Source organism: Gopherus flavomarginatus, chromosome 17 (assembly GCF_025201925.1).
Source record: "Gopherus flavomarginatus isolate rGopFla2 chromosome 17, rGopFla2.mat.asm, whole genome shotgun sequence".
In the NCBI taxonomy this organism is placed as follows: Eukaryota; Metazoa; Chordata; order Testudines; family Testudinidae; genus Gopherus; species Gopherus flavomarginatus.
In genome coordinates this window covers 13681196-14170171 of record NC_066633.1, presented here as the reverse complement: position 1 = coordinate 14170171, position 488976 = coordinate 13681196, and the positions used below count along the sequence as shown (strand labels likewise).

At 44.8% G+C, this 488976-nt stretch overlaps 7 protein-coding genes and 1 long non-coding RNA gene across 24 annotated transcripts; 7 read left to right on the top strand and 1 right to left on the bottom strand.

The window, feature by feature from the left end:
* The first annotated feature begins 110045 nt into the window (after positions 1-110045).
* COL27A1 (collagen type XXVII alpha 1 chain) lies at positions 110046-335781 on the top strand. Of its 4 annotated transcripts, none has more exons than XM_050926917.1 (61): positions 110046-110580; positions 124685-124755; positions 131863-133298; positions 147534-147587; positions 160189-160242; positions 166518-166571; positions 168621-168674; positions 177160-177204; positions 178066-178119; positions 181330-181374; positions 184346-184399; positions 185629-185673; positions 206018-206071; positions 211934-211978; positions 219791-219844; positions 220287-220331; positions 228022-228075; positions 229918-229971; positions 230124-230177; positions 232185-232238; positions 232546-232599; positions 234471-234515; positions 236412-236465; positions 238016-238060; positions 248459-248512; positions 251608-251661; positions 252398-252451; positions 255767-255820; positions 267224-267277; positions 269744-269788; positions 269973-270017; positions 270247-270300; positions 271710-271763; positions 275131-275184; positions 277829-277882; positions 279271-279324; positions 283192-283299; positions 301113-301166; positions 301272-301379; positions 304947-305000; positions 305332-305385; positions 312639-312695; positions 312883-312936; positions 314558-314611; positions 317299-317352; positions 318913-318966; positions 319046-319153; positions 319591-319698; positions 320842-320949; positions 323985-324038; positions 324782-324844; positions 325829-325882; positions 326978-327013; positions 327471-327488; positions 327923-327958; positions 328321-328347; positions 328621-328686; positions 329688-329856; positions 330069-330178; positions 333280-333498; positions 334210-335781. In XM_050926917.1, exons 1-61 carry the CDS (start codon positions 110522-110524, stop codon positions 334354-334356), a joined length of 5241 nt encoding a protein of 1746 aa, XP_050782874.1. In that variant the 5' UTR covers positions 110046-110521; the 3' UTR covers positions 334357-335781. The 4 variants fall into 4 exon arrangements, with proteins under 4 accessions (XP_050782874.1, XP_050782873.1, XP_050782876.1 ...); XM_050926916.1 differs by having other exon boundaries at positions 329685-329856; XM_050926919.1 differs by lacking the exon at positions 328321-328347 and having other exon boundaries at positions 329685-329856.
* A 4287-nt stretch (positions 335782-340068) lies between these two features.
* On the top strand, positions 340069-346845 carry LOC127036209 (alpha-1-acid glycoprotein 1-like). Its single transcript, XM_050926946.1, has 6 exons — positions 340069-340182; positions 342277-342419; positions 343573-343646; positions 344443-344544; positions 345361-345461; positions 346771-346845. The coding sequence occupies exons 1-6, from the start codon at positions 340069-340071 to the stop codon at positions 346843-346845; spliced, it is 609 nt and encodes a 202-aa protein (XP_050782903.1).
* A 1575-nt stretch (positions 346846-348420) lies between these two features.
* LOC127036212 (uncharacterized) lies at positions 348421-353869 on the top strand. Of its 2 annotated transcripts, none has more exons than XR_007770044.1 (3): positions 348421-348605; positions 348787-350882; positions 351335-353869. It is a non-coding gene; the product is annotated as an uncharacterized LOC127036212 (long non-coding RNA). The 2 variants fall into 2 exon arrangements; XR_007770043.1 differs by having other exon boundaries at positions 348787-350894.
* A 3460-nt stretch (positions 353870-357329) lies between these two features.
* LOC127036210 (alpha-1-acid glycoprotein 1-like) lies at positions 357330-367920 on the top strand. Its single transcript, XM_050926948.1, has 6 exons — positions 357330-357443; positions 358578-358720; positions 360160-360233; positions 360908-361021; positions 364464-364567; positions 367849-367920. The coding sequence occupies exons 1-6, from the start codon at positions 357330-357332 to the stop codon at positions 367918-367920; spliced, it is 621 nt and encodes a 206-aa protein (XP_050782905.1).
* Positions 367921-369856: 1936 nt separating this feature from the next.
* Positions 369857-404754, bottom strand: SLC25A25 (solute carrier family 25 member 25). Of its 7 annotated transcripts, none has more exons than XM_050926921.1 (11): positions 404347-404754; positions 378355-378481; positions 378162-378249; positions 377385-377420; positions 376892-377003; positions 375485-375643; positions 374512-374664; positions 373940-374047; positions 373464-373631; positions 372863-373013; positions 369857-372379 (listed from the first exon to the last, which is right to left on the bottom strand). In XM_050926921.1, exons 1-11 carry the CDS (start codon positions 404614-404616, stop codon positions 372195-372197), a joined length of 1557 nt encoding a protein of 518 aa, XP_050782878.1. In that variant the 5' UTR covers positions 404617-404754; the 3' UTR covers positions 369857-372194. The 7 variants fall into 7 exon arrangements, with proteins under 7 accessions (XP_050782878.1, XP_050782882.1, XP_050782884.1 ...); XM_050926925.1 differs by lacking the exon at positions 404347-404754 and adding an exon at positions 389536-390620; XM_050926927.1 differs by lacking the exon at positions 404347-404754 and adding an exon at positions 386881-387008.
* Positions 404755-405619: 865 nt separating this feature from the next.
* Positions 405620-411098, top strand: NAIF1 (nuclear apoptosis inducing factor 1). Of its 2 annotated transcripts, XR_007770042.1 has the most exons (3): positions 405707-406296; positions 408666-409375; positions 410412-411098. XR_007770042.1 is itself a non-coding variant. In XM_050926945.1 (2 exons), the coding sequence occupies exons 1-2, from the start codon at positions 405792-405794 to the stop codon at positions 409136-409138; spliced, it is 978 nt and encodes a 325-aa protein (XP_050782902.1). In that variant the 5' UTR covers positions 405620-405791; the 3' UTR covers positions 409139-411098. The 2 variants fall into 2 exon arrangements, 1 of the variants encoding a protein (XP_050782902.1); XM_050926945.1 differs by having other exon boundaries at positions 405620-406296; positions 408666-411098.
* A 7839-nt stretch (positions 411099-418937) lies between these two features.
* EEIG1 (estrogen-induced osteoclastogenesis regulator 1) lies at positions 418938-463279 on the top strand. 2 transcript variants are annotated; one of them, XM_050926933.1, is made up of 12 exons: positions 418938-419093; positions 420023-420705; positions 444892-445012; positions 445374-445403; positions 450507-450623; positions 451188-451234; positions 453450-453604; positions 455097-455201; positions 455525-455714; positions 455917-456038; positions 457298-457367; positions 458287-463279. In XM_050926933.1, the coding sequence occupies exons 2-12, from the start codon at positions 420560-420562 to the stop codon at positions 458330-458332; spliced, it is 1149 nt and encodes a 382-aa protein (XP_050782890.1). In that variant the 5' UTR covers positions 418938-419093; positions 420023-420559; the 3' UTR covers positions 458333-463279. The 2 variants fall into 2 exon arrangements, with proteins under 2 accessions (XP_050782890.1, XP_050782889.1); XM_050926932.1 differs by having other exon boundaries at positions 419956-420705.
* Positions 463280-477402: 14123 nt separating this feature from the next.
* Positions 477403-483781, top strand: DPM2 (dolichyl-phosphate mannosyltransferase subunit 2, regulatory). 5 transcript variants are annotated; one of them, XM_050926949.1, is made up of 5 exons: positions 477406-477466; positions 479581-479712; positions 480624-480713; positions 482134-482236; positions 482495-483781. In XM_050926949.1, exons 1-5 carry the CDS (start codon positions 477464-477466, stop codon positions 482551-482553), a joined length of 387 nt encoding a protein of 128 aa, XP_050782906.1. In that variant the 5' UTR covers positions 477406-477463; the 3' UTR covers positions 482554-483781. The 5 variants fall into 5 exon arrangements, with proteins under 5 accessions (XP_050782909.1, XP_050782906.1, XP_050782910.1 ...); XM_050926951.1 differs by lacking the exon at positions 477406-477466 and adding an exon at positions 478145-478518 and having other exon boundaries at positions 479581-479710; XM_050926952.1 differs by lacking the exon at positions 479581-479712 and having other exon boundaries at positions 477403-477466.
* Positions 483782-488976: the final 5195 nt, after the last annotated feature.

Below are 488976 nucleotides of genomic sequence, written 5' to 3'. Positions count from 1 at the left end.
CCAGGGCTAGAAGCAATGCAGATGTTTGCAATGTGTTTACTAGGTATTGTTTATAAGCACTAATAATTCAGGCTGCATTCAAAAAAGAAATGTGCAGTGCTGGAAAATGCATCCTTGTCAGCCTTTCCTATTGATGATCCTGTCAGTCCTGTGTCCTCATGATTATTTACACAGCACCAAGGTGCACTAGGCACTTTACAAATAAGTAAGGAGACAACAACATCCCCACCCTGAGGATCTTAAAGAGACAACAGATAGAAAAGAGAGACTGGAAAACTGGATGTGAAAAAAATGACAGGGTGAGTAGGGATGTTAGACATATATGCTGTGGCTCCACATTTGGTTGTCTCTGCTTTCTTTCTAGCAGGAAAGCATTGTAAGGGATGCAGGGCAAGCAGTGACACAGCAGCCTCTCATCCGTCTGGATTTGAACCCTCCTAATGTGCCATAGGGATGTTAGGCATATATCCTATGGTTTCACATTTTGTGGGATTAATAGGAAGCCTGGACAAAATGAGTTTTGAGTAAGGATTTGAGGGCCTGATCCAAAGCCCACTGAAGTCAATAACACTCCTGGTATTGACTCCAACGGGGTTTGGATCAGGCAATGAAAGAGGAGAGGAGTGGATGGGGAGATTGGGAGGGAGTTACAGGCATACAGGACTGCATGGAAGAAAGTGCAGAGACTAGGGCAAGAGGAGGAAATGAAGGTGGCTGTTAGCTATGTATCCCCATCAAAAACAACTACCAATCTGAAAGGAAATGTGTATTGTGCTGTTAGTTTTATTGAAGGCAGCAGATTTCGACAGGTGCCTCGGCAGCATTAGACATTCCTTCCCCTCCCTTACTCAGACCAAAGCCTAGATAATAACTCCCTTTCTAACTCAACACTTGTCTACACAAGGAGGAAATTGACTGGCAAAGCTATTTCAGAATCTCATCATCATCATCATCAAAGCAAATCCCAAAGGGACGGAGCCTCCCTGCAGATCAAGTACCATATGGATTGATCTCTAGGTATTATGTAATAGCTATTCTGGAATATCTCTCTGTGTGGACACTCACAAAGCAGAGTAATTATTCCAGAATAAAATCACTTTTATTCTGGAACAGAGTGTCTACATGGGAGATATTCCAGAATAACTAAATGATATCAGACTAGCGATTCCAGAATAGTTATTCCAGAATGCTTATGCTGGCCAATTGCCTCCAGGTAAACAAGCTGGTCTTCACTGCAAGTTTTGGCATGTTCCCACAGAACGTTTGGAATCTATTAAATCAGCACTTTCCGATGGAAAACCATTCCATTGGAAAAATTTCTATCAGCTCTAGCTCTAACCCATTCCCAAACCCCAAACCACCCAAGCCCACCTCTCACACTTCGGTGACAAGTACACAAGTTCATTTTGACACCCAACAAAATACATGATGCAAAAACATTTTTTTTAAATCAATGTTAATTGCAAAGCAAGAAAAATGAATCCTCTCTGCAGAGTCAGTTTTCAAAGCACCAAGCAGCATTTTGCAGCACAACTCTCATTCAGTCTGTGAGTATTAAGCAGTGTTTGACATTACAGCGCCCTCTTCGGTAGGCAGATCCCAGAAAGGACTGTAACACAGACATCTACCAATGTGACTACAGAGCAAGGCTCACAGCCAGTCTTGTGAATGTAGGTGTCAGTGTGTGGTTCTGCTCCTTATAAAGCACACTCCACAAACACACATTCATTTAAAGCACTTCAAAATCATCCTCTGGAGAAAGTTACCATACAAATGCAAAGCATTATTGTTACCTCCCTTCCATGTTTTATCAGTACAGTCAGCCTCTCCTACTGCATGAATATGAAGAGCAACATTCTGGCAGCTGCTGCTCTTGTAATGATCCCTTCCTCCTTAATTGGAAAGACTGTACCTGTGGGAGTAACCAGAGTTCAGAAATCACTCCCTGGCCACGAGATGCCCTCGATTGTTACCTTGAGAACTCTAGTCTCTGTGTTAACAGTCTCTGAGTTTAAAAGGAAATTAAGTTGTTCAGGCCCCACTTTTTGATGAATATCGTTAACAATAATAATTTTTAAAATATACTGTAATTTACAAAAGATTTTTTTGTTCAAATGTAGATGTTCCCCTGCAGCATTTGCAACCCAATCATCATAGCTTTCTGCTAGTGCATATGAATCAGAATGGGAAACTAACTAGGGGTCCATCTGAAACATAAGCAAAAGGCTTGACCCTGTTTTTGCTCTTGGAGATTAATGAAATGCAAAAAGTAAACAGCATTAGTGTTGAAATGTTTTAACGATCTGAGGTAGTGCTAGTAACATATTATAAAAAAAGACAGACAGATATGTTTTTAACTTGCCATTGGTGTCCCTTAAATAAAATACACCTCCAGCCTGATATAATGTGGTGGTGGGGAGCCAAAAATCCCTAATGCATTATAGGTGAAACATCGTTATATTGGGGTAGCAGTGGCAGGGCTGTAGCAGTGATTTAAAGAGCCCAGGGCTCCAGCCGTGGGGAACCTCAGTCCCTTTAAATTGCTGGCGGAGCCCCACTGCTGCAGCCCCGGAGTAGCAGCGGCAGGGCTCCAGCGGTGATTGAAAGGGCCCAGGGCTCCCCGCAGCAGCCAGAGCCCCGGACCTTTTAAATCACCGCCGAAGCCCTGCTGCTACCGTGCCATATGCTAACCTGTGTTATATCGGGTCGTGTTATAGCGGGGTAGAGGTGTACTTTCTATAGCAGTGATACTCAGACTGAGGCTCGCAAGCGGCTCTTTGCTGCACATGATATTAAAACACGGAGTGATTTAATTATTATTAACCAACCAGGATGCTTTTACTATGTTATTAACTGATTGTAGTTGGTAAAATAATAATGCTTGGTCAGTCATTTCGCTGTGAGTATGTCTATCTATATATTAGATATTTTCCTGTCATACTGTTTAAATATGAATATATAGCACTACAATAAATGAAACAATGAACTCACAGTACTGTGGCTCTTTTAAGTAATGTTGGTTGCTAATTTGGCTCCTGAAGCCCTGAGGAGTTCACTCTATTCTATAGGTTCATTCTGAAACTACATCCCTTATCTCAGCTAAGGCCCTACCTATGCTTGAAAAAAGTGGAATCCAGTGAACTACAATTCCAGCTCAGAAGGTTTCATGGTACTCTCAGGGCTTGTCTACATTAGGGTTGCCAACCTGGTAATATTTAAAAAACGGAACCTCCCCTGCCCCACCTCTTCCCCTGAGCCTCCACCCCTGCCCTGCCTCTTCTCCTGAGGCCCTCACTCCTATCCACTCCTCTTCTGCCCTCCCCCCATCACTCACTGGTTTTTCCCACCCCATCTCCCCACCCAGGTCAAGAGGGACTTGCCTGTGGAGCCAAGGTGGGGAGCTGCAGTCACCCAATGAAGGTAGGCAGTGGCCCCAGCTGAGTAGGGGCTGGATAACCCAGTGCCTCCCCACCTCCACCACCTGCAGTAACTGGACTTTGGGTGTCCAGTCAGTAGATCTGACTGGACACTGTCAGGTTCCCTTTTCTACCAGAAAGTCCAGTTGAAAACCGGGCACCTAGCTCCCCTAGTCTGCCCTATAGTTTCAGCGATCATGTAGCTAAACACCAGTGTAAACTGCTAGTGTCTACACTGCAACAGGGTCACAAATATTTGCACCAGTGCAGTCTAGCGGGTTTGAAATGAGGGCAACAAGTCTCATGATTACAAGTCACTTTTTACATTAGTGGAGCATATCTACACTAGGAGTTTACACTAGTGGCGCTATGTCGGTGTGGCTACATTGAAAAACCCCAAGGTAAACAAGCCCTTAGTCTAATGCAAAGGATTCCCTCCTGTTGCAAACTACCAAGGAGGAAAACTGTACACAAAATGTATCCCTCTGAGTTTCACTAAGGCCTGATCTCGCAGACATTTCTGTTTCTCATTTGAGTTTACTCACATGGATGCTCAGAGGAGCAGAGTTACTCGTGTCTAAGTGTTTGTAGGATCAGGCTTACAGAAGCAGAGACCATGCAGCACACCTCTGGTAACGCTGCAGGGAGCTGAGCTGAGACTTTGTGCTCCAATATGTTCATTCTCCTTTAGTGATCACCATACCCCTTACCCTAGACACACAGGGAATACCATGCAGCGTATTTCTTGCAGAAATGAAACAATTACTCCAGAACAGCAGTGATGTTGCTTTACAAATCACTTGACTCACCGCTTCCCTCATCATAGGAACCATGAAAAATCTTGCCTCACCATAAAGCAGCCACTAATTTAGATGTTTTTCTGTCAGATCACTGCAAAGCCTTGAGATAAATGGAGTTGTGCACAACCTGTGCCCTGTGTTCTGGGGATCACCATGGAGGTAGCTGCGGAAGGAATTTCCCTTTTCTGTGACTGCAGAGATGCTTGGCAGCATCAGATCTGCAGTAGCCTGCATGGCCTTGCCACTCCCTATTTGCCATTTGCAAAATAAACTTAGTTAATTAGCAAAAGCCCAACATCTTTTTTGCACCTAGTCAGACAGCAGCACAAGTGCTGCAGCTGGCCAGCTAGCCAGACCTAAATATAGAGACCAAAGCAGCAGTCAGCTACTCTCAGAATGGGAATATAAACAAAACCAGGAGGAAGACCAGGGAGAGCGGCAAGCCCCTTGTAATTTACAAATAAACACAATTATCAGTTTGCTGTCCAGCAAGATTGTCCCAGGAGCACTTTTTCTGCAGCCTCTGCTGCTGGAGTTGGAGGGGATGGCTTAGTGGTCCCTGTTACCATGTGCAGTTGTTTTCACTAGTGCAAATTCATCTTTTCGAGGTTTAAGAATTGAACGCTATGCAGTTTGTTTTGAGAGAAATGGATGAAATCTTCGCTACTAAGTGTCCATATTAATTAAAAGATCTCTTGACCCTTTCCACAAGAGTAGCATTTCTCCTTCTTTGCTGACTTTGCACCTGGAACTGCTCTCTAACAAAGAGGTAGATGCATTCCAGTCATATTATATGCTCTGCATGTAGGCTCTGATCCTGCAAATTCTTAATCAGGTGCTTAACTTTACGCATGTTAAATTTATACATGTGTCAAGTTAAGCACATGCATACAAGCTTGCAGGATCAGGGCCATAGTTTGTAAACTACTTTTGGAATAAAAGAGCTATTATAAATATAAAATACTTTCATAAAGTGCCTCCTAAATATGTTTGTCACAGCTCTCTACTGGACAGGATCAGAACTGGTTAACTGTGGGTCATAGACCCTATACTCCTAACTAGAGCTGAACAGAAATTCCAGTTTCTGACCTGCAGGAAATATTGACAATTTGAAATCTGTTTTTGTTCTGAATAGAAATTAAAAGCCAAACTTTTGAAATTTCCCGCAAAAGGAAAACTCTGAAAATGTCTGATTTGCAACTATTAAAAGGTTTTCTTTTGATAAGGTTGAATTGCTAGGTTTCAATAATGCCAAAACAAGTATAATATTACATAATATAAATGTAAAGTAAAACCAATAGGAAGAGAAACAATAAAGCCAAAACTAAACATTTTTACCTTATCAAAATAAAACGTTTCAGCATTAACAAAACAAAACAGGAACCATTCATGTAAACTTTTTCCTGCCTTAACTTTGATTGAAACTGACACATTCCTGCAAAACAGATTTCAGTTAAACGGCACTTTCCATCAACTGTTCCATCGACAATTTTCTAGCCAGCTGTCCTGCTAACAGAGATGCTTTTTAGCTGAGCTAGTCTTACTGTCCCCATGGAGTTCAGTATGGCTGTGATGAACAGCATAGTATTCCTTGGTGACCTTGCCTTTGCTATAATATTATTTTCCACGCTTTCCTGCTCTCCTGGTTTACCATCTTTCTGTGGCTTCCTTTCTGTAATGGGTAACATTGGAGGCACCTGAGCTGCTGGTTGTGGTGGAGGGTGGAGCCGTACAGGCCCCTGGGGAACAAGATTGTGCAGCGTTGGGTAGCAGCTCTGTTCCTGGGGTTCCCAGGGGTGCCCTGTTTCCCCAGGTGTGATGAGGACTCTGGCTTCAAATCCTGCATGCTGCCGTGACCACAGTGAATCGCTGCCCTGTGCCGTGTTTCTGAGAAGTCGGATGTAAATGATGTGCCAGTCACACCCACATATCCCTTATGAGGAGTGGGGACACTGCAGCAGGAGCACAATGTCCTTCTGAGTTGGTGTATTCCAAGCAGGGGTGAAAGTAAGCCAGTATGGGCCGGTATGGCGTACCGGTAAAAAGTGGCTGTCGGTACCGGCCTGTGCTCAGCTGACGTTAAAGCCCTGCAGTGGCAAAAACCCTGTTGTTGCCCCTTTTGCCCTCCTCCCGACCCCACTGGGCAGCTGACGGGGGGGTGACGGGGAGTGAGGGGGGCAAAGCAGCAGCTGCCCCAGGGCCGCGATTTAAAAAGGCCCAGGCTCCGGTCGCCACTACTGCAGCAGCAGCCAGTGCCCCGGGCCCTTTAAATTGCCACTGGAACCCCGAGCGGCGCATGCCAGGCAGTGTGGATAGGCTGACTGAGGGACACTGACCCTGCCCCTTCCACCTGAGGCCTGGCCCCCATACCAGTAAGTGTGGAATGTTACTTTCACCCCTGAGTCCAAGCTTGATGAAGAGGACAGCCCTGACCTCTCTGATTCCTCACTTGTACCCAGTGTCCTGGCCAGTCAGCTGGACTTTTTTAGCTAGCACTAAGGGGAAACAGGGAGTTGAGATCGAGATCTATTTCCTCGATTTGCTGTGCTTTGTCCTCTTGACTGCCCTTGGTTTGAGGGATACCTTATTCAATCGCAGGAAACATGAAGCTGTCCGGGGACTGTTCAGGGCATATAGACTCCTCCATGGCTCACATCTGCCTAAGTAACACTTGCCCGCCTTTCCATGGTTTCTCTCCACTCTTTGGCTTTCTTCTTCTTAGCTTCCATGGTGCTGCCCAACTTCGGCTCTTTGAACCCCCGTGGGTGCCGGGATGGTCATAAAAGGTCACAACTCTTTGAACTCCTGAGACAAAAACGGGCCAGGGTTGTTGTTTTTTTGCAAGAGACACATTTGGCTCCTGATAAACAAGGGGACTGGCTGAAGGAAAGAGACGGGGAGGCTTTCTTGAGACACAACTTTAATATCAGTACTGGGGGTAGCTGTTCTTTTTCCCCAGTGATGTGGGGGGCACAGCGACTCTCTGTGAAGAAGACTATGCAGGGCTGGCTCCTCAAGGTAGAAGCATGTGTAGGTGCTGTTGTGTTTTTTTACTGCTTATGCCCTTATGTTGGGGCAGAACCACGTTGTCATTTTGCAGGCTCTTGCCCACGCTCTGCTTGGCTGTGACTCTAACAGTGTTATTGTCCTGAGGGGGACTTCTGCTGTGCCATTAATGATGTTTTAGACAGGAAGTAGGAGGAGCTATGCCCTCCCGCAACCAGGGAGCTGCATTGTCTCTGGCAGACCTTTGGGTTAGTGGATGTCTGGAGTGCTCTCACCCTCTGTTAGGCAGCAATCCTAGTTAAGGCCACCCCTACCCACATCTCAGGGGCAAGACTGGATTGTTTTTATCCTGTGAAATCGAGCATGTGTATGTTTGTTCGGTTCTCCATGACTCTCTATTACTCTTCTAGCCATCGCTATGTTTCTTTCAGTGTGTCCTTCCCTGTGCTTCCCACTGGCACTTTAATGCCAAATTGTTGCAAGACCTGAATTTCACCCAGGCGTTTGCTGCGCCCTGGGAGCATTGGCAGCAGCAAATGCCAAAGTACAAGTCCCTAAGATGGTGGTGGGATGTTAGGATGGTCCAGATCCAACTCTTCTGTGAACAGTACACCCAGGCCACTACACGGTCCTTGCATCAGGCTATGGGTGACACATCTTGGACCTTCAGAGCAGCCCTTATTTCTATAACTTCAACCACTATCCCTCGTTAAATGGTATAGCCCAGGAAGTATCACTGCAAATTTAGGGGGAGATTCTGAAAGGCAGTAAGGGGAGTAAGAAACATTTCTACGGCACAGGACAACCTGCAGCATTATTCCACCCTCTCTGGTCTCCCTGGTGCCTCCTGGTGGATACATTTGACTTTGGGTGACTGCGTTCCACTGGAGCAGTGGTTCTCAACCCTCAGGCCGCTTGTGGCCCAATCAGCACACAGCTGCAGCCCATGTGACAGCCTCCAGGCCATATGGGTAGTATATGCATGGCGTGGATGTGGCCCACATAACACATAGAGAGCTGCATATGCGGCCCACAGTGGTAAATAGGTTGAGAACCACTGCCCTGGAGGATGCAGTACAAGCTTTTTGTCCCTCGGTACTCTGGTAAGTCTTGCACAGCATTGTAGTGACCAATCACTTTGTGAACCGCAACCCCCCTGAGGTGTCTGCGCAGTGCCCCTTTTCTACGGCTTCAGATGTGGTGTTTCATTTTTAACTCCATTGCCTGTTTGATTCCTGTCTTTGGTTTCTTTTGCAGTGGCCTTTCAACATGTTGGAACTGATTTTCTCCAGGCTCCTGTTTATTCTAATAGAAGATACAGCAACTGCACAAGGCCTGTCTTTTGTCAGGCCAAACTGACCACTTTGAAACCTCACAAGGACAGTGGAAGGGACAGAGGGGTTTGATGTGCTGGCACTATTCCGGGCGTTGATCACAACCTAGCTGCAGATTGACTATGTCTTTCATAAGTGATTTGTAATCTGCAAACCTGGTGTTAATAATGTCCTTCGTGAACTTGACGATGGGGATGTCTTAGTGATCCAGGTGTAATGTTTGCACAGGATGGGCTTATCTTTATTTATTCCTTACTGCGGGTATATTGTAATGGATAACAGGTAATATTTATACAATGCTTTTTTATATGATGAATAAAAGTATTTTACATAACATCTCTCTCACACACAAAAGCACACACAGATTCCCCCTCTCTCACACAGAGTCTCTCTTTTTTACACATAGATTCTCCTTTTGTCACACACACTCGCTTGCACACTCAGACATTTCTCTCTAAATAACACAGCCAGAGGCAAGCACCCAGATTTTCTCTCTCTAATTGTTCTTGGCTCCAGGACAGAACTGAGCAGCCCCGCTAACCTCATTTTGTTCCTTTCTATCTCCCAAACTGACAGAGAACCATCAGCTTCTAGAATTCTGGCTGTATTTCTTAAAGGGCCATCACACCAGCAAGGCTTCCTTCTGCTGTGTTACCCCTTTTATATCCAATTTGTACCTGTCATAAACAGATAGCTAAGGGTTAATGTCTCTTTCACCTGAAGCACCTGACCAGAGGACCAATCAGGAAACCGGATTTTTTCAACTTTGGGTGGAGGGAAGTGTGTGTCTGAGTCTTTAGTCAGTCTTCCTGCTTTCTCTGAGCTTTGGAGAAGTAGTTTCTACTTTCTAGTCTTCTGTTTCTAAGTGTAAGGACAAAGAGATCAGATAGTAAGTTCTATGGTTTCTTTTCTTTGGTATTTGCATGAATATAAGTGCTGGAGTGCTTTGATTTGTATTCTTTTTGAATAAGGCTGTTTATTCAATATTCTTTTAAGCAATCGACCCTGTATTGTATCATCTTAATACAGAGAGACCATTTGTACTTATTTTTCTTTCTTTTTATATAAAGCTTTCTTTTAAGACCTGTTGGAGTTTTTCTTTACTTCAGGAAAATTGAGTCTGTACTCACCAGGGAATTGGTGGGAGGAAGAAATCAGGGGAGATCTGTGTGTTGGATTGCTAGCCTGATTTTGCATTCCCTCTGGGGGAATAGGAAAGTACTTTTGTTTCCAGGACTGGGAACAGAGAGGGGGGAAGGGAAAAAGGATTATTTCCCTTTGTTGTGAGACTCAAGGGATTTGGGTCTTGGGGTCCCCAGGGAAGGTTTTTCAGGGGGACCAGAGTGCCCCAAAACACTCTAATTTTTTGGGTGGTGGCAGCAAGTACCAGGTCCAAGCTGGTAACTAAGCTTGGAGGTTTTCATGCTAACCCCCATATTTTGGACGCTAAGGTCCAAATCTGGGACTAAGGTTATGATAGTACCTATGATTGAAGGGGCACAAAAAGTGTCAGTTTAAAGAAACTGTGCTGTACCCTCTTAGAGTTGGAGCAGGATCCCCTAAAATATCACTTCAAAACTCACTGGGGAAAGGCCTCCCTTATTACACATACCAAGAAGAAACAAAACAGCAAAGCCTCCTGGTTATTTGAAACAAAAACATGGAGGCAAGCTCCTTGAACTGAAATCTATGGGATACTGGAGATCACAGAACTCCCTGAAGCATCACTTTCCCACCAAATCCCTTCCAAATGTATCAATGTAGTTTTTGTAATTGGCCTTTTCCAGGCATTTTTATTGTAATGGATCTCACAGAGAGAATAAGAAACCTATTACCACTGTCCTAAGAGCAGCTACAAGAACTCCCCTTTAGCTCACATAGAAGATGTCTGTAGTTCTTGAACCAAAAGCAGCAGGGTTCTAATCCCAGTTCCCACTCTGGGTGTGAGAGAGAGGGAGGTTAATTGTGCTGTTTGCACCCCACTACTTTGTTACACTATCTGATGTGAAATAATTGCTAAATCAGAGCTAGAAGGAGATTTGCAGATCCAGAGGCAGATGCAGAACACCCAGAAGTTCAGATCAGGATTTTGGTTCAACCCATCATAAAGATACAGCACTATCTGCAAAATTTGGATCCCCTTTCAGGTTCAAATTTCTAACACCCCTAAATGTTGGTGTTATGGCTTGAGCCTATCTCAAGGGATCCATCCTGCTTCCAAGGAAGTCAACAGTAAAACTCCCATTTGTTAGCAATGTCCCATCCCAACTCAGTGTCAGATAGCTACATGCTATGATCCCGTTTCTGCCATCTCTCTCCTTGCTCCTGTTCATTGCTTTGATGCTCCACCTAATATGTACATTAATATTTTCTTCTTTATTTTTTTGCACTTGTGCAAATTGCATATTATCTGATTAGTCCAGGTGGAAGATGGAGAAAATAGGGTTTCTAATCAGGAAAGGAGATTATTTTCTCTAAATACAGCTTCTCTTAGCATTCCTCCAACATGGCAATGGAAGAGATTTTGTGAAGAACTAAAAGTGATTGGGATTTTGTGAAGAACTAATGTAAGTGGTTGGGTTGTTTCTGAACAGGAGTAACGATGGGTATTTGCAGCCCAGAATTGTTTTATGTGAAGACTTTATATTGCATCTAAAATTAAACGATCTTTACAAGCAGAAAAAATACAGACGTGCTGGTATACTCTAGCTAACCAGAGGAATATTTCAGGTGGTATCAGGATCTGCAGCTAGGAGATATTGGAAGAACGTAAGCAAGTGTATGTTAAGATCAAATATTGAAAAAAAGGGTTATTGGCAGAGCTATTAAACTATGGAATAGCCTTTCCAGTGGTGGGAGCCACAATGTTTGGGACATTTAAAACTAGCCTGGATAAAGCAGTGGAGAATATACTGTAGAGCAGGCCCAATCATGCAGTGACTGGGGAGTGATGGTGGAAGTGGGGATAGATTCAATTGAGATTTTCAACATTTAGCTGCTATGGTTCTGTGTAGAGATAGGCCAAGGTGAAAACTACTAGCTCCTGATCCAGATTTGGCTCAGGCTGGTTCGAAGCCAAATAACAAATAGGATTTGGGTTTAGACTCAGTGGTATCAACATTGTGTGAGTTGTTCCAATACCATTTCAGTCTCCAAACGTTGCTTTTCTTGAGAGAGTTTGGTTGCATCTAAACTGGAATCAGAAAATAGCCCCGATGGAAGTCCAAAACACACAGGCCCTGAAATTCACAGGGGTGCAGCTTTGTGATTCTGGCCCATATCCAGGGCCAGCTCCAGGCACCAGCGAAGGAAGCAGGTGGCTGGGGCGGCCAATACAAAGGGATGGCACTCCGTCCAGTATTGGGGCAGGATGTCCAGGTCTTTGGTGGCAGCTCAAGCACTCCACTTTAGTCTTCAGTGGCGGCAGGTCCTACATTCCATCTCTTCCTCTTCAGCTGTAGCTCAATCAGGTTTTTTTTTTCCCTTCGCCGCTTTGGGCGGCAAAAAAACTGGAGCCGTCCCTGCCCATATCTAACATTTATGTGCACGTTGGGGCTGTTTCAGCTCTTCCAAAGGGTCCTTTAGTTGGTGATCTGGTGTAGCCTGATGACATGTTGTTATTTTTGCGGCTGTGTCAGTTGCGTTGGACTGAGTTTCAGCCCTGCATGTAACCGCCAGGGGATCACCATGTGTTGTTTTGTTCTAGAACTAAATGGTAGCTCTGGTGATCTATTGGTCTTCAGTTGTCAGAAGCAAAGGAAACAGGCACTCAGATGAATTTAAACAGCTTGAAAGCAGGAAGTGTTCTCAGCTGAGTAGAGTGGGAACAGGGCCAAGAGAGTGACAGTGAGAGGTAGTGTGGAAGGGGATTGAGTCCTTTGTTCAGTCCAGGACAAAGGACCTGGTGAGAACTGAGAGCAGGGAGTTAAAGCCCTGCAAAGAAAAATTTTAACTCTCCCCAGCATTCTGCGGCTCAGCTGGCTTTAACTTTGTCTACACATAGAATTTGCCCTGGTTTAACTAAACTGGTTTTTAAACTGGTGCCCGGACCAAAAGCTAGGAGGCTTGAGCTGGAGCCCGTGATCATGTGCCTAACCCAACGATCCTTACTCATGGACACAGTCCCTGTGAAGACTTAATACCAGCTCTGGGATGTCCAGAGGTAGCTTAACTGGAGCAGTGCTGTCAAGATCTTTTGTCCCAGCACAGAGTAATCAGCAGGAGAGTCTAATAAGCATCAGGCTCCATTAACTTCCCTACAGTCTCCACCCCTGGCCTGCCCCTCCCCAGCATTCTGGTCCCCAGGCTAACTCTCTAGGATGGAATCATAGGTGGATGAACCCCCCACTTCTATGCATCCAGGGGCAGATCTATATGCAGCCCATGCGCTCTGCACTCAGATCTATGCAGCACAATCTGGCCCCTGGTTCAGAGGCTCATGCATGAAATTCTGCTGTCACGTAGAGGGGTTCAGTGCCTGTTGCAGGATGTGCAGGATTGGAACTTAGTGCACTCTCCTCATTCCTGTCTCCTCTTGCAGGTCATGTTCTGATCCAGTTGCTGCTCAGACTCCCTCCCATTTCCCCTCCTCATTGGTCTGATCTTTCTTCCTTTGACATTTATTTTTCTGATCTTTTGCTTTGTATCTCTTTTTGCTCTCTCTTGTTTTCCCCCCTCTTCTCTCCCCCTCTCTTAACCCCTTCATCTTTCCCTTCCAGAAGCCTTCATGCTGCTCAAGGGGAACCCTCACTATCCTTAGCCCCAGAAGAAGTCCCCACTGCCCTTGCCGTGCCCACTCTCAATAGGCATGACAGGGTTATAAGGCCATAAAACAGGCTAACGTGCAATGCACCTGAGTGGTTAGTGAGGAAGTCATACAGTTCAAAGAAAGAGCTAAATAGGCTTCATTAGGAGCCTCCTTGTTATTTACATGTTCAGTCAGAGCTGAAATCACTTGAGATGGGGCAGTGTTTCTGCCCAGCCTGCAAAGAGCTGAAAATTACTAAGGCTGTGTCTATACTACACAGCTTTTAGTGACATGCCTGTGTCGCTATAGCTGTGCCGCTAAAAGTCGCACAGCGTAGCTGCTGTTTGTCAGCTTTCCTGCCAACAAAGCACTGTTCACATTGTTGCTTGTCACCAGCAAAACTTTTGTCTTCCGGGGTGTTAACACCTCTGAAAGACAGAAGTTTTGTCATTCAATTGCCAGGTTAGACATACCCAAGAGACTGATGTGCAGAGGTCACAGCAGAGAGGCAGGTGGCAGCAGAAGGTGACTGACAGTTGGATGGTAAATGAGTGGTTGGTGAGGCGGGGAGCAGAATGAGCAGCTGGTGAGGCAGTGAGGAACCATGGCTGGCGAGATGACCGGCAGAAAAGAACCATGGCTGGCAGGGTAGTTAGTAGGCGAAGCGAGCGGCCACAGGACGGCTGGTGGAGAGGCACAGGGAGCGGCCAGCAGGGTGGGTGGCAGAGAGGGGCGGCAATCGGCCAGCAAGATGGCTGGCAGATGGGGGCGGTGAGTGAGTGCCCAAGCAGCGGAGTGAATGAGGTGCCTCCTTGCCCCACCCAGGGTGGGAGGTGAACTCTGCAGATGCACTTCAGAACTCTGGGGCTGCACTGACCAAGGACAGCAACTGTGAGTGGGGTGCAGAGAAGGGACAAGCCTGTTAAGTCCAGCAACCTAAAAGTCCATTTAAGAACCTGAGGGGAAAAAGAACCTGCCCAACTTATTTTGGGTGGGCCTTTTGCTCGTGGTTTATATTTATGAACCTTGTTTGTGGTGTTTTCCCAAATCAATGCTGAGTTACAGCCCTCTTTTTATTAAAAGTTTCTTTTCTACACTCAGACTCTGTGCTTGCGAGAGGGGAAGTATTGCCTCTCAGAGGCACCCAGGGCTGGTGTGTAATTTTCCCAGGTTACTGGTTGAGGGCTTGTATCGATGGAAAGCAGGCCCTAGATACGAACTGAACCCTGGTTGCTGCTGGCTCCATCTGGGAGAAAGGTTACACATGCATGGACCAGCTCCGCATGCAACCCCTGCAACTTTCCCCTCTCTGGATATAACTCCACACTCCCCAGCTGGTGGAGGTGAAGAGACACAGAGTTTTGTGCCTTTGTGACCAGGGGCCCTTGGCTCCAGATTTGCTGAAATTGGTCATGCTTTGTGTGAGTAAAGATTTGCAGGATCAGGCCTTACAGTTTGGGTCGCACTAATTTTATCCTTTTCTACTAGGTCCTTACAGTGCGCTCGTCACTGTGCACCAATGGTTTTTTCTTTGGATGCAGACAATGTTGGGATAGAGCCTGGAAAAAGGGAGACACTAAGGGACTCAGCAGAGGACAGAAAGGGAAAAACAACAATAAAAAAAAAACTAGGGAAAAAGAAAGCAACAAAAACTGAAAAGGGCCAAGCTAGATTAGAAGTACTTTGGGGCAGGGACTTTCTTTTTGTTCTGCTTTTGTACAGCACCTAGCACAGCGGGGTCCGGGAGCACAGCTATGGCTCATACGTGATACAATAACGCAAATAATGAACAGCAAAAATAAATACACAATACAAAAAAAATAAATAACAGAATCAATCAGACCTGAGATAGCTCAGTTCATATTCCTACCAAGAAGTACGTGGACCACTCACATAAATGTTGGGCTACCCCAGACTGGTGTTTGGCAGTTCACTAGACCACTGGGTTGACTTTAGCTGAGTTACACTCAGTTGCATCAAACTGGTGTAACAACGTAGGGAATCAGGCCCCTGCCCTTTATCTTGGAGCTGATGTTCCCATCCCTGCAAGCAGTCTGGCCCTTCTTACACGCTGCTGTTACGGGACAAGGAGAAGAGAATGAGCTCTTTGTCCCTGAGGAGACGAGCAGGTCATTCCTCTGCGACAAACTGTTTCCAGGCACACCCCTTATCTGTTAGAAAACAAACAGCTGCGCTCCCCAGAACAGACTCAAGGGTCTGTTGAGTCTCTGTCTCCCGCAGAGAAGTTTTTCAGGTAGACAAATAGCAGGACATTGTGCAAGGAGACAATTATCTGAGATTACAGTGTTTGGCCACTGAATGTCAGTGTTGCACCATAAAAATTCACATAGGCTGGGTAGCATCAGGGTCTTAGCAGTCACCCCGGACTGAGGGGGCCAGGCTGTGTCTTGTGCAGAGGCTATATATACTAAGAAGAGTTTGAGAACTCTGTGCCTAAGGGAGTTGGGGGTTGGAGTGATGGGAAAGCAGGGCATTCAGCGTGGGGCACTGCCGCTGGCACACAAACCCGTTCCTATTCAGCCAATTGTTCGGTGGGAAGCAGTTATAAAAGGGTTGTTGTCATTATTATGATTTAGTGCATTGCCACTGCACAGCTGGGGAAAGAAAGTGAAGCACAGAGGTTGACTGCCAGAAGGATTCTCCCCCTTGTACATAGCATGGAGGTCACTGTCTCTGTAGTGCTTGGGAGATCATGAGGAACGGAGACCTGATGCCCTGCCAGTCCACGCACTGCAGTCCCAAGAGACCAAGTTCAGCCAGAGAGTGCACGTCCCGAGGACTGCGTGGCACATGGTTGCCAGGTAGGGTTGCGAATTTTGGTTGGATGGTTTCATCACACGACATAACCTTTAATTAAAGACTAACCTTTAATCCATGGAGATTCCATGACAATCCTGGAGGGCTGACAAACCTATTGCCAGGGGCTGCTTCTTTCTAGAGCAACAGTGCCTGGCAATGCATTCATGGATGCACCCAGCACATGGGAGCCTGCCTTGGTCAGCAGGATTCTTGGAGCAAAGGACAGATTGCCCTGCATTCTTGTTCCCCCTCACACTGCCGGTCAGGGCAGTATTAGGCCTAAGTGAGTATCCAAGACCATAGTGAGTATCAGTGACAGAACCAAGCATCTCCTAGAACTCATCCTGGCTCCACTCCTTTGCTTATGGAACTGGGGGAGTTGTCAACAGCTAGGATCGAACTTTGGGCTTTTTAAAGAACGAACCTCTGCTACTGCCTGAACTGACAGCCTGTTTCTGCAAGCCAAGGCTGTAGCAGGCTCATCAACCTCCGTATGTGGTCCAGCCACCACTAGAGGGGGACAGAGTATGATATATTCATCGAGATAGAAGATATGGGCCAAACATACTAATATAAATAACACAGTCACTGTCCAGCATTAAACAGTTTTAAACAAGGTTTGGGGTTTGGTATACAGAGAGCTCACCCTGCTTAATACCATGGCAAACACACAGTTAAATATCTTTTTAACCTTTTATTAAAGATACACAAAAGCAGGAAAACCAGTTAAAGCATTTGAAATGTAAAGTATTCCATAAGGCTTTCACTTTCACAACAACATCCCTTGTTCTCTTTCCTTTAGCTGGAGAGAGTTTTTAGAAGAAAAATCCCCCTTGTTTGATGGAATTTTAGATGGTATCAAAGATAACAACTGTCCTTTCTGAAGAACAGAGAATTCAGTTGAGATGGAGCCATTATTGCTGTTGATGTTACAGTCCAATCCTGTTTCCGAAAAAGACAAAACAAGACAAACACAAAGGGGGAAAGGAAAGAATAGAAAATATACAAAATACAGCTTCTGTCTCTGGTGTGGACTTTCATTTGCAACCTCACAGCGGGGGGGTGGGGGGACACAAGCCCGCCACATGATCTTGTCAGCCACTTTGAGACATGGCAAACTTGTACCAGCATTGGGCTGGTTCAGGCATTGCTTGTAGCAGCCTCTTTCTCGTCAGTCTCACAGCAATGTTGCAAAATATGGAGTGTTCACCAGCTGAGCCAGACTCATGTTAGACAGAAGGAAAAAGGGGAGAGAAATAGGAAAGAAGAAGAAGTAGGGGAGGAAAAGGACTCGTGGCCTGGGGGAAGGGGAAGCTCGGTGGTGCAGAAAAGCCAGTCTCACATCTGAGGCGGTGTTGGGATTTAGCCAGAACTGATAGAGGTGGTGATGTCATCTGGCTCCCTCTCTCTGGCCCAGTCAGGGCAGAACATCTTTCAAGAGTGGGATGATGAAGGCCTGGGGTCCCAGGAGACAGTGGGAGTGGCAGCCATGATGTGAAACTCACTCCAGTGGCCAAGTTTTCTCCCCAGACTCTTTCTTGAAGCACCCCAAAAGGGAATGATGGGTGGAATAGCCCATCTCCTCATTATCGTGTCCACCAGTTAGAGCTCATTTCCAACATACCAGTTTAGGTCCATTGATTTTTGGTATCATATTGTTCTTATTTACCAGGCATGATTTTAACATAGCCCTTGAGTTTTATCAGTAGGACTTTCTGTTTGGATGAATTCAGTCTTTTTTGCCTGAATATTTGTCTTTTTAGGTTACTGTGACGTCTTATGAACTTCCACTCGCTCTTTACACTTGAGCTCACACGGTAAATGTGTAGGCCCGATTATTACAACAAGCATCACACGAAGTGGGCGTGGGTTTTACTTAGGGTTGCCAACAGTCACTTATTACAAGGGACGTCCCTTATTTTTTCATCTCTGCACTACAAGGTCGGGAGTTGCTGAGTGCTGCTTTTTGCAAGAAATACCCCTGGCAAATGTAGGTGAGTACTACTTATTATTGTTATTAGTATTAATAATAATGGTAAAATAATGATAATAATATTGAGAGGATGGTTGGGGCAAAGGTGCTAAGAAAACAGTCCCTTATTTTTGGAGTACAATGTTGGCAACCCAAGACTTACACTCATATCACTCCTCTCTATGAAAACATTACAATAATATATAGGCAAGTTTTACATTCTGGGTTGCCATGTGGTTTTAAGGCTGGAATATTCAAAAGAGCTCAGCGCTGGCCTATTTCTGCTCCCATAAAAGTAAACGGTGAGTGCTTTTGAAAATCCCACCTTAGGTTGGCATTCATTCTAATTTCTCCTGTCGGGCAAGCCTGGGATTGGGTGTTTGTGTTTTCTTCCCAGCACTTCAGTAGCATCTTCTCTTGTATCCACCACTTTCAATCAAATAAATAAATTGCAAATAAAGAAAAGAGCAAAAGACCCTGTGAAAAAGCATGAGAAGTGAATCACCATGAGAATTCCATGAGCTTTCACAGCGACTACTGCAAACCCAGCATTATGCCTAAGTGTGCAGGTTGGCAGTAAGGGTCAAACAGTACCTGGCTCATGAAAAGAGAAAATAGTCAGCTGGGGACACATTCAGACATGCCAAACCTGTGAAACAAATGCAGAAATTGGGCTTGTTTTTGGTTTAATTGGCTCGTGAGTTGCTTGTTGGCTAGTTTTTGACTTGTAGTTTGGTTGGCTTGTAGCTTGTTGCTTCTTTTTGTTTTTTTTTTATTGGCTCCCAACAAGCCGGGGCAAGGCAGGAAGAGAGTCGGGGTGCACAGTGGGCCCACCACAGTCCCAGACTGCATGAGGATCTAGTCACAGAGAGCGTTTGGGTTCTTAGGGATTGGCTTGTTTTGGCCTTGTTTTGAAATGGGATTCACTTGATTTTTGACTTATTGTAAAAGTCGGGGGGCTTATTTACCGCGTGAAAGTTGGCAACTGAGAACACATTTTGCATTGGCTCAGTGGAACAGTCTGGTGAGAATGAAGGTACCGCAGGCAGGGATACTCACTACATAGCGGAAATTCTGTTCTTCTTTATTGAACAAAGTTCCTATTGACTTCACTGGGAGTTCGGATAAATCAAAGGCTGCAATTTTGCTCCTTGTGGCTGCATTCAACGATATGAATAACCAAATGGAGGATTGTCACAGGGTAGCTGGTCACTGAACTGAAGGAGGTGCAGTGCCCCTCTGCCTGAGTAGGTGCTGCCATTTGGGCCAATTAGGGGGGCAGGGGGTTAGAAAGGCCAGAGAGAGACCAGGTGAGAGAGAACTGTCCGAGAGAGGGCTCAAAAGCTGCAGGAAACAGGACTGCAAAAGTACCCTGGGAGGAAGGCAGTGAGAGCCTAAAATGTAAAGTGAGCTGAGGAACTGTGTGGTTTGTTTGTTTAGGTTTGGACAAGGAACCTGCCTAAAGAAGACTGTGGGTGTGGCAGTGTGTTTTGAGGACCTGGGGAGAAGCCCTGTTGTGGTACAAGGATTTGTCTAGGTGTTTCCCTAGGACCTGACCCAACAGCATTTCCACTTATTTCAATGGGCTCAAGATCAGGCCCTTAAAATGAGGAAGAAGGATATAAGAGACTGGGGTTCTAGACTCACTTTGTGACTGTGGGCAAGCTACTTCACTTCCCTCTGCCTCCATTTCCTCATCTGTAAATAGAAAAAGTACTTCCCTGCCTCCCAAGGCTGTTGATATTAATGTGTCAGCCAGTGTAAATCTGAGATACTTTCATGGAAAGCACTCTAGAAATCCTCAGAACTCCCAACACTATCCATCTGAATTAGCCACCTCTCCCCTTCTAATGGTAACATTTTACACTTACATACCAGCTGTTACCTAGAGGATCCCAAGCGCTGTACAAAGCTCATACGTGCCAGAAATCTAGCTTTGCTGACTAACCAGCCCCCTCATGTGTAGTGGATGGCTGGAGCTGGGCAGATTTCTCTGATGGGAAACGCCAGTTTCAGTATGCCTGAGGGAAGTGTTAATGGAATTTTACTCTTAAATCAGCTGAAGTGGACAGGCAGTTGTTGCAGTGGAATGGGGAGTGCTAGCAAAAAAGCCTTGGGAGGTTTTACATGCAAGCTTAGTGCTGAGGCCAAGCTGCTAATCTGAGAGCCTCGGAGAGTGACATCTGGGGTGTCTATACTGCAGCTGGTAGCGTGCTTCCCTGTGCAGGTAGACGGACACACACTAGCTCTGCTTGAGTTAGAACCCTACAAATAACAGGGTGGCCATGGGCAGCAGCTTGGGCTAGTCTGACAGGTATGGACCAGGGGTTCAGGCATCACTGTACTTGGGCAGCGAGCTGAAGCTATCACTCAGCTTGCCATGGCCACACTGCTGTTTTTACCATGGTAACTTGAGCAGAGCTAGCACATGGCTGTCTCTCTCGCTGGGAAATGCCCTCCCAGCTGCAGTGTAGACATACCCCCATGTTTATCCATAGAGAAAGCAAAGCAGCAGTTCAAACTTCCCCCAAACTGCCTTGCCAATGCATCTCGGCTCCCGGAGGGGCTGTTCTCCTCCAGCCTAGCAAGTCATCACTGAACTTATTTCCATCAAATGACAACTTCCACTCATACTGACCTGAACTGGATTCAGAAGGGCCGCCTAAAGGATAGATGCCCTTGATCCCATTATCAAGCCCCTAAGCCATCCAGACCGGACTCCAATATCATTAGCAATCATAAGCCTGTCCTTAAAATAAATAAATAAATAAATGTACTGGTGCACTATCAGCAAAAAAACCTCTTGTTCCTTTCCAGGAAGATTACAGGCCAAATCCTGGCTTCTGTCAGGTTTAAACCCAAAGGAGAGTACAGTAATTCAATCAGAACTGTGAAGGCAGCAGTAATTTGTGTCCCTCTTCTGGTCAACCCAAGAAATTCCACATTCACCCCCAACAGAGACACCCACGCTGATCAGTCATGCCTCTGAAGTGAGTAATCTGTGTGAGAGAGCGGGGTGTGGAGGGGCCACGTGCAGATCAAGGGGAGAGAGAGGTTCAAACATACAGATTGTTCTGTTGCAACATCCCTCTGCTGTTAAGTGCACTGAGAGCCCTTCCAGCCCGTGGCCCTGTGATCCTAGGAATTTATCATCCCTTTATCTTGCAAAAGCAGCACAAGTGTTTTCCAGGCAATGTCTAAAATGTCATAGAACCTATGGGCCTGATTCTCTGTTGTCCTGCACCTTGTGCATTAGTAGCACAAAAAATGATAGCACCCAGAGGCCTGAACTAAGGTCCCATTGTGCTGGGGAAAATTGCATCAGCCCACACAGTGAGTGCATGATGAGGAGTAAATGCTATCAAAGCATCTCACGGCCATTTTGCCCTGGTTAAGTCACTACAAGCCACATGTGCCAAATCCTGAAGTCCTCACTCTGTCCAGACTCCCACTGGACTCAGCAGGAGTTTGGATTGAAAATTCTTCAGGGATTGGTCTTGTGTCATGGAATGCAGCTCGAATGCCATACATGGGTGAGCAGACAGCCCTCATGCTCCTTTAAGCCCAGAGACGACCTTGGGACAATCACAGGGAAGTGGTAGGAAGTGGCCCAGGGCAGGCTGCCTTCAGCACCCCAGCTGTCAGAGCACTGGTAGCCCACAAAAGGCCCTAAGTTGGAGCCCAGTAGAGTGGGAGGGCCCTGGCTCCCCTACCAACAACCACTCCTCAGACACACGTTACTGGCCTAAGCTGTAACCATTAGGTGAGGCTCTCCTACCAACAAACCCAGAGTGAAGGCTGTCATACGCACCAGGAGAGAAGAAGGGAGGTCTGAGTGGATCTGTGGTGAGAGAGGACCTCGGAGCTGCAAACCCCGAGGACAAGGTTTGGGTTGGATGGATTTTGTGTTGTTTCTTAAATGACTACATTCAAACCCCCGAAAGGGGGTAGGTTTTGTTCCAGTACAACTTGCAAAGCAGGCTGCTCAAATGACCACACAGCAGGTGTTGCAGGGAATCAGTGGCAATGTATAGTATGTAGTCAGGATCCTCACAGCAAATACATGGACAGACGTAAGTGCTGTGACTGTGGTTGTGTCTACGTTGAACAGCTCTGAAACCCCGTGATGGGGGAGCAGGGCTGGCTTTATCACCCACGGGGCCTGACTGGAATATTCAGTGGTGGTCTGGGGCTTCGGCAGTGGGGGATCCGCTCCAGGTCTTCCGTGGCACCGAAGGACCCACCACCGCTGAAATGTGCTGAAGACCCCTGAAGTGGACACCCCCACTGCTGAAATGCCACCGAAGACCCTCGGAGCAGAACCCCCGCCGCTAAAATGCCACTGAAGACCCCCGGAGCAGACCTCCCTGCCACTGAAATGCCACCAAAGACCCCCTGAGCAGATCCTGCTGCCACTGAAATGCCGCCAAAGACCCCTGGAGCGGACCTCCCCGCCACCGAAATGCCACCAAAGACCCCCTGAGCAGATCCCACCACCACCGAAATGCCGCCAAAGACACCTGGAGCAGGGCCCCCTCAGGTGTGTCATAACATTTCTTCCCAGATCTGGACCTTAGTGTCCAAAATATGGCTGTTAGCATGAAAACCTCCAAGCTTAGTTACCAGCTTGGACCTGGTAATTGCTGCCATCAGCCAGGAATTATACAGTGCCTAGCTCACTGTGGTCTCCCAAAAACCTTCCCTGGGGGACCCCAAGACTCAGATTCCTTGAGTCTCACAACAAAGCGGAATAAACCATTTCCCTTCCCCCTCCTCCCCTCCAGGTGTTCCCTCCCTGGGATCCTGGAGAGATATACAGAAGCAAGCTCCGCAAATCTAAACAAAGGGATTCCACCCTCCCTGCTTCAAGTCCTTGAAACACAAGCACCGAGAGATCTAACCTCTCTCCCCCCTCACCCAGAGGGTATGCAAGTCAGGCTTAGTAAATCTAACACAAAGAGAGTTTCCCCCTGACTTCTTCCTCCCACCAATCCCCTGGTGAGCTACAGACTCAATTCCCTGGAGTCCCCACTAAAGAAAAACTCCAACAGGTCTTAAAAAGAAAGCTTTATATAAAAAAAGAAAGAAAAAAGACATTAAAAATAGTCTCTGTCTTAAGGTGACAATATACAGGGTCAATTGCTTAAAAGAAAAAAATGAATAAACAGCCTTATTCAAAAAGAATACAATTTAAAACATTCCAGCAACTACGCACATGTAAATACAAAAGAAAACAATATAAACCTATTGTCCTACTATCCTTGTACTTACAACTTGGAAACAGAAGATTAGAAAGCCAGGAGATAGAAAGATCACTCTCAGAGCCGAGAGGGCACAGACCCAAGACAAAGAACACAGAACTCACACCCAAAACTTCCCTCCACCCAGATTTGAAAAAGTCTTGTTTCCTGATTGGTCCTCTGGTCAGGTGTTTCAGGTTACTGTAGTTACCCCTTTACAGGTAAAAGAACATTAACCCTTAGCTGTCTGTTTATGACAGTGTGGGCGCGGAGCCCTCCAGCATGGGGCCCGATTCCGGGGAATCGGTGGAATCAGCCTAAAGCCGGCACTGTGGGGGAGGGTCTCACAGCCCAGGCTCCAGCGTGAGCCTGAACATCTAAACTTTTATTTTATAGCACTGTGAGCCCAAGTCAGCGGACTCAGACTCTGAGACTCAGTAATGTGGATTTTTTATTGCAGTGTAGACATACCCTTAGAGGACAATGTGGACTCAGCTTTCTAATCAGCTACTCAGATCCTATGTGTAAATAACAGCCAGTTTCATTGTTTCATTGCCTGCTGGTAGAGTTTTCTTCACTTTGGTTTTCCTTAATCTTTTCATGCCACCTTAGGAAAATGAAGCACAGAGATTCTGCGGGCAGTAATCCAGAAATCAGTAATATGGAGTGGTTTTATATTGCTCCAAATCCAGACACAAGGAGATGAGTTAAGGGGAGAGGGTTTGTTTTCACCCTGAACATTCTTAAAATGTCTTTAACATGTTTTTTAGCGTGAGCAGATAAGGAATATTGAAAATCCCAGAATGGATCCCACCCACGATCCACCCAGTCCAGCATCCTGTCTCTGACACTGGCAGTGTGGAAGTGTCTACTACTGCAGGTGCTCCCTCTTGTAGATGGGCATGGCCTTTTCTCCTTTGGCACCCCTTGCTGACAGCCTCTTCCTGCAGTGGTCTGCATCTTCCTGTGACTCACCCTCTCCCACTGTCCAGGTCACTTTTAGTCCTACTCCTTCCAGGGTAAATCCAGTCCAACACACCAATATCTGGCAGCAACACACCGGAGCTTCAGCCCAACTTTGGGCTTCGTGGAACCTTCCAGCCCTTGGCTTAAGGTCTTCATGACACTGCCTTTTGTGGGCCTGTTGGGAACCCAAGCCAGTACTATACTCTGGGTTCCAGCCCAAGGACCCTGAATGAAGCCGCTGTGCCTTTCTCATGGTCTATCCTCCGGCTGACTCTTCTGCAGATCTCGAAAAAGGGGAATCAAACTAGTTATGGGGAACAAATGGGGAAAAAATGGTCCAACATCAGGCCTACCTGCTCCAACAAGACTGACATTTTGGAATCTCTAGTTAGGTTCTGACTGGGGCATCTTTCAAGGCAATCTCTGGTTTGGCTCTGTCCCTGGCTGGACCTTCTTTTACAGGGCTAGCTTGAGAAATCCACTACCTCTCCCAGTCAACCACTACAGAGATGGACTTTTCCTCTTTTAAATTCTTCCTCTGGGCTTGACACCTCCCACCAGTGTAATGGGATGGGTCTGATGATCCCAGAGGCTCTCATTAACCTCATCAATGTGACGCCTATCCACCCCACCACAGCTGCTATCAGCTTCTTCAAAGAAAAGTGCAAGAAACCCTCATGGATAACGATAGAATCATGTGTCCACAGGGGAAGTTTCTTCTAAACTCCCGTCAGTTGTTGGTTGGCTTACACCTTGAAGCACAGGCAAACCAGTCTGGGTGTAACATAGAGTCCCTAGCATCTTTGCCCATGTTTAGGACAAACTCACTCAACCTGAGAGTGTGAAATGTTTGCATGTTTCTTTTCACTTCATGGACAATTTCAGCCCTTCAGCTGCCGTGTAGGCTCAACTCCCACTGATTTCATATGCCCAGTCAGACCTATGAGCATTCATGCTAATGAAAAATCAATTGCACAAACTTTCGTGGACAGCAAACACAGGAGAGACACATGAAAATGGCCAAAGTGAATTTATTTTAAACGCCAATGAATATTTGTGGTATTTGTTTGGGGGTGTGGAAAGGTACTTTTTGCATTATTCACTCATTTTTGCATATATTCTATTATTAGAACTTTACATTGTTTTATGCTCAGATCCAGTGAAATTAACACTTGTGCCGAGGAGCAGCACAAGATTTATGAACCATTCCAATTTTTAGGTTTACGTGGAACTTCCAATGGCCTTCAGCATAGGGGTGTATTTCACTCAGCTCATTAGGGATGTCTTGATGTGGAGATGACTCTCCATTTTTATCACTGGAAGGCAGGACCAGTGATTAGGGCACTAGACTAGGACTCATGAAATCTAGATTAGATTCCTGGCTCTGCCACAGATTTCTTAGGTGACCTCTGGAAGTCACTTAATCTACCATGTGCTTTGGTTTCCCATCTGTAACATGGGAATAATGTTTCCCTACCTCACTGGGCTGTGGTGAAGATAAAATCCATTAATGATTATGAAGTGCTCAGACACTATGGTGAGGAAGGCCATGTAAGTATCAAGAGAGACAGAATTAGCCTCATTTTCCTATTGAAATGCTTGTAAAGGCAGCTAATATGAAGATAGGCATCAAAGCATTGTAAGATCTTTGCTGAATGGATCTTGCAGATAGTAAAACAAGCTACATAGAAAACATTAAGGTATTGGAGACTAACATTTTGCAACACCATTATTATTTTCGCTACACACCCCCAAGTGTCCATATAGGGCAAGTAAATAAAACTGTGGAAACATAAGACTCAGCTTGAGAACTGATGTATCAAACTAATTTTAGTGAGGTCCAAACATCCTTGGAATATATACAGACATATTTTGCTTTAAAACTAGAATACTGTCAGCTTCACAGGATGGTTCATATGCTTCCATTCAACATCTTCCTAATATCCTTCTCTATTCACTCTGAAGTCTTCAGTAGCACACATTGGTTGGAAGCAATGGATGTTGTTCCATGAGAGATGGGATAACATACAGTGATTTGTTGCCTCTACACTCTACTGTTATTGGAGATTAGTATGGCACCCATTTTTTGCTACTGGTGGTGAAAACCAAACATAACACAGGACCTTGTCTACCTGAGTCCTCCTGCCACCCATACAGCTATATCCAGTACAAAAATAACATCCCCTAGTTCTGCTAATGGTGCATTAGCGACTAGGTGTGAGTGTATAATTCATTATGACTAATGTTTTTTAATCAAGCAAAATTGAGATGGTAGGGATGCCAACCATCCCATAGGAAAAGATCGGAGGTAGCACTTCCTCTGATGCTATGCCCTAGCTGTGGCTTTCTCTCCTCCTTTACACAGTGTAATACTCCTGTAGGAACACAGGACTTCATGGCTGTCGATCATATCACGCAGCATAGATGCACACGCTTCACTGCCTACAGCAGGAGCAGAATGCAAGAATCTGTTTCAAAAACAGCTACCACTTGAGCTAAAGGAAAGTTCCCATCTGCATCATAGCATGACCTCTATAAAAGACCCTGCAGGCCTCCTGCCACAGTAGCACACAGCCTCGAACAAGGTGGATCCCAATTGCACAGACAACTGCCTGATCCTGTGCTGGGTTTAAATAGAAGCTGTGGACCAATCAGGGCTTCCACATTCTGCCAATTAGCTCCCAGAACTGGGGGAAGGGGAGCCTCTGTCTGAGTTCAGCTCCCATTCTGACAACAGTTAGTAGGGCCTTAGGTGGCGGGTTGGAACCTGCTAGCTCCTAGGGACCAGGCTGGTGGCCCATGCTCCCTGACAGTTGGCTTGCATCGCAAGAAGAAGGGGATTTACCAGTTTTCTAGAAAGAAGTTCTCTCATTAGAAAAGTTTCCGCTGACCACAAGAATGGATAGAATTAGTTGGAGTAACATTGCCTGGTCTTAACATTGGAATTCCTAATGGGATCAGATCCATAGTCCCAGTGCACTGTCTCTGACAGGGGCTAGTACCAGCTGCTTTGGAGGAAGGTGCAACAAACTCTGTGGTGGGCAATTATGGGATAACCGCCTGTGATGGGTTGGACCCTTTGGGAAACCACCTGATGCACTGAGATACCACTGAGTCTACCTGTTCTGCAAGCCTGGGTACCCTTTAACCTGTCTTGCTGAGCCAGGCTCTTAAAACTTCCTCTAACACACACACAGGCAGGGCCACACCTAGCTGCAGATTAGCTCTAGGAAGACTCAGTTTAAGGGATTTGCTCCAGCACTCAGATGTCCACCTCCCTTGGAGGGCAGACCCAAAGATATATTATGAAATTCTCCTCCTCCCTCAATGTGGAGAGAGGTGTGCACACTTCTTAGCCCCCCAGTTAGAAATTACAGAAACTGAGTTTAATAATTAAACAAATGTTATTAACTAGAAAAGGCAGATTTTAAGTGGTAAAAGGGGTAACAAACAGAGCAAAGCAGATTCCTGAGCAAATGAAATCAAACAAGCTGGTTTCACTAAGAAATTGGTTATCAATCGTATTTCTCAACCTAGATATTGTTGCAGGCAGTTTGCAAAGTTTCATTGGCTCTGAGTCCCTATTATATTCCTTTTCAGACTGGACCCATCTCAGTCTGGACTCCCCACTTGCCTTCCCTTTTGCAGTCTTTCTTCTTGGGCCAACAGGACCTGGGGAGGAGGAGTCCTGTTTGCCTTCCTCCCTACTCTTAAATGGGATTTACATAAGGTGGGAATCCCTTGTTCCCCAAACTTGACCCCCCCATTCCCCTTCTCTTCCAGTGGAAAGTTACAAGAAGTCCCGGGTAATGTTTTAGTATCAGTTGACAAGACCCCCTGACACTGTAGTATCACAGTGTCTATGAGTCAATGGCAATATGGAGCGTCCACAGGAAGGCCAAGCTTTTCACAGTCCATTGTCCTTGCTGATTGGCCTTTCTGCCCTGTCTAGCTTTTCCACTGTTGTACCTGAAGTGTTATCAGTGGGCGTCATCCAAAGTAGCATAGCTGAAATACAGATACATAGTCAATATTCCTAACTTCAGATACAGAAATGACACAGGCATACACATTGGATAATTGCATTCAGTACATCATAACCTTTCCAATGATATCTCACGTGAGCCATCTTGCATAAAGTATATCTCAGTTATGTCATATTCATATCATAAGCATATTTTCATAAAGAATATGGAACGACACATCACACTGCCCACAGAGATTTTTTTTCTTAACCCCCATAGTTAGAGGTTGGCTCACGCCCTGATGCATTCATTTTTGTTGTTTAGCTTTTTAAAAAGATACATCTGTCTTTATAATTGTATTAATATTGTAGGAGGAAAATCTGCTTCTTAAAACAGAGTCTGTGAGTCAGCAGCACCAGTATCAAATATCAACTAATGGGACGGTGGCCAGGGCGCTGGAAAGGCAAATGGAGGATGAAGGAAATGGTTGCACAAAAGGAAATGCTCTCTTAGCTTCTCTTAAGGTTATTAGCTCTGCTTAAAGGCTAATGGCCCCTTTGAAACTGTACAACACATCAGCTTGCCGCCCAGTTCATTACCTAACCACATCACACAATAGAGCGCACTGTTACTGAAGCTTTCATTACAGATGTCTTCAATCACACCCACTTGTTAAAGCAAAGCCAAACTAATGACCTACGCTGCATTCTTTTTGTAATCTCTTCTGAAACTGGTCAGCTTTACGATCCTATTTCCCATTCTCTGGAAATAGATCCGGAGTGATATGACAGCAGTTTGTATGGACACACTTCCATAAGATCTCTTCCAGTTGCAGTGAGGGAGAAAAAAATTACTTGTGCTCTCCTGAGTCCCTGAAAACTAAATTAAGCCTTTAGGCTGAGCTCCCAGTGGGTATGGAATTTAGCTGCACCACATCGGGACCAGCACCAGGAAGGAATTGCACAGACTTGGGCAGGAAACAGGTTTTCCATTTAGTGGAAAATTCCACGACTTTGAAATTTTTTCCCATCATTGAACCGCAAATTTCAACATTTCTTGCTGAACGAAATTCTGAATGCAATCTCCTTTTGGGTTGATAGAAACATTTGTTCTGATGAAAATCAAAACTTTTTGCTCCAGTTTGAACATACGTTTAAAAAGTAAACATGTTTATAATATATAATAAAAGAAATTTCTCAATGAAAAGTCATTTTGAAACAAAATCGCAACATTCTGTTAAAAAGTCGATACTTTTGTGGTTTTTATTTTTTTTTCCAAAATGCAAATCCATTCAAATTGACCCCACTTCGGCTAAACATTTCACTTTCAGTTAATTGGCTTTTACCAATGGAAAAATATAATGACAGAAAATTCCTAAGCAGCTTTAAAACCACTCTTTGGAGAGGTATTAATCACTCCTTGGGTCAGGAGGGAACTTCTTCAGCGAAGCCCGAGGACCAGCCAGCCCAGCCTCCAGGCAGATGAATGAGCTCAGTTGGCTTACTGTAGGACGGTCTGGTTAGCCGAGTTAGCTGAAGGTAGCCAGCAGGCCTGCTTTCAAGCTCAGCAGCAGCAGCAGGTTGCTGGCTGCTCCGTGCTGATGCCCATGGCTACAATTAATCCTGTGTCTGCCTTTTCCCAGTCTTGCTGCAGCCTCATTTCTGTCCTGCTCCAGCCCTGCTTCCCTGCTTGCTTCTGACTCTTGATTTGACTCCTGACTCTGGCTGTGACCCTCAGTTTGACTCAAGTTCTGACCTCTACCTTGACTCCTGGATCCTGACTCTGGCTCTTACCTTTGACTCCAGTTCCTAGTGACTGGCTCTTGTTCCTACCACTAGGCATGACTGCCCATGTCCCAATCATCACACTTTGGGCTCCAGCCTTGCAATAACAGTGACAGAAGCTGCTATTTACAACCCTTCTTTTGGGGGATGTACCATACTCCCCATCATGTGTCCAGCCAGCACTGGGGACTTTGTGCACAGGTGAGGGGCCACAGTCAGGGTCCCGCTGGCTCTGCACCCACTTGTGGGAAGGAAACTATCAGGCAGGCAGCCCCTGACACTCATTGAGAGCCGTGATCCAGACAAGTCCTAGGCAGCTGAACAGAGAATAGGGCCTTACTCCATTATGCGGCTGCACAGACCTGCTCGCAATCAAGACCTCTTGTTTTTGTAGCCTTAATGCAAATGCTGTTTTTGAAATGTCCTGAAAAACTTTTTCTTAAGGAGCCCGTCCCTTTCATATACAGAACCAGACAAGTAGCATTCCCAGATGGTACTCGAGTACTCTCAAGTATCATCTCTCTATTAGTCATCTTCTCCTTCTCCTTCTCCCTTGCCCCACACATCTGGGCCTGCAAATTCCCTCAATCAGCTGAGCTGTAAAACTGCTACCTTCTCCTCCTCCAAATGCCTCCTTAAGACCCACTTCTATGATGACTGTCAATGGCTCTGTTGTGCAATAATCTGGGGTAGCTCACAATTTTTATTGATCATAAAAAACACCTCCACATGATTTGAAATCAAGTCATGCACACCACTAACCCATATAACCTAAATAACCATGTGATCTTATTGCTATTATCCTAGATCCATAGGTGCTGACTCCATGGGTGCTCCGGCGCTGGAGCACCCTGGGGGAAAATTAGTGGGTGCTCTGCATCCCCGGGCAGCCAAGCTCCCGGCCCCGCTCCACCTCCACCTTCTCCTCGCGCGCTGCGTCCCCACTTCTCCCTCCCAGTGCTTCCCGCTGCCAAACAGCTGTAGCAAGTGCTGAGAGGGAGAGAGGAGGAGCGGGAATGTGGCGTGCTGAGGGGAGGAGGCAGAGAAGGGGCGGGGATTTGGGGAAGGATTCGAATAGGGGCAGGGAGGGGGCAGAGTTGGGGCAGGGACTTTGGGGAAGGGGATGGAATGCTGGTGGGAGGGGGCAGGGTGGGGCTGGAGTTGGGGCAGGGCCGGGGCAGAGGGGGGTCAAGCATTGACTGGTGCCAGAAGAAGTTGGCACCCATGCCTTGATCTCCCTCACCAACCCCATGTCTCTCCTACTTTTCGTAATGCTCAGAGGTTGCACCTTGTTTTGGGTTAAGCTCTTTGGGATAAGGGCTCTGTTCTCCTGTGAGTTTTCAACAGCTATCAGAATAGGACCATGATCCTAACTGGGGTTTTTGGGTGCTACCAGTGTACATGGTAATAATAATATAGAAGACTCCGATCCTGCATCGAGCTGCAAAATGACAGATTCTTGTACTCATGCAAAGCCCATTGAAGCCAACTGGAGTCCATCCACATGCTGCTCATTGCAGGATCGGATTTGTTTATAGAGTGCTCATTACCACAGTATCTGAGCATCTACCTTCATTACAGTGCAAGGTTGATTGTTAGCAGTGGACTCCCAGCTACAGAGCCTATTTCTTTCTTCGGTCCCAGACAGCTGTTTACATTTTTGTCCATGTGAATAATCTTAGCTATGAAGGCTCTGTTTTTCCCCATTAGATAACATTAATTACTAGAGTGAGCCAAGCTGTTGAAAAAAAAAAATCTTGGTGATGCTGCCGGCCTTGTAAATATCTTAAAGCACCATCTGTATCTCCTCTCGAGCTTTGAGAAGAGACAAGAGAGGAACGGTAGCATGTATTTATTTAGGAAACAGAGTGGCAATGTTTCTGCTTCCAGCTTAGCCAAACACTAGAGCCAAGAAGGTAGGTCTAGCTGTCCTCCAACTCCTCCTCAGCCTTGTTGGAGATTGTAGTGACTTGTCCATTAATTGTGATCTGTGTGTGAGTTCCCCTGTTGCATGTGTGTGTGACTGATGCTAGCAAGCAGTCATGAGGGTTGATCTGGATTCTTCACTCAATATAGCTCACATAAATGCCCCCAAGCTTTCACCTCCTTCTCCTGTCTTTTCCCTGAGGCTATGCCTACACTGCAAAAAACAAAAACAAAAAAAACCCAACAACAGCAACAACCAGCACAGCAGCAAGTCTCAGAGCCCAGGTCTACAGACAGACTCAGACCTGCTAAATAGCAATGCAGACATTCCTGCTCTGGTTGGTGCTTATGCTCCGAGACCCATGTGCCTCACGGGGTTTCAGAGCCTATGCAGGAATGTCTACACTGTCATTTTTAGTGCTGTAGTGCAAACCCCACAAGCCTGTCTGTGACTCACTGCCATGGGTGGATGTACGGTAAGTTCCCTCTACTGTTCACAAGTACGTAATGCATTTACTGTCCATCTCTTGTTGCTCTCCTGGGGCTAGAGGCTGTGCTGGGAGTCTACTCTCCTCTGCAGGGATTTTCAGACCAGTCATTGACTGATCTGAAACATCATGAAGCTGTATTAAGAGACAGTGTGGTCTAGTGGGTAGGTTACTAACCTGGGAGTCAGAAAATCTAGGTTCTATTTCTGACTCTGCTCTGTGACCTCAGCACTAGCCTGGGAGTCAGAAAAGCTAGGTTTCATTTCTGACTCTGCCACTGATCTGCTCTGAGACCTCAGCACTCCATCTCCAAGTGCCTTGGGGTATGTCTACACTGCAATGCAAACCTAGGGTTAGTAGGACATGAGTTAGCAGGCCCTGAGTTTTTTACCTAAGGCTTGAGCCTCCACACTCATTTGCAACCCCAAGTTGGGACTTTTTGTAAGCTGGGGCTCCAGTGTTTACGCTGCATTATGTGGGCCTGAGTCCAGCCATCCACATCACAGACTTCCTAGTGCCTTCTCAAAATGTGACCACTCTAGCCCTTTGTTCCTGGTACAGTGTGGGAAAAATTGACTGTTCCCCAAATGTGACTGTCTAAAGCAGTGGTTTTTCAACCTGTGATCTGTGGACTATGTCTAAGATTTCCAAAGGGGTCTGCACCTCCATTTGAAATCTTTTAGGGGTCTGCAAATGAAGAAAAAGTTGAAAACCACTAGTCTAAAGGACAAAGAAAGTCAGCTCATGGGATTGTGGGATGCTTTTGGCAGACTCCTTGAACACGAGTCCAGTGGGGCTGTATCTACACTTCAGGCAATAGGGCTAGAACCTTGGGCCCCAGCTTGACTCAGGCTCGGACCCGCCACGCCCTTGGGTTCCTGGGTCTGAGCCCTGGTTTAGCATGATTTCTGTGTAGAGGGAAAGGGGGTTAGGCTTGAGCCTGATTTCAACCCCAGCCTTACATTGCAGCGTACACATACCCTCTGGTGTCTGTCTTTTCTGTGTAGATTGTCTTCAAAGCAGGAATGGTTTGTACAAGTGCCTAGGCCATATGGGGCAGCACAATGGGGTCCTGATCTCAGTTAGGGCTTCCAGGCATTACTCTGATATACATGATGATGATGATGATGATAGTAATATATGCAGAGTGTTTGACCTAGCACAGCCTCAGTCAAAAGCTTGCCTTACCCCATCCTTAATCTTTATCCTGGTAAAGTCATTGGTGTATCTGGCGAGGCTGCCCATATAACTGCAGTGAGATTTTATGATGTGGACACTATGGTAGGAATGAGACTGAGGCCACCAAGACCTTTCACCTAGGCCACCAAACAGTCATCAGATGGGAACAGAGTGTGATCTCAAAGGAAAGATGGTCCCGTGGTTAGGATACTAACCTGGCATTTGAGAGACTGGGGTTTGGTTCCCTGCTCTGCCACAGACTTCCTGTGTGACACTGGCCAAGTTAATTTGTCTGATGGGCAGTAATGGTGTCCCTGGCCTCTGTTTGCCAGAAGCTGGGAATGGGTGACAGGGGATGGATCATTTGATGATTACCTGTTCTTTCATTCCCTTTGAAGCATCTGGCATTGGCCACTGTCAGAAGACAGGATACCGGGCTAGATGAACCTTTGGTCTGACCCAGTGTGGCTGTTATTACATTCTGATCCTCAAAGATATTTAGGTCCCTAACTCCCCATGAAAACAATGGGCACTAGATACCTTTGAGAATCTGGCCCTTAGCCTGTATCTCAGTTCCCCCTCAGTAATGGGGAGAATAGCACTGCTCTACCTCATGGGTGTGTTGTGGGGATAGTAAGTTAATAACTGCGAGATGTTCAGATGCACCAAGAGTGGTTGCCATGTAAGTACGTAAGATAGAAATCTGGTGAAAGCATTGTGAGGTAGCCACAATGGTTGGGAAAACACCACTTTACATCTGGAAACAAATACTTATTATGCATATTAAGAATGGACTGAAATCCATTTAAGATGTGGCAATGAAACTTATGGTTTGTTATTTATTACTGCTATTAATCTGCTTCTTAACGATTCATCCACTTCAATTCACCTCTGGGCAGTCATTTCAGCCTGTCTCTTTGATTTTAAGCAGGGCTTCATATTCAGGCCTCTGTCTCCGCACTTTCTTTTGGACAGCAGCCAGCTCAGCTTCCAGTTGGATGATGCTGACCTGCAACTCATCCAAGATCACAGCTATATTTAAACTTGGTCTCCTGTAAATTACCTTTCCGAGCAGTTACCAGTTCACAAATGTAGATAAAGTACAGCATGGAAACAACACTGATTGGAGGGGACTGAATCTCAGTCATAAATCTTTTACACTTTTCTGTTCTCTTTTGCGCAGACTATGCTTTCTGAAGCCTTAACCTGCCAGGTGCTGAGTGTTATGAGAGATGTGTCCGTATATATGGAGACAGCTAATAGAGCACCAGCCACTGGCATATAAGAAAATGTAATATTGTTTATACTCAGAAAAGTTGTCATGCACTGCAAATGGTTTCCATTCTGCAGCTCGTAACGTGCGGCTTCCAATCACCCACTCACGGGTGCTGGAACAATTTTTATAGTGGGGATGCTGAAAGTCATATAACCAAACTGTAAATTCTATATATGATGGAAACCACTTTAAGCCAGGGGGTACGACAGCAAACCCAGCACCCCTAGTTCCAGCACCTATGCACCCACTGACCTCAATAGGAAATGAGGGGACCCAGAACTTTATAGGATGCACTCAGTTAGCCTCTGACTCAGCTGAAAAATATCTCATCAAAATGTGTCTTCTCCAAGAAGCTGAAATGCACGTGATTTAATGCTGCAGGGGTTCAATCCAATGCCCATCAGAATCCATGGGAGCCTTTTTATCAACTGCAGTGGGCATTGGAGGAGGTCCCACATCCTGATGCCATGAAAAATAGTTCCAAAAAAGAGTACAAGAGAAAAATAATAGGGGTAGCAGCATAAACGTTTACAGTATATTTGTTGTGTTTTACTTTTTCCAAGCCTTGACTTTTCCTTTTTAAAGTAGCCTAGACTCTTTAGACTCCTTCTCCCTCTTCCTGCTCTCCCTCAGCTCTGAGATGCCATGGTGACAGATGTCTTAGAAATATGGACCGGATCCTCACGTGTTGCAAATTGGCTTCAGTAGCACCCTGAACCTATAACAGTTTGTGCCCCAAGAGCCGCTTTCCATTTACATTCGATTTGAAGTGTTCTTGGTGTAGTTTTTCCACTACACAGCAGGCTGAAAGTGGTTGGGCCTTTGAACTACTGCTGAAATGACAGCTTAGCATTTTCTGGAGCGAGATGAATTAATAATAATATTTAACTCTTATGTCTCTGTTTTCATCTGTAGATGTTAAAGAATTTTACTAAGGAGCTGAGTATCATTGTTCCCATTTTACAGATGGGGAAACTGAGGCACAGATACGGGAATCTGAGGTCAACCAGCAGGTCAGCAGCAGAGCTGGGAACAGAACACGTCTCCTGGTCCAGTGTCCTCTCCACAGGGCCACACTGCCTCCAAATATGGAAAGCATTTACTTTTTCCTCCTTCATTCCCTTCTTCTCTTCCCATCCCATCAGCCACCACTTTTTACTCTCCTCCCCACACTGCTCATCTTGTCTTTGTCTCTCACCCCATACCCTCATTCAGTTTTTCTTCCCACTTATTTAACATAACAAAGGCCAGAGGGATTTGTGCGTGTGTGTTTTAGCAATGAGTCCCCTACTGTGCACCTTAAATTGTAATAGAAGATATGGCTTCTAAATAAAATCCTAGCTGTGCGGACGGTGAAGACAGGGACTCAGCAACCACTGTCGGAATACAGCTGTAAATGGACAGAGATCAGGTTGGAAGGAGGCAACGAGCAGAGAGCAACAGGGATTGGCATCGGCTCCAGTCACGGTCACACTGGAAATAAATGACCTAGAGGGAGGAATGTGTAATGGGGTGTGAAATTTTGCAGATGGCACAAAACTGAGCTGCATACACTAAGTGAACTGAACAGAGCCATGAAATTAATTCAGCCTGTTTCATTGGGCCAAACCAGAGACCTCCGGAGTCTTCCAAGTGTCGCTCCCAACCCCCGTATGCAGAAAGGGCACATTCCGCAAACGCTAGAGCTCCCAAGAAACATTTTTGAAAAGAAATCTGTGCAAATTCCTCTCTGCTCTCCTGCTCTCCCTCCGTGCACGGAGCTCCCATTGTTATCACATCTGTCTCAGTGGGAGTTCCAAGCATGGAGGCAGAGTGGAATATAGCAGTATCCAAACACTCTGTGGGATCTGGGAGGGGAATATTACTCTAAGGAGTTGTATCTTGGTGTGAATGCACAGTAGTAAACCAGGGCCCCGGTATGCAGACTGCATCAGCGAGGTGTCTGAAGTAACAGCGGTAGAATTTGTACAGGAAGGTTGTTATTCCCCCCTCTGGCAATCAATGGTGCTTTGGTCTTGACCTCACACTGAGTCTGTACATGGCTGCTGCACTCTTTCTGTAGTTCCCCAGCATAAGTTAAGGATTGTCTGTGTGCATGCAGTGTAGTTATGTGTGTACAAAGGATAAAGAGATTTCTGATGAGGCAAATACCGGGCCTTGTTTTACTACCTCTTTCCTACCATTTTAGTCCATGTTTTCCCATTAGTTTGAACAGTAGTGTTATTGGTTCAAATCCCAAGGGCCTTATTCTGGCGGTGAGATTTACTGTAGTATATAAGAATTGGGCACAGGTATCCACATGGAAAAATCTGAGCCTCCCAGCCCCCTTCATCTCTCCCTACTCCTTGCCCACACAACACGCCAGAAGGGATTGATTCCCTGAAGGGTTGGGAGGGAGCAAGACAATGCATGTAGCATACCCATCTCACTGGCCAATCCTGTCCCTGCACCCAGATCCCTGAACCTGCTGAGGAATCTCCAAAGATCCAGGGTGAGAGATGATGGCGCAGCAAAGACAACTGAGCCCCCATTCTGTGTTGAAAGGGGCTAGTATCCAGAGGTAGAGGAACCTTCCCATGGACAGTGTTTGATGGACTGGACAGTTGGTCCCTGATGCTTAGAATCTTTCTGTATCATATTCCCAATCTAAAAAGAATAATAATTATCTGTATTACAGCAGCACTTAGGGGCCTGAGTTGTGATTGGTGTCCTATTGCAGTGGATCTCAACCAGAGGCCAGAGACCCTTGTGGGGCTGCAAGCAGGTTTATGGGAGTCTCCCAAGCAGGGCCAGTGTTAGACTTGCTGGGGCCCAGGGTAGAAAGCTGAAGTCCCACCTCATGGTGCCTGGGGCCCTGGGCCCTGCCACCTGGGACTGAAGCTGAAGCCTGAGCAACTTAGCTTCCTGGGGACCCCTGTGGCATGGGGCCCCAGGCAATTGCACTGCTTGCTACCCCCTCATGCCAGTCCTGGCTTTTATATGCAGAAAACTAGTTGTTGTGGCACAGGTGGGCCATGGAGTTTTTATAGCATGTTGGGTGGGGGACAGGGGGCTCAGAAAGAAAAAGGTTGAGAATCCCTGTCCTATTGCATAAGGGACTGTCCATACAATAGTAAGAGCCAGCCCCTACCCCAACGGGCTTTCAGTCTAAAGAGACAAGACGTACAGAGGATGGGAGGGAAAACAGAGAAAGGAAGTGATTTACCGAAGTCAGTGGCAGTGGGATTCGATCCCAGGTCTCCTATGAGCCCCAGGCCAACAAGTGCCTCAGCCACTAGGCCACACTGCCTCAATAATTCTAATAATCAAAGACATTTAATAGAAGTGAATTCTTAGGTTTGGTCTGCTGGCCTAGCTATGTTGGTTAGGGGTGTGACCAACACAGCTCTTCCAGCAAAAGCCAGTGGAAGATGCAGTAATCATACTGGCGTATAGGCTACGTCTACCCTGAGAGTGGGTTGCGCTGTGGCTAGCAGCTGCTGATATAGCTATGAAGACAAACTCTTAAGTGTAAACAAGGCCTCGGTTAGAAGAATCAAATGTATTGAGGGGCAGAGACACTTGAGGAGCAAGAGCTGCAAAGGGGGAGAATGGACAGGTGGCGTTTAGAGCCTAAATTAACAACCCTGTGAACAAGCAGTTAAGGTTACCCCAAGCAATGTCTCCTCAGCAATCAGCCTGAACACTACGAAGTACAAGGGCAAGAGACGAGAGGGATGGGAAGGAGGGGGACAAAAAGCAAGCAGGAAAGAAAAGTTATTTTTTAGTAATACTGTTTCTTAATTACACCCTAGCATGCGGTGTGGCAGAGGCAGCAGATGGATAGCAGCAGCCTGTTTTGATGTTTGTAATTCAGAAAGGACACACAGCAAGCTCGGCAAACAAACAGAAGGAGAAAATAGGGGGTAGGGGTGGAAATCATAGCGGTGATTGCATTAATTCCATGTCAAGGGAGCTGCAGTTCAAGTGCTTGGGACTTTTTAAAGCTGGAACGGTTCGAAGTTTATATCATTTTTGAGCTTTTCACAGTCTGAGGGTGCATATTTGTCATGGCCTAAAACTCTGCTGTTGTTGCTTTTTAATGGCTACCACAAGAAATTAAGACTGTATCCTGACCTCTGTCAGTGCGTGGAGATGCCATTGAAATCCATGGGGAATGCTGAATAAATAAACATAGCAAACAAACGTAGCAATCTATTTCAGTAACCAATTCACTGCATTGAATATGAGTTCATGTATTTTTCAGCTGAGGGCAGAGAGGAGGCTCAACGGGTGTGTTCCTAACAGCATCAGCATCATATCTAGCTCTTATTTTTCATCGGTGGATCTCAATGTACTTTACAAAGGAAGTCTGTCATGGGGTGTATATGACCCATGCTGACCCAGTACCCAATGGGTTAACTCACACACTGCTGACTGGCAGTGCCTGTGTTAACCTTTTGGTTAACATATACCCCTTGACGAGGTCACTGTCATTATTCTCATTATACAGATGGTGAAACCAAGGCACAGAGAGGATGTGACTTTCTCAGGGTCACCCAGCAGGCCAGTGGTGGAGCTGGGAAAAGAACCCAGGGCCTCTGAATCCAGAGGTGAGAGTAAGCTGGTCCGGTCTGGTATGGCGTACTGGTAGGAAAGTGGCCGCTGGTACACAGCCGACCATACCATCAGCGCCACTGATGGGGCCAAAAGTGGCAGCTGCTCTGGGGCCTGGTAGCAGCGGCGGTGGCAGGGAGCCCCAGGGCTCCAGCAATGATTTAAATCACCATTGGAGCTCCTGATGGTGCAGGCCAGGCAGTGCTGAAGGACTAGCTGGGGGAGTCTGGCCCCAGCCCTGCCCCTTCCACCTGAGGCCCCACCGCTTCCGCTCAAGGCCCTGCCCTTACCAGGGGCCCAGAGCTGCCCCCCACCTTGCCCAGGACCCCAGCCGACCTGTGTACCAGTAAGTCCTTTAATTTACTTTCATCCCTGTTTGAATTCCTATCCACAATACCACAGTGGGTAATTGCCTCACCACATACAACGTAAGGATGGACATGAGTGGTGATGCTCAGCTCCAGCTCTGAGTTTTCCCAAGGTTTGGAACAGTTTGGAGCCAGGGTTCCTATTTGAGCCCATCTCTGAGGCAAAGCGTATATATGAACAGAACTTGAAAGTTCTGAGTAATTTTCCTTTGGGTCTGCTCTAAATTCCTAACACACCTAGACTCACTCAGCTGTGAGGAGAAATATCTGGGGATAAGAATCTAACTAATGCAGTCATTGGTCACATTCCAAAATAAACAGGAGTTACAGTAACCCTCGTGGAAAAACAAAACAGCCTATTGTTTGGCACAATGTGTTGAGTTGTGCTTCTCTTGTGCCAACAGCATTCCCTCAGCTTGATGTACAGGACACCCAACGCTGGAGGAGGGATGAGCTCAGCAGACAGAAGAGAAGGGGAAGGATGTAGATAAGGCATTGCTGCAGAATCTTGGGTCTCCACTGTGTCTGACTTCAGAAAGAATGCCCACCTTGGAAGGGTTCTTTAATGGTACATCCTGGTTCTTCTGAAAAATAAAGGTGATGATGAGAAGCGACATAGTGACTCAATGGAAGCTGTTTCCTTGATCTCCGAGTGGATTGGAGACAGGGATTACCTGCAAACTCCTGAGAGTCGGCTCCAGCGAGAGATCCATCTTAGAGATTCATAAACGTTACAGTCAGAAGGGACTATTAGATCATCTAATCTGACCTCATGCATAACACAGGCCAAAGAACCTCACCCAGTAATTCCCGCCTCCAGCCCATGACTTCTGTTTGAGCTGGAGCATATCTTTCAGAAAGATAACAAGTCTTGGCTTAAAGACTGCAAATGATGGAGAATGCACGTACTCAGAAGACCCAAGGGATCCGGAGAGTTGAAATCGACTGCCCTAAGGTGCTGATTAAAAATTTATCCAGTCCGGATGGTGGACACTGGCTGTTTGCCACCTGCATCATTTACTGAAAGGCAGGAGTTTGGTTGTGATGTATTCAGGGGGAAAGACCTGTCAAAAGATGTCAGCACAGCTTCTTACCAGTCTGTCACTTTCCACCAAGAGCCTCTGACCATCTTGTTAGACTAGGAAACTAAATCTACTGGGGTCCAAAGAGGCTAAATGTGTGCATAAAAATTAAAGCAAGGGAAGAAATCTGAATACGTCTTCTATGCAATCTGCTGTCTCTCAATGTCCCACATCTCCTCTCCCCAGTGGTGCAAGCAGAATTCATTTCTTACTGGCACACTACACCAATTAAAGGAGGAGAAGAAGGTGGGACCACCGTACCGACCCCCGCCCTGTCCTCTGCTGGGGCTGCTGTACAGACCCCGGACAAGAGACGCAGGCATGCAGCTGCATGGAAGGGCTAGGGTGGTACAGCTGCGCTGGAGGAACTACCAGCATGGGGCTGCCTGGCGCCCCCAAATTCTGCACCTCCTGTGTCTTTCCGGTACACTGTACTGGCTATAAATAGCTTACTGGTGTGGTGTACCATACCGTACCATACCTCCCTACTTGCACCACTGCTTCTCCCTTCTCTGTGATGTAGGAGGGGCGTTAGGGAAGAATAGCAGCTCTCTCCACTCCAACATCAATATTTGCAAATCAATATTTTCTGGTGATGTTTACAAAAAATACTGCAGTCCATGTATTGTGCATTGGGAAACTTACCCTTCATCTGCCTCAGTCAGGCACCTCTTGTAGACATGACCTCAGACTGCTGTGTCTCTTTGGCCACGTCCAGACTAGGAATTAAAATCGATTTTAGATACGCAACTTCAGCTACGAGAATAACGTAGCTGAAGTCGAATTTCTAAAATCGAGGTACTCACCAGTCTGGACGGCGCGGCATCGATGTCCGCGGCTCTCCGCGTCGATTCCGGAACTCCGTTCGGATTGATGGAGTTCCGGAATCGATGTAAGCGCGCTCGGGGATCGATACACCGCGTCCAGACTAGACGCGATATATCGATCCCCGAGCAATCGATTTTAACCCGTCGATGCCGCGGGTTAGTCTGGACGAGGGCTTTGATTTTAAGCGGGGCTTCATACTTGGGCCTCTCTTCCTGTGTTCTCATTGGATATCAGCCAGTTCAGCCTCCAGCTGGATGCTGCTGCTCTGTAGCCTGTCCCAGCGATTACCTTTCAAGCCAGTCACCTGGTTAGAAACATTGATGACAAAAAATCATACTGGCTAGTAATTCAGTTTTGATTCTATGCCCTAGGTTCTGTGCTGCATGCTCCAGAGACACAGCCCAGGAGCTGAAGCCTTGGTGGGTGAAGGGGGATGGTGGGAAGAGGAAAAGTGCCTTTAAACCGCCACCTGCACACTTCCCTTTCCTTCTGGCTGCTGAATGGAGTTTGTCTGCTCCTCCTGGCTATTCAGGAGGTACAGGAAGGTAGCAGCAGATGGAGTAGGACGGGGCTAGGCACTCCATGGATGAACCCGACTGTCCTGTTCAGCAGAAGCAATGAAGTACCACAAGCCCCACCAATAAATAGGGTGAAATTCCTACAAGTCATACACATGGATTCACATGCATAAAAAGGCAGGTGGTTATTCCTTCTTGAGAAGGCTGGCTACTTTGCTTTCAGCCACAGGGACTGCAGAAATATGAAACCTTCCTCAACTCTGTAAATATACATATTCTGCAAGCCAACAGCATATGCTTAATGACTCCTGGGCCCTTGGCTCCAAAACAACAGGCATCTAACTCCCTGATGGGCTAATGGAGTGATAATACCTGGTGCTTCATGCTTCTATTTGGCTATAACAACACTGAGTGTACGTGTCATGGTGGGTTATTATAGGTTGCTTCCTACCATCCAGAAAAGCACAAACGAGTTTTTAATAACCATGAATGGTCAGGACTTCATCTGAAAAAATGGTCGGGATAGATTGTCTCACTTGCACTGGTTTACAACACTGCCATAACTCCACGGACTTCAGCAGAGTCACTCTTGGTTTACACCAGTGTAAGTGAAATTCCGGCTGTCTCCAGCAACTCAGGGCTTTCTAGCACCACACTGGGGACTTTGGCTCAGTACAGATGTAGAGGGAAGAATGTCACCTACTGAGACACCCACACGGTGTCTATTGACTCCAACTGCCTGGTGCGTATTGTGATCCACCTTGCCAATAAAGCTTTGTTGATTTAAAAAGAAAGGAAAAGAAAAATGCGGATGTGGGGGCAATGAAGCATGCCTAACAGCAATAACATTCCATACAGGAATTGGTGCCTCCAGTTCTGTAACTGTTGTAAAGTTTATTATCATTTTCTACTTGTGAGTGTTTCTGACGTTATCACAGTGGAAATATGGATACGTTTTAACCCCTGGGGAAGAGTCATGACCAGTTTATTTTTCCAATAGCTCTCTCATGGTGCACTCTCTTCTGACAAAGTACCGGTAATTGCTTTTTCTGAGGGGCACGGTGTTCAGCAGTGAAGAGGCACTGTCACTTGTATGGAAGATGCCATACTCACTGCTGGAGAGCACAGCCAGAGACAGAGAAGTCTGTTCCCCGCCCCGCAAGAAAATGAGTTTTTAAGGCTAATCCTTTAATAGTTTGTGAAAGGCAGGTTTGTCTGATGGCTAGAGTGGGGGATGGGGACGCAGGGCTTATGAGGGCCTGTCACTGACTTTGCTACTGACTTGATCTGTATCCATGGGAAAGTCGCTTACCCTTTTTGAGCCTCAATTTACCAATCTGTAAAATAAATAAATAAAACAAAAGGTATGCCAGTGTGAAATACTGGCTGGTGGGGGGTGGGGAGGTGTTTTTGTATCACTGCCCTCTACTGGATGGGATCAGAACTGTCCACATGTATAGGCCCTCTGCAAACAGCCTAAGGGAGAGTCCCCTGTAGATTTGGCTTTTGGAGCCAAAGTACCCAAATTCAATCACTGCTGTCACAGCAGAGAGACAACTGTGAAGCCCTAGGTGACTACAGATTTATTGAAGTACTTATATTAGCGCCTTCTGGGGACTGTAAGGTTTAGTTCTTTAATGCTTATAAAATGGTCTGGAAGGGAAGCATCATGAAAGTGCAAATCATTGTTAATTACCTATAAATTATTGTTAGACCACTCACAGAACATAGCCTGAGCCTAGAAAACTCTGATGCTTTAGCTGCGTTTAATATGTGTACAATATGTGCTGCAAGGAATCAGAATGCCCGAGGCACTTGCAGTTCATGTAACAGGAAACACCTGAGAGAAAAAAGGAGCTGAGAGAATGGGCAAAACTGTGAACAGGTGGTGTCTGTGATCAATGGAATGACAAGGTGACCTTTTAGGAGGCACGCACTGAGAGACCAAAGCAAGCAAGGACAGGATCAAAGCCACCACAGCCTGCATCAAAGGAAACCTGCCGGTGAGAATTAAATTTGTCCAGAAGAGGCTGGGAAAAAGATGGGGGAAACAAATCAGGGAACATGGTGGGAATTAAAGAGCGCAGGCCTGCTAGCAACAACATGGATGGGGGCAGTAGCTTTGCTACCCAATCGCTCAACGGGAATAAGCAAAGCTATGGGTGTGGGGTGCAATGATTAGAGGTAAATTACCACAGCTGTGTTGAAAGAGAGGCAGGTCTAGCTCCTATGCCTGATAATCAAGAATAACATTATATTTAAATCCCTCCGCCCCAAGGGCTAGGTGAAAGAAGGAAAAACACAGTGTGTGCTGCTCCAAAGCTGGGTTTGCTAGGTTAGCTGTAAAATTCCTGAGCTCTTTGGAGGAGGTGGGTTATTGTTCCACTTCTCTTCAGGTTGTATGTGAAAGTGTAATACTAACTTATGTCAAATAATGGAGTAGAAATGGTCTGGAATAGTGACCCCCCGCACGCGCGCACACACACACACACACACACACACACACCCCGTGACTCCTGAGGGAAATGTTGTTGGGATTATGCTGCCTTAGTGTTCTAGTGTTTCTGTTGTGGAAATAAGAGTCTGAATGGTGGCTCTCATCCCCTGTGACACTGGTGTTGCATGTTCCAAGTTTCTTGGGGATGTGGGTCCACCTTGTAAAATGCAATATAAGTTGGCAGAATTTGTAGCCTGGGCTCTAAAGAGACCTACCTAAGGATTGGAGAGATGGGGTGGCAGTATTTGGTAGCAGAAAAGCAGGTAGCATTCCTCCTGTAGGTTGGAGGGTAAGTAGGGTGACCATATTTCTCAAAAGGGAAAATGGGACACCAGCTGGGGCTAGCCGGAAGTCCCCCTGCATAGGCTAGCATTGGCTGCTGGCTTGAACCTCCCTCTCCCCCACAATGCAGGGCTGGCCCAAGCTGATTGCCCTTCCCCGCCAGCCCACATGGGGTCAGCCAGCATTGCTCACCCCCTGGCTGGCATGGGGCTGGCTTGAGCTACTTGCCTGTGCTCCTCAATCCACACTGCTGACTCCCATCCCAAGCCCAAGCTGCTCACCCCAAATGCCGATTCAGGGCTGTCTTGAGTTGCCCACCCACTTGGGGTTGGCCTATGCTGCTTACTCCCCCAGGCTCACTTGGAGTCAGCCTGTGCCACTCACCCCCTCAACTTGTGCTGCTGATCCCTCCCCCCAGACCCACTTGGGGCCAACCTGCACTGCTGAAATCTCCCCCCAGCTTGCTGTCCAGCCCTGTTACCATCTGGGTGATCCTGGCTTAGAGCCTGCTACTGAAGATAAGCTCCTTGCCATCCTGTCTACACTCAAAATCCAAGGTGGATGAAGGTAGTCTAAATTTAAAGTGCAATAGCTGTTCCTGATTAATTCCACATGTGGTTATTTTTATTCTGGAATAAGTGTGTCCAAACATGGTGTTAAACAGCAACATTCCGTGTGCAGATAAACCTTAGTGTTAAGTAGCTATGGCCCTTAACTCTCCGAGGACTTGGATTGGGCTGGTTCACAGTCATTCAGTGTACTGGCTCCTCTCTCACAAGGCTCTCTTGTTCTCCAGCATTTCAGCTTTTTTAATGAAAGTCTTCAGTTAGTATGGGAAGAGGGAAAACGCTACACTCGGTTTATGGTGTTGTCAATGCAAAGATGTCTGTGCAGGAGAACCTGCAGCAATAAATGAGAAGGATAAACTGCCTCGCGCATACAAGTGAGGTGTTTACTCACACCCAGCAATGGTGACTTTAAATGTCAACACTGTTAACTATGTCACTCCTCAAGTAAGAAAGAAAAGGAACAATCATTGTCATCTGGGATAGTTACTGCCACTCCCCTTCTTCCTCATTTATCAAGGAAGAGCCACAGCCAAGGAGCCCAGCAGAGCCCATGGGCATAGCCAAGCCCCGCCAAGGGGAACTTTGAGAGCACTATCAGACTGTGAACATCTGCATGACCTATGGTGAGCAGTATCTGATTTTGGTGACTCATGTGGACAAAGCATGAAAGAGTACTATTAAGTCCTCCCCCAGTTCAGCTGCTGACCTGTCTTGATACCGCACATACAACAGGTATGATCTTACAGAGGCATCACTAGCAGAGTCTTTTTTTAATAGTAACTTCCATTACAACACCTTGCTACAGTATGTTACATGCATCACTCAAGTAATGGGATCACCTAGCCCCTGTGATACAAAGCAGCCAGCACCGGGTATTTTAATAACACTTGGGGAAGGGAAAGCACCTTTATTAATAAAGAAGAATCCCACCTATCTGAACCACACATTAGCTAATCTTCTTTTTTTAATGAGCTGCCATGGTTCTCCCTTGACCATCTCAACTTGTCTGGCATTGTCCAGTCGCACATCTCAGTCACACATCTGTTGTAAAACTATTTATTTCAAGCATGTTTTCACCGCCTTGCACAGTAGATGGTAGCAGAGTATTCTTATTTTCTGTATGTCTGAAGTTTTAAAATGTTTTCCCCCTCACTTCACACCCTAAATGGCAGCAGATTGCTGTAGCATTACCAGCTTTTCTTCATACGTTGAGTTCTGATTATGTCCAACTTATGGCTAGACTTTTTTTTTTTTCCTCAGAAGTACTGAGCTCTCGCAAATTCTAGTGAAATCAATGGGAGCTCCAGGTTTCTCAGCATCTTTGCTGTTCTGTTGAAATTCCAGTCCTAAAAGTGATCTTTATGGACTTTTGTTTTAAGGCTAGAAGAGATAACCAGATCGTCTAGTCTGAGCTCCAGGTAACACAGGCCAGAGAATTCTTGATTAACTAAAATATACCTTCCAGACAGGAATCAGTCTTGAATGGAATACTCCAGAGATTATTCCAGTGATCATCCTCATTAATTTTTTTAATGGCTTATTTCTAACTTTGAATTTGTTTGGCTTTACCTTCCAGACTATGGTTCTCATGCCTTTCTTTGCTAGATCAAAGACCCCTTTAGAGCCTGGTATCCTAAAGAATGATCTTTTAGAGAAGATCTTGGAGAAATGCATGGAAACCTGTATATTATAAATAACTTCCAGGAGACTTCTGGTCCAACTTTTCAATTGAAACTGGATTTTTTTTTCAAAAAGATCTGCACAAGATCTATTTTGGGGATGTTTTATGGCCTGTTTTATACAGGTGTTCAGACTAGATGATCACAATGATCACTTCTGATCTTGCAATCTATAAAAATAGGGAAAGAATGGGCTAAAGAATATTTAGATAAGCTAGGTATATTTTTAAATAGGGAAAGAAAAGATTGGACAAACACCTGTCAGGGATGGTCTAGATCAGTGGCTCTCAACCTTTCCAGACTACTGTATCCTTTTCAGGAGTCTGGTTTGTCTTGCGTACCTCCAAATTTTACCTCACTTAAAAACTACTTGCTTACAAAATCAGACATAAAAATACAAAAGTCTCACAGCCACACTATTACTGAAAAATTGCTTATTATCTCATTTTTACCATATAATTATAAAATAAATCAATTGGAATATAAATATTGTACTTACCTTTCGGTGTATGGTGTATATAGAAAAACATAAACAAGTCCTTGTTATGAAATTTTAGTTTGTACTGACTTAGCTAGTGCTTTTTGTATAGCCTGTTGTAAAACTGGGTAAATATCTATATAAGTTGATGTAACCCCTGGGGTATGCATACCCTAGGTTGAGAACCACTGGTCTGGATTTACTTGGTCCTGCCTCAGCGCAGAGGGCTGGACTTGATGACTTCTCAAGGTCCCTTCCAGCCCTGCATTTCTACGATTCTATAGTGGTGGAATGTATGCAGAGGGCTGGAGTACAAGGATTAAATGTGGGATTCACAACGCAGCTCCATGATGATAGCGTAAGATTCCTGTGCATCTTGCTCTCCTAGGCTGGCAAACTTCTGGAGTGGTGGTTTTCAACCTTTTGTCACTTGCAGATCCTCTTAAAATGTCGAATGGAAATATGGATCCCTTTGGAAATCTTAGACATTGTCTGCAGACCCCAGGTTGAAAACCACTGTTTTAGGAAGAATGTAAAAAGAGCCATACATGCAAGTAAAAGGTCAAGTCACTACAAAGAGAATAGATGAGGTACTGGAAAAAGAAATAAGAGAAGGGAGGAAAGTAAGGATGAAGACTCAGGCCTTGTCTACACTAAAGGGAAAAGTCGATCTAAGCTACGCAATTTGAGATGCGTGAATAGCATAACTTAAATCGATGTAGCTTAGATCTATTTACCGCAGGGTCCACACTATGCTGGCTGTAGTGTAGCTTGACTAAGTGTGGAAGGTTTGAGTTAGGAGAAGGATACTGCTTCTTGGAGACTCAAACCTAAAGCTTATATTAAAAAAAAAAAAAGTGGTGTGTGTTTGGTTTTTTTGTTTTTTATCCAAACTGAAAACATTCACAGAAAATTATGGTTCAATTTTCCATTCTTGATAACCTGAAAAATGTTACTGCTTTTATTTTTAGTTCTATTCTGGGTTACAAATTCTCAGTTTTTGAAAACTGCTTTTTATTTTAATCAAAAGCTTAACTGAAATCCTGTTGGGATTGTTTTGGTTTTTTTTGAATGAAAACCATTTCAGAGGGAATTAATAAATATCTTACCTTCTAAGGGATATTTTGAAAAATATTTTTTTCAACCAGCTTTACTCAAAATGCTGCAGAATGTATAATGCATCGAGAATGAGAGATGGTTCACAAGGGGGCAGTGTGAGGCAGTGATACTAACTTTGTGCATGCATCAGCTGATAGTAGGAGTGTTGGAGAAGGATGATGTATGGAAATCATGTGCAGAATTCCCTTTGACTAGTATGGCTCATCAGGGTAAGGTGTGGTGGTGTTGTGTGAATCAGATGTGCTGTGGGGAGATGTTTTGTGAATGTCTGTCACAGTTGCATATTGTGGCAGTGCTAAGTGTATGTGGTTTTGTCAACAGAAATTGCTTGCTGACACTCAACAAACTTATATCAGATGTTGCGGTATTGTCTTCAGAGAGAGGACAACAGAGCATCATAAATCTGGACTATTAATGGCAGATCTACATTGTATGCCATACAACCAGCAAAATGATTGCTATTATTTGCTGTGACAGATACTAAACAAAGGAAGAGAAATCAAAGACATCAGACTCATTCCCCTCAAAAAGTTACTTATGGACATGATCATATCTCAGAGAGCAATATAAACAGCACCTGCCTCACAGCAGATGCAACTATTGCTATGAAATTGATCCATTCTGCAAGCATGTCCTTTGTGGTGTTCCTCTAAGAATAGTGACCCCCCCCCCCCCACACACACACACACACCTCCGAGCAGCACCACTAATGGCCACATCCTTATGTTCGGAGAGGGAAGTTAACACACTTAATGCCTTGGCCTGCTCAGAGTCCCCCTTGCTTCATTCATGCTCTTAATGTGGCTTCTGGGATAGGAGAGATGTCTCCTTTGGCCATGTCCATCAGGAAATGCAGATTTGTCAAAACTGAAATGTTCTAAAAGTGTCGCTTTTGATTAAATTCTGATGGACACCTGTCTGGCTTCCTGCCAGCTCACCCACCTAGTTCCTAACAGACTACCCTGGAGCCAGAGATCCCAAGGCTTTCAGGGTCCCCAAATCCATGGCAGCCTGGCAAGTTGCTGGGGGGGTGAGGGTAGGGGTGTGTGTGCTTCCAGAGACCTAGCTCCCTGCATGCTGTGCTGCCAGGGCTTTGCTCAAACTGAGATTCTTGGAAATATTTTCGAATTCTTATCCTATGGGGAAACTTTGAAATTTCAATTTTTGTGCTTTTTAGGAATTAAATTATTTTTTAAATGTTGGGATTTTTTTCTATGGAAACAAGAATTCCAGTTTCCAGCCAGCTTTAATCGTGGAACAGCTGTTATATTCCTAAATGGCCATGCAATCCCATTATGGTCTCACAGTAATGAGACCATAGTTAAGGTTGCATCAGAATTCTGTTTTCCAGGGTCTGGACTTTAGCCTCTCACTCTTTTTCCTTAACCCTTTTTTTTGTAAACATGTCACGGGGAATTTGAACTAAAGTTCAGCCACGAATGTATGTGTTGAATGAATGATCTCTGGTGTTGGTTTTTCTTAGAAAAATGAAGAAAATCAAGAAGCCTTTGTTCCCAGGGGCGCCATTTCAGATTTGGAGGGGGCAACTTTATCCATGATTCCAGGGGCTGCTTATGCAACTGAAAACTCTAGTTGTTTTACAGACAATAACTTAGAAATTAGCTGACTTATATATAAAATCTCTAATACTCAGCTCTAATACCAACATTTTCTGGCATCCTGTATCATGTCACTTAAGGGACACTGGTTAGGCTTAAAATTTGAAAGCATATTCTTACTTTTGAATACAGCAATTGAAACAATTGTAGAAAAATCTAGATTCCGTTCTATCATTTAGGCTACTTACTTTTTGCAGTTCACCAAGCTTGGAATGGACCATTTGACTTTTTAAAACATCCTACTAGAGCAAGGTCCCATGAGTTTATACTGCACCCGCCTGGGGCTCTAAGGGTGTTACCATACTACAAATAATAGACTAGATACTGACTTACTCTTCGAAGTCACTTTCACAGTATTGCCAAGCCCAAATGTTCAAAAATCATGAGATTGGCTTAAAAATCATGATTATGTAAAAAGTAATAGATTTGGTTTTTATTTGCCTTCTGCTTTTTGAGCCTTTAGGGTGCACTGGAGTCACATTTTCAAGCTTTCTCCACAGCCACAAGGGCTAGAAACTTCCTTTTTCTTTAAGAATGAAGGTTGAAATCATCATATATCCACTTGACTCCAGGAGCTGGGGCTTTAAGGAAAACAATAAATATCATCAAAAAGAACAAGGAGTACTTGTGGCACCTTAGAGGCTAAGAAGTTTATTTGAGCATAAGCTTTCTTGGGCTAAAACCCACTCCATCGGATGCATGCAGTGGAAAATACAGTAGGAAAATATATACACACACAGAGAACATGAAAAAATGGGTGTTACCATACCAATTATAAGGAGACTAATCAATTAAGGTGGGCTATTATCAGCAGGAGGGGAAAAAAACTTTTGTAGGGATAATCAGAATGGCCCATTTCCAACAGTTGACAAGAAGGTATGAGTAACAGTAGGGGGAAAGTTAGCATGGGGAAATAGTTTTTACTTTGTGTAATGACCCATCCACTCCCAGTCTTTATTCAAGCCTAACTTAATGGTGTCCAGTTTGCAAATTAATTCCAATTCCGCAGTTTCTCATTGGAGTCTGGTTTTGAAGGTTTTTTTGGTTGGAATTGCGACTTTTAGGTCTGTAATTGAGTGACCGGGGAGGTTGAAGTGTTCTCTGACTGGTTTTTGAATGTTATAATTCTTGACATCTGATTTGTGTCCATTTATTCTTTTGCGTAGAGACTGTCTGGTTTGGCCAATGTACATAGCAGAGAGGCATTGCTGGCACATGATGGCATATATCACATCGGCAGATATGCAGGTGAACGAGCCTCTAATGGTGTGGCCAGAGCCGGCTCCAGGCACCAGCTCTCCAAGCAGGTGCTTGGGGCGGCTATCTGCAAGGGGCGGAAGTCCGTGTGTTTTTGCCTCCAAGCAGCACACCGAATTGCCGCCATGGACAGCGGAGGCAGTCCGTGTGCCATTAGGGCGGCATGTGCATTTCTGCGGCGGCAGCAATGCGGCGGCAGCTTCTATGTTCAGCTGTCCGCGACAGCGTAGCTTCTGTCTTCCGGCTGAAGACAGAAGCTGCCGCCGAATTGCTGCTGCCACGAAAATGTGCATGCCATCCTAACGGCACACGGACTGCCCTCGTTGTCCATGGTGGCAATTCGGCGTGCTGCTTGGGGCAGCAAAAACAGTAGAGCCGGCCCTGGGTGTGGCTATTGTGATTAGGTCCTATGATGGTGTCCCTTGAATAGATATGTGGACAGAGTTGGCAATAGGCTTTGTTGGGAGGATAAGTTCCTGGGTTGGTGTTTTTTGTTGTGTGGTTGCTGGTGAGTATTTGTTTCAGGTTGGGGGTCTGTCTGTAAGTGAGGACTGGCCTGTCTCCCAGGATCTGTGAGAGTGGGGGATGGTCCATCAGGATAGGTTGTAGATCCTTTGTGATGCGCTGGCGAGGTTTTAGTTGGGGGCTGAAGGTGATGCAGTTACTTTCTTTGTTGGGCCTGTCCTGGAGCAGGTGACTTCTGGATAGTCTTCTGGCTCTGTCAATCTGTTTCTTCACTTCAGCAGGTGGGTATGGTAGTTTTAAGAATGCTTCATAGAGATCTTGCAGGTGTTCATCTCTGTCTGAGGGATTAAAGCAAATACGGTTGTATCTTAGAGCTCTGCTGTAGACAATGCATCGTGTGGTGTAGTCTGGAGGAAAGCTGGAGGCATGTAGGTAAGTATAGCAGCCAGTAGGTTTCCGGGATAGAGTGGTGTTTATGTGACCATTGCTTATTAGCACTGTAGTGTCCAGGAAGTGGATCTCTTGTGTGGACTGGTCCGGGCTGAGGCTGATGGTGGGATGGAAATTGTTGAAATCATGGTGGAATTCCTCAAGGGCTTCTTTTCCTTGGGTCCAGATGATGAAATAAATATAATGAGATTTATGACAAAATCATGAGAGTTGGTAACACTGCTTTCACTTCTGTTTAAAGACTAGTTACTTTCCAGAAAGCTCTGAAGGCTCCCATTCCCAGCTTCTGGCAAACCAATGATAGGGACATGATAATACAATATCATGAATAATACAAATCATGACAATAATTATTGACTTTATGGACTCTATGGATGTAATTTCTGTCCTTTGTTCTGGAATTGGCCTGAATATAACTGAAACACTAAGAAGCTGAGGCATAATAAACTCATCTGATACTCATACAACACTTTCTTGTTCCTTGCTTTTCTCAAACTCCAGACACAAAATGACAAAACAAAATGGTTTTCAGTTAAAATATAAAATTGAACAGCAGCCATTGCTTTACAGCCCAGCATGGGGTAGAACCTGCCACTCCTTGGGGGGTTAAGTGATCTCCTCTCATCTGACTCTCTCTCTCTGTCCTCATCCTTCCTGACCTCTGTGCTGCTTTTCATGCTTTCAACTATAACATTCCTCCCAATTGCCTCGGACCATTTGCTGGAGTCTCAGGGAAATGGATGGGCCTCCTTGGTTTTGCTCCCATCTAGCAAAGTCCTTTTCTTGCAGCGTGCAGCAGAGAGAGAGGCTGGTTCAGTGGATAGGGAGCTAGCACTCTGGAACTTGGGTTCTACTCCTCTCCCACCCCTCAGGGACTTACTGTCTTGCCTCAGGCCAGCGCCTTAGGGACAGAGTTTCAAAGGCTTTTAGGCACCCAAAGATGCAGCTAGGCATCTAGTGGCGTTTACAAAGAACCTAATCTTCTAGGTGCTTTTGAAAATCCCACTAGGTGTCTAAATACCTTTTGAAAATTTGGTCTTTAGTCTGTACGTGCCTCAGTGCCCCATCGATACAATGGGGATAACAGCCCTGCTCTACCTCACCGAGGGGCTATGAGGAGAAACGTTAAATATTGTGAGGTGCTCAAATACTATGGTGATGGGGGTCATATAAGTAACACAGGTAGAGTGGGAACTCCTCTATAACACTGGTATCTCTTCAACTGGTTTTGACCCTTTTTTTTTTTCCACCTACACACCCGTCACATCTTCCCTCTTTACTGAATGTAACCTTGAATCAGAGGGCTTGGCTGTATTTCTTCAGAGTGCCCTGTGGTTCTGTCTTCACTTCCAGATTCTTAATTTAATTACCAGCCCTTTCTTATCTTAATCACCCCGCCTCCATTTGTAAACCAAATACTGACTCCCTGCCCAGGGGCACAGGCTGAGATCGGCACCTCTCCTCTGATGAACTTGCTTTCCACACCCAGGCTGCACAGCCCTTAAGAGCTCTGCCTGTGGCTGGGACATGCACTGTGAGCAGAGCTCCTGAACAGAAACTGCCCCCCAAAATGGTGCCCCTGTTTGTTCTCCCCAACACAGTGCACCCTTGCTGCCCCCAAGCTGTAAAATTATGACCACAGAGATCATTAGCCACTCAGCCTTCCCTGCCTCCCTCCAGTTCATTTGCATAGCTAGGGGGAGTCACTATGGCCCTGGTTGTCATGGCAACAGCTGCCTTTGGTAACTGGTTACCTCAGGCTACCATAACCTGTTACCAAGGAGGAAGGAAAAGTACATTGGCTTTGTGTGAGTGCGTCTCCTTTGAGTTTGTGCTGTGGTAAGTTGCACTGCTTCCTCTTCAGAGGGTAATTGTTGGTTACCTTGCTGAAATGACATGAAAATAAGGTAGGTAGGCAGAGGAGCTGAATGTTGTTTTATTTATTGCTTCTCCTCAATTGGGTGGGCTACAGCTTTCCGGTTTTACACTTTTTTTGAAAGCAGGAAACTATAGATATATATGGGTCCCTACTCCATTTTTTATGCAATTAAAAAAACTCATTTAAAAGTTGTAGTAAAACTGAAGTTGCATGAAAAAGTTGGTTTTAATAGGCTTTCATTTCATTACTGCTGTAGGTCACTGTGGCTCTGAGGGCACTGAAATATCACACAAAGATAACAATGGCAGTAAAATGTACACTGAAGACGACAAATGTGTAAGTGCTTTACTATTTAAATAGCAGTGAAAATATTTTCTTTTGATTTAACAAATGTAGGAAATTCACAACAAAACTTCATTTAACGTTCGGTAACTGCTCTCATCAATAAACTAAAACCACAAAAAATTTGCAAATACAAAATTCAGGATTTAAAGGTTTCAAAGTCAAGCACTCTCAAGTTAGGCCCCATTCTGCACATGCATTATGATAGCGCCTTTAATTACATGCAGAAGTGACCACCCGTGAAAAGTCTGGTGCAAGCCACTTGCCCAGTATCACATCACAACTTGGTGACAGAGGCTGAGGGCCGCCGGCAGGATCGTAAGGTAAGAAAAGGATGGAATGGATTTTATGTTGATTTTTGTGACTATACGTATTGATGACTTCTTTCTGTGAATATCACTGCAATTTATTGCCGGTCACTTTGAAACTTACTTCCTCACTAGGGAAACCAAAAAGTCATTGAATCTAGCTACAAAATTGCTGAGTTGGCAACACTGGCCAAGGCAGGATGTTGAGCAAGACACACCACTGGCTGCTCTGGTATGGCAATTTTGAGCCAGTTTCTGGTAGTTGGGCCAAAAATACTGGTGGTAATTCTTCTTCTGGTTTCAGCTGGAAGCAGGTAGTGCATGGAGTTTAAAAGAGGACAGATAAAGGGTGAGAGAGGATGGTTTAAACATTTTTAACCTCCAAAGAAAGTTTGGGATGAACTTCAAGCAAAAGGTTGGGTTGGTTATTTTAGCTGATCCAGTTCTCTCAATCAGTGCTAAAGACTGCAGTAAAGAAGAGACGTGCTGAAGCACAGGAATCATTGTCTAGTGGTTAAAGCATGAGGCTAGAAATTGGAGATTCTGGATTTTAATCCCACCTCCTAGCTGTTCTACCAACTTGCTGTGTTATCTTTGTCTCTCTGTGCTCCCATCTGTAAAATGGGGATGATGATACTTAATCTGATGGGTGGTGCAATGAGGATTAATTTGTTAAAGATTATAAAGAACTTTTGAGATCCCTATAGAAATGCCTTGTGGTGTTCAAGAGAAGGGATGAATGAATCCTTATGGCAGAAGGTTTGCTTTTAAAATTAACCCCAAAAAAAAGCCTTGGAAAGAAGCCAACATTTCCAAACTTGTATATTTAATATTAAACACTTAAATCTGTGTTTACTTCAGCATCTAAATATGTGTCCTTGTCCCCAGAGGTACCGAGCAACTTCAGGAGACTTAGTCAGAGGCACCTATATTCATATTTAGGTTTGAAAATGTTGGGCAAATTTCTTGAATTCTAATTTCTATTCTCAGAACAGTAAAGTAATGTAGATCTCTGTCCAGTAGAGGGAGTCTCTTACACGTTCCATCTACTACTAGTTCTGCCCTGGACACAGATGCTTGATGTATTTGTAAATCTTATTTTTACATTTAAAAAATGTATCAGGAGGGATTCTTTGTAAATTTTAAAAAAAGTGGGATTTATTGGTGTCTGACTATTGTTATGAAATAGATAGACTTGCTGCCAACCCGCTGAGTGAGGGGAAACATGAAACATCTGCTTGGGTCCATAACTTTTCCCCAGGTGAATCTTATGAAAGAACTTCTCAGTCTATCAAAGAAAACCAAAAAAAAGTGTTAGGAGTAGAAGCTTGGCCAAAGAATGGGTTCCCAGCTAAGAAGTTGGAGGGGAACAGAAAAGCCTAAGTGGAGGGTTTGTTTGTGTGTGTGTTGTTTGTTTGTTTTTAAAAACTACAGGCCAGGTTTGTATTTCATTAGTAGTGAAAGATTTATTCACCAGCCGTTGTAACCCTTCTACAGAGAAGTAAGAGAGAGGGTGCACATCACAAGTGCGTTCAAACACGCACATGTAGGATACAACTTCACGGTACTGTCTAACATCTGGGATTAAGTTACAGCTGATGGATCAACTTTGACTATAATTCACAGCATAGAGTTTCACCAATAGCAGCAGCATCAATCAATACCCCAGCCTGTACTTCACCCCCTTCCTAAGCATGCTCATTGTCTGTGGAATTCAGTATTAGGTGAAATCATGTGCAGACTATGATGAGTCCCTATGAAGAGGATGGGGATTCTTCTCCTCACCCCTGCCCAAGTCTTTGCCCATTTTCTTACAAAGCCATTCAGTCAATCAGGGCAGGTCACACTACAGCTTAAGTCGATAAAATTTATGTATGAAAAAGCACTCCCACATTCCCATGAGCGATGCAAGTGTCACACCAGCGCTGTGTTGGTGGGAGGCTCTCTCCTGCTGACATAGCTTCTGCTTCTTGCTGAGATGGAATAATTATGCCAGTGGGAGAGCACTCTCCCGTCAGTATAGTGCATCTTCACCAGATGCACTACAGTGGAGCAGCTGTGCCGATGTAGCGCTGTAGTGTAGACTTGCCCTCAGTTTTGCCTCCTGTGCTCTCACATGGATGTCGAGAGGGGCTGCTGCTTCTGAGTAGCATTAAGCTCCTCCCCCAGTGGCCAAACATCTTCTGATACCAGTGAACTGCTAGCCTTCATTTCAGGGCTTTCATGTAGAGGGACTTGACTGAGCCTTTGGTGATAACTGACCTTGGCTGCAGTTGCTTCGGACTATGGTGCCTTTTCCTTGACAGACTGGCACCTGATCTTGGTGTAATATGGTGACTTTTCACTGTAGTCTTCCTTTTCTCATTTAAAGTAGGACAAGATTTTCTAGCATCAGGACTTGGTGATGGTTGCTAAGAAATGTCTTTCTTCTCTGAGGCCAGGATTTGCTTTTGCATCATCTCCTCCTTTCTCAAATGTAAGGTTCGGAGGTACTATTTCTCCTTTATCAAAGGGATGAGCAACACAAGCATGTATCTATCTCATCAGTGATTTCAAGGTTGTTCTTTTGTAGGTTCAGTCAGAGGTATAGGATACAGATAGTTTATCAATGCTTAAGCTCTTGAGTAGTGAGTCTGCTAACCCTTACTAAGGTCTCTGAAATACTAAACCCTTAAAAATGATATTTTGCTACATACACACTGGTGAGGGTGTTATCAGAATTTCAAGCCAGCTAGCTCACGTTTGCAGTCTCTGTCTATGTATATATTGCTCAAGTCTTCTACCATCTATTGCCAATGCAGTTCTGGCATCTCTAAAGTGAGGAGGAGGCTCTTCTCTCTAGGTTTCTGCAAGCTACAGAATGGAAATCACTGGATCTCCTCTTCTGATTGTGTTGTCAGGTCAAGACACCAGACCTGCTGTTTGTTGATAATGTTCTTAGCACTTTGTTAAGCTTAAATGTCCCAAGGTGAATGCTTTTCATGCTCTGCATCCTGTGACCTATGGGTAATTACCTCCCATGTTTTATTTATTTATAATTAACAGGAGTGGCTAATGGAGTTTTGCAAGGGAGTTCTCCAGGTGAAGGAGTGATTACGTGACCCTTGGGATAAACTTGTTGTTTGTAGTGTGTGTTTGTGGTGTGCTTGCTACTTAATTGAAATATACCATGCGGTCTGTTTGTTTGGGTACATGTCACCACAGGACAGGATGCAGAAATAAAGTTTCTTGACACCTTAAATGACTGCTTCCGGGAGCACCTAGTCCTGGAACCCACAAAAGGAGAGGCACGATTCTTGATTTAGTCCTAAGTGGAGCACAGGATCTGGTCCAAGAGGTGAATATAGTGGGACCGCTTCATAATAGTGACCATAATATAATTAAATTTAACATCCCTGTGGTGGAGAAAATACCACAGTATCCCAACATTGTAATGTTTAATTTCAGAAAGGGAGACTACACAAAAATGAGGAAGTTAGTTAAACAGAAATTAAAGGGTACAGTGCCAAAAGTGAAATCCCTGCAAGTGCATGGAAACTTTTTAACGATACCATAATATAGGCTCAACTTAAATGTATACCCCAAATTAAAAAACAAAGTAAGAAAACCAAAGAAGTGCCACCGTGGCTAAACAACAAAGTAAAAGAAGCAGTGAGAGACAAAAAGGCATCCTTTAAAAAGTGGAAGTTAAATCCTAGTGAGGAAAATCAAAAGGAGCATAAACTCTGGCAAAAGAAGTGTAAAAATATAAGTAGGAAGGCTGAAAGAGAATTCAAAGAACATCAAGCCAAAGACTCAAAAAGTAATAGTAAAAAATTTAAGTACACAGGAAGCCTGATAAACAACCAGTGGGGCCACTGGACGATCGAAATGCTAAAGGAGCACTCAAGGACAATAAGGCCATTGTAGAGAAACTAAATGAATTCTTTGCATTGGTCTTCACGGCTGAGGATGTGAGGGAGATTCCCAAACTTGAGCCAGTCTATTTAGGTGACAAATCTGAGCAACTGTACCAGATTGGGGTGTCATTAGAGGAGGTTTTGGAACAAATCAACAAATTAAATAGTAATAAGTCACCAGGACCAGATGGTATTCACCCAAGAGTTCTGAGGTGAAATTGCAGAACTTGTAACTGTAGTCTGTAACCTGTAGTCTGTAACCTATCATTTAAATCTGCTTCTGTACCAAATGACTGGAGGATAACTAATGTTGACACCCACTCTTAAAAAGGGCTCCAGAGGTGATCCTGGTAATTACAGGCCAGTAAGCCTGACTTCAGTACCAGGCAAACTAGTTGAAACTATAGTAAAGCACAAAATTGTCAGACACATAGATGAACATAATTTGTTGGGAAGAGACGACATGGTTTTTGTAAAGAGAAATCATGTCTCACCAATCTACTAGAATTCTTTGAGGGGGTCAACAAGCATGTGGACAAGGGGGAATCCAGTAAATATAGTGTACTCAGATTTTCAGAAAGCCTTTGACAGAGTCCCTCACCAAAGCAAAGTAAGTCATCATGGTATAAGAGGGAAGGTCCTCCCATGAATTGGTACCTGGGTAAAAGATAGGAAACAAAGGGTAGGAATAAATGGTCAGTTTTCAGAACGGAGAGAGGTAAATAGTGGACCCCAGGGGTCTGTACTGGGATTAGTCCTATTCAACAGATTCATAAATGATCTGGAAAAAGGAGTAAACAGTGAGGTGGCAAAATTTGCAGATGATCCAAAACTACTCAAGATAGTTAATTCCCATGCAATCTGGGCAGAGCTACAAAAGGATCTCACAAAACTAAGTGACTGGGCAACAAAATGGCAGATGCAAAGCAATGCACATTGGAAAACATAATCCCAATTGATACATATAAAATAGAGGTGGGCAAACTTTTTGGCCTGAGGGTCACATCAGGGTTCTGAAACATTATGGAGGGCAGAGTAGGGAAGGCTGTGCCTCCCCAGATAGCCTGGTCCCCACCCCCTATCTGCCCCCTCCCACTTCTCGCTGCCGTCTGCCCCCCCCCATCCAACTCCCCCTGCTCCTTGTCTCCTGACCACCCCCTCCCAAGACAATATTGGTCAGCATGATGGACAATGGTATCAATCCAGCAGCAGCCTAATTGTTGTCAAATTTTCTGTAGCAATCATGGCAAATGAGAGTTTTAACGTAGCCCTGTGATGGTGGTGCTCCTGGATGTAGCATCTGAAATATGTGACGGTAAATGGAAAAGCAACAGAAAATGTGGGGGAGCATTCGGTGCTCCGATTAGTTGAGACCAGAGCCTATTTACAGTAGAGATATTGTGTATGAAAAAGACAAATGTGTGTAGTTATGCTCCCTAGATTAAAATTCCATGGGCTATCAATGCACATGCATCAGTGCCAAAGGAAACTACTGACTAGGGTCAGGATGAATTTTATATGAATAAAGCCATATTCTGGAGACTATTGATCAGATACATCTAATTGATTACTCATTGATTTAGCCAACATTTTTGAATGGTGGTACCTGGGATTTAAATGCTGGAGAAAATCCAAGGAATCCTGAATATGGACAGACCAGCCCAAGACTTGCAAGAGTAACTAATGATTTTTTGGTTCCCTCACTTGCACCCTCCAAAGACCTGAATTTCCAAAAGTACTAGCATCAAAAAATCAGACCCTTTTAATGTGTCTCAAAATGAGGAGACAGGCTCTAAAGTCTGAGGCAACCAAAATCACTACACCTTTGAAAATCTTGGCCTAGGTTCTTTTAAAATAATCCCAACAAACACTCTCTAGAATTTCTGCAGTCTACTTTCAATGCTAACTTAAATACATTTAAAATTTCATCTTTGTCTAGTCTATATATACTAGACATTACCAGCTCCATTTGGTTGGACTTTCTGTTTGCAAATAGAATAATTCTGTGACCTAATTTCCTAAGGAGGCCTGTTCTTTATTAACTATTATGTAAATTCTACCACTGGACTTTTGAATTGCTGCTATTTTTAAAGATCCAAATCTGCAGGGTGATCGATCATTTTGCAGACATGTTAAAGTCAGAGTCATGCGTTTAAAATTAAATAACAAAACTTCACATGAACAATTTATGATGCAATGCTAACTTGTCAGTTAGAAGCACAATTCATCACGCTGCCTACAAGTGGCAAATGCAAGCAGTTTGGACAGTTTATCCATAGTTCCATGAACATCAGCAAACTTTGTTGGCAACCTCTTTGTAGGCAGCACATAATAGAGACTTTCACTTATACATATGAAATGCAACAAAAACATACAGCCCTAGCCAGGAGTATCAATTTAGTTTCCACAAGTTGAGTTTGAGGTTTTTGAAGGTTAAGGACATTATTTGAGGTTTTTTCCCCTCCTTGTCTGTTTTTTCTTCCACCCTCCAACTCCCATAAGTAAGATGGGGAAATGTTGTCTTTTTGAACCAATGATCTGTTCAAGAATTGTGCCAAAAGTAGGAAAACAATGGTGACCGTACTCAATTCAATAGCCTCAAACATGCAGTGCTAGGAGGGTGATAAGTCTCAGTGTTTGCCTGCAACATCCCACATTGCTAGCAGAGGCGAAGAGTTAAAAATGTTGTGCTTATTCAGTGAAGTGTAGGTGGCTTGTTACTTGTTGGATATAACAGAGGTGGTAGGGAATTACTGGGTAGAGAAGATCTAGAGTATGGGCTGAGCAGTCCTAAGGGAGGAACCCTAGGAGCAGCCAAATCTGCCAAGAAGGCTTGAGCTGAACTTTATTATCTTGCTGTTGATATTTTTTTGTTATTAAAGCCAAACTTCATGAAGGTGGAGGGAGTAGGGGGGTAGGGGACCAGATGTCCCGATTTTATAGGGACAGTCCTGATTTTTTGGGTCTTTTTTTTTTTATATAGGGTCCTATTCACCCCCCTCCTCCCAATTTTTCACATTTGCTGTCTGGTCGCCCTATAGAGGGGAGACTTTGGGTTCTACACAAGCGTGTGGGACTGAGAGTCTAGTTCAGGTTGGAAAAGGTATCTCCTCACGTGGAAGGAGGCTACTGTCATAGACAGATAAGTAAGAGTTAATAGAACAGAAGTACTTCATATCTCTTTTGCTTGTAAAGGGTTAACAAGATCAGTGAGCCTGGCAATCATCTGACCAGAGGACCAATCAGGGGACAAGATACTTTCAAATCTTGAGGGAGGGAAGTTTTTGTGTGTGCTGTTAGTTTTTGGTGGTTGTTCTCTCTGGGTTCTGAGTGACTAGACGTGCAACCAGGTTTCTCTCCAATCTCCCTGATACAGTCTCTTATATGTCCAGAATAGTAAGTACCAGGTAGATAAGGCGAGTTAGGCTTATGTTTGTTTTCTTTATTTGCAAATGTGTATTTGGCTGGAAGGAGTTCAAATTTATATTTTGCTGAAAGGATTTTAATTTGTACTTGTATACTTAGGCTGGGAGGGTATTCCCAGTGTCTATAGCTGAAAGATCCTGTAACATATTCCATATTAAATTTACAAATAATCTTTACTGTTTTTTTTCTTTCTTTAATTAAAAGCTTTTCTTGTTTAAGAACCTGATTGTTGTTTTATTCTGGTGAGACCCCAGGGGACTGGGTCTGGATCCACCACGGAATTGGTGGGGAGAAAGGAGGGAAGAGGGAAAGAGAGGTTAATTTTCTCTCTGTGTCAGGATTACTTTCTCTCTCAGGGAGAGTCTGGGAGGGGGAACGAGAAGGAGGGGGGAAGGTGAATTTTCCTCTCTGTTTTAAGATTCAAGGAGTTTGAATCACAGTGATCTTCCAGGGTAACCCAGGGAGGGGAAGCCTGGGAGAGGCAACGGTGAGGGAAAGGGTTTACTTTCCTTGTGTTAAGATCCAGAGGGACTGGGTCTTGGGGGTCCCCGGGCAAGGTTTTGGGGGGACCAGAGTGTACCAGGCACTGGAATTCCTGGTTGGTGGCAGCGCTACAAGTACTAAGCTGATAATTGAGCTTAGAGGAATTCATGCTGGTACCCCATCTTTTGGACGCTAAGGTTCAGAGTGGGGAATTATACCATGACAGCTATATTTGAAGGACAATGGAGAAACTTATGCTACAGAGTATTGTTGAATTTGTGCACTAGCTTCTACAAATGTTGGCTAGAAAATAAAGTATAATCAGCAGATATTGAGGGAATTTAACTGAAAGATCAGCCCAATCAATGTCCTAATATGTCCATTGTGGCATGTCTCCACAGTGTCTGCCTCCAACACTACAGGCTTCCCTGTTGATATTTTCATTGGCTCACTCACAGCATAATGGCATACTTTGTGCTCTAACCCTGTTGGTATTTGGGGATCCTAGTGCAGAGGATAGTTGTAACTTGCAATGTCATCTCCTGCAGTGGCGGATTTAGAGTTAGTGGGGCCCCGTGCGCAGCTTCATTTTTGCATCGCCCCCCTCCCCTCCGGGGACCCAGCCAGGAAAAAGAGAATTCTTTTATGTCCCTGCCCCGCTGCCGTTTTTCATTCTGTTTTTCTTCATCCTCCTCCTATATTATAAGTAATGTGAAAGTAAATGAAAATAAAGTGAGATACCTTGATTGGGGATTGCAGGGACATGCCGGCCGCTTCTGAGAGTGAAGCGATGCAGAGGGGGTGAGGCAGAGCGGGCAGGGAGCTGTCTTAGCTCTGCTGCTGGCACATCTCTCTGCGTTCCTTGGGAGGAGGGCAGCAGCGGGTCTCTGTGCTCTGCCTGGGGTGAGGGCAGAACGTGGAGTCACCTTCCCCTCCCCACCCTCCTCCATGGGCGTGCAGAGGTGTGCCAGCAGCCAGCTGCTTCCGGGAGCAGCGTAGGGCCACAGCACACAGGCAGCCTGCCTGAGCCCTGCTGCGCCGCCAGCCGGGACTCAGGGGCAGGTTGTCAGATATTTGTCCTGCATTTTGGGGCCTCCTCTGTCATTGGGGGGCCCCATGCTACCGCAGGGTTTGTTTCATGGTAAATCTGCTCCTGGTCTCCTGCAGGAATGACTGCAGTTTGCAGGAGGAGTGTGGATAGAACATATGGTCTGTTCCAGCTCCTCTCACTGGACCACTGACCACACCCCTTTTCCTACTGAGTTCAGGGGCAGGGATCATATTCTTCTGATCAGAAGTAGACCGATTCAAGCCACTTGGCATCTTTCTTTCAGCTAAGAGGCTTCCATAGTGCTTTCCATAGCAAGTTGTTACTTCCATTTTAACCCCTCTGTGGCATGGGGACTTGTAGCCTCGAGTATCCCAGAAATACAAATATACAAAATAATACAGAAATACAAAATAATTGTAAACAGTCCAGAACAGATTAATTCTTGTTCTCAGCATTTGCCCTGGATAAGTTGTTTTGATTTCAAATGTGCTGAAGAACTACATTGTAAAGATATAGTAAGCTGCACCTGTAACCTATACAGTCCATGCACCCGAATGTTCACTTAAGTTGCAATTTCCATTCCTATCACTGAAACTTGCATAACAAAAAGAGAATAACTGTTTGAGGGGATATTAGGAGAATTCTAAATTCTACATTCTATTTCACAGGCTTTGATTTTTCAGTCATGTGAAAAGATAGTTGGTCAGGGAACAGACGGACAAATGTGTTCCAGATCCGTTTCCAGACTGTGTTCTTACACCAGTGTTTGTAATAACTGTTAGTACTGTGTTAAGGGAGAATACATGAGAAACACTTTTCCCCTTGCTTGGCATATAATAAAAAAAAGTTACCATGGTCTCGCTCTCATTATGTCTGACCATGACATATGAACATCTGATGGATAATTAAGGGTAAAATTAGATGGCTGCTTTTCTCTGATCATTTTTCTTCCCATTACTGGAAAGAGCCATCCACTCCAAGAGCAGTCAATTAATGTAATTTCTTTTATTGGTTGTCTTGGAGCGGTAATGACTGTAGAAAAATATTCCAGAGCCGTGTGTACTTAGACAAGCCAAACAACTGGTCCCATTAAAATATTAGGTTGCTTCAAACCTAGAGATGGCCCCGTAACAAAATCCCTGATTCCAGCTTCGGGAAAGTTTAGATGATGAGCTAAACTTAGCAGTTTAGACTTGTCCCTGCTCAAATCTGATAAAGTCAAAATCCCATGCGTCGTAGGTATCTTTCATTCTGAACTAGGGAAGATGACAATAATGGTTTCCAGCAAAGCTCAATAGCAACAATAGTGTGTGTGTGTGTGTGTATATATATATATACTCTGATTTTTATTAAACTCTTCTATACAGGTAGGGGCACACTTGGAAAATTGTTTGTTTGCTGGCTATCCAACGTTTATCTGGACTGGGGTGTCATTTCAGAAAAATTCTAGTAGTGGGAGAGGAGTGATGTTCTATATGCTGACAACTTCGCATGTGATTATATGATATCCTGCAAAGTCAGAATGTGGGGCGGGAAGTGGAGTATATAGACCTATGCCTTGCCCTATAGCAAATGATGCCCCAATCTCCATGATACCATGCCATTAGTTGGGCTGTGATGTATGAAGGATTTGCCATACAGCTAAGCCTCCCTCTCTGGGTCATTCTTGCATTGGTAGGTAATTTACTGTCCCATCAAAACTTCAGTGTTTGTTAATGTAATTGTCCATTATTTTCTTGGGGACCTCAGCAGACAGTGTGGTACAAAAAGAATATTTGAGCCGATGGAGCTGCTTTTCAGTTCTGACAGCAAGAAGCAATCCTCCCCTACTTAAAAGAAGAAATCAAATTATAATCTACCAATGTGTTTAGTCTACTGGGAATGTCCCTGTATGAAGACAAATTGAAGTCTTGCCACTGTCAGGATACAACGTCAAAGACTTACGGTAGTGAGGAAAATATCTTCTTCATACAGGAGGAGGAGGAGGTGTTATTAACTTAAATGTTTGTGTAACAGCATATAATTGCATCGTTCATTACAGAAATAATGATACAGGGCCTTCAATTGCAAGATGTATAAAGAAGGGACTGTATCCTGCACTAAGCTTCTGACAGTGTTGCCAGCTCTCACCATTTTAGAGCAAGTCTTGTGATAGTTGATGGGGGGTTTTTTCTTTAAGTCCCAGCTCCCTGGAGTCATGTGAATAGGTGAGAATTTCAGGATTTTTTTTAAAAATTCATGAGCCTATTTGGATGTGTGTAGAAGCTTCAAAAGGTGAAACTGAAAAGTTCATACCCCAGAAATAAAATTGAAGAGAACAGTAGTTTTAAAAAGAATAAATTGTATCTCATGATTTTGGGGGCAGAGCAGACTCGTGTTTTGTTTTTTTTTTTAAAGTGTAGGATTGGCATTACTGTTACCCTATGGGAAGCCTCCTAGATTTCAGTGGGACTTGGCATGGAGTTCATTGCAGGATTGGGGCCTAAGTTGGATAAAGATAGAACATTTATTACAATGGGTGGAGGAAGGGGGTTAAAGAAGGATGAAGATTTAAATGAAGATAAAATTACATAGTTGCATGTAACTGGATGTACTGTCCCTTTCAGAGCTCGGGGTTGTAAGAGTAATTGTAGGAGGGAGATGAGGTTCTGAAGGGGCTGAGAGAGGCAAAAGGAAAAGGCTATGGGAGCTGTAGCAGAGGAACTGCTTTTGTTTTGATGATTTGCTGCTGATGTGCTGAAGTTTTATGTTGAAGAATACAACTGGACCCTGAAAGAGAAATGGGTATGGTAGTGAGTCCAACCTGAACAAGGGGAAATGAAGGCAGTGGTTAGCCCCATAGGGTAAGTGGTGTTGCTACAATGCCGCTAGATAAAATGTACTCACTGCACTGCTGGCCTCACGTTTGAGTGTGTACACTGAAGCAGGCTGCAACAGGATTACACTGAAATTGTGGTGGACCATCATGATGTACATAGTACATCCCCTAGCACTGGAAGTGTGTTCTGGCCAGTATGTCTGATCCATTAAGCAGTAGACAGGTGGTAAGCATCTGAAACTAATATCAGCACAATTTCCCTTCAGAACACAATAATAAAATAGCACCCTGGGTGTATGAAAGGGCTGCCATCCAGCCAAACACAGCATGTGCACTCTGTTCCTTATTATAGTAACATACAATGCACACACATTAATGCTGAGATCCAAAAATCTCAAAGCATTTGGTAAAGGTTAAGCAAGCCTCTCAAAACCTGTGTGGTGTGTCTGTTTTAAAGACCTGGGTGACCTAGGTGAAGGTTGAAATTTACTTTTAAATATGACTGAAATATTTGAACCTTAGGTGGCGTTCCAGACAGACGCCAGCCATGTGGCAATACAAATGCTTACTCTCCCTTCTGAATTCGGTATCTCTGAAAACTCCAGAGGGACTAAAGACATAGCCAAGAGATGCTCTTGGCTGTTTTAAGCCTAGTTATCTACTTGGTTATTATACTTAGGTTTTCTCCCACACGAACTAATCCCCGTCACCTCATAATTTCGAAGCACTTTTTCACCATGAAATTTTCTCAGAAGTGAGGGAGTTTGCGCCAGAAGCTTAGACTTCTTGTTGGTCCTGGGTGGTGTCCAGAAAACCTCCATAAGGTGCTGTACTGTGTGCCGGCCAGTTGACAGAAAACCTTCTTTCAGAACCACTCCCTTTTTACAGGGATAGTTTATTTGGTGATTTCCATAAAGCTGCCCATAAAAAGTAATTATATTGGACGTCCAGAATTATATGGCTTTTAATTATTTGTTTTATTATGTGATAATGAATGTTTATTGGAGGGTAGTTCTGTGTGGTTTTAAAAAATAATCCTAAAAATGTTGTTTTCATTTTCTGAAAGTTCTCCCCAGTCTTTGTATAACTTGACTCGATAGGGAACTGTCAAATGTGTTGCAGAGATTGACTTGGATTTGGTCAGCTCTGACCCCTTCTGTGGGAAGATTGATGGAGCAGGAAAGGAGAATGTGCTGATTTTTGTAGGTTGGGAGGATACACTTTGCCTTTCACTTATCAAGGTTCTGAGTGAGCTTGACTTGCTACCTGTGATAAGGTACCATGCTCTTCTGTGGCTGTTTAAAGCCAGTGGAGAAATGCCGAATCCTTTATTAAGGCATGTTATCTTCTCCTTCGAGGAATACAAGGTGTCAGCTGCACTGAAGCAAGTGGCAACCACACCTTATTCAAAACTGCCTCTCTGGATGTTTACAGCTTCTTCAGATGCTGTCCTTTCTTGAACCTACCTTTTTATTTTGAGGGGGTGGGAGATTGAGAGGGGTTGGAACAATTCCAAGCTACACATGAGTTCCACAGTTTTTCTTGATCCATTTCAGCCTGGTTTCTGACCTAGAAACTGTTTTGGTACCAGTGGCTGATCTAGCAATGGATGAGGGAGAACATGTCATAATATTGGATGGGATTTTCAAAAGCCTTTGGAATGGGCCTAACTACTCCATGGAAGTTCAGGGGAGGTTTTGCCCCTGGCTTCACTGAGAGTAGAGTTAGGCCAACTTGGGGTGATCCTGAAAATTCCACCCATACTGTCTATTTACTACAATTAGCCATGAAGTATAGTGACTCGCTTGTGGGACCTACCTGGGTGGATGGAATGGCCCCTTAGTAGATAGACTCCTTCCTCTCTTGTAGGAACTGCAGCCTAGTTCTGGGAAGCTACTCATTTTCTTTCTCTCCCCCCCCCCCCCCCCCGTTGGTCCTGCAGGGCTCAGTCCCTTCTCCTGTGTATGGGAAGATGCTCGGGAGATGAAGTGTCACCAATATGCTGATAACAGTCATGTCTTCATCTCCTTTTTGTCTGTCTGGTCCAGATACTGCAGTATCCTACTGCCTGACCGGGCAGTGTGTGACCAAGTGTAACTCTCCTCTGTCAACAAGCATCACTTCTCTCTCATTCGGAGAAAGTGCTTGGGTGAAAGAGGGTGTCTGCATCATCTATTATGGGAGTCAGCAAACCTTTTGCTAAAATGTTTTGGAGCCTTAGGTGTCCATTCCTGCTTCTGGATTTTCAGGCATAAGAAGTCACACTCAGTTACCTTTATGATCTATGGCTAACTAGGCTGCTGCAAAACCTTTCTGTCATGGGCGTCACAAGGATAATCTATGTTTTTGTCTCCAGACTATACTACTGTTACATACTGCGCTTATAGCTGTCATTGAAGAATATTGGAAGCTCCAGCTAATGTAGGATGAAGTTGTCTTCCTGATTAAGTAGGCTGAGTCAGATATGCACAAGTAGGTACACTAGCCTCTTGAGTGCAATGCAAAGTGGTAGTGGTGATCTTTAAAGCCTTGAAGGAGCTCAGACTCAGGTATCTGATGCTCCCAGCCCAGTATCCCATTGCAGATGGTAAGATCAGATGGATGGTTTTTCTTAGTTCCTGGAGCTGAACTCTTCAGAACCAGCCATAAAAGTTGTCTTGATTCTGAAGCTTGTTCCCTTTGGCTGCTAGCCAGAATCTCCCTTCTTTGTTTAAAATTATTATTATTTCTGGCAGAGAGATAACCTTGTAACTGCTGATGCACACCCAATGTTAACCTCAGCCTCACTTTCTCCTCTAACTAGGCTGTTTCTAGGGTTTCCATTTAAGGCTCTTACCCCATTTCCTTTTCTATACTGGTTGGCGCGAACTGGACTCACCTGCCAGCATGTCTCAACAATAATTGCTCTGTCTTAGTGCAGTGATTTAGCACCTGAGCCTAGTGTGATTCAGCAGAAGAGCCCTGGTTTTCTAAACAAGGTCTTAGATTCTGCTACCCCATCACCTGCCTTCAATCCATAGCAGAGTGTTCTTTGGGGAAGGGCCAAGTATTGTCCTTGGTCCATGGAAGAATTCCAATGGGTGCCAGTTGAACTTGTGAGCTTGGATCAGGGGGAGTCTGACTTTCATCCACTTCAGCAAACTTGAAAGCAGAGGCAGTGCTGATGCTCAGCAATACAGCCCACTTGGGCTTGTTTCAAGCCCAATTTCCTTGTTCAAAACAATTCTCTCTGTTCTCTTTGGAGAGAGTGAAAACTTCCTGGAGGCTTCACTTCCGCCATGTACATGATATGCACAGAGCACAGCCACTGGCAGATCTGCATTGACACAACATGACTTGGGTTTCCAGATAAGGAGTGAAAGGGCCATCGGAGACACGGTTCTTTCGAGAGAGGACTTTTATTGGCACAGACAGATGATGATTTTCCTCTCCCCCTTTCCTCTGCACAAATCTTCTTTTCTTGCCTAGTTCAAAGAGCTGCCTGTGCTGTGGGAATTGCCTACTAGCAGGCGTGTGCTTGGTGATATTTTGAGCAGAGGCGTGAGGACTGGGTGGGGTGGTGGCAAGAAGCTCGCTGTTTGCCTGCTAGATGTGTCAGGCTGGTGTAACTTTTTGCGAAGAACTCTGCCACGTTACACAGCAGCTTTGTGGACGGGCTTAAATAAATGAGTGACTTATCCCACTGCCAAGCAGCATCAGTGGGAGGTCAGTATTTGATATTTCCACACCCAAAAAAACAGCTCCAAGCTAGATTTACAGCACAAAATACCTATTCAGGCCTCTCCAGCCCTCTGTTTTCATTGACTTCCATCCTCTGCTTGTATATACAGAACCCCTTCCTTGCTGAAAGAAAACAGTATTGCTGATAAGGACAGCCTTATCTCACCAGTCAGTGCACCACAGCTAGGGTTTTGTGTACCGGTCTGATCCCTGTCACAATGTTAACAAACATCTAATATGGGAGCTTTATTTCCACAGTAAAGACGGCCCTGAGGGTGCTATGTGAAATGCGTTCTACTTTTCATTTATACTTCCCTCAGCAGTTTCTTCCTTCTTTAAAGAAGTTCTTAAGATTCAGCCTTCTATTTATCCTGTTAACTACTTTTTAAACAAAGATCCTTGGCTATGCTGTATATAGATATTTACATTTTCAATATTCTCTTCTGAGATAAATTACTAGCCTTTGCCACTTCCAAAGGATTATCTAGCACTGCATTTCTGTCTATATAATCACAGTGGGATGCCCTTAAAAACTAAATATGTACCTCCTCCCAGCAGCAATAATTAAATTTACTGTGGTGTTCCCATTCCAGGTGTAGGGACCATGGCAAATACCACAGTCAAGGTAAATACTGTGTTGATGTAAATATTGGGATTTTTAATGGTGCTGCTTGTGTGGCATGTGTAAAGGTTAAGGGGCAAAAAGTATATGAGGTCCCTACCTCAAAGGGTCTTGGGGGCTAACTCAGAATAATATGCATAGCACTGCCTGAGGTGCTCAGCAACTTGCAGGATTAGGCCCTAACATACAAAGGCTTTGTGAAAGAGGCAGGTCTTACAGAGAGAACTGCCAGAATGTTTCTGTCCTTCGTACTTCTAGAGTGCCTTCCATGCTAGAAACCATCAGAGCATTTTATAGACACTAATGAACGAAGCTTCAACAGATCTGTGAGATAGTGGAATCAAGGTGCAGAAGTTAAAGGAACTGCCAGGCCATGCGGCAAGTTAGTGTTAGCACTGAGATTAGTACTCTGGAGATCTTAGTTTCCAGCATGGCATCGAATCACTAGTCCATTTTGTCTCCCTAGTCAAAATCTGATGCAGCTTCTATTTTATTTTGATTTTTAACACAGAGACATATTTTTAAAAACAAACCCACCTGTCACAGGCTCTAGCCAACCTTCATAGGTAATTAATACTAAAGTTGGTTGGAAAATGGGTTTCCTCCACAGCATTTCAATTTTGGGGGTGAAAATTTGAAAACTGAAAAATGTGGCTGAAAAAAAATTGATTCAGAAATGGCACAGTACTGCCTTATGTTACCATTTTTCCACATAGACTACATCTCTCATAAGACACCATGATCTCTCCATTGGGCAAGAGGCAGTGCATCATGGAAAATCATGGGAGATGTAATCTGTGCAGGAAGCCTAGCCTACAGAGGAAAAAAGGCATATAAGGCAGTTGAACTACAACTCCCATGAGGCACTGTGACAGCATAGCCAAAAAAAAATTTTAAAAAATTGTTTGGATTTCTTTGGTGTGTGTTTTAGGAAAAATCAGAATTTTCCATGGAAAGCAAACACTTGTCTAAACAAGTGTTTAATGGTTAACCCAATTTTCCTTCAAAACAGTTTAGAGAGAGAATTTTCGAGAGCCCTAGTTAAAATTACAATGCAGTCCACATCTTTTAAAATGTGCCTATCTTTGCTTCTGCAGAACTCAAATCCCCTGCAAATAAAGAGAGAGGCCTCCACCTACCCTAGACCATTGCCCAAATCACTGGACTTTGCAATACGCCATAAAGATCAACAAATTTGGGCTATACCAGACCAAGGGCTATTTTAAACACACTCAGACATCAGCTAGTGCTCCCAGTAAACAGAAATCAGGAATATTGCATTGCTTCACTAAACTCCCTCATTAACACTGATGCAGACCAATAAAAGCCAAGTAACATAGGTATAATATGTTTTGTTCATAGGTATGTGTTTCATATTGGGGAGAAAATGCAACCTCTGGGCCCAGTGTGCAAACTGAAGCCATAAAGTGATGTCCAGGTCACACAACTGGATACGCAAATTGTTCCTTGCTAATATGCACAGTCCATTTTCCCTGATCAACGGTGGATGTAAGTGTCCAAATGCCTTACTTGGATTTCCTGTTTTAATGATTGTATAGGGCCCTGTAATGTACATAAGCGTGTGAATAATTTTAAACACCTGAGCCGTCTCTTGACTTCAATGGGATTACTCCAAGTAATGGCACTTGCAGTCTGTAGATCTCAAACGCTTTACAAAGAGGGTTAAGTATCTTTGTTCCCACTTTGCAGATGTGGAAACAAAGGGATGGAGAGCCCAGCCTCTAAAGGAGAACTGGGACATAAGGCAACCAAACTACAATTCCCAAAAGTTGCAATGACTTGCCTGAAGTTAAACACCAATGGCTTTGGTAAATCACAGAGCTGAGAGTAGAACTTAGGTCTCTTTATCAGTCTGTCGTACACATTATATCCTGCTGTCCATATTTATTGCCAATGCTACTCAAACTTTGATAGTGTCTTTTGAAGGCTGCTAACTCGACTTTTCTACAAACTAAAGTAGTATATATACCCTTCCAATTTACAATTCTGCTTGTAGCTCTGCATAGAAAGCCAGATCCAACTTCCAATCAAGTCAATGGAAAAGCTCCCAGTGCCTTAAATTGAAGTTGGATCTGGCCCATAGGCCCTTATTCACCAAGGTATTTAAGCACATTTCTAACTGGACTTCAATGGAATTATCCATGTGCTACAAGTCAGGTACATGCTTATGTACCTTGCTGATTGGGAGATATATTTAGAAAGCAACACACATTTTTAGTGCTTTGTGAGCAGCTATCTTAATATTTCTGACCTTTATTCTTGGGAACAGCATTGACTCCCACTTCTACACTTTAATGCATTAGGTATAATGACTCTTTAATATAATATAATTGCAAGTGGACTGAAACCTTTAAGTGGCCAAGGGCCAGAATACAGAACTCTCTAGATCTGATATTTTCAGCTTTATATTTTGCCTCTCTTGCTTCTGCTATTTTTTTCATCTCCAATGAATAGAAGGCTTCATCTTTGTAAACGACATCAGGACAACACACACATGAATTGACTCCACCACAAGCTCCTCAGTAACACTCTCACTGTTTGGGGGAAGTAAATATGTGAATTTCAAAAGGTTGTTCTGTTTGGAGAATCTGTTTGGACTTGAACAGGAAGTGGGGAGCAGGCATATAGGTAGAAATATTAATGAAGTTTTTTATAAAGGCTTCATTCAAGGCTTTCAAAGAAAATATAACTCTTATGGGACCCACAGTTTATCTGCCAAGTCCAAGAATCTGGCTGGAATTTTAAAAAAATATTTAAAGGTCTGCACAAGAAGTGAAGATTAAATGGCAGACCTACCTCACAAAGTCACACATGAAATGTAAAGAGATTGCCGCTATCAGAAGAGAGCAAAGTCTGCAGAATAAGGCTTGGGGTGTTGAAGTCCATGTGTATTGGGGTGTACTGCTGTGATTAAATTATAGGTCCTTCATGTTGTCTTACATTAGAAAGAGAGAGAGAGTGTGTGTGTGTGTGTGTGTGTGTGTGTGTGTGTGTGTGAGCTAGTGTGGATTACACTAAATGGATTACATACCCTTCCAAGTGGCAGGCCTATATAAGAGGATAAGAACCTAGTACTACATTGCTAATGGAGTTACTCCTTTAGCTCAAGTGGTAAAGGCTCATGGTTTTGATGACCGAAGGATGAAATTGTTGCATTCACGCAGTGCTTGTTGCTTAAAAGAAGTGAAAAGTGAAGTGTTGTTAGGAACAAGGTTAAATAGAGGTCCTAGAGCTGCCAGTTGTAGGACCCAAGACAAAAGTTTTATCAAGTGAACTGGACAGAATATTGGAGAATACACTGAAAGAACAGATATGTGCTGGTAGAGTGACCTAATAGGGAAGGCCATCAATCTCTAATGGGTCTGTTCCATTTCTAACTTAATTGATTTCCCAAATAATTACTTTGACTCAGCAATGTCTAGGCCAGTTGTTTAGTGAAATGGTTTCCTTCAGATCAGAATGGAATGGTCATCTCTGCTCCTTGAATTAAGGTTAGATGATGCTTTAACACAGGGGTCAGCAGCCTTTCAGAAGGGGTGTGCTGAGTCTTCATTTATTCACTCTAATTTAAGGTTTTGCATGCCAGTAATACATTTAAACATTTTAGAAGGTCTCTTTTTATGTCTATAATATATAACTCAACTATTGTTGTATGTAAAGTAAATAAGGTTTTTAAAATGTTTAAGAAGCTTCATTTAAAATTAAATTAAAATGCAGAGCCTCCCAGACCGGTGGTCAGGACCTGGGCAGGTTGAGTGCCACTGAAAATCAGCTTGTGTGCCGCAGGTGGCCTACCCCTGCTTTAACCTCTCACCCTGAGGAGGTGTGTAACTGGGTTGCCCAGGAGGAGCCTGCATAAGGAACTGACTCAGAGGTTAAATTATTTCCATTATCCCATGCTTTTGGGGATGGTAATCTGTTACTGGCCCTTTCCTTATATGTGCTTTGCCTTTTGCCTCTGTAGGCCATGCTATCTGGACCATATCACTAATGCCAGTGGAAATTGTACACTACTAAGCAGAAGAGAGTAGTTATGGATTGTGATTTAGGGGAAAAACTTCCTACAACTGGACTCCGCTATAAGATTCTTGACCATGGAATTCATGGTCCTTTCCTCTAATGTGCCTTAACCAACATCCTGTAGGGAAGGAAAAAACAAAATCTCAATTATAAAACACTCAAACTTTTTCTTTGCTACCTTTCCTGAAGCATCCATTCGTGGCCTCTGATATGCTTGCACATTTTTTTACTTGTACCCTACAAATTAGCTCTGCCAGAACTATTAATATTACTGATCATTTCCCAGAGTGCACTGCCTGAAAATACACACGGTAGCTTTCTTTTCTCTCCCTTACTAGAGCAAGGCTGAGTGTTGCACTGTGCATGGCTTCAGACCTCACAGCCTGGTTACCAAGGTTGCCAGCATAAAAACTTGACTCTTTTTCTTCCAGACATCTCTTCCTCCCCACAACCTGGCATACCAGTGACTTTCAAAGTACTCTTTTTAGAAGCTCTTTCCTTAATGCATGGGTGGCAGTGTGTTTACTCTCTATTTTGGGGCAACGTTGTTTGCTTTCTGTCCAAGTCTTCTAAGGTGTGCCATATACTAATGTGAATGTGATGGGTACCCTTTATAGGTGCATGTACAGGAAAAATAATCTTAAATTATTTCTACTGCAGTAGCGCCTGGAGGCCACAGTCTGGATCATGGCCCCGTCATGTGAAGTGTTGTGTAGAAAAAAATGGTCCCTGCCCAAAAGAGCTTACAAGAGACTGCAAATGGATACAGCAACACAGGAGGCGAACATAAGTAACAATGAGATGATTACAATTCATGTAAATATTTTCACCTCCACTTTAGAGTTGAGTAACTGAGGTGTAGAGAGATTAACTGACTTGCCCAAGGATTCTCAGAGAATCTGTTGCTGAGACCCAGATCTTAAACCCAAATCTCCTGGATCCTAGTCCAAAATAATGACCACAAGATCATTGTTCCTTTGTCTAAAACCCTAATAACAAAACGTAAGTATGTGATTAACTCCACAATGAGCCTGTTCACATGCTTAAATGTTTTGCAAGACTGTGGCCTAAGTAACATACATGTGAAAAATTTCAGGATGAAATCCTGAACCTACTGAAGTAAACTGATTTCAGTGGGGGCAGAATTTCCTCCCATGCCTTCTTTTTAAGACAAGCAACAGAATATTAGAGAAAAAACAAACACTATATAGGTCTTTTTTTCCTGTTTAGAGCAATGAACAGATGCGTTTTTGTAAATCAAAGGGAAGCGAGACATTTTATGCAGTAAGCTTTAAAAATCTTGCTTTGTCCTGTGAACACATCTGCTATGATATTTGCATAGAATTTTTTTAGACAGGCAGAGAATGTTGTTTCTACAGTTCTTAATCCAACATGTTGTTTTTTTAATTAATTCATGAGCTTCTTTGGTGCACTGTTCTACTCTAAGAAAAAAAATAACACCACGCACACTAATCTTTTACCTTTTGCTTTTTTTTCTTCTTCATATGAGGTCATGAAATAATCTTTCTAGACATGGACAGTAATTGATCAGACCTGGCAGAAATTTGAAATAAGTTCATATTCACTTTTATATTCATACTTTTTTTTAAATACCAAAAGGGAACATTGCATCATCTAATCTGACTTCTGTATTACATAAAAAGAAAGTACTTAGATTATAAGCTCTTTGGGACAGGGCCCATGTTTTTGTTTTGTACAGCATCTATCACAATTGGGTCCAAGTCCATGACTGAGGAACCTAAGACACTAGTGCAATACAAATAATAAATTAACAGTATTGGGGTTCTAGCTAGTTACCATGTAATACTGCAGGCTACCAACAGATGGTGACTCATTTTGGTGAAGGTTGGACTCTAGAATAAAAAGCAAAAGTGGGACAGGAAGTTGTTGCTGGCAGCCGACATAGCTATTTCCTGACTTTGTCAAATGTGCAACAGTAAAGCCGATTTGGGAACATACTTCTCTATCTAGTCAGACCTTATTAATTTAGACTGCTAGGGTATGAAGCAAGGATCTGGGTCAGGTGTGTACATGAGTGGTGCTGGCAATAGCTGGAAATAAGACCTGCCTCCAAGATGTGGCACGGTTGTGTGATTGTACTGAAATTTCACTCTTGGAAAAAGACACTCAGGGACTGCTCTCCTGTTTTTTCTCTCCTTAGGTCGTGAGTTCCTTAGAGTAAGGACTGCTTTCCTTGAGTGTTTGCCAAGCATAGAGTGGGTGCAGCTACAAATAAAATAAGGAAAACATGCAAATGGTCTCTCTGGCTTTGTCTTGACTGCTCAAAAAGGTATGCATTCACCATGGGATAACAAACGTTAACTAGCCTGCTGGAAATCCCTAGTAGAGTCAAAGAGCTGTAGCTTTTACTGCTCAATAAAGCAAGCAGGCTCAACCACGGGTGGAGACATATTGCTGACTTTACATAGCTACCTCATAGTAAAAACTACAGTGCCTTTCTCCACTAAGATTTGACAGTGAGATAACTATGTTGTGTTTAGTTACTCTGCAATTTAAAAACCCCCCCCTTGCGTGCGCACACCTTTTTTTGCAGTGAAGACGTAGTCTATGAGCAGAACGATATCTATCTATCTTGGGTCAAAGAGGCAGACCAGCTTTGCTGTTACTGTGGGACTGATTCTGATCTCACTTACCCTACTGTAACTCCATAGACTTTGCTGGAGTTATTCCTGATTAATACCACTGTAAATGAGTTCACAAGTAGGCTCCTTATCTGTAAACTTAATGTATGGTGACAGCTTAGATAAATAACAGCTTAGGAGTGGGTCCTATGAACTCTGTGTAGCCCCACTGTGTTCTGTCACACAGGTCATGTTCTTTTCTCATGATATCTCTGACCTATGTGTTCTAACCCATTTTCTCAGGATGTGGGTGTGTGCTACGGCAGTTATTAGAATACAATGGCTTTGCTGGCTTAGCGCGCTCAATCTCACCTTCTTCTGCCACCACAAATTCTTGCTACTAGCGGAGCACGGCTAGCTGCTCCTTTACTTCTGTTACATATAGTGAAATCCTGGCTCCACTGAAGTCAATGACAAAACTCCCATTGACTCCAGCTGGGCAAGATTTCTCTATTTCCGGTGCTGAAGGATACAAGTTCCATTCCCATCGCCCATTCCTTAATGTTAATGACTGCATCACCTCTGATCTATCAGTGGGTACACAGATATAATAGTGATGAGTTTGGTATAAATAACTACTAAAGTGATAGGAATGTCAGGCATGCTCAAACAACTTATAAGTCCTAAAACTGATAGAACTTCTTTTTGCTGTATCTCTTCTTATGAACATTAGGGTTATGGTTAGCATTGATTCCATTAGGTTTTGTGGATACAAATCATTTTAGTGACAATTGTGTATAGAACTACCTTGAGTCATAGCCTAGCCCAACTTAACAAGGGATGTTTTGAGTCATAATCCTCTCCGGCCATGGCTTTATCTTCACTAGATCTCTGTTCCTCAGCTTGGTGAAAGACCAAAATATCGCTTTGTGCAGAATTTTAAAATGAAGGGCAGGGGGAGAGGGAGAGATTCCCTCAGCGCTTGGGCTTCAGATATACCAAGAGGATTCCCAAGAAACACAGGCTAGAAATAGATAATAAAATCAGTAAGGCGGCTGTGTTCCAGATTAAGCCATAAAGAGAGACGTCAAGAGTTATTCAGGGTATCTTATTTTGTAGACTAAGGAAATCCGTATGAAAATGGCCTTTCTGTCTAAATGTTGGTATTTTGTGTGTGTGACTCCAGTTGCTGAAACACCCAAGACAGGGTGCATATTTTGGCCCATTGGATAAACAGAGCCTAACATGAGTAGCAACATCTGATTCCCTCCCTTGCTATATAAACTAATGGTAATTCATCCAGTTTTCAATAGAAAGGCCACCAAGCTGGCTGAAATATATTTGGGGGTAGTTTTGTGGAATAAAAAGGTCAACTCAGAACAGCAAAGCAATGACCAGATGCCAACACTTTGTGGTGGGCATAGAGACTGGTAACTTGTCTTGTAAGCGGTCAGATTGCCCGGCAGAAAGGAAAGGTGCTTGAAACTGTTGATGATTTGGCAAAAGAGAACTTTGGCCTATTGTGGTAGTGCAATGTTTTCTTATCTGTTCTATTAAAAGTTTCCATAGGTTGTTTGTTTTTTTAAAATACCCTAATTTATAAGTTAGATAAATAGCACAGAAGCTGTTTGGACAGGAAAGTGTCATTTAAAAAGTAAGCTAGCAAAAATGATGGCTCTTAGCCAAATTAATAACATAATGTGACTAAAAAAGTCTCTCCTCATATAATGCTTGCAGTGCTATCAAAATAACAAATAGCAGCAGTGACTCATTCTATGGAGTCCATTAGTGTCTATGCAGAGTATATTATGCACTCTGTATCCTGCTGCCTTACTTCTTAGCTAGGATGAATCAGACAGTATTGTCTGTGACTTCAGGGGAGTTCTCGTTTATGGGCTTTAATTCTATGCTGTGGAAAGACATATGGACACTTTAAGATGTATAGTGGAATTCAGGGGCTCCGGAGCACTACTAGAGAGAGCATTTCCGTTCTTCCCCTGTAAAACTGATCATGACTGTGACAGCTTTCAGAAACAATCTGAAGGTGCTCATTTATTATAACAGGAACATCTCTGGTTCCAGCTTTTTTTGTTGTTTGAGCAACATCCAGAGACTTTTATAGACGGAAGAGGTAGTTGCATCAAAGAGTATATGACAGGCATACAGATGAGTTCAAGCTGCTAAATTCAAATCCAGACACACATTTACACCAAGCTTTGAGGGTGTTTTGGATTCCTGGTTGCAGTTCTGTAGACAGCAGTGAGTACATGTGAGCTGGGATTTGGACTGAATATGAATTTTATGTTTAAAAACTAGAGACTAACCCCAAATCTTTCCTGACAGCTCCATTTGTTTTCCTACATTTCTATTTATCTAAATTCATTTTGAAAGCAGGAAATACGAGATTAAAAACCAAGCAAACCTTATTGCTAAAGGAAATGGGGTGGGGGAACACCCAAATCTCTAGGTATTTGTCCAGCCTCCTGAAGAGTAAACAACTGCAAGAATGTGGAAACTTTGTTTTCTGGAGTAATTGTTCAAAGCTGGGGGTTTACAGCTTGCTGAGAATTATTTGATAGAAAATTTAAATCTCCCTAACTCTGCCATCTCATGTTTCCCCTTGCCCTTTCTCTATCCCAACTCCTTCCTTCCTTTCAGAGTATTATTGACACCCACAAAGGTCTCAGATGTGACCACTGGGGTAGAGTTAGAACCTGACTTGACACCCTTCAATGGATGCCTTATGTGGGACCTGATCCAAAACACATTGAAGTATATAGGATTCTTTCCATTAACCTCAACGGGTTTGGGATCAGATCCTATGTTTGCACGCTATTTTGAAGCTTAATTCACTTTGTAAGTAAATGCAGCTTTACCTAATTAATTGAGGTGGTATGTGCTCAGGAAGGACTTTGTAGAGTAGGACTGATTCATAAGCACTGAAGCAGTGATACTTACTGTCAGTCCTACTTAATTGAGGACTCAACAAGTGCACTTTCTAAGTGAAGTAAATATGGCTAAGGTTGGAACAGTGGGCTGCAGTGTTCCCCATGTAGTATCTAAAAGGTGTGATTAATTTCCCTCTAGAAATACAAAATATACCTATTATCCACATTCTGGTAATTATAACCAAAGAAGAATGTACTTAGCTTGGTTTGCTTTGGGAAATCTGCTTTTGTACCTCTTCTTTGCTTTTAAGTCCAGAAGGGACAATTGCAATTATCTACTCTGACCTCTTGCATAGTACAGGCTGTAGAATTTTATCCAGTGATTACTTTCCTCGGCTGGGTTAGACGTAGGAAATGTATTCAATACAATATTCTGTGTTTAAATGTGTCCATTATAACTAAAGAGCACTGTATTTCCGTGAACATGTACTTGTGGGAATATCATCTGAAAGCTTAATCATTGCTCTAGGGCCAGTTGGAGTCTTCACATCCAAACATCCGCACATTTTTGGAGTGCTGGGAAGTGAATTGTTATCCAGATCTGAATTTCACAACTGGCCTGTGTAAACAGAGATCCAATTACTAGCACAAGCAAACAGGAAGATATAATCTTGGTATAGGAAGTGTCCTATGGGCCAGATTTTCAAAGGTTTTTAGGTGCCTAAAGCTACAGATGGACACCTAGTGGGATTTTCAAAATTTTGGCACCTAAATCCCATTGATTTCAATGGGAGCTGGGTATCTAACCTGCTTAGGCACATTTGAAAATCCCACTAGACATTTATCTGCATCTTTAGGTGCCTAAATACCTTTGAAAATCTGGCCTGATGCCTCTGAGCATGCCCAGTGTGAACTAGACATTTCCAGAAGCTGGAACAGGCTGTACCTGAGCTGGGTTCTTGTGCAGACAAAGGTAGGATGGAGAGAAATCACAGTACTTACCTCCTTAGTTCTTTACTAAATGTTGCCTCTACCATGAGCTAAACAAAATGCACAGAGCCCTGTTCTCCCACAGTGTGACCAGAGTAGAGGAACCACCCACATTCTGTTGCAAGAAAACAGGGTCACTGCATTCAAATTGAAAAGGCATGCATGTGTTTGAAGCCTGTTTCTAGTGAAATTATACTTGTAATATAGCAAAGCTCCCACTGATTTCAATGGCTAAGAGTCAGGCCCCTACAGACTTTTTTGTAATGACCAATCAATTCCCACTGCTCAGAATCCTTTTTAACTGGTCCTCTGAGACTATTTTTGTGCTCTACTAATTTAATGCACTAATTTGGCACATAAAAGGTGGAGCCCGTGATATCCTGTTCCTGAGGAAGGAACATCGGGGAACACTGCAACCCACTGTTCCAACCTTAGCCATATTTACTTCACTTAGAAAGTGCACTTGTTGAGTCCTCAATTAATTAGGTAAAGCTGCATCTACTGAAAACAGATGAAAGAGCTACTGTGTGGGAGGAGGAAGAAAAAACCTAAAGGATGACAGGGGAAAGATAATGAGTGCTGAAAAACAAATGGTGGTAACGAAGCCAGAGAGTGATCACAGGTATGGATCTGTTTAAAGCTTAAATTGTAGATGCTGTTTTTTAAATTGGCTGTAAGTGAAGCTGCCACTGCTGTTCTGTAGGCTATTTGGTGTGATTTTTTTTTTCAGGGGTTGGGGGGGGGTGCTTTAAAACAGATCATGGAAAATATCTATATGTTAATCTTCAGACTTATTCCAATAGTGCTTAAGGACCAACCATGAGTAGGTCCCCATTGTGTTAGGTGCTGTACAATCACAGATAACCATCCCTGCCCTGAGGAGTTTTCTATCTAACTAGCCAAGAGAGGTACAGGTTGCGGGAATGGTAGAACATACAGGCAGAGCTAGGTGATTGCAGCAAATGACATAGTAGTTCTGTGGATTATTTTTTGTGTGTGGCTTTAGTTAGGAGGGAATAAGCTAACTAGAAACTGAAGGGATAGAGGACCTGGAATGGGCAGGGGTAGGTGTGGAGTGAAGCCAAGGTGAAGAGACTGTGGGGTAGGAAAGGAGAAGGTTGGATCAATCAGCACAGGGCAGAGAAAGTCCCCTCAAAACTGTAGAAAGTTCTCTGAATGTCCAGAGGTCCCTGCTTTGGCAGCTTCTGCAGCTGCTCCTACCAGCTGGAATCTCTGACTGGTTCCTCTCTACAGTTTTTCCCCAAGGCTGCACAGGATAGGCCCATTCAAAATCCTGCTCCTCATCTTCATTATTTCTCCATATTTTGGGGTAGTTAGACAAAACCGTGATCTGTATATCATGTCTAATGCCCTACATTTATTCTTGGACAAACAAAAGTCATGGATCCAAACATCACCTTGGGGTTTTATTTTGAGGTCTTTTTGGGGGGGCGGGGAGGATGGTTTCAAAATCTGGATGTGGATCAAAATTTAGTAACACTGGTCTGTTTCTGAAAGGAAGTCATCAGTCCTTTTGGTTTGCAAGAGATTTTGAAAAGCCCCCCGCCCCCACTTCATTTTACCACTTTTCTGTTTTTCTTCAGATCCAAAATCTCAAAGCGAAAAAGTCAAAATCCAGGTTCTAAGACAGAACAGTCAAGTTTCACTTGGTAACAATGCAAAAATATACACACACTATTGCTAACCCCACGTTTAAAAAAAAAAAACCCAAATCATGAGATTTAAAAAAAAAAGAAAGAAAAATGACACATTTTGGGTTAATTTTATTTGCATTCTGGTTTCCAGATCTTTGAGTACGTGTTGTCAAGCTCTTCTCCACACCTGTGAGAGAGAGAGAGAGAGAGAGAGACTTTTTTTTTTTTTTTGCTTTTTAAATGTAATCACCTGATTCCAGGAGCAGTGGCTTTAAGAAATATCAAATATCATGAGAGCTGTGCTAAAATGATGATAGTTAGCAACACCAACTGCATCTCCAAAATGAGAGGTTGACTGAAACCTTAGCCCAGGTCTGCTGGAAAGATTTTGTGAACCTTGGCAAAGTTTTGGCATTGACAAGCAAAGTGGCTGCAGGGTTTATTACAAAAGTTTATCGTTGTTCTAAACAAGACTACTCAATCAAAAACCCATTTGGTGCATGGTTGTATTAAAGTAAAAAGGCTCCTTGTTGACTAAGCCATACTTCATCACTGTAGATAGATAAATAGACTTTCAACTGTCTGGGGCTTTTTAAACTCTTCTCTTCTGGAATGTAAATGCAAGAATCTTTCAAATGCTTCTGATGAAAGTTTATATTCAGCTGATGACTACATACCCATTTCCAGGGAATCGTAATAACAAAACAAGCCATTCTGTTCAGAGGCTGAAAGAGCCCTTCTTTGACAGTTCTGCCAGCCAGTGCAATTTTCAGACTTTTTCCATGCAGGAATACAAATTTAGTTTCATGAAAGATAAAGACCTTTCTTCCCCTCCTCCCCGCCAATGGAACAGAATGAGTTGTGTTTTTTATTTTCAAAGCTGTGGAATATTCCTAACAAATACATTTGTTTAATGACACAGGCTTAAGTACTAGCAATTTTTGGAATCTGACTTTTTGCTTAACGCTAACCTGGCTTGCACTCCACTGCACAGTAGTCAGACTCTCTGTAACTGGAGCCTCTGGACTGAGGAGAAGTTTGATGATTATGTCAGCAAGTGGATTACTCTGAAAACAGAAAAATACAAAACACTTGGCAGTGGAGGTGCCTGGGTTTGTATCAGTTAACAGATTATCATAAATGCTATCTTTTCAAAGAGGCTTTCTGATCCCAAGGGTAAGAGAGGCTAGATCCTTGCCGGCCGCTGCTGCCCTTTCATTTTATCTCTTGGCTTCACAAATGTTAAAACAAAATATAAACATTCAGATCTGAGGAAGCTGCTGCCTCTGTCCACTTACACTTTCATTCCAGCTGCATTAACTCTTCTTTGTGCTCTTATTCCTGCTTACCGTCTGGTACTTCAGCCTCTAAATGCATTGCTTAATTTTATTAATTGACTCATTTGCATAATGTTTCTCAAATGAGCAATTTAACTTTATACTAAAAACAAATTGCATTCAACTCTAAAATAACTTGGGAAGATTTGCATGACAGATACAACTTCTGAACGACCTTTTCAAAGCCATTTCAGGGATTTAGATCCAAATTTTCCATTAATTTTAATGACTAAAGGAAGATGTGGGTCTAAATTCCCTATACTGTTTTGAAACCCTCAACCAGTGAGTATGAACAGTCTGGCCCTTCTTCTCACACCACTGGTGCTCTCTTGATACCAGTGCTGTTGCCCCTTTCCCAAGCAGTTGCAGCTGTCAGAGCCTGGAAAGCCAGTTTCCCAGTATAGAAGAAACCAGTGATACAGAATCTGAGTATATTCTAAGTATGTAAATCAAGCAAGTTACAAACACCCCTGCCCTAGAACAGAGATGCAGGGTCATCCCTTCTTTAAGGCATCTCAGCACATCACCAAGGCTTAATTCCCAGAATCAAAGCCATATGACTTATGTAACCAGTTAACGCCAAGTATTTTAAATCTTGAGCATGGAATTCTGATGATGACTCGTTCACAATTGATTCATGAAGTCAAAAGACTTGTTTGAATCATCAAAGAGAAGAAAAAATCACCATCTACAGGCAAACTTTCTGAGAGCAGAAAAAGATTGAATTTGTTAGGAAACTATTTTCTATGCATTATTTGCTCAGCTCTGGTCTATTTATAGATGGGTCAAGGAGGTGATCTTAAAGTCAAGTTTAGGTTTAGGTAAGATACTAGTTCAAGTCTGAATTGGAGCCTGGTTTGGGTGTAAAATGCATGGACTAAAATATCACAAAGGTTATTTTGTTTAGGTTTTCTTTACCACCCCACCCCCAAAAAAGCTGAGCTCTCACGAGAGTCAACAAAAGCTAGAAAATTAGTCCCATTCAAGAGGTGCATCTGACCTAGAATCAAAGCAAGAATGGGTTGCTTTAGATACAAAATTTGAATCTGAATACCCTTTCTCCTCCATCTCCCATGAAATTCAAAGGTGTCCAGATCAAAGATTCTGAGATTGGCCCCTTTCTATACAAATATCATCAGATGCTCAACTAGCCCCAAGCTAAAGCCTGTCAAGTGGTGAAAGACAAAATATATGTTTTAGTGGTGCCAAAAGAGACCTTGAATGTCTGTATGTTGTGAAAAAGATGAGCATTCTGCATGATTTTTGCACAGTCCCATAGAAACTAACAATGGATATGGCTCATTTTAATCCTGACATGCAGCATAAATCATATATAAAAGCGGCATGCTTTACATACATAACTCTCCATCCTAAAAGAATTGATATGGGAAAAATGAAGTGATATAAGAAGAAAGGGGTGTGTGTCAAGATTTAGAAGAAAATGTACCATAAGGGGTCAATCAATGTGCTTTTGCCCCAGACTGAGAATTGACAGCTTTAGCTGGCCATCTGCCTTATAGGAATAAGAGTTTGTTTCTAGGAATATAGGAGCTGCGTTTCTTCTAGCAGATGTAATTGTCTCTGGGAAGATTAATTAAAGGAGGATCAACTAACTACTTAATAATCATGGGAACTGTGGTGGATTCCCAACAGTGTGTGTTGCTTTCTTGACCAAAATTAATGAAATGTGTGCGCTATGGAGAAATGGCATAGTGAAACCCTAGGAACTGACAAATTCCAGGATGCAAAATCTTACGTGGGGGGCGGGCGACTGCTGCAGTATTCATTTAGCTCTCCACTAGTAGCAGGGCAGAAAAAGGCCCATTCTTTGCAGTCCCATGTGACATGAGCAAACAGTCCAGCATTTATTGGAATTGCAAGTTGTGCTTTAAAGGCCACTGCCCCAGGGCCGGTGCAAGGATATTTTGCACCCTATGTGAATCTTCCACCTTGCGCCCCCGCTTTTTCTCTTCCCTCCCCCCAGAGCATTGATTATAAACTTAAAAAAATGAATACTGCATAATGTGGCATTGTTCGTTAGAATTAATACACGTTCGGCTTGAAAATGTATTAATTTTAATTAGTCTACATATTTAATTAAAATAAATGGCCTTGGGTCTCCTGCACCTAGGGTAACCAGACGTCCCGATAAAATCAGGACTGTCCCGATCGATGTTTGGTCAGGATGCAATTTGTCCTGACTTCTTGCACGCCTGTTGTTTTTGTTTTGTTCCACCGGCGGGATTCTGCTTTCCCCCCCCCCCCTCTGCTGGTGGGACTCTGTGACTCCGTTTTTCTTTCCTTTCCCCTCCTCTCTCTCTGCTGGCGGGACTCCGGGACGCCGCACTTTTTCTACTGTGCTGATGGGACTCCACTTTTTTTTTTTTTTTTTTTTTTGCTCCGCCAGCGGGACTCCCCCACCCCCTCCACCCACACCATGTGTCCCGATATTTTCTTCATCCCATCTGGTCACCCTACCTGCACCTGGCTAGAGTTCCTCCTGCTCCACCCCCCCCAATGGATCTGGAAAGGGCTGTTTTGGGGATCAAAGCTGGGAGTCAGGATCTGGCTTCTATTCTCCACCCTGGCACCAACTCACTGGATGACTTCAGGCAAGTCACTTCCCCATTCTGGGCTTCAGCTCCCCCTAGCACTAAGGTGTGAAGTGGTTCCTTGCTCCTGGGTTGGAAAGTGCAATACAGGCGGGAGTGGGTGTCTGAAGGCCTGTCTTCCCCACAGCTGTGAGGCGAGGACAGAGTTCCAGCCTCCGTTGTGACCATCCTGGTTGCTTTACTCTGCCCCACACTAATCGCTGCTGAAGCCCCCTGCTCAACGAGCTCTGGCTAAATGTGTCATTCTGGGCCTGATTTTCCCCCTATGTCTGTGGAAACTCCAGGGTTCTCAGTACTTCTGAAACTCAGGGCCCATTCATTTCATCTAAATTAATACAACAGAACCCAGCCATCCTAGCTCTCTGATCTAACCACTGGACTGTGCTGCGCTGCCTCTCATTAAATTGAATGGGATGGTATCTGTTGCATAAGTTGGGCAGGATGTTTCCAATTCTATTGTGCATCTAGCATGCCTCTCTATGTGCACTTGCACGAACAGCTTTAAAAACACCACACACACACAATCAATGGCATTGACAAACCATGTCATCATCACTAATAACTCTTCCCCACCTCAGAAAAAGAAGAGAGTCCTCTTCACTTCATTAGTCCCTGCAGGAAAAGTCTGAGTAAACAGATAGGCTTTGCACCATGTCCTGCAGGTCATTGAGCATAGAGCACCAGAACAAGGGTGAGAGAAGCAAGTCCCAGAATGAAGGGCCCTCTGCTGAGAAGGCTTTCCTCCCATATATACAAATATAGGGAATGTGCTCATGCACTTCTGGTAATTTGTAACCATCAAGCAAAGTGAATTGATAAGTAAATGAATCTGGAGAAACTATGACGTTGGAAAGAACTCCTGTCCTGTGATCCAGTTGTTATAACAGGAATTTGTTTGCTATTAGATGAAATAATTTATTGAGATTTCGGCAACTTTTCAGTGGCACTTTGTTTTCGTACTGTATTACTAGCCTATGATTATTCCAGACTGGTACCTAGAAAGTCCAGTGAAAGCAGCACCAGACATTCTTGGTAGCTTCTAAGGACAGGCCAGGAGGCATTTAGATTCATTCTGAGCAACCCAAGAGAGTTTTTGTTACTGGGATGGGAGAGGAGGGAAAGAGTATAATGGGCATAAAGTATGGATAAGCTCCTTCTCAAAAAATCTGTTTGTAGTTAAGATGTCTTCAGAAAAATTATGCGGGGAAACCCAAGTAATAATGGGAGGTCCATGTCCCACCTGCATCTTCTGGGCCACTGTAGCTCATCATGGTCTCTTCACTTCCTTGCTACTCATCTTAACTTTAATTCAGTGGTGGTTGGATGAACATGAAAGGCATGTCCTGAGCTAAACCAATCAGTGACAAGCCAGAGAGACTGCTGTATCTAAGTTTAGTGAGGAAACATCTGGATTCTGTCAGACTACAGTGCAAAATCTGAAAGAAATGTAGATCCTCCAGTATTCAAAGGCAAAACAACTGGATCTAAGTACCGTTACACATCAGAATTTTAGATCTTGTTGGATCCCATAGATGCTTAATTCAGAACATTCCAGGATTGTGCCAGAATTACACAGAATGCAGTGTTAGCTTTTTACCTTCATGCTCTGCTTGATAAGTGGTATGAACCGGCACAGCACATGAGGAATACTAGTTACAGTATGTGAAGTTCTGTGGTAACACCATTGGTTAACATAGAGGCACAGTATGTGGAGAGCTGTTTCGTGAAAGTATCTTTCATTTCAGAGTTCATGTGGTATAGTGGTTAGAACCAAAGGCAGGAAGCCAGAGGACAATTGGGGTTCTTCTAATCCAGCCCGAGTCACTTACACAAAACACTTGTCCTCCTTGTGCCACCTAAGTCAACCCAGAGGCTGCTGCATCTGGATTTTTCTTACAGGAGGAGGGGAAAAAGTGTTGATCCTGAGAGCTGTCAGTTGAGATGCTAGTCTCTTTAACTTGTCATTTCTTCTGGCTCTGGAAAATTACAGGAACAGATGAGGTCTCCATGTGTTACTTAGATGGCAGGCTATGAGATAACAGTATAAAGAATCATCATGGAACTGTTACTCTTCACATGTGGAAAAACTTCATTTCCATTTTGGGAAAGGAAGGATATAAGATAATTGACAAATCCTCCAGCTATGCCAAAGCTTTCTGGGTGTTTCCCAACAAATGGAAATAGAATTATGGACAGTAACAGCAAAAGATAGGGAAAGCACCAGTCTATAGAATGGATAAAAATAAGTGTGTGTATCTGCAAATATATAATATGGAACTTAGGAACTCTGTCTGAAGTGACTTGCTATGCAAGGGGCCTAGCCCAAGATTTTCAAACAGTGGTTTGGGGTGCCTCCATTTTTCAGATGTCCAACTTGAGATACTTTTAAAGGGACTTTGTTTTCAGAAGGCCAGGTGCTCAGCACTTCCTAAAAATTAGGCCCTTTTACAGTGTTTCAAGAGGGGCACCCAAACATGGAAGAACCCAAAATCATAGTTGCTTTTGAAACATCTTGATTCAAAGGTGCAATTTCCATCTATGTTTAGGAACTGAACTAGAAGCCTCTTGTTTCCATTATTTTGACAGACTAATGTTGTTTTAAAGACACCTTTATAGATGAGCTCTCAAGGTTCCACCAAGCCCTTTGTCAGAATGTGGGATTGTATCCAAGTCTAATGGCATGATTTAAAATGGCAGGTTTGCATCTTTCTCCATTCCAGGCTGCTCTTTCACCATCGTGCAAAGTGACATTTTGGGCATGAAATTCCACTCTTTTTTTCTTTCTCAGTTTCACAGGTGCTGTAAAAGTGTTGTTGTATGGCATAAATCACACTCTCTTCTCTTGGTTTATCTAAAACAGTCGACTGGTCTTGCCTCCAGCTTAAATAAAAGTACAGCAGAAAATCTCACACTTGGAATGAGACTGTGAAACACTAACCCATGGTTTTGAGCTGAGCTATGGTTTGAATGTTCCTTAGATTCTCTAACCTGATTCCTTCCATGCCACTATGTTTGTGTATGCACTCCCCCCCCCACCCACCGAGTCTCATATCTGCTTAGCATGAAGGAGATGAGGGAGAAGGGACCTCCAAAATCAGAATATTTGAAATCTGCCCCATCTTCAGTATGCAATGGCCCTTCTTCTGAATAATCTCACTTACACTGTTTGCTCAGTGCGGCTCAAATTTGAAAATGAGTTTGTAAAACTGTCCCTTCTCATTACTACAGCTGAGCAGGTGGGTTTTATACTGGTAAATTTGTCTACACTGCAACAGTTGTGATCATTGATCATCAAGCCAGTGTCCAGAACATCTCCCATTTCCTTCTTGTGTGTGTTGTGGGACAAATGAACATCACCCAGCCCACTGTATTCCCATAAACCAGTGATCATTGGGCCAATAACTTAATTAATATCTAAAAGCGGCAAAGAGTTCTGTGGCACCTTATAGATTAACAAACGTATTGGAGCATGAGCTTTCGTGGGTGAATACCCACTTTGTCGGATGCATGTAGTGTGGGGGAGCCTTTTTTTTTTATTCCCCCACTACATGCATCCGACAAAGTGGGTATTCACCCATGAAAGCTCATGCTCCAATACGTTTGTTAATCTATAAGGTGCCCCAGAACTCTTTCCCACTTTTACAGATCCAGACTAACACAGCTACCACTCTGTTAATTAATATGGGCTCTTCTTTCCCCCTGTGATGGGCCAATAACTCTGAGAGGATTTTGTTGAACTAGGTAAACACCAGCACTGTTAACCTTCTCACCTGGGATGTGTAGGTTAAACACATACTGTCATATTGTAGGCTCACTCCTTCTGTGATGGCCAGTAAGAAGTAAGCCAATAACCATTTTGAAGCCTTCCAAGTTACACCTCACTCTGGGTTCCCAGTGCATCGCCTTCTCTCTTTTAGATTGCGAGCTCTTCATGGCAGGGACTGTCTTTGTTTTGCACTTTGTAGAGGGCTAAGTGGTCAGCTGCAGGGGAGGAACTGTGGGCCAGGCTGGGAGTAATGGGAAGTTATTACCCTAAAATACTAAGAATTGAGCTGAAACATAAAGAAGGTTCCACAGAAACATAAAGCAGGATTTTAATTTCGTACCCAAGTTGTCCACAAATATATATACTGCATGTACACACAGGATTCTACAGTAATCACCCTTAGCATTTAAGCTGCTGTGTGTTAGACTACCGACATTGCAAGCCTCAAGCATTCAAAAATGTGAATCAGCAGGAAGAACAAAAGGCATGTGGGTTTTAACAGCAGAGAAAGTCACCATTTTAATAACCAAGGTGCGTGTTCTCAGTTTTGACTTCTATCTTGGAAGCAACATCCGGTGATTAATCTATTCCTCACTTTGTTCTTTTTGTGACCAGGGAATTTGTCTGTGGAGCACTTTATTTCCTGCTTTTGGAGAGGTTAAGCAAGGCTAATTATTCTGTAGCAAGCAAACTAGAAGTATCCTGAATTCCTATAGTGGGGAGATGGAATAGATAACAAATTAGATGCAAATATTTGTTGCCTAAAAGGCTACATGCCAATACTGTAGCCTGTTTTTAAAACAATTCATCTGAGTAAAAGCTTTGTGTATGATCTTCTGTCAGTCAGGATCTGCAGATCTGCTTTGTTTAGCTAGACAAAGCATTGGAGAGGCAGGACCTGATTTTTTTTTCTCTTCACCAGTTAAAATCAGGAATAGCTCCAGGACGGAGTTACAGGGGGGTAAACTTGGTGTAAGTGAGATGAGAAACAGAGCAGTATGGGCTGCTCTTTCCAATAACCAGCCCATTAAGGTTTAGCTTGTGTTCTGTTTTACTTTGCCATTCCACGGCTAGGGATATTTCGTCGCATTTCCTCGGCCCCTGCTGTTCATAAGAGCACAGAATAGTGAGCCTCTGCTTATAAATGCTGCATCGCAGTCACAGATCCACATCTGTTTAAGCATTCCACCCCCGGCTCACGTTGCACTGGTCGTATCATGGTGGAGGACGTTTGTCTGCTGACTTCCTTGGAGCTTTTACTGCTGCTGGCTTCTGGGCATGTCTCACGTGGTGGTTTTTGATGGACTATCTGTAAAGCAAATGGAGTATCAGCTAGGATGTGCCTTGGACACTGGGTCTTGTTTTTAAGAGATGTTTCCTGGGTATACCTGTCATGAAGTTCAGTGTGAAAAGAGTTAATTCACTCTGCTGTATTTTGTCTTTACAAAAGCCTTTGGTCCATCCGGTGTATCAGCTGGGGAATAGCTCACACCAAAGCATGTCCCATGAACAATACAGGTAATGATTTCAAAAACTACTGCCACTGGAAAGAGACCCAAGATGTTCACCTACTGAGATCACTCCATTAAACTGGATGAACCCTCAGTGAGGAATAACTGCTGCATTGTAAAGACAACATCCAGCACAGGATCCACTGATGGCACGCAAAATAAGGGAAATACTTTCATTCAATTGAAAATGAAAGCGTGGGGACTTTAATCGTGCAATATCTGCTCCTGACTCTGTATCTTATATCAGAATATCTTTAGGGGCAAAGATTATCTGAATCAGGTCTATTATAATTAATCTCATAATCCCTCCACATGCACCCCTTCTGGGAATGATTAAGTATCAATACAGGCTATTGGTTACAGTAGGAAACAGGAAGTCAGGACTCCTGGGTCCTATTCCCAGATCTGTCGCTGACTTGCTGAGTGACTTTAGATTAACTTAAAGCCACATTCTGACACGTATGCACCTTACTCTGTGAGCAGACCCATTGGAATCTGTGGGATTACTTGAGAAGCAATACACTACATGAGTAAATTGGGCAGAATCCAGCCTTTAATCTCTGTACCTTAGCTTCTTTATCTGTAAGAGGTACAATACCCACCTGAAAAGGGTGTTAGAACATAAGAATGGCCGTATTTGGTCACACCAAAGGTCCATCTAGCCCACTGAATTTTTCTCTCTTGGTAGTCCATCGATCCGATGATGACAAATCTATGCAGATCATCTGTTGTTGGTCTCATGGTGTGCCCTCTGATGACTGTACAAGCCAATTCTAGAGGTGCACATTTTGCTGCAGATGGTGCATGGGAAGTTCACGGTCAGTGGATTGTGCGCTGCTTATGTTCTGTGACATCGTTTGCGTGCCTCCTATAGATGCCGGCAGCGGTCTTCCTCAAAGGCGATGCAGGTATTTCTAACTGTTGCATGCCACTGTGTTCTGTCGCTGGCGGGGTCCTCAAGGTCCCTAGGTTTGGTACTGCAGATTGGCTTTGATGGTGTCCTTGTAATGTTTCCGTGGACGACCTATATGCCGAATGCCCTGGGACAGCTCACCATACAGAAGCTGGCGGAGGATTCTGTTGGCATTCATGCGGCTGACATGACCAGTCCAACATAGCTGTGACTTCATGATCATCATTTCAATGCTTGTCATCTGGGCTATCTTGAGGACCTCGAGATTGGGCACTTTGTCTTGCCAGCGGATCTTCATGATGTTGCAGAGGCAGCGCATGTGGAATGCTTCAAGCTGCTTGATGTGACACCTATATAGTGTCCATGTTTCGCACCTGTACAAAAGAGATGAGAACAACAGCTCTGTACACAAGCAGTTTTGTTGACATCTGGATGTTGTGGTGGTTTAAAACTTTGACACGCAGACAGCCAAGTGCCTGGCGTGCTTTGGATATTTGTGCACTGATTTCATTATCCAGTGATCCATCACTGGATATGACACTACCCAGGTATTTAAAGTTCTCCCCTACTTTAAGATGAATGCCGTCAATGGAGATACTTGGAAAGACAGAAGTTCATGATCAACCTGCACCTGGATCAAATGCTTCTGTCCCGAGGCTGATAGTTAGTCCGAAGAGTTGCGAGGCCTCAGCAAACTTGTTGACAATGTGCTGAAGATCATTTTCAGTGTGAGCCATGAGGCACAGCTGTTGGCAAAGAGTGCCTCAAGAAGGAGTTTCTGCACTGTCTTAGTCTTTGCATTCAGGCGACGGAGGTCAAAAAGTGAACCATCGTGCTGGTATTTCAAGTATATACCTCGGTCCAGATCTTTCATTGCATGGTTAAGGACGCATGCAAAGAACAGGTTAAATAGGACAGGAGCGAGAACACATCCTTGTTTCACGCCATTGATGATGTTGAAGGGGGCTGATGTGGCTCCATCAGACAATACTTCGCCTGTCATGCTGTCATGAAAAAGGCATATAATCTGGATAAATTTTCTTGGGCAGCCAAGTCGTGTTAGAATGGTCCAAAGGGCTTCCCTGTTGATGGTATCAAATGCCTTTGTCAGATCTATGAAGACAGCATACAGGTGCATGTTTTGTTCAATGCACTTCTCTTGTATTTGTCTGACAGCAAACACCATGTCGACTGTGCTCCAGCCAGGTCAGAAACCACATTGACTTTCAGGTAGATTTGCCTCAGAAATACTGGCTATTAGGCGGTTCAAGATGATGCAGGTGATGATCTTCTCACCAACGGAGAGGAGGGATATGCCTCTATAGTTTCCACATTCTGCTTTGCTGCCTTTGTTCTTGAAAAGAGAGACAATAGTAACGTCGCGGAGGTTCTGTGGTATGTTTTCATCCTCCCAGATGCTGATGATCACGCTGTGGAACGCTGCTAATGCTGCTGGACCTGCTGCTTTGTATATCTCTTCTGGTATCCCATCTTTTCCAGGAGCTTTTCCTGAACTCATCTGGCTAACAGCTTTCTTAATCTCATCTATAGTGGGCGGAAAGTCAAGATCTGTCAGAGCAGGTTGTTGTGAAATTTCATTGAGGACGTTATTCATGGTTGATGGTCTATTGAGAAGGTTGCTAAAGTGTTCTCGCCATCTTTCGTTGATGCCTTCTTTATCTTTAATCAGCGTTGTGTTGTCTGATGAGAGCAATGGGGTGGTCCTTGGTTTAGAAGGTCCATAGACAGTCTTAATAGCACTAAAGAACATCTTTGAGTTGTGAGTCTCAGCATAGTGCTCAATTTCTTTGGCTTTGCTCTCCCACCAGTTGTCTTGTATCTGACAGAGGTCTTTCTGTGTTTTGCTCTGAAGGTACTTGAAACGGTCCCGTTTAGAGACCGAGGAGGGGTCATTCTGCCATTCAATAAAGGCTTTTCTCTACTTCCAGTGCTAAGCATATTTCTTCTTGGTTCTCATCAAACCAATCCTGATGTGTTCTTTTCTTTGGTCCAAGAGATGTTATTGCTGTGTCAGTCACTATCTGCTTGAACTGGTCCCACTTTTCGGTTACAGTACCGATCAATTGTCCGTGAGATGTCAGTTTGTCATCAAGACTCCTCTGGAAATTGTTGAAACACTGAGCATCCTTCAGTTTGGCTATGTTGAAAGCAGGTTGCTTAGGGCGTTTGTGCTGAGAGGGAGCGATGTGAAATTGAAGAGACATCTTGACTAATCTGTGATCTGTCCAGCCCTCTGCGCCTCGCATTACTCTGGTGATCATTACGTCTCGGATGTCTTGCTTTCTGACAACGGCATAATCTATCAGATGCCACTGTTTGGACCTAGGGTGTATCCACGTTGTTTTGTATTTGTCCGCTTGTTGGAACAGAGTGTTGGTAATGGTCAGGTCATTTTCAGAACAAAGGCTCAAAAGGAGTAGTCCATTGCTGTTCATTTTGCCTACACCATGTTGCCCGGTTACTCCTTTCCAGTTCTCGCTGTCAGCTCCGACTCGGGCATTGAAATCTCCAAGTAGGAGTAGTTTGTCTGTTACAGGTGTGGCCTTGATCAAGATCTTCATAGTATTGTTCCTTTGAATTGTCAGAGCATGTTAGAGTGGGTGCATATGCACTGATGACGGTGGCATGACGTTTGGCATTTAGTGGGAAGCGTAGTTGCAGCAATCTTTCATTGATACCCACTGGAAGGTCTGGGAGTTGATGCATTAATGAGGTTTTTATTGCCAGAACAACTCCATGTATTCTGTTCTCTGTCTCAGTCTTACCCTTCCAGAAGAAGGTGTAACCACTTCCTGGTTCGCTCAGGGAACCTTCCCCAGGCAATCTTGTTTCACTTAATGCCGCTATATCGATGTTGTAGCAGGCTAGTTCTCGAGCAATAAGAGCTGTCCTCTCAGGTCTTGCAACAGCTTCTCAATCCATGAGGATACAAACATTCCATACACCAATGATAAGTTTCCTCAAATTTTTCTTTTGGTTTCGGCCACAGGTTGGGTTAAACTGCCAGCCGCGGCTTGCTGGCCAGTTGTTGTAGGGCAGGCAATTTTTAGGCCACCTTTTCTAGGGTGAGCAGTGCTGTCCTGAAGAGGGCTGCTCAGACACCTAGGATGCTGCCGGGCAACTCTGCTGCCCCAGGTACGGAGCTGGATGACCACCTATCCACAGACCACCTGCGTGCAGGATTGGGACTACAGCTCCCAGTGGTAATCTCCACCTGTCGCTTTGCCCCTCCCCCATCGCCGCAGGACTTGGGTGATATGATGATGATGTTTGATAATTTGCACAGGACCTGTGCATGAAAGCTTTTTAAGTGGTAGAGCTGTTGCACGGGAGCAATCCCACTCTCTCGACCTTAGAAACCAGACACCAATGGTACGAAAAATCGTCATGACTGGTAACTTCTTTGGTTGCAGTGGATGGCCTTGATGTCTTTTGTGCCTCGTCAAGCCCTTCGCTGTCCACAAAGCGTTGCAGAACCGCCTTCTTGGCTGTTGGATCTTAGTGATCTCTTTCACTCTGTCCACCGGAGCTGACGTTGCATGCAGGGTAGGCATATCTCTAATTCACTGAGGGTTTGAGTCCCATCAGTTACACTCACCTGGTTTAGCCGGCCTGTCGAAGCCGTTGCCCGGGGTGTGGCCACTGCGCATGCTGCAGCTACTTAGAGCCACAAGTGAGAGCTGAGTGACAGGTGGGGACCAAAGTGGACGGACCACCCCCGAAGGGGTACGACAAGTCCCCCCATCAGAAGTACTACCCCTCCCTAGGCACCCCATACACCCCAGTTAATTACACAGTGAAGAAAGTGACTCTTTTCTCCATACAAATCATTGTAGCCAGCAGTCCTGGGGGTAGGTGCTTGGAAGGGGTAACTGTGCACAAACTCACCTTGTAAAAAGAAGATTTAAACTAGTTCTGTAAAGAGAGCCCCTCTCCCCAGCTTTGTCTCCCTTATGCAGTGTGATCTGTGCCTTCCTGCTCTGGTGCTTTTAATAAGCAACTCCCAGTTGTGGGTGTTTGATGTCAGTTTGCTACCTTTACTTTGCGCAGTTATTTCTGGCGAAGGGAAGATTAATCCTTCAGTGGGTGTTTAGTGTGTTAATAACTATGATTGAGTTTTTGTGGTTCCCTTTCAAACTCTGGAATCTATAATTTTCAGTAGGCTGTCATCCCAGTATTCCTAGAGGGAGAGGGTGATCTTTGGTGGTTTGCAGAAAAAATAAAAATAAAATAATAAAAATAAAATCAAAGCCATCGGTGCCACTTACAAATATTTTAATTCAATGTTTTCCTTTTTTTAAGCTTGCATATCTTGCTCTTTTACCAACTAACTTGGGAGGGGGAGTCCTGTACAGAAACTTGCTTGTGTCCCTTGGTTTTTCCTGACCTTCCATTATTAAACAAGTTAGGGTAAAGGGAAAAACAGCACAGACAAGCTGTTTATTATTTTCTTCACAAGCTGTCTCAATGACACTGAACCTGGGACAGGCATTTTTTTGTTGTTTTTTGCCTCCCATCATTTGAAATGCAAACTCTTGGAAACTTACATAATGGAATGGGTGTTTAAAGGGAAGAAATGTGGGCTGAGGGACTGGGAAGCAGGATTCCTGGTTTCTTTTCCCTGCTCTGCCACTCATTTGCTGCATGACTTTGGACAAGTCATTTATGGTCTGATTTTTAGAGTCATGTGGACCACGCACAGTTCCTGTTGACCTCCTTTGGATCTACGAGTGCACAATGCCTTTGAAAATCAGGCCATTTAAACTTCTTGCATTTTCAGTACATCCATCTGTTAAACAGGGGAACATAACTTACCTGACTCTCTCAGGTGTTAAATTTGAGATTGCATTCATAATTGTAAAATACTTTGAGATCCTATGAGGAAAGGTGCATTAGAAATACCTGCAAAGTGTTGTTTGTAATAACAATCTATTTATTATGTGATTGGTGGTGACTGGCGACTTGTTGCCACGAAAGGAGGGAGTAGTCGGAGGGTGATCTGGGAACCACTTTCCCCCACATTATTAGTTAGCTCCTTGACACAGTCTGACCATGGGGTACACTGTGGATAATATTGCGGCGAGAGCAGTGTGTCCCCTCCTCTGCCTTACTGCACAGGACAGGTACACTGGTACGAATATTAAGAAAATATTAAGGTTAATGCAAGGTCTTGGATATGGAAAGTGTTAAGTATTATCACTCATTTATTCATTCAAGTTAGTTAATGCAAGACTTTTACAAAGAATGCAGAGCTGAGCTACACACTAATTTAAAAAATGCAGTTGAAATAGTTCAAAGAAGGATAACTATAGTGATGCAATGAGAAGAGACTAGTGGAACTATTCCTTTCATCTTAAAAAAACAAAAACAAAACACCACCACCACCTGAAGGAGTTAACATAACAGATCCCTATAAGTAACTCCAGTGAAACAATATAAGAGAAAAAAATTAACTATTTAGGCTGAATATAACATGGGAGCTGAAGCTGACAAAGGATAAACTTAGCTCAGAGACAATGAAAATCTTGAGGATGATGAAGTCAGTTTGCCAGTGGAAAAGTTTGAGAGATGATCTCAGAGTTAAATCAGTTTGGCTGTTTTGTTTTCAGAGTAGCGGAAGAACATTTGGTATCACTGTCTTTCTGGTTATTTTGGGGTACAAATCTCAAGCCTCATCCACAATATATTTAAATCAATTACAAGACTCCCATTGACGCCAATGGGCATTGGAAGAACAGTGGTGGAGAAAATAAAAGCTGTTGATTTGGTCCCTATAATTGCCACCCTGTAATGTATTAAAAATGTCTAAGGGCCAAATTCTGAACCCAGTTATACCAGTGTAAATCTGAAGCAAACTCCGCTGAAGGTAATTTCATGTACACCCCTGTAACTGTGGGTGGAGTTGGGACCCAAGTACTTACTCTTCATATGGAGTATTGGATTTTTTTTTCATCCTATTATGAAACTGTGCACGGGAACGTCTGCTCACAAGTAACAAGACGTGTGAGGACGCTTCCCCAGTGGGGATGGGATCATTTTAAAGCTCGACTTAACAAATAACAGGAAAACAAATACATTCAGTTTCCTACATTTTATTTTTGTAATGTGAGCTGAAGTGGCCCTGCTGTACAAGGACTTACCCTCCTTTTAAAAAAAAATGAAGACATTATGGAACAATCACTCTTTGATATTTACAAATATTCAAAACTAGGCACCTATCTGAAAATGCTGGGCTGAAATTTCTGCCAGTGTAAATGGGTGAAACTCTCGAAATGGGTAGAGTTATGTCAATTTATACCAAGGTGGAGGTGGAGCCTCTAAACCCCCATGACTTACGTTAACAAACAATATCAACTAAACCCAGCAGCTCGTTCAGCAGCCCCTTTCCAACAGCCACCAGTAAAACACCCACTGCCCCCTTCTGGTTCAAGACTGTAGCTATCTTGGAGAAAGGGGATTGAAAGTCCCTTTTAGAAGGGATTTAAGACAAGAGTAATAGTGACACTATTATCTAAGGTTAAACATTGAGATACTTTTGAAAGAAAATTCATAAATAAAAGAATGGCTTCTCTTTCCATGCTTAATCAAATTGGAGAGCTCCTAATCATGACACCAGACATCAGATTACTCCAGTTGGCTACCACATTTGACTTTTCAGTGTTAGCTACTTCCAAGCATTAGCGAGTTGCATGGGATTTGGCTGAGCTAAACTACCTCTATGGACATAGGAGACAGGATCAGAGAAGCTAATGCTATGATTAGTTGCTTAAATTAGAGGGTTTATGATTCATACAGAACAGACGTGCCCTGGAGACTAGATATGGGGAAATAAAGACCTACAAAGCAATTTGTCATAAGCAAGTAAAAAGGAAATCCCTTACTGAAAGATCTTCTCTTTAATGCAACTGCCTGCTAGGAGAAGTTGCATTTTGCCGTGGGTGTATACTGGTTTAAAAAAAAAAAGTTTTCAATTCAGAGCCTGATCCAAAGCCCATTTAAGTTAATGGTAGACTTTCCATGAGACTGGTCGGCTTTGGATTAGATATCTACATGGGGAGAGCAACAGCAACACTGATAAATTGGTTTAGACTACTGCTAGAATGCGAGCCACTTCTAATTCCCAAGTGTTCTGTCCAAATCTGAGAGGGGCCGAGTACACCTTGAGCTTTTAGTGGGAGTGGAGGGTATTCAGCACCTTACATGACTGGGTCTTTCTAAATAAATACAGTAAAAGGTCATTCACTGGACAATGTTCAGTGAACTTTTGTTCACTCTTGGAATCTCCTGCTGTGTGGTCACTGCCTGACGAATAGCATGCTATCCAATTATGTTTAAATTAAATTTAAAAAAAAATCTTCCATAACATCAGTTTCAATCACTTCATTTTATTTCACTCTCCTCTGGGGAAGAAGGGATTCAGTTCACTGTTGGGTATATAAATATTGACTTGATTTTTTGGAATTGGAGGGAGAGAGACACAACCAGGTCTCTCATTAGTCCTAATCCACACATCAGCAAATGTTCACCTTCTGCAATGGACCCAGTTTGTAGACCTTTACAAAATACTATTGCCATTGTGGAGGGATGGAGAGAGAGTGAGTGAGAGAATAGAAGTGAAGTTTGCTTGCTTCAAGAGAGAAGACCTATTAGTCATAATGTAGATGTATCAATTCCCATACAACATAGTGGGCCTTTCAGCACAGAATCCCAATAAGCCATAATATACACCTCTACCGCGATATAACGCTATCCTCGGGAGTCAAAAATTTTTACCACGTTATAGGTGACACCGTGTTATATTGAACTTGCTATGATCCACCGGAGTGCACAGCCCCGCCCCCCTGGAGCACTGCGTTTCCACATTATATCCAAATTCGTTATATCGGGTCACGTTATATCGAGGTAGATGTGTACCATATTAATGTAAAGTGCCATACCAAAAAATTTAATAATAACCCTCAAATTCAACCATATGCATATGTAACTGGCTACCGTATTCCAGGAAATATGGTTGAATTTGAGGATTAATATTAATTTTTTTGGCATAGCAGATATATAGCCAGATATAACTGAAAGATTCCTAATGAATCCATATGAAGTTGGGACTTGCTGGGAAATAAAGTCACACTTCTTCCTCTAAATGGGGTGTAGGATTTAGGATCTATTAGCAACTGCATAGGAAAATAAGACTCCTATAGTGCTCTTTATTTGTAGAACACCAAGATCTTAACACACAGGAGGGTTGCTATCGTTATCCCCATTTCATAGATGGGGAAATTGAGCCACAAAGGGGTGCTATAACTTGCCCAAGGTAATATCGTAGGTCAGTGCCAGAGCTAAGATCTCCTGGCACGAGGGGTAATGTCCTAGCCATTGGACCACACTACTTCAAGACTGAGAAACCCTGTAGTTTGTCTGATGACACAACTGTTTAGAAGCCAGTTTGATACCTAACTATTGACTGATATCTAATAACCATATCACTTTCTTTGAGTTGCATCAGGATCAGTAAAACACTTTGAGCAATCTGCTGTAAATATTCTTACATACAATTACTCAAGGAAACAATGCCATATCAGCAAATTTTAGTTTAGATTAAGTTAAGAAATTGCCTTTTATGACTTCTTTAGGATCATAATGCTACTCTCGCAGGCAACATGAATCAAATTGCAACAGTTTCACTGTTAATACTTTAGGGCTTAGCTGAGTGAGAGCCTCAGATAAGAGTGTGTGTTTGTGCATGCACGCGCATGTGCAAAAAGAAAATTCTACTCCTCGTCTCTGTTTAAGATTTGTTGTTTTGTTACCACACCAAATATCATGTGGATCCTATCAGGTGCTCAGCTCTTCTCCGTCGGCTCTTAGCCTTGCTTCATTTCTTCTCAGGCACATTTTTTTACCTTAATTCCTTCTTAACTCTGGTCTGCTGTGTCATCTCAAAAATCATGGAACAACCTCCATTTTTACTCTTGTTATTGTCTTCTTGAAATTCAGACATGTATACCTTTTGATGCTTTTGAGCAGTTCAGTAAGGCTCCAATCAACCCATTGAAGGTGGCGGGAGTCCTTCCATTGACTTCAGTGGACATTAGATCAGGCCATAGACTCTCACTATGACCAAGATTTTGCACTGATCTCTGTGCTGGTGCAACCCCATTGACTCCATTGCATGTGCACTAGTTGGCTGGCAGTGAGCATAATTACCTAGTTCTCGGACTTTGCAGCCTGATTCTTCAGAGAGAATCTTGCAGTTTCCAATTCCAGTATCTTTGAAAGGACATAGCTAGGTTGGTCTCAACACCATACTGTTTTACAGCTAGAGTGATGTTCACTCTTTTGGCCAACATGCCAGGGACTGAACTAGGGATCTCCAGAACTAAAAGCATGAGCTGCTAGAGCTTGAACTAAAGCTCTCTAGTTTGTGCTGTAACAATTCTTATCCTCTGTGGATCAGGAACAAAGGGGCACCTGTAGCACACACTCACCAATGGCTTAAACTAGCAGCAAACTGTCTTCATAATCTTCAGATTTCGTTTTGATTAGATGGTAAATTCTTCAAGGCAGGGACTCTCGCGTATTGTGTGATTGTACAGTACCGAGCACAATGGGTCTCAACCTGATTATGGCATTTAGGCACTAACTCAGTATAAATGTTTAATAACCATTATTATTATTGTCGTACACTTAAAACAAAAAACCGTCATACAACAAAATGTAAGATGATCAAAACTTAAATTACAGAATAGAGCACAGGGCTAATGTTAATAAAGACAAAGCTAGCAACTACTATGTCATAGCTACTGAGTAAGTTTTTGTTCTTCCATTTCTGCTGTAGTATTCCAAAGAGGGGGTTCACAAATTCACTAATTTTTGCGTTGCTTTTGTAAAACAAAACAGACAATGCTGCAAACAGGGAGACAATACATATAATTATATTGTGCTTTAATGTGATTATGAGGATTTACATCTTATCCCTCTTCTACAGTGGTGCTTTTAAAGCATTCAGCACATAATACAGTAGGAAGTGTAACGCCACTAGTCTCCCTTTACAGTACAGAAACATATTTTGATCAGTAAGCCTGGGCTGATATTGTCTTTTCCAAAGAAAAGATCCAAGTAACTTTGAAGATCTCCAAAGGTGAGGTTGCTCTTGGGGCAGTACTGCTAGGGGGAGAACAGATGCTTGTTTTTTGTAGCAAAAGAGCATTTTACTTGAACAATAAAATTGGGACAGTGCTTAGTTATGTCTCCACCAACGCAGAGTGTCATGAACAAACTCCAGTCATTTGACATACAGTCAAATGTCCCTGCTGGTATTTGCTCATATATTAGTGCATTGATCAAGCACAACTGCAGGACTAGGGAAGAAGAATTATTGCTTTTCATGAGCAGCAGTGTGGCATATTAAAGTTTATTTTATTAAGAGAGGGGAAAGTTGGCAGTGGCAATCTTCTGTTCATTTCTAGAAGTTATGCAGGATCATCGTAGTCTGCCAACTGCCAAAGAAGGGCAGGAAAGCCTAATGTAACATCATATTTGGAGGACGTTGCTGCTAACAGTGGCGCTCCCCAGTATTTCCCAATAGTGTAAGCCATTGGAAGAAGCCCAAGACCCATCTTAGAAACAGATATCCAACCAAATGAGTCTAACGGAAAGGAATACTGCTGCAAGCAGACATTGTGTCTGTGAGGTGAACCCCTGAATAAAGACACTTAAGAACATCTAGGAACTGAGATGTCTAGGGCCTGCCTACATGACACATCTAAGTGTACTAGTGTGCTGTGGTCTGCCATGGTTTGGGATGTCTGTCTAATAATGCGTTTCTTGTTTGTAGTACGGGTGGGACAACACATGTTACAGCCAGCTCATGACCCATGAAATTGCAATTCATCGCTTTTGCATAACAATCGAAGAATACAATAGAGGCCTGAGCAGCCACCTGCACTCCCATAGAAAAGGTAGGCTTGAATTTGCTTCACTGCACTATGATTTATTTCATTCCATGGACAAGGCCTAGGTTAATAACTAACCATTATTCCAGCCTCCTGTCATGTTGTCCAGCCCAATGTGATGGGGTAACAGGAATGCATACACAGTCCATCCTTGCCAGGCATGGCATCTCAGCAGCAGTGGTCAAAGAACAATGGCTTTTATTGTTCCAGCAAAGAATTTAAAACATTTCACATCAAATGGCTGCATGAGTTCAAACATGTCACCACTAGTCTGCTGTATTGCCAAGCAAACCGGAGGGCACAAAATGGGGTGGAATTTATAAAGATGGCCGCTGAAGAAGAAAAAACCCCACCAGACAGTAGCTGTGATCCATACATGGCTTCCTAGCTTACTGTGCAGCTCCTGTACCATAAAGCTTGTTGCTGATGAACTATTAATGAGAGATATACTAGTAGCACATAACAGTTCCTTGAATCACTAGAGGAGCCCAACAGTGATGCTTGGCATATAAATGTTTCAAAAATACAACAGAAGAAATGTTTTGTTCTTAATTCTTCAGCGAATACAAGTCCCTGAATAATATGATGTCATGACTGAAATTGGAAAAGAAGGAAGGAAGGTGCTAAAATGTGACATCAGAACCCAAATTCTGCCGTCACTCAAACCTTGATCCTGTAATGAGCTGAGCCCAGGTAGAGCCCGCAGTAACTTCAGCAGTGCTCTGCACATGTGCAGGGGTCTGCTCATGCATGGCTCATTGCAGGGTACTGGGCATGATGGATAAATTGGGGAAGGATTTGGTTAACCTCCATGGTGGTAGCTTTTTATGATGTAGACCAGAATAATTTCAATGTCATATAAGCCACCAAACAACTTAAAGTCAATAGAGAAACAAATTTAGATGTCTACCAACCTGGGCTGGATATGAATCATCAACCAAGAGGAGGTGAAAGGCTCTGTATTTCAGCTCACCTTCTTTTGTGGTCTGATACATGCCACAGGCCTTTCCTGCGCTTCAGATTTCAGGCTGCCTATGCCCTTTGCCTGGTCTTGTTGGAACTTTAAATCTGAATAAGGCACTTAGATAAATTAGATCTAAACATATCTGTGAATTTTGGGGTCAGTAAAAGTGATTCAAGATGCCTTTCAGAACTTGTACTAAGATGACTGGCTCAGGTAAAAATGTACTGTGATTCAATGAGAATGTTAGGATCAAGCCAAACTGGAGGAGGGCAAGTCCAGGTTAGCTTCTGGAATTCAACTTTTGCTTCAAGTCAGATACTGTCAGTTGTACAGCACAGCTGTAATGCACATTTTCCTGTCACTCCTGGGCTTTTTCTCACTTGGTCTACATGAAAAGCAAGGCTGTGAAACGATTTTAATAAAAGTCTTGATACTTAAGCAGATTCCAAGTTATGGATCCAAAGGACAGATAGGTTCTGATTCTCCTGGAAGCCAATTAAATATGGACAAATATTTTAAATACTATATGTATTCAACTAGTAATGATTACATACTGTTTTTTTTGTAAGGCACATTTTCTGCAAGGTTAAAATCTCTTGTATTAAAAAATCCTTATGGATAAGTCCTTAGATTATTTAAATAGATTTTTAAAAAAGATAAAAATCCAATGCACTTTTCTTTATTTTGGTGTGTGTATGTGTGGTGGTGGTGATTTCTTCATTTCTCAGTTTGGCTAAGTAATGAACCTAGAATGGTAAACTTCAGTTTTGTTTTTGTTGAGTTTCAATTTCTCATGCAATGCCACTATGCTGATGGATCTGAAATAGCAATACCTGCATTATTTTAACTTTTTTGTAATGACTTCTATTGAAATTTGGTTTAAAAAAAAATCTGAAGTTATTTCTATTCGTACTATTTTGCAGCTTCTGCCTTTATGAAGAAAGTCTAAATTCTGAATCTCTGTTTCGTTGTCAGTAGGTATTGCTGACATGGTACTGGGGCTTATTTTATCTAAGCTAATCTACCTCTCTACTTTTAAGATGACAATACTGTGATTGCATCCATGTCCACATCCTACAAATGCTTATCTATGTGCTTAGCTTGCTTTTATGTGACTATTCATGTGATTAAGAGAAGCATGTGAGGAAGCATTTGCAAGATTGTGTCCCAAGTCTATTTCATTATAGGTCCTAGAGAAACTGCTGTGTCTCCAAAGAACTGGGAACTGCTGTGTTGTTAATGTGCCAGTGAGATCTATGCATAAGTTTCTACCTCCACCTTTCTTTAACCTTTGCTCTGTTGTTTTTCTTTGCTATATTATAGCACTGTACTGAAAAGCATCACCATTGCTCTTCACGCTGATGGATTTTTGGGGAAGGAAAGTTTGGTAAAGTTAATGTTGGCTGGTCTTGCAGGGGATGTGCAGTTATAGGGGCAGAAAGAAGAAAAGTGTGTGTTGCATTTTAAGACTGACCAAATATATCATTTTCCCTTAGTGATTAAGGTCCAATCCTGCAAGCTGATCTTCAGTTAGACCCTTGCTCCCATGACTTCAGTGGGTTGCTGCATGAGCTTTGGGGCTTTCTGGGAAAAGCAGATTGCAAAGGGTCAGGTCCTGAATTGCTCATGTGGTATCAATTACCTAGATATGTGTGTACACATTTAGAAGTCTGTACATTGCTCTTACTCATATGCCTTTCATATACTCTCCTCTGCCTTCTGTGTGAGAGAACAATGAAATGTGAGATAATCTGAATCTGTCACTGAAATAACTGAATATAATGAGCTTGTTTCCACTTTTGGTTGCTTCGAGCCTTCTCTTAAAACAAACAAAGAAATTAAATGCAAACACTTCAGAGCAAAGTTATGGATGAGACTTTACACCCCATAGAAGTGAGGTGATACAAAGCCATAGTTCCTAGAAGCAACTGTAACTCAGCCAGATTGCATACATATATTACAGAAGAAAAGTGCTCAGCATATACAATAATAGAACATATATTTTATGTACAAAGGGGGCTGAGTTATGGTGGAAACCATAATTTTGGACCAGATTTTGAGATCTTTATTCAAACAAGACTCCCATTGCTCAAGAAAGGTTCACAGAACTTGGTCCTTTGAATTTTCTGACTTATATGCATATATATTATTGTTTATGGCTTTGCATCCAAGTACTTAAGGTGGTTTAATGTCAATCTCACTTGCAGCCAGATTTTCAAGAGCGGCCTCTAATGTGTGTGCCTTGAGTTTGGGTGCCCATCCCAACTTGACTTGTCTTGGGTGTGACCTTCAGAGGAATTGAGCATCCACAGCTGCCACTGACTTCCATTGCTGTTTGGGATGCTCTTATAAATCAGGCTCAGGTCTCACACTGGAAACCCAAAACCATTTAATATCTGATCTGGTGAGGTGCAGACTGCCCTTGACTCCCATTCAGTGAAGAGCATGTCGCAGGACCTGGCTCTTGCATTGTAAACCTTGTGGTGCAGGGGGTCATGTCATCCTGTCAGCCTTTGATAATAAATAGGTGTTTTATTTTTAGTATTATTTTGTGTCCAGTTCTCTCTAGCTTCCTGCTGCATGCCCTTTATCCTTCCCTTCCCAGTCCTCCTCTGTCTCTCTCCCCTCGGTGTGAGTATCCCCCTAACCCCTTTCCCTTTTGGGATGTCACTGTGTCCCTGAGTGATACTCTGTGTCCAGCCTTCCTCAGTAGGTTCCTTTGTATGTTTCAGTGCAGTGTGGACCCTGCCCCCTGGAGGCTGGATCCTGGCTCATTAGCTGAATGTTTGCTGAAATCGGACACCTGGTGCACTTGAGCCAAGGCAGAGTCCCTGGCTGCAGCTATTTAAGAAGGACAAGGGCAGTCTTTTATAATTTCCACTTCTCTTCACATCAGAAGGCTTCTAAACTCTATGTCCCTTCAAGGCCAGCGCCTGCTCCTAAACCATCCTCCTCGCTGACCCACAGCAGCATTCATGAGCCACCAACAGAGAAGCAGCTCTGGGAAAATCTGTCTGCAACAATCCTGGGACAGGATTATCTGTTGAATTTAGGGGAACAGAAACTTGCCAGGAAGGTTTTGACCTGTCAGGGCCAATCACCCAAGGAGGCGCTCGGTGCTGTCTGGCCCTCAGCTCAGGAGTCATGGTGTGATTTAAAAAAAAAAATTCTGATTCTGATTTTTTTCTTTAAGTTGCTGGAACAAATGAATACAAATGAATTTAGGGGCTGGAAGGAGAGATTGCACAGCCTCTTACCTTACCACAAAGTAAGTGTCAAAGACAGAAAAGCAACGGGTGGAGGGGGTGGGGAGGGAGACAATTTGAAGAGGGGAGTGGATCAGGGAAAGGAACAATAATCCAATGAGCTGGTAAACTGAGGCTTAGGGAATCCAAGCAGAAAACAGCTTCTTAAAGTGTCTGACTCTGACACATTGTAGTTTTAACTAGTAAGGGATCTAATTTCTATGCAAACCACCTGTGTTGCAGTGAATCTAACAGCCAATCTCCCACTCCCATCCTTCCACCCTTCCCACTCAAGTGATTTTTTTGCCTGCCCTGTTGAACTGACTGGGGTTGTTGGGATTTTTTTTTTCTGTTACACATGTTTGACAAAATGCATGTCTGGAACACTAACCTAGGTCTATACATGGGAATTTGGGAGAGTGATTCATACTTCGCTAGCAGTAATTGGAAGGTTGATCTCTTACAGCTGGAGAAGGTAGTGCCTTTGAGATCACTCAGTTGTCTGCTTTATATGCACAGAATCACTTCAAGTTTCTTTTCTTTTCTAATTATACAAAGCTTTGGAATGATGACTTGTGACTCTCTAATTTCTAAAGAGATCCTAGGTAAGAATGACATCAATTCCTACGCTCTGTATTTTGTGCTTTAGTATGGGTAAAAAAGGGTGTGTGAGATAGTGTGGAGAGGCAAAAGCTCCTTGCATTCCAATCACCTGTTATATCAGCTTGCCTGTTCAAAAAGCAGAAAACACAGAAAGAGAAGAGGGGATAGTGGTCCCTTTCTTGCTTAGGGCCCTCAGTCATCTGCACAATCTAAACTGCCTCTTCAAAGCACCCAGCAAAAGAAAAATCTTTAAAGTACCTTTGACTTTGCCATCAGATGGTGAGAACAGTTGAGGCAACTTGTGGGTCAGTCCTGCCAGAGGTTTTCTTTTCAGGTTTTCCATTCCTGCTGAAAGATGAAGTGATGGGTTTGAATGTAAACTTTGTTAATTTCCCTCTGCAGGCCAGCGAGGGGTTTAAATGGAGTTTCTTTATTTATTTTCTCCTGGGATAGGCTGGTGGGGTCGGTTGATTTGTCTTGAGCTCTTCTGGCTGATATATATATATATATATATATGTGTGTGTATGTATTTTAAGTGCTTCACTTCAGTGTTACAGAGGAGGGCAGCAGAGAGAGGCAGCAGAAACATCCTTAAATAATTTTCATTTCTCAAAATCTGCCTTTTTCCCTCCTTTCTCTAAGTCCAGAGAAGAGTTCGTGGGGGCTGGGAAGCACATCTGCATTGCAAATAAAAATAATTATGATAACCACCACGCAAACAAACAAGTTACAGCTCCGAGAAAAAAAAACACTTCCAACCCAGGACTTTGGAAATAAGAGATCATAGAAGTTACATTAATAGTGAGGAGGAGGAGGAAAAAAAAAAGGCAAGAAATACGGCGACCATGGGCCACATTCTTTTCCTAGCTTGTACTTTGTTCCTCTCTCTCCTTTTTCCCAAGGTAACTGCAGTCTGCCGAGAGGGAGTTAAATGGGATTAAAAGCTCTGTGTAAGCAAAAGGACCCAGAAGAGAAGGAGGGAAGGAGTTGGCCGTGCGGGCCAGGGGGTGTCTTTGGCACAGCTGAGCCCCTTAGAGAGACAGAGAGCTGAGCTCCTGGGAAGGATGCACCCACAAACCAACCTTTTCCCCTTTTTCTGATGGATCGCTGCAAAACTTGCCCGAAAGAAACAATGCACTAAACGTGATGGAGCCGGAATCAGAGCCGGTCTCCAGACTCAGAGCAACAGCAGCAGCAGCCAGGGGGTGAGTAAAAACTCCTAACTCTCCCTGAGATGGGGGACGGACAACTTGGGGAGGGGGGCCCTCATATAATGGGGGGCCTGGGGGAGCGAGCCGAGAAAGAGAGGGACGTTTGCACGGTAAAGAGCAGCGCTCGGCTCGCGGGTGGCTTGGGATGGGGTGGGGGAGACATTCCTGCTCTGGCCAGGGGACGATGTGAAAACTGCCAGGCTGTAGAGGAGAAGGGGCTGGGAGAGCGGAGGCCACGCTACCACAGAGGGGAGGAAAGCGGCCAGGAGGGACCGGAGCTGGGGAGCAAAGGACGAGAATGAGGGGTGGCTTCCTCAGACCCTGTTCTTTTCATGGGGGGGGGGGGGTAGGTAGGGGAAGGGAGGGAGCCCCCGTCTTGGAAACGTGTGTGGGGGGGGAGAATGTATCCGCGACAAATGCAGAAATGTATTAATCCCTGCCCCCTCCTCCCCCCGCAGACACTAGTGGGAACAGCTTTCAGCCCTTGCTGGGAACGAGAGCCTCTGTCCCTTCCCCCATTTAAGTGTGCAGAGCCTTATACCCAGGGCTTCCTCTCTCTTCTCTGACTCCCCCTCCCCCCAAAAAACCTCACTAAGGGGCTGCAGAAAATGGATCAGAGCTTCGCTTAGAAACGTTGTGTGTGGCGGGGAGGGGGGGGGGTTACTTTCCCGCCGAGGTTCAGTAACAAACCCCCTGTGTCTCCTTTCTACACCTTCTGGCCCAGCGAAGGGTTAAGCCGAGGCTTGCGCGCTGTCGGATGTGATGATGATTTACAGATACTCCCTTGAAGTGCTGGGGTTCTTTTCCCCTGGCAGTTTGGAAGCCTTGTGTGCATCTCCTTGTGTTTCCAGCCAGACTTATATGGGGTGTCTGAGATGGGAGAGGGGGCTGGGGAGGCATTTTTGCACCCCCACTCCCCCTTGGTGCCATGCCCAGCTCGCTTGGCTACATGCAGCTTGCAACTTGGATGTGACTTCTAAAGAGTGGGCTGCCTCCTTGTAGGCTGTGTGTGTGTAACTGTGTGGAGAGATGGGTGCTTCCTCCACAGGGAAGACTGGGGCTAACTCTCCCTTGTGTGATGATATACACAAAGACTGAATTGGACTGTTCCCTTTTTGCCCAGGCTTTTCAGTCTTCCTCCCAGTCACACCTTGTGAATGCTAGGTGTACTCTTTAGAGAAACACCTGCCTGGGTCTAACAGCCTGTGGATGGGAGAGTCTGACTCTGATCCATCTGTCAAAGGTGGAAACACAGGAGGGGAGAGAGGGGCAGGGAAGACTGACTGAAGGCACTAAAGCAAAGGGAGAAGGCTCAGAGATATATGAGAGGTTTGGCGGGGTATGGTCACCTTACTGAGCACCAGCTTTTAGGCATGACAGGTTAGCACACCATTACTGTACCTGTCATGAGGAGAGACAGGCTTCAAATCCCAAGGAGCATGCAAATCCGGCTGAGGAAGCAGTTAGTGCAGCAAGAAGCTGCAACTAAGGGAGGAGAGTACAGCATGGTAGCTTGCTGAATATACTTCTTACACTAGTTCTTCAGATGTCTGATTCTCCCAGAATAATGGTTTCCTTTAGTTAAATACCTTGCAAGGGTGTTGCTGATAAGCATGTTGCTCATTCTTTCTCTCTTTAGCAGAGGTTGCTTGCCACCCTTCATGTTATCCCCTGACCTTTTTGTTTTGTTCTGTTTATGTTGATATTTGCTCCCAGAAGGCTGTGACTGTAAAATATGCCATTTCAGCAGCTGGATGTACGTCTTAAGGCCTCTAGTCTTAGTAAGCATCCCATTCCTCTTGAGCGTGCCTATTTCCACACCAGGGCAGGACATTTTGCATTCAATAGTTGCTCATCCCCGAAATGGTTTAGTGCAGGGCTTCTCAAACAGTGGTACCTGAATCTTGGGCAGTATGTGAGTTTGATGTTCCCTCCATCCACTTCACAACAATTTTTTTTAAAGAAGACGGTACATGAGCCATTGGTCTAGTGCATTCACCCAGCAATGCTGCTTATAATGGAACCATTTTGGCGCATTCACACATGGTGTGATTGTATCAGTGCATTGTCATACTCCTGATGCACCTATCCCAGTGTGGCCACAACCATTGCTGGCAGCAGGGGGTGATTTCCAAAGGTGAAGCATACAACGCAGGATGGATTTAGACTGGATTGACTGAGCCAGCAGTTACTGCCTGTGGTAGGGTGAAATAAGTGTTGAACGCACTGAGAGAGCTAACAGCCTCATCCCAGCCTATACAACCATGTGGACATAAGGAAATTTGAGAACTTAGTGACCTCTCATCAGTGATTTATTGCGGTGTCTTTTCAATGTATGCAGGCCCTTGCAGGCTGGAGAGCAGGTTTCTGCACTCTGCTGCTGATTGATTGAATACATCAGGGCGACAGAAACTTCATGGTCTTCTTCAGCCACAGCTACATGTGTTTGCTTGGATCCATGCTGCACAGGTGCCAGCTAATGACAATGTAGGAGGTAGCCTAACGTTTCTGGAGGCCTCTTCAGTGTGCCTGTTCTGTATCCCAGCACTTCTGCATTGGCATCCTAGAAACATGCTTCGTTGTACATGTTCACATACTTTGGCCCTTCATGTGCCTACCTACCTCAAGACTGATGCACAGCATTCATCTGCAATGCTGGCTACCAACAAGGCAGACTGTAATGCTTTTTTTTTTTTTTTTAAGGAAAGCTAGAAAGATCATTTTGGGTGCCAGTTTGTCTGTAACAGGAAATTACTACCCCCTTCACTCTCTGTAGGCAATTCCATGATAGATCATGGCACCACAGGACAAACCAAACAACACGGAGACGACCAGCTGACCCTGTGTTGTACATATGCACTGGACAGTTGGGGACAATCAGGAAAGCATAAGATCTAGCTCTGTAGATTCTTATACCATACCAAGTAGTGTGGTATCCTGGGGGTAGGAAACATTGCCTAATGGATAGGGTACAGGACTAGGGTTACAAAGATCTGGGTTCAGTTTCCAGCTCTGCCAATCATTTGCTGTCACCTTGGGCAAATCCCTTAATCTACCCTCTGCCTTCGTTCCCTACATGTAAAAAGTGGTTGGAAGGGAGGCTTCCCTACCTCCTACTGAGGTTATCCATAATGGTTGAGAGGTGCTCAAACACTATGATGACAAGGGCTGTAGAAATGCAGTATCTAAAGGGAGATTCCCTGTCCAAAGGCAAAAAAAGACACTGTACACCCTTGCCCCCCAACAGGCTAAATGTATTGGGGTCACAAAAAGAAATGACAGACTTTTATTTAGATGACAATGAAAACAAATGGGAATTCTGTGAGCCTTTGCCAAACCCCATTCACAAAATCAAAGACTGCAAAGAGGCTTGTAGGAAGAACAAAATAGATGTTTGGTGACAGAACATGCTTAGCACTTTTTTTTTTAAAGGGCTCCAATTGCATAACTGAGAACACAAGAGCAATGAGCTTATTGAGTGTTGTCACTGCACACAAAAGCAAGGTCAACAACCAGGCAGATAATGATACTGATCAAAGAGGAGCCCAAGGGTAAAATGCTGTTGCTGGTCCTCTAAACAGCATTTGAGTCATAACAAACTAATGTCTTGTCCTCAATTTAGTGAGTGGGGAGCCAGATCTTCAGCAAAAGGAACTCAAAGGAAGAGAACTAGATTAAATATTAATGAATTAAGTATACTGACGTGTTTGTCTAACCTGTTCTTAAAAAGCAGCAATGGCAGGGATTCCTCAACCTCCCTAGGTAACCTGTTCCAGTGTTTCACTATCCTTAAATTAGAAAGTTTTCCCTGATATTTTACCAAAATCTCCATTGCTTCAATCTTAGCTGATTACTTCTTGACCTGCCCTCAGCGGACATGAAGAACAATTGATCACCACCCTCTTTATAACAGCCTTTTACATATTTGAAAACTCTTACGTCTCCCTCTTAATCTTTTCTGCACTGTACAGACCCAGTTATTTCAACCTTTCTTTATACATCACGTATCAGAGGGGTAGCCATGTTAGTCTGGATCTGTAAAAGCAGCAAAGAATCCTGTGGCACCTTATAGACTAACAGATGTTTTGGAGCATGAGCTTTCGTGGGTGAATACCCACTTCTTCAGATGCATGTGGTGGAAATATCTAGGGGCAGGTATATATATGCTAGCAAGCAAGCTAGAGATAACGAGGTCAGTTCAATCAGGGAGGATGAGGCCCTGTTCTAGTAGCTGAGGTGTGAAAACCAAGAGAGGAGAAACTGGTTCTGTAGTTGGCAAGCCATTCACAGTCTTTTGTTCAATCCTGAGCTGATGGTGTCAAATTTGCAGATGAACTGAAGCTCAGCAGTTTCTCTTTGAAGTCTGGTCCTGAAGTTTTTTTGCTGCAGGATGGCCACCTTAAGGTCTGCTATAGTGTGGCCAGGGAGGTTTAAGTGTTCTCCTGCAGGTTTTTGTATATTGCCATTCCTAATGTCTGATTTGTGTCCATTTATCCTTTTCCGTAGAGACTGTCCAGTTTGGCCGATGTACATAGCAGAGGGGCATTGCTGGCATATGATGGCGTATATTACATTGGTGGATGTGCAGGTTAATGAACCAGTGATGGTGTGGCTGATCTGGTTAGGTCCTGTGATGGTGTCGCTGGTGTAGATATGTGGGCAGAGTTGGCATCGAGTTTGTTGCATGGATTGGTTCCTGAGCTAGAGTTATTATGGAAAGAAGGAAACAGATCAACAGAGCCAGACGTGTACCCAGAAGCCTCCTACTGCAAGACAAACCCAAGAAAGAAACCAACAGGACTCCACTGGCCATCACATACAGCCCCCAGCTAAAACCCCTCCAACGCATCATCAAGGATCTACAACCCATCCTGGACAATGATCCCACACTTTCACAGGCCTTGGGTGGCAGGCCAGTCCTTGCCCACAGACAACCTGCCAACTTGAAACATATTCTCACCAGTAACTGCACACCGCACCATAATAACTCTAGCTCAGGAACCAATCCATGCAACAAACCTTGATGCCAACTCTGCCCACATATCTACACCAGCGACACCATCACAGGACCTAACCAGATCAGCCACACCATCACTGGTTCATTCACCTGCACATCCACCAATGTAATACACGCCATCATATGCCAGCAATGCCCCTCTGCTATGTACATCGGCCAAACTGGACAGTCTCTACGGAAAAGGATAAATGGACACAAATCAGACATTAGGAATGGCAATATACAAAAACCTGTAGGAGAGCACTTCAACCTCCCTGGCCACACTATAGCAGACCTTAAGGTGGCCATCCTGCAGCAAAAAAACTTCAGGACCAGACTTCAAAGAGAAACTGCTGAGCTTCAGTTCATCTGCAAATTTGACACCATCAGCTCAGGATTGAACAAAGACTGTGAATGGCTTGCCAACTACAGAACCAGTTTCTCCTCTCTTGGATTTCACTCCTCAGCTACTAGAACAGGGCCTCATCCTCCCTGATTGAACTGACTTCGTTATCTCTAGCTTGCTTGCTAGCATATATATACCTGCCCCTGGATACTTCCACCACATGCATCTGAAGAAGTGGGTATTCACCCACGAAAGCTCATGCTCCAAAACATCTGTTAGTCTATAAGGTGCCACAGGATTCTTCGCTGTTTATACATTATGTTTTCTAAACGTTTTATCATTTTTGTTGCTCTCTACTGGACTCTCCAATTTGTCCACATCTTTCTTAAAGTGTGGTGCCCAAAACCAGATGCAGTGCTCCAGCAGAGGCCTCACCAATGTCAAGCAGAGTGGAACAATTACCTCTTTCAGGTTACAAACAACACTCTTGTTCATACACACCAGAATGACATTTGTCTTTTTCTCAATAGCATCTTCAGTTCATGATCCACTATAACCCACAGATCTGTTTTTGAAGTACTATTCTCTAGCCAGTTATTTCCCATTTTGTATTTTGCATTTCAGTTTTTCCTTAAGCGTAGTACTTTGCACTTGTCTTTAATTTAATTTAATTTTATTGCGTTCAGACCAATTCTCTAATGGTCAAGGTCATTGGGAATTCTAATCCAGTTCTCCAAAGTGCTTGCAAGCCCACCAGCTTGGTGTCTTCTGCACATTTTATAAGATTACTCTCTCCACCATCATCCACAGGTTAACCTTTAGGCCTGCTTCACAGAAAGAATTGAATTGTATCTATATCTGCCCTACTTCCTGCTTCAAAATACATTGTAGCCGCAAAAAGAGACAATCCCCCTAACTCAGCAGGTCCAGATAACTTGCATCCAAGAGTTTTAAAAGAGTTGGCTGAAGAACTCGCTGTACCATTAATGTTGGTTTTTAGTAATGAGACACGGGGAATTCCAGAGGACTGAAAGAGAACTGAATATTGTGCCAGTTTTTTTAAAAAGTGTAAGTGGGATGACAGGGGTAATTACAGCCTGTCAGCCTGACATTGATGCTGTGCAGGATAATGGAGTGGCTGATAAGGGGATTGATTGATAAAAAATTTAAAAAGGGCAGTGTAATTAATGCAAATCAACATGGAAATAGATCTTGTCAAACTAATTTGATACTTTTAATGAGATTAAAAGTTTGATAAAAGTAATAGTGCTGACATAATGTATTTAGACTTCTGTAAGGTGGTTGACTTGGTACTGCATGACACTTTGATTAAAAAAATGAGAATTGTGTGTGCCATTTTAATCCATTTGATGTAAAATTAACAACTGACTAACCGATGTCTCCAAATGTAATTGGGGAATCGCTATCAAGTGGGTGTGTTTCCAGTGAGGTCACATTGGACCTACACTATGTAAGATTCTTATCAATGACCTGCAAGAAAACATGAAATCGTCATCTGATAGAACTTGCAGATGACACAAAAATTGGAGAAGTAAAAAATGAAGAGGCCAGGGTGCTTATTCAGAACAATCTGGATCACTTGGTAAATGAGATGCGGACAAATCATATGTGGTTTTAATACAGCTAAATGTAAATGTATGCATCCAGGAACAAAGAACAGCGGCCATACTTACAGCATGGAGGACTCTATCCTGGGAAGCAGTGACTGTGAAAAAGATTTGGGGGCTATGGTGGATAATCAGCTGAATGTGAGCTTCCAGTCTGACGCTGTGGCCAAAAGAGCTAATGTGAAGCTGGGATGCATAAACAGGGGAATCTCACGTAGGAGTAGAGAGGTTATTTTATATCCATATTTGGCACTGGGGCGACTGCTGCTGGAATTCTGTGTCTAGTTCTGGTGCCCACAATTCAAGAAACATGTTGAAAAACTGGAACGAATTCAGAGAAGAGTCTCACGAATGATTGAAGGATTAGAAAATGTGCCTTATAGTGAGAGACTCACAGAGCTTAATGTATTTAGCTTAACAAGGAGAAGGTGAACGGGTGACTCAATTACAGTCTATAAGTACCTATAATTGACATGGGGAACAAAATGTTTAATAATAGGATCTTCAGTATAGCAGTGAAAGGTATAGCATGAGCCGATGGCTGGAAGCTGAAGCTAGACAAATTCAGACTGAAAATAAGGTGTACATTTTTGACCAAGAGGGTTATTAACAATTAGAGCAATTTACCAAGGGTTGTGGTGGATTCTCCCTCACTGGCAATACATAACTCAAGATTGGATGTTTTTCTAAAACTGGCTCGCAACCTTTCCAGATTACTGTACCTGTTTCAGGAGACCGATTTGTCTTACATACCCCCAAGTTTCACCTCACTTAAAAACTACTTGCTTACAAAATCAGACCTAAAAGTGTCACAGCATGCTAATACTGAAAAATTGCTTATTTTCTCATTTTCAGGGCTGCCCAGAGGATTCAGGGGGCCTGGGGCAGGGCTGGGTCTTCGGTGGCGGTCCTTCTCGGAGGGAAGAACCCGCTGCAGAAGAATAAAGCAGTGGCAGTGGAGCAGCCTAAGTGCTGCTGATTTGCAGCTTTTTGGTTTTTTGTTTTTTTCCCCCGCCGCTTGCGGCGCTTGTACTCACTGGGCAGCGCATGCTGCCAAAACCCAGAGTGGCTCACGGGGCCCCTGTGGGGCCCAGGGCCTGAGGCACATTGCCCCATTTGCCCCCCCTCCCCGGGCATCCTGGCTCATTTTTACCATATAATTATAAAATAAATAAATTGTAATATAAATATTGTACTTACATTACAATGCATAGTATATAGAGCAGTATAAACAAGTCATTATCTGTACAAAAGTTTAGTTTGTAATATCTTCGCTAGTGCTTTTTATGTAGCCTATTGTAAAACTAGGCAAATATCTAGATCAGTTAATATACCCGCGGAAGATCTCTGAGTACGCCTGGTTGATGTTCTCAATGGTCCCTTTCAGGTCTTGGAATCTATGAACTGCTGTTTACTGAAGAAAATCAACTGTTTATTCCACTTTGATTCATAGAATGCATCCATGGCTCAAAACTCAGAGAAGCAGGTGTTTGTCCTATTTTTAAGGATGTGCAAATCCCAGCTACTTGTCAGGAAGGATGGCTCAGTGGTTTAAAGTATTAGATTTGAAATATAGTATATTAGAAAAAGTGATGCAAATCCCATCAGAGTCAACTTAGTTCTTCAGCTTTAGTCTTTTGGATATGACCTCAGAAAATTAGGTTCTGTGTGTGCTCTACATGTAGAGCCCTGCTAATCTGCGGATATCGTGAATTGGATGTGGATACTAATTTTGTATCCACACAGGACTTCTGTATCCACACATGGACACTAGAGATCCTATACTGTAAGAAAGGGGGAGTCTTGGTTGAAATTTCCTCTCCGTTGTCTGTCTACTATGTATCTGCCACTTTCCACCCCAGTGAAAGTTACTGTGTAAGTGTAAGGTATTTAAATTGGGCTTTAAATTAGAGTTGTCTAAAGAACCCATGCCATACCGTCTTTCTGCATGGCTTATGCTAGGCTTTTATGAAAGCAAAGCATCTTTGTAATGCTACGTGCTACTGTATTGCTGTTGCCAGTGTCAGAGGTCCCACCCCATGTGAATGACTCTACTCTTTCATCCTGCTCTGTTGAGTCACTCTGGTGTTGCCAGGAGCCACCTCCTCAAAGAAGCAGCAGTTTTTTGGTCCATGGTAGTCAGACAGATGTTTCCAAAGCTGTGTGTGAGTGCTCCATCGACACAGTGCTAATTGCATTTTCATCCTGAATTAAGATTAGAATTGGCCGAAGTTGAGAGAGAGAGACCCTGGGAAACTTGATGACAATGGTGTGTGTGTGTGTGTGTGTGTGTGTGTGTGTGTGTGTGTATGTACACATTCTAAATTGTCACACTCCCGACACCCAATCATGGGAAAACAATGTCTCATAATCATCCCCCAGGATGAAGTTGAGTCTGGCTATATTTCAACCTCACACTATTCTTACCCAGAAATGTTGTAAAGACAGTGTTCCAAACCATTTAGCTTGGTATTCCCTGCAAAGTGCTGCCAAAATTCACGTACATCTTAGCTGATGTCTTAGGGCATGTGTTTTTTTCCCTTTCTTTCAGGCTACACTTGCAATGAGTTTTCAGTTCTCATCTTAAAATCTGGTGCGATAAGTACTTAGCATTCCAGAAGTGCACATTCTTATCTGTTCTTTGCTTAAAAGCTACTAAGGGCTGTTACTAGAGACAGCTTTCCTTTTTCACTCACTTGCAGCTGAGTGACTGCTTCTAGGTCAACTCCCCGGTTTCCAGTCTTTTGAAGTTATCGTGAAAACAATCTGGGCACAAAATCTGCCTACTGCCTCTTATGATGACAGTTGTTGATGACTGGGATCAAAAATTGATGTTATTTGACTCCCCTCTCAGAAAAGTTACTTGCCTTGGGCAAGTGGAATTTTGCTATAGCACCTGGATGCTCTGATTGGCATTGTGTAAATAAATAAGAGGTCAGTGCTGCAGGACAGGATTCTGTCAAAGAACAATGTGAGGCGTCATTCATAAAGCAACATATGTATCCCTTAGGATCCCAAGAAGGGAACACAGTTTCTTTCTGATAGATGTATGATAAAGGTGAGGAGAGGCTTTTGATTTGTCAAGGACCAGAGTTCGATATTCTAGGCGTTATTGCATTACTCGCACCTCTAGACATTGAACTATTGCTTCAGTTGTGGATGATGAAATCTGACCAGGCAGCTGGAGCTTGGGTCTGAGTAGGTAAGTATTAGCAGCAACAGTGTTGAGATAGCACCTTTGAACCCCAGGTGTGGATGAGGGCCCTGCTGTTCTAGGTGCTGTACAGACACGAAATAAAAAGACTGTCACTGAGTATAGTGGGGAAACTGATTTTTGTTCACATTTTGTATTTTGTTTCGTGGGCCAGTTTAAAGTCTGTACTCGTAGGCTGAGATTTTTCAGTTTCTATTGGGAACTGAGTATCCAAATGGGTTAGGTGTCTCTGAAAATCTCAGCCGTGGTGCTGTGTTTAGGATTTAGGGTCTTGGGCAGGATCTGTATGTGTTCACCTCTCAGAAACACTGTCAGACCTCATAGCAGGAAACATTCATTAGTCTTTTTGAAGAGCAGTTCTCAGCAGCCAGATTCCATTTTTGTCCTTAGTGCAGAGGAAGGCACTCCTGAGTGATTAGTCCAAGATAAGATGATTCTTTTTAGCAGTGGCTTTGTCATCACTGAATCAGTGCATTGCTATATGTTGCAAAATATAGTGAATGCACGGTAAGAAGTGATAGCCATCAAACATTCTCAGGATGTTTTTATTTTTGCCCTTGAGGTAAGTGCATTGTACATGACACACGTGGGTATTATCAGCAGGGGAGATTCTATACAGACCACAGAGAGAGAGGACTGATGACTCTCTTGGCCCTAGGGGCCCATCAACTTGTTGCTTTCAGAAGTTTGATCTTTAAACTTCACTAGAAGTTGCCTGACTGTGAAGGCTGAAGTCTGTGGGTTTGCTCCTACAGTCCATTCTGCAAATCAGTAGCTCCACTGAATTCATTGGGGCTAGCACTGAATGGAAGTCACCCCATGGAGAGACTGGAAGGGCACCTTCTTGGTCTTGAACGCAGGGCTTTTGTGGTGGATAGGTCTTATGGTGGGTTTCACCTGGAGTCTCTGAGGGTTTGCAGGAACTAATTGAGCTTGCTGGAGATATTTGTTCTTGCTGTGATGCATGCATATACACACCCATAGAGGGGTACTATTATGGGTGACTCTGAAAATCACTAATGATGGAATGGAGCAGAGATAAAGGAATAGATAGATCTGCAAGCTCTATATAAGGAGAAAACTCTCCCTTGCTTACTGCTACTCAAATCGCTTATGCAACCCTGTCACTGTATAGAGTTGTAACGGAAAAAGAGCTCACGTTATAAAAAACCTGCAATAATTAACAGCCCCATCAGACACAGGTCTGCCATTTGGAAGCAGCATTCACTTTTTCCATTAAGCTGGTATATTTTGCCAAAGTGTTTTTCTTCAGTGTTCTGGCACTTGTCCTCATTCCAATCTTGTACTGCATTGGCTGTCTGAGGAGAGCAGCAGTGTGTCCAGTGCCAGCTGGAGCCTGTGCTGTGAATCCATCTCTTTTACTGCCCAGTCAGTGTCTGTGCAACAGAATCGTGTGCTAGATTTTCGCCTTGCTTGTTCCCCTTGCTTGTTGGTCAACAGGAAATCTAGAAGCAAATTATGGGGATTTTCCTGTCCTCACTGCCTTCTTTATTAAAAATAATGGGCTTTAACTTGGTACATTTTGGGGGGTGACTCAACTGATGACAGATTCATAGGGTTGTTTGGTACTATAAAAACATCCATGCTGTGTATAGACACAGAGGCCTTTCTCACTAGGAAAAAGGTGCTCTTCATTCATGTGAACTAGCACATGGAATCAAAGAAAAGGTAAAATATGAGTGAAGACCAAGGCATTTTGCAGTCTTAACGCTACTTAGCAGGTTGTAGTAAACCCTGGGTGCTCTCTAACTCAACCTGCTAGTGTGTGAAAGCTACAAACTGCCTTGTTTTCACTAGGATTTTACCTCATTTTAATTACCACAAGTTAGCGAATGCAAGTTAAGAACAATGTGCTTTTTTTTCCTATTGAGGAAACACCCCTCACCCCCGACTAAGGCCCTTTTTAAAGCTCTGCTATTGCATGTAGCAATAGCTGTGAATTTGCAGCCCATGCTCAACACAAAAGAACTAAGCCGCATCCGAGTTCTAATAGACGGTTGTTTTTGTCTGTTTGTTGGGTCACAGAAATGAGAGTCGGGGGTCCGAGCTGAGTTCTGGTCTTTTTACATCACGCCTGTGGCATAAAGGGACCAGGAAGCAGCCAGGAATTCCACTGGGGCAGGGAGGGTTCCCTCGGTCGTATGTGGCCAGTGTAATGGTGCAGCAAGAAGGGTGGCTGGGATGCATTATTTAGCTGTTCTGAGTTGTTGGGTGGTGCCTGGGGACCTTTATGATGTGGGAATAAGTTAGAGCAGCCCTGGGGTCCCTCCTACACCTGAGAGGTGAAGTCTGGAATCAGGAGCAAGGAGACTGCAAAATAACAATTTAGTCCATCAGATTAATTTCCCTGATGGTGTGGGATTGTTCCAGTGCTTTTTTTAGTCAGGTTTTAAAACCTAATAAGCAGTGGGGTTCATGCATGGATTTCTCTACTTTAAGTTAATAGGCCAGATCCGCGGCTGGTTTAAATTTGTATAACTTCACTGAAGTCAATGGAGCTGCAGTGTTCTACAACAGCTGGTGGAAAGACCCAACCTAATAAAATACCTCTACAAAGCTTTTTGTGTGCAAGAGCTGAAACCAGAACGTCTGGGAAACACTACACTAAAATACTGAAATAAATATGCAATTTTATTTTCATTCACCAGTTATGAATAGGTCTATTTCATGTCTTTATCCCACTCCCACCCTGGATATAATGTTGGTCTGACTGAAATGAAGTAGTACTAGCAACTTATGAATGATCCATGTTTTTTCTTTCTCTGGTGGAGGATTTTATATAGTTTACATTTTTGTCTCTTTCTCCAGCTGCCTAATGGCCTTGATACTTCAATCTAGCTATTAAATCTCCTCTAGAAGATGAGAGAATTTAATCTCATAACTTTCCACAGATAGTTCTGAGTGAATTTAACCAAGGAGTATCTTATGCTTTTGCATTATTTTGATACAGATCAAACAATTTGTGGGCTGAGGAGTGGTTTCTGCTACCTTTCTGGTATAGCTTCCCTCTCTGCTAGTGCTTTCACTGGTACCAAATGCAGCTTCACAGGTGTGAAACACAACCTTCCAGAAGAGTGCCTCACGTAACTTGGAATGCTGCTACTCCTATTGGCATTTTCTTAACATCTACCACTGGCAAGCAGGATTTCTCTACACATTGAACTAATAAGAAATGAATTAATGGTAGTGCTCTAACTGTGCTGGGTACCAAAGGGTTAACAAACTATCCCTTCTCTTTGTATCCTTTCTTTAGAAGAAAATAAATTAAACAACATAGGGCTTGTCACAAAATTTGTTCTAGATGAATGTGAGAGCAGCAGGATTCAAACTTTGTTTACTCAGATGCAAAGGGAACTTAATGACACTTACTGTATATCCTCTCATCCCCTTATACATACACTTTGGTCAAGTCCATCTTTCTCCTTATTTTGAATTGCTTCTGTGTCACTGTGCATTCTGGCATTCTACACTGGACAGTGCTGCAGTGAACACACAGCTTTGGCCTTTCTGTAGGCCTGATGATCTGACACCCTTGACATCCCTGCATATAGCTCTGGTCCCGATTCAAGCCCTGATCCAAAGCCTGTTGCAGTCAATGGACAATTTCCCATGGACTTCAGTGGGCTTTTGATTGGGCCCTCAAGTAGGATTCTGGTTATGAAGTCCCAATAAGAAGCAAGCAGTCAGTTCTGTGCTGTGAGGGTCTAATCCTCCAGCTATTGTTGTTAATGACAACACCCCCCATTGACGTCAATAAATGCATGGCTGAGCCCTTGTTCACTATGAAGCTTATTTTTTTGGCCTTTAACAGCCATATTTAAGTAATGTTTTATATTATAAATATTTTTAAATTGTAACAAAAACCTGATTTTTTTCCCTTCTCTGATTTTTAGGGGATCACTCTTTCTCTGGACTGTTTTATATTTTACCTGTTTCCTTGGATTCGCACAGGGGAGTTCTGAAGGTAAATTACACTTGTGTGTTTGTTTTTTTTGCCTGACAAAGAAAAATGTATAAGCAAATTTTAGCCAAGGGGCTTGGCTTCAATTTAAATAACTTTATCTAATCAAGAGCCTAATGCACAGACTTAATGTACTAACTTCTGCTGTTTTGCTGCTGATAGTTCAAGTGTTGACCTGAGTAGACTATCCAGACTTGGAGACCAGCAGTTAGGGTCAGACTTTTAAAGGTATCGGGGTGCCTAAAGATGTAGATGGACTCCTCATGGGATTTTCAGATCTATCTACATATCTTCATCTTTTGGCACCTAAATTCCTTTAAAAAATCTGTCTCTTAAAGCCTTTTATCTAGTGAGGTTGGTCACTAATGAGTTAAGCATCCCTGGGAGGCTGATAAATATTATAATTAGGGCCCTACCATATTCACAGTTCATTTTGGTCAATTTCACGGTCATAGGATTTTTAAAAATTATAAATGTCATGATTTCAGCTATTTTAATCTGAAATTTCACGGTGTTATAATTGTAGGGGTCCTGATCCAAAAAGGAGTTGTGTGGGGGTCACAAGATTATTGCAGGGGCATTGCGATACTGCTACCGTTACTTATGTGCTGCACTGCTGCTGGTGGCAGCGCTGCCTTCAAAGCTGGGCAGCTGGAGAGCAGCAGCTGCTGACCAGGAGCACAGCTCTGAAGGCAGCCAGCACCAGCACAGAAAGAAGGATGGCATGGTCTGGTATTGCCACCCTTCCTTCTGTGCTGCTGCTCACAGATCTGGGCCCTTAGTCAGCAGCTGCCACTCTCTGGCTGCCCAGCTTTGAAGGCAACAGCGCAGAAGTAAGGGTGGCATGGCATAGTATTGCCATCCTTACTTCTGTGCTGCTGGTGAGGCGAGGGGTGCTGCTTTCACAGCTGGTCACCCAGCCAATAGACGCTGCTCTCCGACCTCCCAGCTCTGAAGGCAGTGCAGAAGTAAGGGTGACAATACCATGATCCCTCTAAAATAATGTTGCAACCCCCCGTAACTCTCTTTTGGGTTAGGACCCCCAATTTGAGAAATGCTGGTCTCTCCTGTAAAATGTGAATAGTAAAGGTTAAAACATACAAAAGACCAGATTGCACGCTGTGATGCATTCTTCATGGCCTTGAGTTTGGTAAATCCCCATTTTACAGAAGCAGAATCTGAGGCACAAAGAGGATGTAGTCTGTTTCAAAAAAAGCTATGAAACCACCTGCTGCCAAGGTATGGGAAAACATATGCTGCTGTTTTCCTTGAGTTACATCACTTGGCACAATGCAATGCTGCTGATACAATGTAACTCGAATGTTATCCAGAGCGATGATAGGAGAATCCTAGTACATCCAGGCATGATCTCTCCCTATCCAAGTTGCATGCCAAATGTACCCTAATCTCGCACAGTATGAGTCAGCTCGTGCCAAGTAAGGTAGCGTCATGTGGCTTTCATCTACTCATTCATGCTGAGTTATGCCCCCTTCTGTCTCCCACTGTTCTAGCCAATTTCTCTTCCCTCATAGCTGCACTTGCTCTTCACCTGGGAAAACAGGCAGCTTCCTTCAAGGTGGTATTGTCCTTCAGTGAGCCAGTATGGGGCATGAGAACGTGCTATATACTGTGCTTTTCCTACCTCCTGTGCAAGCCAGTGTGGGGACGCAATTGGCCCAGCTACCCTTAATGTGGGTTTCTTGTGCTTTCCACCCACCAAAAGCCCAGTGATAAGATATTGGACCAGATTCCTCCCCGGTGACTTTAATAGCTTTCAACTAGAGATAAGGCAAGTTAGACGCAGATACATGTGCCCAGTATAAAAATGCCCAACTATCTATTCCCCAGTCATTGTCCCCTAAACCATAATGCAATCTAATTTCTGTTGATCTTTTCACACTCCCGCTACTCCTGCCTCTTGTACAGACAAAATTTCTTTGGGGGTGATGGGGAGGGAGAATCAAATGGCTTATGACCTGATCGTCTCCCACTGATTTTAATAGGAGCTTGCTCATTTGATTTCAATGGGAGCTGGATCATATCCTTAGAGAAACGTTCACATTTCACAAGCTAAATTTTCACACTTGCTATTCTTGAGAGATTTCTAAGTTTCTTTACCACTTTTCTAAAGAGTAAGATTCCTTTATGATAACTAGTGACGTGCATGGGGATCCAGGAAGTTCCCCGGCTGATGATGATAAAAAGAATTCTTTCTCTCCACGGCTGGATGGTGGAAACTGAGCATCTGTTTGTCAGAGAGCCATCTCCTCTGTCTTAAAATAGCAACACCTCCTCCACATGAGTTACTCAGGGTGCAGGCTGGAAATGAACAACTTCCTATATAATCAGCAGGCAATAATAAGTGGACTAGCAGGCTCCAGGCCTCTTAGGCTCCAAAACATGAAAGAAAAATAGAAAGTTGGTTGAAACTCAGCTGAAACACAGCCCACGGAGCAGTCCCTGCCACCAGCAATTTTGAAAGATGTAATATTTTCCAAATTCTACTTTCCTGCAAAGGAAGTGAACATCTGGTTGAATCACTTAGTCAAGCAGTTTTCAGAGCAAGTTTTATGTTAACATAAAAGAGGGCTAACAAATACTGTGTTTGAGCTATTTTTTTATTTTATTTTTTAAATAGACTTGTAATGCTCCATTTTTTGGAGTTATGTTTGTTGCTCTTTTTACTCCCAGGATAATTATGGGATGTTTAAATGTTTTTTGGCTGTTGCCATCCATATAAAACAAATTTTCATTGTGTGTACACGCAGACAAAAAGCCTTACATTTTATTATATGGTGCAATGAAAGCCCTGCCTCTGATGGAATGAATTACCTTCCCTAAAACGCTATGTTTTTGGAAGAGAAAAGGATGATTTCCTTACAAGTAAAAGGATAGCTCTTTCCTTTAAAATGTTTGATGTGGGCATCCAAATAAATTTCAGGCAAATGGTGCAAGCGAACATGAGAAGTTTGAGTCTGTATTATCCAAAGCTGGTGCTAGCCCACTGGGGACCATAAGCAGAAATATTGTTGCCCTCCCCTCCTCAATACTAAAATGGGCAAGTTCATATAATAAAAAGTGAATAGGGGCTCCCTGGAGCTGGTTAGTCTGCTTATGCCTAGCGCTGGTTTATCACTCAAGAATGTAAGGTTGGGATAATCTAACTCTGGTTCCCTGCAAGTGAGCAGAGGGAGTTTTACCATTGACTCGAATAGAAGTGGAGTTAGGTTGATGCTGTATGGTTTTGAAACTGTAGAACTAAAAGGGGAAGGGGAGAACTGCATACATTGGAAACGCAGCATCCATACAAATACTACAAATTTAAAAGCTAATGGTCCAGGTCCTCATCTGGTGTAATCTGTGTCCTTCCATTGATGTCAGTGGATCTGCACCGATTGAGCACTAGCTGAGGTTCCAGGCCAATAGCTTTGAAATTTTGACTTCATTCAACCAATTTTTTGATGAAGGTTCTAGATCTAAGCCAGCAGAAACTAGTAAACTAAGAATTATTCCTCTCTGACTTTCTGGTTTTGTGGTGGTGAGAGGGAAATAAGCTAGACATTTCAGCCTTTGGCGAGCACCTCCTTCAAGGAATCCCTTCTGCATACAGCTTTCCATATTGGAGAGAAATTTGCCCTCAACCCCAAAATACTGCTACTTGGGTACCACAATTAGGCCATGTCTACACTAGAGACCTTACCGTGGCACAGCTGTACGAATGCAGCTGCATTGCTGTAAGTCTCTCGGATAGCCACTCTGTGCCGATGGGAGAGGAGAGCTCTCCCATTGACATAATTAAACCACCCCCAATAAGCGGCGGTAGCTATGTTGGCAGGAGAATATCTCCCACCAACATAGCACTGTCCACACTGGTGTTTCTGTCACTGTAACTTATGTCACTCAAGGGGGTGTGTTTTTCACATCCCTGAATAACTTAAGTTATACCAACAAAAGTGCTAGTGTAGATATAGCCTTAGTTACATGGGGGTAAGAAACAGAAAGCTTTAATCCATCCATTTTTAAAAAACATGTCTTGATGGTAGTTCTAGGAGGTGAAAGTTGACGGGAAAAGGTAAGGCTTCAATAAATTCATAGCAGTTTAAAGATGCCAAAAGTGGCACTTGTTCGCCTTTAGCTGTACACTAGTTGACGACATCCCTTCATGGATCTCATCTGGGGACATGCCCACCAGTTCAGTGGAATCAGTGTGGGATGTAGTAGCTGAGGTGGGCTGAGCATACAGGTGTGCTGGGCTCGGTGGCTGAGCACAGAGCTGGAGAATCCACACATCCCCTGCATAAGCTCTGCTGTAATCAGGCTTCATACGGACATTGGGCTTTTGGCCCAATCATATATTTTTTTCAACACAATTTGATACGGTAGCTAATGAGACAGTTGGATTTGTATTTCAAACAGCAGCATCCTCCAAACAGGGGAAACATAGTTATGTCTTCGCAGAGCAGCTCCCTAGAGTACAAAATATTTCTGCCTTGTCACTACAATACATCTCTTGAAGAGAACCTAAAAATACATCTAGCAATTGGAAGCCAGCATTCAGCTCCTAGATTTAAGCAGCAAATTTATTTCCTTAGGGCCAGATCCTGGTCCCTTTGAATTCCATGGCAAGGCTCCCACTTGACTTCACTAGAGCCAGGATTTGGCCCTTAGCATTGGAAAGGAGTTGGGAAATGATCCAGAAGACAGAAGTGAATTTGACGATAGCTCTGTACCTCCCCCATTCAGCAGCGGGTGGGGGGATTCTATCCATGCTGTGAGGACGGAAATCTCTATTGGGTAATATGGGAGGGGAATGCCTGGGAACCAGGGGCTCATTTAGCCACAGATAAACACTGATATTAATAAATCCATACGTGCTCATACAATAAAATAATCCCCTCAGCATAGAGGTAATTGAGAGAGAATTTCCATCCCCTTCACAGTTGATCCCTAAACTTCTCTGTGGCTCTGTCTGCTATAAAGGGAATTTAAATGCCTTAAAAATAAAAAGCGGGGTGGGAAATAAAGCAAGTCCTAGACTAACTAAATATTGATTTACTTGTTCTAATGTACAAAAATGGTTGTGGTTTGCCAAAGTCTAAGAACAGAACTGTTCTCTTTCTAGTGTTCTCTTTTCCTGGCTAGAGCCCATGCTAGGTCTCAGACGGGCTTCAGTTTGCAGCCTTTCTAACGAACACTCACAAACTTTCTGTTCCAGCTCCACAAATACTGAGAACTGCTTTGAATATGTCGCAGTTAAGGATGAAGGAGGCCAAATTATGAGGGCCATTTTGAGGGAGTGTTTTTTTTTTTCTTGGATTATTTTTCTTCTCATTTTTTCATCTGTGAGGCCTGTGATGTTAATTGAAGTGCAGCTGTGGCTGGCACGGTTATGCTCCTGATTGTTTAAACTCTTCCCTTTTGGATGTAGGCGTTCAGAGTGGGTAAATCGGGTGTGCAGCCCTCTCTAGACTAGATTCTACCATTGATAATTCTCATAGGAAGATTAGGTGGCAATCTAGGAATAGGGATTGCAATTTATCAGTTGTGTTTATGCCAGGAAAAATATAACCCTCTTTATCTCCTTTCTGAATAGCTACTTTTCCCAGCGAGCTAATGGAACAAAGATAGCAACCCTGTGTGTGGAATGAAGAGTAGAATATGGATAAAGGTCTGATCCAACTCTAATCCCTTAAGGAAAAGTCCTATAACATTTAATAGGGAGGAAGCAATAGGGTCCTCTATAGACATTAGACCCTATCAAATTTAATAGAGAACTCTGTCCTTGCTATGGTAATCTATAGGTTGGCTTAAACATTCTGTGAAAAGATTTATTATGTTCTATAGGCCTTCCTTCTATTAGGAGCTGAAGTCAATGGAATCTTTGCTGTTGATTCAAATGGGAACCGAACTGGATTCTAAATACCCCATTTCTTAATTAATTCTAAATACCCCCTCCCCGAGTTTTGCCATATCCCTACCCAACCCCAGAAAATACTTGCCTTAACAGCTCCTTCTGCCTCACCCCCATGGACCTTTGTCTTCCTCGTTCTCTTGAGCTTTCAGCATTCTCCCAAGTCAAGCATTGTGGCCCAGCTGGCAGCCAATTGGACATAATTTGTGCTGATGTTGCCTGCTAATCAGTTTTAGACTCTCTGCTCTTTATAAGCAGCCCCTCTGACCATGGGGCCAGGAGCCAAAGGATTCTGCGTCAATCTGCCCATTGCATGCCTCTCACCCAGGCTAGTGGACATCAGCCTATTCAGCTACCATCCAGGTTAATGTTCATAACACTTCATATATGTGTATGGTCCCTCCAACTTTTGTACAAAATTTAAAGCTGTGTGATCATCCATTTTAACTAATGCTACAAGGTGATACCTTCACTGGCTCGGTTAAGCCTAGATGCAGCCTTCTTATGCCTGGGGTCACTTTCTCTTTTAAAAAAAACAAAAACAAAACTATTAACAACATGTAGTATCATCAAAGGCCATGGGTCTGTCATAAATGATAGCGCTGGTGTGTTTGGAAAGATGGAGATATGGGTCTCCACTCCATAAAATTCTGCTCCCTACCCTCTGTGAGGAAAAAAGTTTAGTCTCAAATCAATTTTTTTATTACATGTCTGACTACATCAAGTCATAACTCAACTTCTGACAAATGGTCATATCCAACATTAAATCCCAAATGTGTGATATTGGGGCTTAGGAGTAAACATTCTATGGGGGTAGGTTATCTCCCAAACTGTCTACTGTGACTGCATTTTCTTCCACCTTCCTTCAAAACATCTGTCACTGAACCACTGTTGGAGATGGGTACTGGGCTAGATGGACCATGATTTTGGTTCATTATGGCAATTCCTGTGAGATACTGAACTGACACTGTATGGGCTCCTAGCTTGGAAATCACGACAAAACAGATGCATCCATGACCTGACTGACTGTCTTAAACCAGTCTGAGCAGAACAGAAGGTAGGCACAATCTACAATCCACCACATTTGGCGTCCAATCAGCTGCCCATGGTGCCCTTGGAAAGATTCCTATTGACTCAGATGGTGTTGGATCAGGCCCTGGTTTGCCTGGGTGCTCATGCTCTTTGCCTCTCTCTTTCAGATGTGGACATTCTTCAAAGATTGGGCCTGGCAGGGAAGAAGCCATTGAGTGCGTGGTCTTCATCACGCTCGGTTCCTCAGGGGGTTATCCCTTTCAAATCGGGGGTCATCTTCACTCAGCGAGCACGCATCGAGGCGCCCACTAGTACCATCATCCCCGCTGCCTTCGGCACAGACTTGGCCCTAGTGCTGAGCTTGTGCTCCCACCGCATCAACAATGCTTTTCTATTCTCTGTCAAGAGCAAGAAGAAAAAACTGCAGCTGGGGGTCCAATTCATCCCCGGGAAGGTCATCGTGTATGTAGGCCACAAGCGCTCTGTATATTTTGATTACAATGTTCACGATGGCCACTGGCATAACATGGCCATTGACATCCGAGGCCAGATGGTAACTTTATTTACTTCTTGTGGGAAGCAAAGACTACATGCAGATTTGCATTTTAAAAAAGATGAGGCATTGGATCCACAAGGGTCTTTTCTCTTAGGGAAAATGAACCAGCACTCGATACAGTTTGAAGGCGCCATTTGCCAGTTCGATATTTATCCTTCCGCCAAGGCAGCTCATAATTACTGTAAATACCTGAAAAAACATTGCAGGCAAGCGGACACCTTCCGGCCGAATCTGCCCCCACTTGTCCCACTCTTGCCTAGGGATCCCAGTGCCTCCCCAATGGCCCCTCTGCAGCCTAAGTTCTTGCTACAGGGTTTGAAGAACCTGACCACTGTGATCCCAGCATTAGAGCTCATCAAGATCACAACACCCCTCAAGACTCCAGTTACAGGGTCCACCACCTTGGTCCCATATAAGCTGCGTTCTCCAGGGTCAACAACCAAAGTAGCCAAGGTTACAATCATGCAGTCTACCATTCCATTGAGTACTGATATGCAGCTGCCGGTCCGTTCGTACCCTCAGAATACTACAGCAGCCCTCAGAATATCCCAAACCTCTTCCAATGCAAGTCCACAGAAACACTCCTTTCCCACAGTCAGAAACATCCTGCCTGCTGGCCAAAACTCCACTGCCATCAGCAGGAAAGAGTTGGAGCAAGAGACCAAAAAGATGATCAACCAAAAAACATCCACCAAGCCCTCTGAAACCCCCAGCACTGTAAAGCCAATGAGGAAGAAGATTGAAAACACATCTAAAGACGTCCACCCCATGACCATGAAACAAAACCCAGAGAACCTGACCAGTGGACCCATTTCAAAAATGCTATTGCCGCTACCAACCAGGAAATCCGTTCCTAGCATAGTTCCTCTACTGTACACCAAATCAACCCCTGGATCTGTCCATCGTACCTCCAGAACCAGTGTGCAAGCCTTCAACCTCACAACCCTTGCTGCTGTTGATGGATTTCAGGTCTTTGACCCCGTTGGACCCACCCTATTTCCATTTTTACTGGGACTTCCTGGACCTAAAGGAAACCAAGGTCCCCCGGTAAGTTTAAGTTTTTAAATATATTCATGGTATGGTCCACTGAATAGGACTCCCAGACCAAGGGTCATATCTGCTATCCACTTGCTAGACCTGCCTTGGGCAAGTCACTTCACCTCTCTGGTCTTCCATTTCTGCACTTTATAAAAAGGGTTTAATGTTTACCTAGCTCTGTAAAGTACTATGAGGTCTACGTAAATCCTAAATATTGTTGTTAAACTAGAGAGATGCCTGAGCTACCAGGTTCGTAGCTGAACTTCTCCAGACTGGTTTGGACTGATCTCTGCTCTAAACAGGGTTGATGTGAAGTGAACAGCAGAAGTTGATAAGGGTGTCAGTCTTGACTTAGAATCTCCAGTGTGTTTCCTTTGTGCCACTCTACAGAAATACATTTTCAAGATCTTCTGTTCTGGGCTTCACCAATGCATTGTGCATCCCTTTCAGTGTATGACAATTTAAGAAGTCTATTTGTAATATTACAAAACCAGCCAGTTAAAGTGTGGGGTGCAATATATTTCAAGTGTAGTTTAAAAATACTCTTTGGTTTGAATATCACAAAAAGTGGCCCAAAATAACTACCGGTAGTCCTTTTTTGAAAATCTTGGCCATTGTATACACAATGCATATTTTCGAACAAGGGACCGGTAGGACAAATGGAATAATGGAGAAAGCACTTTAGGGAAAATCAAAATTTTTATGGGGTAACTTTTGCAGAATTCAATTTTTAAAATAATTTTGATGGATAATATTGATGTTTGTGTTAAGCATTTTTCTATTTTTACCTATTTAAGTTTTCAGTTGTGGGAAATTTGTGGTCAAGTCTGACGATAATCATTTAATGACAGTAGATGTTGAGATTCAGAAAGTTAAAGCTTTTTAAGCATTAAAACACAAATTGTCAATATCATATGTCAAAATATATAAAGTAAATATCCTTAAATCAAACTCTAATAAGGTCTCAAGCAGCTTTTTTCTTTCTTTGCCTATGTGTACATTTCGATCTTTGTCAATGGAAATATTTTTTGCCTGTGTGTGTATACAGTGAAATTGACATTTACTGACAAAAATCTAATCCTTCCAAGCCTACTTATAAATGTAATAACTGCATTCACACACAATCGCCATTCTTAAAAGAATATATATGTAGGCCATGAAAAAATATACATAGTTTTTGTAATGGCGAAAGCAGTTAGGCCACTTTAAGGACTATCTGCTAACTCTTTGGATTTTTTTTTAAAAATACAAGAATGCAAACAAAATCTTTCAACTGATTAGCATCTGAGAAAATCTTTATATTTAATCCTCAGACTTTTGTTATATTGCAAGTGTGTGTGTGTGGGGGGGTGTTTTGTATATATCCATATAAAGTAAGATGCTCCAAGAGAGATTCCTTGATTGCCAAGTTCCAGCCCAGAGCTAATTTTTACAGCTGACTTCTTAAAATACTGAAAGAAGGGTTTACAATGGAAAAATGGAGACAAACTTTAAGGGACACCATTAGCAATACTTCTGCCTGCAAATGTACTGCCTATTGTTACAAGTAACACCTCCAATAACAATGGCTCTGATCCTGCAAACACCACATTCTTAACTTTAAGGTTTGGAGCCAATCTCAAGTTACAATTTCAGATTTGAATCTAAGGTGTTGATTGTTACCTGATATTTTGGATGTGGCATCACAGACAGATCTCAGTTTGTTCCAATGTTCCTTTGTGTGACTAAGATCTCAAGGTTGCTACTTCATCACGGTTGTATGCTGCCAGGAAATTGTAGACTCCTTTTTTATTTTTATATATATAATATGAAATAACACACACCCTCCAATTGTTGACGGCGAGTCAGGAAGTCTCCACAATTTCACTGTGTACACAAAACTGTCTCCTACAATTTGTTTTTTCTCCGTGAGTGAAGAGCCTATGTGTTTGTGGAGATTTCCCCTTAAGCTTATTAGTTTTTCAGTAGCAGGAATCCAATCAATGATTGTGCACTCCTTCTCCAAAAATATGATGTACCTGTAACGGATGGATCTATAGCTGGTCGCTCAGGGCTCCAGTGAACTCTTGGCCTCCCCTCTCCAACCCCTTGCTCCAAAAATAGTCTGCGGGTGAACATACTAGTCTTGTTCTTCCTACTCTCCCCTCCTACCCCACCCAACATGAAGAGCTTGTTGTTCAAGTAGAGTGGAAAATCCCACTCAGCCTGTGAATCACAGCAAACAGACTGATGCAGGCCACGGAGGGCTTAGGCAATTGACGGCAGAAGTTTCCATCTGCTCAGAGAACAGTTAGGGTCCTGGATCTGGGGAAAGGACAACAACTAAGCCGCTGCCTGGCTTCATCCTCTTTGACTTCTGGAAACAAAGCGAGCGCATTGAGAGGGAAAGGTTATAGCTGCAGTGGAGCTGGCTGCTGTGTACTGTTTGATATTGTCTGTGACTCATTTGAGGATCTCTGTGTGACACTTTGTTGAAAGCTTCACCCCGATATTGGGCCGGGGGAAGAAAGCACTGAATCAAGATGACATGTTGAGAAATTCATTTAGCATTTATGTAGCCAGGCAAGCGCATTTCAGAATATGAGTGCTGATAAATGCTTCACGGTTGAGTAATTACTCTGGCACCATCTCCATGTTATTGGGCAGACATTTTTGATGAGGTCAGACTCTCAACACAGTACTTCCTGGTCTGGTATGTGATAGCTCAGCCAGTCAATCTTGCCTTGATTAAGCAGATTACAGGCTGAGAACCAGCAATCGCTGTGCACTGCATCTGGCACAAGGGTGGAAGGAAGGAGAGGGTGTTAACTAGTGCAATTGTTATCTGATAGAAGGTTCCTTTGTTACAACTATTGGGGATGTTCTCCCCTTCTCTAAGGGAAGCCCCTGGGAAGCTGCTCTGAAAACAGTCCATTGCCAATCTCTAGGGTGGGATTTGTGGGCAGGCATGGAAGAGTCATGGTGTACAGACCTCAAGAGATGAGAAACGGGGCTGATACTGGTCCACTCCTGAAAAGGGAGCCCCTGCATGCTGCTCAGCCACCATTGTATAAGCTCGCTTAAGAGCTGTGCGGGCATAGGCTCCCTCCCCTGCACGTACAAGCTCCCCCTCCAAGCCACGGAGGATGAGTTAATGTTTCAGAGAGCCACACTGACTCCCATGCAAACTTCTGCTGGAAACTTACTATGTTGGAAGGGAGCATGCTGACTACAGCAGCTCCCCCCCGGGTCTGGCTCCGTTCCAGAAGACTGATAGTTCCCAGCTGCCCACCTCCTGCTTTAAAACCTAGAAACTATAATGATGTGGTGCTCCCAAGGGTGGTCTGTTGCTGAAAAGGGGTGAGGATGCTGTATTGTCTCTACTCTCTTCTTTCATGAGTACAGGGCCCTTAGTGCCCTCTCTCTAGCTCTTCTGTTGCTAGGCCAGGGGAATAGCTATTTCATTCTGCTTTGGTACCATTTTACACCCATTTTATCTAGGTGTAAAGGATGACACAAATGCAGAGCAGTGGTGAATCAGGCCCTGCAGTCTTTGCATATAGCACAAAATAATATCAACATAATCCTAGATTTACATAGGTCCTCTCCTCCCAATTGGCCCCAAAGCTATTTACAAACTTAACTGCTATATACAAAGTGTGTGCTGAAAAGATCCCTTTGCTAATCAATAAGCTTCAGGGGTAGAGCTGTTTAGCAGACCACAGCAGGGCTAATGCAACAGGTTATGAAGACACATCCCATATACAATTAGAACTGCAGCATTAACGCCTTAGGAATTTAGGGTAACGACTGTTTTTTACACAATGGAATTTGGCCAGAACACCAAGATTAACAGGCTTGTTTTGTTTTTCAAAAGTGCCATGGGATCATTAATGACCACAAAGAGACAGAATTTGTGTCTTAAATGTTTTCTGGGCAGGAAAAAAAGGAGCACAAAGGCTCCCAAACACCATGCTGTGTCACTAGCTGAATAATGACGCAGGCCTGGTCTACGCTACGCATTTAAACTGATTTTAGCAGCGTTAAACCGATTTAACACTGCACCCGTCCACACAACGAGGCCCTTTATATCGATATAAAGGACTCTTTAATCTGGTTTCTGTACTCCTCCCCGACGAGAGGAGTAGTGCTGAAATCGATATTACCATATCAGATTAGGGTTAGTGTGGCCGCAAATCGACGGTATTGGCTTCTGGGCGATATCCCACAGTGCACCATTGTGACCGCTCTGGACAGCAATCTGAACTCGGAGGCACTGGCCAGGTAGACAGGAAAAGCCCCGCGAACTTTTGAATTTCATTTCCTGTTTGCCCAGCGTGGAGCTCTGATCAGCACGGGTGGCGATGCAGTCCCAAATCCAAAAAGAGCTCCAGCATGGGCCGTACGGGAGATACTGGATCTGATCGCTGTATGGGGAGGCAAATCTGTTCTATCAGAGCTCTGTTCCAGAAGACGAAATGCCAACGCATTTGAAAAAAATCTCCAGGCTATAATAAGAGTCCACAGCACAGTGCTGTGTGACAAGCGTAACGGAAAGCCAAAGAATCAAATGGACGCTCAGGGAGGGAGGGAGGGGGTACTGAGGACTCCAGCTATCCCACAGTCCCCAGCAGTCTCCGAAAAGTATTTGCATTCTTGGCTGAGCTCCCAGTGCTGTAGGGTCAATCACATTGTCCAGGGTGGTTCAGGGTATAGCTCATTAATTTACCCTCCTCCCCTCCCATGAAAGAAAAGGGAAAAAAATCATTTCTTGACTTTTTTCAATGTCACCCTATGTCTACTGCATGCTGCTGGCAGACGCGATGCTGCAGCAATGAACAGCAGTATCCTCTCCCCTCCCCTCCCTGGTGGCAGACGGTACAATATGACTGCTATCCGTTGTCATCATCAGCCCGTGAGTGCTCCTGGCTGGCCTCAGGTGAGGTCGGCTGGGGACACCTGGGTAAAAATAGGAATGACTCCCGGTCATTCCTAGTAGATGGTACAGAACGGCTGGTAACCGTCTACATCATAGCAATGGGGGGCTGAGCTCCATCAGCCCCCTCCCTTTCATGTGTAAAGAAAAGATTCTGTACTGCCTGGACTATCATAACAGCGGGATGCTGGGCTCCTCTCCCTCGCATCGTTTACTGTCCTGCCTGGACTATCATAGCAGCTGGAGGCTGCCTCCCCCTCATTTTATCTCACTAACAAGTCAGTCTTTCTTATTCCTGCGTTCTTTATTACTTAATAACACAAATGAGGGGACACTGAAAAGGTAGCCCAGGAGGGTTGGAGGAGGAGGGAAGCAACGGGTGGGTTGTTGCAGGGGCACCCCCTAGAATGGTATGTAGCTCATAATTTCTGCGGGATCTGACATGGAGCGGCTGTGCTCTCTGGTTCTCTGGTACACTGGTTCTCTAGTGCACTTGCACCATATTCTAGGCAGGACTGACTCTATTTTTAGATACCATAAAGGAGGGATTGACTCGGGGAGTCATTCCCATTTTTGTCTTTGCGCCCCCGGCCGACCTCAGCCAGGGGCACCCATGACAGCAGCAGATGGTACAGAACGACTGATAACCGTCGTCTCATTGCCAATTTACAATGGCATGGCAGACGGTACAGAACAACTGATAACCGTCTCTGCTGTCTTGCAAAGGCAAATGAATGCTGCTGTGTAGCGCTGCAGTACCGCATCTGTTAGCAACATCCAGTAGACATACGGTGACAGTAAAAAAAAAAAAAAAAAAAAAAAAGCTGAATGGGCTCCGTGGTTGCTGTGCTATGGTGTCTGCCAGGGCAATCCAGGGAAAAAGGGCGCGAAATGATTGTTTGCCATTGCTTTCACGGAGGAAGGAATGAGTGATGACATTTACCTGGAATCATCCGCGACGCTGTTTTTGCACCATCATGCATTGGGTTCTCAACCCAGAATTCCAATGGGCAGAGGAGACTGCAGGAACTATGGGATAGCTACCCACAGTGCAATGCTCCAGAAATCAACGCTAGCCTCGGACCATGGATGCACACCACCGAATTAATGTGCTTAGTGTGGCCGCGTGCACTTGACTTTATACAATCTGTTTTACAAAACCAGTTTATGTAAAATCGGAATAATCCCGTAGTGTAGACATATCCTTAGTGGTTGGTAATCTTTCCTCTGACTCATCAACAGTACTTCCCACAGCACTTATAAAGTCCAATGCTGACCCAGGCTGACTTTGTTTGGCTTTCAAGAATTGATGAGAGTGCAGCCCGTGGCTACAGGTGATGTGCAAAACCACAAAAGAAAATGACATTCTGTTAGTACATCAGGTCTTTGAGGCGGGCTCAGTGTGTATAAATTGAGTTCTGCTGCTGATTACTTGCTGGGCTTTTGTATATAAAATGCATGGCAAGATACAAGGGGGCCTTTCCCCCTATGCAATAAAGCAGGAATTCCATAGGTTCTTGCAAGCCTCAAGAGCAAAGCCTAAAAGACCTAAATGGTGTCCTGAATTTATATGCATCATTGGGGATTTTAATACTTTACTCATGCTGAAATGTATGGTGGAGCTGCCTGTGACTGTTTAAAGCCACTAAGAGGATGTGGTGCCACTGAATAACACTAGTGGTACAATTGAAGTGTGTTTAACAATCAAGTCTAAAACTTTACAGGGGGGAGGGGCAGGGGGAGAGAGAGGAGGAGCTGGGGTGTTTTCACTGAGTTTTAAAATGTCCTCATCAGAAAAATCCCAACATAAGAGTGCACAGTCATTGCTTGCAAGATACTGTTGTAAAGATATCATACATTGCTTGCTTTTCACCAGGGTTTGCTCTGTGTTTTTGCACCCCGAGCTCATCAGTCTGGCAACCTTCTGCGGCATTTCTATGGGAGGTCTGCCGGTCCTGCGCCTTCGGCATACCCGCCGCCGAATTTCTGCCGAAACCGCGGTGACTGGTGGACTTCCCACAGAAATGCCACTGAAGGTAGCTTGACCGTTGCCCTCACAACGACCGGCATTCTCCTCCCCCCCACCCCCCAGCTTGCTGCCCCAGGAATGTGCTTGCTGTGCTGGTGCCTGGAGCCGCCCCTGTTTTTCACCAGTTTGGTGAATCTTGGATGTAAAGTAAACTTGGTTCTGAAGCCTTTTGCTTTTGCTGAGACTTTCTCAAGCAGCTCAGGGATCCTTGAGCTTCCTCAACAGGATGGTGGGGAAATGGAAGGTTCTTTCTGGGACTCCTCCATGAGCTCTTTGAAGTTACTGGGAGTCTTTCCATTAACTTCAGTAGGCTTTGGGTCAGGCCCTTAATACCAAGAATAGGGACTGTGATGAAATTCATCCTTGTGCAGAGGGCAAGCGCAAATTCTCTGCTACCACTGAAGTCCCACTTAAGCTTTGCTTTTTGAGGGCTTAAATGGGATATAAGTGATGCATAGACTTAGTGCAGGCCCCCTGCACAGACATGAATTTTATCCTCTGTGCACACCAGAAAAAATATCAGGCATATTTATGGTGTAAAAATGTGGTCTCCTTTGCAGCCTGGGTGTCAGAGATGTGGGCCCAAACAGCAATTTTATGGGGTTACTGAATGCTACCAGAAAGGCTCAGAGTTTTCTCCACTCTGCCTCCACCGGGACTTCAGCGTCTTTCAGGGGTGATCCCTCTGGCAACTTTCTTGTCTGCCATTCATGAGAGAATACACAGGACTAGGCTTGGCAGGATCCCATTGAAATCCAGAAACAATGGCAAGAGACAGATTATTTCTTTCACCCTTAACTGATGATGGAGAAGCTTCCAAAGGTGGAGAATGAGACTTATAGAAAGGGTAGGTTTTATTTTGCATTATAGACTGCTATTCCCCTCAGGTGTTGTCATTTCCGTGATGGTTGGGCTACAGATAGAGGGGTTGAATCTGTTACAGCCTTGGCTAACATAGCTGCATTTTTTTAGCTCAAGCAGTAGAGGCTCATGGTTATAGATTTGATCTCTTTTGCCGCTCACCAACCCAAAGGTATGATGTTATGCTAGCAGTCAATATTGTTGCGAAATCAAATATGTTTCTGAATCTGTGTGATGAGTCCAGTTTTCTGCAATTACCATCTTCGGAATATCTCTGACCTTACTCCTTTTTGTTGCAAAATCTTGCCAATTGAATCAGAAAAAAAAATATCTTGGTAATATGGATAATCCTCAAAATCAATAGAATATTTAGATGTCTTTTTCCATTCTGACTTGTGACATAGATGGATACCCATGTTGACAACCTATGATATATTTAGAACATGCAATATGTTTCAATGCCCTTAATTTATGAGTCATGTACAGAAAAGCCACATATCCAGTATAATACACAGAATAAAGACTAAGATGGTTTTAGAATCATTCACACAATTTGTCCCAAAATCATTATGAATTTAACCAGAAATGCACCCAAAGGGAATCTGGTTGCAGAGCACTAACCGAGTATGAAGCAACAGCCCTGCTTGCTTAAAATGAAGTTGGTGCCAAAGAACAAGTTAAAAGAGCAATTGGGATCAAAGTGCTGGAAAGGCAGTAATGGTAAATATATAAGGAGTAGAAAGGGACAATGATAGAACAGTTCTTCACAGTCCTTCAGCATCCTGCCACGGTCACAAGCATGTAATAAGCAGGTTTGGAAAATGCTCCTCCCAACTGCTTCAGGTAGCAAAATTGGACTGGAAGTCTCTCAAGAAGAGGCTCTTCTCTGAAAGGTTTCTATGAGCGCCTTGCTTCAATCATCTGTATTCTCTGTGTTGCAGTAGTGCCTGGGAGTCCCAGTCATGGATGCTATGCAAACACAGAATGAATATCTATTTTCAAGATATAAATGTATTACTAGAACATTTTTGTAGGTGGAATTTTTGGGCTTTTACTCCCTAACCTAGTTGAAACCAGGAGGTGCCAAACTGGATAGGAGGGAGAGTTAACCAAACTTTTTCAAACCTTCAAAATTGTTTTAGGCTAAGATTCAAGTGAGTTCTAGTATACCTAGTTTGTCTATCCCTACATGAAAAATGCCTAGCAGGGGGAGATATTCTTCTAGATGCTGAAGATGGATCTTTTGGACAAACAAATATATAAACTTCCACCTTTTCCATCCTCTTGTATGATGGGTCATTAGTTCCAATGTTGCCCCTTCGCCCATTCCAGCCACTTCATAGTTAGTACTCTCTAGTGATAAAGACTACTTTATTGAGTTTGCATCAGCACCACTGTAATTCAGAGCAGCATGTGCTTGAAAGAGGCTTCAAATACATGAAAATTTGTGATGGAAAAGAGGAAAAAGACAAAACACAGACTTACTGTCTGAAAGGGTAAAGCCACTCCTCAGAAAGCAGGATCGATATAATGGGTGGGAAAGCTTTGAAATGTATATATTTATAGTTCATATTAAGGTAGTTTCTATTGCTTCTCTGAGAAACTGAGGAGAAGAGCAGTATTGTTAAATTACATTTTCTCTTCCTTTTCATCCCCAAAGTCCCTGTAGGGCTGTACAAACTGTACAGAGACAATTTTGCTCCCCATTGAGATGCAGCTGCCTCTCGGGGAGACTGTAGCACTCCAGCAACACTGTACAGTAGGTTAGGACAGGAAGTGAAGAAGAATACTATCTCCAGTTGCAAGAGCTGAAGAGATCTAGGGAGATAGAATACAGCCTTTGTTGACAGAGTTTCACCAGGACACCGATGCCTATAGATCAGGGGTAGCCAACCTGAGCCTGACAGAGAGCCAGAATTTACCAATGTCCATTGCCAAAGAGTCACAGTAACACATCAGAAGCTCCCCACCACTCCTGACGCCTCCCACCCACCAGCAGCCCTGCCAATCAGCACCTCCCTGCCCTTCCCCATACCTCCTGATCAGCTGTTTTGTGGTGTGCAGGAGGCTCGGGAAGGGGAAGGAGCGAGGGCACAGCAGGCTCAGGGGAGGGGGTGGGAAGGGGTGGAGCGGGGGGCAGGGCCTGTGGTAGAGCCAGGGGTTGAACAGTGAGCACTTCTCTCCCCCCTGCACATTGGAAAGTTGGCACCTGTAGCTCCATCCAGCCTTGTAGTCAATGCCAATACTAGGAACCGCATAGTAACTTCTGAAGAGCTGCATGTGGCTCCAGAGCCACAGGTTGGCCATCCCTGCTCTAGATCTATGGACACATGATGACCCTAAAAGGTCAGGCTTATATATAGATCTCATTCGAATGGCAGCCCCTGCCACGGCACAGCACCCTCAACCCGTATCACCATGCTGAGAAATTGGTTCAGTAGTGATTCAGAGGGAAGGGAGCCAGCCCCTGAATCCCCAATCCCAATTCCTGCAGCAGTTAGATATTCTTTGAAGGCTTCCCATCCCAGGATGAGCTCAGCCTTGCTCAGCTATGAGATCTGAAGGGCTCCTAGAAGATGGTTGTATGAATGCAGACAAAAGAGGCAGAGTGTGAGTGGGGAGTAATGAGATAGGAGAGACAGATGGACAAGTCAGCTGGGAAAAGTAGCAGGATGAAATGTTGAGGTTTCTGATGTACTCAAGGTCTGGGTATCTGCAACTTAAATCAACCTGGTCAAATTCTCTGCAACTTGAAATTCAGGAGGCTAGAAATAAAACTCTCTTCTCAATCCTGGAATCTCAATTTTGCTCCCGAATGTTTCCCCGAAGCAGCACAGAATACATCCTACAATCACCTGGTGAAAACAGCCGTCATTCATGCTATTGTAGGAAATTATGAGAAGGGTTAAATTTTCTTGAGGCAACCTTCAGTTGTTTCTCAAAACTATCTAGGCTTATTAGGTGAGCTCAGCTGCCTGGCAGGAGAAGAGAGCATCTGCTTCTGATGCCTCTCCTTGATCTATTTTTTTGGGGCGTGGTGGTAGTAGGGATTTGAGTTCTCTACCATCAGTTTTCAGAAGGAGGAGGCAAAAAGCCAATGGCCCAGGAATCAAAAATTCTAGGAACCCTTATTCGCTAAGGCAGACTGTCAGCGTTTCAGTCCCACAATGTTGACATGGAATGAGAGGGATGAGGCAGAGCACTGCTACCTCCATCTGATGAACCGAGAGAAAGGGAAACTTTCTGCTTTTTGAAACCTCTTCCAATATTCAAGATGGACTTGTCTCAGAGATGGCATGATGATTACCATGGAGGGATCTAGCCAGCCCTGCAGGAATAACTTAACCCTACCAGTTTAGGGGTGAGAACAGGTATCCTGCTAGCAACAGTAAATGAAACCCAGCATAGTTTCTGCAGAGTGAATGATGTTGTTCTTAGGCTGCTGCTTACTGACTGCTGTAATATTCTCCATATGCCATCCCCTTATACTGTAAGTGGGACTGTGACCTGCTTTGGATAACAGTGCAACCATCCAGCCTGGTTTTTATGTTCCTCTGTTTATGGATGTGGCTCTGTCTTAGTCTATGCTCTTTCTTTACTTTGGCTTAGTTTGTGCATTACCTTCCCCAGTTAAGTGATCAAAGGCAGGTTTCCTCCAGCATTCATGTGTTCAATGTCACCTACTCCAAGATCCTTAGGGATTCAAAGTGGATTGTATAGAAATAGATAGCTACTGGTATAACTTGGAACAGAGGGGACATGGATCAGTGGAATGATGGGACCTACCTGTTAGGTGGAGGAGGGAAAGAAATAACACAAGGGCCCGTATCCTCTGTAGTATATTGGTCCTAAATTATGCAGTAGAGATCCCAGAATATAGAGCACTGTTTACCCTACTCTGACCACCATTCCCTGACACTGAAATTAGTACAGTATCTTGTGGGTTTTTTATGTTCAGTTTATTTTAAATTCCCCCCAGATTTTGGAGAGGGCTTTTGGTGCCAAAGACTGTCTGGGGGAGATGGTTTTGGTTTTTGGTACTCAGGGTGCAGTTAGAATTTTTGGAGAAGGGCTGCATCTCCTTCCTCCCTCTTTTTGGGCAGAGGTGGAGATGAACGTTAAATGATGGGAGGGGTGTTTGAATTCTTTGTTTCAAACTGGATGTTGCTACGGAGATTGGTGGGATAAGGGGACATGATCTCTTCCCCCCCCCCCCACCATGTGCCGCTATTATTCCAAGCAACAGTGGATGAGATGTTTCTGCTGAAATGATCAGGAATGGATACTGACATTTTAAATTGTCAACATTATACTTCAGGGTAGACATTCTGAGCTGGATGGGAGCAGTTCACAGAAATAATAGTTTCTGGCTATCTGCAGACTCAGATATCACTGTGTCAATTATATTTCATTCATCTTTTGATAATTATCTTCCCAGCTACAAGGGTTGGGGAATTTTTTAACAAAAGCTTGGATTCCGGAGCAGTTATTCAGCAGACTCATTCAAACAAAAAATCTACAATTATGTGTTTGTGCAGCTGCATAATCGCATTTTATGTGGTGTTCGGAGTTAACACAATGGCAGGTTAAACTGATGCATGTGTATAGCTTAACATAAGGACCAGTTGTATCAGTGGGGGCTGCTTATATAAGGAACACCAATACTGTATTAGCAAGTGATGATGAGCATCTCTCAGATCAAATAATCATCCGATAATTCAGACCAGGAATTGGGCTGGAAATCTCAAGAACAGGGGAGTAGCAAGCAATTGACATTTGAGGGTGTACTAGAACTTCCACTGTGATGAGTCATTATCTCTATCAAGCTGTAGGATTTTACACCTTTAGACTATGCATTCTTTTGATACCTTCATCGCTGCCTAGTTCCACCTGAGCCAGCCACTCTGTAGAAAAAGAGATGCTAATGCATTCAGTGCCAGTTCAAATTAGTAGCCTGGAGAGACTGGGGAGAGGAAGGGGATTACCTATACATATTTTAACCTCTGCAAATTTTTGCATTTGTTTGGACCAAGGTTCAGTTTTATCCTTATTTCTTCTGAACTAATTCACTCACCACTTACCTACTGTATGTGAGGATTGGTAATATTCACCAGGGTTCTTTTGGGGAGAGACTTTGTTGGCATGCATGCAGGCTTTCACTGTTTGAAACCATAGCCTAGGATGGAATTTGGAGTAGGAGTCTCCAAGGATTTTCTGGTGCATTTGAATTTATATTCCTGAGATCTGTGTTAGGGATCTTGAACATTTAACTCTTCCTTTGGTGCCGCATTCTGCACAGACTGAGTCACCTGTGTTGTTTCACAAGTGGCAGAGTCAGTTTTGTGATGTTCTTAACTTGTGGGAACAGAGCACCACATTAGTCTGCAAAACGATTGTCTGGGGAAGGAAGGATGTAGGGAGCAGGAACCGAATGGAGTACAGCGTGCACCTGCTCAGCAGCAGATCTGATCACTTCCCACTCGTAGTTCTCTTTGGATTCCAGAGCAGTTGGAAAGTTCAGGCAGGGTTCCAAAGATTCTTTAGCCTTCTGCTCTTTCTCCCCTTTCCCCCTGCCCCCCAAGAAACAAACCCCATCATTCGTAACAAGCTACTTTAATATAAATCCCCAGTGAGACACTTTAGATAACAATTATTAATGTCAGTGCTGTAAAGAGGGTTGCAAGAGTGATTAGAAGTTGCAGTTCTCTCTGGAAATTTTGATTCTCCAGTCCATTGAGAATAAATTTAAAGAAGAATTTTACAAGTTTACTTCAGCATCTTAAATCTCATTATGTTCCCCTAAACTGTTACAGACCAGCATGCAGCAGGGAGCCTATAACTCTGTTCTGTTGTCACCCAGCATCCAAGAATCCCCACTGCTTTGACATGACTAAACATACCTCTTTGATATTGCAATACCATGTCCAGGAACTTCCACCATTGACACCAATTTTATTACTTTTGCCATATAATATAATATCTAGAAGAGTACAGAGCTGTGGTGTGATTCTCTCTTTAATATCACAGTTCCTCTAAGAACCTATACTACAGAGATGACTGTTTCCTTAGCTTTTGTATAATATAACACACAACGTGCCTGCTTCTTTCAACATTGAGATGCAATTTGTTACCTCTGTTACAGTGCAGAATCCAGGAAACTGAAACACAGCTGTGATTAGAGAAATAAAGACTACAACAGCAAGATGAAAATGCTTCGTCTCTGTTCTATTGAAATACATAGTTCTGTGACTGGTGTGCATAGTTTTTATTCCTTTACAACAATACCATAAATTGCATGAAAGCTCTGGGCTTTGTGCCATAACTGGTCTTTCTTCCTCACTCCTGCTCCAAACAGTTAGATTCTGGCTCTTCCAGAACTGTTGTCATGAGCACGGTCTTCTGTGTAACTGTAAATAATATTTCTTTACCTCTTTTCTAGGGCCCCCCAGGTCTACCAGGCTTACCAGGCCCACCTGGCAAGAGAGGCCCACGGGTAAGTGGTTTTTGTGTCTACCCCTGCACCTTATTGCTGGCATTTTGTCTTTCTGTGCTGCTATTCTCCATGCCAACGCATGGTTCTACCATAGTGATTGAGCTAGTGATCACTTTGAGCACAGCTGTTGAGGTCTGGCAAAGTTTAGAGCAAAGATTGGCTTCCCTCCTTTCCCCCTCCCCTATCCAAGATTTTCAGCAGGCCAAACTTCTCCTGCCATGGTCTGGGGAAGGAGCAGCCTGACCTGAGGTTTGGCATAGGCTATCGGTGGGACTGTTGCTCTCTGTCCTTATCTTCCCACGTTCTCTTTAGTGTCCAACCTTTTATTGTTACAAAACACACACAGACATTTGATTTGACCATGCTTCTTCTCTGGCCTTTATCTATCAGGTCTCCAGACCTACTTCCTCTCACCTCTGAATTTTTCCCTTGGACACAATGCTATCTGAATGGCTCCTATACTAACATTCATTTTAATTGATTTCCACTCAGCTTAGCTGTGGCGGACTCAGAGAAAGGACCTCTCTGACCTGCTTCTTGTCTGTTTCAGAATCTAGGACAAAATCTCTAACCTAGTCTTCTGTGTATTTTCCCTTCTACCTCATATCTGCTAAATTCAAATACAAACATGACTAAGAGTCACAAGAGCCATCCTGGGGAAATGCCTCATCCCCTGAAACATCTGGGTTTTCTGAGTCCTGTAGTCAACTAAGTTACACAAAACTTTTAGCATTAACTCAGCTGCAGCAGCAGCTATTGCAGTACGGAGCAATTATATACCTGTGTTTTTAACAATAGGCGGCAATTCTTGTGGTAACACAGTCTTGTCCCAAAGCACAGATCTGAGTGTGGATCCTGAACTCACATTCTTGCATGCTGAGTTGGGGGGATTGGGGCCCTTGGCCTCTAGGGTGGGAGCAGGAGGACGGATCATTTCATATCATGATCAAGTCACCTCTTTCAGTTGACCCTTGAGCTGCCAGAGTTCCCACTGGTGCCAGAAGGAACTTTAGCTGAAAAGATCGGTCAGCACCCATGAGGCCTTTGAAAGATGGCTTTGAGGGCAGAAAACAGGGGAGTGCCAGAGGGCGCTTGTGTTGCTGTCCAGTGAGATTCATGGTAAATAGGTGTGGTTAAGTGTACCCCATTTCTGTACTAGTAAACGGGAATGGCCTGTTGTTTTCCCCCAAAGAAGCTGAGTGCCCACAGCTCCCCCTGAACCACTTCTCCTCTGTGGCACAAATAGCGTTAAACACATATGCTTGGAGCCCCAGGGCCCGAGTAGTTTGTTAGCTAGTTATGGGCACAGGTAGTGCCTTATGAGCATGTGAATGTCATTCAGTGATTCATACAACAAGTAGTAGTATTCTGTGCTGGTACGTGCGAAGACATGCAGTTCAGAGGAAGGCAGCATATCTAGTGCTTAGAGCAGACTCCTGCATTCTAACTGGGATTCTGCCACTGACTCATATGATCTAAGGGAAGTCATTTAACCGCATTGGTAACAGAGGAGTCACACAGGGATGTAATTCTGTGTTTGCTTAACTAACAGGAGGGGTGAGGATTAGCTAACTAACGTTTGCTCTTCCACTGCAAATTTTTCATTCCAGGAGCTCTTACACACTTCTGTAATGGGCCCTGATTCTCATTTCCACTCATTTACTCTGTCAGTGTAAAGAGACTTTAAAGTGTAATTTATGCTCACTTTAAGGCCCCCTTATGCAGCCAGGATGATATAAAATGACCTTAGTATAAAGGAGAATCAGGCCTGATATTTTCAATACAGGTTATTTACTTACCTCACTGTTTGCACTTTTGCAGCATGGGTACTGAGAGATCTAAGTATTTAGCTATTGTTTTATACTGTTGTCTTCACGGTCCTGGGTAATGTTTTGCTGATGATTTGTGCAGAGACCTGTGCGGTGCAACCCATGTCATATGCAGGCATAGCTACTATTTTTTTTCCTCTGGCAAACAGAGTGACCCAGCTCCATATTTTACATAATCCTTTATTGACAAACACTTTAGCACAGACCAGGCTTAAATACCAACACGGGGTTCTCTTAGAAGTCTGCAGTTGCTGGAAAATTATCAGTTAAGGCTGAAAGTCTCTGCTCTCCCTGGCTCATAATCCTTACCGCAGATCTCCAGCTGAGCTTAGTGAGCACAATGGGATGTCTACGCTTGGAGCTGGGAGTGATTTCCAGCTCAAGGAGATATAATCGTGCTAGCTCTCGTGGAGCTAACGTAATAAAAACAGAACACAGCTGCAGGGGCATGAGCGGCAGGGGAGGCTACCCACTTGGGTGGCTAACCCCTCCCACCGCTCACACTGGCCATGGCCTGCATTCTATTTTTAGCGCGCTAGCTTGATGAGAGCTAGTGAAAGTAAGTTTCCTGGAGCTGGGAATCACAATCCCCTCTTGGACTGTAGACGTTCCCTTATGGTATGTAAGCTTAACCCAGGGTCTGGAGACCTCAGCTTTCCTGTGCGCACATATCCAAATTCCCCCAGCTTAACAAAACTGAGCTTTGACATTTCAGGAGCAGTAAAGGGGGAAAATCGTGTTTCAGTGTCCTCCCATCCATTGCCCAGGCTGCTTCAGCAGGGAAGGCCCTGACAGTCACATGGAACTTCTCGAGTTAAATCCCAGCCAGGGGGTTCTCATCAACTCCTCAGGATGGAAATCTCAGCTGGGAAGTAATCCAGTGCAGCTGAGCCTAGTTTAGCTCAGCTCTTTGGAAACCGAGCCGAATTCAGGGGAGAGAAAGGGGTTGCTGTATGAATACCTGGCCTGGGAGCGCTAGAGACAGAACTGCCCTGCGCGTATTGTTGTTTTGTCTTCATTAATGGTTCTGGGATTTAAGAATATGCACTAGAGGAAGGAAATGTGGCCAGACAGTAGGATGGGCTTAGGAGGGTTCTTGTTTTTGTTTGCAAAAGAGCCCTGAAAAAATAAACAATCAACCCCAGAGAGATTTTTTTTCTTCCCTTTTTGCTTAACCTGGACCTCCTGTGAAATTCCTCTGCAGCTGCACAGACCTTGTCCCTGCTGCAACAACACTCATACTGGCTCAGCCCACTGGTCCATCAAGTGAGGTATCCTGCCTCTAGCAGAGAGGCTAGCCCCTGACATTTCAGGGGAAGGAAGAACAATGCATGTAACTAGCTTTGCAATGCTGTACGTTTTGAGAGCAGAAAGGATTTCGTCTTCTCCTCTGCAGTTTATGGCCTGATGAGGCATGGTGCTCTCATCTTAGCTTGGATAACTTCTGTGTTGTTAATGCTTATACAATTAGCCACCTCCTCAGAAACCTGCCACAGCCTTTGACTCTGACCATTTGCAGCAGTGATTTCCACAGGGTGACGATGTCCTATTGATACAGCACAGTATTTCCACTTCTTTATATAAGTCTGTGGGCTGACCCCCATGTTCTCTGATTATTGGACAGTGTAAAAATAACTCTGAGTGGCTTTCTCTTTTCTAGGTTTGGTGGCCCACTGTTGGTTTGTGAAGAGCTAGCTGGTCACACGATGCTGGCTCCTTATTTCCAGTGCTCCTGAGCAAAACAAGCTGTAACAGTCGAAGCATAGTATTGCCAGTGTATAACTGTATCCACACTGGGGCTCTTGCCAGCATAGCTGTCGGTCTCAAACTGCACCCCGACCAATGTAGCTATGCCAGTGAAAGTTTGTAGGGTAGACCTGGACACTGACTGAATTGTGATAGACATAGCTGTAGTTTGTGCTGGCACTACATACAGGGTTTTGTGCTGGTATTTCAGTTAGGGGCATGCGGGTTTTTTTAATTTATTATTTTTTTATTGAAATACTTATATTGGTACAATCCCTAGCCTGGATGCAGTTATGTTGGTATAAGGATACCTTATATAGGAATAGCTGTACCAGCATAAAGCACCTTTGTACTGACATAACTGCATTCATGCTAGGGAAGTTCTGCCACTTTAACTATGCTGCTATAAAATGGTACCACATTTGTGTGCAGACAGCTCAGTTGCACTGAAGAATGTGCATGGCTTAGTGAGGTCTGCAGGCAGTTAAAAGGTGCTATAAACCACAGCAGTAATGCTTATGTGGAAGTTTCCGAATCTTAACTAAACCTTACAGCCACACTCTGGAGTAGCACAGGAAGCCTGCACATGTGGAAAACAATGGGAAGTTTGCTATTGGATTCACTTCCCAGGAAGCAGAAACAGACTTAGGGTAAAATTTTCAGAAGTGCTTAAGTGACTTAGGAGCTTAAATCCCATTGAAAGTCAATTTTGCCATTTTACCGGTGGGCAAACTTATTTGCCCCGGGTCTCATAGCCAGCCAGTGGTAGAGCTGGGAATAGGACCCAAAGGTCTTTAATGCCAACTCTCTGCACTAATTTTAAGCACTCAATAGATAGGAGAAATTCCATTGTGCAAGGAGGTAAAATGTTGCTATTGCACTCACTGATTCTTACCTCCATCATGCCATGAGCCTCAGAGCTGTGGAAGATTCCAAGCTCCTGCTATAGCATTTCCTTGCTATGTTTTGTCTTTGATTGCAAAAAAAAAAAAAAAAATCCTCTTCTTTTTCAAAAAACGGGGGCTTTTTTCCCAAGATGATAAAATTTCAGTCTGCTGTAAAGATTCTTCCAAGCTCCTCATTCCACTAGGAAGGTTTTCCAGCTTCTAAGTAGAAGTGTTTAAAGAAACAGTTTGTTTGGCTTCATTTCAAATATTTAGCTCGTTTTTCAGCAAGCCAAAGGTCAGAATGGAATCTGGAGGTCAGGAGCAGAAAAGCTGCTTTACATTGTGAAGCCCCCAAGTCTAATGAGTTTTCAATGAGTAGCCATCCCTTTTGGATGAAGCTCCTTAGCATTTTGCATGAGTTTTTTAATGTGTGTGTGTGGGGGAGGGGAATTGCACACAGTTAAACTTTTGTTAATTTGTGCAGACTGTGAGCCAAGACAAATAACAATTTCTGTGAGAGGGTTCCTATCTCTGCTCATGTAGGAGAGATGACCTGGCTGGCACTGTGGAGTTCACAAGCAGATGGCTTTCACATGAGTGGCATTCCATCCAGATTACAAGCCCAGCCACTTTTGGGAAGCCCCCTACTCCACCCCACCCCATTTTCAGAACACATTGAGGGATTGTGTTCAATGCCTGGTTTCCATGCTGCTAAGCCTTTGGTGACTGCTGATGATTAAACCAGTGTCCCATGATAAAACTTTCCATGGAATTTCTGGTGCCGAGGCTGGAAGACTTCAGATGTAAGTCGACTTGTTGCTGGGTTTTATTGTTTAAGCAGTGCCGAGAGTGAGCCAAGAGTGTGTGTGAGAATAATATGGGGCTGGTAGAATTTCAGCTCCTAACTTGATGGACTCAGTGTTGTCCCATCCAATGCAAAGAAAAGAGAGAAGTGAGACGATGATGATGATTACATATAGTCATAATACTTATATACCGACCCTTTTAGTTGAAGGGAAAAAAAGTAGAGTTTAATCTAGAAGAGCATGAATAGAGGGTAGCAGCTAGCTCCAGCACTGCTCATCTATGGAAAGGTGGCTACATCTGGGAGATACTGATTAGGGTTGATGGTCCAGAAGGGGAGGGTAATGAAAGCTGAATTAGGCTGAGTAAGACAGGAGTAGTTAGCTGAAAGGCAGATTGGACTGACATTGTCTTTGTGCGGTGCCTGTTGGTACAGGAATGGATGTCTCTGAGACTTGGTTTGATGAGAAGAAGCTGCCTTTCAATAAGTCATATAACAGGCGGTTAACTGGGATGGGAGCATCAAATGTTGCTGCTGTAGTTGCTTAGTGCCAATAGTCTGATGTGGTCCTTTTCCTGAGGAACTGTCCTAAATATGCCTTTGGTGAAGTTCCTTCTGTGCATGGTGAGTTCAGATGGGAGTAGTTAAAACTGGCTAAGGGTCGGTGAGGATGAGATTGTGCAACTGAGAAGGGGCTTTGATTTGCTTTGGCATTTTATAAATTCTTTGTGCCTTCAGTGTGAGAAAAAGGGACAAGACTGAGAGCACTATAGACTGGGGAGGCTGCTGGTTTTCCTATGATCCATTATTATTTATTTGTATCATGGTCGCACCTAGGAACCCCTGTCATAGACCAGCACCCCACCGTGCTATGTGCTGTGCAAATACAGAACAAAAGGACAGCCCTTGCTCTGAAGAGATTGCAACCTAAGTATCTGTGTTCCTGAGTTCTGGTTGAGGGACAAGTTTTAGGGGTTAAAGGGTACTTCATTCCCCATATCCATTTAATCATAGGACACTTTGTTGAAATTGTCTATAAGCATGTGGCTTGTGGTGGTGAAGAGATGGGCACCTGCACAGCAAAGACTCGACTGAGACGAGCAGATTGCATAGGCAGCCCCACAGCTATTAGATGGCAATGACTTGTTCATTACTAGCCTTACGTTCACCTCCATGACCTAAAGGTGAAAGATGTCTTTGTTTATTACCAAACACCCTGTAAATTGGAATGTTTGGTAGGCAGGAGTTGTTTATACTTGGGCTGGCTGATTCTACAGCGTTGGAGTTTCACCACCTTTTGTGATCACTTATTATAGCTGAAAGAGAAGCGTTGTGAGCTGAATTGTAGCTGTTGGGATCAGTGTAAATGAAGGGGTAGTTGCATCTGCCATTGGCTACAGGAGATAATAGAATGGCTCCATGAACATCTGAGACACGCAATATTCTATTTAGGATTGATTGGGTTGCAGAGAGGTTGTTAGCGCCATTAGTGGTTTGACTGGGGTACATGTCACTGGGACATGCTTTGCATAAGGGCACTTGTTTCTGAGATGGATGAATTGAAATTGGGCGTGGTGGTTTCTTTTTTCATTTTTGCTGCATGCTGGAGTGGGTTGTTTGTTAAATTGAGTTGCCTATGGGCAGATTTGATGAAAGGCGAGAGGTGGTTGATGGTGAGACAGTATGAAAGAGGAGTGAGAAGTTGCCTGTGGGATTGGAGAGGGACGATAAGCTAGGTGAGGAATAAATGTACCCGGGGGCTGGCAGAACACAGACACCATATACATATAGCATCTTCGCACTGATCTGGGCATATGTATGTGGGCTTGGAGGATGGAATTTAAAGTCCCACCAATTACTTCCATTGCCATTATAGACTGGTGCGTAGCTTAAATCTTAGGGCCTGCCTGTTCAGATGTTCACTGCTCAAAGTTCCTCGGGCAGATGCTGTCCTGTACGTTCTGTTACTCTGCCCAAGGATAGCTGTACCACCCTGAATCTTCCTCCTCTGCCAAGAATGTGGGTGTAAACGTAGATTAAAGGGCTAGCCATGTTGGAACATATCAAAATCAGTTATTTTTTACCATTTTAGGACTATTGCCAGGCTACGCCCTTGTCTCTCCATACCTGAGCTAGACATTTTTAAATGGGACTTTCATAACCTTTGGGCTTGATCACTGCCATGCCCTGGTTACTGGGTTGGACTTCCCACTACACCAGCAGCACATTGCCTTCCACTTAGTCAGACTGGGATGCTTTGGAGATTTCGAGTGAGATGGATATCTCCTGTTTTGATCTTGCTAACCCCATGTTCTATTCATCTCCCTATGTCTCTGATCCTGCTCCCACTGAAACTAAAAGCTAAAACTCTTATTGAATTCAATAGTATAGGTACAACCCCTTAAACTAGGGATCTGGGTGTTTATCTTATTGCATAGCTTATCCCTGGGTGTTGGGAATTTTGATCTTGCAGGCCTTTGCTTGGACTGAAGACTGGTCCCCTTTTCAGGCTGGCTTTTGGTTAATGTTTCCTACAGTTGTGCTGGAAAAGTCGTCCTGTGAACTGTGTTAGGTACATTATTTGTTAGCCATGAGTTTCTGATTGGAAGTTTAGCCATAGATAGGGCTATAGATTTGATATAGCATTTTTAAATAAAAAATCTCAGAGCAGTCATGATGAATTCCATAAAAGTCACGGATTTAGTGACTGCTCCATGATTTTTGTTAAAAAAATGCCCTGAAAGATATGGGGGCACTGACCATCTGTAGCAGCACCTTCCACCCTGGCATCACACCTCTAATCTTGGTCTTAGTGGGGAGGGGAGCTGGGCCCAGATTAGGCTGACCAGATATCCCTATTTTATAGGAACAGTCCCGATTTTTGGGTCTTTTTCTTATATAGGCTTCTGTTACCCCTCACCTGCTTCCTGATTTTTCACCCTTACTGTCTTGTCACCCTAGCCCAGACCCATGAGACAGCAACCGCTGCTTCCAGGTGAGTCTCAGACACCAAAAAAGTCACAGACGAGTAGGAAAATCATGCTATCTGTAACTCTTTTCCCACCGTGACAAACCCGCCGCTGTAGCTATAGATTCTGCATTTCCAGTTTGAAGCTGTGTCAGTGTCAATCAGCATTGGCTGGTCCCAGCTGGAGGTTGTGCTGCTGCCTATAGCTTTCTTGTTGAGAATTCTGTCTTGTATTATGATGGACAACAAGTTGCATGAATATGCCCCAAAAGGAGACCAAGCTGTAAAATGGGATTTGAGCTGGGATATTTGACTCTGAACTTGCGTAACAGCTGAACTACCCTCGCTTTATAAATCTGGCTTGGTGCTTTAGAGCTTGCTCTGGACTGCTTGCATTAACTGCTGATGTCTGAGACATTTTAGGATCTTGATTTTATAGAGATGTTGCTGCTCTAAGCTTTGTCATTAAAACTAATCCCTCTATAATTAGGACAATTTTTTCTTTGCAGTTATGTGGCTCTAAATATTTCCTTGATCCCAAAGACCCGAGGGAAATGCTTTAATCAGAGACAGCAAGGAAAAATGGTCCAATGATTACGGCACTAGCAGGGGACTTGAGAAAAAATGTGTTCAATCCCTGCTCTGCCAGACTTCTCATTCTGTGAAACATGATGATGTACATAAGCACACCCATACTGGGTCAGACCAATGGTCCATCTAGCCCAGTATCCTGTCTTCCATCAGTTCCCCCTGCCAGATGCTTCAGAGGAAACTAACAGAACAGGGCAGTTATTAAGTGATCCATCCTCTGTCATCCAGTCCCAGCTTCTGGCTGTCAGAGGCTTAGGGACACCCAGAGCATGAGGTTGCAACCCTGACCATCTTAGCTAATAGCCATTAATGGCCCTATCCTCCATGAACTTATCTAATTTTTTTTTGAACTCAGTTATACTTTTGGCTTTCATAACATCCCCTAGTAATGAGTTCTGCAGATTGACTGTGCATTATGTGAAGAAGTACTTCCTTATGCTTGTTTTAAACCTGCTGCCTAATAATTTCATCAGATGACCTCTAGTTCTGGTGTTATATGAAGAGGTAACTAACACTTCTCTATGAACTCTCTCCACACCATTCATGATTTTACAGATTTCTGTCATATCCCCCCTTAGTTGTCTCTTTTTCCAAGCTGAACAGTTCCAGTCTTTTTAATCTTTCTCCATATGGAAACTGTTCCATACCCCTGAGCAACAAAAATGCTTTTCTCTGTACCTTTTCTAATTCTAATATAGCTTTTTTGAGATGGGAGGCCAGAACTGCATGCGGTATTCCAGGAGCCAGCATACCATGGATTTATATAGCAGCATTATGATATTTTATGTCTTACTATCTAACCCTGTCTTAATGGTTCTTAACGTTCTGTTAACTTTTTTAACTGCCGCAGCATATTGAGGGGATGTTTTCATAGAACTATCCACAGTGACTCCAAGATCTCTGCCTTGAGAGGTACAGCTAGTTTAAACCCCATCAGTTTTATGTATAGTTGGGATTATGTTTTTCAATGTGCATTACTTTGCATTTATCACCATTGAATTTCACCTGCCATTTTGTTGCCCAGTCACCCAGTTTTGTGAGATCTCTTGGCAGTCTCCTTCGTACTTAACTATCTTGAGTCATTTTGTATCATCTGCAAACTTTGCCACCTCACTGTTTACCCCTTTTTCCAGATCATTTATGAAATTATTGATCAGCGCTGGTCCCAGTACAGATCCTTTGGGGACCCTGCTTCTTACCTCTCTCCATTCTGAAAACTGACCATTTATTCCTATCCATTGTTTCCTGTCTTTTAACCAGTTACTGATCCATGAGGGGACCTTCCCCTTTATCCCATCACTCCTCACTTTGCTGAAGAGCCTTTGGTGAGGGACCTTGTCAAAGACTTGCTGAAAGTCCAAGTATACTATATCCACTGGATTACTCCTTTCCAAGTCTTCGTTGACCCCCTCAAAAAGTTCTAATAGATTGGTGAGGCATGACTTCCCTTTACAAAAACTGTTTTGACTCTTCCCCCAACAAATCTGTTGGCTCAACAAATGCTCATGCTACAAGATGTAATTAAAAAAAACCACTATTTTTATTACACTAAATAAACATTAAGACTGTGTCTTTCAAAGGGCGATTAAAGGCACTGAATTCCTTTGTTAGTTGGACACTAATTCCATTTGTCTCCTTTGGAAATCACAGCCTGGGAGATTTGGACCCAAACATGCAGAAGTGATGACAGCAAATATTACAGTCTCTCTCGGAGCTGAGAAAGCAGCCAAATAACTCTCTCTTTATCCACCAATCTATGCTCCTCCTTGTAAATCAAGAGTAAATGAAACTACTCCTACTGGTGGCATAAAGGTTGTGCATGTTGGCAGAATATGAATCTTCAGAATTAACTTCTCAAATTCCTACACCTCCCAGGAACGTGTTCTGGGATTTAGCAGCATTATTACCTCTGCCTGAAAAGTTAGCAGATTTCATCTGCTTTGTACAAAGCGTGGGATAATTTATTCTTAGCTTCTTATTCCAGATAGTGCCTTAAATAGTCTTTGGAAAACATGTTGAGTTCTTTTAATAAATGATTTAAAAGGAGATATTGCTGTATATCATCTATTGTAGGTATTTTGCAGTGCCAATTGCTCTTAGTATCTAGGCAGAGAAAATTGCTGTAGTTTTTGAGTGAGGGACACAGACTATGTTTTTAATCATTTATGTATCTATTTTTGAAACGAAAGAATCATTAAAATGCCACTGGGGAAAACTGAAGCTCATTTTAAACAAGGACTTTACTATATACCAATCATAGTATGGATTTGCATTCCAGTCTCATCAGAGCCTCTAAAAAGGCAAAATTTCAAGCACTTTCCAGGGGACATGCCCTGAAGGTTAAACATGTAGTTAAACTGTTAAAATTTCATCTTAGCAAGTACCTCGGTTTCCCCTTATTTCAGCTCTCAGAAATGTGCTGCTGCTTATTCTAAAATGCCAGGTAAATCACTCTAAATGTATATAGTCTTCTTGCTACCCCAAATCTCTGCTCCTTCTGGGGCTTTTGCTACTATTTTGATTCCTGATGAGGATGCAGCTATGCCCACAAAGCACACTTTATACTGTTGTAGTAAAGCCACCTCCCATGAATGAAACAAGCTAATCTGGTAAAAGCACAGCTTTGCTGGAACAGCTGTGTCTATGCTAGGGACTTCTGCCAGCACAGCTTTGTTGGTCAGAATCACACCCCTGACTGACATGGATTATGTCTCTATTACAGACATCTGCCAGCATAGCTAAGTTTTATGCATTATGCACCCTGGTACCGTATTGAGGCTAAGCACAAAGCCTCTAAGGCTGCCAGGAGTTTAAAGGTCCTACTGTCTGCTAGCATAACTATGCTGAATAGTGTCCCTAGGGAAGAAGTCAGGTCACATAGGAAATATGGTTGCAGAGAAGCTCTTAGACTTGAGGCCTGGTGTTAACTGAAGTCAGTGGAGCTGTTTGGAAGCCCAGCACACCTGAGAGAGATCGCCACTTTACTGCCATTGCTAATGCAGTTGCAAGTGGTTAGTGGGTTGCTCTCTAAAGTGGCTGCTGACATATCTGCACTCTGGTGGGAGATTCCTGCAGTTGTGCATTGATGAGAAGGTTGGTTTTTAAACCATCTCGCATCTCCTGTGTCTCTGCATTGCAAACTGCTCATGTTCTCAGTCTGGTTACAGTAGTATTTGCTATACAAGAACAATCTGCTAACACAGAATCAACCCTGTCCAGCCACAGTGCTGTAATCTCCTTGTTATTGCTGGCTAATTAAGAGGGCCACCTGATTAGTGTTCTGCTTAAGCCACTTCCCTCCTGGAAGGAGCAAACTGCAGCTATAAGGACGAGTGACTGAAATGCTCACACCAGCTCTGTCCCTCCTGCTGCCAGGAATGACTTTTCTGTTAATTACAGATGTTTTAGGGATGGTGGCCTGGTCTACACTTAAAAGTATAGTTATGTTGGTTAGGAGTGTGCCAAACTCTGACCAACATTTCTTGCTGGCAAAAGCCCCCATGTAGATGTAGTGTTATTGCGCCCCCGAAAGGTCCTTTTTTCAATGTAGCTTATTTTGTTTGGGGACCTGGATAACCTCTAGGAGGGTTTGCAGGTACAGCAAAACCTTTCTAGTATAAAGTAGGCCAGGGTCATTCCTGGGGATTGGACTGAGCCTGGATCTGAGCTTCCTCAAAGTTCAGGGGTACTTGGAGCTGGGGTTTTGGCTCCATCCATACTGAATAACATTGATTTGTATAGATTTATTATGCCTCTCTGTTTTGTTTTGTTTTAGGGTCCTCCTGGTCCCCATGGAAACCCTGGACGTCCGGGTCTACCTGGCCCTAAAGTAAGTATTTGCCAGTGTGAGAAGCTTTTGCCTTCTAGCTCCAGAGGAGACCCCAGTAAGGAGAGAGAGCATATAAGGCTACTCAACCCGCCTAGGGGAATAATTGTAAGGGCTCTTTCACCACCTCCCATACACACCACAGTGCAAGGTCCTTTCCCTACATCCGGTGAAATGCCCTGCAGCATTGCAAGGCATGCTCTCCCCACCCTCAAAATTCACATGAAGCTCCCAACAGCACCACACATTTCTTCACCCTTCTCAAGATCAGACTTCCATCCTGTAAGGACCCCACTGTTGCTCAGCTTCTTTGGGCTTCTCCTCTGGACTCTTCAGTGCTCTTAGTCAGCTGTGTGACTCTGCAACCCCAGTCCAGACCCCCAGACAGCAGAATTGGCGAAGTCTTTGTCTGTCTGCTCCCTCCCCTGAAATCCCTTCCATCTCTCCTCTTCCCCTCCAAAATTCCACCCAGACTCTTCTTCCTTTGCCTGATGCCCCCTTTAATACCATGCAAAGATCCACTTCAGAGTCCTGGCCAAGATTCTGGAACAGCCAACAAAGAGGTTGTCCCCAGAGAATCCATCCCAGGTTTGACCCTGAGCACAATACATGCTAGGACAGAACTTGGGGGGGGGGGGGTGAGTCACTATCCTGTCAATGACTGTGCAGTTACATCCCAGACAGGTGAAAGTGTCAAATCTTAGTGCTTTGATTAAAGGAGGTCCTAGTAACCTGGCCCCTAAAGTCCCACAGTACATCACCTCTTCTGTGTATTTCAAGTTTCCCTAGTTGCTTCCTTTTGGAAGTCCTGTGCCTCCCTCCCCACCCCAGCTTCGCCAAATTCTTTGCTCCTTCCTCTACTGATTGCCCCCAAAAGCCTTTTACTTCTGCTCTTCTCCTTTTTCTTTCCCTGCCTCCCATACAAAAGTTCCACTGCTGACACTGCAGTTCAGTAATACCCCAAATGCTGTACAGTCAGAGGTGCTGTCAAAGAGTTGGCCAGTCAGAAGCAAGGCCTCGTCTGGCTGGCTAGAATACATTGTTAAAGATGCAGATGAAAAGAACAGGGACTAATTCCAGTGTGGTTGGCCAACATTCCCTCTTTCAGAAACTTCCATTCTGATATCCCGCTTGATCCATTATATAAATATGTTCTCTAGAAAATGTACAGGTCCTAAATTTGGATTGTATTTGAGGCCTGACCTAATCAGAACTAGCTTTAGAGTTACTGTTGGCCCAAGTGAGACCAGAGGTTAGTGTCCTATATAGGACTGGAGAAAGGAATGCAGGAGGAAGGAATCAGTGAAAATCTCTTCAAGTGCTAACAAAATGAAAATGTTTAGGATTTCACATCAAATTGAAGAGAAGATGCAAATAAGAGTAGATTCTTTTCATTAGCACATCAGTAGGAAGAGATGTTACAATTGCTATTGATGTTCTGGGGGAAAGAGTCTAGCAACCTGGCATTTCTGCCTCTGCATAATTAAAAAGCAGGCACCAGAGATGTGCTGGTGCACAGCAGCTGTTTTGTATTTAAAAGTGTAGTTATATGATCTGAAAAGTGAGGTTATAAAATGTGTACATCTTGGTGTTCTGTATTTATTCCCTTGCCTTGTACATAGCAAAAAATCATCACTGGGTACTAACAATTCTATAGTTGCAGCTTTCTTCTCTCCAGCTGTCTTGACCCTGCCATGTGATTTTATATATATATATATTTTTCTTCTCTTTCCCATACACCATTCTGAAGAGGTGGACTTGAGGCATTAAATGTTTGATGGGAAGACAAATGGACCAAGGCAGATCATAGATGCAGTCTAGTTACAGTGCTTTTCCCTACCAAGGTGCAGTCCAGTTATACAGAATAGTGGCACACAGTTGACAACTTGGAGAAAACAGTGCTCCTCCCTTCCCCACCCAACCCATAAGAAAAACTCCTCATCGCCAAGGCAAACTACACTTCACAGTATGCTTTGATGATCAGCACATCTTGGGGTTTATTGGGTGACTGTGTGGAAGCAGTCCTGGAACCGAGCCCCACGTGCACTGAGAACACTCTATATTCAGCTCTGTCAAATTCAAATCTTTGGACCTGATAGCTGAAGAGTCCCTTGATGAGTTCTCTTGATCACCATTCTCTTATAGCTGAAGAGTCGCAACTGCCCTCCTTGCTTGTAGGTGCACTAGGAAAGAGGTGGTTTCAAAGGAAGCCAGGACCCAAACTGTAGTTCAAAATTAACATCATGAATTGCATCCAGAAGTAAGTTGGGAGTCCAATACTGTCTATGCAGCAGGGGTGATAAGTGTTTCATGTGTATGACTCTGGTAGGTACATGGGCCTCCAGCTAGTGCAGAATGTAGAGTTTCTGAGCAGCTTAGTTAATCATATCTGTCTAACTTCTTGTCAGTGGCTCGAAAAGGTCCCAGTAAAGGAAAAGAGAGGGCCTCTAGGCTGATAACAGTCAGCTGTGGTAGGTGGTTCATCATGATGGTTTCCAAGGCAGAGGGAGAGCTCAGTGTCCGTTAGAAATGTGAAAACCATAGCTAAGTCTTGGGCTGAGAATGAATCTAGATCTGGCCAGAGAATCAGCTGAGCAGTGACATAGTTATGCTGGAACTGAGGGTGCTGCTGCTTCCCCTGGCTTGAAGTGGTTTCCATCATATAAAGGGTTTACAGTTTGGTTCATGGCTTTCAGCACCCCCACTGTACAAATTGTTCCTGCACCCCTGAGCAGTGACCTTTGCAAGTTTTTGCAAAATGCTGTGCTGACAGGGTAGCTCTCTCTCTTCAGGTGCCACCTCTTGGCAGGCGTGTACGGAGTGCTGTGGTTTTCTCTTTCCTTCCTGCCTCACTTCATTTAGCTGGTATTTAAAGCCCAACTTCTCAGATTCGGGAAGAAGGAGAGCAGAATAGACTTGCACCCATCTCTCACTTTCGTAATGGATCCAAGTTGCATTAATCTTGACAGGTGGGCTTCCACATCTGGGACCTGACACTTTATCTAGAGGTGCTGAGTGTCTACAGCTACAACTGAACTTAGTGGGCACTGCAGGTGCTCAGTATTTCTGAAAATCCATCCCCTGACAGGCAGGCTAAGTAGTGCTGGCCTCAGTTTTTCCTGTTGAGGCACTCGGGCAGCTAGCAGAGGTCTTCCCTAGATAGCACTTTATAATAATAATAGCTTGGAAAAAACAAGCAATCCAACAATGGAGACCAAACTTTCCCAGGCAGATACAGCTTGGAAAATATGACTAGAACAAATCAATGTCACTGAGGAGGAGAACCAGGAGCATACTTGTTATCAGCTGAATTAACAGGGCACTGATAAGGCCAGGCGGTCAATTGCACATTAGGGATTTCATGATCAATTTTAGTTGACCAAGACGTGGGTGTGTCTGTGTGTTTATACCATAGTATAAAATCACTTGTAAGTTTATACTGCATTTTAGAGCTGTCTTGTTACATTGTCAAACAAGTGAATTTTTTTTAAATGTACCCCATGTTAAGAATTCCACCTTGTTCCTGTCATTATGGTGAATCTTAGTAGGCATATGTACTTAAAAAGTTCTTTTAAATAGTACCATATATATTTTTGAGCCAAATTCCCTGCTGTTGTAAATGGACACAGGTTCACTGGAGTTCACCCATTTGTACACCCAGAGAATTTAAACTGTCATTTTTTTCTCAAATATCTGTAATACTATAACTGTTTAAATGAACCTCTTGCCACTTTGCATTTCTTTTGTTGTCTTTGGCAACAGCGGGTGACTTCATGTCTACTTAGTGAAGATGATGATAATCTCTCAATTTTACATGGAATTCTGTTGTACTAAAGACCATACTTGTTGACTTGCTAATGACTTGATGTAGATCTGCTGATGTCCTAACAGCAATCGGTGTTGGGGGAAGGGTTTCTCCATCAGCCAAAGCATGTTTTGTAAAGCTGTGTAAAAGCTGTTGGTGGAATGGGGATTCTCTTTCTCATCTGGAGGCCTTTTGGGCTGAAATGTTAGTGGCTCTTCTGAATAAATCTTCCATTCTATAATGATACAGAGCGGATAAATTTCCTTTGGGAGCGTGGTTTGGCTCTAGAAATATTGATGTTTAAAACACTGTAGTTGTCTGTTTTCTGGGCTGGAGAATTTTAATTTCACAGCTCCTGATTTTTTACAGATTGGGAAAAACCTTTTTTCACATTAAAAGGGAAAACAATATTGGCCTGTTAGTTAGAGCAGGGAACTGACCATCAGGACTCCTGGGTTCTATTCCTGGCTCTACCACTGTCTTGCAGTATGATTTTGGGGTAAGTCAAGCTCTCTGTGGCTCAGTTTACCCACTTATATAATGGATCCAATAGTGCTGACATCACAAGCGTAGTGTGAGGCAGTGTCTTGGTACAGTGCTTTGAGATCCTCCAGTGAAAAGTGCTGTAGAACTTCAATTATTACTGCAGACCCTCACTAGAAAGCATGTCTGTATAGTGGGATTTCACTTACAGCGCAGGACTGCGCATAGATCCTGAATTTAATTAATTACATTAGGATCCATGGTAATGTGGTCCCCACATTAACGCGGGACCGCACATGGATCCAAAACCCTCCGTTCAAGCAGGGGTCTGGTGTACTTAGTTTACACTACTCTAAGTGATCAAGCTAAGTAGATGTGACTGGGAAGGGAACATAAAGTACAGACATCTGCCTGCAGGAAAAAATGCTGCTTTTGCAGAATAAACATTGCTCCACAGTCCATGAGAACACTTACAGCGACCGTATTAATCTGCTCCCAACAATAGCAGGTCCCATAAGTAGCTTGGAGGTCTGCAAAGGAGGATGTCACAGAAGGGAACTGCAGGGATGATAACAGCTGCATGCAAAGTGAGATTATCTGCATGACTTAATTTACTGTTTGGCAAACCCAGAAGTCTTCATTCAGAATTTGTACGGATACATCTGCATCAAATCAGCAGTGCTCTTTTCAGTCTACATCCAAGAAATCTCTCTGACCAAACCTGTCAGCTTGTGGGGGACAGAGGGAAAGGGAGATTTACGCTGTGTGGAAGTTTGGAAGTAAGTGTCAACATAAGCACGTCACAGTGAGACTGGAGGAATAGCTGCTCATCTAGCTATCACCGGACCGTTATGCTGTTAATGAGAGACACTGGTTAAAAATACTTCTTTGCAACTTTCATGGAAGGACCCCAAAGCGCTTGACAAACATTAATTGACCTTCACAACTGTCCCGTGCAAGTAGGTAACTGTTGCCCATTTTACAGATGTTCATACAGAGGTGGTGACTGACCTAAGATCACAAAAGGGAAGAAACTATAGAGGCATAGCATTGAGACTTCTGAGTGTTAGGTACCAGATTGTAGTAGAGATGCTAGACAGATCTAAGGTTCTGCATGTGCTGAAGTCTACCTGTGACATGCCAAAAGAATCTAGTATGTTCCAGCCTTCTGCCCTCACATGCTCCCAACTAATTCTCTGTCCCCCATTTGGCCAGGCTCCACCTGCTAAGAATTTGGGCTGGGTTTTCCAAAAGAACCTATTGGAATTAAGTGTCCAAATCCTTCTGAAATTCTAGCTGGGACCTGGGCACCCAACTCGCTTTGGCTCCTCTGAAAAGCCCGATCCTAAATCCTGATTTCTCTGCAGAAGAAAGAAACCTGCACTTGAGTCTCATCTGTAAGAAGGGAAAATTAAGAAATACCACCACTTAAGATACGATGTGCCTCTTTCATCTGCCAGCTTAGAAACCCTACTACTGCTCTTGAGTCTTGCCTCTGCTAGCTCCTAATTAATATACTTTTCCCTCTGGTTTCATCTGTCCCCTACAGTTAAATCTGGAAACAGCACCTGCAGTAAGTTGCTGACCCATACTACTTAGCAGTAGCAATGGGCTTGGAGTGTTGTTTTGTGATGGTAATTTATAGGAGAAAGCTGGGGGTGGGGAGAGTGGGAAATCACAGCTATGCAGTAAATATGAGAAGTCTTGGCATTGCTTTCTTCCATATATTTCTCTAGTTATTTTAATGCAACCAAAAATAGTTAAAAACCTTTAGTGCTATAGCAGCAATGAACAATTTAAAAAACCAACCCTAGCCCATGCCCCAGTAAAGTGGAACCAGATAAGAAAACTTTCACAGATGTGGGAGGAGGAGATGAGAGGAGGCACAATAAAATAGTTTTAGAATTCAAAGGCTCCGTTCAAACAAGGCCTAATGTATAAAATTTGGGTTCTCTTCAAATATTGTCATGAGTTTAATTCTTTGTTTCAGGGCCAAAAAGGTGATCCTGGGCTCTCACCTGGAAAAGCTCATAATGGAGAGAAGGTAAGCATCATTTTTATTATTTATTAGACAGAGATTGGGGCCTTGTTGTTCGGATGACTGTCTATATACCTAGCAAGAGAGAGTCCCTGTTCCAAAGAGTTTACAATCTAAGCAGAAAAAGCCTCAGAGGTTCTCACTTTACAGATGGATGGGACTAAAGAATGAAGAGATTGTGTCTGCACTTCAGCTGGAGGTGTGATTGCACTTGCGTTGGCATACCCATATTAGCTTTAATCTGGCTACCATGGCTAAAAATAGTAGGGAAGACACCGCTGTGCTGGTTTCAGCACAGGCTGTGTAAGTGTCCCTGGAACTCTGGGTGTGTATCCATATTCCCAGCCCATGCTGGGGTCTGTGAATTGCTCAAGATCACAGAGGGATTCTGCAGCAGAGCTGGGAACTCATCTTGGATCTTTTGATCCAGTAGCTTAATTGCAAGACTCATCTAGCTGTCTGGGGTGAGGGGGAGAGATTTATCTTGATCATCATACTCAAAGTAGGTTGCATATACGCTGACCCTGGTGTGTGAGAATGGATTTCCCCACCCCCAATGAAGTCTAATCAAATCAGTGCAAACCGTGCAAGACCAAAATGTACAGTCTTATTTTGGGATTTAGCCTTTGTTAAGGATCAAGGGAGTCTACTGCTAGACCTTTTCAATAACTTAAGATCTGAGTTTTGCTGTTTTGTTTGTCTGATAATAGGAGTTCACATAAATGTTGAAATTAACAGAGGAACAATCAGAGTTCGCTAATGTGTGTATTGATTTTGTTCTTTTATTAGTGCCAGCACACTTCCTCCTTCATAACTCATGTCCAATACAAATAAACTCCCCACACACACACACACACACATTATGAGACTTTTCCTATTCATATACAGTTAATGGAAAGCATCGGCCATGAAGGGATTATTAATCTGAAGCCAGGTGCCTTTGGGCCATAAATTAAGACACCCAAAACCGGTAAAGATGATGACGTTAGACAACACTGAAATTATTCTTTCAACTCACCAGCATGAGGTGCCCTTGACATTTTTTGAGCTGCTTCAGAATGGGTAGGACATGGAAAGCATCTGCCAGGAAGACGTGTAACAGTTTTCTCACAAAATATGGCTAGTGTAAGCATGAGTAAGGCCCAGAGTACACTTAGCCCATGTTAACAAGGCTTTGTTCCTGATAGTATTTATAGAAATTCAGAGCTTTCAGCAAGAGTTTGGAGTAATGCCTAATTCTTCAGCTATTTACGCCAAACTCATGTTAAATAAAGACTGAAATAATCAGTCACAGTCGATGCTGAAGTCCTAAGAGTTCGTTGAGTCTAGTCAGAGAAAGCCAAACTGTACTGTAAGTAAGGAACCGGATGTGGTATGTAAATAACTTGCGCCAAAGGGTCCATTCTTAAGATGTTTCTAATACACCAGTCAGGGTTGAATTCAGTCCTTTCCCAGGAGCACAGGCAACGAGCAAATCTCTCCTTCTAAGCAGCCAGGAAAAGATCATTCAACACTGTGTATACAAGGAAAATAATTTTATTCTCAGAGCTATCTGAGACTGAGCTGGAGCAATGGGCTGAGCCACTTCAGTAGTGGTAGGGTAGTTCGTGAACCTGGCTTCTGGATTTGACAAATGAAAGCAGCCGATGCCTGTTGTTCATGTTACATTTAAAAGACCGGATTCTGCTGTTTAAAATCCTGCCAAAATGCAATTGCAGTGTGCAGCTGAAGGAGATAATTGAAAAGAGGTCTCACATTCTGTTGGTGAAAAACTGGAGTCCCTACAGTAGCTGCAGCTAATTCACCAGTTTACTGTTTACATGAGCCAATTAATAGAGTGTGTGAATTTACAATTATCTTTTAATGACACTTTTCTTTCTTCTAGAAATTCTTTTTTAGTGGATTTCTGAGGAATTAAGAGTACGAGTCACAGATACCAGCAATTCAGTCCCCATATCGTGGAATCACTTCTATGACAAATAATTTCAGTAAGACCATACAGCAAGTGGGAATAAAAGCAGCTGAAAACTAATGAGCCATGCTTGTGTTTTGCAGGGAGACATGGGTTTACCTGGTTTGAGTGGGCTTCCTGGACCATCTGGTCGGAAGGTAAGCACACTTTCATTTCCAGTGAATGAAATCAATATTGTCAATAAATAACCATAAGTACCCTTCTCAAGCATCTTTCATTCTAAAATTTGAGTGCTTTCAGATATTTTAATAAAGCCTCAACACTCAATGTGGGGGAAGCAAGTTGTTGTTCGTGTTTTACAAATGGGTTAATTGAGGTACTGAGATTTAAGTGACACCAGCAAGATCGTGTCAGAAGCAGAGACTAGAACGTTGGCGTTCTGACCCCATTCTGCTTTTCTAGGCCCAGGGCCAGACTGCCTTTTTACCTCTGTCTCGGTGTATTGACAAGGAAGAGCGGCCAGGCTTAGATCAGGTTTAGCGAACACATGCTAGCCAAGTCATTCTAAACTTGGTCTGTCTTAGGTCATTATACAGGTCCCAACACTACAGAATCTGAGCACCTCACAAATGTTAATGTATTTATCCTCCCAGCATGCTGTGAGGCAGGGCAGTGCTATTATCTGCATTGGGAAACCGAGGTACAGAAAGGGTAAGTGGCTCACCCCAAGTCACACCAGAAGTCTGTTTCAGAGCAGGGAACTGAACCTGGGTCTCCCAAGACTAGCACCCTACCCATAGGAACATGCTTCCTCTAAATGCATCCCTTTCCCTAGGGTATATGCAGGCTACTATCTTTATTTCAGTTAAAACTAGTAATATTCTAGAATGGACAGGAGCTAAATTGAGGTACCTGTTTAGATATGGCTTAGCTAGCGCATGTTATTTGAGCCAGACTAAAGCTTGACCACATTTTCTGGTCAAGACCAACCTGTACACATTTCCAGGAGGAGGAGTTTTTTACCCTGTATTTTGAATAGGCTTGAAATTAACATGGATCTGCTTTGTTTGTTTCCATATTTGTGCCATCAGCAGCACAAATGTCACCAGGAATGTGCATGGGTCTGAGAATGCCATCAAGTGTTGGAGTGTGAGATTCCTCACTGCCATGTCCCACCATTGGTGTTTACTTCCCCACATTAGTGCCCCAACCCCATGCTAGGACCATTAATTGGGTCCATGCTTCTAGTGGTGGCAAATTCCACCGCTTTGCTTGAGTGTGTGTGGAAGCTTCTCTCCTTCCCCGCCCCCAACACAATTCTGTTTTTTGTTTTATCCTACTGCAAAGAAGCATCAATCTAGTATGGTGAGTGGGAAGACTGAAACAAATAGCTTTCAGGAAGCATGAATGAGACCTCTCCCAGCCTGGAGATGCTTAAGAACTACCTCCCAACATGGGACTCCTGATTCCTTCTTCCTTACTATTTAATACACTAGTGACTTTGGTGAAAGTTTCAAAGTAGTAGGAATTTCACCTCCAGGTTGCTGATATGGAGCAACCTCTGCTGATAGTGTCTGGAAGCTGTTCAGTGACTTATGTGAAAAGGGTCTCAGGGTCTTCATAGCCATTCCCAGTTGGCAAATATTGACATTGCAAAACTAACCATCCTGATTGCCACTCTTTTGATCATCTCAGCAGAGAGGTCAAGATGTGAATGGGTCATTGAGAATGAACTGCTCCTCTAAGCAATTCCCTGGCCCTATTTCCCGCATGGGCATGGGCATGCACATGCACACAAACACACACCCCTACTTCAATATAGGGGCTCTGGCCATTGGAGTAGTGTGAGGTGAAATGTTTTGATTGAAACTTTTTTCTGCAAAAATTGCAAATTCAGCAACATAGAAATATTTAGCAAAGTAGTGTTAATTTCACCTAGTTGTTTGTTGGGCAGGAGGATGGGGGAAGGTGTTTTTTGTTGTTGTTGTTTTTTAATTAAAAAAATGGAAAGGTTTCCATTTTAACTCTTTTAAATGAAACATTTTGATGTCAAATGACTTTTCATTTCTAAATTTCCTTTAACTTTTTCAGTCTAAACAAATGCTTGACATTGAAATAAAACATTTTGTTCAACGCAAAATTCATTTCTATGGAGGTTTTTTGGGGCTTTTTGGTTCACCAGCAATTTAAAAAAAATAGAGTCAATTTTTTTTTTTGCCCTGCTCTAATTTGGAGAGCGTCCGCTATGGCTGCCCACCTGGTCTGTGGCTGAAGGGGTTCTGACTCCAGGACTGTCACTTAGTCCCCTTTCATCCGCACCAGATTCACAGAGCTGTGCTTATTTATCCCATCCCTAAATACAGGGGAAAGTAGGAGAGGGAATAGAAGTAGAAATCGCCAGCAGGGGGCAGTGGTGCTTTCCACCTGAGTTATTGAGTAGAGCCAAGCAGTGGGCCGACCTGGGCTTCGCTAACCCCCACACTCTGTTTTCACAAACTAGTTCTAATGAACTGGGTGCAAAGAACACAGTTTTCTTAGCATAGCAGCTCATAAAACAAAGCCTCGCCGCTTTGATCAGCAAAATGCAATGTCAGGACAGAATGGGCTTATGGTGGAAAGAATGGAGCAGGAATAGGAGACTAAACAAATAGACCCAAAGCCAATGCACAGGCCCCACACCTGACTTTGGAAAACCTGAAGCACGTTCAGGGTTTGTTGTAGAGGGAGCTGTGGGGGAGTGTTTCTCCTTCTTCAAGGACACGAGTAAGTTGGATTGTGAGATTTTCCTTCAGTGCAGCAAAAAAGAGGAACTAGCTTGGCACATGCTTTGGTGCTGCCTGGATTTTATTAGCCTTCTAAATTAAGAAAACTTTTAAAAGCTGTTGGAGAAATATTTGGAAAAACAATTTATAATCTGTATTCCTTGCTGGCATCTCCCCAGTGAAAATACCATGGTGTTTGGCTGCAGGCAGGCAGCTCATTTAGCCTACAAGAAAATGGCAAAGTCTTGAAAATTGGCATAAGCAAGCGCAAAAAGGTACTGTTCTTCCATGGGACAAGTGAGAAAAGAACATCATGCAGGGGGTTTGGATGGAACCCCATCCATATCTGTCTGCAAACTCTCTGTGTAAGAACTTCCAAAGAGACAGAAGTTTCCCTCATGGGTTTCTCTCTTCCACAAACATTTTTCCTTCTGAAAGAAGCAGTTGGCTCTGCACTCTTTGAGATGGAGCCGCTACCAAAGGCCTGTAGTTCCGTATGGCATGGTTTGTGCCATAAGCAAACATGTACCATGTAAACTACGTTTGGATACTCTGGTCTCTGAGTGCCCACAAATATTTTTTGCCTTTGCCCAGCTACAGGGTATGTGAAACAGCTGTTCAAACAAGGGATACCAAAAACATTGTGGTGTGGTCTGAGAGAGAGACGTTGCTCATCCACTTCACATGGAGTGAATTTTGCTTTTGCTGAACAGCAATTTTAGAGAATGGTGGCAGGACCTGAGGCACCAGAAGGGAAGTGCATTAAAGAAAACTAATAGCTCATAAATGTCTCTTGGCGTTTGGCTGTCGGATGCAGAATATGACCATCTTGCAAATTGATTCTGCTGAAGTACTGTGCAACATGTCCTGAGACAGAATGTTGCTGAGGACAGAACAGCTGCTACTGTAGCTGAATGTAAGGCTGTGCATGATTGGGAGGTATCGAAAGAATGATTGACTCACCCAAGGACCTGCAGTGAATATGAGGCAGAGCTGGGAAATTAGGGGGGAGGGATAGCTCAGTGGTTTGAGCATTGGCCTGCTAAACCCAGGGTTGTGAGTTCAATCTTGAGGGGGCCACTTAGGGATCTAGGGCAAAAATCTGTCTGGGGATTGGTCTTGCTTTGAGCCGGGGGTTGGACTAGATGACCTCCTGAGGTGTCTTCCAACTCTGAAATTCTATGATTCTATGAACCCAGTTGTCATGGGTTGCCAGTGCAGGGTTCCAGCATCAAGACTATCTTTCCAAACAGGCTGCATTCAGTGGCCTCTTCCAGCCCAGCCACAGCCCAAGGCCTGCTTGTTGAAGCCTGTCCACTTCCCACAGAAATGCCAACTGTCATCGTAGCTATGATAGTGTGGATTATAAACATTGTCACAGCTGAGCAAATCATTCAGTGAAGTGTAATTTCCCCTTGTAGTGACAGCCCCTTGTGTTTAATCACCCTGTAATCATCAGGAAGTGTATGGATAGGAGAGCAAATGTAATTGTTTTCATACGCTCTTCTCTGTTATTTCAGTGCTATTTAAAGAGTATTGCAGCAGGTAAACACTTTCACATACCAGCTAGCCTTCGAATGCATGAGCTTTTTCAGTCCTAGCTAGGATTAACCTCAGACAGTGCTAAGCACAGGTTAATGTGAAGAAACACATTTTAACCACCCCCCGTTAGCCATAAATGGTGAAGAGTATATTTAATAGGATGCAACAATAATTTACGGTCTGTATAGTTAACTTGAGAGCTATTCATTTGGCTTTATATATAAAAACATTGTGATGCATGGTGCAGGCTTTAGCTCAAGGCTTGTTATTTATAGTCTCCAGAGCTTCCTCTATTCTTGCTGTAATTGTGGCTGGTAGGAAATCTTATGAAGGAATCAAATTCCTGAATTTTCCAAATTTGCCTTATCTAAAAGAAGCTTTCGTACCTGATATTATTTTGAGGGGAAGAGGAGGAGCTAAAATGTTCCTTATTTTTCTAATGTAATCTCTATGGGGGAATTCTTGGAAATAGATCTTGCAAGGATCTTTATGAATGTAGCTCAAAAGATCGGTGACTTTTTGAGGGTATCTTTCTGTCTGGGGGGATCTCTCCTCATAGCATGAACAATGCTCTTTGATTTTTCTGACCGTAGTGATGGGCTCTGATTTGCATTGGGAATGCACAAGTCACTAACTCTGCTATGCCTGCGTAGATTCTGATTCTAAATTCTAAATCAGGTCCTTGATGTGATCTTTAGGTGGGAGACCATTTCCTCCTTTGGGATGGAGTTTGTTTGCCTTAGGCATAGATTTATTTTGAAAGGGACGTCTCCTTCGTTTAGCACCAATTTTATCGCTGTTTATTATCTGTAGAGCACCATAGCTGGGCTTGGCAACACATGAGATATAAATAATGAGGCAGTCCCACCCCTGCATAAGGTGACAGTCTAAATGAGACAGAAAAAGGGAAACACTTTTGTATTGCCATGGAGTGATTTGCTATCTCGGACAGATGGACTTCCAAGTCCTAGTTCAGCTACTTGCGTCCCAGAGTTTTGTCCATCATGAAACTTTTAAAACAGGAGCAAGGGCCTGCACTCAGATTTGTTTGAACATCAGGAACCCGGAAACTTTAAATCTTGACCTTTTCAGCTATGTCTTCTTACAGAGCCTATCCTATAAAGAGGACTGAAAAGGGGCCCTTTTATTTCTCTGGGATAGGAAAGAGGAGACAGCCTCCTAGTACAATTTTTGGCTAGCTGTTCAACTCTCAGAAGTGGTTCCAGGCTGATGGCAAGTTGAAAGCATGTTTTGGTACCCAACCTGGGATTCCATGACACTAACTTCAGGGTATCTATATGAAGATGCTGGGCAAGGAGGTTGTTATACAAGACTTAAACAGCCAGCTCCTTTCATTTGCCACTTATGGCACTGCCTTGCTCTTACCTGAGGATGAAGTTACTCATTCACTTTAAGGTGTGATGTCCCCATTCATGCCAGCCCTGTCAGGAGAAGTGGCTGGAGCAGCTGATTATGTATAGAAGCAAAGACATTACATTTTGATGTGGGGCTGCCTGGAGCCCTCTGGAATCAGTTTCGGCTCCTGCTGTTTTTTCTGACACAGCTAGTCACAGGGACAGAGCACTGGTTCCTGCCGAGTGCCCTATGAAAAGTGACTGATGTCAGATGTGAGCCCAGGAATCAACCACAGACCCTTTGTGCCTGACTGAGGTGAAAATCCCACATCCTCCAGGTCCTCATGGAGCAGGAAATAAAGATGGAGGCCAGAGTCAAAAGAGTGGAATAGCCTGGTGTGCTCAGTGGAAACCAATAAGCCCTAGAATCTTTTCATCATATTTGTCTGATCAGTAACGCCCCCCCCCCCCACCTCTCATCTTGCCAAAACTCTGGTATGGGCATATGACCTGGGACAAAGATCTAAAACTAGCACAGGTTATTAATGCTACCGTATGGGAAAGAGACCATCGCTCATCACGGATAGCTTTGCGAACTGCAATCCCGTGTCTAACCTCCAGTTCCCAAATCAAGAAGCTACCAAAACAAATATCTCAAATTTACCGCTGATACCTTTGACCCCTCTGGGTTGAGTTTTAGGGCATGATACAGAGACAGCTGGGTTAACTTCTCCCCAGGCTTGGCAAGTGCCATCCCTCGGGCATGAGACTCTTCCTGCTTGTTTAGTCCTTGAGCTCTTGGTGAGTTGAGGTTACCATTTGCAGTGTTGGCTTTTGTTATCTAGACTCCTCTTCACTAGGAAATGAATGGAAACAATGTCAGGTTGCCAACAGCCTTTGGAATGCTACAACTTTTGGTCAGTACCTGCTTGGAGATCCACAAGTGAAAAGCACTTTATCCCATTACCTGAGCCATCAGGCCTCTTTGTAACTCTCGATAATATGATCCTGATCCAAAGCCCACTGAAGTCAGTAGAAAGACTCCCATTGTCTTGATTAGACATTGGATCAGGCCCAGACCCTATGTTATCTAATTATAGAAGATTCAGCTGAGGCTTACTCCATCCCAGCCATCTGAGCTTTCAAGTGAAGTCCCAGTGTGTGACTTTCAGTGGCAAGAGAGACAGACATGAAACACAGGATCAAGCATGAGACATTGAGTCACGAGAGAGCAAGTGTTTCTTGAAGCCCAAATCTCTGAAATAATGAGTGAAGAGGAACATTCAGGAGAATGGGAAGTAGCCATGGAGCTTTGTGAGGGCTGCGTTCCATTGCCAGGGAGGAGTTAGGCTGCAGGTCCTAGAAGATCACATGGGAAAAATAAAAAGACAGTTGAGCAGAATCAAAGTCCAGTCACTTGTCTGGTGAGTGAATTGAAGGACTGAGCATTTAGTCGAAAAGGGTACCATTGTGGCTCCCAGAGAGGGAAAAATAGATCGCCTGACATGTTTGACTATACTACAGTGACATCTTTGGATCTCCAGTCCACGACTGGGTGTAAAGTTATAGATCAGGAAATAATTAAGTTATAGCTCAGCCTGAAGGTATTTTGTTATTCCTATTTTTTTATTTAAATGTTGATACCCCCCACAAGCTTGTTTTAAGTTACATTTTTCTATTTTTTGTGTCCTCCGTAATAGCCCAATTATCATGTTAGGTCCTAACTAAATGTAATTTTCTGATCTGCTTTGCCTCTACTTTATGGAGACTAGTTTGTTTTAAATAGCTATAGTAACATCATAAAGGCAGGCAAAGAGTATAAAATCCAAGTGTGTTACTTGATATACAAAGGGAGATGTAAGTAAATCTGGAGAATGTAAACTGCACCTTAAAATGAAGGGTCTGTTTGTTGGCAGTGAAAAACATAAACTCTTTTATCCTCTAATAAAAAGATGTATCATGTAATCTGACCAGCTGATTACCGGAATACAGTGTCCACTTCTGGTGTCCACACTTCAAAAAGAGGCTGAAAAATTGGAATGAGCTCAAACAAGAGCTACAAGAATAATCTGAGGTCTGGAAAACCTGCCTTGCAATGTGAGATTTAAGAAACTCCTGTGTAGCTTATCAAAGAAGTGTGAGATGACTTGATCATCTTTAAGTACCTACAGGGGAGAAGATGCCTGATAACAGCGGGTTCTTTAATCTAGCAGACAGAGGCATAACAGGATTGAAAAACTGAAAGTTGACACTAGATATATTTGAATTGGAAATTAGGCAAAATAAATAGATGAGGGTAGTTGACCATTGGAACAACTTACCAAAGAATGTGATGGATTCTCCATCTCTTGGATATCTTTCGGAAAGATACCTGTGATAACTGAACCCTATGTTACTGGACTTGATTCAGGAATTGCTGGGTGAAACTCTGTGGCCAGTGTTGTGCAGGAGGCTAGACTAGATGACCTGAATGGTCTCTTCTGCTTTAAAATCTGTGGATGTAATCCTGGCTGTATTGAAGTCTGTTGCAAAATTCCCATTGATTTCAATACAGTCAAGATTTTATCCCATGAATCTGATTTAATAGGAAATGGCGGAGGTCATTGCAGGACATAGAGAATGTGACTAGTCAGGTAGATCATTTTGTAGATGTTTTTCCAGTTCCATTCCAAGATTGAGCCCTTCCTAATGGATAATGTTCAGGTGAAAACAAAGCAGCTTCATCTGCGATCCTGAAAATCCAGCTGCGAGTGGTGGTTATTTGCATTGCAGAAGCATCTAGAGGCCCCAACCCCGAACAAAGGTCCACTGTCTTAGGCGCTGTACACACACATAGTAGTTTACAGCCCTAAAGAACGTAGTCTAAATACACAAAAGGTGGGAGGTGAAAAGTTAACATGAATCATAAAACATATTCTAGATTTGGAGAAAACTTCTCTTTAGAGCTTTCTTCTCAGCTGGGATGAGAAATTCAAACAAAGGTTCTGATTATTTTGTTCTGTTACTCTCATATTTTTAAACAGGGATACAAAGGCTACCCGGGACCACCAGGTCATCCTGGAGACCAGGTGAGTGCCCTTTCCAGGTTCCAGGATTGAAACTACAAAGAGTGAGGATTTAATCTCTCATCTGCTAATACCCTGAAATCAGGCTGAGTCATTTACCAAGCTGTTCAGTGCAATCAAAGTGCTTTTTCAGAGCCATCCTGATACAGAGATGATTTATGCAGCTAACTCCTGTGCTAATCGGGAGTTATGCGCATACATTAACCAAACATCAGTGGGGGTAGGGGAAGAGGAATGATTTAGTTAAGCTTCTAATTTATTTGCAACCTTTATTGCCCAAACTTGTGCAAGTTTATGCAATGGAAATAGGGGCAGATTTATACTCATTCTTTTTTCTTTACATTAAGTTTTCAGCTGGAGTTTACTAACTAACTGCATCATACTGAGTACTTGACTGTAATTCACCTTCCACCCCCATTTTTTATTTGGTGAAGTCTGATGTTTGCAGTAAAATAGCAATGAATAGCAAGGCCTGTTAGAGATGATGTTAAAGGATATTATACATGAATCCATTCAGTTTCAAAGAAGTTTGGCAGAGCTTTCCCTCTAGTAAAACAGTTCCATATGCCAGAGATATGGATGCAGCCTTACACCTTCTCTTAGCCTCCTTGTTCCAAACTATATGCAGGTTTCTGTGGAGGGGTGGGAAGTCAGCAATGCTTGCTTTATGCCTAGATCCTGTTGAGTTGGCCTCTGTAGCTTTTTCTTCTTCTTTAATTTATTCCTCTGCCTTTTTTAATCTAATGTTTCTTTCTCTTTATTAATCTGAAACAAGTTCATTCGCAACCCCCACCCTCAAGGCGAAGCAGCTAAAATCTAATAGGCTGCAGCACTAACCTCACCTTTGTGTGCTTTTCTTTTAAGGGTGAACGCGGACCAGACGGGAGCCCAGGTGCCAAAGGTTATCCTGGCAGGCAGGTGCAGTAAATCTTACCGTGCTGTGCACAGAGTAGGGATTTGGGTATGCAGGTAGATATAAGCATACCCCACTAAATACAGTGCTCACACCTTGGAATATATTGGTTTATTTTTGTTTGTTTTTCCCCCTTAGAATAAATAATATGGTCCTTTCTGATTTGTTAGTGAACATTCAGGTTCTTAGAAATTGTTCTGTTCCTTGTGATCATTGTCTTTTAAAAACAAAAGCACACTCATTTGACAAATTGATGTGATCCCTGCAGAATCTGTTCTATATAGGTTCACTTGCTCCTTATAGACCTTATCTCTGAAACTATGCTCACTGTGGCCCAGGTTGTTCTCTGCGGCTCCCTAAGTGTGCCAGTGGGGAGACAGCAAGGAGCCACCATGCCCCTTCCTTCTGCCCCTGCACACGAGCCAGGTGCAATGGCAGGTGCAGGAACAAGTCTTCTCTGTGGTCCCTAGAGTGGAAGACATCTCCCTGCCCACTTTGCAATGCCTTTCACCCCAGGAATGGCCCAGGCGGGAGGAGGCTTTCACCCCTTAATTCAAAGGGAAGGAGTGCGGCATCTTTAACGATATTCATCTTTCCAAATGTCAGTCGGGCACTGGAGTTACACAGGCGTTAGAAAAATGAACAAAGAATCTGGCTAGCTAAACATCCCTTCCCTCAGTTGCTCAACTTTCACTCTCTTAGCTCATGGGATGCCGTTATTTAATCCAGTCTCCAGTCATCACAGTGTCTTCTGTGGTGGGCAGGATCTGAACTTGCAAGAAAAATCTGACCATGTTTTTTCAGACCTACCTTATTAATCATAAAGAGATGAGAAGGGGGCATATGCCCAGTATCCTACCTACCTGCTCTTTACAGAACACTTTTAATACCTAATATCACATAGGAGAAAAACTTAAGACAGAAGTGTAATGAGAATAGAAGTTCGTGATTAAAGCCAGCAGCAAACTCTACCTCTGAAGCTTTGTCTGCTCAGCCTTTTCCTAGAGGGACTATGGAAATAGGGTAAATCTGCTTTTGAAGATCCCTTGAGGAAGTGACTACTCACTAGTCCCTCATATTCTACTGTACAGCACTAGAGGACAATGGTTAGCTATAGGAAACTCACCCATGCTACCTGATCCACAGCCCTCCACCTCCAGCATATTTACAGCCTGCCAAAGCAGAACCGCTATATAATCGCTAAACACAGTGAGTGCAGCTGGATAGAGTTTTCTAGCAACGTGTTCCCTGCAATTTCTGGTGAAAAACAAGTTCCCGCCATTAAGCTGTGATCACCAATGTCACCAATCATTTAAAAACTGTAAGATGGCATCCAGGACACACGTCTTACCCGTTCTTAAAATAGGAAATCTGCTCTTTGTGTCATCAAGATCCCTCTCTACAGCATGTGAAATCTGAGAGTTGAGGCAGTTATATGTCCCCTGCAGAACCTACTGACTCTCTTCCAAAGATTCCTAGTAGCTGGCTTTATCCAAGCCCTAGTAAATCTTCCAGCTCCCCTACAGACATGCTCACTGGACATTGTATCGTAGAGAGTGGCAGTGGATGTGAACAATGGAGGAAAATTCTTCCAGTCTCTCCTACATCTTATATCTAAATGCATCTAATGGAGATCTCCATTTACCTAGCCTAAGAAAAATTCCATAGAGAGAGACACTGTGAACCTGTTTGGCTTATCCTAGCAGTTCCTTTACAGGCATGAACACTACAGAGACTTGTACACCAAAATATCATGTGAGAGCATCTGTTCATCAGTCCAACCAACATCATAACCATTTGAGTTATGGTGAACTGTCAAGATTAAGGGATGCTGTTTAATGGGTTCACAGGGTCTTACTCCCAATCAGATATGCTGGATAAAGTATTTGTCCCCAGGTGCATAGAAAACAAAAGTACTTTTAAAATGCAGTTATAGTCAAGAAAGTGGCTTTGAAAAATGGCACCTTCTTATTCAAGGGATCTGAATCTTGTGTGTTTTCAGTCAGTTCTTCCTGCTGACTAAAATTTTACTATTTTACTTCTGTCAGCTGTGCTGGTTCTGCAGCGCTATGGGAGAGGGAGCTTGGCTCTATTTTGCTTCGCACATCATAGGCAGAATTGCTAACTATGTTCCGATGGCAGAAATCTACTGGTGACAATGTGTGAGCCAGAAAGAGCACAGCTTGACTTTCAGATCCCAGGTTGAATATGCAGAGCTGCTAATTGAAGAAGGAAAAAAACCTATCCTTGTTACTGGTAAACTAGATAAATTTGTTCTGGAAGCTGGTGAAAGGCAATAAACATGGAAGCTCATTATGCAATTTTTATAGGGCCTCTTTTCAGAGTAGAGCCCTGCTTAAGGGAAGAGCAATGGGTACAAAAATACAATGAGATATATTTTGAATTCTTTCCCAGCTTCCAGTGCTCTGGATAGAACCTGCCCAGTGTAACTAATTTTACAGATGTCATAAGGCTGATCCTCCTTCACTTAAAGCCCAATGGGAATTTTAGTAGTGACTTCAAAAGGAGCTTGAATGGGCCCCTCGTCATTGCTAGAAAAGTGGGTGAAGTGATTACAAGTCTTTCCACTATTGAAGGTAAAGAGGGTCATTCATGACTTGGAGTTCAAAAATTTAAAATACTTTTTTAACCATATACTGCAACTGTGGGCCTGATCCATAGGCTGCTGAAGTCAATGGGAGTCTTTCCATTGTTTTCAATGGGTTTTGGATCGGGCCCCATCTAGATTCCCCTCCCAGGAATTAAAGTGTTTTTGACATTGCAATTAGCGGCCGCCTTGTCTGTATGATTCATTGATGGCACACTCAATCCCACCTTTTGATGAGTGCCACTGTCTACATGGTGTCGCTTTACATTGCAACTTGCATTTGATTGCAATTTACTTGCATCCAACTGTGTTAACCTCTCCAGTCTTATGACCAGAAATCTCTATTCTAGTTCCAGTGTTCTGGGTCTTGGAGAGTGAGCTCCTGTGTTTTATAAGACTCCCGTTTTGCAGAGTCATCAATTCACAACAATTAGGGATTTCTTCCTCCTCTCCCCCCCACCTCCCATTCTCCCATATTGATACCCCTTGGGATAGTTGTGAAATCATCTGAACCATCCTGGGATAGTGCTGTAAATATGGCACTGCTCATTAGGATTTATATTAAAGCCTCTCCACATTTGTCTTTGTTTTTTCTTTTGTGTTTCAGGGTTTACCAGGACCAATAGGTGAAGCTGGTCCAAAAGGCAGTCGGGTAAGTGAGCCATTTTTTACTTTGTCTTTCTCTTTCCTCCCTCCCCCATTCCATCCCCAAGTATCTGTCTTTCCTTGTGATCAACTTTCCAACCCTAATATAAGTGTCTTATTTTTATTACATAGAGCTCATTAATTAATTGATGCATCATTAAATCCCCAATTGGTTTAAAATGGTACCAAAGCCAATGGAGCAACTGTGCTGCAAAGTTAACTCTTTCAAAGCCCAAAGAATTGGAGAGGAAATAAAGAAATCCAAATCCCAAAGGATTGGTTTCCCTACAACTTTGGTCTCAGTGAGATCTCTCTAGCTTCATCAAACACAGTGGTTCAGCCACTCCAAATACTTTGAAGAGGGGTTTTTCCAGACATAGGCTGGTCCTGAGTTTTATAAGCAGAGACATTTGGAATTGATTTTACATCTTTGTGCATAACAACAAGCCAACATCTTGAAGCCATATGCAAATGAGAACGTTAATATCCCTGCATCGGTTTGCTCGTCAGCTGGAGCTCTGTGGATTCCCACTGACTGTTGAGGGATGAGTTAAGAATTAAAACTGCATTTAATCACCTTCTGCTCTTCACCTACAATTAGAAATCCATAGTGATCCTCTGAGCCAATAAAAATGCTCCTCTCCTGACCATGTGATCCTTTCTCCATGAACAGTAAATGCTACCAGCTGTCTTCCATCACTCAAAACATTGCAAGCAATAAACAAAAGCTGACTCCATAGCTAACTTTATTGGTAGAAGGAAGAGGAAGGATCAGCTGCTTAATGTACTACTTTAGACACAGATCTGTGATAGCACAGCTTACTTATCTCTATTTCTGATGAACCCATTTCACTAGAGTAACCAGGATTTTTTGCTAGAGAATTGTGTGACTTATGCGACAGTAGGAATTCAGCATTCATACAGGTATTTACAGTCTTCAATCCAGGATAAAGACCCTTGAAAATTATTCATTTGCTACCCCTAAATGTCTAGAATTGAGATTTTGAAAGCCACTTAGGAGAACTGGACCTCTAATTTCCATTACAGTTAATGGGAACTTAGTCTTGATATTTCTTAGCCCAGATAGCGACTGTTTTATGGCTGAAAGAGCCTGAACTGTTCACCACTTCAGGCCCTCCTTCCCCCACTGCTTTTTCATGGGAAATGTGAGGAGATGCGAAGGTGGCTGCTTTGTGACTCGGGATGAGAGGACAAACAGTGAGTTGGATGGCTGGGCTCTGTCTGTGTGGTTGTATCATCTCACAGCGAGTACTGACTAACTGAAATACTGAAGTGGTGTGGGATAGTGGCCTGATGGGCTCCCCAGGAGTCTCAGAGGCTTATGGATATGGGCCAGTGGGGAGAATTGGGGAGTGGGAAGGAGGAGGGATGGGAGAAGTTCAGTGTCAGTGTTTGAATTTTGTTCTATGGCGATACAAGTTTTAGGAAATCATTGTGGTGGCTACCTGCTAAAATTCACTTCTGCTTGATGCTATGCAGTTGACAGAGTCCTGTGCAAAAGAGCAGTGCACAAGGTAATGTTTTGTTTTAATCACTGCGTGCAGTGAATTAAGCACAAGTCTCTAGGTACTGCAAGTGAAAGAACATGCAGCATTTATGCAGTGGCTTTTGCCCAGGCAAGGAGCCCAGAGCACAAAAGAAATATTGCAGAACTGAATATCTGACTATCACTGCTGAGCTGAGAGGGAGCAGCCTTTACAGTACACTGGGTTTTAATGAGGAAGAGGAGACTCTTCTGATCAAAGTTAGATAGCGGAGGAAATGTAGGCATGTAGAAGGCCAAGCCATTGTGCATTAGCTATTAGGAAGCTTAATGCACACACAGATCAGCATGCAAGGCCTGTGCAATTTCAGAGTGGGACCGTGGTGCTTGAGGGGAGGGCAAGGAGTCTGCTGAAAGGCTCATGGATGTATTTGGCATGGTGGGCCTGGTATTTGTAAGTGGTCTGGCTAGAATCTGCACCACAAGGTGCCCTATGAAGAGTGAGAGACAGGATCCAGTAGGAAGAGGAGGGAGCAGATGTTGATAAATCAAAGAGGGTTCAGAGAAGAGCCATGGGAATGATTAAAGGATTAGAAAACTTGCCTTACAGTGATAGATGCAAGGAGCTCAATCTGTTTACCTTAACAAGGAGAAGATTAAGGGTTGACTTAATTACAGTCTATAAAGCACCTACATTGAAGACAAACATTTAATAATGGGCTCTACAATCTAGCCGAGAAAGGTATAACACAATCTCATGGCTGGAAGTGGAAGCTAGACAAATTCAGACAGGAAAGAAGGTGTAAATTTGAGATCATGAGAGTAATTAACCATTGGAACAATTTACCAAGGATTGCGGTGGAGTCTCCATCACTGACAATTTTTAAATCAAGATTGGATGTTTCCAAAAGATCTGCTGTAGGCATGATTTAGGGGCAGTTCTGTGGCCTGTGTTATACAGGTGGTCAGACTAGATGATCACAATGGGCTTCTGATCTTGGAACCTATGAAGGGAAGGATGAGCTTCAGGGACTCTGCGGGGAGAGGAGGAAAGAAGGACCAGGTATGAGGCTGACAGGAGGAGAAACAGAATGAGAAACCTTCAGGGGGACCAGGCCCTCCCATAGAGATCTCTGTTTGGCATAGCATACAAATGACCATGGTTGTAACTCTTGCTAACCTGAAACCCAGCTCCATTTCTCTCAGGTACAATCAGAGCCCAGCCCAGGTAAGGGTCCATCCAGCCGGCTTCTTCCTGCACGGAGTCCTCATGATCCCTGGTGTGAGGGTATGTGCCCTTGGACTACATCGTGGAAGCCAGCACCATGCAGTCCATGGGCATATACACTTGCCTCAAGGTTTATTTCATCACGGCTGCCATAGACCAACGCTGGAAGACGTTCTTCTGTTCAGGCAGGATGGAATAACTGCTGAAGGGAAATGTATTTGACTTCTTGTTTCTTCTTTCTCTTAGGGGTATATTGGTCTCCCAGGATTATTTGGGCTGCCAGGGCCTGATGGAGAACGAGTGAGTATTTTGTGAGGAAAACCCTGGCTTTCAGTCTCTAGAATATCCATCACCCAATTTCTTTGATACCTATTGCAACCTCTTCTGGACATGACTGTGTTGTCGACTCCCTCACTTTGTGTGCTCTTAAAAGAACAGGCAAGAATGCCTAATACTGAGACAGAGAGAAGGTTATCCTCTTCAACATGCTCTTTTCCTTGTGTGGGAGATGGACCTTTGTGCAGTACGTTAATGAGCAGCTCAGGAAACTGGGTTCCAGAAAGGTGACCCATTGCTGTTCATAAAGTAGAGGGGCGTTTTCAAGTGGATTATATTTTCCATGGTTGACATGATTTATTTTTTTCTTTTGGTCCATCTCAATGGAAGAAAAGCAAATGCTTAAGCAAAAAATCCTTCCTTCATCCTGGGACAAATGTTTTTTTCCAAATGAACTAGTGGATTTTGAGTGCCAAACTGGAAACACCTTCAAGGAGCCCGAATCTCAAATAGCAGCTGCTTGTCCCTTTTTGCAGATGGGCAAGCTAAAGTTGAGGCATCCAGTGTGACTGGTCACTTTGGAAAATACTTGTTCCCTCACCCCGTCTTTTCCCTTACAGCTTCCATACTTTCCAAACCGTTGATTGTGATCTGAAAGTTTGACTAAGGACCTTCCTTTCCTCTCTTCTCTTCTAACCTTTTAAAACAGTGCCCTTTCACCTTCTTGCTTATCCACACAGTAAAGGGCCCACTCTTCCCCCCCCCCCATCCAAACCAGATCTCCTAAGGATGAAAGTTGATCTTATTTTCACTCCACCTGGTTGGCAGATACAGACTTCAGAAACAAGAGAAGCCCTTGAGCGTGTGTATGCTTGCATGGGAGGGACTCTAATGCTCCTGAGTGGCTGATTTAATGCTCATAGAACTAAATAAGAAACATAAACAGATGCTCTCTAGTGAGTGTCTTGGCTGAAGCCTTCATTTGATTCCAGGCCAGTAGCTTAATTACTGCTAAGCACAGCCTTAGTCTGCTGCCCCTGGGTGTTGGACCGTGCTTGTCTCTGCACTACGGGGAGGTTATAGTGAATGGGTTAAGGTTAATTCTCTTCCCACTCTCCCTTGCTTTCACAGCTGACTGCAAATAGCCAACATCTTGATTTCTCTACAATGCCACAGTTATTAGCCTGTTTGCTTTTTGTTTGTTTGTTTTCCCATTCAGACCTATTTTTTTTTTTTTGTGTTTTTCCTTACAGGGTATCCCTGGAGTTCCTGGCAAGAGGGGCAAGATGGGTAGGCCGGTAAAGTTTTTCCTCGTCTATTATGCAGACTTAGTTGAATGAAACTGGAAACATAATACTTCCTGCTGCCTGGTTCTTTTCTGTAACTTCTGGTGGGAGCTAAATCGGGAGATCAAAGCTCTCCTGATACCTTTCCAGCTCTCTTGCTTGTACCCCCCTGTTCAGGCAATGCCATATACACAAGTGCATTTTGTATAGCAACAAACTGTGTCCATGAAACTCTTTATGGAGTTAATCAGCGCTATTGTTTTATTGTTATGAAGGTATAATAGCTGTGGGTGTAGGGAAAGTTTGAGATCTAGATGAGAGAGAGAAGAAATATTTTCAGGAGAGTAGATGAAGCCTAGAGTTGCAAGAAGGGTGCTCCAGGTGGCAGGCACGGCCTGGGACAAGGCTCTTGCACTACCACTGGCCAAATTGTGTAGCAGGGACAGTGGAGAAGAGCGCAAGATGAACGGGGAAAGCAGAGATGGGAGGAAAGGTAAGACTCATGGGACTGTATCCTGAAATGAATGTGGAGCCAGATGAAGTTGTTTGAATGCACAGGGACTGGGTGAGTTGGTGTAATGACTCTTCCTCGTATGTGAGAGAGAGCCGGCAGCTGCGTTCTGCTCAGTCTGGAGAGCTGACGCTCGGGGAGTTCCATTAGCCCATTTGCTCCTGCTTACTTTTGGCTGTGATCTGTCGTGCATCCCTTTGTAGTGGACACGTTCCCACTTTCCCATATCTGCCCTCCAGCACCGTTATGCCATCACTTGGCTTATTCCCTTTTCTGCTCTCTCCTCTGCTTATATTTGCCTGGCCAGGTCTGTTACGCTGTTGGCAGATGTACACGTGGTGTCATTCTAGCCCTCTGACAGACAATCCATGAGCAGTCTTGGTCTTACATTCTTGTATTCAGTGCCTTGTGTTTCACCTAGTGTACGTTTCTGCTCTGTGCCCCTGTCACAGTCAGGCTGTCATGCTTCCTTGTAAATTGTCCCTTTACCCACATGCAGAAAAATCCACTGTTTTCCCTCCTTCGTCCTTGCATGCAAACATGTGCTTTCTAGGAGTCCCACGCCTACCACTTGCTGCTGTTCTCACAATAAAAGCTATGCAAACATCCTGACAGTTCTCATTCATCCCTGTTGACTATTCATCTCTTGGAGGGAGCAAGGGGTAGAAAAAAATTGCCAAATTTTCCTATAGTTTCGTAGAACCTTAGTTACATCAAAAACCACTATGATGAATAACTGCAAAGAATCAGTTGAAACTCTGACTCACTGACCAGAATAAAATAAACAAGGCAACTGTTGTTAGGTACAGGGATCTGGTCAGGGTTTCTGGGCTCTGATGTGTTTCCACATACAGTGTGCTGTACGCTGAACACATTCCAGCTGTTTGGGGTTGTGGGTTTTTTCTTTTTTTGTTTGGTGATCTTCCACACGGAAGTCTTTGCCTAGTGGTCACTGTTACAAACACAATGTTCCCTTGAGGGGAGTGGGACTCTCTCTCACAAATGCATATGCACTTAAGCTGTGATTTTCAAAGGCCATAGGGGAGTTAGGTACTGAAGCCCCACTGAGCTGCGTACCCAATTCTTAAACTCCTGGTGAAACCTCCAGCCCCATTCCCATGATGGGATATCGGGGATTTATCAGAAGTCTTGAACATTCTGTTCTGTTTCAGTTCTAATGCTGCACCCTTTGCTGCAAGATCCCCAGGCCCAGATTCTCAAAAGCAATTAGGCCCCTGACTCCCATTGAAATCAGTGGGAGTTAGGTGCTTAAATTCATTGATTTCAATGGGAGTTAGGCACCTAAATAACCTCTCAGGCTCTGAGCCTGAGTACTTTCCAGGCTTGCATTAAGGGTCGATAATGATTATCTACTTCGTAGCATTGTGAGACCCAAAGAGGTTAAATGACTTGCCCAAGGTTACAGACAAATTGCTGGTAGAGCTGAGAATAGAACTCAGCCTATCTGACTGCCGCTCCAGTGCCTTATCTACTAGGCCATGCTGCCCTTCAGCATATCTGCACTGTCAGTGGGCCCACTTCAATTTTGTCCATTGCTTCCCTGGTCTGGTAGGTTCTCTGTAGCTTTGCTTGTACTGCTGTCTGTCTGTTTGGGTTGCTTGTCATTGCAGTACTGGACCTCTATAGATTAAGTGCTGGAAGTTTTGTATGTTACACTGTGAGCCTCCCAGGGTGATGTAAGTGTGTAAAGATTAAAATAGACAAACTGGACATGAGTCAGGTTTTGAAACCATTCCAGGGGATTTGAGCTGCGCGAGGCTTTAAGGAACACAGTGAATCTGTCCTGAAAACAGCCATTCAGCTGACTCTTCCTCCTCTTACTGCACTCCTCCTACCGTGCAACAGAAACACACTAGATGAGTGTACTTATAAAGTGTGTGGGCAGCAAGGAGTTCCCTAGCACAGGAGAGGAGGTCTGGGGCATTGTGCGAGGAGCGTTACTATTAAAATACCATGTACTAGGAAGACTGGAATAACATAACTCTGTGATGTCTCGAGGACGGCTGCCTTTTGCAGGGGCAGGCTGGAGCCTGGGAACCCAAGTGGCTGTTGTTAAACCTTCATCCTTGCCAATGCACTGACTAAGAGTGAGGGGGTTTTATGGTGCTCATATGGGCAGCTGGCCAAGAGGTGCTGGCAAGAGAGAGAAGGGGGTGAAATTGTAACTTTATTGGCCCGAGGGTAGAATATACACAGTTCCAGATGCACAAAGGAAGTGGGGGCAGAGTAAGAGCTAAAAGGCTTTGGCTTTATCTTTGTATGAGTGAGGGGCAAGCTGGCCAGAATTTATCTTCACAAGGAAGATGTCATTGGTCAGGGTGGAGCAGGCTGCCTGTGTAATATCTTTGCATAGAGGAGTTTATGGCTCTCCACCTTTCCCAGGGAGCTGGTAGGAATCTCTCACTGTGTGGGATAGAGATGTCTCATCTTTGGAAGGAAGTTTTGTGGGCTTTCAAGGACAGTGAGAACAGTCTGAGGTTCTCTGATACCAAGAAAACAAAAGAAACACATGAGGCTCCACCTTCTATCAGGGAGATGTAGCGGCTTATGAGAGAGTTGGCTTTTAGATTACTGTGTAGTAATCAGAATGATTGTGACATGTGGAACTGTAGGAGTTCACTAAATATATCTCTAAACCCATGCATGGCAGAGAACACTGAATTGCAGATCAAGCCCATTTAAGGGTACCAGTTTTTTATGGGTTTGGTATGATTTAGATCAGGACAATTTTAAATAATTGTAGCCTTGGTTCATATGGCATCGATGTCACTTGATGTTTGAAATTTTGCTGTTTAAATGCACGTGGCATTTGAAGTAAAAAAATCACTTCAGGTGCAATTCCCAACTCAAAACTCTGCAATAATTTACCCAATTCACGATCTTTAACTACTATTAAGAACGCCTTCCTGAGTTACTCATCGCATCTCTCACAATGTTTGGCACTGATTTGTGGCATTCATGTTCCTGTAGTGGGCTTGGACATGGGTGTCCTTTATAAGCAAACAGTTTACATGAATGTGAGCTTTGCTTAACTGTGTACGTTCAGGTAGTCCAGTCCAGTAGGAGATAAGGAAACTAGCAACCTTGAGATGGAAAAGACCTGTTGCCTCCTTCTGTCTACCTTATTCCCTAGCTGTATTGTGGCTGCATATTTCCTTTCAGCATATCTAGTGGCCTGTTGGTTACAAGGTGTCTATCTCAAATGATGGAGCCTTCATCACCTCTCTTGAGGGACCATCCCACAGTCTAACAGGATCTTGGATTCTGCAGGGGCTGGTGTTTCACTCATGAAGGGCACAAGCTGGATTTTTTTAAACTTATTTATTTATTTTATTTTGACACAGATAGCAGAGGACAGGAAACAAATCCCCATGAAGGGATGGGTTAAACAAGTGTGCAAGTGAGTGTTATGGGAGATATTTTTCTACTGACATCTCCGTTCCAAAAGGTTCCAAGTTCAGTTCAGAGAATTGCTGAACAGTTAATAGATTTGTCTGTAGTTTATTTTGATGTAGCCAAACGTTTGAGATGCTCTCTCACTCTGAGACCCTGTTGCAGTTGCTGTTCCTTGTTAGCATGACAGATGTGCTAGGTGCTGTACAAATGTAATGAAAGAACAATCCTTGCTCCAAGGAGCTCACGTATGAAAAGACCCAATCAGTGGATGAGATAAATTATTGTGATTGGGAGGCCAAGGTAAGAGTAAAGTGAGAACATTATCAGTATGGTAAACAGAGGTCTCAGCTCCCCATCTGCCTACCCATGCTCATCTGGTAATGTTTTGTAGAAGCTTTCCCCATCCCTTTTATTTTCTTTGCTCTTCTGTAGCTTGTGTGTTTGGCAAGCGATAAGCAGCTGTGTTCTGCCAGCTGTTAACAGATTGCATGTTGGGAGAGTACTTGTAATCCAACGTGCCAGCTAACCTTCGAAGAGGGAGGCTTATCAACAGTACAGGCCCATCATCCCACTTACAAAACCTTTGGCAAGTTCCAGCGTGATGGCCGAAGTGCTGCTCCCAGTGGGTAATTTGACAGGTGGCTTGGATTATACATGTAAAGAAAAAGGAATCAAGTCAAATCTTCACGGTCTGTTAGAATGGTGCCACGTACCCTAAGGATGAGCATTGGTGGGAGCCTGTCAGCACAAGCTATGGGGAAACAGCACAGTCCAGTGGCTGGGATACTGGACTGGCAGTCAGGAGATGTGGGTTTTAATCCATTCTCTGACGTGTGGTGTGACCTTGGGGAAAGTCACTTTCCCCCTGTGTGGCTGAGTTTCCCTGTGTGTGAAATGGGGATAATAAGATCTCCTTTCCTTTGTAAAGTGCTTTAAGATCAATGCGTGGAAAATGCTACATAGGTGCAAAGTATTGCTATATTAAGATACAGTGCATATATACAAGCTGCCAGTTCTCCGGCAATCCCACGGAAGTGGCCTCAGGGTGCAACATTGTGGCAAGCTGCAGAATCCGGCATCCGTTTTGCATGAGCTGGCCGCAGTTTAGGCCTGCCTGCTGGCCAACTCTCTGCTTGTAACATGATGGTTTTCTTCTTGCCAGGGTGTTTTTCATGTCTGTTGTGTTTATAATTCAGTACAAAGAAAGTTCATATTTTAATTGTCTGCAGTAAGCGTCATGGCACAGTGGATTTTTTTTTCTCCCCACCCCTTAGGTCAGGTGGAAGCAATGCATCAACCATGGGCCCAAGCATTCACCACTCCCTGCTGACCACCTAATAACCAGTGCCATCTGCCTCCCTTCCTAAATGGAAAGATGGTGCTGTGTTTGACACACCAGATAATGAGAAGCAGGACATCTCAGGCTCTTTTTTGTTAGGAAGGGTTAGTTTTACAGCACAAGATGGAGGAAAGTTGGCAAGTCTGAGTACTGATTGGTGAACATACTTGGACACAGTCATGCCAAGTTACACAGTCTCTCCTGTTGCCCATACAAACAGTGGTGGGACACTTCTCACCGTGTGTCTGGAAGGGCAGGGAATGACTATGAAAATAAATATAATTCATCCCAGTGAAGACTAGGACCTGAACCAACCTCTCTTCCCTACTTGGGTCCATACTCATCTGCAGCCAGGTCCAAACACCACGGCTCTTTCCTGTCTTCAGAATGAGATCCATGCAAGCCCTAACTTTGGGAAGGTTTGGATCTAGACTCGGTAGCTCAGGCCATCTGTGTTTTAGCAGCCTAATAAATCGTGAGGCCATGAAAGGCCTGACACTGCACCGGGAGACTCCTTTCAGTGGAGCTCCATTTGGATGCAGGGAGTCTGCCCACGTGGAACTTCTTGCAGGATCCTAAGAACCTGCTGCTGCCCACATTGAAATGAATGGGATTTTTGCTATTGACCTTACTGGCATCGGTATCCGGCCCAAAGCACTCACATAGAAAGTGCGGGAACATAATGGTTTCCACTGACCAACAAGGGTTTCAGCCCATGTATCTGTTCCATTATCCCATCGCTGCAATCTAGTTAGCAACAGAGATCCAGGGAGGGAGCGGGGAGAAAAGACATCTTTAAAAAAAAAAAACAAAAAAAACCCAGACTCGACTCAAAAAATATTTGTTAAAAAATAATAAAGAAATGTTTTAAATACTTACGGGCTTAAGCTGTGCAGATTTCCAGCTGGCTGTAGAGTGTTTTATTATGTTGATCCAGCAGCTATTGCTTTCAAAATAAAAAGTGAGGGAAATGGAAACGTACTTTTTTTAAGAAATGCAAAAGCAGTTTGAGATCCCAAATGACAGAATAAGGTATATTCTAAACCCCCGAATCTTTGCTCATCAGCTCCTCCTCCCCCATTCAGCTGCCAAGCCTCAACGCTGGGACAAGGTATTCACCCTAAAGAGTTGCTTAAATAGCTCAACCTTTGAACCACCATTTTTAGCCTCAGCCCATAATCTAGGAAGTCATTTAAGCACAGTCTGTCGTCCTCAGTCTTGGATCCTTTGTCGCAGACAGCGACCAGCTGAAGTCAATGAGACTCTGCACAGAGTGAGGGTCAGTGGTCTGGTGTACAGTTAAAACTTAGTTGATCTAGATGTATGACTTAGGCCGTGAAAAATTTCATGCTATGTGTGATGTAGTTAGATCGACCGACCCCGCTCTGCAGACGCAGCTAGGTCAATGGACGAGTTCTTTCATTGACTTAGCTACCACCTGTCGACGAGGAAGATTTATTGCAGCCACAGGAAAAAAAACTTCCATTGCTGTAGCAAGTGTCTACACTGCAGTAGGGTAGCTGCAACTGTGCTTCTGTAGCCCTTGTAGTGTAGACCTACGCTATGCCTACTGGTAATTTTGCAGGATCGCAGCTATGGTTTGTCCAAATAATGTGCGTAGTGGGAGGGGGAAAAGTGTTCTACAACTGACCCTAAACATGTGTGTCTTCACCTACTGAGAGCTCATCTACACTAGCCCTTTTTGGAGAAGTCTTGTATCATTCCAGCGGTACTAGCAGTGATGGTAACTGTAGTGTAGACCGGCCGTTGGTGTCCATCAGCAATTTTAACACCATGACATCTAGACTTCTTCTGAGCAGTGGTAAAATCAGTGGTGTCCTGTACTACTCTTAACCTGGGTGCATTCAAGATCCAACGTCATGGCTCCACCCTGTCTTCAGAATGGGCCAAGCTAAAACTGCCCAATCTGTGCAAGCCCAGACTTTGGGAAGGTTTGGATCTAGTCTCTGCAACTCAAACTGTCTCTGCTTTAAGCAGCCTAATAAATAGCAGTGTCACTAAGAGCCTGATGCTGCAAGGCCTTTGGCTTTGGCAGACCCCCTGCTGTCTTCAGTGGGGCTCCTTTTGGGTGATGGGGGGTCTGCCCATGTGGAACTTCTCACAGGATTGGGGCTAGCTGCCATTGGTCCAATGCTGGAAGGCTTCCCCAAGAGGCTTAGTATGTAGACAGTTCCAGAAACGTATTTGCTAGGACACAGTTTCTAACCCCTATGTAATGTGTTTGATGCCAGTGGAAAGTTATGCTGCAGCCTAGCTTGGCCTCCTTTTTGTGCTTTAGCTGCCTCTGTGGTTTAAACAAGATTCCTTGCTCTACTTCAATGAGACCTAGAGCAGAGCATTTTTCTGACCGGGATGACAGAGTCTCAGATCTGAGCCCCTGGTCCTACTAGCAAGCTATGAAGGATGACATGATTTTCAAATATTTTGTTTTGAATAAGTGTGATACAGTACCTAACACAGTGGGGCACCAGTCCCTCACCCTGGGTCTCCCAAGCCCAGCAGAGTCAGGCTGCTTCAGGAACTGGATACAGTAGGAGGCTCCCAGGGAACACAAAGGGGTTTCAGGAATTGGTGCTCATGATTTGTGCTGCTGGTCTTTCAGGAGCTGTCGTTGTCTGTTGGAGATGTAAACTCTTTAATGTCATTTTGCTTGTTGGCCAAATAAGTCTCTCTTTTAAAAGTAATTTCTTCTGTTACTGGTGGTAGCGCTTTAGATAGTTCAGACTGGACATATTTCAAAAACTGAATTTACTTTTCACTGCTTCTCTGGTTACTTTACTTTCTGCTTCTGCCTCAATTTGGACAGTAAAATTGGGCTGTTAATTGCCACTTTCCTCTGAAACACTGGCATCAGCCTGGAGTGACACACTGGTCTCTTTCTAGTTAGTTTCACTTTCCAGTTTTAAAGATAATGTGTTTGGCTTTCCCATTTCCATCTAGCTAGGTACTTACATGGCTTCTATCACTCTGATATCTGATGCCTCATAAGCATTTATTATGTATTCCCTGAACACCCCTGTGTGGGAGGAAAGAATTATTATGCCTATAATCTCTTTTAATTCATGGGGAACTGAGGCACTAAGAGATTAAGTGATTTACCCAAGGTCATCTGGGGAGTTCCTGGTAGAACTGGGAACTCTGAACCCGGATCTCTTGGGTACCAGTCTGGTGCCTTCCTTCCTGCAGGTAAATGTTTACTCATTGATCAAACAAAAACCTGAACTGATTTAAATTTATTTTTTTTTAAAAAAAGTGAAAACATTCTTGCAAATTTACAAGGTTTTTTCAAAAATGTAAAATTTGGGTCTACGTTACTCGACAATGTTCCTTAAGGAGAAAACGGCATAATTTGGGTACCTTGGTTAGTAACTGATTAGGATGCTTGGAAGAGAAGTTGCAGAGGAATATAAGGTAATTAATGTCTCTTTGTAGTGCCCATCATCCTAGGGTTTAAGCTATCGATTAGGGAACCAACAAAATGAAAAAAGTTCTATGCAGCAAAGCGTGGATCAGAAGGAGTGAAGAATCAGAGGCTGGAACTGCAAAGAAGCCCAAGTGAACGTCAATGGGATTTCAGTCCTCCAGTCTAGGGGCTTGATCAAAACCCTATTTAAGTCGATGTGAATCTTCCAATGGCTCCCATGTGTCTCAGAGGTGGGGGTCTGTCTAGGTACGTAAGAGGATGATGTGAATTCTTTGTGAGAGAGAGCATGAAACATGGAAGAGTAAGGTTATGTGTCCATCTCGCAATGGCCATCTCTGAGGAACAAAGGGGCAGAATTGTAGCAGTACTGCCTGTCAGTTCTAGGGGTCCAGAAAGGAGATAATGGTTTGGGTGAGAGTAAGTTGCTATGGTTCTAGATCTGAAAGGAGTACAGGTGAAGGCTCTTGTCCTTCCTGAAGAGACAAAATCATGGATGAACGTAGCTGGGAAGCCAGGAGACTGTACAGTGTTAAGGGTCCATGTGAGGTGATTTCTCTTAGCTCTTATGCCTCTAAAAACTGCAGCTGGACATACCCGACTGCCCCATGCTCACCTGTCTGTTCTGTTCACAAAGGATGTTGTCAGAGACCAACACTGCCAGCATAATTTCCATTTGTTTATTTTATTATCCCACTTTTTCTATGCACGCCTTCCCCTTCTTTTTGTTTAAAATGTTTGACTTACAAACTCCATCCTTCAGGGAGACTTGCTGGGCAACGGATCACCTGGCTGAAGCCAAGTGGCAAACGTAGCTTTTTGCAGACAAGGCTGGAGGGCTGGGTTCTTTGGGCAGCTTTACCTTCAGCCAACAGGAAAATAAAATCCTATTTTTGGAGAAGGATTCTATCGGCCTGAAGACCTGCCAGGATTCTTTGAAGCAACAGCTGCCAGATTACCTCCCTTACTCCAGCAGAGAAGGAGTTTTAAACAAAATCAGATGTGTTCTCTCTCTCTCTGAAAAAGTCTAAGGGAAGTGTAAGATTCAAAGCATCTTACCATTCTCCTCTATTCCTTGAGGATCATTGATCTCAGTGATGAGACTGAGTGCTCTGTTTTTCTTTCTGCCTGTCTGTCTTCCTAGAGCCCCTCTGATAACCATAGCAAGAAGGCCTGGTTGCTCCGTGTGTCTCTTTAAGCAGTGAAAGGAGAGCACCTGGTCTTGAGCACCATTTTAACAGGCACCGTGAGATAAACAGGGAAAGGGGAAAATAGTGTTTGTGTCCATCCGTCTGTCTGACCCTGACCATCCCCACCAGAACTCTCATTAAGCCTGGCACATGAGGCTATGCCTCTTGCAGAGAGGAAGGCTGATCTGATCCAGTGGTTATCCTAGGATATTGAAGAGCTGGGCTCCATTCTCAGTGGTGCCACAGCCTTCCTGGGTGGCCTGGTGCAAATCATTTACCCTCTTGGTGGCTCAGTTACTTCTCTGCAAAATGAAGAGAATAGCAAGGCTCTGCCTCACCAGGGTGTTATGTGAGCTGCTCACATATGAGCACCATGTAATGGGGGCCATATACGTTCTGAAGATGTCTAGATAGATAGCGACCATTTCCTTAGGGCAATACCCTCTCCTGCTTGTATACGCTGGTTTTAACCACCACTTCAGCATGCTTCTTTCAGGGAGTTTCTTTCTGACCATGTGAAATCCATTCAGCTTTTTTTAATATTTCCCAGTGCTAACTAGAGCCAAAAGTTTGGTCATACCTGATTTCAGCAGTCCATAGAGGATCCCCATTGGCTCTTCTCCAGCAAAACTTGTTACTTCAAATGTTTTCCTCTCAGCTCTGTTGCCTTTGTTGCCTCCACCCAGCTCCCCACTTTGGATCCTATAGCTGGCAGGATGAATATCTCTATATATTTTTCAGTGTGGTTTTTCTCTGTTCAATCCCAGTACTTGAGCATACTTTCCACAGGCTATGCTGCTCAGGAAGCAGACTTCAGCCTGCTTGCAACATGCTCACAATCCTAAATGGTAGGATTTTCATCAACAAAAGTTATACATTTCTTTACTATTCTGGGGGCGGGGAGGAGGATTTTAATTATATTAGACTGGTTAGTCCTTTTCACAAATCTCTTGTCATTGACCGCACCCTGTATTTGCTTAGCACCAAGGCTATGAAAGATGTGCTTTCTGCCTCTCCCACGTCTCTAATGTGGTACAGGAACTCCTCACTTAAAGTCATCCCAGTTAACGTTGTTTTGATGTTAAGTTGCTGATCAATTAGGGAACATGCCTGTTTAAGGTTGTGAAATGCTCCCTTCTGACGTCGTTTGGCAGTCACCTGTTTTGTCCGCTGCTTGCAGGAAGAGCAGCCCATCGCAGATAGCTGGTGGGTCGTTGGAACCAGAGTGGACCAGCAGCCCCCCATCAGCTCCCCCTATCAGCTCCCCACTCCCCTAAATTCCCTGTGCAGCAGCTGTCATTCCCCCCACTGCCATGTGTTGCTCCTGCCCTCTGCCTTGGAGCTGCTCCCAGAGACTCCTGCTTGCTGTACAGGGGGAGGGGGGAAAAAGAGGGCTAATGTCAGGGTGTCTCCCCCTCCCCCCTGCTCCTGCACCCCGCTTACCTCGTGTTCCATAGAGCAGAGGGGACACAGTACGGAGGGAGGGAGCTTCTAGGGAGTAGCTAGCGTCCCGGGTCTCAGCAAGCTGATTTAATTAACAAGGCAGTGTACTTAAGCCTGGGGTCAGCTACTTAAAGGGGAAATGCGCATTTTTTCTCTCACAGAGTGTGTGTCTCTGTCTGCCCTCCCTCCTTTCCTGCTGCCTTGTAGAGTGTTGTGAGAGTTAACCTTTGAGGGTCTCAGTCAATTGCTAGTTCATTTAGCAGTAAGGCATTCCCTGGGAAATATCCCACCTTCTGACTCCTCCACCTCAACCAAGCTTCACAATCATCATCACTGTGTACCTGTATTAAATTGTTTGTTTAAAACTTATACTCTGTGTGTGTGTGTGTGTGTGTGTGTGTGTGTGTGTGTTCATAATATATTAGTCTTTTGTCTGGTGAAAAAATTTTCCCTGGAACCTAACCCCCTCATTTACATTAATTCTTATGGGGAAATTGGATTCGCTTAACATGGTTTCTCTTAATGTCGCATTTTTCAGGAACATAACTACAACATTAAGTGAGGAGTTCCTGTATATCATACTAGTAGAATAGAGCAGAAGCGAGTCAATGCAGTACTCCTTGAGGACACTAGAGGGAGTTAGTAGGAAGAATCTGGGAAAGAACAAGAAGCAGATAAAGTAACACAATCTTCCTCTAATCCCACTGGCTGCTTGCTTGCAGCATTCTGGCCAATTTTTGGCATTACCAATGTTGTGGAACGTGACTGCCTTGCAAGATCAAACAAGAGGCAATTGGCTGTGCAGGTGGGGAGGGCCAAGCTGGGAAATAGCCTTAGATGTATGCAGGAGCTAATGCACTTCCCTGAGTTAAAAAGCAGAGTACTACAGTAATCCACAACAGGGGTCAAAAGCAGTGCTGCTCACCTCCTTAAAAAATACTGCAGTATTTGGTAAGTGTCTGAAACACTGTGGCATTACTATTGAAAGCTTCCATACATTGGACTGTTGCTGTGAGAATACTGTAGAACAGGGTTCTCCAAACTTTTTCATGTGTGGATCATACCTTTGTAGAAAGATGGGCCTTTGGGCCATCTCCCCTACCTTTCATGCTTGCATGCCATCCCTACATCTGTTGCATGTATGGAAAATTAGTACCTGTGACACTATGCTTGAGTTCCTTCTGAGGCTGGGTTGCCCCGTTCCCCCAAGGTTCATTTTACATGTTTAGGTCCAAAGACATGCATCTGGGAACCACATGCTGCCATTAACACCTGGGATCTGGGAGGGCTTAGGCCTATTGTTCTCAACCAGGGGTACTTGTACCCTTGGAGTACGCAGAGGTCTTCCGGGGGTACATCAACTCATCTAGATATTCATCTAATTTTACACCAGGCTACAGAAAAAGCATTAGCGAAGTCAGTACAAACTAAACTTTCCTACAGATAATGACTTGTTTATACTGCTCTATATACTATACGCTGACATGTAAGTACAATATTTATTTCCAATTGATTTATAATTATATGGTAAAAATGAGAAAGTCAGCAATTTTTCAGTAATAGTGTGGCTGTGACACGTTTTTGTATTTTTATGTCTGATTTTGTAAGCAAGTAGCTCTTACATGAGGTGAAACCTGGGGTACGCAAGACAAATTGGACTCCTGCAAGGGAGTAGTCTGGAAAGGTTGAGAGCCATTGGCCTAGGCTGCATAATTTAGGCAAAGGGGAGAAGACCAGGCCAAGATAGTGAGTGTTGTCTTGAACTTAGCTATTCTAGCTGTTAATATTGACAACTGTGTTTTGAGTTTTGTTTCTTAGTTTATTGGCATTTTGGCCCTATTTTCCCCCAGGCTGGGGAAAGGCAGAATAACAAAGGGGCTTTAATCTTTACCTAACTCTCTGGAGCACCAGTGTGATACTTACTACCCAACACACCAGTTCTGTGTGTTTACTGTACCTGGTCCACATCACCACAGTATCTGAGCACCTCACACTTTTTAATGCATTGATCCTCACAGCAAGGGAGGGTTGTCCTGTTATCCCATTGTACAGATGGAGTACTGAGGCCCAAAGAGACTAAGTGCTTGTCAAAGTTGCACTGCTATAAATTAAGGTGTGAATTAAAATCATTATAATTATATAGGTGTAACTCTCCATATGGACACTCTCTTGTGCCTTTTTCTGGTTTATTTTATGTTGTTCTGGAAGGGGCATAAACTGACCCCCCCAAAAAAGCCACTCTTATTCCAGAATAAGATTGTCCACAAAATACTCAGACCACTACAGCTGTATATATCAAATCAGTTTAATGATACCGGTATAATTGTTGTTGTTTTCCTGTGTAGACAAGCCTTTAGTGGGTTGCCCAAGGTCACATGGGATGTCTGCGGTTGAGCAAGGACTTGAACCTAGAGTTGTTCAAGTCCCAGACGAGCATCCTAACCATTGAACCATCCTTCCTCTCGTTGCCCAGGGGTCACTTTGAGAACTACGGCTGTAGTGCTTTTCTCTGAGGGCATGTCTACATTGCATCTGGGAGTGTGATTGCAGCACATGCAGATCAAAGAGACCTCGAGTAACTGTAGTGGCGAAGCCGTGGAGTAGCATGGGCTAGCCCTGCCCGTGCAAGATCCTGGGTATGGGCTTGAGCAGCTGACGCCAATGCCCGTGGCTTCACTACTATTGTTACTCAGGCTATCTCTGATCTAGCTAGGTCAGCGCTAACCTGGGTACATCTACACATGCTGCAATCACACCTCCCGGTTGCAGTGTAGACATACCATCAGAAGTCAGAGTGCTGTTACTAGAGTGTGGAGAGTTATCACTATGGAATATGCAGCAGTGTAGCTACAGTTTCATTTCTAGGAGCATTCATATTATCCTTCACTAGTTGTAAAATTGTAAACAAAAGAATATTCCAAGGCAATATTGTTTTTTTTGATCAAGAAACGAGTTTTCCCTGTTTTAGCCGTATTGGTTCAGCATGTAGCAGTTTTGGCTTTTCCTGTTTTTTGCTTTTTTAAAGCTTGCCCTTTATTTATTTGTTGTGTCTGCAGACATCAGAAAGCTGCTTCCAGCCAGCATTCACCACAGCTTCTTGGCCAGGCCTGTGTGCGGGCTTAGGGGAGACAGTGCCCAGTTGGAAAGGCGCACAACTTTTCCTTTTACAATGATTCCCGTAAAATCTGAAACCTGACCCCAACCAAGAGAGGGCTCAGTTTTCACACACTCACTAGCATGTACTGAATGCTGCAGATGATTGATACAGCAGAGGGGGAAATCCTGGCTCCACTGAAGTCAATGGTAAAACTCCCATTGACTTAATTGGGGCCAGAATTTGACCCTAGGTGTTTAAGGTTATTCGCAATCCCGTTAGCTAACTGCACCGATCTCTAGTGCAAACCCTTGGAAGATAAGTGACTCTCTGGTGATGTCTTATTTTCAGGCTTCTCTGCATTTTTTGCTATTGGTGTGCTACTAGCCGAGTCTCACTCGTGTCAGTTTCACTGTTGGAGTTTCCAAATGGCATGCTGCTATTGGCCATCATATTTTGTTTCCTTCGGATTCAGCTTTCCAAAGAAGCCTCTGTCCATAGCATTCAATGGAGCTGGTCGGGTGCAGCTGTGCCGAGTGCCAGCAATTAAACTACCAAAAATCTTCGGGGCCAGAGAGAGCGTGTGTGAGACAGAAAGCAAGACACTGCTTGGAAAGGACTGCTATGCCCTCACGTTCTGGCTCCCAAGGATCTTACCAAAGCCCATTTTTTATTCTCGTAGTGTCTGCCAGTCTCGTGTCAGATAAAATGAGCTGAACCAGCATTCTGAGCCTGACTTTCACTTTCTTCAAAGCTCTTCCCATCCCCAATCTGTTTCTCTCTGAGACAAGCCAGCAGTGGAATGTGTACACAAAGAGGTTCCTCTTTGCTGAACTGGAGGGAATCTCTCTCTTTCTCTCTCCCTCTCCAGCCCCATGCTGTCATCTAGCAGCCCACAGAACACAATAGTATTGCCCACTGCATAACAGACTCCCAATCGGGTTTCATCTGTTGGAGCCAGATAGGCGGATTAAGGGAGCTGTATAGTGACTTATTCTTTGAAAGCCTCCTCACAGTGTGTGTTTCTGTCTAGGTTCTCCATACTGGCGTCCATTACCATAGTATCTGTGCATGCAGCAGGGGACTGTTGTTTTAAATAACTTGATCCTTTCTGCTTTAGCCCTAGATGTAATCACAAAATCAAGGGGCCAGATGCTCCATTAGGCTCTCGCCTGAGAGGCTAAGAGTCTCACTGTGGAGAACTCCCTTAGCAGAGGGGATCTCTCTGTTGGCTTAAAGCTGGTGGACCTGGCTCCTGCACCAGATGCCTCTGTCCTGCCCCATTCCCCTCATTGCAAAAGATGTACTAGAGAAGGGAAGGAGTGGGGCAGGTAAGAGGCATGGCAGAACTCCAAAGTATTAGTCCTCCAATTGTCTTAAGGTCACTGAGGAGTCTTACACCATTGGTGTAATTTAGAGCAGCCCATTGGCTACTCTAACTTGATCCAGCACAGAATCAAGCGAAAAATCATCTTAACACAACTTCTTTCTCCTTGAAGACATGTGTGCTAGACGTAGTGGCTACTGCATACCCCTATACTTGAGCCCTCGTTGGCAGAGTGAGGCAGACCAAGAAAGGAGAAGAAAAATTAGATCTTATTGCTCTGATGATGGACTTTGGCTCTTCTATTGTGAAACTGATCTTATACCAAAAGCATTTGGTGTTTATGCAAGTAGAGAGTCCATCTGGCCCATTCTCACCTCTCCTGTGCATAGGTCTGCTTTGTGCTTAAAATTTAAGTCAACATAGCTACAGCACTTACAGGTGTGAAAAATCCAGAGCGCTGTGTGCCGTAGCTTTGCTGACCTAACCCCCTGTGTATATGCAGCTAGGTTGATGGAAGAATTCTTTCCAGCTACCATCACTCAAATAGGAGGTGTTCCTACAGGGACAGGAAAACCCCTTCTGTCACAGTAAGCTACTTCTACACTATGGGGTAGTGTAGTGTATATTCCCCATCACATAGACATAGTCTGTGCTGTGTGACACACACAACTCTGTGCAGCTCATTGGTTTATAACTCCAGTGTAACTTAGAGCCATTTACTGCTCTTGCTGAAGGAAGGGTTGTGAATAAATTCTAGCCTCTGAGGGAAAGATGTAGTCGCATCAGTTTAGTTCAGTTCAACGAATGCAGTGATTCTCAGACAGTGCCTTGCAAGCCACAAGTGGCTCTCTAATGTGTCTCCTGTGGCTCTTTGCAGCTCCTGATATTAAAACACTATGTGATTTTAATTATTGACCAGTCTAAGTTATTAACCAATCTGGATGCTTTTACTGTGTTGTTAACCAATTAAGTTATCAGCTTGTACTAAGCTATTAACTTATTTGCTGTGAGAATTATATAATATAAACTAAATCTTTCCCATCATTCTGTTTAAATATGAATAATACTGTAGTAAATGAAACTGAATTCACACTGCTTTGCTTCCACTGAGGTCTGAGTATCATTGAGTTAGGTATTTGCAGAATGGGCTGTGGTGGCCAAAGATTTTAATGCTGCCTTAAGAAGGCAAAAGCAAGTAATACTGAAAATATTATTGTGTAAACTGATGGGGGGCGGTCTTCACTATGAAAGTTCGGTTCATCTCGGTCCCTGCATTTCAGAAAGAACCAGGCAGGGAAGAGGCTGACAGACTGGCAGCTGACTGGAGTTGGGGTGTACCGTGGATGGGGACAGGAGGAATTCTGTGCATGGAGAGATTTAAAAGTTTGGAAAAGAGAGGCAACCGTTAGTAGGCACTGGACCAGGATTCGGAAGGGCTGGGTTCAATTCCTGGCTCTGCCACAGACTGTGTGACCACGGGCAAGTTACTTATCCCTCTGTGCCTGAACTCCCCATCTGTAAAATTAAGCCAATAATCCTTTCTTTCTCTTAGCCTTTATGTTGTCCATTTAGATTATAAATTATTTGGGATGTGGGGCCCTGATCTCATTCAGGCCTTTAGGCACCATGGTAATACAAATAATAAAAAAAATATTGGTAAAGAGAGCCAAGTGAGAGCTCCAAGTTACCCTCGCCACGTGACAAGAATGAGGAAGAGCTCAGTGAATCTTAAAAGACAAATGTAAAAAACAATCAAAAACAAGTCCGTTTTTCTTTTAGGTATCTGTAACTAACCTTTGGAACTCACTGCCTCATGTTATTCCCGTAGAAGCAATTTATTTAGTTAGATTCATAGCCAAGATTTGTCCTTTTGATGTGGATACAGATGACACGTGTATCCATGCTAGATAGGCTATGAATGATAAGATCCATCATTCTTCAAGCTTCCGAGCAAAATCTGGGGTGAGGAAGAAATTTCCCTTCTGTAGGATAGTGTTGCAATAGATTCATTAAGGATAGGCTTGTGACTTCCTCAGGAACGTATGATATTGGAGACAGGATGCTGGGGATGTCACATCTCTCTCCATAAGATATTTCCTACTAAAGGAACATGAGAGTTGCTGTACTCTTAAATACAATGTTTGAACCCCCAGGATACAGCAATTCTGATTTTTCCTCTAGCAGGCAGAATTACCCCATTGAAATGAATGTACCATATTGGCCTTTAAAGAAACTACAGGAAAAAGAATTTCAGGTCTGATCCTGTAGGAGCTGATCTCCTCAGCTGCCATTAAGGTTAGTGAGAGTCAAGGGCCCTCAGCATCTGACAGGATCAAACCCTAAGTAAATTATCTTCCATGCAATTTCTTACCTTAAAGAAAAGGAATTCAGCGAGTGAAATACAAAGGCCTATGCACCACTCAAATCTTCAAAATAGGCCACAAGTGTTTAGGCTTTGTGCTTATGCTCTGCTCAGGGGTGAACAACGCCCTGAAAGCTGAGTCATGAATGGGAGACGCACCTTTATTTTCCACTCTGGCTATTGTTCCTCTCCCACCACCTCTCTTCAGTGTCTGGCCTAGGGAGAGAAGGGCCAGGTTCCTTCTCCTCTGCATTATTGCCACTGAGTTACAGTAGGCGAGATTTGCACGGCTCCAGATTTGATCACTGAATCTAAGTGATCGCTGTGCACACTGAGCTTCCTGGGCTAGACCTGCAGAGAAGCTCAGTTGCCATCTCAAACATGACAGGGACTAAGTTCTAAGTAGTTCAAGCCAAGGAGGGTCAGTCAAGCTCCAGTTGGCACTGTCAAAACCTGTCACTTTCTTTTCCTGCGGTCAAACATTACTCAAGGTGCAGAATTCTTTCTTGCCTTCTGTAAATACCAATGAAAATTCTTTCCAGACTGACCCTTTCCACTGAAAGCCACGCTGATTGGTATAAGGCAGGGAGCCCCTACATCGGCCCTAAAGGGAAGCTGCTTTTGGGTCTCTCAGCTGATCCAAAGAGCTTGTAGAAGCAATGATCAGAAAAATCCAAATCCCACTGTATTTTAAAGGAAAACCACCCCTGTCTTGGGGGCATAAAATTGAACTTTTTCTGCTCTGTCCAGCCTTCTGAAAGCTCAAGCCTTTCTGGCCGTGCTATATGTAGTCAGTATGGCTAGGGGGAAGTGTCTTTGATCAAACTTTGTATTCCCTGAGCTACCAACTGGCCGGTGGGCGAGCTCTCAGGGTACATCTACGCTACAGCTGAGAGCACGCTTCCCAGCGCAGACAGACAGACACCAGCTAGCTCTGACTGAGCAAGCAGCATAGCTGCTCGAGCTAAACATAGCATTGTAGTGGGGGTAGCATGAGCGGCAGCTTGGGGAAACTGCCAAAATACACACCCAGAGGGTCTGGGTGAGTGTGTCCTCATGTAGCTTACGAAGCTGGCACTTGTGCTACCTCGTCATGGTTAGAGCACCAGCTGGAAGAGAGGTAGCCTGTCTACCCACGCGGGGAAGCGTGCTCCCAGCTGCAGTGTGAACGTTCCCTCAGTATCACGGGCAGCATCAGATCCCCCCAGCTTCTGTTTGTTACCCTCATTATCACTTCACATCTACATGGAATTATGGGATCTTCAGGGTGTTTCTTCTTTGACATACGCAGCCCACTTTGCAGAGCTCTAGAAATGTTAATGTGACTGGCAGCTTCTGGCTTTCTGGTTTAATGCCCTCTTTTTCCTCTCTCTGCCTATATTCCAGTAAAGACTTCAGCTATAAGCAGCAAAGGTTCCCTGTTTAGATTGCTGTGACTTAATTTTAAAACAGAATGAAAGCTGGCATTTGGTGCCTGACTCTGACTTTCTGTAGCACTGCTGTTGCTTCTCCACAAGCTGTCAGCAACCTATACAAGAGGCAAAAGTGTTGATTTCCCCCCACACATATATATCTTCTGTCCTCACTGGAGCCTCCAATGCCTTCTCTAAGCTGTCATTTTTGTCCGTTCCTGATAAAGGGTGTTAGCAATGGATGCAGCTGATCCAGTGTTAGATATGGTTTTAGCTGCAAGAGTATACAAGGGCAAATCACGGTCAACCACTGTGCAGGTTTCCACCATGACTTATGAATTGGTTTGTTCTTGGCTATCCCACTGCTGACCCCTGTTGCATTCCCATTGCTGACACCTGGGTGCTTTTCACAGTATGGTCAAGGCTAAAGACTTCTCTGTTTTCTCCTCTGATTTCTACCTCTTGGGACTCCTACTGCTGAATGTATGGCTCATGGTTGAGTGGTGCAAAGCATGCTGCAGATGTGGTCTGTCTCTTTAACACCTCCTGCTGCCCTCTGGACAGACTCAAACCTTGTTCTCGGCCACATGGCCATATAGTGTTCCTCCAGTACGTTGGTGGTGGTGGGAGTCTTTTTAATCATAATCTTTAACTCAAGCACCACAAGTGGCAGTCTGTTTGTGCTCAGACCTGCTTTGTAACCTGCTGGCTTTCAAAACACCACGCTGAGCAAAACAGGAGTAGCATTAAGTTGTCTGTTTTCTTTTCTTAGTATGTGCCAATAACCAACATTTGTTTGTATTTGCCTCCCAATCTCAGGGTTTTCCTGGCGATTTTGGTGAACGAGGACCTCCAGGCATAGATGGGAACCCAGTAAGTTGCAAAGTCTTCAGTAGACTTTTTGCTTCTCTCTTGCTGCTCCATTTTACATCCCATTGTACTATGCCGTGCTGGGTGCCTAGAATCTGAAGGAAGCTCTCTGCTGAAGCTGTCTTGAGAGTTCACAGGCAGCTGTCAGTCTGTTTGTTGTTTGATTCCTCTGAACACCTCTTTCATAAACTGCTAGTTCCAGTGTTTCAGGTAACAGGTCATTGTAGTGCCATCTGCATCCCATTTCCCTCTGTGCCCCCTCCATTGCTTCTCCTGCACCCCAGTCCTGTTGAGCACTTTCTTCTCATAGGGATATAATTGTAGGGAACCTAGCGTGTGAGGAATGATGTTGCTCTTAACTGACTTGATGTGCAACTGTCAATATTATCCTCTGTAACAGTTTGTGCTCTCTGGGCCTAGGGTGATCAGACGGCAAGTGTGAAAAATCGGGATGGGGTGGGGGTAGTACGAGCCTATGTAAGAAAAAGACCCAAAAATCGGGACTGTCCCTATAAAATTGGGACATCTGGTCACCCTATCTGGGCCTGATCCGGAGCTCACTGAGTCAATAGAGAGACTCCTTTTGATCTTGGGATCAGGGCTTATGTAAGCATCATAGGGAAATTGACCCCAAACTGGCAAGTGACATTTTGGCTTTTACAGCTACTCCTTGTTTCTCTCATTTTAAAATTCCAGGTTCCTCATTTGATCTGGTTTCCCTTAGCCATTGCAGCTTGTGGGAACAGGCTGGGGGTTCTGGAAGGCTGTATGTTTAATAGCAGAGATATGAAGTAGGCAATTGGTTTGCTAAACTGTTTCGGAGAACGGTACATGCCCATTGTTATCTGTTCCGATAAGCCAAGGACAGGGCAGGCTTTCAGCAACACCAACTCTCCTAAGCTTGTACTACAAGTGCAATGGGTTCTTCTCCTGGCATCCTCCTTTCTATTGCATCTCATTTGCCTGATGCTGGTAAATGAGCTAACAGGCTGCCTCACGTCTGCGGCCATCAGATCATTAATAAATGTGTGTCTAGAGTACTTGGAGGAAGGTCTAAGATCCTCTCTCGTTTAAAGTGAATTTTAAGTACCAGTTCAAAGGTGCCAAATTGCTAGCTCTGGCGCTTCTAGCTAGGGACCAGATACTGCACAGAAAATGGCTTCACACGTCCCTACTCTTCTGCCCCAGCCATGACCTGGAGTAAGTGTCTCCCGACCATTCAGTTCTTGATCTCTCCTATATTTTCAAATTACCCTTACTGGGTTTTTAAGACGTGGACTTGTTCCACAGGAATTGGGCTGAGATCACCAATTCATTTCACATAGGCCACTGAACAACTGGATGTTGGTACCATTTAATCACTGTTTGAGCAGAGCAAAATAATTCATAAGAAATAATGTATTCATCGCTTTTTTTCCTGCTCACAAAATATTTCCTAGCAGACTGCAGACTTTCTCAAAAGTATTAGTTATTCATGGATGTCTTTGCCAATTCTCCTCACGATTAGTTTATGAACAGTTCTTGGCTGATCTTTGAAATACACACCTCATTGGTTATTTACACAAGTCACTGGTATTGTTTCTGTTCCCTGATTGGATGATTTGTATAAGTAACTCTTAAAGCACACATTTTGAAATTTCCATTCAGCATAAAATTCAGTTTCTGCAAGCATTTTCTGCAGCTTTAATGCAAAATGAAAACATAAGAGTCCCGAACGCAGTTGATTCAGTGTTTTTGATTCCTAAAAAATATTCTTGCAATTTTTTCCCCCACTGTTCAGTGAGCTCTAGCAACTCCTATATGGGTTAGGTTTGAATCAGTGACCTAGCAATGAAAGGCTTTATAGATATTACCAATCCCTTAAGATAACCAGTACTTTAGGAAGGTCTGAGCTCCTGATGTATGATCAGAGAGATGTTCTCTTTTCCAAGAACACACTTTTAAATTTCCAAGATATTGAAGGCCCATTCTGAAGATATATTTAAAGGCAGCTGAATGCCAGCTCCCAAAGTATTAGAGAGATCCTAGTGAAGTAAATGTCCTCTCCATTTAATTCATCCAGAAGGATCGCTCTGCTTTCATCTTATCAACGGCTTTTAAATATTAATGTGCCTCAGAGATTGCAGAATGAAAACAGAATGTTTTGGCTCATTTGAAGGGAGTTTCACGAGGTCATGAGCAGAGTCACAGACACAGAAAAATTCCAGAAAGTCTGCATGTGGGACACACAAATACGCCACGTTTGCTAGGTGAAATATGTGGCTAAATGGCAGGCAGGCAGCCATGGATCCTGAGCTGCCCCTTCCTGTGTCTGATCCACTGAGCTGCATCAGCATCTGTACAGTACTGTACTGTTCCTTCCTCTGCTGCTGCATGGGGATGGCTGACGCTGTCTGCATCTCATCTTCTTTCCATTTGTCTCATAGTGTGAAAGGAGTTAGGCTACCGCAAGTCTCCTCCTGCCAGCTTCCTGAGAACTGTTGAGCCATCACATTCCATATCCCACACTCCCCTGATCTCCAGCCATTTAAATTAGTTGTAAAATCATAGGAACTGGACATGGGAAACAATGATTAGCTCACCTCATCTATCTCCTGACCCAGGGCTAGAGTCAAGCACCACCGGAGAGCATGGAGTCTGATTTCCAGGCTATGCACCCCTCTCTCATAAGCAGGAGATAATAAATCTGGAGAACTGATACTGGTCAAGCTATTGTTGTGAATAATGTAGCCAGAAAAGATAAAGGGTGATGCAGCCAGGGCACTGGTGAAACCTCTGCTTTCCTTTCCTAGGGCAGGGAAAGGCTGGAATGCGTGACTAACCTATCGCTCCTCATGGTGAAACACACTCCCTCTCCTTCCCAAGCAGGAAAACCTTGTGGTGTGTTTTGACAATTGGCATCAGGCTCACTCAGTCCATGGACACTAAAGAGCCCCTTCTCCTGAGGCATACTCATTGTGCTATAGCTCAGGTATCCAACCAGTCACACCAGTAACAAGGAGCATAGAATAAAAATTATACCCCCCATCCCTTACAGTAGGAAACATAGAACTCATCAGGAATCCAGAAAATGAAGGCGTATTTCTATTCCCTGGCTGGATAATATTGAGCATCTTTCCCCTTGTAGCTGAACGAGGCAAAAAGGGGCTATGACTACTGAACTTTTAAAGGAGACCTTATCCCAGAAGTGCCAACGATTTCCAAATCCCACCAAAGAGAACTAAGCTTTAGCAGATGTCCAAAGTATGCAGGAAAGGAATTTACCATGAAAACCAATTTTAGGGTGGTTTGGATTAGGAAGAGAGAGAGTGTGTGTGTGTGTGTGTGTGTGTGTGTGTAACAGTCCTTTTCTCTGTTTTCTGGAAAATAAACATATTTCCTTCTTCAGAACAGATCAGTACACTTAAGCATGGCAGGTCCTTCTTTCAACAAAGTTCACTTTCTCCACCAAACAAGCTCACAGTAAGCAGAAAAGCAACCAGCACCTTGGATTGGAAACCATTCAAGATTTTCTCTTAATTTTACAGTAAAGGGGAGTTTTACTATATGGAACTAGGTAAAAATGGCTTCCACCGTGTGCACATCACATCCTGGGTAATTCTGGCTACTTTCTTTGCTAGCCTATCTAGAGTTGGTATATCTGATCAAACACATTATATAAAAAATTGCAATGTGGAAGGAATATATTACTGTTTTGGTATGAGAGTAGCCCCTAGAGGCTCCAGACGATATGGGAGATTATGCTAAAGTCTGTTCATGTGCATAGTAAGACCTAAAGATTTACAGTCTAAATATTCGCTGTGGAATTGAAATGTTATCCCCATTTTCAGATGGAGAACTGAGGCACGGGGGGTTAAATATCTTGCCCAAAGTTACAGAGGGCCAGATTTTCAAAGGTATTTGTGCACCTAAAGGTCCAGGCAGGGAAGGGAATATCTTTTATTGGACTGACTTCGGTTGGTGAAAGAGACCAGCTTTCGAGCGCTACATGATCTCAATGGGAGTTAGGCACCTTAGGTGCTGACGGGATTTTTCAGAAGTGCCTGTCTGCATCTTTAGGTCTCTAAATGCCTTTGAAAATCTGTCCCATTACAACTGCATGGTGGAGCTGGGAATTGAGCCCGTATCTCCTGAGCACCAGCCCAGTGCCTTACCCACAAACCTAGTCAGCATCTTTGTTTTGCTAAATGGTTGGCTCTGTTACTGAGAGTCCAGTAAGAGTAGGTGGCTCTTTCCAAGGTTACCTGCATACAGAGCATCCATAGTGGATGATAAACAGTAGAGGGCATAAAGTGACTAGGGAATCCTGTTGTTTGGGCAGTCGCACCAAAATGCATAGTTTCAAATGGGCAATGGGCAGTTAACTATCAACCATATTTATTTGTTATGCTCAAATAAATTTTAGTTTCTAAAGTGCCACAAGTTTTCCTCGTTCTTTTTGCTGACACAGACTAACACGGCTACTTCTCTGAAACGTATACCACCTCTGTGTATGCCTGCGTCTGCCTCTGAGTTGTGCTACGGAGGGTGACATCTCTTACAACATTTGCATCTGGATTTACTGCTGATTACTTGCTCCCTCTGAATAGGCTGGATGTACTAGAGTCCCATGTCCTAGCTCTCAGCCAGTGCTGCTTTCCACTATGTTGTTACAAACGTGTGTCCGGGAAGCGATAGCAGAATCCTGAAGGGATTCCTGCTAAAATGCTTGGGGTGCATGGCCCGCCTCCCCACGGAGAAGCTGCTGCAAGTAAAGCCCATTTCCTTTCTGGAAATGAAGGGGTACAGAACACTGCAGACTAGCTTGGGGTCAGCAGCTGTACAAAGTGGGGGAAGAGGGGTTGAAAGGAGTCCCTTTCCTTCCCTGGCACCTCTAGGCAGAGGCTGCCGGTACTGGACCGTCTCTAGAGGGGTCCTAGCCCTGCCCTTTACAGTAGTCAGCAGCGTTGACCCCCGCGTGCAATGGGAGGTGCTACATGCTATGCTCAGTCCCACTCCTCTTCTCTTCTGTGGGCCCCCATGCAGCAACTACTTAGCCCTGCGTGCACAAGAGATCATGCTTCTTAGTAGCAACCTCCTCGTTGGAGACAGCCCCAAAATGTCCCCGGATGTACTGACAACAGTTCTGTTCCACCTTTACTGGAAGTTCTCGCATGCCACACAACCCAGGTGGTCTCTTGTGGCAGGTTTCATTGCACGATTGTCCCCATTTTACAGAGGGGCAAACTGAGTCACAGGAGTGCCGTGACTTGCTTGACATCACACAGGAAGCTGGTGGCAGAGCTGGGAAGGGAACTCAGATCTCCCAGCATGAGTTGTGCCTTTGCACACTATTAGACATCGCTGCTTGTAACCACTCACCTCCCTGCCTGCACTTTCCAGTGCTAAAGCAGCTGCTCCCATTTCCTTCCCACCAAGCTCTGCTCATCCCTTTTAACTCCTCTTCCCTCCTTCCTTTTCCCTGGCTGCCCTCCTCTCTGGCCAGTTCCCTTTCTCCCCGATTTTCCTTCCCCCTCTCACCTGCCACCCCTTCCCTGTCCTCCTTTCACCTGCCCCTCCCCCGCCAAACACCCAGTGAAACGCTCCCTTTATCCTGCCTGCTCCTAGGAGGGGAAGCCAGTCTCAGCACATAACTGCGGGCACTGCAGGAGAACAACAAGTAGCCTTCTGTCTGAGGGGCTGCCCTCCTTCATTAACATGCTTTCTGAAGATGGAAGCTCTAGATTGCTCAGGCTGTTGGAATGGGGGGGGGGAGTGCGAGGGGGAGGCTGGTCTTTTCCTTCAAGACCTTGAAACACTGAGCCACTTTTCAGCCTCTGTTTGTCTAAAAAGAGTCTGTAACCGTGTTGGTCTCTTTCCTTTTAGGGAGAATTGGGCGCCCCGGGTCCTCCTGGAGTTCATGGACTCATTGTAAGTATGAAAACAAATGGAGCTTTGGCTTCTGAGGGTTTTAACCCTTTCCAGGGCACTGCAATCACACACCATTTTTCTTCCTCCTCCTCTTGTGAGGGAGACTTGGGGGGATGTGACTCTTCTTTTTATGGGGGAGAGGAAGATTAAAACTGGGGGAGAAGAGGAGGTGCCAAAGTGGGATGAGGAAGTGGAGGTGATGATTTCAGGTTTGTAACTTTTTTAGGCACAAGAAAGCCCTTGAGAATTTAGCCCTGTGTGTCTCTGTGACTTCCTCTTTTGGTGACATTTACCAGTGTATTTCTTTAAAGATAGGATCGTGCATTTATTCACGGTAGGGGTCTGTGTAGTTTTTTTAAAAACAGACCCTCTAACCAGCAACACCAGGAAACTAAATTGTTTGACCACAGAAGGATGCATAGTTCCTGGACAGTGAAATTATTGCATGAAGGAGTACCCTGCCATCTTGATATGTGGGAATGTAACCCCCTTCCGTTCACAAACACACAGCTCAAATCCGCCCTCTGTTACACCCTCATTGACTTCAGCAGGGCATGAAATGGTTTAACAGAGGGTGGTATTTTACCCACAAACCTTTGTGCGCTGAGGTGAGCATATGCCCTATGTGCTCCCTCCGCTCCTGGATTGGCACTTTTACTTTTACTTTTTTAGGGCTCTGTGTTTGTTTGGAGCCATTTCCCTCAATACACAAGAAGTGACAAGCTTTATTATTATTGTTAAGATGATATTCATTTGAAACAGTCTCCTCTTCACTGATGGCTAGCTGTGAAATCTGCTGTGCAGATTAAGAACAATTATGAAATATCTCTTTGTGCCTTGGGGTAATCATTCATTGTATGACAGTAGCACACAGATGCCTCAACTGAGATAGGACTGTATTATGCTGCGCAACACACAGTAAGGGACAGTCCTTGTCCCAAAGAGCTTACAATCTAAATAGACCAGACAGACAAAGCATGGGAGAAAGAAAGTGTAATTATCCCCATTTTACAGATAGGGAACTGAGGCACAAGGACTTGTCCAGGGTCACAAAGGAACTGAACCTAGGTCTCCTGAGGCCCAGCCAGTACCATTAACCACAAGAAAGGAAGTTTTTCAGAAGTTATGAGAAACCAAAGGATGTTGCTGTCCGTGCCAACACAAAAGATGGACTTCATCCTGGTCCTATTGTGAGCCATCTTGACTGGCCTAGCTTCCAGTGCAGAAAGGTATTTCTTTCAAATGCTGGCTTTGGGTTGCTAAGGTTGCAGCCTTCAGTTTGCTTCTGTCATCCCTACTCCTTCCTCTCCCTTCCCAATTGTTCTTTGAGAAGATAAAATTTCTGGTGTATGAAGGACTTTTAGAATCACACACCTCCCCTGCATTCCCACAACCTGGCTCTTCAGTGTTAAAGCAACTGAGAGGGACAGTCTGTCCAGTTGTGGATCAGAGAGAGAGACATCGCTTTTTAAGAGTTATTTGCTTCAAGACCAGTACCTTGAATGATGACATTTCTCCTTCCCAGAGAATCATTTTGTGCTCAGGTTTTTAAAGGGCACCAGTTTCTTCATATGAATTTTCTCCTCCCATGATAAATATCTGCAATGTCTGGACAGCAAAGATGACTTCACATACTGTTTTTTCAAAATTTTCACCACTCCTGCCTCTTCAAGTGTCTTTAGCAAGAGCTTTGGTTAATGGACTTCATCTCCATGCTCTCAGGCAATCACAGAAGCTATATCCTTGACTTTCACCCCTAGACGCTCCAAGTGCTCTCTTCAGATTGTACAGAGCTCCTCCAGGTAAAAAAGGGAACCTGTCCCACAGCGTAGGCCCCTGTGAAATGGTCTGAATCAGCCAGTCCGGGAGTACCTTATGACTGTGTGGAAGTCCACCGGGAGATTGTCTGAAGAAGTTCCCAGCATGGCAATGGAACAGCATGTGAGATGATTTGAGATCAGCAAGGTGACTGATGATGGATCTCAAAAACTAGACGAACTAAAATCCCCCTAGGAGGCTTTCTTTCCAATCTGGAATTCGGACACAGCTGGTTCCTAGCACTCACTCTTCACCCTGTACATCTGCCAAAATAGCCCTGCATTGTGCCCTGGAGAGTGCAGGAAACTTACTTGATGATAACTTGGCGGTGGAGTAGGTCAAAGCTGCGATCCCTATGTAAGCAGGAGCTGTTTTTAGGCTTGGCCATGTCACTGCCCCTTCACTAGCACCCGATTCCCTTAAAGCGTGTGCTCCCTCTGGCGGGGGTTGTTGAAATAATTGGGCCTGCCAATTTGCCCTAACTGTGAACTCAGTTGAGAGGAGTAAGTGAAAGTTCATGGAATGTCACAATAAACTCAAACAACAAATGTTGATGGGGAAAAGGTACAAAAGTGAGATGGAAAGATTGTATTAGTCCAAACAAAATTACTGATATAATTCAAGGACTATGTTAAGATCAATAAATAAGAACAATGTCAGACCAAGAAGCAATGAAGCAAAATTGGTATGTCAGAAATTAGGCTTGTTGATGGACAAAATAATGAGGGGATGGGCTACTGCACCCATCACTCCCCTTTTGGGGTCCCCAGAAAGAGACTTTAGAGGGAAAAGTTGGCTATAGTGTTGCTGTCTGACTGAAAGATGAGAAATCAGGAAGGAGCAAGTTTCACCCTCATGGCTGCCATCTCCTGGGATCCTGGGCTTTCTTCATCCTAATGCCTTGACCAAACCAGGCCGTAGAGAGGGAGCCAGATGACACGGCCACCTCCTTCAGCTCGTGCTAAATCCCAGCCAACACCTTGGATGTGAGACATTTCCCTGTTCCCCTACCAACACCCCATGAGTCCTTTTCTTTCCTCACCTTATTTCTTCTCTTTCCTGGCTCCTTTTTTCTTCTATCTAATAAGAGTCTGGCTCAACTGGCCAAGACTGCATATTTTGCAGCGCTGCTGTGATCTGAAAGGCAGCTAAATGAAATGCCCTAAAAAGCCTGAAAAGTTTGCCCAGTCTCGAAGTGGCTGATAAGACTGTGCGCTGGTCCTGTGCTTTTTCCAGCAGTGAGGTTGAGATGAAAGTCAACACCAGACACAGAAGCTGAATTTTCTATCATTGCTGTTCTCTTCTCTCCCCTTGTGTGTCTTTCTGTCCTGTTTTTGTCTTCTGAGGAAGTGGGGACTGGACTTGAAATCTAGCCCATTTCAACAAACGCCCCGCCCCCCCCCCAAAAAAAGAACAGTTATTACCATCTTTGATACTGTCTAAAAGATTGTCAAACAAGGGAGCTTTTCTGTCTAAAAACTCTCCAACTAAAAAGGAAGAGAACAAGGGATTTGTTACAAAGAGAACCTTATTTAATCATGTACATTTCAAATGCTTTAACTCTTTTTCCTTCTCTTCCTGTATCTTTAATCAAAGGTCATAAGGATTTTTAATGGTGAGTTTGCCATTGTACACACAGGCTGAGGTCTCTGTATTCCGAACCCTGACCCTTGTTTAACACTATTTAATATTGGACAGTGACTGGGTTATGTTAACACTTTTGATTTTTGGGGGGCCTCTTTGTTCCATCTAAATGAATACAAGAGGGTCTGTGACCTACCTGAGTTTGAACCGTGCACGTCACTACTTTGCTTTGAAAGCACATAGTTCCTACTTTAGGTTTCCAAAACCCCAGAATGAGCGACCTACTCCACAAAGGCAAATTTAGGCAGTTTCCATTGGAAATATCAACACATTCACACTAGACAATGGTTAGGAATTGTTCTCCTAGCATCCAAGGAGGCTGCTACCATTCAAGCTTGGGGAGGTTCTGGGAAACGGGGACTCCAAAGGGTGGGAGTTTGTCTGGGGGAGAAGTTCTCTCTTGCATGCACCTGTAGGCAGAGGAGAGCTCTCTTGATGTCACAGTACTTGCAGAGGATGAGTTGCTTCAGCTCTGTATATAAAATATGAGGAGAGAAGTGAGTATTTTCTTCACCCACTTTGTGCAAGGGAGCTTGAGCTAGACATGGTTCCAGGGGATTTGTAATAATCCTCCAGGAGGAGCTGGTTCAGAGGGTGGGTTTAGGAGACCCTTAGTAAGGCTGGCCTAGGAAGGGAACCCCATCCTCCTTCCACTCCACCTCATCTCCTGTCTTCTCCTTATCATCCCTCCATCCTCCCTGCCACACAGAGTAAGAAAGGGGAGATGGTCGATCTTCTCTACCTCCATCTCCTCTCTCTTCTCAGCTAGTGGCAAGAGGCTCTTTTTCTAGAGCAGGGTCAGCAATCTCACTAGGCATGGCTAGAACAGCTTTCTTAAGATGACATTAATTGTTGGGGTCATGCACTGCATGTCTTGAAGCCCATATACCTGCACCCTGCCAAACTTCATGCAGTAGTTTCCTTCTGTCCCAGTTCTGAATGCTCAGAGAACCACAGCCCCATTTTCCAGTGGCTTCCAAGCTCCCTGCAGGGGCTTTTTGCTTTGCTTTTTGAAGGCTGAAGAGCAGAATTAGTTGTAACTGGAGCCTCCTGCTTTCGTAATTAACCATGTGGGTGAGTGCCAAGTAAATGCCTTCCTACAAGAAGCCTTTATGCTGGAAGGTATGAAAAGGAGATCTGTTTTAATACAGCCTCAGCTCAGCACTCACGGTGAGTCTGCAGCCACATGACCTCCTGTTATAGAAATATTCTTCCAGCAAAGGCTTCCCTGTTTATTTACACATTACAGGAGAGCTTGGTCCACTGTATCACTGGCTCCCTTCATGGGGGAGAGAGCAATCAGAAGCCTGTTTGAATACAGACCTGTGAAAGCTTTTTTTTAATAACATGAAATCTAACCTCTTTCCTAGCCTGACTCATTAGTGCTACAAGGGTAAAGAGTCCTCACCACAGCAGAATTTCCAGGCTGTTGGGGTATGCCTATCCTTGGCTACTTTTTATCCTTCCCCTTCTTCCAATCCTTCTCTTGCCCATCCACAGACGATAGAAATCAGAGCCAATAGCGCTCCAGCATCCTTGCAAGTTGCTTTCCTTGCTGGATCTGTGATTGTTTCAATATCCTTTTTTAAAAGCCCCATAAAGCTCTGCTTGAGCCAGAGAAACAACATCAAGCTCTTGAGGGCTAAAATACTGTTTTTAAGTTGCTGTGGAGATGAGCAGCTCAAGCAAAAATAAACCGGCTTTGACCAGTGCTGAGAAGGATGCCATAAGCATCTTCCAAGGAACCAGCAAAGTTGTGGCTGTTTCCTTCTGAGAGAGGGAAGAGTGCAGTAGAACCTCAGAGTTACGAACTGAGCAGTTAACCACGCACCCCATTTGGAACTGGAAGTACACAGTCAAGCAGCACCAGAGATGACCAATAAAAGAAGCAAATACAGTACAAGACTGTGTTAAAAATAAACTACTTAAAGGGAAAGCAGCATTTTTCTTCTGCATAGTAAAGTTTCAAAGCTGGATGAAGGCATTGGTCAGTTGTAAACTTTTGAAAGAACAACCATAATGTTTTGTTCAGAGTTACGAACACCTCAGGAATGGAGGTTGTTTGTAACTCTGAGGTTCCACAGGAAAAAAGAGAAATGGCGTCTGAGTGAGCATTCACCTCATTCATGTGGCTCATGTAATTGTTTAGTGCAGTGGTTCTCAAACTTTAGTCCTGGTGACCCCTTTCACATAGCAAGCCTCTGAGTGCAACTGCCCCCACCCCTTATAAATTAAAAACACTACTTTATATATTTAACACCATGATAAATGCTGGAGGCAAAGCAGGGTATGAGGTGGAGGCTGACAGCTCGTGACCCCCCCATGTAATAACCTCGTGACCCACAGTTTGAGAATCACTGGCTTAGTGCCACAGATAATGGAAGAGGAAAATCCATCACTGTTCAAGAACTAAAGCGAATGGGAGAAATTCTGACCAAGAAATTGGACTAAATGTGAACCTGGTGCATTGTAGATGAGCTGTAAGAGGTGCCTCTATGCCCCAACCATTCCTAGTGATTAAACTTTGGTTTCTTAGCAGACTTGTAAAGCTCTAGGCAGCAGCAGCTAGGGGTGCATGGTGCTAGGTCTCAGCTTAAGTCCTGTAACTTGCCCAATTATGATACCAATGAGTGCTAAATAAATGCTTGTAATAATATGATAGAAAATAGCAGCCCTGGGAATGTGCCTTGATACTAGCACTAAAAAAATGCCTTCTCAGCAGAATGTTAGTGTAAATTAAAGTTCTGAATTAACCCACCCATTTCTCCTCTGGAGTTTAAATGGTTTGCAAAATGCTGAAACCTCCTTTTTAAAACAATGTCAAAGACAGACTTGTAAATAAGCCTCAAATCAGGATTCAAATACAAAGATGTTATTGAATTAAAAGATGAACAGATTGTTTCAACCTCTGAGGGAGCATTAGGGATTCAGATAGATTGATATCCTCAAGGAGGGCTCAGGTTTGAAATGTTGGATGTGACAGGAATCAGAGGACCACTTTCTAATTTAACAGGAGCAAGCCATTGTTTTCTCCACTCTGGGTAGCTCATACCCTTGAATGTCAGCTCCATGTGTATCGCATATTGGGATATGATGCTTCATGCACTGTGGGAGATGGCCCTACGTTTGTTAGTCCATAAGGTGCCACAGAACTCTTTGCCGCTTTTACGGATCCAGACTAACACGGCTGCCCCTCTGATAATGAAGTTAGGCACCCAGCTCCCATTCAATTTCAAACTTCCTTAGGCTCCTCTTACAATCCTAGCATAGGAGTTGGCTATAAGAGCCCAGGAGCTAACAATTTAAGAATAAAGAAACAATGGAAATAAAATGCAGCAGGGTATTGGTCTGTTACCTTTAACTGTTTCAGTCTAGCAGTGCTGCTATGGAAATACTTTTTAAACTGTTAAACAGATTATGTAGCAAGCTTTACAGAAGAAGGTACAAAAGTAATTGGGTCAAATTTCAGACCTGCTTCGTTGGAGTTGCACCTGCTCCAATGAGGTCTAGATTTGATTCTTAGACTTGAATGTAGATCCAAGAATCCGCTGAATTTAATCCATAGCTTTCCTAACTTCATATTGTTACCATTTCATTTTTAGTCTCCTACCCCCTCCCCACCCTCGGCAGCACATATTTTAGATTCTATATGTGTAGAACTTTCTTGGTGTGTATTCCTTAAATATTAATCCCATATTGAGTTTTGGAAGTTAGGTGGTATTCCACCTACTTAATTTCACTGTGTAGATTTCAACCTGATATATTTCTATACATAGTCTATATTTCTTATTTTAGGGCCTGTCCTATTCCCATTGAAGCGCATGAACTTCCATGGGAGCAGGACTGGAACATTCCTTTTTTTCTTTTGGTGTTGTGCATTGTTGAACTTGAACAATTCTCCACCAAGTTGGCTGTATTTCAGTAGTGGATGAAGTGATCCCTGCAGAGAGCTTCTGTATCAGTTAGTTACATTTACAAAGCGCTTTTGTGTCCTTCATTCTGAATTCAAAATGTGATGTGAGTAGAAGTTGCCCTTCTTACTTCATTATTCTATAAGACATATACTTGGTATTGCTATACTTAGAAGCTATCTATACACTGATTATAAATCTCTTGACTAACAGGATCCTGCTTCCGTTGAAGTCGATGGCAAAACTTCCATTAACTTTAAGGAGAACAGAATGTGACTCTTAAGTTTTCAAACAGCAAGAAAATCCTCTGTGTGTGTTACTCATCCTAGTGAACTGGTGAATAGGGTTATGGGCCCCAGCAGGAGAGTTTTCATGCCATATATCAGGATCCATCAGCTACACACCTAATAAATTTGGTTTATTGTGCTTCTCTTACCAGGGAGATATGGGCGCTCTCGGACCAATAGGGTATCCAGGACCAAAGGGACTAAAGGTAAGAGAGTAACTGAGCCTTGTGCTCCCTTATCTGTCCAAACCAGGAATGACTCTGCCTGAAGATTGTTCAGTTAATTGTTTGGGTGAAAGTGGTCATCTTTACGAGGAGAAGGTTGGGCAGTAATATTTGTCCATTGACTGGTAGACAGAACATCATTCTGGCAGTCTGCAGCAGGTGTAGATTACTGGGAAATGCAAGGAGCATTTTCTCTGTGCAACTCCAGACCACGAGGGGTAATTGGCAGTAAATCTGATGATCCACCTCAGAGGCTGTATGGGAAGAGACCTTTTGCAGAACCTGTGGCCCAGGTCAGATGACCCTGGATGCCAGGCATTTTGGTCTATGGTCCCATTAGCCCTGTCAGTGACTAAGACCTGATTCAAGTCTTCATGATACAGTAGCAGTGCTCAAACTCAACCTAGGCTTCCTCTTTTTTCAGGGGCTGATGGGAAACCCTGGAGAACATGGACTGAAAGGTGATAAGGTGATCTGAATACTCCCTTATTGCACTGTGTTTTATTCTGCATGTGAAATCCCACTTGTAGCTTCTGTTTCATATTCTGCACCATGTTATGTGCCCCATTCTCCTTCCTTTTCTGTCTGTCTACCAGAAATCCCATCCTCTTCTTCTTTTAGCATCTGTTCTCCTTTCTTGATACTCCCATTTGTATTTTCCTTTCTTTTTAATAAGATGTCCACCCAGCCCTTGGCCTACAGAACTCTTCCCAAGGCATCACATGGGGTGGGAACATCGCTACAGTGTATATGATCTTACCCTTTTAGTTTTTCTGGTAACAAATATAGGCACAACTGTTAGGGTGGGGATTTGAGATCAGCATGAATCTTATTCTGATGACCAGAATCTCTGCTATGGAAAGCCCCTAGTGTGAAAATTTACTTCCCTAAGAACCTCTACTTCATCTCAACACCATTTCCTTTAAAAAAAAAAAAAAAAAAAAAAAAAAAAAAAAAGGAGGGGGGCAGAAAACCCCATTGGGTAATATTTCCCTTTTAGATGAGTTTTCTAGGCTAATCACAGTTAGCTCCTCTGTCTTTACAATGATGCTATTGTGTTTGGGTTATATATAATTCACTGTATGACGATGTGGTTTTGTTGTTGTGTTTAGATCTTATCACTGGAATGGGGTAGAGGTAGGGCTTTATCAGCATTGTCGCCACTTTCATTTATTAGGGCATGTTTCAGGCTGTCTCGCAATATGACACAAACATGCAGGCCATGTTCTTTCTTCTCATGAGGAAGGTGATTGAGAGACCAGCACAGACGCTGGATGAGATGTACCTACTGGAACCTCGAATAAAAAACAAGAGATGCAAACCCTCATGTAGCTGCTCTTATTTCAGCTCAAAATTGGTTTATATCAAGTTAGTTTGCTGATAAGGAAGAATTGATTTAAACTAAATTGATACAAGCCAGTTTGAAGTGGAAATAAGGGGTGAGAGTTGCATGGTTTAGCTAATTTGGTTTAAAATGCACCGTGAGTTAAGCCAGGGCAAGTGTGTGTGTAGACAGGTCTAACTCCCATAAATGACACCCTCTTGCAGATGCTTGGTTGTAGGGGTTGTTCCCTCCTTCAGAAGAGTGCAATGCAATAGGGTAATTAGCCTCATGACAATGACTGCTTGGGAGGATAGAGCAAAGAGGTAGTAATTGTATTGTCCTCCTCTTATTTTTGGAATGTGTTTTAATGGCAGTGTTGAATTCATTCACTTGCTGCTGTTTTTAAAGTGTGGTCTATCGGCACTAAACCATGTATAGGGAAGCCATGTCAAGGAGCCAGATGCCCTCGTGCTCTGCATTGTGTTGCCAGCTGACTGTAGCACTCCCATGTACCCAGGCTCAGTTTCTGCTCTGTATCATCTCACCCCGCTGGGAGAGTGGGGGGGTCAATTTGGGACAATGCATGTTTGGGCCAGGGCCGGCTCCAGGCACCAGCTAAAGAAGCATGTGTTTGGGGCGGCCTATATCAGGGGGCGGCCCTCTGGCCACTATTGGGGTGGCAGCTCCGGATCTTTGGCGGCAAGTCCCTCACTCCCTCTGGGAGCGAAGGACCAGCTGCTGAATTGCCGCTGAAGAGTGGGGCAGCGCGATTGTGCTGCCGCGGCTTTTTTTTTTGCGTGCCGCTTGGAGCGGCAGAAAACCTAGAGCAGGCCCTGGTTTGGGCAGAAGGGAGACTTCCTTATAAGGGTGAGTCGTGATCGCTGTAAGCAGGAATCCTGACCCAGCACTAACTCCAAGGGCCCACAGACTCTCCCGTCAATGCAGTCTGCTCTCCCTGAAGAATTGGCTTGTCCTTAAGATGCTGAATCCCTTAAGAATTGGCCAGTGTTTTAGGCCTCACAGGCAGTATCGTTATCCCCTTTCTACAAAGATGATCAGATCTGTCTATTTAATACACTTATATGCCCCCCATTACCATAGTGTCTAAGTGCCTCACAATTCTTAATGTATTTATCTTTACAACAACCCTATGAAGTCAGAAAGTTCTAGGGGATTGGATCTGGCTTTCCTGAGCCCCAGTCTAGTGCCCTGGCCCCTACCCATTGTTCTTTCATTGCTACCTGCCATCCTGCTTTCTGCCTCTCTCTCTCTTTCTTTCTCAGCCAGGCCGGAAGGACCCAGAGTTTTCTCGCCATTCTCTGACCACTTCTCCCACTACATCCTCCTCTGACTGGGCACGCTTCCTGCCTGGCTTTCATTAAGGCCCTTTCCCACTCCAAGAATGACAAATGATCTAGCTCAAGCCTCTGGCCTTAATGAGTTGACTTTTCATTTCAATATCCTGGGGCACTGTCAGAAAAACAGAGCAACCCAGCGATGATATCACAAATGGGAGAAAGCTTCCAGATGACTTGGGTGCATCCTTTCCAGCAGTCTCATAGCCAAAGCCCTGGGAAACACAGGGCCAAGTAAATAAAATCCATATAGACTTTGACCGCCTAGTTCTCTTTCACACAGGTGACTGCAGTCAGTTTTCATATTTTAGCTATAAAGCCTTTTACCCGAGAGGCCAAAATCTCAAAAAAAGGTGCACTCACTTGCACAGATACAAATGAGACATATCAGCCCAATAGTGAGATTGGGGAAGTTTGATTTTCTTTCAGCCTGTGTTCTTCAGCTTTTTGGTTTTGTGATTTTTTTTTTTTTTTTTGCAGTGGCTTGCAGCAGTTGGCTTGTTTCTAATACTTAAACTTAGCTTTTCTAAGTGATCAGTAACCGGCTGTAGTCATTTGGTCTCATGCTTCTTTATCTTAGTGGATCTTTTGGTCATATTGATCACTCCGTCTATTTTTATGTTGCGCACCGTGAGCAAGAAACAGATGTCTTCTTTCCTGTTGTGCTATATTATGTTTTTTATTATTTGTATTCTAGTAGCACATACAGACCCTGTCTGATGCTGGACCTGTTGTGCTAGTGCAGTATATACACACACAGTAAGAGACGGTCCCTGCCCACAAAGAGCTTACAAAGAGTCTAAATAGACAAGACTGACAAAGGAAGGATTGTCGTCTTCATTTTTCATGTGGGGAACTGAGGCACAGAGAGATTCCCAGGGTCACCCAGCAAGTCTCTGGCAAAGGCAGGAATTGACCCCAACTCCCGAGTCCCAGTCTGTTACCTTAGCAGCAAGACATCTTTTCACTTTTGCTTCCTTCCTGTTTCATTTCTGTGAAACTACGTTCCATCCCAACCACTACTAGGTGCCTCAGCATCTTTCTTTGATGCTTCTATTTCCTCCATATATGCTATACAGTTGAATCTGTTAATAGAAGTCTCAGATACAATTAAACTCCTTTTGTAGTGAGGGGATGATCCCCAGATTGCTGTCCATTTTGGTCATGGTGCCCTTCTGCGTAGAGTGGACTGGGAAAGGTGACTTGAAAGTAAGACGGTTCCGTTCCGCATTCACCTCCTGGATGTCTCATTATTAGTTTCCACCTCTGTTGTGCATTTTACATGGGTTTTATGGGGCCAATGGCCTTTCTCTGATCCCTTAATATCCTTCTTCTGCCTGTCATATCTTAACTTCATCACTACCTTCCACTGTCCCTTTATCCAAACCTCTCCTTTGCGCTAAAGGCCAGAAACCTAAGACACTTCCTTGGCACCCATGTTTCCTTTTTGTATCTATCTTGTCTGAGAGTATGTCTACCACCTTCTCTGGGATGTTGCCAGCATTTGTCCTTTCCTGGGTTCTGCCTCTGCAAACAGATAGTTATTTATACCTCTATCACTTCCTGACAATATAAATCCCTTTCTGTTGGGTGTGGTGGCTAAGGTTATGGGGAACTCCTTGGGTGAATGCACTGATGGGTCCCCATCCACATCACAGATAAAACTTCCTGAAGCATAACTGGGCTCTGACACTCTCAGCTTGACCTAGTTACAGCTTACACAGTTCAGCCTCCACACAGCAGCATTTCCACTATGCAACCACATGTCCACTATGCAACTGCACATCTATGTTTGTGTCAGCTGCTCAGGTTCCCTCAGGGGAATGCACTGTCTCAAGTAGGCCCTGCCAGAGGTACTTGGTGAGGTATGTTTTGCATGGTGCCGTGCACTTTAGAATGACCTTCCACAGACACACCTGGGAAGTAGGACTGCCTGACTCATGTACACAGCAGATAAGGGTGGGGGGGTCCCATCTGCACGTCACAGCTATGTTGGAGACTGACAGTCTAGTTAACAATCCTGCTCAGAAACTGGGATCAAAACAGTAAGGAACCACAGCCAAGATTTTCAAGTGTCTAGTGACTCTGGGTGCCCAATCTCGGACATCTTAATGGGGCCTCTCATTCAGGAAGTGCTGAATACCCATCCTTTGAATGCCAAGGCCCTTTTAGGTGTGTCAGGTTGGGCACCCAAAACGACTAGTCACCTTTGAAAGTCTTCATATGCTAACTGGGTTGAGTCTGCATGTCAACCATACCATCTTACAACCTGGTTACTAGCTAGCGTAGATGGCTCGAAGGCTCAGGAAAAAGAATCGGTCAGCTTTATTGAGCATGTCTACTCTGGCTGGGCAACCGTACTGACTCCTAACTCAGATTCCAGAGTCCTGTCCCAGCGTGTGTTGGGTCTTCTGTAAAGAACCTGGGGTAGATTCTTGAAGGCAGTTGCCGGTGTCCTGTTCGGGAATGCAGAGATGGCTTCCTTAGAAAGTTACCAACGAATTTATTGCAGGAGGTGTGTAGAAGGGGCAGCCCATTAAGAATCAGAAGAGAAGGGGAATGAAAGCACTAGCTCAGCTCTTCTCTGGTGAATGTGGAGTTATAGCTCCACACAGGGCTGGAGTTTACGTTTTTAATATTTATATAATATATATATCTCCCAGACATTAGACTGCATCTGGAGACTGAAATGCTGGATCAGCAGGAGTGGTGCAGTACTCGCCCCCGGCAGGCTGACTATAATCAGTAACCTTTTGTAATTATTAACTCAGTTCAGATGAGAGCAGCCTTGATTGGCCTAATTCATTCCATCTGCCACTTCTTGCTGTCGAGCAAAGGTCTGAAAGGGAATGAGGGCTTGAGGGTGTTCTGCATCCTGCTTGGCAAGGGTGGGGTTCTATCACCTTCCATCAGTACTGGCAGAACTTGGCCTCGTGTGTGCATCTCTGTCTCGGTGGAGATTTCCCCACTTTGCTGCGCTGAAATCGCAGGGCAGGACTGGTGGGGGCACCCTTAGGCAGTGACAAGCCAGCAGGCTGGAATTCCCAATGTGAGAGCCATGCTGCTTCAGAGGGAAGATGAGAATTAATGGTAGGCCCAGCAGTTCTCCTCAGAGCTGCAGTTTACAGACTCTTCCTAAGGATAGCTAGAGTTACTTTAGTTATACAGCTGCAGTGTCATGTTAAACCCTGCTATTACAGTTTCCCAACCTAGACAGTTACAGGAGAAGCATGTGGTCTTCTGGCCTACTCCAGCTCCTGGATTGTTGTTTTCCCACAGTGAAGGAAAGCTCCCTTCACCCTTTGCCAGGGAGGTCTGCTCCAAGCTCTTTGAGGTAGTTATTCCCCTTCCCAGCACCGATTGTGTGAGGCAACACAACAGAGGAATTAAAAGTTTCTGCATGCTTTGCAACAAAATGTGCCTAATCCGTGTCAAATAAACACACATTCCAGCCACACGTGTGGCTCCATGGATAGCAGCTGGACAGATATACACAGCGCATGCCATGCTTGGCTAGTGCTTCCTGAATCCATCCCATGCGTGGTTCCATACCCTCAGTGCCTTGAAGGTTAATGACAATGGGGACAGCCTCTAGTCTCACATAAGCCAGGCCACCCTAATCTCTTCCACTGGAGGATCCCTAGTCTTCATTATAACCTCTTGTGGGGAAGCCTCTGTTCCAAGGAGAACGGTTAATTCCAGAAAGATAATGTGGGACTGTCCATAACTAATCTGCTTGTGGTAAGGTAGAAGCTCCTCTGCACATCCAGACTTGGAACTCTGTTCCTTAACATCATCGTTACATATTTCCCATGAATTGCCACTTCTTTCCTCACCCCTACCTCATCAAGATGATTGAAGAGTGATTTCTCTTTCAGATTATCTGTATTAATGGCTTTATGTAGGATAAAGTATCACTCCCATCCATGAGCACTTACTTCAGTCTTTAGTTGGAATCTTTTTAGCCTGCGCAGGTCTGGGACCTCCACATATTTTCCTTTTAAGCAGCTTTTTTAATGCATATCATATCAGCTTGGTTATGAAACAAAAAAACCTTTTCATATGGCTCTCGGTTACCAGGTTTGACACAGGCAGGCTGGTTCTCAGAACAAACCCAGCTTCTTCATCCCAGGCTGCTCTCCCATCTTTCAGGGCAAGGGAGGGCTGCCCAGTGAGTTGGGATTTTCAAGGCTAGGATGGACAAAAGACCAGAAAATGTGGGACATTAGAAAACTGGAACCATCCAGCATTAGCAAGGAGGTGGGCTGGACTGTGCAATGGGAATTTTCCATTTCTAATGACTCCCATACTCAGGGTTCATCTTAACGAAGTGGTGGCACTTTCGCAGATCTTCTCCTGCGCGTTTAGAGAAGCAGTTATGCTCATTAATCTCTATAATCATTGAGTGCTCAGCTATTAAACTGAGTGGAAAAACCCCTCCTGGGGCTTTTTTCTCAAGTGTTGGAAGTCTGTGACTCTACATCTAAAGTTTGTCTGTCTTCCATGCAGATTAAATTTAGAAGTATAGCTGTATGCGTTGCTCTGTGCTGCTCTCTTATAAGAAAGCCAGGTCTGGATGGACTGGAGGCACAATGTGTATGGGATGCAGCCTCCATAGCATTTTCTGCTGTTTGGCTGTGTCATCATGCAAAAGATGACTTCTCACATTTGTGTCAGGGAGAGAAACTGCCTCCTCCACCCCCTTCACCCCTTTCCTCTCCATTCATTAGAGCGGGTTTCCCAAATCTGATTTCCTAATCCGTTCCTCTGATGGAACAGTTGTTTCTAGGTGCCCAGAATCTTCTACCAATTTGGAGAAAACAAAGGTCCCGTATTGGGTCATCTCTCTAACAGCTCAGTGCTAGCCTGTCGATTTCTTAGTCAGGCTTCATGGCTGCGATTCTCAAAGGGACCTAAGTCTCATTGAAAGTAAGTCAGCATTAGGTGCTTAAAGCCCTTTGGAAATCCCAGCCTAGATTTCCGCAGTGGATTGGTACTGAGGGATTTCAGTAGATGTCCAATACTTTTATAAGGAAGAGGTTGATCAGTTGTCCCAGTCCCAGGCTATGCCAAGCTCTGTAGAGGAGAACAACCTCAGAGGAAAGTTCCAGTTACCAATAAGCAAGCTAGCTGTTTTGCTCAGCTGTATTTTGACATTTCATCACCTATGTGTTTGCTACTAGCAAGGGAAAAGTAGCCTGTAGTCCTCTCTTCTAACATTTTTCACAACAGGCACAGGTATTTGTGTATTTTCTCTCCTGTGGTTTTGTTTCTCAGTTCAGATTTGTTTTTGGGAAAGGCATATTTTGCTCAAGATTGTTGTGATGGATTAGATGACCTTTGGTTTGTCACCAGTTCTGTTTGAAAGAGGCCTGGAATGAATTTTCTGCCGTGCAGTACATCGTATAATTTTCTATAGACCTGGACGGTTTTGCCATTGATGGTGTATATTGTAACTTTCTTTGGTGATGTGTATTCAGGGTGATCAGGGACTGCCAGGTGTTCCAGGAGATATTGGATTCCAAGGAGACAAGGTAATTGCTTTCAGTTTTTCTTCTTACATAGATAACAGGCGTAGCTGCTGGATTTCTCAGCTCATATTCAAACCATGTTCTTTTGAAAGCTCTGGTTCCTCCTGTCATAAAGACGCTATAGTTTTTTGCATTACGCTCTCAGATTCACCCCCACACACACTCTGCATAACTCTGAGAACTTCTCAAACCAAAATCAATAGAATGCCATTTTTTTTAAACATGCAGTTCTGTATGGGAAAATAAGGTGCTTCCTACAGAAAGGGCCATAACCTCCTGCAGAAACTGAAAGTGATGGAACAAGATCTTCTGATTAGGAGCAATATGCATGGTCTGCTGGCTGCGGAGTCAGTGAATTTGTCTGCTATAGGGACTTAGGCCCCAAAGCAGCAAAGCACTTAAGAATATGTGTAACTTTAAGCACGAGCAGTCGGAATCCTGTTGACTTCAGTGGAACTACTGGTATGATTAATGCTACCCATGTGCTTTGCTGGACTGGGGCCTCTATAGTGGTCATCCACACCTCCCTACATAGCTTATATGTTCTTAGGGCCATATTTAGAGGGTACAGCTCATTGGCATCAGTGTGGGTGACCATGCTTATGCTAGGGTTGAATTTGGCCCTGAGAATCTATAGTTCTTTAGCATGTGTCCCTGCAAATACAACCAGAGAGCAGGGAATTTCAGGCAAAGAAAGCATGCATGCCAGGTCCCTGCCCTACGAAAGCGTGAGTGTCTTTGTGCTACATACAGTACACAACAGTCTGTGTAGCTCTTAGGATCAGGGTGCAGCAGCTGTGTTTTCCACATGCTGGGGAGCAATGTGCATATGTCCCACTTGAAAAGATGCTGTGAGGAGGTGTGTGCTGGCTGTCTGGGTGCAGAGAAGGAGAGTGCCTGCATTAGCCAGGAAGACCACGTAGCAGAAAGGCAAAGTGTCCGTCTGCCAGATCTCAGGGAACAGATGTGTGGGTTACCTGTGTAATAGGTGTAAGGGGCCAAGTATGCATGTATGCCTGCCAACCAGGGAGGAGAATGTGTGAGCACCTGCCAGCCAGGGGTTGGTGTGTGTGAACAGCTGTGTAAGGATCTGCAGGGAGTGGAGTTGGACTATTAGTAGGGTGACCAGATATCCCATTTTTATAGGGACGGTCCTATTTTGGGAGATTTTTCCTTATATAGGCGCCTGTTACCCTTTCACCCGCTGTCCCGTTTTTTCAGTTGCTGTCTGGTCACCCTACATATTAGCATGTAAAACTCTACAGATCAGAGGTGGGAAACAAAGAGATCCCTACACCATGGGATGCACTGTGCTGGGATTTTGGCTGGGGAAACCACCAATCAAAGGACTTTCAACAGCTGGCCTTAAGACCCTATGAGAGCGAGAAAGAAGAGGATGTTGGAGCAATGTAACTGTACAGCAATGTTAACTATAGGTGTCCTTCTAGAACTCGGTCTTTTTTAAATGAGTGACTCCTAAAGTCCTCTCCTCTCCTTCAGGACAGTCTTCCCCAGCCTTGTATTGGTGACAATACCAGGCAGCCTCATGAGGCAGCACAGCTGACTCCTTTCTTCTCCCCTTACACATGCTGAGGTCCCGCCCCATATCCTGGTGTACGAATGCACCAAGGGAAAAGAGAGAGGCTTATGCTTGGCAGGTTTAATCTGTTCTACTGTGTCCTTCCATACTGTGGTCACCCACCTCCCAAAGCACTGGATATGACTGGAGTTGTCAGGACAAAAAGATTCTCTCGCTGTTGCAGAAGCATGGGGTGGGGGCTTTACAGTGGTTATTTTGCATCTGTTTAATTCTGTTTATTGAAAAATTGTTTCTCTGTTTCCCAGGGCAGTCAGGGCTTTCCTGGGATACCAGGAGCCCGAGGAAAGCCAGGTCCCCCTGTAAGTAATGCCTTTAACCATCTTCTGTTTCCTAATCTTGCCTCTAAAGAGTTCAGTGCCCAGCTGGAAAGACGGCTCGGCAGGGTGGATGTTATTCTAAACAGGAACCTCAGCAGCTGTCTTACATTCACCCTTGTTTTCTGATTTGGCAGGGAAAGGTTGGTGACAAAGGTCCAGTCGGGTTTCCAGGACCACCGGGTCCGGAGGTATGTGCCTTCAGCTCTGATCATTCCTTTATTTCTTGATTTCTGCCTCCTTTCTTTGTTGGCAAACCTTCATAATTCCCCCACCTCCCAAGCAATCCTCACTGCAAAGGGAAAATGAGAAACGTCCATTGGACAGCTGCAGGCTACTTCGCTGCTGAGATTCCACCTCCTTTGAACTCCAGCTTGGAGTTTTAATTTAGGAATCATTTAGATACTCCCTCCCTGCCAGTCTTGGAAACCACTCTTCAGGTGGATCCATCTATAGATTCGGTGGAATTTATTTGCTTCTGACTCAACCAGTAATGCTCCATGTGGATGCAGGGTTGAAGCCTTTGCTAGCAAAGGACAGGCAAATTCCTGCTGAACTCACTGCCATAGTGCTGCGCTGACAGGTTGTCAGTTTGCATAAGGACCCCTCCTCTGTGTTTTATCTGTAGACGGTTCCCTCCCTCCCCGCTCCATGCAATCTCTGGGGGTTTCCAAAGTCAAAACTCCATGCTATGCAGTAAGCTCCTCACACATTCCGACCCGGCTGCAGTGATGTATAGTGAGACGAAGAGGATAGAGTCCTTGGGCCACCAGTCCCAATTCTCTCTCTACCTCAATGTGATACCAAGGCCCCACTTGTTGTAGTCTGTTCTCTCCTTGTTTCCTACAATTACTTAAATCACTAATAATGCTTAGCGCCTTTTCCTCCATAGGGTTGAGAACACACTGAGAAAGGAGGTATCATCCCCATTTTACAAACAGGGGATCTGAAGCCTAGAAAGCTGAAGCAAGTTGCTCAAGGACACATGACAAGTCAGTGGCAGAATCCAGCTTGCCCAGCCCTCTCTCCTTTCCCATAGAGCAATAGATATAACCATCATGGCATCCCTCACCTGTCCAAGCAAGGTCCCATAGCTGTCTTGGTCATCATGGAGCTCTCCAGCCTGTCTTCTGCTGTTGCCCCTTTCCCAAGGAAAGAGCTCATTTCCTGAGTCAAACCCTTTTAGACAGTTACTTTATTGGTCAGGGGAGAGGAATGGGGGCCCGTTTTTCCACTCTGGACGATCATACATCAGTCATGATGAGGAGAACAGCAGTGGGTTTTCAGCTCAGCAGGTTCATCACCATCCTACAGTGGGTCTCAGTTCTTCCTTCTAGAAGTTTTTATCCTTCTAGCCTCTGTTGTGGGTAACTTGGGAATCTTTTTAACCAAATACTGTTCCTGTTAGAAGACAACCCCATTGTCCTCACCCAAAACCATGTTGTGATGCCTTCAAGTATAAGATGAATTTCTCTGCAGCATGTTGTGGTTCACGCCCTTATTAATACTTAGAAAATGTACGTTGTGAGCCCGAGACACACTTGTAGTGCTGGCTGATAGACTGTTTTCCTTTCATCAGTGTTCTGGTATCTTGCTGGGCCTGAATGGCTCTCTGTCAAGTGGTATCACTTAGTAATTCTTGTTCTTTGTTTCTACTGGAAATGACTATGGATTCCTTTGTTTCTTCAGTGAATAGGTTGTGGGTGGAAAGGGGGTCACTGTTTGGTTAAAGACAGCAGCTAATGAGCATGTCAGCACCTTTCCTAATTCCTAGGCTGCTTCCCTTTGTCATTCAGGCAGGTGATTTATTTCTCTGAGAAATGAGATTATATACTGTCTGATAAAGATTAATTAAAAACCAAAATGCCATTTTAAATATGTGATGACAGGGAGGCCCTTACAACAGGGAATTTTGCAAGGAGATGGACCAAAAAGGGGCTGTTAACAGAAGGGATTCCTTGTTCTTACTTAAACCAATAATCTAGATCTCTTTTCTACTGTTACCCTCTGGATTTCATCTGGTTATTTCAAAGCTGCTTCAGTCCCTGCAGTGGAGTGTGTGCGCACAGTGCCAGCAAATGATGCTAGTCACAACACAAAGCGTCAAGTTAAATCTATAGAAGAGCTCTTAGAAGAGCACACAAAGCCTTTCCAGAAAGCTCTCTAATGTAACGCCAACCATTTCTGATTCTCTCTAGGGCTTTCCAGGGGATATTGGCACACCAGGACAAAATGGCCCCGAAGGCCCGAAGGTGAGCGGCTCTCAGATAGAAGCCTTGTGCTGAGTTGGAAACAGTCAATGAAAACACAGATGTGGGAAGCAGGGTGGGAGAAAAATCCCTGGAGATTCCTGGAGATTGGTCTGGCTGAGACTCCGGTTTGGTCTGGTTTGGATTGAGTTCCCTCCAAGAGTGGGATTTTTCTTTTTTTCTAAAACAAAATTGACATTGGATCCTTCCCCATGGCAACGTGTGTTGGAAAGAGACCTGTCTCACTTTAATGGACCCTCAGAGCTTTGCTTCTATTTTCTGAGAACCTTTTCTTTTGGATCCATTGCAGGGGAAGCCCGGAGCACGAGGTTTACCTGGGCCAAGAGGGCAGCCTGGCCAAGAGGTAAGTATCCATGAGGCTTCCAAAGCCAAATGCAGTCCTTGTCAAGAAAACTTTCCCTTTCCAGTCACGTTACTCTTTTGCATAAATGGGGCCCCAGGTTTGCTCCGTCTCCACCGTTGGCTCCATCTGCACCTGGGAGCAGATACTTAGTCTCAGTCACCAATCAGAAACCTACAAAATCACAGATCCGCTGAGGTTAGCTCTAGAGGCTACATGCTCCCCTCAATCCGTGCGTCCAACTCCTGCTGGCATCAGCAGGGGCCTAGCCACCCCACTAGCTTCTTTTTTCTACACCTCATCTTGGTGCCTTCTTCCACTCAGGCCCCTATGCCTGAAAATCTTCCTTTCCTGACCCAAGGTCCAGTGTGCCTCTATTCTGTGTTCCTTCACACTTTGCCTTAAAGCGCATTTTCTAATGTGAGGCCTACAAACCCTGGTCTTCCCCACAGAGTAACATCACCTTCTAAAATAAATAATAAACAGGATGTGCTCGTTATTCTCCATCATGTGCACGTGACCTCATTGCTGCGTAATCCCAGGTCTGCTGCCTCCGCCCATCGTGTTGTGCCTTCATTCAGGGCTTAATTATGCCCCTCACTCGGGGGGTTGCCATTGACTTTAGTGACCCTTAAACTGGAAACACTTTAGGGCAGAGACAGCCTCATTCTTCTCTTGCTCACAACAGCTGTACACCAGTGTCATTCCAGTGACTTCACTGTCGTTTCTCTTGATTTACATCAGCCTGAGCGGAAAATCAAGCTCATTGTCTTTTGTCTTTCAAGAGCCATCTACATTTGTAGCCCTATGCAAATAATCCAAATTCAGTGCATGAACGGAAAGCACTGTATAAAGCAGTCATAATTCTTAGCCTTATTTAACACTGGTCATTTTAAAAGAGCTTTTACAAGCATTAACTGATGCATCTGCATGACCCCTTGCCTCCCCGTCGTCTGTGAGATAGGAGTGTATTCTATCCAATTTGCAGATGGGGAAACCAGGACATAGATTCAGTGGCTCACCCCAGGTCACACAGTGAATCAGTGTCAAAATCAGGTATCATTGACTTCCAATCCACTTGACCGCAAGGCTTCTATTAGTGGTCCTAACGGTCTAACTCAAAACCACTAGAGCAGTGGGTGGGCTAAGAACACTTTCAATTTCTCTTTCTATTGTGGGTTTAGGCCAGACACTTGAGATCACCATCCTGTGGCTTAATTGAAGGTCTCCTAGAAACTTTAAATCTGATCCAGACTAAATAGAAACTGACGAGGAACCCAGATGCAGGACCTAGTTCAATTGCCATGTAAGCCTTTGGGAAATCTCAGTAATGGAGCAAATCTAGTGTCCTGTGTGAAAGTGAAGGAAAACTCTCAGTATATTTGATATGTGTGAAAGTCTGTGAGAAACCTTGCACCTGGGGCAAAAAGAGCAAGTTCTCCAGGGATTGCGTCCTTGGCCAAACCAAACTAATCAGATTCCCGTGATTAAGTACAGTATCTTGTGGGCCAAATTCTTCCTTTTGGTAAGCACACGCAATTGCCATTAACTTCTCTGGGAATTTCCGGTGGGCATCCATAGGCAGGATTTGTCTTTAGATTTATTCCTCTGGCAGTGGGATGGCTCCACAGACATATCTGGCTGCACTGAAATGGTGATGCAATCTCCTGGAAAGAAGTGCTCTGATAATTTTCTTCCTTTTCAGTCTGATGGGATGGAACTGTTAAAATGTTATGACAAGACAGCAGTTGCGTAAGCATGGGGATTGTGTATTTAAATGCTGATGGTATTACAAGCTATTTACTTTCATAACATTTCTGGAGCCCAAGAGATGTATAAGATTTTCTTACTAGTTTCATTTTTTTCCCCTTCAGGGAGATGAAGGACCCATAGGGCCACCAGGGTTCCCTGGTCCAGAGGTAGGTTTCACTGCTCTCAAGTGGCCTGGTCAGTTACTATGTAGCTCCATACACCTCACCAGGCATTTGAGGTTGGAAATAAAAATGAAAGATTCGACCCCCCTATTTCAGTCAAAGAATGGTCCTGCTGGCAAACATTGTATTGTCTATGTGCAACAAGGACTTGATCCAATATCCATGGAAATCAATGGAAAGACTCCCACTGGGCATTGGATGGGGGCTATATAATGTCTTCATAGTCAACTAAAGTTAGGCTAGATTAAAGCCCCATATAAACACCCTCAAACTTCGGGATAATTCAGATCCAAGTGCAAACTGTGTGACTTGGACCTAGCTCCATAATTCACCCCCATGGTGGCTTCCATGATTCAAAAATATGTCCCTGGTCTCATTTGAATGCTGCATTTGTTTTTAAAGGAGAAGAGCAAGAAAAAGGATAGATTGAGAAACACAAGGATATGGACAAAGGACTTAAAAACTCCTTTTGTCTGCCCCATAATGTGAAAGTAGAGGACCCTCAATCAAAACAACAGAGCAGTACATTTGGGATAAACAAAAGGAATATAGTCATATCTTTGGAACTCACCACTGCAGGATTTTATGGCCTTTGAGAATATTTGCAGGATCCTGATATAATGGTAACCAGATCTCACCCTCTGGGTGTAATCTAATTGCTATACGGATCAGGAAAGGAATGTCTTACCCCACATATAACTTATTGCTATTGAGCACGTGTGTTGATGCAGCAATTTTCACTGCCCTCTATAAAATCAGGTATTGGCTACTACCAAAGATCTGATGCTATAAATCCATTCCAGCCCCAGCTGCTAGGGCAGAAACTGAAGTGGCTTTCTCGGGCAGGGAGTAAGTTTTCACCAGACCATTGGTTTGGGGGTGTATTCCTGCTTTGATGAGTGATAAGCATGGGCCATATATACTCACACACAGAGTCAACAGTTTACACTGATCTGTGGTGGACAGCAGTGATGCAACACGGCTGCAAGAAAGCTCATATTGGCTGAATTCTAGCTGGTACCAGTGGGGTATTGTTGCCAGGAAGCACAGGCTCCCAAATCCCGGCTAGTTGCTGTGGGGCGCTGCTGTGACGACACTCATTCTGGCACTAGGAAGACATTGCCTTTAGGGGCTCAGGATGCTGGAGCCTGAGCTGGCGCTAGGCACAGATGGCTGCTGGGAGTGTTAGGATGCCAGATGAATGCAGTGTATAATTACCCATCAAAAGGGCAGCAGTACAGCCCTTCCATTCATTACTTACAACGGCCATGCAACACTTCTGGTGTGATGCTGAAGAGATGAAATTTGCCTAATGGTGGAGCAGAGACTTCCTTACACATACAGTTTCTGTCTCAAGCTGGGATCCAGGTCATCCAGAGATCAGACCCAGAGCCAAGGCATTGTGCCCTGGTGCCTGGAAGAGCTGCTTTGGGATGCTGTAGTGGATTCTTTTGGAGACTCTACTTTGTAAGCAGAGCTGAGCAAATCATTGATTTTTCAGTTTGGCCTCTGAACTGAAAAATTCAGGTTCGTTTCTAACCAAATCTGATTTTTCATATTTTTTTCTCTGTGAAATGAAAAAGCAAAAAAAACCCAACTCCTTTGTCTGGGTCAAACATTTTGAATGACTATTCGAAATGCTGGTTTTGAAATTTTGGTTTTTGGGGCTTTTTTGTCAGTGGAAACTATTTACTGACTCTGACCCAAATTCATAAACAGTTTCAGTGCATTTATTATTTGCCAAAAAAATGTCACCCAGCTCTATTTGTAAGTTGCATCAGGTCACGCAGGCTGTAGCTGCAGTGATCAAGGGCAGCTGCAACAGCTGGGAGCAAAGACAATATTGAGCCTTTTATATTCATCATCCTTTGTATGTTTCAGGGTCGACCTGGCAGGAAGGGATTTCCTGGAAAACCTGGCCCTGATGGTTCAAAGGTAAGGCGGGAGGGGTGTTCATATCAGAGAGCTGATGGGTTGGCGTGGGAGCCGGCGGGAGAGGAATTCAAGACTGGAGTTAAACTTCAAGAACCCCTCATGTTTAACATGTGCTGAGCTTCCAGTTTCCATCCTAGAAATGAAATGGGGCAGTGAGGATTTGCTCTTCTCTCTGCATTTCTCTCTGTCTTCGGCTTCTGGAAGCTCAGCCTCAGCTTGGTTTCTGTGGAAGAATGACTGTGCATTTTTAAACTACACACTTTATTATAAACAAGTGTGTTTCTCTTTTGATATTAAACTGTTTAATTGTTTTTCCATTTCCTCTCCTTTTTTTGTTCTGAAACAATGCTAACCATTCCTATCTCTGCTGTTTCATTGGCAGCAGAAGGAGCTATTCCAAGAGCAGCCTGCTCTTCACAATACCAACCCCCAGCCCAAAAAAAACCCCAAAGGCAGCTCTTTAAACACGTAAATAACAAAAATCTGTTCTGGCAGCACATCTGCAGTCATATTATCTGCTGACTGAGAAAATGCAGTTGCTGTGACCCAGAGACAACACCAGGTTAGCAGAAAGAACAGGAGTACTTGTGGCACCTTAGAGACTAACAAATTTTTTTGAGCATAAGCTTCTGTGGGCTACAACCCCACTTCATCAGATGCATGTCTTGGAAAATACAGTAGGAAGATATATATATCTTCCTACTGTATTTTCCACTACATGCATCTGATGAAGTGGGTTTTAGCCCACGAAAGCTTATGCTGAAATAAATTTGTTAGTCTCTCTAAGGTGCCACAAGTACTCCTGTTCTTTTTTTGGATACAGACTAACATGGCTGCTACTCTGAAACCAGGTTAGCAGTGACTGTCTTTTAGACAGCCTGTCCTGAGTTACTCAGACACTTCCCTTGACCAACCCTCCCACAGCCCACCCTTCTCCCTGGTCAGTCTGGGCTTAGGTACATCCCTGTGCTTTTCCCTCCATCCTCGGGCCATGCTCTCTGAATTATTGTAAGCAGTTGACTTTTTAATGGTGATCACAGTAGGTAATCAAAGTCACCACCAGAGGCTGGATTTTCAGGTGCATCGCACCCGCAATTGATCCTGAAGTTTTCCAAAGCATTCTGCACCCAACGTACTGAGTGTTTAGAAATTCGGTTCCTTATTTTGGTGCTCAAATGGGAGCTGAGCTCTCTTGAAAATCTGGCCACAGAAGTGCTTCTGTCATGTTAGCACAGACTGACTGTTCTTTCCTAATTAACAGGATCTTGGAAAATGTAGACAGCTTGGAAGTACCTATTTTGAAGGCTTGATCTCATTAAAAAGTGGGCTGATGCACAAGTTTGGTGCAGTGTCGTTGCACACGGCTTGTTAGTGCTGGAACACTCAGTATTGAGACCCAGCACTACTCACCCAAAATATTTAGTTACGCCTGTCATTAATCCTGCTGTGCTGCAGTTGAGACACCAGGAGTTGAACCCTTTCGGAGAAAGATTTTTGACAAAGCAGCACTGAGTTAGCCTTCTGTGATACCTCTCTCCATCTCAATGCAGGGTGAGCCAGGACATCCAGGGCGGACGGGAAAAGTCGGTGAGCAGGTAAACTCCTTATTTTCTTTGTCCATTTGAATGTCTCGCATGTACCCATTTCCCTATGCATCCCTGGTACGGGGCAGAATCTTGACCTGTTTGCTGAAGATCAGGTGTTTTGTAAACACTGGGATTTTATAATATGTGAAATAGTATATTGTGTGTGTATGTGTGTAAAAATAACTTTTCCAGAGAGGCACAGAAAATTGTTGCCCTCCTTGCCCCTGTATTCTTTTCATCCTCAAGGGCCTCTCCTTATTCCAACTTTTCTTGCAAAATCATTGGTTCCCAATAAAATGGATTCTTTCATCATTAAGCCCAGATCCAATTAGCTCAGCCTCAAAGCATCGGTGACCTAGTGGGTGGCTCTCAAATGTCCATATGTTGTCAGTGGTATTTATAGGTGCACATGGTACCCTGCAGACAGTTTACAAAATAATGGGTCCCTGCCCTGAGGCACCTGAGACGCAATAGGAGATACGAATGAGATGCTGAGGTTGTTCCCCCAGGCAAACTTGATAGAAATAATCATCAGTTTCTTGAGTTCTTTTCATGTCAATACCCCCTCACTGGCTGCCTGGTTCAGCATTGTACTGACCCCACCCGCGAGGTGCTGCGCTTCCTTGAAGCAGGGAGCACTCAGCATCTTGCAGGTTTATGTTTTTGGCAACGAGAGAACAGTGATGAGCACTGCTTCGTTGCACCATAGCAGAGAATGTGCTGACTAGGAAACATAGGAAGATGCGTCATCTCCATAAGCTTCAGGGAAACCACAGGATTCAGGGAAAAAGAAACAAATGTTCCCCATCTTTGTGTGATCAAAACCAACCTACCTACCCACTACCAGCCCTGAAATTGTAGCCACAGAGCCTCCAACACATTCTTCTTGTTCCCACATGACCACATCAAGCTGGATGCGGCTGATTTGGCCAGAGCAACTGAGCGGCAGACCAGCCACTGGCAGAGGGATGTGCAACTTCTCCTGGCAGCCATCTTTCCCAAGGCTTTTCATTGCTTGTCAGTCAAGGTCTTTGGTTTGTTTGGTTTTGTTTTTCAGCCTCCCTGGATCTTTGTTCTCCTGTATCCAACAGCTGGAGGTCATTTGTCTCATGGCTCTCTGACCAAGCATGTTCAAAAGCCAGTGTCACAAAGGGCAATTGTCAGTACTAGCAAGATTTTCTCAGGGGTTTGGCTAGAGGTTAGTTGAAGAGGTTAGTTAGTTCTCCGTAAAGCACCATGCATACCTCCAATGCTATCGAACTAACACCGTATAACCACCAGGCCTTTGCAAAACTGGGGACATCAGTCAGCTTCCTGCTGTTCCTGTTCCTACTTCATGGACATAATGTCTCAAGACTGTTTACCTTAAACTCTGAGTTGGCCTCTGGCCGCAAAGCTTGCAACTATACCCTTGGTGTTCGGGGCATCTGGGACACGTTTAGGGCACACATATACCAGCCCTATATCCAGAGGCTAAAGTTCCCTGTTAGTGTCTTAATTTTTTAGGGCAGATTAAAGGATTTATGTATCTCAGCAAACTTTGCATAGCACAAACTGAGTGTCCAAATACCCAAATAAGTTTCAGTGGCTTCTTTTCAAAGACATTTTCAAGCAAATTATACAAACAAACAATGAAACAAACAATGCCGGGAGACATGGAGGTGTACTGGACAGAGCACTGGACTGAGAATCGGGAGACCTAGGTTCTATTTCCAGTTCTGCCATTGGCTTTGGGCAAGACACTTCCCCTCTCTATGCCTCAGTTTTCCCATCTGTAAAAACAGGGATAGTGATACTGACTTCCTTTGTAAAGTGCTTTGAGCTCCATTGCTGTATCATTAATATTACCACCTCCTGCAGCTCACACCAAATGTACTTTACAGAACTTTCTTCGGACTCGGGGCTCAATACAGAGAAATTTGATCACTCGCAACCTCCATTGGCTTCAATGAAAGTAGAGAATGCTCACCACTTCCTGATCTATTTATTTATTAATGTTTGAAATAATAAATATTGGATCCACAAAGAAGAAGCAGAGGTGCTTAGAATAGTGTCATTTTCAGTTTCTTTCAACAAGATCACTCATTTGTCTTTAAACAGTTAAATGGGGCTTATGGGTAGGTAGAGATATAGAGAAAATAAACTGCAAAACAAAATCCTCTTAGTGCACAAACTTCTCCAATCTCTGAGTTTCACTTGACTAAAGGAAGAACCTACAGGAACACAAAATGCTGAATTGTATTAGCAGACAATTTAAACGGGGAAGGTTGATCTTTATCATATAAAACACTGGGCTGGAAGTCAAATGACCTGGGTTCGTTCTTGCTCTGCTGCCACAGCTGTGTGAATTTGGGCAACTCCCTTAAACTCTCTATGCCTCAGTTTCACCCCTGCAGGATGAGAAGGGTAAGCCCCACTGCAGGTGGCAGTACGAGGCATAATCAATTTAAAGTGTAAGCTCTTTGGGGCAGGGACAATCTCTTTCTCTCAGTTCTTACTCTGTACAGCTTCTAGAACATAAGAGCAGTCATATGGGATCAGGCCAATGGCCCATCTAGCCCAGTATCTTGTCTTCAGACAAGTGCCAGTGCCAGATGGCTGCAGAAGAGATGAACTGAACAGGACAATTATTGAGTGATCCATCCCCTGTCATCCTGTTCTGGCTCAGGGACACCCAGAGCATGGGATTGCGCCCCTGATCACCTTGGCTAATAGCCAATGACTAACCTATTCTCCATGAACTTCTCATTCTTTTTTTGAACCCAGTTACCTAGAGCCCTGCGTGGACACAAAATATGTATCCATATCCGATCCACAAAAATGATTGGCATTGGCAGATATCTGTGGATATAGACAGGAGATCTGTGGATTTGCAGAACTCTAGTTCTACGTATGCTGGGCTCTGATATCAATTGAGAACTCTAGGTGCTGTTGTATTACAAATAATTATGAACGTTTTGAAAGTGCTTTGAGATCCTCAGCTGGAAGGTAGTGCAGAAGGACAGAGTATCATGATTATTATTCCTTCAGTCCCTCAAGGCTGACTCTGAATAAAAACTAAAGGCCCCATTCAGTGAAAAGAAAACACAGCTGGCCTCTGCTGATACTGAAGCCAGCACAGGGATCTGAAAGCTGGCTGGACTATTTTTACTCAATTAGTCTCTGTCTAGAAAAAAATTCTGTTTCCTTACCAGTTATGTCATTAGAACAAAACGTCACACCAGGTTTGTGATAAATTACCTCCTTTCCTAGCACACCTTTGCTAGACAAAGCTTAGAGTATTTCCTCTCCTCCCCCTCCCACAGGGGGGTCAGGGCAAGCCAATACTGGGCTTTTTCATATAGCTGTGCTGGAAGTGGTTTGGGAGGAAAAAACTATACCCCAGATTTCCAGCCTATGAAAGATCTGATCTTCCCCGATTTCCTGCCTCTCCCACACAAAAGTGCTGTCTGAGAAGCCCCCATAGCTTCTGTGTCAGCGATGAGGCTTCTCAGAGTTGCTGCTAGGCACTCAGTAGCAACTGCCTCTGGTTCGAAGCAGCCAGCGTGATGGTGTGAAATAAGATCATATATACATCTCCTCGCTAGGCTCAAGCACTCTGCTTTCAGGACCATCTGTTTAAGCAAACATGGAAGTTTTGGAAAGATTTCCAGTGTTACTTGAGCATTCGCTGGGAGTGTTTCAGACCTGTATGGTGGCCCCTGATTCCTTACATCTCCATTGCAAAGAAACTGACTCAGGAAATTCACTAGAGGTTGCTCTCTGAATGCTGAAAGGTCTCCAGCTGCGCAGCTCCCCACCCCCTCCAGCCTGGATCTGCACGGTTTAACCCTTTCTTGTCAGCAGGTGGAGACAGAAACTGAGTGAGCAAAGACACCAGCCTTCCCCATACCTTACTGAACTGTGTGAAAACGGGCCCCAGGGACGGGAGCTGCCTGAGTGTCCATGCCGGAGGCAGAAACCAAACCATGATGACACCAGAGGCGAGGAGACACCTGCCTTCCCCCTGCAGGAGACAGAATAACAAACCGGGGGAAGGTGCCTCGGGAACAAAGACCCCCTGCCTGCCTTGTGCTGGGGACCATAAAGACTAATGATCAACCATGTCAGCAGGAGCAGCAGAGAGAGCATGAGCGTGACCTATGCTCTTAACAAGGAGCAGATTCTCTTCCAGCAGCAATGTCAGTGCCTCCCCTCATCATTAACAAAAGGATAACTAATCGCCATCTGGTTACAGTGCATCCTGTTGGACATTATGTTCAGCTACTTACCAGTCACGTGGGGGACTAGAGTGATGCTGTACACTTGACCTTTGAAGACCCAACAATGAAGATTTTGTGCCTGTTGCAGACCCCTCTCTAATTATCAGCTTTCTCTGAGTGTTGTTAAGATTTCTGAGTACTTTGAGGTTAGGTCAGCTAACCTAGCTCTTTACTGTCTGGCTTACTCCCATTTCCATCAGTCCTGTGCCTCTGACTTCTGTCTAATGCCCTCTGAGAGTCAGTGGCCATCTTCCGCAGGCGTCCCACATCCAGGTATAAATTCCTGTGTAAGTTATTACATGGCTTCCACTACCAGAGTATCTGAGCACCTCCGGCTTTAATGTATTTACCCGCACAGCACCTCTTTGGAAGCAGGGCAGTGCTACTATCTTCATTTTACAGAGGGGGAACTGAGACACAAAGATTAAGTGATTTGTCTGAGGTCAAACAGTAAGTCTGTAGCAGAACAGGGAACTGATCCCAAGTCTCCCGAGACCCAGGGTAGCACCCTAACCACTGCACCATCATTCCTCTGGGGAACTAGTGCTTCTGAGCTGTGAGATCCTTTGCTTCCAGGTCTACAGACACTGCAGTGCAGGAATCTTTCTTGCGAGACCAGGTGTTTGGCCAACATGTCAAAATATATCTTTTGTTCAGTGCCCAAAGAGAGGCATGAAAATTCTAAAGCCAGACGCTGGGTCTGAGCTTTGGTGTGCAGAGGGTTAAAACCACATAGAAAATTCAAGGCAAGTCATGCAGCGTGGGTCAAAGTGGCCTCCCAAATCAGTGATATTTACTGTTTTACTTTCCCTTTTTTCATCTAAATGGGATTATTGTACATTACCCTCCATTCCTTTCTGCTTCCGTTTGTTTTGTTTTCAGTTCTAATGAACCAGTAAAACACCAGGGGCCAGTGATTGGTTCCTGCTGGCAGGCACTCTGTGCCTGGGAGCACGTGCTTACGCTGAGCTCTGCTGTTGGTTGGGTTTTTCAAATGGTGCATGTTTCATTGCCGAGCTGCAGCAAAGAAGACAAGCTTAATTATAACAGGGCTGCATGATAAGCCAGGACATAGTGAACTCCCCAACTGATGTAAATGTTTTACATTCTTTATTGGTAACTGTGGGACTTTATCCATGCAGCCACTGCTGCTGGGATTTCATGTGCATTATTACACATGGTCCTTGAAGTTGTGTGTGTTGCTGTGTTTGATTTCATGGCAGTTGCTGGGAGGTTGGAAAAATATTTTATACAGGGTCCATTTTGTAGCAGTGACAGCAATCTAGGTCTACATTTCTCCCATGGATATGCTGGTCAGTATCTGCCATCATTGGCTCTTTTGGTAATATTTTAAGGCATGTATTGTTGTTTCCTGTGTTCTGTTAAGTGTGTCTATCACATTTTGGCTAGCAAAGAGCATTGTGAGACAAGCCCCCATAGTGATTTCAGATTACCCGATGAACTCAGTGGGACTTTGTTTTGCCTAGACACAACTATGTTGTTTGTATATGTTTCAAAAGTATCTCTCAGGCTAAAGTTAGCTCATCATAGAACAGATTTAAACATTTTATTAAAGTTAATGTTTAAAATTAAATATACACAAGTTAAGAGGGAAGGTACTGCACAGCTGGGGTCATGCTTGAGTTATGGGGGATTACAGGTATCGGTTGCAAGGATGAAGAGATACATACATATCACATAACCAGCATAGAACCAGATTGGGGTGCAAGAGTTTTTAAAGTGTCAGTGGATAAGTGGGCTTGGGTACGCCACCCATGGACTGTATAAGGAGTCCAAGTCAGTATAGCTGTAGCGAATAAGTACATGGGTGGGGTGCGTCCCTTGGTTCGTCAGGGAAGGAAGTGGGTTATTTCCCTGGTCGGCGGTCTCAGTTACTCAATGTGGTATTGACAATGTCCTGTGATGTGTTCCATATAAATGTCTCTTGACTACCTGATGATGTCGGACACCATGAGCTGTCTCATGAGCCGGGCGTAAAGTCGACTGACTCCGCATGCTCTCAGAAGCGGCTCGTTGTGGGGGTCCCACGAGCCCAGGGCTCCCATGATCAGGGCATGTATCTGAACCTCATAGCCCTGGGCTCTCAGGGTCTCGGCCAGCAGGGTGTACTTCAACACCTTCCATGCTCGGGCCTTGTGGAAGGCCAGTGACCTGTTTTCAAATGGCACCGTGACGTCTATCATGAGCACCTTCTTCTTTTCTGCATCCATCACGATGATGTCGGGTCGCAGTCTGCTGTCTGTCCTGGGGATGGCCGAGTCAAGGGTGATTTTTCCCCAGGAATGGCGGGATGGCTTTCACCAGCTGGTTCTGGATGGTTTTATGGTGGTGCCACCAGGCTCCAGAGTGCTGTTTGCATCCACACAGGACATGGGGCAGGGTCTCAGTTAATACACTGGCTGCAAAAGCCAGAGGGACACCTGTGCTGAAAGTGATCTTCACCACTGGTTCTTCTGCTTCTTCTGTCTAGCTATGTTGCTACACACAGTCCTCTTGTTACTACATTCACATGAAGCAATGATGTCTTCCCTTGAGTTGTAAATGAGAACATATGGCCCCCAGTGTAGAGATCTCTCTACATCTCTTACTGGAGCTAGATGCTATACTAAGAACCAACCCTCATTACTTCCCCCATACTGCCACAAAAAGTGGAGGGTGAAGCGTTTATCTCCTGCCTGCTTGTATTTGCAGTGTATGTGATAATGCATCCACCACTCCCGGTGGCTGAGATGATGAACTTGTGACGGAAATAGGATTCCATGGGGAGACATTGTTCGTACTCTGCTTTGAACTCTTTATTCAAGGTTAATGCTCAGTTTCTGTTCCAATACCCCATCACTGTAGCACTAAAATTGCTCACATCAGGAGGCCTGGACACAGAAAATGTATCACATTTCTTTCACACTTTCCAACTAGCTGGCCCAGCTAGTGGCTTCCTCAGTTTTCTCAGTCTTGCCATTCTATTAAGTTCTTTCCATAAAGACTTCCCATTATGTAAACTGGTGCTCCATGGTGGGCATCCATTTTGACATGGAAGGCTATATACCCAACCCTTAGGAAATATTCTAAAATGGCCTTGCTTTCAACAGTATCAATAGCTTTGTTCATTGCAGGTGCCTATAATGTTGTGTGGGACACACTTTAATTAGTCTCCGAATTTCATATGCCTTTTCACCTGTGGGAGAAGGCGAAGCTCTGAAATCACTGGGTTTCCAAGGAAACTGAGAAACATTTGACTTTTTACCTTTTACGGTGGCTTTCTGCCTATGTGCTTCTTCATTTAAGTTGTTTGATCATTCTACCCTGTGGTAGAAGACGAGCCTTTGTGTTTATGGCCTTATGTCCAAGCTCTGAAAATAACTAATAGTTATCAACTATGTATTTGTACCTGGGTCTGATTGAAAAGATAATTGATTCATTGACTGTGCCACCTAGTGGTCAGATATTGTCACATCTTTACCTTCTCCACCACTTTGTTCCTGTGTTGAACAGTTCAGTCTTTTTCTTAACTGGCCATTAGGATAAACACAGCTTCACCTTTCTGTGTCTCATAGTGTGGGTGTTGGGTATTTCTTTCTGATATTCATCCTTGCGCAGTAGGATTTCAGTTACTTGAACCGGGGTATCGCTGGGAGCATTTTAAAATTCTTGCAGAAGAGGATGCTGGCTCTTCTGCAAGATGCTGGTTCAACAGCCTGGAAACAACGTCAAACTTGAGTTCCAGGCTTTCTTCTGAGTCCAGCTGTGAGTGGTGGTGGTTGTATTATTATTTGTTTGTTTGTATTGCAGTCGTGCATTAGAACCCTGGTCTCGAACCAGGGCCCCACTGTGCAAAGCTCCCAGAATAAAGAGATGATCCAAAGAGCTTACAATACAAGCTTTCATTCCATAGCCTGCTTTCTTGAGATCATTGAGAATGCAAGTTCCCAAAGTTGCACTGAGCTTGACCTCCGTCCTTAGTAAAACAATATTTTTACAATCAGTTTGTGTTTCCTTCCATCCTCGATGGAGCTGCAGGAACAGCTGGCAACATCCTGCTTCCAAGGGGGTAGCTGTGCATCCTGGATGTTAGCATCTTTTGGGATTGGCCTGGGTTTGCATCATGACGTGATCGCATCTCAGTCTCCTGGCAAGTCATTGTTGTGTACTGCTGGACAAATTGCTAAAGGTGGCATCTCATTCCAAGCTTAATCACTTCTGATATGCTCTTCACCTTTCCAGCTGCCTCCTTAACAACTCACTTTCAATGAGACATCACTCCCAGTCCCAAACCGTGATGAACAATTGCACCCACCAGCCAAGTGAATGAGAACGTCGGGAAGAGCCTGTGTGTTTGACCTCTGGCCCTGCCTAGAGATTGGCCTGACTGAATGTAATCCAAGGTCAGATGTTCCCCTACAGGCTCATCTCTGCACCTCAGGAAGGAGTTCCTGTGGCAGCTACTCTCGTTGCATTTAAAAGAATATAGCCCATAGAGGCATTCGGGGTAATCAGCAGCAGTCCGTGGAGAGACCCCTGTAGTGTTAGACATCTCTGAACAGCAGCAGTACTGAGTCTCATACACAGGCACAACTAGGGCTCTTCTTCCTTATTACATGGCACGGCTGTTTTTGCCCCTCTCTCTCTCCTGGATGTGACTCTGTGGAGGATGATGACTTTTGGCTCCTGTGGAAGTTGCATAACCTGTAAGCTGACTGCACTGACTGTGATTTGTAACAGGGTGGTATCACTTGATGCTCTAGCAGTGTGGAAATGTAAACTGACCTGTGAAGAGTGAGAGATTATAGATATCTGCCGTTGCTTGCTGGAGACAGAAACCAAGCAGGACTGAGAAAAGATCTATTGCAGAAGCAGAGTCCACCTGCCTTTCCTCTGCTGGGAATGAAGGGTTTGAAACATTGACAGGAGATTTGAAAATGCCCCATTCCATCAAAGTGAAATATACAGGGGTGGAAAAAACAGTGATTTTTTTTCCCCCCTGACATTTCAGTAGAATGTTTTTAAATGTAAAATAAAAGTGTGTTCTGGGGGGGGCGGAGGGTGTTATAAATAAGTCTTGTGAATAAAATAGAGTGACTCTTCCCTCCCCCACACACTGTGAAATTTATCCTGGGTGTTGCTGTGAGTTAACACTGACATGGATCCTGCCAGGACAGTATTGCCCAAATAACCCTCTTCAAACTCACCTGACGACACCAGCCTGAACATTTGGGGAGACTGCCTTTGATTTAATAATACTTCAAATGTACATAGCGTTTGGCACCTGCATATGTGACAGTGCTTCACAACGGCGGGGAAGTATGGGGGCTAGCTGGGGAAACTGAAACAGTAGTTAAGTGACTACTGCCCAGGTTTGCATAACGAGGCAGCAGCAGCAGAGCTAGGAACAGAACTCAGGTCTGGCTCTGTTCGCTGGCGCATGCTGCCATTTTTTTCTTCATGATTAAAAGCCATTCTGTTTGGTTCTTTATCGTCCCAAATGATGATCATTCCCAAAATCTTGTGTCTGGGTTTGTTTTTCAAGAAGTCTTCTGATTAGCGTGACAAATCTACTGTTCTGTTAACCCCTCCAATTGCATCTGCTCTAGCTTTTATTCTCTATAAATATCTCAGCCATGCTGCTCCTAGAATGGCAACACTAATCAGACAGGGCTCCAAGCAGCTGCTGACTTTTTAATCCTAACTAACCCAGAGACATGTCTGCGCAATATGATGGTCACCAGAGTCTTTTCTATATTGGCTCTTCCCCCACTGATATCCCCAGCAGAATTATGCTTACAGAAGCAAAAGTCGGGAAACGTTAGCAACATAAAACCCTCCATAAACTAGGCCTCTCTGTCGAATGCTGTTGGCTGAGCCAGTAATTTGTTCCTGGTATTGTGTTTTGTGGCTCTTGTAGATGTTAGCATTGAAGTTCCAACTGTCTCATAAAGCAGAAACATCTGGTTGAATTAGGGACTCCTATGTCTGGGAGCACCGCTATCCTCTCTAGTAGCCAATAAGAACTACTGAACAGCGTACAAAGGACACTGGGCTAATTTCACTAGCAAGGAAAATCAAATACATTGTTTACTCTCTATGGAAATAAAGCAGAAAATTAATTGCACTCTTCTGTTCTCCTTAGGGTCTGATGGGTTTCATCGGTCCAGTCGGGGAACCTGGAATAGTGGGAGAGAAGGTAGGAAAGGTTTGCAAACAAATTGGCTGTTGTTTTTTGGGAGGAGAGCAAAGGGAGTATGTGAAATTATTTAATGTAACAGTTTAGATTTCTTAACTCAAAATGCATGAAGAATGTTGCAATTCCAAGATATGATGAGTTAGCCTTGTGCCAGTCAGAGACTTACGTTCTACTTCACTTGAGGGATTGCCACTCGTTCTTCCTTTAAAGGGACAGTCACGAATTTTTTTGAACCTAGAAATTATTGCTAGGGCAGGAGGGGAGTTTTGCTCATTCATTCATAGTCTTGTGAGAAGCCCATAAATAAAATTCCCAACTGTCTTTTCCCCTTTTCTCTCTGGCAAATGTTGCCTCCTCTTCCAAGCCTGTGATTCAAAGAGAGGTTGAGCTTTACCAGGCTTTGAGAGCTCATGTCATTAATGCACCAGCATCACTGATCATGTCACTGCATCTCTGGGAATGTGAGGCCCAGTCCTTCACTCCGTACCTCAGACCAGGTAGAAGCAAATGGGAGTGCAGCTTGCAAACTGATCCCTGCATTGCATATCCCTGTGCCCATGCACAGTTCCCCATGAATGCCACAGAATCGGGGCCTGAGCAAGGCCTTCAGGATTTGTTAGTGAATCTCAGATGCAAAGGGAACACAGTACTGTAGATATGGAACTAAGCAGATGACAATCTTAACACCATTTACATTAATTAGATATAGAACATGGACGGTGCATAAACAGTAGACAGAGTTGAAGTTCTCTTTGTTGTCAGCAAGACAGTGTTATTGCATTGCACACTTTAGTAATGCTAACACGCTCTAGCATTCTAGCAGTCCAGCCATAAGGTTAATACAAATATAAAATGGTACATTATACTGTACCCTCATCCCATTTCATGATTGCTCCTCAGACTTTTATCCTCTGGGACAAAGTCGTGGTGTCAGGACATCATTCTGTTTGTTGTGTTGTCTTGGAACAAACTTTATTGCTTATATTACACTAAAACCTAGAGACTCCACTGTGCTAGGTGTTGTGCATATAGTGTGTGAGACAATCCTAGCCTAAAAAGATTTTACAGTTGAAATGGACATGGCAGACAAAGGGTGGAAGAAATTACATGTTAACTTCATTTTATAGAAAGGGAACTGAGGCACGGATTAAGTGACTTGCCCAAGGTTACACAGAGAGTCTGTGGAAGAGCCAGAAATTGAATCCAGGTATGCTGAGTTCCAGTCGAGTGTGTTAATTACAAAACCAACCTTCATGGTGGAATTCAACATTTGTAATATGATGATGTTACATCAGTGTCAGGACAAACTCAGGCTGTCTTATGAAAATCTGCACTAGGAAATCCTCAGTGCAGCTGAAATTTGTACCAGATCTTTTCTTCTCCCCCAAGGCAAATTTACAGATAACAAAAGTGACTATCATCACATCAAATCCTCAGCCATAATTCCAGCTGGCATTGCATCTTAGAGCTTACTGTGCACTAAATGAAGTGGGAAATATGCTTTCATTTGACATAGCTGTGTCAGCAATCTCCATCCAGAAAGCTGCAAAACATAATGCTGAAGCAAACGGAATCAAACTATTGTCAAAGAGAACAATGTAGCTAACAGGTCTTTAATAAAATCCATACATTTAGAAAGAAAGCTTGCCATTATCAATTGATTCACAAGTCCAGCTAGTCCACAAGTCCAGCCTCTTTGGATTTGTTTTTAATAGATATTTCGAATCCAGGAGTCATTTTCCCAGTACAGTCTAACTGTTGGAAGGAAGGTCAGATTCTGGGTGTAATATACTTGGCAGTATGTTTGTAACTCCTCCTCCTCCCCCCCTGAACCCGCTAGTGTGCACACGTACACTGTGAATTCAGGTGTGTGTTACCAATTGAGGACCATAGAGTCACTGAATGTGTTGCCAATCCATCCAGGCAGGAATAATTGTAAACCTATTGTTAGAACTGTAGATCGAACATCACTTCACCGTAGATTCAGGCAGAAGTACAACGATGCAGTATTGATAAAGAGTTATAACTCACCTATAAGATTCCTGGCTTTCTGTATCTCCAAAGATCATGATATGGAGGAACCAAGGATATATTGAACAGAGGTGACACATCTCTGTGTGGTAACATAAACCTCTAAGGTCAAGATTTGCCTCAATTTTTGCTGCTGTCTCGAGACACCTTTAAAAAAAAAAAAAAAGCCTGGTTTTAGAGGACAGATGTTCAGCCCCTTCTGACCATAAGACCCCTTTAAGATGTCTCAAGTTGGACTCTTCAAAAGCATAGGCACCCAAAATTATTATTTATTATTTGTACTGTGGTGGTTCATGGATCAGAAACCCCTGGTGCTAGGTGCTGTACAAACAATGAACAAAAAGATGGGCCCTGCCCCAAAATGCTTGCAATCTACTTTTGAAAATCTTAGACTTAATTTCCAAACATGTTCTCAACATTAATAGTAACACCTATTCAGAATCGCCACCAAAGCTCCACAGATTTCGGCCCACACTGCTCCAAACACAGCAATATGCAGTGAGAGTGAGACTCCCCAAGGGATAGCAGATAAGATGGGGAGGTATGGAGATGCCTTTCTGGGTTCTGTTCCCAGCTCTGCTATGGACTATTATGGGACCTTGAGTGAGTCATTTTCATTTCCTGTGCCTTGACTTCCCTATCTTTTCAATGGAGATCATGAAAACCCGCCTCTCGGGGGTGCTGAGAATTGATGAAACTGCTGTATGCTGCTTTGAGATGCTACGAACATGTGGCCAGTGGTGAATTTCTTACTGTGATTTTTTTTTGTGGGAAATCAGCGGCTGTAACCTGATGGCCTCTTGGCACTAAACGGTCATTTCAGATGACAAACCAGGGGCCACTGTTCAGTCCACTCGCTGCTACAGTGTCAGAAGGGAGAAGCTGTCAAGCTCAGCGCTGTTAATGGGCTATTGCAACTTCACATGACTTCACAGCAGCATGAGCAGTTGAGACAATTTGTGGATGCTTCATGATTTTCAACTGCACTATTGTCCCACCCATTAGCTCATAATGCTCATTAACAAAATTACTTGCTGTGCTTTGTGTGCCATTGTCTTTCTTAGGGTGACCGAGGCACAATCGGAGCACCAGGCCCACCGGGAGTCAAGGGGTCGATGGTAAGGAGTAAGTCTGCATTCTCTCGCTCACCCTCTGACTAATGGCCTCCCCATCTCTCACAGTTCCATGTTAAATTACAGCTCCAACCAGTCTGTTGGCTAAACTCTGATAGCTCCAAATTTTTCCTGCCTGTGTGGAGATGGAATGGGCATTTGACTGACTGATATCAAACTACAAACACTCCCACCCATCCACCTTAGCAGGATTATCCACATTGGCCACTCTGTTTACACCTCAGTCCATTCCCTCTTTGAAAGCATGAGAGAACAGTGGTGCTTTTCAGCATGTCCTGCACGTCAGCAAACATGGGGTCTGTTTCATGAGACAAAGATAAATTAACTTCTAGTACGCTGCAGTATCTGAAGTGCTGCTTGTTTGCAGCATCCTGCCTGATGGAAAGGTGTAGTCTAGTTGTCTGAGGGCCAGGAACTCCTGGATTCCTGTCTTGCCTCTGACACTAGCTCCTTTTGTGCCCTGGGCCAAGACTTTAAGAGTCAGAAGTTCAGACCTGCTCAGTCCTCAGTAGCTCTTTTGAAAATCTGGGTCCGACTGTGGGTGCTGAGCCTTGAAAACCTGGCCCTCAGCTCTTTTATCCTGGCAGAAGTTGCTTGAGCTGGCAAGTGACTGATGCTGCCCTAGCTTCTATCACCCCCTGCTCTTCGCACGGAAAAAGGAAGTAGGTGAAGATTTCCAGAGAATGCATGCCATGTGTCGTCATCTCCCTTTGTCTTTTAGGGGCATCCCGGGACGCCCGGAGGAATTGGTTTCTCAGGAGCTCCTGGACCACCAGTAAGTAAAGCCTAGTCATCTTGTAACTAGTGGGAAAGAGAGTCAGCGTCTTATATACCTGGTGCCGTGGGTCTGACCCAAGGCCGTCCTCTTCCAGTTGACACTGGGTTTGAGTGGCAATTTGTGAATGAGAGACCCTGATGAAGAGATGGTACATGGGAGATCAAGAGGGGGTGGCATGGAAAGCGATGCTAAAATGGGCCAATGCTTATGAGATGGCGAGGAGATGAGACAAAGGAGAGCTCTGAGCCAGTACAAGAGTCCCACACCCCCACAGAGCAGCTTTCAGGGCCCTTGTAAGTGTAAATACAGTCTAAGGGGCTGGTGCTGAGCACCTCCAGCCCTGAGCTGAGAGCACACAGTGCATTGCAGCAGCCACCCCCGCTTGCTCTGGACCCTGATTCAGCAAACATGCAGAAGGAGGTTTTCTGAAGCTCTCAGAAGCATCCCACTGTCTGACTGAGAGAGATTGTGCCAAATGGCTTATTTGGACTCTTGCTGGCAAGCATTTGCCTTCAGCTCTTAAGGGGAATGTGGTCAGGAGAAATGCAAGGCTTGGTGAAGTGTCCGATATTTGCTTGTTTTCTTACCGTGGTGAACTCATCTGGCATTTGTTTAGCACACGGGTAGGCAACCTTCAGCACGTGAGCTGATTTTCAGTGGCACTCACACTGCCCGGGTCCTGGCAACCTGTATTGGAGGCTCTGCATTTTAATTGGATTTTAAATGAAGTTTCTTAAACATCTTAAGAACTTTATTTACTTTACATACAACAATAGTTTAGTTATATATTATAGACTTATAAAAAGAGACCTTCTAAGAATGTTAAAATGTATTACTGCCATGCGAAACCTTAAATTAGAGTGACTAAATGAAGATTCGGCACACCACTTCTGAAAGACTGCTGACCCCTTGTTTAGCATGTCTCCAAGGCTCACCCAATAAGGCAGCAGAGCAGTGTGTGTTTAGCAGCTGTGATCATTGCATTAAGCTGGCTGTCAGTGATAACGTTGCAAGTGTTCACATAGTGACCATCAGAGTTTGCTGCAGAGTCTCCACCACCGCAGTACCACTTCCTAGCGGCTCTGGCTCGTAAGTCCCCTGAGGTTTGGAGGAGGATTTAAGCATCCTTGGAAGGCAACAGAGGCTCTGGACCCCCGGGGGTCCTAACTTTTGCCGCTCGTTGCTGTCTAACGTACTGGGCCGAAACCCTGCGTCCAACCCGAATAGGCACTTGTGCAATATACATAGCAGCTGTCCCCCGTTGGGCCCTTTATCTGGAAGAGTGACTCTACTAAGCCAACAGCTGAGAGAGGAGTAAGGGGTTGGCACAAGGATGGATTTTAGTCTGGGGTGAGCGTCATGCGGTCGGACAGTGCCTGTGCTGGGCCAAAGGCCGAACTGGCATTGCAGGAAGGTAGGCAGTAGCTGGTTGGAAGGAGCCAAGAGGCAGTTGCAGGGGGTGGAGGGGAGTACAGGAACAGATTTCCCACTATGTATGTGAATTTTCACTAGCTGATTAATTGTTTTGTGCTGGGAGTCAGATTTCTGTGGTGAAATGCCCAGTCGGTGCCAAGGGTTTATCTTCTGGAGGCTTACAACAGCTGTGCCCCCTCAGAGAGAGTTCACAGATCCTGCTGGTCGCTCTCCCTGCCAGCTGCAGACAGCTGGTGCCTGGTCTCCAGCCATTTAAGACTCTCTGCGGTAGCATGACATGGGAGTAGTCTGTCTGATACAGACCAACACGGCTACCACTCTGAAACCTGTCTTTAGATGTGTGTCCCTAGGACCGAAATTAAAGAGCTGCCCCCGGGTTATCAGAAGGGTCGACCTGCAGCATTGAGGGTAGGGCCTGGGAAATCACACAGGGTAAACCAGAGGGGCAGTGCAGGCCATGCAGCCAACTCAACAGCCCCCCTGCAGTTAGAGGATACGATGGCTCAAGGTAGCCCTCAGCAGCGTGCTGCTCACTGGTCCTCTGAGCAGCGCTGCACTTGCCATGACAGCAGTGTCTGCATTGTGTGTGGGACATTGGCTATCCCTTTAGCCAGCAGACCATGCACCTTTGAGCAACAATGCCCAGGCCAGTGCATGAGCCAGGTGTACTTCCTTGTGTTCTCCTGAGCACTGCAGGCAGCCCTGCCTCGCTGCATCTGTGTGGGGGATTGAAGGAGAGAGAAATCCATACGTTCTGTCTCTTCTTCATCTGTCAAAAGAGGGCAGGATCTACAATAGCCTTCTAGCAAAGAGCTGCCAATTGCAGAGAGGTCCGATTGTGCTGCCCTTAGTGACACAGGGTTGCACGTGACATCACAAGTAGCACCATGGAAACCAATGGGGCAGCTTGTAGAGTAAGGTGCTACTCAGCAGAAGGGCAGCACAGTCTTGCCCGATGGAAACAGCATGCGTCTCCGGAGTCCTTGGAGTGAGATTCGCTGCACTGACGCATCCTGAGGCGGGTAGTTCTATAACCTCCTCCAATAACTTGTTTTCCTCTTGGAAAATAACCAGCAGATTCATCCAGATGAAATGTTTTCTCCAAACAGGCGATTTTGCTTCTTAAATTGAAGTCCTATTTAGGTAAGCCGGTTTCCCAGCAAAGCCAGGAAATAAAATCAAATTATCTCCTCATATTAAATCCATACTTACTAACACCACTGCTGCTGCTCATTTCATCTCCAAACAATCTTTTATTTACTTTTTAAGCAAAACCCATGGCATTTATTTATTTATTTCATTGTTTGTTCTCAGCTGCAAACATTTCTAAAGGCCAGAGCAGCTCACTGAGCCTCAGCAGAATTGGTGATGGGCTAACCCTACAAGGGATCAGTAACAGAGGTATAGCTAAGAGATAGGAAAACGTCCTCAATTGCGACCCATCCAGGCTTGTAAATTCCTCACCATCCCCCACTTCTGGTTCTTCTCATGCTTTAATACACAGGCTCAGTAATAAGTTACAAAGTTAGGTTAGTTCAATGTCCCCCATTTCCCTGAAAAGATTTAGCTCTTTGGAATTTTAAGTGGGGAACTCATTATCCAGTGGAATGTTACTCCTTGCAAAGGATTTGTTTTTCCTACATTGTTTGGGATGGGCAAGGACTTCTGGAGTAGGACTTTACAAATCCCAACAGAGTACACCATTTTAATTTGTGGCAATGATCAGAAAAGGGACCCCTTTTCTGCAGATGTGCAGCTGACACATGTGCTCTTTGTGTGTCACAGTCATCTTCTCATCCAGCAGCTACTTTTTTTGTTGCTGTTTGGTTCCTGTGTGTTCTTATTTTGTCTTCAATTTGTTTCCTTTTCTTGTTGTAGGGCCCTGCTGGAGTCCGGGGACCCCCAGGTATAAGGGGAGCAAAAGGCCGTCGGGTAAGCAGTTACTAACTTAGTAACGATTCTTACAACTCTCCGCTCTAACCTTTTGATGTAGAAATGTAGGTGGCTAGTTCCTTGGAATAAAGACAACTAAGGGCTGGAGATGGGATCAGGATGGTGGGATGTTGCTCTTGATGGTGAGTTACTGAGTGTCGAGGAGGAAAGCGGCTGTTACATCAGTGAGATAGGTTTCTTAAAGAAGAGGTGAATGCAAGTAAAATATATAAAGGGCTCTGATAGCCTAGAGGGCAGTGGCTTGGCATGGCATTTCCAAGGAAGCCAAGAACCTAAAATGTGCTCATCACATTTTCGTGCTAGCTACAGTGCCACATAGAGATGATGGGCACAGCTGGTGAAGATGTGGGTCGAGCCCAGTAATGCAGGATTTCAGCAAGGGATAAAAGCTGTAGCTAAAAGACCAGAGACACTGCCTTCATTTTCCTGGGGGGTTGGGGAGGAAGAGCTGAGAGGGGCAGTGTGTAATGATTTAACTGAAGGATGATAAAGATGGTCTCAGTATGCTGTCATGACTGCAGGCACTTGACTGCAGGCACTTAACTCCAGCTGTGAAATTAGTTGCCTCAAAATATTACCAAAGTACAGAGCACCAGCAAGGCAGAAAAATAGAGACTCAGGCAGAGTAACAATAAGGCAAGTGCATTTTGTGCTTTCCAGATTCCTTCCATTTTAGTCTACTTGGTTTAGTCTCACTCGTTAGCTAGGTTCTGCAGTGGTAGTGAGGAAGATGCATTTGGAGTCATGCCCTAATTGGAGTATAAGTTCTTTGGGGCTGGATCTATGACTTACCATGTTCTTGGACACAACGGGTCCCAATTCTGATCGCGGCCTTTACATGCTACCACAATACAAAGGGAGACGTGAATTCCTATTCTTGCTTTGGATAGCCATCATCTGGGAGTTGAGACTGGCTAGTGATATAAAATAGCATCACTTGTTGTAGCAGAAATACTTATTACGTAGCATAAATATTTCTGAAAGCTCCATATACCAGTTAGGAAATTAGAACTTGCTCTTCCTGCTCATGTTGAATGAAAGCCCGTTTGGACTTAGATTGATTTTCCTTGTCCAGTTGATGTGTCCAAAACATTAGCGGGTTTTGAGTGATTGGATGCGTTTTTTGTTGAAGACCCCAAGAACATAATACATCACATCACTGTAAGGTCTTCCTTCCAAGGATCTTAAAAGGTTTGTTTTCATATATTTCAGTCTAGGTCTGGAGTAACCCTAAATTCTACTCCCTCCCCACAGCCCACACTCCTATGCCATTCTCTGTAGCAACGCCTGCTTGGAGAATGTAGGACAGCAAGCACTCATGTGCATTTCCCTATGCCATAGCTAATCTGTTCCCCAGGCAGCTGGGATGGGGTAGAATGAAATGGGATCACCTGATTATAAAGTTTTATAACCACAGGGCTATGTCACCTTGAATTGTTTTAAGTTTTAAAAGCACTGCTAGAAGGATATCAAATAATGCCCCCCCCGGCAGATATGTCATGATGTTTAATTTTTTGTCTTTGGCTGGGAAATCTAGCTTCCTTTTCCCCTGCCCTTGCATTAAGGCAGGGCTGGCTTTAGCAAGTGCAGGGCCCAGTTCCTGGGGGCGGCGCTCCCAGTCTTCGCCAGCACTTCGGATTGCCAGCTGGGAGAGCAGGGCCAGGGGGCTGCCGCACTCTGGCCGAAGCTCTGGCCAGGGCCGCGGGGCTTGCCACACTCCGGCTGGGGCCGTGGGGCTTGCCGCGCTCTGGCCAGCACTCTGGCTAGGGGAGTGGGGCTGCCAAAGGCCCCAGCAGAGCTGACCGCTGCCAGGGTGAGTTTAAAAAAAAAAAAAAAAAGGCCCCTAAGGCGCAGGACCCTGTTAAGCGATGGGGCCTGATTCCGGGAATCGGGCGAATCGACCTAAAGCCAGCCCTGCGTTAAGGGAAGCCCTAGTGTTGTAATTCCTGCACTCCTCCTCTCTGAAGAGTTCTCTCGGGAGCTGGGGAGTCTCTGTGTTACATGGTGTGAATTAACGGGATTGGTCAGCAGATCCGTGAGCATGACTAATGAGGAACTGAAGACATGGATTCCAAGGAAAGTTGTGAATGAATCTGGGAATTACCTCGATGAAAGACTACAGAGCAGATCTGAATGAACAATGACATGTGAATGAGCCCCACCCTGCCGCCTGCACAGGATCCACAGATATTCCTTGGAGAACATCAAAGAGTCTCGTTGGGGTGTAAATCTTCAGTGCCCTGATCCATATAAGGGCAGAAAAGGGATCCAAGTGCCTGCCTCTCTCTCTCTCTCAGCTTCCAATTCTGGAACGCCAACCCCATTGCATGGAGCCAAGTCAGTTCTTTCAGCAGCCAGCTGTGTGCAACTGTGCTACTTGGCTCTTCGTTTGCATAAGGCTCAGACTCACACAGGATTTCGTTATGGTTCTTACGTTCTAGCTGGACTAGAGGAATCAGGCCACTGGGAGAAAATACCACCGGCTTTTACCTTCTCTGCTGCCCTGATGCTGTCAGAGCTGAATAAGGGGATATTTATCATCTTTCAGGGTGAAACACCATTTTTTAAGCAAGTGGAACTAGAGTGGCTAATGGTTTGTTTACTGTTTAAAATGTCCTATGGGAAGTTTTTCCTGCTGTGGAGGAAGAGAAGGATTCTAGAATGGATTCAGCTTTTAAAAGGGCTGGCCTTGTTCGGGGGATAAGCTGTGGAGTGGATGAGACCTTGTCTTTAGGCCCAAGCCGCTGTGTTAATATATTAAATGATTGTCTTCGAAGAAAGACCAAGGGCAGGAAACCATTGCTCTATTAGAGTGAGAACGACCTCTTTCTAAAGGTGAAACTAACCCCAGTGGTGTTAGAGGCCACCTTGCTGGAGCTAGACAAGGAGGAAGCAAGGGAGTATCAGTCTCTCTGGTGCGATACAACAGGAAGACAGTTAACTTCTGCAAATGCACTACCACTAGCGCTCTCCCTTCCCAGAATGATGTACCATATGTTATAGAAATTTCGTTTGGCATCATTCGGCTGCATTTCTTCTCCAGATGTCAAACCCAGCAGCTCCCAGACCAGTTGGTTTCTTCTTTATGTTCCTGCGTTCGGGAATTCCACTCGTGCCTGAGGAAACCCAGACTTCAGACCACATCGAAGTGCCAAGGACTAACAATGACAACACAGCCCTGCCGAAGGTCACTCTAAACCAGGGAGTGCTGGTGGAGGGAGATGGGGAGCCAGTATCAAGTGAAGAAGCTGTATTAATGTCTTAATCTCTAGTACAGGCCCTTGTAGCAGTACTTCTGTATCAGCTAGATGTCAGATTATTAGGGTGCTGCATTTGGAGCCAGTGTCTGCTGGTGCTCTGCAGCTAACTTAACTACTCACACCCTTCGCTGATCTTTCCTTTCAAACCAGTTCTTTAGTAGCATATAGGTTGTTATATTTCTTTTATGGACAATACCTAAATAATCTGATAGAGATTAAATCAATGGGAGTTGTCATTCTATAGGACTTTACCACAAGAGCTGATTGTTCTCACAGCTCTCTTGTCTTTGAAATGTTCTGCTTTGCACATGCCTGTCTCTGTCTCTCGATTGCTTAAGATTCATTATTTGCTTAGTTTCCTTGCCATTCATGCTCTTGGTTTCTTTTAGTTTTGGAGGACTGGGAAATGATCCCCCAGAATGCAATTTCAAATGCTGCCCTTCGCGGCATGCTCCATATTAGAATTCACAGCAGAGATGTAATTCAATTCAGAATGGAAACATTAATGCAACTCTCTGCCAGATGTTTGTGGATTGTGCTGATCCGTGTTTGGATACCTCGTTAAAGTAATTGCACTTTTGAAGACACCATAAGTAGCAAATATGGTTTGGATTGTAAAGAACAATGGAGACTTTTGGGATCTGTATTTAAGTTGTTATAGCTATTGTGCTGTTGACATAAAAATACTGATTGTCAAAAAGAGAACCTTTAAAAATCATAACTTTCTTCTTCTTAGTATGAGGGCTATTGTTCCCTCCAATTTACTTTTAGCCATCAAATTGATGTTGTACAAGCATCCACAAATGCAATTTTGGCCCCAATGCAGAAAAATACACAAACACATGCTGACCTTTAAAATGTGCTTAAGATCATCCCTATACAGTATAACATTTACACACATGGTTAAAGTTAAGTCAATGGGGATTAAGCACATGCTTACAATTGAGTGTTTAGAGGAATTAGGATTTAAATTTTAGGAATACTGGGATAGCTGGCTTCTCCTCCCTTCAACCCCCCACTCCAGATTAGAAAGCAAGGCAAGACTTGTTTTCCTCTGAAATATTCAGGAGGGTTCCATAGCTGGATTTCTCTGATTGGAAAGCAGGCAGGCACTAAGTGGTGAATGGCAAGATGACTAGTGGATAACCTAGCTGAAGATCTGATGGTTGAGATTGTTTCCAGTTGGCTAATGGGATTCGTTGCTTATGTAAACTAACTCTCTAGGCCAACATTTCCAAAGTCAGGCACCTAAATAAAAGTACTTGCTATGCCAAGGTGCTGAGCACCCATGACCCTGGCTAAAGTCAGTGGAGAGCTGCAGTGCTCAGAACTTCTGAACAGACAACTTTCACTTCAGTGCCTCACTTTGAAAACCTTAGCGCTGAACTAAATCTGTCACCTTTTAATAGCTTCTTTTTCTCCAGATCCATATTGCTCAAAACTTCATCTTCTGAAGTGAAGCCTTAAGTCTGTGACCTGCAAGGTCTAGCGCTTAAAGTTTGTGCATTTCTCTGTGGAAATGTTCTGCTTCCATGTTCCGTTGGAGAGCCCCTCCTTACATTGGGAATCTCTAACACCAGTATTACACACTAGATTAATAGCTGAAGACTCAGAGTTTATAAATCATTTGACCATGAGGTGGGTGCATCCATGTCCAGTTTCACTGATGGAGGTCATTAACTCATCCAGTGGCACAGACTGTTCTCAGGGTCTGTTCTGTTCAGGTTCTTATGCCATATCCATCACCTTGCTCCAGCTCTTTCTCATTTGGCTGAATTAGAAATATGTGAAACAAGGGGAAAGAGGCTTAGCATTTGAGAAGGCGACTGTTGTTTCTGAGCTCTCCTGGCATACATAGCTGTTCTTCAGAAACTTGATGGTGGAAGGTAGCTCTGCTTCCTCCTTCATCTCCCCGACACTTTTATTGACTGGTTTGTTTGGAAAAAAGGCCAAGGCCATCCTCTACTACTTGGAAAGTACAAGGGCTGGAGAGCAGATAAATTAAAATTCAAGATTTCTTACATCTACTCAAACCCACCACACTGAGGCATAATTCATCACTCCCAGAACTCTACCAGACAAATCGTCCCTCAGGCAGCAATGTAGAAGATGTATGCATTGTGAAATATCTCCCTGTTCAAGACAAATTTAAGTACATGGAATAGGAGGCAGGAATCCCCCCAATGTTTGTGTGACTCTCTCTCCATTGGTATATCAAAGTTTGATGGCCTCTCTGGATGTAAGTTGTCTGCACCTTGCCTCCACTGGAAAAGAAAAATGTAGCTCTCTTGTTGAAACACCTTGCTGGGCAGTAAGTTCTATTCAGATGGAATGTTGTCCGCTGGCGGCATTATCTGTAGCTCTGACTGATATAAACTAGAGATACAAAGTTTAGATCCAAACTTCCTCAATATTCAGATGCTAGGGCGGTTTGCATCTGGGCTTTGAGTCCTTATTAGCAGTATCATAATTTTGTTTAGTCTCGATCTGAAGCTCTCAGAGGTAGTATTGCCTGAGGCTATGTGCTTGCCAACATTAGCAGTAGCAACCCAGCACAGAGGACAGTAAGCAATAAAGCCTATGTTTACAAATGGGCTAATGATTATATGTGCGGAATGGGACTCGAGAACATTTTCTAAAGGGCCTAAGTGATGTGATGTTTTTCAAAATGATTTCGGCGCTCTGGGCTGCGCAGTTGTATTTTGCAGGCTTTACTTAAACATTTAGTCAGTCCAGGTCTGGGATCCATGACCCCAAAGCAAACGTCAGTTAAAATGGCTAAGTTTCACCTGCTTCTGCACGTAAATATGTGACCCTAAAATGTATTGTACTATTCCAGTTCATAGCAACACACCTTCCACCACTGGGCCTACGTAACCAAAAGGGCCGGAAGTAAAATTTGTTGATTTAAATAGAGAGGAAGAATAAATAGAGAGGAAGATTGGCCTTGTGGCTAATGCACCTGAGTGGGACACAGGGAGATCTGGTTTGAATTCCTGGCTCTACCATATACTTCCAGTGTGACCTTGGTCACATGCTTAAAGTCAAGTACGTTCTTAAGTGCTTTGTTGTATCAGGGTCTATAATTCTCTCTGCCTCCTATTTCCCATCTGCAAAACGTAGGTAATTCTGCTTTTACCTTCTGTGACGAACTGGGAATGTTCTTAATGTTTTCTCTGAATACTGTGTTGCTGCCTCAGTGTCCCCTAGGCAGTTCTTAAGTATCTGGCAGAGCAAAGGGCCAGTGCACCTACATGCCTGACATTCTGTCTCCTAGCAACTGATGGCCTGGGCCCCTCCCTGCAAAGGTGCCAGCTGAAGGTGTTGGAGACAAAGGGATCAGGTGACCTCCTGGCCCGGGAAAGGAGTTGAGCAGAGAGGAGGGGCTGGGAGGGGTTGTGAGTCTGGAGCTGGCTGGGGATGAGGAGTGAAGGGCAGATGTGAGGGGTCTGGCTCACGGCCCCCCAGAATGGACCCGGCTGAGGGGTCCGGTTCGCTGTATCTACAAGCTCTGTTTTAGACCCTGTTCCTGTCATCGAATAAACCTCTGTTTTACTGGCTGGCTGAGTCACGTCTGACTGCCAAGTGAGCGTGCAGGACTCTGTGGCTTCCCCAGGACCCCACTGAGGTGGGCTCGCTGTGGGAAGCGCACGGAAGGGCAGAGAATGCTGAATGCTCCAAGGAGAGACCCAGGAGGTGAAGACGTGTGAGCTTCTTGCCCTGAACAAGTCTGCTCCAAGGGAGAGGAGGCTCCCCAAAGTCCTGACTGGCTTGGTGGGGAGCAGTTCCAGAGCATCGCCCGGTGACTCCGTGACACCTTCCTATTTTCCTATCTTGTCTATTTAAATTATAAGTTCTTCAGAGGTTGTACTGTTTGTACAGCATCTAGCGCGATGGGGTTTATCAGCTGAAGAGTCTAGGTGCTGATTGGTAATGTGTCCTAAATGAAAACTTAGCTGCTGTAGGAAACTTCACAGCCCCTAGAAGACAACTATGCAGCCTGCCTAGTGCATTGTAATGAAGGCTCTGATCATTGCTGCCTGCTGGCATTCCAGTCTCCTGTAAATCCTCCAGGGTTTCCCTCACTTGTCTGTAACCGGCATTGTTGGTAAAAGGGAGTTTCAAAGATTTAACTAATTGGCTAAATGTAGCCTTCCCTGTCAGGGTGAATTAGGGAAACCTCTTAGTCTGGGCAAGATGGAGCTTTCCTGGTCTGTTCCTTAATGCAGGGACAGTTTAACCTTCTTAGGTCAGGTACTGATGAAATGTTTAGTGATGGATTAACCAGGTGCCTGCTGTGAGGGAGATTGCCCTGTTGTTCTCCTGGGGTGCTGGTGACAGAGCACTGCTGGGAAGAAACTAAGATACTCCAAACAGCGCTGCAGCCATGCGAGTACTGGCAGGCTGCATTGCTGGGGTCCAGGCTTCACTGCCAGAGCTGCAGTGCTGTGAGAAGGCATGCTGGAGCTAGCAGGGGGCTCCATCCATTTCAGTGACCGCTCCCTCAAGTACAATGCCAGGTGACTGGAAAAGGATGCAGGGGGCGGGCTGGATTACCACAAGAGATTTGAGAGACCTGTTTCTCTCTGAGGAGAGACTGGCCTTATAACTGTATGGAACAGCTGGATGGGCAAATGTGTCTGCCATTGACATGAACTCCTTGGGAGTGGCCTAAGTGCTCTGCCCAACTCAGTTCTGGTTCTAGCCTGTCTTTCTGTGCAGTTTATAGGGGGAAAGGGACTTGTGGAGAGAGAAGATCATAGTCCTAGGAAGACAAGAAGCTCGTTCTGACTTCGTGAGCATAGTGCTGATCCTGACTGTCATGGAAAGTCACTGGGGTCAAGAATTTAATAAGACTCAAAGACAGATTGGACATTTATATGGATAACAGGAATGGCCAGAGTTGTCATAACTACTGGACATCAGGATGAGACCTAATGTGGGAGGAGGGTCAGATTATCCCACATCTGCTACTGCACTATCTCTTCTTGCACCTTTCTCTGAAGCAGCTGGAACTGGCCATTGTAGGGGAGAGGAGACCAGATTAGATGGACCTCGGGTCTGATCCATTCTGGCAATTCCTATTTTCCTATCAGGGTGAAGGCAATTCTAGGGTGTTGATCATGGTGATAAATTGCAAATAACTCCCCAAGGGAGACACGTCTCCATCTGCCCGCCTGTCTCTTTCTGTGATCATCATGTCCCTTCAGAGCAGAGAAGATGCCTGCCCCTCTGTAGGTCTGAGTGTCTAGGAGCTCCCTCCCCTCACACTCATCCAAGCTGAGTAATGTTCCTTTCCTTCACTGTGGCAACTTCTTCTCTTTTCAATATCCATCCCCCTCCATCCAGCAGAGCAATGTGGCTCTCGGTCTGGGATCCAAACACCTCCATAGTTCCAAGAGGTTAATTTCCCTCCTGATGTTATTTTTTCTTTGTTTGTGCTTGTTCCTCTAGGGAATTTGGACAGGACAGTGATGGATGGATGTGTGAAGTCAGGAGTTTGGGGAGGGGGATTCTCAGCCTAACAGGGGTATTATTGTTTCCAGGCAGCCCGGAGAAGGCAAAAAACTCAGTTCACAGAGCTGGACAGTTTGACTTAAAGCACAAGCTGCCTGACTGCTTGTCTCTTTGTCAACCATTTCCCCAAGTGAAGTACAAATACTGCACTGTTCCATGATCCAGAACAGTTCAAAGAGCAGAGGTGGGCTAAGCAAAAGGGAGGAAAATGGGAATCCAGTGACAGGTTTGCCATTACACCCAGGGAGGCTTTGGTGACCCTTTCTATGCATGGACTTGTATGCTGTCAATCTAAGGGTATGTCTACACTTTGCGTTGGAGGTTTCATTTCCAGGTTAGGGAGATGTCTGACCCCTAGCTTAGATCAAGATAGTGCACTGAAAGTAGCAGCATGGGCAGTGGTTGTGCTGTTCCCATTTGATGCACAGTGACTCTCTGTTCTAGCGAGCAGATTGAGCATGCTTTAAGCTGCGTTTTATGGGCATGCACTGGGGTTATTTGGTTATTCGGTCTCTGGTCTGTTCAGCATCACTGAGTTTGCCAAACAGAGTAGAAATTTTTGCATTATTTTATATTGACAGTGTTTGCTGTAATAATTTGGCTGTGTTTCTTATACATCTTCTGGTGTTACACTGCCTCTCTTTGTGAGTCTCTCTCTTCTGCTGTCACAGTGTAGTTGCTTTGCTAACATATTGGCCCCTGTTATTACATTTGGCTCTCTTTGAATCTCGATTAAGCAAATTGGCTCCTATTTTCTCTATTTCCACTTTGGCCTGCTGTCTGAATTCCTTTCACCATAACATACACACCACAAAGCAGCGTTGGAATTATTTATACTGCAGTAGTGCCTAGAGGTCCAGTCACGATCAGGGCTCCATTGTGGACATGATATACGTTCATGTAGTCTCTCAATCTGTCTTTTTATTCCTACCTGCCACCTATTGTGTGTCAGTGTCACAGAACTTACTTTTGGACTAGGACAGGGATGGGGGTGGGGGAAGAGTTCCACTGAGATCAGCTTCCTTGCTACTCCAGGAATTTTCTACTATTCACAAATGATGCTCTTCTGCTATACCCCTGAAGACTAAGCACATCTCTTTAGTCTTGAGCATGACTTCCAGGAGCATACCTGTCCCATGGCTGCTTTTGTGTAGATTCTCAGCTAACCATGTTCAGCCTCCTCATATGTTTGAACATCTATAGATGCATGTAGCTGGATTCCTCCCCTTGCACCTGGCCTGTTTCTCATACATATGCACACCTTGAAAGGTTCCTGTGTACAATTGGACCTGACAGGTTTCATAAAAACACACTTAAGCACAAATGGCTGGCCATCTGACCACACATGTACAACTGGTCGTGCTACACACCCCTACCCATTTCATGTATACATGACTACCTAGTCATGTTCACAGCTGCATTCAGTTCCCTAAACAACAGAGAACTATAATAAAATGCCTAAAAGACCTATCATCAATGAGAAGCTAACCCATGGCACTTTATTAAATACGTCCAATTCCAAGTTGCCTTTGTGCATCTGTTTGGGCTCACATGGTGCATCTTGTAGCTTTGATGTCTTGACTTCAACAGCAACATGGGCATGGATGTGAATAACAGGGAGTGGTGTTCAAAGAGTTCAAACTGTATTATGTAGGGCACGATGGGAGAGCTTGACTCTTCAAAAGGAAGAGCCATGATGTCAATAAATTCACATTTCAGGGTCTGTGCCAGCAAGATCACCATCACCATTAAGGTCTGAAAATGAAGCAGTTCCTGACCTCCGGCCTGTCTGTCTTCTCTGGCTCTCATTTTGGGCTTAAGGTTGGCTAGACAGAAATAAAAACAGCATAAATGCACTGCCCAGTACATGATGAGAAAAGAAATAAATGGGCAGGAGAGAGGAGAACAAAACTAAAAAGTGGCTCCATTGAGCCTGGGAATCAGCTGAAACCTGTCTAAGCAAGACCTGTGGCTAAAGAAAGAACTTTTCTAATGGGCTTTAGGTGTTCTGAAGATAGGGTTGCTGTTGCTTTGCTTTCAGGTGAGCCTTCTACCCTGCATGCAGTAGGATGAATCCTGCAGCGAGGAGCCCTATAACAGGAGCTGAACCTTGACTCCAAGATGAATGTTAGAAACAGCATAACAAGCCCTAGCTTTAACCCCTTGGGAACCACAGCCATTCTGTACATACCCACCTTCCTAAGCATTCATCTGGTTGTCGAGTGCCAGCATCCCAAGGGTTAAGAGCAAGAGGAGAATTAAATATAGCTATGGACAGAGAAACCTCCCCACACACACACCAACAAGCAGGGCTCCCCCCGACCCATCTCCTCTTCCATGTTACTGAAGCTACTCAAGGCAGAGAGGATGGATCCAATGGATCAGGCAGGTGAAGGGTACAGGAAATGTAGCTGTTTGGTCTTTTTGGAGCAAGCCCAAGAGCTCAGCCCCCTGAGCATGCAAAATGTGCACTGAGGAGGTGGGAGAGGTCCGGCTGCACAGTGGATCACACCCAGCCTCCAGTAGACAACTCAGTGTTAGCAGCACAAGGGGGACACCTGCTGTTCACATTTGCTATGTAACTCTCTCTCTCTTGGTCCCACAGGGTGCCAGAGGTCCTGATGGACCAGTGGGGGAGCCAGGGTCAAGAGGTGTTAAGGTAAGTTCTAACAGGAGTGCCAGTTCTGACAGGCATGCTATGAGGCTCCCCTCTAGGCCCTGGAAAAATCAGGAAGTCTCCCACCACCATCGCCTCCTTGTTGCCTCTAGCCCTTCATGGTGCTGGTGTATCTTCAGCTCAGTGTTAAATAGCTCTAACTCCTTCATCACCAAGCACTGAGTCCAGCCGGGGCCAGTTAGCCCAGCCAGCATTCCTCTGTGCAGAGCAAAGCCCAACGCTGGTGACAGAGCCCAGCTGCCAAGAGCCAACACTCACTCACATCAAGACTCCTTAAAGGCAACCAGCAGGATTTTGTATGGCACCAGCCGTCCCCCAGCACACAACCACCTAGCTTCCCTGAGTCATGTTCCTAGCACATGGCTCTGCTCAGTGGGAGTGTGACAAACTGGAAAAGTTCATAATGTTTTCTTTGAGTGCTCTGTGAGTGCCTATGACGCAGCAGGGAGAAGGGAGTATTGACCTGAGAAGGTTGCAGGGAAGTTTTGCCAGGACTGCCTGCATTGGGGATGGGAGACTTTCCTTAAAACCAGCTACCTGAGCATGTAACATGAGAACCAGGAGGGGGGTTGGAGCCAGGTGACACCTTTGCCCAGGAAATGGACAAAGGCTGAAGGAGGAGCCAGGGGGAGGCTGGGTGAGACGGCTGGAGGGAGTTAGTTTGGAGCTGGCTGGGAAAATGGAGAAGAGCCCAGACGGGGCTCGAGCTTCCCAACGGGGCTCTGGCCTCCCTGGGCCCCCCCCCCCCCCAAGATGGACCTAACTAAGGGGGTCTTGTTGTCTGTACCTGCAAGACCTGTCTTGGACTGTGTTGCTGTTGCCTAAATAAACTTTCTGTCTTACTGGCTGGCTGAGTCTCATGGTGAGTTGCAGGAAGTTGGGGGTGCAGGGCCTTGTCTCCCCCACACTCCATGACAGGGAGAGCAGTGGAAATGTCTATTCCCTGGTCTCCCAAAAGCTTTTCCATTTGGGGAGAAGGGTGGGGATCCGAGGGCAGAATGCTGTCTAAACTCAGCCAAGAGTCATTTGTTTGATAGAAATACAGTTCCAAAGATATTAAAGGTTTCAGCTGTTTGGTTAAAGTGAAGGGGGGCTGGAAGGTAGCTTAGGGCTTGTTTACACACACAGTTGTGCCCCTTTACACCAGTTGCACCTCCCACCCCCAGCATGGACACAGCTTTTGCAGTATATAGGTGCTTATACCAGTATAGCTTATTCCCATATGGGAAAGGTAATAAGCTATACCAGCATAAGACACATTTAAACCAGTATAACTGAGCCTACGCTATAGAGGTTATGCTAATTTAACTATATTGGTAAAAAAAAAATAATCACACCTTTTAACTGAAATAGTTACACCAGTACGAAACTTGTGTGTAGATCTGGTCATACCATCACCACTCCCTTAAGGGCTCTGACTGCACATTTCTGCTGCCCACACACACACACACAGTAAGTCAAAGATATGTGGTGTTCGCCACTTTTACAAAGTGTGTCTCCCTGCAGTGTGGTATGATCAGAGCAGAGACATTCATGGAACAGAAATGCCCTCTGCATCCTGGTGCGAAGGGGGTCTGGCAAATGGCCTCCTGGAATAGACCTGCCCCTCATTAAGTCTGGTTAAGAGAGTATCCAAGCCAGATGCTGATAAAGGACCTTCTTTTGAGGCAAGGGTGCTGAGAAAGAGAGGGATGGACGGTACAGCAGCTCCCAGTCTGGGTGTTTCCTTTTGGAATTTGGATGGCAGCCTAGCAAGGAGGCTAATCCAGCAGAACAGGAGGCTAGTCCAACTGATGAGCATTGAAATAGTGGCTGACATTTCAGTTCTCTGTCATGCCTCCTTTTCTCCCAATCATTCTTCTACCTTCATAAGACTTCTCCTGCATCCATGTCCTCCCAGCCCCTAGCTCAGAGGCTCCCTTCTCAGGCAGAGCAGCAATTAGCAAAGGAAATAATGTTGTGCTGCTGACTCTTACCTGAGCCGGTGTTTTTTTTGTGCTATTGAGGCTCTTCCACCCCTGACTGCTTAGCACACAGCATGAAGCACCTTTGGAGTCCAAGTGCCACCTGGCCTACCTATCAACGTGTGGCTAATGCCCTCCCCCTTCTCCACCCAAAATGACATAGTTAGATGGAGAAACTCCCCCATTTTGAACCCGATAAGTGGGGAGTCCAGGGTCATTGGGATTTCTAAGAGCAGGCAAGAAAAAAATTGGATTATGCTCCAAGTTCTTCAGCGGATGGGACTATTCTCTCATGGGAAGGGGACTTTAGGACACTAGCTAGCCCCTTTAAATGCTGATGGAGAACCGGAAGCAAATGATTGACCCTTCCCTGGGGGATTCCAAGAGCAAGAAGGTTGGGGTATCAGGAAGAGTTAGCCAGTCAAGAGTCTCCACTGCACAGCTCATGCTGATGCCAACATGTCTTTGTCTTTTTCATTAACAGGGCCTTCAGGGGGAGCCAGGCAAACCGGGGCCCGACGGGCAGCAGGTACGTCCACTGTGAGAGCTGGTGCTGGATGCCAAGCTGGCACTGTACCAAACACTACAAGTGTGTATACTCAGCGCTTGCGTGGCTCCCAGTAAAATACAGCTTTGATCGACTTTCCTGGCCAAAGCAACAGGGAGTTTCAGCACGTTCCCAACCTCTAATTACTGTAACCTTCTGTTTACAGGGGAAGATGGGAGAGACTGGGGAGACAGGACCACGTGGCTTCCCAGTAAGTGCCAGCCACCTTCTATTCCGTTTTATAGCCTAAGTTTTAATGAAGGTTTTAAGTTTTAGGATTCCTTCTCAGAAGGAGAAACCTGGACAATGTCTCACAGTTCAGCCTCAGAGCCACCTCTGTGTTCCTTTTATAAAGTGTTTACAAGGTGAATGTGACATGCTGGGAGGTGTGAAAGGTGATGATGGGACAGAGCTGACCTTGGTGGTTTTTGTTATCCTAGGGTATCCAAGGACCTTCTGGACCCCAAGGAGGCAAAGGGGCTCCAGGCGACCCGGCAAGTGTCTTCTCATTCCCTCTTCATCCATCTGTCCCTTTCTCTTTCCCCTCATTTCCTCCTCTGTCTGGCTTCACCCACCCACACACACACACACACACACTCCTCCATTCCCATCCCTGCCTCCCCTGCTGAGTCCAGCTTAATCAGAGCCACACCTGCATAGGGTTAAAGGAGGGCCCAGGAAGGTTGGAGGAAGGGCATGATCAGACCCTACAGAGGCAGAAGGGAGGCACTTGTTGAGATTCAGCAGCAAGAAGGTAGAACAGAGACCAGAGCTGACTCTGGCAGGTAAGGTAGAAGAAGGGGCAAATCTGGATTTAGGGGAAGAGAGAGGGTCTGGATCATATTAAAGAGGAGAAAGTTAGAAAAGAGACTGGACCTGACTCTGACAGAGAATTGAAGGAGAAACCAAGAGAGAGTCTAGCAGGGAGGTAGAAGAAAGGTCAGAATGGAGGTTTGGAAAAGGCACTGGAAAGGAAAGATGGTTTTTGTGGTCAAGGCATTGCACTGGAAGTCAGGAGAGCTGCATTCAATTCTTCACTCCATCACAGACTCCCTGGGTGAACCTGGGCAGCACCTCAGTTCCCAACCTGTGTTACCCATGATGGTAATACTTCCTTTTTGCCACCCTTTCTCTGTCTAGGCTATTTAGACTGTATGCTCTTTAGGGCCAGAATGTCTAGGTCTAGCACGTAGCACAATAGGGCCCTGACCTTGGAGGCCATAGATGCTACTGTAATGATGATAGTAATTAGGCCAGATGCTTGCAAGGAGGGTGGAGGAGCTAACTGTCTTAAGACTGAAGGAGGTTCCATGTTAGGCTGCTCAGAAAGGCCATGGTTAGACACTCCTGAGCCTGTTAGAGGATGATCCCAGACTGGGAGGATGGACTGAATCATGTTACGTTACTGGCAGGGGTGGAGGGAGTCAATTGGGAACCATGAGAAAATGGCAGGAACAGAGTCCAGTTCTGACTCCATCTAGGATGGAGGGGTTGAAGTAGGGTCAGGTCAGACAGATAGAATAGAAGGGGGCTGTGACTGATGAGGGTTAGACTGTGGTGACTGAAGGAGGGGGACATGCTGCAGGCTCTGAGAGTGTAGGAGTGGGGGTGGGCTTGGGCTGTGTCAAGGCGGACTAGAGAAGGGAATTATTCAGACACGCTAAGGTTGCCAACTAATTTCATTTCAGCTTCAACACAGCAGCACCCCCCCCCCCAGACACAGGGAGGTTTCTGACTCTTTGCTTGCAGCTGTTCAAGCACTTTGAGCTGCCCATTTCTGGTCTTTTGCCCTCCTCTCCCATGCCTGTGTAGTTCCCATATGATGTGGGAGGGCACTAGGGAGTGAATTGTTCTTCAGAATTGACAATGTTGCACAAAAGAGCCCTGTGTGTCTGTCTTGCAGGGACCTCAGGGACCACAGGGGCCAGCTGGACCTTTAGGAGAAATGGGACATAAGGTAGAGTATGTCTTTGCTTTTGTCTCTACAGTACACCCCTCTTCTGCCCTGTTCCCCCCCTCACTCAGCTAGACCTGCACAGCTGAGCGAGGGGCAGTCTGGCTTGGTCTGTCTTCAGAAACTCTTGAGGGAAAAGGACAATGGAGGTTTCTGTGTCTTACGAGTTTTAATGTCAGCGTTAAGAGTGCAAGAGAAAAGTTACAAATATAGACTCCATCTACAATCCAGACAGAACCATATTGGGCTGAACCAGGTTCTGACCTGGTTACAGGTGATGCAGTTCAACACATCCACACACCACCATTTATCCCTGCATCAGGGTTTGTCAACCTGCCCATATCTTCCACCCTACAGATCCTAGAGCATTCTGGGAAAATCTAGGCAGCTAACCCACAGAGCCTCACCTTGGCACCAATAGTTAGGCATTTTTCCCCAGGATGTAATGCGTTTTGGCCTGGTCTTCTGCCCAGAGACCTGGGAGGCAGGAGGTTGGTTACCCCTATTACACATATGGGCAGTCCCACCTACACAGCAGAAGGAGCATTTTAAAGCTGGCTGGACTCTGAGAATTGTGTCAACCCCATTCACAAGCAGGGTCAAACATGGTACCCATCCACGCTTTAGGAAACACAGTCCAGAGCCTCAAAGGTATTTATGCGTCTAACTCCCATTGAAATAAGTGGAAGTTGGGCACCAACTCCCTTTGAGTATCTGGGCCCATATTTTAACTCTGTTGTGTTTAGAATAATCCATGTTACAAACTCAGTAAAAATCTGTCGTGAAGAAGGCCTCAAGTCTCTTTCCCTCCTACCCTCAGTTACTACTGTCTCTGGCTGGCAATCATATTATTCAGCTCAGTCTTGATATATTCTGATTGTCAAACCCAGTCTCGCCACTGTCCAGGTGAGTGGGTGGAAGAAATGCCTTTGCTTTAGTACCTCATGCTTTTTGCATCATTGTTACCATTAGGCAAAAGTGACACTTTGCAACAAAATGAAAGGAATAGTTACTGATTTTCTGTGCCCAGGTTTAGGGGCACAGGAGGGCAGAAGCTTACTCAATAGAGTTTCCTCTAACCCTCCGAGCACCTGGAGACTCTTCTTCAATTCTTACCATCACAGCCAATCACCACAGACTAGGTCACCCACTTTTAGCTCCTTTCAGTGTGTCTGAGATGGTAATATAGTCAAGATGTTCACTTGGTCTCAAAAGTAGCAGCTAAGGTACCTTTTAATACAACCCACTGCAAAATTTGAGTCATGAGATTTTCCAGTCTCCTGCCTGCTAGACTGGATGGAGTGAGCATTCAGTGGTAAACCACAACCACACTAGGGATCTGGAAAGTTGGTAGGCTGCTACTGAGCTGCCCTGGGCCTTGCTTGTTCTGAAAGCACAGAGCTCCATATGCTGGGCTCGTGGAGGAGATACAGCCTTTCTCTTGCACTGGAACCATTGAAAAAACCTAGGCAGTATTTCTGCTTTCACTGGAACTTGCTTTTTCTCATGCATGACTTGCCCAATTGTTCCGAAACCAAACGGGCACCCACTCACTGCTCTCTCCAGTTCGGAAAGCTGGAAACCTCCGAGAGCTCCTGCAATTATGGGCTCTTGTTTCCTTTATTCCTAGCTGCAGAGAAGAGGGAGATTGTGGTATGTGGTCTGGAAAGCTAATACAATAAATAAATAAAACCCCCTTCAAACCCAGCAAGACCAGCTTTGCTGTGTCACCTTTGGTCTTATTTAATGGAGTCCCACTGCCTACGTTGGCAGGAAATCAATGCAAAAAATACAGTGATTAAAGTTACCCTTTCCCCTAATCTCAGGTACCAGTGGGTGCTTCGTGCAATTGACCAGCCTAATACCTAAAGTAAGGGGCTAGACACATCCTGAAAGGGTCATGGGGACAGAGCACAAGGACAAGTGGTCTCTCACATACCCCACTCCACCCTTACTCTTCATCGCTTTCCAGTGAAACCGTTTAATCTTTCAAGGCTCACTGGGAGAAGCTGGTTCAATTGTACCCTCACGCTCCGATAAGGGGCCTATTATCCCCAGCTCCTTTGTTTCATCTAATACAGTTTTTTAAATGTACAGTTTAATGATCGCGGTGAAGTTCCGATCCGGATCCAACCTTTATGCAAGGTCTGGGGTGTTCAGCCCATCACAGAGCCAGAGAAAAAGGGGTGGATGCAAAGGTCAGATCTGAATTTATGCAAAATTATTCAAGGGAGTTTGGACCTAGGATTCCAGCTCAGCCCACCTGTAGTACACAGCTGCTGTTTTTAATTCCCTTTCCTCCACGAGCTAGCTGCCCATGGGTGTCCTCATGATACAGATGTGAATGGCACTTTATGGATAAATAGGAGACCCGATCGCTGCCCCCAAGACTTTAGGCCTTGTCCACATATACAAGTTGTGCCACTTGTATAGTTAAAGTGGCACAACACCTCCCCTCACCAGTGTGGATGCAGTTGTCCCAGTAGAAATGTGCTTATACTGGAATAGCTATTCCTGTAGGGGAATAAGCTCCACCTGTATAAGGTTCCTTAATACTGATATAATTGCATCCACATTGGGAGTTGACCATAACTGAAATAGTTGCACTAGTACAAAAACTGCAAAGAATCCTGTGGCACCTTATAGACTAACAGATGTTTTGGAGCATGAGTTTCGTGGGTGAATACCCACTTCGTCAGATGCATGCATCTAATGAAGTGGGTATTCACCCACGAAAGCTCATGCTCCAAAACATCTGTTAGTCTATAAGGTGCCACAGGATTCTTTGCTGCTTTTACAGATCCAGACTAACACGGCTACCCCTCTGATACTTAGTACAAAAACTGGGCATATACCAGGCCTTGGAATCTGAGTTAAAGACAGAACCAAGTGATAGATAAGCGGTCAGAGAAGGGAAAATATTAAGTGGTTGAAGTTATTTGGGACCCATTGTGTTAATGTCTTTATTTAACCCTTTTATGCTGATTTTAAGTATTTTGTGCTCTATCGTTCCTTCCTTTTTTTCTTTTAACTGGCATGGGGTAGAGATCCGCACTGGGAACCCAAAGCCTGGAGGAGTTCAAGTGAGGGAGTTAGAGCGAGGCTGCCTGGCAAACAGGGGCAGAGAGTTAGGTGCAAGCTTGGGGAAGGGAAAGAAAGGCGTGAGAGAAAACAAAGGCCCTTGTGGGAGCAGGACACAGAGAGGTTCTTGGCCTTTTCTTTGGCTCTGTGTACCGAGCCAGCTCCAGGGAGGTAATTAGGCTGCGACCAGGGCTCTTCTGTCCCCAAAGTGCTCTGGTAAAGGAATTTCCTCTTTGATCTTGCTCTGCACGATGTAAACAATGGCCTTTCTCCCCCCCCCCCCCCCCAGGGACCTCCTGGCTCAATGGGACAACCTGGCCTTCCAGGTGAACCTGGCATGAAGGTAAGAAAAACACTTAATGCAAGTTCTCTGTCAGAGTGGAGAGACAACAGAAACGTTTGTTCCTATCAAGAGTCTGCTGTTACACCAGAGTCCCAGAGGACCCTGGCAGTGCTCCTGAATAAGGTATCCTGTGACGAGGCCTGGGAGCAGTCTGCCTAGTTACAATGGGCAAGGTCAGACAGCTAAAGATAGATACTATAGATAGGTGTATTCAGGGAGGGGACCAGCTGGGTAACCCCACACCAGCTGCTCTTTACCTATTTCTCAGCCACAGAGCTCTCTAGTGACACAGTTCAGGGGAGGAGAACACGTCCTCTTTGGTTATACAATTCCAGTGCCTCAAGTCCCCTGTGTGGGCCGCTAGAGATCTCAGGTAAAGAGGCTCAAATGCAGGAAGCTTCAGCCTCTCTTTTGGGCATGCAGGGAAACAAAGGAAGGGAAACCATGACTTGAGAGCCCAAGAAAGGGTCTCAGTAAAAACCCAGCTAGATCTACATAATCCAGTCACCGAATCGCAGGCAGGAGCTGGGCTGCGGCACTGATACAAAACCTGCAAGTGACCCAGAGTCGGGATGTAACCTAGTCTGGAAACAAGAACTGTCTCTGTATGGGAGAGCTCAGGAATATAAATGCCTTAAAACAAGCCCTCACCCCCGGGATTCCCAATGCTGGGCTTAAGATGATGAGTGTCTGAAATGGGGGCTGGATTCTGCTAATGCTGATATGGAGTTCTCTCTCTCTTTTAAAAAATAAATAAATAAAAATCACTCCTCTGCAAAAATTTAAATATAGCCCCTCCATGCCCACACATCAATTAACTAGCTGTCATTTTTAATCAATACAGCACAAGGCATGGTGCCAGGTGCAGTGTGTCAGAGCTGTGAATGCACCTTCTCTCCTGGATGAGGAGGAGTGTAATTTTTCTCTCTTTATTTGAATAAGATCTCTCTACAAGTTCTCCATTCTCCATTTAAGTTTCGAAGGGTTGCCATTGTGTCAGGGAGCTTTGAACAGCCTGCATTTTGGGATTAAATGCTATTTCCTCTTTGCCAGTCTTCCCTCACCCCCATTCCTCGCCAGGTTTTCTTTGGCAAACCTTCTGACACATCACTCGAGCGACTGTGTCTTTGGAGTCCTGGTACTCCTCTAACATTTCAGCTATGCCGCCTCTGCCTGTCACTCAGCTCCCTAATTACCTTGCCCAGGAACAGAATACCATTGATCCGCTCAGGTTGCTGGCACCCCCCACTGCAGGATTTACAGGAGCAGCTCTTCTACGGTTCCCATCACAAGCAGGAAGGCGGGCGGTGCATGTATTCTCTAGACAGGCTGCCTCAGCTGAGCCAGGCTGATGAGGAGCATTGGCTGAGCTGAACGTATTGTCTGAAATGGTGGTTCCTGAGAGCGGGCTTTTGAACACCTGGAGAATATCCTAGCACCCGACCCAGGAAGGAAGGAGAGTAGCATGCTGATAATGCAGAGATGCTAACAGCTCCCACTTAGCACTTTCAGTGCAATGTGTCCTTGCATTGGTTCAGAGCATGAGAGATTCTGGTTGCTCCCTCTCCAACATTGGAGGTATTCAGACGTTCTAGGAATCTCCAAGCAGTAGTTGCTCCCTTGGTAAACATTCAAGGACTCTCTGAGCAGTCACTGCATACAGTTATATAATCTAAAGCTGTAGGGTGGCGAAGGAGGAGCACACCACTAGGATACAGTTGCATCCTTGGCCAAAATTTCTTACACCTTCCACATCCCTTACTGTTGTGGTTGAATGCTGGCCTCCCCAGAAGCAGCTCTATCTCAGTGGGGTCATGTGCGTTTATAGCTCAAAAATGACTTTGCAGTGAAAGGCATCCTGTAAACATAATACTATGTCACTGGCAGCAATATCAATTTTTAACTTTTAGAACAGTGCTTGGAGTTTGAGTGAGGTGAATGGGCCAGGGAAGGAAATGAACATTTCCTGCACATTGCTCATTGCAAAACAGACAAATTGATCTGGATCTAAAGTCCCACAGCTGCAAACTGCATCCTCCTTATACTTAGCACTTCACCAACATATATCAACATAACTGCCAGCTCCAATACTATGTCCAGTTCCCTCCTTTCTATGCTGTCCATAATCTAGATATTGCTCAGCACCCCTCAGTCATGCCAAAGATCGTATTGCTGTTTGCTGGGACGTGTCCGCTCTCCTTCTCATCATTCCAGCTGCACATTTTTTATGAGCACTACTATGCCCTGGGTTCTGGTGTTGTTGCTTTCCCAATAAGATAGCATGAAATCATTTCCTGCTGTAAGGTGCACGGCTAATTCCCTTTGGTTCAGTCTTTGCAAGCATCCACCACTGATTTTTGACACTTGCAAGTCACTGCTGATTCTTTGGCCTATTGCATATCAGTCAGATTCACCCCAAAAGGTGCATGCCCTCTTAGAGCTTGCTGTTGGGGTGATGCTCGGTACCTGATTAATCTCTGGGTGTGCGGATGGTTGTGAGACAGACATCCATGTTTGAACAGGACCAGATAAAGGAAGAGTCAACATGCAGGAAGAAATGAGGGGGAGAGCAAGGGGAGAAATCATCTTCATCCTATGCATTGAACACTGTCACCAGCTTGAGTCTGTGCCTCTGTGTTTTTAGGGTGATCTTGGACAGCTGGGGGTCCCAGGAGAACAAGGCCTCATTGGTCAAAGAGTAAGTAGAGTTAACTTCATCCTGGAGTCCTCTTCATTATGTGTATGTAGATGGCTAAGCAGATAACTGTGGCTTCTCGACCAAACTGGGTGTATAAATGGACAATGCACTGCTCCCTCAGCGTGGAGAGGGTAAACTTCCAGCCTTTGGAAGGACCCTTGTGTATCTGCAGTGACTGAGCGGATAGCAGCCTGGGGCAGCCGATCATGGATTCGGGACTTGTGAGCCCGTGGACGTGTGGTCGTGGCATGGCAGGAGGGTGAACGTGGTACTGTAAAAGGGAAGGATAGCACTGGGGTTAAGGCATTATACTGGACTCAGGAGCTCTGGGTTCAATTCCCAGCTTGGCTATGCGCTTAGCTGGGCATTTAATTCTTCTGTGTCTCAGATCCTGGTCTGCAAAATGGGGGAAATACTAACCTCCGTTCCAGGGGTGTTGTGAGCATAAGTTCATCAGTGGGCAGGAGTTACTCTGATACCACAGTAACGGGGGCCAGATAAGGATCGAGATCAGTTGTCTGTTTGAGAGATGCCCAGATGAAACCGAAAGATCACAAGGGACTTTTTTTTGAGCAGGGTAGCCCAATCTCCTGGCCATTTAGTCTCACAATAAAACCAGATAGCTGCATGTGAGCTACCAATGAGCCCCACTTGCCCACAGGGTGATGACACAACTGGATGTGCTATTTTGCAAAGTGCTTTAAAGTTCCTTTCAGTATGAATATGAAAGTGGCTGTTTAAAAATAAGCCTATTCTGTTCACAAGTTCTTCATGACTTGGGTATGTGTAACCTAGAAGTGGCAGGAAAGGACTCTCGCTGAAGGCCAGCATTAACAGGGAAAACACTGGGTACAGTATGCGTAAGTGGGGAGGGAGCCAAAGCTGGGATGAATGCAGAGACTGAACCAGAAGCGTGTTTCTTGTCCCTTGATCTCCAGACTGAGGTCAGTTGTTAGAGCAATATGGAGATGCCCAAGGTTGCATGAACACAGAGACTGAATTCCCTGCTCCGCCCAGGGGAGAGAGGACTTCCCGTGGGTCAGAGTTGGGTTCTGTTGAAGGAAAGCCTGGAACAGAATGAAGAAAGAAGTTGTTCTCTCACTCCAGTAGGGGCTTGTTCCTCTTGATCAATTTTGAGATACCAAGCAGGATGGGGCAACTTCATAGCCTAGTCCTAAAAGGCGGTGATATAAACAAAGCATATTGGCCCACGTGTGGCAGTATAGATCTCCACCCTACACCAAGAATATCAGCACTGGAAACCCTCAACATTCAGCTCACATTGTTGCAAGGGGAAATCACTCCTCCTCTGACGGGTGTTAGCTGCAAAAAGCATGAGAAAAAGGGAAGAGACGGTCCTAAGTCTGTTTTGTCTATCTCTCTTGCAGGGAGAGCCAGGCCTGGTAGGGGACAGCGGCCCATTTGGGCCAGACGGAGTTAAGGTAAAGGTTCTGTGTGGTTTTTTTGTTGGGTTGGTTTTCCTCTCACAAATTTAGCCACTTTCAGACCATGCTCCTTCCCCCTCTGCAGACAGGCAAGGGAAGCAAGTACTGTCACACAAGCTACCCTGGTCATCTGACCCCAGACCCCTTTCCTGTCCCCTATGTTCAACAATCCTCTGCCCTACCCCACACAGTGGCTACAGTAGGAGGAACAATCCCAACATTATCCTGGGGGTTCCCAGGCAGTATCTCTCATCTCTTTGTATCAATTTCCAGGTTCATTTTGCTTCTTAGTGGCCCCATGTGACACATTTCCCACTTCCAGTTTAGGGTTTGTTTCAATGAGCTGTAACCTCCTTGGTCCAAGGACTCTCGGAGCTTGTCATTGTATCTCCCCAATCAGATGCCTTTCTCTCAGACTGCGTATCTGTTCAGCTGGTAGTGGGAACTAGTTCCCAGTGCCATGTGCGCTCCAGGCTCTGCTTATCCTGGAAGCTGTAAGGATCACCTCTGTAGATACCTTTAGCTAAGCTTGAGACTAACCATGGCTTCTTGCAGCACATTAACCACATGGTAGGATAATGCTCTGCTGTCTAACTAGGCTTTTCTGTACTGTGCCCTCTTTTCATCCATCCCACGTGGGGTGGTAAACAGTCTCCACAACATTTCTGGCTCCCGCCAGCTCCTTCCATCCCTCCCTCTCCCTTTCTGCACAGACTTACTTGCAATCCAGACTGTGGGAAGTAAACCACACCTTCTTCCCTTGCCATCCAACCTGAGGTGGGAAGAAATGTAAAGAGGTTTTTTATTTCTTCCATTAGAGGTGCCGTCTTGAGCCAGAAGTCAACTGGGTCTTGAAAAAACCTTTTATGCTTCTTGTTTGGTCAAAGATTCCAATAGCTCCACAGCAGTCTTAGGAATCTACCAGGGCATCTCCTTTGCCTCCTTTAAACTCCGACATGCTTTTGCGTAAGCAATCCTGAAACCTGCATCCTTCACTGCCCCTTTCAAGTGGATGCTTCATAGAATCATAGACTTTAAGGTCAGAAGGGACCATTATGATCAACCATCAGACCATCATAGTGTTTCTCTGGCCTCTAGCTTTTCTTCCCCGTTGATATAGTTTTCATTTAACCATTCCTGAACTATGGTAGCATTTGTGTCGTACACACTAATACAATGGCTCTTTGTCCCCTCCCAGTGGCTAGGACACATAAAGAGGTTTATGAGTCTGCTGAATTACTGATCCTTTAGCTTAAGCAGTAGAAGCTCTGCTCTGCTCTTCGCTCCAGAGATCCCAGGTTCAATCCCCAGAAATGTACTAACCTGGAGCACTATTACATTTGTATTACAATAGGATTGGGATCCCACTGTGGGCTGGGTGCTATCACAAACACGCATTAAAAGAACTGCCCTGCAAAACTATTTACAAAGTTTATCCTAACTGCAGGCTAGAACCTGAGAATCCCCCACAGAGTAAGTTAGATCTGTGCTATGTTCAGTACTTTTCATGTTAAACACCTCCGTGCTAACGCTGTTGTGTCTAGAGCCTGAACAAAGCAGTTACAGCTGGACAGTGGGTGTGGGTGACATTTTTCCCTGTACTCTTTCTTGCTGTATTATACATTGTATCTGACCACACATCTGCCTCACACCAAATCGTTCCCTTCTTGACTCCTTTTCCATAATTTTTCCTTTCAATCCTGAAAGGTTCTTTGCTTCCTCGTGTTCACACAATGTCCCCTTTATTCTCAACAATAGCATCTCCATGGGGAACAGGTTCAACACTTGCTTTTTTCTGCTAGTGGGTTTCTTCACATCTCTTGTTGCTGGGGCAAAGCCCATAATTAGTCAGTTTGCCAATGCTCTCTTCTGTCCAAAAATATGTCTTCCACTTCTATGAATCCTAAGTGACAATGAAAGCTCCTTCCTACTTTAAATATTCTTTCCTAGATCCAGCTCTTTCCCCCTCTCTAGAAATGGAGCTACCGGCAGTCAACAGCATTTTAAGCACCATTACATGGCCAGATTTTATCAGCTCTACCTAGCGTGGCATTTAAAACACCACCTGCCACTGGTGCCTTACATGAACTAGGGCTCTAATTACTGCAACCATTGGTAGAGCTGAACTTGCAGTAGAAACACTTGGGAAACTTGGAATGGTGTCTCTAGCCTCTGTTTGCCAGAAGCTGGGATTGGGTGACAGGGCATGGATCACTTGATGATAACCTGTCTGTTCGTTCCCTTTGGGGCACCTGCCATTGGCCACTGTTAGAGGCCAGGATACTGGGCTTGATGGACCTTTGGTCCGACCCAGTGTGACCATTCTTATGTTCTTATGATTGGAATAAAGTCTACTATAGGAAAAGCCTAATAGCATAAAGTTCTCTCTCTTTTTTGGCATTCCCTTTTGGTTCTTCAGTTACACAGCAATCAATTGTACAGTTTATCTAATGAAAACAGCAAGCCAGAAGGACTGATTTTTCAAGTCTATGTGCTGTCAGACCAAACCTGTATAAAGCCTTGTTTACAAGAGATCCTTCAGGTTTCAAATCTCTAGCTGCATTCTTGGTGCGCCTCAGGAACTTCTTACAGATCTCTATGAAGGTCCCATTCTTCTTCAAAAACTGGTGGTCAACAGCTTATTTTGTTTGTTTCAGTTTCTACAGATTCAGTTCTTCCTTCCTTACAGATTTTCACCAGTCTGAAATTCTACAGGCAGATCTACAATTGTCCCAAAGCCCTCAACAGCCTCACAGCCCATATCACTATTTGCGAGTCCAGTAACAAGTCGTCCCCCTCCCCATTTCCTGGCGGGACCCCCAAATCCTTATTCATTGTTGCATTGCATCGTTTCTCTTGCTGTTCCAAATCTGCAACCTTACCTTTGGATTGCAATCCCGATTTCTATCCTTGTGTAGCTTGTCCGTCTGCACAGGCCAACAGTTTCATGCCACGGAAAGTAAATCTGGCCAATCCCACAACAGAGTCTTGTGGTTTATTGCTTCATTCTAGTTAAACTATTTGCTGTGCTTCGTTATTTTTGTTTATCATTGGACGTCAGATCAAACAGTCCTTCCTTATATGATTTTCTGGTGCCATCACTTGCTGCTTCATCTCCAAGTGGTCTTGAACACTTCCAGTTCTTCCCAACCCAAATGTTTCTCTGGATAATGGAACTGTTGCTATTCACTGCACAAATATTTGTTTAACCAGAAAATGTAATAGGCATGATTCTGCTTTTACTAATGCAAGTGTAAATCAGGAGCAACTCTACCAAGGTCAGTTGGGTTACATGAGTGTAAAACTGCTGCGAGAGCAGAACTGGGCCCTTTTTATTGTGCCTATAAAACACTATGCACCAATTGTGAGAGTGGCAACTTGATGCAAGTTTTTGCCTCTAGCGCTATAACTGCTGATCTTTCATGGGGGTAAGATGCTGCTGCTCTGCAGTGTGTTAATTCGGGGCCTGGGGTGCTTCCCACAGCCTCTTCTGACAGCCTTGTCAAAATACCCCTTCTGGGGCTTATAGACGAGTCAAAAGACGCTCTCTTTCAGATCTCAACTGATATGAGGCAAGAGTATCCCAGACCCAGGAGTTTCCATGTGGGAGATTCCTGCTCAGTTCATTGTGGGAGAAGCAAAAAGTTCAAACCATCCTCTCTTGTGGCTGAGGTCCTATCTCTCTGGCTAAGGGAGTTTTTTAAAATAACCTGTTGCATTAAATGTCAAGTACTTCTATGATTCAGCTTCCGTCTGTCTTCTTGCTTTCAGCCTCTGATCCTCCCTTTTCTTTCTTCAAGAGTCATACACAATGATCTATGCTTTGTTGGTATTGAAAGGCAAACATACTCCACTCTTCTGCAGGGAGACAAAGGAGAGCAAGGCCTAGAAGGAGAGAGAGGAGAAAAAGGCACCGAAGGATTGAAGGGAAAAGAAGGGCCTCCTGGATATCCCGGAATCACAGGTGTCCGAGTGAGTTTGAGAAACCAGTTTGCCTGTCTTTGCCTGCCTGCCTGTCCTTGTGTTTCTTTCCAACAAGATGATTAATGTTCCTCCCCAACAAATTGCACTTGGTTCAATTGGTACATCTCAAGTAGTGAATTGTCCTTGGAATAAGTCTTAGGCCAGCAGTCATTTCTGCACACTGGTGATATGTTTTCTCATGTGTTGGGTTTTGAATCTGCAATAATGTCCCTTTCCAAACTGAGTGGTAAAAAGCATTTGTGCAGGCAATCGCTCTAAACATTTGTGCATGAAATGATTGCCATCTTGGTCATCAGTGGGAACTGAACCCAGGACCTGCCAGCGCTACAAATATGATCCTCTATAACTTGAGCTAAAGAACTGAAATCAGTGGGAGGCTATTCAATGGGATTTGGATGAGGCGCTAAGCAGCTGTATCTGACAACATGTCCTTTGTGGATCAGATTGCGTGTGGGATCGGATGTTTAGTGTGTACTAAGCAGTAGGTTACAAATGTACATGTTTAAGGGACAATCCTCTCTTCTGATAACCAGGAGCAGATCACTGCTGATTTATTAGAATCAGTTACCACGCTTGCATTGTAGGTAATCTGAAAAGACAGGCTTCAGGCGGGACTCTTGTAATCAAGAGGGCAAGAGAAAACCCACATTGTATGTTTTCAGGCCTCTGCTCTTTTAAGCCCAACAGGAAATAAACACTTGATTTCTTTTAGAAAGACAACTATGAGGAGTGTCCCATCTTCATAGCCTGAAGGTGATAGTCAATTGCTGTATATGCAGTACAGTTGCAACAGGACACAGCACACACATTGCACCAAAGTCTATCTACAGCGAAGGAGCTATGACTGGAATTTCATCATAATATGCTAAATTAGTGGCTAGAAAGGATCAAGCACTGTTTGAGAAGAAAGTTGCCATGGAGTGTAATGGGATTTTCTATGGAACGTCCCATTTTCACTGTTTAGGGAAGGAAGTTTCCTTAAATATAAGGTGACCCAAAACTCTTAAAGTATTTTAATATTGCAACTCCGGCACACAGGGGAGGAGTTAGGTCAATAGGTAGGGTGTGAGCCTGGGATTTGCAACCCAGGGTCATTTCTCTGCTCTGTCATAGACTTTCTGGGCAAGTTAATCAGCATATGTCTACACTCCAAAAAAGAAAAAAAATCCTGCAGCAGCAAGTCGGAGTCGGGTCAACTGACCCAGGTTTGTGGGGCTTGCACTATGGGGCTAATAGCAGTAGCTTTGATGTTCCTGTTGGGCTTGGAGCCTGGGCTCTGAGATGCCTCCCTTGCCAAATTTCAGAAACCCAGCATAAAACAGCTCAGAGGCTGCATGTTGGTCTCAGCTGATTTGTAACTTGTTTAAAATGCAAAGGGGGGGTTGTCAACCAGACTCATAGTTAGAGTGAACTTTTCAGAGATCAAAGTCCTTTTGGGGAGCAGCAACTTCTAAATTCTCTTTCCTTAAAAAGAGAGTTCAGCCCTTCTCAGTAATACTGTAGTTTCCAGTTGGTCTCTCTTGCTTAAACATAATGTAAATCTGGCTCTTTATGTGGCCAGAAAGTATATTTCATAATGTTGGATCCATCACTCACCACGCCTCTCTACTGAGCTGGGACTCCTGTAGGTACGTGATCATGTTCTTAGCTGTGGAAAGAATTGAGGGCTGAGTATCTGAAGACTGTTCCCGTAATCCCTCCATAAGAGGAAACTGTGGAGTCAGGTATCTATGATCTTGGTTGGCTGCTATCTTAACCGCTGTTGAAACGTGTTCTCCTTTCTCCTTCTATGTTTGAGGCAGGCTAAAATAGCAGCAGGAAGCCTATTGTTGCAGGGGGGTGGGGAAGGAAAGCAGGAATAGCCTAAATTTATGTTAATATTTTGCATTGAGGTTGGGGGTTGGGCTGGAAACTAGAAATATTGGCTTAATACAATGTTATTATACAGCACCAAAAATATGCTGGATGCTTTACAGAAAAATAAGGCCACAGCCCTGCCCCAAAGAGCTTGCAGTCTAAACCTCTGATCTACAACAGATCCCTGCATCCACACTGAGCTCACTGCAGGAGTGGGTCCTGTGGGCTCCATCCTGTGACCCTGACTCATCTGAGTAGTCTCAGGGCCAGGGTACTGTAAATCCACTGGCTACTTAGTTAAGACACAACCTGACAAGGGATAGTAAAAAATATTGCAGCACCCTTTGCAGCTGTGTGCAGGCACTGCTTATTATTTAACTTTGCTTATTGCCTGCTGTGCTCTGTATTTTTGGCAGGTTTACTTTGTTTATATTGTGCAGGCTTAAGAACCAACAACAAATCACACAGGCTGTGTTAAGTTCTGCAGTATAACATATAGACTATAGCAGATTCCAGAGCTTGTTTTTTTTGCCAAGTTGTGCCTGGGAACATGATGCCTTTTTCTGTTTATTGGGGGAGAGGGGTTTGGTTGGTTGGGGTTTTTAGGGTTTTGTTGTTGTTGTTTTAAGTCTGATACTGCCAAAATGCCTGCTCAGGATCACTTTCTTTTGATTTGTTTATTAAGAACACTATATCGCCTTCTAATATATTTAATACACACTGCTGATAGCCTGATCTTTTAAAACCACATGGCTTTGTAACCAGGCCAAACTAAGCCCCAGATATGAAATCTCTCTTTGCCAGACTTTTGGCCCTTTCTGACTGCATAGGCTGATATTCCTGCACCCAATGGGGTAAGGTTAAAAATGGAGGTTCTCTGATGGATGGGAGAGCAGTTTTTCTTTTGCAACTTTTATGTGCAAGCCTTTTGTATTAACTTACCACACAGAAAATGTATAGATACTATTAAGACCCTTCTCAGCTCTCTGCCAAAATACCATTTACAGAGCAGAAATGTAAGTCACCAGAGAGAACTGTGGTCCAACTTCAAATCTTCTGCTTGAAAGGGGGAATTATAAACAAATCGCCCTTCCACTAGGGGGGTGATGCGACAAAAGCCACCTCAGCCACAGCCAGCTAAAGAATACTGGAATCAAAAGACATTTGAAGGTTCTTATATAAAACCAATGAAAATTCCATCAGGAAAAGCTAACGTAGGGGCAAATCCTGAGTCCTGGCTCAGGCAAATGATCCCTGACAATTCCTTCAGAATTTTGCCTGCACAAGGGCTGGATAAAAATTGAGTGAGATCCTCCAGATTTGGCCCATCTGCAGCATCATTTCATTCATATTCATCAAATAAGCTTTCTGGGTGGGGTGCGGGGAGAAAGTATGTGTAATATACACACATCTATACACAATATGTGTGGTGTATTGTATAAACATATTGCAGAGGGCGAGTATGTTGCATGTATGAAGAGTGTGTATACATAACACACATGCACAAACGCCCTTATGTGCATATAATATATGGTACGTATTGTATATGCATAGTGGGTATCCTCATTAATGTTCTAGATGTATGTTGTTAAACAGATCTTCATCCATAGCTGCTGCATCTTCAGCAGGATTCTACTGGGTTGTCAGGCAGTCGTCCCAACAATGTTTCAGCTCCATTGCAGTTCATACCTTTCATCCACAGTCTCCCATTTGGCCAGATTGAGAACTGTAACTTCAGCACCAACGGTTACAAAAAATTCCAACAATCCTAGGTTTCATTTAGACAAATGGGGAGTTTTTCACTCCCCTTTCTCTTAACGAAAGAGATCCAGGAAGCAATTAGGATCAGACCCTTACTCATGTTACTTGTGCCAGAAACTTGAGACACGGCTGGGACTGGGCACTTTTTAAACTTTATCTGATATTAGTGGTGTTTGGTTCAGATGTAATGTCTAATATAATTAAGTGACAAAATACATCAGTAGCTCCTGTTTCCAGATAACTTTCTTTCAGACGATCAGTACATATATTTTGATTTTTAGTTTGATTTGTAAAAGAACTCAACATTTCTATTTAACGAGCCTTCTCAAGCAAATTTAGAAAATAAGGTTACTCGCTGTTACCAGTGATCTGTTATTGATTTGTTTATTTTTAACCCATATTAAAAAGTTTGTGCATGAATTCAGCCTTCCTCCCCACACACGCTGTTTTGCACGTGGCCTCAACCCTGATCCCGGAGGGACCGCATACAGGGGGCTGGTCTACACTACGGGGGAAAATCGATCTCAGATATGCAACTTCAGCTACATGAATAACATAGCTGAAGTCGAAGTATCTAAGATCGAATTACTCACCGTCCTCACGGCGCGGGATTGATGTCTGCGGCTCCCCATGTCAACTCCACAACTCCATTCGGGTTGGTGGAGTTCCGGAATCGAGATAAGCGCGTTCGGGGATCAATATATCGTGTCTAGATGAGACGCGATATATCGATCCCCGAGCAATGGATTGCTACCCGCCAATACGGCGGGTAGTGAAGACATAGCCAGGGTTGAAAAAGGGATGTTGGTCTCTATGGGCCCTGCAGTCCTCAGCCTCTCAGCTAAGACTGCAAACAAAGGGGATCCCTGAAGGTCAACCATGATGGTGAGTTCATAGATTTTAAGGCCAGAAGGAATCATTAGAGCACCTAGCGTGATCTGCTGCATAACACAGGTCATAGGCTTTCATCCAGTAATTCCTGCATCAAGCTCATATCTTCTGATTGATCTAGGGGTTCTCAACCATTTTCTTCTGGAGCCTTCTATATGCTATATATGCTATAAAAACTCCACAACCGAGTGGGGGGGTGGGATGGGGACTCTGGGATTCAGCTGCAGGGGGGGCTTAGGAGCCCTGAGGGCTGGGGGCTCAAGACTTCTGCCCCATGGAACTGAGGGGGGATTGAGGCTTCTGCCCCATGAGGTGGCTTCTGCCAGGACTTGAGGGCTCTGGATTCGGGGCTTCAGCCCTGCAGGGGTGCCAGGGCTTGGGACTCCAAGCTTCAGCTGCCAGGCTCAGGACTCCTAGTGGCTCTGCTTGGCAGACCCCCTGAAAAATGGCTTGCAGACCCCCAGTGGGCCATGGACCCCCAGTTGAGAATCACTGATCTAGTATATATTTTTTAGAAAGTATCAGAGGGGTAGCTGTGTTAGTCTGGATTTGTAAAGAGCGACAAGAGTGTCCTGTGGCACCTTATAGACTAACAAGTATTGAAGCATAAGCTTTCGTCTGACGAAGTGGGTAGTTACCCACGAAAGCTTATGCTCCAGTACTTCTGTTAGTCTATAAGGTGCCACAGGACTTTGTCGCTTTTTTTAGAAAGACATCCAATCTTGATTTAAAGTTATTGTGTGGTGGACACTTATCCACTGGGAGCTGGACTGAGACCTCTCCAAATTCATCTCAGGTAAGTCAAGTAACACCTTCCAGATATTAATAGCTTTTGGTCAGTTCATACTTTTTCAACATGATCTGTGTCCCCTGCCCGCCAGAGGGATTATAGATGAGATGTATTCCACCTTCCATGGCACTAACTTAACAGATACTCTGCTTTATTGTAATGCCATCACCTGCCCTTTCCGCCATTCCACCCAACTTTAGCCCTTCCCTGGGACTGTATAAATAATGAACAAGTCAAGAAAAAATGAGAGATGGGTGATAACATGACCCTGGGGACTCCAGCCACCTTCCACCTGCGTCCATTTTCTTTAACTCTGCCTTGCTTTGTTTTTGTGGATTTGTCAGGGGCTTGTTTTAGCAGTTTGCCTGTCTGAGCTTGTATTGCATTATGTCTGATTTGGATAGGAGGAGGAGGATTTTCATATAAATGAGGTCTGGATGATTAAGGATGGTCAGCACTTGTGTTCATGTCCTTGGTGTAACATTGTAGACCCCTTTATAATAATTCTCAGGCTGTAGACTGGGAAAGAAGGCCAATCAGCATCACTATAAAGGTAACAGTATCACGGCTGTTGTGTTGCACAGTTGCTGTCTGGGCTCCAAGTGGCCCAACTGGGGCAGTGTAGTGGCCTTTTGTTGCTGAAATCGCAGGTGAAAGGAGTGGGTGGAGTCTCAATCTGGTGACTTGGGGAAGTTTGTCCACATCTCCAAACCAGTGGATATCAGCAAACAATCCTGGCTGCTGAGACAAGCCAGGCGTTGTGTTGAGCCCCAGACAGCTGTGGCTGGTAGAAGGGCTTCAGGCAGTTGGAGGGGTGATGTTCATGCATCACTTATCATTTGGCCATTTTGTCCAACGAACTTTGGCTGCTACCAAAATCCCCCAGTCCCTCCCTGGTACAGTCAGCCAGTTTACTCCACTCCTCCCATTGATAGGGCTAGGCTGGCCAGCTCCACCCCTACTTCCCTGGCAGTCTCAAGTATGATCCTTTCCTCCCTGACAGCCCCAGCTGCTTCCCTACTCCAGACTTTCTCCCAGCAACCTTCCAGCTTCCCTCTTCCAAAGGCCCCAGCTCCCATCCCAGCAATTCTGCAGCTTTGTGTAGCACCAGGACTGTGAAGGATTGTACTACTGCACCCAGCAAGAAATCCCACCTGGCATCCCCCTGCAGATAGGGCACTTGTTTCTTTGCAATATTAGCTGGAGATGGTTAGTCCCTAGCACATTAAAACACAGCCAAAAGCAGCATCCAATGTACTCCTCTTAACTTAGATTTAGAAATTCAGGCAGCTTGCACACTTCCCCTTGCCCTTGCTCTCTTGCTCATGTCAGTTTCTCAATAGTGGGGCCCCAGGCTGGTTTCTTATTTCCTCTATTGAGGTCCTGCTGGTTTTTGCTGACCTCGCTGTAATGAGACTCTGACTCCTGTCTGGACTCAGTGATTTAACTCGTGGCTCATCACTCATTCTGCTCAGTGAGATCCCTGGCTTGTTTGAGCTGCAAGAAACTGACACAGTATCTCTGTTCTCACACAGTTCATTAGACTTTGAACCTCTGCAGTTCAAACGGTGGCTAGAGATGAGGGTCCCTGGTGACTGATCCAAGTATAGTGATCAGGCTCTCTGAGCAGAGCAGATGCTGCAGAAATAGGGTCCAGAGTCCTTGTGTTCAGTGCGCGAGTGAGGTAGGGAGAGAGCATCTCAGCAGCTAACAGAGAGGTAGGAGGATGGCATCGCACTGGCTAGTGTGAATTCAGGGTTGAGGCACTTTGGTTGTCACTGCAAGAGGAAGGATATGGTTTGCTGGTGTTTAGGGCAAGTTGACCTGCCATCTGTACATCTCAATTCCTGGAGCAGGGAATGACACTGCCCAGAGGGTAATGTGCACTTCATCAGAATCCCTGCTGCTTGGTCAGTCCTCTTCCTTGTAACTGAGGATGGTCTGAACCAAAGGTTGAAGTCACCGTTATATAACCAGGAACAGCAGCAGCTTGCCAGGTGTTGGACATGAGCAGCCAGCAGCTGAGAGCAACCCATCTCCTTTAATATGTTCCTATTTAAACCTCCTCTCTTTTCATTCTACAAAGAATCCAGCATTTCAGCCTCTTCCCTCTGAGAACAGCTAATCAGCTTGTGGCTGTGTGGAAGGGCCAAGCCAACTGGCAGGAGCCTGGTAGTGGATTTCCAGCTGCTCTCCAGCGCTGAGCACTGTGGTTTTCGTAATGTGCTGGTCTTTGTACAAGTTGGATATCTGATAGCAGGGATTTTACAGTTCCAGGAAAGTAATTGTAGAGCCCATAGGTAATGAAATACAACATGATCTGAAACAAGAAAATCCTTCGTTTTATGGCAAGACTGGGAGCTAAATCCTCACTTTTTTATATAGATCTTCACACTGAACCTGAAATCACATCTGCGGTGTCATTTGCAGCCCGCATCTGGGGTCAGAGGGCCCTTGAGCCAGACCCTCAGCTAGTGTAAATCAGCATAGCGCCATTACACCAGCTGAAAATCTGGCTCTGTACATCTTTGCTGCTGCTTGTCAGCATGGTACAGGGCATCTGCACAGACCAGAGCCACTTTAAGTACTGACAAATAGCTCTTTTTAGTTACTATAATAGCATGACAAGGCCCAAGAGCCATCCAAGCATTCCAGAAACCAGGCACCTACCTCTCCCTGACTAGACCTGGCACAAGTGTATAGGACAGGGGCTGGGGACTGAAGGTATGTTCAGTTTCTTGGTGGGAATACAGCAAACTCAACCCATTGCAGAGGGACAATGGAAAACCTATGCCCCGCTTAAGTCTTCTTTTGTAGCTTTAAGTGGGACTTAAATGGTGCATTGGTTTTGTTCCCAGCCTTCTGCATGGGGCTGAATTTCACTCTATAAGGATAGCCATTTGATCATCAGAAAGGGACAAATCTTTGAGCAGCAAGAGCTCATGCTAAGGGGGTTTGTCCCAAGATGAGGCTATTTCTCTGCATATTTACTGGGTGTGTTAAACCATCTTGGTATCTTGTATCCATCCACTTCACACCCTCCAGAATAAAACCCCATGGAATAGACCTTGCTGGCTGAGACAGATTTTCCACTTCTAAGTCACAGATTCACTCCAGCACATTTATAGACTAGACACGTGGCTGGTTTCTAATCTCTTTATGCTGATGTGAATCTGGGGTAACTCCTATCAAAGCCAATGCTCCACTGAAGCCAGCAGAGTTGTTCTGAGTCTCTGAGAGCTGAATTTACCCCACAGCGGTTTCTTACATTGTTCTTTTCCATTTCCTGCCACTGGAAAGATGACTGAAGAATATTGTGCAATCAAGTGCCTCCCTTTCTTGTCATCAAATATGTCTGTTCATTCTGAGCACAAGAAGTCAGTAAGAGCTGGCAATGCCACATTGAGGAATGGCATTTGATTCACTGCAAATATCGAAGCTGCTTAAGAGCAATCCTACAGTCATTTCCACTTTAACTTTGTGTCAATGCAAGGAGAACTTATGCATTTCTGGTAAGGCATTAAGGACTGTCTCTCTTAAACCAGGTAGCTGTTAAACTGTCATCTATGGACCATCCACGGAGCCAGGGCCGGTGCAACCCATTAGGTGACCTAGGCGGTTGCCTAGGGCACTAACATTTGGGGGGTGGCATTTCGGGTCCTTCAGCGGCGACTGTGGCAGCCAGATCTTTGGCCACCCCGGTCGTCATCGGCATTTGGCGGAGGGACCTGGCGCAGGGGGGTGCGGAGAGGGTCGCCTGCAGCAAGTAAGGGCGGGTGCAGCACGCAGGGGAACCGCTCCCCACCCCAGCTCACCTCTGCTCCGCCTCCTTCCCTGAGCACACCACCCTGCTCTGCTTCTCTCCCTCCTGGGCTTGTGGCTCCAAACAGCTGATTGGCGCCAGAAGCCTGGGAGGCAGGAGAAGTAGAGCAGTGACGGCGTGCTCGGGGAGGAGGTGGAGCAGAGGTGAGCTGGGGTGGGGAGCTGCTGCACGGCTCCTTGGGCCAGGGGGAACTGCCATGGTAGGGGGTGCCACAGGGCGGGGGGGGGCAGAGAGCTGCCAGAGGGTTCGGGGGGGAGGGGTGCAAGGTGGAAGTTTCACCTAGGGCGCGAAACATCCTTGCACCCTCCCTGAACAGAGCCCTTACTGCAGGAAACATTTTGAGAACCATACAGTGAGGGATCGAAGCATTGGGAGGGGACTGTCTATTACCAGCTGATCCACAAAATAGAAAACAGGGAGCGCCATAATGTAAAGGAGTACTGCTGAAACCACTACCTCCTTTAGACAGACTGCGGAGCAACTCACTAATATCTAGCACTTTTCATCCATAGATTTCAAACCACTTTCCAAAGGAGGTCACTATCATATCCCCGTTTTAAAGATGGAGAAAGTGAGGCAAAGAGGTGAAGTGACTGCCACTAGTCTGCTCGGTGACCTTGGTCTCCTGAGTCCCAGTCAAGTGCTCTATCCATTAGGTCACACTGCCTCTTACGTGATATGCCTTGAAGCCTGTAAGTGTCATCACTGGATGGACGCAAAGCACCAAATACTGCCCCAATTCAGCAAAGACATTGGGAATTAAGTATATGCACTTAAATGCTTTGCTTTCAGTAGGGATGGTTTGCTGAACTGGGCCTATGCAGCTGCATCTTTAGGTGTGGTTGCAACTCACAGGCATCTCTCTCCCTCCCATTCTGCAAGCACGGCTGCAACCCCCATGCATCCCAAACTCTGCTGCAATAGATCCTCTCTCAGTATTGCTGTAATAGCCAATGCATATCTTGAAGCAGCAGCTTGATCTCTGATCTGGAACTGTAAACAGCGTGTGGGTGTTTGTTTTGTTTGAGTGGGTTTTTTTGTGGGGGGGCTGTCTTGCTATTTTGGTATGTGTGACTCAGCCCATCAAATCTGCCTAGTGGAATCTAATGCCCTGCAAGCAGCAAGAGGCCTGTGATGATTCACAGAGTTTCCCCCCCCCCCTCAGAAACCTGGAGCATTCCATCAGACACACATGGCTGCTGTTCACGAGGGGAGGCTGCTCAGTGTTCCGCCTCAACGAGGGGCTGATTGCCTTTTCCAATGAATTGGCCAGCTCTGCTTGGGCTTTTCCACTCTGAGAATCCTCCTCTCGGGGAGGAGGGCTGGTCCCAGCTGGTCTTCATTTACAGTTAATAGGAACTGAAATGAGCCAGAATTTGAAATCAATCCTGTTTCCTTGGCACAGTCTCTTTCCTGACTCAGACTGCAGAGACTCACTCTTTCTCTCTCTCTCCCTCTCATTACTCCAAGATTCCCACTCCTTATTGTGAGAGAGATTTCATCTCCCACTTCTACCACAACCTCAGGGCCTTCGTGTCCTTCAAAAGGAAGACTGTAACCCCTGCTGCTTGAAGGAATTTGACCTACACAGTTCTCACTATAGAAAATGGGAGTCATGCTGCTAAAATGCTGCGTCTTGCCGTCCCCCACTTTTGAAATAAGAGCTAGTTTGTATGGTGGTTCTGGAGATCCCTTGTATGAAAGCTTCACAGTTGAGCACTTAGTGATGCTTTGCACTTCTCCAGCTCTTTCCATCCAGCTGTTGACAAATATTAATCATGTCTCACTAGCTACCACCCTGTGAAATAGTCAAGTATCACTATCCCCATTTTACAGCTGGGGAAACAGAAGTACAGAGAAGAGAAGTGACTTGCCCAAGCCACGCAGCGGCAGAACTCAGACTAGAACCCAGGAGTTCTGCTACAAGTCTCTAGCACTGACCAACAGGCCACGTTTTCTTTTTACAACCCACGCTGTTGACCATGTAGATGCTTCCACAGTAAACTTCAGGAGTTACATGACAGCGCTCTCAGTATAGAAGACCATCTCCTGCATTATGTTCTCTGGGACCTGGACTCAGTGTGTCAAGCTGTGGAAGTCAACTCAAGAGGATGCCAGAATGGCAGCTTTTAGCCACAGCCTCCGAGTTTGAGCTTTAGCTCTTTTTATAAGATTCCCCGATCGTATTTTTCATTTAATCTCATCTATCTGGCTCTACCAGTGCTCTTCACTATGGGCAATGAGTCTCTTGCTGCTTCTCAATAGTCACAAATTCAGCCCTCTGAACCTTAAAGAACAGTTGCTTCTTGTTTTCTTTCCCTATATCCAGCCATGAGCTGCTCCTCCTCCAAACCACTGTTAGACAGAGAGGTTATAAAATGTGTTTCTTGTAAATCTGAAACATTTATGTCTTCAAATGCCCAGCCCCAATAATCTCCTAATTTCCTGAATACTTGTGGACTGTCCTATATGGGGGGAAGGCTTCTCTCGATCAGTTTATTAAGTGAAGCTTCTCATATGGAGACCTTGCGGAGCAGTAGGAAATGATGGGGTGTTTTTTCATTTTCCTTTATGCAGACTGGTCAGCCAAGCCCTCTCACAACATTGGATGGGTCATATTATGCTACCCTTATTGCACCTTTGGTTTCTTTCCTACCCTTGTTACTTCCTCTGAATCCATCCCCAGTTCCACTGGCCCATACTCCCACCTTCTCCCCTCACTCTTTCCATCTCCACCAATACAGATTTTGAGTACAGCAATCACATGCCTTCTCTTTAACAGATGCATTTCTAATCAGAAGGAGTGATTTAATGGCTTCCATTCAATGAAGCCCCAAAGGCACTGGAATTACATTGATACTCAGTCATATTCCTGAGCAGGTTAAAGAGCAGTATTGGATCAAAATTGTGTCCATGGGCTTTACTAGGGTACATCACCCTTATAAGACTGCTTTTCAGGACCAGAAATAATATCCTTACAGTGGTTTCTTCCATCGCTGTGTTACATCACCAGATGCATATTTCCTAACTTTTCCAGAAGTGCTGAGTACTTCCAGCTGCCATTTCAAATTGGGTCAATTGGGTCAGATCTTCATCAACTTCAGTAGAGCCATGCTGATTAACATCACCTGAGAAGCTGACCCACCTATGATTATTCTAGAAGTGGAGGCAAATCTAACCCCAATATCTGAACTCCAGCACACCTTTGGGAAGTTAGGATCCAGACTGGAACTTCGCTGCCCAGGTCTATTTGGCCTTTAATCAGTTTTAGAGTCTCCCATTCTTGGTAGCAGATCTCCACTCACTTCTTTTAACATTTTAGTCTGCTGGGTTTTAGGGCTGTAATGTTGATCTCCATTGTGAATTATACAATGGGAGTGCATTTTCCTCTGCCCCCAAAAGCTGACAGATAGTGGACTAAAAAGAGCTGTTGCATAGGCTGTGTTCTCTCTCCTTGTCTAAGGATTCTTGTACCTGAATGGACTTCAGTCATACCCACACATTTTCCAGATACAGCCTGAAAATTAAAAAGTTAAATGAAGTGAATCCCAATTTTTCCTTCAGCCACTCAATGTGTTAATTCATACATTAAGCCGTGTTATATACTTAAATGGGGGTAACAATGAAAGTTACCCATAGGCGCAAGAAGAGCTGAGTCGGGCTGAAAATTGTAGGAACAGCTGGTGCACGCAGTGTGGTGTTCTGTCCTTGTACAGTGTAGAGATTCATGGAACTGGGTGGGCGTTAGTTATCAACAAAAGTTTCCTGATACATAAGATAAGCAACTGCTTCAAGTATCCATATGGAGCATGGAAACTATGCAATAACACAATTCATATGCTCTTGAAACAAAGAGCTGGGGAAACCTACTGAGAAAAGTGATGGAGTGAGACCAGATGAAGAAATGACTGGCCTTGTATACATCTTGGGAAATTACATCCATGTTTAGAAAACTAACTTTAACATGGCTAGTGAGAGCTCAGTCACCGTGAAGAGTGATGAGGGGAGAGGACTTGCTTAAGAGTGTAAGAAACCCTTGGGCTGTGAAGTACAAGGTAATGGGATTGAATAGCTCAAGGCATTTTGGAAAAGAACAAAATGTTTCTGATGAGATGTCATGTATCAGAGGGGTCGCCGTATTAGTCTGGATCTGTAAAAGCAGCAAAGAGTCTTGTGGCATCTTATAGACTAACAGATGTATTGGAGCATGAGCTTTCGTGGGTGAATACCCACTTCGTCGGATGCATGTATGGAAATTTCCAGGAGCAGGTATATATATGCAAGCAAGCTAGAGATAACGAGGTTAGTTCAATCAGGGAGGATGAGGCCGTCTTCTAGCAGCTGAGGTGTGAAAACCAAGGGAGGAGAAACTGGTTTTGTAGTTGGCAAGCCATTCACAGTCTTTGTTTAATCCTGAGCTGACACCATCAGTTTCTCCTCCCTTGGTTTTCACACTTCAGCTGCTAGAAGAGGGCCTCATCCTCCCTGATTGAACTAACCTCGTTATCTCTAGCCTGCTTCTTACTTGCTTATATATACCTGCCCCTGGAATTTTCCACTACATGCATCTGACGAAGTGAGTATTCACCCACGAAAGCTCATGCTCCAAAATGTCTGTTAGTCTATAAGGTGCCACAAGACTCTTTGTTGATGAGATGAAGGACTTTGGTATCAAGGCAGGAAGGAGGAGCCCTAGACAAGAGTATCTGTTTCCTCCTGTTAAGCAAGGTGGAGTTATTGTGCCAGGGAGAAAGTCAGCCCTGTGCAGGGGGCCGGCACAAAACCGGTGTGCCACTTAAGCCCTTAGACTAGATGCTGCAGTGGGACGTAAGTGGTTTGTGGGCCTGTGCTGGGTGAATTCCAACCCTCGTCTATAGAATTGTGTGAGTGCCACCATCCTGGTGGTGTAGATATTTAATGTAATTTTCTTTTCCACCCCTTTCAAATTTTGCTCTATTTGCATTCCATGCAAGAAACATGACTCTTCATTGCCAAAGCCTTCAGCAGCTGAAAACATCTCCATTTGCTGGAAAACTAGCCCCTCCCCCTTTGAAAAATATCCCAGACCTTTAGGGGAAAGAACTGCAAAAATGGGCTCTTTCTCAAGTTTGTAATGACATTTTTCAACTGAGCAAACCAACAGATTGTAATTTCTGCTTTTCTTAAGCAAATATTTTTGCGCACCTAACACTGAATGGCTTTAATTTAAAAATGCTCCCTTCACAATGTCTCATCACAAATACCATCATCTCCTAGAGGCGCTGGCATGCTGCAATTTTTCTTTACTGATCTGATAAACAGTGCAGTATATTAAAGGGATATTTCTATTTAGAAATAATCCCACTTGAGGAAGAACAATTGGAAAGGGGATTTGTTTTTTCAACAAGATGATGACCAAAAGTAACCTTTGAAAAGCTTACAAATTTTCTCAAAAAATAAAACTCACCAAGTGTGTAGCGCCTTAGCCATCAGATTCAGCTGATTTGGATCCAGTTAAAAGACCTTGGAGTTAATTATTTTTATTTATGGGCTTCTTTATGGTGCCCATCACTGTAGTGTTTGCTCTAGAGATCAGTAGCTAAAAGCACAGGAACTGGCAAAAATCTACCATGCTGGAGACTGGGTGAGATTCTGGCAGCTTTGATTTCAGCAGAACCAGGATTTTACCCTCTATTTTCTCACATGGACACAGACAAACCCTGATTGTTTCCCCCCAAAGGAAGCATATTGGAAACCTTCAGATAACTGAGAGCTCTGGTTTTGTTGAACTCCATGGGGTTGCTTCAGGCAGGGCTGTGATTAAGCCCGTATGTGGTAGTAGGGCTCACCACTTGCTCTTTCATGCTGTCATCTTGTACTCCAGAGTCTAAACTTACTTTTTGCTTTAAAATGAAAATTCCTGGCTCTCATGGTTAAGTAGAGAGCCTCTAAAAAGTGAACTAAGTGTAAAAACAACCAAGAGACATCTGCAGAACCTAAAACAATAACTGAGAGGTGTGAACTGCCCCTTTCATTTCAGCAGGGGCCAGCTCAGATACCCAATGATAATACTTTTACATGTCAGCCCTGTGGACAGTTTCACGGCTCATGGAAGAAAGAAAGAGAGAGTAATGCGTCAAGATCAGCACAGTCTCCTGTGGGTGACATCTGGCTCATTTTGGCACCACCAGTGAAGGGGCGTGGGTGATACTGCCACTTTTTTCCCTCTCCCAAATAAGGAAGAGTCCAGGCCGAGGAGTTTAGCAGATCCCATGGACATCTGAGCTCCACCTGCCCATAGGTATCTCAGCATAGACCCTTAGGGATGCAGCATACACCAACAGAAGGAGGAATTTTGCTGATGTAAGAACACCACCTCCTAGAACGACATTAGCTATGCCAACAGAAGTGTGGTTATATCAGCATAACTGCATCTACATTGGAGGTTTTGTCAGAGGAGAGGGGGTTCCCACTCCTGATCAACACAGTTATGCTGGTATAAATTTGAAGTGGAGACCAGGCCTGAGGCACAGAGAGATTAAGAGATGTGGCCTGATGTCACACATCAAGTTGGTAGCAGAACTGGGAATGGGTATTCAGGAGGCCCAACTCCCATCTGTTGCTCTCACTTCTAGAGTTTGTTGCCTCCACACTCAGGGGCACAGTGAAAGGATTCCTTTAGATTCCTATTAGAAATATGAATTGTGGGTGTCCTGCAAGACTGGACTTGTGGTATTCAGCACTGATAAAGCGCAGCAGTAGTCCAAGCTGCTGTCATACTTCTGGGACAACTGTCATTCTAGCTCATTGATCAGTGCATAGGCTTGGAGAGTTTCTGGCAAAAAAAACAAAAATCCAACAACTGTGGAACAAAGAGGGGAGTTCCATGGGCTGGAGACAACACGTAGAAGGAATCGAGTACTCTGGAGCAGAGACCATAACTTTGAGGATTAATAGCCCCTCTTTTTGGGATGCTCTTTTGAGATGTATGGCTCATGCAGAACAGAGTCGCTGTATTCAGGGACCAGAATGCAATAGGTCTGAATTGCTCTTGGAGCAGAGACCTCTAAGGCACGTGTCAGATGCAAGCTGAGAAACGCTGCCTGTGACCAGGCCTGTTACGTGTTGATACTTTTGTTTAGCCAAAAGAGATCCAATCGAACCCATCTGCTTCCCCAGCGTCATTAGTGGTGAAAGGCCGGAGAGACCGCTAGTCTAATACAGGAAGATGGACTGGTACATATATACTGATGAAAACTTCAAGTTCCAATTGCCCAATTGTACAAACTTTTTTTTTCAGTGATTGTCCAGCTGCTGTTAATTCCTGTCAAATCCAGTCTATCACCTGGCCCACAGCTACCGGCGCTCCTACTAAAACCCGGAATCCCTGGGCTCCCGTTTTCCAGCTGATGAAAAGGAGCTGAGAGATGTCCCTGTAAAACTACTACTGTCTCATTCCTTGTCTTTCACACATTCCATGCACTTCCAGAGCTATCCTGGGCACAGTGTAGGGACCCAGCAGTCTGCTATATTTAAATACCTTTCACTTCCAGTGTCTGACTTCCCACAGCCCAGTTTACCTGTGCTTTGTGTGCATGGATGGGTTGTAGGTCTTCTATGAGAGATTGAGAATAGGTGTAAACAGCAGTCCTATATCTGCGTGTCTTGCTGTCCATGGGTCCCTCTGTATTTGTGCGTTTGAGTCTATTCCCATATACTGTACGTAGGTCTGTGTGTAATGGGGTCTGTTTTTATATATGTCTATACATGTGAATTGTAGCAATAATAATACAAATAGATCAAATGTGTGTGTAATGAGCAGAAAGACACCTAACAAGTAAGTAGAAAATAAAACCAGTAATTGTCAATACACTTCCAGTCTAGTAGGGATGCTAGTTAACTAAGCAATGGCTCCAAAACACAGCCACTTTCCAGAGCCATTATTCTAAACAGCACTTACAGAGTTATCAAAACCCATTTTAAATGTATTCACTGCTGGCGAAAGGTGCTTGATTGAGAGAGTGAAAGTTCTCTCTATACATAGAACAAATTACAGCAGGGCAACTTTCTCCACCAATGAACTGCCAGGGGACACTACCAAGAGTGAGAGGACTGTACAGCCTCCATGTTTAGTCAATCCTTGCTGTCTCTTCAAAGAGGCCCGTTAGGATGCCATATTTGGTGCCATGGGCACCTTTGCACACAGAACTCCACTGTGCGCCAAATATTTCACATATGTGACAAACAGTCATCAGATGATGGTTGTCAGTCTTCAGAGACCTAGTCTGTATATGACCTGTGACCTGATGGTTAAAAACTCTGCCTCTTCTTATACTTCCCCTCCCAGAGCTAGGCAGCCTTCTTGTCACAGAAATCCCTCCATCTCGAAGTGGTAGGTAAGCCTCAGTTTCATGTCAAAGGCGCCTCAGGAACAATCTTAACCTTGCTCCTGCTCTGTCACAGTGCTGATGATGGGAGCTTATTTTGTCACACCTCATGGTCCATTGGATTACTGCTTAAACATCCTTCCTGCGTCTCTGCTCCCATAGGACTAGAACTGGAGGGGTAAAAGGACTGTTACCTGGCACCATCACCAGAGATGGGCTCCAGTTATCATGCTAGGGGCATGCACAATGGTTGCTGGGTAGAACTTTTACTTTAGTCTCTCATGGTTCTTTGGGTTTCTCCACTCTCTCCTAGGGACCAGAAGGGAAACCAGGCAAACAGGGAGAAAAGGGCAAAAACGGCCAGAAGGTAAGAGACCATTGCCAATGTTTCCTCCTTTTCATTCTCATCTCTTTGCTTCTTTAATGTTTTATTTCATTTTCTGTCAATAATCTGTAAACGTCTGTTCCACAGGGCAGCAAGGGCTACCAGGGGCAGCTGGGCGAGACGGGCCCCCCAGGGAAGATGGGGACAAAAGGGACTCAAGGCCTGAAAGGATCCAGAGGTACCCTGGGACCTATGGTGAGAATAGACCTGCAATTGACTGAGTGCAACCCAAAGTGACCTGCACTAGGGTGTGCATGGAGGGGGCGGGGGCAGCTCTGGGCCTTGGGAGACAGAACAGAAGCATGGGGAGAAGGTGAGGCGCAGAGAGGGATTCAAATTTACATTATTTTACTTCTTTTTGATGGTTTAAATTAGAGCTGATTGAAAATTTTCTAGCAAAACTTTCCTTTGAAAACAGAAAATAGATTCCCCCCCCCCCAAATGAAAATTTTTACAAGGAAAGTTTTTGTTGGCTTGTTTATGCTAAAACAAAAATCAGATTTTTCTATGAAAAAGCAGAAAAAATATTTGGATAAGATGGAGGGAGGTTGGGGGGATAGCCTTTTCCTCCCATTTTTTCTCCTTCCCCCTTTCCAGTGGCAAATTATATTAGGGACAAAAAGGAGAGAGAAAAAGTGGAAGGTGGGGGTAAAAGAAAAAACTACAACATTTTCCATTATAAAATCTGGAAAAAAAGGTTTTGGTTTTACATCAAAAAACTCAAAAATTTTCACAAGAATTTCTTTTCCAACGTTTCCCATGGAAATATTTTTCCAACCAGCTCTAGCTTTAGCTGATCTTAATAATTTTCTACTTTGCCACATGAGAAGGAATCTCTCAAGTTTTCATTGTGTCGATAGCAGATGCAGCCAGTTAAGGATGCATTGCAGTTTTATATTGACTTTCTCCTCTCAAGTCTAACTATTGGGAATATATTTCTGGAAAAGGGAATGAGTTGAGAAGCTATATTTGCTCAGAGCATTCCCTTTGAGACTGCATATTCATGGTGAGCTGCTTCCAAGTCAAACTGTTTTATTACATGGAACTGACTTGGACTTCTGCCCCAGCCATACACCCACTCTTGATCCACTATCTGGAACACTTGCAATTAGCACAGATAGAACATGATAAAGGTTTTGGGTGTGGTGCTGGAGTGAGGCTGGGAGAGAGAACAGCAGCAGTATGGTAGAAGGAGAAGAAAATTCAGTTGGCTTAAGATTGTCAGACCAAGGGATCCAAACGGTCACAACAGGCAACAAATATTTCTTCATATATATCCAACCAGCATGGTAACTATCATGACTGAGTCATGGCTGGTGAGACCTAATGATCAGAGCAGGAGTCAGGCTGAGTCAGGTACCAGAGGGTCAGAGTCCGAGAGAGGCCCCAGGGCAAACCAGGAGTCAGGCGTCAGTAGGGAGCATTGTCCATTACCAGGACATCAGAGCCTAAGATAGGCTGGAGGGTAAACCAAGAGTCCTGCATCAGGAGGTAGGCACAGTCAGAAGCTGGAGTCTAGGATCTCTCACGCACAGGGTCTAAAGCAGGACAGGCGGACAATCTGTATGGTGGTTTGGACGACTCCCTGTCATGGCTTCCTGTCCTAAGTACCAGTGCCAGCTAATCTGTGGGCTCTGAGGAGCTGCCACTCAGGTCCTGCTGGGTGGTACAGCCTCCTGGACCCAGCCTCACAGGGTCCTCCTGCAGGAACATCCCTAAGCCTCCTGTGGAGGTGTCAGTGGCCCAGAACCCCTATGGTTCCAGGCTGTAGCCCTGCAGGTTCTTATAGTAATTGCTTAAGTATCACTTGCCTCCTCTGATTTTAATCTGTAGACATACTGAAAAGACAGGAAGGAACCAGGAATTGCAGAGATGTTTCAGAACGGTAGCACTGAGTGACTGAGCAACAGAGATTCTGCTATGGTTTTTAAGGCCTCCATTAAAAGTTATGGTCTTTCCAATAGATCCTCTCTGCATACTGTTTTGGCAGAGTCTCCATGGATTATTTCAGGGAAGCAGATTAATGTCTGAGCAGCAGTCTGTTGGACTGAGTGTATCTTTTCAATCTGTCCTTGAGGAAAGGGTTAAAAATATGATGAAAATGTGGAAGATTTGTAAAGTCTAATGAGACCTTTCAGTTTCTGACCAGCAAGGTGAGATCCAGAACAGGTCATGTGAGTGGATCCTGTGGGCAGAACTCTCCTCGTGGCACACTCAAGCAGCTCCTTGGACTTGAATAGGACTCACATTGGTGGATGCCTGGAGGAATTACTCAGACCTTTTGTGGGGAAATCCAACACCAGGTCTCTGAAGCAGGATACTGGAAGATCCCAAATGACTTCAAACAAGAAAAAATCTTTTTTCCCTCTAAAACAAAGCAGACTCCCATTCTGATAGATCACCAGAAAAATACTCAAATTCAGGAAGCCATCCTTTGCACTCTCTAGATTGATTATCTGCTTTCCCAGCCCATATCAGTGCATACCAGCACTTGAACTTCCAGCAGTAAAAGGGAAATGTTTAATGACCATATGATTTGTGCAATGGTTTCTAGTATCTGGAGTGACTACTCCTTGCAACTTCTCCTGTGACTGAGAATTCTGTATTCTACCCACTGAGTAAATGAAGCATAGAAATTATTAGGGTATAAAATATAAAGCACCAGAAGGAGAAATGTGCCTGAGCTTCAGCAATTAAAATCTACTCCACTCACCACTGGCTAGAAAGGTAATAGGAGTTTGCCAGTATCTGCAGCTTAGTAGCAAAAGGCTTGCATGTAGCTTTAATCTGATGATCAGGATTTGGAAACTCTCTTTAACCTTTTGTTCATATTCCTAAAACATCAGCTCTTGCAACTCCCTAGTCAATTGCAGCTCAAAAGAGGACTCCTCAATGTCATCTTTGTTGCAAGGCCTGAGAACCACAAAAAACAAAAGAGGTCTTTGTATGTTTAAGGGTTCAGGCCTTCATCAGAACTGTCTCACTAAAAAACTTCACTGAAGGAATATTCAGCAAAAAAGACCCTGGATTACAATTAGCAAGAGAATTCAGAGGGGGCAGGTGAAGAGCAGAACATCAGCACAATGTTCACACATCACTCTTTGCTAGTTTTATGATGTATATATCCAAGAGCGCTGGAACAATTTGTATAGTGGGGGTGCTGAGAGCCTTTGAACCAGACTGTAAACCCTGTGTATAATGGAGTCCACTTCAAGACAGCGGGTGTGGCAGCACCTCTAGTTCCAGTACCTATATATATCTAGCAATTAGCAAGGCATTATCCACATTGCGTTGTCTTGAGATTTTCATCTATATGCCCAAATGATTTGGAGAGCACCTGATTCAGGCAAGTGTTTAATTTCCAGGATACATTGGCATAAGAGGAAAGACCATGACTCTGCATTTTTAGGAGTTTATAGGAGTCCAAAAATATGAGCCAGTTGCCAACTGGAAAAGAACTGACTACTGGGATGTCGGTATTTCTGTAAATGAGCTGGGGACCTCATTGATAAACTCTTGGCAGAGTCTTGGGCTGGAGGAGCTACCCTCCTACTGATTTGATAGCTGAGTGCAGAGAATACTTCAGGATGATGCTGCCATAAGGCTACCTGGTTTGCCCAAAGAATAGATGGGAGCCTTTCAGTTTAATCTCCCAAGCCTAAGGTTTGCCTGTCTTGAAAGTCCACCTTGCAGCATGTGGTTTCTGAAGACAATGACAGCAGGCTGTTCTAACGGCATTTTTCTGTGTGATTGCTTCCATAGGGTGCACCAGGAAGGATGGGTGCTCAAGGGGAACCTGGCTTAATGGGTTATGAGGTAAGGCTGCTTTTTTGATGCTCATTCACCCATTTCCAAATCTAACAGAATAATTAGCCCAGGATGCAAAATTAACTATATTTATATTTCCATTTAGTTGGGATGATAGACAGCTTAGTACTTTATTATTCTCAGTCTGAGCTGTGGAGAATTCTTCAGATCTGGTTTTCCTCCATCTTCCAGGCATGGATGATGTCACTGCTGATGCATCTATATTTCTCTGAAGCCTGCACGTGCAATTCAGGTGTCTCTGTAGTCAGCAATACAGGATCCTCTCACAGAAGTGACTCCATTTTTACAATCCTGTCATATGTTTTCTATTCTCCCACAGGGGCATGCAGGACCACCAGGTCCAATCGGACCACCAGGGCCAAAAGGGGAAAAGGTAAGGGCAGATTTCATGCAGTTTAGCTATCTCCAGTTCTGCATATGCCAGTACTGCCCCTACTCAGATAGCAGCACCCATTCCAACCGAAGCACCAGGGCACAGCTCCCACAGACCCATTCAAATAAACACTAGCACTTGTAATGCAACACAAAGATCATGTGAAAAAGCACCATAGATATGCAGACGTGTGGCCTGGGAAACAAACTGAGACATCTTGTGCCAAAAACACAGGCTTCTACTGCTTGAGCTGAAAAAGACTCTTGATTTAACCATCATCAATAATAGCAGCACTAGTTACATTGTATCCTCTCTCATTCTCCCACTGATGTGCTAGACCAGGCCCACACAACATGCGGCTCGGGGGAGCTCATTGTGCGGCCCCCAGGGGGTGACTAGGTAAGCGGCGGGTGAGGGAGGGGGGGCTGAAGGGGCGGGCGGGCAGTAGTGGGGGCTGAGTAGGCGAGCTAGAGGGGTGGGGGGCTGAGGAGGCGAGCGAGGAGTCAGTGGCTGACCTGTTCTACTGATCTGCTCTGGTTCCCATCCGCTCTCCAAGGATTGCAGCTGTCTGGAGGTGCTGCCTTCCACGCCTTCCTCAGTCACACCTCATTCATTCAACAGGGCAACTGATTACAAAGTTGGGGGAAGAGCTTGTTCTACTTCTAGCAAAAAGACACTTTTCTTTTACCTTAATTATACTACCTTAGGGGCCTGCTATAACATATTACCAAGGTTCAATACCGCTGTTTCGGTGGGGCAGCGCTGGGGAAAGAGGGTTTGTTTCTGTGGGGCGGGTGGTGCTGCGGGGGGGAGGAGTATTTCAGGGGGGCTGGGTGGTGCTGGGGGGTCTTGTGTTTTGGGGAGCTTGGCGGCGCTGGGGGGGGTTCGGCAGGGCCGGGGGGGAGGTCGGCCCTCAGCTGCTTTCTTTGGAGTAATATGGCCCTCGGCGCTTTACGAGTTGTGCAGGCCTGTGCTAGAAGCAGCAGTTCTCAAACTGTGGGTCGGGATCCCAAAGTGGGTCTCGGCCTTGTTTTAATGGTCATCAGGGCTGGCTTAGACTTGCAGGGGCTCGAGACCAAAGCCCGAGGGCTTCAGACCTGGGTGGCAGGGCTCAGGCTACAGGCTCCCTTTCTGGGGCTGGACCCTTTGGTCTTCAACATTGCCCCCACCCCCCCGCAACTAGATGGCCGGGCTCAGGCTTCAGTCCTCACTCCTGGTGTTGGGTAGTAAATTTTGTTGTCAGAAGAGGGTCGCGGTGCAATGAAGTTTGAGAACCCCTGTGTTAGTGGATGAGCATTAGAAACTGATAAACACTTGGACAAGTCTCGCATCCCATCCAGCAAAGGGCAGTGGTGCCAGTTAGGATACATCTATACAGCAAACAAACAAAACAAAACATGGCAGTGAATCTCAGAGCCCAGTCAACTGACTCAGGCTTGTGTAGACATTCAGGCTCAGGAACCCGGCAAGTGAGGAGTGTCTGAGTCACTCCTATCTTCAGCCCCGCAGTGCGAGCCCAAGTCAGTTGACCAGGTGTGGCTCTGAGGATCTCTGCCACAGAGTTTGGGGGAGGGGGAGATTCTTATTTTTGCTGTGTAGACATACCCAAACACACAAGCCAGTGCATTATCAGTGCAAGTCAGGATCAGGGCACACAATCCACCAGGACACCATTCCCAGGCACCCATGCTCTCTTGCATCTCTGAAGGGGCCCATAGACATGAATATTGGGGGCATTTCCTAGTTCCACAGAAATTCTACTGAATCCCCAAGGTGAAAGAAATTAGATCAGTAGGTTTTGTTGTCAAGTCAAACTAACACCCTGCACACATGCCCCTAAAACTCTGCTCTTGGAAAATCTTCCTGCTGTTTCGGGTTGTTCCAGCCTATTACATTTCGTAAGTGAAGCACAAATGGTTTTCCCTTCCCTTCTCCCATCCCATTTTACTCGTAGCCTCTCACGCCCATGACTTGTTTGTCCACCTACACCCCTTGACAAGCGCCTTGACTGCAGCTGGAATGAGTCAAAGCCCTTGTTCCACTGCTGCATTCTTTCAAGGCTTTTGCTGAGTCAGCTTGAACGTACCCAGTTCAGGCTGGAGAAGTGACTCATATTTTAGTGGCTTCCTCTCGGCACAGCTTGCTGCTCAGTGCTCTGAAGATGATCCCAGCTGGCTTTGGCTGTACTTGCATTGTTGCTGGAGCCAATCACATGTCTGTCAGTAGCTACAGCAGCAGCTTTCTTCCTCCCCTGTGCAGGAAGGAAAAGAGTAGTAATTTGAAGTGGTTGCAAATGGGAACCTACCATGAGAAAAGTTGCTTGAATTTTTATTGATCCTGGTTTTCTACCCCACTGTACTTAGTGCTCCTATCGCAGGAACCACTCAGTGCATGATATGAATTATTGGCATCCCTCAGCACTTGTGTTATTGCAGATGGTCATGGTCGCAGACATGCATCTGCAGGCAAGAGTTTCCTTCCTTAGAGGGACTCCTGAGATTCTAAGAAGAGATCTCATGGGTACATCTTTGCCAGGACTTTGAACCCATCATACCAAGTCAGGATCCCAAGTGGAAAGGCACCCATAGCTAGGCCATTCTACCTTTGTGTGTCTAGAGATTCTTTACATTGACATGAGTCTCTGAGACATGTGAGTTGCTCTCCTTTTACACTGTGACTGACTCCACTGCAGAAGTAGTGAGGAAAATCTAAGGGATTAGGAGAGCATCCAGTTGTTGAATTTAGATACACTCACAACCCAGAGATGCCACCCCAGGCATGATTATTATTGGTGCCACTGAGAATTCCTGCACTGCTCTCTCTGCTCCCTTCCAACCTTGAGCTGCATCTCTGGCATTGGGGCATCTGATCATTTCTCTGGTACTCCCTTATCTCCACCACCAGCTTGCTGAGTAGCTTCTGCATCTTTGTTTTTATTGCCACCCCATCCTCTTTTTGTCCTACCTCTTAGCTTCCCACGCCTTCCCATAATGTTCTCCATTTGTACCAAGATGAATGGCCCCTAGCTTCTGTGTCTCCATTAAGTGGCATCCATTCTCCAAGAGGTCTTCTGCCATCATCTAACTCAAAGTAGCAAGGCTAGAACTTTCCGCCAAGCACAAGCCAAGATGCAGGATTTGTTGTGTCTAAACCACGCAAGACTGATGGCTATCCAGCCTCCTTTTGAAAACCTCCAATAAAGAAGGTTCCACAACCTCCCTAGGCAGTCTGTTCCATTGTCCTACTGTTCTTACAGTTTGTTACACATTGTCCTTTGAGAGACTGGCCCAGGGTTCCAGACACATTAGATACAGGAGGCTTCAGTGTCTGATGCAAAACAGTGAGTAGCACGCACCATAAGTAAAAAGAGCCAGTGTCTCTGAGCAGTGAAATACAGAGGAGAATGAGATGTGTGCAGATATTTGACTTTGTAATGTATAGTCATTATTGCTGATTTATCCCTACATACTGCAAATTTTAAGCTAATCCAAGGTGCCCACCTCAGTATTTAATGTTCCCCAAAATCTTTAACCTGAATACATATGCTTGCCAGTCCCTCCTGCTCTATAGCTGTCAATTGGCCAGAATTACCCTTGGCAATTGGCCCACCCAGCCTCAAGAGACTTGCCAACCTGCAATCACTATGCTTGGCAAACTGTCCGACACCAGACAACTGCTAGCTGTGCTTTAAACCCTCACAATTATCAGGCAATGCTTCTGCTGCTGGGATTGGGAACTGCTTTGGAGGCTAAGCACTGACAAAGATGCTCCTGCCATCTCAAGTGGACTGGGCTACCACATGTTAATTAGATGGCACAGGTTACAGTACCAGTAATCAATTTCCAGGGGGTCAGGAATAGCAGGGATACACAAAAGGAGCAACTGCAGAAAGACTACAAGAATAAACAGCAGAGGCATTAAGGAGAGAAAATGTATGCCAAAATGTTGCTGCTCTTAAACTGAACAGATGCTATTGGAAGGCACCATACGAGAGGCAGTATATTTACATAGCATTCACCAGGCACTTTTCAAAATTAATTTGTATACAGGGGTCATTTCATCCTCCAGTGAAATGAAGCCACCTCTGGGTTAAATGCAGGAAGTGAAAGTGAATCCCATGGTCAGCTGGGAAATGCGGGGGAATGGAATTACCCAAATTGGAATTTGGCCAGGATGTCACGTTAGGGAGGTGGCTGCCTGATTGGCCCCTGGCTCTTGTTCCCTAGCTGGTCAGGTGCTCTCTTTGATGTCAGTTTCTTTGAATGGACTATGTCGTGATGCAGTAGTTAGGTGAGCCCTGCTGCCTCATGGGGGAGAGAGACCACCCTGGGACAGAATGACACTTCTGACAGGCTCATGTGCCCTAGGGATATATGTACAGTTTGGGAATCTCTGCTCTTGTTCAAACAGGAATTAATTCAGGGCAGTCCTATGAGCTATGTTATACAGGAGGTCAGACTAGAATCGGATGATCACAGCGGTCCCTTCCTGCTTCGGACTCTGAATCAGAGCATTACAATATCTCTGCTGCCAAGTACCCTGGGAACTTTTAATGACCCCAAGCGGTCAAGATCTCTGGTTTACATCTTACTTGAAAGATGGCACCCCCATCAGCACAGTGATGCCTTAATCCCATCCTGGGGCATTGGTTTCATAGCGATAAGGGAAAAGTAACATTACTTGCTGAATCACCAGCACCACTTCCTGGAGCACGTAGGTGTCTCATGAGGGCCTCTCATCTAAGTCCTAGCCTCGACCATCACTCCTTATCTTATAAGAACTGCCTGGATCACAGCACATGAATACATGTCAGGATCCTTCCCCAAGACCACGTGTAACCTTAACACCAAAAGAGGAAGAATTCAAACCTTGGAGATGAGAGTGAAGGGAAAGCTGCAGAGGAAAGAAACGGGGCTGTGATTGCTCTGTGACTTTTTAAACTCCGTAGGAAATTAGCAGAGCAGAAGAAGAAGGGTATTTAATGGTGGAGAAAGTCTGCCCTTTTCCAAAGCAGTAATTAGCCTGAAGATAGCCATTATTTCGGAATTGAGTTCCACAGCGCCATCCCAGCTAATTGTTCTTCTGGATTTTAGTACACTCACAGCTCCTCAAAGAGGCCTTGCTCAGAGCAGACGCCTGCATTTGGCAGCCGCTTAGGACTGTCCAGATGAGATCCTTTTAAAAATTACAAACTGGTGTATCTCACTTTGGGAGGGGAGCCAACAACAACAAGCCTTCCCTTTTCCTCCATGCATTTTCCATTTGTATCCCAACTTGTTTACTTTGCTGCCCTTTGCTGTAACCTTTTTTTTAACTGCAACTTTCCAAAGAATTAGCAAAGACCTTTAATCTCCCTCTCTCTGAGAGTAATCTAAACGTCAAGAAGTCCTAGAGAAGATCAGCCCTGCGGTACTGGAATTTATCAATCAAGCTTAAGAACCCTGTAGCATCCAGGAGCTGTTGAAGACCTGGAGGGAGATGTCTAGTATGTATGGGATCTAGAGCATCGTCACTCTATTCTAGGGACCAGCTACAGAGATCATGACACTCTATGAAGAAGTCCCAAGTTTAGAACTTTCACTGAATTGAGCCTTGATCATGAACCTGAAATGGAAAGGAATCCACAACCTCTTTGGAGAGAAGTATCCAATGTCAAGCCATCCTACATTCAGATTCTTATCTGAGACTGGGGAGCTGTGGCTTTATATCCATATTTTCTGAGGGTCCCTACTACTCCAACAGTGGCTAGAAAGTAGATCAGTTGTAAGATATTTAGCTGTTGACTTCATGTAAGAAGTCCTTTCACAGTGGCGTCTCTGGGGGCAGTGTGGAAGGGACTTATTAGACATATTTTATTTCTTATTTTTAATCAGCCACCCAAGTCTCTCCATTTATTGCCCAACTCTATATCCATGAGCAGTCCTTGCACAGCTTCTCTCTATATTCCATTCCCCAAGAATCCTACTGAATCCCCAAACATGTTATCTCTTAAAAATGTAAACATAAATGTAAACCTAACCCACTCCAAATCCTTGGCGTAAGATAGTGAATTTTGGAATGGCAGAACCCAGAGAAAGGGAAGAATGCCATTATCTCTAAGAATATAATGGAGGGGATATGTATTGCTTAGTCGGCATCTTCTTAGCATATGCGCAACGTCCCTCAAGTGGCACATGACCAGGATTCATCACCGAAATTGATCCACTGGTTGGATCATTAGCTTCCCTGGCTTGGGCTGGGTCCTGATGGGGTGTGCGATGTGAACACTGATCTGAATGCCACCAAATGCAGTGTCACAAAACTTTTAGGAATCTAACTCTGCCAATCTGCAAAAGTTAATCTTGGTGCAAGCCCTCTTTATCCTTGAACTGAAAGCCTGCGCTAAAGCGTGGCACATCCTCCATCCCCTGTGCCACAGTCACACTTGTAAACTATCAGAGGGTAGCCGTGTTAGTCTGGATCTGTAAAAGCAGCAAAGAATCCTGTGGCACCTTATAGACTAACAGAGGTTTTGGAGCATGAGCTTTCGTGGGTGAATACCCACTTCCTCAGACCTTTTGAAAGTTGATGGGAGTTGGGCATCTAGTCTACTTAGTGCTTTTGCAAATCCCACTAGACGCTTAGCTGTGTCATTAGGCACCTAAATGCCTTTGTCAGTCTTGCTCTAAGTCACTTTGGAAATGGGACTTGATCTCTGAAGTCACTTAGGCACTTCTGAAAATGTTATCCTTAGACTTAAAGGGGCCTCCTCTCAATTTGAAATGTTGTCAATTGCTTTTTAAGGAGAGTTTAATAATTTCAGGATTAGTCCTGCTTGAGGCCCCCTATTCAGATCTAGTGGGTTTGCAATCACATTTGACTATTGTTAAAGAATGTTTTTTCTCCCCTATGTTGCTGTGCAAAAGAGATGCACGGAAATGTTGTGAAACTGATTCAGCACAAAGTTCACCAGCTGAAAAGAGTCCAGAGGAATGTCTTTATATTTCTCTCATGTCATTCACCTTTGAGAATCACATTTGTAAGACTAACAAGTAAAAACAAAAACAAAAAACCTTTGAACAAAAACGTGATTATAAAGTAATTGGTGCCCTTTTAAAACAATCTTTTTATCCGATCCCTAAGACCTCATTCAAACCCCACTGAAATCATTGGGAAGGTTCCCACTGACTTTAAAGGGCTTTGGATCAGGCCCTTAAGGGACCACCTGCCATGTATGCTGCTGGCTGTTTTAACGTTAATATTTATGTCTACAGGGAGAACAAGGTGATGATGGGAAAATAGAAGGCCCCCCAGGACCACCTGGTGACAGAGTAAGATATTTTTCAGGTCCCTTCTCTAATCTTGTGGCCTGATTTTTGTGTGTGATGCACATGCAGACTAGCCAACTGTCTGGATTCTTTCCCTGATCATAGAAGATGCTGTATTTAAAGATCATGACAGATGGAGTGGACCATTGGCTTTTCACATCTACTTTGAACCTTTATTGTGTTGCTGTAGGGTCCAGTTGGCAACAGAGGAGATCGAGGGGAGCCTGGAGACCCTGGCTACCCTGTAAGTCCTATTCTAAATATTTGCTTAGGAACTAACTTTGGAGAAGTTCTTCATCTGTGCAACAGGCCACAAAGCTTAAAAGCTATTGTTATGTGACATCTCACCATGGTTGCTTTTTGTGAGCAGTTCATGGCTTGTTTGCTTTACTCAGGACCCAGACGAATGATTCAGATCTCTTTCCTTAAAGTGAAAGAGCAGTTGCTGAAGGCAAAGGAAAGACCAGATAGCATTAGGACCAGCATCCCACAATGTCACTCATCTGAGCTGAGCTTGCAAGGCTGAGAGAATGAGCAGGACCTTCTTTTCAGTGACTTAAATCCAGAGGAAATATCATGGGGTCTGGGGAACATGCTCAGAAGGCTTTGATGAAATCGCTCACAAGACAGCTAGGTCATGATGATGATGTGTGAGAGCTGAGACTGTTGGTTTGTAGCTGCTGGCACAAGGCGAGATGCTTTCAAGGGAATCCCTATTAACTTAGTGGATTGGGAGTTTCCAAAATCCTTTCAGTTAGCGGTAGGCTCTCTCAGCCAAGACCAGATTTATGAATGAGTCCCCCTTACTCCTGTCTTGTTTTTGTAGAGTCTTCCAGTCCCTCTGTCAGTAGCTTCTCAACATGATTGACTGGAGCTGGTCTGAAAAAAATCTCTTAGGGTTAGATCTTGCCTCACTACAGAAGCAGTCAGTGAGAATGATATTAATTACAAAAATGTACCAAACTCTCTTATTTGTCATCTCCAAATGTCTGTCCACGAGTCCCCAGAGAAATGCTACTCACTGTAGTCTTTCTATGGGGTACCAGTAATCAATTGTTTAGTTAAACTAATGCATTGTGTATTTATGGATGCATTATGTAAGCCCTGTTTCCTGCTTAAATTGTGACATAATGGCTAGTTGTAACTCTTAGCTGCTTGTTTCCTATGAACTATTGTACTTGGAACAGTTATCTAGCTCAGTTAATCCAAGATGGCTGTTTCCCTAAGAATGTACAAGAGGCCATGTCTACTTGCCTCTTACCTGCTTTTTAAAAGATGGTATTTACAGTATGTATAGAATGTATCAACTAGCCCTACAGGGTTCAGACCTTAGTTTGTATAGTGTCTATCATACAGTATGAGTACAGAGCTATATAATACTACATACAACTAAATACAGAATAGCAGAGCTATATAATAATTGCTGAGAGAAAGAAAGTGACCTAGACAAGGGAGAGGAGATGTTTTCAGATGAGAAAATCATTGAGGCAGAGAGATACAGGGAGGCTGTTCCCAATCAGAGGGGAGAGAGAGGAGAGGGAGTGTTCAGAGTCAGAAATGAGCCCACAGTTATAGAGGGGGGAAATCTGAGTTGGGAAGGAATTGGAGGAGGTAGGAGTTTAGCTTGAGGAAGGTCCTTTTGCCCAAGAAAAGCATTTGCTTCCCAGTGATACATTCATCTGCATAGCACCACTCATATACTTTGCCTTCCCGGCATTGGCAGAATACAGCTGTGTGCGTATTCTCCCACCACCCATTATCCCCCAATAGCACACTGTATGCTGTGACTGCAGCATCCACTGCTGCTTACCTATAGAAAGAGAATCTATAGAATAAACTAACATGCACACTCTCATTTATTTAAGGGTCAGGAAGGACTTGATGGGGACAGAGGAAAAGCTGGACAGCAAGGTCTACCTGTAAGACTCTATTTTATTTTATTTTATTGATTTTTAATCTGATCTTACTCTGTGTATGTGACAAATGGAGAAAGAATGGGGGAGCAGCATGGGAAAGGGGGGGGCAGAAGAAATGCACGGTGAGCTACAAACTACAATACGTTCATTTCCATATGCCAGGATTCAGTGGGGTTTTTATCATAAAATTCATGATTCCTGAAGCTGTAATCAAATTATGTCTCATGGTATATTTTATTTTTCCTATAAAACAAGTGGGGGCGGAGACAGCAGCAGCTTCCCATATTCAAATCTTGTGACACTAGTCCTGCTTTACCAGACGTTTTTAATGATTAAAAGAGGATGGAAAAGCTTGGGAGATTCGTAATGTAATATGATTATATTAATATAGGGGCATTCACCTGTAAGCCACAAGTCTGAATCCAGAACTTGTCAGTAGTGACCCAAAGTGATTCAGATTGGATGGCTGTTTGGTGACCTGTACGAAATGCTTTACATGTATCTGGACTAGATAAGAATGAGTTGGGTCTTTGTCCAGTTCCCACTGGACAAGTGTCCACATTGCATAAATCACAGTAGGCCCCCACCCCTCATTGGCAGTCTCAGCAGAGGCCGTAGATTGATTGGGTCCCCTCTCACTCCTACAGAGGCCCATCCAGGTAAGCTGAGGGGCAACGTGAGATACATTTGTCCCCTGCTGCTGCCCGTTCTGTACCTGCTCCCAGTCCAGCATGTTTAATGAAGACTAAGAACAGTTAAAAAATGAAGGCCTGATTTTTAAAACCCAAAATTCTGGGGGCTGTGTGCAAATGCACCTACTTTGTACATGTAGATGCTGTGATTGTGTGCACGTGCAAACGATTGGCCAAACCACTGACCAGGTATTTTCATGCTCAAGTACTAGAGTTTTTGCATATAATGGTGGTAATTGTGGCCTGTAAATTAGACATGCACGTGCACAGGTTTTTCTGCACTCAGCCCTGATGTTCTCAAGTTTTGAAAAATAAGCCCTAAACATTGGCTTGGCTGTCTCGCTGTTAATCATTCCATAAACAACAGTGGGGAATGTAGTAACAAACGGTGCATCAGAGCCTTCTGGCCAGATCCTTGGCTGATTTAACGCGGCATCACTTCACTGAAGTCTGTGGAGCTTTTCAATGTACAGCTGCCGAAGTTCTGCTCTGTTGTGTTTATACAGCTCTTAGATGCATTCATTAAGGTGTTCTTCAAAGGAGGGCTATGAAATAAAACAATCACTTCACTTTCTACCCAGCATAGAACACTCTGCCCTACACACAGCTTTGGGTGCTCCCATGTCTCCTCCTTTCTAAGTGCAATTTCAAACATGAATATATTACTCTGTTGTAAAGAAATAATCCAAAAGCGTTTCAGCTCGAGAGAAGTGGCCAGAATGTCAGTGGGGTGAACACAGATGGGGTATTGTCAAGTTTCTTTCATGTCAATGCTGTTTTGCTATCCGCGCCATATTGCTCTTATTGTTACACAAACTCACATAGTAGTATAAGGCTGTTTAATAGAAATTGGAGATGCTGTGCATACCTTCACAGTACACACATGTAACAGATTCCCAAAGATATTCATTCTGTTTGTACTGTCTAGGCTTATCCTAGTTCCTGAGCTGCATCTGCTCAAAGCTTCAATGAATACCATTCCTGAAAATCATCTTATCTGGTTTCTCTCCTCTCTCCAATCAGAGCTGTAAACCCTGGAGTGCAAAAACATAGTAAAACATATTAGACAGTGTCAGTCAAATTTGAAATGACTTCCACTCTTTGTGAGGCTACAGAAAGAGTGTTATAGGTTCTATTTTTTAAGTCCAAATCTCAGTGATCTGTGACATGATTAGATGGGGTTAGGTGATCCATTTATCCTTCATAGCTCTTTGATTCTAGCCTCTGAATTGCTCCAAGATACTCAACAGAAGCAGGCAGCTCTGGAGAAGGAGGTATACAAACAGGAGGATCAGAAACAGCAGACAATTAGAAACTACAATGAGAGAGATCTGCAGACAGGCAATAACCTGCTACATCTTCTTTGAAATAAGTCCAGGGTGTCTCATGGTTAGAGAATACACATCCTGCTGCTTTGCCATCAGCAAAATCCACTACAAAAATCAGAATAGGAAGAGGGGAGGGTGCATATATGTGACGGGGAGGGGAAATGTTACAGATTTCTGAAAGGGTGATCGATCTTCTTATCTCTCTTCCTCTCCCCTTCGTACCTGGCTTTGAGACATCTGAAATCTAGATTCAAGAGAGGAAGGGCTCAGGAGGGGGAAGGAGGCAAATACCATAAGCATCATCATGGGATTTGCTGCAAAAACTACTGGATCTGCTTTAAAAACCAGAGCTATAACTCTCTTCATTGAGGGGCCTGATCCTTTACCTGCTCTTTATTGTGAATCTCAAAGTCAAACAGTTATCTCAACCCAGCCCAAGCAAGGAGGAGACAATGCTGCTTCTCCAAAATAACACCCTGTTAAAACAGTCTCTGGAGATGGTCTCTTATTCCTCATTCCCCAGGAGGGCTGTGAGAGCAAAGGCTGCTCCTAGTAATTGATTCCATATGGTCAGTGTTGTAAGGGACACAGCAAATGCTGCTCTTTATACTTCATGCAAGATGCTGCCAGAAAAGTATTTCAAACAGATTTTCTTTCTCATCTTTTCTAGGGGCATCCTGGACCACCAGGCCAGCCAGGGCCAAAGGGATCCAAAGGTGAAGAGGTAGGTTTCAGGGGGGTGGATTTATGGCACCCAAAGCTTAAAACTGAAGTGAAATCAGAACAGTCACGGTTTTTCCAAGAGTATGTGGCTTGTTCATTGGTCTGTGGCTGGAAATGACCATGGGCTGTAAGAGGGCTGTAAATATTGATTTGTGTGTCCAAACCCATTAGTTTGTTGGCTTCCTGGGGATGGAGAAGAGCAAGAGAAGTACAGTACTAGCACTGGGGATGAATCCCCGGCAGGTCCTTAGTTACATGCCTTGGGACCTTGGTGTGGTCCCTCTTTCCCACACCACATCAGTTTCTACCTCTCTGGACCACAATCAGCATGTCTGCCCCTGGGGGAAATCTGAACTAGGCAAGTGTCTCTCTCTCTCTAGCTGGGTTTCAACCATAAAACTTTTCTGTCTTAAAACCTTCCAAATCTAGAGTCCATTATCCACACAATTCTCCATTTTTCCTGCTTCTCAAAAGGTCATTCCCTCTAACTGCTCCCCCCGCAACCAAGAGAATCCACCACATGTGGTTCTATCTGAACTGAATTTATACCAATAGCTAATTCTACTTTCCTGTCTATCTCTACAGCTTCCCAATCCGTTAACCACCAGAGACTTGTTTTGCCCAAATTTAAGTGCATGACCTCAATATTCAGCTAATTCACATTCCATCCTGCAAGATATGGGAATTGGCATAATGCCAAGTAGACTAATCTACAATAGGTGATTTTAACAAAGAGTTCACCAGCCACTGCGTTCAAAGAAAGATACACCCTATCACCCATAGTAGGTCTGGAACTGCCTGTGGATCTAATGAGTAACAGTAGCTCTTGTTCTACACAGTTGGCCAGTTTTCAGAGACTTGTCTGCAGATGGAGAAGTGATATGCAAAACACTTGGTTTATTTTTTAAAAATGTGTTAGCACATGACAGAGCTTCAAAGCTTCTGAATCCTAGCAAAGGTGATGAGGCCAAGTGTTCCGTTCATACTGCAGGAGTTAATCCTTGTTCCTAGCTAATAATCAGGACCGCATACTTGCTGCGTTGACACTTCCCCTCCTTTCATTGGCAAATCAGCATTACAGATTTTAGCCATAGGAAGCTTTTACCTCCAACTCTCCAGGACAGGGGGGAAACTATCTAATCTATCAGAGACCAGAATAAGACCTTCCCTATCTGAATCCCCTGAAGAAGGCTTGGTGGTTGGTTTTCCATGATGCTGCCAAGGAATGATGAATGGGATGACTTTTGAGCATCTCGTTGTAATGCATGCCAGTGCTGTGGCGTTCTCTCTCAAATTCATCCTCCTGCTTTATTTGTCCTCATCTGTTCTATATTAGGAAAATGTAGGGACTTTCCTTCTGGCTATTCATTCCTGCCCTCTAAAGCAGATAACCCAGAAACTCTTAGAGAACCACTTGTAATAAAACCAAATAATAATTAATCTCCTTCTGCTGTAGCAACTGACCTCATATGTCTCCTTTTTAAACTGCTCTCCATTGCATGGGCCAAAATGGGCTTCCCAGGTGGGACCATACTAGAATTATTTCTTTTTTTGCTTTAAGGGTCAAAAAGGAAAGCAAGGGGCACAGGGTGACGCTGGCAGCAGAGGCTCGCCGGTAGGTGAAAATTTAGCCTTTCCTTTTATGAGTCCCTGGCATCCCAATGCTTCAGTCACTAATTCTTTTGTGTTTGTAGGGTCCTGTTGGGTTACCTGGTCCTAGGGGAGTAGTGGGAAGGCAAGGTCAGGAGGGTTCTCCTGGAGTGGACGGAGTTCCTGGGAAGGATGGCACAGCTGGGCTGCAGGTAAGTTTGCTTAAGGTGTCCCAATATAAGAGTTTCAAACACTACCCCAGAGGAGGGAAGAGCAAAGGATAAAGTAGTAGAAATTGACACACCCACTGCTATAGCCATGCTGTCTTACATACACAGAGTGGGCCATGTACACCACTGCACAGACTTCACACATACAAACTCAGGCAGATGTCTCCATGTGGACGTGTGTGTAAGTAAAGTGACTCTCACAGCCAGACAAACAGGCTCTTGTATGCACAGATCCATGTGCTGTAAAATCTTGTGCATATGCGCATGCTCACACAGCCATTCATAAATGCACGCCATGCCAGCCACTCCCACCCAGTGTAGCTGTAGTTACCCTGCTCTGGCAGCCTTTTCAAAGGTGTGAGCATGCCCAGAAGAATAGAGTGACTTTCTCTGTATTCTCTCCTGGACTTGTTTTATAGGGAGAACAGGGAGATGATGGGGAAGAAGGTACAACAGGGATTTCGGGAAAACGAGGGAACCCCGGCATACCTGGTCTCCCCGGAGCACAGGGGCCACCAGGATTTAAGGTCAGTTTCCACCTCACTGTGGTAGTGGGTTGGTTTTTGTTTGTTTTTTTTAAAACAAGTGTGAACTTGGGAAGGTGGCAAGGAAGCTCACACAGCCTGTCCTGGCCCACATTGCTTTTAGGAAGCTCAGACTGCTAGACTCCTAGCAAGCATGACCAGGCACCTCCTTTGGGATGGTCTTGGATCCTTGGAAGTCTGTACCGTTAGTGTCTTAGCAGGCACTACTGGGGAAGAAGCTCACACTGCTAGGTTTTCAGCTAGCACCAACAGGGCTTGAACTGCTGGAACCGTTATGGTTTGGGGCACCGTTCTGAGCCAGAGGAAGCAGTGAAAGGCTTGTTTAGTGACTCCTAGATTTCACACTGGTTCTTGCCCCGTCCCACGTGGCTCACAGGATACAAAGCAGACCCAGTAAGGATTTAGCCATTTGTAAAAAGGATTCCAGCTGGGTTTGGAGAGGCGGGAAGAATTTGAATCAAATTCTACTCATTTAATGCATTACCATGAAGTTGTCACTTACTGCCCCCCAGCTGCCCTGGGTAGAAATAACAGGCTGTCACCACTGATTGATACTTGAGCCTTTACCACTGGAGCCTTGCGAGGTCGGGGAGGGGGAAGGAGTTGAGATGCTGGGTCTGGGACGCCCCTTTGTTGTCTTTGACTTGAGAAGTCGGTTCCAGGGCAAATATTAGCTTTGTAACTTGTGGATTAAAGTTATTGAACTGAAACCTCGGAATTCCTTTAGCATTTCAGATGGATTAATCATCTGTCACAGCCTTGTTCAAAGAAGACTGAGAAATTGTGTGGGGTAGGGCAAGCAGGCCTGCAAGGGTGTAAATGAGGGGGAGCATGAATCTTACTCCTCAAATGCTACATTGCGTGCCCCTTGTACAGCTGTGTTTGTAACGGCAGGTCTTGGTGAACTACCTCTAGGAACACACTGGTGTCTATTACTGGCTTCATGCTATACATCTTGTAAGAACCCAGCCCTATGTGATACATAGATGAAGTCACATCCCCTACCCCAGTGGCCAGAATTTTTCCACCTTGTCATATGCAACAGAAATGGCCAATGTCATGGTATATGTTTTTATATTTAATCCCTGAGCCACTGGAATGATTTTAATTCTGTGTTCTTTGTAGGGTGAAGGAGGATTGCCTGGGCAGACTGGCCCAACAGGGAAACGGGGTACACAAGGAGGAATGGGGCTCCCAGGAAGCCCAGGAGAGCCAGGACCCAAAGGACAGCCAGTTAGTTGTGTTAATTTAAATGATTGTGTCTTACTGTAGTTCTTCTACCTGCAAGAGGTGGCTCAGAGTCCCAGCAGTGCATAGGAGGGTGGAGTCCTGGGATGCTCTCCTGCATGCATTTCTGTAGCACAGATACACAATCTCAGTGCACGCTTCCCAAGGCCGGGCGGTTGTGGAACTCTGTGCACGTCACTCCATGTTCCTCTTTTAAATAGCAGAGTCTGTGAGAGTTTGGAGTTCACAAACATGAGTGGAATGGCATCATGTACTGAGCAGCTGTACTGAACAGCTGTACTGAACAGGTGCAATTACATGTCAGTACAGACCTGCTTCTTCAGTATTGGTGCTCTTTAATGTTGGACAGCGGCCCACTAGCACGGTGCTGAGACTACCAAGTTCATTCCACTCAATGACACTTTCATTTTCACCCACTCAAATGAATCCTTGTCAATCACAATTTGAATGTTACACACCCTGCAGCCATTACTTTATATTACACTCCTTGGTGTCTATCCTACTACACAGCATCCCTACTTCTAAGAATTAGCAATGAGTAAGCTGACCCAGGATAAGAAAGGTATAAAAGGAACCTTGCAGCCTGCATTTGGTAGAGCAAGAGATTTAGGAGCAGTACTTAGCAATAAAGATATCTCCTGGTGTGTTATCAATGGTAGCGTAGTGGTGAGTCCAGAGCCAAGAGCATTGTCAGAGGGTATTGTCTTCAAAGCAGCTGGGAGCTGTAATTCCCAATGCAGATAGACAAACGTGCACTAGCTCTGTTTGAGCTAGTGCTTAAAAGTAGCAGTGCTCCTCGTGGCAGTTCAGGCTGGTCACCCAAGTATGTAGCTATGGGGCTGAGTGGGATTGTACCTGAGCAACTGAAGTCACTGCCCATCCCACTGCAGCTACACTGCTATTTTTAGGCAATAGTTTGACCACAGCTAGTGGATGTATAACACTGGTATTTATGGCTCCCAGCTGCTGTGCTGACATGCCCTATGAGAATCAAGTGGTTGGTGTCCCTGAGAGCCATAAAACTGACCAGCCTCAGCAAAGGAAATGAAATGTAATGGGGTGTGCGCACTAAACCAGGCTGCTGCTGCTTATTGTTTTTATGTATTGCACTTGTAAGATTGCCTTGCCTTGCCATTGCTGTGTATCAGGCTGAAGGCTGATGCCATACTGGGAGTTTTAATACCTCAGACTGTAAACGCCTTGGGGCAGAAATGATATCCCTTCTGTGCCTTGTACAGTGAAGAGCAAATGGTCAGCACTTAATACATGCATTTGCATCCCTTACTATCCCTAATATTTAGAGATCCTCTAAAAAGAAACCAAATTAAATCTCTTACTGTACGCTTTGTCTGCTCAACATCTGTTTGCCTTTCCATCCAATGGGATCTTCAACTGTTTGAAATATGTGTACATGCTGGCCAGTTTGTTCCCCTTCCAAGATAGGCCAAGCATCACAAACAATGAGATCATCAGTGCAGTTAAGCCATGGATAAATACCTAGCCATATGTTAAGATTATATCTGTCTATGCCAGTGTTGGACCCCATTCTCCTCTGGAATGGGTGAGCTGTCTGCCTTCACTCCAAGGGCAGTGCCACTCCTTAAGAGTGTGAGAGACTAGTATGCTGCATGCGCCACCATCCTAGAAGAAGAGTCTAAGTGGTCAAGCAGGTCATAGGCTGCTGGCTGAAGACGCAATGTCAATTCGTGTCCCATTTATGTTCTTTTCTGTATATATGAGTGGCAGATTCATGTACCCAATATTCATTCCTGGAGGTTGCTACGTAAATATTGATCCAGGCCTCTTGGATAAGATTCCTCTAACTTAGTACACATCGCCTTTTCCTCTAGATCCCTTCTTGCTTTGCATTTATTTGTGCTGCCAGCCACTCCATGGGGAGAGATTCTCCTACTGTGGGAGCAGCAGCAGTATGTTTCCTTTCCAGGAGCCATAAATGGGTAGTTAAGGTTTTTGGTATGCTTGGAAAGCTTCTTGTACTCTACAGATTTCAAACAGGCCTTGGCTTGCCAAGCAATTTCTCACTACCATGGCAGGAAAAGCTTCCTACTAGCAAGGTCTGTTAGACTCTGGAATCACCTTGAAAGAGAAATGGTAGAATCCTAATCACCTAAATCATTTACAACTGGGCTGAACAAGACATGTTTCCATCTCTTTCATTACTAGGATTCTAGAGTCATTGTGCTTATACTTTTGTTCTAATCTTTTCCTAACCATCCTGGTCACTTTGCATGTTGATATTCAGTTACTCTATAGCTACCAAAGAGCATGCATCTCAAAATATAGAAATGAGGGTGTTCACATGCTGATTTGTGTTTCTTCCATTTTTATTATTGGTTACATGTATTATGACAGTGTCCATTATGTATTAATCCAAGTTTGGATTACACACCCTAACTGTTCAAAGGTGATTTTTTTTCCCTTGCAAATGTGAGCAATAATCCTTGGAGGCATATTTGAAATGGGCAAGAGTTTAAAAAAATATTTGTTTCCTGGTTTTTAAAGTTCTAATCCCATACTTTGACAGACAAAATGACTGCAGCTTAAAATAGGCCTTCATGAGGAGTCAGCTTGGCTTAGTTTGTATTAAAAAGCAAATCAGTGTTTTCATTTGACAGTTCTCAGTGTCTGAAGCTGTGCAAAGGTATGGGCCATAGAGTCCTTTAAGGACAGCTTATAGAGCAGATGCTCCACTCCCCTGACCCTGGCCCAAACTCCCAAGCTGTACCCTATTACGCCTTCTACCAACTTGGCAGTAGGGAGGAGAGACTATGCTAATATCTTAATTCAACCAGATGGGAAGATCTCCAATTCTCTTTCCCAGAACTGCTGATTTCCTTTCCAAGTCTTCATAATTCCAGGCTTAGAGAGAGAGAAATAGAAACATCCATAAGTATTTTTCAACCTAAGTGTCATGAACCTTTTGGTGATAGGCCATTTGAGATACTATGTATTGCTCTTGGTTGCTCTTTCACTTGTCTTTGCTTGGCTGTTATTTCCAGGGGGACTTTGGCGAGTCAGGATTTCCAGGGATTGCAGGCATGTTTGGGCCAAAGGTAAGCCACTTCTTTGTATCTCATGGGCTCTATAGTGTCTGTCTAAGGCAGACGTTCCATTCCTCACTTTACTGTGGCAGATGGATTACTGGGAACAGCCATGTGCTTCTTGAAGTTCCAAGCTCTTGGGAGATCCACTGCAGACTGGCAGGAAAGTTCTCTACAGGTGCCTCTGCAGAAACTACTGTACCCAAATGATGATTCCTAATTACTTTAGTTTACTTCTTTTCAGCTGTTTGAGGCAGACTCAACTTCTAAAATCATCCCTAAAACACTGAAGTTACAGTCATCTTGGTGGAGCTCAGATTCCCACCAGGATGGATGGTGGGATGGAACATTTATCCCCTCTAACGGTCTTTAGACTCGTGAATGTCTCTATTGCCCTTGCGCTGTCAGAAGAGACTCCCATCTTCATCATCTATAGTTATCCTATCAAAAGATCCTGCTGGGTGACACTGGTGTTGTGTGCGCTTATGTAGGTTTTACACCCGTTTTATCTGAACATCTCATGTGACCTTAGATTTAAGTTACCAAAGAAAAAGGACTATCCTGCTTTCTAGAGAATGGGGTGGGGGGAGGATTTGCAGAACATGGGAGTGGGCCCACAGTTTTAAAAAAAAAATCAGGACTTACATACAACTAGTCACATTTCTGTCTTTATTCCAGAGCAGTAAGCAAAGAAACAAACCTTCTGTGCATCTGTTGAGGGTCTTTAAAGATTTATATCTGATTTTTATCCACAGGGACCACCAGGAAACCTCGGGTTCAAAGGAATTCAGGGCCCACGGGGACCCCCAGGTGTCATGGTGAGTTCTTTAAACTTTATTCTAGTTTTAGAACTTTCTTGTTCACCCCCATCCCCTTCTTTTTCTCAGGACAGTCTGTGGGCCAAACCCTGAGCTGCACAGAAAGGGGGACTAAAGTGGACTTTAACACAGCACATTTGACATACACGCTAATCAGAACCTGCAGTTCAGCTGGGTCATACAGTAACACAAGTACAAGATACTATGCCACCCTTACTTGGCAACCTTTGTTCTCAACACCACATTCTAACTATCCCAAACATACTGAGTACAATTCTGTTGCCCCTTTACTAGAAAACTGCAGTTAAGCAACTAATTGTTGTTGTCCCCTTAAGTCACTACGATGAATTTTGATGTAAATAGAGGTTTTAAATTAGCTGTGTACAGCACGCTATGTTACTGGAAGGCAATTTTTTACAATGCTGCTAGTCTCCAGTAGAGATTCCCCACCCTGACTCTCAACTGTCCAATAAAACACTTTCCAAAGATATGGTCTGATTGTCCAGTCAGGTCTTATTTTACATACTCCTTGTAGTGAATTCATTAATAGTGCACTGAAGTAATGGAAGTAGCAATCTGCAGTTCAAGAGCTTTATGGTGGAAGGAGGGCAGGAGTTCTGGGCTATGAATGCCTATCCCATGGATACAATAAGGTAGTTCCCACTGCTGGGATTGATTTCTGTGGAAAAGGAAACCAGGAAGACATTTTTTTGAAAATGTATGAGATCCCAGAGATGCTCCTTAAACCCTTGGGCCCTCAACACAGCAGAAGTTTTAGTGTAGCAATTTGTCCTTTAAAATGTCTCTGATTCAGCTATTAGGAATGAAAAGACAACTCCAGCATCCTTAAAGGGGGAAAGAACGGGGAATCACTATATCTGGGTATGGAGCCCTGTGATATTCAACAGGTCTAGTTTGGTAAGAAATGACCTCCATTCTCTAGACCCCAGTTCATAAATGTCTTTTTCTTGCTTTCTGTTTTAGGGAAAGGAAGGTATCATTGGGCCGCTTGGAATTCTGGGTCCCACAGGAAGCTCAGTAAGTGTGTCTATTTTCTCTGCCCTTACTTTTTACAGCTCATAATGATTGCGGGTATTTAGACCAGTACTTGCTGCTTCCTCAGAAGTCTCTGAATTTCACTTCCTAGCTATGTACAAGTACAGCCTAAACCTCATCTGAATTAACAGGGCAAAAAAAAGTTTTTTTTTATAGAATAAGCCAACAAAAGTGCAGCTGCAGTCACAGGGGTAGTGGGAATTCTTAGTTTATAAATTAGCAACAGCCCTATTCAAGTATGGATTTGGGGTGGGACAGATTAGACTGTTAAGGGTGATATAGTTTTGTTTTATAAGCTGTGGAGCCCGATTTGGAAAAGAACTCCTCTCACATTTAGGTATCTCAGCAAGAAGTGAGATTTTCAAAAGAGTTTAGCACCAAATATGCTGAGCTTCTCTGAAAATTTGGCCAAGTATCACAGTGGAAAATGTTAGTTTCTGAGCACTTCTGAAGACCTGGCCCAGGACTCCTATTTCCACCCCAACTCCTAAAATCCAAAAGGGCGCACTCAGTAAAAACTTCCTAAAAAGAAAGAATAAAATCTTTCAAAGTCAAATAAAATGGCATCATAAAATAAGGGAGAAGCAGCGAAACGCACACAGGAACGGATGTTGATAAGAATTAGTCCATTAGTTTTAAAAGTGAAGAGGGATGAGCTGAATTAGATGTTCTAGGGAAGGAAATATGTAAAACCGTAATCAGCAGGTGGGGTTCAGAACAAGTACACGTCTTGCAACTCTGACACCAAACAGCATATATGCACCAGAGGTGCTGTATCGGTTACAAAGAGGCTGCTCCCTTGCCATGCATATGTTTAGCCATACTTCAGCCTGGAAGTTTATAAACATTCCTTTTTGTTCACTCCACTTGTAATCTGTGAAACTTTCAACAACACTAGCCACTTTTTCCCCAAAGAAGGGAGACAAGTAAGACAACCAGCCATGTTTTGTTTAGAGATACAGTGGGGCCACATGCAGAGTTTTTTTTCACCAAAACATGTCAAACCCTCAACATGATGATTACTCTTATTAGAAGCCTGCCTGATTCTAATCACGTTCTATGTCATTCTTTAAATAGGGTCCCAAAGGAGACAAAGGCAGCCGTGGTGAAACGGTAAGTGCTCCTCCAGAATCCTTCAGGTACTGTAGCTGCATAGGAGGCTGTTCTCAGATTGGGTAGACAGAGGATACCAGACAGGTGGAACAGGAGGGACCAAACTAAATCAGCCTTTCATCTTTTCAAGATAGATACAGTGAGTTTCATGCAGTTTTTACTGTGTGTGCATTTTTCAGAGGAGATTTGTATAAAAAGATGTCCCTTTCTGCTCTGCGTAGATATTAAAGAACCCAAGGCACTTTTCAAATAACTGGGGCTTCTGCCTTTATATCCTTTACCATAATTTCCCTTCCCACCATTGCTGTCCAATATGCTGGGCCCAGGTTTCCTGCTGCCCTCCACTGGGGCTGCATTTTGATATAGCTTCTAAACCATACTGGGAACCCTTGGGATGAAAGACACTACGTTAGAACATGCAATCTTTTGACAAACTCCTCCTGATTTTCTTCTGCAGGGTTTGCAAGGTCCAAGGGTGAGTATTTCAGACTGTTTTCTGGCTGTCATTATCCTTGCTTGAATAAACTGATGTGCAGCAAAATCAAGTACTGCAAAGTTAGGAGGGAGTGAGAGGAACTATGGACAATAGGGAAAGTTTTAAAAATGGGGGGATGGCATGGGACCAGAGAGGTGCAGCCATGTGCCACTAAGGATGGCTGAGACTAAGGATGAAAAAAGCATGAGAGCTACATTAGGAGACAATATAGCATAGTGAAAAGTTGCACTGTGGGTAGATGTGGCCACCGCCTGTCCCCACAAAGGGTTGAGCTGGAGGACAATAATATGTTGAAGAAGAGCTGGAAGATTTTTGGGAGAGGACAGATATGGGAAGGGGCTCATCTTTTTCTGGGATACAAAGATGAATAATTTCACTGCTGGCATTTTACTCACTGATGCTTTTCTCTTTAGGGTCCCCCAGGTCCACGAGGACTCCCCGGGCCTCCGGTACGTACATCGGGAAAGGGTTCAGAGGATGATGAGCTCTATTATTGAAGGTGGCTAGGCCCTATCCAAAGAGACCGTTCACTCCTTTGGAAATTACACTTGGACTTCTCCTATAAAATACGGATAATAAATTACTTCACAGGGAGTTTACATGTCTGAATGAACTAATGTCTGTAAAGCACTTGGAGAGCTGTAGCTCTAAAGTGCAATATAGGAGATAACATTGCTGCTACTCTCCCCTCTGTAGTGAGGACCCCACAGGAAAGAGGGATAATCTCAAAAGGGGATCAGAAATTCTTTAACAATATTATGCATTGATCATAAAAATCAGTCACAGTTAAGTTTTTTCTTTTGGTTTCTAGGGGCCAACAAGAATTCCAGCTTCATTTGTAAGTTGCTGGGTTTTATTCTATACAATAGATTTGATAGTGAGTGAAGTTATGACATGCACATGTGAACATATGCAGAGCTCAGAAACTTGCAAGTGCCCTGCTTTCCCAAGCTGATGTCCCCTAGCACATCCCCACTACATGGACTGAGCAGAAGATACCATTCTAGCAGGATATTGCTTGTATCTGGCACCTAGATATAGAGAAACATGTACTGCCTGTGCCAAGGGCACTGATCTCCTAAAATGCCATCATCGTATTTTCCTCCACCAGCAACAGGATGGCTTTGGTGCATTCCAGACAATGATGGACACGAACACTGCACTCAAGTCTACAGAGGTACCAGCATACTTTTCAACCTATCCAGCTTTGATACAGATGCAGAGTGTTGCACTGTGTAATTCTAAGGAGGGGAAACAGCCTTTCATGCCACCTTGCCTGCTCTTTTTATGTAAAGCAAGTCCATCTTCCCAATTGCCTTCCATGATCCTATCCCTCTACCAGTATATAACACAAAGCCTGAATGCATGGTTCTTACTCAGTTGGCCTCAGTAGGAATTTTGCCTGTATAAGGACTGCAGGATTAGACTTTGCTTTGTTAATCTTGTGCAAACCTTAACCTTTCCTTTTTCACACCTCTTTTCAATGAGATTTTCAGTCTCTCTTGATAATTTAAAGGACTCTCAATCTGAGATGCGTTCAAAATGTTTCTATTCAGGAAGAGGTGTGCTCTAGATTACAAATGCATTGCTTCTTTTCTAAAGAACCCCACTGTTTACACTGAGAACAAATGAATATGTTTAAGGCCCCCATCAGTTCCAAGACCTAGAATGCTTCTGTTCTGCCGTTGGAAAAAGGTGGGGAGGCATCATTCCCATCGTAAAGTAGTATTGCAAAAGTTTAGCCAATGCACATTATTGCCAAGACTGGACTGGGATGGGCTTCCATCAGAGAATGCTTGTGCTCTCTGAATAGAATCCTGGGGTGTTTCTGCCCTCTTAATATTTTGCTTCTCTTTTGAGGAACAGTGATGAATAGCTGGGACCATCTAGTGTCAGTCATGCTTCCTTCTTTATAGTGTGCATGTGGGAAAGTTCCCAATTCAAAACAGCTAGCTATGACTGTTTGGACAGAGTGGCATTGGTCACTTCCATTACTGACTGTGCCTTTTGCCTGTGGTGTTTTTCCCAAGAATACAAAGGGATCAGTTACCATTGTTATGGGTTCTGATGCCGTGTCTAGCCAAGGCAGCATTTGTTTGCGGGGGATTCTCAAACTGCAGCAGTTCTGTCAAGCTCAACAGTCAGTGCCTGACTGCCATCTTCTCTCTTCCACAGCAGAGCTATCAACATTCAGACCTTTTGATGCTAGACCAGGAAGGAGAGATCTTTAAGACTCTACACTACCTCAGCAGCCTCATCCAGAGCATCAAAAGACCCCTGGGAACCAAGGAGAACCCTGCACGCATCTGTCGAGACCTCATGAACTGTGAACAGAAGATGGGTGACGGTAAGCAGCACAACCATGTCCTGGGAATTCTCCCAGCTGCAAGAGGGATACATGTATAGGGCCAGTTAAAGCAGGGTATTAGCGTATTTACAGTATGCAGAGAAATTAAAAGTCACTTCATCTGCTGACACCTTTCTGGATCTTGTGCATGGGAAATGCTGACTGGTTCACTCACCCATTCTTCCTCATCCCAGATTGCTCCCTTTCTTCAGGTACTTACTGGATTGACCCAAATCTTGGCTGTTCTTCAGACACCATTCAAGTCACCTGTAACTTCACCAAAGGTGGACAGACATGTCTCAGCCCCATCACTGCCTCTAAGGTACACACAGTTCTACCACTGTCTCTCACCGGGCTTCTCCTCCCACTAGAAAGCAAATGCTTTGTTAAAGTGGGATTTGGGAAGTGCATAACACTGTATGTTGATTTGTGCCTAAGGAGGTAGAATTTACTACTGCTGTATCAATTTCCTCACATTATTGGGTATGTATTAGTTCCTATATTGCTGTTTTTAAAAGTTTTGCAAAAAGAATTTGCTTATTATTCTTCCCCAATTACATTCTAACACTGTTGTTCATCTGTATTATGGCTGAAACCATGACAACCTGATTAGACTGCCCCACCTCCTCTCTAGCTAGTGTACAGTCCATAGTGATTAAGGAATGAATGCTAAGGTTCTACCAACACATGGGTAATTTACCAGTATCATTAGTAGAATATTCCAAACATGCTTCCAAAAATATTTTGTTGAATTTTTAAATTAAGTCCCTTCGTTCATGTCTTTGTATTCGCTTTCCATAAATGGTTGTGAAAAACACTTCCGCTCATGTGCACAAGCACTTTAAGAGTGAAATCCTGTCTTAATTGACTTCAATGGGAGCAGGATTTCACCACAGAATTTTAAATTCCCCCATGCATGTCTCTACAAAGAGGTGCTTGCAAATGCACTCTCATCCAACTCGGGACCAGAAACAGTATTGTATGACTATAAGGTGGATAGAAAGCTGGCTATATTGTCGAGCTCAATAGCTCCATGTCTATTTGGTAGCTGGTATCAAGCAGAGTGCCCCAAGGGTCCGTCCTGGGGCCAATTTTGTTCAATATCTTCATTAATGATCTGGAGGATGGCATGGACTGCACCCTCAGCAAGTTTGCAGATGACACTAAACTGGGAGCAGTGGTAGATATGCTGGAGGGTAGGGATAGGATACAGAGGGACCTAGACAAATTAGAGGATTGGGCCAAAAGAAACCTGATGAGGTTCAGCAAGGACAAGTGCAGAGTCCTGCACTTAGGACGGAAAAATCCCATGCACTGCTACAGACTACAGACCGAATGGCTAGGCAGCAGTTCTGCAAAAAAGGACCTAGAGGTGACAGTGGACAAGAAGTTGGATATGAGTCAGCAGTGTGCCCTTGTTGCCAAGAAGGCTAATGGCATTTTGGGCTGTATAAGTAGGGGCATTGCCAGCAGATTGTGGGACGTGATTGTTCCCCTTTATTTGACATTGGTGAGGCCTCATCTGGAGTAGTGTGTCCAGTTTTGGGCCCCACACTACAAGAAGGATGTGGAAAAATTGGAGAGAGTCCAGCGGAGGGTAACACATCATTAGGGGGCTGGAGCACATGACTTATGAGGAGAGGCTGAGGGAACTGAGATTGTTTAGTCTGCAAAATAGAAGAATGAGGTGGGATTTGATAGCTGCTTTCAACTACCTGAAAGGGGGGTGCCAAAAAGGATGGATCTAGACTGTTCTCAGTGGTACCAGATGACAGAACAAGGAGTAATGGTCTCAAGTTGCAGTGGGGGAGGTTTAGGTTGGGTATTAGGAAAAACTTTTTTTACTAGGAGGGTGGTGGACTCTCCTTTCTTAGAGGTTAAGGCCTGGCTTGACAAAGCCCTGGCTGGGATGATTTAGTGGGAATTGTTCAATATCTTTGAGCAGGGGGTTGGACTAGATGACCTCCTGAGGTCCCTTCCAATCCTGATATTCTATGATCCAAGAGAGAATTCAGCCAAAACAAGCCATCTACATACTATGAAACATCAAACCAATCAGAAATAGAATAGTGATGCTTGCTGCATCAGCATCAATGGTGGATGGAGCCTGCAAGGAGTTAATAAGCTATTCAGAACTCACTATTGGCTTCAAGAAATCCTAACATAAAATCGAGAGCCCACATGCCACCTGAAAAAAAAAAAACACCCCCACAACTGCCATTAATTGGTCCCTTAACAGAGAAGCCATTGAGACCAAATTTCCCTCCAATCCTTAGATGGGCTGCTACTAGTTCAAAGGTGTATTGGCTGGGTAGTGTGGTGAAAGTTTGTCCTGTCACGGCCCTTACTGCATGACTCACTAAAGGACTTGGCTTCAGGATTGTTTACAGAGCCCTGAACTCTCACAATGTTGCAACTGAGCAGAAGATTCAATAGCAGGAGGACTGGAATTCTGCTTGGTCAAAGCACATCCTGCTTCTTGCCTTCTAGGCTTCCTTACTGAGGGCCTAGGCTGGTTTGAAAATATTTTTCAAACCCTTTGTTGTTTAAAGCTGTGCCAGACTAGTCTAATAGAACTGTGCAGTTATGATAGATAGGCCTTATCTCACCCTGCTTCTTTGCAGAAGCAAGTTTTGAACCAGTGACTCGTTACTTTTCTTACTAGATTAACAGGTTCCTCAGTATATGACAAAGTCAGCAATCTCTGTGTCCTCTGCACAGGGAAGCAAAATCAAACACAAGAAAACTCTCCAGGCTGGTTCGGCATCCAGCCAGGATCACATTGGGCATATAGATTGAATACAAAAAGCGCTCCCAGTTAAAACTAATTCCAGAACCCTGTGACGTTCATATCTGGAGTCAAGTACCAGCCCCCAGACCTACACAGTAACAAAAATCTTGTCTGTAGCACATTATAAGGACTTCCCTGTGATTTTGAACTGATTCACCCCACAACAGCTGTCTAAATTGCCCATTTAGCAAAGTGAAAAAGTTGGACACAAGCATGGGCAGCAGGTATCATAGGCCAGGAGAGGCTAAGCCTCCCCAAACCCAGGCCATGGCCCCACCCATGCTCCTCCCCGAAGCCGGTGGGGTTTCAGCTCCAACTGGTGGCCTGGGGTTCGGGCGCACCAGCAGCTTGGTGCTGGGGCTGAAGCTCAGGGGTCTGGCTGCAGGAGATAGGGGGAGTGCTTAAGACTCCTCTGTTGGGCACAGGGGGCACTCCCGATGGGCTAGCCTCCCCCAAGGAGTGCGGGGGTTCACCTTATGCCCATGGGGACAGCTGTAATGTACATTAATACACTAAATATCTTTGCTGCTTCTTGCACTAACTGCACCACTCTAAGCCTACTGCGTGTACCTTACTCACTGTCTTTGGGATGGGATGTCTTAGTTTTCACATTATCTCTGTCACCTTAACAGCTGGAATTCAACATTGGTAGAGTCCAGATGAACTTCCTTCACCTACTGAGCTCGGAGGTGGTTCAGCACATCACCATCCACTGCTTGAACATGTCAGTGTGGAGGGAAGGCTCAGCTGAGAAGCCTTCAGAAAAAGCTGTGCGTTTTAAGGCCTGGAATGGACAGATATTTGAGGCAGAAGGGCCGTTCAAGCCCAAGGTGGCAACAGATGATTGCAAGGTACAGAGCCCCTACAATGCGGCCAACAAAGCAGCTACGCCTCCCCCCCCCCCCCCCCAAGTGACCTCAGCGAAGGTGGGAGAACTGGAGATGCAGCATTCCCCGTTAAGGGGGCTTCACGGGCACATAAACCAGAAGCCATTAAATTTAGCCGAAGTCTAAATACCTTTAGAGCATGCTGCAAGATCCACCTATTTGTCAATGCTTCCCCACCCTGAGCAAAGAAAAGGGAATAGTGCTGGAAGAGCAATAGCCTCGATGAGCAATCTGCATACAGCTCTAGTTAACCTGGGCAGCACTTACGTTCTGCAGTAATAGGTACTGTACAAACACAGCTGAGTACCTTTTTTATTTAGAAGAGTTTTCTGCTTGGAGGCAGTCTGATCTAGCGTATGGAGTCAAGATATCTGTCTCCTATTCCCAACCCTTGCCCAGGGTCACACTGAGTCAGTGGCAGTCATTCAAGTCCACACTTTGAAGGGTAACCTCTAATTTCAGGTGCCCAGCTTAGAAGTTTCATTTTCAGTGATGCTGAGCACTCACAGCTTCTACACACTAGATCACATTGCCACCAGTTCATAGCTATGGCAACTTACCTGTCTCAATAGATAGGGCTTTTCAGCCATATCTTCATGGAAATTATTCTTCCCCAGAGGGAGCTACCCACTCAGCTAACTGACCCCTTCCCATTTTCTCTCCCTCTTGGTTTAGATTCAGGATGGACACTGGCATAAGACTGTCCTTACATTTTGGACACAGGACCCTAACCAGCTGCCAATTGTCAACATCTACAACCTTCCACCATCTGAGCCAGGGAAACAATATCACCTCGAGGTCGGACCCGTGTGCTTCCTTTGAACTGTGACCTCTACAGTTTTGACCCCTTTTGGGTGGGCCTACATGTTTAAGTAGGATCCCCTGTCCCTCTTCAGCACAGATGGCTAGGCCTTATCATTTGGGTCAACTGTTGCTCTGGCCATAGAGCTCGAAGTCTTAAAGAACCTCGATCTCCTGAACTCAGCAGATTGTCTTGAAAGAAATTTTAAAAAGCAGAACAGTGGGGGGATGCTGGCATCAGCCAAGACATGAACAGTGAAGGGGGATCAGGAACTTGAAGGCCAGATGTCACAAGCAATTCCACATACAAAGCTTTTTCCACAACCAAAGAAAGAGAGAGAGAGAGAGATCAAGAAGAAACCTACAGTGCATATCTTTGTCCTACCCAGTTCCTGAGTTACCAAATGTTCTTTCCATAAAATTAGAGCCTCCCTTTAAGAGCTCATCATCTTCTGGACAGCTCACTGCTGAATAAGAGAGAGAGATGAAGTTCTCATAAGTGGATTTGCAAGTTGAATCTGGCTGCTCTGTGTACAGGAAGCATTTGATGTGCAATATTAGAAGAGAAACAAATATATAGATATATATATTTTATTTAAGCAAAAAAAATTAATTTCCTCCTTCTGTGAGTGAGTCTAATAAACGTCCCTTCTCATGTGTGATGATAGGGTGGGGAAAAGAGTCCCAAAGCTGAAAGGGGAAAACAAGTCGGGGGAGGGAGGGGGAAGAGATTGGTGCTAAAATAGAGAGAGGATGGGCTTGTCTGGTTTGTTTCTACCTCTCACTGTGAAATCTCTGGTGCTCTTAAAAAAAGTGTTATTTTATATATGATTTTAAACTATTTAAGGTTCTGAAGGTGCTACAATGTTTTGCCACAGACCCAAAAAAGCCAACAGCCATGAGGACATCTCTCGAGAAAGTAGGGGGAGAGCAGTTTGTGATCTTTAAAATATTTCATTATTTTCTTCTGATTTAGCTAAACACACTAACTTAAAGGCAAATGATTTTTTTAAAATCTAGGTTTGTAAAGATAATTGCCTTGGGTGTCAGTAAATAGACAACACAAAATATGTCTAAAATAAGTGTGCCCTTGGGTTTTTTAATGGCATTTCACTGTTTTATTTTGGGGCGGGGGCGTACAACGTGCCCACAGAAGCTGTAAGAATTCAGTTGCAGGGGAGCCTTGAAGAGAGCTAGTTTGGGTTGTTTTTGTTATATAAATAGTTTTTCTGTGTTGACCATGTGTATAGTTTCCTTACCAGCTCTTCTGTATGCAGTGATTCCCTACACTGGGATCCAACAGCTGATCTCTTATTTAAAACACAGTCCTTTGTCAGGACCTGTCTGTCAAAGCTGAAATTACAGTACCTTGTTGCTTCAGAACCCAACCAAGCTTGGAGGGGTTTTTGTTTTGTAGAAATCTAGTCTGTGTGTAAATTTGGAGTTTTTAAAAAAAAAAAAAGAGGATAATTATGGTAATCTTTTTATTCTACATAAGGAATAATATTAATGTAATCTGAGCTGTACTGTATCAAATGCTTCCGTGCCTGTTTTGGAGTTTTTCATGTCTTGTATGGACTACGGATTATTTTGTTTGGAGAAAAACAGTCTCATTTTATGTACTCTTTTTTGCAATTGTCTTCAGTTTGTTTTTCCAATGAGCTAAAAGTTAACAAGATTTTTCAAATACCTCAACTTCCTTTCTAATTCTGGTGCTTCTCCTCAAAATACCTCAAGCTGCCAGCCCAGGGCTCAGCCATTGAGTGCCTCTCATCCCAGATCATTCTTCAGCTCTTAAGTGCCCTTGTGTTGAAGTTACCATAATCTCATCTCTTGCTTGCTTCTTTCCTTGCACCCCCACACACGTTCTCTGTCCCATTTCTCCCCCTCTCATTCTCTTGTTGATGGTTTTTTATGTTTCATGAGGTTGGAATTGCCATTTGTTCGCCTTAAACTTTTTTTTTGGAACTTTAAATAAATATTTAAAACTGAAGCAATGAAATGCGACTTTCATGGTTTTTTGCTTCTTCACAGGAAATTAAGATGGGTGAGAAGAGCAGAAATATCCTCAAGTTCAAAGTTCTAACACAGGTGGAGCTTAAATCTAAAACTTAGCCCCCCACAATCCTGCAACCAGCACCATGAGGATAGAGCACATCACCTGCATAGAAAGTCCTACTGGCTTTGGCAGGGTTCTGCCTATATTACACTCGTTGCAGGATGAAGTCTATCACTGCAAAGAGACCAATTGATAGACCCTTTCTCTGAAAAAAGAAACAAATCCGCCTTTTAGCCATAATAGAAAACACAAAATATTGATCCATCAAAATCACTTGCCCCAGTCAAGATGAGTTGTTCAAGAGTATGTACAACAAAGCTCCTCACCAAACTGATTTCTCCTCTGCTTTCCCTTCAGGTTACTCTCTCCACTGGAAAGAAAGGAGCTAGCACTAGTATTTTCCACTAGACTCCATTTATCCCGCACAGCTGTTTAAGGTTTCAAAACTGGGTTAATTTTTGATTGGGGGTGAGCAGGACAAAATTTGTACATTAGAGCTAAGGTTTAGTCCAGGTACCTATTGCACCTGCTGGTTTTGCCATGGCTTCCTTCAGTTTTGTTTGGGAAGATGCATGGCCTGGTACAATAGAATAAGCTTCCATTCAACTGGTAATAGCTACTCAGTGTATGCATAGGCCAGTTTGGATTTCCCACAGAAGCTGCTAGCATCCTGCTTCCTGGAAAAAAGTTAGACATTGCAGCTTTAAACTGTGATTCAGTGCTGCTTTGCATAAGTTCCCATCAACATGGGTGACTTTTTGCCAGATAGAATCATAATCATAGACTTTAAGGTCAGAAGGGACCATTATGATCATCTAGTCTGACCTCCTGCTGATAATCAAAAATATATCCTCTCCCTCCCTCCAACCCTATGCTAGGTTTGAAGGGAAATCATAATCAGAGGCAGGCAGTTCTGGAATTTTTGCTATAATTGCATAATGGAACTGATGGGAAACAGTTCCAGATAAGCTTTGACAACATGTCAAAAGAAGAACAGACACTGAAGGGTTGATTATGTCTGATGCAAGTCCACCATTATTCAATCACAAAATGTTAGTGTTCAGGAAAAAGACATTTAATGTCATCAATTAAGGACAAATACAAGTGCACACAATTAGCTACACATACAACTACGTGGCCACCAGCCCATCATCATATTATATACCTACCAAACAAAAGGATACAAAGCATAAGGATTAAAAGCAATTAACTCACTCTGAAGCTAGAGAAGTCATAACAGTAAAAAGAAAAAAGAGAGTCCACTCACATTGCACTGGCAGTTCCTTTGCCTTATGTGCATGGTTGGTGTTTGACAAGTGGGTCTCCATCTTCCAAGGACTGTCTCTAATGCATCATCTAAAAGAATTAAGAAACAGCTGAGTAAGGGAAGCTGGATTATCAGGATCTAGAGAAATGGCAGAGGAGGAAAGGCAGGTTATAAAGGCCATTTTATCAATACAAAGCTAGAGCTATTGGTCTGGTGAGTGCACTAGTGCAGTAGTTGAACAGTGAATCCAGCAAGGCAATCTTAATCTACAGGGATTAATGGTGTAATGAACAAAAGTAATGCACAGAAGTGGCATAAGACAAGCCCTCTCAAAGGGCTCAGATACTATGGTGATGGGTGCCAAAGAAAGAACCTAGATAAAAAGCCACTAGTGCAACTCTCTTCAAGTCAATGGAATTATACTGGTATGATAGAAGATTTAGTTTGGCATTGCAGACTATGAGAAAGAGAGCTGAAAGCAAAGGGGCTTTACTTTTAAGAGTGGCAGAATCCTCCATGTCTTGCTATGGGCAAGGCTTAGCACCTTCCTGGGAATGGTATCCCTTCTCACCCTACACAGAGCTTAACAGCGCTAGTAGCCAGTTTATAAGCCACACTGAGACTAAACCAATGTAGCAAGATATGAAAGTTCCCTAAGGATTTTAGTCTGCTCTAGCTACAGCCTCAGCATGTCCCATTGACACAGATCGAAAAGCACAAGGCTGTCCAAGTGCCACTTTGAGGCTTCTTTAGTCAAACATACACAGTTGCAATTCCAGCACAAAGCAGGTGACACCGTTACACTGGGTTTCTACACCCAACAGGTGTCCTCAGAGGGTTTCTGGAACGATTTAGAGAGGAAGGACAGTTCTGAGGTTAAGGCACTGAATTGGGACTTGGAAAAACTGGGTTCAGTTCCCACTCTGCCGCAGATTCCATTTCTGTAAGGCCACAAATGAAGTAACTTGCCTCTGCTTAATTCTCCCTTTCTACCTCCCTGGTCTGTCTTATCTACTTAGACTGTAAGATCTTCAGAGTAGAAACCAGCCTACTCCATTTATGTAGTGTCTAGCACAGGGGTAGGCAACCTATTGGACGTGTGCTGATTTTCAGTGGCACTCACACTGCCTGGGTCCTGACCACTGGTCAGGGGGCTCTGCATTTTAATTTAATTTTAAATGAAGCTTTTTAAACATTTTAAAAACGTTATTTACTTTACATACAACAATAGTTTAGTTATATATTATAGACTTATAGAAAGAGACCTTCTAAAAACGTTAAAATGTATTACTGGCACTGAAAACCTTAAAGTGAATAAATTAAGACTCGGCACAGCACTTCTTAAAGGTTGCCAACCCCTGGTCTGGCACAACAGAGCCCCAATTTCATTCGGGGCTCGTTGCTGCTGCGTAATAAAAATAAATGACAATTTCTTATCTGACTTAGCAGAAGCTAGTATGAGAGGAGGCCAACAAAGCCTAGAGAGGCTCACCTGAAACTCCTGAAGATCCCACTTGGGCAGTGATGGAGGCCACACCTGACAGATACATTCAAGGCAGCCTCTCAGAAAGGAAATGCAAAAATACCCATCAGTCTAGGTAGAAAAGCAGACAGTAAAGGTAGGAAGCTGAAAGGAAATATAAGGAAAGAAGGATGAGTAGTTAAAAGCTTGGACATTATTACAAATTGGTTTAATACTGAGGTGTTAATTAAAGAAATATGGACAGTTACTGGTGTAAAATAGATAAGCCTTTAAGCAGTGACAATCGTCTGCAATCAGCAAGGAATAAGGAAGCAACAGTGTAGAGGAAGTTGAAGCCACTATACCCCATTAGCAAGCAGGCACATCCTATCCACTGATGAGTACAACTGGGGTGGGGAAGGGGAGCAGCGGGAAAGTTTTCCATTAACAGTGTAGCAAGTTCCTGAACTCCATTTCAATTACCCCATTTGCTCCCCCTTTTATAAAGCATTTTTGTGAATATTTGTGCAACCAGGATTGTGTCCATATGAATGTTCAAGGGAAATTAATTTCAGTTGATGCAAACAGAAACCAATTATTAGAAAATGATTTTGTCTATAGATCTGTTTAAAGGGCTTTCTACATTATGAACTAAGGAAAAGCCTATCTGTCAACATACCCTATAAACCAAAAGCAAATTTAACCTTATCTTAGACATTTACCAGAACAGCACCTCTCATTGCTTCATCACTAAGCAAACAGAACATTGGCCAAGTCAGGTACAGGTCACCAGCAAATTCCTGGATTCTGAGGCACATTTGGGAAATTTGAGATTTGTAGCCATGAATGTCTATAAATACAGATACCTGTGCTGAGATGAGAAACTTCAGCTGGTGAGTTTGATTCCACTGCTTCTCACTTCCCTTCAAAAAAAAAAAAAAAATCATGGCACTGGCCTGCATTGCTATTATTCTTGGTTTAGCACATCTCCTTACTGCTAAATCCCTGGATTGTGAGCCTCTCGTTCCAGAAATCCTTGACAATGCTACAATGACCAAGGTAAGAAGTGCCCTTGGAAGGGCCTCAATTTCTGATGCTTATATTCTAGATGAGGCACTCAGAGGTTCATTAAGGACTAAACCAAGGCACAGGCCAGGCATGCAGGCAAGGGGAACCATTTAGTAAAAAATTAACCATATAGTCCAGCTTTTAATCTTACAAGCTGAATAGTATTTATACCTCATCAGTACCCCCAGAAATATAAATTACTGAATGGAGACTGGGCAATGGCATGGTGTGCTCTGCAGGTTTTATTCCAAGACCTGGAGATCTCTGCATTCCAAGTGATAGAGCCAGGAGGGAACCCTTAGAAATGAGAGGGAGAAGACCTGACAGAGCTCATCCATCCACATTGGCCAGGCCAGGATTGGTCCCTGAAGAACATTTTCTAGTGCCTTCCCCCCATACTTTTAAACATCCCAAGCGATGGGGATTCCAGAAGCATGGACCTCTACCCCAGAAAGTATCCTTGAAACATTAGGGCCCTCAGCATCCTACTGTTCATGCCACTTATTTTACTGGGGATTCTTAATAAATCTCTCTCCGAAGAGGTGCCAGTGACCATGGAATCAATATGAAGTAGGGTGACCAGATGTCCCAAATTTATAGGGACAGTCCCGATCTTTGGGTGTTTTTCTTATATAGACTCCTATTACCCCCGTCCCAATTTTTCACACTTGCTGTCTGGTCACCCCAATGTGAAGGGAGTGTCACAATGGCAGCTAAAATCAACGTTTACAGTCTGGAAACTCAGGTGGAGCACTGCCCTCTGCAGATATAGGAGAAAATAAAGCCAGCATAAAATCAATTGACCTCCTTCTCCATTCTGTGAGCCACTCACAGCCGTAACAGGTTAGCTCCTGCAGATGAAGGATGCCTGAAGGGCAGCTGGCTCCTGTCTTTACAGGTCTCATGAAGGGACTCCACAATCAGGAGCTAGGGGACGCTTCCAGTTTTCTCAAATGATGCCAGCAGTTCCAGCTATATTTTGTTGGAGTCAGCGCCTTGGCAGGGAACATGAGTGCCCCCCTACCTTTTCTTGTACCATGTGCTGTCACTATGTTGCCTTTTTCCTGTCAAGAAAGTGGACATGTCTCCACTGCTTAATTTGCCCCAGGGCTCATCCCCAGCACCTCTGGGTGTCCCATGTCAGTTATGAAAGTAAAACAATTGCTTGAGCCCCAGCAACCTCTTTCATTACAAATTAAGCACTGCCTGTCTCCTTTCCCTTCTCTTCTCTGCCATTTGGTCTTTTCTGTGTCCCCTCTTGATTCCCCCTCCCTACTTCATCAGTCAGCAGAAGACACACCGTGCTAGTGGGAGTGGGGGTGGGGCAGAGTGCCATTCAGTGCAGAGCTAAATGCCATAGGTGCAAAGGAGAGGAGTTAAGCACAGCAAACTGCCAGCAGAGCCTGAACCCCACAGCTCGCAGCTCCATTACACAAGGCAGTAGGGAGGGAAGGTGGAGGACTTTCAAGAAGCCACCATGCTCTTTGCCGGTGGACAAGGCAGCATGTTTATTCCATGGGGAGTGGTACTGGCATCTTGCAACTTTCCTCACCTACAGCTTTCCCTTCTCGTGGGCATGTGGTCCAGCACAGCCCCTCCCCACAAGTTTGAAAACCGTGTATTACAGTGGTCCCCTCCTCAAATACTCACCATGACTTCGGAGGGAAATAGGCAGCATGGTGGCGGCCTGGAGTCACATACATGGCACAAAGCATTACACAGAGTGCTTTGATGGTGTAAAGAGAAGGTTGTTGTGGCTTTTCAGCACCTTGATCCTCTTTCAAGGGAAGCTTTAGTTCCATCAGGTAAGAAGAGGTGGCTATCACCACTAGCTGTGAGAAAAGCATAGGGGAGCAGGCAATCTGCCACGAAAAACTGCCACGAAAAAATAGATCTATTTAAGTTGTAAGCTCAGGAGAGAGACCATTCGCCTCTATGTCCGCACAGTGACTTGTACAACAGGAGTCCTGATCCTGACTGGGACCAAATACACAATACAAATAAATAATTACACATACACACATGCTGAGGCTTATAGGGTCTCCTAACAATTTGTTTCTTTTTCTTCCCTCCTCATCTTCACAGCTGCTGGGCAAGTGGTTCTACATTGCTGGGGCCTCACAGCACCCACGCACCCTACAGGAGATGGAATTGATAAAGAATGCTTATTACTTCTTGTACCCTAGCAGCCATCAAGACAAGTTCCTCGTCACACAAGTCATGAGATTGTAAGAGCATTAACACAGACTTTACCTGACAGGGACATGCTCCCTTAGTCAGGGAAAACAGTTACGCTAACATTTCCCTCAGTAGGGCCAGGCTACCAGGAACCATCATTAATGAAACAGAATGAGCAAGTCTTTCTTGCAAAGTCTTTCTATGCTTGAAGGTCCCTGACACACAAAGGCTGCATGTGGCTATTCCATGCTTATCCAAACCACTACCAGGAGCCAACGTGCAGCCTTCCCTAACTCTTCCTCTTAGGCGGGGGTGGGCAAACTTTTTGGCCCAAGGGCCACATCGAGGAATAGCAATTGTATGGAGGGCCATGAATGCTCACAAAATTGGGGTTGGGGTGCAGCCTCTGCGGTGGGGCTGGGGATGAGAGGTTTGGGGTGCAGGAGGGTGCTCCAGACTGGGATCGAGGCATTTGGAGAGGGGGAGGGGGATCAGGGCTGGGGCAGGGGGTTGAGACATGAGGAGAGGCTCAGGGGTGCAGGCTCCAAGGGGCGCTTACCTCAAGCAGCTCCTGGAAACAGTGGCCTGTCCCTTCTCCAGATCCTACGCGGAGGTGCAGCCAGGCGGCTCTGCATGCTGCCTCATCCACAGGCACCACCCCCGCAGCTCCCATTGGAGCACGTTGGAGCTTGAGTGGGACCACGGCGCAGCTTCTGAGAGCCGCATGGTGCAGCCCCCGATCCTGCACCCTGGCTGGAGCACCAGAGCGGGGCCAAGCCATGTGGTGCGGCTCACAGGCCGTAGTTTGCCTGCCCCTGCTCTTAGGCCTTCTCATTCAGAGTAGTCCCTGATCTTCTGGACAGCAGGCTCCACTGTTGTCTCACCTTTGGCCTGCATTGTACATGTTCTGTATCTGGGCAAGGGCCATTAAAATCCAGGGCTGTCAATCCTGCATCAAATCCTATTCTCATACACACAAAGTGCTACTCTGGAACAGAAGGGTGGACTCAGCTACCCTGACAATCCCTTCAGATTTACCTCAGTTGACTGAGGTGCTAATGTAATATACATACAGAAAGATTGTGTGCAGTGCTGCGTTTGATGGAGGCATGTAATTCCCATTGGCTAACAACAGAATTTAACTCAAAGAGCCATAGAGCATCACCCTCTGGTTATTTTCCTGATTAATGTCTTCCCCTTTAGGAAGGACAAGTGTGTGGTGGACAATTCCAGTTACATTTCAGTCATCCAGGACAATTCAACAATGATCTTGCATGGTAAGAATCCAGAAATGCAGAAAATGTCCAGTGCATCCCACTGGGAAGGGTGGATTGAATTGTGGTTGGAGAGGTAGGAAGGTTTTTCTCCTATTATTTCACTTCCTCATTTCTACCACACATTTATCTGGTCCCACAACAGTTACATGACCGATCTGAATCCAAGGTTCAGCTTCCCCCACTTGGCAGGGGGTAATTTCCTCCCCTCATGGGCAATTCTTTGCAAAATGCTCATTACAGAGATGTAAGGATTAGTCTGTAACAGGCCATTTCTAATATAATAATAATAATAATAATAATAATAGGAGATATACCTATCTCCTAGAACTGGAAGGGACCTTGAAAAGTGATTGAGTCCAGCACCCTGCCTTCACTAGCAGGACAAAGTACTGATTTTTTGCCCCAGATCCCTAAGTGGCCTTGTCAAGGATTGAACTCACAACCCTGGGTTTAGAAGGCCAATGCTCAAAGCACTGAGCTACCCCTCCCCCCAGCATAGTGGCCTCCATATGCAACAAACACACAGAACTGCCAAAGGTGATCATTCTGCTACCAGCTAGCACTATTTTCCAAAAGGGTTTAGCCCGCTGGCATGAAGGAGTCAGCACAGCCACGTTGGTCTGCCAAGCCATATTTAAACACCAGTTTCTAGGTCTGTATGAGTTGAGCTTTTTACACCTATACGCAGTACCACCAAATGACAGAATACAGTCAATGCCCTTGCAAGTTTATATTACACTTCTCCTGAGATTTGGACCGAATACTCTAACCACCCCTTGTGCCTGTTCTCCTGAAGGGCCAAATGAAAGTTCTGTAGGACAACTTATCAAGAGCAGCTCTGAAGACACTATGACACTATACCACATTGATGGGACCCACAGAGGGTTATCGATCTCAGGTGAGTAAACCACATCCCAGCACCAGAAAAGGACCTAAATAGCCGAGATGCTCTATGTAGCCCTTGTTACCCTAGCATCTCTCAAACATTAATGAATTTATCCTCACAACCCCCTGCAAAGTAGAGCAGTTGAATTATCCCCATTTTACAGGGAAGGAACTGAGGCAAAGAGTAAATTAAGTGCCTTGCCCAAAGGCACCCAAGAAGAGTCTGGAACTGAATGCAGGTCTCTCAAGCATCGCTTTCCTCTGAACTGCTCCTGGAAAAGTGGCTGCAAGACTTGAGAAAGAGAAAGGCAAGGACAGGGCATGAAAATTAAGTAGCTGCCTAAATGGGGCTGGGCAGGAATTGTGGCTGATTCTAGATCTTTTAAAACACCGTGCATATGCTTAACAACAATTATCTAGGTCCTAGGCTAAGAAAATTGTGGCCAGGAGGATAAATATTTAAAACCTCAGAACCAGTTTTGATTTTAGGGACACCCCATAACTCTTCCCATCTCCCACTGGAGATGGGCTGACCGGACAAGTCTCTTCTATCCCCTCCCCTACTCAATAATAAAATAATAATAATAATAATAATAATTATTAATAATAGGGGAAATAGAGGGTCCCAGCAAAGAAGAATAAAGAGAGGATGCCGCTCCCTTAGCTCAAGGGGGAGAGGTACGTGCTTTTGGAGTAGGAGATCTGAGTGCTAGCCTTTGTTACTGTGAAAGCCTCAGACTGACTGTAGGTACAATGCAGCCATTATACCTCCTAAAACCAACTCTGACAAATGACTTTCTGCAATTTAATGTTTCATCTTTAAAAACAGCCCGGGCCCAAAACTTCAGCACAGAGCAACTGGAAGAATTCAAAACTCAAGTGGCATGCCTTGGATTGAAGGAAGAGGAAACATTCTATACTTCAGCTAAGGTAAAAATCAACATGGGGTTCCTATGAGAGTTATCAAGCCATCTTTAGAGCTTCAGAATCATGTTGAAATTACCGAGAGCTGGGATCAAATTAAATGCTCCAGCCTCCTCCCTGAAAAATGGCTAAAAAAAAAGTGTAGTAACCCAAAGCAAACCCCAACATGTAACATATTAAGGTGTACGCACTGCACCATGATGATATGATATAATGACTGGGCTAGTGAGCCATTCACTGCCCTTTAATTAACAGAATCAAAACTGCTCAACCATCTGCTATAGAACTTATACTGGTAACCCTAGTGGAGACTCTCCAGTTTCTCCAGGTGAGCAGGAGGTTCTAAGCTGGCTGTCCTCATGAAATGCCAACTGTGCACCATAGGGACAACCATGAAGTTCCCTAGTGGCCACAGATGTATTCACAGCAAATATTATATAAACCAGAAAGAATACAGGAGCAAACCCTCTACCCCCATGCCTTGATAGGAATTAAACAAAGAGAACTTTAGCTGCCCAGATCCCTTCCCCAAAAGAAACATAAGCTTCACAGTTATTGTAAAACCGATAGGCACTGACCAAGTACCAGGCTGGTGTTAGATCAGAGTCCTTCCCTTCCAAAGAGCCTAATCCTTGGCTTCCTTGGGTAAGTGCCACCAGACTCCACATTCACCAGTCCATTCCTTAATCCTTTCAAGTCTTTTGGAAACCTGTCAGGTTTAAACACTACCATAGTGAAAACTGGGATTGCCAAACCCAGGGCCTCCAAAAACACTAAGTGTGCAATCATCAAGGCCAGACATACTCAGGCCCATTTCATAAATGCTTCTTCCTTCCCTCTGAGCAGCCAGCTCTCCCAGCAGCTGGCTGGGGCAGCTGCTAGCCCTTGATGAACTAATGATAAGCAATGCAAAGCCACACAAGGAATACTGTGTTTTAACAGCTCCTCTCCCAGTGAAGGGGTTTCACCTTTAACATTCACCTTAATTTGCTTGCTTGACAAAAGCTTCACTGCTGAGCAAGCATATTGTTCGTGTTCCCGAAGCAGCAATGAGACAAGTCCACATCCTAGCTGAAGCAATTTAAATCTTTAAATAGAGAGAACAAACTGTTCTTGCTACCCAGCTTCTTGCCTTAGAGGTGGCTGAAACTGACACTATTTTAGCCTTTTGAGGATTCTAGTGCATTAGGCAGGAGGAATTTCAAAATGTACAAGAAATAGTGCTAGTTTTGCTATAAGAAAATCCTGTAATACTGAGAGCAAATTTTACACACACACAAAATATACTGATTCTCACCCTTGTTCATCTCTGTAGGATCTGTGTCCCATGGAAGAAGAAAGAGATGACAAAAAGCAGTTAGTTGAAGTGGTGGAACCATCACTGGGGTAACTCTCATTGCCATGGCAACATTGCCCTCCACACTGGATATCAGCAGTTGTTCATTCTCTTCCACCTGTTTAGCCACTGAAGGATCTTCCCTTGTCACATCTGATCATGTGGTTTCTTTGACACAAACTACTGACATTTTCATTTTCTGTGTTCTGCACCTTTCCTAGTGCAGACTTTCACAAAAGAGACCCACATGCTATGCTCTCTCCTGAAGACTTTACTTTTGTTCTTTCTTGTTGATTTAAAAATAAAGATAAATCTGACTGATGGTAACTGTTTGCTCTCCAAGTATGGCAAAAAACACAAATACCCAATTTTTTTTCCCCTACAGTAAAAGGTCTTGTACTGACATCTGCCCCTTCAAGCAGCACTTACTATACCCAAAAACATATTATATATATGTACACACACACACACACACGTACACACACACACACACAAATATTCTATAAAACAACTGTAACGTGGCTGAATGATAAAATCGCCCGTTTTCCCCAAGTGGCATCATAACACTTAGGGACAAATCCTGAGATAATGGCCATTCACTATCAAGGCAGCAGTGCCATAGTAATGGGCCATGAGAAAGCTGTCATTTTTTTCTGTCATAGAGACTAAAGTGATGGAAGAGATCTTGGTATGAATCAAAATTGCAGCCCAGATTTAAAGAAAGAATTTTCTTTTGTCTTATTTTCTCCTGTCTCCTGTTTGGCTTCCCTGCTGTGCAGCTTTGCTCCCCTACATGGGAACTAGGAAGATCAGCAGCGTTAGTGAAACCCAGTAAGGACCTGATCTAGCTCCCATTAGAAGTCAAGGGAAACATTCCATTTTACTTCAGTGAGAGCTGGAACAGGCCCTCACACCCTAGTCTCTCAGGTATCAGCTAAGAGGTGAGTTGGGGAAGGGAACAGCTGACTTAAAAGATTCCCTCCCTGCTTCAGTACTAGGTGTCACAATATCCCTACCCACTCACTCACTATATCCAAAAGCGGCATTGCATGGTCTTCGGCCATGTTGCCAGGAAAGCTAAAAACAATCCAGTATACTGTGCTCTCAAATTTCCATCAATGCACAAAGGGGTGCACCCCCGGACTTTATCTAGCACCACCGTAGGGCTGCCCCAGAGATTCGTGGATTCACAGGATTGAGCCAGATCTGGGAACGTCACTACACGACGTCTGGTGCAATGCCACCAACTGTGGTCACTCTGGTTAGTGCAACAGTCCTCGGTAGACTGCTTGTGTTTGATTGATTGATGAACTCAGGGATGGATGCAGAGGGAACCTTTCAACTTGTTCTGAATTTTTACAAACTATAGCTTCAAAACTAAATGTTGATATTGTTTTAGGGCCTGATCCCACAGCCTCCCATGCATAGAGGCTTCATTAACTTCACTGGGACCATCTCATGCAAAAGGCCAGGAGAACCAGAGTATATTAAAAGATGAAAGGCACCCTGCAGGGTGGGGAACACAAAGTGGGGAGAAAATGAAAATACTGTGTAGGACACATCGTGTTCCAGGCCTCTGATGAGAATCCACACCTCACCCTTTAGAAAACAGTGACACAGTACTGTTGGTGTCACTCTGGCATAACCCTAGGTAACTCGGGAGGGTGGTAGACCACAAGTGTCAATGAAGCCCTCCTGTTGTAAGCCTCAATGAACCAATGTTCCTCCATGTTAAACACTTTGTGTAACCTAGTGTAACCTAATGTACTAATAGCTGCAAAAATGTAATGTCAGCAGTTAGTTTTCTGATTGTAGTAGTCAGTTCCCTGCTGTAACACACTGGAGCTAAATTGAAGCAAGTTTCAAGGTCGCTTTTAGATACAGTATACATGTCTCAGCAGCAGAAAGGGGGGAGGAAGGGGGAAGACAAAAGATTGAGTGAGAAAAGATACTGCAGCTGGATGGGAAAGAATGGGGGAGTGAGAGATCAGCTAGACACCAAGAAATAGTTCTCAGAAAGCAACTGGGATATAAAAGGAGGAAGCCGCTTGTGTAGGGGGCTGGATCTGAGGCATGCTAAGTCTCCCAGCACCACTTTGAGATCTCAAATAAACTTTGCTTGCTTCTCCATCCTGGTGTGTTTATTGGCGCTACGCACTCTGGGCAACGAACCACTGTTGCTTGCCTCCGGCACCCTCTGTGCCTGCAACAGTTTTGGCATCCCTGGGTGGGCGGAGGCTAAAATTAGCCTTGCCTGGATGCCTCCTGGAGGTCAACGGATTGCGGTGACGACCGACGCCCAGTGCACACCGGTGGCTTCACCGGGGGCCTCAGCGGAGACGCGATGTGAGCGACCCCAGAGGGCATAACGGTGCAACGCGCTCGAGTAGTGGAGAAGCAGTTGAGGGTGACGGTGAGGAACCGGTCCCTTGGATAAGGTAGGAACAGTCCAGTGGTCCGGATTTTTGCCTGCTAGGACCTGGGGACGCCCAGTGTCACCCTAGGATATGAGGCAGGAACAGAGTACAGGCAGGGCACGGTGTACACCCCTAGAATGCATTCTAGTGAATTGGGAAGTGCTTGGATCAGATCCACTAACTAAAAGCAAACTAAAAAGTTCTGTATAGTAGACTGGCCTCAATATTAACTAGAGGGTCAGGAAAGGTGGCCACCGGAAGGATCACTTAATTATAACACGATCCTCCAATCACTCCTGTTTTGTCAGCGAATGGGTAGCTTCTGAAGCTGTTTGTATGAAGAACTCTTGTAAAAATACCCCACTGTAGCTCCTATTCTTCCCCCTGTCTGGCAGAGTGCAAGGATTCAAAAGCAGGTTAGGGATAGTGCAGGGAGAAAGGAGGGACCTGTCTAGAAAGGGGAGACCTTATGTCCTAGTGCACTCTCTCCCTGTTGTAGCTAAAAAGCAAGATCAGATGCAGAGTGGTACTGGGGGCCAGTGTGAGTGACTGTTACCGGAAGACGCCCAGAGTACCCTGTGAAGCAAAAGCTCGTGACCAGGACTACTCTAACGCAAGCCCGGTAACTAGTGGATCTTTAGGAGATCCGACCCATGGTGGGCTGACTCGGCCTGGCATCGTCCGGTGAGGAAGCTGCCTTGGTCTAGGAGTGTGTGTACCCATTTTCCCTCCCCCTTTCCTTTCCGTGTGGGCTACTGACAGTCTGATCATCTCACTGGATGCAATCAGAGTAAGCGGCGCCGTCTCCCAGAGACTAGCCGACGCTCTTTGCTGAAGGGAGGTGTAGGAGGGTCGTGGCCATCCTCGTTAGCCTCTCCTGTGTGAGTGCCCTGTAGGGAAAAATCCGTAGTTTATGAGCCGCTAGCACGGACAGGGCACCATCCCTGTGTGTGTAAGTGGAAAATGGGTGGGGGACAGTCTAAACATTCCATCTCACCGCCTAAGGGTACCCCAGCATATTACATGTACGTACATTATGGTTCAACAACCTGCAGGTATTTAGAGAATTGGAATATTTACACGCACGAAAATCCATCTAAACAATGCCCACTAGAAGGTACTTCAATCTAGATAAGATCATACATCTAAGAGGAGCGTTTAATCACCAAAAAGCCCTGACACAGCGTGAGCAAATTTGTCTATTGAGGAAAGGAACGGGTTAATTTAAAAATCATCTTGGCCCAGGGATAGAAGGGGGGGGGTTGCTCTGCGTTCAGGATCAGGAATTGGCGCGGACTGTGCTTGGTGCAGGGAGGGGCTGCTTTCGGCCACAGCTGGCTGTGAAGGAAAAAATATAGACAGAGGTGAACCAAAGGAAATACAAGTTACAGAACTGAGATTACAATTGCAAAGCTTAACTGTCCAGTAAGATCCAACGGTGTGCCTTTGTGACCCTGGAGTCGGTGTAGCTTGGTGACACCAAAGAAGCCACAGGCAGCCGACCTGGACTGGAATCTCTGAAAGAGACGCCGCAGGAGATTCCAGGGTGTAAGAGAACAGCCCTCCCAAGAGCAGAAGCATGTTGGAAATTCTGGACAAGCTGTATACAGGATAATCCCCTGTCCACCTCCCCCTCTTCTCTGAACATTATACACAGAAGTGACCAGTCTGGACGTATGTGTGTGAGTATGAAAGGGGCTTCAGGCTTGGGGCATTAATATTTTCCTGAGTGATGTGCGAGCATTCCCAACACTCTCCATTGTTGTTTTATTATTTTATTAATGAAACTTTAAAATTCAGTTATATGGTGTGTTTTCTTTATCTTCCCCCAACTATCCTGTAGTGTCAGCCTGATCTCCTGACATGAGGGATAGATTGGTAATAGAAATTTGTCACAGTTTGGTGAGCAATTAAGAAGTGGGGAGCCCTGCAGAATTTACACCATCTATTTGTTTTACCCCTGTTGTTTTGTGTTTGCTTTGCTTGGTACTGTTGGTGTTATATGTTGAGAACTGCATGAGTAAAAGTAAGCCTTAATAGGATAAGGAAACGCTATTTGGTTCTGGTTCTGTTCTGTTTAACCGGTTACTTTTGTTTTTCTGCTCTGTTCATTTGGACGTTAGGAGTGTGGGCGGAACTGAACCTCTCGTTCGTAATTCCTCTGAGTGGAAGCCATGCGTGCAAGGAAGCTCTGAGGTTGAACTGAGATCCTTCTGTCCCGTCCCCTGTAGCGGTCAGTGTATAGAAGTGGGAAAGTCTGGCTTAGACTGCAATTCCCTCTGCGCTCTGGGTAATTCTCTTTTCTGTTTAAGTGTCAGCAGACAGATGGGTGGGTCTCTAGGTAAACTCTCTAAAGGGGTTTGGATTATATGTAAAGTAAATGGCCTTTGCCCAATGGGCCATGTGTTTTTGTCCAGGTGACAAGCCTCATGAAGGAGGACTCGGGTAGTCTTGTGAGTAAGAATGTTTAAGGGAAGAGACCAGGAGGGGTGGGGGCTAGTTAAGAAGCCCACCCTCCTAGCTAAACTGGTAGTGGAACAAGTTGGTGCCCATGGAAGGGACGGTTCAGCAAGAAAAGCAGGATTGGGCCCAGGCAGGCAGGCAACAGAGAGAGAGATTGGAAAGCAGGTTGGAAAACTTTAAGGGTGTAGTGGAAGGAAGGAATCAGTAAGTGTAAGCATGGGGATTTCAAATACCCAGGACTTACTTGGAATAGTGATTTAAGTTGATAAAAGTAGCTGTTGGGAGACAAGCAAGTGATTTAAGGGAGAGTGAGAAGTTAACTCTGTAGTTGCTGGAGGAAACAGCAGTTGAACTTTGTAAAAATGCTAAAGAAAAAAGTTCTTGGTGTCTGTGAAATGTTTGTAAATAAATTCAGGCAAAGAAATTATTGGATTGCAATCATTTGATTTGGCTATGAACAATTTAGTTGAATTAGCTGAAGAATGTATACAGTGTTATGTAATTAAAAACCTGGGCTGCCTATGAAACAAATACAAGAAAATATGGGGCAATTCCTCTGTTTTGCCTGAAGTCAGCAAGGGTATTTGTATATTTTAAGCGATGATTGTCTGCCTAGAAGGGTAGACCTCTGTTTTTTTTGTCTTTCAGATAATCAGAGAAAACTGATGCCAGCTGAACAGCATTCAACGTATCATGCATTTACTGGCACAACAGGAATTATGTTTTGTGTTCTACGTCCTGTCTTGTGGTGTTTGTCTCGTGGCCAAAATTGTTGTGTTTAATATTTTCATAGGATAGTCTAGTTAAAATCAAATGGAAGGGTTAAATGCAGATACTTGTTTTATTCAACTTTGGAATACAAGGTGTTTGGATAAATCAGGAGAAGGTGATATACTAAAGTCTAATACATTTGCTTAAGTAAGAAAAAGAAGCTTCATTGGCCAAATTGTTAATTAAAGAAATTGTTGTTAAAATTTGCATACCTACAGTCTTTGGAAGCAAAGACATGAAAAGTTAACCCACTCCCCATATTGTACATGGGATCTTTCTGGCTACCTCAGATTTCTAGCCAGAGGGCTGGGGATGGTGGAGGCTATTGGACTAGAGGTTGAATTGAATGAACTCCTCAAAGTGGGTGTTCTTGTTCTAGCTTGTTGCTCCAAAGTTCTGTAATAAGGTTATTTTAGTAAAAGGGTATGTGTGGCATATATTGAATAATAAGACTAATGTACTGTATAATGACAATGTTTATGTCTTCATTGTTGGGAAAAAGGTGTATAAGTAAAAAGTGAAAGTTTCCTTTGCAGGTTAAAAGAAGCCAAGAAGGGAAGAAGGACAAAGAACAAAATGAATTAACTGAAAAAAATAAAATAAAATAGCAAGCTCAGGCTATAGATAAGACACTGACTCCATTCAAGGACACTGCTCACAGTTAAGACTTGGCTAACAACCAGGAAAAGGAGGGCTTGAATTTGCCCACGCAGCTATGAGATTTGCAAAACACTGCCAGGCACTAACGAAATGTGTTAAGTTTCTTTTCTCACAGGTAAAGAAGCGCTACCCAAAGACCCTAGCAGCCCTGCCACTCCTTGGAACCAGGAGACGGGATTGATGTAAAGGTCCACCAATGAAAGACTGCTCTAGCTCCACCCTGGAAAGGCGCTTATTAAGTCCCGCTACCTACCAACACTGCTGTGAAGTGCCAAAGACTGACTGCTTGGACCCAGGATTCTCACTGCAAAAAGACCCCTCCACATCGGGAGAATTTTCCTACTGATGATTAGCCTATTTCACCTTCTAGCTCAACTGTGCCTTCTGGACAGTAGGGAAAAAGTACAAGGTGAAGTGCTAGTAACCTCTCCCTTATCAACTGACAGATCTACTGTGCCTTTGAATTTTTCTAGAAGAATCAAAACCATTACAGGGTGATGTGCTGGTAACCTCTTCCCCCATGGGATGCTGCACCACGACTGTTTTGGAAAAGAAGAAGGAACACTCGCTCCACTGAAATTGCCAAAGTCCAGGAATTCCTGACTAGAAAGGACATTAAGAACTGACCCTGGTGAAGAAACAAAGAATTATACACTGGCGGGAGGACATTTGTGGGACCCATGTTTGGGAATGTGGTATTAATTGGATTTTGGGGTTTATTCTACAGGCTGCGCCCTGTGTTTTGGATAAATCCTTCAGCATATATAGCTCTCTCTAATTGGATTTTAAATAACAAGTACCCAAAGAATTTGTTCTGCTACTAGAAATTTTACCCGTATTGAAACCATTCCAGTGACTAATAATGTATGCTATTAATGGGAATGCCTTTTGACAGTACCTGAGAATAGTTAAATAACAGGTGTATTATAGTACTACACCAAGAAAAGATGGTATTGAATATAACTGAGGCTGGGAAGGCATTGCAGTGGGATCTAGTATGTTTAGGAATTCGGGATTTCCTGAATGACCAGCTGATGGCCATTCGGAGTGATCTTGAGTACCCGAGACTTGGCCCACTGCTCTTACAGATGCATCAGGAATACCATCTGATTTGTGATCATGGAGACATACTTGGACACTTCCTGGGTGGAAGTGTGGCTTCCCAGGGCAGGGTGTGCGCCCTTATAGGGGATGAATGCTGTACTTATGTCCCAGAAAGTGCACAGGATATTAACAATCACATCCTGTCAGCCAAACAGGCTTTTGAACAGTGGAAAGCCCAGGAAAGGGAATCCACTATTTCTGATTCCCTCTGGGGCTGGTTACCCAGCCTGGGGGAGAACAAGGGGGAGGCATTGCTCGCCTCCTGCTCACTGGTGTGGTGTTGTGTATTGTTACTCTTCTCTTGCTTGCTTGCTATAAAGCACTCCAGCTCCCTAGAGCTTCATCACATATTATCCTTTAAATGTGAGAACACCTAGCCAAAAGTTTGTTGAGTATTCTCAAAGGAGGGAGTTGTTGGTGTCACTCTGGCATAATCCTAGGTAACTCGGGAGGGTGGTAGAACACAAGTGTCAATGAAGCCCTCCTGTTGTAGGCCTCAATGAACCAATGTTCCTCCATGTTAAACACTTTGTGTAACCTAGTGTAACCTAATGTACTAATAGCTGCAAAAATGTAATGTCAGCAGTTAGTTTTCTGATTGTAATAGTCAGTTCCCTGCTGTAACACACTGGAGCTAAATTGAAGCAAGTTTCAAGGTCGCTTTTAGATACAGTATACATGTCTCAGCAGCAGAAAGGGGGGAGGAAGGGGGAAGACAAAAGATTGAGTGAGAAAAGATACTGCAGCTGGATGGGAAAGAATGGGGGAGTGAGAGATCAGCTAGACACCAAGAAATAGTTCTCAGAAAGCAACTGGGATATAAAAGGAGGAAGCCGCTTGTGTAGGGGGCTGGATCTGAGGCATGCTAAGTCTCCCAGCACCCCTTTGAGATCTCAAATAAAAACTTTGCTTGCTTCTCCGCCCTGGTGTGTTTATTGGCGCTACGCACTCTGGGCAACGAACCACTGTTGCTTGCCTCCGGCACCCTCTGTGCCTGCAACAGTACCACAGTTCCATGTGGACTCTGCCCATCACCGCCTACACACACGAGATCCACTTGCTGGGGGAGTAGCACTGTTTAACCACAATCTTACCAACATCCTGCACAGTTTCTTAGGGAATCATTATCAGGGCACAGTCAAGATTGCTTGGGTGACTAACTGAATTTTAACTTCTTTGACGTTTTTGGAACATTTTAATCTTATAGTTTCATCTCTTTTTAATGTTTGGAAATCTTTATAAGGTTTGGAAGACTGGAGTCAGAACAGAAAAGTGCAGTATGACACTGAGTTTTGTTTCATCTGCTAACATGAAAAACATCAAAGCTGCCTATTTCACGCCAAATTAAAGTGCAGAATTCAATGCAAAAGATACTTTTTTAAAAATCACAGAAATTTCTCAGAAAGACACCTCATTACTTAACCAAATACAATGTGGCATGAGACCATTACATATATATTTGTCCAGTAGATGTATTCCCCCAAAAAAGGCTGGCTGATTTTTATAGATATGAGGGTGAATAAAATAGATTCTTGTGCCCAGATAAGCAACTTCAGCCAGAGCATTTTATTCCACCTCCCTTCAAGTGAAGCCCCGGCACTACACTGGTCTACATTGCTGTTGTTCTCTGCTTAGCACATCTCACTGCTCAATCTTTGGATTTTAAACTACTTCCACAAATACCAGATAACACCACAGCATTCGAGGTAGGAAAAGCTGTATGCAGGGTCATGCTTCTTCTGGCAGTTACACCCCAGATCCAAGCAAAGGCTGGACAAGAACTGCAAGGAAAAGACAGTTCACTAACGTGTTCATATCAGATGTACAGGGTGCACAGCTCCCAGAATTTACATCACAAAGATCTCAAATATAAAACCCTGGATAACATTCCAAGGCACCAGACAAGACATCAGGAGACTTGGTGCTTATGACTATTCCTGCCTCTCCTACAGACTTACTGTTTGACTTTGGGTAAGTATCAGTCCCTGTGTGCCTCAGTTTCCCTACCCCCTAGAGAATTGAGAACTCAAAACTTTGTCACCAGAAATTTCACACACCCCACAACTTCTAACCTGGACTTCATTATGGACAGCAGAGTTTTCTTTGGCTTTGAAGGTTTCACTTTGTCCTACATCCAGGTAGCGATTTAGCAATGGGAAGAAAATGGAGGAGCAGGATGGGAAATCAGTGTCAAATAGCCAATAGACTTCCAGTTGCAAAAATGTTTGCTGCAGAGCTTTGATTTGATTACGCATCCCTTCCAATATGCACAGCCAGAGATGCATTCTGTGTTTATACTGCATTGCTGCCCCACTCATCACCAGAACCACTACAGACTGACCCCCTGGATTTCACGGAAGGACTAAAATGGGGGGGAAGAATCATTATAGAATCTCTCAGTTAATAAAGTTTTTAATTTTTATATATTGCAGCTTTGAACTGGTTGGGTGGGTATAATCCAATGGCCTCATCCTGCAGCATGTGTGTGTGTTTCACTCCCACTGACTCCATGAGCAGTGTGAGGAAGGACTGCAGGATCAGGCAGGTTACAGATGAAAAGAACCCTGCAAGGATGGAATATGCAAGGGTTGGAAAATACAAACCAGGTACTGGGTCACTGTTTTTCAGTGCTTTGGAGGAAATCCCAGTCAGCCACATGCAAGGGTAATGACACAGAACTGGAGTTCCAGCCCTGCCAGGGTTCAGCCTATCGCAGCCTGTGTGCACGTGTAATGGGGCCCACTCACTGTTGCAATGCATGATACCAACGTCCTTTTTGCAGTGCAGCCAAAGACCCTCAGAGGTACATTTCAGAGAACCATCTTAAAGTAGCACGTCACATGCATCAGCCCAAAGTCAGTGTTCATGCCAAATTAAAGCTCTGACTGCAGTGCAAACAATGCAGCTTTTATCTGAGCAATTTCCTGGAAAGGTACATCATTGCTTCATCTCCACACAAATGCTAAGCGGGCTGTCTCTGATACATGCACCTAGCAGATTTGTCCTGACACAACTGGACAATTCAACAGTTGCACAGAAATCTCTATACACAGATTCCCCAGTTGAGACGTTGCAGTGAGGGGGATTCATCCCACACTCTCTCATCTCCCTTGAAGAGAAGCCATGGCACTAGCCTGCATCGTTATGGTTCTCAGCTTAGCGCATCTCCTCAACGCTATGCCCCTGCACTGTGAACTCCTGCTTCCACAAATCCCAGACAACACTACAGCATCCAAGGTAAGAAAAGCCCTGCAGTGGGTCTGTCTTCTTCTGATGATTACACTCCAATTACATGCAATGACCAGGAAGGAACTAGGCAGTGGGAACCATCCACAAAGATATTTGGGTCTTATGTTGGTGAAGCACACACAGTTTACATCACAATATAATACTGTCTCAAATATAAAACCCAAGATAAAAAAATTAAAGTACAGGATTAGGAATCAGGAAACCTGGATTCTCTTCTTGTCTCTACAACAAACTATCTATGCATCTTCTGTGCCTCAGTTTCTCTATTTGTAAAATATGGAGAATACTTCCCTACCTAGCAAACACTGAATTCAAGTACATTTGCCACCAAAATAATATACCACTACTGTAAATACTTAAGTACTATATTATGTCACTATATAAATAGCGAATATTAGCTGGTAGTAGACCTGATGCAAAATGCGAAAGTATCCATATATGTTGTGACATATTCATAAATATGTTCAGTCCCGTTGGGTTTTGTAATAGCCCCATTCTCTTCTCCCCCCACCAAATTCCCCTGGGAATCTTGAAAAGTTTCCAAAATAAGTTAAAGTTTTAATGCAAAACAAATCCCACAATGTGACTTCACTGACCATTTAAAAGTGACAGAAGCAGGGCCGGCTCCAGGGGTTTTGCCGCCCCAAGCAGCCAAAACCAAAAAACAACAAAAAAGAGTCGCAATCGCAATCTGCGGCAATTCAGCGGGAGGTCTTTCACTCCGAGCGGGAGTGAGGGACCCTCCGCCGAATTTCTGCCGAATACCTTAAAGTGCAGCCCCGCTCCAGAGTTGCCGCCCCAAGCACCTGCTTGATAAGCTGATGCCTGGAGACGGCCCTGGACAGAAGGGTGAAAGGGGAAAAAAAAACAGAAACCAAAAGCCACCTTAGAAAAATCAACACATTCAATATTTTTATCCACTGTAAAGAATTCTGTTTCTCTCTCTCTTTTTGGCTACTCTTGCTAGTTTTAGTGAGAACCTGACAGGGGCAAAGCGCAGTACTACCGCAGAATGTGAGAGCAAGACTTGTCACTGTAAAGACAAGTCATTCATTTTCCCTCTTGGAACTTCATAAGAGTCCCTTATTCTAGTCTCCTCCCCTGCCCCCTTTATCTTCACAGCTCCTGGGGAAATGGTTCTACATAGCTGGTGCTTCACAGTTCCCCTTTCACCTGCTGGAAATGGTGCTGATAGATAACGGTTATCTTGATGTGAACCCTACTGAACAGGAGCGGGAGTTACTCATCAACCAGCATATCACAGTGTAAGACTGTTCACTCTTCAATGCCTCCTCTTCTTCCCTTTGTCCATCTGTGCACCTATTTCCCCCCTTACTCCATAGACTTTTCAGCACAAGGTTTCAATTAGCATCACCTGAACAAAGAGGGAACAAGGGAACATTTGATAAAAGTTTCTCTATGAAATTTTTTCCCAGTGATTTGTACGTCTCTGTCTCCCCTCACTAGCTCATGTCTGACTAAGCCTCCTACTAACAGCACTACAAGAGTTTAATTTAGTTCCACCATTTTATTATTTGAGGGAAGTTGTATGGCTTGTGTTACACAGCAAGTCAAACTAGATGATCTCAATGGTTCCTTCTAGCCTTGGAATCTATTGGTTTTGGGGTTTGTTTGTTTTTTTCCCCCTTTCCCTTGGTTTTTCTGACCTCTCCCATGGTTCCTGCAGCCAGGTTGGATTCTTTCTTGCTCTCCTAATCAGTCTCTCGCTAGGTAACCTGCATCTATATTAATGTACCAGACTGTCCCCTGCCTGCTTATGCTGTATATGCCAGACCATGAATGTTCATGCACAGTGAAAACTTACCTATAAGCATTGGGCTGTACCACGAGCCATGCATTGCAGCCCTCATCTCTGCCTTGCTTTGTGCCGGCCTCTGCAGATTGAATCTCTCCTCTCCAAGCAGCAGGTTCTATCATGGTCCTGGCAGGACCTCTTCATGTTTGCCCAACTCTCCTCAGTTGCTTGTGCTCACCCTGACCTGTGGATAGACAGAGGCCATCAGTCTGGCACTAAACTCTCTTCTGTTTCACATATGAGACACAGAGGAGGTAGAAGAAACTGTGCATATCCTGAGTTCCCTGCAGTATTTGTACTTTGTATAAGTGTACCAATGTACCACACAATACACCAGTGTATGTAATACACACAGACACTAGGAGCTATACGAAGGCATGTAGCTCCCATCAATTTATATAAGTACCTTCCTGGGGAGAAAATGCTAGGCACTGAAGGAATCTTTAATCTATCAGAGAAGGGTATAACAAGAACCAGTGGCTGGAAGTCAAAGCCAGGAAATTCAAATTAGTAATAAGCCGTGCCCCCCCCCCTTTTTTTTTTAAACAAAGTGAGGGTGATTAACCCGTGGAACAAACTACCAAGGGAAGTGGTGGACTCTCCATATCTTAGAGTCTTCATGTCAAGACTGGACACCTATCTAACAAAATATACTTTTGTCAAACAAGTTACCAGGCTCAATGCAGGGGTAACTGGATGAAATTCTGACTGGTGTTATATAGGAGGTAAGGCTAGGTGATCTAATAATGGTACCTTCTGACCTTAAAAACTACTCTCTCGCTACTCTAATGGAAGAATTTGCCTCCAAGTGTCTCAAGACAGCAGAATCCTTAACCTCACCTCTCTAGTTATAGCCTGTTCACCCTCTCTCTCTCTCTCTCTCTTTAGCAGGGACAAATGTCTCTCAAGCAACTCAACTTACCTTGAAGTCTCTATCAATAATGCCACACTGATCAAGTATGGTAAGAATCTGATGCCAAGAGGGAAGCAGAGCACACAGAGGCATCATTATCTAAATAGAGGAGGGCAAGTGGATGGGGGTGGGCAGTCAGGAGTTTATATATTAGTTTCTCGGATACATCTCGTTGCACATTTGAAGCCTCAGTACAGGGGGGAAATCAGGTGACCAAACCCACCAAGAACTTGAGGGACAGATTCCCCCTTGGAATGATCCCCTCCTCATTGGGGCAGTTCTTTGCACCATTCTCAGAGAAATAAGATAGCAGTCAGAGAGCCATGCACAACCATTTATGGCTGAAAACACCAAGGAATCAATCATGAGCCAGTTGCATACATCCATGTTAGGACAAGAGCCAGGCATCTTTGACTCCTTAAAATCCCAGGCCATTATCTAAAAGATGACCAAAAAACTAAAGGCCTGCAATTTGTATTGAACTGCTAGGAGTTGGACTGGGTCCTACAGAAGAAGCTACATCAGGATAGGACTTTTCTACACGTGATCAGATCCCTGAGCAGATGGTAGCAAAACATGTATTCATCTATAATCAGACCAATAAACTCACTGTCCAATATTAGCAATTCTTGCAGGTTTATACTGGGTCTTGTTACACAGAATTGGGTTGAATTTAATATTCTTACTACCTACTCCCCAACTCCTGATTGTGTTCTCGCGAAGCCAAGAACCAGCGCACCATGGGGAAGCTCATGAACAGCAGTTCAGAAGAAATTTTCCTTATTCAATACCAGCTGCATAAGGAGGAAAAGAACTACACAGGATTGTATCTTTATGGTATGCAAACCCCATTATAAAATAACTTGAAGCTGTGAGCGGGGGGTATGAAGAATAAATATAAATATATGGAGATATAGCTCTCTCATAGAACTGGAAGGGACCCCAAAAGGTGATTGAGTCCAGCCCCCTGCCTTTGCTAGCAGGACCAAGCACTGATTTTTGCCCCATATCCCTAAGCCCCCTCAAGGATTGAACTCACAACCCTGGCTTTAGCAGGCCAATGCTCAAACCACTCAGCTATCCCTCCCTTCTGTTAATTTTAAGTGGGGAAAGGGACCAGAATCATAGACTATCAGGGTTGGAAGGGACATCAAGAGGTCATCTAGTCCAACCCCCTGCTCAAAGCAGGACCAATCCCCAGATGGATTTTTGCCTCAGATCCCTAAAAGAAGCTTCACCCCCATATAATAAAACAACATCAGAATTTTCAGTGTTGCCAGCACTCATGATATTTGGCAGTTTTCTTGAAGCCCCAGCTCCTGGAGTTACAGGAATATCTAAAAATCGCAGCTTTCATTTAAAAAAAAGTTTGTAGCCATCATAGTCGCAAAGAAAAGCTTGAAAATATGACCCAAGTGCACCCTGCAGTTTCAAAAACCAGAATTCCACACCAAAAAAAAATCAAAATGTACTGGTTTTGTAAAAGCACGTGATTGTAAGCCAATTTCATGATTTCAAGTGGCCTAATTCATTATTTTTTCACACTTGGGATTGGCAGTACTGAAACTTATAAAGCCCCCTCACCAACTAGATCACTCTACTACTCCACAAGGTAGAACTTCTCTTTACTCCTTCCAGCTCAGAAGCAACTACATAAGGAAAAATGTCCCAGCACTTTCCAAAGAGTGCCACACTCCTCCAGAGCAGTCAGAGAACTGCCTAAGGACCCCGAGCACTTTGTGTAATATCTATCCCTCAGCAAGTCACAGGGAACTTGCAAGCACAGACAATAATGGCAGTCCCAACCCCCACTTACAGCGGGTGCCTTTATGATTAACAGAAGTGACACTGGAGACCAAGTGAAGGATATGGGCCATTAGAGAGCAATGCCCAAGTGTAATTTGGTGCTTGGACCAGCACTGGGGCTGTCACTCGGGAGAACCTTAGTTGACTGGGCTCGGGAAGGGAAGGGATCAGCCGAGCACTGCGGAACATTCTGGACACCTCAGCAATGCTGGCACAAGATGGCCCTCTGCTGGCTGCCAGTGACCTACAACTTTTACATTAGGAGACATCCTGTCAGCCCATGGGGTGAACAAATGGAATCCATCGCCTGGGGCTCTTTAGTGTACAGTGGGTTTCCTCGGGCTACAAATCCTGATTTGGGGTACCAATCCTAAAGCAAAAATGTGCAGCTAAGATGCCATTTTCTCCCACCGCACTGTGTACACTAAAAGCTGTTGAGAAGTGAACTCCACTTACCTCAGATCCTATTGTTTGGGGTGAGAGGGGATGCCATGCTATCCCTCTCCATCTCCTCCCATTTCCCTTCCTGTCCCACCCACATCCTCCGTCCATCTTCTGTCCCATTCTCATCCTTATACTGACCTCCCCTGTCTGTTTCCCTCTTTCTGGCTCCCCCTTTCCCCCGTGTCCCTCCCACACACTCACTCTCTCTCTGCACCCCCCTCCTCAGTCTCTTGCCACCTCCTGCCCCTCTCCAGCCCCTTCAGACTCTTGCCCACATGCCCAATCCTAGATCCCTTAGAGCGGCCACCTTCCTAGTGTGCAGCCCAGCTTCAATCTCAGTGAAAATAAAAAGATATGGTAACAATCTTGACAGGGCAGCCTCAATTCCACATACAGAAACTGAGGGAGAATGGCAGCCATCTTGACTGAGAGAAGCCTATGGCCTCCATCCTACTGGGAGTAATGGAAGATGGCAGCCAAATCACCGCAAGGGCAATATTCACAAGAAACACAAATACCAAATATCGTGAGAGTTGGACACACTGTATTCCCGTAACAGAGGGGGAGCGTCACTGAAGCCAGCCTCTCCAGTCCTGCCTGGCTCCTTTTCTGCTGGGGTGGTTTGGGGGAATGGGAGGGACGGGCTGAAGAACCACTGCCTAGAGTCAGCTGCTGAGATGGTGCCCGTGTTCTCAGTCCTGCCTGAGGGAGTGGGGCTCAAGGCTGACTGAGCTGTGAGAGGGGAAACTGCAATCTAGTGCCCACAGAGACAGCCAAGCACTGACAAATGGGGCAGGGAGGATGGAACAGGAGGGACAGGCCCCATGCCTTCTCTCTGTAGCCAGCAGGGGTGGGGGGCACCACAGAAGAAGCGGTGCTGAGGGGAAAAGCTCACCCAGAGCCTATGCAACCCCGAGACATGGCTGGGATTCAGTCCAGCAATTTACTAAGCCAAGCTGTCAGAAATCTGGGGGTGTGTTTGTGGGCCTTTCCCTTCATAAAAGCTCTGTAGTAGGGAGGGCCAGGTGAGCCACCAGCCTGCCTCCATGAAGGGGGAATGAAATCACCAGGGACCACCGAGGACAGGGCTTCCCCAGCTGGTAGGTCTGGGTCGGGTCACATGGCAAGCAGGCTGAAGTGCCCATTGTTTTAGTTCTGTCCCCCTCAGGACCATGAAGAATGGGCAGCAGTTAAAGTATTTCACAACAGACAGAACCCCCACTGCACCAGAACAAGGAGGAGGGGGAGCACCACATGCCCAAGCTGAGGAGAAAAGTGGGAGTTGTTCTTCCCGCTCTCAAGCATCCAAGAATGGGATTACACCCACCAAGCCAGTAACAGTCATGCCCCTCTGAGCTGCATTCAGGCTCTCCAGCCATATTAGCCCAAATGAAGCTCTGATGGTGGGTTTAAGTAGCTTTGGAAGTTCACTTCTGATTCACTGCTCAGCAAGTAGAGCACCGGTGACAGAAGAGCTGCAGATAAAGAGTTATAGGCTAAATGTGGGAAGCACACATTTTAACAAAGGGATTATTAGGTGCCTTGTAAAACTGATATTTCTATAAAACCATAGAATGTATTTTCAATTAAGATAAGCACAAAAGATCAGAGGATTCATTTGTCAGTAAATATATACCACAGAGCTGTGGTGCACTGAAGCAATTATGTATTAAGCATTATGCCTTACGCTACACGAGCTAAAGGAGCACCACCATTAGCTAGCAGCAATAGTATACTGTTATCCTCTATATGAACCAGCCACTAGAGAAGTGCAACTTTACAAGTGTGTTATAAATACATACCCTGTGGGGGTTAACCGTCACAGCACAGATAAAGTGACATGAATGGAGAGGAGAGAGAATCTCTTACTAGGACAACCTGGTTAAGTGTGTCAAACAGAGAGAATGAAGAAACAGGGAGGGTAGGTAAGGAACATGGAAATTCTATGCCTAAACTAATTATATTCATCGAGAGCCTACTGAACTGCTCTCTAATATTTAATGCTGCAATTTCTTCCTTTTTAAAACAGCCCGGAACCAAAACATGAGTAAAACTCAGTTGGAGGAATTCAGAGACCATGCTAAATGTCTGGGTCTTCATGAAGAGGAAATCATTTATGCACCATGGCAGAAGGTAAAGTTCTCATTATGGATCGGTAAACATCCTTGGCCCCATCTTAAATGCCACACAACAATATTCTGAGGGGTGTCATATTAGTCTGTATCCACAAAGACAATGAAGAGTTTGGTGGCACCTTAAAGTCGAACAGATTTATTTGGGCATAAGCTTGTGGGTAAAAACCCACTTCTTCAAATGCAACAATATTGTAATCCTCAGAAGCTGGGAGGGAACAAAAGGGGCCAGCCTCAGCTACAAGGAGTTTTATAAAAAATGAATAGTCTTAGATCACTGCAATGTATAGTCCAGGGGAAATTTTCAAAAGCACCCAAGTCCCATTTTTAAAAGTGACCTAGGCATTTAAGAGCCTAAATGTCATTGTAAAATCAATGGGATTTAGATTCTTAAGTGTCTAAATCACTTTTGAAAATGGGACTTGGGTGCATCTGAAAGTTTTACTCCCAGAAAACAAATCTTCATCTGATGGACACGCATAGTCACACAACAAGGCACTAAAAATGTGTGGTTTGTAAAGATCAAACCCAATCACCACCTCCCAGCCCCCTCAGATAAGGAATTAAATAAAAAAAGAATATAGCCACAGACCCACCCTTCCATTATCTATAATATCTTACATTTATAGTATCATTCATATCAGAATAATTTATAAGCCACACATTCGAGGAACAACTCACTTATCACTAAAATGCAGCCATCTGTGGGGAAGAACATGGCAACTGCTAACAGCACACAGCTATACTACACAGCAGTTTAGAACAGGGTTTCCTCAACCCATGAGTCAGAACCCAAAATTGGGTCACCAGAATGTTTTAAAGGATCACATGGCAGCTCCTGTCCTACAGAGTTGGCTGGGCCCGCCTCCCTGCTCCAGGCACTGCAAGCTCTGGGGTCCCAGCACCACTAAGGTTTGGCCCAGGAGTCTGGGTAGGCCACATTTAAGTGAGTGGCACTGCAACCCCATGAGGCAGGTCACAAGTCCACTCACACAACTTTGGTCCAGTCAGGAAGGCGGGAGGGATCAAACCTAAGCAGCACTGTAAGCCCAGAGGTTGCAATACCTGAAGCGGAGAGTCAAGCCCAGCCAGCCCCACAGCACAGGAGCTGCCATTGTGAGGTGAGTGCCAGGCAGGACCCCTCCCACCCAGGAGCAGGATCTGACCAAAACCACCCCAGGGCAGGGCCATAACCCAGGTGGGACAAGTGGGGCAGCCACCCTGGGTACAAAACCACGAGGGCAGCTCTGTCAGGCCAGCCCCAGCTCAGAGAGAGTGCCACCTCCACCTTACTCTCCTAAGCGGGCCACCCAGCCTATCAAGGGAGGGAAATAACTGGGAAAAAAAAAATCAGGGTGCTCTCTCACCCCAGGCCCTAAAATGTCTAGTTATGGCTCAGTCCCATGGCCTCTACCCCCAGACTATTTATTGGGTCACAATAGGCCATAAACATTTACAAATGCATCCTGAGCCCCAAAAATTTGAAAAACCCCTAGTTTAGGACATAAATGAAGAACGCCAAAGCTACCTGATCCTACAGTGGCTAATTTAGCCAGAAAAAGTTGTTCAGTCCAGAATTTAGCTAAAAGCTACAGATCTCAATCTGGATCTGGCAGAAAGTGTCAGCTGAATGACAAAACTCTTCAACAGCACATCATCCATGCTCCTGCCCCTATTTGTATTCCAAAGCATTCCTTCAGTACAGACTCCAAAGGAAGAGCGCTCCCTGTCCCTACTGAATGACCAACCCCACTTCCTATAAAAGTTTGGGTTTTTTTAGGTCTCTCACTCAAGAAATAGCTCAAGGGTGCTGGAATTTGAAAGATTTGATAAGAACATAGCTCAAGACAGTAGAGCCAGACCCTTTTCCTGTTTTAGTTTATACACACACCAGGTTCAGAGGCTTATGTCCAAACAACTAAGGTCTCTAGGTAATTTTATAGTCCTAGCAGGCATACATTCTTTTCCAGACAAAATGGTGGTGCAGGGATAACTCTTACCCATATATGACCAGGTGCCATTTCCTCTGCTTCTTCAGAAATATCTGTTCCTAATTAGTACTTGAATCCAGCTTCAGGTGGTCTCATTAGGCAGCTCACCACTTAGAGGTTAGTAGAGAAAGCCTAGTCCCAGAGAGGATTTGAGTACTTCCACACCAGAGCAACAGATGAATTTCTCATGGGGAATCTCCTACACTTTCATATGACAAGTAAGGTCAAAGGAAAACAAACTACTGAAAGTAAAGCTTTGAAACAATTGCCACTGCTAAATTGAACAGAATTCTAGAAAGAACAGACAACCTGAAGCCTGTCTAGATTTGCTCCTTCTTTCCCCTTTGAGCAGCCAGCTGTCCCTATAAGCCAATTTGCAATCACCTGGAGGTAGCTACTTGTTCCCAACAAGCTAATTATGGGTTGCTGCAAACTTAAAGGGACAACCCTACATTTGGACCAAATTTAAGTTCTGGTAAAAATCAGAAGTTTTAGAAAAACCAATAGGAATAGTCCAGGTCAGTCTTGTTCTTTCAAAATTCTGATGCACAAGTGATTTCAAAGAAAGAAAGAAAGATTCCCCTGCAGAGTCTGAGACCCAAAACCTTTGCAGCCCTAAGAATTTAAAAGGGAAGTGACTATACCAAAACTAAGACTGACTACTTTGATTTTTCTTGGCCAGGCTGAAAGAAATGCAAGTGAGCAGAGCAGAAGTAGTGACAAGCAAAACACATTTTAAGATGTTACATTTTCAATCTAGGGCATCAATATTAACATAGTTAAATAAATGTGTTGACAGAGGATTTCACTTCAGTACCTCTTAAGAGTACAACTTTTTACCTAATTACTTGAGCTTCTAAAAGGGATTTCACCCATTTTAATTCATCTAGTTTTCCCATACTCACTTTAGGGCATGCTTAACGTACAGGTCACAGCATAGCATTACTGTTGTTACATATAGTTCCTACTTTATATAACAGATTTAGAAGAACTATTAGCTGCAGTTCTAATCCCACCCAGAAGAAAAAAAAAAAGTTGTATGATCATAGATCAGCAGAATCCAGGGAATGGTGTAGGAGAGGTTACAGCTACAGTAACAGTATTAACCATGGGTAAAGCACACAATTAACACAGGCCCAGTTTCTCCCAACAGGGTGACTTAGTTCCTTTGGGGGGTTAATTTATTGCTGAGCAAAACACGAAGAAAAGAAAGTGATCCTGTTGCTCTGGAGAATTCTCTCCTGTTGGTGCCATACTGACATCAATTGTATTCGCTGCATATTTTTCTCAGAAGGAGCTATGCCAAATGAAAGAAACCAAACAAACGATTCCCCAGGCAAGACGACCCCAGCTACAGTACTAGGATAACTCTGAAGCTAGCACAGCTGGACATCAGCAACTGACCACTTTACCTCTGCAGCAAATAAAAGTTTTCCTTATTATTTCTGTTGTGTATTGTTGATGCAATCAGGGGAGTTGCTCTACTAGATAGATCAGGATTTAGTGAGGAGAGATCACAGCTAGTTTTGATTTGCCTAGTTATTTGCAAATAAACGGACAGTTAATAGGCCAACTTTCCACATGCTGGACAAATGGCAGTAACCATGGTTGCAAACCATCACGAAACTTGGACATTTCTTCACTGCTGGCTCAAAGCACTGAGTTTTACACTGGTGGTTCAACAGCACCAAATGGGAAACAGAGGGCAGTTTTAACATTCAGATGTGAATTAGAATCCCAGCTCCAAAGGATGTTTGCCCATTTCAAGGTCCTAGTAGAATGGGCCAGGGAAACTGGCTGATCGCTATGTTAGCAAACACAATGACCATGTCAGATCTCTGAGCCTACACCAGTGGGGGTTCCATCATTCAGAAGTGGAATTGTTTCGATAGGTGGGATGTCATGAGCAGCCTGATTCCCAGTAACTCCAGCATACCAAAACCAGAAATGATCAAGTAGCAGTGTCCCTTCTGTAGAGCTCTTTATTACAGGCTTTCCCAGAGAACCCCTGGGCAGCCTTACGTAAGCACCTCACATCAGTTCATTAATGTAATGTCACAGCCCTATCAAGTGGGAAGTTTTATTGTTCTTGAGCCAACTAAAATGTACAGATTAAATGACTCACCATGGAGTGACTCACCTGTGACAGCCAGGAATTGAACTCAGATTGCCTTAGTTCCAGTTCAGTCCAGTTTTAACTAACCTGTTTCATCTCAAAGAGGAGGAAGATCATAAGAAATGCAAGGAAGAGGTGGAGTAGAAAGTAAATCCCCTCTCCTCAGAGCTAATCCCTCCTAGTTCTAGGTTGGTAGGTATTTAGTGAGCACTGAGATTTCAATCAGTTTTGTTCCTTCATTTCTCTCAATAGGGGAGAGGCAGAATAGGTTCATGAGTGGTTCCTATAGTGAAAATGGAATTGTAGAGGTTATCATCTCTCAGATGTGCCCCTCATGATCTCAGGGACAGTCCCACAATTAAAAACACACCTCTACCAGACTGTGACAGGCTGGCTTAGCACCATGCCCCAAAAGATCAGAGTTTGGCTCTGAGTGCCCAACAGGAGACCATTAACTCAGTAACACACTCCACCGGTAATTGCCACCAGCCTTTAGACTAGAGGATCCAATCTAGGGAATTCTAACTCAAGTGCCTCAGCTGATTGCAACTGCAAAAGGTAGTTTCTCAAATACTTAGGATACAACCTTGTTAAGGTTTTACAAATGAATAGAAATTCCTTGAACATCTGGAAATACATAGGAACCATACACAGTGTGGTCCTTGGAGGACTAGTGTAAAATGGTCCCCGTGATTAATTTTACTAAGCAAGTGGGTGGCTATGTTCTGCACTAGCTACCATACTTGAATCGTCTGCCAGGGTATGCACATAGAGCACTTCATTGTTAATGGGCACTGTAAAAAAGCACATCAGGACAATGTCCTTTAAAACCCAAGTGCCGATACCTCGAGGATGCAGTCAGACTAAATACAAGAAACTACAGATCCTCTACGCAGAAAAAAGATCCAGCTATTGAACAGAATGAGAACCGGGATTCGCCAGCACCCACCGCACAGACAATAGATTAGTAATGGGATATGCCTGACTCATTCTCATTGCCACAGTAAACATTTAGTTCTGGTTATACTCAGGTGTTCCCTTGAATTAGGATTCAAAGGGGATTCTGCTCTGACAGTCTTGCTGTCAATTACCCTCAGTGAAGAAAAGGGGGTTTAGAAAAAAATTGGCCACAGTCACTCACACAGCACCAGTGGTGCGCACACAGAGAAAGACAGGCACATGGTAACTTTGATAGACCTTTATTAGCAGACTGTTCCCTCCATGAGGAATCTCATTGGTTAGATTTGTGTTCTGACAACTTGCAGTTACAACTACAAAGACAGTCACATTTTGCATTGATTTTTGTATTCTGAATATTCCCATTAGGCCACACTGGTAGGAAGGAGCCACTGCAGAATTAATAGTTGGTCTCAAAGGAGGAGGTGAAAAAAAAAAATCATGTCACTAATCCAGGTACAAAGTTAGATTTCCATCTGGCAAGAACAGACAGCAAAGAAAGTACCTGAGGACTGAAGGTTCCCCATACTGCCAAAGCCTGTCACACTCTGAGCAACTGCCAGGAGTGCCTAACGAAGCCCTTCCCATTCCCACAAACTTCTGCATAGTGCACGTGTGTGTGAGGAGCACTGGGACTCAGCAGCAGGTCTGCCTACTCGCCTTCAAACAGAACTGCAGCAGCTTCTGTCCAAGTGCAAGTTTCCTTCCACATTTCTTGAAACTGGCAACTTGTCTTATTTTTAAATCCCTGAGATTTTTTACCTCTCCCACAAAAATTCCAAATCAACCCTTTCTCAATTAGCCATTGAGACATCAACATACACAGACCTTCCATTTCCCCAGCTTGAGCCATCCACAGGAAATCCTCTCTGTCACACACATGCGAGGCGATTCCACAGCAAGGCAAGCCTCAAAATACACCATTCCGCATCCCTTGTCCCAGTGGACTGTTTCCTAGCTAATCAGTTCCCCTCCCTTCTACGGCTTATTGCTACAGGGAATTTCTCTTGACTGACTGAGGCCCTCCAATAACCAGCCCAGATATAAAAAGAGCAGCTCAAGCTTTAGAGAACACTAGTGACCTCAGTGTCTCCCCCTGCTACTGAGCTGTGTGATGGTAAAGGTGCAAATGAAAATAATACAGAACTTTAAACAGGAGAAATACAAGGACAGTAACAATATTTAAACAAGCCTATAAAAATAGTTTACGTAACTCTGTTCAAATAAATACAAAATAAATATGATTTAAGCAGTATGACATGAATGGAATGTGACACTGGTCCATTTTGCCCCAAATCAAAAAGTTGGAGGAGGATCTCCTGGGCCCCAGAAGCCTGATCCTATAGACTGAAATAGCCCATAATACTGTCAGAGAAATTTTAAAGCCATTCCCTTCCCTTCCACCTATGAAAAGCACCCTCTGGGAGAAAAAGCAAGCAGTCATCTTCAAACCCCTGATGAACCCGACTTCCTCTCAATGTCAGCTAACATCCCTTCCTACATTACTCCTAGCCTGGGGATTCCTTAGCCCTCAAATGCAAACCCTAACTCCAGTCTACAAAGAGATCTAAAGAGGGATAAATAGCGGCTTAGCTGCAGGGTTTGGAAAGGGTCAGTCGTCCCCCCCTTGGCATCAAGCAGAACCTTGTTCAGAGTACCATGCAGGCTGCAGAGCCTTCTCCCATGCTGTGCCAGAAGCCCAGCTACAGAGATGGACAAGAGTACAGAGTACAGTCAGTTATTCAGTGAAGCCATGCATCAAGGCAACAGTCCATTCAGGGCTCTCTAGTTTTCCCCTTTCCAAACCTCTGCTGGGCATGAACGACAAATCCACCTAGCATGCAGCAATGCAGGCGAGCAGGCTCTAGTCTGCTGCTTCTGTTAGTAAATGCATCTTGTTAGCAGGTTTATGAGAGAGATTTGATCTGACTGATAAAAATAAATAATCCTAATTCTTCACAGGCTGAAGGTTACTTAGGCCAGCCTGGAGTGGAAGAACCACTGCTCACCAGCCCCCAAAACTGGTACAGTTTAAAGTACATTTCATGTCAGAGTCTTGGAAGCAGAACATGACTGTCTCCTACCAAAAGAAATACATGTAAACATAATAAATAAGTCTGTGGTGGCAGCACCAACACAAAGTTTGTACAATTTTAAACAGGTAGGAGGTTAAACTGAATGGAAAAAGAAGCTCCTTCAGCATGTCAAAAGTTGCTACATATCTCCAGGCCAGCAGCTCTATTTCTACATGTAAGATCCCCGCTCTACTAGGCTGCTGGAAACTGGCGTCAAACTTGCAGCTTGAGACAAGCAGCAGTTGATCCCCTGGTCTCCCAATTGGTCCCCTGTATGCTTGCAGGACCACTTGATGGTTTAAGCAGAGATCTTGAGTAGCAAGATGGTAAAGGACACCAAATCCTCTCCATCCTGACTCACACACAACTGGATTTTCACAGCTTTGCTTAGTCAGCTTAGTGTCGACACATTCACAGAATGAGAGATGGCTATACACCCCAGGATTACAGCCCAAGATTTCAGAGTTCAGAATCCTAGGTGTCTCCTGGTCACCGTGACTGCACCCCCAGGGTCATCTTCAAGTTCTCATAAACCACGTAGCTGATGCTTACGGCTGGGATCACCTTCATGAAGTTCGGGGCCAGACCCCGATAGAGGCCAAATGCTCCCTCTGTCTTTAGAATGTGTTTGAAGAGTCCACTCATTGTCACCTCTGGAGCTCCCTCCACTGAAGCTGCAACAGAAACCACAAGAAATAGTAGAGCATGGATTAAGGTATGTTGTAAGACAATGCCCATCTCAAAGGCCTGTGTTAGATTTGTTTATTGCACTCATACGAGCAAAGACTCTTGAGCTACACTGACCATATAGTTACATGAGAGAGAGAGAGATCAGGTGGCAGGATGAGGCCATGCCTCATATGCCTGTCATTTCCACACACACCAGCTCAAGGGCTGACTAGATCACACAGGTAAAAGGAAAAAATCACTTGGTTATAGAGGCTCTGGGTCCCAGTGCCAAGAATGGCATAAAGTTCACATTGTTCTTGATCCTTGGCCTACAGATATCCCAGAGTTCAGCTGCACAGAAAAATTAAAATATGCCTTAATTCTGCAAGACTTTCCAGACCTCCACTGAAACACACAGTGAGTTCCACACTCACTGCGCATATAGCAGCAGTCCAGACTCTCCTCTGGAATTCCAGAACAGTTCTTACCTTGAGCCTGCATGCGTGTTCTCACAAGAGCCAGGGGATAACTGGCCAGCTGCCCACAGGTACTGGAGATGGTGCCACAAGCCAGGAGAACAAACACTCCGGGGTCAGCACTGTTTACAGCATAGCGTTGTAACCAGGTATTTTTTAACGTCTAGAAGAAATAGGTTAGGTGTTAGCTGAGAAGGGCAGGGCATGGAACATCAAGAGACAGGCCCACACGAGGAGAGAAGCTGGGGTTGGAGGCTTGTGGAAATCTATGCAACGTCAGCTAGAAATAACTGCAGAAGACAAGATCCTAGCTTGTCAGATATTCTTGAGCAGCTGCTGCTGCGGTCGCCACTGTAGCATCTGTGAAAGACACTAGTTAGCAGCTTTGCTGCAGTGACTCCCTCATCCAAAGGGCAGGGCCATAGATTGCCACAAGGCTTGTGCTGGAAATATTTTCTCCCCCCCGAAGGCCATTTGTGTTAATCTCAAGGGGCATGTGCAGAATTTAACCAGGAAGGTTTTATACTCCTACATTAGCGACATGCACGACCTCTCCCTGCTTGTCCCGAAAGTGAGATATCCCAGCCCCACAGAAGCCAGGCAGGCGCCGTACCTCATAGACTGCCAGATCAATACCAGCATACGGAATGATTCCTAGCATGTTGGGGATGTAGCCTTTGTAGAAGGCAGCCATTCCTTCCTTGGAGAGGATGTTCTTGGCGCAGTTCAGCATGCCTGAATACTGTCCTGTCTTCCGCAAGGCCATTCGGGTCTTCAGAACCTAACAGCACAAGAGCATACACTCTGTGAATGCCTACAACAGCATTGGGAGCAGGAACAGGTCACAGTAATCCCATGAAGGGAACACATCATCACAGGGAGCATCAGCAACTCCATTTCGTGCATTACTAGAGCCCCGTTACTAGACAATGCCCTTGGACATCCAATACAAAAGCTGCCTCTAGCACCCAGCACAATTTGCCTCACAGCCGGCATTCAGCTCACATTACCACACCTCAATTTCTCCACCTAATGATTCCCCATCCCCTCCCCTATGTCATGGAGTAGGATGCCAGCCACCAGCCTCACCTCCATTGGGTAGATGCTGCTCTGAGCAATGACCCCTGCCAGAGAACCAGCCACTAGCCGCTCATGAATTCCCAGCATTTCCTGGTCAGTGCCAATGAACCGTTTGATCTGTAGAAACAAAAACTTATTATAATAGAAGGAGGCTTCTCGCAGTGAAAACAGTCTGACTGGCTGGACTACATAACACCTTCTCTCCTCAGCATGGTCCACAAACTACCTCCCTTTTCACTTGCTGGGTCTGCGACAGGCTAGAGAGGGAAGTGTGAACACCACCTCTGTCCCAACCATGCACCCCATTACTTCACTGTGACCTCATGCTACGCATTTCTTCAGCTCTGCCAGGGGGTGAGGTGTGAAAGGCACTGTACCCACCACTGGAGAGAGGAGCTTGCCAGGCACGGGCATAGAGTTCATGCCCTCTGCCTGCCCTCAGTCTTCCAAGAGGCACCATACATTTATACCCTGACTGATGGGTTACCATCCATTACATGGCTCTAGCTGGAGCCTTTTCATCCAAGTGACTGCCCCTCCATGGCCTTGAGTCCAAGCTTCAATATGACTTTTCCCCTTACCTGCTCATAAGCCATGAATTTGATGGCAGACTCTGGCGCAATCTTCAGGACGTTGATGCCATTCCCCCGCCACAGCGACTTGGGCCCACCCTCTCGGATCATATGGGTAAAGCCACCAACGATGCACATGTTGTTACTGCGGGAGGCATGGACCTGGCAGGGAGGAAGGGGGAAAATTCTGATTGCTGCTAGTCCTGATTGCCACAGCTGCCTGTAATCCTAGGACAAAGGGCATTTCTTATCTACCCAGAGATTTAGGGAGCTTTAACCCTTCCCAGATTACATTTAGAAAAAGGGGGGGGAAGGCATTTTTGGGTTTTAAATCTGAGATCAGTTAACTGATTAATCCACCTGAGCCCCAGCCCATCACAGCAGGAAGAGGAGGGAAGAATTCTTGCACAGACACCCCCCATGAGCTCTGGTACAGGTAGAAGAGGCTTCTCAGCTAAAAGACAGGGATAGTCACTGCTAATTGCCTGCCTAAGCAAAGTCCAAAATCCCTGCTGCGTAACTCTGCCTTTTAACACTGATTACACTTCTCTGCCCTGTGAACCTGGAGCCAGGAGACCTGCCAACAAGTCAACTCAGTCATTTCCAAGGCCCGGTTCTCAATCAGTGAATCCTCTTGAACCAGTTCCATGGCAGTAAGTTCCCCAAGGCTGTCGGGTACAAGGTGGTCTAGCTAGGACCAGTGATGGCTCTCTCATCTGCTCAGCTCCTAAAGTTTTCATATCATGGTGACAATTAACAGGTCAAGAATGGCTTTTACATGGCTAGAAATGATATTTGGTACAGACCAAAAAGCGGCCACACAACAATGTGGAAGTAATAAGACTGAGTCCAACCAGAATCAGTCACTTGTCTGGACAGAGTTTCAGGTCTGCTGCTAGGATCCATTTAAATGGACCAGTGCACTAAGGGAAGCAGCATGTGCACCTTGATAAAACAAAGTTATCTTTGTTTTTTGCCCTACCTGCATGAGCACTTTCAGCCGGTCCAGTGGAGCCGTGCAGGTTCTGGACACTGCACCTGCACCTCCACCCGCAACCAGATGTCTCCACCACATGCCCGTCTGCCTCTCTTCCACTGTGAACTCATCAGGGACTGTCAGATTTTCTCCCACATCAAAGATCTGCAAAGGAAGGAACATGGTGTTGAGAAGTGCTTGGAAGGATAGAGTTAGGTAAGTAGCTTCCTGTCACGTCCCCAGAGATCCCGCTGTCAGTCACCTACAACTTCCCTTGGCTTGAGTACTTAAATAAATAGCTGTAAAGCACTGAACATGAGCTTACTATTCAAATTCCCAGTTTGTTTGCAAGTCACAGCTGATATGTTTGACCACACACAATAAAGGAACTGGCAGTGCCAGAGAACATGCAAATCATCACCATGTAACAATAGCCATACTGGGTCAAACCAGTCTGATAGTATCTGACAGGGGTTGGTGCCAGATGCTGCAGAAGGAATGAACAAATAGGGCAATTTCAAAAGACCCAACCCCCGTCATCCACTCCCAGCTTCTGGCATTTGGAGGTTTAAGGACACTCAGAGCACGAGATTGAGTCCCTGACTATCCTGGCTAACAGCCATTGATAGACCTATCCTTCATGAACTTCTCTAATTTTTTTTTAACTCACTTATAATTTTTGGCCTTCACAACATCCCATGGCAACGAGTTTCACAGGCTGACAGTGTTGCGTGAAGTAGCATTTCCTTTTGTTTGTTTTAAATCTGCTGCCTATTAATTTCATCAGCTAACACAAGAACTAGGGGTTATGTGAGAGATAAATGATACTTCCTCCATACCATTCATGATTTGATAGGACATGGGGACCCTTCACATTTTAATGACTCCAGTTCAGGAGGCTGGGGACCTGCCAACCCTCTGGGCTGCCCCAATACAAAATGCCTAACTTTAATGATCAAAGTGACTAACCAAGGGCAGTGGGGTGTGGAAAAAGGTAGGTAACTTTTGGAACCTTCTGGTGCTCAGCCAGTCTGCTCTCATTATAAAAAGCACTGAATAAACATATCAAGGAAGGGCTGATACCTGTCGTATCAGTTCCTGGTATTGGCAAGTCCTGAACTAGCAGGAACTGGTTTGAGCTCTCAGAGCTGTGATCCAAGTCAACCTGTTCGCTCGCTCTCCCCTCCCTCAGAAGGTCCAGTTGTCACCTGTGCCAGGGACTTCAGAAGCTATGCCAAGGATATATCAAACAAAAATAAGAAGCAGGAAGTGACCAAGCTTCTAGAGCTAGAAGGCAGCTACTGAACCAAGAGAATGATGGGGACTTGGTACGTGCTACTGGGAAGTGGCACTCTTATCAAGAAATTGGGGAAGAATCAGGTCTGCTTTGGCGGAGGAATTTTTTTCTTTTACCGTTGAGTGCTTCCAGTACAGGATGATCTCAGGAATGTTCTCCACTGGGTGCAGCAGGTGATAGTCTCGCCACTCATTCCAGTCAATTGTCATAGTTCCATTTTTATCCATGCTTCAAAAAAAAGTGTATTACAAACAAATGAACAGGAGATGGGTGCATGGCCCCACTGAGGGAAAAACTCCTCCTCACCTCCCCCGCGGTTATTCAGGGCTCATCCCCTCACCCCGAAGTAGAAACCTTCACAGGGCAACTACTGGAAAGTGTTACAAGGGTTGAAAGGTACAAGACACTGCTAGGGAATCCTCTCCTCCCAAGCCATGCAGACAGTAGGGGAAATATGCCTCATTTTTTCCCTCCCCACTAGCCACACCAAAGGATTTGTTGTGCCCCCCTCCCACCATGGTTAGAACAAAACAAAAAAATAAAACAAAAACTCTGGCACTGCAGAGAAGATAAGGAACTGGCAGAGACTAAAGTTACACAGGTACTTACTAGGTGACAGGACCCCAGAAATGGCCTGTCCTTATTCTGACAGACAGGCAAACAGACAGAGGGTAGGATGGCAAAGGAAAGAGGAAAAACAGGACAAATAAGTGACTGTTACAGTATTAGTGCCACATGCATAGTGCTAAGCATTTCGGTATAGTAAGTAAACAGTCAGTCTCCAGAGCAGCAAGCTGTGGGTGACACGGTAGAGGCACATGGGATGTCGGTATGATCAAGTGCATGCCTTTCTCCACAGTAGGCTACTGAAGGATCTTTAACTGCAAGGCTCTGAGATCTTGACGTGAGAGCTACAAGCATTCTTCTCCATTCATTCTATGGAATGGGGAAGGGGGAACTGAACTCCTCAGAACCTAGAAGAGGATTGTGCATAGATGGACTTCCCACCTCCCTGGAAGTATCAGATGGTAGCCATGCTGGAGACAGAATACCATCTTTATAGCCCAGTGGTCTGATCCAGCATCACAAGTCACTGTTCTTATTCATTCTATTTGACCAATGTTCTTGCTCTTTATTCCCCCCTGCCCCCATTTGATTCAAGCAGACTGAGCAAATGGGTGGCAGTTCTTCAGCCTCCATAGTGCATTATAGTTTTCAATACATAGAAGATTCAAAAATGCAGTGAGAAGCGATAGGTCTGAGGAGGGAGAGCTGCAGTCATTAGGAGTGCATACAGGGAGCGAAGAGGAGGTAAGATCACTCTTTACACTTCCTTCTACATTTCCTATGTAGAAGCTGAGGTGTAGAAGCCAGCTGAAAACTCACCTCTTGAGGATCTTCTCAGCCTGCTGTTCAGAGATCTTGACTCCCAGATCCCGGAGGGATTGCATGATCTCCTGGGCATCGATACGGCCTGCAAAGATAGAAGCCAGTGAGCCCAGACACCATTTACCCAAAGAAGTTTCAGGTTGACCTGCAGAGGCCACTGATCCTCTAGGACTATTAGAAAGAGCCTCACCATCATTCTTTTTATCCAAGCTCTTGAAGACCAGCCTCAGTTTTTTCTCATGATCTTGGAGATAGTGAACAAACTCCTCAAAGTCCAGCTGCCCATCCAGGTCCTTGTCTCCAGCTTTCACAATTTTCTGTTTTGAAGACATCAAAACAATGTCAGTTCCTCGTTCATTCAGATCTGTTTACCCCATCTTTCTTCTTCAAGACACTCCCTTTATGTAACACTAATCAGTTAGCTAGACAGACAGTGGGACGCACATGCAGCATCAAGAAAAGTTCTCCTCCAAACTGGGTTCAGCTTTACCCAGGAAGTGATCAGCATGCAACTGTGCCAATCATGTGTGTTTGTGTGTAGCAAATGGAGGGCAGGAAGGAGAGGCCAAACTGATTCCAGGCACATGTCTTCACAAGTCAGTCACATAGACCAGATTACTCATACCTATGCAACTGATATCTAGCTAGTTAAGTGTCAGACCTGTAGTAATATACAACACCCTATGCCATAGATTACAATTGCTTAGTGCCTCTGTTTGAGATTCAGATAAAAGCACTAGGACGGCAGGAGGATCATAGAACCTCAATCAGATTTTCCCCCTCCCAATCCAAGCTTTTAGTTAAAAGCAGAGTTTTCTTCCTCCCCCAGTGCATGAAAAGGAAAACCACCATTGGTAATAACCAATCCCAGCCAGCAAGAGCCTGTTACCAAACCGAAGTCCATCTCCCATGGACAGTGTTAGCAATAAAAGCTGCTATGATGCCAGCATGAACTGGTTTAGCCACCCTGCAGCTTATACACTTAGGTAGACCTGAACTGTACAAGGTCCCTGGGAGATGCAGATTGAACAGCAAAGGTTTCTTATAGGACAGCAGACAAGACAGAGCGCTTACATTGAGATGGGAATCTAGCCCAAGCAACTGGCAAAAGATAGGGAACTTTAGCTTTCACACCTCAACTCACTCCAGCATGAGGAAATAGCATATAGCCTGCCCTGCACGTGGGCACAGCGCTACTTGTTAATCAGGCAGGAGAAAGCCAGCCTGCACAGAGCAATTATTCAAGTCAGTCAGTTCCTGGTCTACACCACACTTGCTAGTTGCCTTGCACAAATTACAAGAGCCAACAGTGACCAGCACCAAGTAACTCAGTCTAGTCACATTCTCTACTTCACCTCCCTTTTGGATTATAATGCTAGTTATTCTCTATGCAAACAGCGGCTGGCTATTATTGTAATAGACCTCAGTTCTGGACTCCCACATGTCAGACCCTTTAACAAGTCCTGCAATTACCCATACCTAACATTAATTTGTAAGGCAGGTTCTCAGTGAAAGTATTTCAAAGGGAACATGCTAAGCCAAATTTATTCCAATATTTCTTAAACCTATGGAAGCTAGCCTCACTCAGATGCTTTTAAATCAAGGTACATCATTTAGTTTTAAACCCTATATGTAGCTACACACACTTGGCCACTACATTTAAGGTTAAAGTCAGACAAACACCCAATTGGTCAATTTTGGTCCCAGGGCAACCCAGGATTATTCCTGAGAGTCTAAAAAAAATAAAATGAAAACCTGAACCACAGTGACCTTAGAGATATGCCCACCGTGTTCCTAGTCTGCAGACAGTCATATGACAGTTGTAAAGGACACAGATGGGGCCCCATATTCAACTTGTAGGCTAAAGATAGACAAACACCTCTAGCATGTCAACAGATCAGTGTTAAATAGCTGATCCAGGCTTCCCCCAAGCAGATAATCCCTGACCAGTGGAATTCACAGCCTCCATAAAACAGTTTGGAGAGCTGGAAGGCTCTCTTCTTCCTATGATAATTCCTGACAGTTATCCCCATCTCCTCTGTGATAACAGGAACAATGATAGTTAGGCAGTTTCTACCTGATCAGGCTTGCTAAATTAATCACTCCAAGCTTCACTAAGCAATGAAGGATGCAAACTGTTTCTAAAGTCACAGCAGTGGGCTTGCATCAAGGGCATTGCTGGGATTCTTTCCTACTTGTGCAGGAGGCAGGGTGACCAGACGTCCCAGTATTATCAGGACCATCCGATATCAGGGGCTTTTATGTCTCAATTTTTCACACTTGCTATCTGGTCACCCTAGCAAGGAGTGTACACGTTATACCTTCAGCATCCTCTTCAGGGATATGGGTGAGAACTCACCCCTGTCTTCTTGCCTTCAGAGGCAAACAGGAATCACTGCAGCAATTCCTATTTTGTACTCTGTAAATACATGCAGTTACAACACTAGCATAGCTGTGCTTTTGCAACATTAGGTTTATGTTAAGTTGCTAGTGTTTGCCATGATCACCTGCATAAAGTGCCTTTCCAATTGTTCCCCTGCCCCTCCTCATTTCTTATGCACAAATCTGCCATGCACTCAATCTCCTGGAACGCATAAGCAGTCACCAGTGCCCTTAACAGTATAATCATCTGACATGCAACTAGCGCCAGCAGCAGTGTGCTGGAACAGAAGGGACTGCAGTGGAGTGGAGAGAGGGCGAGTGTTTAATTCTAGTACAGGGGTGGCCAACCTGAGCCTGAGGAGGAACCAGAATTTACCAGTATACAATGCCAAAGAGCCACAGTAATACATCAGCAGCCCCCTCTCAGCTCCCCCCTTCCTCCCACTCCCAGCACTTCCCACCCACCGGCAGCCCCACTGATCAGCACCCCCCCTCTCCCTCCCGGGAGATCAGCTGTTTCATGATATGCAGGAGGTTGGCTGGGGGGAGAGAGGAGCGAGGGCACAACGGGCTCGGGGTGGGAAGGGGTGGAGTGGTGGCAAGGCCTGTGGCAGAGCCAGGGGTTGAGCAGTGAGCACTCCCCAGCACACTGGAAAGTTGGCACCTGTAGCTCCAGCCCCAGAGTTAGTGCCTGTATAAGGAGCCGCATATTAACTTCTGAAGAGCCGCGTGTGGCTCCAGAGCCACAGGCTGACCATCCCTGTTCTAATAAATTGCGCTTCTGTAGTAGAGGGCTTTATGTGAAACATTTGTGGGTGAGGCTATAGCCTTGCCTACACTATGAACTCTTCCATGCAGGGTTTAGACATGGTTGCTGAAGCCATGGTGAACACGGTTTGTGTTTGTCTACACTTGCTGCTAAACAGTGCACAACACATGTTTAGCTGCACCCACTGTGAGAAAGGGTTCAAACTTCCGAGTAGACACAAGACCTAGGTGCACATGCTGCTGGATGCCAGTACACAAAAAGGGGTGGAAGACAAGCAGTAATGAGGAAGGGGCTAACAGTACAACCCTACAGGGATTGTCTAAGAGCAGATGAGGCAATCTCTTCCCCCCAGAACTCACTTTACCGTGCAGTTAATCAGCTGGTTTACTCAAGAGCTCCTAAATTCAGCCAGAATGAACTATAGGGGAAGATACCTAAAACAGCCTCTAAGGGGAAAGAATATTTGGCTCCCATGTCTGTCCGTCTCCCAGCCCCCACAGTTGACTCCCCTTTAAGGTGAGGAAGGGAGCCTAAGAGGAAAGACAACTGCCCTATAGCGTGCTGCCAGCAGCCCCTGCAAAGGGGCAATGGAAAAGATGGCGGCAACCCATGCCTCTGGCTATAGATATGAGCAGCAGGGGCCACAAGCAAGCTTGTTTCCCATACACTCGTCAAGCCAACTAGTCCCAAAAATCTTGATACACCCCTTTCCCCACCGCATCCCCACCTTCCTTTCTGCCACCCTAGTCCCAAGCCATACCTGTTTCCACTGGCGGTAGGTAGAGAACTCCTGGGAAGGAATGAAGAGGCTCAGGCGGAAGATAGATTTGAGCTGGGCAGGGAGCCCCTTTGACTCAAAGTATTGGAACTCTGTCTGGGACTCCCCAAACACTGGCACATACAGACACAAGCAGAGCATGTTTCTGTACCAGCAACTCAGGTGCTGACCTACACGGCCAAGCGGTCTGAGCGATCCCCGGCTGGAGCTAGTTTCAGTGCCTGGGGGAAAGGAAATGCCGGCAAGTCTCATGACACATGGCTATGAGCTGTCCATGCTCAGCTGTCATTGGCTGTTCAAGCCCTGCCCTTCTGCTTAAACGGGAAGCCTTTGTGCAATACCTCCCAGTTAGCCAACCAGACACTGGCTTTGTGACAAGGCATGTGAGCTGCCTCCAATTGCTCAACTCCAGGCTCTTTGTAAAGCCCAAGCAGCCCACGTCACACTCTCACCAGCAGAGTTAACTCTTCTCTGTCCCCCTCACTTATCCTTTCTCCCTCCTCAACCCAACCGGGATGCAGACAGCACAGTTCCATGCAGCACCCAAAGCACTGCAGCTGGGAAAGGCTGTAATAAATGTTTAAGTGTGTAGAGGGAGAGCTGCAAGAATATCCAGGAGAAGCTTCTCCCTTCCCCATTTGTAATGCTCGCTGGATGCTCTTTGCCTTAGATTAGGCTAGACTCTTTGGGGTTGGAATCATCTCTTCCCAGCACACAGCACAATGCCATCCAATCCCGATTGGGGCCTTTGGTCAATACCATAGATACTAATGCTAGGATTCAAGGGACTGGATTTCCCCTCACCCCACAACCAATATTCCAATGATTTTCTTACTTCCTCTAAAAGATGCATGGGACACAGGATACTCCACACACCCACTGCCTTCACGCCACATTCAAGATCTCCAGCTACAAGACCCTAAAAGTCCCATGTTTAAAGGCAGCTGTGGTATAACAGAGGATAATTAGCTCTCTGGTTATAAACAATCTTGGGAAATATAATTAGAGCTTGGGTGATGTCAGCCATGAGGGAGTATTCCCTGTGTGCCCAAACAGATCAATGCTGCAGCCCTGTTCTCAGGGACATTGAGAAAAGGTGGCCAAGAGACACATGCCCCTGTAACAGACTTGCAGGAAGCCAGTCGAAAGTAGGCTCCAGGTTAAGATGGAATATACACTTCAGACTCAGTCTTGGAAAACTTGTGTGTCTAATTTTGAGACAAATTAAAACCTAACTAGCCATCAATGGAGCAGTAAATGTAAGCTTGCATGCTTATGCGGTAAATGGTTAATTATAGATGGGAAAACATGAAAAAAACATTTTGTCCAGTTACGCTTACACTGCAAGATAGTTTGAGTGGATACAGTGTTTTTCCCTGGTTCTCCCATCTATTATTAAGCCACTTAATGCTTTCATCACTGGTGCATGGAGCAGTATAGAGTTGGTCAGGCTGACAAATGGGGTGTGCTGTGAGGACCCCTTACTGAGCACAGATATGACTACAGGCTTCTAAAAGCTTGGCACCTTGGTGTGTGGGCACTAAATATTCCCTGGCATTGCTGTATACAGATAGAGAAAAAGGAACAAAAAAGACCACACACCAGGCTGAGTGTTCTGTAATCAGTTACAAGGCTATTAATTGCTTCCCATAATCCTCTGCATTATTAAAACATAGTTAAGTTTTAACAGGAAGGTAAAGTCCCTGTCCCTAAAGTCTGCCATGGAAAGGCTACCAGATGAGAGATGGGTGCAAGAATCAACATTCAATTTCCAGCTTCCTAAAGCACTATGATCTGTCTGTTCTAGGGGAAAGGAAGTTCACTTGTTGGACTAGTTTAAACCAGTTTAGCAAATAGTTAACCTTGCTAGAGCAATAGTTTGCAAATGATTATGCTCTGGCCACACAGGCCAGACAAACTATACGGCAGAACCAGTTTAAAAACTAGTTCAAACAAACATTCTCTCCCTCACATCCTAGTGTCCAAAAAACATGAAAACCTTTCCTCGGAATTTTGTTCATTAGGGTGAAATTTTAAAACATGTCTTTACAAGCTGATCATGGAGTAGCAAGCCAGTTACATGGATGGGATTATTTAGTCTGGGGCTTTAATTTGAGGAATTTACAAAAGCAAGTCATGATCTATTAAGCAACGTTTAGTATTCTCCCCAACTTCAGCTCTCAAAAGCTTGGCCATACTACAGCTTTCATAACTCCACCCCCAGGCCTCTCACCCCACTATGCGCCTTAATTTCACTATTACCTAACCAGGCTTAACCTACTCCCCTGTGACGTCTGTCTGCACACAGAACAGGATCCTCTCACCAAATCCAGATCCTCTTAGAGATCAGCTGCAGAAGCTTGTATGATTCACAAGCCAATAGTGCACCCCTCTTTCCCCACACTTGCCCAAAGACCAATCTTTGCTACAATCATCAGCCCTACAGAGTCTGATGGGAAACTGGCTTTTCCCATCGGAGACCTACTCCACTACATTGCGATTGAGAAGCCCCCGCCATCACCACACACGCACGCTTCCCTGAGTTTCCAGGCATCATTCTTTGTTACAGCCACTTGACACCACAGTTGCTATGACAGCACAATGCAGCTTTTCCCAATGAAATCCACCTACACTTGGAAGCAGGAGACAATGGACAAAACCGTGCGTTTCAGGAAGAAACGCCCACCATTCAACGTCAAAGTAGAGAAGAGAAGAGGAGGGCAAGAAAGTCATTTTAAAGCAAGGTATTAGTATTAGTTACAGCATAATGAACTAAGAGGAGGAGATGGAATGCAACTTGAGTTTACACCAGCAACAGCATTTACAGAGATGACTGCAAAGCAGGACAGTGTGCAGATATCAAGTGTCTAGACCTCATGTCAAGAAGCTGGAAGGTCAGAAGTATCAAAGCAAATTGCTCTGTAAAGCATCAGAGACCTGGGTTACTGTGGTACTGAGAATTTATTTCTACATGCTTTAAACAATGAAGCCGAATATAGTGAGTGCCTTTTGGAAATACAGCAGTGGCACTGTCCAGCCCACTCTCCGTACATCTGCAATATCTGAGGCTGAGCTGCAATGACTCAACTACTTGGGACTCTAGAAATACAGTGAAAGCTACACAAGACACCTACCTCTGCTTCACTGTGAATCTCTGGAGTATCCTTCCCTTACTCCCGCCTAAACTACCCCTTCCACTGATCTCCATTCCAGATAGCAGGATGGATGAGATGGGGAGGTAACAGTCATGTGACAGATCCATACCTACTCCTTTCTTGCAGTGAACTCCCAGCAGCTGTCTCCCACCAAGACCAGTCCTGCCCTGGAAAGAGCACTGCCTAGACCCAGCTTTCTTCAGCTACAAAGGACTGACCTTAATTTGCCATCAAGAGGGCCGAAAGCTTACTTTCAAATCATTCATAAACAGCACTTGGCATAATAAAACAAATCCTTGTGTCAGTTACCAGTTGCAACATCTTATTTGAATGTTAACTATTGTTCTGTGCATTCCTGTTTACAGGGGACATTTTTTGGAAGACCACTCCAAAGGACACAGTACCAAGATTACATTCAGTAATGCTGTGACTTGCAGGAGTACCCTCATCCCAGCAATTCTCATGATTTCCCCCTCTTGTGGGCCTCTTAAGTTAGAGATCCGCTTGTCGGTGCCTCATCCCAAGCGAAATGCTAGAATTTGATTACATGAAAAAGTAACATAGGACAGTATTAAGGAGACAAGATAAATGTATACCTGCTCTTGATACCTATACTATTTATTTCCTTTCCCTGGGCAGAAACTTGGCTTTAGCTCAAGGGCTTGCTCCCTATCTGAAGTCCCTTCAGCACAAATCTTTCCTGGTTAGAGTATGTCTACAGAGCAATCAAAACCCTGCAGCAGGGAGTCTCAGAGCCTGGGTCAATTAACAGAGACTCATGGGGCTCAGGCTGAGGAGTTACAAGTAGCAGAGTAGCTGTTTGGGCGTGGCCTGGAGCCTGGGCCCCGAGAGCATCCCCACTTGTCAGGTTTCAGAGCCTGGGCTCCAGCCCGAATGGCTACACTGCTATTTTTAGCCCCACAGCCCAAGTCGGCTGACCCAGGCCAACTGCACCAGTGCTGCAGGTCTTACTGCAGTACAGAACCCGAGGGTATAGCCATTTCCTGTGCATCTGTGTCACCTCCAATTTTAGTGCTCTCCATTAATGAGGCCACGGTTGAATTTACACCAAAACATCTGCCCAGAGACATAAGGCAGCTGCATTAGGACAGAGGGTTTTGTTTTTTAATTTAACAGGTTAAAAAAGCATCTGGAAATATTAAGAGCAGGTCTACACTACCAGTTATGTGGATATAACTTAGGTTGCTCAGGAGTGTGAAAAAGCCACTCCCCTGAGCTATGCAAGTTACACCAACCTAAGCGGCAGTGTCCCCAGATAGATACCGCCTCTCGTGGAGGTGGAATAATTATGCTGAACAGGAGAGCGGCATAGAGCGTCTTCACTAGATGCGCTACAGCAGCATTGGCACAGTTGTGAGGATGCAGTGCTTCTAGTGTAGACTAGCCCTAAGTGCTGGACTGGGCCACACTCACTGGAAATATAGCCTGAAGACTAATGTGCTTTTCCATTGTGGCACAAGCAGCTTGGGAGACCACTGATTGTCCCTGGACCAGTCTGAGAACCACTGTGTCTGAGGGGTTGTCTACACTACCATGCGGGGTCAATCTAAGATATGCAACTTCGGCTACGTGAATAGCGTAGTTGAAGTCAACGTACTTAGATCTACTTACCACAATGTCTTCACTGCAGTAAGTCGACAGCTGACACCCTCCTGTCGATTCCGCTTGCGCTTCTCGTTCTGGTGGAGTACCGGAGGCAACGGGAGAGCGCTCAGCAGTCGATTTATCGCATCTAATTGATCCCTTGCTGGATTGTCAATCCGGTGGGTAGTGTAGACAAGCCCTGATTATTGCTCAGCCAAGGAATAAATAGGTCTCGACTGGTAATTTCTTTTGATTTTGTATTTCAACTCCTGGAAGTTGGAGTATAATTAATTGTACAGGACAGAAAGTCCTAACAGGACACAAACAAACATCGAGGAGTGGACAGGGATACAAAATGGGGGAAGAGGGCAGTTAATCATTTGTTAATTCAATACAGTCCACAGCAAACTAAAGAACAATAGCAGCTAGCCAAGGCTACAGGGAGGGGAGAAAGTAAAAGGTAAATATTTCACATGAAGGTAACTAAACTCCAGGCGAACTGACCTCTTCCACTCATGACAACCAGCTCAAGAGTGACAGATGCCGGTGTGATGGGCAGGAATTTCCTGCGCACACCTGGTAAACATGCCAGCAGATCACATACCCATCAACACTTGACATACATGTGGGTGAAAAACAGCCCGATGCTTCAATAACCACCTCCAAGTAGCCATCACATCAAAGCCTGTGCAACCGTAAGGCAACGACCACAGGGATAAACAGAAGCAGTTCATACTGGACTATAGAATCTGCTTCTTAACATCAGGTCTGTTCGTACAAACAAAGCCATCACAGCAACTAGCTGTCAGGCATAATAAATATTTCATATTTATATAGCAGCTGAGGAGCTCAAGACACTTTTACAAAGGGAACAGAAAGGCAGAGGGATTAAACAACTCACCCAAGGTCACAGACATTCAGTGGCAGAGCTAGGAACAGAACCCACCTCTGCCTCTCATATCCCACACTAACCATCAGACAACAGTTCCCACTACATGACAGCAAACATAAATGAGAAGCCCCAGTGCTGAGCTAGGCTTTCCCCATCCCCACCCTCCCAAAGATTTCAAAGCTGAGTTAATTTTCTCTCCACTGTCAGGCTGCTTCCAAGGTCATGGAAATGTGTCACATAGGGAAGGAATGAGACAGACTTCAGCTTCATCCCCACTCTCAAAGAGGGAACATTGATCTGGAGAGACAGACTGATCTTCTCAAAGGCAGACGACCCTTTACTCTTGTAGAAGATGCACAAGAGATCTTTAACCCCACTCATTCTAGGCTTCCTCTCACAGCCTGCTTTAACTAGTCACTGGCTTCTCGGTCTTTCCCCTTCCTATCTTCTCTCCATTCACCCTTCATGCATTTCTTTTCTTTAAAAAGGGTACCCAGGTGTCATCACTGGACAACCAGCAAAGAAGAATAAGTCCCTGCAGCTTTCTCAGTCAGTCCCAAGCAGGGACTGCCCCGTCCAGTGGAACCAGAGCCACAAATTCAGCCCTGCTTGGTTCTATCCAATGCCTGAGGCAGAAAAGATTACAATCGCCTCCACCACATAATCCCAGCCTGTTCATCCCAGTAACAAGAACACAGAAGGCTTTTAAAACAGCATCTATACGTAGTTTCCTGCCTGGTAAACTGGACCTTGCAAACCACCTATCATTATCCCTGCTGGTGGCCGAATTCTTCCCTTCTCCTGCTCCCATCACTTGGAGAGGCTGTACCTGCCTGCAACCCCTTTCCCCCAGTCCCAGTCACTCCCTCTGTAACAATCACAGTGCGACTGCTCTTCTCTCCCAACCTCCACATTAACTTCTACAATAGGCAGCAGTTGCCACCTCTTTAAATAGCTAAATAATCAAATTAAGATAAATAAAATTGTACCCAGCCTATACTGTTGCATAATCCCAGGCTCCTGTACATTAACATACTGCTTAACCACCTTTGTCTAGCTGCCCCAGATACAAGGAATCTCCTTTTGTTCTCTATCTATTTTACTTGCCCCCCAAACCCTCTCTCCCTCTCCTCAGAAGTTTCAATCTTCATTCCAGTCCCAGTGTTCCTTCCCTATCCTCTCCTGGGAAACTATTTTTCATTGCCAAGGTGTAAATCCTCCTGCCTCCGACAGACTCCAGCTCTGTGCGCCATTTAGCTAATGCTGTCATGCTCTTGCAAGAGAAACCAGGGTATTTTGAGCATGCATCTCCTGAGGCATCACCCCACCTATGCAAATTACTGGACTATTTCTTAGCCCTTAACCAGTCACCAGTGCAGGCGTGGAAATACCATGAACCTCATTATTAGCCCATATTATTGTTCCTTGCCTTCTCAGATTAAGCCTCTGCTTTCAGTTGCCAAGGAACCTTTGGGCTCCAATATTTCATCTTGCTCCCAAAGCAGTTTCCCTGGAGAGGTCAGTCCTCAAAATATTTTGTGATTAGGACGGCAGGGGGGAAGGGAGAGAGAGAACTACTGGCAGCTCACTTACTTATACACTTATACTTCTAGCAAGCCCACACCCAGGATCACTCTACCTCCTTGTCAGCCCCCCCCACATCATCCCTCCCTTCCGGGAACTCCATTTTCACACACGCATCTCCCCCAACACCCTTTGTTCCAGTAGGCCAGGCATGTGCAACCCAATGCAAGCCAGCCTCTATTCAGGAACCTCAGCAGCTCTGTTACCTTTGGAAAATGCTCTGCGGGTCCAACCACCAGTAAGATAGTTGGTCTCCTTTCAGTGGGATCAGCCCCTCTGTCCTGTGGCTTCCCCAACAGATTTGGCCCCTGGTCCCCTAGGTCTGGAATTGGGGTCGTCTCTCTGGCCTCATTCTCTTTTCCTTCTGCAGGACCTTGGCATGTGGCCCTGGTAAAGAGGCTGGACAGAAAACACCAGAGGGTCTGCAGCATTGCTACTCCAGTGAAAGTCCCAGTCAAGGAAACCCTGGCAGCAGGCAGCCACTGATCGCAAGGATGTGACTGCAGTACCAAGCCTTCCAAACTGGGAATCCGTTCCGCACAGCAGCCAGAAAGAGATTCAAGCCAGCAACTCCAGAGGTTCAGTTGCTTTACAGACTATTCCTGCGGCTGATTCCTGCCTTTTGAAATTGCTGCTACTGCTGTCGTGCCTGGCCTGATAAGCAGCTCACTGTACAAGCGCCTCAGAGCTGGTGGCAACAGACAAAGCTCAAGAGCTCTGGCATGGAGAACCCAAGATACTGAGCTTTAGAGGAAGTCTGGACAGAGAAGCCAAGATGCTGAGCTTAATATGAAAGCTAAAATGGACCCTTTCACTCTGGGAAGCTGCTCAAAGCTACCAATTAACCTAGGCTCTCCCTGGCTCATCTAATGCACATCAAATGAGCCGAAACCCTGAGTATCCAGCCTGCGTTCTCACTGCAGCAGTGCCCAGCCAATCACCTCTCCCGACACTAACACGTTCATTATTCAAACCAGCAATCTTAGCCCAATAGAAGTGTGCGCAACCAGACGATTTCTTTGCATGCAGCCAGACAGTCCTGCAGAGAAGCACTGACTGCAGCCCGCAGAATGAGGCTGGATTAGCCAGGTACCAGCAGGGTTGCAGAGGACTATATTAAAAAAATACGCTGGCTCTGGGCATCTAAACCACAACCCTGACATGGCTACTTTATCATACAGAAACCTGAAAGAGGATAGGAATCACACATACCTGCTTATATGATTCAGCAGCTGAATCTATATCCTTTGTTAGTAGAGCAGATGGCTCTTTATAAGCTAGAGGCCGGTAGTCCTTAGCCACAACAGAATTGACCTGTAAAGCAGCGGTTCTCAACCAGAGGTATGTGTACCCCTGGAGGTCATCAGGGGTCTTCCGGGGGGGAGGGAGATACATCAACTCATCTAGATGTTGGCCTAGTTTTATAACAGGCTACATAAAAGGCACTAGCGAAGTCAGTACAAACTACGATTTCATAGACAATGATTTGTTTCTATTGCTCTGTATTTGATACACTGAAATGTAAGTACAATATTTATATTCCAAATATGGTAAAAAAAAGAAAGTACACAATAGTTCAGTAAGAGTGTGCTGTGACATTTTTTTATTTTTATGACTAATTTTGTAAGTTTTTAAGTGAGTTAAAACTTGGGGTACACAAGACAAATCAAACTTTTGAAAGGGGTACAGTAGTCTGGAAAGGTTGAGAGCCACTGCTCTACAGGAAGGGAGGGGCAGACAGCTAGTCTATAATAGTCTCATTCATAGTACACTAGCTGCTTGGTGTTGCATTACTCTTCTGGCATTTTAACTAGGATACCATGACATTTACAAAGCCTTCATGGCTCCTTCTCTTTCCATAGGCTCTAAGATGCAGTGGTTAAAGTGCAGCCTGCTAGTCAAATTCAGCCAGAGTTCTGTGATGCGACCTTTAGATGGTCCTATAAGAAGATGCATGGTCTAGTGTGAGGAGAGTAATTTTTTTGGTCAAGGTCCAAATTTCTTGGTTAAGGTCCAGCCTCTAGAGAAAACAAAACACCAATAATGATTATAATAAGTAAAATAAAAAGGTTTCAGGGTCCGTTCAAAAGCATCTGGTGGTCTGGATTTGGCCCATGGTCCACCTATTTACTACCACTGGTCTAGTGGATACAGCAGGGGATTGAGAAGAGAGATTTCTGGTTTCTAGTCTGAACTGTAAAATGGTTTGGTATCTTCAGATGAAAGCCACTACAGAAGTATTAATATGAGAATGTGACTCAGAGATTATAGATCCCAGCATGCTATATTCCACCTTGATTTAAGTGGCCTGGTTGTATTAATGAGTTGTTGCTGCAGCTCTTTATTTAATGCAAATTAAAGCGTTATCCTCTGGATTCTGGAAAATTGCTAGCACAGCCAAAGATAATGCTGGACAAAGGAAGAATGGATTTAGGGAGAATATTTTCCTCACAGAAACCTCCAAGGGAGGAGGGAAAGTTGCTTATTGCATGTAGTTGATTTTCCATTGTGGTGATTTATCTTCAGCATTTTAACTTATTATGACTACAGAGACAGTCATTTACAACCCAGGAAGTCATACAATTCTGCAGATGTTTTGTGTGAAACTAGCAGCAAAAGTTTGGAAAGCAGATAAGCTTGTAAGGATGTGCATGTATCTATGTATTATTAACATTACAAGTCCACTTAGTCACTTATATAATAATTCAAGTCACGAATGATCATGCAGCAAAGTGGGAGAAAAGCTCAAGTCTGAAGCTGGTCTTCTCCAAGTGTGCAGAAGACTTCACATTACAAGCATATCTGCTGAGGTTCAAGCACAATGTACAGTCCTTTTGACTCCACAGCATCCCCTTGCTAAGTGACTATTTTTTACTGGTTCTGCGTTACAGGAGACAAGCAGCACGAGGTTAGGAAGTAAAGAGGAAAGGATACAAAGTATGAATTTGCAGGGAAAACTACACTCACCTACCACAATCAAAGCATGGCACAAGAAAACGGTGGTTTGGATTTTACTCTACTCAGAACAGTCTACAGGAAAAACGTGGGAGCAGGAAGAATACTTTTTTTGTAATGCCTTGAGTAAGCAGTATTGTTGTCTCTCTAATATCCTTAGAGCCTCATGGCTACAAGGTGGGTAATGCAACATTTTTTAGTGGATCAACTTCTGTTGGGGGGGGGGGAAGGGGGGCAGAGGAGAGACAGACATGAGCCTTCAAGCTTATACAGAGCTCTTCCTCATGGCTGGGAAAGGTACTCAATAACTGTTCCAACAGACAAGTTAAAAGAAAGTAGGAAGATACAGCCATTTAAATATTAGCATTGTACTGCCATAATAGTTAAACCATTCTTTAGGCCTCGGACATTGTAAGAATCTGAGCTGCAGGTTTCCTGGTTTCTCTAATAGAGTAATACCGCAGTGATTATAAACAAATTGAAAGAATCTTTCTATACCAACCCCTTTTTAAATTCCTTAATTTTTCCTTTTAGGTCAAAGTTCTTCACACTCTCTCAGCCCAAGCAATTAAAAATAAATAAATATATAAATAAATAAATAAATGGACAAACCTGGCTGGAGTAACTGAATGACAGTTCTTGCAAACCAAACTTCCTGTTAGTGTCTAAGCCTGCAAGAGAAGATGTGAGGACAGTGGGCTTCTAATTCAGATTTGCTGTTCGGTAAGGTCCATTCATACGGAACAACTAAAGTCACACTCCAGTATTTCCATAGTTTCTCTGCTGAAGATTGACCTGAAGTTGGGCTGTATTAGTGCAGGGACTGTATCTTCCTTGGGCACACTGCTGGTCTTGTGCAAGGGATGACATTATTGCTGCAAGGTAGAAATCTAGCCAAACCCCTTTGGGTTTCATCCTTCTAGTAAATCAGGCCTTGTCAGAACTCTTTCACTGCAACTGCTGTATGCATAGGTAGATTTTCTAATCCATATTTAACAGAAGCAAGTTTTGTTCATATCAAGTGAAGAACATCTCATATTAGGGTTACAAAAATAAAGCCAGTTAAGGGCAGGATGTTTAGAGGGGGTTCAGTTAGCACCAAGATATTTGCATACAGCACTGGGGGCTCTCACAAAAACACATTCTACCCAAGGCACCAAAAAGTGACTGACACGCTCTATAATCCACTCAGATATGCAACAAATATTGACACTAACCTGATGTGTGCATCTCAGAGAACTAGGAGCCATATACTGAAATTGACCACGGCAGTATATATTGAAGACAAGGATGGCCAGAGGTCCATGTTTACTCTTTAGCTATACCTGTGCCCAAACTGAAGTCCAGGCTGGTGGTCCCCTGAAAGTGGGCTGGTCACATGTTGACACTCCTTGTTTCCAGCTGCTTCTACAGGTCCCCAGTCCTCATGGAGAGAAGCAGCTGGAAGGGCCTCTTTAAGCAACTGGAAATGAAAAACAGCCAACCTAGCAACCTCTATTAGGGGTCACTGCTACAGGAGCAGCCTCGGGAACCAGAGCCGACAGTGGGACTGCAATGTCCAGGGCAGAAGATAACAAGGCAGCCAGGCACTCTGCCCAGGGGACAGAAAGAAGTACAGACAGGAGGGGAAGATGAAAGGAAGAGCAGGGTTAGGTTACTTTTACATTATGACATTAAAATTAAAAATACAATAATTTCCTCAATATTACTTTGCCATGGGAGTGATCACTGTAGTTGCCACAGGGATGTTCTGCAACAAGGAAGTGGTGAGGGTGGAGAAAAAGAGGGGACTTGTAAGGCATTTATCAAGAGCGGGCCCACACTATGAAAGTTTGAATCCCTTTGACCTATTGTTTCCCATGCGGATGGGTGCCAGATGAATCATCTTCCCTTTCCACCCACACAACCGTAGAGTTCAATTCAGTCCCAGAGAATTGGCCTTTTCACGCTGTTTTTTAAAACATCTCCCTAACTGAGGTAGTTCACAGCGTTTCAGTGAGAACTCATTGACACAGCTAGCTAACACTGCAAGAACGTGAGGGGTGGCAAAAGGGGAGCTGCAGAGGTGCTGACTGGATTGCTTGTAATGGCATCTTTCATCCTTCTTCAATCACCAGGAGCTAGAAGCCACAGTAGCCTCCATCACTAGTTCCCCAAGTGACCCTGCAGGAATGAACAGTGACTCATCTTGTTTCAAAGCTGCATTGGGAAACACCCAGCTGAGGACAAGCACTGGCTGCAGATAAGCAATCCCGTGATTCTGCATTAGCCCTGTGCGTCTCAGCGTAGGAGAAAGGTTATATTATTTGTCATCATCAACCTTTTAGAACTGAAATTGTTGGAAAAATTAAGAGGATTGAGTATGTGAACTTTACACACTCCAGAGACATAGCTGAAATACAGCCTGCAGTGCTTCTTGCATCAGGCAGTCAAAACCAGACATTCTGGCCATTACTTCTTGGGCAATTAAACTGGGTGGTACAAAAAACACTTTCTAACAGTCAGCTGTAGTAATGCATTAAGCTGATATAAGGCACTGTGTAGTAAATGCTACACTGGTCCCCTTGCTAGATACCTGTAAAGAAAGGGACTCTATGGTATAAATCCTTTTTACCATTTCAAATGAATCATTCCAGGTGATAGATAATTGCAAATCATCAACTGGGAGCCTGTGCCAAACACAAGGGTATGAAGAATGCAGATGAGGGGGGTTGGTACATAGTCAGAGCCCATCGGGCTCACTGAACAGTGAGTACTCAGTAAGGTCATACAAAACACGTGAGGAGTAATGAGGGTGGATAGGAGACTGGGCAGACTAAACAATGCAAGATTAAAAAGCGGTTCACTCCTGCTCCAGTAACAAATAACTTAAAACCCCAGACAATTCCCAGTTACAAACTGCAGTGGGTTAAATCCCAGGAACACAGCTATCAAATGATTTTCTCCCTCTAGTCCTGAGCCCCACGCTTATACCCACACAGCTCCTGAGGTGCAATAATGCACAGGTCCTGATCTTCTTAAAATCTGCAGCATTTAGGGAAATTTATTTAGCCCAATGTAGATACCAAAGGATCCTGCCATCTCATGTGTTTTATAATCTAACAGATTAGAGCTCTTACTGCAGAATCCTTTTCTGAAACCCACTATAGCTGTCAGAAGCGGCCATGTGACTAGCTTTAGCCCATGGATAACTTCTCCATCACATTCCACACTGATGTTGGGGTAGATTGCAGTTACTGTAGCTACTTCTGAGCTTCAATGTGAGAAAAGGAAGCTACACTTCCCAAAATTCCAGCTGTGTTCATGCCAGTGGACATCAGCTGTAGTGAGACTGTACTATCAGTGAATGGTGACACCAGTAAAATATTACCCAGCAACATGTGAGGCTGACCCTGGATGCTATAATATACTAAATAGGCTGCATGGATCTCAAACTCTCACCATTTTGTGAAACTTACTCTGAATAAGAGCTCCAAATCCTTACTGATTGGTTTTAGAGCTATTTCAACCATTTAGGAGTCTGTCTTACTTTTAGGCAGATTCTTAACTTTTAATTTTCATTTATTTTTCCTAATTGGAACAGTACCAATGGGTGGCCTGGTATATTGGGCTCTTGACTACTTTTATTTCTGATAAGTGTTTTGTTTCCTACCACCACTCCCTGCATGTCCTCACTTGCAGCCAGGACTAGGAGAGGCCATTTCCCAAAAGCAGACATTGGGGCTAGTTTGCCCAGTTCTCCTCACTAATTATTCATTACTCCATGGAGTAGGTCCTAAAAAACCGACAATGCCCATGTGACATGGTCAATGCCCTTGCCTACAGAATAAGACCACATGTGTTTTTGATTCTGTAACTGCTTGTGATCTATAGTTTCCTTTTGTAGGTTGTACCTGCAGCAAGTCTCTGCAAGTTGGTTGAGTTGTTCTGCAGTTGCCCCATTTGGCTGAGAAGCCAGAACATGCATTATCCACCAGCAACAGAACATCTCAGTAACAAGCAGAATACAGCTCTGGAAACGACATTCCCTCACTGCATGCTATTTACAATTTTTTTAAATCATGTAAGAGGCATTGCTACTTCTGCATCACACAAAGTAGAAGCCTGACCTAATGCACAGGCTACTTCCAGCTGAAGACACCTGATAAGCATCATCGGCCTTCTCCAATTTGCTGGAAGTGCAGATTACAGAGCAATCTATTTAAATTGAAAGAATGTTCCAGGACCACATGTCCAAATATGACAGGACATCTGACCCCCCTGATATCCCAGCATAAGACACCAGGTATTGCAGGTGTTGCCAAGTGCTCTGCTTATTTAACTAGACAAGAAGGGGTGGGGAATTGCTATAAATGCATTTAAAAGTTCTTCCCCGTCTACTCTCAGCAACAATGTGTAGCTTGCCATATGTTGCAGCATTTTATACTTCTGGCAACAAAGATGAACCTCTGGGGGGCCAGCACTGAGCTCAAGAAGTGCAGCTCAAGAGTTTCACCAATATTAAGTGAGCCTTAAGTATTGACAACCCTCATTAAATCCCTGCTGAATTTCTCATTGGCTCTGTGGGTCAGGGCAGAGTGACCAAGGCAGACAGTGAACATGCCAAGCAGTTCCCCAGATACAGGCACTCTCACAATCCAACCTTCTAGCACAGTTCCTGTCTTGCATGGCTACTGGCCAAATCTTTTAATAGAATGACCCTGTAACTGCAAGATTTGCCTGTCCCAAGGCCAATCAGCACATTCCTCATCTGCAAGGAGGTTTTGCTGTGACAATAAGGTACTCTTTGGATTGATTATGAAGTGTTCATTTTGGTCCTAAACTGAGGAACATGTATGAGTTTTGTACTCCATTTTCTACTCCTCACAAGGCTTCTAAATACCATTTACAGCTAGCACAACTCTGGCCCACCCACCTACAGAACTGGTGCCATGATATCCTGGTACATGAGAAAAAAGCTAAGATTTCATCAAGCCTCCCACCAACAGGAGAAGAGATACTTCACTCCCTAGAGATCTTCTAATGCATTCCTATTTGCTTACCAGCTCAAGGAAGGTTATACTCAAAAGGTTCTAAGCTAGGCTTAAGAACAATTTCACAAACATGCAAAACTGCTCTAAGAACTGATACCGAACATCCACAATATTTCCCCAGGACAGTTAGTGAACTGTTGGCAAATTCCTCAAAGCAAGCAAAGGACTACAGTCCACTATTTAAAAAAGGGTAACTATTTGTAATTTGTTTGAATTCATTCATATTGCATAACCCTTAGTTAACGTTGAATTAATAGGTCACACTGCCTCAAAATTCTGTAAGTTACCCCTGTGGAAATTCTGCACCACTATGCAAGGCAGAATTTGCACATAATTAAACTAGAAGCTGGGCTAGGCTCAGGGAAAGGGGGTGTGGGTAAGAGACTGGAGGGGCAAAGTTGCCCACCCCCTAATGTGCCCAGCTGGCACATGTACCAGACCAAGACTGAGGCACCCAACAAAAGCTTAACAGCGAAACACAAACTGGGTTCTCGTAGGGGGTTCTTTAACTCTCTACTCGTGGGGGAAAACTTCTTTGTTGTCTCTATTGTTAAAGACATACTTGCTGACAGGTATTTTGAAATAAACTGCAAAAATAATTGAAACTGGTGTGATTATATTGTGTTAATTTGAACAATAAAATATCTAGAATTTTAGAATAGTGTGCAGATTTTTTAATTTTTTGCCACAGCATTCTCCCAGGAATAGCACGTGCCATCGATGTATAGTAAAATACATTTTATCAAAACATACACAGGATTTTAGAGACAGTGTAGCCTGGATTAAAGAACACCTACTGGTATCATCCAGTGCTTAATACTTTCAGCTTAAACAGTGGAATGACTAAACAGAACTTTGTCATTCACTGGGCCCACCAAAAATTTATGATTAAAGGTATCTTCATCTGACAGCAGATTCCGTTTATTTGTGTGGGGTTTTTTGCTTTATTACTTTATTATTATTTATTACAAAATACAATTTTTCCCGCTTTCTTTACCTCTAAGTTACTTACAATATACTCATGTTTTCTATGGTATCAATACAAACTGTAGCCCAAAACATTTTGCAAAGTTAAACAATTACAGAGATAAAGCTCAAAAGGAGAGAGAAATTTAAAAGAGAATGTTTTCATCCAAGATCTGAAAGGAGAGGGAAGATTGATTAGGCAGAAAATTCACAATTACACCAGATTGTAGCATCTACAGTCAAGAAGGCAAATGATAAAGACGACTAACAGACGGGAGTAGAGACAGACAAGTTATTTGAGGACATTTGGAAAAAAGTTCATCGTGATTTATAAAACAAAGACAATTTTAAACTGGAACATGAAGCAATCTGCAACCAGTGAAGTTTGTGGCTGGAGCAATTCAGTTACACTTCTTTGTGCATATGAGAAGGTGAGTAGCAGAACTCACATGCTTGAATCGGGAGAGCTGGTACTTGACAAGATCAGAGAAGAGAGTTGCCATAGTCAAGGAAAGAGGAGATGAAAACAGATGAAGATCTCAACACAGGTGGAACTGGAGTAGTGCCACAGAGGGAACATGTCACTGAGGTGATGATAGGCAGATTTGCTGATATAGATGTGGGAAGAGAAAAAAAGTTCAGGCTCCAAGATGACATCATAGTTACAGAGAGCAGAGGCAAACAGATAGTCATGGCCGAGAAGAGAAGGAGCCGTGCTTGACTCAGTTTCTTAAATATTCGTTAGTTCAAGTGAAGAGGTTTTCCACCATCGCAGAAGAGACTACTGCAGACCAAGCTGATTTATTACTTCAGACTTTGCATGTAAGTGGCTGGCCAACAAATTCCACCAGTTCAATGGGCTTTAATTTCAGCACTTTTGGAAGGATACTCCAGCCCTGCAATTGATTATGATTGGTAGGAGAAATTAATGTTAGCAGTATGAATGCATGAGCAATAAAAACACGCCTTTTTAACAGGAGTATTTATTAAATTATGTCGAGCTTAACCCTGGTGCAAGGGCCAATATACTACCCAGGCAAGTAAAACTAGTTTCCCATCTGAGCACTCTACAGTTGAATTGCAGAAGTTACTACAAAAGTTTTATAGGAGGATAAGTGAAAAGTGTTGCTCAGACAATGACTGCCTCTTTACTCCAGAGGTAGCTGCAATCAAGTGATTGAGGAGTGGTCCCTATACAGTTAATAGCTCTGAGATCCTTCATGAGTGTGTATGTGTATATATATATGTACACACACACACACACACACTCTAATTGCTGAATTCACATCTTAGTTCTTGATGTAAGTACAGTATATGGCTTGTCTTATACCAACCAATGAGAATGAACTATTATTTAGAAAATTAGAACATAACTGAAACCAGTATTTTTGATCATGCTACACTGTTAGTGATACTGTCATTGATAGTGGTTTAGTGATATATAGGCTGAATAGTTTTAAAGTAATAATAGGGATAATACCACATTATTTACATAGTAACTTTTATCTAGAAAGATGCCAAAGTAATGCAACTCCCCCTACACACACTGAAATGCAGCCAACTCTGAAATAGAAGCAGCAGTTATTCTGTACCAAAAATACTATGCAGCAACAATAATTTCTGCACCTGAAAGTTTTCATCAAAAGAAAACTGAGGTAGTTGGAATATTGCCCAAGAACCTATACTGATTTAATGCTTGCAGCTCACATCCAGCACAAGATCAGTGTTGTTACTACAAGAATCTAGCTCATTTATTAAAGCAAGTGAGTTTTTAAACTCACTAACAGAGACACATATCGGTCTGATCCACAATTAAGGGTGAAGCTCGCTTCCTTTATAAGACTAATTCTCTCCTACTGTCCCACAAAAACTGAAGTGGTACTCCAATCCTACAGCTCATTATAGATGGTAGAAAAGAAGAATGCTTGGTGCCTAAGGGCTTATCTACACTTACAAGGGATCTGTGGCGATCAATGCATCGGATGTCTATTTAGTAGGTCTAGTGAAGACCCACTAAAATCGACCACAGATTGCTGTCCCCTCAACTTCTGAACTCCACCTGAACGAGAAGCACAAGGGGAGTGGACTGGACGGGAGAATGTCTCCCATCTACATAGTGTACTGTGGACCCTGCGGTAAGTAGATCTAAGTAAGCTGACTTCAGCTACATTATTGAAGTAGCTGAAGTTGCATAACTTAGATCCCTCTCCCCGCGTAGCGTAGACAAGGCCTGAACCACAGAATGTGTTGCTGAACCACAGCTAACCCATCTGAAGTTTCACAAATATGAATTTGTGCTCAAGTAGAATTTTCTTGAGCAGTTTGAGACATGGAGGATTGCAATATTTTCACTTAACATATTCCCTTAACATAACTTCAAATTAGTTCTCCCTGGCTAATACTGGTGCCTCTGGCTAGTTTTAAGAATGAGAAAAGGAGCGGGACTAATTAAAAAACTATCTGGGAAACAGGAAACATTTCTCTCAGAAGCTTGTCCAATTTTCACAAAAATTATATTTTGATGGAAATATTCCAATCAGATCTACTGAAGGGTCGTTTTCACATACATGAAACTTTGCAACATTTTAAGCTCTGCATCCTAACTAACGCATTTATTAAGAAGCACATATTGCTCCAATGGATGCATTATGAAATGTGCAATACCCTAGCATATGCTTTATAAACTGTGAATGTCTAAAAGCCCCAGCTTTGGCAAGGAAGAGACTTGGCTACTCTCTTTAGTGGGGAAAAAAGTGAGTAGGGATAACCATGGCAATGACAGAAGAAGAGGCAGAGAGAGAAAGTGAGCCCAGTGAAGAGATAGTGTTGACAGAGGAAAGAAACTTTGCTGAAGAATAGGCTGGATAAAGTGGGTTCATGTTTCCCCAATTAGAAGCCTATATTCCTGCCCCTGTGAGCATTTCCTCACTGGGCTTCCTGCAATATGGTGGTTTTCATCTCACGTGAGATGCGTACATACACACACCTTACAAAATGTGAAGCCAGATACAACAACACTGCCAGGGAAGAAAAGGTCCTGCATGCTGAACTGCCCAGGCATGTAGATGTGAGCACAGAATGTTCTGTTGCTTGAACCAACAATTCTCCCAGAGAGTAAGAAGCACAGTGCCCATAAAAAACAGCTCATCAGGCATTTTATGAGGGCACATGCAGATGGTTTATAGTTTAATGTTAAGCTTAGATTTCAGAATCTAAACGCTTCTTGGTGCAGAGAATCACTGATTAAAGACAGAATCCTATAGATATAGTCACAAACAAAATACCTGCACAAGTTGTAAGTTTGATCATAGGATCTGTGGAGCTGGCAAGATCTTCACTTAACTGAAGAATTCTTTCCCTTTACTTCAAAAAAGCATAATTCTCAGGCAAAAAGTTATGGTTGAAGAAAATATCACTTCAGAAAAAAAGCTGTGTGAGAATACTGTTTTCATACACAAACATTAGAAAGTCTAATTAGAGAGGAACAAAAGGATGAAAGTCACTCAAACAATCTCCATAACATTACCCTGAGCACAGCAAGAGTTTAAGGATCATGAGGACTTTAAGAACACAAGTGTTCATTTTATAAGAGACTCCAAAAGTTAAAAACATTTTACTAGACTACTTCTTTCACTCTTCTAGAGATTATGCACTGCTCAATCATATTTATAGACTACTAATTCAAGAAGCCTGGGTTCTTTAGGGACATGGAGACACACACAGTGCAGGTCACTTAAAACTAAAGCATTAATAAGAAAAAGGGCTCTGCACTGATCCACAAAGGTAAATGCTTTCAAGTACAATCAAATATAGCTACAGTACCTACAGGTCCAGACTTTGTAAGCCTAATATCCTCAGTTATGGGTTTTACATGAATAAGAGATGGTGGCATGACAGTGAAATATCACAGTATCAGTGACTCATGTAAAAGACAACGTGCTGTAATACGTATCTGATATATGCCACGTTAGCTATACAAATTACCAGTTGTAATATGTCCAAATGTAATATGTCCTCCTCCATAAGCTGCAAACTCCTTAAAGTTATTACAAAAACCAATTTAGTGCTTTGGAAACTATTAGTTTGTAAATTTTTTACATTAGTTTACACATCAGGAAGGCTAATGTAAATAAGGGAACAGAATTAAGGCTGTTCAGATGACCTGATCTGAATATAGCCACACTTCCCAACGTCTTCATTATTGTTTTCTAAGTGGATCCTCCTTGACTGAATTTCTGAATACTTAACGTTGAGAAAAAAAACACTCTTTTTCTGAAGTGATGTTTTCAACCTTAATTTCTGTTTAGTTTACAAATATTCAGATCCACAGACAGCAAGACAAATAGATTCCTGTAGTTTCAGTGTCAAGAGTGAATGGGGCTGCCTTTAGGAAAGCAGAAAACCCCCTTAGCAGAGTAGTGCAGGTGTGTCTCCTCACATATACACAATCCTGCATTTCCTAGGGACCAACCCTAAGAGGCAACTGGATAACATTGCTAAGTGCTGCCATGCAACAGTGGGGCTTCTCTCCCAAGACTAACCTTGCAGTGAGGTTCCACTCCCCAAAACCAAAGCTGCTTGGAGAGGCCCATTTATGGAAGAGCACCCACCTCAATGGGCTCTGCATGCACTGCTCCCAAGTAACAATGTATCTAGAGCATCCATCAGATGCCACAGCTATGCCCACAAATCAGCATGGGGTAGGCAGACACTGAATGCCAGCTGCAGGGTAGATACACAGGTAAGCCAGTTATTTTAACAAAATACTTTCAGTCAGGATTACAGCCAGATACTTCACCATTTGTTTAAGAATGTAAAATCTCAAGAGTCAGACCAGGATGTACTCTCCAGGGGGAAAGGGTCCCCTTAGAAACAAAAGGGACCGAGCAGAAAAAAAAAGCATTACCACCACCTTTTGTATGCACCCCTCATTATCTTATGTGCCAGAGAGCCTCCCACAGGACACCAAATCCTACTCAACTCTAGGGCCTGCATTCATCAGTCCCTATAGTCCCCCTCAAATACACACTGTTTTCAGTTAGACCCTCTGCAGTCCCCAAACCAGCCTAGGCTGTGCCTCAGAATGCAACTTCTCCGCAAAGACCTCGCATTCTTTAGGTGTGGTGCTGCCCTCTCCATCTTGGCCACCCACCCAGAGCTCCCCTTCAGTGTGGTGCTAACCCATTAACAGTCTACTTCCTCCACTTACACACCCAGAGCTCCCCTCTCAGTGTGATGCACTGCATGCCACCCCCTTCCCTGGTCATGCACCTGGAGGCACATCCCCCCGAAACCTCCCCCTTTAGCATGATGCAATCCCCCCCATCACTCAACTGGAGCCATGCACCGCCTCAAGGTGATGCAATCCCCCCCTTTCCCGGTCACCCAGGGGCATGCTCCCCCCCCCGAGCATGATGCAATCATCACTTTTCCTCGGTCACTCACCTGAGGGCATGCTCTCACCAGACCCCCGCCTCAGTGTGATGCAATCATCACTCCCCCCTTCCCCATCACTCACTGGACCCCCCCCCCAGCATGATGCAATCCCCTGCTCTTCCCTAGTCACTCACCAAGGGGCAGGCCCTCCCTCCCTCCTAGGAAAGTGCAAATACAACCCCCCCAGCTCTTCCCCACTGCGTCACCATGGGGTACGTCCCCCTCCACCACCCCCACAGGGCAACCTCTACTCACCGTTCCCCACTCATTCACCCGGGGCACGCCCCCTCCCCCTCTCCCTCCCTTCCCCACTCAATCACCATGAGGTACGTCCTCCCCCACACCAAAGTGCAACCCCCGACCCTTCCTCACCCGGGGCACAACCCCTCCCCCCCTCAGTCACCATGGGGTACGTCCTCCCCCCCATAGTACAACTCCCTCGCTCTTCCCCACAACCACCCAGGCCACACCCCCTCCCCCGCCCTTCCCCACTCATTCACCCGGGGTCCGCCCTCCTGCCCAACGCGGTGGCTTCCCACACCGGGTCCCGCAGGCCCTGAGCCCAGGCTCTCCTGGGTGCAATCCCAGCGCGCACACCCCCGGAGCCCCGCCCGCTCCCTCACTCACCCACAGATCCCTCTCGGTGCGGTGCAGCCCCAGCTGCCCCAGCCCCACCGCCAGGTCGTGCACACAGAGCGCGCCGTCCCGGTTCACGTCGAGCTTCTGGAAGAGGGTGTGAAGGCGCCGGTGCTCGGGCTCCCCGCACAGGGACCGGCCGCAAGGGCCCGGGCCGCCTGCCTCAGATGCCGGAGTCGCGGGTCCTGCCCGAGGGGAGCCGCACGGGCACAACACGCCGCTCACCACAGGAGAGGCCAGAGAGCGCCGCGCACCCGGCATCCTCCAGCGGCTCGCGAAACGCCGGCAAATGGCGGAACTCCCCCTCCCCCACAGAAAGGAAATGACTTAACGTGTTTCCGGTTCGCGCCGCCAAGCAAAACGCCCACGTGACCCTTATGTAGCCATTCGGAAAGCCACGTTCACAGGGAGCGCGAGGACAACACTACTGACGCACCATGCACCTCCACGTAGAAGCCAATCATCATGGGAGGTTACATTTACGTCACACGCACGCCTTCGCCTTACCAATCAGAATGCAGAGGCACTCAGCTAGTACTAGGATTTGGAAAGCTATTCAAATTGATGGAGGATTCACATTGGTAAAGACGCGGCGGAAGGTGGGGTAAGGTGACGACAGGCCCAATGGGCTGAGACGTTGACGGCCTCAGCCTATACTTAACGTTGACAGACAGAGAATATATCCAATAGCCTGGGCGAACAGAGGGTACTTAGTGATGACTGGCAGGAATGGCACCCAATGCACTGTGGCAACTGCCTCTGGAGGCGGGTTCACTCTTTGACAGGCAGCATGCCGGCCCGCGGGCTGGAATGTCGCTGAGGGGAGGCGGTGCCTACTCCTGACAAGCAGCACCTTTGGCCAATACGATTAAGGCGCTGTCGGCGGGATGTGAGACCTATGTTTGACAGGCAATCAGGGGGCCCAATGGGCCGAGGCAGGAAAGGGGCTGATTCTGGAAGTCATTACGCCACTGCCGCAGGGTGGAGGCTGTTTAGCGGGGCCTGCTGGGTGGCCGCGGTACGCAATTTGCGTATCTTTCACTATTGAAGGGGGTAACACCCCAGGGCCCGTGAGGCCCCTTGGGGCCCCCCCCATTTTTCCTGGCCCTATAGGTCACCAGATCCTGTTAGGTCTTCGGGGCCCCTGGGTCCCACCCCTCTCCTGCCTCCGTTAGACCCCAAGTCCCTCTCAGAGCCCCTAGTAGCCCTCTCCACCCCTCTCTGGTCCCCCCTCGGTCCTCTAAGGCCTCCTGCCCTGCTAGGCTCCTCTAGGGCCCTTCTGGGCTCCCAGCTCCTTGTCAGGCCCCCAGCCCCAGTTCCTCTCAGGCTTCCTGCACTTCCAACCCCCCTCTAGGGCCCTTTGCCCCCCTCCCGCCCCCAGCCCTTGTCAGGCCTCCAGAGCTCCCATTTCCCCTCAGCCCCGTCACTCCATAGCCATGGCATCGCCCCTGGCCCCCCCAGCGAAGAAGCGTAAGATGAACTTCTCGGAGCGGGAGGTGGAGATCATCGTCGAGGAGCTGGAACGAGGCAAGCACCTGCTCATCAACCACTTCAACGCGGGGGTCCCACTGGCCACCAAGGCCGCCGCCTGGCATGACATCTTGCGCCGCGTCAACGCCGTGGCCACCTGCCGCCGCGAGCTGCCGGAGGTCAAGAAGAAGTGGTCAGACCTCAAGACTGAGGTGCGGCGTAAGGTGGCGCAGGTCCGGGCTGCTATGGAAGGAGGTGGTATAGGGCAGGATGGAACCGGCGAGGGCCAGGACAGTGAGGACCCGACTGGTGCCACAGCCACCCCTGTCATACTCACCCCCATGCAGCAGCGCATCTGCAACCTGCTGGGAGAAGCCACCATCATCAGTCTGCCTACTGGGGACTGCACTGCTGGGGATGGTGCTGAGATACCCATCGCAGCCTCCACCACCACTGTCACCCTGACCCAGAGTGAGTGCTGCCCCTGATGAAGCTGCTGGATCAGGTCAAACAGGGGTCCCTGCAGTTCTCCCATGTACAATAAGAAGGGGCCCCAGTACCCATGTGGAGCAGCCTCCATTCCCCAAAAGGGTGCAGCAAAATGAAACCCTGGCACCTTTTACAATATAGTGAAAATGGCACCCCTCTAAGCTCTGGTGCTATAGAGGGGCAGGATATGCAGGTACGGAATGCAAATCACTGTTTGACAGCAAGGTCAGTCTTAAGAACAAGGAAAGCAATTTTGGGGACTTGGCATCCCAATGCACCTTTGCAACAAACAGGCTGCCCCAGCCTCCCTGTGGGGGATAACTGTAAGGTTGTATCATAGGATGGTTAGTAGCTATGCACAGTTGTCTGTGATTAAAGCTGATTCAAGCTTATGAGTGGGGTAACAAATCATAAAAGGGAGCAAAGATGGATTAAGGGGTCTTAGTAGAGCAAGGAAGAACTTGGAACACTGAGATTTCTAGACCAGAATAAAAGCTCACAGTGCATAGTTATCTGCTCAAATAACTTTCTTCTGTTTTCCCTCCTATTGAATGGCTGCTCATGGTGTTCAGTCTATAAACCCAGCGTACAGATGGAGCAAAATGGGAAACTACAGACACCTCTGACTATATATATTCGTTAAGCTAGTTTATACAAAGCTTCCTTGAGATGTTTAGATGTTCAGAGATACGCTAGTTGAAACAGCAGCACCTAGCTGTTTTGACACTGTGATGAATAAGTGAAACTTATTTTGTCCTGCAAAGGCTGAGATTAATAAATTTGTCTTCTATGGCTACTCCCAGCTCTTCCTCCATCCCTCACCCTCTTGTGAGTTACGAAAGATGGAAGCACATTTCTCTTCCTTCTGTCTTTAGAAATCTTTTTCTGGATCTGTGGAGATGTTCTAGTGGATGCTTTAACAGCCAAAGGCATTCTGACCAATGCTATTTCATGTCTTACTTGTCCTTTGTGTCCATTTATTAATGTTGCATGGAAAGCTCCTCTTGAACTGGGGGTTCAGAAGTGATGTATCTAGGTATATAGTGTAGTATTCCCTACGCTTTTTGACCCTGCACTGTACAGGCCTGGGGACAGATCCAGATCAGGAAAGATCAGTCTTCTGTAGGACTAGCTTTCTTCTTTAGTGTTCTATATGCACAGTCTTTTCCGTTTTCTCCTTACGCGGGCACTAAAGCAGAAGTGGGCAAACTTTTTGGCCTGAGGGACACATCTGGGTATGGAAATTGTATGACGTACCATGAATGCTCACAAAATTGGGGTTGGGGTGTGGGAGGGGGTGAGGGCTCTGGGGTGAGGCCAGAAATGAGTTCACATTGCGGGAGGGGCCTCCGGGCTAGGGCAGGGAGTTAGGGGACGGAGGGGAGTGAGGGCTCTGGCTGGGGGTGCGGTCTCTAGGATGGAGCTGGGGATGAGGGGTTTGAGGTGCAGGAGGGTGCTCCAGGCTGGGGCTGAGGGGTTCAGAGGGTGGGAGGGGGATCATGGGTAGGGCAGAGGGTTGGGGTGCAGAAGGAGGTCAGGGGTGCAGGCTCCGGGCAGTACTTACCTCACACAGCTCCTGGAAGCAGCGGCATGTGTGTCGTCCCCCCCACCCCCCAGCTCTTACGCAGAGGCACAGACACATGGCTCTGCATGCTGCCCCGTCCTCAGGCGCCACCCCTGCAGCTCCCATTGGCCATGGTTCCCAGCCAATGGGAGCTGCGGCAGCGCGTGGGGTGGGAGCAGCGCGCGGAGCCCCCTGGCTGCCCCTGCGTGTAGGAGGCAGAAAGGGGACATGCTGCTGCTTCTGGGAGCTGCACAGATCAGGGCAAGCCCCAGACCTCACTCCCTAGCAGGAGCTCGAAGGCCGCATTAAAACATCCGATGGGCTGGACGCAGCCCGCGAGCATAGTTTGCCCACCCCTGCACTAAATCCCTGGCATGTTCATTTATTAGTGGTGTCCTATAGACCAGTGGTTCTCAACCAGGGGTTGAAGGCCCCCTGCAGGGCTGCAAACAGGTTTCAGGGGGCCACCAAGCAGGGCCAGCATTAGAGTCACTGGGGCCCAGGTTAGAAAGCCAAAGCCTTGCTGCTTGGGGTTGAAGCCTGGACCCTGAGCCCTGCTACCCAAGGCTGAAGCCAAAGCCTGAGCAATGTAGCTTTGTGTGGGCTCCTGTGGCATGAGGCCCCAGGCAATTGCCCTGTTGCTACCATGTTACTGTGACTCAAGTGAGCCCATGGAGTTTTTACAGCATGTTGGGGGGGCCTCACAAAGAAAAAGGTTGAGAACCCCTGCTATAGACATTCACCCAAAGAGCTGCAGCCTCTGTCTTCTCTTTTTATTTGTGCCTAGTCCCTGCAGAGACAACTTACCATAGTCTGGAGGATGGAGTGGTGGAATACTGCACGACAGAGGCTCCCACAACTGTTACTGCTGAAGCACCCTTGGAGATGATGGCACATCAAGCTGAGGCATCCGTGAAACCCCAGGAGCTGAAAAGCCGAATTGCCCTGAATTCAGCCAAGCTCCTGCAGGAGCAGCGAGTGACCAACCTACATGTGAAGGAGATCGCCCAGCACTTGGAACAGCAGAATGACCTGCTGCAGATGATCCGTCGTTCTCAGGAGGTTCAGGCATGTGCACAAGAGCGTCAGGCGCAGGCTATGGAAGGGACCCAGGCTGCTCTGAGTGCCCTTATCCAGATCTTACGCCCCATGATCAAGGACTTCCGTCGATTCCTGCAAAGTAATACACCCAATCCTTCGGTAACTGCTGACCCCAGCCATGTGGCCCAGAATGGGCAACAAGATGACATCATCCAATGAAATAAGGACCAACTGGACACTTCTCTCAAAAAAGCTACATTTGCTACTGTTGGACGCACTGGGTCAGAGATAGGAGGAACGAGATCTGCTCTCATCATTGTGGATTGGTTGAGTTCCCATCCTCAGGGGTCAAAAGCTGTTCCTGGACAGCATCGTTTTCTGTGATGATCCTGTACTATCTGCTTCTGTGGACTCAACATCCAGGATGGCAGCCAGGATGTGTGATTAAACTTGGAAGTTAGTGTTGTTGGATTTGGTTTCTTTTTTTAAAAAGAGAAATATTTTTTCCATATAGATTTCTAAAAAGACAATTATTTTTATTTCTATCTTTAAAAATGACACCTCTTCCCAAGACATACAGCCTTTAACTGGCTTCTAACACACGGAGGGTCTTGCAGTCATGGCTCATCTTTGAAGGTGCCCAGATACTACAGAGGAGCTAATGCAGTCCAGTCTCTTGCTGGACACTTGTAGAGTAATAATATGGTACCTGAGCTGTTGCAGCCACATCTCTGTGCTGGAGGTTTGTGGATGCTGCTCTTTGAGGGTGAAAGTCACCCCTGTGTAGAGGACCAGCACAAGGCCTGTCCACAACCTGAATCCCACAGAAGTCCCACTTTAGCTCTCAAAATAGTGGTGCATAGACCTCATGCTGGCCTTCGGCACTGGTAAATTTCATCCGAAGCTAGCAGAGGTGTTTTTACATTTGTATTAAATGTCTCAAAACAGTACTTAAGGAAATGAATAAATATGAATTTCATTCAGGTAGGTTTACATACAGATGAAATCAATGGACTAGGTACTGCAGTATAGTTTGAAACTTGTACAGTCTGTTGGCACAACAAGGTGGGGAAAATATGGAGTTTTCAGCAGAGCCATAACTCTAAAAGTCTTTGCTTGTGTGAGTTTGTCAACTATTTGCTATTTCAACAGTGTGAGGAGGTTGGTTTTTGTTTACAGTTTGTCATTTGTTTTGTATTTTTAAGACATTAGTAACAAATTCTGTTGTCTTTAGTCAATATGCCACTGACTTCAGCAGGCATCTTGACTGCTTAAGGACTGTGGAATTTGGCCCCAAATCTTTTTCTTAAGATTATATTGGGAAAAAAATTATCCTTCACACCTCTTATCCTTCCTCCTTTTTGAGCTGTTCTGGCTTTTGGGGCCAGGAACTAAGTAAGACCACTTAGTTTCATGGGAAGTTGACTTGATAGCATGAATGTGATTATTATAAATATGCACCAACTTCATAAGTGAAATTTTTTTATTTCAGATGAAAAGCTTCACCTCTACATGTGTAGAAGATGATTGATTTCTTTACAAAAAATAATTTCATTGTTAATGTCTTCCTCTTGCTCCTCTACACTCCACTTGCAGAACCAGTGAGTCAAAATTACGGATTAATACTTGCCAAATATTACTGTCAAAATGGAACTTTTTTATGCTGAGTTAAATGCTGTTGAACTCTCTGTAGGGCTGAGAAGCAGTGAGCTGAAATTCATGATGGAATGAATTTGCACAATGAAATTATAATCCCCTGAATATGTCTTTCTATAATGGAAATATTGATGGGGCTCTTAACCAGACCAGTACATGGGATATTGCTATATTTAATAACCTTTATTGTATTGGTAGTTCAGCTGTCTCTTGGAAGGAGGAGGAAGGGCTAATGAACAGTGTTGTTTGAAAGCTTTGGCCCATGGAAGATCCTTGACCCCTCCATTCCGTCTTCCGCTCCGAGTCAGGACAACACCATCAATGGCTTTCCCACCTTGTTCACCATTTAACCACATCAGTACAATTTTCTTGGCTTGTTTCTCTCAAACCCTGTGGAACCAAATCAGTGACTCAGCTGCCGTTTATTTTTAAAACAGACACTGCATCCTGTCTATTTGGTTTTACCTCACTTGTGAATATGAATACCAATATGAATTTTTAATAAAATCATTTTTTTGGTAAATCGCTCTCGGTATGTCAGTATTCTCCATGGGAAAAAAAATGACACAAGGCAGAAAGGGGCTGCAGGAAATACCAAAGTTAAGACTGCACATTCCTTTCAGCAACCTTAACTCTGTCCCCTTGGACACATGCTTCATGATATGGTACTTAGCTGCATGATTACATTCTGTTTCTCAAATAATATCAGTACTTTCTGCAATCTCATCTTGCAGTGGTGATTACTACTCTGTTTATGACAGACAGCCATGACTCATGAAAATCACATTGTATTCATCTGCCATGAGCTGGATGCAGTATAACATCTTAGAATAATAAAGGACAAAGAGCTGGCATTTATAAGGCTTTAGACTTGATTTACATTAATTATTTCAATGACTGCAGCCCAAGAAGTATTTCTGTAATACATCTTACTGCAAATAGTTACTACAGGTAGTTGAATGCCTGGCACTTGGAAACACCAATTTGTATGTCAGGGAGAAATATGGTGCTAATACGCATTAATAGCATTCAAATGTAAATTGTGTACATAAATTCTCACTCCTGAAAAAACTGCAGCAATATTTTAAATGTAGTTCAAGCTACCTGCCTCAAGCTCAACGATTGGTCATTAATTGGTTCAGTGGAGCCCAATGAGGAATAAAGAAAAAATAATGTAGTCAAGCTGAAAACTAGATACTAAAGGGAAGCAGCCCAAAAAGGTATCCCAAACTGTGGTTTGGGGGAGAAGGGGGTGTTATACTGACTGAACACAAAAGTAGTGCCTAATGGGGACAGAAAATAAGCAAAGTATCTGGGATGCTGATCTGTGCCCCAAGCCTGCTGCTCTTTTTTGGAACTGGAGAGTTCGGTAGCCAGCTGCCTGGACTGAGGACAGCCATTCAGGAATGTACCAAGCAAGGATGTTCTTCTCCAACAGGACACAGCAGATATGAAAGAGTATAAAACAAATGTGATTTGAGGGCCTATATCAAAAATCACCGAAGCTGAGAAACAATGTTATGGCGTACACGCTACTGGGAATTCTAGTTTCAGTGGTATATAGCATACATTTCTAGCGTTGGAGGTTCAGGAGATAAACCTTGAAGTGGTCTCTGGTCCATCAGAGGCCATTCCAGAGTGGTCAGGTTGCTTTACGTGTGCCAGTCCACCTCTGGAGCAAATATATAGTTTTAAAGGTGTTCAGCTGGCTGGTGATGTAAACTCAGAATTCATTTCCGTTCTCTCCTGCAGATGGCACCATATAACAAAATGGAGAAATTGCTGCAGCTGGATAGCATGGCCAGGCATTCCACTGAGATCTTAGATCAGCCACGAGCAATCAGTTATTAATGTATATGTTTCAAACCCTACAGCTGGAAAGTCCTACAGTTGCACTGGCAGGGAGACATGCCAAACTGATCTAAAAAGTCTCCCCAATCTCTGTCTCCTATGATTCTATTTGCTCCTCTCACAATTCTCTCTCTCCTTTTTGAGGCTGGCTGACAAGCTGAAAAGAAACTCAGCATAGCACAGGGAAAAAAGAACCCTGTGTCCAAACAAAAGATAGGTTGGCTGAGAATGAAAAACAACATACCCTTCCAGCAAAAACAAAGAGCTTGAACATTTGGAACTCCCTTTTTTGATGAGCTCAGTAATGAACAGTATTTCTAGTAAACAAGTTTACTACAGAATAAAAGGGACAGACAAGATATGAAGACAGATGAGTTATGCATTTACAAGCAAAGGTATGGATAAGCATAGCACATGATATGTCTGTATCTCCTGTATATCTGGTGTGCATTTACTTTATAATTTTGTTGCTAGTAACTGGCAAAGTGATAAGAAAGGTGCAAAATGATCTTGATTTGAATTTTTGTCTAAGTTTTTTCCCCCCATGGTATTTTTTTTTTAAAGCTTAACTGTCAAGCCTATTTTGGCCAAATTCATCTGTGCTGTATGTAACTCCACAGGAAGTGAGATCAAGTCTGAATTTGGCCTATGGTGTTTAGCTAGGTATGAAAGTCTTAAGTATTTCAGGCCTTTCCATTTTTGCATGACACTCATAAAAGTAACTGGCAGGAGCCTGGTAAATAAATGATCAATTGCACTTTATGACTGGCAATAAAAGGAGTTCAGTAAAGGTTTCCCTCGCCTAGAACCTCTGAGATCTGATAGTGGCTGGAGGAAAGGTAGAGAAGAAGAGGAAGAGGGGATCTGGTGACTGCTATGATAGCATCAGCAGGTGAGTGTGATGGATATAGTTCCTAGCCCTTGCAGCACATGCATAGCTCCTTGTGCAAGACAGAACCATTTGTAGCACCCTCTGGAACAAATAAAAATGTGAATAGGTGTAGCTAGATGTTATGTGCCATGGTTGTTGTCGTGCACCTGCTCATGTGAGACTCCCAGGAGCAGTGCCAGGAACTGTAGGATGGATGCAAAACTCCACACCTAGTGTGAATGCATCACACCATTGCCGTGTGCTGTAAACATAAGAATGTATTCTATAAACAAGACAAAGGTTTCAGGCACTGCAGATGCAAGTTGGAATATGTCAGAAGGAGAAAATGAACTCCATTCTTTTCTGTCGATGTGCATCCCAGAAACAAAGGGAGATTCCTATGAGCTACTGAACATACCAAAGACATTAAGGAAAGATATTGAGACTAGTAAATAAGAAAGGTCATGCAGCTGGAGATTTGAGTTTGTCCATGGGCTCAGAGAAAGGAATCCATTGATTCCAGATCCATATTCTCCCTTTTCTCCATGACTAGCCCCAAATCCCTTCAAACCCGGAGCATACTACTTGGGCTTATCTGTGTTCCCAGTGTGCAACTTTTATGAACTTGGCTGGTATGGTAAGCATGAAATCAATTCATGATCCTTTATTATCATAAATATTATTAACATATGGAGCTAATAAAAAATACCAGCTGATCAAAGAGGAGCTCACAGTCTGCTATTAAATTAAGCTGAGAAGATACAAGATTAGAGTAACTCAGTAACACAGGATAATCCTACCTAATGAGGATTGGCATACATTTTCCTTTGCACCACTCCCAGTAGCTCTCCAACTCCTGAGCTCTATAAATGGGGTGCATCTCTCTGGAGTAACTTGACACTGAGGCCTCCTCTGCACTAGAGACATTACTCTGTTGCAGCGTGCACTGGTGATGCAAAGTGCAACAAATGCAGTGTGTTCCCACTAGCCATCCTGGTGTGGGGTCACTACGGTCGCACACGGAGCTCTCTGCAAGCATTGCAGAAGCCGTGCAGGTACCTATCCCACAGTATCTGGTATGGGTGGGTACCTAAAGCAGGTGCATTGTAGGCATATACAGTATTTGGCAGCAGTATGAAGAATACATTTATGCAGCATAATTAATTTTGTGGTAACAGTTGTATTATTTATATGATAACACTGAAAACTCATTAAAGCTATTATAACGGTATTTATAAGCTGTAGTGGAACAGGTCTATTACTATGCTTGTATTGTAACAGTGACTGTATATAATTTGTTTTCCAAGTCTTTGGTGTTTGGCTGCAAATCTGGTTATGTTTTCCAGAGGAGGAAACGATCTATTTTACAAAGCTTGGTGATACACAGATTGGAGACCTCCAGTCTAAGTAATAGGACTAAATAGATCCCCAAATGCTTTGCACACTTTACTGACCATATCTATCTATCCATCTATCTATCTAGTCTCATTTTATCCAGCCCAGCCCCCTTCAAATTTATCTCACCTCACATTTTCCTTGATTGCTCACTATCTCCCTCAATCCTTTTCCCTCTTCTCCCCATCCCCCAAAATATATTTCTGTCTCTTAAAATTATTTCCTACTTGTAATCATTGGTAGCTGTTACTTGGCAACTTCACAGCTACTTGTTCTGCTTGAATTCACTCTCCATTTCCTCACTTTTATATCCTGCTACCCAGTGCACTCTATCATACACCTCCATAGTTATGAACATGTCCATAGGTCACCTCCAAGCCTCCTGTCTAACCGGAACAAGCTGATGTAGCATATTCTTCAGAGCAATAATATTGTCCAAAAGGGATCAGAGCTAGATTCTGTTCACTAGATTAGGTGTAACCAGGGTTCTATACAAAACCAATCTAATTCCTCTGATATATAATCATTTTTGAGGAAGAAAGAGGAGTTCAGGTTTTTAAAAAGGATGGAGCAAGGCAATCAGGGACTTAAAAACAATGGGCCAGAGCTTGAGCAGCTGGGGATTCCTTCAGTGTGATGAAATCAAGGAGTGCTGTGTAGAAACACCACAGCCAGCTATACAAACCCTTCTCCTTTGAATAAGGGGCATCTCAGGAAGAGGAACGTGTCCAAAATGTACTGTGCTCTATAGGGTGGTTAAAAACCAACACAATTTAGGGCATCCTGGAGGCTGCTCTAACTTGTGTGTTGGACCAAATCAAACCCTGGCTTTCCTCAGGCCTGGGAGGAGGGAAAGGTCACCTTTACCCCGGCCTACCCTTTCTTTGGTCCTTTGCAGAGCAAAGCATAGACAGACCTGAAGATCTGGCCCTATGGGTCAGTTTAATCTCTGAGATAACTCCCTTAATTTATATGGATTGACCATATATATACATTTGATCCAAAGTGAGCAATTTTGACCTGAATTCTGAAAGTAATGTGCTGTCAGTGGAGCTTAGGATGGAGTGATGTAGCCATGCAGCTCCTGACTTGTGGGAAGGTGTGGAGCCGCACAGTCTAAAGAGCTAAGGACTTGGAGATGCTATATACTTTCATTATATTCCCTTTGATATCTTGATGGAACTAACCAGTCAATTACATCTTCGCTCATTAGTACACCCCAAATCATGCTTTCCTAATTACTGGCCCTTTAAAGATTCTAATTGATCAAGACACAAATGTGCAGTAAAAATACAGAAATACCAACATGGAGAGTTTCAGAATAATAAAGAATCTGTGTCCCAAGAGTTTAATCCCAGTTTCATGAAGCTTCCTTTCTTAGATATATATATCCCTGAGAATCCAACTACAGTTGTTATATTGCAGACTGTTCAGCAATTCCCTGGGCATTTTTCCAAGTTGATTTATATTTAATATCAGGCACATTATTCAATTAATTATAAAGCAAGCATTGAGGTTTCAAGAGCTGTTTCTGACAAAGCTGTAGAGTAAATATGTGTGAGAACAGCAGAGCTTAAAATCTGTAAATTTTACCATCCAGCCCTGTTGCTATAAACAAAGGAGATAAGTCCTTAGGAGAGTTATTTATTAGAGTGAATCACAATAGATATCCCTAGTGGCCTACTAAAGGGAGGATTAATCCTTTCTCTAGCAATGGAAGTGGATATTCCATACTTCTGACGGTGGATCTTACAGAAAGCATTCAAAAGGAGAGGTGACCTTGAAATGCTTCCAAAATTCTACAAGGACCCCCATACCTTTCACAGCTTGGCAAATTTAAAATTTCCAGCAGATCTGACTCTTCACCATGGCATTTCTATTATATCTAGAAATAGGAAGTGGAAAGAGTCAGTATCCACCAATGCCTGGTTGCTCTTGTAAGCACAAGACATCAATTTACAAGGTGTGGGATACAACCCCTTAATCTTAAAAAGGTTCCCCTCTGCTCAAGGCTGTGCTGAAAAGTTAACCCCCTCCATCACACTCACCTCATAGGCTCCTGCCAAGAGGCCATGAGCCGTGAGGAAAAAAATAATTCCTGACCCTGAATTTGGCAATCAGTTTAACCCTGTGCGTGTTAGCAAGAATCAGCATGGCAAAAGTGTTCATCCTGATCAGACCTGAAGATATCACTGGGTCCAAGTAAGTTTCCATGTGCTTTTTCCATCACTGTAAAAAGATTTCATACTGGCGGAAATAATTTAATAGTTCTTGGTATTGTCAGCATTAGTGATTTGAGGCAGTGATTCTATTTGTTTAATGGGAAATTGGCAATGGAAGCCAGGACTCCTGGGTTTTCATCCTGTCTCTGCCAGACATGTTGTATGACACTGGGCAAGTCAATTCCCTTCTCTGGGCCTCAGTTTCTCTATCTTTGCAATGTGGGTAATAGCCCTGATTCTAGAAGGCCCTTAAGCACATCCCTAACATCAAGTCCATAAGTTCCAATGATGATTGTAAGCCCTTTGGGACCAGGACCATCTTTTTGTTCTGTGTTTGTACTGGTCCTATCACAATGGGGACCTGGGCCATGACTGGACCGCCTAGGCACTACCACAATACAAATAGATACGTAAATAGTAATATAACTTATTTACAAGCTTAAAGTTAGGAATGTGCTTAAGGACCTTCCTGAATCCAGGCCAATAATAGTTAATGGGATCAGAGAGCTGTGTGAATTAAGAGCTTGGGGCAGATGTAAAGTGCTATGGAAGGGATAAGTATAAGTGTTATTGTTATCACCAGTAAGTTATCACAATACTCATGATATTTGATGGTTTTCTTTAAAGACCTAGGCCCACATCCTCTCAGGTATTTAGGTGAAATCAGCTGGAGTTAGGCACCATCTCCTGAAGTCACGTGATTAGGTGAGACTCTCAGCTTTCATTTAGAAATAAAAGTAACTTTCTAGCCCTGATGGCTGCACAGAAAAGCTAGAAACCATGACGTGAGTGCACCCCCAGAGTCTCCAATCCCAAAATGCAAACAAAGCCTCTCAAATGTATTATTGCTTTAAAAATCTTGTGCTTTCTAAGCCCATCTCGCGATTTTGGGGGCAGCCTGTCTGGTGATTACTGAAGGCGTGGCAATGCTGCCATGTCCATTTCCTGCATGGTCCTGTCCCTCTCATTTTCCCTGACTTGCTCTCCATTTTAGATCTTTTTATCCCCACCTAACTTTTCTCCTCCTCTTATTCTGATTCCAGCCCCCTCTCTTCTACCTTTTATCTGCCAGTCAGATTTTCCTCTACCTTTCTTCATCTCTTCCTCTTTTTCTCTCCCCCTTTCCCTTCCATAAGAACATAAGAACGTCCTTACTGGGTCATATCAAAGGTCCATCTAGCTCACGATCTTGTCTTCCAACCGTGGCCAACAAACAGGTAATCAACAAGTCAAGTGACCCATCCCCTGTCACCTATTCCCAGCTTCTGGCAAACAAAGGCTTGGGACCCCATTCCTGCCCATCTTGGCTATTAGCCATTGATGGACCTATCCTCCACGAATTTATCTAGTTCTTTTTTGAACCCTGTTATGGTCTTCGCCTTCACAACATCCTCTGGCAAGGAGTTCCACACATTAACTGTGTGTTGTGTGAAGAAATACTTCCTTTTATTTGTTTTAAACCTGCTGCGGCCTATTAATTTCATTTGGTGACCCTAGATCTTGTGTTATGAGAAGTAGTAAACAACACTTCCCTATCTACTTTCTCTATACCAGTCATGATTTTATAGATCTCTATCATATCTCCCCTTAGTTGTCTCTTTTCCAAGCTGAACAGCCCCAGTCTTATTAATCTCTCATACAGAAGCCATTCCAGACCCCGTATCATTTTTGTTGCCTTTTTCTGAATCTGTTCCAATTCCAATATATCCTTTTTGAAATGGGGTGACCACATCTGCTTGCAGTATTCAGGGCATGGGCATACCATGCTCCCCTTCCCCCTCATCCTCTTCCCCCCTCCCCTTTCTCTTCCACCTGACTCATGAAGAAAGGGGATGGTTTTTAAGAAGACTGATAGTTACCTCCTCCAATCACAAAGCCTATAGCGCGCTCCCTCCTCCCATAGCCGTGCTGTAGCAGCCAATCCGAATCCAGGACTGGGAGTCCCGCCCTTTGCCTCTGCCCAATCCGATGGCGCCGCTTTTACCCCTCCCCCCTCCCCCCGTGGGAAGGAAGGGAGGGGGGAATGTTGTCTGGGCTTTCGTATTCTCGAAGCCTGGTGGGCCCGCTGGGGCTTGCCGCTCTCTACGCCGTTAGCGTGGCTGGCGCACTTGGCGTAGGCGCGCTAGCTGGGCTTGCGGTGCAGGCGGACGGCGGCGGCTCTGCGGGGCGCGGGCAGAAGGTGAGAGCGGGGCTGGGCCGGGGATGGGTCCCGGCGCCGGGCGGGTCGCCTGCCTGGGGGCGCTTCGCTCCCGCTGCAGAGGCGCGGCCGGCCGAGCGGAACCGGGCCGGGGGAGCAGCGCCCGGGCCAGGCGGTTCCGCGGGCGGGGGCTGCGGTAGGATCCGGGCTGCTCCGGCCCCCGCCGTCGGCACCAGAGACCGGGCTGGGCTGGTTGCACGGGGAGGCGGGGGCGGGCAGAGACCGGACTCGGCTCATCGCATGTATCGCTGCGCTAGGGAATGGGAGAGTGCAAGCACAGCCCTAGTGTAATCCGGTGTCAGACCCCTAGTGTAGACAGGCACTTGCCGCCCCCTCCCCTTGCAGCAGGCGGTGTGTATGACATTGGCTTTCCGCTGGTTTAAATTGGCACTGGTGAAAATGGGTCCGGCCGCATGAACTTTGCTTACGTGAGGGCTCGCTCGGGTGCACCAGAACCAGGGGGAACGGGCTTTATTATTAGTGCTAGTTGGAAAAATACGAAGAAGGGGGAAGAAATGCAAGTTTCTGGGGGTGGGGGTGGAGAGGGTCCAAATTTTGAAACTTCCCAAAGAGCTCTGACTTCTCTCCCTTCCCCCCACCCCCACTTCTTCACTAGCTCAACTGTTAGACTTGCCTTCCTTTATACATTGCTTTGAGATCTATGGATAAAAATCGTTCTAGAACAGATTAGGATTAAACACATCTTGCAAAATAGAGAGCGACCCGGGGGCAGGAAAAATAGCAGTAGGCCTTAAAGGGGGAAAGGGATCTCTGAAGCAGGCGAACTGGATTCCTCCTCCTTAGATTGCAGTGAGGTTGAACAGAATCTTATCCACCTAAACAGGTTTCAGAGGAGGAGCCCAGGGCTGGCTGGGACTAATTGACTCGTTTCCCTCCCTACTTGACGTTAGAGACCTGTTGGAGCAGTAACAACAGAGAGCAGAGACCTGGGTAAAGTAGTCGCACAAGGGGAGGAGACTGAAACAGGGAAGCCTTGAATGTGCAGTCTGCAGACCTAAGATTTCTTCCTCAGACAGAAGTTCAGGATGACTTCCTCCTATCAGAGATGGCTTCTGAAGGGGGCCTGATGGACACAGAGCATCACCTCCTCTAAACACGAGAACTGCAGCCAGGGGAGCTCCTGCTGGTCCGGAGCTTGGATTTTTCTCTCTCCTTTTCCTCCTTGGAGATGTTCCAGAGGTTTACTCTGTCCTCTTCACCTGAAGTCTGCCAGGGCAATGATCCCACAGCCAGATCCGACCACCAAAGAGAGAAGAGGATTGTGCATTTAAAGCTGGGCGGTCATTGCAATTGAACTGAAATTTACACTCTCCTCTCACTCCTGAAACAGCTGCCTGTTCCTCTCTCTATCTGTGTGCATCTTGAGAAGCTGCTCTCTGACTCTGATTTTATTCTGAGTTCCTGGACTTTTCTCACTGAGCCTGCCCATGGCTTTCCTGATGAAGAAAAAGAAGTTTAAATTTCAGACGAGTTTCACGCTGGAGGAGCTGACTGCTGTTCCCTTTGTGAATGGTGTTCTGTTCTGCAAAATCAGACTGCTGGATGGAGGGGACTTCGCTAGTTTGTCTTCCAGGTAAGAGGCTCTGTGTAATTCTCTCTTCTCACCACCCTCATACTCCCCCTTTCCTGGTTAAACTGTGTTGGACTGAGTTGTTAAGTATTTTGCTAACACTTGCCTGCCTCTTCCACGTGATTTTAATAATCCTGGTGCATGCCATTTCTCTTCTCCCATCTGGTCATAGCCCTGAGTCTGGTCATTGTTGGCCAGCTGTATGTGTGTGGCCTCTGATCAGAATTGAATTGAATTCTTCAGCTATGTGGGGGTGACATTTCTGAAAGATATTGGGGTCTGTTGATGAACACTTTGGATCACAAGTCTCTCCTCCTCTTCCCCCCCCCCCAAAAAAAAGAGGGGGAAAAAAAGCTCATACATACTATGTATGAAAGAAATAACTAAACTGTACTTTTGCCTAATGAGAAACTTTAACTCAGTAGAAAATTGCATCTAAACTGATCAAATGAACCCTGCTCAACTTTTCTCTCCCTGTTTGCTTATAAATTACTGTCCTTGGTAAGGGTTGAAGTACCTTGCTTTGCATTGCAAATAGCCATGCAAAGGAAAACGGCTGCCTGGAAGTTTAATGTTGTTATTTTCAAAACCATGGTTTATCTTCTCGATGAGTGCCGTTGAGCCTCTTGTTTGCTGTAACTTTTTTAACGAGCAAAACACTGCAGCAATAATGTCATCTGTAGAATTCTTTTATAAGGCCCCTTTCCCCTTGTGGGTTGGCTTAGATTCTCTCTGCCTGCTTGGGGGGATCTTTGTCCCCACTCTCACTACAAACTGCTAATCGAAATCTGTTTTGTTGCCATCTATGCACATTGATTATCACCTCCTGCTATGCAAACACAAATTTCAAAACAGCCCTGGACTTGCTGACTTACTGCTTCAGTATGGTTAGGACAGCCTTCAGTGGTTTTCAAAATCTGTTTTTATATTAACCCAAGAATAATTAATCTTATTTCAAGGTAACTGTTAGTGTCGCTTGGTCTCTAGAGGCTCTTATGGCACTGTATACTGAGAATGGTAGGAGCTGTTCCATTGTAGGGGAGAGGGTTTTTACTGGCCAACTGTAAACCTTTTCTACCTTGCAAACATGTATGTGTGTTTGAACACCAAGGCCTGATTTTTGCAGAAGTGTTGAACTCAACTCTAGTTTAAGGTCATGGGAGCTGCTGCGCCTCTGGAAAAGCAGACACTAAGTGAGTTCCTCCCAGGAAAAAGTCTAACAAAATAACTCTTCCTTGCAGTTTTCTCCCAGTTAGATCCCTGGGTTTGGTAGAAGTAGCTTATCTCAGGAATTTTAGCTGTATGTAAGCTTGGGAAGGAATTAACCCCTTTACTTCCTAGATCAGCTCATTTATTTGGAAACTATTCCAGGTGAGCTTGAGCTCCCAGACGAGGTTTCAAGATTCTTCCTGTTGTCCTAGAAAGCAGGTTTCAGGAGTGCAGGTTTGGTGCTACTGCCAGCCTTGTGGGTTGGCGTTTTGTGTGAGTTTTTCAGCTGTTCGAGGTTTAGGAGTTTTCTCTGCATGTTCAGGTGCCTGCAGAGATCATCTGTAATTTAAACCAAATGCATACCTTACTCTGACTCCGCTTGACTGCTCATAAACCAGCAAAAGGGGAAGCAGGATGTTGGGTTTGCTGCCTTTCCCCTAGTCTGTCTTTTGGTCTAACTGAAAGCATGTGGGAAACCTGTTCCTATTAGAAAAGTTACTAGGCTCATTGGGATTAATTCATTTGAGCTCTTCCAAACCTTGGTCTCTTGCTGTCTCTCTAATTATAAGAAACGATCTTATAGGAATTGCCAGAATAGGCTTACCGTGTACTGAGGATCCCCAGACTTGCCTTAGTTGACTGCCTTTTCCATTTTACTGTGACCCTTTTGAAATTCTAAAGATTTGGGGAAAGGTTAGCGGGAACTGAGAGATTAGATCCATGTTGAATTGGAAGTTTGTATGTGACTAAGAATTTAGCTAGAGGCTGTGATTCTTTTTTTGGCACCAGAACGTTTCCAGAAGAGACTGGATCCCAAGGTGCTTGCTGGGGCAAACCATTTGGTGTAAGGGAGATTCTTGCTGTGTTGATTATGGTGTGGTACACAACCACTGTACAACTTCTAAATGCTGACTGTCATCGGCAATAGAATGTCAGGTATTCCCTTCTACAGAAATTTTTCATGACTGGGGAAGCAGAACAGCTGCCACTGCTCTCCAACCATGACCTCTCCGAAAGAAGAGAGGTGGAAACAACATCTGGTTAAGGAAGCCTGTGTGCCATGGGGAAGACTTATAATGGATTTTGAAATTGGTTTAGCTGAACTGGTTTTAAAAACTGTAAGGAAATTTCCCAGATTAGGCCAGTTTTTGATATAGAAGGAGTCCTTCTGGGTTTTCAGTGGAAGAATTCCTTCTTTTGGAAACTGACCCACAAGAGGCACATCTCTCTCCTGGTACTTGCCATGGACTTTTAGTTAAGAAATCCATAGACACAAGTGTGAAAGTTTTGGTGAGAGTTCAGGGAGAAGGCATATGTGATCTCACTTAGTAGCATTAACTGGGTCAGATTGATGTGACCAAGCAGTTTAATAACCCAAACTGTGTAAAGGAGAAGTTTGGGAAGCTTTATTCCCATATCCCAGCAGCATATCTTTGTTCCAAGACTGTTCCAACCTAAACTGCATATACATGGTCCTGTTCCATGCTGTAGAGTTGGAGGAGGCCCTCTGGGCTGTGGGGCATGCCAATTCCAGCCAGAGAATGTTAACGCCCTAAGTCTGGAACCCCATCCTTTAATTGAAACTGTAGCCAGTAGCTCCTCTGGCTGAGGCAGAAGCAAAACAGCCTAGCTAAGAGGGGAACCTGTCCAAAATGCATTATGACTTAACGCGTTTAGGAATTCAGACTATCCTGGAAAAGCTCCAAGTCCCATGAGCGTTTCCAGCTGGTTTGGAGTTCTCCTTTTCAGAAGTGTGCCCTCTTATGCACACAAGCTGGCTTGGCGGTCCACATTAGGCCTTTGTGATCTTACAGTATGAACTTGCAAGCTGTAAATTCCTTTTTACATTTTCCCCCTTAATCAAGTGCTCTCCTAATACAGCCTGGAAGAGTCCTGTGAGGATAGGATTTATCTTATCAATGTCCATTTACAGTGCTCTGGTGGAATTGCAGGCTATTGTTCTGTGTTGGTTTAGTGCTGTCTAGTTGGAGTACAGAACCTGGTGTTCATGAAAGCACTGTTTTTTAGAGCCAGGCGTAGGGCAAGCAGGTGCTGTGCAAGTTTTCCTACACAGCTCTATCAATATGCCTCTCAGTTGTATACGATCAAGGTATTTAAAAATCCCTGATCACTGTTGTGTCAGAGTGCCTCCCAAGTATTCAAAATAGAAAAAAAAAGAGCAGGGCATCAACATGATGTATTCATGGCCACTGGTCTTTCTAAGCAGATCAGCTGCTGCATTCTTTTCCCCACTAAAGCTTTTCCGGAGTGTGTACCTTCCATCTTCAGTGTTGCAATAACCTGATCTAGAGATGTCAAATGCATACATCAACAGAGCCACTCTCTCTACGATAGGATCAGGCTCAGTCCTCTAGCCACTTTCAGGTGGAAGTGGACCTCCCTTGGGGCTTGCATGATCAGCCAGTATCACCAAAAAACCCCAAAGGGGGGCAAAGGCTGGAGACTGACATTAGAAGTTGAGGGCTAATGAGATATTCAAAACAGAGACGGCATTACCACAGCGTTGTCTGAGTTGTGTGATAGCCAAATGCCCCTTATCCAGGTGCTGATGTTGGCTATCCATTCAGAAAGCTGGGAGACAGTGGTGTCTACCTCTGATGTAAAAGAGCTGAAGTGCCAGGTATCATCCACCTATGGATGACCCTTTAGCCTGTGTGGTTTCACTGGTTCTCCAGTAGTTTCGTATTGGTGTTAAATATTCTAAGGGAGAAGATTGAGATTTGTGGGAGTCTGCAACCGATGACTCTCGAGGTGGAATGCTTGTCCATATGATCTGGGTTCTGCAGGAACTGAGCCATTTCAGGGCACTTCCATTCATCCCTGGAGGTGGAGAATCTCTTGCACGTAACCATGTATCTGTTCCATTAAATTCAGTTGATAGTCCTAGTTTCTTAAAGACCATAGTCCTTTTGGCTGGTGTAGAATCTTAGTTTGGTTTGCTCAGTGCCTCTAGCACAGTGGTCCCCAAACTGTGGGGCATGCCCCCCTAGCGGGGAATGAAGGAACATTCACGGGGCATAGTGGGACCCAGACCAACCCCCATGGGGGATGGAGAGAGAGTGCCCCCTAGTCCTGCTCTGCCCCCAGTTTGCTCCAGCCTCAGCCCCCGGCTCCGGACACAGCTCCAGCCACAGCTCTGGCCCCATCTGCAGCTCTGCTCCTGGACCCAGCCCCATTTGTAGCTCTGGCTCCAGCCTCTGCTCCTGGCCCCAGCGCCTGACCATGGCTCTGTGGGGTGGACAGAGTCCATTACAGGTAAGGTAGAGTGTGACCTAAAAAGTTTGGCGACCACTGCTCTAACACTTGAACTCTAGCTTAGGCCAGGGAACTAATTTTTCCTCTTTCTTTCTTCCACAAATTAAAAGCTGCTCATTGGTGAACTGAAGTGGAGGAGCTGTGATCCAGGAAGCGCTGACCCCGTTAGGGTGGTCTGGCTCATTAGGAGGCTTTTCCATGCTGTAGGTTGGGCTGAGGAAATTGCTGATGTGGAGTCTTATGACTTTCAGCTAAGTGCTATAAGAGTGTAAGGCCACTTCCTCTGCTGACTGCAGTGTTCACAAACTTACCCCAGAGAAACTGAAGGCAAAGTAGCTGGCGTTTGGAGATGCACTTGGTGTAGCTGATGGTCCCATGTGAGTTAGGTTCTGGCTCTCAGTGTAGCAGTGACTTTGTTTGCTCTTCCGGATGAAAAATCTGTTTGCTTTAGATAACTCCTTCCCCCAAAGGATACCGAAGCACTTTACAGCTGCACTTGTACGGCAACACTGAAATGCAGCTGCCTCTGGGGTCAAAGGGAGTACAGTACGCAGCACCCCGCACAGCAGAGGGAGATGGTGAAGTCTGGGCAAGAACATCAGGGCAAACCTCTGCTTTTATAAAATGTGCCATGAGGTCTTTCATGTCCACACGGAATAGCCAAGACACTTTTTTTAATCAAAGTCTTGTCTGAAAGAGCAAAATGTGGCACATTGCTTCCAGTTCTTCAGTGGATGAAGGGCTGACTCAGTCCTGCTGGGATTTAAACCTGTTTCCACATAGTCTAGGTATGTCACACTTTAAGTTTAGGGAATTACACAATCACCCTCCATAGTTAATCCCTGCCAGCATGAGTTAATTAGTTGTCTATAATGATGGGACAGGATGGGGCAGCCAAATTCTGCCATAGGTTATTCTCTTGAGATCCCACTGATTTCTGAGGTGCGGGTGTCTAACTGAGGGCAGAATTCGGGCAGCTGCTTGTGTAGTAGAGCCAGGCTTGCTTCATCCCAGCGTCTGCAGGTGCGTGCAGCAGGGTGATTTCTGAAGCGCTCTTGCTGCAAGCGTAGCTGGAAGGAAAGGCCTTCCCTGTGCAGAGACAGAAAGCTCTTGGTACCACCGAACAACATCACCAGATACAGGAGTTGAGGACACAATTCTCAGCTACTGGCTGAGGAATGACATTGGGGGCCTTAATGGAGGAGGCATTTGAATGCAGTCTGGTGGAAACAGCTCTCCTATAAGATACAGCACAATCTAATTCAGGATACTGTCTGCTTAAGAGACCATACCAGTACACACACTCTTTGACAGTGGTCTACAGACTTTAGAGGGTCATGCTCCCTCCCCCACCATCCATCACACACCCCAGGCCGGGAATGGGGCCAAGGCTCGAGGGAAGGGGACGCAGACAGGAATAAGGGGCTGAGGCTGGGGCCACAGCTGAGGGTGGAGTGGGAACGGAGCTGTGGCCAGGGATCAAGCTGCAACCAGACTGCAATGGGGGCCAGCAGCTGAGCCCATGGCCAGGTAAGGTCCTGCCCCCAGCCTCAGCCCTGGGCTGGGAACGGGGCCAGGTGTGGGTGGGACTGGAGCAGAGATGGGGGCAGGGAGGGGCTGGGTGGCTCTCCCTTGCCACCTCCAGTGGGTGCTGGCCCAAGTCCCACCACACACCCCTCGCCAAAGACCCCACAGTTTGGGGGCCTCTGCTTTAAGAGTTAGAAAACAACATAGAGAGAAACTAAGATGTATAGACAATAGAGAAAAACAGTCTTCATCTGAGGTTTTAAACCCAGTGGAGTCAATGAGGTAGGGAAAATCCAGATAGCAAGACCTACAGAGAAGTCTTTCTCACTGACTGAGGTGAGATGGGAGTGACAGAGGAAGCCAGCGCTGGAGAAAACAGGAGGGAGAAATAAAGTAAGACACAATAGCAGATTGTTGTGAGCTGACTGCGAACAGTCAGGTGCGGTGCCGTCTCCAACCTACCTTGGAGCTGCTGTGTGTTTACATCACATTTTCTTCATACTTTCCCAGCCTGTGGTTTTGTATGCCTGTGGCTCGCACACCTGCGGCATCTAACAGAGAGAAACTTCATTCTGAGCTGTTGCCTAATGCTGAGCCAGTCTGTTCCTGTTGTAGGTCACAGTTGAAGAATTCTGTTAACCTTTTGCAAAACGATGTTAAAACTTTCCTGCTATGGGGCTGTATCCTGTTGTGTAAGGTTAGTCCTGTAGATGCCATAGCTCTGACTTCCTGTCCTGCCTGGTGCCTCTGAGATCGGGGTTCAATGGCGGAAGATGGAGTGTGATTTTATTCTCTGTAACTGACGTGCCGTGGAAAGCTCCAGTAGACATGATGGGACAGGGATCACATTTTTCTCCCCTCCTTTCTGTTCACTGATCCAGCACCAGTGGTTGCTCTGCCAGCTAACACTTACAGCCTTTCCCATATGACTTTGAGCAGCCCATATTTCAAAAATTGCCCACTAGAAATAAATGTTCTACATTGGGGTAGGGAATCTGTGACCCTGTTTTTAAAAAGTTGCAGTATCTTCTGTCCACTCCATTGTGGATTTAGGCCCAGTGCAGGAGATAAATCCTCCTTCCCTTTGAAGGTTCCTAAATAGAGGGGAAGGAATAACCAGCTTTTGGCTCATCTCTCTTCGTGAGTTGTAATCTATTTGAGCAATGCATGTGAGCCTTTGGGAACCTGTGGTTTTGGGCACATCTGTTGGTATTTTAATAGGCTATAAGTTGCCCATGGCAAACTGTTCTAGAACTGGTTTCTAGATTAATACCAGGGAGGCATATTTTATTGCAGAAAATTGCATCTGCTGTTTGAGTATTCTGCGAAAAAACACCCACTTCTGCTCTTCAAACTCAGAAACCACTTTTCCTTCTGGGGAAGTCTAAACATTGGCATGTGTGTTTGGAGCACCCCTGGCATCCAGGCTCCCTACCTGCTTGACTGGAGAGGATCATGTCTGTGGGAGGATGAAGATGGCATGTCTGGATATGCAATCTCCTGTCTCTAATGAGATTTGTTCGGTGTGCTTCCTTGTGGATTCATTGCTGTATGCCATTAGAAAATTGGGATAAAAATCAGGTGGATAAAAATTGTTTTGTAGCTTTGATGGCTCGTCAAATACTGGCCCACAATCTTATTGGGTCCATGCTGGACCCTTAGTCTGGTAATACTGTTTTCCTCTGGTACGGGCCTTGGACCTCAGACCAGTAATTTAACTCTTCTTGTGAGAGGTGTCAGTGCCTTGTCCCACCCTAGCACACGTGATTTAGAGAAACTCCTTTTCTTTTCCTGCTGACTTTTGCTCTTTGCCCATGTCTGTCTTTGTGCACCGGCTGGAAGGCATAGTATATAATCGCTGTTATCACTGTGTCCGGAGTTCATGTCTTCGATACCATACAGCTGGGCTTTGAATTTCGTTTTAGTGCCTTGGTTTGGAAGGCACTTCCCGCTAGACAAACAGTTGCACTTGTGTTCGGAGGAGGAACAGCATCGTTGGTTATCTGTAGCCTGTTGATGAGCGAGGAAGGAATTGTTCTGCTGGAGCTGAATTTGCTGATTTCTGTGAAAGTCTCTGTTTTCCTTTGCTTCTTGTGGGGTCATCTCCTCTAGACGTGTTGATGTGGCTGATCTGAGAAAAGATGAGGGAAGTGAGATGGGATATGGAAGTGAGGAGGGGGAATGAAAAGGAAGCACAAGGAGACTTGAGGTCTGGAAGGAGGCTGCAGTGTTGGGGAGATGCCATGTTCTTGATATGCCATAGCAAAGGCATTCGGTGGCTGGCATGGATGCTTTCCCTTTCAAACAGCAGTAGCTGAGCTGGGAAAACATGAGGATCGTACCTTCAGTGTGGCTGAGTTTATTAGTACTCTGGGTGAAGGGAGACCTTGGCAGGTTCCTGTATTTACAGTCTGCAGTGGGAATGAGTTAGGCCATAAAGAAGAGCCTTTTGCTGGGTTGTGCAGAAAGTGGGACTCTGAACAACTGAACATCAATTTTAGATTGGTTCTGCAGGGCTGCTGCCCTCAGCGAAGGTTGTGGGATAAACTGTTCTAGCAGAGCTGAAATAAGAAGATCTGGAGCTTTAAGTAGGATCTCTGAAGCTGAGCTTCTTAAGAGGCAGCCTCACCTTGGATCTCTTGCCCTGAAACTCACTTGAAACCAACATCGAAGGCTAGAAGGCTTCCTTTGAGGAGTCCCTTTTGGTAAAGATGCATGTTAAGAAACATTTTGCCTCTCTTACCCTTCCATCCTTTACCTCTGAGTAGTACAAAATGCAGGCAGCTGAGTTTCTAAAGTGTCTTAAGTGAATGATTCCTTGTCCTCCGTGTCTGTGGGGCCGTAGCAGCTCTGGGACTGACTACCTCAGCTCTGTGTCTGTCTTGCCAGCTGTCAGTCCATGGGGGGAGAGGGGATGACACAGGGTAAGCTGGGTCAGGGTCCTGCCACCTTAGCACCTCCCTCTATATCACACTCCGACTGCCATAGTGGACTGAGAGGTAAGGGGCTGAAGTCAGATCCTCCATGTGCCAGGAAGCAGAGACTGCCTTGGGCCTTGTCTCCGGGCCCTGAAGCTAAAGGGAAGGGTGGTAGCTGGGCTGAGGGTAGGTGTACATTGGCCCTGCTCTAAAATAATCTGGCTCATCTGCAGCCTAAGAGAGTGGCTAGGATTGGCGGTAGCTTTTCTGTAGCTGTTAATCAACAGGAAGTGCCCTCTCAAAATAGAGTGGAAGTGGGTTTGGGGTTTGTGTTGTAGGAAGATTAAACACATCAATTCTGCTTTAAGAACAAAACTGCAGAAGAAACAAAACCCAAATATTTCATAGCAGCTCTCTAATGGGAATCTGATCACTGAATATCTCTGCTTTAAGCAGTAGAGACCCCCAGCCCACATGGTGGGCTGAAAGATTCTGTCTAGCGTACGCCTAGGTGTGTACTTGTAGGAAGAGGTTTGATGTCTGACACACCCCTCATTTCAGTTCTGTTGCTGGAATGTACTTTATGGGTAAGACTGCTGCAGGGTTCAGAGGCTAAAATGAAGCTTGACAAACCACCTAGAATTGCTTTTCAACTAGCTTGTTTTCCCATTAGCTTTTTAGCACCTGGGCTGAACTTTCCAGGACTTGGGTAATGGCTGCGGCCACATTACAACAAGAAAAGGATGTTTGTGTCTTTGGGCTTGGAGGTTGGGCAGAAGAATGGAAGAGACTCATGTCCAGGATTTTCAGTGGGTTCGCTTCAGAATGGATTGATTTAAATCAGCTTTAGTCTTGTTTTGCATTTGGACTCTTCGGTTACTTTCTTAGAGATGTTGGGGGAGCAATAGCTCAGTGGTTTGAGCATTGGACTACGAAGCCCAGGGTTGTGAGTTCAGTCCTTGAGGGGACCATTTAGGGATTTGAGGCAAAAAGCTGGGGTTTGCTCCTGCTTTGAGCAGGGGATTGGACTAGATGGTCTCCAGAAGTCCCTTCCAACCCTGACATTCTATGATTCTCACTGTTTGGTAACCATTAAAATGTTGATTTGCAACTAAATACAGCCTTTGCACTAAATTTGGTGTTGCTTTTTGCTAACCTGAATGCACTATTTACACACTTAGCGTTTATATAGCTCAGAGATGGGCAGACTATGGCCCGTGGGGCTGTCCTGCTTGGCCCCTGAGCTCCCAGCCGGCCCTGGCCCCTCCCCTCCAGCCTCAGCTTGCTGTGCTGGCAGCACGGTGGTATGGCTGGCCGCGGTTGGGTGGCGCGGCTCGGGCAGATTTGCCAATGAACACAGTGTCCTGGCACAGGCCCCCCAACAACAGGGGGACCCAGGGCTGGGCACTCAGGCAGCTCAACACTGGCGCACCCCCCGCGCAGGGGGAGGGGATGCACTGTGGGGGCAGAGGAGCAGGCAGGCGGTGTGGGTGGCAGGAACACGGGCAGAGGGTTCAGGAGGAGCACCGGACAGCCGCGCAGCCAGCCAGAGAGAAGTGGTGCTTTTGAAGGGGAAACTGCCGCTTCTCTCCGGCTGCACGGTTGCCCCTGCTCCTTCTGAGTCCTCCGCCCATGTTCACAGGGCTACATTCCAAAAGGGGCTGGGGGGTGGCGGTTAGGAGCAGGGGATCCCGGGAGGGGGCAGTCAGGGACTAGGAGCAGGGGGGTTGGATGGGCCAGGGGTTCTGAGAGGGGCAGTTGGGGCGGGAAGTGGGAGGGGATGGATGGGGGTGGGGGGCAGGCTGTTTGAGGGGCCACAGCCTTCCCTACCCAGCCCTCCATACCATTTCGCAACCCTAATTAAATTCCCACACAAACTGGTTTTTATTAGTTAAATAAATCTACCTAAAATGTGCTGGATACATAAGGGAAAAAAGTATGTTTATCAAAATACGTCTGTGTTTAAAACTGATTTAATAAGCAAAGGAAATATCTGTAGTTAGTGAATTGAACTGGTTGGTTCTGGTGACCACATTCTTTGAGATTTTAGAACTAGTCGATCTGATTGTCTCAGACCTCATTTTTATCCATAAGATTGGAAGAGGAAAATAAGACTTCCTGCTCTTTGAGCTCCCAGTCCATTTCTGAACTTTGAATGAACTAGTCATTGAACTGAACTAGCTGAATAAACTGAAATGAAGAAAAATAGTGTCTTCTGCAGCTGCAGAAAAGTCTACTGCCGTCAAAAACTGGTTTCGCACTTCAGCAAACTGTGGTGGCTGATGCTTAGCCGGTGACTTCCACCAGTTCATGGTTTCACTCTTTCCAAGTTTGCTGCTCAAGTTTTATTGTTTGAATATTTTTTATTTAACTTAATCTATCAAAATCATTTAAAGATTTTAATTTAGTAATTTAAGAATTTTAATAGATTAAGGCCTTCATATAAATTGTCATAATTTCAAATATAATTTTAACTAGGTTTATTTTTTAAAATTGTTTAAATTAAATTAAAAAAATCTGACCAATCAAAAGACATTTATTTTTATCCACTCTGCTTCCCTTGGGTGTCTTTTCTTCGTCCCTCCAGCCATTCTTCTCCTGATTTTGGCTGTCGTCTTGCTCTCATATTCCTCCTCTGTGTTTTCTTTGTATTTCTCCTGAGTCTTGATCCATCTTTGTGTCATGCTAAATTCAAGGGCAGAATTTAAGGTGCTCTTAGTGCACTGATCTTTCCAGGATCATTCCTAGTGTTCCTCAGTACAGAAACAGGCAATAGCTAGGCTTAGGAATGTAGAAATTGCATGTACCAGATCAGTCCAGGGCCGGTATCCTGACTCCAGCAGTGGCTGCAACCAAATGCTTCAAAGGAAGAGGCACGAAATATAACTTTGCTGTAGGCAGCCATGGAATCACCTGTCAATAGGTAGAGTGTCTTCCTAATCCCTATTTGTCAGATTGGTTTATGCCTTGAAGCATGTGGGCTTTTATGTTTTCTTTCATACTTCAATAACATTGGATGGCTTCGTGTTTATAAATGTCCAATGGAACACTACTTAGTCAGCCTCAGTGCTACCCTGAGTGGTAGTGGGTTCCATTTGTGTGGAGAACATATTTCCACTTTTTGGTTTTAAATTTGCAGCCTTCCAATTTCATTGAATGTCCCCTTGCTCTTGTATCAAAGGAGTGAGTGACTAGCTGTGCCCGATACACCTTGTCTGTGCTGTTCTCTCCAAAGATCAGCCTCTGAGACAGCAACGTTGGGAGTGACAGTTTTGCCTGATGTGTTTAGGGAGTTGTCAAGTTTACACGGAGAGCGGGGGAAAAATCTGGATGCTGCCTTCCCTCTGAAATTGGCCTCGGGGCAGGTGCTGTCTGGGGACTGTTTGTACACCCCTTAGCACCCTGAGGGTTTTGGTCTATTATGTCTTCCAGGCACTACAGTAGTCCAGATAATACCCAAGTCCATTGTAAATGAGAGACATCCTGGCCCTGATTCTCTACTACATCTGAGCATAGCTTAGACACAGAGCAGGGTGGTGGCTCCCTGATCCTCAAGTCACTTTGTCCTGGTGGAAGTTAGAGCAGTAGGAGGCCTGTTCTAACATCTGCCACTGGCATAAGCTCTGTAACAAAGTAGGCATCTCTAAGTGGTCTTAGCAAACCTGAGAATCCAGCCTTCTATTCCTGCCTAAGCTGCTGCTCATGTGAGGCTACCCTGATTGTTGTTCCAGATACAGCCTGAAAACCATACCTGTGAACCTATAGCATGCTGCCTCCTGGATTGTATAGATTAGAATAAGGCTGTTATCGGAGTAAACTGCAGGTCTGGATGTGCCTGCTGTGTGTAGCTTCTGTTTGAGTATGCTGAAGTGGCAAAGACACCGTGCAAGCTTTGTGCCCTACATCCCTTTACATCTTGCAAATGACTTCCACTATGAATCAACAGGAGTAGCCTTTGTGAGGGTAAACTCCCACTGCTAGAGGCAGTAATAAGGATGCCTGAAGATAACATGGTACTAGGAAATCTTCAGAAAGGTGCTAAGTCTAGAAATAGATTTCTGCAGCTTGAGATCTGATACCAGCCAGGAACACAGGTGACTGTTACAGTGCTGTAAATGGGTGTTGGCATGCAATGTGAACAAGCAACCTGCGGATGAGATAAAAATGTGCTACAAATGGGAGAAGGTTCTCTATTGTACTGTGGTGTGGACTCTGACGGTGCACTTGGGCACCACCTGAGAGTGACTCAGGATTGAGCATGCCCAGGTATGTCAGGATGTTCCCTCTGGACTGCTTTTAATAACCCTGGGTTTGATTTTCAGGCTCATTATGCTGATAGGTCCTGCATTAAAGACTTGAGCCAAATCAGTGGCTATTGAAACCCGTTGTGTTGGTGGTATTACACCAGAGGTGAACTTAGCCTATTTTGTGTGTGATTCTTGGTTTTTCTTAATTTCTGAGGTCTGTGTTTGCACAGAGGACTTTTTCTTGTATATCTGGTGGTGTAACAGCAACATCTTGTACACTGTGTAATAGGAATATGATCAGATTTTTCACACTTCAATGGTAAAAGAGCCATATGTGGCTCGCAAGCCACTGTTTGGTCACCCCTGTTATAGAGCCTCAGATTAACAGTTTCAAACCCTTTTCCCTGGTCTTAGCCTACTTAGATCATGATTTTCCCAAAGATAAGTCAGTGACAGAGCTGAGATTAGAACCCAGGAGTTCTGACCCCTAGGGTATGTCTTCACTGCACAATTAATTTGGGCTTTTACTCAGGTGTTGCCCTAACCTTTCTGTTCATGCCCCAAACCCTTTCACCTAAGTTCGGTGCTTTAAACTCTGGTTAGCTGGCCTGGGTGAGTGTATAGGCTAGAGCTTGTGGGCCCCTTTCACTGAGGCTGGTAACCCCCCAGCTTTGCAGTGAGGACACAGGCTAAGTCACTCAAGTGCTGATAGTCCTCCAGTGCCTTCCCACAAGTCCTCCTATGTGCCCAGAAAGACAGACAAATTTAACCACAGTTCACTGGGAAGGTAGCATAGCGCAGCTCAGCTTACCGCAGCACACAGGAACATGGAATATGCTCCCCGGAAGTCCTAGCAACACACAAGTGTGTGCAGCACCGGTGAGGACACAGTAACTCAAGTGTGGCTGTGACCACCTAGGCTAGATTAATCTGAATGATCAGATCTGTGTGTGCCAGTCACTGGAGTTAGCTCTGCAACAAAGACCCGAATTCTGTGCTCTCAACCAACATGGTCCATCTGAATTTGCTTACAGGAGACCAATAACTTGGTTTGGGAGCACAGTAGGCAAATTATTCTTAGGCTGGTTGGAGCTGCTGTGATAGTGGGAGTGGGAGAAGGAGGTAGTATTTCAGTAGATGGTGGTCAGAATTCAAAAATGCGTATTTCTCAGTGTTTAATATACACATCTTTCATAGACTTGTATCTCAGTAACTGAGTGTCACCCACCCAGCATCTCTCATTAGTCACATCTTCTCTGGAACTGCAGTGTGACCTTGGTTTGACTGACTCTTCTGTTCTTGTGATATTTCTCTATTCCTGGCCTCTGACCAAAAGCAGTTCTCATTGTTTCTGTAGATGTGGCAATAAGACCTTGGATTTGCATTTTTACTTCATGTCAGTCTTTGCTGCTTCTTTTATATCTCGGCCTTCTATTACAGGCTTCGTCCTCCCCCCATAACCTTTGTCTTTCCCTGCTGTGTTATGTGATATTTTCATTAATGACTTGGATAAAGGAGTGGAGACTGTGCTTACAAAACTTGTGCATGACACCAGCCTGAGAGGAATGGCAAGCGCTATGGAGGACAGGATTAGCATTAAAAATGACCTTGACAAATTAGGGAATTTGTCTGAATCCTTAAGATCTCTCTCTGTCTATCTCCCCTTAAATCCTAATAGACATTTTGTGCCTATAGGGAGGGCATCAGTTGTAAAGTTTTTTGACTTATAGCAAACATCGTATCGAAAGTGCTGGCATCTTAGCATATTTCACTTCTAAGCCAGGGGTTTTCAAACTTCATTGCACCGTGACTCCCTTCTGATAACAAAAATTACTACATGATCCCTGGGGGTGGGGGAGATGACTGAAACTTGTCGTGCCGGGTGGGGGTCCAAAGCTGGAGAGTGGGTGGGCCGAAGCTCGAGGGCTTCAGCCCAAGCAGGAGGCCTGTAACCTGAGCCCTATTGCCTAGGTTTGAAATCCTCTGGCTTGGGCTTTGGCCCTGGGCACTGGGGCTCTGGCTTTTGAAAATGTATGCGTCATACTATATTAGTTTGCTCTGATCCCCAAAGGGCTGTCGTAGCTTATTGAGCAATCAGGTTTAGCATTTGTGTTGTCTGTGGGTAAGTTGCCTTAAAGAAAAGACATTTGTAGCCTGGCATTAATGTGAGTGACTGAACAGGGGTGGGTTTTTAGGGGATGTGAGTAGGCAGGTGGTTGTACGTATGTGACTGCAGTTCGTGTACGTATGCAGCGGGAGTAAATGGGTTCTGGAATTCAAGAGAGTGAGCTTTGTGGTGACCTATACGAGTAAACTATTTACTTGAAACACTTATTATGGAACGCCCAAATACTGCCTGTCTCAGACAATAAACATTTGCCTACCAAGTCTTCTTGAAGTAACAAGGGTTTATTTACCTCATCTGTCTGAGCCATCCTATTTCCACCATATCTGTTAACATCCAGCCTATAACAGCCAGCTCTTGTTAGTCTGAGAATACTGGGGTTTTCAGGGAAAGCAGCATGTAAATGTGAACAGCTGACATTCAGCTATTTAGTTTGGCTATTGTTTTAGTGAGTGACATAAGCTGAATCATAACTGAATGATTTCAGTGTGAGTCATGAGTAGCTAGTATCCTTTCTGTCGAAGAAAGACAAGCTCTGGATTTAAATGGCTTTTACCATTTAGACACTTACACGTTGCTGTGTTCCAGGCTTCATCACCTTAGATTTCTTACCACATGATGTATCCATTTGTTTTCCACTAGTCAGTGGCGTCTCTCAGACTCCTGGAAAGTTCAGTGAAAGTTTGTCCCAAAGCCTTAAAAATTGTTGGCCACACTTTGCTTTCTTCCACTCATCACCTCTTGCCAGACATGGACATTCTCTTGGAGGAAGGCTGCCCCACAAAGGTGTCCTCTTCAGACCATGATCCCCAGAAGTTTTTTTCCCAATTGAGAAACACGTGCAATTGAAAGGAGGGAATTCTTGCCATTCTATACTGCTCAAGGTGTACATGTTAGTTTTCACTCATAGGTCCTTTGTATGGCTCTCCCGTGGCTTGCTGCACAGATATCAATCTGTTTAATGCGTGTCTGTGTCTACAGACTTAATTGATTTAAATTTTATCCAGAAGTTGGAGGCATAATAAATGCACAGCAAACAAGCATATGGCAAAGTGATCTGGAGGTAGAGCTGTGAGAATACAATACATGCACTTGGAAAGTTCTGCACTGAAAAGCATAAATGCCCTAAATGCAGAGAGAGGACGCAAACTGCACAGAGACAGGACAGCGGAATTGGGGTCTGGCATGAGAAACCGATGTGATGGGTGCAGCTACTCAGTTAAAATTAATCTTGTTCTGATGTTACCGTAGCTGCTGCATGAAGAGGATGGTATCAGGTTTGGAGTGGTGGCCATTTGAGCTGCCATCACTAGTCGAGTGATTTGAAAAGGTTTGAGAACCCTTGGTCTAATGATATACCGTACAGCTGGGCTGTTTCTTTTTAATCAACAACAAAAAAAAATCTTGGTGCTGTACAGCCTGTGTCTAGGAATCTATTCACTCACCGTGGCTGCAGTCTGCTATGCAGCTATCTCTGGGGTTTAATGCAGCAGCCATTTTATGCCGAAAAACTATAGGGTAAGATGTGAACTGTGTGAGTAACAACTTTAGCTGAAACCACAGGGAAATGTTACATTCTGCCTACTTACCACCCTGTTTTTGTCAGATCACTAGAGTTAACTCCCAGAATGCATCTAAGTGGTGTGTCCTCATTAATGACCACAGGTGGTGAGGACCTCTTTGTATCTCCTCCTAACACTGTGCTCAAATACTGTCGCAGACTGAGTCATCAGCATGGCTGCTCTTTGAAAGTGTGTAATCCAACTGCTAGCCCTGCTTACTGAAAGCTGAACACCTACGCATATTCCCAGATTTGGAATGCATGTTTAATGGCTTGTTTCTACCTTTTCCCTAAAATCTTAGAATGGATGGGTCAAGAGAGAGGCTAATCCGTGTTAATTGGTGTTCCCTAAAAATACCTCTGTGCCTACCTCCCGCTTAATCCTTTGGCGAGTTTAGGGACACACCTGAGGGGGTTGGCTGGGACATGAGTGCGTCTGGGATGGAGAGAGTGTCTGATTATTCTGGAATGTTAATGGGCACTTTCTCCATTTGGTACAGTAGCAGGTCTAGCCATTTAGCTTCTGACAAACAAGGTGGTTGAGATTTTTTGTACATTTTACATAGTTATAACGCACCTTGATCTGAGTACATTGCAGCTGATTCAGGTGTGTGCAAACTACTCTGCAGTGGGAAAAGGGGTACCAACATCAGCTTGCTGCTGACAGGCTACTGATGGCATAGCTTGTTTGCTGCTGACTTTTTTTCCATTTCCTTGCACAGAAACCAGATAGCTGAGCACACAGGGTTTCCTCTCATAATGGCTGCACTGTAGTAAAGACATCCCCTGTTGTCACTGTCTGGACACCCTTTGGACCATAACTCTCAACCTGCGAAGGGCCAGATGTAGGATGCTAGCCTTTTACTTATTCGGACACACTTTTTAAAGAACACAATAGTTGAGATAAGTGTGAAATCATCTGGGGCGCATCTGTTTTACAAAACTTTCACTAAGTTTGTAATGAGGCCTGGGGTTTGATAGCTGTGGGACAGGTGTAAATTTGGATGTCTAGCAAATAGCCTGCCTGTGCATTAAACTACTGCAGACACCATAGCACCATTAGCTCATTAGCTCCTAAAAATTATTTCCAGAGCTGCTCATGGGTTACACTGCAGCTATAACTGATTCAGGGAACAAAAGTTATCACCTGACCAAGTTACATTGTCATATGCTAGAGCATAAATGGGACCTAAAGTGTCCCTGAAGCAGATTAAAGCCTGGACTGTCTCAGACTTTAGCCTGGTTACTGGGATGCAGTTGATCCCATCTACAGTACAGCTTTTGACAGTGTCTGTAAAAGAGTCTTCTGGCTCTGCTTTTAGCCTTATTGAAATTGTGAAGGATTTAAATGTAAGCATCAGCCTGTAGGAATAGCTCCTGAAACTCATCAAATTTTTCCTTTCACCTCTGGGGAATGCCAATGTCCAGCTTTCTTGGTCTTGCTGTACCAACCATCTCTACTCCAGAGGAAGAGAAATGGGAGGAGAAACCTGGAAAATGGTACAATGGCTGCTCCAACCAATTAGTCACATTTATTATAGGAATCCAAGCTGGAAATTGGCTGGCTGACCTCTTTAAAACAGTGTCACTAGCTTGCTCTGACTTGGCACTGGAAGGGTAGTGTTTGCAATGCTATCACTGAATGAAGTAGTGAAGCAGTAAACAGGGCACAGAGTACCATCTGCTGTGGGCATGCAGGTGGATTAGTGCTGCTCAAAGGAGCTGACACAGATCCGCATTTTAGAAAGGGTTTCAAACTGGGAGCAATTGCAAGAGGACACTAATGACTATGAGCATCACAAATAATAAAGCTCTGCTCCTAAATTTGAAAGGTGAGAGAGCTAAATAAAGAACCCTGCTCATAGGGGAAATATTGGCCACAATATCTAACTTAACAGTGTGATCGTTGGCTTTCTGCCATTTCTGCTTTTGAGTGTAAAGCTTCTAGCAATTTAGTGCAAAAAGTGTTGCACAATTGAAATGTCTGTCATAAGAACGCTATCTTTTTCTTAAATGTTTCTTAAATGACAGTATAAGACTTCCCCAAAAGACCGCAGAATAATAATTGGGGAAAATCAAAGGAGACAATTGTTTTCACTAGCAATGTACTTACTCCTTCAGGATTCAAGTCAATGTGAAACTCAATTTTTCTTTAATAATCAAAGATCTGACAGGGTGAAAATTCTTCTCCTTTGGGTATGCATGTTGGGAGGTGTGGCTGGGCACACTTTGAAGAGATCAGAGTCTGTCTATGGTCTGTTTGGGAGTTTAGGTATTTTTCTGGTTAGCTGTTACTCATATGCAGGACAAGAGACTTCAGTGATTCAAAGACAGCATTTATTCCACACATGGCCTTTTCTGACAGTATTTTCTGAATATCCTTTTTAGCCATCTTACAGTCATGGTTGATTTTGTGGCTTGCTAGAATAGTGCTGTTCTGTGCTTCGCAGATGTGCAAGTAAATCATGCTTGGTAACGATCTGTACTGCTGAATCTGAAATGCTTTCCACCTTCCAACTCTAAGCCCCTAGTTAGGCAAAATCTGTACAAGGCCTGGCCCAGAGAGAACCTTTTGAGGTCTCATGATCACCTTGCTCACTTGTATATTCTGACTTGCTCGTAAGCTGGTGGGGTGTCACTGTATATCCTTCCAACAACGTAGCACTCTCATGCATTATGGCACCCCCTTTGCCACATTGTGCTATGGCTCTAAATGGGGTAAACCACTGGCTGAAAGGACGCAGAGGTCCATCCCATTGACTATCCAGGAAGTCAGGGATATGTTAAATGGACAAGTTGGGAATTTGAAGGCCGTTAAGCCCTTTCTTTAGACTCAGGCCTTCCACACATTCTGCAAAGAACTGGCACTTTATTCTATGGGTTTGGTTTGGTTTCCATTGTGAGAATGGTATATTTACTCTTCCCAGGCTAAGTATATACGTTTGTTTTTTTTTTTTTATAAAACTTATTCTGTTCAGGGTCAGAGCTTAGCTGGCAAGGGCTCAGGTTTCTGGGGATGCAGAACAGAGCAGACTGCAGTAGACAGTTACTAATATAAAACCTCTGAAGACCCAGTGGTGAGTCTGCACCTATGTCCAGGCGTTGGTCTGATCTATTTCTGGCTCCTGAAGTATAGAGTAAGGTTTAAAATTGGACACATCTGTTTTAGGCTCCTAATTTTGCATGACCGTGTGATTAGGGTTGTGAGACACATCTCCTGCCACATCTCCTGGCCACACTTCTGCCATCTCACTGGTTTTTGTATGTGATATTTTCTAATTGTACACCTGGGAGTGTCCCAGAGCTAAATACAAAACTCTGGGCTTCATTCAAGGCCACCTTTAAAATATGCTGCCTGTAATTATCTGCCCAATGATAACTTGATGCCAGCAGTCAGCCAGACAAGGTCTACCACTTCATCAAACATCAGCCTATCTGAGCTGTTTAAAACTATTCTTTTTTTTCCTAGAAGTGGTCAGCTTTAACCATTCACTGTTCCCCTTGTCTTCTAATGATTTGTAAGGACTTTGTAACCTGCTAGCATTGGCCTTTTCCACCATTATACAAAACACTCTTTCCAAAACCAAAAACCTTCTCATCTCTTCTCAGTTCCCATCATTCAGATGTGTAGCACAAGATGGTAAAATGTTTGAAACTACAGTATACACAGGGTTCATAATAAGTAGAATGACTTCAGCCAAAGGCAGGATCAATCCACAACACAGTTAATACTGCTAATAAATATTTGGTATTGTACAACGTTCCTTGTAGCCCAGTCAGTACTGGCACCACTTTTTGAAGCAAGTCCCCTCGATGTGTTTCTTGTGTCGGCATCTCCTGGTCAAATGTTAGCGATGGGGTTGGTTCGACTTGATCTGTGACAAATACAAATTACTGGTAAGAAAACTGTGGACATTCTAACAGCAAATCTTGCCAAAGGAAGATGTCTGAGGCTCCTAACAGATCTCTGAATGCAGACACACTAAAGCGTAGTCATTCAAAATGTTTGGGGTAGTGAGTTTTTACATGTGCAACTACTTACACATGACAGAGTTATTGGTACCAAGGAATTATTAAATCTAAATAGCATGAAAATCCATTCCTCCTTTTACCTGCCTTTAGGGCCCAAGTTCAGGCTTCATGTCTTCTGCACAAATTGTGTTAGTCACACGCTGCCTAACATTCTGCCCTTTGAAAAGGAGTGAGGAAACCCTGGTGTGTTCCTGAGGGAAAATGGCTGCCCCAACCCCAGGTGGGTGAAGTGATTGCTCTGCATACAGTCCATAAAGCATTTAAATTTGAATGCAAGGATGCTTAATTGCCCATCTGTAAAATGGGAAAATGCCCACCTACTTAACAGCGGGGCATAAGTTTTAATGTGTAAAGCACTTTGATTTCCTTGGATGAAGTGTGAGGTGATTATGTACAACATGTTTCTCAGATTCTCTTCTGTGCCAGTTCGGTATGTGACTCTCCTGAGGCAGACAGGATTCCCTTCTTTTGTTCTGTATCTTGATTCCCCAAGTTGCGTCATAGCCTGTCATTCACTGCTTTGAACATGGACGTCTCCTTGCCTTGATGTTTGCAGGGCTTCTGCCAGTCCCAAACGCCTGCCTTGGCTCTGTGAAGCACGTATGGCATTTTATATGTATTTTTGGCCAGTCTCCTTTCTGATCCCATGTCCAGAGAATTTTCCTTGCTGAGCTCTCAGCACGAGTGCTACCTGTCATCAGATCAGGTTTATGGCATCACATACATCTGAGTTCTTTGACTTATTCTTCCCTCCTGTCCCTTTTTTTAAAAACAGTAATTCTCTCAACTTGGCTGGTGCTGAGTATGCTTTATTGTGAGAAAAATCCTGCAGTCTCCTTTGAGAGAAGTACCACTTTTGGTCCCAAGGCCTGGAGCAGTGGTTTGAGCACAGGAGTAGAAGCCAGGAACTCCTGAGATCTAATCTTACATAAGACACTAGGATCCCTCTGTGACTTTGAGAAAATCACCAGCCTGTCTGTTTTCCCAGCTATAAAAGGGAATGAAGCAGCCCCCTTTGTGGGCAGATATGGCAGGGTTCAGTATTTTTGAGCTAGTAGTAACCACCCTGTTCTAGCTCCCTGCTGGATTCAACCTAACCACTTTATACAAGCTGCATGAATGAGAGGCTTGTTGACTTCACCTCGAAGTGTGGGTCAGGCAATCCCGAGATAGAAACAGTATTGGGGAGGTTTTCAAGCCGGTGTTGAAGGTATTTCTTCCTCACACCTCTGATCTCATTATCTTGTATTATGCCTAAGTGCTATGGTTGGGGATAGGGATTGCTTTTAATAACTGAAGTACAGAGTATATCTGGTGCCCTCATTCCTTTCTCTTTTGCGCTGTGCTAGGAGAGGGAGGGGATAATCCCTATATTACGATTGCCAACTAATAGCTACAAATGGCAAAATCCCTTGTCAAAGATTCATTGCCCCGTACCCCAAATACCCTGAGAATTTAATTGGCTCAAGGCGGAGGCCTGAGCTGGAAATAGATCAGCCGGGCTTCCCGGTGTGCAGAGGGACAGTTGGTAATGTGAGCATTGTGCATAGCCCCAGGTGCCCTCTCTGCATGGGTGTTCAAAGCCATTCCCCATGCTGATGCACACCGCCCCCGAAAAAGAGGATTTGTTTCACATGTCCCCTTTCCCTCCCCTGCTTCCTTTCAGGGCCTTGCAGAGGCAGGAATCTTGATCCGAAGTTCCTGTTAGTTAAAATGGAGGCAACAAGAAAATTGCCTCTATTTCTCTCCCTTCCATTTCTTTCTGTGGCTCAGGCTACAGTAACTCAATTTAAACACCTTTTAGTTTGTCTTGCAGTGGTTGGATTAGGTAGGGGCCTTGGATGGCTGCTTTCCCCCATTCCCAAACTGTTCTGGGCACAGGTTCTCCCCTCCCCAGCACCATCTTTCTCTTGGACGGGGCCGGCCTCTGTTGCAGCTGCAGTGCAAACCAAGAGCACAAGATCTTTAGCTGGCATGGTCCCAGTCTGTTTTCCTGCTTTCTGTGCATATGGTGCTCTCCGACTTGCAGTGCTTCTGGCCTCTAATTGGCTTTCAACCTTTCCAGCTTAATGTACCTCTTTCAGGAGTCTGATTTGTCTTGCATACCCCCAAGTTACACCTATCTTAAAAACCACTTGCTTACAAAATCAGACATACCCTAGGTCTACACTAGGGTGGGGAGTCGACCTAAGATACGCAACTTCAGCTACACAAATAGCGAATAGCGTAGCTGAAGTTGGTGTATCTTAGGTCGATTTACCTGGTCGTGAGGACGGTGGCAAGTGGACCGCTGCCGCTCCCCCATCAACTCCACTTCTGCCTTTCGCGCGTGGTGGAGTTCCGGAGTCAATGGCAGAGCGATCAGGGATCAATTTTATCGCATCTACACTAGATGCGATAAATCGATTCCCCAATAGATCGATCACTACCCGCCGATCCGGCAGGTAGTATAGACATACCCATAGAAACACAAGTGTGTCACAGCCACACTATTACTGAAAAATTGCTGACTGTCATTTTTACCATATAATAAAATAAATCAATTGGAATATAAATATTGTACTTCCCTTTCAGTGTATAGTGTATAAACCAGTATAAACAAGTTACTGTTTTGAAATTTTAGTTCATACTGACTTCGCTAGTGATTTTTACGTAGCTTGTTGTAAAACTAGGCAAATATTTAGATGAGTTGATGTCCACCTTGGAAGACCTCTGTGTACCCCTAGGGGTCTGCGTACCCCAGGCTGAGAATCACTGCTCTAGGGCTGCTGTGTTGACTGCAGCCAAGCACAAGAGCAGAGTTGCCCCACAGAGAGCCCTGTGTAGGCCGTGTGCTTGCTTTGTAAGGCATGTGGCTAAATTTGAGTCCAGGGCTGTGCAGGATGGGCTACAAACTAGTTCTTAAACTTACTTCTAACAGAGTTTAGCCCCATCCACAATAGACAGCTAACCGACTAAACAGGTGAGCTGGGTATGCTTAAACACTGTCCCCACATTCTGTTTAAAGCTTAATGTAGAGGAGATGTGTAGTCCAGTGTGAAATTTGAATTGGACCCTGTCTGCTGGTCAGGGGAATTGTCTTTGGCGCCTAAATAACCAGAACTGTATGTGATGATTTCTGGCTGATGTTGATTGAAATGTTGTGCAAATATTGCTTTGCAGACCAGGCAGCTCTTCACAATAGAAGGTTTTTCAGCTGGCATTGGCTCGATCTGTTTTGTACCTTCCTTTCAGGCTGCTTTTTCATGATATTTTTTTTCTCTCTCCCCCCCGTCTCCCGGCCTCTCCCCCCAGAGAGGAAGTGCAGGAGAACTGTGTCCACTGGAAGAAGAAATTCACCTTTGTGTGTAAAATGAGTGCCAATCCTGCCACTGGCCTCCTGGATCCCTGCATCTGCCGAGTGTCTGTACGTAAGGTGAGTACCCAGCCTCCGCCTCTGATGTCGGAGCATCCCCAGCAGCTGGATGTATTGGTACAGCTCCATGGCTCCTTGTGTTGGAGGTGTGAGAGGATGCATGGATATTGAATGGTAATCAGACCCTTTGTGCTTGGGCTAGTTGAATGGAAATAGTCAGCGCCCTTCCCTCACATATCCACACCCCACCCTCCTGCAATGTTGTTTGACGGGGAGATGAGGGATGTGGTACCCTGGGTGCCAGGGAGGGGTGAAATCCTGGAGACCTGTTCTAGCACTGACAGTATGATGAGTTTCCCTTTGTTCCCACAGTAAAGCTGATGGCTCCTTTTCCTGTTTTTCTTCTTGTTTCACATTATAGGAACTGAAGGGCGGAAAAACGTACTCCAAGGTAAGAGCAAAAGAGCGTGCAAAAGGAGTGGAATGCTGGGCTGTCCTGTGTTCACTCAGCACCTCTGGCCCGTCAGCGGTCTGACACATGGCCAGCGGTGGAATTTCTCAGGAAGCGGAGCTGTGTTTGTGTAAAGCAGTCTGAGGAAAGAGCCATTAGTTGCAGTTGGGGATGGAACTAATTTATTTCCCCTAAAACGGCAGGACTGTGACATGCTGGGACAGAATCCAGATCCCATTGTACATGTGAATTCTAGAGAGTGGACTGATCCAAAACCACTGACGCGCACACCCTTAAACTGTGGGGAAGTTCTGAGACAGAGGTGAAACTCTACCGCTCAGGGTCATCCCTAATGAACAGGCACACAGAGAATGTAGACTCTGTTACCCTGCGTTCCCCCGAATGCAGTAACCAGCTAGCTGTGTTAGCTGACCCTTAAAACTGCAGTCTGGAGCTGAGCTGAAGCTCTTGCTGCAATAAGGCATGTTCATGGAGAGCACTATAGACTTGGAAGAGATGAACAGATTGATCAACAGAAGGGTTTTATTGGGAAACTCATTCCTTTTCTCCTTCTATCAGGCATGGTATGCACAAAACCTCATGCACTGCAGTAGAGGCAACGGGCTGTGAGTCTTTTCCCTCTTCAGACTGTGTCCTGCTGCAGGAAGGAGAGATTGGGTTGGTTTAAGAGTTATGAATCTGCATGGGGCCCAAAGCCAGCTGCTTGCATGTGAAGGCTGGTCTTTGGCCTGTGTGAAATGAGTTGATAGTGTCAGTGCCCAATGGGCAGGTGTTCTTGTTACATAAAGCCCCATCACAGTTTGCTCCAGTTGGTACCTTTATTGGCAGGGACTGAGACCAAGGATGGAATCCGCTTTGAAGGCTCAACAAGGCTCTCACCCTTACATGTGGATTGAGGCCTGTGGGTGGAGGAAGCTGTTGCCGCCCGCTCTGTTCCTGTTCTGTGGCTAATTATGACCTCAATCTCCAGGGCTGACCATCTGTTTCTTACTCACTAACTTCACATTTTAAAAAAAGCTGTTCTTCCAATCTCTAGAGCTGTCCACTTTGCAGTGAGGGAATAAGGGAAACCACTCAAGTGTTGATAATCCTCCAAAGCCTTCCCAGAAGGACAAACAAGTCCTCCCCCAATTTACTGGGAAAATCATAGAGCATCTTCCTACAACACACAAGAACCATAGGCTCTGCCCCGAGAAGTCCTGGCGACACACAGGTGAGGGCAGCACCACTGAACGCACCACTGCTAGAGCTTTGCAATGCGACAGCTCCCACTGGACTAGGCTAACACAACCCATATGCCAATCACCCAAGCTAACTCTGCAGGGAAAAGCTACCCAAAGATAAGCAGTTGTCTTGTGAGGTGCACTAGAAGGGTGGGGGGAAGGGTGTACATGTTCTGTGTGTCAGTGGGTTGCATGCCGATGTATATCATTCCAAAAGTTCAGAGCTTTTCGTCTCTTTACAAACTCTTTACAAACAGTGGAACGAAATCTCCTTGAGCTGTGAGGAGATAGCAACAAAGATATTGCAGGGCCTCTCCCGCTGCTAATGAGGACACTGGGCCCTTGCCAACGTTCCCCCCAGTTATGCTGCCAAAGTGGCTATGAGATACTGAAGACTCACTCGCTGATGCTTCCAAGTGGCTTTGTGCAGAGGACAGAAATTGGGTTTCCGTAGATCTCTTTACTTCATATGAGTGTCTCTGTGGGAGGGTGCGGGCCTGGAGGTGTTATGGATCTGGGCCAGCAGGATGTGCTGTTGAAGTGGAAACTTTTTTATTATTATTATTTTTTTTTTTCCCCTCCTGTTGTCCCTGAACCGGATGGAAATGCCGTCAGCTGGCTGGAAAAATGAGGGAAACGGCTCTGAAAGGTTACAGCTGAGAACATCCTTTCATTTAAGGGATCCTTCCTCCTGTAGCTTCTCCCTTCCAGCAGACACCTCCCTGCACTGGGAGTCTGCTTCCTGGAAAAAAATTCCTGGCCCCAGCATGCTGCGTAAAGCTTTGCATCAGTTTATGCCCCTGCAGTCCATGGGAACCAATCACCTGTCTTCTGAGGGAGGGGGTCCAGGGGTTTGTATCTGTTCATTGGATGGTAGGGGTTTGCAGTTGGTCCGCCCTAGGGGCGGGTGCTGTGTAACGGTATCCTATTGGTGTTGTCATGACTGTGAGCCCAAATCCCCCATGCCGGGGTACATCAGTATTTTAAACAATACTGCTAGCTGCTTCCTTCAAACTTATGGTCCCCACTAGTGTTTACTTTGACCAGCAGGGAGCCTGGGGTTTACCCCACCCTATGGACACTTGTCAAAACTACACCTGCCTTGTCCACACTAAGATTTTTATCACGTATTAGCTAGGAAGTGGTGGTAGGGGGCTAACCATGTGTTAGCAAAGACAGGGCCTTGGTCTTGGAGCTACTTGGCATTGGAGCCTTGTTGTTCTCTCGTTCCTGGAGCTACTGCCTGTTTGGCTGGATGTTGATTAATAGCCTAGTGTAGTGAGAGCACTGGGAGAATACACTTTACCCTACATTCTCTTTTTGCTCTGTCCCTGCAGTCCCCTTGGAGGGGGTGGTGGGGAGAAAGGAAGTGTCAGTCCTCTTGCCTTCTCCTTAGTCTCTTGACCGTCAGTTAAGTCCCAGTCTCCCTTCTGGTCCCTTAGTCATTCTTATGCAGGCACATCCCAGCTGTTTGGAACAGAGGAAGCCAAGTTCTAAATACAGAAGTTATTAACTGATTTACAGTGGCATTCTGTAATCACCTGTCAGCTTCCAAGAGTGACTGGATGAAACCCCAAACGCCATTAGCATGGTGCTGACCCAGGCCCATAATTCACTGGTCCAAGACATTCTAGCAGGGCATACCTGCATTTTGCTGCCCTGTCCCGGGTTGCAAATGGAACATCGATTTTAAAAATTGTCAGGGGAAAAAGTACTGATGAACTTGAGTCATCATTGTGATTCAAACAGCAGAAGGAATAGCATTGTCCCTTTCGCTTGTTGAGCTGCTGGCCAGCATGGAAGGGTGGAGTTTCTGCTTGCCAAGAGGTAAGAGTCGGATTAAAAACAGGGGAATTCTAAACTGAGCCCTACTCAACTGTTTTCAGTTCCGGAAAACCCCCCACAAGATCAGAAAACGTTACCATGAATGCTGCCAGATAGTTTTCTTTGTAATTAAGGTCTGTGCTCCCTCCTCAGGGAAAATCAACTACCCCAGACCTGTATTGCAGTGTATGTTGTAACAACGTCTGTGTTCCCTGTGAGAGAGTGGGGCCTACCCATCGAAGAGTGCCAAGCTTTTCCCTCCTCGCTGTGGGGCTGTGTAACTTGCTCAAGCACAGGGAAAGGGCAGAGACTGCAGCTGGTTCTGACTGATTGGGCTGAATGTGTCAAGGAGAAAACTTTTCACCCGAAAGTGCAGAGAACGTGAACTGTCCTATTGGCTTCTTTGATTGACCCCCTCACCTAGACTGTGTTCATAATCTTCAAAGGACCAGGAGTGCAGAGTAACATCACTGCTGCTTTTTGGTTCAGGTTCTTGTATGTTCTCCTGTCAACACACTTGTATCATGTATCTGATTTTGCTTTCCTTCCTATCAGCTCTGCTTGCAGTTTGTTTTGCATTCTCACTCACCTGTGTCCTTTTCTTGTCTAGTTTATTAAAAGAACTAAGATTTAGAGAGGCCATAATTAAAAATCTCCTAAAACATTCCTTTTCCTTCCTATCTATCAAACTTTCTGTTGGCTGGCTAACCACTAAGGGTGTGAGGAAACGAAGTTCCAGGTGCACCCCATCAAAATGGCTAAGCTCTGGGGCAGAGGTGGGCAAACTACAGCCAGTGGGCTGCATCCAGCCCACGGGACCATCCTGCCCGGCCCTTGAGCTCCTGGCCAGGGAGGCTAGCCCCTGGCCCCTTCCCTGCTGTCCCCCCTTCCCCACAGCTATGCCACCACGCGGGCAGCGCTCTGGGTGGTGAAGCGGAACGTTCCTGCCAAGCAGAGCGGCAGCATGCCCAGCTTTGGCTGGGCAGCATGGCTGCCAGACACACTACTCTGAGCAGCATAGTAAGGTGGTCGGGGGGTTGGATAAGGGGCAGGAGGTCCCCGGGGTGAAGTCAGGGGACAGGGAGCAGGGGGCGGTTGGATGGGGCAGAGGATCGGGGGGGGGCAATCAGGGGCTGGGGAATGGGGGGGTTGAATAAGCATGGGAGTCCCGAGTGGCCTGTCTGAGGGTGGATAGGGGTCAGGGCAGTCAGAGGACAGGGAGCAGGGGGGTTGGATAAGGGGTGAAATTCCAGGGGGGCGGTCACGGGCAGGGGGTTCTGGGAGGGGATGGTCAGAGGACAAGGAGCGGGGCGGGGGATGGATGAGTCAGGGTATCTGAGGGGGGGTCATCAGGGGGCGGGAAGTGGGAGGGCGCGGGGGCCAGGCTGTTTGGGGAGGCACAGCCTTTCCTACCCAGCCCTCCATATAGTTTCGGAACCCCAATGTGGCCCTCAGGCCAAAAAGTTGGCCAGCCCTGTTCTAGGGCATATACCAGAGCACGGCTGGGATTTGCTGCATGGCCAAAGAGGAGGTTATAACTGGATATCTCCAATTAAAGTGACTTCTAGCTTGCTTTTCTGATGGTCTCCTTCTTGTTTCTCAGAAACAGTGTGTCAGCTTCATCTACAACAATATCCTTTCATCTGTTGGCTTGCAGGCTCCAGTGCATTCTGGGCTGTCCTAGTACAAAGAGTGCCTTATGTTTGTGTAGTTGATTCTGTTTTTTCCACATCATTGACCTAGTGCCTTCCACGTCCTTGGTTATGCAACAACCGCAGACTGGTTAACACTGTCCTCACCAGAACTGCCATTGTGTTTCCTTCCTCCGTACAGGGGCTTCCTGCAGGCTCAGAAACGTTCGCCTAAGATTGTGACCTTTTCCATCCTCGAGAGTAGATACTGACATGTAACCACAGTGGCATAGTGGTCTGCAGAGGAATCTGCCCTGTACCACAAACACGTTCTCTTCCTTTGTTCTGTGTGTGATTCACTCTCTCTTTATTGAGCTTTTCCCCCTGTTTTCTCTTGGCCACAGCTGGGTTTTGCTGATCTGAATCTGGCAGAATTTGCTGGCTCTGGATTCACTGTCCGATGCTGCTTGCTGGAAGGATATGATACCAAGAACACCCGCCAGGATAACTCCATCCTAAAGGTGCCTAGTCAGTGTCCACATGGAAGAGATCCTAGAGTTCAGTGCATTCTTCAAAAATCCCGCCTGAATTTGTAGTACAGAACTTTGTTCCCAGCCTTCCCACGTGCGTCCTTGTGGGCAGGGATGTTTAGCAGAGAAGCACCTTCCCAAAGCCAGACTGGAGATAGATAAACAGTTTCCCACTTCCATAGAGAGCAGACATTCTGATGTGTACAGGTATGCAGTTAAACAGTAGCAGTCCAATAACATCCTGTATCTGCAGATAAAACATGAGCTGGAAGAAAGTCTTGAGTCCACCATTAGAGCTGCTGTCGCATCTTTCTGAGCAGGAGGTGCTGATGCATCATGGATATAGTGATACTAGTGGCTTAAAATAATGCTCCACAGTATCTCTCAATCTTACTTTTGTGTTGGATGGAAAGGCAGTCCTGCTGATCCAAAGTACTGTGCAAGCTCCTGATTCCTAGATCACCCCCCCCCCCCGCCCCCAGTCTCCATTGATGACCGTCTAGCTGAGTGGAATTAGCGGTTCCTAATGACCTGTATCATTTCTCTCTCTCATAGGTCACAATTGGAATGTCCCTGCTCTCTGGGGACCCCTGCTTCAAAACGTGAGTTGCTGGGTCGTCTTCCACTCTTGTGGAACCTGTTGCATTTGGTGTGTTTTTTGGAGACACAGCTGTTCCCTGAAGGGTGGGGCTATCCACCCTGAGCTGTCCTCGATCCCTGGTAGAGCCCAGTGACGTACAAACATGATCTTGTGCGTCTTATCCACAGATCACCTAAGCAATTTTATAAACCAGTAAACTTCCCCAAAAGTACAGTAGGAAAAAAGCTTATAACTGGGAATCTGGACTCCTGCATTCTGTCCCCAGCTCTGCCAAAGACTCTGGGTGACAGACAGTTCAGTTATTTTCTTTGTGCTTGTTTACCCATCTGTAAAGTAGAGAAAACATTTGGCTTACAGAGCTGTTTGTAAAGCATTTTTAGATATACTGATAGAAGGTACAAGTACAAGGTCACTTTTTGACTTCTTAGAACTGCCAGTTAGTGGTATGTATTACGTACATTTAAAAAAAAATCTGACTGGATTAAGGGATTAATGGTAACCTCTACAAATGAACAAGTGAGATGAACCATGAAAGGAGACATGTGGGGGACTTCCCAAAGTGTGCTCCCATTTTGGCTTCTTTGCTGCTTTGTGATGGAGAAGAGAAGCATAATTTAAAAAAAAAAATCTGTTTTAACCTTAAAAATATCAAGAATTTAGTGTTGATTTCTGTCCATCCCCCTCCCCGACTGGTTTTGTTGGAGGATGGTTTGTTTTTTTTTTTTTTTTGGTGATGGGAAATGGCCCCAGGTCTGTGCTGTGATCTGTTTGTACACCTTAACTGAAGATATCCTTTCCCCCAGTGCTAGGCACTGGAGAGTGTTAGCAGCAAACCCCAGCTCTCAATATGGGCTGTACCATCCTGTTCTTTTGTAAGCACTGGTAATCAATCTTGAGGCATTGGAGAGAGAGTTCACTATTGAAAACAAGGTCTCTGACAGCCACAAAATCATTGTGGTATGAGATCCTAACACTGTTCTGCAGTATTTGCATAGTGATGTCATGACAATGCATGAAGACAGTGAATCAAAACCACAACAAATATATTACACTGTAATGTTGGAAAGTCTTGACTGAGCTATATGTGCATCTCTCTGTGACTGTTCAACAAAATAACTTCTTCTTTTTTAACTTCTGCTGCATGCTTCTTGGAGTCCACACTTAAAACTTTTGCCTCTATAGTAATGTCAGTTACAGATGTGACTTCAACAATGTATTTATATAGGCAGAAGCCCTAGTGTAGTTGGATTTATGCTTGCGAAAATTTGCTGGTATAGCTTATTTTGGTTGGGGAACTGGTATAAGCTGTACCTGTAAAAGCACTTTTCTACTGAGAAGCTGTATCTAGACTAGGAGAGTTCATCCCCCTTTCCCAAATACGCTTTTTCGATATTGGCGGGGGGATTCCAAAGATTTTAGATTAGTGGACAGTTCTGGCATCCTGTGTTTTAAGAAGGATGTTGAAAAATTGGAGAGGACCTGGGAGAGAAGAAAGGAGTGCAATCTGTTTAGTTAATCTAAAACATTGAGGAGGTGAATTGATTATAGAGTATAAATGACCTTGTAGGGAGAAAATGCCGAAAACGAAAGGGCAGTTCAGAAAGGCATAACAAGGCTTGAAGTTAAAGCCAAATTTAGATTAGAAATAAGGCCCACGCTGTTAATAGTAAGGGTTAGTAGCCATTGGAAAAAACTTATCAAGGGAAGTGATGGATTCTCCATCTCTGGAACTCTTCAAATCAAGATGCTTTCTGGAAGATATGCTTCAGTCAGTCACAAGTTATTGGACTTAATCCAGGGATAACTGAGTGAAATTCTCTGGCCTGCGTTATGCCAGAGGTCAGACTGAATGAATTTTGATTCCTTCTGGCCTTAAAATCTATAAAATAGTCTGATTATTTTTTTAAAGTGACCAGTTGAGAGGACAAAAGACTGTTGTTTTTTTTTGTTTTTTTTTAGTGACTTATATAGTAATTTTGCTAGTTCGCTGGCCACTGTAGTCTTCTAAACTAGTCAAAGACCTGAATTTCTAATGTAAGAAAATGAGCAGAAAAGCAAAGGTTTTGCAGTGTTCCCTGCTTACAAAACTCCTTGCAGGCTTCCATCCTTCCCCACAAGGAAGCAGGAAGGGAATGGTCCCCTTTGTTAGTCACCTCTTCAAGCTGCCAGTTCTGCTTGCGTAATTTGTGTCACGTCCTGTCTTTTGGCCGTTGCAGGCCTCCTTCCACAGCCAAATCCATCACCATCCCAGGACAGGACTCCTCCCTGCAGTTGACCTGTAAAGGCGAGGGGACTACCAGTAGCATCAGCAGCTCGGCCACTATTGGAGCAGTGCGTCAGGCCAAGTCGAGACCCACCATTCTCAATCCAGGTACAGGCCTGCTGTGCTCAGGACTGATACAGCACTTTGTTGTTCCAGGATTCCACTAAGCACTTGGACGGTTAATGAATCTCTGCATTGCACGCTCGCCCTCAGCAGTCCTAGTGTCTTTGCTAATTAAGAAACCTGTAAGACTCTCTCTTTTAAATGTAGCTAAGCAGGGTCAACATAAAAGGGCAGCACATGTAATTCTGTTAACAGAGGAGATAAAGCCATTCCAGGGACTGACTTAATGTGTTTCTTGCAATCCTCTCTAAGGGGCCCTCACTGTGGTTCCTCCTATGTTCAGTGACACTTAACACTGTTCACCTCTCTGCTGTTAGGTTTGCACAGGTTGATGTTTAGAAAAGTTCCTGCGCAGCCTTTAGTGTTTCAGGGTCTGAGATCTAGTGGTCTCATTCCAGCTGCTGAAGCAGAGTTCTTAGACTTCCATTTTTCAAGGACATTGCAGCCTCCCCTGGCTCCCTTCTTTAAAGTGAATGGGCTGCAAATATACTGTGACAGATACATAGTGCACCAAAATCTGGAACTACCCAGTTCACATCAATGAGCCCTTTTAAAAAAAAAAAACCTGGCTCACATGTTTACCCAGGAGACCAAAAATGCTCCTTACAGCCCTTTCACTTGCAGGTGGGGATGGTGAAATCTGGAAATTCAGAGGTAGCACTGACTCTTCAGGCCATATTCAGAGGTGATGTAATGATGGTGAAACTTGCCCTGATGAGGGTGGAAGAGTGGGGGTTATAGTAGGAAAAGCAGCTAACAGGAAGGAGTTTTATATCATACATCTGTCTGTCCTGCTTCAGTCTCACCCTTGGGCTGAGTTCCCGTCTGAGGTTTACCATCATCTCTGACTCAGGCCCCACATCTGACTTGTGCCTATGTATATGAGGGAAAGATGGATTCAATCCACCTTGCTCTTGTCAGCCTGTCACAAACTCGGTGCATTTCCCTGCCTGTTGGGATCCTGTCACATCTTTCTTGGAGCTTTGAGAATCCTGCCCCTTTTGTTTTTTATACCACTCTCTGTTGCTTTTCACTTAGTCCTGCATTATGGCCTTCACAGCACTCCATAGGCTGTTTTACATCTGAGTAGTGAAGATCCTATAAATAGCAGTTGGTCTCTTGCATGGCATGCACCAAGCTGGCTTACTATTTTTCAAAGGTATCTTTTACTTACGAAATAGCTTCAGACATGACCCATCATCTCCATGGGCTTGAGGGATTGGAGGACCCTGGTAACTCCAGAGTTGGGCACCCCGTCAGCCACTGGAATGGGTGACTACTCTGACACAGCCTCTCACGGCTACTGTCATAAATGGTCCCTGGCAGCTTCTAGCTCTGTGCAAGTCAACGTAGAGCAAAAAGTGTGCACCGTTCCAGCCTTCCCTGGCCCTAGTGTAACAATGTTCCCATCCAGTCTTTCCGCAGGAAGTGGTGAACTGGCTGGCTGAGATAATGTGAGTGCTTTGTTGTTTGGCAGGTGTTCCAGAGGAACCAGACCAGAATCTGTCCAGTCCAGAGGAAGTATTCCACTCAGGGCATTCACGGAACTCCAGTTATGCCAGCCAGCAGTCCAAAATCTCTGGTAATTGTTGACCTACTGAACTTTGGCATCCATGTCCAGGAAGGCACAGGTCTTCAGATCTCCAAATCTATTTTCCTTTGGCACTCTCCTTCTTTGAGAGTGATTCACAGCCACATCTGTGACTTCGAGTCACTCCCGAGCCTGCCTTCTGAACTCCCAGTTTTGTGATGACTGCAGATCTGATCTGTGTAATCCTCTGCCTTTGTGGATTGAGGTTCCTCTCCTCCTCAGTGAAGCTTCCCTGCCCTGACTGGAGACTTGGCTCTTTGCACTGTGTTGCTATGGGATGGTAGGTTTGGTTTGTCATGAGTCTCTATCCATAGGTTACAGCACGGAGCACTCTCGCTCCTCCAGTATGTCTGATTTGACTCACCGCCGGAATACGTCCACCAGCAGCAGCGCCTCTGGGGGGCTCAGTTTGACAGTGGAGTGTCCTGAGGGAGAGCGGGACCACAAACTAGACAAGCCACCTCGCCCCCCAAGACCAGCCATCCTGTTGGATAGATCATCCCGGTAGGTACAGTATAAAGATATCATCTCTGCAGATGGGGGAAGGCCTAGAAACAAAGGATCCTTCACTCTTCCTTTAGCTTTATGGCCTCAGATTTGCTGTTGCTATAATCGGAAAGGAAGAGGCTACAGCTAAGGGACACAGACAGCACTGGCAGTCTGTGACCCCAGGGCCTGAATCTGTTTTTCTTTTTTCCCCTCCCAGAAGGAAAAAAGATTCAGTGGAGAGTCACCCAACGTGGGTGGATGATACTAGGATTGATGCTGACGACATAGTGGAGAAAATTATGCAGAGTCAGGATTTCACAGACGTCAGCAATACTGAAGGTGAGATTAGTACAAGGCGCAGAGGGGAGACTTGCTGCTCCTCTTTCAGCCTTAGCGACGTTCATCAACCTCTCTAATTCCAACTCCGGCGTCACCCGACGTTGCCTCCCACTCCCCCTGTAATTTGCTGTTAGTCCTTGCTGGAAGTTTCAGTGGCAGATATCTTAAAGGGACCCCACTGATGTGAAAACTGCATTTCCTTCTGAAAACAGTTTGTACCTGCTACTGTTACAAGTAATTGAAGCTATGAGGCTGGAGGCAAACAGTCCTTCTCTTTTCCAGGTTTACTTTTGACAGCACCTCATGTGTAGTCAGTTTTGCTGCTCAGTTGCATCACCCTTCTGCATAGCTCTGGGGGCAGCCCCTGGGCATGCTTTTTCCCATGTTGTGCAAGAGGAACAGTTTGCCAGTAACAGGAGCAGCAAAGCTGAAAAGGAAGCAGGGTAGGTGTGTGCAAAGAGAGGGGAAGAAGGAGGGGTTTAAACGTACTGGCACTCGGGCCTGACCAAAAGACCCTTACGAATACTGCAGAGGAGGAAAAAAGCCTTATCAGTCTTTTTAAATGAACTGAGAACAATGTTTTTCAAAGTTGGTCAGTTTAGGAGAAAATTTCAAATAGTCCTCTTTTAAAATAAAAAATATTTAAACTAATTTTCTTGCCTGTTATACAAACCACAGCTTAGATTTACTAGAGCTCTAAAGTTTAATCTAATTTGCTGTTCATTACTCACACAGTTCACTGTTTGCATTTCTGTCAGCTTGGGTGATTAAAAACAGGCTATTGTGCTTCTTTAATGAATTTGCCCTCCGCTTTCTGGGAAAACTAGACAGAACAGAACAGGGTACCTCCATAGTGGCGTAATGATGAGATTGCAAATGCTGCAGGGGAATGTTTGTCTCTTTGTTTGGGTTTTTAAAATAATACTAAGGACTCCTTCATTCATGACATGGTTTAGAAGTTTAAAAAAAACAAACAACCTAGCCATCAAAACCATATTCATTAAAATTTGTTTTTAAAAGCTCACTCTTCCAAAGTCTGATTGGCCCTGGGGATCTTCCTAAAGCAAGGAGGAGAGGGAGTTCCAGGAAGCTTCACAACCATCAGAGCAAGATGTAAACACACCTGCGCTCACAGAAACGGAATGAAAATGGATTTTTTTCCCCTAGCTGAGCATTGTGTAACATGGACCATAGGGAACATCTGTGGATTGTCGGGACTGTGGATTTTACTATCTTTCTTCCTCTTCTCCTATCTGCAGACAGTAACCTGAGGTTGTTTGTGAGCAGAGATGGCACAACTACATTGAGTGGGATTCAGCTGGGAAACAGGTATGGCTCCTGAAAGGTTGGTAGATGCTGGGGCTCTGTAAAGATTGCTCAGCTAGTTCTTTGTGCTTAGGAGACTTTCACCTCACCTGAGTAGAGATTTCTGAAGATTGTGCGATACGTGATGGCTTTGTTCCCACATTAATACTCCTGGGATCCCTTTTAGTCACAGGATGCAGCTGTGCTTGTGTGTGTTCAGAGCTCAGCAGAAGCTTGACTGGGGTATTTGATCTTGGCTGCTAGAATGGGGACAGAGGGAAGGTGTGTAAAAGTACAGAACAATCGGGGTTGGTCTATCTTTCTCTGCTTTCAAAGCCTGTTCAAGGCAGGCAACTTTGTTGCCCCCTGTTGGATTATAGCAAAACTGCAAAGCCTAATTCATTCTCCATTCTCAGCTGCATGCTTTCCCATGTCTGTTCAGAGCTCATTTCCTCTGAGGAGAGATGCTATTAAATACACTGTTCCCATAATGCTTTCATCACAGGATCTCAAAGCCTTTTACATTCGCTAAACCTCACAAGCTCCAGGATAAGTGGCGCTTGGGGTGAAGTGCCTAATGCAAAGTCCCACGTCAAGTCAGTGGCAAAGCTGTGACTAGAGCCCTGGAGTGCTCCGGCTTTCACTGCTCCAATAGACAGCTTCCCCTCTGGAGACTTTCCAGATGTCCTCAGCCTAGCCTCTTTCATCTGTCTCTCGCAGGAAGGAAGAGTGTGTTGCAGCCAGTTCTCTTTCCAGCTTTGGGATGTTGATTGCCATTTGGCTGCCTGGCGTTTGTTATGCAGGCTGGTTTAGCTATTTTCAGTATTTTTTTTTATTGTTTGGAAAAACTTCCTGAACTCTGAGGACTGCATAGATGCTTCTGTTTTAATCTAAAGGTATGAATAAAAGAACTTGTTCTCTCCCCCCGCCCCTCCTCCTGCAGGGTCTCATCTGGAGTTTATGAGCCAGTGGTGATTGAAACCCGTTAAATGTGAAGAACAGGGTAGACCTGCTGGCAACAGACCCCCTACCCCGTCCTCTGCAACACGGATGCCAGTCGTTACCTCTCTACATGCAACATTCCAGAAGGGATTTCTCCAGACCCCGCCCCTTACGTTTGCACTGCAGAACTCCGAGACCATACCACTCCAGAACGTGCACTTTTCCTGACTTGGCATTAACTCCCCACTCATCCCAGTGCTTCGAAACACCCCTGAATTCCCTGCAGGTCCAAGGGGTCTGTCTGGAAGCCTTCTCTTTGCTGGAGGATGTTCCTCCCTTCCCCAGTCCCTCATTCCACGCATTGCTTCCTTACTAGGGATTTCTTCACTCCTGTACCTGCAAACCATTGGGTTGTACCACTGTGAACTTTTCAAACCACTGAAGGGGAAAACCAGAACTGACAAACCAGGAAAGCAGCTCCTTGTCGAAACAATGAGCTGGCCACTTGCAGGATACTTGATTCCACTGATTCTGCATTGTGGATTGCAAGGAAACTTCACCTCCGATGGCAACATTTTACTGAGCAGTGAATCCAAAAAACCAACCCCCCCAGTCATCTGCTCATAGGAAACCATTTCCCAAAAGTGCATTTCAGAAAACTAATGGAACAGACAGAGATGGAACTCGATGTTAAAGGTTAAATGCTATCGCTTGTTAGCATCACTAACTGCAGTACCGCCTTCCACTGCTGGGCATGGGAGGCCACTTTCATCAGTTGGTATTAGCAGGAGCACTTTAGAAATTCCATATGTGCCCAGAACAGGGTGTGTAATTTGGTTGTGATGATCTCTTCCGTCATGGCAAGGGTGGCTAAACGGTTGTCTTTCCCAACCAGAGCCAGTGAGGGAACTGTTTCTGGTTGGCCCTTCGTGCCATGTGAGAAGGGAGCCATTGTCAAGTCAGTCCCCTCCTATGTTGGGGAGCAGCTTTGACTAATGCAGAAAGAAATGGCTAAATCTCCTCTACTTTGGAGTGGAGCCCTCCTGCTGCACTAGCCACAGTAGCCATTCTCCTCCGCTCCTGACGTGAACTCTGGTTCTGACAGGCTTACAACTGGTCTTCTTGGTTGATCTTTTCATGTTTGAGCTTTCAGACATTAACTTCAAACATTCGATGTGGCAGAAAAGAGGTGAGCCTTTTTCAACTCCCACTTGTAGATTTCTCCCGGCAGCTGAACTACAGGTGAGGATCTATACAGGCTCCTGCCTTGGGTTGGCTGCAGGCTGCATTTGCAGCCTTTTCTGTACAGATGCTTTCAGCCTATAAGCTATTTCTGTGTGGTGCCCGTTCCTTTTTTGCTGTTGTTCTGTAGTAGCACTCAGCAGCCATGCACTTTGACTAACAGCACACTCCAGGTCACTGGCTACACACATGCGTGTGCACATATCCTATTGCTCTCACAACACGCTGTCCCATTTTAGCAGGAAGAAGAAATTGGTAATGGATCGTTTTTTGTTTTTCAAATTCTTAATTATGGCCAGGCTTTTTTCAGGACTAAAGGTTGTGTCCCAGGGTAACTAGAACGCACGTAGATGAGCTGCTGAGAAAGGCTATTCCACAGAAGATTGCAAGACTGAAGGGGCCTGGATTTCTAATCTGACTAGCACTGGAGGCTTGGATGGGGAGGATTCTGTGAGCAGCATAGCAAGGTTGGCTCTAGCTATTCATGCCACAGACCTGCCAGTCCCTCTCCTTGTGTACTGTAGCTGTGCAGACAGCATCTGAGGGGCACTTTTTTTTGCCCACCTACCTTCCCCTCAGAGAGAATTAACTAATTGTGGCCTAGGCCCATCAAACCTTCTGGTTGAACGTGGGAAAGAGCTGGTTGGACCAACTCTGTCCAAAGCCAAGGCCCTTTCGCTCTTGCCTATATTTTAATCATAATCGCCTCTCCGCTCGGGTTGGCACCAGGTTGGTGAGATGTCGAGCTGGCTTAGGTAGGGCTGGGTCTGCGCTGTTTAGGATTCCAAAGGTTTGGAGAAGGGGGAGAATTAGTTAGTTGCCTCTCCCTCCAGAGCTGCTGCCGGAGAGGCTGGGTCGGCTGGCACAGCGCCCCTCCAGCAGTACTTCACACTGCTTTCCCTGTGGGCAAAGGCACTCTATGGTGCAGAGCCTTCTGAATATAACGGGAGCGATGGGTGAATGGTGGGCATGCAGCACTCCTGGAAACCGGCTCCTAAATTCCTGCAGCCTTCCAGCAGCACTTCAAGGACTTGAGAGGAGACAAGTAACACAGGAATGAGTCCAAAGCCAGGTCAGTTTAGCTGCTTCCCTCTGGTGTCCATCTTGCTTGTTACTCCAGCAATGGCTGGGAACCAAGAGCCTTTGTTCTGGGCTCCAGCTGGCAAGAGAGGTAACTTGTGTGGGAGGGGCCGTTTGCTGTGACATGTCACAAAACACTCTTTGGGATAAAGGGAGAAATAGCTCCTTCGAGGGAGACAAAAGGAGGAGCAGGTTAGCTGTCAAGAAACTGTGTCCTCCCCCGTCACCAGGCCGGCAAGCAACCCTAAACTCTGATCCTGAGATGTTGGAGAGCTGCAGCCTTTCTGTAGATTGCTCTCTCTGGCTTTGTAGCAGTTCAGTGCTCTGCTGTTTAAATCTTGACAGTTTTTGTGCCTCTTGGTTTTGTTCCCTGGTAGTGGTTGATGAGTTTGTAGATGTTGGTCTGTTAGCAACTTTTAGCTCAGACCCCTCCTGTTTTGAGTAAGAGAGCAGCCCTAGTCATGTGGAACAAGTGAGTACAGCTAACCTTTGATTGTTCAGAACAGGGCCCAGGGAGGAGTTGTCCTTCTGCATACCACACCAAATTCCAGCTTCGCATCCTCCCTCACAAGTGATGCCCAACAGTCCCGCAGCCTGGTGCTGCATGTGTACTTTGGAGCACAGAGGGAGGCTGAAGAGGCATTGGGATCATCTGGGCAGCAGGTCTGCTGCCTGGCTGGAAGCTTTGTATCTTGCAAGCACTTTTTTCCTCATGGCATTGCTGGTATTAGTTGCTAGTTGGGATGCTGAAGAATATTTTGCGAGTTTGTCAAACTTAAACCACTGGTTAATTTCCAAGTTTTTTTTTCCTTGAAGTTTATTGAATTTTTATAAACCCAGCAGGCTGGTGTTGTCGTTGTTTCATTGGTATTTTATTCCAGGGGGGTTAAGGGAGGTAACTCCTCCTCCCCCAATTGTCCCCTTCTCAGGGGATCCAGAAGTGAACTAGGCAAGGAAAGGGCCCTTTGGTGAGATTTTGCATCCTTGATCAATGGTGTCAGCCCTGGTCTCTGGTGCAGGAGAGCAGGATGGTTAAGCTGGGCTGACCCAGGGGAGCAGAGCTGGATTCCCTGCTCCCCTGCCCTCAGTCCCCAGGGCCAAGTTGGAATGGACGGGATTCCCCATTACAACAGATTAACATTTCAAGACCTTTCTATTTGGAAGCCCACTGCAAAACATGGGGTCTTCAGCCTAATATCTTTTTTTACTAACTTTTTTAAAGAAACCATAAACTGAAGAATTATCTGGGGAAGGGCAGATCATGACTTGGCGTAGCCCCCAAATGAGTCAGGGAAGGAGACTGGCTCGGCTCTGCTCTGGGTGGGAATGAGAATGGGGAAGGGATGACCTAATGCCTCCAGTTTCTCTGTGACTGGCACTTTAAATGGGAGCTTTCATGCTGTCCTGATGATTTAAGGACAGCCGGTTTCTTAGTGTCTCCCCCCCGAGGGAAAGTTTAGCCCTTTTAAATGTTTGTTTTGGTTTTTAGAGTGTTTTGAACTGGGCTGAGATCTGAAGAAAGTTGTTGCATTAAAATGTAATAGGAGGGGTTGATTTTATTTTATTGCGTCGTTTTAAATTCATGGTTGTGCAGCTGGACTCTGCACTCACCACCCTCTGGGAAACTTCACTCCAGGTACGCGTGAGACTAGAGTGCCCAGGTGAAAGGCTCCCCTCCTGGGGAGAGGGAGCTGAGCAAACCTTCCCCACCCTCTTCCCTTGCTGCCTTACCTCAGGAGCTGCTAACTAATTCATTGCTCCTCTCCTCTCCCCCAATCTCAAGCTGAGGGAGTTGCTGCTCCAGTGACTCAGTCCTGTAGACAGGGCTGATCTCTATGGGCCTGTTCCCACAAACGCTGCGCCCGGTAGCGAGTTTTTGTGGTTCTTACAAGCCGGCACCTCTACCTAATGGGCTGATCCTGCAAAGTCCAGTCCCCATCCCCCACGCTGCATTTTCCATCAGCCCTCCTCTGCAGTCCTAACCCAGTCTCCTCCGCAGCTTTATGGAGCTGTTGCTGCTTCCCAGTGGGTAGGAGTGAGCGTAGAAAACCTGGGAAATCACAGGAACTTGGAAGGTTTGAGCTGGAGGTGCAGCTGATCCTCTTCCTTGTCTTGAGAGCATAAGAAAATGTTTGTTTAAAGCCCATATTTTTTCATGTGAGGGGAAAGGGGAGATTGTTTTTGTTTCTCTTGAACATGAATTGAGCTCAGTGATCAGAAGAGAAGCGCACTCGATTTATATTCAGATGCTATAGAGAGAGATTACAGATATTTTTGGAAAGGGAATGGGTCTATGCAAACGTCCAAAATGGCTTGAAAGAGAATTTAACGTTTTTTTTTACTTTGAAATCTAAAGAAGAGAAAATCTAATTTTTTTTTTCACAAAGCAGAAGTGCGTGGAGAAAGAAGCTACTTCCACGGCTCTATTTTAATGATGATTCACAGAAAGTTTATGGGCTGGAGGGAATGACTATTTTTCACCATTTTTTATCTTGCTCCTCTAGTTTTTGTTTCTTTTCTAATGGAATGCTGTGCTGTCTTTGATTCAGCAGATCGTGTCTGTATTTTCTGTATCTGGTTCCTAATGTAGAGAAATAACAAATATAAGAGGAAATCACTATAATGTCAAATGTTATGGTTTTGGGGAAAATAAAGGTTTTTTTGGTACTTCACTTATTGATCTTTGGCTTGTTTCCCGCACTCCCCCACCCCCAATGCATCCTGGGGATTCTTAATCTCCTTGCTGATGAAAGCGAAGCTGTGCATGTGCAGTACCTAGCACAGTGAGCTCCTACATGTCACTGAATAGAAATAATTGACCTATGGAATCCCTCCATGAATTCTGGGACAGCAGCTAAGCTATGAAAGGCTTATTTAGCAGGGCTCTCCGTCCCTTGACTTAATTACTGGAAGTGGGTAGGAAGGGAAATCGAGAAGGTTGCAAACACCACAAGCCCCAACACCCAATATGGAGTGGATCACCTGAAATGGGGGGGCAGGATTTCCCAGTCTCGAAGAAAAATACAAGAAAGATGCAAAGTAGATCTTGCTTTAAGTGCCTGAGCAAGACATGCAAAGGAAGTTTGGTCTGTATTGAGGCAATTCCCACCATTTTGCCCAGCACAGGAAAAAATAGTGTTTGATCCGGGGCTGGCCAGCTTCACCCTGTGTGCCTGCATTGACTGCTGCTTTTGTCAGAAAAGACAACAGGCAGAGGTTTCCAGAATCTGGTCCGTGGAGCATCTGCTGGCCATCTGCAGCGATCTGGCTGACGCATGGTTCTGGTCTCTCAATTGAACCGCAGAGAAGCCAGGAATCTATTTAAACAGCTTCAGAGGGCTAGGCTAGTCTACACGCGACCCAGGTTTTGGTGATACAGCTGTACAGGCAGAGCCCCCTAGCGTAAAGCTGCCTGTGCCGATAGGAGATTTTCTGCTGCATGGTAACACCACCGTCCTGAGGACAATAGCTGGGCCCACCGAAGCTCTCTTCTGGATTTGCCAGCATATCTGTTGGCTGGGGGGATGAGAGAGTTAGACATAGCTATAAGAACAGCAGTACTTTTGTGGCACCTTAGAGACTAACAAATTTATTTGAGCATAAGCTTATGCTCAAATAAATTTGTTAGTTTCTGAGGTGCCACAAGTACTCTCGTTCTTTTTGCGGATACAGACTAACACAGCTGCTATTCTGAAACCAGACACCTATACTGACAAAACTTTGTAGCATAGACCTGGCCCCAGTATTCCCCTTCCATGAAGGTTATGGCTGTAGCCACCACAGGGTGGTTGTGAGATTGCACATGGGAGGGGTAGTGCCAGCCAGAGAGAGATGAGAACCCTTGCTGTAGCAGAGAGACTCAACCTGCACCCTTTCCAAGATATCTGCTTGGAGCTGCACGCTGGTTAAACTTGGCATCCTGCGTTTTGCTTCATCCTCCCCAAAAAGTCTCTCTATCAAATACCTGAATCTTTTAAATCCCACCCCATATATTTCCTCGTTTGCCCAGTGGGCTTCCATCCAGCACTATTAATAACTTTCAGCTGGCTGCTTGTGAGCCATGCAAGACAGCTCTTTCTTTTCTATTTCTTCCTCGCAGGGGTGGACTGATTTTAAATCCAGGTGATTTAAACCACCCAGTGGAAAGCCTTTATTTAAATCAGATTCTGAACAACTTTTCCATTTGTATTTCAGTTATTTTCTAAAGAATGGAGCGTTCTCATTGGATGATAAACATTAAAATATGTTGATTTACAACGACAGGCACCTGGCACCTTTACACTTGATTTGGTGCATCTTTTTGCTCCCCAGGCAAGTACACTGTAACTACATCCATTTACTTAGCAATTATGTAGCTTCATCTTTTCAGATTTTTATTAATTATACAGTTTTAGCACGTTGGCAAATGGCGACTGAGTGGAGTCGTAAATATTCATAATTTGAGAACTAAGCCAATCAGAGCTCAGGTAGGGAAGAGCTATCAAATAAGAATATGAGACCACCCAGGTAGACTCAGCGGATGATCCTCATGCAATACACGATGGTGTTAGAGGCTGGGTCCCAATGACTTTGCCAATCTCTTGCAACCAGTAGCACAGCCCCTGAGCGCCCTCTCCCATGATCAAGCCCTTAATACCGCACATGACCCATTCTCTAAAAATTGACCTCCAAAGTTAATGTTTTTCTCTAGGTTCTTTCTTTACATAGAAAAGCAGCCTTGAACTCAAAATGTTTTACAGAGACTCATGGATTCAGCCTACTTATTTATTTAAATGTTTAAAGAGATGTTTAGGCCTTAATATATTTTGTATTAACTTCAAATTCATTTTAAACTGGTTTATTTTTTTAAAAGTATTATAATTTAAATAACATTTAAAATCCAATTTAAATAAAACCTTTTTTATTTAAAAAAAAAAAAAGCATCAATTTTTATCCACCCTGTGGGGTGGGGAATTGCATGCGGAAACTGCATTCATGTGATGTAGGATGCATTCTTCTGGTTACATAGATTACTTAGTGTTGGCAGAATGAGCTGATTTTAATCCAATCAGTTTCAAGATGTCAGAAGGCTGACAAAGACCAGGTGTTTGTGGGTATTGAAACTAGATCAACCTGTTAACCCTGAGCAAATAAAGGCCAGTGCTGGAAGAAGCCTTGGCCCTTTTTTAAGACCCTGACTGCTGCATTTTGAGAACTGTTTAACAAAGGGAAATTCACCGCTGGCACTCGGGGGTGTGAGCCAAGATTGAGACGGGAGCAAGGCAAATTCTGCTCTGTTTGCTTTCTAGGTCAGGCATTTGCCCATATTTCAACAGCAGCACCAGAGTTCTTAACCTAGTCCCTAGAGCACTGTGCAAACATGCACTAATGTATCCCCACCCTGCAGCGGATGCTGTAATCTGTAGATTTGTACTTTAGGTGCCTGTTTAATTTAGCACATGATTATTTGTAGTGCAGAAGTACATAGAGGCCTGAAGATAAGGATGCCATTGTGGTAGGCTCAGCAGAGTAGGGCAGAGTGCAGCAATGCATATACACTTCCTAAGTGTCTGCACAAAGGACGGTACAGTCCAAATAGACAAGACATTTAAAAGGTGGGGGAGAGGAAGGATTATTTCCCTCTTTTGTCATTCTCTCGGACTCCGGCCCAATGAGCTAATGGGATCCTGAGATCCATAAACAAGAATCTAGGGTAAGAGTAGAGGTTATTTTACCTCTATATTTGATACTGCTGGAATCCTATGTCCAGTTCTGGTGCCTACGATTCAAGGATGTTGATAAATCGGAGAGGTCTCAGAGAAGAGCCGGGAGAATGATGAAAGGATTAGAAAGCCTGCCTTAGAGCAATAGACTCAAGGAGCTCAACCTATTTAGCTTAACAAAGAGAAGGTTAAAGGATGACTTGATTGGCATCTAGAAGTACCTACATGGAGGAACAAATATTTAATAGGCTCTTCGGTCTGGCAGGGAAAGGTCTAACACGATCCAATGTCTGGAAGTTGAAGCTAGACAAATTCAGACTGGAAATATAATGTAAATTTTTAACAGCGTAATTAACCACTGAAAAATTTATCAAGGGTCATGGTGGATTCCTCATCACTGACTATTATTAAATTCAGCCTGGACGTTTGTTTCTAAAAGATCTGTTCTGGGAATTATTTTGGGGAAACTCTATGGCTTGTGTTACACAGGAGGTCAGACTAGAAGGGTGTGCCTCTTCCCACCTCCCTTCATTGTATAGGGTGCCTAGTGTCCAAGCTTGGGCTTTATGGATTGCAGAGGGGGTCCTGTGATTTTTCTGGGTGCCTAATGTGATGGGTTGGATCACAGGAAACCCCCTTAGGAACTGCCAACTGATGTGACAAGACTACTTCTGCCCCTGCTTTCCTTGCCAGCCTGGGACTCCAGCACCCTGTCTTGTTGAGCCAGACACACCAGTCCGCTCCAACACAGACCCAGGATCTGAACCACGTGTCCCAAAGCTGCAAACTTAACAAAGCAACTTACAGAAGTGTTCCTGTCTTTAACACTCAGATGCCCAACTCCCAATGGTGTCCAAACCCCAAATAAATCTGTTTTACCCTGTATAAAGCTTATACAAGGTAAACTCAAATTGTTCATCCTGTATAACAGAGAGAGATGCACAGCTGTTTGTCCCCCCAGGTATTAATGCATACTCTGGGTTAATAAGTAAAAAGTGATTTTATTAAATACAGAAAGTAGGATTCAAGTGGTTCCAAGTAGTAGCAGACAGAACAAAGTAAATTACCAAGTAAAATAAAATAGAACACACAAGTCTGTCTAAGAAAACTGAATACAGATAAAACCTCACCAGTTCCATTAAGCTTCCTTTTACAAGCTAGTCTCCTGCTAATCTAGGTCCAGCAATCACTCACACCCCATGTAGTTATTGTCCTTTATTCCAGTCTCTTTCAGGTATCCTTGGGGGTGGAGAGGCTATCTCTTTTTAGCCAGCTGAAGACAAAATGGAGGGGTCTCCCACAGGTTTAAATAGAATTTCTCTTGTGGGTGGAAACCCCCTCCTCTCTTCTATGCAAAGTCCAGCTCCAAGATGGTGTTTTGGAGTCACATTGGCAAGTCACATGTCCATGCATGACTCAGTTTTCACAGGCAGCAGCCATGGCTTACCTGCTACCTTGAACAGCCTCATGTAGACTTCTTATGTGGATTGGAGCCTCCCAAGATCCATTGTCCCTTAAGTGCTTCTTGATTGGGCACTTAATTTGCATATTCCTTTCTCAAGAAGCTGACCAAATATTTTACAAAGGCTACTTAAAAATCAAGCTATTGCCCAGCCAATATTAATAACTTTGAATACAAAAATGATGCATGCATACAAATAGGATGAATAGATTCAGTAGATCGTAACCTTTATAGAGATGTTACATGGCATATGTAACTTAAAACTTTCCAGTTATATCACTCATATTCATAAGAATATTCCCATGAAGCCTTATGGGGTACACCGACACATCACACCGTGTCACTCAGTATTGCCACGCCTAAGTGCCTTGCCTTAACCATAAGGCTGACCTTCCTCCTAGGAGGCTGGCCACTGACTTGTGTTTGTGTTATTGTTGCTGTGCCAGCCTGTCCCCCTGCTGGGACGTTGCCGGAAGGATTGCTATATCTCAGGGCTAATCTACACTGGCAACTGGCCATGGCAGCACTTAAAACCCCACTTCCACGAGGGGCGTAGCTCCCAGCGCTGGTGCACTGTCTATACCGGTGCTTTACAGCACTGAAACTTGCTGCACTCGGGGTGTTTTTTCACCCCCCTAAGCGAGAAAGTTGTAGCGCTGTAAAGTGCCGGTGTAGACATGCCCTTACTCTTTGTTGACTTTTCAAATCTATGAATGTAGCAAATGGATTTACAGCAGGTGTTTTCAGTCTGAGTCTGTTCTGCATTGTATGGCTGGGGAGACTAACTGGGTGGCTGTTTGTAGCTCACTCTCCCAGCCGGAGCTGAGGCATTTCTGGCTTCCAGCTCCACAGCATCCAATAGCCTGTTCTCCTTCTCTTTGCAGTGTTTACAAATGCCCTCTCTTGGGAGAGGGGAAAGGGTCCCTAGCTTCCCCTGGTCTATCAGAGACACAATCTGGAGAAGGGTGAAAACCACAAGGAGCAAGTCCTTTCTCAGTCCCATCATTTTAGCTTCTTTCTAGGAAGCCAGGCCCTGGTGCTGCTGTGAATATGTCCTTGTCTACATGGGAGAAACTACTTGGCACAGGTACAGTGGAATAATCTGCTGTAGCTATTCCAGAACAATTGCCTGGGCTGGGGCCACTGTTCTGGAGAAGAGCCATTTGGAAATGAAGTAATTAGTCTGAAATAAAATAACTTTTTATTTTGAAATCGTGTCCACCAGGGCAGTTCTACCAGAACAGCTAGGGAGGAACAGTTATTCTGTTCTAGCTACACCAGGAAGTTTCCCCCATCTAGACAAGCCCTAAGGCCCAGCAAGAGCAGGCAAGAAGGAATCAGGAATGGAGTCCAATTAGAAACTGGAATGTGCAAACTTAGATTCCTTCCTCAAGTCTTCGGAGCCAAATTGCAATCCAGCCAAATTCCATGGCATTTGTGACTTTCCAGTTCAGGAAGGAAGGGCTTTCAACATTTAACATTTTTAGGGAGGGAGGTGGCTCATTTGATTCTTATCTACACATAAGAGCATTTAATCTGGTTTCTTGCAACAACAGGTAGAGATTTATCCTCAAAACCCTTTACAAACATTACTTTAAACCCTGCTAATCATTGGCAGTTGCCTCCACCCCCACCTCGCTTTTTGTGAGTGGCAGATTTCTCACCTTGGCTAAATAAGGTGAGCAAGGTTATGGCCCAGCCAGTGTTCTTGCTGGATTTGGTCTCCTGGCCAGGAGCTGTTCTGAAGTCATAAAACAGTCTTCAGAAGGATATGAAGTAGAGTTCACTGTTAATAAGAGAAGTTTCTGGATTTGAATGAAGTTCTTTTCTCAAGTCAGCAGGATGTTTGAAAAGCAGTCAGTTCACATCCACTACGCTGACGGCACCCTACCAATGATCAGTTACTTGTCCTAGAACAGGGGTCGGCAACCTTTCAGAAGTGGTGCGCCAAGTCTTCATTTATTCACTCTAATTTAAGGTTTCGCATGGTAATACATTTTAACATTTTTAGAAGGTCTCTTCCTATAAGTCTATAATACATAACTAAACTACTGTTGTATGTAAAGTAAATAAGGGTTTTAAAATATTTAAGAAGCTGCATTTAAAATTAAATTAAATGCAGAGCCCCCCCGGACCGGTGGGAAGGACCTGGGCAGTGTGAGCGCCACTGAAAATCAGCTCGAGTGCCGCAGGTTGCCTACCCCTGTCCTAGAATCTAGACAGACTTGTGATGTACTGTCTGATCACTCATCATAACCTAGTCAGGGAGATTAATTAAATCTCTACACACCTCTGTGCTAAATAGAGCAAACTCTTAAATCAGCATTGGCTGTAAACTCCCTAGATTCTCAATAGATCACTTCATGAGTGAACAAACAACGTCAAACAATTAGATTGTAGGTTAAATAGAAATGCATCCTTCATGGCTACAGAGAATTCAGTGATTGTTATCTAGCTGCTGATCTGCTGTTTCAACATGGGCTTTTTTGGCTGTTTTGGTTTGCCACATACCTCAGCCAGTTCCCACAGCATAATAGGATTTTTCAACACTTGGAAGGAGAAGGTGGACTGTGGTCCATGAAAGGATCTCAATCAAATCATAAATGAAAAAAAATGGGCTTTTTTGGAACCCTCTAACTACATTTCCAGCTGGGTTTTCGTTTCAAGACTATTTTATATTTAAGAAACTCAGGGCCCTAATGGGAGATAGCCCAGGATGAAATATTCAGCTTGTATGCACCAGTGCACAGAGTGATCGTGTGTTCCAGCCAACAGCACAATCTGGTTTCCTTTGGAAGTAAATATTTTGTTCAGGCTTTTCAAACACTTTAAATTAATATCCAGTTTGCAAGGCCTGGCGTAGCATTGAAATGAAGTCTTGTGTGGCAGTGAGTAATTCCTAGCCTTCAAGATTCCCTGCCTCTTGCCCGTTGCTCTACGTCAGCAAACAATCTGGAAATGATGATGCTTTTCGCATCTGACTCAGTCCTCCCTGGTTCTTTTCATAAATGTGGAAATCCCCGGAATAATTCCTTGTGTCGGTTAGCTCTTCTGTAATTAATGCCTTCTGCATTCTCCAGCCTCTTCCCCAGCTTTGGGCCTTCCTCCTGTTACTGTTTGCAGCTTGTTGGGAAACAGCAGCTAATCAGGGAGTGGGAGGCTGATTTTTTCACTTTGATGTGCCTTTCAAGGGGAGATTAAGCAAAACAACCGGTAGGTCCCATGAGAGTTCAGGCCTCAGGGCCTGTCTCTTTTCAGTGGATGAAAACTTACCCCATCTCCCAAATAGGACAGGAGATCTGCGCTACCCAATCTAGCAGAAGGTGTAGGCATCCCTTCCTACCTCTCCGTGCTGCATCATCACTTGCAGAAGCAGCTGGTTCTAGTACTGCCGGATAATGGGACTCCAAAATGATTCTCTTCAACACCAGGGAGATCTGAAGGCTTTTACCGTGTGGGGATGTATTGCGTCTTTGTTTGCTGTAATTTGTATTTCAGTAGCACCTAAGAGTACCGGTCATGGACCATTCCCCCATTGTGCTAGGTGCAAACACAGAATGGAGACACTCGCTGCTTCAGGGAGCTTACACTCTAAGTATAAGACAGCTGGAGGCAGACGTACAAGGGAAAACTGAGACCATATTGACCTCTGTCACTTCCTTCCCCCCAGTGACCCCCTCCACTCCTACACAGCTAGATGATCAACTTCTGGGTGCCGTGTGGGATGGCAGTTACTCCCGTCTGCCTGTTCTCTCATTGGCTCTCCCTTCTGCTGAATTCCTTGATTGGGGCCCCCGGGGTGCAGTGTCCTGTCTGTAACTGTGCACTGTCTTGGATTTTCAATGTCTGCGGTGGTTCATCCATCTTGGTAAATACTGTGGGCCTTTTCTCCCCTGCCTGGCACCTGGTGTAGTCACTTCTGCGTAGTCATCGCACCAGTCGCTTGCATTCCCCTTGGGGGTTGGCGGCTTGCACCCTTTTCACACGGATTTGAACAACTCCTGGGATGCAAGCAGTGGAGAATAACAACAGTACCTCCCTCTTCAGCAGTAGATCTCACAGCACTGTACAAAGGAGGTCAGTACCATCCCTGTTGGACAGCTGGGGAAACTGAGGTACAGAGGTGTGAAGTGTCTTACCCAAGGTCACGCAGCAGGCCAGAAGCAGGGCAAGGAACAGAACCCAGCACTTCTGAGGCCAGTCCAGTGCTCTGCCTACTAGGCCACATTTCCTTCAGGCCCTTTGTTTTTCCAGCAGCTCTGTCATACCAACTAATCCCTTTGATTCCTATTTTATAAACTTCCTTCTATCACTGCTGGCCTCTGCGTGGGTCACTCACGTAGCCCCGTGCATCTTGATACTCGCCTCAGCAAAAGCTAATTTGTCTTTCCGAAGACACGCAGGTTCAGTCTGGCAGATTCTGCCTATGCTGACTACCTGAAATAGCTCCAGTGATTTCACTGCTACACAGGGTTGCTTGTGTTTGTGGCATCAGCAGGTTACAAGACAGAAACTAAAGCTCAGAGCTGGCGAAATAAGTTGCCCAAGCCACAAAGTGACTGGAACCCAGGCATCCTAATCTAAGAACCAGATCGTACCACTCCACTGAAATGGGAGACTTTCCTCAGCCTCTGCTGCAGTGCTGGGCTGGACTCTTCCTGGGCGTGATCATCTTTCAGTCCTCAGACCAGTAGCAGAGTCTGCACCAGAGCTGCTCCTCCGGGCTGATCCAGATTCCTCCAGCAGTGCGCATGGGACGGAGGGCCATTCTGAGGAGTCTAACCCTGGGAGTGCAGGCCCCACCACCCTTGTGTTCATCTCTCCTATTTAGTCAAATCCTGAAATGACCCCGTCACCCTTCTGGTCCTGCTCAAGGCAGCCATCCATCACTCCAGGAGGAGGAAGTGAGGAGGGGGCATTCTCAGGGGCCTTTTCCCTGACCCTTATTCATGTGCCCATCCAGCCCCAGGAGGCATCCACTGACTCCTTGGAGCAGTGGGCATCCTCTTCTGGATCCCTCACTTTGACCCTGTCCCTGCACTCTTGTCACTTTTTGGCCTCTGAAATTGCTTTTACATGCTGGGTTCTCAGGCCCTCCCTTAATCTGAGGGGGAGGGCCTTTTGGGGGACATCTCCACAGACCCCAGTCAATAGACTTAGGGCGTGTCTACACTTGACATGCTACAGCTGCACCTCTGTAGACGCGATCTGCGCCGATGGGAGGGGGTCTCCCATTGCTGTAGTTAATCCACCTCCCTGAGAGGCGGCAACTAGGTCAACAGAAGAGCCCAGCATGGTCTGCAGCGGGAGTTAGGTCAGCATAGCTCCGTCTCTCAGGGGGCTGGATTTTTCACATCCCTGAGGGATGCAGCTATGCCATTGTCCATTTCCAGTGTAGATCAGCCCTGAGTCTGTCACCTGGGCTGGGAGACTCACTGCCAGGGGTGGCCACTGGCTGCGTAGACACACCCTTGTGGTGGCAGTGGGCTCTGCCTACCATCCCAGGATTGAGATAGGCTAAAGGCAAGGAATAAGGTAGGCCTCTCTCTAAACAGTCTTCCTCCTCCTGGGTCATGTTCTTGGTGTCTCTTCCTTCCTCTGTCACTCGACGCCTTTTTTCCTTTATCCCACACTCCTTCGCACAATTCTGGGTCTCCCCCCCTCATCCCCTGCCTTTCCAGAATCCAGGCCTTGGGGCTGCCGTAAGGACAGTGAGGAAAAGCAGGGCTCCTGGCCCAAGTCCGGTGAGTAGCCTCTTGCAACATCATATGGGCTCAGTGTAGGGTGACTAAACAGAAAATGTGAAAAATTGGGACAGGTGGGGGGTAATAGGAATCTATACAAGAAAAAGACCCAAAAATCAGGACTGTCCCTATAAAATTGGGACATCTGGTCACCCTAGCTCAGTGCATACAGCTCTGCCTGGAGCAGGGTCTCTCTCCAGCTCCAGGTGCATCCATGTGAGGGTAAAAGGCAGCTTAAGGACTGCTGCAGGTGTGGGAGTAGGGGAATATGGGACCTGGCCTGTTACTGGGGCCGCTGTCAGTTCCACTGTCTCTCTCATTTGTTCAGAGGTGGCTGTGTGTGTAAAAAACTGACCAGGGCTTGCCCTGAAAATAGGAATGTGCCTGGCTTCCCGGGACAGCTGCTCCCCCTAGTGCTGGGCAATCTGTGTAACCAGCCACAGTCCTGTCAAAAATCCAGCTCAGTCCCTCCAAACCTCCTTTGATTCCCCTCCCTTCTGCGCCCCCCCCCGCACCCATAACATTACACGGCTAGAATGGGGCTTTGCCTGAGGGTCTGCCTCGATGCTGCAGCATCTGTGTGGGTGTAGCGGTGTCTACATTGAGGGGAGGTGAGCAGAGCTCTGTCAGACCAGGGTAGTTTTTTCACACCCCTGATCAATGTAGCTATGTTGAGGCTTGGTTTACACTACAAACCTATGTCAGTATAACGACGTCGCTTGGGGTGTGAAAAATCCACACTCCCGAGCGACATAGTTATACCAGCTGAACCCACTATGTGTTTTATAGCGATCGAACCCCTGAACAGAGCTATCTCCTCTTAGGGAGGTGGAGACATGCTGATGGTAGGGGGAGGGCTCTCCCTTTAGTGTAGGTAGTGTCTTCACTAAGTGGTTGCACCCGTAGACAAGCCCTCAGCCTTGGGGCTGAGTAGGAAACACACAACTACTCTGGCTTGGTTAAGGCCCAGTCCTCTACCCTAGAGGGCTATCTCCAGAGTCAGTCCAGGCCTCCTGTGACATGGAAAACCTTCTCCAAAGTCACAGATCTGTCACTGGCCATTTTCCTATGGTTTCCTGCTCCTTGCCCGCTAATAACCAGACACCACACCTGAGTCTCCAACCAGGCAGGATTGAAGCAGAACTTTTGAGGCAAAGCAAATGTGCTCCTCTCAGGCTGGCAGCTTTGGGGGCAGGGGCTTTGCTGGGAAAAAAGTCTCCTGAGGCATAAGAAGCAGAGTGCAGGGAGCTGCAGTTGGAATGACCCAGAGTCTTCAGGGGGTTGTTGGACAGGGCTGGAGACAGGCAGAGCGAGCATTAGCACTACTGTGTGAAAGGAGCTGGTGCCCAGACCCCCAGGACAACCTCTCTCCAATACAGCCTCGAGTGGCATCTAGGAGCCCAGATAGGGTGACCAGAAAAATTGGGACAGGGGTTGGGGGGTAATAGGAACCTATATAAGAAAAAGACCCAAAAATCAGAACTGTCCCTATAAAATCAGGACACCTGGTCACACTAAGCCCAGAGCAACCCTCCCCATCTCACTGGAGGCCCAAATGGCTTCCCCCTTTTCTATGAACTGGTCTTGGCCATCCCCACCCCAAGTTTGGTCTTCTTGGATCCCAAAGGCCAGAGCTGGTTTTCTGGGGTACCCTGACACAACAGCTGAATTCCATGCAGGGATCTGTCAGTGTCTGCAGTGAACGTGGCTCTACTGTGTGACTAGTTATACTGGTATAATGACACTGGTAGATTTCCCCTCCTAGACAAGCCCTAAGGCAGAGTATTTAAAGGGTCTGATTCACTGCTGGGGAAAGGCTTGGTGGGTGGCTAGGGCAGAGCTACCCCCAGGAGAAGTGACATCGCGCTTTGCTGCAGTCCTCTTTCTAGGCAAGGGGGGCTCATTTCCCAGGGCTTGCATCCTTCTCTTTCGAGCCTGCTAATCCTGCCCATTTTCCCCCCTCCCTCTGAGTTTTGGGATCCTTTAGTGTCCATACCAATTATTTAAGGTATAACTATACAGTATAATTATGTCACTAAATTTCCCTGCATAGACAAGCTCTTAGGCTGAAATCCTCCACTTCTTGCAGTTACCGTGAGAAGTAACAGTGAGGATGTGTGTAGTGTTGCTGTAATTAAATTCATCACTGTCATATTCTCTGTAGCCAATATAGTGGGTAGTCTTATCCCTAGAGCTGGGGTCCCTAAGAGAGAAAACAGACGGAACTGGGCTGGGTGGATCCTGAAGTTTTCTAGAATTATTCTATTTTTGACTTGGTCACAAACATTTTTCTGAAGTTTTCCACATGCTCCCCAGCTTTCCACCAGTTGCGCATGAATATTTCCCGTGTTGTCGGTGACTAGATCTAGGGCAAACATTTCAAAAGCACCCAAGGAACTTAACCTAACATCTCACTGATTGTCTCCTAAAAGTGCTTTTCACCTTTGCAAGTGGGACTTGGACTACTGGCTGGCTACTAAGCTACTTTGAAAACGTTACCCCTATACAACAAATCACTCAGGCTTTACTTAAGGACCTCCCTAATGGAAATGTAATCTGCTGCCTCCTGACGGTTTTATGCAACCATCTAACCTTGCTTACTGTCCCTGTTCGTTTTATCTGGCCCTTTAATGTTAGCCTAAGAGCTGCAGCCATGCTTGCTAAAAGGAATATTACTGTTTGGTTCACAGCCAACCAGCCTTCTTCCTTACCTGACTATTAAACATGCTGCTGCATCCAGACAGCCTGTGGCAGCGAAGTCTGCTAGCTCGCTGAAAGTGACTGAACAAGGCTGAGACCTCCAGCCCTCTTCCCTGTTCTTCCTGAGACAGCTACCCGTTGAACTCAGGAAACTTTTCCAGGTGCATCACTACAGCTAGCTTGATCAAACCTGTCCCACCTTCATCAGGAACTTACAGGGACTCACTTTTATGCATCCTGTCTGTTGGGAGGAATCCCCCAAATTGAACCATAGGCAGCTGAGAAGCAGAATGTTTGATTGTCCTATCCTACATGGAGAACATGTCTGGGACCTGATCATGCTGGAACTTAGGTGACAAATACCAGAGCAACTCGCCAACCCTCCCCTTTGAGGGAAGAGATCTGAAGGGAGCCAGAGGAGGGATCCTCCTGGCATATTGATTAAAGCCCAGCTAGACTGAGTGGAGCTGGACGCAGCCTTTCCCTGTGGGATGCAAACTAAACGCTGGTTTTGTAAAATCTCCTGATGGGAGGTGGGAAGAAATTTTCTAGCTCAGGATTATTGGAAATAATTTTAAACAGCATGTGTTTTTCTGGTCTGTTTTCCTTTTGCACTTCCTTGCTTGGGCAATGGAGACAGTCTAAAGTTTTTTATTTATAGTTAGCTCCACTCTTTGGTCCTACAAACACTGCAGAGGAAGGTTTGTTTGGTGGAAGGGAAAAGGTGGGCTCTTTCTCTTGGCATTAAAAGGAAAACCACTGCCGGACGAAAATCCTGGTTTTACAAAAAGGAAAGTTGGGGCCCACTTTGAGTAGCACATGCCCCCTTTAAGGTCCCCATTTCAAAGGATTTAGGGGTTTACATTGATTGCTGTCACATGATGAATGAGGCATAGGTCTGTTACAGTCACACCCCCAGCCATTGTCCACACCACAGTCCCCAGGGGCTTGGAAAGAGACAAGCCTGCAGCGCAGCCTACATGCCCCATCATGCCCTGGGGGAAGGGCCACGTAGAGCCTACATGCCCCATCATGCCCTAGGGGGAGGGCAAGTAGAGCCTACAACTCCCATAATGCCCTGGGGAAGGACACTAGAGCCTACATCCCCCATGATGCAATTGTGCCAGGACAGCTCCCGTGATGCTGAGAGGCCTAAATGCCGGTTGCTGATTGGCCCGGTTCTCCCGGAAGTGTCTGAGCCTGGTGGGCGGGCTGCGGGGAGTCAGTGGCAGCAGTCGCCGGAGGACCATGGTGAGGTGGGGGAATGGGTGGGTCCTGGCAGCCCCTTGGTGTGACGTGGACGCGAAGGGGTTAATTCCCCCCGGGCAGCGGGGGGGAGGGGCGTGAAGGGGTTAATTCCCCCCGGGCAGCGGGGGGGAGGGGCGTGAAGGGGTTAATTCCCCCTGGGCAGCGGGGGGGAGGGGCGTGAAGGGGTTAATTCCCCCTGGGCAGCGGGGGGAGGGGCGTGAAGGGCTTAATTCCCCCCGGGCAGCGGGGAGAGGAGGGTTAATTTCCCCTTGGGGCTTTCCCCGCTGCTAGGCGGTGCTGTGCTGCTGGAGCTGCAGCGTTCATGGGATGATATAAACCGCAGGACCCGGGCACTGGAGGTCCAGAGGCTCCCACAGGCAGGGTTAATCCAAGTGTCCAGGCCAGGTTCCAACCCTATTCATGACGTTCTGTTTCCCCACCATGGATCCAATCCTCACCCCCATCGCCCAGTTGCTCTTGGTTGAGGGGTTCCCCCTTCACTTGTCTTTCAAAGCATAATTTAGTAATGCAGAATGGGATCAATGTTCCACCCCAGAGGTGGCTGCTTTTCAGCGATGAAGATCACTTTAGGATTCTCATATGTGAGCATGTTGGTGCTTGAATCATAGGATTATAATGGCCTCACAATGAAGCTGTGTTAATGTTGTGCTGAGGTGAGGAATTTGAGCATTCATGAAATGCAAGGTGTGAAGATTATCAAAATAAATTGAACTCAGGAGTTGATTGGGCAGCCAGGTTGTAATTATGTGAATTAGAATTTGGCCAGGATAGGGAAGTTAACATCCCTGCTCGTTCAGAAAGTGATTAATAATCTCAGGTGCTCAGGGTCTTGGTTTTCAATATCATTTAAAAGGAGGGAAAAAAAGAGACACCCTAGTATCACACTGCCTCTTAACACCCTTTGGGATCAAAGTCAGTGCTGACTGCAGTGAATTACCACCACCACTTTTGACAGCTTCCTGGGCTTTCCTAGATCAGGGGTCCCCAATGGGGGACAAGCAGCGTCATCCAGAGGCGCCCACCAGACAAAAAAGGTTGGGAACCACTGTCCTAGATGATCTCCCATCTACTCACTGATCTGCTCAGCTTGAGCTTTCTAGGATCATAGCACAGGAGACATTGTTGCAGGCTCTGAGTAGGAGTAACTGAGTGAACCACAAGATAGGCATCTCACAAAAACCTGATAAGAAATCTGTTACTATTTCAGAGCAAGAGAGGATGGGTTTTATCACTGAGGCATTTATGGCAATATTTTTGCCAAGTATTTTTCCTTTTGTTCCAAAACTACAGTGGTGTATCTTCATGGCCAGGAGTTAAATAAACACTGCAACCTAGAAAGGATACATATAATTGCATTATTATTTATTTGTACTACCATAGAAGGTAGGAGCACTAGTTATTGTAGCCCCTAGGATATTTTGCTAGCTGTTATATCTTACTAATCCAGCCAGCCGTATCAAATAATGTTGCTCTTTATGAATTAATCCATTTCATTCTTATATTTTATCAGTATTAATTCCTAAATTAGGATATGTTGAGACATATAATGTGTGTTTCCTAATAATGATACATAGAGTAAGTTTTGCTGAAATGCAAGAAGCCTACCAGTCTGTATCCAATAAGATCTCTAAATAGCTAAAAGTATAATCAGTTAAGATTAAGTCAGCATAAAAGCTGGCAACCTTTGCCACAGATAGGAATGATCCCTGAACTTTGGGGAACCAAAGGGAGGAACTGCACACAACACTGAACAGATTTATCCAGTGTCTGCAACTGGTTGGTAACCGCAGGGTATACCACAAACCTGGAAGTTGCCAAGAGAGCCTAGATTGGCAGATTTTGGAGTGAGATAATATGTAGAGAGTAAATGTCATAATCCACTAACCTATAGAATAAGAGTACCCATACGTTTCTTAGGGTATGGAAATAAGATTTGGGTACAGTAGGTTGGGCCTGAATTGCATAGGTCAGGATCCTATAAAATACCTTGTAAGGATATCATAAGGGGTTTTTAGCTCTCTCCTTTCTTTGTCCTCCTATATGCTATAGACTATCCTTTTATCTACCTATCAGTCTATCTTCTATCATGCTTTCAGCTTAGCTTGTGTAGTGTAGTAGAACTACTCAACATTCCCAACTACTGGGGAAGCCAGCACCATTGTGTTATCGGGCATGCCAGGAGTGACGCTGGTCCTTCACCACCTATTATCGAGTCCTCAAGGAAGAGTGTGAGTATGTTAAGTTAAGGTACTTACACTAGGAATAGCCACAAGGACTCCTCGTTGTACCTTAGAGACTAACGCATTTATTTGGGCACAAGCTTTTGTGGGATATAACCCACTTCATCAGATGCATGGAGTGGAAAATACAGTTGGCAGATATATATACACAGCACATGAAAAGATGAAAGTTGCCATGCCAAGTGGGGGGTCAGTTCTAACAAGACAATTCAATTAAAGTGGAAGTGGGCTATTATAATACATTACAATTCACTTTAATTGAATTGTCTTACCACGTGTGTGTGTGTGGGAGGGGTCAGTTCTAATGAGACAACTCCCATCTTTTCATGTACTGTGTATATATATCTGCCTACTGTATTTTCCACTCCGTGCATCTGAAGAAGTGGGTTTTAGCCCATGAAAACTTATGCCCAAATAAATTAGTTAGTCTCTAAGGTGCCACAAGGACTCCTCGTTGTTTTTGCTGATACAAACTAACATGGCTACCTCTCTGAAACTTATAATAGGAAGTTTTGGAATTTTTACTGTTTTGCAGTCATAAATTTCATAGCATTTATTATTCTTTTGTTAATCTCAAAGTTTTTATCAATCTGGTGTTGTCCTCAGTGTAAATGTCTTTGCAAAGCACTCCAAGAGTCCTCTCCTGATATAGAACTCTCTGAGTTCTCGGACCCTCTAATCTGAACTGGACAAGAACCTATAAATCTTCTGGTCGGATGCGATCAGTGGCAAACCGTAACAACTAACCCATCAAATTCAGGTCAACATTATGGACCAGGTCCCCTATACTAGATGCTGTAATATTCCCTTGTACTTTAAATGTCATTGTGCCATTTATACTGACTATAATTCAGTTGAGGATCTGAATTGTTTTGACTTTTTACTCTCTTATATTTCAGGCTACAGCAATGGACCAGCTTGTGGGATTTGGCTTGGTAGTCTTTAGCCTCCTCCTTTTTGTTTACTACACCATCTGGATTATTATACTGGTATGGATCCCCGCCCATACTCTGATTATTGCAGTCTCAGTGGCTTCGCTGTAGTGTGTGTTTGTTTAGACTTTCTTTAGAGGTGTTACTCTGTTTGTCTAGGTATGTGCAAGCTGAAAAGCGATTACTAAAAACTCCTCCTTGCCTAGTCTGTCATTTAAAACCTTGATCATTTGAACCTTCATCCAAAGGTCAACCACATGGGATAACTCTAGGGTTATCCATAGCAGCGCACCCTGTTGGGTAGGTGCATTGGTGTGGATAAAGCAAGAACTGCTGCATTCCACACATTTGAACCTTCACCCAAAACTCAACCCCAGAATAGTTCTGGGGTTTTCAAAAAAGGGTTATTCTCCCATTATTTTTCACTTCCGTGCCCCATCTGTTTTATGGTTCGCATGGGAAGTGGCAGAACTGAAATACGAGAGTCCATTCATGTGGGATCTCCAGACCAGTAGAAAGCAGGAAGTATAGGAAATCATACAAGGAAGCATCTTTTTGGAGCTGTCCAGGCCAGTTTTTCAGACTTGAGAGGTTTGTTAAAGCTTTGGATTGGCATCTAAATCCCTGGCAGCTTCCAGTCCAAGCTCTGAACATTTTTGGGTTCCCGCTCTGAATTCAAAAGCTTATTGCTCTGCTGTTACAAACCCTGTATTGTTTGTACGCTCTCTGAACATTAGAGCACTGTATTAGGGCTGTAAATATCAGTTAAAAAAGTTAACTGGTTAAACGTTTAAAATTATATTGTTTAACTGGTTAACCGTTAGCCGAGGTATCTCCGGTGGGCCTGGCCCAGCCGGGGCTGGCAGCTGGCTGGCCTGGCACAGGGCTGCTGAGGTTAACGGTTAAGGTTAACGGCTTACCGGTTAACCTTATACATGCCTGTGCTGTAAGAGGGTTATCTGGTAGTAGTGGGTATAGGTGCAAAGTGTTCTGCAGTGTTTAACTACACCTGCAACACCTTTGTGAAGTGGCGTAAATAGTACAGTGACTTTCCAAGCGAGGGAAGCTGAAACCTTCCTGGGGATAAGTGATTTGTTCAGTCCCAGGCAATGAGGGAATCTGAATTAGAACCCCTGAGGTTTTTTGCTCCTATGCTCAAGCCACTGGACAGCAACACTTCTGACATCCCCGGTGTCACGTGCTTACTACGCTACCATGGATATATTGCACTTGTTCAGCTACCCTTTGCTTATTACATTCTCTGTCTGCAGCTGTACGTAAAGTCCCTAGTGCATGCTGGTCTAGGGTATTGAACAGGCATGTTCTCTCTTTACTTGGGGTTAGTTTTCAAGCCTAAGGTTACTTGTAGCTCTTGAGGTTAACTGTCCTGGCATTGCAGTAATAAAGCCCCGGGTGCTGGAGAGTTGTCTTTGTATTGCCCGACTTACTGGTGCCTTTCCCTTTTTGTTTGCTGCAGCCCTTCATTGACAGCGATCACGAGATTCATAAGTTCTTCTTGCCCAGGGAGTATTCGGTTACCATTCCTGTGATCGTAGGGCTCCTTCTGGTGCTGTTTGTAGGTGAGTCCCATTTCTGTCTTATTCTGGTCTCTTTAAAAGTTGGTCGCTAACTTTTCATCTGATCACTGACAGCAGTGAACTGCCAGTATCTAAGGCTCAAGTGGTGTGAGCTTCCTCACAGCAGTGCCCTGTCTGTGACTGTGATTCCACCAGTCCTTCTGCGATGAGGTTCCATTTCTCAGCAATGTGGTTAAAAAGCCACAGCGGTTGCGGGGGTTATGTTTTACTCAGTCTCTCTCACTCTCTTTCCTGCGTTAGGGGTTTTTATAGTGATTGTGATGTGGAAGAACAGAAAACCTGCAAAGAAATCAGACTGAAGACAGCAGGATGGGAGAGGCAGGGAGAAGGTGCCTGGCCTGGAACGTCTCAACAGGGACAAGACTTTACCTGCAGAAACAGGAGGACACTCCGCTCTAAGATTCTGTCACATGCTTCAATGGACGTTGGACTTGGCTGCACCCTGTTCCTGTGTTCCCTACCCTGAGACTTTTATGCAGCTATAGTTTACAATTTACTGCCCAAAGGGAAGTGAAACTGTCTGACCCACAGGATTCCTCTAGCAAGGGACCAGAACACCAGCCCTGCTGAACCTGTACCCAGGTTAAGGATAATCCTGGCAGACTGGTGGCTTTGGACTCTACAGTCCTTGTACTGTGTATCCTGTACTAAGGTGATGCTGTTCTGGCACCAGGCAGTGCTAGTGAGCAAAGGGCTCAGACTTGAATGTCTTTCCTCCTCTCCGCTGCAGACATCTCCTTTACTTGGTTTGTTTCTTTCATTTTTTAACTGGTTACTTTAGGATTTTTTTATAGTCGATCCAATATGTGAAAAACAGAATCATGGATAAAAGAGTGCTCCTCTCTAAGGCACAGGGGGCAGGTTGGGGAGAGATCCCCCTCCTCACTTACCTACTGGAGGAGTGGTGAACCATCAGAATCTTGTACGAATAGTGTTACTGCCGACGGATCACATTCCATCCCAGTCCACCTGCTCTTATACATACACAGGCTGTCTGTTCTGTCATAGTCAGGGGAAAGGTGGCCTCTCCACCGTGCATTGCATGTTACAGGATGCCACGAGCTTTATAGCCTCCTTCACGGCCCACTGTGCAGAGGAGGTAATGAAGAGGTGAGGTCCTCTGCTGTTGTGCAGAAGATGCACCATTGTTCTCCATGCTGTTGTGCTATCCACAGTGTGCGTGCATTGAATGGGGCTGGAGAAGAAAGTCCTGCTCTGCTGAACAGCAACTGAGGAAGAAGGGGAGAGCGGCTCCGATACTGTCCTGATAAATGTGGTATTAATACTGGTCTAGTGAAGCCACTGGCTTTGCTTTATACTTACGAACAACTTGCCATGTTCCTGGTTAGCATAGGAGGGAAGAACATGCAAGCTGCCTGGAGCTGTGCTCTTTCTGCACCAGGCAGGGCTGAAGCAGCAAGGTGTTTTCACACCTTAGCAGGCTGACTGCTTCAAACCCTGCAGGTAGAGTCCTGGCAGCTGTGTTTGAATGTGAGGAACTGGAGTCTCAATAAATATTATGCAGTATCTCTGTCTATGTTCTTCCACTGCCCCGGGGGGTGGGGTGGGGTGGGGTGTAAAGTGTCATTAGGGGAAGCAAATCTTGCCACCAGATCAATGAAATCAGAAAACAGAGCCTGCATGTAACCTTAGGAGCACTGTGCAGCCTCTGTGAAAGCCCTGCTGGGATGTGACCAGTTCTCGCTCCTCACTGCTGTTGCTATTGAGTCCTGTATTATACCATGATCTGCTGCATGCTGGAGAGCTGGGTATGTGACATGGAGCAGGGTGATCAGGCATGATGCCAAGGGGCAGCATGTTGGGAGTGGGGATGAGGGTGCAGACTTGTAGTTTCTCTAGAATAAATCATGGATTGGTCAAAGTGCAGAGATACCAAAACCAAGGCTCAGGTTCAGGGGTTTAGATGCTTCGTGGCATCTGTGATTTTCCTGACCAGTCTGCTAACGCTCTTGAGATGTCAGCACTGGAACGCCATCAAAGCTGGGTTCTTGTTCCAGCAGCAGTGGTAAGGACTGCATGGTGCCATTTTCTCTGAATATAAGGGGCCTTCTGTCAGGAGCAGATGCTAGCAGAAGTCCAGGGAGCCTTTCTGCAGCATCATGCCAGAGCCTGTCAAAGAATTAACCAGCCAAAAAGCAAACCTGATAACAGCATCTTATGAGACACATGGTAAAAGAATAGAGTGGGACCCAGGGCACAAAACTCCAAGGAGAACAGCTGCCAGTTGCCAGACCCAAAGGCTGGCACTTACTGCTGTGACTCCATTAAACTGTGCAAAAAGGAGGGGACTCTAGGTACTGTGTGAAAGTCCCCTGTGGTATAACAATGATCTTCAATGGCTCCCTTTACCTGCTCCCCAGTGGCCAGGGACAGTGCAGAAGGCTTCTCTCAGCCAAGACCAGGGCTGCCCCCGTGCTCTGCGCTGGAGGCTCCTAGAATATTCAGATGGCTCCCAGCTCCCCATGTGCCTCGGCCCCTATGCTCTGGGTTGCTCTTTCATCTCTTTCCTTCGGCCCCACTTGCAGCTGCTGCTCTGGCGCTTTCCCATTGGGGTTGGGCTATACGGTGAGAACCGCAAGATTCCAGCCAGGACATTTCTATTTAGAGCCCTTCGGCAAAGGCACCCTGGCTGCACTGTGTACCCACTCTGCTGCCAATGCCCTCCCCCCAGTGGGCCAGTCTGCTGGGACTGACATCTCTGTGCTGAATGAGCCCTGTGTCAGAGGTGGTGGGGGTTGGGCTAGTCTAAATCCCTCCGTTTCCTTTCTAAACCACCTTTTGCTCCAGATCTCTTGCTTCCCACTCGAGCTCTCCAGCTGCACTTCTCCGTCTGCTTTCCTCAGCACTTGGAAATACAACGGCAGCAGCTCCCATGAGTATGAGGTCACTCCACCCCTGGGTGCTCTGGGGAAAAAAGGAAGCAAAAGCCTCATCTCTTAGCAACTCCAGGCACTTTCTCTAGCCTGCCAGCCCTGGAGCTGTTGCTGCTTCATTTCTTCCCACCAACCTTCGCAGATCTGCTGCCTCCAGCTTCCACTCCTATGTCTTCTAACCCCAGTTACCCTAGGATGCTGCTGGAATAATCCCAGGGATTCTGCTTGTGTCACTGGAACAAGCCCAGGGACTCTCTCTCCCTACCATTTTCACTGGAGAGGCTCACAGATAAGGGCAAGTATGAACCCAATATGGAGTCTGAACTGAGAGAGAGAGAGAGAGTGTGGGTGTGTGTGGGTGTGTGTGGGTGGCAGTGTCAGGATGGCCTATCTGTCAGGAGAATGGTTCAGCTGTCCAATGGGTCTGGTGAGCCAGGGGAGGGATTCGGGGAGGCAGCCTGCCCCGGTGGAATGAGCACAGGGCCCAGAGCCAGAGACTGGTCCTTGCCAGCGAGTGGTCCAGTTTACTGTGAAATGTCCCAGGTGAAGGGGATTCCTCGCTCTTCTCCCAGGAGCCTTCTGCTCCCCCGAAGTGCTTCTGCCACTGTCTTCACGGGGTTACTCTGGCACAATGTGTTTAAAAGAGACACCTCTGTCTCTTGCCAAAAGGGAAGGCAGTTTTTACCCCCTGAGATGTTCTATAAGCTGCAGGGACAAAGGCTTACCATGGGTGAGGTGTCTGCTCCTTTCTCAAGCAGGAAGAAGCCCTGCAATGCTCGGGGCCACCAGCTACCTTGGGGGTTGGAGATGCTTTTGGAGCAAAGCCTGAAACAGCTCAGCAGTGCCAGTCAGTTGATCTTCAGTCATAACAATGTTAACGCCCTTATTGCTTTAGAAGCATGGCAGAAGAAATGAATACCCATGTCTATTGAGCAAGCCCCTGTGCTCTCCCCCAGCTCTCCATGCGCGGCATATGTTGAAAGGAAGATGAGATTCTGGGTTCCTTGTTGCCTGTTGCTTTCTTGCTTACCCTCTGCTTTCTCACCCTTCCTGCTAGGCTGTGGCCCAGCTGCTCAGTTTAACTCTAGCATGTTTGGGGACTTCCCCTGGCAAAGGCTTAGCAAGGACTGGATGAGGTAGGTGGAACCTCAGAGCCCAGCAAAGGGAGAACTGCCAGAGATGAGCTCTGTTGTGTTAATTTCAGTGGAGTCAAAAGGGTTAGTGTGACCCTGTCACTAACTAGCACTACCTAGTTAAATGCTGTTCAGGGTTTCAAAGACAGAGACCTCGGCCTGTTTAGTCCCATGACAAACACCCTCCAAAATGCATGTCAAAGGTTGGAGGCGTATTGATTGGGATACGCAAGAGATCGGAGAACAAAACACAAGGCATTTTTAAGCGAAAAGGGGAGACTCTGCAAAACAAAGAATCCAAACTTATCAAAGTCCCTTTCAGAGAGGGTATCGCTGATATGGTATTGCTGTACAGCAAGTGAGAAACGATTGCTACTTTGGAAGGATCATTACTGAAGATGGAAGATGGGATGTCAGCACCAGACTAGCAAAAGTGGAAGAGACATTGTGGAGCAATAAACATCTAGTGAGAAGGGACAAAAATCTGAAGACTAAATTCAGACTCTTAAAAGCTTACATTTGGTCTGTGTTAAAGGACAGCTGTGAAATATGGACATTCAAACAATCAATGATAAACTACAGTCCTTCAAATTGTGGGTCAGAAGAATTCTGAAAATCTCATAGCTAGACCATGTAACCAACAAAAAGGTATTGGAGATGATTGGAACTCAGCACACCCTAGTTAGAGATCTTATGAAAAGAAAGATTTGATTTGCAGTGCACGTTTTAGGGGTTTCTGTTTGTGATGCATGTTTACAAGCACTGGAAGGGAAACTTGATGGCAGAAGAACATGAAACAGAAAAAGAAGATACTGGATGGATGATGTGGTATCCTGGGTGGATTAAAAAGACTATTCATCCATCAAGAGTCATACAGAATGGGCTATCTTGGTTGCAGACTTGCATTAATGGAGGGGCCATATATGAAGATTGCTTAGTCTCTTGTTTTTTCAAGCAATCTTTCTTAGTGGGGAAGAAAGGGTTAGTTCTGTTGTTCAGTGTTGAGTTGGCCAATGTTAATGATGGTTACTTTTTCTGCTCTTGGCAGCCGAGCTACAGAAATGGAGGGGAGAAAGGATAGCAAGCATGGGGAAATGCAGCTTTTTGTTGACGTTCTCAGGATACATGGTAGTTAGTCACGGACAGATGCTTTGGGCTGGCAGGTCGGCCATGACATCTGTTGCTCTGGACTCTGGCTCACTTCCCCAGTCTAGGACATCATCTGTCTGGGCTGGTCATGTTCCTCTTCTTCATTAGTCCCTCTTAGGCTGGGCAGAGCTGGATGGGCCAGGTTGGTGCCATGCAGTGCAGTTGATTCCAGGATCAGGTGAAAAGCCAAGAACGAGGACAGGAGGAAGAGAGCGGTGATGGAAGGGGATACTCAAAGGAAGGGAAGATAGAGCAGGATCTCGCGTGTATCAGGCAGGGGTTGTCATAGTATAATTCCCAACTCTGGACCTTAGCGTCCAGGATATGGGTACTAGCCTAAAGTCCTCTAAGCTTAATTACCAGCTTAGATTCTGTAGCGCTGCCACCAATCAGGAATTCCAGGGCCTGATACCCTCTGGTCCCCCCAAACCCTTCCCTGGGGACCCCCAAGACCCAGATTCCTTGAGTCTCAAAACAAAGGGGAATAAACCATTTCCCTTCCCCCTCCTTTTCTCCTCTCAGCTCTTTCCTGCCCTGGGTACACTAGGAGACCACCGTGATTCAATTCCTTGAATCACCACACCGAGAGGAATGTTACCTTCCCCCTCCCTTCTTCCCCAGAGAGAGATACAGAAATAAACGCAGAGAGCAGGTTTTTCTTCCCTCCTCCTTTTCCTTTCTCCCACCAATTCCCTGGTGAGTGCAGACTCCCTTCCCTGGAGCCTTACAAAAGATAACCCAAAAAAATCAATTAGGTTCTAAAAAAGAAAAACTTTAATGAAGAAGGAAAAAACATAAAAATTGTCTCTGTAATCAAGATGGTAAGTATACAGGATTTTTATAGCTTATAGACAATAGAAAGAAGCTTTCTCCAGCAGTAACACAATTTAAGCTACTTCCAGCAAGTACACATCTGCAAATAAAGAAAAACAAGTTAAAAGACTATAACCACCTTTTTACTTACTTACTATTCTGAATAGATAAGAGACTGTAGCCGGGAAATTGACAGAAACCTGGTTGCACCTCTAGTCCCGTCCAGGACCCAGAGAGAACAACACACAAACCCAAAACCCACAAACAAAGGCTTCTCTCTACCTACATTTGAAAGTATCTTGTTTCCTGATTGGTCCTCTGGTCAGGTGTTTGGGTCCCTGTTTGTTAACCCTTTACAGGTAAAAGAGACATTGAGCCTTAACTATCTGTTTATGACAGGGGTCCTCACTGGTCTGGGCGGCCTCACAGTGGGCTGGGCTGGAGGTCCCAATATTCAAGGCTCACCAATGAAGGACAGTCTCTGGAGCAAAGCAGAGCTTTATTGATGGTTGCTTGAGGGAATCCCCTTATTCAGTCCCTCCCAAATCTCTTTAAAGGATCCCAAAGGGAGGTGATGGGTGACCACCAGTCAGTAATATCCTACACGCCAGTTTTGGTCCATTAGTTTCTGATTCCATTCTCCTCTAGTTTACCAGTCACCATCTTAACGCAGACCTCGGTTGGTGTCAGTAGAACGTTTTGTTTGGATTAAGCCAGTCTTTGTCGCCCGTTT

Coding starts and splice junctions, on each gene's coding strand:
- SLC25A25 (XM_050926921.1), bottom strand. CDS start 404,616: ATGCCGGGTGCGCGGCGCTCTCTGGCCTCTCCTGTGGTGAGCGGCGTG. Junction 377,421..378,161: donor GCTGAGAAGATCCTCAAGAG/GTGAGTTTTCAG, acceptor CCTGTCTGTCAG/AATAAGGACAGGCCATTTCT. Junction 377,004..377,384: donor TTCTGGGGTCCTGTCACCTA/GTAAGTACCTGT, acceptor TTTTTTTTGAAG/CATGGATAAAAATGGAACTA.
- COL27A1 (XM_050926916.1), top strand. CDS start 110,522: ATGGAGCCGGAATCAGAGCCGGTCTCCAGACTCAGAGCAACAGCAGCA. Junction 252,452..255,766: donor CAGGAGCTCCTGGACCACCA/GTAAGTAAAGCC, acceptor TTCTTGTTGTAG/GGCCCTGCTGGAGTCCGGGG. Junction 271,764..275,130: donor TAGGAGAAATGGGACATAAG/GTAGAGTATGTC, acceptor CCCCCCCCCCAG/GGACCTCCTGGCTCAATGGG.
- NAIF1 (XM_050926945.1), top strand. CDS start 405,792: ATGGCATCGCCCCTGGCCCCCCCAGCGAAGAAGCGTAAGATGAACTTC. Junction 406,297..408,665: donor CACTGTCACCCTGACCCAGA/GTGAGTGCTGCC, acceptor ATTTGTGCCTAG/TCCCTGCAGAGACAACTTAC.
- LOC127036209 (XM_050926946.1), top strand. CDS start 340,069: ATGGCACTGGCCTGCATTGCTATTATTCTTGGTTTAGCACATCTCCTT. Junction 340,183..342,276: donor ACAATGCTACAATGACCAAG/GTAAGAAGTGCC, acceptor TCATCTTCACAG/CTGCTGGGCAAGTGGTTCTA. Junction 343,647..344,442: donor TTCAACAATGATCTTGCATG/GTAAGAATCCAG, acceptor GTTCTCCTGAAG/GGCCAAATGAAAGTTCTGTA.
- LOC127036210 (XM_050926948.1), top strand. CDS start 357,330: ATGGCACTAGCCTGCATCGTTATGGTTCTCAGCTTAGCGCATCTCCTC. Junction 357,444..358,577: donor ACAACACTACAGCATCCAAG/GTAAGAAAAGCC, acceptor TTATCTTCACAG/CTCCTGGGGAAATGGTTCTA. Junction 358,721..360,159: donor ATCAACCAGCATATCACAGT/GTAAGACTGTTC, acceptor CTCTCTCTTTAG/CAGGGACAAATGTCTCTCAA.
- EEIG1 (XM_050926933.1), top strand. CDS start 420,560: ATGGCTTTCCTGATGAAGAAAAAGAAGTTTAAATTTCAGACGAGTTTC. Junction 420,706..444,891: donor TTCGCTAGTTTGTCTTCCAG/GTAAGAGGCTCT, acceptor CTCTCCCCCCAG/AGAGGAAGTGCAGGAGAACT. Junction 457,368..458,286: donor GGGATTCAGCTGGGAAACAG/GTATGGCTCCTG, acceptor CTCCTCCTGCAG/GGTCTCATCTGGAGTTTATG.
- DPM2 (XM_050926949.1), top strand. Junction 480,714..482,133: donor CCATCTGGATTATTATACTG/GTATGGATCCCC, acceptor TGTTTGCTGCAG/CCCTTCATTGACAGCGATCA. Junction 482,237..482,494: donor CCTTCTGGTGCTGTTTGTAG/GTGAGTCCCATT, acceptor TTCCTGCGTTAG/GGGTTTTTATAGTGATTGTG.